Raw genomic sequence first — 531,349 nt, 5'->3', positions numbered from 1 at the left:
AAAAACACAATGAATTTATTTTTATAAAGGAACCATCACTCTACATGAATTTATAACACAGCAAATCCATCCGACTTGCCTGAATCATTCGCTGGCTCCTTACAACTTTAGTTCTTACATGCAGTTAGTTCACATTTACAGGTTTCATCCAAAATGGACAAGCTAACATCTTATCTTATCATGTTTGACCTTGCTAGCATTTATCTAGGGATACAAAACCATGTACATTGTATATATATATATATATATATATATATATATATATATATATATATATATATATAAACATTTTATGTAGTGCTTAAATCATACACGTTGCTGCTCTATAACGTTGTCCACTAGCACTGTCGGCTAGCTGAAGCACTAATCAAACACCACAGCTACAGGTGCAGCTTTTACCATTAGGGAAACGCTGCATCCGAATCCCACTGGACCCAAGGGAGGATGGAGAGATCCCTGAGGAAAAGACGAAGCTGATAGACTTCCTTTGCATACAATTGCTCACTTTTTCCCGTCTTCCTCTAAGTGGTGGTCTGAAATAGACCAATGTGTGGGAAGAGAAGGAAGGAAGAGGGAGAAGTGAACCACACAAGTGGCTAAAGTGCACATCTTCAGGACAGGGTGTTTACACCAAGTCAGTGTTTTATAGTTCTGCTCCAGTCAGAAGGATAACCGCAAAGCAGAGGATGAAGAATAAGATGCTAATGAACGTGGGTGGTCCTTCAGCATGCTGTATAATGTAATATATTCTGTAAGGGTAACTCTAATTAACTCTCATTTGGGCCTTTTTGTAGGTTTTGAATGCCTCGTTATTTCTATGCATGGGTGTTTAAAACAAACTATACTTCCACCTCCACCCTTGTACAGTATACAACTCCCGCTGGACAAACCACTACTTCCTGCCCACAGTCCTGATTGGCTCATTGGGTTATGGGATGTGGCTTGTATGGGAACGTAGAGACCCTGCACTGGTCACTGGTTTCACTATGTGTATATGTGTGTTTTCAGATTAGAAGTAAGGAATTAAACATTTTCTCTACAAGCTGTTTAAGGAAAATAATCAATGACATGGTGGTCTGTCTAGTTATTTTACAATAACAGCAAATCCTGATGTTATTCTTTTTACTCAGTTTTCCAAAATGTGGAACTATATTTTTTTAAAGAATGACACGTCTTTCAACTAGGGAGGAAATTTTAGAACCCGGAGGAAACCCCAAAATTTCAGGGAGAGCATGCAATCTACAGAGAGAGGCAGGATTACTAATAAAACTGAGAAACCTAAAAAATAAGTTCTTATGTGTTGACTACTGAAACCAAGCACTCGTCTCCAAATAAATTCCTGTTTTCCACTCACAGTTTAATTTCTATATCACACAAATTCCACACACTTCTGTACATAAGGTACAATATTCAAAATCCAAATCTCTTTAGTCCCTTCCGAAAGCAACACCATTATGTCAATGGCGAGATTTCTTCACTAACTGGCTCTATCTGGCTGAATGTTTTCTCCAGTTGGATACAAAACATGTCCTCAAAAACACTACATTTTGGAACTAAATGTTTTTGTTACTGCATGTGTTTATTTATGTATGTCTGAGGAGATAAACTACTGTACCTTACTCTACCAGTATTTTACAACTGACTGCAGTGTAACACTGACAATACACAAAGCAGTACACGACCGCTGAGACATACTGTATGTAGTAGTGTGTTGTGTTGAGCATGTCAGTGTGTTGTTAGTTGGTAGACAGATCTGTTCATATGATGTGTGTTGTTTTGTCTCAAAAAACATTTTGGAAAGAGATAAAACGCTTTCCTTTGCAGTGTTTGCTTTTCCTAGTGATTTGTAGAATTGTGTGTTTTGTGGTTTTGTATTTTGTGTTTAGAGTTTTTTTGGAACATTGAGTCAAAGATTCATCAAACGTATGTAAACATCTGGGAAAAACTATAATCATTAAAGTGTATGATTTGTCTTACAGCTGTAGAATTAATATACTTTAAATTAATCTTTTACTTTACCAGAGTGAGCAATTTGATCACACTGTGAGGAAAAAATCTCTTACTCAAATCTCTGACACGATAAATACGGCTGTAGGAATTACAATAAGTGTCTTTTGTGATGTTCTAGAAAACAAATCCTTCTCACCAGTCCAAAGAGAGATTTGAACAGCACTGCGCTACAGAGTGAGGGACGAGGCGTTCAGGAGAGCTGCCCAGTAGAATTATATACTGTATTGCTAGATGAGATGCTAATAGACGAGTGTGTGAAAGATTCTTCGCCATTCTTTCATTTGTCAAATAGTATTGTCCGTGATTTAGCGTAACTCGTGATAAAGTAGCAGATGATTGTGCTGGAGCTCATCTGTAACGCCGGCTGATAAAGGAACAATGAGACACGGGTCAGAAAGAGCATTATGCTCGTCTCCCGAGACCAAAGATTAGCCCTTGTGCTCTTCCCTTAGAAAACACACATGTGCCCTGGAGGAAGCTCTCATCAGTTGCAATCTTTCACTTCTCCACTCTCTCTCTCTCTCTCTCTCTCTCTCTCTCTCTCTCTCTCTCTCTCTCTCTCTCTCTCCCTCTCTCTCTCTTTCTCTTCCTACATCAAACGACAAAAGACAGGCCCGAGTGAATGACTTACCACTTACACTTTACTAACATTAGGCTACTGCTTTTTTTTCCGCACCTCATCTCTAGAAGTCCTCTGCACTTTCTCTCCCTTTGTTTATTTAGGCCTGTGCAGGGAACTGTAGGTCTGGTATGTTCAGCTTTACAGTGTGCCACGGACGGCCCTGAGGGGAAACGACAGAGCTTTTCTTCCCTTCTGGAAATTGTTTCCCTCTTAACGTAGCATATGAACAAAAGTTATAAATTAAGATGTATTTAACATACTCTACAGTGGGTCTTCTGAAGATAGTGTTTAATTACTGGGTGAAATGCCAGTTAAGACTATGTAATGATTCAGGAGGTGTTGTGAACCTGCATGCTAACCTAATGATTTTGTTACTGTAGCATACCCGCTATTCAGACGGGACTTGTTTTTTTTTTTACACAAATTGGTGCAGAATTGTTATTATTACTTATATAATTACTGCTATTTCTTTAAAAAAAAAAAATCTCTGTCAGAAATATTGCTTTGTTGTATCTGTAATAGTACTACAGGCTTTTTATACACATGTCTCTTTCTGATTGATTTCCACAATGGAAGTGATCAGTGGGACGAAGCTTTTGGATGTCCACTGAGCCGAGGCCGACTCTAAGAATCCTGAGACATCTCCAGTTAGACTCTGTGATACTAAGGAGATCTGAAGTCCATGATCCTTACACCAATACAACATTTAAATGACTGTATATTACAATCAAACCCCCAGTTTCACCCATATGAGGATGAGGTATCCCTTGAGTCTGGTTCCTCTCAAGGTTTCTTCCTTTACTAATTTAAGGGAGTTTTTCCTTGCCACTGCTGCCTGAGTCACATATAAACCCGAATTGAATTGAATTGAATCAGTAGTAGGTCACATGGCCGTAAGTATATAAGTTCTACCTGTGTTTCAATCCATCCCATTACACATGGTCCGTGTTTGATTGCTCTGGGTTGTAGTCTAAACTTGTCAAATGACTTGTTTGGGTTTGTTCTTAATGGAAAAGATAAAATTACTGGCAGAATGGAACTTAGATTGAATTAAAATTACAGAGATCCTGCACTAATAATTAAATTTTTTTTTATAAAACTAGTCTTGTCTCTAGAGTTTGTAAAAGGATTTGTGTAAACACAAACTAATATACTGTCTAAATGAACTGAATGTTATTGATAAAACTGACACTAAAACAAATCAAATCAAATGAAATTGTGAACTGAACTGAATTTAAATGAATAGTTCATTTGAAGCATTTCCAACTGTTACTCGTAGATTCCGGGCATTTTAATGAGGTATTTTTAGGCATTAAAATGATATTACACTAAAGTAAGTATTTGTGTTGTGGATTTATCTTTTTTCATTGTGTATTTGCAGAATGTATGGAATAAACTAAGGAATTTGTTTTAAAAAGAAGAAATTGTGCCCTGGGTTTGCACTTTTTTCACAGAAATTTCATTCAGTTGTATTTTAGATTTTCTAGAAGCTAACCACACTTTAAATCACCGCTTGATAAATAAAGAGAATAAAGATATGAATTAAAATGGTTGGAAACTTAATAGCTATCATACAACCATCTGGGATACCATAGCAACCACCTACTGTACAGTATAACAACCAGTTAGTAACACCTTAACATCCACTTGGAAGAGCACAGCAAAAGCCTAGTGACAGTGTAGAAACGTCTTGAGACATCATAGCAACCACAATAAAACATTACCAGAGTCCTTGCAACAAACTGGGAATGCATAATAACCTGTTAGCAACATCTTATTCACTGGGAATACCATAGCAACAGTCTATTGACAGGAAGTTCTTGGAACATCATAGCAACCCCCATGAAGCGTCATACTTTTTATCCACTTATAGTTGCATTTAATGTTTGTGAAATATCACTGAGAAAATGCAGAGCCATTTCATTTTGGAAAATGGTCAAATTACAGCTTTATCTCTGACTGACTGTTACAAAGCGCTGACACTGGAGACTTCTTCTTCTATAAATACTAAATAAACATGCCTTAACAGAAAAGTTTAAAGTTTATTATACGCATCCATGTGTATGCTGTTACTATAGAAATGTTTGTGCATTTAAATAAAACTCAGGTTGTTAACTTCACCCTGTTAAAAATAGGCATGTCTGTAGGACAACGGGCCAAACTACGTCTGCTAAAGCCATCAGAGCATTCTCCACACCCAAACAGCATCCTGGCCCTCATGACTGATGAGTCTGATCTCACCTTCGGGACCTAGTGGCCCTTGACCTCAGGAGATGATTGTTTACTACCAATTAAATCAACTCCCAGCTCTTCCTAATCCATGCTGATCTGATAAAGCCAGCCTGCTGCGCTGTTGTTTTTCACTTCAGCTCGGGTGGATGCGGTGACTTCCTGTACAAGAGAGTCACATGACCTTTTGAATAATCACAACCCTGTATTGTAATTCTTTTTTTTTATGACTCATTGGTTTTGTGGTGATTTGTTTTACATGATTCATTTATTTTCATGAAATTTATTTGAGTTTTTTGACTTTTTTTTCTAAATTATTACTATTATAAATAATTATTATAAATTGTAAATAGAAATATAATTATAATTATTATTATAGTAAATTATTCATTTACTTTCACATTTGAATTATTTGCTTATTTTCACAAGATTCTATTATTCTGATTTATATCATTTCACTTGTGATTTCTTCTTTTTATGAATTTTTTGTATTTGAATATGAATTTGTTTTTCATGACTCACTGATTTCAATTTTGTTCACTAGATTTATTTTCCCTGTAAACAGGTTCAGAGTTATTCATGATTTTTACACGTGACTCATTGATTCTAATTCATGACTAATTACTTCTCATGTGATTATATTAAATTATGTTCAATTTTTCCCAGTTCATTTATTTTCATATGATTTTTTTTTATGTTTATTTGGATGTTTTTTTTAATATTCACTTATGTTCACACGGTTCACTTTTAACATGAATTTGTTCACATGCTTTGTATATTTCAACTTGTGTGTTTTTTTATCATATTGTTGACATGATTCTTTCCTTTTGATTAATTACTTTGTCTGATTACATCCTCAGAATCAAAGATAATGCTCTTCTTAGGGTTTAACAGTACAATCACAGCTAGTAGGCTAATGCGTGGGAAAAGGTAATCTTGCAGTGTGCATATTGAGATAGCAAGTAAAGCCATGTTGCTGTGATGCTTGCCTTCATTTTCCTCAAAGTGGTGGTCCTGACATATAAGAAGGGATAAATCTCCTCTACTAAATATCCACACTGAGTAAAAAAATGCTGTTGGATAACAATTATGGTTATTGATTCGCCATCAAGTCCCTGAGCTGGACTAATGTTTTCACTCACTGTCATCTCACTGACGGTTCACTTACTGTAATTCAGCTTAGAAGTAAAACCGAAGGCAAATATAGTGCCAAGACATTACTCTTTCTCTCTGAATAGTCCTAAGTTGTGGCGCATTGAAGCTGACATGTAAAATGCCGTCTTATTGCTTAATAGTCACATCTGAAAATGATCATGTATTTCGGCTGACAGCTGTGTCAGCCTCTGAAGAAGCTCGGACAAACCAACGGTGAAGAAACCAAAAAGCTACGGCCCACAGAATCTTCCAGAAAGCTCTGCTCTGCTCACCAACAGATGCTGGCTTCCTCTAGCTCACCTCAGAAACCTTCGCTAGCAGGTAATGTTTTCCTGAAACCGTTCCAGGAGTTTGAAAGTTTCCATGGAAGGGGGTTTAGAACAAGGAGTCAAAAGGCTCCGCTTGCTTGCGTAGAATACCACCGGTTTAATAAAAGAGCTCTTTTGAGACTGCCAGGAATCCTAAATCAAACCAGGGCGGCATGCTAACCATGCGTACACCTCTGTGTGTGATGTCAGATCAGACCTCTCAGACCTCAGCTCTCGGAGGACATGGGGATTAAGCCAGGCCACAGTACTTGCCCTGTGAGACACTTGTTGGGTTTAATCAAGGATGGCAAAAAGCAGACCTGTACCAGAGGCCTAGACGGGAACCTCCTGTTTTCCCCATCTGAGTGCTTATGTGTGTGTGTGTGTGTGCGTGTGTGTGTGTGTGTGTGTGTGTGTGTGTGTGTGTGTGTGTGTGTGTGTGTGTGTGTGTGTGTGTGTGTGTGTTAGAGTGTCTGCCAGAGCATGAGTAGGTCAATCCTGCATTGGCTTATTTTTCCCCCTGGTACACTTTGACAAATAACAGGCAAAGCTTCCCATTTGTTAGGTCCAGACCCTTCACTTATAAGATTAAGGGTCTTTTTCAGTGTCACTGGCACTCGTTCGTTCTTTCTTTCTTTTCGCCAGCAAACCCGAGAGCCGATTAAAGTTCCAAGGTAGGTAGCCGATTAATTGCCCTGTTTATAGGACTAAATTGGCCTCATAAAGAGATTGACGACGTTGGATTTTCTTACACAATAAAAGCTGATAAATTTCAGAGTGTAAGCCGAGCCACGGTTCTCTCCTGAGCTAAAAGTGTATAAGGTCTAAAAGCTTAAATCACTCCACATCCGCAGCATGTCCTGAAGGGAATGAATTGCTGAATTGGGGTTTGGGGAACTTTGTATTGGAGAGGAAGGCTGGAGAATAGAGAGATCATTGGAAACATTGAAATGAATGAAAAGAAAGGAAACTGAAAAAATGCTGATCAATGGGCAAAAACACTGGTATGAAATATTGTGATTTTAACAGCCTGTCATATAAGATAACCACATTTATCTAGAGGGAAAAAACACATACATCTGGAGGAAGGTCTGCGGTCCATGTAGCTGTGTGCAAAACTCAGCCAGTGATCCTTCTGAGAATAAAAGACAAGTTACAGGCGCTAAATAAACGCTAACAGGTTTATTATTACAAATCTACCACCACTCCATTACTGAATCTCAGCCATACCCATAGTTTTATATTGTAGCTTAAATACAAATGATAAGATCTAGAACGTAGGAAAACCTTTACACCTAAAACCTAGACAAACCAGTGAGGAACTTCACCAAACTACAGCTGACTGTACACTAGGTTCTCAGATGCTTCACATGGTTCTACATGGAAAAATCTCTGAAAGAAATACATTATGCTTAATTGACCTATTTCCTAAAACTTTAAGGAAGCCGATTCCACAGGGGTTATTTAAATCACATTAAGGAGTTCCTGGTTCAAAGGTTTTCCAGAGAATCTCTGTTGTAGGGGTTTAGACAGAATTCTCTCATAGGAACAGAACAAAGAATACTTTAATGTTATAAATGGAGACTATTTTTTCCCCTTGGTTCTACACAGAAGCTTTAAAGTTGAAGAACTAAGAAAGGGTTCCTCAGGGTATCATGTGATGAGGCTGAGAGGATGCAAGTGCAGGTGAGCAGTTTATTAGGAACAGAGTGAACAGCAAACAGATCAAAACCATGCTAGGCAGTGACAAAGTGGAAAAGCGGTCGTGTGTCAGGCCATCTTCAGTCAGGATATCAGACAGCAGGCAAAACTCCAAAACAGTGAACAACAAAGTGAAAAACCAGGATCAGTCAAAAAAAAAACAAAAATCACTGTGATGAGCAAAAGAGACACACGAGGAGGATTTAAATAGACAAAGGGCAAGCAGAAAGCAGGTGCGAGCAATAAGAAGACGTTAAAGAAAAATCCAATGACAAGACACAGGTGCAGAGAGGATGTAAAGCAAACAAAGCAAGACAGGCATTGAAACACAGATGCATGCCGGAGCTGAGTTGGGGGGGGGGGGGGAGATTACTCCCCCTGCTGCGAGGGGGAGATTCGTGACACGGCGGTTTTTTTAGACACCATCAAATGATTCTATTCTTTGTTGCTTTAGGTAGGCTAAAGATATTAACGGGTTCTATCCCTTATGCCTGTTGTACATTCTGCTACATATATTCTACCTTTAAGTGTCTCTTCAAACTTCATGATCGTGTTATATTTCTTCCCAACAGAGTTTTTAGGTTGATGGTATCTTAAGACTGTCCAATGAACCAGTGTTGATGTATTCATTGATAAAGCAATTGCTCTGGATAAAGGTGTCTGTTAAATGCCGGAAAAGTAAACTTAAATATTTGAGCTGCATTGGGGTTCTTGGGGATTTTTTTTAGACTGTTAGGGGATCCTTGGTGTTCTTCAGCTCTGACCACTTTTCTGCAAGTAAATAGCACGTAACAATCTGTTGTTCAGTTCTAAGAGCAAAGAACCTTTCAGCAGCTAGATTCACAAGTACGAGATACGATATAAAAAATCTTGATAATAATGGAGAACAAGTGGAAATCAGGAAATCAGGTGACCTCTGAAACCCTTCAATTGTCCAATCAAGCAGACCTGAAATCTGTACCCGGACTGGCCCACAGGCTGGGTGTGGGAGAGTCACCGGAGGTCTGAGCGCTAGGCCGAGTGGAACATGTGATAAACGAGTGTTATCTGGAGGCCTCTGCATTGGGAAGAACCCTCTGTTTCCCCCTGATTACATTAGCAGGCAGGAAGAGGGGGGGCACGTAGGGAATCGGTGGAATTCCATCCAGCAAGCCAGGCATTTCTCTGGCTTTCTTTCATTCTGCTTCATGTTTCACTTGTTTGTGTGTCGATATGATGACCTGGTGAGGTGGAGGTCTAGAGGAGTTGTTTGGGTGTGTGATATGTCCTCATTCCTTAATAGTTCCTTATTTGTGAAAGAAAACATGAAAGTCGTGTAGATGGAGATTGTTCCTTTGGCAAATTTTGGAAATATGTATTTATTTCTTCTCAGGTTAGTACGTAAGAAACTTTAAGTATGCCATTTATTTCTGTTAGTCTATAAATTCTGTCTCTAACCAGCGACACTAACGTCTACCAGCACCTGCCTCATTGCAGCCTTCATTTCCCCTTCCGCATTGCAATAATCCCCAAACATCTCCTCACACAAACACGTGCACCAGTATCTGGAAAAGAGGTCAAAACCTATCGCCAAGTGGCCAGTATATTAACCCTTATCTCTTCACCTCAGACCCTGCAATAACAAATGTTTGTAAGGAGCTCCAATCCTGGCAAGTCCATCATGGCTGTCTGGGGATGATTCATGCCACTAGCTGCCGTGTCGGTGAGTGGCCACTTGAGCCAATTGTTTCCTCAGAGCGGAACCTTGCTCGGATCTTGTACCATTAATGTTGGAGAAATCTTGCATGGTGGCTGGGACTAGCAAACCTAAGACGGTCAAATATTTGTTTATAATTGTTTACACAATCAGCTGTAGAAAATATGTTTTTAACAACTATTACAATATTGTACATTTATGATTTATAATTATGTGTAAAGGAATGATAGTATGTTCTACATAAAGTATCATAAATTCTAATCTAATCTCATCTCATCTCACAGCGTAATTCTAAATGTTCAGAAGTTGCTGGTTACATTTGTAGAATACAAATCCCAGGTTTATATTCATGCACATTTTTTAACACATTATCGTTTCCATAGTAACTGATATAGCGATTTCAACTGAATTAAAAATCATGTGTAACCGTTCATAAGGTAATGTTTTATTTCTTATCAGAAGATTAACATCATCAAAGTGTGATGTATTATTCTTGTTTAAGAAGAAGTGCTGTGGTTTAAGGCTAATAATCACTTCTGTGAATTTCTCTTCTGGGAAAAGTGTCACAGTTAGTAACCATAATTCTTGCAATGCTGCTTGACATTCCACATCCCACCATTGTGCCGTCGATTATTTTCCATCAAACCCTGACATTTTTACTCTTTACATATAAAGGTTTGGTGCTGTACAACACAGAGGCTGTTTCTCTGACGGAAGAATACTTTATTAAGTTCCCTACATTCCTTCTGACATGTCACATTTCAGAGCGCTTATGAGAGGAAGAAGGAAAAGAAATAACGAGGGAATCTGAGAGCAGACAGACAGAGAGAGAGAGAGAGAGAGATAAGGAACAGGCTGTGTCCCAGAGAAACGTGGCGTGGTCCTTCCTCTCTGGCATCCTGAGAAGGAAGCTGCGGTTCTCCAGCAGAACTGCCACAATCCCTCTGAGGGCCTCACAAGTAACAGAGTACAGCAGGACAGTCTTCTCTCTCGCTCCCTTTTCCTTTCTCAATTCTACCACTTTTTTTAAAATTCCCGGTTATTATCTTAACACGGTTTATGTGAGAAGTGTGTTTTTCCTTCTGTTGATAACCTTACACAGATATTTAATCTTACACAGACCTCGGAGAGCAGAAATGGGTGTGATATTAACATTTACTTTGAAGATAAAAACATTTGAGTGGAAAACAGAAATATTGCCAAATATAAAACACAAATTCTTAAAACCCTGAGTGTCTACTTTCATATGAGATTTACTGTATTTTAACACAGCGAGACGTGATAAAGATGTTCAATCATCAACTCCATTATTTGGCCTCTGGGGAAAAAGAGTTAAAGTAATATATGAAAGTCATGTCATAGAATCTTCATGTAATCTCTAAAGTTTACCAGCACCTGCATCATATGACCTCCATTTCATCCTTGAGGCTGCAGTGAAAACATACAGTGTTATAAACAGCCTTATTACAGTCTTATTACAGCGTCTGAGCACACTATGGCATCAGATTCTGCTCTCAGCTGACACCAGTGGACCCTGATGTCATCTTCTCTGCTGTATCCACTCCACCTCGAGGTTTGACCTACTGAACAGTCTGAGATGCTTTTCTGCTCACCATGTGTGCAAAGATTGATTACATCGCTGAGTCTCTGTATCCTCCCTGTCAGCTCCATTGTGTCTATCTCCTCTGACCTTCCTCACTGATAAGATGCTGTACTGTTTGTTTTGTCGTTTTTCTGCATCATTCTCTATCATCTTTATTGTAGTTTGTGAAACTCTTGTGAAATCTGCAGATACTGAAATACAAAACCAAACCATTTGGCACACATTTTGGTGTTTAACATAATTAACTAATGATCTTGTAATACTTGGATAAGTACCTTGCAGGGACACACAGGAGAGATGGTGTTCCTATTAAAGTGACCATGGTATCTAGGCTTATTATAGACAGACACATATTTCTACAGTGTAGTTGCAGAAGCTGCTGAATGAAGGAAATCAGCTGTATTTGAGCGAGAAACTGTCTTAACGCACTCATGAGAGACTCGGAGACTCACAGCTTCCATACCTCATCCACTATAGCTGCTTTTACAATACAGGAAATCTGTAATAAAGTATTAAAAAAAAGTTTAACTACCCCTTAAAAACATTTATGAAATGATTAAAACATGTAAACGTTAAAAAGCAGTGGATTTTTCTCACAGTTCTTTCTTTTCTATAGGGGTTTTGCAGTAGCTTTGGCCAGCTCTTGTTAAATTCATAAAAATGTCTAATCGTATTTCCCACACAACGTTTGTCCAGTCTCACTCAACACTAACCCCTCGCATGTACATTTCCAGCCCGTGCTTGGACCTGGACCCCACATTTTGCCAGCCTAAAAACAATCACTGATCACGTACTTTTTTTTTTTTTCAGACTGCAGCTATTTTCCTCTTTTTAATTTGCTTTGCTTTTTTATTTCCAGCCTGTTCCTTCAGTAACATGGTTATCTGTTGTGCACATGCCTGGCTGACACAGTGGGGGTCTGTAAGAGAACAACAGAGCCAGGCTACACACACACACACACACACACACACACACACACACACACACACACACACACAGGCTCTGATAAGCTTGTGATTTCCCTTCAGTACACAGGGAGACGGAGACCAGCACAATTCCGTCGACTGCTGAAAAGCCAGTGATCAAAAACAGGTTAAAAACAGAGGATAAGAGTTAAACAATGAGCTTAAACTGGAACTGGAGTCAGGTGACCTTTCACCTTTTCAATTCCTTACGAACTATGGACTAGTTTCACTCAGAAATGTTTGTTCTAAGATTTGAGAACATCTCTGTTATTAGAGGTTATACTTGGACTTCCAAGTCCAAGTGTGTGGAATGATCTGGAACTTGGTGGGACTGGTGGTTGAACTTTTGTGACCTTTGCTGATCTTGAAGTTCTCTCAACAGCCTCAGTGATGTTCCTGGTGGCTCTCTTATGCCCCTTTTCCACCGAGGCAGTTTGAGTGCTGGTTTGGAACCAGAGCCTAATTTAGAACCAGTTCTTTCTGTTTCGACTGCCAAAGCACCGGCTTTAACCAGGAAAAGTGGTTCTTATGTAGCACCAAAACGTTGCTGGTCTAGACTTAAGAACCGCTTGCGTTAGGGGTTGTGGGCGGGGCTACTGTTAGATAATGCACCTAAAGTTTACTAATGTTTAATACACTATTTACCGCAATATAATCACTTATCAGCACACATGATAGTAGGTAGCTACATGCTAAGGCAAAATTTTTTCTGTGTTAATGATAAAGTAATGTTACATTAAACATTAAAGAAACATCCGCCATTGTTGTTGTTTTTGTTTTTGCCACTGCTGCGCTAACTTTGCTGCGCTGGGTAACATGAGACGTGTACAGTGACGTCAGACTCGGCTCTGTGATGGCTCTCTAGTCGGTGGAAAGGCAAACGGGTTCTTAGAAGGTTCGCCAATGGAACCAACTTTGAAACAGCACCAGCACTAGCTCTGAACCAGCACTCGGTCCTTTTTGGTGGAAAAGAGGCATTATTCACTGCTGTCAAGGTGTTTAAAAGACCAGAGGAGAGACTACAAAGTTAACTACAAAGCTTCAAAATCCAAATCCAAGAACAAATCCAAAACAAGGTTAACAAATCCGAAAACAAATTAACAAATCCGAAAACAAATTAACAAATCTGAAAACAAATTAACAAATCTGAAAACACAGCAACAAGTCAGACAACCCGGAAAAGGTAGGTATAATTTGTGACTGGAAACTTACCGATCATCGGACAAGACACCTTTCATTCACCTGTATATCTTGAATGACAGGTCTCTTGTCCAATAATCGGCAAGTTTCCATTCACAAACTATACCTACCTTTTCCGGGTTGTCTGAATTGTTTATGAATAGTTTGTGATTGGAACAAGTACCGATCATTGGACAAGACACCTGTCACTAAAGGTATACATGAAGTACAACAGTCTGCAACAGGGAAAAGTGTACAAAATGTATTGTCCTTACTGTGCATTACTGTGGATTAATTTTGTTATTTTCTTATATTTAAATGGAGAACTTTACACATTACACATAAGATTCCATACCTGTATATCTTGAGTGACAAGTGTTTTGTCCAATGATCGGTAAGTTTCCATTCAAAAAACGATACCTACCGTTTCCGGGTTGTCTGACTTGTCGTTGTGTTTTCGGATTTGTTAATGTGTTTTCGGATTTATTCATTTGTTTTCGGATTTGTTAATTTGTTTTGCAGTTCTCGGCCACCGTAGAAAAGTAATTTGAACCCGACGCAATGATTAATGATTAATTCATTAATAATCCTTAATTCATTCATCATTAATGGATACATTCACATATTATATTACATCTGTGTAAACATCAAGTCTGAACAAATTTGTAATAAAGCCCTACTATATAATCACACTACACTCTAGACTCATGGGAAAAGCCAGTTATTAAACTGTTTTGCTCATGGACGATAAACCGTTGCTCCCAAAACAAGCAGTTCTGTCTAAACTAGCAAAAAAATCCCCATTGTCTCGTTAGATTAGATGTGATCGTGTACATGCTTGACACTCAGGGAAAGTGCTGGAGAGACTGGCCTGTAGAGATGGAACTCTGAAACCAGATCTGCTGCTCAGTGAGACACAGAGGAGCTCAAGTGCATGATGATAAAGTGTGTTTGTAATTTCTTTGACTGTCTTGTAATGTGTGTGTGTGTGTGTGTGTGTGTGTGTGTGTGTGTGAGGAGGGTGATGGGGAACGAGAACGCCTGCTTTCTTTAAGGAAAAGAAGTCGCTTGGGATAACACTGGAACATGTAATAATAAAAACGCCTATTGTATCCTTTCAAGCAGAATTTTCATCATTTGTTTCTTATTTCGATGGAAAATCTGTTTAAGCATGGAGATTTCCTTTTGGAAAAGATCTGTGTGCTTTTTTAACCTGATCCTTCGCTGACATGAAGAAGCTACGATTGGATTTCAGCTTTATGATCTTATAATAACACTTATATTTAATACTATTTATATAATGATTGCTCTATAATTTATTATTAAACAATAACTCCTAAACAAGTTATATGTATTTGAGCTGATATGTACCTTCAGTGGGGGGGGGGGGGGATTTGAAAATTTTTTATACAAGATATTTCTATTATTTCATGAGAAAAGAAACTTTAATCGTGTGTGTGTGTGTGAGTGTGTGTGTGTGTGTGTGTGTGTGTGTGTGTGTGTGTGTGTGTGTGTGTGTGTGTGTGTGTGTGTGTGTGTGTCCTCTGATTAACACCCCAAGGCATGATGGGTAGGTGGCTCACATCCTTCGTGCATGTGATTTCTTCATGAATTTGCTCTGTTCATAAATTGACATCATTTACCTATTTACCTTGTTTATTTAATATTCCTATATATTTAATTATCATGTATCATGTGTTGGTCTATATTTGGTCTATATATCCAGTTCCCCAAATAAGTCAGTTGTCCTGGCAGTCTGGGAAAGAAAAAACATTTAGATATTGATCTATTTTCTATCAAGGGCTACAAAAACTTAAATTACAAAAATGATCATATGAAATTAAATAACAACAATAACTAAGAAGAAGAAGATAGATAGATAGATAGATAGATAGATAGATAGATAGATAGATAGATAGATAGATAGATAGATAGATAGATAGATAGATAGATAGATAGATAGATAGATAGATAGATAGATAGATAGATAGATTAAAGGAACATTATGTCATCTCTATCTTCTGATTTACTGTAACCACGGCAAAGAGCTTAGTCAAGATGAATCAGTGAATCGAATAAGAACTGATTCAGTGTCATACTTTGTGAGTCTTGTGCATATGTAATGTGAGAGGTTGCTGAGAGAAGATACTGTAGCGCTGTTTCTGTAATTCAAAAGACTATATTTTGCTCATCTCAGCAGTGTAACCTGTTCATAGTGAACATCCTGTCTACTCAGTCTCCTAGATGGGTCTCTGAACTGCTGACTGGACACCAGTTTCACTTTACTGTTTCCTGATGAGGTGAAGATCAAGCAGTGCCCTCTCTCTCTCTCTCTCTCTCTCTCTCTCTCTCTCTCTCTCTCTCTCTCTCTCTCTCTCTCTCTCTCTCTCTCTCCTCTTCTCTCCCTTTCTCCATCTCTCTCTCTCCGCACACCGGATTCATACTGATTAAGTAGTAAAAGCAGCTCCTAAAACATGTTCCCACTCCTTCATTCTTTCTTATCGCAGAACCATGTTCCTCATCAGTCTGTCAGCAGGAAAGAGGCTAGCCTTGGTCCTCTACTTTCCTTCATTCCTTCCCCTTCCTCATCCCTATGTGTCCCAGATATCAGTACACAGAGGAAGTTCATCACTGAGAGGGAGAGGCTGCTATGGACTGTTTTATTAGTGTTATTCCTGGCAGCGAACCTCGCATGGACTTCTGTGTGCCGCTGGCCAGAGGTCTGGACCCAGAGGGCTACAGCATTACAAGCACGCACAACAAACACATCTTTCAGGTGTAGAGGCCAGCTGGACCGAGAGACGAGAGAACGGCCAGCTGAGCAGGACAACAGCTGTGTGTTTTTTCACTCTTTCTTTATGTTTCTCTCTACACTTCAAAACAAGAGTTTTTCTCCATTTCATTCAATTAGATATGATATATAATGGGATTAATACACAATCTAAAAAAAAAAAATTCCTCAGTCCAACAGTTGTACCTGTAAGTCTCCTATAACCATGGATTCTTCCTATCCTGTCATTTACAACTTCATCTTATTCGTGCATAGAGATGTTCTGAAGCTTGGAAGGAAGTAACAGAGATCATCAGTGTCACTGGTGAGTCATACAGCTAGGTTGCTTTGCTAATCTTGTTCTGGACAGTGGTGTTGACGAAGGAAAGGACTCAGGAGATTCACTTTAACAGGACACAGGAGAGAGTGCTAGGTTAGATAGATCGAAGTCTGGTCTGTCATCTCAGCTCATGTTCTACGCTGAATATTTTACTTCCTTTCTATATTAAAATAATAAAACATTGGCATGGTGATGCTGAAATCTGCCACAATAAAGTTTTTAACAAATCATTTTGCTTTGCAGTCATTCTTTCTGCTCCAACTTTCCAGGAATTTTACACACACACACACACACACACACACACACACACACACACACACACACACACACACACACACACACACACACACACACACACACACACACACACACAAAAAAAAAAAATTCCTGCTTTATAATATGAACATTAAGAAAAAAAACAGAAGAAAGCAGTTTGACATGTATAACACAGACCACCAGGACATACCACTCACTGGGTATCCACACACACACACACACACACACACACACACACACACACACACACACACACACACACACACACACACACACACACACACACACACACACACACACACACACACACACACAGCCTTCTGGGCTTCCATACAAACCACTCGGCAATCACCAACACAAACTACACACAGGAATCCAAAACAAACACCTGATTTGCTCCCAAGATGCATCAAGCTGCTCTGAAGTACAAACACTACTCCTTAAATCATACTGGGAAAACACACACTGAATTCTGGACCACAACACACACCAGTTTCTGTACGTTGACTGTCTAGATCTGCTGATTGTTTCCCAAGACACATAGATGTGCTTCTACAACATAAACTGGGATCCAATAAACACCACTGCTCACTGGAAACCCACAAAATGCTAACTGGGCTTCAGTACACACCTCTCACTGGTTTATAATACACACTACACACTTGACTACAACACACCAGTTGGTACACCTGCTTACTGGTTCCCAAGATACTTCATAGAACCCCAAGATGCTCACCAACAAACAAGGATCACTGGGAAAGCACACCATTCACTGGGCTACCAAACACTCTACACATTGTACCACAACCACACCAGTTACTTGATCTGCTGATTGGTTCCCAGGACACATCCGGGTTCTCTGAGACGTAAACACCACTCTGAGAACTTAAGCTATAATACTGTATACACCACTGAACCCCAAACTGGGAGAGTCACTCACTGGGCTGCCATACAAACCTCTTACTGGTCTCCAACACACACTAGATGCTGGACTTAAGCACACACTGCTGATGGAGGAAAATAAAGTATGAGATTGTTTCTGTCACAGATATATTATACGTAGCATTTTTTTGGTGCATATTCCAGCTTTGGATTTTGAGGGTCAAGGCACAGGGTTCGTCATGATGCAGTAAGGGTTGGGAGCCTTGCTTGTGGGGTTGGTCCTTCTAATCGCCAGCCCTGAGCTTTACTATTTGAGCTACCACTTCGCCTGCCCATTGCCCCCTGCCCCTGACCCTGACCATTGCCCCCTGCCCCTGACCATTGACCATTGCCCCTGCCCCCTAGCTTTATAATACTGTGACTATATGATAAAGACCCATGTGTGACCCAAAAAATTCTCAGATGTGATGTAATGTATGTAATGTATATGTTGCATGCACTGTCCTGTAACTGAATTAGTCGCTGCGTTATCATTGAGAAAGAAGATAAAAGTAAACAAAACTTAAAAACAGCATTTTTGGTGCCAAGAACCAAGTCAAGTCAAGTCAAGTCAAGTCAAGTCAAGTCAAGTCAAGTCAAGTCAAGTCAAGTCAAGAAGCTTTTATTTGTAATTTCAACCATACATAGCTGTTGCAGTACACAGTGAATTGAGACAACGTTTCTCCAGGAACACGGTGCTACATAGAGCAAAGACAGAGCTAAGGACTTAGTAAGTTAGTCATAGACACTTAAAGTGCATCTGTGCAACCTGGTGCAAAACAAGACAAGGACAAGACAAAAAAGACAATAAAAAATTAGCGTAAATACTGTATGTTCAATCAATATTACGTGTGCAGAAATACTGGAATGAACACATTAGTATTATATCAGCAGTTAAAAGAGGTATTGTAAAGTACTGTGCCAAACAGCAATCAAATGAAATGTGAGACAGCATGTGCAAAGAGCAAGAACAGTGTGCAAAACAGCATGTAAACAGTTTGATATGATGCTGCTGAAGACATGGATGTAAATTGGAAGAGTGTGTATTTGGTGTGGGGTTCGACAACATCGTACCAACATTGAAGAAGATTTTCAGACACAGTAGTCTTAGAGAGTTGCTTATGTTAAAAACTTGAATACAGAAAAAGTTCACACACACACACACACACACACACACACACACACACACACACACACACACACACACACACACACATATTCTTTTCCTTATTATTTATTATTATTAATCTTAAATATATATAACATTAAGATGTACTACTACTACACACACACACATTTAAAACCCCAAAACCTCCATCATTATTCCACTTCCCAGAACAGTTCAGAAGAATGTCCAGAAGAATGTCCGTGAGTCTCCATCAGAGTCTTTAGATGAGAGTGTACTGTCTGATCTCTGAGTCCAAATCAGAGACAGATTGTTTGCTGAGTTTGAGATTGAGACATTTGACCTGTAGTCTTCTTTGGAAGGTACTTGCTCTGTGCTGAGTTCTTGCAGAACATCTGATGCTGCTGTGGTGCTTTGGATCATGTTGTGTGTTCTTCTGCTGTTGCAGATGTTCTACTGGGTCAGTGACAGGTTTAGTGCAGTGATTGAGGTTGGGGACGCTTCTAGTGCTAATGCTAACACCTGTATTAACCTGTAGCACTAGTTGCTCTCTCAGTAATGTTAATTCCAGTGTCTTGGTGTTAGAGTGTTGTTAGATTAACATTGTTGTTCAACGCTGAACTCTTTGGATATGCAGGTAGAAGAGTAGAGGTTCTCACAGCAGAGAGAGAGAGACAGACAGATTGACAGACAGACAGACAGAGAGAGACAGACAGACAGAGAGACAGACAGAGAAACAGACAGACAGAGAAAGAGAGAGAGACAGACAGAGAGTGAAAGAGAGAGAGAAAGAGAGGGAGAGAGAGAAAGAGAGTGTGAGAGAAAGGGAGAGAGAGAGAAAGAGAGAGAGTGAGTGTGTGTGTGTGTGTGTGTGTGTGTGAGAGAGAGAGAGAGGGAGAGAGAGAGAGAGAGAGAGAGAGAGAGAGAGAGAGTTAGGAGACAAAGAGATAGATATCGAGATTCGAATACGATCTGAAGAGAGAGAGAGCTCTCGCTTTAGCTTCTCTATCTAGGATACTCCTAGTGGGTCTCTCTCTGATCTCGCGATCTTCTCTATCTTGCGGGGGCTGACGGCCTTTCAAGGTTACAGTCCAAAAGCAAAGGCAGTCAATAACAGGAACTCAATCATAACTGCCCTAGTTTCCGGAAAGCTCCGTACTCTCAGCTGCCCAGTTAGGCCGAGGCCTCGCTCCAGGCTTGGCTAACACTCCCAGGCCCTCATCCTCCTGAGAACACACTCCTTCTGACTCACACACGTTTCAGTCCCTCATTACTACCTGTGATGAGCCAAAGAAAGCAGCAGACCTGCTCACTGGAGTGAAGCTGAAGTCTACTGGCTGAATAAAATGCATAGAGATTGTTTTCCACCATGTTGGTGTTGAGGATGAAGAGAAGGAAACACGGAGAGATTAAACAGCAGCCCTTCTTTACCTCAAACAGCAGCTCGTCTTTACCTCAAAAAGAAGCTATTCTTTACCTCAAAAAGCAGCACTTCCTTACCTCAAACAGCAGCTCTTCTTTACCTCAAAAAGAAGCTCTTCTTTACCTCAAAGAGCAGCTCTTCTTTACCTCAAACAGCAGCTATTCTTTACCTCAAAAAGAAGCTCTTCTTTACCTCAAAAAGGATCACTTCTTTACCTCAAACAGCAGCTCTTCTTTACCTTAAAAAGAAGCTCTTCTTCAGCTCAAAAAGCAGCTCTTCTTTACCTCAAACAGCAGCTCTTCTTTACCTCAAAAAGAAGCTCTTATTTAGCTCAAAAAGCAGCTCTTCTTTACCTCAAAAAGAAGCTTTTCTTTACCTCAAAAAGCAGCTCTTTTTAACCTCAAACAGCAGCTCTTTTTTACCTCAAAAAGCAGCTCTTCTTTATTTCTAAAGTAAAAACACCTTCATCAGCTCACAAAGTTAAAACCATCAAAACCAGATCCTTATTTCAAAACACAAAATATCCCTACTAGAGTTTATTCCACATACAAACCACTAAATAGAAATCTACACCTAAACAGAAATAGATTTTTTTTTTATTTCAAATCCAGCATTGTGACATCCTGCTGCTGTTTCTACAAAGTGATGTGAAAGCATGCGGCTGTCTCACGAGGCCTTGCTGAACTGAGAAAAACTCAGCCATCAATCACCACACTCTTTCAAACCAAGGCTCAGAAATCTGTCTGATCTGTGTGTGTGTGTGTGTGTGTGTGTGTGTGTGTGTGTGTGTGTGTGTGTGTGTGTGTGTGTGTGTGTGTGTGTGTGTGTGTGTGTGTGTGGTCTCAGTGAGCCTTGTTGGGGCTAAATTTCAGTCAACGATGCATACAGAGGAAGAAGGAAGAAGACATAAAGATTGAATCTATTATATATTTCATGCATCAATGTGTTATACAACTATTAGATCAACTATATTTCAACGTAAGTGGCTTTTAAAAGCTTGATTGTTTGTATAGAGATGAATCAAAAGTCATTTCAGATTAGTATCATGATCAGACAACAGACAATGTCCTCTCTTTGAAGGAGAAGAAGACAAAAAAGTAGAAGATCAACAAGAACAAAATTACTGTTATAAGTATTAAAAGTAGAATTGCTTTAAAATTATAAGGAAAAAAATCCCCAAATTGTGTTATTTCTCTTTTTTGTACTAGTTTTTTTTTAATATTCGTTTTCTATCTTTCTTAAAGTATTTAAATATTTGTTTTTCTTTATTATTATTATTATTTTTATTATTATTATTATTATTATTATTATTATTATTATTATTATTATTATTATTATTATTATTGTAGGACCCAAACCCCACCCCCACACTCCACCCCGCCCCTGTAACTATCTGAGCTCTCTCACTTTATTAACAAATTCCCAAGTCTGGCTTGTCAGTAATTCCTGTAAAATCCTTTACATTCCTTCATTTATTGCCTCCTATGGGAGTTGCCATATTTTGGTGTGGAAAGGCCGGTCCCAGGCTTGACCTGCTGGAGCGGGTCACTGCTCTGTACAGAAGATGTGGAGGTTAGTGGAGGTTAGTGGATGTTCGTCTCCCAGAGCCGACTCACCCCTTTCATGGCTTTTATATCATCAGCAGCCTAAAACACAGATCAAGTGTCAGTAGGATGATTGTTTGAAGCAAAATACAAGCAGATACACATTCCGACAGCGCCACCCGCTGGCTGCATGCCGTGGAAAAAAAAACAAAAAAAAAAACACCAGTGGTAGTTTATTTGTTATTGAGTGTATTTATATACAAAGAAACAAACAGATAAAATAATAAATAAATAAATAAATAAATAAATAAATAAATAAATAAAAAGTAAACATTAGCAATTCATGTTTTTTCATCTTGTTAAAAGCTTTAAAGCAGGAATCTTCATCCTGAATTATTATCAGAATCTGTTTTTATTTCCCTTTATCGATGATTCATAAATAGTGAGTCGTATGACTTATAAATGACTCAAAAATGATTCATGGAAATCACAGCACGATCATGAATCTGAATGAATCGAATGTACTTGAGCCAAATTCAGTTCATTATGATTCAGTGTGATTCATAATGATGTGTTAGAAAAGATCTTCACACACTAACACCACCCCTTTTCTAACATTAACCCCAGTAAATTAACATATATTGAGTTCATCGTTGTGAATCTGCAGATTTGGAAATTCATGCTGGCGTGATTACAGTGAGCTGAAAAAACTGTTGCCACTATGTTGTGTATTAAACAGTAACCATGTATTTACGACATAATAAAATGGCATAAAATAATTATTTTATAATTAATGAAATTTTGTAGTGTCATTTTTTAATGTAGTGTCAATTTTCAATTTCATTCAAGTTAATAAGAATACATAAAATTAAGAAAGGAATAAGTTGTTTATGCAAAAAAAAAAAAACTTAAAAAATGGATCATGCCTTATCATGATTAAATTCATGAATATTTAATGAGTCATTATTTTTTTAAAGTTAAAATGCTTTCTTTACCATTCAATTTAAAGATTTCATTTGGAATATATGATTCAGTGCAATAGAATTAATTAGAACACACACACACACACACACACACACACACACACACACACACACACACACACACACACACACACACACACACACACACACACAGGGACCATGACACAGTGCAGTACGTCTACAGTGAGAGTGATGAGCAAGCCCAAACACACACAGTGAAATAATAGCTGTACAGATTGAACTCATGGTCACCTCTCCCTCTCTCTCTCTCTCTCTCTCTCTCTCTCTCTCTCTCTCTCTCTCTCTCTCTCTCTCTCTCTCTCTCTCTCTCTCTCTCTCTCTCTCTCTCTCTCTCTCTCTCTCTCTCTCTCTCTCTCTCTCTCTCTCTCTCTCTTTTTCTCGCTCTCGTTCACCTTAACATGGAATCAGACCCTGTGGTCAGAGTCTCTGAGGAAATGTGGATAAGATCTCAGTCAGGACTCCACGGACTGAAAGCACAGCCAATGCGGTGTCATTTCATGCTTGCTGCTACAACACACACACACACACACACACACACACACACACACACACACACACACACACACACACACACACACACACACACAAAAACAGTATATATAAAGTACGTTAACAAGATCTAAAACATTAGCATTAAGCGTTTTTTATAATGTTTTCCTCATGAGAAAACAGTGCTATAAACCTTTGCTCTGGGGCAAATCCTTCCTTCTGGCCTCAGAATCTCCAGCAACTGCACTTAACTAAACCTCTTAAGTAAAAGTCAATCACACTGTGATGTAGTTCTGCTATATTTTCAGGCGTCGTCACCGTCACACTGTTTCTGCTGACATCGGACCTGTCCGTACCGTCAGACAGTTTATTCCAGAGCGCTGCTGGAGCTGGCCATGCATTTGTTTTGTATTAGTGAGCATTATGTGCCTTTTGGGGGTGGGCAGGAAGTGCGCTTAGTGACGTGGGTTTTATTATACGCCTCAGTACGCCAGAGAAAGGGAAGCACATGTCGAGGCTGAAATAGTAGAGATTTTAGATTAGCTGAGGGAATTGCTCTTTGGATGCAACAATACACCATGCAACAATTCTCACACCTCCTTTCCCACAACCCCCCTCTACCACTCCGTCCACCAGAGCTAATGGAACTTTCTGACAGCAATACGTCTGACGCTAATACAGACAGCATATTTGCCTGGCCTTTTCAGTCAAGAGGAGGAAATAGCTACACTGGCAGGAAGAAAAAAAAAGTGCTCCTGCATTAATGGGTGGAAAAGCACCTGTTTGTGGGCTGCTGCCGTCTGCTGAACTCAGCTTCTCTTCTCTCTGCTGCCTTTTTTTTCCCCTCAGTGCTGTGAGTTCTGTGTGGTTTCATGCCTGATGAAGCATGCTTAGGCTCAGGAATGGATTCAGAGCTGGCATTAATGCTGCAATCGGTCTGACCAATGATGTGCTTCCATGTTTGAGACTAAATCTGAGTCGTCTGTACTTCTGAGAGAGGTTACGGCTGTGCGTCTAGTCCGTGCTTATGGACTGCAGAGATTGTAATCGGATGAAAAGTCACAGAAATGAAAATTCTATAAAGCTAGTTTAGAATTTTATACATTCAATATTTAGACAAAAATTTTAAACTTTTTCTGAAGTTTTCTAGTTTTCTCTTACTCCTTCTACTTGTGCTAAAATAAAATGATATCTCTCTTCTCATCTCATCCCTCATCTCCCATCTCACCATTCATCTAATATCATCTCATACCATCTCAAGTATCATAATCGTAATGTCTTATCTCATCTTATGTCACACCTTATCTTATCTCACCTCATATCATCTCTCATGTCTTATTTAATCTCATCTCATGTCCCATGTAATGTCTCATTTCATCTTATCTCATATCTCACCCTATCTCATCTCATCTCATGTCTCATGTAATGTCTCCTCTGAACTTATCTCATATCTCACCCTATCTCATCTCATCTCATGTCTCATGTAATGTCTCCTCTGATCTTATCTCATATCTCACCCTATCTCATCTCATGTCTCATGTAATGTCTCCTCTCATCTATTATCTCTTCTTGTCTCGCCTTATCTCATTTAATGCCTCATCTCATCTCATATCATTCCTCGTCTCATCTCTGTTCTCTCATTATCTCATCTCATATCATCTCACGTGTCTTATTTAATTAAACTCCTCTCATGGTATGTCTCATTTAATATCTCATCTCTTCTATCATCTCTTCTCGTCTCACCTTATCTCATTTCTTATCTCATCTTGTACAAATAGTAACAGAGACTAAACTGTATTTGTGCATTGTTATGGATACTACGATGAATGTTGCGTTTTTGTATCAAACCCGTATTTAGACGTTGTATTTAGACATTGTATATCTCGACACTTGGTATGAACAGTGATTATAAACCCAATATCCTTTATGGCAACCATAACACGTTTCCCCATGCTGAAATCCGATGAAGTTCTGACGCTCATGCTCTGTGTGTTTTCATTACCATGTTTCCATTACCAGTTCTGAGTGTGGTGTGATATCTGACACGTGACCTGATTATTCCTCATTACAGCATTTTACCTCCACTGTGACTTTTTCACAATACACAAGAAGAATGGGAATATAGTCTAGTCATGTAATGTTTCAGTGTCATCCTGGCCTCACATAAGATTTGGCTGTGCTCAAAGATCACTGAGACAAAGCGTACTGTGAAAAGATCTCATGAGTTTAATTCTTAATCCTTATTTAGAATCAGTAGACACTCATATTTAAGTGTATTGATTCTGTGTACAGCCTGGTGAATAGTTAAAAACGTATGATTACGTTATGTGTAATTGTGTCTTGTTGTGAGTCTGGTGATGAGGAATCTACATACAGGTAATGAGGACCTGCAGTTTGAGTGTCTTCTACATCCACCACAATCACCACATCTTAATTCCGTTTCAGAGGCTAAACACATCACACAAGAAGAAGGATTTAACTTTTAATAAAAATCTACATACTTGTTGTATGCTGGAAATATTGCATGTGACCAAATAGAGATGTAGAAAACTGATGCTCTTTTTCTAAAATTAAATTAAACTAAATTAAATTAAATTAAATTAAATTACAAAAATAAAATATATAAAAAAATAATAAAAATATTTTCATCTGCTGATCCCTCATATATTATATTATATTATATTATATTATATTATATTATATTATATTATATTATATTATATTATATTATATTATTCGTAACGTATTATTTATTACTTATTACTTTTATTATTAAATTCATAGCAACACGTTTGGCAATAAAATGCTGTAACTATATTTAACTATACAGCTGAACTGAACAAATATACTGTACCATCTTACATATTATAAATCTATATTTATACACTCTATTTATCTTTTCGTGCACGTTAATTCAGCAATAGAAATGGTTAAATGCTCTGATTTACAGAGCGGATGATCATGTGGGAAATCTCAGCTCCTCTAATCTGCCCCGATTGTGTTCTTGAGTTAGAGCCTTGACCTTCGGCTCATCTAGCTATCAATTGAGTCAATTGAGCAAATGTACTGAATTATACCTTACTTTATCCTACAATATTACAGTGGTGTTGATTTATATATTTAGCATCCATATCTGTACATTTATATATTATACCAATAAGATTTCATTTAAATACTGATAAAACAAAACTAAATAAAATTGTGTACACCCTGATTTTCTCAATGATACAAAAAAAAAAACAATAAATAAATAAATAAATAAATAAATAAATAAATAAATAAATAAATAAATAAATAAACCTAACATTCTTTCCATATTTCTCTAGGGGGAAAAAAATCCAAAAATGTGCCAGAGAGTGGATTAAAATATATTCGGGAAAAATCACTTTCTGACCTGTCATCATCTATTTACTGACTCATTACTGATTATACATAGATAGATAGATAGATAGATAGATAGATAGATAGATAGATAGATAGATAGATAGATAGATAGATAGATAGAACTGAGACAAATAAACATTCAAAGAGATCGGTGTGTGTGTGTGTGTGTGTGTGTGTGTGTGTGTGTGTGTGTGTGTGTGTGTGTGTGTGTGTGTGTGTGTGTGTGTGTGTGTTTAGCCTCCAGGCCACATTTTTAGCACCTCGAGAGTCTCTCTCAGATGCCTCTATATGTTGCAGAAAAGGCAAAAAAAAAAAAAAGAAAGAAAAGAAAAACAAGAGGGCCGAACATTTCAGAATCGACCACCCGTAACTCTCTGGGAGCTGAAGATCTGAGAGCTTTGTGAGATTTAAGTCTGGCCCTGAGGACGAGGCCTGCTGACTCCGCAGTCGTATCCCAGAATGCTGTGTGTGGTGTTTACTCTGCTGATCCCATGACTGGGGCTCCAGAGGGACAGCAGACCACCAAGGACTCTCTGGCACCGTGTGGCTGGGTGTGGACCAGCGGGTACGCTGAGTTGATGGGAATGCTCAGGCAGCGCGTAGGAGAGCCTGAGGTCAAAACCATGTGAGGTATTAGTCGGATAAGAGTGTGTAGATTTATTCATATTTTGGGTTTTTACGGTTGAACTTTCACGGTTCACTCCTCAGTAAACACGACCGGAGTTTATGACTGCACATTATGGCTGAATTTATTGTGCAGGATAAAGCTGTCTTTGGTTACACCACAAATCACAAACAATACGTCCGGCACACAAGGTATAGCGCATTTAATCATACGAATCAGTAATTCAGCTGAAGATTCAGAAATAATAAAGCTTGAGCAAATGTTTATTGAAGTGTCTTAAAAGTGTAAAAGAGATTAATTTACAAAATATTCCTCATCTTTCTCTGAAAACCACAGATTTACAATTTTGTGTATGAATTATATGAATATTACTATATTATTATTATTATTATTATTATTATTATTATTATTATTATTATTATTATTATTGTTATTATTATTACTATTATTATTATTATTACTATTATTATTATTATTAGTAGTAGTAGTAGTAGTAGTATTGTCATTACTATTACTACTACTACTACTACTACTACTACTACTAATAATAATAATAATAATAATAATAATAATAATAATAATAATAATAATAATAATAATAATAATAATAATACTTGTATTTATATATCACTACTTGCTAAATTATTATACTGTACATTGGTGCATAAAACAAACCTTTACATACATTACTGTATAGCTTCACTTTTTTTTATTTTTTATCTACCACTGCTTTATACTTTGTTAACTAACTGTTACTTAAGAATCACCTTGTAAACAGTTTAACATTTGGAACTATGATATCTCAGCAAATAACGTCTAAAAAAAATTTATATATATTTGATTATTTTAAACATAATTATGATAAATATTTGATTATTTTAAACAGAATTATGTTCATTAAGATTTAAGTTTGAGTCATTATTCTGTTGCCAGATGTTTTTTTTTTATTTTGTTGTTGTTATTCTGATAAAAAAGTTGATATTATTTTAAGCTTAGGATTAATACATATGTCTGAATGTAGATTTAATGATAGAAAGGTTTATTTGTTATATGATATTCTCATGGTGAGAAATTTTATTTCTTGCAGAGTTTTAAATGTGTAAACGTGACAAGAAATCTACGCTAGAATATTTATGTAACCTGGTTCCCTGTGATGGGAATAAGATGCTGTATCATGGCTATAAGTTATGGGAAATCTTTGTTCAGGAAGCCATGGTTGAAACTCTATGTGAAAACATGCCGATCTATTGGCTCAAGGAGGTCAAGAAGAGACGTCTTTAGGGTCAGAAAGTTTTCAGAGGCTAACACCATATGCTCAAAGGTGGATGCTAACAGCCCCTCTAGGACCACTGAGACGTCCCAAGAGGGGAGACACAGTTTACAGGAGGGTCTCAATCTTCTAGCACTGACTATAGGATGCCTCCTAAGGGAGGCTCCTAAAACAGGCATGTGGTCACAGAAATGGCTGTCACATACACCTTTAAAGTGGAGGGCGCTAAGCCCTCAGAGAAGCACGTCTGCAGGAATTCCAGCACCGAATCAATGAAGCAATGGACTGGGTCCTGTTGGTGTTGATCACATGGGAGGCAAAATAGCCTCCATTTTAAAGCATATCATTATTTTGTGGATGAAGTTATAGCATGGTTCTTACAACCTCAGCTTAGAGACCAGAATCTAAGAGCTGGTCCCCCAGGGGCCAGACCCAGAGTTTTCAGAGCAGAGCCAATGGAGAAAAAGGATAAGCCTTGGCCACGTCTGATATATAAAATATGCATCGTTCAGATATATTGTCACAAGCAAGTCCTCTGATCTGATCTGATACACAATGAGTCTCTGTGTTATTTTAGTGTACGGTTCAGAGCATGCAGACCTAAAACTGAATGCAGTCCCTTGTCCTTCTTAAGACTTCAGGTTCTGCTGATGGATTGACTTGTTTTTGCGAGTTGGGGTTAGCAACATTAGCCTTCCTCTCCTGCCCAGTGGCACTAGGCTAGGCTAGAGGAAGGCCTGGGCTCCTGGCTACACAGGGGGACAAACTCTCTGAATGCTGCCAACTGGCATTTCAGTTCCTTATGTCTATCAAAGACAAACAGGCCTTGGGGTGATATCGAGGCATCCTATCTTTTTTCTTTTATCCCCATTGAATTGTACCACAACACGCAGCCGTGTAATGAGCAGAGGTGCAGGCCGTCTGTTTTGTTGCACGGAAGAAAAGGTCTGTGGCTCAGCAGAGTTGAGCTATACACCTCCGGTTTAAGGCCCTCGCTGCAGTCCAGGTCTTTAAGTAGATAAGCTTTAGGTCTGAAGCGATGCACTAGCCTGGCTTATACGCTGCCATATAAGTCATGTAAGGCTAGAGGAAGTGGAGTGATGAAGCTTTTCTAAGCTTATCTACTATTATCTAAACATGTAAATCCTTTATTTTATTTTATAATCCTCTTATCCAGTAATCTGTAAACCAATACAATTTCCATTGCTTTTTATTTTGTCAAGAAATAGTCCTCAATTCATCCTTATGTTTATCTTGACATCTCTTTATTCCTCTGTTTTAGTACTTTCCGTTTTTAACCTTTATATCACTGGAATGTATCTAAAAACTTGCCTAACTAATATAAAAAAAATAATAATAATAAAAAAAGTGGAAAAAATAATTATTTTCCATCAATCTCTACAGCTAGTCATTCTTTTAGATGTCCTTATTCTAAAAAATAATCACACAGGCAATCTTTATAATTTATTAAATGACTCACGCTAGCCCACATTTCACACAACTGTTTGTTCAGCAGTTATGTGTAATAATGTCTCGCTGATGTATATTTTCTCTCGCACTCTGCTGAGTGCACATACTTATGCAAAACTGCTTTAAGGCTCTTCAGTGTCTCATTTAACCTTCTTGTGAGATTTTTTAAGTACTTATACGTCAGAAACAGGCACATTATTAGCTATAGATATGCCCATGCATGCCCATATATGGACTTCCTCTATATGACATACTGTAGTGTATTGAATTTATATCCTTACTGTTAGAATTAATGACTCCGGATCCTTGAACGTTTTGGACTACCTGTTGAAAATCAATTATTTTATGTCGAATTCAAATATTTATAGCATTGTGGGCGTGGCCTCTTTTACAACGACTCTGTACTTATACATTAAAATATCTATTAACTGTATTAACATCTGATAAAGCCATGACTTTTTTTTTGTTTGTTTGTTTTTGTAAAGACACATTGATTTTAATTTTAGTTTTAAAAAAGTAATTCATTATCGCTCCATGTGACCATATATCAGATTTATCCAAATAATGAGACAAAAAAAAAAAGGAAAAAAGAAATAAAACACCTCCTTAACAAAGACACTCACTCACAAGTCTTACAGAAATTTCTCTCTTTACAAACCGAGCCAACATGAGCGATGGCTTGGCTGGTGTTTAGCGAGCTTGTCAATATTTCAGGTGTTACTCCTTTTTTTTTGCTGGAAAATGTAAGAGGACTGAGGATGATTGAATGGAGGGAAAGAAGTGAGGTAGCCAAGAGGAACACAGAGGGGGCAATGCAGGTGTGTGGGGTGAATTAGTCGTCATACAGCACCACATTAACTTGTGCTGACTGGGAGGAAAGTGGGTTATGCAGAATGTATTGAATGGGTTTGTGTGTGTGTGTGTGTGTGTGTGTGTGTGTGTGTGTGTGTGTGTGTGTGTGTGTGTGTGTGTGTGTGTGTGTGTGTGTGTTCGTTTGTGTATGAATGCTGTGAGATTCACATTCAAGTGCTTTTGCAGCTAGACAGAAATCAGAGTTAGCAAAAACAATACAAGAATATCAGGCTACCATTTTCTCTGCGCTCAGTGTGTTTTTTGTTTTTTTTTCTCAGTTCCCACACACACATTCCGTCACGCTTCACAGTATCTAGACCGGACACTCCTTCCACATGGGGTTGTTTGTCACCCCAGTGATTGAGTGAAAGGCACGGATGACAGGTCAGAGGGAAAAGTTAATACGCTCAGGGCTAAAAATAGAATATGTGCTGTGGAAGAGGGAAAATTCGAAGGAGCGATGCTTCAGCCTTTCGGAAACAAAGACAAGAACAAAATGAACGACAGCCGCAATTGTGAGTCTTCACAAGGGTCTTCTAGTGTGTGTGTGTGTGTGTGTGTGTGTATGTGTGTTTGGGTGTGAGATGATGGTCTGAAGGAAGCAGTGTGCCAAGTGACCAACACATGCTCACGCGCGCACACACACACACACACACACACACACACACACACACACACACACACACACACACACACACACAGAGACACACACACACACACACACACACACACACACACACACACACACACACAATATACACAATCTATACACAATATCTTAAATGATCCCTTCATACACAAACTTTTTAATCATTTTAATTAATCAATTAATTTATATCACAAACTTGAATAATGAATGTAAATCTGTTCAAATATGTCAATAAAGAAGAAAATATGTTTATTACATTTTAATAGACTATGTATTGTGTCTGTAATGAACACTGCAATAAACATCATTTAAGCTCAGAACTGCTTATGAATAATAGATTATAAAATTAGAACATGCTAACAGCTTCTAACAGAGTGTTGGATGTATAATAAGTCATGAAAATTCTTATAATAGGTTATAATGCATTCACAAACATGGCCTATAATGGATTAATTAATTATACCTTTGGGGGAAGTCGTGGCCTAATGGTTAGAGAGTCTGACTCGTAACCCGAAGGTTGTGGGTTCGAGTCTCGGGCCGGCCACGACTGAGGTGCCCTTGAGCAAGGCCCCGAACCCCCCCAACTGCTCCCCGGGCGCGGCTGCCCACTTCTCCGGGTGTGTGTTCACGGTGTGTGTGTGTTCACTGTTGTGTGTGTGCACTTTGGATGAGTTAAATGCAGAGAACGAATTCTGAGTATGGGTCACCGTACTTAGCCGTATGTCACGTCACTTAATGCATTTGAACGTGATAGAAATTAATCTATTTTTCTAATATTTAGTCATTCTTTTATTGGTGTGATTTGTTGTTGTTAAGATTCTATTTTTCACTCAAGGTAATGACAGTAATATCATTTGTTATCAGAAGTGCAGAATTCAATGTAAGAAATGTAAGACATTAATATTACACACCACAACAACATTAGTTTGGTGTAAATATGTACTATGTATTCTGTATATAAGCACTAATATTCATAAAAACTTTATAAGCTTTTTATGCCAACATTTTTTTAATGCTACTAATGCTAAAGATTATTATTATTATTATTATTATTATTATTATTATTATTATTATTATTATTATTATTATTATTATTTTAAAATGATGTTTATTTCAGACAAAATATGAAATAACACTATATTTCATTTAGAATTCTATTTTATTTTCATATACTAAATTGTACATTATATTAAAAATATTTATTAAAAAAAAATAAAATTTCTGATGTTCTCCCCGTGCCTCGGGGGTTTCCTCCGGGTACTCCGGTTTCCTCCCGCAGTCCAAAGACATGCATGGTAGGTTGATTGGCATCTCTGGAAAAATTGTCCGTAGTGTGTGAGTGTGTGAGTGAATGAGAGCGTGTGTGTGCCCTGCGATGGGTTGGCACTCCGTCCAGGGTGTATCCTGCCTTGATGTCCGATGACGCCTGAGATAGGCACAGGCTCCCCGTGACCCGAGAAGTTCGGATAAGCGGTAGAAAATGAGTGAGTGAGTGAGTGAGTGAGTGAGTGAGTGAGTGAGTGAGTGAGTAAATTTCTGACATTAATTGTTGAATAAAAAAAAAGCTGCAGTATAAATGAGAAAAGGGTTATTACATAGCGGATTTGCTATGAAAAAAAAGAAGAAAAAAATATATATAGCAAAGATATAGCAATCAAAGTTGAAATTTAAATAGAAGAGAGAAGAAAACCCTGTATGACCCAGTTACTGTAAATCAGGAGGCACATAAACAGCAGTGTCAGACAGAGTGTTTTTTGAGGCTGAAAGAATGAGCCGCGGAGCCACGATCTTCCTGTTTTGCCCGTCAAATGAAGGTCGGTGCGGTTAGAGACATAACTACCAGGCCATGAAAAGAGCTGGCACAGAGCTTATTGCTGGGAATAACATGACAGTGTGGGCACTGAGTAACACATTCAATAATACACACTCAGAGTAAATTTAGGACAATGTGATGGCCTGGTCTCTGAGTCCAATAATCAAGAAAGCAATGTGTGGGAGTTACAACATGCTGCAAAGCTTTATAGTTACTGTATGTTTGGGGCATGTAAGTATGTACAGTATATACATATACTCTATGGGCGTATGTTCACCTGTTATTTCTCCCCAAACATCAGTATTTCTATAACACTAGAGTCTCTAGAGTTTACTGAGAAAGGTGTACTGTAAATGTTTTCGTTATTCCACGGTCATAAGAATCCTTTACAGCCAAAACTGTACATTTGTTGTTTTATTTTGTTTGAGCAGGGCTACAGTAACACAGAAAAGCCCTATGGTTGAGCAGAAAACATCTGACGATGAACAACACAACACAATACAACACAACAGTAGAAGACCGTGTTCAGTTCCTCTTCAGCCAGCCTCAGACTCAGTTCATGCCAATCACTAGCGTATCTAAGTATTGTGTTCTTCTAGCATGATAAAGCACCACATCACAAAGTAAAATCATCTCAAGTTCAGTGTTCTTCTGTAGCCTTCCCAGTCAGCGGACCTGAATTCAGGATTTAGAGAGTATAACGATATTTGTGGCAACGGTTTTGAGGAAAAAACACCCATAGCTCAGAAGGTCAGGTACTCAGGTACACATACTTTTGGCAGTATATCATGTATTTACCCAGTGCACAAAAACATATAATCACTGTGAGTCCCCAGTATACATCAATTATGTCTGGTATTATACAGTATACACTATATAACATCTAATCAGCCAATTATTTGGCAGAGGTGCAATGCAGAAAATCAGGCTTACACAGCCAACGTCAAACATACCTGGCAAATGTAACGTATGTACAGTATATCCAAAATAACATAAATTGCAACTATAAAACGTATGGACAGTGAGTCCAGCATTTATTGCTGATAAACCGAATACACCATATATGGTAATCTACATGCTTTGTGTTTATGAGCAGTTTCAAAAATATCTGAATATGTGGCTGGCCAGAGTTTTAAGAACTTGCCAAACTTACAATCCCAAAGAAAAGAGTGATAAGAACTGTTTTTCTTCACGTTACATCAGCAGAATGATGATAAATGCGTTTGGAGCATTTAATGCTGCAAATGTGGGCAGCATTCTGTGTGGCTTGCTAGTGTTCTTCACTGATTAGCATGTCATCTAATCAATCATGACTTCAGCAAACAGAGGCAATGACCACTCTTTCCACAACTGAAAGGCTCTAGTTCACCACACACATACACACACACACACACACACACACACACACACACACACACACACACACACACACACACACACATGGCTCCTGTTTTATGGCTGTTTTAGCCAGTCTATCCTGGCTGCTGCAGCGAGGCTGTCTTGGATTGTCTGGGTCACTGTGTGGGAACGTTTCACATGACAATAGCGCCAGAGTGTTTCCCCGTTGGGTTCTGTGTGTGTGCTGTTTGTGTTGGCCAGAGCAATGTGTGTGTTTTGGGGGTAGACAGACTGAACACAGGAGCAATCGGCCCCCCCATCACTGCACACACAGTGTGTCTGGACTGAGACCTGGAGCCCTGCTCATCCATCATGGAGCAAAGGGCTGGAATCAGGCCACTTCACAGGAGAGAGAGAGAGAGAGAGAGAGAGAGAGAGAGAGAGAGAGAGAGAGAGAGAGAGAGAGAGAGAGAGAGAGAGAGAGAGAATAAATAATACAAATTAATCTAAATTAGCTATGAGATGCGTGTGAATGAGTTACTGCGTCTAAATGTATTTTGTGTGTTTAAATGGGATACGTCTCTGTTCTCACACAACTGTATAAGCAGCACTTAAGCCTATAGTTCCATCACAGGATGTATGATTCTATAATACGAGTGCTGAAACAATGCCTGGTGTAGAGACCTTTCTTGGTTAATGTGTCACCGCAGTGTTCTGATGGATTTACTCCTTTCTCAAATCCAATAAAGCACCTGGGAGAGCTCGAAGAACCCAGACAGGTTTTATCAGCCAAGCAAGAGCTCAATAACAAAGAATTTGCCTTACAAAATTGTATAATAAGGACACACCAAAACAGCACACACACACACACACACACACACACACACACACACACACACACACACACACACACACACACACACACACACACACACACACACACACCTATTGCAAACATTAGCATTGTGTGCACAATTTGCATCGCATTAAATGTTAATGTCAAATATTTCATCATTTTGGCTACTAATGCCCTTTTTTTCATAGTTTATACCAATCAGTGTACTGATTTATTGTTTTTATTGATTTCAACTTAAACAACATTTGAGGAAAGCTTTATGAAAGATAGTTGGCAAGAGTGTGTAGATTTCCAAGATTACCAGGAGGGGGTGCTGTGTTACAGCCCTAATTGGTTTACATCATATGTTATATTGAAGGGTGGATGTAGAGAGCAGATTATTAAAAATGGCATTCTTCCAGTGATTACACAATCAACAAATGATCTTCATGTTTTATATAAATAACAATAAGATTTTTCACAATCTTGGCTTGCATTCTGTGTGGAGTTACTCAGGGTCGATGTTAGGTTCCTTCTTGTTTTCCAGTTTCTATCTATCCTAATACAAAATCGGTTGATTGGTATCCCGTTTAGGTTGGATTCCTACTTACATGCCAAATGCTCCCAGAAAAGTGTCCAGATCAACCAAAACCTCTTTAAAGCAAAGAATGGAGATGAATAAATGTTAGAAAATAATGTCTAATGTCTAAAAGTTAACTCTTAGAATAGGAGTTGCATAGAATGATCAGGTAATGTGTGATGTGTGATGTTCATGTGTATCTTCTCAGTAGGCTGCCAGGTGACTACAGAGAGTGACAGAGCTGATTATCTACCCTAATTCATCTGAATAACAGGACATTGTGATTGGTTTGTGGCTCTCGTTAATAAAAAAATCTTGCGTCCTGCATCCTTACTTCTTATCTCATCAACCAAGCTTGTTAAATATTTATTATGAATGTTTGTCTTGAAATGATCGCAGTCCCTCCAGGATTTTAGAATTTTTGCGGGATTGTTGCAATTTATTTATTTATTTATTTATTTATTTATTTATTTATTTATTTATTTATTTATTTATTTTTACAGAAGACACATTAATTTATATGAAAGCTATAATCATGTTTGCAAGACAAAAATGTATTTGGTCATTTAAAAAAAATTGCAAGTTCCTCAGAATGTCGTTAAATGCGTCAAAACCTTTGATTACAAAATCCTGACTGACTGAGCAGGTACTAATCTGTTGGATTTTTTTTTTCCAATTTATGGCATGTTGTGTAGAATTGTACGTGACAAGTTTGCCTGGTTGAATTTTATTTTTAAGACAGGATCGATGCAGTACGTGTCATACTGTGTTGAACAGAACAGGGTAATGTATTGTTTTGCACTTTACAACATGTACAGAATCTAGACACATCGGTGTATTGACACTGTAACATTAACAGCACAGCACATGCTGCGCTTTGAGTCATGTAAACACCTTCAGCCTCGGCTGGGTGTCTGTTAGCCAGGCCTCTGCCGATTTAACTCCCGTTTGATCAGTGTTTGAGAAAACAACGGCCCAGCAAGACTCCACCCGACCCGGAGCACACACATGCAGCCGGCGAGCACTGTCGGCTTTCATATGTCACATCTGATGGATGGACTGAAGCAGCGACGGCCGTTTAAAGAGAGAGGAATGTGTTCAATGGGTGAAATAGAGTTTTTCGAGACTGTATGTGGCGAGCGTCTGCTCAGCAGGACCTGAGACTCAAGTTACAGCCAAATTAATTACTCACGAAGAAAAGATGAATTGTGAAACACACTGAACCCCTTGTAAATTTAGATCTATTTTGGTGGCTGAGTGCTGGTGGTGGTGGTGGTGGTGGTGCTGTTGGTGGTTCTGGTGCTGGTGGTGCAGGTGCTGCTGGTGGTGGTGCTGGTGCTGCTGGTGGTGTTTCTGATGCTGTGGTGTTGGTGGTGGCGGTGATAGTGGTGGGTTTGGTGGTGCTGGTTGTGTCGTTGGTGGTGCAGTGGTGGTGTTGCTGGTGTTTGTGGTGGTGTTGGTGTTGCTGGTGTTTGTGGTGGTGGTGGTGTTGCTGGTGTTTGTGGTGGCGGTGGTGCTGGTAATGGTGTTGCTGGTGTTTGTGGTGGTGGTGGTGTTGCTGGTGTTTGTGGTGGTGGTGTTGCTGGTGTTTGTGGTGTTTGTGGTGGTGGTGGTGGTGTTTGTGGTGGTGGTGTTTGTGGTGGTGGTGGTGGTGTTGCTGGTGTTTGTGGTGGTGCTGGTGGTGTTGCTGGTGTTTGTGGTGCTGGTGTTTGTGGTGTTTGTGGTGGTGGTGGTGGTGTTTGTGGTGGTGGTGTTGGTGGTGGTGTTGCTGGTGTTTGTGGTGTTGCTGGTGGTGTTTGTGGTGGTGTTGGTGTTGCTGATGTTTGTGGTGGTGTTGGTATTGCTGGTGTTTGTGGTGGTGGTGGTGGTGTTGCTGGTGTTTGTGGTGGTGGTGGTGGTGTTGCTGGTGTTTGTGGTGGTGGTGGTGGTGTTGCTGGTGTTTGTGGTGGTGGTGGTGCTGGTGCTGGTGTTTGTGGTGGTGATGTTTGTGTGTGGTGGTGGTGTTGCTGGTGATTGTGGTGGTGGTGTTGCTGGTGTTTGTGTTTGTGGTGGTGGTGTTGCTGGTGTTTGTGGTGGTGTTTGTGGTGGTGTTGCTGGTGTTTGTGTTTGTGGTGGTGGTGGTGGTGGTGGTGTTGCTGGTGTTTGTGGTGGTGGTGGTGGTGGTGTTGCTGGTGTTTGTGGTGGTGTTTGTGGTGCTGGTGTTTGTGGTGGTGGTGGTGTTGCTGGTGTTTGTGGTGGTGGTGGTGTTGCTGGTGTTTGTGGTGGTGGTGTTGCTGGTGTTTGTGGTGGTGGTTGTGGTGTTTGTGGTGGTGGTTGTGGTGTTTGTGGTGGTGGTGTTGCTGGTGTTTGTGGTGGTGGTGTTGCTGGTGTTTGTGGTGGTGGTGGTGTTTGCGATGGTGGTACTGGTGTTGCTGGTGTTTGTGGTGGTGGTGGTGTTGCTGGTGTTTGTGGTGGTGGTGGTGTTGCTGGTGTTTGTGGTGGTGGTTGTGGTGTTTGTGGTGGTGGTGTTGCTGGTGTTTGTGGTGGTGGTGTTGCTGGTGTTTGTGGTGGTGGTGGTGTTGCTGGTGTTTGTGGTGGGGGTGGTGTTTGCGGTGGTGGTACTGGTGTTGCTGGTGTTTGTGGTGGTAGTGGTGTTTGCGGTGGTGGTACTGGTGTTGCTGGTGTTTGTGGTGGTGGTGCTGGTGTTTGTGGTGGTGCTGGTGTTGCTGGTGTTTGTGCTGGTGTTGCTTGTGTTTGTGGTGGTGGTGGTGGTGGTGGTGCTGGTGTTTGTGGTGGTGGTGGTGTTAGTCCTGGTTTTGGTGCTGGTGCTGGCAGTAGCAGTGGTGCTGGTGCTAGTGATGGTGATGCTGGTGGAAGTTTTCTCTTTTCCTTTGTAACATTTCTATCCTGATACACTTCTACATCACTGGAGCCTCGTCTGCATTTTCAGTCTCTTTCACTCTTTCACTCTTTCGCTTGGTGCCACGAGCTTGCACAATAAAAATGCACTGAAATAAAAATATTGCTATACAGTAGGAATCAGAAGCTTAGTACTGACTGCCAAAATCTGTTACATTTCAGCAGTCATGATAAAAAAAACCCACAATAGTTTATTCAGGAGATGTTTTAAGCAAATATGTCATATTAAAAACTCAGGTAAATACATTTTCAGGGGAATAATGACAGATTGAATCATCATCATTTGCATGATTAACACCTGATATTGCCTCAGTTACTGTAGACTCTATAGCTTATAGCAGGGACATTAAAAGAAATAGTTTTCATTTTGTACAGGTTTATGTGAACTATAATGTGGCAGGAGAGGGAGGGGTGTTACTTCTGATACAATTTCGTTTCTGTTGTAACCTCAAACAATAAAAATTCATTTTGTTTCTCTTCCCTTTATGGATATTATGTTAGGAGCTGTTTATTTAACAGTTATGAAAAGATTCTCCAGTGCCAGAGTTTTGTCAGTGGTACAACTGTAACACGTTTCTATCACGATTTGTTTTCTGTTGTTGTTGTTGTTGTGGTTGTTGTTGTTTACATAGAAATTTACCATTTTTTCTACAAGGTAAACAAGGTTCCCACATGGACATCATCAAGAGCCATGGGATTACTGGGGAAGGTACCACCAGGAAACCACAGGAGATAGCTTTAGACGGCACTTTATGAAGAATAAACTGATTTAGAATATATTTAACTCTTTAAGCTTGATATCGAGTTTTACACAAACAAGAGTTTTATCTATTGTATTGTTCGGTGTCATGGAGTCTTCGGCTACGCCGTGGGATTATGCTAACGTCGTCGAGCGACATTCCTGTGGTTAGCTATAAAACTGGTCGTATCTATTAACTGAAGATTGGAAATGACTTTTCCTGTATGAACATATTGTATTGGGTTGCATTTTCAGGAAATATTTTCCCCAGATGAAGGTCGAATTGCAAAAAGGGAAAGATTCGCAAGATCTATAACCACACAGACCAACAAGCCAATAAGATAGAAAAGAGAAATAGAGAGATAAGTGTGAGAAAAAGCAGCTTTTTAATAGTGACCTAAGACCTCTGTCAGACAGTTTAACCCTAATACCACCCACAGAGCGAGAGAGAGAGAGAGAGAGAGCGAGAGAGAGAGAGAGAGAGAGAGAGAGAGAGAGAGAGAGAGAGAGAGGTCCAAGGGGAAGGAATGAATGAGACAGGAAGAAAAAGTGAAATCGCTCCCTGAACTACATATTTCATATTCCCTGATGACTGTACCTCCCTCTCTAACACACACACACACAATGTACACATCTATATCTCGCCCTTTAGTCCATAAAGGCCGTATGTGCGCTCACGTTCACAGCAGTGTGGCTTCTCATCCCCGGCCCCTTGCGCAGGTGGTCCCACATCGACAGGAACTCCTGCAGTATTTGTTATCTTTCAGTCCTGATAAGCCCATCTGGATCTGATTGTGCTTTCAGAGATCACCCCCGGAGATAGAGCGAAAGAACGAGGGTGGAGAGGTGAAAGATGCAGAGAGGGAGAGTGCAGAACCAAATTAAATTTCTCACTGCTGTAAACTGGGCCAAGCATCGAGGCTGCTACACAAAACTCCACTCAGCTCCGAGGCCCCAGGGGCTCGCAAAAAAAAAAAACCCTGAGAAATGAAAAAGTGGGAGAGGTTAGAAATCAGTTTCACCTGTTAGGCTAAATGGCTGCTTGTTCTGAGTAATCTAGACTATTATAGGGACTGGATTTGCTGGTTGGGTTCAGCAGCGCTGAACTCGTTACCTTCGTGCACATCACTATACATTATATATACTACACTCTGGAACACACTGTTCTTTTATTTCACATATAAACATGTTACCTGTATATAAGGTACAGTATTCAGTAACATACTCTATAGTAATGTTTATGCTGTGATTTATGGTCTTCCTCCTGCCAGCTAAATATTATATATGTATAGTGCTTGTCTTTTCAATTAGATTAGTGTGTGTGTGTGTGTGTGTGTGTGTGTGTGTGTGTGTGTGTGTGTGTGTGTGTGTGTGTGTGTGTGTGTGTTTTATTGTTAAAAAGAGGCTGTAGCATAAGTGGTAAAAGGAGCAAACTTGTTTCCTAGACGTCTCACAATATTAAACAGAACTATAAATGAGTATGACATGTTGTTCTGTAATGAAAGCAATAACTCAAAATGTCTTGCTGTAGTTGGAATAGAATCAACTTTAGGGTGGTAATAGCAGTAATTCCACTACTTCAGGCCACATTACACTCTTTTGCTGTTGATTCTTTTCCCATAACAGCACACCGATGTGCGTTTTGTTGCTTAGTTACCGGACGGATGCTTGGTTACTGTGAGGGTGTCAGGAGTGAACCCTGGAAACTAGGGAACCCTGTGGACGTTTTAGTAAATTAATAAAAACTTGACTTTCAAATATAGACAAATGGAACGAAACCACACACACACACACACACACACACACACACACACACACACACACACACACACACACACACACACTTCTCCTCTTCCCCTGATACTGCCCCTTCTCCTGACCTTGGTGTATAATCCTCTGACCTTGCATTTTTCCCAGCTCTCTCCACCGCAGTCCTCCTCCTCCTCCTCCTCCTCCTCCTCCTCTCACTCCAGTTTCTTCGTTTATTTTTTCAGGTGAACAAACTGTATCGAACACTCCGGCCGCCTCAGTTGCATTTAATTAAGCTTCTGGAACCTTCTGTGCTTTCAAGTACTGGGCAGAAGGGAAGGGAGGTTGTGAGGTCTGTGTGTGTGCGTGCATGTGTGCATGCATGTGTGTGTGCGTGTGTGCATAAGTGTGTATGTGAGTTCATCCACCACCGACAAATGTGCATTTTTCTATCTGAAAGTATACGAGGTGAGGCCAAGCGTCAGACTCCAAAAATGGGCTTAATTGAGTCCCAAAGCGCGCCACGTTCTCCTGGAACAGACCTTTGATTATTCGAGCCTTTAACTGCAGCCTGGAACATTTAAAATGTCAGCAATCAGCATTCACTGTCCAAATGTATGCTGTCTCTGTGTGTGTGTGTGTGTGTGTGTGTGTGTGTGTGTGTGTGTGTGTGTGTGTGTGTGTGTGTGTGTGTGTGTGTGTGTGTGTGTGTGTGTGTGTGTGTGTGTGTGTGTGTGTGAGGTACAAGCACATATATGTGTGTGTTCCAGGCTTGTTCCCGGAATGTACACCACATGTTAGTTACGAACAGATAATGTGGACTCTCAGCTTTTAGGATGAAACAGATCCTACTAAATATACAGATTTACACTTCCTCCAGGATTTTGCAGGGATTTTTACTTAAACTGGTAAAATCGTAAGCCCAGAATTCTTCATATAAACTCCAAGTAGTGAAACAAATCTATAATGACTTTCTGTGAGAGCTCTCCCCAATGTTCACAAACGTGAATGCAAGAAAGCTTTAGCTGAATCAACGTTGTGACGATGTCGCAGGACACGTCTCGATCCAAACCTATATCACGGAGTTTGCTGGATTTATTGTTTATTTCCACGATCACAAAATTGTTAAATATTAATGGGACTAAATATATGACTAGTAAACTTATTTCCAGACATTTGTACTCGTTTCAAGTGTGATATAGTTCTCTTCTACGGGCAAACATGTAAAACAGGTTCATTTGTACACAATGGAGATAGTTACACTTGCTATGATATAATTTTTGGCACTATGAAAGAAACAAACAAAAGTCAATAATAAATAAATGTTAGATATAAAAGCAATAAAGATTTGGCAAAAAAAAGCATGTTTTGTTTAATTGTGTTTGTTTGATTGTCTGTACTCCTTGAGCATCTATTTTTGTAAAGTCTTTACACTGTACAGTAGAAGAGGACGAGACTCATTCAAATCAAATGAGAAGAAAAATCCGGCTCATTTTTATTGCTTCCTTTACTGCCCTCTGTCGGTCATAGTTAAGCAGTGCACCTGAGAAATGAAAAGAAGATTACTGTCCACAAAACGAATTCCTGGATTCTTTATAATACAAACATTAGACTTTATCTTTCCTGGTTGCTGTGAAAGTGATCAATGCTCCACTGCCCATGATTTTGTTTTATATAACTTAATATAACGAAACCATTTATATACTGTATCTAACTAATACTTTGGGAAATAAACACGTTCACTTTAAAACATTAAATGACTGAAATCTGATCTAATGTGATTGTAAGTAAATCTTTATGAATAATAATCTTCATATAAATGACATTCAGTAGTTTTCAGTAGGTGTTAAAATGTTTGTTTTCGCAATGTATTCTGGTAATTGGAGAATAAATAAATAAATAAATAAATAAATAAATAAATAAATAAATAAATAAATAAAAAAAAGGCAGAGGCTTTCCTGAGAGTATGAGCAAAAATTTTAATGTATTAAACTTTGTACCTCCCCGTTTTTATTTATTTATTTGTTTGTTTGTTTGTTTGTTTGTTTGATGTCTTCTTTCACCTTGTTATCACATACTTTTATTAGACCTAAGATTATTATAATTATTGTTTAGTTACAAATAATAAAAAAGGTTATTTGTTTAGTTACAAATAATAAAAAAGTTTATTTGTTTAGTTACAAATAATAAAAAAAAGTGACTATTCTAAAAACTAAAATAAAAAATAAATAAAAAATAAAAAATAATTAAAAAGATGTGGCTATTAATAGTGCACTAAAAGCTACAGGATGTTTTTTGAAAGTAATTTTAAGATTAAAACTCAGAAGTCAGAGCATGTTAAGACTTAAATTACTTTAATGTACCTGTAAAAATGTTTCTTGATCATCATTCACACACATACACAATATGGACAAATTACATGTTTTGTGGTGTTTAAAAAAGAAGAAGAAGAAGAAGAAGAAGAAGAAGAAGAAGAAGAAGAAGAAGAAGAAGAAGAAGAAGAAGAAGAAGAAGAAGAAGAAGTAGAAGAAGAAGAAGAATGCAGAATGCAGCTTAACAGAAGATGTGTACATGTCGACACCTCGACCTCACAGACAATTTATTCAGGGATCAATTCAGTAACTCAGGTGTTTTTCTAACCTTGGCCAAATAATCCAAATTCTTATTCATTAAAAGAAAGAAAAGATGATATTAATTACTGCTGGAGTTGAAAAGATAGAATAGAATGTCAGATGAATGTAGTTACAAACACTCCTCATCAGATTTAATGCATCATCATATAAAGTAGAAGAGATTAGACCGTGTCTCAGTGTTATGGGATTAATGGGCTGTTACAGTACAGTAAATCAAGTAACTTCTTTATACAGTGTAGCACAGAGAAAAGGTCATACAGATAAAAAAATATGTACAGCAACACTGCAAGTTATCATGCATCCTTTAAATAATATTACCTAATGCTGAATGTTAGCTCTCACGCTTCGCTCATTATACTGTATAGAAACTAGATATAAAAATAGATTTTTCACTGTTGTCTGAATTTGCTATTCCATGCTTAAGCACATAATACTACACCATAACACACAGTGAAACACTCCTCTGGTACTTCCAGTCACAATTCTGTCATTTATTTCTCATTTTCATGATAGTGTTTTAAATAACATTTATTCCACTATACAGCTAGGCTGAATTCTAATCTGTTACTGTTTCTATAGCAACAACTCATTCATTCACTGGGAATTGTACAAGAATAAACAAATTACAAAAAAAAAATCTTGTTATTTATCAAGAAAAAAAAACAAAAAGGAAATCGCTGGCATGATTACATACGTTAACTTTAAGGACACTTTTCAGTCTCAGGTGTCAGTGCTTCACAGCAGTCTGTGGTTAAGCTGTACCTTTACGTTTAGGAAGGTTTTGTTAATTTTTTAATTTCCTACCATATCTTTATGTAATAAATAGTTGTCATTTACTATGTTCCTATAAAAGCCCACACCAAAATGTTTTATTTTTTACTTATTCAGTGTACAGTGGTGCTTTACATGTTTATACAAATGCAGAAGCCGATAATTATGATTATTATTATTATTCTAATCATTGTATTTCCTATTAAAAGATCCAAAATAATTATTTATGGAGTTTTTTAGGTTACGAATCAGTTCACTATTGAGCTATGTGATTAATTAACTCCAATGATAATGATGTTAACAATAATAATATGTGACTGTAGTTACCAAAAATGGCACAAATTTCTGCAACAATTGACCCAAACAGCATAAGGTAGGTAGTTTAACAAGTAATGTCCAGTAATAAAAAGCACAGCAGGCTTGGTCCGGATGGCCTCAGCTAGCAGAAACAAAGCCAGATCTACAATAAAGCAGAATAAAGCTGATCAATCTCATGATATGCATTAACTTGATGATATAAGCTAGGTTAGCTACTGTAGCTAACTAATTAAAACAGTAGGTCACTTACATTAGCTCTCAGGTGGAGGAACACATGAGTTTCGACGTGAATGACACATGTTCTTCTGTAATGCCAGTGAGAAAGTGATTAAAAACAAGTTCAACTAGTTCACAGCGTATCCAGTGTTTCAGTGGGCAGTTCTTCACCATCATGTGTGCGAAAGGAAAGATCATACCTTACCTTTTTGTACAGGTGTTGATGGAGCAAGGGGTCTGACAGCCAAGGATGCTTCAGAGCTTCACTTGCACCTATTCTCCAACTGCAAATACACAGCATCCATAAATTAGCACTGTGAGATAGATGTGGATGAATTGTGGAGTAGATTAATTGATGAATGAAAGAATAAATAATTAGAGGGCTTGAAGGATGTATGTTTGTATGTATGTATGTATGTATGTATGTATGTATGTATGTATGTATGTATGTATGTATGTATGTATGTGTGTGTATGTATGTATGTATGTATGTATGTATGTATGTATGTATGTGTGTGTGTGTGTGTGTATGTATGTATGAATGGATGGATGGATGGATGGATGGATGGATGGATAGATAGATAGATAGATAGATAGATAGATAGATAGATAGATAGATAGATAGATAGATAGATAGATAGATAGATAGATAGATAGATGGATAGATAGAAGGATGATAAAAAGATCATTGCATGCATGGATGGTCGGTTGGTTGGATGGATGGAAAGTTTATTTGGTGCATGGATGGATGGTTGGATGGATGGATGGATGGATGGATGGATGGATGGATGGATGGATGGATGGATGGATGGCTGGATGGATGGATGGATGGATGGATGGATGAAAAGATCATTGGGTGCATAAGTGGGTGGATGGACAGACCTTTTATTGTAGACAAGCAGTTTGGAAATGAATTCCTTGGCCTCATCTGAAATGCCTAAGAACTCGCTTTCCTCAAAGTTCCAGTGGCAGGCCAGGATGTTGTTCAGTGTCTCGTTATCATCATCACCAAGAAACGGAGATAAACCACTCAGGCTGATCAAGAAAAAAAAAGTGAGCACTGTGCTAGTCAAGCAAACAACAACAAATAAATTCCAATCTTTCTATCAAAATGATGCTAGTTGTTTTCAGTATAGCATTAAACTCTATAGTGAACTCCTTGGTGAACCTGAGGACTCTTACAGCATGTAGACGATGACTCCGAGGCTCCACATGTCTGTGTTGAAGGACACAAAGTCATAGTTGATCACCTCTGGGGCAAGAAACTCTGGTGTGCCAAAATTCACCCGTAACTTCTCCCGAGGTACGTATCTATTGAGAAATGGAAGCAGAAGGAGTAATGACTAGTCTGGAAATGCTAAATCATTCAACTCATATAGTATATAATAAAGGAACACTATCATTAACATACTTTCTTGCAAGTCCAAAGTCAATGATCTTGATTTTGTTTGTCACTCTGCTAACACACAGGATATTCTCAGGCTAGAGAAAAAGACACAGATGTCGTCACAACACAGCTTGAATTATGGCAGTTATCGCATTATTATTATTCACATTACATGAACTACTTCGATTGCTACATGCCCTTTAGTTTAGCTAGCAAGATAAACACTTCCAGAAACAAGCAAATAAAGTCATGGCATTTTTTTCTAATCATTGTTTTGTAGTCATGTAAAATTAGCTTCTTCTTAGCTTCTTACTAAGAGTGCCTTATTTTATGCAATAATTTATCAGTTCACTTCAGCTTCAGTGTAGCTACATATTTTAACTTAGCAGCTTTCAGTATAAATGCTAAATGTTATTTTAAATCATGAGCACCTTATAATGTGACAAACATTATTATTATTATTATTATTATTATTATTATTATTATTATTATTATTATTATTATTATTATTATTATTATGAAGTTAATTCTTAGTGAAATGTGTTGTTACCTTCAGGTCCAGGTGGATGATGTACATTTTGTGCATATAGCGCAGACCCTCACAGATCTGTCTGACAAACATGACTGTGTCCAGCTCTGTCAGTGTGTAGTTCTCATCTATAATCCTGTCGAAGAGCTCACCACCGTTCACACTGTCAACAAGAAACATGGAGGATTGTGTTGGATTTATATTTAAATGGATACAAAACAGAACTAACTCATTCTTATACTTTATTCTTAGTATATCGATCTACATTTTAGTTAATATTAATATTTTTACGTTTTTAATTTTTTAATTAATTCAGAATAATTAATGTCTACAGTGTTCAAAATTTTAAAAACTAATTGTTTTAAAAAAGATCATTCTTCTTCGTCTTCTTCTTCTTCTTCTTCTTCTTCTTATTCTTCTTCTTCTTCTTCTTCTTATTATTATTATTATTATTATTATTATTATTATTATTATTATTATATTATTTTACATATCTGATACATATGCAATATGCTTCTGGTAATTAAATCTAATTAAATTAAAGCATTAATAAAATACACACATAAACAACAACACAAACAGTGCACAGATTTTCACTAGTACTTAATGCTGCACTGCAGTACATTGTTGAAAGTGAAATAGTTGTATTAAAGGTGAGATTTGTCATTTCTGTCACCCTCTACTGTCGGAGAGGTGAACTGCAATTACAAAAGAAAAATTGCCAGGTCTTTCTTTTTTGTCATGTAATTAAAGTGTTTGAACTGAGCAGTTTTGTTCTGAGTGGGTGGGGGGAGGCTAATTTCTGGGTCAGAAAAATGTAAAACAGAATCCTGAATAAATTAATTTGCTTCAATTAATCTGAAAATCCTAAAACAATGAATCAGAACTGATACAGGCTAATAATCCAAATCTTTAAATATAATTATATATGTTAATATTATAGATATTATAGCAATAGAAACGTTTAATATAGCACCTTAAAGAGCAACTCTATTAATGTCTAAATATTAATCCCAGTCCAGAAAGGTCTTTCATAGAAGCAGGACATAACTACATTGTTGTGCGTTTTCTTCTTTTTTACCCTGTCCTCACTAGCCTTACTGTAGAAAAGATATAAATCTCTGAGTGTTGCCTACTATTCGAGGACGAGGATGATGTCGTTCCTGGATTCATAGGCAGCATAGAGCTGGATGAGATTGGCATGGTCCAGTTGGTTCATGACCTGAATCTCGTTTTTCACCACATCCTACCAAAATAAGCAGAAACACATTGCGTTTCTGTCAAAACCAAAACTATAGCTAACAGCATATGGGCACTTCTAGTCCATTTTAATAAAGAGTCCTCAAATGTTTGAGTTAGCTATAATTAAAGCTCATTAAACATAACCCACGGGTTATTTCTGTTATTTAAGTTTTGTTGTGTTTGGAGGTGTTTCTATACCTTTTCCTTTAAACTCCGTGCTTTTATGATCTTAGCGGCCAGAGTGAGTCCAGAGGAATTTTCAATACATTTGTGCACCTGACCAAAACGGCCGCTGTAAGACCAAAAAAGAAAAGAAAAATGACCACAAATTAACAAGAAATTACATTTCCTTCATGAAAGAGACCACAGCAAATCTTGGGGTAGTAACGATGAGATGGAGAGGGGGAGGGGGTAGTGAAACAGCTACTCTGGTGGTGCCAATCAATCTACAATCTTTTTTGGTGGCTGCAGTGTGTGCTTCATTTTATTTATTTATTTCATGAACTATTGTGAATTTTCATTATATATTCAAATTCATACTAGGGGTGGCCACAGGGGTGGCCACAGTTTATACCCCTTGGGGGCGCCCCTGCAGTGAACACTCATTATCGCGTACTGATGGTGTTTTTCCAAGCTACTCTGCTGAAAGCAAAATCTCTTTGAAGTACTAGATTAACGCTTACTGATTAGCTTCCAGCTGGTGAAAGAGTCCAGTTTCACATACCCAGAAAGCCCTGGGTAAAAATAACTGCCCCTGACTCTAGAGCTATGAATCGAGCGAGAAGAGAGCAGAGCTCAGCAGTGGAAGGTTGCGCAAAACCCTCCCTGTGAGGATTAAATGGACTCTGCTGCCCACTTTCCGCACTCTTCACACCATTTCTTACATTCTGTTCTCTGCTCTTAGCTATTGTAGCTTCTCAGTGCCAAATATGGAGGAAAGAGAATGAAAATGGAAAAGCGTACCCTCCGAGGATCTCCTGGTGGTTGATGGTGTAGAAGTTGCTGATCTGGTTGGGTTTGGCTGAAACCACACGGTGGTTGAATGGAGCTGGTGGTGGAGGGGTGCAATCTGAAGCAAAGACGGGGGGGGGGGGGCATCAAGTTAATATGCATTAATCTTTAATGGATGTAAAGTAAATCTGATGCTTCGCTGTTGTTTCCTGGAGTTTATTTAAAAACTGTCGAGAATTCTAGATGTTTTTATATGTAATTATACAAATCTGCTATGATTTAACTGAATTTGAATACATCTTTAGAAATCATGCAGCGTGTAAATAGTAACCATAATGAAGGTTTTTCTTCCTAATGTGATTTTAATTATTTGTGTCCCTCAAATATAACAGATATATTAAATAGAAGCTCTTCCCAAGCCTCACCAATGAAGAACTGCTCGCACTCGCCGTCGTCAAATTGTTTCTCTTCCGTTTTCTTCATTTTGCTGAAATCTAAATGGATTTCGACTCCGTCTGCTTTGAAAACGCCGCACAGATCTTGAGGATCATGCATTTGATTTTCATTTTCTTTCATTTCCTCGCTGTCTTTTTCGCAGGTCTGCAGTTCAAGGCTCTTTACCGACTCACACGGCTCGCTGATCGTGGTGACTTCATGCAGAGGTTCAGGTTCACAGCTGAAAGATTCACAAAACTGAAGTGAATTGTTGAGGTGTACAGCATAAGGAACAGACCTCATATGTCAGGAATATTTTTGGTAAAACTTAACATTTTTGGTAAAACTTCAAGAAATTGTAAAAAAAAATTAACTGGTCTAAATGAGAAATGTTTGTGACTATTGTTATTTGGAAAAAAGCATTAAGCTGTATCTAGAAAACTGAATCAGTCAAGTTAGACTCATATATTAGTCTTGTAGATTTGATAGGAATGCTCTCCAATATCACTTTTCAGCTAAATCTCATCTTAGCATAAATTAAAATCTAAGTTTTGTTAAATTTTGATAATATTCCTAATAATATGGTGAAATTGGGTACCTCTGTGGTGCCACAGCATTCTCCACCTCCATAACAACGACCGGGGAAACTTCTTCCTCTTTGATCTCCTCTTCAATTACCTCTTTGACCTCCTCCTCTTCGGATTTTTTAATCGTCTCATCCACTTTAACCTGTATATCTTCGGTTTTCGGTTCCTCCACTTTCTCCTCCTCTTCTTTTAACTCCGGAGAGACGACTCTTTCCTGGACGTCTGGTAAAAGCTCCTCTTGTTCGACTGCAGGATCTTCAGCTTTATCCAGGATGAAATCCAGAAGGTTTTGGCTGGGAGGTTCCTCAGCCTCTGACCCTGTGGATGAAATGGAGCGCTCAGCATTCTCTTTGTTCAGCTTCTGAACTTCCTCCAGGAGCAGGGCCTGCTTCTTCACAGAGGCCGAGTCTGTGTGGAACAGAAAAGATACTGCCATTTAACTGCGTACTCTCATAGAGCACATTCACCCCTAAGGAATATCTAGAATATTCTACAAGCAACAGGAAGTTGAAAAAGTATATAAATACTAACTAATTTTAAAGTATATTAATAAATCAATCAATTAAAATGGGTGCTATTTAACCCCGTTGTGTTTTTGCTAATTCTATGCTTAGTTTCAACCCTATTGATCATTTTAGAGTAAAAAAAAATGAAAGGAAAGCAGTGAAATATTGTTGTGCTTGCTGTGGATGCATGTTTTCCATGTCAGGAGAAACAATGACTAAATGGCATCTCAATCATAGTAGTTATCCACTCAGCTTTCATACCTGTAGTGTCTGGGGGCTTATTTGTCTTCTGCACCTTAAGCCCCTTAAGGGTCACGTGACTTTTCTCCTTCCCGTCTTTAAACTTGTGATCCTTCAGCTTCATCGTTGGAGCAAAAAACAAGAAAACCAAGAATTAACAGGTAGGTAAAGAAATAAACTAAATAAAAGAATTAATGCCTTAAAGTGTATCACACTCTTCCTCATTCTATGCTTATTCATCCGGCATAGAATGGTAGTTTATAACTCATGCTTCCTGTCACTACCAGCAAAACTCAATAAAGAAAAACTTTAAATAATAATAATACACACTTTTGAAGGCAATGATATGGATGAGTGAAGAAATTTGAAGGACTTCTTTGAGGAAAGGAAATTCTTTGGTCCATGAAGCTTTAGCTTATGAGTAGCTTCCAGGCTGCTGGGCTCAAATGCCACGGTTAAAGCTTCTGTCCTTTTATTACGTTTATTAGAGGTAGTTTTCTGTTACAGACACGACACAGATGGAATGGAACAGCACAGGGAATGATGAATGTTAACATGAGGTAATGTTAATGGGTTTACATAGGACAAAGATACAGATGAATAAATACAGAGGCTAGTAAATGGTAGAAATGTAAAATGGCATGGTGGATGAAATGAAAGGATGGATTACATTGGGTTGATCTTAGGAAGAGTGAATAAAACAATATACAACATAGAGGATGAGACATTTAGGATAGATTTTGGTTCATTGGAACTGCTAAATGCAATGTATGAGTTAGAAAGGTTATACTTAAATCATGGTCTGTGGAACAACTCAGATTTTTTCTTCTGAGCTGTGTGTACAATCTAGTCCAATTCTTTCAGAAAGGTACGACTGCAATCCATCCAAAAAAAAAAAAAAAGCACTTAAGACTCTATATATGTCCATACGGATGCAAAAGCTCCCAGAAGGCCCTCGTGGCACACTGTGCTTAAAAGAGAGTGGGAATGCTTCCAAATGTTATTAAGTAAGCTGGTATGATTGACCTTTTCTTTGCAAGTGTATGTTAAATGTATTAATAGGTTATTATTCTGTAAAATAATATAGGTTTTGCATCAGTATGAAAACCATTTTACATTTACAGCATTTAATAGACACCCTTATCCAGAGCAGCTTACACTTTATCTCATTTTCATACAACTGGTAGATGTAGGAATCGAACTTACAACCTTCCGATTGGTAGCCCAACACCTTAACCATTAGGCTACCACATCCGTACCACATTTTGCTACAATCCAGTATATGTTACTGCAACTAAGGTCACTGTGTGATACAGGAACCCTAGATCATAAGGGGTAGTGCTCATAACCACACCTGGGATCATTTGATTTCTCACTGGGGTCAGTTTATGTATTTAGATTGATGTGAGTTTAAAATGATACTGGGATTTTAGACTAGTTCTCTATTTTGATAGAGAATTCAGCAAGCAAGAATGGACAAGTTTCTCCATCCATCTACCAATGCTAATGGCTCGACAACATCGGGTGACGCTTGTTCAGTGGATGAAAAGACATCGAGAAAACGAATACAAAAAAAATGTAGGGATGGTCATGGCTTGTGTCATGGAAAACCCACCAACGGTCTATGATCCTAGATCAGTTCTCTTACTCAATAGTTTAGGGTAAAATTCTGCACTGGAACGTGATCGTGGTCCAAATTCAACCACCCGCACCATTTCAGTTTGGCAACATGACACAGTGGTTGGATCTGATCTCACCAGGTCTGAGCTGACTTTTGACTTCTGGCAGCCAAACTCAAATGCCTCCATGGCTATCATTCCATGACCAAACACTGGTTTGCTATCTAGAGAGTAAGACACTGACACAAGCACTGAAGTCAACCTGCATTCCTAATTACTTGAATCATTCCCACCATTCTCCTCCTAGCAGGGTGTTGGGAATCAATTTAGGTGCTTGTTATCTAGCAGTGCTCTTAATCCTACTAGGTCTCATAATATGCAAAACATATACAATGCATAATGTTAATTAAAGCAAGATAACCATAGTGATAGTGGGGAGATATTTCAGATTCCCTATCAAATCCTACATGGCATGCAAGGGGGGATGTGGTAGCTCAGTGGTTAAGGTGTTGGGCTGCTGATCGGAAAGTCATGGATTCGAACCCTAGGTCCACCAAGCTGCCGCTGCTGGGCCCCTGAGCAAGGCCCTTAACCCTCAGTTGCTCAGTTGTAAGTCACTCTGGATAAGGGTGTCTGTAATGCATTTACAGTGAGTATGTATAAACAGCAACCAATGTTGTGCCTCTACAGTATGTGGCTAGAACAAGAATGCTGCTGTTCATAAGACATGCAACAACTTAATCCAGGCAGTAGGGTAGTAACATATTTTATTACATTTGGAGAAGTTACCCAGTAATACCCATTATTGTAGAATATTTACTATGACAATACTGAACATCTTTAACAAATATGAATAGCTGCTGCATATGGTTCATCAGGTTAGAAAATCTCATTCAAGGATCAGATGGCTTGACTGGAAAATGTAGGGTATAAATGTTGCTCAAGAAATGTTAAGGATGTATGGCAGGGTCAGCGTCATGGTTGGCTCGATACACTGTCGTGTCCCAGGCAATAAAAACACTATGTTCTAGGCCAGAGCTGTAGAATTACATGTGCTGGAATGGGAACTGTGTCTGGAGTAAAAATGTGAGTGGTTCGGAGTTGAAAAAACACTGTGTCAAGTCTGTGGCAGAGTTTGCTTCATACAGTATCTGACTCACCTTGCTGGGTACAGTTTCACATGAGGCCTGTCTCTTAGTACCATGTTTGCTATCCTGAGTCTTGCCCCCTGAGGATAACATTGCTTTGCTTTTGCGTGCTGCTGGCCCCTTGAACATGAGTTCTGTGATTTTGGAAGTCTTGACGGTTTCCCCAATGAAGCTGACCACCTGTTGGATGCTCATCACAAGCCTCTCCATGCCTTCCAGCTTCTTGGTCTGCTGCTCGGAACGCTCATTTACAGCTGTCATGATGTTGTTCATTTCTAGGCACATTTCTTTCATCTCGCCCCCAATGCCACGGGCTGGTCCCTTCGTGTGGCTTGTTGGAGGTGTCTCTTCCTTGTCTACTTTCAGAGTTTCCATGTCTCGTTCTATGCCAACGAGTTCCTCTGACATGCTGTCCAGGCGGCTGAGGACTTTTTCCTGGATGCTAATGAGCGTGTCCATTTTGCTGCTTAGAGTCTCGATCCTGACCTGGATTACATCAAATCCAGGACTCATTTCCACAGAAGTCATGGTGGCAGATAAAACAAATGGTGACCAGAGGGAATCCGCTGTATTGCAAAACAATTTTGCCAACGTCCAGAAAGGTGGTATAAATAATTAATACAAAAATAAAAATTAATAAAAAATAGAAATAATCAATCCAGAAATAACAAATACCTCAGAAGATGAAAAAAAGGTTTTCCCCTGCTTTAAGTAAATCCGTTAAAGAACTACAAAGTAGCAAGTCCTACAATAACAAGTGTGCCCTTCTTTCTGTACACCTCTATTTGGCACTTCTGCAACTCTCTCTACTAAAGATAGTTTTAAGAAAAGAATGAACCTGCCTCCCTAAATGTAACTGCACAGGAGGTGGGGGTCCTGTGTCAACAGGGGCCTCAGAGGCGAGTGGTGGATCAGGAAGAGTAGCGTGACATCTGAGACTTTTTCAAATTCTGAAATCGAGCAGATGCTCCAGTCGACACCGGCTGCCAGGTGTCAAAAGGTTTCTGTGTATACACACCAGATATACGCACATGCATGTAAATGGAAAGACTTTTTTCCACTTCGGTGTTCAATCTCAGCTTACAGATCGGAAAAAAATGGTTAATTTAAGACATCTGAGGGTCTTATGTCTAGAGTTTTGTAAAACACCACAAAGAGAAATAAACATGAAAGATCTAAAGAGATGTTTGTACTTTTATTATATATGAATACATTATAATAATTATATTATTTAATAGAATTGCAGTGATTATATCATGCTTTGATCAAGTGACGTGACATACGGCTAAGTATGGTGACCCATACTCAGAATTCGTTCTCTGCGTTTAACCCATCCAAAGTGCACACACACACACACAGCAGTAAACACACACACACCATGAACACACACCCGGAGCAGTGGATGCGTAAGGAATCCGTAGAAATACTAATGTATTGTTCATGTTCATACGATCGTATGAGTTCTAAAATGCTAACTCTGTCCCCTGACCTTAACCATAACCTTAAACTTGGCATACAAACTGAATCATGCAAGTTGTTTCGACTTTGCACCATTGTTGTCAAGGCGTTTACACGAACGTTTCTAAATTCATAGGAGGATTTTATTTATTTGCAGCCTGGTTGTCCGTTTCGTATTATCACCCAACAGAAACGCCCTCACTCACTCATTGACAGGATGCAGGTGGCACACTATGTCTCTGCATGTAACCGTGGCCCCTCGACTGTAACCTGAGCAAAATGACAGCCGTGATTTATTTGGTGTTGCTTTCCTGGCAAATACATTCACTCAGTCAAATCCTCTGAAGAAGCTTACTCATTCACAGTTAAGACAGTTACAGATCAATTTTAACTTAGAGGATGAAATATGAATCTGTTCTCTGTAGCTTTACCTTTAAACCTAGCACAACCTGCATTGGCAGTGCTTTCAGACATGGGCATGCAAATCAGCACATTGGTGAATTGTTCATGACGTGATATTCCTCATAGCCAAAATTCATCAATCTGACTCTGTTTATTTTAACTTTGCCAAAACAGAAAAAAAAGCTAACATTGCCAAAAATGAATATGAGCTTGTGCCAGGGTACACTCTCAGCTTCCACACATTCTTAGCCACTTACATTTTTTTTGGACCCCTTTACAGCATGCCATGAAACATACTTGACAAGCAGTGGCACGGTCAGCAAGCTGAGCCAAGGCCACCAAAAATAGCCTGACTCTTGGCTCATTTCAGGACCCGTGTCCAGCTCTGTACTTATAACCCCAGGAGCACAGCACAGTGCTCATTTACTATCACCTTACAATAAAAACAAACTTGTCAGAGCTTTTCATCTGAAATCATCTTGCTTCAATAAGAAGGAAAGTCCAGAAAACATGAGCAAAAATTTGAAATGTTAGCTTTTGAAATAATAGAAATTATTTGCCTGAAACTTTTTTTGTCAACACTTTAAATCACAGATGCTATTTAGTTGCTACAAGCAATGCTATATTTTCAGAACCAGAACATTTAATTCTGTTCTAGGTGTAGACAAGTGACGCCGAGAGTGCCATGATGAATGAGATCAAATAGAGGCCTCGCTGACGGGGTAGGACTGTTGCACCTGTCCTCAGGCGTTAACAGATGACTGAGTGGAAGCGGCGAGTGTTGAGGTCGTTGTGTGCTGTATATACCAGTTTATGAACTCTATACAGTAGCAGCATTAATACTGTTAAAATTGAAATGGTGATACTGTTGGTGAAAAAGAGGAAGAAAAACAAATCACACTCACGTGCCGTATGGAGTATTTATAGATAGATGGTTTGGACTCAGCTTTAGCTAGCTAGCTAGCTAGCTAGCTAGCTAGCTAGCTAGCTAGATAGATAGATAGATAGATAGATAGATAGATAGATAGATAGACGAAATGCAGTTTGGCATCTACCAGAAGTGCAAAATTTAGCAGTCGTGCAAAAGTGCAGATAAATATCTAGCATATTTACAGCAGGTGGTATATATGAAAGCATATACAGTGAATAAATATAAAGGCTATAACAGTGCAGAGATGTGTGGACATCATTAAGAATTACAGAATTACAGAAATGGTTCTAAGGCTATGGCATTGAAGAGGAATGTGCAGAGTGAAAGGTTACAAGATTACAAGATTATGGCATTTAAGTTAGCAAGCTGAATAAACAGTCTACAATATAATCTATAAGAAATGTATTCTTTTAAAAGATGGTTATAGGTTTTTACATAACTTTGAATTAGTATTAATTCATTGTGGATGACATTCTGATTGTGACAATTATACAACCATTAACGTATTACTTTAACAAGTAAATGGTTGTAATTTATCATTTTATACTTAACACCAGCACATAACATGAAAGGTAGAGCTAAAACTTTGGAGAATTTTGGGAAGCTCTGAGACAAACCAAAGACCCTTTTGCCGCATTACCGTCATCCACAAACTCAATTTCCCAGCAAACACCACAACCTTCAAAAATGACTCCCCTGACCAATGCCTGTATCTGTGCCAGATTCAGATTCTGGCTCTGTTTCTGGACCGTTTGCCTGATTTTTATGATCATAAACGATCTTTAACCTTCACTTGCACTGAGACACTCTTTAAATAATGATTTTTATTTTCTTAAAAATTATAAATATAATGAATCTAAAAATAAATGATAATAAAAAATAGTACATAATATAAATATAATATATGTTTAGATCATTTTAAAAAAAGAGCTAAAAATGTTTTTTGTTTGTTTGTTTTTCTAAAATATGTTAAATTTGTTTTTTTTTTAAATATGTTTTTTCAGTCTGAATCAATGTTTTGGTTTAGTTTAAAACTGAATAATATTGAATTAAACAAACCAAAAAAAACATAAAAACATGTTAGCTGAGGGTCATGTAGGGCTGAAAACATACACTTCAATTCATTTTATTTACTGTACTGGACCGATATACAGCATCAATAAATGTAAGCTTAGAAACCACAAATCATAAATGGACAGAAAAAACACACCTTTAAAAAATGTTTAATTCTGGATTTATTGTTTCAAATATTTTTGTATTCCATCAGTTCATTACAACAATAAACAAAGTGTATGTTTGTTCGCTTCCTGCTTGACTTCAAATCACTTTCACAGAAATCAAACCTCAATTGAAAAAAATTCTCACTCAGATGTTCTCAGACTGCACAAAACCAGCGTGATATCCACAGCATGTTCTCACCTGCTGTATGAACCACACTGAAGGGTTTGATTTTAAATGGACTGTGGATATGAAAGCACCCTCTGAGGCCTGAGTAAGCTGATGTGGGCTGAATATTCATGTTGGTATGTTTGGGACACCACAGACTTCACACCTGCGATTAGTGTGACGCGACGGAAAACACATAAGCTCCCGTTGCCAGGAAATGAAACAGGACCGGGTTGCTCAGGAGGGGTGCATGACATTTCAGGACAATAAAAGCAAGGTGCCGAGATGTCTTCTGAGGTGATTTCTGCAAAAACAATTCCGCTTCGAATGTACAGTGAAACTGGAACTTCACGAGTATAAGAATAGTGATGAAGCACTCCATGCTGACTGTCTCTCAGTATGCCAAGTCAGAGTGCCAAGAACTGGTACAGTATGGCAGTGTAGCAGAGAGAGTGAGAAAGGTGAAGAGAGGTGAAGAATGGCATGCAGCACACACCTTTGGACCAGACATAAAGTACTCTGACAGAAACATAACCCACGATACTCTCCCAGCCATCCACAAAGACAGAGTGTATGACCCTTCCAAGGAGAACTAAAAACGAGGTCATGGAGGGAGGGCTGCCCCTGGGTTTTCTGACGCTGTGCTCTGGAACCCCTTCATTACTGGCTCTGATCTCCAGAGCACAAATTGTTCTTTTGGCACCGCTGCCAAGTTGTAGTGTGTAAATGGATATGCTCTGAAGGCCTATCATTGGCAGAGCAAGCATACTCCAAGCTAGTGCTTTGACCCAGGGGAACATAAACACAGTCCAGTGGAAAATATCTGTGCAGGTATCCAGCAGGAATCCAGTGTTCGGCATCACCACATGGTGATGTCGATATAATCAAAGCAGAACAATCAGAGGAACACAGAGTTATGTTATAAATATAACTGATTGTATTAGAATTTGCAAATGGACTGTATTTGCATATTAAAACTAAATCCTGCACATAATATTTAATCATTATTTTGGCCTAGTCATCACAAAACATTCATATATCTACATCAAGGTGCCCAGAGCTAGAAACATCTCAGCTTTCAACTCCTCACGGTTAGACACACAAGCACCAATGGAGAAAGTATAAGTAAGGAAAAGGTCACATGATGCGATCCTTATTCGGCTTTCAGTAAAACAGCAAGCACACCCTGTCCAGGGACATTAAGGGCAAAATCCCCAGTGCTGAATTAATACCAGTCTAGTAGGGATTAAAACCAAAGGAAATAAGACACGTCTGATGCCGACTAATGTCTCACTTTCCCAAAAATAACACTGCTCATGAATGCAGAAGAATATGAAGGCTTTAAACTCACTGATGTCTCCATCATAAAAAAAGTAGGTGCTTAAAATGTTTTGCATAAAACAGATGGACATTATCAGGTGATATGTATATATCAAACCTGGTGTCTGGTCACTCAGTACTGTACATCTTGCATACCACTTTAAATATTTTGCTGTTTGTTTGTTTTTTTTTTAGTTTGTGCCAAACCTATTGGCAGTATTTTAGTGATTGATGATATTGGTGGTGACATGATATTTGTGTGCTGCACTGAGAAAACTCTATAATATCTGACAAATCCTTTGGCAACTAAACTTAAATAAATTGCAAACACATTTTGCCCGGGGAAAAAAGAAATGTACTTATTCACCAATAAATCTTGCCTTAATCTCCATGTAAAAGTCACTACAGTGAGTCTATGTAAACACTTCTGCATGATTTACACTTACACAGTCAAGCTTTTATTAAAGTGTTGGATGATGACGTGTCTGTTCGGTTTAATTTGAAACCAGATCCGAAATTAGATCAGATTTTTTTCACTTCCTTGTGCTGAATTTGACTTGTGAGTGAGATACATGCAGGAGACAAACATATTTCATCACAGGAAGCTCTACAAATCTACTGGGTAATATTCTATACATGTTCCTTCATAGCAGCCATGATTTGTTAGTCCCAATTTTTTTCAAGAGATATAATATTTCCTCTCACTTATATTAGTTGATGTAAACAGTGAACATCCGCCGAGATGTTGGAGGTAATAGGACAAGACCTTTAGGGCACAATCACACAAAAAACCTACAGTACCTGTATTTTATTAAGCCATGTCTAAATGTGAACAGCAGAGGGAGCTGTAAGACCATCCAGAGAGAGAGGGGGAGAGAGAGAGAGAGAGAGAGAGAGAGAGAGAGAGAGAGAGAGAGAGAGAGAGAGAGAGAGAGAGAGAGAGACTTTTTCCCTTCCCGTAATGCATAATGACATGCAGATAATGATGCAGAAAATTTTAAGTTGTGTAACATGTTGCCATACATCATGGATTATGTGTTAACACCCATGAATAATGGGAACATTACATGATTCTATATGATCTAAATCTTTCGATTAACTCTGTGTGTTTAGTTTATTTTTATTTATTTATTTATTTATTTATTTATTTATTTATTTATTTATTTATTTATTGACGAGGATGTACAGAACAAAGAGCTGATATTCGCCTCAAAACATTTACACTGCAACTCTGTAGCTTGGCTCTAAGTCATATCCATACATCAACAGCAGATGATGCACAGACCATCAGAGACAAAGCAAAACAGGAATCACATTTATATTGAAAAAGGTCATAATGAAGTATCATGTAAAACATTTATTTTCAGTGTAAACAGACTATATAGAGAAATGCCCATCTCAGACCACGGTTGAAATCACAGAGATCACACTTCTGATGTTTGATGTGAATATTCAGTGAAACTCATCACTTGTATCTGCATGATTTTATGCATCTCTTTCACTGCTGAAACATGATTTGCTAATATGTGGCTATTGAGGGTTTATAGTACCTGCTGTTATGGTCATTGTATAGAAAAGCCATAGCATATACTGTTCAGACAGGATTAAAATAACCCAGTGATCATTATATTTCTCCCTGTTAACTCCAGATGTAAAACTGATCCTGTCTGAATAGGGCTTTTGGGAATGTACAGTAAAGATCATCATAAGAGATGTCTAGGCATAGCACAGCCCTTTACAAGGCCCAGTATTTAGATTTAGGTTTATTCACTTGTCTGCTCTGATGCATTAAGGGTAAATGGTGTTGCATTAGAAGCCAATATTACACAGCATTACAGTGCTATGATTCGACCCCAAACATTTAACCACTGAGTCACCACTGAGTCCTGTGCATCTACAGTATAGCAGAAACCTACGCAAGTGAGGAAACACTTTAAAATCCCTGTCATTGTCCTCATCAGTGGCTCACAGATTACAGGACAGTCCCTGAGCACCTGTAAATAACCATCAGCATAGCTTTTCATCCCCTACTTAAAAAGATCCTCTATATAATTCTTATGAGCTTGTCACTGTCCAGCCCGGTTATAAATAACGGCTCTAAAGCCAGAGCAGAAATACACGTGTTAACTTAGAGTGTGAAAAAAATATGTGTATAAGTCTATGTGTATATGTGTATGTGTATATTTTAAAGTGTGTGTGTGTGTCTGTGTGTGTGTGTGTGTGTGTGTGTGTGTGTGTGTGTGTGTGTGTGTGTGAGAGAGAGAGAGAGAGAGAGAGAGAGAGAGAGAGAGAGAGAGAGAGAGAGAGAGAGAGAGAGAGACGTGAGCTTAAATGTCAAGGGCACACACTCAACAATGTAAAGGCTTCATCAGTCTTGATCTCATAATGTAATAAAAAAAGACAACAAAATCCAGGATGCTCTCAGCCAGAGTCATTATTCAGGTGTAATAATAAAATCTGCTGAAGCGGAGTAAAATCCACAATCTCTCTCACTTCTCACCTCTGATCTAGTTAACTCTTTGTGTTGTTTTACACGTTCATTATTATGCTCCTCCTTAAGAGAGAATGGTAAGAGTGTTTTTATAGTTCTAGATAAAAAAACATACTAAAAACATGTCAAGTGTAGAAGCATCCTAATATTATATCTGGAATTCCTGCCAATATCAGAGTTGCCCAAATTATCAGCCATTTTGTCTTCTTGTGAGAATTTGGTCCAGAAGCTGAGAAAACATTTCAGTGACTGATGCGTAAATCCTGGCAGCAGCAAAGGTGAGTTCTTTGTACTAAATGTTCTGGCTTCTGATCTGTTTAGCCGAGCCAACGATGTGGTTAGAGTCACAAGCCAAAAGGAGACTGTTTCCAAATACAGCTGTGATTATTTCAATTATTTTTTTTCCTATATATATAGCAGATATTTTTATATGAGGTGTACTATGTGATTATAGTGAAGACAATTGTATTTACATGACAGGAAACTGGTCAGTGTTTGGTCGTTTTAATGACTGGATGGTAAAGAAAAAAAATAATGTTTTATATTCCTAGTGCCTTGTTCAAGCAGAAGTTCATTTCATCTTAGTTGATCTCTTTGATGGAGAATACTGTATATAGATTTAGAAATGATTAATTGTCAGCTGCCTATGAAGATATAGCGAGTCAATCAGTCTAGCGAGTCGCTACATAAATGCGAACAATCATCTACTTACAGAAATGTTACTGAACCTCACACTTTTGTCTGGGTTGAATAACACATTTTTAATCGGTTGATTTTAAGCGTAAGATTATGTGGCACATCTGCCATCCGAGTCGTTAAGTGAGTTATTATAGTAAAGATAATGCCATGAACCTGGGATTTGCCTCCAAATCCAGGGTAGAAGAAATCTTATGCCTCAAAGTCTAAATGCCCATAGTGCACCTTGTCTTTTAAGGAGGGTGGTTTTCAGTGTGGTTTAGACACATCCACAATGCATTAATAGCAAAACAGACACATTAATGATGTTTGATTTATTAAAAAGTATAGACTAAAGATTGAGATTCCCTATCTTAGTATACAGAGCTGTATTAAACAGAAAAAAGCTCACTAAACCAGAGAATGTACCCATCTTACCATTCTGTGCTTGTCAACATGCTGTAAAATCTTAAAGCCTGTTTAGCAGGTGCTGACAGGCTAGCTTCCCCTCACTAACGCTCTCTCTATGACTGCAATGAACAGAAGTGACGGAAAAGGCACTGTCAGTGACGTACACCTGCATTGCAGAGACATGTGATGGTTGTAGCACAATGATGGTCATGCCACAAGCACCTACGAGCCTCACATTGTTTCCAGAGTAGAAGACCAATACAGGAGGATTGACTTCACTGTTAGTTGGATAACGTTAACCTGATGTCTTACGTAACATTTTAAAGATCTTTACCACAAAACAGAAATAGCTCCTCTGCCTTAATAAACATTTTACCTTTCACCCTAACACTGTATAACAGCTCTGCATGACAGATTTCTTCCTCTGTTATAACCTTACACAGAATGTAAGTGGTTGAAGAAAACACCTTCATATTTTAGAAGCTTATGGACAAGCATGTTGGAGAGCAGAAATGGGCTTAATATCACCATTTACTTTGAATAGCAAAACAAATTTGTGTGAAATAAATATTTTCCCTATGAAAATACTGCCCCAGGTATTGTAGGTAAAAAAAGAATTACTTATGAAAAGCTACAAATTCCCGAGTGTCCAGGTTCACTGAGTGTCTATGTATCTAACACCATTGTGGAGCGAGATGTGACAGATGTTCAATGCTGAACATGGACATAAGAAAAACAGGAGGAAATTCAATTATTTGGCCTCTGGAGAAAAGAGTTAAGTAACCATGGCTCAGGTCAAAGCCTGTACAGACAGACAGACAGACCGACATACAGACCGACAGACAGACCGACCAACAGATAGACTGACCGACAGACAGACATACAGACAGACAGACAGACAGACATACAGACAGACAGACAGACATACATACAGACAGACAGACACACAGACACACAGACAGACTGACATACAGACAGACCGACCGACAGACAGACAGACAGACAGACAGACAGACCGACAGACAGTCAGACAGACAGACCGACCAACAGACAGACATACATACAGACAGACAGACATACAGACAGACCGACAGACCGACATACATACATACAGACAGACCGACCAACCAACAGACAGACCAACCGACGGACAGACATAGAGATAGACAGACATACATACAGACAGACAGACAGACAGACATACAGACAGACAGACCGAGAGACAGACAGTCAGACAGACAGACAGACAGACAGAAAGACATACAGACAGACAGATAGACAGACATACATACAGACAGACCAACCGACCGACAGACAGACAGAAAGACATACAGATAGACAGACAGACAGACAGACAGACAGACAGACAGACAGACATACATACATACATACTACATACAGACAGACCAACCGACCGACAGACAGACAGACAGACAGACAGACAGACATATAGACAGACAGAAAGACATACAGACAGTCAGACAGACAGACAGACAGAAAGGCAGATGGACAGACAGACCCATTTAAATTGAAAAAGAGATCAAACTCAGGAAGAAGAACAGTATAAGGTCTAACTCTTAACTTGGAAACCTTATAAAAGTGGACAAGTCTATCACAGCTTTGTGTGGAAAAATAAGCATTTGTTTTGTTTTGTTTTCTTTTCTTTTCTTTTCTTTTCTTTTCTTAACTTCACTATGATAATAATGCCTCTAGTAGTTTAGGTTTAAACAGAAAAAGCTACAAAATGCCCTGAGTGCCTGCTTCCATATAACCTTCATATTATGCTGATATAGTATGAAATATTATGTTCAACGCTGAACATAGACACAACAAAACAGTTTTGGGACCTTACACACACAGACATATATATATATATATATATATATATATATATATATATATATATATATATATATATATATATATATATATATATATGCAATGTATATATGTACACATGCAATGTAGAGCATACACTATTTACACTGGTCGGCGATGCTTTTGTGTATTGTCTTTTGTATAATGTCATTTGTCCTGCACTGTCTTCTTGTCTATTTGTCCTGCACTGCTTGCAGCAGGTTGCATAGATGCACTTTATGTAGCACCATGTTCCTGGTGAAGCGTTGTCTCATTTCACTGTGTTCTGCAACAGCTATACAGTATAAGTTTCAAACGACAATAAAAGCTGCTTAACTTGACTTGAGTTAAATCTAATCATCTTTCCATGCATCAGTGTAGTCAGCATGATAAGACTGTACTGTATGTCTGATTTGCTGACAGGTAGCCTCTCATTCCAACTCCCTGTTTTCTTCTCCAAAGATGAATCTCCTGTCAGCACATACAGTTTACTGCTGCTTATTACATCAGCATCAGCATGTGACGCTAATGTAATGATCTATAAATGGGATTTGGTGTGCGTTTACAAACCGATACCGCATGCATAGCGAGGGCATGATTACTGTATGTGCTCACGATGCAAAGGAAATGTGATCACTGTGGTTTGTCTGTAAGCATATATCTGTGTAATGCCATGCCACTATCCATGTCACTATCTATCGATATCTGTGTCACTGGATTGTAACTTTTTTCCCAGATGCAACAAAATGGAATTGACGCCTATTTTCATGTTGGCGATGTTGTTCATTGTCTCACTCCACAGTGGTGTTATTTTGAAGCTCATCTGAAAGTAGACACTCAGGACTTTAAGAAATTCTAATGTTATATCTGTCACAGAATCGCCAGGTTCTCCCCTCCCTCAGCAAACCAGATCCACATCACCTGAGTTCTAATCACCGTCACCCGGCACCCGTCATTACCACTACTCATAAAAGACACACACACACGCACACACACACACACACACACCTACACACACACCTTGTCCGGTCTCGTACGCGCTGGCTGCTATTGCATGCTGTGTCTACTAACCTGACTCTTTATCTGTCTTTACGTAGTAGTCATCCAAGTTCATCGACCTCCCAAGAAGCTAATCCGTGTGGGTCTGCTTCCAGTGATCTCGTGTGTGTATGTGTGTGTGTGGGGGGGGGGGGCTTCATCTGCACTATTTCACCACCTTTCACCTCATTTCATTACCCACTATCAATAAACTCTGTTATTTTGACGTATCTCTGTCTCCGTTGTCTTCTGTCTGTGACATCATCAGTATTTTTGTTTTTTTTCCCTAGCTTTCTAAGGGCAATATATTCATAGAAAAGTTCCCAAAAAACAAAAAATTGATTTTTTTTTTTTTTACCACACATATGTTTGTATCTTCAGAGTAAATGTTGATATTAAACCCATTTCTGCTCTCTGAGAAATGGGTGTTTGTTCATCTGAAAAGCAGCTCAGATTTATCATCAACACTAAAATTAAATTTTGTGAGATTATCAACAGAGGGACAAACACATGTCTCACACTGAAAAATAACCTGATTTGTTTTAGATCAGACCCACAGACACGACATCAGACGTTTATATAAACTGATAGATTGATACAGGTAAAGTGGGTTTAAACCAGAAGGGTCTCATTAGTTTAATTCATACCTGCTCACAGATTTTCCTAAAAATGATCTGATTCGTTTTCCCAAACTATAAACAAACTAGTAGCTTTATTTTAAACCTCTGCAACCTTGACCAGGCAGTTACTAAGGATGAATGAATGAATGAATGAAATCTTTGTTCGGTGTTTTTCCTCCAGTCCTAACTACAATGATGTGACCCATTCCAGCAAGGAATAATGTAACTCTTAATCAAACATGTGTTTGTATTAGTTTATCAGTTCTGTTACACCACATGAGTTTAACATAAGGCATCATTTGGGTTATTTGTCCATATCCACAGTCTGTAACCATAGTTACCAGGATTATGATGAATCAGTGACAGTTAAAGTTGTAATAAATATAGTACCGGTACCAAACTTGATGTAATTGAAATGTGCGCATCGGCCATTTAAAATCAGACCCCCAGCTCACACTTGAGCCGAGAATCAAACCCACAACACTGGAGTTGTGAAACAGACACGTTATCACTGCTCTATTCTACCACACGTGAGTTAATCACTATCATTATACTGTAGTTCACATCAGCACAAACATCCTGGTGAACATTTCACACTGTTACTTTTATTCATTCATTCAGTTTCTACCGCTTATCCGAACTTCTCGGGTCCCGGGGAGCCTGTGCCTATGTCAGGCTTCATTACACATCGAGGCAGGATACACCCTGGATGGAGTGCCAACCCATCACAGGGCACACACACACACTCTGATTCACTCACACACTCACACACTACGGACAATTCTCCAGAGATGCCAATCAACCTACCATGCATGTCTTTGGACCGGGGGAGGAAACCGGAGTACCCGGAGGAAACCCCCGAGGCACGGGGAGAACATGCACACTCCACACACACAAGGCGGAGGTGGGAATCGAACCCCCAACCGTGGAGGTGTGACGCAAACGTGCTAACCACTAAACCACCGTGCCCCCACACTGTCACTTATATATGTTAATACTACATGAATCCATCACACTCACTCGATCATTCAATCTAGTCATTAAAAACCTATTTAAATGGGACTTCTAGTTGGTCTCCAGCTTAACCCTGAACCCGCAAAAGCACTTTTTTTTATTTTTGGATTGTCTTTAAAGGTACACAGACTTACTGTAACGAGCCTATTAAGAGAGTGAAGTGACTTTTTACCTAAAAAGAGCAACAAGATGTAAGTAGATTTCAGAGTATTACAGAAAACTCTCTTCTTCTTGTGCACAATAAAACAAAGGATGTGCTACTAGTAGTGACAGGAAGTTGGATCCGCATGTGGAGCAAATAGCAGATATTTGTTAGTGCAGAAAATGTAGCACTGCAATGTTTAAAGTCTTAGTGTCTCGGTAGTCCCCATTTAGCCCTGTAGTAAAGATGTTCATGGTTTAACATCTACATCTACCAACCAAATCCAACCACTTATATTTCCATAAAGAGATTCAGAGTTTCCCAGAAGCTCAGATTCTCCACCTGGACCACATGATGTGTTACTGTACAAGAGCACAGAATATAACCACTTCACCACAGGACAGGACAGGACATGATCTCACTATCCTGTGAACACTAAGTACGAGGCACCCTGGATGTTCATGGCATCTTTATTATTATAGAGAAAATATCCAACGTTTACAAATCAGCCATTCGGAATATTTCCTTGCTTCTGTGTGCATTCAACTATAGTTAGTGTCAAATCCTGTACTCGTCACTACTGTAAGAGTCTCATGGGATCTGTTGTACTTTGTGTTAGAGAGCCGTGAGGACCTTAAAAACAAGGTACCGCTGAATTTACTCTCGGTTCCCTCAAAATACTCCTAAATCTCTCACAGTAAATAAGCACCTTTATGTGACATGTTATGGCCACAATATTCCAACAGAATAACCCTAAATCCCAAACCTCTGCATTAACCTTCAAGTTTCTCTATTTATATAAGGATTTAAAAGCAAAGGTCTACCTGCGCATCTGAAGATGACAAGGATCTTGCCAGGGATCTGCGCTTCCTGCGGTAGGAAAGTAAATCCCAGAGTTTGTGCCACAGGTAAGACGCCATGACACACATGCTGCTGAGAAGCCACACTTCTCTTTCTTTCAGGAAGTTCTCCATGCTTGTACTCCACATCTTCTGTGATCTTCTGTTAAAGGGGAAACTCAGAGTCTCAGAGAGAGGGGGAGTGCAATGAAAGGCTGGACACTGGAGCGTGAGTCCGCCTCTTCTATATACAATACGAGTCTCAGAGCAATTCCAACACCTGCCTCCCGTCCTGTCCAACAGATCTGTCTCTTACACTCTCTCCACAAAGGACAAGCGTGCTTCTTTCTGCTGATAAGTGGGTGACAGGTGCTGGAGTACGAGTGTTAGGACACACCTCTCTTTCTCTCTGTCTTTCTCTTTCTCTCTCTCTCTCTCTCTCTGTCTCTCTCTGTATGTCTCTCTATGTCTCTCTCTCTCTCTCTCTCTCTCTCTCTCTCTCTCTCTCTCTCAGTCCAAAATAAATGTTATAATGTTATATTTAATACATCTGTTCAATCTATGCAGCATATATTTATATCAATATACCAGTTTTGTTCACACACTTGATTTTGATCGACATGTCCATAAAACTGACATTAAAACAAATTGATGTTAAATTTAAAATAAATAAATCATGCTATTTGTCATTGTGGCAGTGACAGATAAATATCACGTTACTCTGGATATTAATGTCCATGTTGTTGAAGAATAAATCTTAGATCAGTGAGTATAAACTGCATCAGATGACTGGTGTGAGAATGAAGACAGTGAAAACACAGACACACAAACAAAGTCATAAGTCAGGTGAAAAGAAGAGAACCGTAATGGACCGATGGCGTAAACCATACTCTCATCCCTGACACACAGAGGACGCTGAGTCTGGATACTGATACTGATACTGAAGAGGCTGATGATAACAGGAAGTGAACATGTCTAATGGAAGCACAGGAGAGATGTTTTGGAATTTGAATATTTTACTCTCAGTACATCACAGTTGTACCACACTGAAAAGCAATCAATGTCCAATCAGAGCTCTGAGCAGGACTCGGGGGCGTGGCTTGGAGAATAAATTAATGCTGCAACAGGGCCATGGAGGCTATGATACTCAGTTTCATGTGAAAAATGCTCATTTATCAAGAAGAACAACATTTTAGCTTTTATCACATTCAGTTCTGTTTTCATTGGTTAAAACTGTCTGATGATGTCAGACTGTAGTTATTTCCTTTAATTGTATGTTTGTTTAAATCTTTATATTGTTTGTGTTTTTTTTACATAGAGAAGACTTCATTACAGAACTCAGCCACTATCTTAATTTTGTGTGTGTGTGTGTGTGTGTGTGTGTGTGTGTGTGTGTGTGTGTGTGTGTGTGTGTGTGTGTGTGTGTGTGTGTGTGTGTGTGTGTGTGTGTGTTTGTGAGTAATCTACCTGTTGAAAATGTCCCTGAAGCTCAGTAAGTTTGAGCTCCCAGAAACAGCGCATGATCTCCACCCTGTCCAGGTGGAGGAAGAATCCCCTGTTGGTTCTGACCTGCTTCTTTGGGGTTGATGACTCTGGAGATCTGATCTTCATTATTGGGGAAACTTCACCATCCAGAGTCTTACAATACTTATCTGTATCTGAGCTACAAAGGAAACACGAGGAAATGAGTGAGATTATACGGTGCAAACAATTACATTTCATTGTAAAAAAAATAAAGCAAAACATCAGGACAGATGTTCAGATAAGAAGGACAGGACCCTGCTTTGTGCCTCTGATTTTGTGGGTTATGTATCTTAAGGCAAAAGTTATGAACATACCAGTCATCAATGATTTAAAAAATCCATTCCTGACCAACCAAATTTTCATTTTATGTCTTGTTCAGGCTCGTAGAAATCCACTAGAATAATAAAAGTTTTATATATAATATAACAGTTACTTATATTATATAATTATTTTATTATTATAATTTATTTATTTATTTGTTTGTTTGTTTGTTTGTTTGTCTAATTTACCTTATTTTTTTGCTTTTTTGATACTTCTTATTCTAATACCGGACAGTTGTATAAAGCATTTCACTGCATGTCGTACCCTGTATGTATGTGCATGTGACGAATAAAATTTGATTTGATTTTTGATTTCTGACATAATTTGAACAGTAGATGGCGCTGCTAAGTCGTGTTAAAGTGAATATGCACTATCAGGAATTAGTAGCAGAAGGCGAAGCCGCTACAAATGTACACACAACAACAACAACAACAACAACAACAACAATAATAATAATAATAATAATAATAATAATAATAATAATAATAATAATAATAATAATAATAAAACCACTGTATTCCGAATGTCAAACAAACAATATAAATGTGTTATATTATATTATATTATATTATATTATATTATATTATATTATATTATATTATATTATATAAGAATAACAGCAACAAAGCTCGCAAGTGCACTTACATAATTTGAACAGTAGGTGGCGCTGCTAAGTCATGTTAATGAAGAAGTAGAAGAATTCAGCTGCAAGTGCAATTACACAATTTAAACAGCAGATGGTGCCAATAAGTCCTGATGTATGCATCTGAACAACAGATGGCGACATTAAGTCGTGTTAAAGTGAATATGCACTATCAGGAATTAGTAGAAGGTTAACGAAGCCGCTACAAATGTACACACAACAACAACAACAACAACAACAACAACAACAATATAAATAATAATAATAATAATAATAATAATAATAATAAAACCTTGTATTCCAAATGTCAAACACACAATATAAATATTATATTATATTATATTATATTATATTATATTATATTATATTATATTATATTATATTATATTATATTATATTATATTATATAAGAATAACAGCAACAAAGTCTGCAAGTGCACTTACATAATTTGAACAGTAGATGGCGCTGCTAAGTCATGTTAAATGAAGAAGTAGAATAATTCAGCTGCAAGTGTAATTAAACAATTTAAACAGCAGATGGTGCCAATAAGTCATGTTTAGAGTGCATGCATTTATTAGAAATGAGTAGAAGAAGAAAAAGGAAGCCGCGAATGTAATTACACGATCTGAACAACAGACGGCGACATTAAGTCGTGTTAAAGTGAATATGCAGGAATCAGGAATTAGTAGAAGAAGGATAACGAAGCCGCTACAAATGTACACACAACAACAACAACAACAACATTAATAATAATAATAATAATAATAATAATAATAATAATAATAATAATAATAATAATAATAATGATATAACCCTTGCTTTTTTATTCCGAATGTCAAACAGACAACATAAATCTGTCCACTAGGTGGCAGTAAAAGATCTCGTTTAGGTGGTTTAATGCCATTAAACTAAACAAGACCCAGACGAAGTGTTTATTTAGTGCACTTCATGTTCACTATGGAGTCATTTGGGACTGAAGCTTTAATCCCTGACGTCAGACTCGTTTAGCGGGAATAATAGTGATGGCGGATACCGTGAAATGTCCGGTTTGTTCTGGGGATTTTCAATCCAGTGAAATTAACTTTCATTTGGATCAATGTTTGGAACAAAGCTGGAAAAACGAGGACGAGCATCGAGAAGGTGCCGAACCTCCGGCTAAAAAGTCCCGCGTTAGCAGCGAGACTGAGACTGGGATTAGGACTGGGACTGGAACTGAGACTGGGATTACGACTGGGACTGGAACTGAGACTGGGATTAGGACTGGGACTGGAACTGAGACTGGAATTAGGACTGGGACTGGAACTGAGACTGGAATTAGGACTGGGACTGGAACTGAGACTGGGATTAGGACTGTGATTAGTGGAGGAGCGGAAGTGAAAGGGCATCGACCTGCAGGTGGCGTGTTTTCAATGTTCAACAACAACAAGAAGTCGTTTTTAGCGTCCAAACCTTCGGCTACTGAAAGCGTGTCATCAGAAAGCGCCACACGTCCGGAATCAGATTCAGGAAACCGGAAACATTGCGCTGAAGCTGAGATGCTGAACCAAAGGCTGCTGAGTTCAGACAAACCTCTGGCTGAGAAGATGAGGCCCAGCACCCTGGAGGAGTATTTCGGTCAGAACAAAGTGTTAGGAGAACAAACACTGATCAGGTCTCTGCTGCAGTCACAGGACGTCCCGTCTCTGGTCCTGTGGGGACCTCCGGGATGTGGAAAGGTGTCACAACACACCACATTCATTAGGACTAACACACTTCAGGGTGTGCTATAATAGGATAATAATCAACCTCACGATGAAGCAGAAGCCGATTATGTTCTTATAACAACTCTTTTCATATATTAAATTAAACAGTTTAAAGTTATCCACCGGTCAAGACGGTTCTCGTATGCGTTAAAGTAGCTATAAAGGTTTTTCTTAAAACTTCGTTAAACATTAACCCGATCTACGATTACACACATTTATGATATGCTTTTCTTTCTTCTATACACCGTCTTCCTCCATGCAACTGTTACTAGAGAAACAAAGTTTTCCTTCTTCCAAAGTTGATAAGAGAGAAAAAGAAAACCTTGTCATGTTACCAAGAAACCAGAACGCTTTACAAACCAGGAAGCTTCCAGCTAAATATTTCATATATAATATAATATTTTATTTATTGTTGACGCTCTGAGCAGCAACAGATTTTGCACCGTTTTACACGTTTAGTAAATTTGCTACGACACAGTTTGTATTTCCAGAGCCGACGTTGAGGTCACGGTGTCCCGAGCAGCCTTTCCATGTGAGACACTCAGTTCTCAGGTGTTGACAGCAAAGCCTCTTCAACTGCTGTGGAACGTAACCCAGCCCTGTCTTGCCTCGCATATCAAAGAGGAGGGTTTTTTTAAGGCCTTGGCCTTTTCTCCTCCTCTTGCTTTCTGGGGATTCGTCACTTTATATAGTCCAGGCGGTGAACCCTTGACATTGATCCATCTTGCACTTTGCCACACACACAGCGGTGATGTTCATGCAGCTGTATTTTACGACTCCACATGGATGTTGGATAAATAGTTTGTTTTTTCCTCTGTTTAGGCAGACGAGATTGTTAGGATAGGTCAGTAAACATCTGAGATGGCTGAGTGTGAGTCCAGATCATAAATTTTCCCCTGAATGAATACTAAATTAATCACTGAAATGGTTTTAAAGGAATTTTCTGCCCAGACTCATCCCTATTCCAAACCTGTTCACACAACCGAAAGTGGATGTCTAAGAACAGATGTTGAATTAGTGGGTGTGGCCTTTTATTATTTTCCCCATACATCCTTTAAATATTGGTCCTGATGCAGGAGAGTCAATCTCATACCAGTTAGTTAAGTTAGAATTCATCCTAATTTACTAAATAATAAACGAACAGCTTTTACATAAAATGCCGCTTCGAGGCCAAACTTAAATATATTTAATATATTCAATTAAAAATAATTTAATAACGCATAAACATTATTGTGTGTAAGTGCTCGGTTTTACTCCCCACATCTCTTCCTTTCTCCAATGATGCTTTTAAAAAAGGATATGCGAGAAAGCAATTTCTGAAGAAAAAATATTAAGAGAATTTCACTGAGAGCAAGTTGGTGTAGTTTTTGGGTTATTAGGGTTTGGATTAAACCTATTAAAGTCTGAATGACTGAAAGTGTTTGAGCGCGCGATTATCGGCCTTATACGTGCTTCTCATTCCAGATGTGTTGCCCTTTTGCTGGAATAATGAGCTGCACTCTTCTGAATAGTCATTTTATTAGATGTTTAGGATGATTAGGAGCCTGATGGGGATTCAACCACAAGAGCATTAACGAGATCAGGCAGTGATGTGGGAGCTGGTCAGCTTTCCAGTTCATCCCAAACGTGTTCAGTGGGGTTGAGTCAGAGTCGAGGCTCTGTACAGGTTCTTCCTCTACAAACATTAACACACTGTGTGGAATCATTTCTGGGTAAGAACCACATATGAGTGTGATGGGCAGGGGTGCAAAAAATTTTGGCTAAGTTTATTGAGCAACCTTAAAAAGTTATATGTTATTTCTCTTTGCAGTTCATCAGTGATTTTGAAGGAATCTGACTCAGGGTTTTGGCTTTCTGGTGTGTTTACAGACGACTCTGGCCCACATCATTGCGAGCTCTAGTAAAAAGAAAGGCACGGCGCGCTTCGTGACTCTCTCAGCCACCAGCACGTCCACCAGTGAGGTGCGAGAGGTGATCAAACAGGCGCAGAATGAGCTCCGACTCTGCAAGAGGAAAACCATCCTGTTCATCGACGAGATACATCGCTTTAATAAATCCCAACAGGTCGGTTCTGTTTTCTATTTATTTATATTTTGAGAAATGTTGCCAGTGAACATAACATGTAACGTCTAATTAAGCAGGCAGGTCAAAATGAATTCTCCTGGGTCTTTCCACATGGCCCACAACACAGAATATAAAGGAGTTATAGCTTTATTAACCTTACACTATATGCACTAAATGACAATAAATCTACATTTGAGATTTAACTGCAGAAGAAGAACAACTCTAATTTACTATGTAACGTTAGTGCGTATGTTTAAGGTATAATACTAATTATGTTTGTGAGATTCTAATCCTTGTGATCACCTGCAGAGCAAACGGTTTTAATTTGTGAATTAATTCCTCGACATTCTTAGAAAGAGTTCAGCTACTCGGAAAGATCAGACGAATCAGACACACGAGCCGTTAGACGACGTGGCAGCTGGAGGCTCTGCGGGAGCGTACAGTATATGGGGCAGATGTTATGCCAAGCATCCCGACTGCCTGTCCTCAGAGGCATCGGTACCGAGGAAACACTCTGACAACAGTCAGTGCAGAGGATTTGTTTGCACAGAGGGCTTTAGAGTGCACCCTTAATTATTTTCCATCTGAGGAACACCGATATAGCGCCGTTACGGTATCAAAGCCTCATTGTTGTGCAGGGAATTTTTACACGCATGTGATCGTACATGTCATGTAGTTTTTGGTGATTATAGATTTTGCCATAGAAATAAAGTATAATTGTGTTTTCACACATTTTAGACTGCACAAAGTGGACAGAAATAGCACATTGTAGTAAACGCTACCACTGTAGATGCTACTACACACATTTTAATTAAAACAGTAGGGAGACTTGCAGCTTCGATTTCAAATATTTACAAATATTTGACATACAAATATTTAATCCTTGAGTATTTTACTATGAAATGCATAAATTTCTCATTATTGTATTGATTTAGTGTTTTTTTCTACTGTGGAAGACTATAACACTTAATAATAATAATAATAATAATAATAATAATAATAATAACAATAATAATAATAATAATAATAATGGCTCTAAATGTAGAATTAATTCCACCTTTTTTTCAACCTCAGAATCACTGACTCACTCATTCTCTGACTCACTCACTCAATGACTCCCTGACTCACTCATTCACTGACTCACTCACTGACTCAATCACTCACTCAAAGACTCAATCACTCACTGACTCACTCACTGACTCACTCATTCTCTGACTCACTCATTCACTGACTCTCTCACTAAATGACTCACTGATTCACTCACTCACTGACTCACCCATTCAATCACTCAATGACTCACTCACTCACTCACACACTGACTCACTCACTCACTCACTCACTCATTGACTTGTTTACTCATACACTTACACACTGACTCACTCACCTTCCATAAGTGGCTACACTTGTGATGCTCAGGACTTTTTTCTCTTTCCCTCCCATCTTATTCTCCTCAGGACACTTTTCTGCCTCACGTAGAGTGCGGGACGATCACACTGATCGGAGCGACCACAGAGAACCCGTCGTTTCAGGTGAACAGTGCTCTGCTGAGCCGCTGCAGGGTTCTGGTCCTTGAGAAGCTGAGTGTGTCCGCGATGAGCTCGATATTGCGGCGGGCTGTGGATTCACTCGGGCTGACTGTGTTGCCGGATGACAGCTCAGGACCGGACGGCTCGACAGAGTAAGTTTGTTTGTGTCTAATCCTCGTTATCACTGCGCATGTGGAATTCTAGTCGGCCTGCCTAGCACTCAGTAGAATATCTGCCCTGATCACTGAGTGGCTGTAAAGCAACTCTAGGCTCTCTCATCGTTCCTCTTGTTTTATTGCCTGAAGCTGGAAGGTTTCCCACAAATGACCCTCCTGTCTTTCCAATCTGGTAGCTGGAGATTATGCGTGTGTGTGTTGGATAAGAAGAGACAGTTGGCAGGTGAATAGAGGCGAGTGTCAGGTTTTCGGGAGATGCCAGCTCCATGGAAGCCCCGCTGTAAACATGATGCTGTTTGCAAATGACTTTTCCTACTTCACAGAGCAACTGTCCATTTAATCACTTACACACGAGTTTGTGAGTCAAACACAACACAGACTCTGAATAAGACTTTTTTAGACTTTATTTAATAGGATGTTAATCTCCTTAAATATATTTTCGGTTTTATTCCTCAGTTATAATAGAGAACATTTCATTGTTTAGAATAAATCCTCAACATAGAGGATATAGAGAGATATAAATGACAATTTTATACTTAACTTTTAAACAAGTGCTTTATTAAAGTCTTCTATATAAAAACATCTTCACTAGTAGTAACATAAATAACATAAATGTTCGTATTTATGTTTCTGCTGACATTAGATGTAGACTAATAATAGTCATTTCTCTGTTTACCGATAACAATGCGGTGGGTAGATTTTAATTTTTTTTAAAAGAAAAGCCTTTAAAACAACCCTTTCATTACAGTGTATAAGGGATTTACCGTATTACGTTATATTTACCACTGTATTCCAATATCCGCATATTGTATAGTGTTTTATCTTTAATTGTATAGTGTTTTAACTTTTTTTATTAAAGAGAATCACTTACTGTTTATCTATTATATTATCTAGATTCTAAATAAAGTTTAATTGTGTAATTTTGTAGTCTTTAATTTTTCCTAAAACAACCGCTTCAGCTTACCAACTATTATTACTACGGCAAAAATAATGGTAGTGCAAGCTATTTGTGAGTTGTGCTGATGTATTCATTAAGTTCAATAGATTGCAGTGTAAAGAAGCTTTTAACATCCAGTCCCGCATTATTATGGCGCTAAAGATGCACATCCTTATACACATAAAAATGGTTTTGAGTTTCTGTGGGGTTTTTTCATTTGTTGCTTTTAAAGAGAAACGTTGCCTCCTTTCAATAGATATATGACTTAACATGCTGTTAAAATTAAGATGAACCCTTCTTTGAAAGATGCTATGTCATTTGCACAAAGTCAGCAGTATATGTCCAGTAGAAATACATTTTGTTCCCAGCATAGCATCAATGGGTACACGGTGATCTGTATCACATACAAGCAGCAGGTTGTATCCAAGAAGCTAACTGTGTTGCTATGTTAGGCTGTTACTTTATATATATTATAAGTTCTTATAAGTATACATATTTATATGTGTATATATACACAAGTTCTTTTTCTGACATTAATAGTTCAAGTCGAATTGGTTTAAACTTAATAATAATAATGGATAAATGTAAACAGAGGAGTTTTTCCTCCTGGCATCTGAGCTTGTAATCCTCTGAGTGTAATGTAATCCAGATTTATGATGTCCTGTCAGTTTTAAGACAGCTCCGTGTTCAGCAGACCTCACAGCCTCAGATAGTTGGCCTTGTTCTCGGTCGTCATCTTCCTTACGCTTAAACACCTAGTACTCGTTTGGTTTAGAATTTTACAAGGTGTCAAGTGGTGACGTCTCTAGAAGACCCAGTGCTTCCAACTGTGTGCTGTTTGTTGTCCGCTGTCTTGGTGAAACCCTGAGAATGAAATGTCAGTTATGATAAACAGCATGAATACAAACTATTGATCGAATTAGCATACAAGGAAAACATTGCTACAGATGTTTGTATCCTAATTATTCAGTAGCAGAAACATCATGCTTGACCCTGTATCTTTTTTCCTGTCAATGAAATCATTGTTAAATAATTACGGGAGACACTTAGCTTACTGGCTGTTTAGTTTTCCTTCTCAAACATGTCCAGATCCACACAGGCTTCACACATTCATCTTCACTAATCCCTTTACTGGTTGTGATGGATCCTGAGCCTCTCCATGGATCACTGGTAAACGTGGGAATATTTACTAGATTGGACACACTAACTCACACCCGGAATCACCAATACACCAAATTTTGTGTTTTGAGGAGTTTGGAGGAAACCAGTGAACCCAGAGGAAAACCACACTGACTCAGTGAGACTGTAACTTCAACGGTATTCTTGTATTGCACTGAAACTTTCATTTTAACTCCTAGATCTTGAGTATATTTTTTTTTTTTACCTGTCTGTCTATCTGTCTGATTTTTTAGCTGTTTATCTTTCTAACTAAGCCACGCTCAACATAGATAACTTAAAACTTAACTTGGACATATAATAGAGTTCATTTTTTTTCAAACATTTTCCTTGTATCTCTTTTTCCTTCATCTTAAAGCACTGCAAAAAATTACTTCTTAGCATCTTTTGAATTATATAGTCAAAATTATGATAGTTGTGACCCAGCTGAGTTTGGTGTCCCGTTCTCGGCCTGCTGACTCAACAACAACCCCATCCTGCCCAACCATGTCAGGAAATCCAGCACAAACCCCTGTCTCAGTTTCTGGAGAAAATTCCACTGAGTAATCTGTGTCAGTTTTGGACTTGTCTGTATCACCTGGTTACCAGAAGGCACCCACAGAAGCTCAGGAAGCCGTAACACAGTCCATCACTGTCGAGACTCGATCAGTCTTTAGTTACGACTTCCTACACAGGCTTTACGAATGATGTGTAAACGAATGAAACGTCTTTTAGGAGCAATCCATCACATTAATGTAGGGTTCTGCTCAGTTTAGCTCTTTAGTATTAAAACTTTCCTACTGTTCACAGATGATGGAGGCAGTTTTATATATTGACTCAGCTCCCTATCATTTTTTTCCACAGTCACAGCTTTCATTAGTCCATTTAATGAGACCACTAGATGCCTTTGTGAAATTCTAGTTAAAGTTTTCCACCAGCAATCCTCATACATCTCAGAAGAGTGACATTTATAGTCTAGCTCCATTTTTAGCTTTATCCTAATCCTGGATTTAAATGTCTCTGTAGACAAAAGGGAGTTTTACAAGGTCACACAGACATCCTGCTGCTTCTGCATACACAACTGCTATCTACTCAAAACCGTCAATCAGAAATGCATGGAGGTACTCGAGCAGAAATAGCGCTTGTGTCAGCAGCATTTGTGCTTCAATAGTCACAAACCCTTCTGATGTGAGAAGAAACTAAGACTGCTTTAGGCTTTTATTAATTTGGAGTTTGTTCATTTTGTGCTGCATGTGTGACAGTTTGGATATCAATCAGCAGTGAACAATCTCCACTGTGAAGTACCAATAATTACTGTTGCAGGAATCTTGAACACGTACCGTACCTACAGTCAGAATGAAAAACTCGAATGAAAATCTAGTGGAAAGACGGGAGCTTATTATTATTAACTACAAACTGAATCTTTCATGTAGCTCGTTTGGGGTTGAGGTTCAGGTCCACAAGCTTGTTTTGTGTACTCTGCCTCTGCATCACCATCACTGCACTGTGTCACCGATCACATGGATTTATCTCTTTCTTTCTTTCTTTCTTTCTTTTATTTAGCATTTATTTAGGTTTTTCATGTATGCACAGCATTTGTCTTGGTTTTTGACTTGGTTACAATTTTTTTTTTGTATTTGAGTTTCTTTTGTTCTTTCTTTCATTCTTACTTTCTTTCATTTATTCTTTCTTTCTTCCTTTCTCAGTATTTTCTTTGTTTGCTCTTTCTCTCTCTCTCTCTCTCTCTCTCTCCGTCTCTCTCTCTCTCCGTCTCTCTCTTTTAGGGTTAAACACTGTTTGTCAGCCCTCTGTGTGTGTCTGTGTGCAGGAGGCAGGTGTGTATCGAGCAGAAGGCCCTGGACACCATTGCTCACCTGTGTGACGGAGACGCTCGAGCGGCTCTTAACGGCCTTCAGCTGGCCGTGCAGGCTTGTGTGAACAAGACCCTCAACGCCAACGTACACGAAACACACACTCCTCAGAACATCGTGGTCCAGGAGAAACATGTCAAAGAGGGTTTACAGAGATCTCACATCCTCTACGACAAAGCAGGTGAGTATTTTCCCGAAAAATCCCAAAGAAACTGTGTGTACGTTTGAACAGGTGCCAGTTAAAGACGCTCTCTTTTTTTTGAGTGAATCTCACATGCTGCTTTATTGCTCATGACTTTGGTTCTACAGCAATAATATGTCATACCTAATGTAGGACACATAGAGAGTGAATAGGAAGACACTGTCGATCGAGCCAAAGATTCTGCTGAAGGCAGAAATAACAAATGTAATCTGCCTGAAGATTAGCGATGGTGGATTTTTACATGAATCTTGCCTTTAGTCCATCTGAGAAATGTGAAATAAAGCTAAGTATCACTAAAAAAAATTATTAATTTATTAGAATCCCATGGGGTTAAATTGGGAGTTTCGGGCCAATCATCTGTTTGTAAATAAATAAAAACAGTAAAATTATTTATCATGGTCAAATCAGATTTAAAGGCCACAAAACAGTGACCACTGGGGGGATATAAACACTATTAGCATGTGACACTGATATCCCAAGCCTGCTTTGCCCTGAGTCTGCTATTTGGCACCAGGAGGTTTCTAATGTGTCAACAGCCTGTTGGGGTTTAAGATGGATTAATTGGTGGTGTATCACTATTACAAATTAGAGCTACTAGGGTATGACATAATGCATCACAATGTGTATTGTGGGAATATATGAATCCCCTTGTGCTAATTTGCTTTCTGTTAATTACACAACTGATGCAATTGCACTGTTTAAACACCAGAGGTTCCACAGGGATCCACATGGATCACAATGAAAGTCACATAAGTCATATGACAGCAATGTTCCATCCTCTAAAAGTTAGCACTTCATTAGCTTTCATATGACACCAAACCCACACTGCTGACAGAGAATGAGGCAAAGGAACTGGCCTTTTTAACCAACTTCGAAGATTTTCCAGTTGAATTGACACCTCATGCAGTGCTACAGAGTGTTTCAGTCGATTTTCCCTGGGTCAGAAGCTTTTGTTTTTAAGATATGGTGAGTGTTACGTTATATTTAAATTTCATAGCATTTTATACAAACAGAAATGAAAATTGTTTGCGTTATTTAGGGTTCAGAAATAAAGCAATGAGTCTTTTTAGACATAGTTTTTCTTCATTTGAGATTTATTCAAAAGATTCTCAGAATCAAAGTGAATCATGACTCATATATACTGTAAGCCAGTATTGTTAATTGAATCAAAACTTGTAGTTTGTGCTCATGTGTAAGAGCAACAGCATTCCAGTCTATATGCTATATCAGGTCAATATTTTTTTCCCAGAATTTTCCTTGGGTTTGTCATCAATCTGGATTGTAGAAACTAAAAAAGAAAATAAACATGCACATTTAATGGCAACACATACATGGGAGGAAAAATATAAAAAAGCACAATAAAGGAAAAAAAAAATTCAAGAGCTGAATTCTGAGTTTCAGCACATATCTGATTTACAGGTGAGGAACACTACAACTGCATCTCAGCCCTGCATAAGTCAATGAGGGGCTCAGATGAAAACGCTTCCCTCTACTGGCTGGGCCGGATGCTTGAAGGAGGTGAGGACCCGCTGTACGTGGCACGCAGGCTGGTACGCTTTGCTAGCGAGGATGTAGGTGAGTTAGTCATGAGGTTGTGGATGAGTTTTGAGCTAAAAAAAATACATACAATACAATTATTTATATGACTAAACAGCACATGGTCATAATGAGTTAAAGTAACCTTTGTAAAGTCGTAGTCTTAGAAATGTTTGTGAAATTCAACTTCTCTTCATCACCTGTGTAGAATATTCTAATCCAGGGCCTTTTGTTTAAGGTTTAGGGGATCCTTCTGCACTCCCTCAGGCCGTGTCTGCATTTCAAGCCTGCCACTTCATCGGCATGCCCGAATGCGAGGTAAACATTCATCCACATTTGTAAGAATTTAATAGAAACGTTACTAGAAAGATTTATAGCTGATTTAAATCAGGAGCAATCGGTCGGCACTTTACCTGTAAACATTTATCTGCTTGTCTAGGTGATCCTAGCACAGTGTGTTCTCCACCTGGCCAGGGCTCCTAAGTCTGTCGAAGTGTATAAGGCTTATAATAATGTTAAGGCCTGTCTGAGGAACCACAAGGGCCCTTTACCCCCAGTGCCACTTCACCTCCGCAATGCTCCCACCAAGCTAATGAAGGAGCTAGGCTATGCTAAAGGCTACAAATACAACCCAGCATTCAACGGGCCAGTGGACCAAGAATATCTCCCTGAGGAACTCCGTGGCATCAACTTTTTCAACTGGACACCATCTGACTGATAAACTCGTACCAAATTTTGTACATTGAACTGTTTGCTGCTATCCTTACACAGTCACTGTTTATTTGATTAATAATCATATAGTTTGCACTGAAATGTCATGTGTGATCATGACCAGCTTTTCTCACTTATCATATTACATTTACTTTAATTGTTTTTTGTAATAAGCATACTGTAAAAGAATTTTGTATGGCATTGTAATTAAATAAGTTTAATTATAAAAGACATTTTTTTCTTGTTGGTGTAATGTTAATGTCTTACTTCTGAATGTATTTCATAAAGTGTTTTTTTATTATGCTTTGAAATTTATAGGTTTGGAAATTCTTTCCTTCATAACTTTGTTCTTTTAAAAAAAATTTTTTTTTCTCAAAATTTATTTTGAAATTCATTTAATTTTCATTTTATTTCTTTTATAAATTGGAATCCAAAAACTAATTCTAAGATTTAAAACAATTCATTCAGAAATTTAAGATTTCTTTTTTGAATTTCTTTTAGAAATAATTTTGGAATTGCTTAATTTCTGTCTTTCCATTTTTATTATTTAATTTCGAAATATTTGTTTCAGACTTTCTACATTTCTTTCTTTCTTGATTTCTTTCTTTAGAGTAGAATTAAATTATACATTTTTCGCCATACCAAATATGGCCAATCACCGATAAAACCTTTTTCATAATAAACCTGTTCACTTTCCAAAAATATGGCAGAGAGCAGTATGGAAGCCGAAAACTTAGTATTTATTGGTGATATAAAAATTCCCATCTCCCTGTGCATCGACTCAGATTGTAAATAATGTCGGCTGCGAATTGTAATAAGCCAGCAACATTAGAAGGCGGATAGGCTGACACGAGCACATGCTATTGACTTATTTATAAATACAGATATAAGTATTTAAGGTGAACACACCTTTAAGATGTAAAACACAGTAATACAAGTAACTTTGGCTGTGTTTTATGTGCTATGTCTGTGTGCTGAATTCACACAGTACATATGGAACTGTATCAAAATCTTAATTATAAATATTGAGGTAATTATCTACTTAAATATAAATTATAATAATATAATATATAGATAATTCTAGGTTTTTGAATTATCAAAATATTTTGATTAAGTCAGGTTGCTTAGCGAGACTTCGCTAAGCAACCTGACTTAAGCAAAGCTGCTTAATTTACTGTTTGAGATTCTTAATGAAAGTCAAAATGAAAGGTTAGGAATAAAAAAATGTTTTGTTTTTTTTATTTTGTTATTTTAATCTTTCAAATTTTTCTGCTTTCGAAAGCAAAGTGTAACCGACACGTCTGCATTTGTTTATCAGTTATAGTTTGGAGAATGGCTAAAAGTGTATGATATTAAACATATTAATACAATATTAAATGTTTAAATATCAAGTGTTTGTTACTTAAAGAAAGAAAACTGTTTTTTTTTTATTCCTTGGCTGGTGATTCTTTAAGTTTGATCGTGTTAGCGTTAGCCTTGGTGTAAACACAGCGCTGTTCCCATGCCAATCCGACAGATGGCGATAGTGAGGAGGTGTCGCCTCCTCTCTGAGCCCCGAAGCACTGAGTATGTTGTGTAAATATGGCGGCGCACATGAGCTCCATCATGCGTCTCCGGACTCTGTGCAACCTTGGGAAGAAAACGTTTAATATAAGAATCACACCCTGTTTGGACCGGACTAGTGTAAGTCTGTACAGGACCCGAGCCGGAAGCGCCCAGAGCCGGGGAGAACCTGCCCCTGACACGGACAGAGGTTATTATGATGTTATTTTGTGCCTAATATTCAGCCAGTCATGTGATGTCAGAGCAAGAGAATGACAGAAACATTACTATGTGTCCTGTGTGCTGCACTTTATAAACAGGATCAGCTCAGACATCTAGAAACTTCATGTAAGACCTGATACAGCTCGTTGTCCTGCACTATAACAGGATGAAGTTACCCAGAATTCAATACTCCATCATGTAGTGACCGGCTTGACTTCTCTTATTTATCTATCTTGTGTCTAACTTGTCTTTCTCACACTTGACTAAAGGCAAAAGATATTATTATTATATATTAAAATATTTCAGTTTTGTACACCAGTAGCGTGTGTATTGTAGACACAAGACTCTTTAGGATTGAGGGGTTGTGGTTTGAATTATTTGTGGTATAATTAATAGTTTATATGGGGAAATAAATCATTGGAAGTTGTTATCTATAACTATCTAACGTCCTGTTATACAGTGATGTTAAGTAATTAATAGGATGTGTTTAATAGGATGTGTTGTAGTTACAGTTTAAAAAGTGGTGCCCTGGATGAGACTAATCTAGTGGTTAAGGTGTTGGGCTACCAATCGGAAGGTTGTGAGTTCAAATCCCACGTCCACCAGGCTGCCATTACTGGGCCCCTGAGCAAGGCCTTTAACCCTCAATTGCTCAGTTGTATATAATAAGAAAAAGAGAGAAAATGTAAGTCGCTCTGGATGAGGGCGTCTGCTAAATGTTGGAAATGTAAACAGAAATGTATAATCTTAAAATTGAGACATCGTAATCCCAGAGGTGGGAGTAAGTCACACATGTGCAAGTCTCAAGTCATGAATGTCAAGTCATAGTCAAGTCGAGTCTTTTTTTAATATTTGTCAAGCAAGTCTCAAATTTGAGACTTATGTCTGACTCGAGGCAAATCATATGACTCGAGTAAACCCCATCTCCGACTCCAGTCCCCCATCTCTGCGTAATACCCCTAAATATAATCTAAAGTCTTAAGGGCAGCTGTTGGAAGTCAATAAACAACAACTACAAAATTCTTCTTTGAGCGTATAAATGAGAATTACTCCACAGACGTGCTTCAATAACTGACCTAGACTGACATAAGTGAGGTTTTTTTTCTATGGTATTACTTCGAACATTCCTCTGCTGCATAGGTATTGTAGTTTTAGGCGGGATTCTGTGCATTTGTGTAAATAATTTTTTGAGGTAAAGTATCAGATAAAACTCGACTGTGTTTGTTTTAGCAGGCCAGTCTGACCTCCTCATGGAATTTCCCGAGCCAAAGAAACTCCTACATTCAACTCTGTCTAGATCGCTGGGACAGTCAAATATCTCTCGATACATCCAGTATAGCTGCACAGATGGAGATGTTAAGGTACAGGCAGAATAAATCCTTACATGTCTACTAATTCAGTTCAACTGTTTTATTAACATCTATAACCATCACAAATAGAAATTTGAAAAAAAAAAAACAGCTTTATAGGAGTTCTCACGTTGTTGTGTTAGAGGGCGACAGTTACACTATTCTGGCCTCAGACGATCGAGGTGGTGGGATTCGGGTCACGGAAACAGGAGGCGGAGCGACGCGCCGCAGCAGCTGCCTGCAGTAGGCTGAGGGTGAGAAGAGGCCACGCCCCCTTTTTGCATTCAAAGTATGATTGAAAAATAGATCATGTTTACTGTTTACCGTTTGTGTTTAATTTAAAAAGATAATAATACAGTGAAAATAAGGGGCTGATTTTTGATGTAGCACAAATGTCACAAACAATTGCTGAATGAAGCTGTGCTGTGTTCTGTGTGAACAGGAACTGGGAGTTCTGGGTCCGAGGAACCAGCTTCCCACACAGAGATTAGCTCAGCAGTCTGGATGGCGCTCATCTGCTTGGGAAGATCCAGAGGAAGACCTGAGTGTGTGTAAAAGCAGCGAGTTAAGACTAACCCAAAGCAAGAGGATGAGAAGAGCTGCAGGGAACCTCGAGTATGCTGTTAATTTGCTGTTGTTGAACTTCAAGCCACGGCCTTTTCCTTTTTGGCTCAATTACGAATCTTACAAATATTGGGATAACTCTGGAAATCCTGGGAATATTTAGAATTTTCAGAATTTTCTTAGCATTTGCTTGATATTGTTTTTATTGCTTTAAGTTTATTGTCATGTGCATAAAGAGTGATTTTCTATATACAAAGAAATATGATTTAAACACTGACTTTTACTTGAATGATTGAAAATCTTCATTTATTTCCAGTTTTTAAAAATGGTCCCCAGTTTTGTTTTGTTTTTTAATCTGGTCTCAGAATTTTTGGACTTGGCTTTTCACTTGCCTTACACTCAGTATTTCCTGGCTATTGGTTACAGAGTGGTGAAAGAGGATCCGAAGGTCTCGGAGGCCCTCTCCATCTTCCCAAAGCCGAAAGCACTTTTGGGGAGGGTCATTCAAGTGGCCACGACATCTGGTAGCGTCAACGTAAGTTAAAAGGAGACTAAACAAGTCACGACGAGACATTACATCGGATTTGGGAAGAGTGAATTAATGTCAGGAATTTTCTTATGTAGTGGAAAATGTAGGATTTTATGCAGAGAATAAATCAATTGTTGCAGCACTGTTTTCTGAGCTGAGTTGTGTATAATGGTGAGAATGTGGGCATTAATATGTCAACGTTAATGTCTTTTTATAAAATTCATGTTTAAAACCTAGTGACCAGTATTTTTCATGTCCTTTGTTCAGTACTTTGTTGTGCTCTTCAGGACCTGCTGCACTACAAGACAGTAGGAGGAAAGGTGAAGGAGTGTGAACTCACTCTGCACTGGCCCGAGGAGATGAGATTTACTGCCCACGGACGCCGCAGATTGGAGGCTGAAACACGGGCAGCAGCACTCGCCTGCCTCAGACTGAAGGTGCTTTAAAGAAAATCGTACAGATCTTTATTTGGCTTTTCAAATACCTGATGTCTCATCTCTAGCCTCTGGGAAAATGTGATGCTGTTCTGATGCTTTCAGGAGCTGGAGCTACTGGATGAGAAGAATAATCCTCTCACACATGCCAAGTACAACCAAGAGGATGTGAAGGAGGCTGGTGAGCGAGAGAGGAGGCCGTGTCACATAGTGATCCCAGACGACCTGGAGCACAGGATTAGAGATTATTTAACGCAGGTTTGTATCTGTTATGGCTGAGCAAAAAATAAGCTGCCAAGAGACCATTAGGATTCAAGATGCCTTTGAAATTGATGCAGTTTAATAGACACATGAACGTGTGTACATGAGTCTGCCTGCCGAATACAGACCTGGAGGAATAAATGTGTAATGTGGGAATTTGTTAAAAATGAACAAATTAATGGTGCTTGCAAAGCAACATTCTTGTTATTGTGCCGGACAAAACTTCGGCACGCAACTTGTCCCGCAGCTTTTGACCTAGACGAATGAATGAGGTGTCAAATCGACCGGCTCACTGAGGAGAGGTGTGCTATGACTTTTATAAGCGATCGGAATTCCGGAATTCCCGGCACGGAAGCTCAAAATCACTTATTTTCCCCATAGACTTCCATTATACATTTTGGAGGTTTATAACTCAGCAAGTTTTCGAGCAATTTACCCCAAACTCGACCAACTCCTTTAGGACCTTACTCCGGACAAAGTAGTAACTTTCAGTAGCAACTTTTGTCCAAAAGTATTGGCACCCCACCGGTTATTCACGTGTAGCCCCGCCCCCTAAAATAAGCGAAACCAAAAAGTTAGCACAACATGGACATGTCATATATCAAAATACTCAGCACAAGGAGGGGAACAAGCAACGTGCAAGCACCATTCACATTTTCTTCAGGAAATGTACATTCTAGTTATACTTGCTATTGAAAATCTGCAGGAGGAAAAGTAAAGAATGTCAGGCTTAAATTTAAAGCCCAAAAAATAAAGCTGGTCAATAACTTGATAAAATGATAATTAGGATTATTTTGCTCAGTGCTGAGGTTAATGTTTACATTCATTTATCCCCCAGCCAGAATAGAGCTGCTGGAAAAAAGTAATGATTTCTGTTATTTTTAGTTCCCAGTGGAGCAGGAGGTGCAGAAGCTGTGGGAAGAGCAAGCTGACCAGAGGCTGTCTTCTTCCTTTAATGAGGATGATGATGAAGATGATGATGAGAATCCTGTGCTCGATGCAATCACTAGCAAGCCTTACCGACCTCTGAACCCTGAGGAGGCGGAACTCCGGAGTGACAGACTTCTGAGGCAATGGGATAGAGCAGGTCCATCTCGGGGGGCGGAGCTTCCAGTAGACTCTCACCGCGAACGTCTGGTGGAGGCAGTGGAGGCATCAAGGGTGGTGGTGGTTGCTGGAGAGACGGGCTGTGGGAAAACGACACGGATACCACGCTTCCTTCTGGAGGGCCGTGTGAGGGCTGGAGCTGGAGCACACTGCAACATCCTGGTCACGCAGCCACGCAGGATAAGCGCAGTGTCTGTGGCTCAGCGCGTTGCCAGTGAGATGGGCCCCACCCTCAGAGCCTGTGTTGGCTACCAGGTATAACAAAATTTTTTAGTGCTTGAAGATGTGTATAGCTTGGGTTTATTTATATTGTACGTGTAAATAATGTGCTTATTTTCCTGAAACTGATCCCAGAGCAGTGATATTTGGAGTAATTTAAGGTTTATTTTAACTTTCTCTGCAGGTTCGTTTAGAGTCTCGTCCCCCCGAGTCCAGCGGTGGTTCACTCCTCTTCCTCACAGTGGGCGTTCTGCTGCGGAAGCTGCAGTCGAATCCGTGGCTGCGCGGCGTGAGCCATGTGCTGGTAGATGAGGTGCACGAGCGGGACGTGAACACGGATGTGCTGCTGGCCCTGCTGCGTCGTGCAATTACCCACAATCCTGAGCTGCGCGTGGTTCTCATGAGTGCCAGCGGAGACACGCAGCGCATTGCCTCCTACTTTGATGAGTGTCCTGTCGTGCACGTCCCTGGCTTCATGCACCCCGTGAGACAGCGGTACCTGGAGGAGGTTCTGAGGGAGATGGGGAGACCAGCAGTGAAGGCAAGTGCACAGGTGAGGAAAAGATGCAGCTGGACAGGTAACGAATGAACAGGGTGAGAAAGACACAGGTAAGGAAAGGAGTGGTGGCACTGAGACAGATCTATACAGGTGAGAGAGAGATGGGGGAGTGAGACAGATGTACAGATGGGGGAGTGAGACAGATGTACAGATGGGGGAGTGAGACAGATGTACAGGTGGGGGAGTGAGACAGATGTACAGATGGGGGAGAGTGAGACAGATGGGGGAGAGTGAGACAGATGTACAGATGGGGGAGTGAGACAGATGTACAGGTGGGGGAGAGTGAGACAGATGTACAGATGGGGAAGAGTGAGACAGATGGGGGAGAGTGAGACAGATGTACAGATGGGGGAGAGTGAGACAGATGGTTGAGAGTGAGACAGATGTACAGGTGGGGGAGTGAGACAGATGTACAGGTGGGGGAGTGAGACAGATGTACAGGTGGGGGAGTGAGACAGATGTACAGGTGGGGGAGTGAGACAGATGTACAGGTGGGGGAGTGAGACAGATGTACAGGTGAGAGAGTGAGACAGATGTACAGGTGGGGGAGTGAGACAGATGTACAGATGGGGGAGAGTGAGACAAATGTACAGATGGGGGAGAGTGAGACAGATGTACAGGTGGGGGGAGTGAGACAGATGTACAGGTGGGGGGAGTGAGACAGATGTACAGGTGAGAGAGTGAGACAGATGTACAGGTGGGGGGAGTGAGACATGTACAGGTGAGAGAGTGAGACAGATGTACAGGTGGGGGAGTGAGACAGATGTACAAGTGAGAGAGTGAGACAGATGTACAGGTGGGGGGAGTGAGACAGATGTACAGGTGAGAGAGTGAGACAGATGTACAGGTGGGGGAGTGAGACAGATGTACAGGTGGGGGAGTGAGACAGATGTACAGATGAGACAAAAGAGAGACAGAACAGACATTTATCCATTTGAGAATTGCATTTATTTATGAATTAAATGTACATAAACACTAACATTTTTTTCCGTTGTATATGCGTTTAGAAGGAACAGGACGATTTGACCCCTGACCTTGATTTAGTGGCAGATGTGATTGATCACATTCACACTCGCAGAGAGCCAGGTAAACATCACACACCCCTTTTCACACTTCATTCTCTGTAGTCTGTATTAAACCTCCGTTTCACTGTTTGCTGTGTGTTTCTGATTCCTGTCCACCTTTGTCTTCTTTTTCCCCTCACTGTCTCTCTATACAGGTGCAGTGCTGTGTTTTCTTCCCGGCTGGCAGGACATTAAAGCCTTGCAGCAGAAGCTGGAGGAGAAACAGTCCTACAAATTGGGTTCACAGCTTATCTTACCATGTAAAACTCTGTTTATCACTTCAGTTCACTCACTCCTTGCTTTTCTATCTTTCTTATGATTTATGTAGAAAAATAAAAGTCCAAGCAGTCATTAAAGGTAAATCCTGGAAAAATAAAAGAAAAAAGAACAGTGCAAGGACATGATCTGGGATAAAATGACTGAACCACTATTTACTCTGCTTTGTAGCTATAAAGCTTAAAAATGAACTGTGTTCATTTTATTAAAGAAAAGGTATCTTTTAGTCACTGATGCCTTATAGCTTTAAAATAAACCAAGCTTGTTCTGTCTCTCTCTCTCTGTGTCTCTCTCTCTCTCTCTCGTTTGTCTTCCTCTCAGTGCACTCCAGCATGTCTGTAGCAGACCAACAGGCTGTGTTTAAACGACCCCCAGAGGGCCAGCGCAAAATTGTCCTGGCAACGAACATCGCAGAGACGTCCATCACCATCGATGACATAGTGCACGTTGTGGACCTGGGGACTCAGAAGGAGCAGAGCTACGATCCCAGGACCAAGGTGAGACCAGTAACGGTCTAAGAGACTCATGGCTTAAATATTCATAACTCCAGAACAGCAAGTAAAAAGATATTTGCATTTAGACAGTGAGACATTTTTAGCAACAGTGGACTGCAGAAGCAATCTTTAAATTCTCTCTGCATAGGTCTCATGTCTGGATACAGTCTGGATCTCTCGCTCAAACGTCATTCAGCGACGAGGGAGGGCGGGTCGATGCCAACCTGGCCACGCCTATCACTTGTTTCCCCGGAAACAACTAGACACCATGACCATGTTTCCCATCCCGGAGATTCTGCGCACCCCTCTGGAGAGCCTGGTGGTTCAGGCTAAAATCCACAGTCCTCAGACTAAGGTGTGGGCTGTGCCTGAATTTTTATTTTATATAAGTTTTATATGTTATTCAGATTAAAGTGTCCATTTGCATTCACATGTAGCATTTATTTGTTTTTTGTTTGTTTATTCATTCATCCATTTTGTTCATCCAAAATAGGCTGTAGACTTCCTGTCCCAGGTGATGGACTCTCCAGAACAAGGAGCAGTAAGAGAAGCCCTAAGGACGCTGCAGGAAATCGGTGAGGATACACAGCAGTTTGTGCATTGCGTTGTCCTGTCCGGGGTAAAACAGAATAAAAAAAAGACTGAATATTAACGATCGTGTTCCTTCTGTCTTTGTAGGAGTGTTGGACACCTCTGAGTGTCTGACTCCGCTGGGGGAGCGTGTGGCGTGTATGTCATGTGACCCACGCTTGGGGAAGCTCCTGGTTCTGTCCTCTCTTTTCCGCTGCGTCCTCCCCATGTTGTCTGTCGCAGCCTGTCTGACCCGAGACCCGTTTCAGAACAGCTTACAAAACCGCTCCACAGTCAACAAGGTCACACACACACACACATTCCTGTGTTTTCCCTTTTGTGCTTTTTTTAACGTTTGTGTTCGAATTTGGTCAAAGTCTTGATAAAATCTTGTGTCCTTGGCTTAGTTTCTGTAATGAATCTTGCAAGCATTTTTCAAAACATATATAAGGTATAAATATCAAAATGGACTGAATCTGTGGAACGGCGCATCAGGATTACATTTCAGCAATGCTATGGTTATTATAGCCAAAATATTATGTTATTAATAATTCTGTCTTTCTCTCTCGGCAGGTTAAACAGGCTCTGAGCGGCTCCAGGTACAGCGATTATCTGGTGTTCAGTAGGGCAGTACAGGGTTGGCGAGAGCTTCAGGACAGACGTGAACGGCAGGAGTATTTAGACTCTCACAGTCTTTCACCAGCTAGTTTGCGGTTTATACACGGCAAGTTAATTTCTCTCAGCCCAAACACTCTCGCTCTACTGTAACGCAAAGGTCCCAGCATTGTCCTGGAGGTCCCTCAGCATATTTTAGTATTCTTCTCTGCTCTCTATACACCTGGTTATCATAGTTTCCACTGACACAAGAACAAAAGATGCAGGTCAAAACTAGATTTTGATAAATGCTATTAAATGATGTGCCTGCTTTTGTGTGTGTGTGTGTGTGTGTAGGTTTAACTCAGCAGTTCAGTGAGAATCTGGTGGAGGCGGAGCTAGTCACACACCCTGCCGAGTGTCTCCGCACTTCATCACTGCTGAATCAGCACAGCAATCAGGAGGAGCTTCTTAAAGCTGTGCTGTTGGCAGGGTTTTACCCCAACCTCATCCAGGTAACACACACATCGTGTTCATTTTTACACTGTGTAGAGAGCAGGGGTTTACACCAAGCCAAAGAGTAGCACTATATATATAAATCTTATTCTGATGTTTAAAATAAAATAGAATCCACTTTTTTAGTACTTAAGTTTCTATATATATAAAACTCTTTTCTTTAAACACACTTCCTGAGCTTTTTAGTCACTGTGAGACTGAGGTGTGTCTCCTTCTGCCTGTGTGTGTGTGTTTGCCTGCCTGCCTGCCTGCCTGTCTCTATCTGTGTGTGTCTGTGTTTCTGTCTGTGTGTTTTCAGTAAGGAAGCCTCACTGAGTGACATCAACACAGTATAATTACATTTCACTATACAGTCTGAGGACTGAATGTGCTGTTTAAACCAAATCTTTTATCATGTTATTTTCAGGTAAAGAGAGGCGTTGTAAGTAAAGGGGGCAGGTTTCGCCCCAACGACTTGTCTTACCGCACCCAGTGTGGTCCTGTGTTGCTCCACCGCTCCTCTGTCAACCGGTAACTAAGTAACCCCATTAACACTTTACATTAACACATGTTCTCTTTTAGCCAAATAGTTATAAAACTATTGGAGACTTTTATAAGACACGTGGTGGTTGAAGGCGTGATAATAAAAACAGTTAATTAATTGGAACTTTTGTGGAAATATCCTATAAACACATTGTGTGTGTTTATTTTTATTCAGGGCTGAGCGAAAGCTTCCCAGTCGCTGGCTCACATTCTTTTCGGCAGTTAAATCGAACGGCAGCGTCTTCATCAGAGACTCGTCTGCAGTCCATCCTCTGGCCCTCCTCCTCCTGACTGACTGTAACCTTGTTGAGCGTGGTAAAATGATATACACAGATGCACACACACAAACGCACACAGCGTAAGAGAGAGATACATACACACAGATGAAGACAGAGAGAAAGAATGAGACTTTGTACTGTCTAATATGCTCTCCTGTCTTGCACTGTTTGCACACATGCACTTTATACAGTAATGTACAGCAAACTTTAATTCCCTGTTGTCTCTCCTAGCTCTACGTTTTAGCCCCATGATCCTAGAGGAACACTGTTTAATTTTACCATGTACTGCACCAGCGGTAAACGTTTGACATGATGATAAAAGTTAACATCACCTCCCTTTCTCACACAGCGTATGGCGATCATGTGGAGGTGACCATGCCGGGCCGTTCTCTCATACGATGGGAGCTGTCTGCTCGAACCTGGGAGCTGCTGTGGTCTTTCCGCACCTCTCTGCAGGCTTTGCTTCACCGAAACCTCCTACCTTTAACCTCTGAATGTATCGTCAAGGACAACAGCGCACAAGACAGCCAGCTTATCTCTTTGTTCGTTGATCTTCTGAACAGCACAGAGCCGGATGCTTACTATGCAGACTACAGTGACACTGACTGATGAAGCTTTTTTCAGCTTCATTAAATATAAATCTTGCACTTTCTTTGTCTCATAATGTATTTAATGGATACTGGATATCCAAACATGTCCATGGCTACGCTGATGCGTTATAGTGGTGCCTACTGATTGCCCTGACCAAATCCCGTGACGAGTGAAATGGGAGATGAGACGATGCCATTATAATGAACTGACATAAATGTATTTGAATTCCACTTAGTCATCTGTGCAAAGCATACGAGTAGATTTTCATCTGTGTGTAAGATAAGATGCACACTATACTTTATTCAATGAACCAACATTAAGGAAGACTAAAATTATTTGCATTAGAATATTTAAGAGTATGAGCTTTATTTATTGTAAGCAGGCACACTTGGCTGTCAAAGAATTTTTTATTTACTTTCCAGTTTTGTTTGTTTCTTAGATTTGTAATTCAATTTAATATAATTACATTTAATTTAAAATAATTACAGTCTTCTCTGATTGAAGAGTGATCATTAGCATATATAAAGTGATTTATTACATTAATTATAGTTAATGCTACACTAAAATGTAACGTGTGTAAAACAGTAAAACCTGGCAGTGAATTTTCTCACTAAGGCTACTGTTCAAAGGCTAGGAACCGATGGCCGTATTCAGAGTCGAGGATTTAATCCGTATACAAATCTCAGACGTAATTACAGACCTGATTGCTATTCAGAAGTCGTATGAGCTTGCACATGCAGTTGGAATTTGAGTAAGCCAGAGCAGTGTCTGACCCTAAATTCAAGAAAAATCTGGCAACCCGGTCATGTGCATATTTCAGGGCTCTAAATGTGTACAATAATATTGACTTAACTTTTGGACTTTTAGTCATCTACTCTGTAATTAATAAGAATATTATTCTCATGATAAGGGAAACTCTTTGATGAAGCGGAGGTGGAAACTTTTCAGCCTCTGTAGCACGGCTTTCATGATCTCCTCCGGGACCGCCAGGCAAATCCTTCAGAGAACAGAGAATGCAGATGTTCAGTTAAGCTATGAAACAAGACTGAGTGCTAGGACAGTGCATAATAAGCACACATTGTTAAGGTCAACAGAAACGACACTGGGCACAATTTAGCATGCTAACATCAAACCAATATAGAGCCTCTTCAAAACCTGCTAATCTGTTTAAAAATAAAGTAACCAAAACCACTAATAGAAGCTATGAGTGCTTAATTATTATTATTATTATTATTATTTTATATATATATATATATATATATATATATATATATATATATATATATATATATACACACACACACAGTACAGACCAAAAGTTTGGACACACCTTCTCATTCAAAGAGATTATATACATAACAAAGTGTGCCTTCACTCTGCGGTCCAGCTCACCCCAAACCATCTCGATTGGGTTCAGGTCCGGTGACTGGAGGCCAGGTCATCCGGCGCAGCACCCCATCACTCTCCTTCATGGTCAAATAGCCCTTACACAGCCTGGAGGTGTGTTTGGGGTCATTGTCCTGTTGAAGAGGTGGTGTGTGCAAACTTTTGGAAGGTGTGTCCAAACACATATATATATATATATATATATATATATATATATATATATATATATATATAAATGAAGGCATTAAGAGAACCTGATGTGATATGTTCCATCTTTTTGTCCGTGTTCACATCCAGCTCCTACACGCAAGCCTTCATCCTCCAACAAATGCAAACAGTACAGCAAGTCCGGCTCCAGCTGCTTCTCCTATGCACATAAATGCAGTTCATACACTGAGCATGTAACAGGATAATAGCCAAGTGGTGGCAGTTATTACAGTACACAGGACAATGACTCCTGTATATGATGTACCATAAACATACTCCTGTCACGCTATTCCACAAAATAAGTTACATTTGCAACAAAAATCTGAATTTTTCTGATAATCACAGGAACTTGCAACTAACTTTTAACTGTTATATTATTTTTATACTGTGATGTTCAGTACAACTGTTTATCACCCAACTTTTATACTGAAAGGAAGTTTGTATTAAAATATATATATATATATATATATATATATATATATATATATATATATATATATATATATATATATATAATTATTTATTTATTTACTTATTTATTTTTTTAATTAAGCACGAACTAGAAAGTCCTTTATGTTCTTGTGCCATTAGCATAGGGGCTATTTAGCCTTTTATATAGTTCTGAATTGTCTAGAATAATGTCTATAATGTATAAATAAATAAGAAATGTCACCTGAACATGTTGGTGCAAGGAAGCAATTTTTTAACAAACCTGGTTTTAATGCATGAACTCTAAGCTGTTAGAAGAAATACGATATGTTTTATTAGCTAATGGTATATGAAAGCTTGAGCAGGTTTAGCACTTTTGTTTGACTGACCTTGGCATGTTTTATTGCAGACTGGGACAAGTGCAGACGTGGGAAGGCAAAATTTCCTCCATTCACTGGCTGACAGCTGATCCCAGGTAGGCAACTGAGAACGTCCAATGTCTTCTGGGCATTGTTGCTTATTGTGCGCCTAATGAACTGAATCTCCTGAGAAAGTCAAGTTTACAATGACAAGAATTTACATTTAACAATGTTTGTAATGGGTAAAAAAATGTAATGAAATAAAATGATTGCACTGTAACATGTCCCACTTGAGTGTAGAGTTCATATGAAGGCTGGGTGGGTTGTGGAGGGTCAATCATCACATCCAAAGCGATTTGTCCACTCAACGGTCCACAAGGAATTGTGCAGAAGAATGTGTAGATGTGTGGAATCACTAAAGGGTCAAGGTTCACAAACTCCAAATAGCCTCCACGCAGACCACACCTGACCACACAGTGGGGTTGCAGAAGAGTAGATGTCAGTTGCTGATATTTCTCAACATTATTACACATCTACTGTGAGCTACTGTGACCATTTAGTAAATGAGTTTAAATGTAAATTGGATGTATTTCAGTAACATATCAATACACTTTTATAAGTTTAATACTGCAGTTTATACTGCTGTTTAATTCATGACTGGTTATTGTTGAATGAGGTGAACTGTATGAATGAGGTATAGATCATAGGTATAGAATTCATAAAACCTGGCCAAAAATATCTGTACACCTGTTTATCACTATCATATGTGGATCTTCCACAAAGAGTTAAAATAAAAGCATACAATTGTATGAAAAACCTTTGTGTGCAGCAACATTGCAATTTCTCTTCACTGGAACTAAGAGACCCAAACACCTTTGACAATATGTCTGTACACAAAGTGAGCTCCATGGAGACATGGTGTGTTAAGGTTGGAGTAGAAGAACCCAAGTGTCCAGCACAGAGCCCTGACTCTGTCACAATCTCACTGAACACCTTTGGGATGAACTAGAATGCTGATTACATCCCAGACCTTCTAATCTAATGTAAGTGTCTGACTTATCGTAGCTGAAAGAGCACAAAGCCCCACAGACACGCTCCAAAATCTAATGGAAAGCTTGAAAACATGAAATGTCCGACAGGGACATATTGGTGTGATTTATCAGGTGTGTTCATACCTTTTGCCATTTAGTAGCTATAAAAAAAAAATAAAACACCACACATGAAAACATACTCTCCCATGACACTCTTGGAGACGGAGTTAAAAGAGGCAAGCTCCACGCTGCTGGAGTATGGGAGCCCTATTTCAGAAAGCACTCTCCTATATGAATAAAACTCAATTCCTTTCCCATACACATTGTCCTGATGTACCTGTTGTGACAAAATAAAAAAGAAGAAAAAATGCAGAATTTAGAATGAATAATTGGATTTAGTTCGGTTTAGTCGATAGTAGTATTAAATGTCGGATAAAAAATGTGTGAAATGTGTATTTAAGAATTTTATTTATTTTAATGAAAGACTGCTACCTCATCTACCATTAAGAAGAGCTTTTCTTCTGCAGCAAAGCGAATCACTTCAGCAATCGAATCCTTACTTTGCACGTGACCTGGTGAAACATTCATGTAACTATACTTAAAAAGAGCTTTACACATTGATGAATATGATACAGTTATGTTAAACATAAAAACAGGTGAAGTTTGTTTCTGGGTGCTTTATATTTATTTTGCACCTCCTGACAATTTTCATTTTGTACTCTTGAACCCTGAAATCATACAGTAAAATTTTTAGTGGTGCAGTGATTCTATAGTTGACGTGTCCTTAAGTCCCTTTAACTGAAAGATATCAGCCAAAAAACAACAACAATCTAATCTAGGGAGTGTGTAATCATATAACATGACTGTCACTGATAGGCTGCATGAATGTACGGTCTGGGCTAGAAATAAATCAGCCACAGACACAATGTGTTTTAGGCCATTTGTGGTGGTGTTAGTCTTGGTTCCACATAAATTTCAAATATTTTCTTGACATTTGATGAAACTATTGATATTTCAATGTTTGAAACAAAAGAGGGCTTAGTCCTTCCTGCTCACTTATAGCAGCCGTTCTTATTAATTCTCTAACATCAGGTTGAAATGCCCTTGTTCTTCAGTAACCGCTTTAATTGATGTACTGTAAATATACCAGCTATACCTTAATGTATATGCACACACAAATCTGCCAGTAGCAGCAATATTTCCTTTACCTGTTGGACTTCCTGGATTGATGACGTATAACACAGTCGGGTTGCATCTCCCCCTGGCCATGTGCAGGGCTCTGCAAATTTCTTCAATCTGCACTGCCCATCCCTGTTCCTCACACAGGTAGTAAGGCACCACAAGTCCCCCCTGAGCAGCCACTGCCATGTTAAAGGCGGAGTGAGACGGTACAGGAGTAAGAACCCCAGTCTTCAGAGAACCCTCACTCTGAATCAGCAGCTTCAGTACCATCTATAAAGACATATATTACTATAATGTTTCTTTATTATCCAGTGTACTTATTGTTTTGGTTTTTCTCACTATGAGGGACATCTGGGATCCGCTTGTGATGTAGATGTTGTCAGGATCAGGAATAACACCATCGCGTTTGGTGATATATTTACATATGGAGGCCTGGATTTCTTTAATCCCACTTATAGGAGTGTATGATCCTGTTTATATAAAAAAGACACATATTATTAATATTAATACTAATAATGTCTTTATCACATAAGTTGTAATTACAATAGTTATAGTTATTAGTACACATACCAGTAATATGAAAAAATTACTTTTAATGGTTTTAGTTCTCAGGCACTGTCATAATGAAATAATGAGAATTTATTTAAACAGGTCACCTATGCTCCCTCCATCACAATTTCTCAGAATCCTTTCTGCTCTCTGTCTGGCATCCAAGGGTAAACTCTCATCATTTAGGAGGGAGGGGTAGAAACAAGTGGCCAGGACCTGCACCACAATCCCCAAAGACAAGTTTTATAAAACAACCAAGAAAGTCACAGTGATGTACATGTCCTGTAAATACCCTTATCCATTGTCAGTGTTTAAGCAGGTTAGTCCTATACAGTTTATTTTTAACCTCATAGACAAGAATGATTAAAGAGATGGATGTCTATAAAGAGGATTGTTTATATCATCATGAACTTTGACCCTCTGAATACAGAATATTATACCTGACGAAAGAAGGTGATGGGTTTTAATCCCATTGTGTGGAAATCAGCACACGACACATTTAGAACTTCTTTATAGTGTTTCTCCAACCCCTGTAAAGCAAAGTAGCATCACCTCCTTCACAATCAGAGCTGTGTTGTTGTTTTTTTTTAAATGTACAGTGGCAAGGTCTGAGAGAAAGAATATAAGTTACACCAATATATTAATTGTAAAATTTAGGAATTAAATTCTAGCCTAATGTTTATAGTTAAAAATAATAAAACAATAAAATTGAATTAAACATGAATGGGTAAATTAATATCTATTGAATTTATATCAATATCTATATAAATTTAACACCATATATATTAACTTTTTTAATTACATGGTTAAACATTGTTGTTGCATGTTTTTTTTGTTGAATTAGTAACCATGATTATTAGAAAACTATGTTGAACCCTGCTTTTGAGCTCTGCATTAACAATCAACGACAACCAAAAATAACACTGACTAGTACTGAATAGACCGAAATTTGAATCAAATACTATACATATTTTTTTGTAATGAACAGGGCTCAGACTCAGAATAAGGGTCCATGTGTGAAGAGTTTATTGGATAAAGTCAAAGAGTCCAAGTTCAACACCAACATAACATTAGTTAAATTTCAACAATAGAGTCTAGAGAATGGTCAAAAGGCATAGTGTAGTGTAAAAAAATCAGACAGAAGGATCCAGTTTAGAAGGGCAGGAAAAGGGGGAAAAGTAGTCAAAACAGGACACAATACAATATAATAACGCTAAGCACTTACTAGAATATAGTAAAGCTAACTGTAAAGCTTTGCATATACTGAAATCATTCATGGCATTAGGCAGATGCTTTATTCAGAGTGACTTACATTTCTCTCATTTTATACAGCTGAGGGTTATGGGCCCAGACGTGGTCCTGGTATTCAAATACATAACTTTCCAATTTCATAGCTTATTTGCTATTTCTAAGAAAGTTGTAACATTAGCAAGACACAAATATTATTCACATACAGTAGCTGACTAAAATTAATTTGCCAAAGGATAAACCTAGACTATATTAGACTGTGCTATCACTGGGGATACTTTTAATTTATTTATTTTTTTAATTTATTTTATCTATTTGGGCAACCTATTTTATATCATTATTTATATAAGTCTATTTGCTCTGTAGCCCTTGGTGGACTGAATACGGTTATTATAGAAAAAAGATAAAAAAAATGAAAAGTAGTGAATTGGAATTACTTTTACTTTTGGATGAGAGAAAAAAAAAATTATACATATATATATACACACACACACACACACACACACACACACACACACACACACACACACACACACACACACGCACACACATCATTCAGTCCACCGAGGGCTACAGAGCAAATAGACTTATATAAATAATTATATAAATGATAAACTGGAGTATAGGGTTCACACCTGATGGTTGACCTGTTTTTTTTTATTATTATAGATTATACGGACAGGTGGAGATGTTGTAAAATATCTTAGTAGAAATAATTAAAATATTATTCCTTACAATACTATAACCAAAGTAAAGTATTAGGCTTTGCATAAGACATATGTAGGCGATGTTGTAGGCCAAAGATGTTTCTTATAACCAGATTCGGGGCTGTCAGGCCTAGTCAGTCTGAGCACATTTGTAATAACAAATACAAACTTGTTATGTAGAATGAAAAAGACATTGGTTCACAGACCTAGGCCCTGAGAACTAAGGGGAGGAAAATCCATAAATGGGCATGTGGTGCCCAGACCTTAGCTCATAAACTTGTTGTGCAGACTGAAGAAGGCCCAGGTGTTTAGTCTGAGGTCATGAAAGGGAGGAAAATCCATAAATGGGCATATGGGTGAAAGGTGATGGGAAATAAGGGGAAATTAGGTCAGTGTATTTAGAAAACATAGGAGGTGATTCCGGTAAATAAGATATGGCACCGTGGGACTCCAAGAAATACTTGGAACCAAAGAGGAGGCTAGGAGCGCCAGGGTATATATTGAGAAGATATGTGGGGCTCGGGGGCGAAGATGTGTGTGCGCATGGGTGCGTGTGCGGGCGCATGCGCGTGTCCGTGGGCGAAGGTGTGTGTGTCAAATTCTTCTGGCCAGATGAAGGAGGCAGCCCCGCGCATGCCTGTTTGTGTGTCTGTGTCTCTGCGCGTGTGTGTGCGCGCGTGTGTGATGTGTGTGCGTGTGTGGTGTCTGTGTATGTTTTTTTTATTTTTGCAAGAACGTTGCGAGAGTTCTTGTTTTTCTTGATTGATTTTGCATGACATGCTGTTTTGGGGGATTTTCATTTGTTACTTTTAATTTGGCAACTTTGTTACTTTTATAATTTTATATTATTTCTCTTATAATTTGTTGGCTGATTGACCACAATAAAGAAGTTTGCTCATTCTCATCCAGGTCTGAGGGGTTTTCTCAGTATTTTTTGTAGTAATTATAGAGTTAACAGTTAAGTCAACCAGTTTTTAGTAACCAAAAGGTCTAAGAGAAGAGGTCACCCTGTGATGTGTCGGCTTGGAGACCGGCTCTGAGTTACGACAGAGACATGAGAAAGACTTGAGAAAGACATGAGAAAGACCCCCCCACCTGCTCCAATTTAACCAAAATAGTCTCATGCATTTGTGCTTTGTGCTGGTTTGTGCTGCTAAAAGTTTTGTTTGTGCTGTTTTTGTTTTTATAATATTAAACACTGAATTATTGGCCGATGACATCATCAGCCCCCCCACATGCTCCAAAATAGTCTCATTCGTTTGTGCTGGTTTGTGCTGCTAAAAGTTTTGTTTGTGCTGTTTTTGTTTTTATAATAGTAAACACTGAATTATTGGCCGATGACATCATCAGCCCCCCCACATGCTCCAAAAAAGTCTCATTCGTGCTGGTTTGTGCTGCTAAAAGTTTTGTTTGTGCTGTTTTGGTTTATTAAATATTAAACATTTTATTAGGTGGTCATTCTAAGGTCACTCAGCCAAGTCATGATAAGATCCATACGGCAAACCAAATCACATTAAATAGTCGCATTCACTAAACTGTTATCTATTTACCGTGCGTTTTCAGCTTTTAACGGACACAGCGATGTGTGGAATGTCACATAAAGTCCAAGGTCAGCGTTTTTACTTGGTACTCTATATTCTTATGTTAAAAACGGTAGTAATAGTAACACTGTCATAAATACATGCACCAAGCATATAAACATATACAGTACCAGTCAGAATTTTGAAAACATTAAGATTGTTCAAAGTCTCTTAAGCTGTATGTGCAGTACATACATCAAAAATATAGTAAAAACAGAAATGTTGTGAAATTTGTTCTCTGAATATAAAGTAGTGTAATTTCCTGTGATCAAAGCTGAATTTATTAGATCATAAATACAATAAAACAGTGTAATAGTATAGCAATGTTAAAACTGTTTTCTATGTGAATACAAAGTGTCATTTATTCCTGTGATTAAAGCATTTTCAGCATCATTACTCCAGTCTTCAGTGTCACATGATCTTTCACAAATCATTCTGATACCATGATTTGATGCTTAAATATCAATTATAATTTGTGCTCAATTAAGATTTTTTTTAAAATAGAAAGATTAGAAAGGTAAAAGGAACAGCATTTGAAACTGAAATGTTTTAACAACATAAATGTCTTATTTTTTTTTTTATTAATTTAATTAAAACACTGACACAAACCAGTACAAACGGAGCACAAATGAACGAGACCGTTTTTGTTGAATTTGGAGCATGTGGGGGGCTGAGTGACCTTAGAATAACCACCTAATAAAATGTTTAATATTTAATAAACCGAAACAGCACAAACGAAACTTTTAGCAGCACAAACCAGCACAAACGGAGCACAAACAAACAAGACTATTTTGCTGACGGTTTGTGTTACCTGCTCTAGGCCAAAGAAACCCAGAGGGGCAAGTTTAATGTCTAACACTGCAGAGAAATAACAGAGACACGTTTGTTCTGTTGTAACAAAAAAAATGTCAAAAAAGTTCTGTTATAGTATTAATATTATTCATTTTTGAGCTAACTTCAGCAAAACTTGCTGTTATATTTTATTTTCATTATTTGGGGTTCCTACCGTTGTTGTAGGTGGGGTAATTTTTAGTGTGACACATTGGGAAGCATGCTGCTCATATTTAGCGCGTGCTTAGAGGCACCGCGAGTGAGCAAGGAAGCGGTAGGTCATTTCACTCTCTCATTTTTTTTGTTTATTTAAAGGCCATTTGAGATGATAAACCCTTTGTTTGTGATGAAAACACTGACTCAAGGTTTAATCCTAAAATATTCACCAATGTAGTAATGTTTTCTGTGAAAATGGTGTTTGTTTTGTTTGAGTTAATGTGCGCCTTGGTTCGCACGTGTTTCCCAATACAGGGATGAGAGAGTGTGTTTCCGGGGGTGTGTGACTAATTATGCCCTACTCTACTCTGTTAAAGGTACTGTCAGGGAGCTCTCTGACTCTGCTCCCGTGCGTGCCCCGCCCGCACGGAGCGGCTCGCCTGCTTACTGATTGCTCTCACCTGACTCTCATTTCACTCTATTCAGCCACCATATATAATCCTTTCTCTCACTCCCACTCACCGTCAGTTATTATCCATGGTTTCACTGAACATTTCTCGACACTCCCGTGTTCATGTTCAGCTCCGTGCTTCTCCCACGCGCTCCCGTGGTTAGTACATCGACGGGATCTCGTCACCGCGCTTCAAGCCGCCTTTCCCTCCATCGCTGTTCGTCCTGATCCCCTTCAGTCCGCTTTCCGTCCGAGTGGTCCAAGGTAGCGTTCCTCATCTCACTCCTGTCCGGGAGAGAGCTAGCTTGGGCTCAATCATTGTGGGACTTGGCCAGCCCGATGATAAATGTGTATGCCCATTTCACTGCGCACTTTGTCGAGGTTTTCAGCGCCGCTTCCGGGGTCCTATCCACAGCCGACCAGCTGCTTAGCTTGCGTCAGGGAACTGATGACATCACTGCATACAGCTTGCATTTCCGCACCTTGGCGGCATCTAGTGGCTGGAACGAGTCGGCGCTACTGGGGGTATATCGGCAGGGTTTGTCCCCAGAAATAAAATTAGCCATGGCGGTATTTGAGGACACTACTGGATTGGAGGACTTCATTAAGAAGTCCATTGGCCTTTCTCAGCGGCTGGCGGCGTGCCAACCCATGTCAACCTACTGCCTCAGACACCGCACCTATGCAGCTGGGCTCTCAGAGACTGTCCAGGAGAGAGAAGAACAGCCGCCTGGCATCTGGTAAATGCCTGTATTGTGGTAACCCAGGTCACTCCATTGCAAGATGTCCCACACGCCCAGCCCGAGCAGCGGTGAGTACAGTAGATTTTCCGAGATACATATCTACTCTGTCTACACTCTCAGTGACACTTCTAACTCCCGCTCTCTCTCTTTCCGTGGATGCTCTGGTGGACTCCGGCTCGGCAGGGAACTTCATCTCGCAGGCCTGCCTCACCAGCCTGCGGCTCCCCCGTGAGAGGGGTTCCCAGGACTTAGCCGTCCAGACCATCCAGGGACGCCCACTGGGTCGGGGCTGGGTCAAGTACTGTGCGCCGGTAGTGACTCTACAGGTGGGTCTGTTCCACCGGGAGGAGATCCGGTTCATGGTGCTCGAAGATTCTACCGTCAGCGTGATCCTGGGCAGGCCCTGGCTAAGCCAACATGCACCTGCATGCTCCTGGGACCCTTGCGACATCCTGTGTTGGAGTAACCACTGCCTGGAGCACTGCATCTCCCAGCTTCCCGTAAGGGTCCCCCAGGCTATGGTAGGCGCCACCAGGGTAGAGGAAGCCACGACGTCAAAGCAGGCAGAGATCCCCCAGGAATACCAGGCCTTCAAGGACGTGTTCTGTCCTCAGGCGGCCACTCGTCTCCCCCCTCACCGGCCTGGTGACTGCGGCATCGACCTGCTTCCCGGGGCTAAGCTGCCCAAGGGCCGAATATACCCCCTTTCCGCGCCAGAACATCGAGCGATGGAGGAGTAAGTACAGCAGGCTCTTAAGCAGGGGTTCATCACAAAGTCATCCTCCCCGGCAGCTTCGAGCTTTTTCTTTGTGGGGAAGAAGGACGGAGGCCTGCGTCCCTGCATAGACTACCGACAGTTGAACGCTCAGATCTCTCCTCTCCCTTATCCTCTCCCGCTTGTTCCAGCAGCTCTTGAGGCCCTAAGGGAGGCACGCGTGTTCACCAAGCTCGATCTCCGGAGCACGTATAACCTGGTGCGCATCAGGAGGGGAGATGAGTGGAAGACAGCCTTTATCACGCCCTCCGGACACTACCAATATCGAGTCATGCCGTACGGCCTTTCCATCGCTCCAGCAGTGTTCCAGGGATTTATGAACGAGGTGCTCCGACCCTACCTTCAGAGGTTCGTCATGGTGTACATCGATGACATCCTGATATACTCCAAGACCCTAGAGGAACACCAGGCCCACGTATGTGAGGTCCTAGGGGCACTTCGTTCCCAACAACTCTACCTCAACCTCTCCAAGTGTGAGTTCCACCATGAGGAGGTACAGTTTCTGGGCTACATCATCAGTGCACAGGGAATACAGATGGATGAGAGAAAGGTTAGAGCAGTGAGGAACTGGCCCGTCCCGGAGACGATTAAGGAGCTCCAACGCTTCCTGGGCTTCGCCAACTTTTATCGGCGGTTCATCCAGGGGTACAGCCAGATCACCGCCCCCTCACTTCTCTCCTCAGGGGTAAGGCACGGACCCTGAAGTGGACCAAGGAGGCCCAGGGGGCATTCAAGGTGCTCCGCCAGCGCTTCTGCTCCGCTCCCGTGTTACGTCATCCAGACCCCCGGAAGCCTTTTGTGGTTGAGGTAGACGCCTCCTCGACCGGAGTGGGGGCCACTCTCTCTCAGCGGTCAGGCACCCCACCACAGCTCCATCCATGTGCCTTCTTCTCACACAAGCTCTCGGCGGCGGAACAGAACTACGACATCAGAAATCGTGAGTTACTGGCAATAAAACTTGCCCTGGAGGAGTGGAGGCACTGGTTAGAGGGCGCGGAGCACCAGTTTACCGTGGTCACTGACCACAAGAATCTCCAGTACTTGCGGGAGGCCCGGATACTCTATCCCAGGCAGGCTCGCTGGGCCCTTTTCTTCACTCGGTTCCAGTTCCACGTCACCTACCGTGTGGGGGCGCCTAACGGGAAGGCCGACGCCCTGTCCCGGGTCTTCGAGCCTGAGGAACCCAACGATCCAGACCCCATACTTCCTCCTTTGATCGTCGTGGGGCCTATTGTCTGGGACGTGGACAGCGAGATTCGGGCTGCCTCCATCCAGGAGCCCGCCCCTGGAGGGTGCCCCGAGGGACGTATCTTTGTCCCCAATGCCTGCCGTTGGGGATTAATCCAGTCAGTCCACGAGTGACCAGGTACGGGACACCCGGGCGAGAAGAGGACGGTGCAGCTCCTTCAGGCGCGTTACTGGTGGCCGAGGATGGCAGAGGAGGTGAACCGTTATGTCCAGGAGTGCGCCACCTGTGCCATGGCAAAGGTACCATGCCACCTGCCCGTCGGCAAGTTGATGCCGCTTCCCGTACCTCAGCGCCCCTGGTCACACCTAGGGATAGACTTCGTGACCGACCTGCCGCGGTCAGGAGGTAACACATGCATCTTGGTAGCGGTGGACCGTTTCTCCAAGGCCTGCCGCTTGGTGCCTCTGAAGGGCCTGCCCACAGCCCTTGAAACTGCCGAGGCCTTGTTCCATCATGTTTTCAGGAACTTTGGTCTCCCGGAGGAGATAGTTTCGGACCGTGGTCCCCAGTTCACGTCTCGGGTTTGGCGAGCTTTCTTCCAGCTCCTAGGGGTGTCGGTCAACCTGACGTCGGGGTACCACCCGCAGTCCAACGGCCAGGCGGAACGTAAGATTCAGGAGCTGAGCCGGTATTTAAGGACTTACTGCAGCCAGGATCAAGGGGATTGGGCTTGCTTCTTGCCCTGGGCAAAGTATGCCCAGAACTCACTCCGCCAGGACGCCACAGGCCTCACCCCTTTCCAATGCGTGCTGGGGTTCCAGCCGCCCCTATTCCCACGGTCGGACGAGCCTAGCGACGTACCATCAGTGAATGCCTGGTACCGGGAGAGCCATCGGAACTTGGAGTCAGCACACACCCAGCTGCGCCGTGCGCTCCGCAACACCCGCCGGCACGCTGACGCTCGGCGTCTAGAGTCTCCTCGGTACCGCCCCGGGGATAGAGTGTGGCTCTCCACTAAGGACCTGAAGATGAAGCTGCCGAGCCGCAAGCTTAGCCCCAGGTTCATTGGGCCTTTCAGGATCTCCAGGCAGATCAGCGACGTTTCATACCGGCTGGAGCTGCCGTCCAGGTATCGCATACACCCCACTTTTCACGTGTCCCTGCTTAAACCTTGTGTCTCGCCTGTCTCTCGCCCTCCAGGTGACCCCGTGGCGCCCGTCCAGCCGGAAGTCGTGGCTCAGTCTGGCGTCTACGCAGTGCGGAAAGTCCTGGACTCCAGAAGGCGCGAGGGTCGCCTCGAATACCTGGTAGACTGGGAGGGTTACGGCTCGGAGGATCGGTCATGGGTGGCCCGGCGGGACGTGCTGGACCCAAGTCTGCTGGCGGAGTTCCATGCTGCCCACCCACGCCGCCCAGCGCCCAGGGCTAGGGGTCGTCCTCGTCGCAGGGTCAGGGCGTCCGGTGCCGCCCCTGGAGGAGGGGGTGGTGTATATAATCGACTCCCACTCACCGTCAGTTATTATCCATGGTTTCACTGAACATTTCTCGACACTCCTGTGTTCATGTTCAGCTTCGTGCTTCCCCCACGCGCTCCCATGGTTAGTACACCGACTGCCTTTCATCCCCTACTCTCTGGATTTGTGGGCCGCGCTTTCACCGCGCACCACCGGATTACACAGACTGCCTTGCTACTCTGGATCTTTGTGGGCCGCGCTTTTCCGCGCACCACCGGATTATTCTACTTCCGTGTTTTCACAATAAACTCTGTTTGCTTCCACTCCGGCTTCCTCCTCTGTGTCTCGCATGACAGGTACTTTTTATCTTGTTTATTTGCAATTAGTTGTTTAAATGTGCCATCTGTGTGATGGTTGATGAACATTTGCTAATTTTGAGTGTGGCGAGATAATGTTGATGTCATGATGCGGGGCAGGAAGCGGACCCAGTCGCAGGATAGCAAAACAAAACAGGGTTTAATAACAAAGGGAACACGAAACATGACACAGACTGAAGACAAGACAGGACAACAGTAGATTCCGCGCTGCACAAGGCAACGCGGCACAAGGCAACGCGGCACAATTAAATACACAAGACAATCATGACACAATGAGGAGCAGGTGTGGTGACAGGAAGGAGCAGACGAAGGCGGGGCAGACACGTGACGAGAAACATAAACAAAACTGCACGTGGCCAAAGTCCGAGCTGAATCATGACAGTTAATCATGAATAAACTGTAGTGTGTTGCAATTTTTTTCATTGGTTGTTGGGTTAAATCTTTCCCGGATATTGCTATTTTCTGATTGGCTATTATGTAGCCTCTTTTTTGATTGGCTGATAAGTGTCAGCTCGACTAATAACTTCAGGGGAGACGCGCTTGATTCCTGCGCGGTTCCAGACAGCGGTGCGGACTGATACATTTTGGGTGCTGCAGCTTATTAAATATATGATAAATAGTCAAAACGTTTTTCTGCGTGAGAAATACGATGTGTGGCGTGAGAAACACGCACCCAAATGCGTGAATATCACTTTCAATGCGTGACACCTGACAGCCCTGCACAAAATTTTTAACTTGCCGGCTGCAGCAAACCAAAAATGCGTCTGCTTCTGTGTTGGATTTCACAATTCGGTAGTTATGACGCATATTTTGAGCGACAAAAATTAAACACCGTTTATTTTATTGTTACAAGAGCATCATAATCTTAGAATTTAGAATTACTTTTTTTAAACTAACTAACTAAAATAAAATAAAATAAATTTGAATTAAAATTTTATTTTTCAAATCTACAGGGAGCCGCAGCAGAGGGATGAAAGAGCCACTTGCGGCTCTGGAGCCGCGGGTTGCCGACCCCTGCCCTAGGTTAAACAGTAAATCAACTGGCAACCGTGGAATTCTACCATACAACAGGAAAAATGGGGAAAAACCTGTCACCTCGTGCCTTGTGCAGTTATAGGCGTGCACTATGTGAAGTAGGTGATCTTTCTACTAACTTTTCTTTTCCTCCTCTAAAGTGCACAACATCTGAATGAGTGTTCAATTCAGTCTTTCCAAGGGATTGCATTGAGGGTGGTACGGAGTGGTACAGGAGTGTGCGATTCCCGAGAGCTGTTGTAATCTCCGAAACAGGCCATTTTCCAAATTCTTTCCCCTGGTCGTGGTGAAGTTTCTCGGGGTACCCAAAACGGGGAATGAAGTCTTGGAAGATTTTCTCAGCCCCAGTTGTACCAGACTTATTTTTCGTGGGATAGGCCTGTGCGAACCTGGTGAAATGGTCTACTAAAACCAGAATGTACTCATATCCTCCCTTACTTGGCTCTAGGTGGAGGTAATCCACACTCACCAGTTCGAATGGTGCACTCGATGAAATGGAGCCCATTGGTGCTTTTTGATGAACGTGAGGGTATTTTTGTTTGATACAAGTACATTTTGTTGTCACATAATCCTCAATCTCTTGCTTCATTGAGGGCCAGTAAAACCTTTCTCGAGCTAACTGGAGTACTTTTTCTACCCCAACATGTGCCATCTCATTGTGAAGTTTCTTTAGCACTAGAGTTTTGAACTTCTGAGGGAGAACTAATTGCTTATACTGTCCTGTCCTTCGATACACTATTCCATTTTCCAATTCCAGGTTACTCCACTCATAGAAGTCATCGTGCTGCTTTTGTTACTTGCTGTCTCTTACTTTCATTTAACATTACTCCTTCTTCCTTTAATGCAATGACTTCAGCAATTGCAACATCTTCATGTTGAGCGATCTGAATATTTTCAGGGGTGATGCACAGGACACCACTTTCTGTCACGGTAGGTTATTCACAAGCTGTGTGAAGTTGTAATGCTGCTACCCATGGAACATCTTCATTCAAGACTGCTTTACTTCCCTGCCACACTGTGGCAATGGCTTCTGGTGTCATTGTCAAGTTATACTCGTCCATGTGGTTTTGAAGCTTTAGGGGATACCGTGACAGTGTGTCTGCATCAGCATTGGATTTTCCAGGTCTGTATCGTATGTCAAAATGGAAATCAGCTAATTCACCCACCCAGCGATGCCCCACTGCGTTCAACGGGCCGTGCTGAGGACGTAGGTCAACGGGTTGTTAGCTGTGTAAACTGTGAAGGTTGGTGAGTAATACAGGTGGTATTACAGGTAGTAATACAGGTAGTAAACTTGTCGCAAATAGACCAATTGAGTGCTAGGAACTCCAGTTTACCAGAATGAAGATGATAGTTCTTTTCTGCAGGGGTTAGGGTGCGGGATACATAGCCAATGACACGAAGTAGATTGCCCTGTTGCTGATAAAGTGCTGCTCCAAGGCCTTCATTTGAAGCATCAGTGTGTAAGATAAAGGGCAAATCGAAATCTGGATATGCTAATATGGGTGGACTGGTGAGGATGTCAATGAATCTGGACACAACATCCTGATGTACAGATGTCCAGGTAACTGGTGTTCTAGAATGTAGTTGTCCTTTCTCTTGTGCTCTACTTTTAACTCTTTCCTTTCTAGAGGAGGAAGCTACACCATGTACGCTATCCTTTGGTGAGCATTGGATCAGTTCAAACAGAGGCTTTGTAAGGCAAGAGAAGTCTTGGATAAACGAACGATAATAACTGAAAAAGCCAAGCAAAGTCCGTACATCTCCAACTGTTCGTGGTTGGTTGTTTTTCAGAGCCCTTACTGCTTCCAGGTCCTGGGGGTCAATTTGAATTCCTTCTCCTGACACTAAAAAACCAATGTATCGAATTTGTCTCTTGAAGAGTTTGCACTTCTTTGAGCGAAGTTTGATTCCGTGTCTTCGCATTTGTTGCAGGACCATCCGCAGATTTTTCAAGTGGTCATTAAATGTCTTTGAAAAGCACAGGACATCATCTAAGTACAGAGTGCAACATTCATCTCGTATACTCTCTAGCACCCCCTCCATACATCTCTGAAATGCTGCTGGGGCATTCGTTAGGCCGAATAGGATACGCACCCATTCATATAAGCCCCATGGAGTACTAAAAGCCGTGGCATGTCTGGACTCCTCACTGACAAACCCTTGGTGGTAGGCGCTACCCTGACCTAAAATGGAGAACCAAGTGTTGCCACCAAGGTTGTCCAGAAGATCTTGAATCCTAGGCAGAGGATGTCGATCGGGTACAGTCTTGCGGGTTAGGTCCCGGAAGTTGACACACAAGCGTAAGCTGTTGTCCTTCTTCCTTACACAAACCACAGGAGAAGAGTAGGAAGATGATGATTTTGCTATCCGTCCCTTATCCAAAAGATTACGCACATAATCCTTTACTTCTCTATAAAGGGGTTTTGGAATAGCATTGTAACACTTTTGAACTGGTGTATTATCTGTAAGGTTGATTTTCAGTTGCAGACCAGGGATGCAACCAATGTCTCCTTCGTCACAGGCAAACAGATCCGATTCCTCAAACAACATCTGTTCTACTAATTCCCATTCCTGTGCATTAAGATGGTCAAGGTCTACTGGTGGATGCCACCTTCTGTTTGCTGTTTCCTGAGTGAGGCGGTTTTCCTCATGACAATTGGTGTCCTTAGAGCAAGTTTGAGTGGCACACAAAAAGGCCTTACATTCCTGCTTCTCAGACCTTGTGGCATCGGACCCCAGACGTACAGGTTTAGTTTCCATGATCGGTTCGACAGTACCTAATGGCAGTCTGCCTGGTAAGTAAATGTCTTGACGGGTAAGGTTCTGAATAGGTACCCTTACAACTTTTGAGGCACCCAGGGGGACATTCACAACTGTGGGGAACAATTCTAAGCCCTCTGGGACACTGTGTCTGATAAAAGGCTCAAACATCATCATACTGCCTTTGGGCTGAGCCTTAAGTCGGCATCTTATATTTAGGATTTGGCCACGGTGAATGGTCATGCCTACTTTTCCTGTTTTTACTACACTTGTCAGAACTTTCCAGGGTGTGTCAAAAGTAACAGCGGAAACCAAAGCCTCTGCCTTGCCTTTCTGTAAGTTCATAGCCTCTGAGAGCAGATCGGTTAGATGGACTTCTGCCCCATTATCACCATTTTCTCGAATGATCTCTTCAGTCACACTGAAACCCAACAGTGGACAATCTACTCCCTCTTGACTAACTAACATGGGTACGTATATAGTTATATTTCCATGCTTAGCACTGGTTATCTCAAGCCGAACTTCGACCCACCCCTCAAAGGGCACCATTGTTCCATTTGCTGCTGTGACTGTACAGCACCTGGTGTTTCAACTCGCCAACCAGCAAAGGGAGCTGTTTCTCAATATCCCAGCGTAGTTATCGAAGGGTTGCCATCACTGGAACCTGCTCGTTCAGCTCACCAATCTGGACCGAAACTGCTTTTCTAGGACTGGTTATCTCAAGCCGAACTTCGACCCACCCCTCAAAGGGCACCATTGTTCCATTTGCTGCTGTGACTGAGCTGTCTATCGGCTAATAAGGTCTCCAGCGGTTGAATTTGGACTCTGGGTAAGTTTTGCTACATCCACTCTTTTCCAATAATGCTAACTTGGGCTCCGCTATCCAAAAGCATCTGTGCTTGTACCCCATTTAGATGACAAGCAATCATACAATGACTACCAATTAACTGTGCGACTTTTCTCCCCTTATTTTTTTGCACTTTCTTCACAGGGTTTTGGGAGGCTGACACATCACCTTGGATAGCCTTCACGTTTGGGTTGGGACACAAGGGGCATCCCAGTCACTGGTGGTCCTGTCCCAGTGACCTCGACTCTTTTAACGTTGGATTGCTTTTCATTATGCATCCCACTGCCCTGTGCCCAGCTTGGCCACAATAGAAACAGTGTGTGCAGTGATCATTACCCATGGATTGACATTGTGTACATTTGCCCTTTGCTGTGGGTCTAGGTTGTGGCTTGGTATTCACTACAGCTACTGCAGCTGTTGGCTGCTGTGGACTGCTTCCCACGGACACAACTTTCTCCAGGTTTTTTGTTAAAATGGACATTAGAGCAGACAGTTCATGTATGGCATCACGGTTAGCTTTAACTTCTGCTTGCATCTGTGAGGTAGGTCCTGTCTCTGCATCACTTTGCTGTATAACGCTAGCAACAGTGATTTTTGGTTTACTCATTGGACCAAGGCGTTTTTGTCTCTCTGCCTCTTCGCTCACTGACTGGGTTACCAGTTCAAGAATCTGATCACCTGTAATAGTTTGTGCGGCAACAGCGGACTTAATGTCTCTCCTCACATATGCATAACGTTCATTTAGCCCCTGATTCAGTGAATGAAGGAACACACTCTGCAATAACTTATCATACTGAAACTCAGCTCCTAGTTGCTGTGAGGCAAACAAAACTCGCTGTCTCAAACCCATGAGCCTGTACACAAATTGCTGAGGTGATTCTTTGTCCTGCTGTTTTTCATTACTTAACTCTTGAAACAATTCAGTGCTGCTTTTGTCTCTAAGATGAGCCCTAAGAAACTGTTTCAGCTCTGCTATGGTAAGACTGTCCTTGGTGATAAACATCTCTTTAAATGTACCTGGTTTAATTACTTTAAACAAAGTTCTAATGATTTCAGATTCTGTGAATTTTTTCTGCTAAAACTTCATCAATTTGTTTACAGATGCTACTGTAACTAAGATCAGAGTTTGCATCAGAAATGTGTCCACCATAAATTTTAAACTCTCTAAGTGGCAAATATGCAGCAACATCTGAGAATTTAATCAAGCCTGTCACGTGTTCAGTTACAATAGGCTGTGGTAAAGTACTCTCAGTTCTTACAGGAGACAACATATTTATGATCCGTTCTACCTGAACCTTTGCAGAAGTCGGTGTCGATGCTGAAGGTGATTTAGCTGTAACAGTCTCTGGATCCTCTTCTACAGCAGAAGGTAACTCTTTCTCTGGAGCATTCAGCTCATCGATGAGGTCTCGGAGCGTAAGCAAGCAGGACATCCCTTCGTCCTCCAGACTCTGCAAATGCTCTCCACGCAGAAAGTCAACGATGAAGTCATAGAGGTCCACCTCTGTAGCAGCCACGCTTGGCAACGCCTCTCCTCCCTCCTTCTGGCAGAATTCAGCTACTCCGTACAGCACCTGGTGTTTCAACTCGCCAACCAGCAAATGGAGCTGTTTCTCAATATCCCAGCGTAGTTCTCGAAGGGTTGCCATCACTGGAACCTGCTCGTTCAGCTCACCAATCTGGACCGAAACTGCTTTTCTGTGGTTCTTCTTTTTTTTTTTTTAGATTAGCACCCAAACAGTAGGTGGCGCTAATCCCGGACGAGCCCCCAAATTGTTACCCACTCTAGGCCAAAGAAACCCAGAGGGGCAAGTTGAATGTCTAACACTGCAGAGAAATAACAGAGACACGTTTGTGCTGTGAGCTCTTGCAATGTTTAATGAACTCTGACCTGAGCTCTGCAACCTCTATATCTCAGATAAGGTCAACATGATTCAGTTTCAGAAAAAAACATAAATAACACAATAGGAAAATACATTTCTAATCAACGATGTATTCAAGAGTCCATATTTGTACCAGTAACTCAATAAGTCATCAATGTGAACAATACACTGCATCATATAAATAAATGTTCATAAATTGTAATTTAAATCACAACTGTTTCCATTTACTTTACTCACATATTCACAGTTTTCATAGTCATGTACAAAGCATAAGCCTATTACTTCTTTTCATTAACCAGGCTTTAAACACGCCTTTAAATTTGTTTCATGCTATTTATCACATGGCCGCCGCCATTTTGGCTCTAGCTCAAACACACACGCCGCCATTTTGGCTCTGAACCAAATTCACATTAAGCTCGCATATAATTATTTTCAAACTCACAATCCATATAGAAAACTCTTTAAACACATCAACGAACTCCTTTTGTGTCCATTTAGCTTATCTTTTGCTGTTTTTTTTTTTTTTTGTACATATGTTCATGGATTTAACAATTTAACTTTTTTTTTAAACCAAAGTAATTGCATTTCTCGGTACTATCATGCATAACAACCACATCATAACTCATTTTTCATAACTCATATTCATTTTTAAGTGATTGACAAACCATATTTTTGCTCACCTGCAGAGAAATAACAGAGACAAGTTTGTGCTGTGAGCTCTTGCAATGTTTAATGGACTCTGACCTGACCTGAGCTCTGCAACCTCTCTATCTCAGAAACGCAAGACGCCCTCTACAGGAGGCAAGGATAATGACCAATTAAAGGTACATCCAACATTATATAAATGAGTCCAATACGCAGAACAATATCAGGTATATGTCAAAAACTGTTTGTCTCTACAATTTTATTTTGTGGGGTGTCTATTTTTTCTTTACCTTTATTTCTTGGCCCTCTACATTTACATTGGGTGGCGGGCCAACTTCATGCTGGTCCACATAAGCAGTGCAGTTTTTTTTTTTTTATTATTGTTATAATTCATGGTTCATGACACTTTTGGACCAGGATTGAATGATACCTGAGTGAGGATCCATGGCAATGTAGTTAAAATTCTCAATTCCTGCACCAATTCTGCCTGACAGTAGTTCTTCTTAGATCTATGAGGACTAAGCAGATATTGCTTTCTGCTATTTCATGATGGCTCAGTCCTGCTGTCATAATGACTTGTTGAACAATTGTCACAACATTAAGCACAATGACCATGTCCAATTGTTAGCCAATTGTTGCACAATGACATTGACTTTGAAATTGGTGTGGTGCCAGATGGGCTGGTTTGAGTATGTCAGAAACTGCTGATCTCTAGGAATTCTAAAAAAAAAAAAAAAAAACACCGAGTTGTTATAAGTGGTCAGAGGAAAATGGCCAGACTGATCTCAGCTGACAGAAGGTTACAATAACCCCCCAAAAAAACCATTCATTACAAATGGGGTTAGAAGAAAAGCTTCTCACAGTGCACAACACATAGAAGGCTACAACAGCTGTAATCACATCAGGTTCATCCCCTGTCCATTCCTGTTTCTGAAGACAATGCTCACAAGCACAAAGAAATTGGATGATTATTTACAGTGATTGTTTGAACATTGCCTAGTCTTTTACCAATCATCAATGGCCAGGTTTAATAGTAACTAAAGCTCTATAACTATATTTGTCCTATTTTATATACTATACTATAATCCCACATAACTGGCTGAGTTAATATATGTTTAAATGAGCTGTTTTGCATGTGTTCTTATTCAAGAAGGTGATAAATCCATACATAGAAGTGAAATAATCAGTAAAATCTTCAAGTAGACAAACACATACTAAACTGAATAAATTAAATCTTGGAGATGAGGAATTATAAGATTTAAGTGGTTCTGTAGGTCCATTTCAGTGAATGCCCACAAAGGAAACAAACAAATTTCTAAACTGACACTATCAGACTACCAATTTTACTTGTCATGACATTCCTGTCCCTCTTCCTGTTGCACTTCCTAGTGAAAACTCAAAATGTTTCGTGTCCTGTCCGTCTGATGTGCCTATCCATCTGCTTGTTGACTTTAAGACTAAATTTGGAGCTCACATGAACTTGGACACTTAATAACAGCTACTACTACTACTTATTGTCCTTAATATTACTACCGCTGTATAGAAAGATTTATAGAAAATAGATTTATATCTTTTTATAGAAAAGGAGTGTTTTTCATCATTAAGCAGAGTTTTAAATATATTTGGCCAAAAGAAGGGACTGGGCCCAATCCTTAAGGTGGTTAGCACAGAACATTCACAGAAACCTGTACAGGAACCTGCCCAGGATAATATGCTGGAACCTCTGTCTACCATTGGATTCAGGTTGGAGATTGTCTGTTTATTTAGCTTCTGCATAAAGCTGGTGTAAGAAATTACAGAAATATCACCCAAATTCCACTCCAAGGTACACATCTAAAAAGAGCTCATTCCTAAGAAGTATCAGAAGGTAATACGTTTAGGACTCTAAACTTATAAATGTGATTCAATTATAAATATGGGGACGGCGGCAGGACATTAGGGATCACCACGAACAAAGGGTCTATGTGACCGCGATTACCATTTGAAGTGACCACTTGGTTGATAACAATACCAAGCCAAGGTCTACGTGGCCGCGATTACCATTTAAAGTGACCACTTGGGTGCTAGCAATTGGAACAATACCAAGACAAGGTGTACGTGACCATGATTAACATTTAAAGACATCAGCTAGACAACAAGGTGTAGCCCAGACATTTGGGAGACATTCAGTTCTTACCTTCAATACACATTCAAAGCGAAACTTCATTTAAATTACCAAAAGGTAAAACTGTATATAAGGTTTGAGCAGAATTTGCTCTGGGTTCGTGTTCTTTCTGACTCCGACGAGCCCAAAGTACGCCATGTATTTTGTCATTGCTATGCTGGAATAAACTTCTTGTTCTTTATTAAGATCTTCAACATCATCGTCTTATTTTTACACTACGCATTTTTTTCTTACACTGGCTCACACCCTGGATGTGAATTGAGGACCTTGGTCGCTCATGTCATCTTTGCGTATGGCAACATAACGGAAAACATGGTTTAACAAAAGCTGTAGGCTGATGAGAGACTGGGGAGAGGGATACTACTGGAGATAGGGTAGATGTATTCTGATGGGAGACTGGGAAGATGGAAATACATTGATGCAAATTTTGGTTGGGTGCATCCATATCAGGCCACCAAAATATATTGGGCTTCAGGTGAGGTATTTACATTTGATGTCTTGATAAAAAATAAGAAATGTTATGAAAGGCTCATTTATTAGCATATCCGTGAAGGAATGGGTATTAAACATACAGATAATGTGATATTAGGAAAATGTAATAGTCCATGAAAGAGAATTAAATATTTATTTTCAAATGGATGAATAATTTAGATTTGTGGTCTATATATACTATTTACTTGGTCTATATTTTGAATGTCTGTAAACCCTTATATGACTGAGTACAAACTCTTAAGAGAAGCTTTTCTATCCTTTTCCATCCTGATGAACAAAAAGAACATTTTTTCTGAAGTCCTCACAAATCTCCATTGTTTTTGCAATGATCCACTTCCACAAACACCTTTCATGAACATCAGACTTTGATATATCTCTATTTTATTTAAATAAAATAGGACACTCATGGAGACCTGATTGTTGATTCATTACTGAAATCAGATGGACTCGAATTTGACCTTGAAATTAAGTACTAAACCTAGAGGTTCACATACATTTGCCTCTCAAAGATATATAATAATGGAACATTTTCCTGAATAAATATATTGCCAAGTATATTATGTTTGTCCGTTCTGTTAATTGGGTTAACTTTACCTGCTTTTGGGACTTCTTTTGGACTGCTATTGGGTCATATTTATGCAGAAATATAGAAAGTTCTAAAGGGTTCACAAACACTGTAGTATACATTTAATAAAAATAAATAAATAAAAAAAAATCTAAAACAAGAGGTAAATGTTATCAGTGCCAGGGAGGCTTCCTCGTACTTTGATTATTTGGGCATATCAACTGCAGATAATGAACATGTTATGATGTCTCAGCTCTATTAGTGAAAACAATGTCAGAGGCTCGGTGCACACTTGGTCTCAATACACAGTGAAAATGAATATCAGATGTTAAAACTCTTATTCATACTCCTGACCACCTGAAGGAGCCTACATGGTTTGGCCACTATGACTGTCAGAATGTGACAGCCATACATTCTGTAAAAAAACACCAGAGTTCAGTCTGTATATGTTAGCAGGGAATCATATGACTGTATAGTGCATGACATATTGACTTAAACATGGTCACATGAAAAACCCCTGTTTTTACATGTTTTGTAAACAAAGGCACTGGCCATTTATCCATTTTTTTTTAAATCCAAGTTTTGTAACACAGTCATCACAAAGATTCAATAACTGTTTGCTTGCTCATGGTGGATGGGGAAAATGGCAGTTGCAGCTTTAGCATTGTGGTGTAGTTGGGACACTTATTACTTATATTTCACAATAAGGGATTTTGTTATTTAAGGGATGTTTGTAATGATCATTTAGCTAGATAATATTATGCTGAAAACACACATTGTCATACAATGATTTTGTTACTGCACATGAATAATTTAATATTATAGACTATGTTCTATAATGTCGCTGGAGTCAGCTTATATTACACTTCTGCTGGAAAAGCTTTGAAGACGTGATTGTTCAGTTTTAGAAAACTGATCTCTAGCAAAGTCACTTAAAGTATCTGCATAGAACTCACTTACTCATTTCTCTTAAATTCCATCGTATCAGCCTCAAATGTGTTTCCTTATGCAATCTGTGTTAAATAAGGTACTGGTACCCAGTGTTGTAATGTAACAGAGTACAAATACGTCGTTACTGTACTTAAGTAGAAATTTCATGTATCTGTACTTTACTTCGCTATTTAAATTTATGTTAACTTTCACTTTTACTCCACTAAATTTCCTAGATAAAATGTATACTTTTACTCTGCTGTATTTCACTGCTCCTAGATTGCATTACGCTTCGCACGGTCTACGGAGAAGCACAGGCACACGCAGCGAGCAAAAGAAAGTATATATATATATATATATATATATATATATATATATATATATATATATATATATATATATATATATATATATATATATTTTAAATATATATATATATTTCAAAAACCATCATTCTGTATGATTTATATGCTGCTTCCCTCATGGAGACCCGGAAGTCAACATTTGTTGGTCCCTAATGAACGATTTTTAAATGTTTTTATTCTTTGTTATTCAAAGCTTTTTGACCTTTATTAATTTCAGTTCTTTATTCAAAAGAGGGAGCAAAAGATAACTCACTTATAATTAAATAAGTGTTTTAATCTTATATTAATGTGTTACATAGAAACATACACAGGCAAAAATAAAGGTTGTTCCCATAAAGCTCATTTCAGAAAGATCATACTGGTTAACCGGCTACACCAGCCCCGTTTTGAGGCAGAGGAATAGAGATAGGAAGGATGTGCAGCAAGTTAGAATTATTAAGGATAGAGATGGAAGGGTGCTCACAAGTGAGGAGGCTGTACAGAGGAGATGGAAGGAATACTTTGAGGAGCTGATGAATGAGTAAAATGAGAGGGAATGCAGAGTAGAAGGGGTGAACTCTGTGGAACAGAAAGTAGATAAGATTAGGAAGGCTATGAAGAGGATGAAACGTGGAAAGGCAGTTGGTCCTGACGACATCCCGGTAGAGGTCTGGAAGTGTCTAGGAGAGGCAACAGTCGAATTTTTAACTAGTTTGTTCAGCAGGGTTTTAGAGAGTGAGAGGATGCCTGAAGAATGGAGAAGTATGCTAGTGCCGAACTTTAAGAATAAGGGTGACGTGCAGAGTTGCAGCAACTATCGGGGGATAAAGTGAATACAATGAAACTGTGGGAAAGAGTAGTGGAAGCTAGGATAAGGAAGATAGTGGAAATTTGTGAGCAGCAGTATGGCTTCATGCGCAGAAAAAGCACAACAGATGCAATTTTTGCTCTGAGTATTTTGATGGAGAAGTATAGGGATGGTCAGAGGGAGTTGCACTGTGTGTTTGTAGACTTGGAGAAAGCGTATGAGAGGGTGCCAAGAGAAGAGCTGTGGTACTGTATGAGGAAGTCAGGAGTAGCAGAGAAGTATGTCAGAGTGGTGGAGGACATGTATGAGAGGAGCAAAACAGTGGTGAGGTGTGCTGTAGATCAGACAGGGGAGTTCAAAGTGGAGGTGGGACTGCATCAGGGATCGGCTCTGAGCCCCTTCCTGTTTGCTTTAGTGATGGACCAGTTGTCAGAGGAGGTCAGACAGTGATCTGTAGTGAGAGCAGGGAGCAGGTGGAGGAAAACCTGGAGAGGTGGAGGTTTGCGCTGGAAAGAAGATGAATGAAGGTCAGTCGTAGTAAGACTGAGTACGTGTGTGTGAATGAAAGGGAGGGAAGTGGAACAGTAAGGTTACAGGGTGAAGAGGTGAAGTTTAAGTACTTGGGGTCAACAGTCCAGAGTAATTGAGAGAGTGGGAAAGAGGTAATGAAGCGAGTGCAGGCAGGTTGGAATGGGTGGAGAAAGGTGTCAGGAGTGTGTGATAGGAAAATATCAGCGAGAATCAAGGGGAAGGTGTACAGGACAGTGTTGAGACCGGCCATGCTGTATGGTTTAGAGATAGTGTCACTGAAGAAGAGACAGGAGTCAGAGCTAGAGGTAGCCGAGCTGAAGACGTTGAGGTTCTCTGTGGGAGTGACAAGATTGGACAGGATTAGGAACGAGTAGATCAGAGGGACAGCTCATGTTGGACGTTTGGGGGACAAAGTTAGGGAGGCCAGATTAAGATGGTTTGGACATGTTCAGAGGAGGGAGAGTGAGTATATTGATATATTATATATGAGTATATTGTTGGACATGGAGCTGCCAGGCAGGAGGCAAAGAGGAAGGCCAAAGAGGAAGTATTTGGATGTAATTAATGAGTATATGAAGCCAGTGGGTGCAAGTGTTGAGGATGCAGAAGAAAGGGATAGGTAGAGAGAGATGATTCGCTGTGACGATCCCTGAAAATTTGTGACCTCGAAAATTTGTGACCGATGACCTCAAAATTTATGCCTTTTAACTACAAAAGAGATTTCAGGGAAACTTCAGTACAGTATTATATATGGCTATATAAATATTAATAAATATTATACCTCTCAGACCCCTGGTGTCCCCAGAAATTTTAAAATATCGCCTTAAGGGATCTTGGGATGTTTTGACAAAACAATTCTGCATGTATGATTCTGCATGTGTTAGATGCATAGCTCTCTGAGAGTGTATTTAAAAATGACAATAAAATGATAACCATGAAGAAAAATAAAATCATACACAACAAATAATATTTTCTTTTATTTTTATGTATTAATATTTATTTATTTATTTATTTATTTATTATTTTTTATTGTTGAAGTTATGGAAGTCTGCCACAGAATCATTTTATAAATTCATCAGTGACGAGGATTATATTTGGTGAGATGCAGTAGGAAGCTTTTCAGCCACTTTTCTTGGCACACACAAAGGGAGAGCGCTTGTCACAAGCAATATCATTCCAGTTTTTGTAGGCTACAGATAACAGAAAAAATAACCTTGTAAATGTCATGGAAAGAAAAGCAACACACCACAAGCTATTAAAATATACACAGCTGTAAGAATTTTTACTTACTACCATGGTTCATATGCACACAGCACTCCTTGTTAAAATAATTATCTGGTTGTCGTTGATCCCACTTGGTGAAAGTCAATTTGGTGCCATCAGACCAAAAAAATTCAAAAGGCTGAAAGATGAACAGAGGAAATCACAAGGTGTTATAGTGGATAACATTTTTGAGGTTTAAGTCAATAAACCATGCACCATACAGTCAGATGATCCCCTGCTTACCTTCTGACAGTCACTGAGGCCGATGTATGTTAGATCCTCCGTGAGGTCATGAGCTCGGATAAGAGCCTTTATCTGCTGATGTTCATTCTCGTTGTGTATTGAGACCAAGTGTGCATCAAAATCCTGACAGAATTTCTAGAAAAACAAACAGAACTGTAACATCATTGCATGTTCTTACCTGCAGTTATTATGCACAATTAAGGAACTGACACTATATACATCTCATAAATAAATCTCATTTTAAACTTTATACAGGTACCAAACAGCTATAGTAGATATTGACCAAGACATAATCATTAATCCATTTTAGAATAAATATTTCATTTTCTGTCCTGTTACTGTGTTACTGTTCACAGCCTTTTACTAATCCCATTGTACAAAGCCCATTGTAAAAGGCGCTATAAAAATAAACTTGAATTGAATTGAACTAATATAAGATTTAACTGAGTGTTTAATACCCATTCCACCAGTTAAAATCTAATAAATAATCCTTTCACAATTTTTTTTTGTGAAATAGAGCAAATGTAAAAATATTTGGAAAGAATTAAAATAAACCTCTGCAGAAGCCCAATCCAGTTTGTCGCCATTGTACAAGTAGCAGCGACCGGAATAGTAGGACCATCCAACTGGGCATTTGTCAGAATATGCATTCCTTACTGCCTGATCTAAAAAGATATACAATAATATTTAATATATATATATAGGCATACACTCACTTGTCTTGATATACTGCAGCATTACAGTTTTTCTTCACTGGAACTAAGCATTACAATTTTCCTTCACTAGAACCCGTATGACAATGTCCCTGTGCACAAGGCAAATCGACAAAGACATGGTTTTTGGAGCAAAGCGGAGCAAAGGAACCCAAGTGTCCTCTGTGGACTTTGTGGAGCTTATTATTACATCAAAAGGGGACTAAAACTAGAACAAGATGTTCAAAAAGCATATTCTAGCCGTACAGTAAACTTTGCTGGCCATAAAACGTTGCATAAAGACATACAGTACTGTGCAAAGGTTTTTAAGCATAAATTCTTTCTGTTAAATTATTCTGTTTCAACAAAATATCCCAAGACAGATTCAATGATGTTCAATGATCAGGTCTATGTGGTGATGCAAAGGAACCCAAGTGTCCACTGTGGAGCTTGTGGAGCTTATTACTACGTCAAAGGGGGACTAAAAGTAGAACAGCATAATTCTGGCCATAAAGTAAACTTTGCTGGCCATAAAACATTGCATAAAGACATACAGTACTGTGCAAAGTTTTTACCCATAAAATCTTTCTGTTAAATCCTTCTGTTAAAGGGCTACAGTATGTGGGGGCCAAACCATCACTTACAAGACCCCTTGTTCTTCTCTGAATGGAAGATAGTTCTTAATGACATGATTCTTGCTTTAATCTTTTAGCTTTTGTTCTCAGAATATTAATTTTTGGCTGATAAAATTACCTTGCAGCCCTTATTCATTCAGTTATGGCCTTAATACATTAGCTTGCAGCCTTAAGACTCTGTGGTGATAAAATAAAAATAACCACTATGTTACCCCAATGGTTTTGTATATTTATAATTTTTGTAATAGGAAATAATCAGTTTAAATAAATTAATTACATAAAAAGAAAGTAAAGCTGGTACAAATGATGTATTCTTAATACCATACTGATCTGTGCAGGTATTTTAATTACCTTTCACAATGCGATGATCGGCCGCTAGAAACCAGAAGAAAGAAAAGAGTAATGTAAATCCTGGTGGTTACAATTACAATTTAGCTGCTTTTCAAGATTTTAATATTTTAATTTTACCTGATATTGGGTTCGCCACAGCTTAAAAGGAATTTGGGGAAAGGTCATCATTTTTGGTCAATTATTTTTTCAGTTATTTAGATACAAATGACGAATTTTAATGATGTTCAAAAATAAAAAAAAAAAATTAAAAAGAGAGCGATCTGCCAATCACACAATAAGAACCTAATTATATTTTTATTAATAATATGATATTTTCAAACAACCAAAATTACAGCTGTATTAATATTTTACATAAAATGTATATAACATTCACTAACAATTTTATTTTTAGTTATATCCTAATATCCTCAATAGAGTTAAGATTCTTACCCAAAGCTGCTCCTGCTGTGGCGAGAATAATAAGCATCACCACTTTGGTCTGAGAAGCCATAGTTCTATGTTTTCACACACTGGAAGAAAAATACATGATTTGTGTTAATGTAATGAGAATTGTGTATGTTATACCTCACCACAACTCCACTTACATCTAATCAGGAGGTTTTACTTGCTTGATGTAACAAATTAAGGTAAGTGATGATGCTTATATAGTGATACTGTCAGCAACATCCTCTTTCCGAAGAAAATATTTTTTATCTAAAACAAATAAATGATACTTGCACAATGCTGTAAACGTTCTGTAAATATGCAAAGATAAGGACATGGAAATATTTGAGCCGACGTAGCATGTTATAATGTTTGGACATGTAATTAATTTAACACATTTAATGTTATTTTGGCTGTACATTCAGTCATGGAATAAGGCTGAAAGTATATCTACATTCACAGCATTTAGCAGATGCCCTTATCCAAAGCGACTTACATTTTTTCTCATTTTTATACAACTGAGAGTTAAGGGCCTTGCTCAGGAGCCCAGCAGTGGCAGCTTGGTGGACGTATGAATCGAACTCACAACCTTCCGATTGGTAGTCCAACACCTTAACCACCTTAATCCCATATCCCATGTCCCACATCCCATATTTAGACAAAACTACAACTGGGCAGTTGCCCCCAAATATATTATATAGATTTTTGTTAGAAAATGTGTGAGATTACAGTGAGATTTTTGTTACTTTTATTACTTACTACATATAGATGTTTATGAAATGTAATACTTTTAAATATACAGTGGTGTGAAAAAGTGTTTGCCCCCTGATTTTTTTTATTTTTTGCACATTTGTGAAACTTTTATGTTTCAGATCATCAAACACATTTAAATATTAGTCAAAGATTACACAAGTAAACACAACATGCAGTTTCTAAATGAAGGTTTTTATTATTAAGGGAAAACAAAATCCAAAAAAAAAAAATAAAGAATCAAATGAAGATAACAAATAAGATCAAGTTAAAATATTAAAATATTGAAAATATTGACAATAAAAAATTTATACGTCTAGTCTAGTTGTAAGTCTAGCATGAGTAGGTTTACATGAAGAGTAAACCTACAGTATATAGTATGTTTAATATACATCTATACAGTAGATAGGCTAAGGTGCAAGTTTGAGTACAGTGGAGTAAGAGTGCAGTTTGATGGCTGCGTGAAGAAATTACCTTATATTTGCACTGTGGCTTGGTGGTTAGCACGTTTGTGGTTAGCACGTTTACCTCACACCTCCAGGGTCGGGGTTCGATTCCTGCCTCCGCCTTGTGTGTGTGGAGTTTGCATGTTCTCCCTGTGCCTCAGGGGTTTCCTCTGGGTACTCCAGTTTCCTCCCCGGTCCAAAGACATGCATGGTAGGTTGATTGGCATCTCTGGAAAATTGTCCGTAGTGCGTGATTGCGTGAATGAATGAGAGAGTGTGTGTGTGCCCTGCGATGGGTTGGCACTCCTTCCAGGGTGTATGACACCTGAGATAGGCACAGGCTCCCCATGACCCAAGAAGTTAGGATAAGCGGTAGAAAGTAAATGCATGATTCATCATTATCAATAGAACTTTATAAGCTTGACTTGGCTGCTGGCCCATAAGTAAGAGAATGTATCTTATCAGGATGGTCAGGGTCATATTATAGTCATTATGTTTTATTACATATTACAAAGAAATTTTAAAGGTGTAAATTTATAAAGGTGCAGCAAGATTGTAAAAGAATATAATTATAAATTAAGTGGTGGTTTCCCGGACTGGGATAAACACTAATCTTAGAATTAAAATGTACATTTAAACTGGATTAACTGAAAAATCATTTCTCAGACATGGTTTAAAACAGTCTCAGACTTTCCTTATTAAATTATAAAGTCAGATTTCCTAAAGGTTTAAGTGAAGGCATAACTTAAACCTGGCCAGAGGCAGGTTTAACTTCAGATTAACTGATGTTGGCCTCCAGGTTGACATCAGCAAAAGAAGAAAATGGATTACTTGGACTATTTTAATGATGATGAAAGGGTACCACCAAGACTGATAGGCAGGCAATTATAGACAGGAGCAACCCGCTGAAGGAGTTTGATGAAATGAACTTTCGTGACCGTTTTTGTACAAATGTACAAATATAATATAGCTGACAATTATTTTGCTTGAATCAAGGCTTTCATCTCACTCTTTAAGGGGAAGGCCTATCCCTCCTTCCCTACAAATACTGATTACCTTGAGGTTGTAACAGTCACTGCCTGTCACAGGGTTTAACACAGTTTTTGTTAATAATTCATCCTGGCTACTAGGGTGACACATAGGGATATGTCCTGTAGGGGATAAAACAGGAAGTTGAAGAGTAAAAAGAGAGATCCTGTTTGGAGTTACCTCATGCTCTGTGGTGATGGCCATCTTACCCGAGCTTTGAGAACCTTTATTGTCTTCCTGCTCCAAGAGGATTATTTGTTATGACTATGACTATGTGTGATTGGTATGGACAGATGTATTGCTTACTCGGCTGAAGAAACTCTATCTGGGATTCTGACCACAGACCTTAACCTTCAACGCCTTCTTGTCATCTACAGATAAGACTGTAGACTGTTCTGTTTACTGGACTATCTTTTGATCTCACCTGTAATGGACTTAATGCCTGTTGGGTATATATAGCTCATGGAAGCTTAAAACGTTGTATGTATGTATGTATATATTTGTGTGGCTTGACAACTTATGGGATGTGGGTATGTTAAACATAAATATGTTGAATACAAATGATGCAAACAACAAAAGAAATGATTCCCCCTTGTAATTAATATAGCATGAACAGTGCAAAGTAGCTGAGACTGTTATAAGGTTTTTGGCATGTGGAACATTCCATCGTGAAACGGGAGATGTGTGTGGTGTGAGTGAACCAACTGTGTGCAAAATAGTCCACAAAGTCTGTAATGCTATATGTAAACTAAAAGATGACTACATCAGGTTCCCTGATGCTGCTACCCAAACCATTTGCAAGGTGCAGTTTTATGAATATGGCAGTTTCCCTGGAGTCATTGGCTGCATTGTTGGGTGTCATATTCCCATAAAGTGTCCCTCTACACCAGATGCTGAAGCATACAGGAATCATAAAATCTGGTTCTCAATAAATGTGCACACCCACTATGCAGTTCTCCAACATTGTTGCACATTGGAAAGGTGGAACTCATGACTCATGATTTTACAAAACTCCTCTTTGTATGCTCATTTGGAAGGAGGACAACATAGTGAAATCACACTTAGTGACAGTGGGTATGCACAGAACGACTTCTTGTTCACCCCGTCTTCATGCAATCACAACAGAGCAACAGAGGTACAACCAAGCCCATATCCACACTAGAGGTATAGTGGAGGTCATTTCCAGTGTCTCACAACCACACTCACAATCGTTTTTCCAGAGGATTTTAAGAAGATGACAATTTAGAAATGATGATCGTAATTATTATTATACAGTTTCTTTAATTTCTGAATTACAGATATGTTTATGTCCCACTGTTTGTGCTACACAAAACAAACTTAATGGACTGATTTGTAAAAGTGGGCAAACCTAACAAATACACTCTTACCTGAAGTTGCTGGACTGTCCTTTGGCTTACTTTTTCGTTTGAGTTAAATTTAGTGCAAATTTTACTCCAGGCATTCTTTTTATTGCCTTCTTTTCATGCTGTGTTTTCTCAATAATTAGGTGGTTTGACGATTTTCTTCAAGAAATGCTTTCAAATTTACAGAAATTCTTTGAACGTTTCCATTTACCTTTGTCCATTGTTTGGTTGGATGATTCACTCCAGTTCCACACAATGCTAATGTGTGTTAAGATTCCATCCCTGGTTTTTGAAGTGTCCTCAGGTCATCACTATGTGCTTGTCATTAATATAATCAGGCTTCACGAAGAGTGGCCTGTAAGTCCTAATTTAGCTTAGACTCTCTAGTCTACAACTAATTCATCTTAACCTAAGTAGTGTCTCAGACAGCCTTTTTTTAATTCTGAATTTATTTAAGAAGAATTTTGCAAGTTCTGACTTTATTTAATACCTGTCTGGGAAACCGCCCCATCACACTTTTCTGATTTATTTTTACATAATCACTTCAGACCAAATGTGCTGTTTTCAGTAATAAACTCTGTTGTTAACCCACCTGTATGTACTTTGTCTTATATCATATATATGATATATATACTGCGATTCACAGTAGGCATAACAGATGCTCACTGTTTGTCAGCTTGATGTGATTGTGACCGTATGAACGAGGTACGAGTGGTGATTGACACTCATGACCACCAATCAGTGTCGAGAAGGCACTATTTAGAGCGGGTTGGTTTTGAGCCTGGGATGCGTCCCGTCCGTATCCTCCCCGTTTTCGTTTACTCTAGCGATTTCAGGTATGTGCGGTTAGCATGTAGCGTTGGCTAATTCGTTTTTAGTTATCTTTACTTGTTGCACTAATGGCTCGTTTATTGCACCCTTAGCCTGTCTTTTCATCACTGTGTGTGTCCCTGTCGGATGCTGTTCGGATCTGTTTACTGCCCACCTTTCAGGTATGAGGAAGTTGCATTATAAATCATGTCTAGCTTTAATGAGGGTCGGGTGGCGTGAGTAATGTGCAGTCCTTGTACTTCGGCTTAACAGCGGGTTATTTGAGGGCTGCGTATCCTGAGCGGCGAATTGATCCTCGTGAACTCCTTTATCCGCACTTGGTAAGTTGTCTGTTTTGCTAAGGGGAATTTCGGCGTGTAATTATGCAATTACTATTAATTCTGTTTTTGTACTATTTGTTATAGGATTCTCACTCTCTTTTCGTCCTGGCCATTATCACTGCAGTTTACTTTTTTCCTCCACTGCGCACCGAGTGACTAATATTGGCCTACAATCATTTAAAGGGACTTCTGCTGCTACCATCTGGTTTCTGGGATAGTTTTAACTTGTTCTGGTCTACTTTGGGGTGGACGATCGGGTATTTCTTGGGGCCGGCCTAAGAACGACGTGGCCGCTCCTTTTTAAACAGGATACACCCTGGACGGAGTGGAATCATCTTCTAACATAGCTTATAGTATGCATGCTATATACAGAATAAAATATGTGGTAAAATGTCACGTTACATTAAAACAAGAATTTGTGAAATGCAACCAAAGCTATTTGGAGAGTAAAGTACATTTAAATATGAAATATAATTTTTATTCTGAAACATTGAACTATACAGGGAACTTACATTCAGCATCCTGAAGATAGTCTTGCCAAAAATCCAGTGTGGCACTCCTGTTGAAATCGATTACTCCTTCTTTCAGAATGAATTATTTGGAACAGACTCTCCAGATCAGCTGCTGTTAAAGCCTTCTCAGGCTTCATGGAAAGACATCATTTGCAGATGAAGGGATAAGCATCACAGAACCTAGGAGAAAAACAGTTTGAATGTCTTTGACAAAAGGTCTACCCTCTTACAATGCTGCAAATCCTAAGCTATTCCCAAACATTTATAAATGCCACTGGTTTAAGCTTGGTTCCAGAAAAAAATTAGGCTCAACTAGAACAGAAAACAGACCCAAACTTCGGAAAAAACACATTATATAAAAGTTATAAATTGAGTTGCAATTCAATGAGTAAATTAAGTACTTGATCCCCTACCAACCAACAATAATTCTGACTCCCACAGACTGGATATGGGCTCATGTGGTACACAGATTCATATAAGAGGGTGCTCCTAACAACAACTGTGTACAAAAGCTTGGTGAGAAGGAGACTATTGGAGTGATTATTTGCAAATTAATGAAATAAAAAATAATCATTGTTCGCCTTCGGTCTGGAGCTCCATGCAAGATTTCGTCTAATGGGGTAAGGATGATCATGAGGAAAGTGAAGGATCAGTCCAGAACTACATGGGAGGAGCATGTGAATGATCTCAATGCAGTTGGGACCATAGTCGCCAAACAAACTATTGTAACACAATACTCCGCCATGGATTGAAATCCGTCAGCGCAAACAAGGATCCCCTCCTCAAGGAGGCACATGTACAGGTGCATCTCAATAAATTAGGATGTCGTGGAAAAGTTCATTTATTTTAGTAATTCAACTCAAATAGTGAAAATCATGTATTATACAAATTCAGTACACACAGAGTGAAGTAGTTTAAGTCTTTGGTACTTTTGTTTGTGATGATTTTGGCTCACATTTTGTTTCTCATAAAAAAAAAAAACATATTGTACTTGAATGTGTGTAACATGCCAGTTGTGATTCCATTTTATGAAAATAAAAAAATCCTGAATCTCAAAATATCCAAATATTTCCTACGATCAATCAAAGAAATCATGTACAATACATACATTTACAGCATGGCAACATATTTGCAGCATGGCATGGGAGGGGGATCAGCCTGTGGCACTTTTGAAGCACTATTGAAGACCAGGTTACTTATTCTTTGATATTCTATATAGATGATATTCTTTTTCAGAAACTTCCAGCTGATCCTAAATCTCAGATTGCCGGCTGAGCCTACGCTACGCTTCACCTTTGCACTGCCGTACACCCTCCTGTGGCCCAGGCTTAGAGCCTGAATTTCTGCCCAAGTGCCCCTACAACCCCTTAAAGGAAGGAACTAGTTATTTTCTCTTTTTATCACTGACTTTCTGTTGCACTAAAATTGCACTAGAAATCTAAGAGGAAATAAAATCATGACACTGCTTGCTCTAATCCCATTTCTGTGCATGTTCTTTCGTGTCCCATCTCTCTCTCTCTCTCTCTCTCTCTCTCTCTCTCTCTCTCTCTCTCTCTCTCTATATATATATATATATATATATATATATATATATATATATATATATATATATATATATATATATATTTTTTTTTTTTCTGTGTTTGTCTCATTCATTAAATGTCATAATTTTGAGCCACAGGTGATTTGTCTCTGAGTATAGCTCACAAATTAAGGTACCTGCAATATCTGGTCTGAACTACATGCTCTATTGAGTTAATTTAATTTAAATTACGGTATACAGTAAAAGGAAAGCGAATCTTTCTTGGCCGGGAAGATACCGCCTTCATAGAATTAATAAAGGTTACACGGCCTGTTCGCCGGACGAACAGACCAAATAAGCGTAACGTTAATTCCAGTACTGTTAATTTCAACTTAGGTTAAAATATTTAGAAGTCACTATAACACGTTATAGTTACTTATAAATATTTACCTTGCTTCGCGAGCCAAAATCGCTACATAAAATGGTGGAGAATGCGGGCATGTTGTTCAAACTTTGCTTTGTGAGCTAACTCAGTGTCAATTCATTTGTGTCGATTTACTGTGCGTTTGAGGTGAGATAGGTCGCTACGTAGACTCAGCTAAAGTGATCATTATTTGAGTTTATTTTATTTGTTTATTCCTTTTTTTATTATTTTTATTTATGAGTCACGATTAATCGAAAAAAAAAGAAAAGAAAAGAGAAGAATTAAACTGCAGTCATAATATTAAGAATCCCTCGTAAAGACGAAGAAATCTCTTTACTGCACATTTTAATATTATCAAGATCAGCTGTGGGGACGAAGAAATCTCCCCATAGCTTGATTAAAGATTGATTTGAGCGCGTTCCTCTTATCATCTTTTAAGGCCTTGTATTTGTATCGCTGTTGAAGTCATTGCGTGGTCCAATTTCGTTCAACCAGACGATAGCACTCCTTTAGGTTTAACCATCGGAGTAGCTAACTGATGCGTGCCTAATGCAGATCCAATTATAAAGATACTGCTGACCAGTTGTAAAAAATATGTAAAAGGAGTCCCAAACCTTGATCAAGTAACTAATAAGGACAGCGAAGAAACCCTGTTCTTTTGTTTATCTGTTTATTTGGGGGGCAGCGAAAAAAACCTGACCCACCCACTGTGTGCCGTTGAGTAGCAAAAACTGTTGAATTTGTGGGAAGGAGAAACCTTTCCTCAGTTGTTAAACTGTGATTTGAGTAGTGTAACTCTTATCAGCTAATTCTTAAGACCTAATCTTACATATCAACAGCGAAGGAAACCCTGTTGACTATATATACTTCTATTTTACCTTTATTATTAAGTTTCGTCCTCTCAATCTTACAATTTTATAGAGGTAGCGAATAAAGCCTGCTTCCTTAATTTGAACCGCTCGAAATAAGGTCGCATGACACGTAGAGTCGAGACTAATCTTACCCCAAACGTTATCAATCACACCCACTAGTGAAATGATTTAGGGAACCACACTTCCAGATAAACACCAAGGGATAGGTTGTTAAGTAACTAGTATCTTTACAAGCACCCCCCACTTCTAACCCCTATATTCAGTGAGTGTGAACTAACTCTCTCTCTCTCTGCCACCTGGTTTTTGTGGTTTGTGCCTTCAATTTTATTTCATTTTTATTTTTGTATCTTCGTTTATTATTCTTTGTTATTCTTAATTTTTTTAATTATTTCCCTTTTTATTATTATTATCAATTTTGGTTGTTTTTGTTGGTCCCGTTTTGTTTTATTACTATCAGTAGTAATTTCTTTTACTGAATTTCTATGTTGACATTTCATTATCTGCTTTTATTGTTTTGTTTTTTATTATCACTATTTGCATCTCTCTCTTTTCTCCCTTCTCATTTATTTGCTTCCCACTTCCTCTCACTTATTTTAAATTAAACTTTAAACAGAGAGTGAAGCTAAATTTAAAATTCAGTTTCAGCTATTTGGTTTCAACTTTATAACTCTTCCCCATCCAGGCCTCGTCCTGCTCTATCACCTTTGTGTTGTGAGTTGATCAGTCTATGTTCATTCTATTTAGTTGAGGCATAAGGTAAAAACCTAACTGGGAAATCATCACAGAAAAACTTAGCAATTTAAAGTAGCCAAATTTTTAGATTACCCACTAGGCAAATTGAGTGGACAGCACGTTCTTGCCTATTAGCGTAGGCCACCAATATTGTAAGAACTTGCATTGGCCCTTGTCTCAGTCTCTCTTCGCCAGTGAGCCGGCATGTCCAGACCCTCCAGCCATGAGACACACCGGGATCAGCTAGAGACCTGGTTGAACGCCATGACGGGTACCCTTCTACCCGAAACTGCTGCTGATCTGCAACACCTGAGCCGGGAACAGCTTGATGACAACCTGAGTGCAGTGATGTCTCATAACCCAGCACAGGACTATAGCCACAAGGAGCTGGCCAAGATCTTCGGAGCACTGACCTACAACCTCTTCGCCCGGGTAAAATGGATGAAGGAAAAAAATTCTCGTCTGCAACAGGAATCGTTGTCATTACAGATCCAAGTTGAGGAGGCTCAGAGGAACCTGGCACAGGCGCACGACCAGCTAGACCCAGTCCAGTCAGAGACTCGGAGTCAACGAGGAACAGCAGACGGAGAGGACACAGAACTGCAGGAGGAAGAAAAAGGACTATAACAGGCCCTGACCGATCTCCATGCGGACCCAGCACGCAGAGAACAACAGGAAAAGGACACTCAGGAGGAACTCCGACAAGCCAAGGCCCTTTTGATAAGAGCAGAGACTGAACTTAAGGATAGAGTTGCCAAAGCTAAGGCATATGAAATGCATCTACAAAGTGACCCTGAAAAGGAAATACCAAATGTGGAAGTTCCCTTAACCAGTGGACTCATACCCCCAAAACAAGAATCAACATTCCAAAAGGGGGGTGAGAAATCCCGACTCAAGAACTCCCCAGGGTGGGAGACTTTTCAAGAAACCCCGCTTTCCAGTCACAGTGTGGCCCCTAAGGAATTGGACAAACTGGCTAGAAACATCCCTACTTTCACGCCAGACCCTGCAGGAGGCTATGACATACATGTCTACCTGCAAAACATCGACTTTCATTTACAGACCGTAGCTAATGTCACTACACGAGACCAACTCTACCTCCTCATGACCACCTCCAGCCGCAAGGTGCGGGGCGTCCTGGATCGGCAACCAGACAAGATCAAAAAGGATTACCAGAAGCTTCGAGACAGCCAAAAAGCCTATGCAAAGCAAAGGGGGGAGGCAAATAATCGACATCACCCCAGTCGACACGGCCCTCCAAGCATTGTCCCGGCTGCCAATCCCGATCACCACGATTCACCTGCCTTTGACCATCATAATCTACCTACCAGCCGACCTTCATAACTATTGGATGACGAAGTTTCCCTTCATCAGAAACTTCGGCACCCAAAAGGGGGGATATGTAGCGTCTGTAGCACCCTAAATTTCAACATCTACTCCTCAATTAACCGATGAGCAACCCAGTTTTACACACACACCTGGCTCCAGAATGTCTGGAACGTACACAAAGACCAGATAACCCCATGCAGCCCTAAACGACTCATAGGGGCCCTAAACCAGAACACACACACACACACACACACACACACACACACACACACACACACACACACACTCACACTCACACTCACACAATGAGATATTCCTTTTACTAATAAAACCCGAAGATAAGAAACTCTAAGGTTCTTATTCTTATAACCCTTTTTCTAATGTGTTCTTCTTTTAAGGCTTGCCTGACTTAAAAATATTTGCTCCTTAATTTTCTGACAAGGGTGTATTTTATTCATGTGTCAGAAAACAACATTGTATTTTAAAATAAGTTATACTTTGATTAATGATCTATGTATGTAATGTACCGCTGCCTTCATGCTGTCATTACCCTTCATGTTTAGTATCCAAATGACCACAAAATTACCGGTTACTCATTTTTCAAGCACTGGTGTATTTTATTTGAGTACGAAAGGCACCATACCGTCTTAATACACCCTGGATCAAACTTTAAAGTCATCTAAAAGTTTGATAGCTAAACCACGCCCACAGACACCTGAAACAAAGGGAGTTTTTTCCTCCAAAACCTTGACCGAAGTATTGGTCATCTCCCCAAAGATGGGTGGAGTTCGCGACCTTTAAATTGTCACAAACACCATTAATCCGTGGTCAGACTTTCGGAACAGCTACAAGACGACTCCATCTTCCTTCAAAGAAGTTCCAGCAAGCTTCACTTCCAAGAACGACAACTGCTCTGATCTTCAGGAGAACTTGGAAGAACGTCTGACCCCACCCTAACTGACTCTTCAGAGATTTCTCTGTTGCATCCGGACTCTTGTGCAGTAAGCCAATGCAAGTAACCGTTTCCTTTACCAACCAATTTAGATGCGTAATTTTAAGTAGGAATCTTTCATTGAATCATAAGGTGAATTTAAGTTTCTGTGACGATTTCCCAGTTAGGGTGTGATTAATTTTTTGAGTCTAAGTTTGCCATTCCTTTGCTTCCTTTCTCTAGTTTCTTCTTTCCAGTCTCTTCCACCCTTTCCCCAATTTAAATTTCTTTTGTTTTATTTTATTTTCATTTTCGTTTTCCCTATTTCTTTTGTTTGTTTGTGTAGTTAGTTTTATGTTGTGTTTGTCTCATTCATTAAATGTCAGAATTTTGAGCCACAGGTGATTGTCTCTGAGTATCGCTCACAAATTAAGGTACCTGCAATATCTGGTCTGAACTACATGCTCTATTGAGTTAATTTAATTTAAATTATGGTATACGGTAAAAGGAGAGCGAACCTTTCTTGGCCGGGAAGATACCGCCTTCATAGAATTAATAAAGGTTACAAGGCCTGTTCGGCGGACGAACAGACCAAATAAGCGTAACGTTAATTCCAGTACCGTTAATTTCAACTTAGGTTAAAATATTTGGAAGTCACTATAACACATTATAGTTGCTTATTAATATTTACCTTGCTTCGCGAGCCAAAATCGCTACACATATGAAGTTGGACACATAATAACAGCTACTACTACAGTAATTATTGTCCTTAATATTACTACTGCTGTATGGAGAGATTTATGTTGATATTGCTTTCCAAGTTATTCTGTTTCAGTCAGAAAAGGAGTGGTTTTTGAATGTTAAGCAGAGTTGTAAATATATTTGGCCCAGAGAAGGGACTGGGCCCAATCCATAAGGTGGTTAGCACAGAACATTCACAGAAACCTGTACAGGAACCTACCCAGGATAATATGCTGGAACCTCTGTCTACCGTTGGATTCAGGTTGGAGATTGTTTAATTAGCTTCTGCATAAAGCTGGCTCACACCCTGGATGTGAATTGAGGACCTTGGTCGCTCATGTCATCTTTGCGTATGGCAACGTAGCGGAAAACATGGTTTAACAAAAGCTGTAGGCTAATGAGAGATTGGGGAGAGGGATACTACTGGATATAGGGAAGATGTAGGCTGATGGGAGACTGGGAAGATGGAAATACATTGATGCAAATTTTGGTTGGGTGCATCCATATCAGGCCACCAAAATATATTGGGCTTCAGGTGAGGTATTTACATTTGAGGTCTTGATAAAAAATAAGAAATGTTATGAAAGGCTCGTTTATTAGCATATCCGTGAAGGAATGGGTATTAAACATACAGATAATGTGATATTAGGAAAACGTAATAGTACATGAAAGAGAATTAAATATTTATTTTCAAATGGATGAATAATTTAGATTTGTGGTCTATATATACTATTTACTTGGTCTATATTTTGAATGTCTGTAAACCCTTATATGACTGAGTACAAACTCTTAAGAGAGGCTTTTCTATCCTTTTCCATCCTGATAAGCAAAAAGAACATTTTTTCTGAAGTCCTCACAAATCTCCATTGTTTTTGCAATGATCCACTTCCACAAACACCTTTCATGAACATCAGACTTTGATATATCTCTATTTTATTTAAATAAAATAGGACACTCATGGAGACCTGATTGTTGATTCATTACTGAAATCAGATGGACTTGAATTTGACCTTGAAATTAAGTACTAAACCTAGATGTTCACATATGTTTGCCTCTCAAAGATATATAATAATGGAACATTTTCCTGAATAAATATATTGCCAAGTATATTATGTTTGTCCGTTCTGTTAATTGGGTTAACTTTACCTGCTTTTGGGACTTCTTTTGGACTGCTATTGGGTCATATTTATGCAGAAATATAGAAAGTTCTAAAGGGTTCACAAACACTGTAGTATACATTTAATAAAAATAAATAAATAAATAAATAAATAAATAAATAAATAAATAAATAAAACAAGAGGTAAATGTTATCAGTGCCAGGGAGGCTTCCTCGTACTTTGATTATTTGGGCATATCAACTGCAGATAATGAACATGTTATGATGTCTCAGCTCTATTCGTAAAAAAACAATGTCAGAGGCTTGGTCTCAATACACAGTGAAAACGAATATCAGATGTTAAAACTCTTATTCATACTCCTGACCACCTGAAGGAGCCTATATGGATTGGCCACAATGGCTGTCAGAATGTTAAACATTCTGTAAAAAACACCAGAGTTCAGTCATATATGTTGGCGTAGACTGCTGCCCCCGCGACCCGGCCCCGGATAAGCGGTAGAAAATGGATGGATGGATGGATGGATGGAATCATATGACTGTATAGTGCATGACGTATTGACTTAAACATGGTCACATGAAAAACCCCTGTTTTTACATGTTTTGTAAACAAAGGCACTGGCCATTTATAAGTTTAAGTTTTGTAACACAGTCATCACAAAGATCCAAAAACTGTTTGCTTGCTCATAGTGGATGGGGAAAATGGCAGTTGCAGCTTTAGTGTTATGGTGTAGTTGGCAAACTTCTTACTTATATTTCACAATAAGGGAATTTTTTATTTAAGGGGTGTTTGTAATGATCATTTAGCTGGATGATATTATGCTGAATACACACATTGTCACCCAATGATTTTGTTACTGCACATGAATAATTTAATATTATACACTGTGTACTATAATGTCACTGGAGTCAGCTTATATTACACTTCTGCTGGAAAAACGTGATTGCTCGGTTTTAGAAAACTGATCTCTAGCAAAGTCACTTAAAGTATACAGTGTGCATAGAACTCACTTACTCATTTCTCTTAAATTCCATTGTACCAGTCTCAAAAGTGTTTCCTTATGCAATCTGTGTTAAATAAGGTACTGGTACCCAGTGTTGTAATGTAAGTACACACACACACACACACACACACACACACACACACACACACACACACACACACACACACATTCCTGTCAGGATTGTCATATACAGCTACTAGTATAGCAGTGGTATCTTTCTCCATGGAATTTGGGGCTGCTGTCCAGTAGCAATAGAAATTTGTTTTGATTTGAAACAAACTCTGTGATGTTGTGTAGTATTAAATAAAGAAGCAATTAAGGCCAATCGCACAATTCTTTACTTTATGCTTTACACATAACACGTGCAACACTCTTCATCTTCATACTCAATCCCCAAATCTTCTTCTCTACCTTACATCTCATTTCTACATTCCCCATACTGCGCCCTATTGTTTAACCTGAGTATAGCAATTACCAGTGCATAGGTAGAAGACACCACATTCCCCCATTACATAAACAATACATCCTGAGGTAACTTAACATAAAGAATTTTCACCCACCATTGCATATGAACATTTAAGCATTAGTACATTAGAATAACTGTTCTTTCAAGAAACTGTATTATTGTACCTGCATCAATTAAATTCAATACTCAGATTTAGTACCCATTCTCTTGAACATCAACAAGTAAACAGCAATAAGAGCCTTCTGAGTTCAAAGACAACATGTAATCACATATGCATTTCACTTCACCATAATTCTACTGTACTCTCTTATTTACTTTCGTAGTCTTTTAACCAGCTGGGTGGTTTACGTTGCCTAGCGGAACGTCTTTCTGTATTTTGTCCAGTGTCTGTATTTGTAACAGGGACTTCCACAGCCAACTGGTCTGACGGCTGTTTCGGTATCTCAGGAAACAAAGATTACTGAGATGAGTGCCACGTCCGTCCATCCGACAACTTGTATGTACAAGGACCTACACGTTTGGTTATTTCCACAGGTTTTGTGAACTTTGTGTGTCCTTTGGGAACGTGTGTTGTTTTGCGTACACGCACTTTATCCCCCACTTGAAAAGTAGGCGACCGTGCCCCACGTTTGGCATCGTAGTACCGTTTCATTTGCGTCTGTCGAGTGGATACCCGCTCTCTGACAACCTTGTCACGGAGGTTACTGGAAGACGGCGTGAACACAGTGAGTTTTGTTCTCATTTGCCTACCGTACAACAGTTCGAATGGAGAAACACCAGTCGTTGCATGTGGAGTAGAACGGTAAGTTTGCAAAAAACCCAAGACTGATTGTTTCCATTGTTGTTTTTGTAGTATGATCAGTTGCACCCAGTCTTTAAGCACTTTGTTAAATCTTTCCACCGCTCCGTTAGCAGCCGGATGATATACCACCGTTCTGATGTGGACGATATTTCGTTCCTCCAGAAAGTCACCAAGAACTGAAGAAATCAGCTGAGGACCATTATCCGTCACCAGACATTCTGGGTTTCCATGTCTGCTGAAAACAGAGTTCAGAAATCCGACAACTGCTGAAGCTGTAACTGACGGTGTGAATGCAACTTCTGGCCATTTTGAGTAGTAGTCAGTAAGTGTAATAGCATATCTGCAGTCATACGCAGCGGTCTCAAATGGTCCAACTATGTCTAAGCCCACTTTTAACCAAGGAGCTGCAGGGAAAGGAACTGGTTGTAATGGAGAAGCGGAAGTCTTTGCAGTTCTGTCCGACTCTTGGCACAGTGCGCAAGTAGCAATTTGTGTCTGAACCATAAGGTCCAAGCCTGGAAACCAATACAACTCTCGCAAGCGTTGTTTCGTCCGAACTATTCCTGGATGGTTCTCGTGTGCTAAAGTGACCATTGTTCTGCGTAAAGCTACCGGCACTAAGAAACGTGAACCTCTAAGCACTAAATCATCCATGGCACACAATTCCTGACGCAATTTGAAGTACGGCAGCAATGTTGGACTCAGTGCTTTTGCTGAAGTAGGCCAACCTCTGTCAATCTGAGCTCGCAAGGCAGAGAGTTCAGGGCAAGCTTGTGAAGCAGCTTTAAACTCAGCAGCATTAACAGCAGTCTGTGCCGTTGAAAGTAGCGCAACAAGTTCAGGCTCAGAATCTGCATCCAAAGCGGTATCGACTGGCAATGGCAGTCTTGATAGACAGTCCGCTGTATTGTTCAAAGGACCTGCACGATAAACAACATCATAGTTAAAGCACAAGAGACGTGCAGCCCATCTCGCTATTCGCATTCTGGCTCTGTCTGCGCCCTTTGTACAAAGCAAAGTAGTTAGAGCTTGGTGATCCGTGCGAAGCGTAAATCTGTGCCCCCACAGATATGTTCTCCACTTTTCAACTGCCCATATGCAAGCTAACGCTTCTTTTTCCACAGGGTGTATTTGCGTGAACACTGCTCCAAGACCGTAATCCGAAGCATCGGTTGATATAACAGATGGTAAGGAAGGGTTGTAAAGGGCTAATGCTGGACTTGCAACCAACATTTTCTTCACTGCAGCGAAACAATTTTCCATCTCACTGTTCCACTGAAATGAACCTCCCTGGCGAAGACATGCACGTAACGGCTCAACTACGGTAGCGTAGTTGGGTATAAACTTGTTGTACCAAGAGAGCATGCCTAAGAATGAGCGCAAGGTAGTTGCGTCTGTGGGAGCTGGAGCCTGTACTATGGCTTGTAAGTGTTCTGTGTCAGGCTGAACACCTTGCGCAGTCACTAAATGTCCCAAGAAGCGCAAGGACTTCTGTTTAAATTTACACTTTTGCGTGTTTAGTCGTAATCCAGCTGTACGCAGTCTTTTCAGCACTGTGTTAAGCACAGCATCATGTTCAGATTCAGTACGTCCAAAGCAAATGACATCATCAAAGTAGTTCTGCACATTTGGTATGCCTTTAAGTATGCACTCCATCATTTTTTGAAACACTGAGGGTGCTGAAGCTAGGCCATATGGTACTCTACAAAATCTAAACAGTCCATCATGTGTAATGAAAGCTGTTAGATCACGACTCTCTGGATGCAAAGGTACTTGGTGGTATGCACTCTCAAGATCAATCGTGGAAAAGACTGTGGACCCTGCTAAAGCAGTCAGTAATTCTTCCATATGGGGCAAGGGGTAAGAGTCTATTATCACCGCCTTATTCGGCTCTCTCAAGTCCACGCACATTCTTATGCCACCTGTCTTCTTCATTGTCACCACTATTGGTGAAACCCATGGTGATGCATCAATGCGTTCTATTACACCGGCAGAAAGGAGTCTCTCAATTTCCACAGACACAGCTGTTCTCACTGAAAAAGGCAGGCGCCTTAACTTTTGTCGAACTGGCGTGACAGCATCTGAAATTTTCACTTTGTGCATGAATCCTGTGACACATCCAACTGCGGACCGTTCTGCATGCGTAGATAGCTGAAATACTGACTCTGAAGAGGCGTCATTTTCAGTTGTGACAGGCTCAGAAAGAATCGTATCCCCTTTAATGCACAGTTGTAGTGCTGTTATGAGATCCATTCCCATTAATGTGGTTCCTTTGTCTACTATGTAGAAATCCACAGTGCACGTATTGCAGTCTTTTTTCACGGTTGCGTGCATGCATCCTAGCACATCAATTGGAGTACGCGAGTATGTAATCAATCTCGCTGCAGATGGTTGCAAGGGTACATTTCCAAAGTAATTCTCATAAATGGCTTTAGGCAGTACGGAAACTGAAGCACCAGTATCTACAGTCAATGTAACAGATCGCAAAATTGCACCTGTTTGTACTTCCACTGTACACTGTAGTTTAGTATTTACATTTGTGTCTTGAATTAACAGCATTGTATACTCAGGCATCATGACTTTATGTACTGAATGCGTTTGCGTAGTTCTACAGACCCGTGCAAAATGTCCTTTTTTCTTACAATTTTTGCACGTTACCTTGGCTGCCGGACATTCCACTGCGTTGGCTAGATGTTTGTCTGAGCCGCAGCGAAAGCAACAGCGTGTAGCTGACGTCACCTTTGACGCTGCTGTAGAAGAGGCAGACGGTCGCTGAGGAGGTGGTTTGTTTTTGAATCCTCCTGTACTGCGTCTAGTATTTCTCTGGACCCGTACGGTCTGCACCGGAAAGTTCTGAGTACTCGACATTACTTTTGCATTTTCTCCAGCGGTTTCAATTTGCTGAGCAATTGTAATAGCATTTGTCAGTGTTAACTGTTCCTGTAGCAAAAGTCTCTCACGGATTCGCGGATTGCTTACATTTTCCACCAGCTGATCCCGAATCATATCATCAGCATTTGTAAACTCGCAAGTAGACGACAGTTCTCTCAGTGCAGCAATGTATTGAGTTATCAATTCACCGACTTGTTGTGCTCGTTTCCGAAATGTGTGTCGTTCCATGACCACGTTTACTTTGGGCGTGAAATGAGTGTGCAAAGCAGTAATAGCAGCAGCCATTGTATCCCCCGTGTCTGGCAATATATAAAAGATTCTCTGACCTTCGGTTCCCAAGCAGTGCAATAAAAGAGCTCGTTTCCGGACCTCCGACCATTCCTGTCCTTGCACATCAATGACTAGTAAGTAATTCTGAAACATCCGCTCCCACATTTTGAAAGGGATTGCAGGTTCTCCCGGAACAGGCAAGAAAAGGTTTGGAAATGGTGCTGACGATTCCATCCTCGTCGCCAGTTTGTGATGTTGTGTAGTATTAAATAAAGAAGCAATCAAGGCCAACGGAACAATTCTTTACTTTATGCTTTACACATAACACGTGCAACACTCTTCATCTTCATACTCAATCCCCAAATCTTCTTCTCTACCTTACATCTCATTTCTACATTCCCCATACTGCACCCTATTGTTTAACCTGAGTATAACAATTACCAGTGCATAGGTAGAAGACACCACAAACTCAGCACTTAATATTTTTTAAAAACTGAGCTATGAGCTATGTCTCGTCAGGCTGAAGTGGTGCTACTCCTTATTCTCACTACAGCAGCAACAGCCTTTGGTAATATTCTTAGCTTTATTGAGCAGGATATTACAAATTACACTTCATTTGTGTACAATGAGATTTTTGTTAGGAAATATGACTTTCTACTTATCATAGATGTTGATGAGATGTAATATTTTTAAATATACAGTAATGTGAAAAGTGTTTGCTCCTTCCTGTTTTTTTATTTTTATTTTTTGTGACACTTTGTGACATTTTAATGTTTCTGATCATTAAACAAATTTAAATAATAGTCAAAGATAACAAGTAAACACAACATGCAGTTTTTAAATGAAGGCTTTTATTATTAAGGGAAAACAAAATCCAAACCGAATAAAGAATCAAATGAACATAACAAATTAAAATTAAAGTTAAAATATTAAAATCTTGAAAGTACTGACAATAAAAATTTTTAAATCAAAATAGAAAAATTGTAAGCCTAGAATGAGTATAATATGGAGAGTAAACCTACAGTATATAGTATGTATCATATACTGTACATCTATAGATAGGCTAAGGTGCAAGTTACTCAAACTGTGCAGTGATACTGGTAGGGAAGAGGGAGAGCTACTGAAGACCATTTTTGACTCTGTGGTGGCCTCAGCCATATTCTATGGTGTGGTTTTCTGGTGCAACAGCATCTCTACTGCAGAAAGGAAGAGACTGGACAAGCTGATTAGGAAGGTCAGCTCAGTCCTGGGGATTCTTCTGGACACTGTACAGGAGGTGAGAGAAAGGAGGATGGTAGCAAAACTATCATCATTGCTGGAGAACGACTCTCATCCCCTGTATGAAATGGTGTCATCTCCGAGCAGCTCCTTCAGTGACAGACTTTTACATGCTAAGTGTCTGATGGAGCGATACAGACGGTCTTTTCTCCATGCTGCTATTAGACTTTACAATCAAAGCTGCTCCCAGTGAACCAGTCACCATAATTACACACTGTCATTACTGTTTAACTGTAATAATAACAATAACAAAGTATTTTTAACAACACGTGCAATAACAGAAATTAAACCTGTTACCTGTGTGCAATATGTCAATATTACTCGTGGTCTTTTTTTTTCTTCTTCTTCTCTGAATTTATACATTGTTGTGTATATACTGTATATTATATTATGTCTATTCTTTTATATATTTTCATTTCTTTCTCCTTGCTGCTGTAACTTTGTAAATTTTCTTTGCCGAGAAATTTCCCCATTGTGGGATGAATAAAGGTATATCTTATCTTAAGAGCGCAGTTTGGTGGAAGAAATGTCCTGCAAAAAGCCATGCCGTGTGTGTGTGTGTGTGTGCATGTGTGTGCATGTGTGTGCATGTGTGTGCATGTGTGTGTGTGTGTGTGTGGTGTGTGTGTGTGTGTGTGTGTGTGTGTGTGTGTGTGGGTGTGTGTGTGTGGGTGTGTGTGGGTGTATGTGCTTAAGTTACCTATTGGTCAGATTACACACGTGGTTCAGAGCGCGGTCATGCAGAGGGTGTTCCCATAGCGTTTCGACGCAGCGTCTCGTTCCTCAGGGAACTAGGGTTACGGTCGTAACCTAGAGATGTTCTTACCCTACAGAAAGGCCATCTGGAGATTGTGCTTGCATCACCCTGCTTCTTCTTTAGGGATTCCTCACCAGACTGGGACGTCTCTGTAGATATTGGTGAGGTGCTGAGGAATAAACAGATGCTGTTTGTCACATAAGGCTCTGAGCCTACACAATGTCTGGCCTAATTCATTACCCATTATACTGCTGTTAGCTGACAAGTCTGTTACAGACGTCTATGCATACAGTGCCTTGCAAAAGTATTCATACCCCCTGAACTTTTTTACATTTTGACACATTACAACCACAAACAAAAATTTATTTTATTAGAATTTTATGTGATAGACCAACACAAAGTGGCGCATAATTGTGAAGTGGAAGGAAAATGATAAATGGTGTCCAAATTTTTTTCACAAATAAATATCTGAAAAGTATGGCAGGCCGGATCAGATGGCTGGCTGGCTGGCTGGCTGGCTGGAAGTGGAAAAAAGTCTGAATTTTGGACCGGGTGTCACATCCAGAGAATGACAATGGTTGGGCTCTGGGACTCACCCAGGCGGAGTGAGAGCTCTGGCTGCCTGGCTGGCTGGCTGACCGGAAGTGGAAAAATGGCATAGTCTGAATTTTTGGACCAGGTGTCACATCCAGAGAATGACAAGGGTTGGGCTCTGGGACTCACCCAGGCAAAAATGTGGCATGCATTTGTATTCATCCCCACTGAGTCAATACTTTGTAGAACCACCTGTCGCTGCAATTACAGCTGCAAGACTTTTAGGGTATATCTCTACCAGCTTTGCTCAACTAGAGAGGGAAATTTTTGCCCATTCAACTAGCTCAAGCTCAATCAGATTGGATAGCGAGCAAAAAAAAAAAAAACAAGAATTTCTTCCAGGAAAACATCTTTCTCAACTGTGAAAAACAGAATTAGAGCAACAAGAAAAATTAATGCTTACTATTGCTGCTGAATTGACAGTTGTAAGACACAATATGCCTGAAGTATTGGAAAAGTGATGCAAGGCTGGTGACTTGGATAAATTTCTTTAAACCTGCAAATATCTTTCTTTTGGATACAGTGAGATGACCTAGTGTAAATTGAAAGTTTATAACAATAAAATTATTTACAATTTACAACCAAGTCTGGTTGTATTACCCTACCTACCTAGCATCAGACAATAGTCAGACAGCATCCCAACTAGCTGGTAAAGAGACTGGAATGTTTAGGGGCTAAAACATATACATATTTTTTCTTATGATATGGTGGACACAAAAAGAGAATTAGTGATCTTGATATGTATATGTCTCCTAGATATGTAATTAGGCAATTGTTTTTTTCACAATAGGCATAACTGTAATGTGTCTGTCTGTGTTTTCCCCTTGTTTCTGTCTGCCGTCTCTCCCTGATGTTAATTGTTGACCCCGCCCACCTATCTGTTACCATGGACACTAATTACATTCATTCTCTTCCCCAGGTGTTTTGTCTTAGTCCTTGTCTGTCTCTGTTTTGTGATTGGCTCTCGTTCACCATATATACTCTGTCTGTTCACTTCAAAGTTGTTGGTCGTTTTTGGTGTTGGTGTGTGCATGTCCATGTTCCCGTTTCCTGTTTGTTCCGCGTTGCCTGCCTGTTTGTTTGTGTTTTGTTTAGTAAAAACCTCTAAACTGCATTTGGATCCTCACTCGTCTTTGTCTCACCGTGTCACGTCGTGACAGAACGACCAACCACCAATGGATCCAGCAGAACTCCTGTTTTGCCTATGTCAGGAGGACGCCCCAGTTGAGGAGTACACGGAGGTATTCTTGGACCTGTGCAACGAGGTCAACTTCGATGAGAAGGCGCTCAAAGACATTTTTAAGCACGGACTAAGGGAGATCCTGCGGTATTTGATGCCGTCTACCAGAGAAATAAAGACATTCTCGGAGTTCGTCAACTTGGCGTTGCTCCTGGACGGGTCCACGCTGAGCGTGAGCACTGTAGAGACGGAAGCCGGCCGTAAGTATTTTTTTGGGGGGGGGCAGCAAGCATCGGGATCCGTGGGCCACAGAGTGGAATCAGCCACGGATGCCCGAATGCTCCACAGTGCCTCCGCCCAGACCAGTCCCGTGCACATCCGTGATTGAGCCAGTTCCCATGGCTACCGTACCGGCGAGCTCGGCTGAGGTCCGTGCTAACCGGCTGGTCTCCAAACTGGCGGATACCCCGATGAGGTCGGCTCGGGCGGCCGGCATCCCTAAGCCGCCAGCTGGACCAGCCGGGTTGCCGGAACCAGCCGGGTCGCCGGAACCGACCGGGTCGATGGAACCTGCCGAACCGACCGGGTCGACGGAACCGACCGGGTCGACGGAACCTGCCGAACCGACCGGGTCGACGGAACCGACCAGGTCGAAGGAACCTGCCGAACCGACCGGGTCGACGGAACCGACCGGGGCGAAGGAACCTGCCGAACAGTCTGGGTAGACGGAACCGACCGGGCCGAAGGAACCTGCCGAACCGACCGGGTCGACGGAACCTGCAGGGTCGACAGAACCTGCCGAACCGACCGGGTCGATGGAACCGACCGGGTCGATGGAGCCTGCTGAACCGACCGGGTCGACGGAACCTGCAGGGTCGACAGAACCTGCCGAACCGACCGGGTCGACGGAACCTGCAGGGTCGACAGAACCTGCCGAACCGACCGGGTCGAAGGAACCTGCCGAACTGACCGGGTCGACGGAACCGACCGGGTCGATGGAACCTGCTGAACCGACCGGGTCGACTGAACCGATCGGGTCGACGGAACCTGCAGGGTCGACAGAACCTGCCGAACCGACCGGGTCGATGGAGCCTGCTGAACCGACCGGGTCGACGGAACCTGCAGGGTCGACAGAACCTGCCGAACCGACCGGGTCGACGGAACCTGCAGGGTCGACAGAACCTGCCGAACCGACCGGGTCGACGGAACCTGCCGAACCGACCGGGTCGACGGAACCGGCCGAGCTGACGGAACCAGCCGCATCGGCCGGGTCGACCGAAATGACTGAGTCAGAGGACGTGGTCGACATCATGACACCCAAACTACCTGAACTCTCTGCCTGGCCTGAACCTATGCATGTTTCTGTTTTCCTGTGTTTTGCTTCGCTGGACTTGCCAGCCCTTCTACCTCCTGTCCCTGTTCATAGGCCCAAAGCACCACCCTGGCTGCCAACTCCGTTCCGGTCTCTGGCTCCAGCACCACCCTGGTCCCCGGTCCTGCTCTGGTCTCTGGCTCCGCCTCCAGCACCACCCTGGTCTCCGGTCCTGCTCTGGTCTCTGGCTCCGCCTCCAGCACCACCCTGGTCTCCGGTCCTGCTCTGGTCTCTGGCTCCGCCTCCAGCACCACCCTGGTCTCCGGTCCTGCTCTGGTCTCTGGCTCCGCCTCCAGCACCACCCTGGTCGCCGGTCCTGCTCTGGTCTCTGGCTCCGCCTCCAGCACCACCCTGGTCGCCGGTCCTACTCTGGTCTCTGGCTCCGCCTCAAGCACCACCCTGGCTGCCAACTCCGTTCTGGTCTCTGGCTCCGCCTCCAGCACCACCCTGGTCTCCGGCCCTGCTCTGGTCTCTGGCTCCGCCTCCAGCACCGCCCTGGTCGCCGGTCCTGCTCTGGTCTCTGGCTCCGCCCCCAGCACCACCCTGGTCTCTGGTCCTGCTCTGGCCTCCGGCTCCGCCTCCAGCACCACCCTGGTCTCCGGTCCTGCTCTGGTCTCTGGCTCCGCCTCCAGCACCACCCTGGTCCCCGGTCCTGCTCTGGTCTCTGGCTCCGCCTCCAGCACCGCCCTGGTCTCCGGTCCTGCTCTGGTCTCTGGCTCTGCCTCCGGCACCACCCTGGCCTCCGGCTCTGCCGGCGCCGCCCTGGCCTCCGGCTCTGCCGGCGCCGCCCTGGCCTCCGGCTCTGCCGGCGCCGCCCTGGCCTCCGGCTCTGCCGGCGCCGCCCTGGCCTCCGGCTCTGCCGGCGCCGCCCTGGCCTCCGGCTCTGCCGGCGCCGCCCTGGCCTCCGGCTCTGCCGGCGCCGCCCCGGCCTCCGGCTCTGCCGGCGCCGCCCCGGCCTCCGGCTCGGCTGGCGCCTCCCCGGCCTCCTGCTCGGCGGGCGCCACCACTACACGAACCCGACCCGCCCTCCCACCCTGGTTGCGCCTTCGCTCCACCCGCCTGAACTGGGTTTTGTGGACTTGGGAGCGTCTGGAAGCCGCTCTTAGGGGGGGGGCTCTGTAATGTGTCTGTCTGTGTTTTCCCCTTGTTTCTGTCTGCCGTCTCTCCCTGATGTTAATTGTTGACCCCGCCCACCTATCTGTTACCATGGACACTAATTACATTCATTCTCTTCCCCAGGTGTTTTGTCTTAGTCCTTGTCTGTCTCTGTTTTGTGATTGGCTCTCGTTCACCATATATACTCTGTCTGTTCACTTCAATGTTGTTGGTCGTTTTTGGTGTTGGTGTGTGCATGTCCATGTTCCCGTTTCCTGTTTGTTCCGCGTTGCCTGCCTGTTTGTTTGTGTTTTGTTTAGTAAAAACCTCTAAACTGCATTTGGATCCTCACTCGTCTTTGTCTCACCGTGTCACGTCGTGACAATAACAGATGCTCACTGTTTGTCAGCTTGATGTGATGTTTAAGTGACAGCTCAAGGTTAAAATCAGCTTCTAACAAAGCTTATAGTATGCATGCTATAAATAGAATAAAATAAATGGTAAAATGTCACAAGTTACATTAAAAAAGTATTTGTGAAATGCAACCAAAACTATTTGGAGAGTAACAAACATTTAAATATGAAATGTAATTTTTATTCTGAAATATTGAACTATACAGGGAACTTACATTCAGCATCCTGAAGATAGTCTTGCCAAAAATCCAGTGTGGCACTCCTGTTGAAATCGCTTTCAGAATGAATTATTTGGAACAGATTCTCCAGATTGGCTGCTGTTAAAGCCTTCTCAGGCGTCACGGAAAGACATCATTTGCAGAGGGTACCTCTGGAGGGAATCTAAGACACCAAGCGCCTTTAAGCATCACAGAACCTAAAAGAAAAATGTATAAATGCCACTGGTTTAAGCTTGGTTCCAGAAAAAAAAAAAAAACAGAACAGAATAAAGATCCAAAATTCAGAAAAAAAACACATAATATAAATGTTATAAATTGAGTTGCATTTCAATGAGTAAAATAAGTATTTGATCCCCTACCAAGCAACAATAATTCTGGCTCCCAACAGACTGGTTATGGGCTCATGTGGTAAACAGATTCATTTAAGAAGGTGCTCCCAACAACAACTGTGTAAAAGCTTGGTGAGAAGGAGACTATTGGAGCGATTATTTACAAATTAAAGAAATACAAAATAACCATCAGGGGGACACGGTGGCTTAGGGGTTAGCGTTTGCTTCACACCTCCAGGGTTGGGGGTTTGATTCCTGCCTCCGCCTTGTGTGTGAGGAGTTTGCATGTTCTCCCCGTGCCTTGGGGGTTTCCTCGAAAGACATGCATGGTAGGTTGATTGGCATCTCTGAAAAATTGTCCGTAGTGTGTGTGAGTGAATGAGAGTGTGTGTGTGCCCTATGATGGGTTGGCACTCCGTCCAGGGTGTATCCTGCCTTGATGCCCGATGACACCTAAGATAGGCACAGGCTCCTCGTGACCCGAGGTAATTTAGATAAGCGGTAGAAAATGAATGAATGAATGAATGAATGAATGAATGAATGAATGAATGAAAATAACCACCAATCGCCCTCATTCTGGAGCTTCATGCAAGATTTCATCTAATGGGGTAAGGATGATCATGCGGAAAGTGAATGATCAGTCCAGAACTGCATGGGAGGAGCATGTGAATGATCTCAATGCAGTTGGGACCATAGACCAAACAAACTATTGTAACACAATATGTCGCCATAGATTGAAATCCATCAGCGCCCACAAGGTCCCCCTTCTCAAGGAGGCACATGTACAGGTGCATCTCAATAAATTAGGATGTCGTGGAAATGTAATTTGTAATTTTAGTAAATAACTCAAATAGTGAAAATCATGTATTATACAAATTCAGTACACACAGAGTGAAGTAGTTTAAGTCTTTGGTACTTTTATCTGTGATGATTTTGGCTCACATTTTGTTTCTCATTAAAAAAACATATTGTACTTGAATGTGTGTAACATGCCAGTTGTGATTCCATTTTATGAAAATAAAAATAATACTGAATTGCAAAATATCCAAATATTTACTACGATCAATCAAAGAAATCATGTACAATATATAAATTTACAACTTCTAAAAATTAAGAGTGCAGCATGGCATGGGAGGGGGATCAGCCTGTGGCACTGTTGAAGCACTATTGAAGACCAGGTTACTTTGTTAACAGCCTTCAGATTGTCTGTACTGTTTGGTTGGGTAGGGTGTTTCTCATCTTCCTTTTGTCAATACCGCACACATTCTCTATGGGTACAAGTCAGGCAGGTTTTTTTTAAATAAACATTTATTACAAGTATCGTTCCGGACAGAATTAATGGATGGTCTCCCTTTGATATTCTTTTTCAGAAACTTCCAGCTGATCCTAAATCTTAGATTGCCGGCTGAGCCTACGCTACGCTTCACCTTTGCACTGCCGTCCACCCTCCTGTGGCCCAGGCTTAGAGCGAGGATTTCTGCCCAAGTGCTCCTACAACCCCTTAAAGGAAGGAACTAGTTATTTTCTCTTTTTATCACTGACTTTCTGTTGCACTAAAATTGCACTAGAAATCTAAGAGGAAATAAAATCATGACACTGCTTGCTCTAATCCCATTTCTGTGCATGTTCTTTCGTGTCCCATCTCTATAAGTGCCCTACAATACAGTCTATATATATATATATATATATATATATATATATATATATATATATATATATATATATATATATATATATATACAGTATAGACTAGTTTAGACCTCAAAATTTATGACTTTTAACTGCAAAACAGATTTCAGGGAAACTTCAGTACAGTATTATATCTGGCTATATAAATATTAATAAATATTATACCTCTCAGACCCCTGGTGTTCCCAGATCCCATTTTGAAATATCACCTTAAGGAATCTTGGAATGTTTTGAGGAAACAATTCTGCATGTGTGATTCTGCATGTGTGATGTGTTAGATGGATCTATCTCTCTGAGAGTGTATTTAAAAATGACAATAAAATGATAAACACGAAGAAAATAAAAACATACACAACAAATAATATTTTTTTTAGATTTTTTTTATTGCTGAAGTTATGGAAGTCTGCCACAGAATTATTTTATAAATTCATCAGTGATGTTTGGTGAGATGCAGTAGGAAGCGTTTCAGTAACTTTCCTTGGCACACACAGAGGCATAGCGGTTCTCACAAGGAATATCATTCCAGTTTTTAGCAGCTACAGATAACAGAAAAAAATAGACTCGTAAATGCCATGGTATTTGAGTTAAAAGAAAAGCAACACACCACAAGCTATTAAGATACATACAGGTGTAAGAAGAAGGCCAGTTCATGTTTACACAGCACTCTTTGTTGTTATAATTATTTGGCTCTCCTGGAGTCCACTTGGTGAAAGTCAATTTGGTGCCATCAGACCAAAAGAATTGATAAGCCTGAAAGATGAACATTGGAAAAAATCACAAGGTGTAATAGTTGATTAATTATTATTATTTTTTTTTACCATGTTTGTCAATAAATCATGCACCATACAGTCAGATGATCCCCTGCTTACCTTCTGACAGTCAATGAGGCCGATGTATGTTGGATTCTCCGTGGGGTCAAAACTACGGATAAGAGCCTTTATCTGCTGATATTCATTCTCGCTGTGTATTGAGACCAAGTGTGCATCAAAATCCTGACAGAATTTCTAGAAAAACAAACAGAACTGTAACATCATTTCATGTTCTTACCTGTAGTTATTATGCACAATAAAGGAAGTGACACTGTATACATCTCATAAATAAATCTCATTTTAAACTTCATACAGGTACCAAACAGTTATAGTAGATATTGACCAAGACATAATCATTCATCTATTTTAGAATAATTTTCTGTCCTGTTACTGTGTTACTGTTCACAGCCTTTTACAAATCCACCAGTGATATGCTAATGAATAATGCTTTCACATTTTTTCCTTTGTGTAAATAGAGAAAATGTAAATACATTTGGAAAGAATTAAAATAAACCTCTGCAGAAGCCCAATCCAGTTTGTCGCCGTTGTACAAGTAGCAGCGACCGAAATAGTAGGACCATCCAATTGGGCAGTTGTCAGAAAATGCACGTATTAGTTCCTGATCTAAAAAGATATACAATATTATGTATAATATATATATATAGTTAGTAAGTTAGTGCTAGCCACATAAAGTGCATCTGTGCAACCTGGTGCAAACAGTGTAGGACAAGACAAAAATACAGTGCAGGACAAAAGACTTTAGTGGTGCCACTGTCTTTGCATTTTATTATAAAGAATATAATAATTCTCATTGTGTGGACAACAAACTTCGGTACTCTCATGTTCTCAGTCGGCAGACTTTTAATTGAACCCACCTGGTCCTCTTTTGTGTGTTTGGTTCTTTTCTAATTCTCCCTATATTAAGTGCTTAGTTTCCTATGATCTATATTGTTGTTAAACCTTTGTATTTTGGCTGTCCTTTCAGATTTTTAAATCTGAGTCTTTTCTTGTTTATAGACCTTGTTTTCGCTTGGATTTATTTATTTTTTTGCTTCTGACTGAACTTTGCCTGTTTTTACCTGTCTGTCTGGATTACGGTTTAGAAGTTGTGTGTTTCATTACTCACATGTTCAGGTTTTTTTTTTGAATGCATCACCTGTTTTTTGTTTATCTTGCCCAATTGTACTTGCCCTTTGGAACTGTTAGGTCATTTGATTAGTTTCAATTATTCACTCTTTCAAGGTATTTTTTTTATTTAACTTCAAAGATTTGGACTGTTTTATGTCTAGATAAAATCCAAATAAAGAGAAATTTGAATCGCAGGTTGTACAGGAAATAACAAAATGTTTGCATATCACTAACCTCTGGTCTCTTCGTTTCCTGCTATCTATGAATCTTATTTCAGTTAGGCTTTGTCATCTTGAAACAGAAGTTTGTTGCAGATGTCTGTATCACAGGAATCATCTGTTCAGTTTTATATCTATGATAAGTGTTTTTTTTTTTTTTTTTACCACTCATGGATTACAAAGCATGACCAACAAACCTTTGCAACTCTTGTGGGTTGGGGTTCACTTTTTTGGCCTTAATTGCACACTAGTAAACAGTTCTGACAAAAAGGTCTAAAAATTGTATTCAATAACTAGGAGATGGAAATAAGAGTAAAACAATACATAAAACTCAAATTTAATGTGGTACATTTTCAATTCTGCACAACTAAGCATTGTATGAATATGAATCTTAGTTTTCTATTTTAAATTGATTAAAACATTAGAAATCATAAAAGTACAATAACTATGCTGTGTGATTTGTTAGATCCAGAGTGTCCAGAGTGTCCTCCACCATGGGAGAGGTTCAGGGTTCCCTGTGTACATGTGTAAGAAAGTACTACAGAAAATGGATGAATGGAAGAACAATAACTGTGCAACCCATTCATACTCTATTGAGCATAACAATACAAAAGCTGAAATTTTGTTAACTTCAACATGGCTAATTAAATATAACAATATTAAATCTCTCTCTCTCTCTCTCTCTCTCTCTCTCTCTCTCTCTCTCTCTCTCTCTCTCTCTCTCTCTCTCTCTCTCTCTCATTCTCTTTCTCTAAACCTATAAATGGTACTCCCGAGCTCTCAGTGTTCTGAGTTCCCTGTGTGTCCACTTCTTCTTTCTGGACTTATTTGATCCATCCTGACGTCCTACCCCTGGTTGGAGTCTCATCGCTTGGTGGTGCAGTCTGCTGGAGATAGATCTACATGGATAATTCAATTCAATTCAATTCAATTCAATTCAAGTTTATTTGTATAGCGCTTTTTACAATAGACATTGTCTCAAAGCAGCTTTACAGAACATAAACATAGAGCAGAAGGTAAACATAAGGAATAATAAAAGAAATAAGGAATAATGAAAGAAAAAGCATTAACAGAATAAAAATTCAAGATTATTATTAGATATAAATATGACCCATAGATAACACATGACCCATGGGATTGATGTAGATATTACTACTTGTAGACTATTATACTGTCTTTGAACTGCCATTGTGTCTGTCAGCTTTGTGCTCATGTCTTCATCAGTGAACATTTGCAGGAAGAAATTAGTGTTAGGTCTATGATGAACTCAGAAAGTTCCCTGACCTATTATTTCCTCAGCAGCTCTTGGTTGGAAAATTTCACTTGATAATAAAGCATTGTAGAAAAGACATTATGTACATTTACATTATTTACTGTCCAGTGTCACCCCAATGAGGATGAGGTTCCCTTCTGCATCTGCTTCCTCTCAAGGTTTATTCCTCATATAATCTCACGGAGTTTTTCCTCTACAAAGATCATTTAGGACAGATGATAGAGATAAATAATAACTTAATTTTAAACTTTGAAATTTTTATTATATTTTTCTATTCTTTTGTAAAGCTACTTTGAGACAATGTTAAAAATTAATTTATTATTATTATTATTATTATTATTATTATTATTATTATTATTATTATTATTATTATTATTATACTACTAATAATAATAAACTGTTTTTATATGTTTTGTAAACAGACACTTGCCATTTATCCAACACAGGCATTAACAGTCATCACAAAGATCCAATAACTGTTTGCTTGCTCATGGTGGATGGGGAAAATGGCAGTTGCAGCTTTAGTCTTGTGGTGTAGTTGGCACACTTATTGCTTATATTTCACAATAAGGGACATTTGTTATTTAAGGGATGTTTATAATAATCATTTAACTAGAAAATATTATGCTGAAAACACACATTGTCCCATCACAATGTGCCTTGTGCCCACTCACCCAATGATTTTGTTACTACACATGAATAATTTAATATTATAGACTATGTCACCCATATGAGGATGGGTTCCCCTTTGAGTCTGGTTCCTCTCAAGGTTTCTTCCTTTACCATCTAAGGGAGGTTTTCCTTGCCACTGCTGCCTGAGTCACCTCAGACTTGCTCATAGGGGATAAATACTGTACATACACATTGTGAACTAAATATATCTAATATGTATCTTGAATTTTGTATTATATTAATCTTTTTATTATTCTTTATATTAACCTTTTGTTCTATGTTTATGTTCTGTAAAGTTGCTTTGAGACAATGTCAGTTGTAAAAAGCACTATACAAATAAACTTGAATTGAATTGAATTGAACTATGTACTATAATGTCGGTGGAGTCAGCTTATGTTACACTTCTGCTGGAAAAGCTTTGAAGACGTGATTGCTCAGTTTTAGAAAACTGATCTCTAGCAAAGTCACTTAAAGTATATGCATAGAACTCACTTACTCATTTCTCTTAAATTCCATCGTATCAGTCACAAAAGTGTTTGCAATCGGTGTTAAATAAGGTACTGGTACCTTTCTCTGTGGAATTTGGGGCTGCTGTCCAGTAGCAATAGAATTTTGTTTGGATTTGAAACAAACTCAGCACTTAGTGTTTTTAAACTCAGCGGCCTCACAGCATTAATGACTGCAGTTTGATGGAAACTAGTTGGCACTTTTTCCACTAAACAATGAATTCACAACCTTATGAACAATATGAAACCATCTATAGCTTTCCAGAACCATCCAGACCAAAAAACATGTTCAATACTAGTATTAGTAATTATATTTTCCCCTTTTACCGGTGACTCTTTTTTGTTGTTGTTGAAAGAGGAAGTTTCTGTGAGTATTATTATATAAGCATCACAACTTACCACAGAGTGTTACATCAAGCAAGAAGAGACTCCGGTTTAGATGTAAGTGAAAATTTGATGAGGTATAAAATAGTAAATTCTTATTTTATTAACACATGAAATGCACATTATTTTTGCAGTGCTGGAGCTATGTCTCGTCAGGCTGAAATGGTGCTACTTCTTATTCTCGTCACAGCAGCAATGGCCTTTGGTAAGATTCTTAGCTTTATTGAGCAGCATATTAAAAATTACGCTTAATTGTTGTTTGGAAATATGAGTTTCTACTTATTATAGATGATGATGAGATGTAATATTTTTAAATATGTCTGACATTTATTTATGTACTAGTTTTGACATGGTGGCTCTTCCCCAAAATGTTTCCCCAAAATTGGAAGTACAAAATTGTATAGGTGTTTCATATTAAGAAGTAATGTGTAATATCATTAGTCATTTCCATGCTTATTCTAATTCATTCTAAATCTTGTTTTCTCTGTCTTTGTGTCTCACTCATTTTAAAATACATTAGTTAAGTAAACTGTGGCCATGAAATAAACCTCCAGAAAACTGTGTCCTCAATATATCAATTCATGGTTACTTTATTTTGTTTGTTTGTTTGTTTGTTTGTTCGTTTGTGTCAGCTGGACACAATACTGAATATGGCAGATGTCCATATGGCTGGGTGAACTGTGGCAACCGGTGCTTCATATATGCCGCTACACCTGTAAACTGGGCTTTGGCTGAGGTACAATTTAAAATTTATTTCAACTCTTTTCTGTGTTTATCCAACAATGAGCAGTGTTCTGAAAATCCTATTTAATTAGCTCATCGGTCAGAGTGACTATGAACATTAATACCTGAAATATTAAGAGTTTAAATCAGTTTAAATTCAGTTTATTTGTATAGCACATTGTCACATTGTCTCAAAGAAGCTTTACTGAAGCATAGAAATAGATTTATTTTTTAAATAATATAATATAATATAATATAATATAATATAATATAATATAATATAATATAATATAATATATAAATACCTGAATGTAAAGTTTTAATTAAGTTACTAGATATCTCTAAAATCTATCCCTAATCACTCTCTTAAGCATTTTATGGAATACAGAATTTAGAAATGGGAATAAGATGATTTAAAAAAAAAACATAAGATAACACATTACTGATCCAAAGTGGAAATTAGAGCATTTGCATAATATACATAAAATACAAGGCATAAAATACTCATAAGATCTAAAGAATCAAATGAAGATAACAAATACGAATAATTAAAATAAAATAGTTAAAATATTAAAATTTTGAAAATATTGACAGTAAAAAATGTAAGGCAAAACAGAAAAATTCTAAGCCTAGAATGAGTGTAATATGAAGAGGAAATCTACAGTATATAGTATGTTTCATATACATCTATACAGTAGATAGGCTAAGGTGCAAGTTTGAGTACAGAAATGACCTGCAAAAAGCTATGCCTTATATATATGTGTGTTTGTGTGTGTGTGTGTGTGTGTGTGTGTGTGTGTGTGTGTGTGTGTGTGTGTGTGTGTGTGTGTGTGTGTGTGTGTTTGTGTGTGTGTGTGTGTGTGTGTGTGTGTGTGTGTGTGTGTGTGTGTGTGTGTGTGTGTGTGTGTGTGTGTGTGTGTGTGTTTTGCATTATACCTGAATTAATGAATATGAGAAACTCTTTTTGCTGTAGATTTTTTTTTTTTTTTTTTTTTTTTTAGGAAACCTGCCAGCGTTATGGTGGACATTTGGTCTCCATACACAATGAAAATGAATATCAAACTGTTAAGACTCTCATTCGCACTTATGACCATGTGGAGAAGCCAACATGGATCGGCCTTTCTGGGTGTCAGCAGGTTCGCTAAGTATCAAACAACATTTATAAAATTGTAGACTTACAAAGTCAGATGAAGAAACTCCCAGATTTTATCAAATACTGCAGCCTGTAACAGACTGTCCACTGTTCTTCCTATCAGAAATTTAATTGGTTCTGGTCTGATGCCACAGCAGTGACCTTCACCAAGTGGAATCACAGAGAGCCAAATCATTTTCTTAAAGAATGCTGTGTGCATATCAACTTCGGCAGTAAGCAGATCTAAAAACTTCTTTTGCAGCTGCATTGTGTTCTTTATTAAATAAAGGTTTTTTGATTAAAAAAAATATTATTTTTTTTCTGTCTGCAGAACAGAAGGACTGGAATGACATTAACTGTAAAAAGCAATATCCCTTTGTGTGTGCCAAAGGGATTTACTGAAATGCTCCAAGCATCAACTCACCATCTGCATCTTATTGCAATCTTTTTTTTTTTTAATTTGCAAAAATCTAACTGTGCAACTCAATTTGATTAATAAAAAATCTCTTCAGGCTTTAGTGTGTAGGAAATTATTTATTTTCTGAGAGTTCATTTCAAAATGATAATCATTTATGAAATAAACATCTCAGTTTATCCCTTACATTTTATTTGTCATCCAACAAATGGTGTTTGCTTTATAATTCGACTTTTTAGAAAATTTGAGCCTTTAAGAAATGTTTTTATTCAGCGTAGGTTGATGCTATTTAAATAAGTGTCTTTCTTATGGGATCTCATCTGGTTTGGGTTTAAAGACAGCAATTTCCTTCCAACCGACACACATTTTGTTTGGTCTCAAATATCAGATTTTCCATTTCAACTTTGCATATCAGTTAAGTAAATCTCAGTTGCGGTGTTGTGAATATTTTTTCCCTCTTAACTGTTCTAAGGAAACTAGCAGGAATGAATGGCATAGTTTAAGTCTATAATCATTGTGTATAATCAGTGCATAGACAAAGTCCTTTGGTCTTAATGAATAAAAATGCAACTGAAACAGGATATGTAAAGTAAAAAAAAAATGCAACACGTTAAATGCATTTCCACATAATAGTATTCTCCAAAATTCAATCTATGCCTGGGATTAAAAGAGGCAAACATAATTAGTTATAATAAAACCTATACTGTAATCGAGTCTGGGATCAAGGGTAAAATAGCAAATAATTGTTAGAGCATTACAAGGAAATCCAAGAACTCCAAAACAACGAAACTAAGATATAACTTTATATTGATGCATCATTATCAAGAGAACTTTATAAGTTTGGTTTGGATGATGACCCAGAAGGAATAGAATTTATCTTATCAATCAAGGTGCTCGGTGTCATATAATAGTCATTATGTTTTATTACATATTACAGAGAATTTTTAAAGGTGTAAAATTATAAAGGTGCAGCAAGATTGTAAAGGAATATAATTATACATTAAAGGTTTAATGCAGGTTGCAAACATTTGAATATCAATAAGTTCAATCAATCAATTTTTATTTATAGAGCACCTTACAACTACCAAAAGGAGCACAAGGTGCTTTCCAGTAAAACAACAAAAGAAAAGAAAATATAAGAACAAAATGAGCATAAAAAAGCAGTTGAATCATAGGCTACAGGTACGTGTTAAAAGCTTGTAAGAATAAATGAGTTTTAAACTGCGATTTAAAAACACTCAGCACAGTGATGCACCGTAAGTGTGCTGGAAGTGCGTTCCACAGTTTTGGTCCCTGGACCGCAAATGACTGGCCTCCAAACTTTTTATACCTATACTTGGAAGTGACCAGAGAGGTATGTCCAGAGGAGTGGAGAGATCTGGCTGGTTGGTAGACCTTCATTAATTCGGCGAGGTAGGTCGGGGCCAGACCATTGATGGCCTTGAACACAAACATCAGGACCTTATACTCCACCCTAAACCGCACCGGAAGACAGTGAAGCGAGAGGAGGACAGAGGTGATGTGTGAGCATTTGGAGGTGTTGGAGAGAAGACGTGCTGCCGTGTTTTGTACCATTTGGAGCCGATTGAGAAGTGATTGATTATCCAGTCCATTGTAGAGAGCATTACAGTAGTCAATCCTCGAGGTGATGAAGGCATGTATAGCTTTTTCAAGATCAGCTTGGGACAAGAATGATTTGACCTTGCTGAGTAGTCTTAGCTGGTAAAAGCTCACCTTCACTTCTCTGTTTATTGAAGTGCATACTTTTCTCAAAAATTACACCCAGGTTATGCACGGTAGGTGCAAACTGAGGTGTTAGAGGACCAAAACTAAAAGAACTGCTGAGTCAATCCGGGCTAAATAGTCTTTTCTTCATTCGGATGAAGGAAGTTCTGGGAAAGCCAATGTTTGATATCCTGAAGGCAATTATGGAGAGGGTCCAATGCAGAACGATTACTCAGAATTACAGGAAGATAGATCTGGAGGTCGTCAGCATAGAAATGAAATTGAACATTGTGATTGGAGATGAGTTGACCAAGTGGCAGCATATAGAGTGAGAACAGAATAGGACCAAGAATAGATCCTTGAGGCACACCAGATGACAGAGGAGCAACCGAGGAAGAATAATCATTAAGCATTACTGAAAAAGTTCTGTTAGTGAGGTATGATGAGAACCAATTTAGTACCAAACCATGCAGAACAACAACATGTTGAAGATGAGAGATGAGGATGGCATGATCCACGGTGTCAAATGCAGTGGTTAGGTCCAGTAACACCAAAACCACAGAGCTTTTACCATCCAGGGCTCCAAGAATGTCATTATGGATCCTCAATAACGCTGATTCAGTGCTATGTCTCGACCTGAAACCGGACTGAAATGTATCACCAATGCCATGCAGTTGAAGATGAGACTGAAGCTGGGCGAAAACAAGCTTCTCCATCAACTTAGACAGGAATGACAGGTTAGATATAGGGAGTAAGTTGGAGAGTATGGAGGGGTCAAGGTTGGGTTTCTTGAGCAGCGGTCTAACAATAGCGTGTTTGAGAGCAGCGGGAACAGTACCCACCCTAAAACAGCTGTTTATGAAGGGGACAAGGATGGGATCTATGATGTCAACAGCTTCCTTCAAAATCCTGGCAGGAACAGCGTCTAGAGGGCAGGTGGCTGTTTTTGTCAGAATAATAATTAATCATTTAATGTGGCATGAAATTTATGAATTTAAATATACAGGTTATGATTCATGCAGACTTTAAATCTACATTTTCATCTGTTTCTACAATTTGAAGAGCTGTTCATTAATTCCAGATTAAACATGTCAATTTAAATGTTAATTGCTAATAATACACAAAATAAATGCTTATAAAAATACATTTCTTTTAGAAAATAGTGAAGAAACTGATTATCACAGCTTTTTTCATTCAGGTCTATGAACATGAGTTGTATTTTCCGTGACAGTTTTGTTTACATCTCAGATTTATTTGATATAATAAACACATGAATGAAGATTACAGAATTGATATTTTATGGCCAATAAAGTTAATCTACAGTCCTGTGTAAAAGAAAACACACCCTTCTTCATTTCTTTGTTTTTATTCATTAGGGCCTATATAACAACTGGGTGGTCTTAACAAAGTTCTATAAACAACAAATTACTCCAGATGACGACAAAATACACAACAGATTAAGTTTTTCAGAAATCATTCATTCAGAAACCAGGTGGGAAAGAAATAAGTCGCTTCCTCCTTCCATCAACATAAAGAGATTAATTAGCAGCCAGGTTTTCCTAATGAAATGCATGAGTAGTTAATTTTAGATTAGATTAGATTAGATTAGATTAGATTCAACTTTATTGTCATTACACATGTACAAGTACAATGCAATGAAATGCAGTTTAGGTCTAACCAGAGTGCAATAGCAGCAAGTGCAGGATATACAGTGTTTATATGAGTTAAATAAATTAAATAAAATGGTAATAGGAGTAATGTACAGATGTGTATGTATTATGAACATAATATACAAATGGCAATTACTATAAACTGAAATTTACAGAAGGATGTGCTGTAACAAAATATATGGCTATTATAAACATTATAATATATTATAAGCTGTGTAATATATTATAAGTGTGCAAATGAGCATAGTTTTTGTGTAACAGTCCATTAGTACAATAACGAAGTGTGAGGTGGGTAAGGTGGTGGGGGGGTGGGGTGTGTAACAGTGTATGAAAGGCAGTAGGATCAGCGAGGGGCAGAGTTCAATAAAGAGACAGCTCTAGGAAAAAAGCTGTTCCTTAGTCGGCTGGTCCTCTTCCATAGGCACCTGAAACGCCTGCCGGAGGGCAGAAGAGAAAACAGTCTATGGGCGGGATAAGAGGAGTTCTCATTAAGAATGCTGCGAGCTGGACGCAGACAGCGTTTCTTCTGGATGTCCTCGATGGCTGGAAGTGGAGTCCCTGTGATGCGCTGGGCAGTTTTTACCATCCTATTGATGTGGGTGATGTCATGTGTCCCTCTTGTCTCTTTCCTGAAGTCCATAATGAGCTCCTTTGTCTTGGAGATGTTAAGGAGCAAGTTATAGTCATTTCACCATGTGGCTAGGTGTTGGATCTCCTACCTGTAGACAGTCTCATCATTGTTGGTGGTGAGACCGATCATGGTAGTGTCATCTGCAAACTTGATGATGGAGTTAGATCCATTCAAAGGCCTGCAGTTGGAGGTGAAGAGGGAGTAGAGGAAGGGGCTCAGCACACAGCCCTGTGGAACACCAGTGTTGAGTGAGATGGTGTTGGAGCAGATGGAGCCTGATCGAACCTGCTGGGGTCTGTTGGTCAGAAAGTCCATAATCCAGTTGCAAGTGGAGGTGTTAATGCCCAGATCTACTAATTTGGCTATTAACTTGGATGGAATGATGGTGTTAAATGTGAGCTGAAGTCAAAAATCAGCATAACGTGCATAAGTGTTCTTATTCTTATTTTGGAATGATCTGCCAATAGAGTTACTATAAGATTACTGCCCCCTTTAAGCACGTTTCTCTTTTCCTTGGCATATCTATAGTTTTCCCTTTCATTTGAATTCTTCTTATTGTTTTTAAATGTTCTATTACTGCTTGTTTTAGTGTTTTAGTGTGTATTATTATATTGTTTAATTCTATTTTGCTTTCAGTATCTCTTGTCTTAGTATTAGTGTATTTTTACTAACACTCTTTTATTGTACAGCACTTTGGTCAGTCCTATGGCTGTTTTAAATGTGCTATATAAATAAAGCAAACTTGAAGTATTGTCCAAGTGTATGAGCAGAGTGCAGTGCCATGGAAACTGCATCTTCTGTGCTCCTATTGCAGTGGTATGCAAAATGGTGAGAGTCCAATGTGGATGGGAGAGAGTCCTTCAGCTGTGCCAGGACGAGCCGCTCAAAGCACTTCATGACAATGGGAGTCCTTCAGGCACGTTGTGCTGGAGTGTTTTGGCACTGGTATAATGGAGATGCATTTAAAGCAAGTAGGAACAGCTGCTTGGGCAAGAGATAGGTTGAAGATGTCAGTAAAGACCCCAGTGAGCTGCTCAGCACATGCCCTGAGTACATGTCCAGGGATGTTGTCTGGTCTAGTGGCTTTGTGTGCGCTGATCCGGCTCAGTGCGTTGCAGACCTCTGTGGAGGAGAGTATGACTGGAGGGTGGTCAGCTGAGGGTTTGAGCTTGGTGGCAGTTTAATGATCAGGAAGTGTGACTACTTCAATAAAAGCAGATGTGACATCAGCCATGACCTCAGGGAAGCAGTTCTTGCTGCTCCTTAGTTTGGACAGGTTATAAGGCCATTTCCACTGGATTTGATATTCACCACTGGACATGGAGAAGACTGATTACAAATGAAGAGCCCTCACAACAGTTGCCAGTCCTCCCAGCAGATTGAATTTGTCAGCAAATTATGTCCAAGATCAGACCATTTAATGCTCAGAGATATAATGAAAAAGCAAAGTACCACATCATGTGACCTACAAGGCCTCTGTAAGTTTTGGCACGGGTACAATGGAGATGCAGTACATACGTAATCTGGTGTAGTTGCCTTTCGAGGGAACTCCATGCTGCATCAGTGCTGACGCTATGGGAACGCCAGTACCCACGCCGCCACGCACTGGTCGATGACTGTGCCAGAGGCCGTGAGAGAGCACGAGCAGACTGGGAACAAACCATCAAAGGCCCTGCAGGACCTGGGACCCGGGAGAGGGGTCCAAATCCAGGTTATAGAACCTAAAGGTGATAAAGGTGTGCGAAGAGGACCAATCTGCCATAGCACAAACATCTCCAAAGGGAACACCATTGGCCAAGGCACTGGATGAGGCAATACTCCTAGTGGAGTGAGCCCTGATGCCGAGAGGCAAGGCAAGACCGCGCAACTCATAGGCCTGAGTTAATGGCCTCCACTACATAGTGCGCCAGGCGCTGCGTGGAAACCGGATTCGTGGACATAAGTCCTCAAGGCCCTCAGTGGACAAATGCAGCTTCTCCTGTTCCGCGGACTCATGGGGCAGGGGACAGTAGGCCCGAAACCGAAACCAAGCGAACAGAGTTAGGGGAGAGGGAAAGAGAAAGAGAACCCGTCTCTTGCTCCGTTTCCGCTAACTTTACCTGCGAACCCCATGATCAAAGCTGTCGCGCCACCTTGGCGGATGCGGGACTCGAATCATGAGGTGCAGCCAAAGCTGAAAATACAGCCAGGCGGGATCGGAGAGTACGCAGAGGGGATCCCTCACAATGTATGCGGCCGGCTCCCTCGAGAGCTGACCACACATGCTCCTCCCCCAAACAAACAACGCAAAGAGAGTGTGCGTCGTCCCCCGTGATAAAGCGGGGGCACGGATGCACGCATCTTAGATTGCAACATATTGTTTCTCTCTTTTAGACAGGACAAACAATTGACACACATACACAGAGCGCTTCCTGAAGACAAAGAAGCTGGACTAGTGTGACGTAGATGCCCTTATATGGACTTACTGCCACATAATCACTCCGTCACGTGTCCTTCCCGAGCCATTAAATGACGTGTGTTCACACAGAGCTTCAGACACAACTTCCTTACAGAAGCATTCCTATAGCGTCAGCACTGACGCAGCATCGAGTTCATAGTCACATTTATTTCAGTAATTCAACTTAAATGTTTCTTTTTGCTACTTCGTCCTTCAGTGGTTATAGGTTGCTGCTATATATTATATAAATTCAGTACTCACAGACTGAAGTAGTTTAAGTTTTTTGGTACGTTTAATTGTGATCATTTTGGCTCAGATTTAACATAAACACACCAATTCACTATCTCAGAAAATTAGAATACTTCAGAAGACCTATAAAACACATTTTTAGTGAATTATTGGCCTTTATATGAATATGTATATGTAATCAATACTTGGTAGTACCTTTTTGCTTTACTTACTGACTCAATTCGGCATGGCATGGAAGTGATCAGTCTGTGGCACTGCTGAGGTGGTATGGAAGCCCAGGTTTCTTTGACAGTGGCCTTCAGTTCATCTGCATTTTTTTTTATCTCTTGTTTCTCATTAAAGAAAACATATTGTACTTGAAAGTGTGTAACATGCCAGTTGTGATTTTATTTTATGAAAATAAAAAAATCTTGAATCTCAAAATATCCAAATATTTACTCAGATCAATCAAATAAATCATGTACAATACAGAAATGTCCAATATCTAAAAATAATCAGTGCAGCATGGCACGTTTGGGGGATCAGCCTGTGGCACTGTTGAAGCACTATTGAAGACCAGGTTACTTTGTTAACAGCCTTCAGCTTGTCTGTACTGTTTGGTTGCGTCGGGAATTTTTCATCTTCCTTTTGCCAATACCGCACACATTCTCTATGGGTTCAAGGCAAGCAGGTTGACTGGCCAATCATACCAAGAAATATCATGGTGCGTAAACCAATTACTGGTAGCATCTCAATAAAGTTTGCCAGCAGACAGAAGCATGAAGTGCTCTAAAACTTTACTGGTAGACATCTGCACTGACTTTGGACTTGGCAAAACACAATGGACTAAGACCAGCAGATCACATGCTACCTCAAATCACCCCCAATTGTGGAAACTTCACACCGAACTTCAAGCAACTTGGATTCTGTGCCTCTTTACTCTTCCTCTCTGGGAAGACTCTGGGACCTTGATTTACAAATGAAATGCAGAATTAATCTTTATCTGAAAAGAGGACTTTTACCCACTGAGCACCGGTCCAGATATTTTTCTCCTTAGCCTAAGTAAGACGCTTCTGGTGTTTGTGTCTTGTTTAGGAGTGGCCTGACACTAGGATGGCAACATTCGTAGTGCATTTCCTGAATACATCTGTGAGTGGAGGCTCTTGATGCACTGCTTGTGAAGGACTCTCAAGTTTTCAAGTTTTATGACTGATTACATTAAATCTGTTGAACTTATTTTTAGCTTTAACCTTTTCCCACTACCAATGGGTACTAACCCTAACCCTAGTATTGTATAAAGTGATGTTTAGTAGCAAGAGTGGAAAAGGATACACTCACTGATTAATATAGGCATAATATATATTATGCCGATATATGAATATATATATGAATATATATTCATATATATTAATAGGCATAAGGCAAACCCCTTCTTTTGGCTGCTCCTGTTGAGGAGTCGCCACAGCGGACCATCTGCACATGTACTTCACACAGGTTTTATGCCGGATACCCTTTCTGACACAACCCTCCCATTTTAATACTCACCTCTTCTATCTTGGCCCTTCCGAGTGAACGGACGCAGATTGTGGACAGGGGTTGATACACACGGCCCCTGAGGACTGGGAGGGACGTTTCCTTCAATAGCATTACTTGTACTACCAAATAGATGGCTATGAGCAGGCTGGCTGAGGCCCAAAGCATTTGGCCTTCCTCGATGAAATAGCCAATACTATGGTTGCAATGGTTTACTGAACAATTTTGGGCCGTACATGCACTTACCAACGTGTTAACCATCTCTTCATTTCTTAAATTTGCAGCAACTAAGTTTCTCGCTGACTCACTCATTCTGCCTAAGGTACAAGATATCGGGTGCATCTTGATGACGTCAGGTTTCATTCAATATATTCAGGTTTTATTTAATATATTCAGAATCAATTCAATTCAAGTTTATTTGTATAGTGCTTTTTACAATAGACATTGTCTCAAAGCATCTTTACAGAACATAAACATAGAACAGAAGGTAAACATAAGGAATAATATAAAGAATTAATATAATAAAAAATTCAAGATTATTATTTTATATATATATATATATATATATATATATATATATATATATATATATATATATATATATATATATATATATATATAGTTCACAATGTGTATGTATTTATCCCCAATGAGCAAGTCTGAGGTGACTCAGGCAGCAGTGGCAAGGAAAAACTCCCTTAAATTGGTAAAGGAAGAAACCTTGAGAGGAACCAGACTCAAAGGGGAACCTATCCTCATATGGGTGACACTGGAGGGTGTGATTAGAAATATACAGTCAAACAAATGTTGTATTGGTGTAAGGATCACATGAAGTTCAGATCTCCTCTTTAGTATCACAGAGTCCAACTGGAGCTGCTAAATCTGTAGATGTCTCAGGATTCTCACAGAGTCAGCCTCATCTTAGTGGAGGTCCAAAATCTTCATGGCACGGAAGACGATCGGAGCTGGTACAATGTCTGGATGCCTTGGGATGGGTGAAAAGAGAGAAGCATTGGAGAGGAATTAACATATCTGCTGTTCATAAAAAATATGCGAGTCTGATATAATAGCGCACAATATTATGGGATGTATTATGTGTATGCCTAAAGAGGTGAGTTTTTAATCTACATTTGAACTGGGAAAGTGTGTCTGAGCTCCGAACACTATCAGGAAGACTATTCCAGTGCTTGGGAGCTAAATAAGAAAATGCTCTACCACCTTTAGTGGACTTAGATATTCTGGAAACTACCAGAAGTCCTGAGTTTTGTGATAGAGAGCGCAAAGGACTGTAACGTGTTAGAAGACTAGTTAGATACATGGGAGCTAAACCATTAAGAGCCTTGTATGTAAGTAACAACAGTTTGTAATCAATTCTAAACTTAACAGTTAACAGCCAGTGTAGAGATTATAAAATTGGGGTTATATGGTTATACTTTCTTGTCCTAGTGAGAACTCAGCTGCATTTTGGAGTAACTGTAGCATATTTATTGAAGATGCAGGACAAACACCTAGTAACGCATTACAATAGTCTAGTCCAGAGGTCATGAAAGCATGAACTAGCTTCTCAGCATCGGAAACAGACAGGATGTTTCTCAGCTTGGCAATATTCCTAAAGTGGAAGAAGGCTGTTTTTGTGGTATGGGCGATATGATTTTCAAAAGACAGGTTGCTGTCTAATATAACACCCAGGTCTTTCACTGTCGAGCTACTAGTAACAGTACATCCCTATAAATGGAAATTCAATTTCAAATTCAAAGTGTTTATTGTCATACGCACAGACAGAAAGCATGTTTCCCTGCACAATGAAATTGTTACTTTGCTGTCCACACTAAATGTCATACAGTAAAGTAAAAAGTAAAAAGTAAAAATAAAAATGTGCGAATGAAAAATGAATAAAATAGATTAAAAAAGAGCAATAAAAGAAATAAAGGTGAGGTACAGTTCTTAATAAAGGCAATACGAAGTGCAATGCCGAATAAGTCAATAAAGTGAGGTAGTGCAGTTCTTGGTGAGGTAGTGCAGTTCAAAAAAATGTAGTTCAATGTAAACAGTTATGTCCATGTAAACAGTTAAGCAGTTATGTTATGGAAGTTAAATTGTGAGAGTTTCTGAGTACTGGTTTTTGGACCTATAAGTAGTATTTCTGTAGAGTTTAACAGCAGACAATTGCAGCTCATCCAGTCATTTGTCTCCCTAAGGCATTGAGTTATCATGGACACTTTAGCTATTTCATCTGGTTTTGATGAGATATATAACTGTGTGTCATCAGCATAGCAGTGGAAACTAATCCCATGTCTTCTAATAATGTTCCCTAATATATATATATATATATATATATATATATATATATATATATATATATATATATATATATATATATATATATATATATATAATGGCATATGTTTAGACATCAACATTTATGCCTTTTAACTGCAAAAGAGATTTCAGAGAAACTCCAGCACAGTTTTATATCTGGCTATATAAATATTAATAAATATTATACAGACCCCTGTTGTCCCCATAACCCATGTTAAAAAAAGCCTTAAGGGATCTTGGGATGTTTTGACAAAACAATTCTGCATGTGTGATTCTGCATGTGTTAGATGGATCTATCTCTCTGAGAGTGTATTTAAAAATGACAATAAAATGATAACCATTAAGAAAATAAAATCATACACAACAAATAATAATAATTTTTTTTAGATTTTTTTATTGCTGAAGTTATGAAAGTCTGCCACAGAATCATTTTATAAATTCATCAGTGATGAGGAAAAATATTGTATTATATTTGGTGAGATGCAGTAGGAAGCTTTTCAGCCACTTTCCTTGGCACACACAAAGGCATAGGGGGTGTCACAAGGAATATCATTCCAGTTTTTAGCGGCTACAGATAACAGAAAAATAGACTCGTAAATGCCATGGTATTTGAGTTAAAACAAAAGCAACACTCCACAAGCTATTAAGATACACACAAAAGAAGATTTTTACTTACCCTCAATGTTAATATGCACACAGCACTCTTTGTTGTTATAATTATCTGGTTGTCCTGGATTCCACTTGGTGAAAGTCAATTTGTTGCCATCAGTCCAAAAAAAATCATGAGGCTGAAAGATGAACAGAGGAAATCACAAGGTGTAATAGTTTATTTATTATTTTTTTTTTTTACCATGTTTAAGTCAATAAATCATGCACCATACAGTCAGACAATCCTCTGCTTACCTTCTGACAGTCACTGAGGCCGATATATGTTGGATTCTCCATGGGGTCATAACTACGGATAAGAGCCTTTATCTGCTGATATTCATGCTCGCTGTGTATTGAGACCAAGTGTGCATCAATTGTCTGACAGAATTGTAACATGATTGCATGTTCTTACCTGCAGTTATTATGCACAATTAAGGAACTGACACTATATACATCTCATAAATAAATCTCATTTAAACTTTATACAGGTACCAAACAGCTATAGTAGATATTGTCCAAGACATAATCATTCATCCATTTTAGAATAAATATTTCATTTTCTGTCCTGTCCTGTTACTGTGTTACTGTTCACAGCCTTTTTTCTAGTATAAGATATACTATATATTATTTTATATATTATATATATAATATATAAAATAATCCTTTCACAGATTTTTTACCTTGGTCTAAGTAGAGAAAATGTAAATACATTTGGAAAGAATTAAAATAAACCTCTGCAGAAGCCCAATCCAGTCAGGTGCTGTTGTACAAGTAGCAGCGACCGGAATAGTAATACCATCCAGTTGGGCATTTGTCAGAACATGCACTCTTTACTGCCTGATCTAGAAAGATATATACATATATATATAATATATATATATATATATATATATATATATATATATATATATATATATATATATATATATACACACACAGGTAGACATATTTACATCTTCATTACATCTTTCTTCACTAGAACCAGTATGACAATGTCCCTGTGCACAAAGCAAATCTATAAAGACATGGTTTCCCAAAAGTGGAGCAAAGCGACCCAAGTGTCCTCTGTGGACCTTATTCGTTCAGTTATGGCCTTAATACATTAGCTTGCAGCCTTAAGACTCTGTGGTGATAAAAAAAACATAACCACTATGTTACCCCGATGGTTTTGTATATTTATAATTTTTGTAATAGGAAATAATTAGTTTAAATAAATTAATTACATGAAAAGAAAGTAAAGCTGGTACAAATGAAGTATTCTTAATATCATACTGATCTGTGCACGTATTTTAATTACCTTTCACAATGTCATTATCAGCCGCTAGAAACCAGAAGAAAGAAAAGAGTAATGTAAGTCCTGGTGGTTACAATTACAATTTAGCTGCTTTTCAAGATTTTAATATTTTAATTTTACCTGATATTGGTTTCACCACAGATTAAAAGGAAATTGGGGAAAGGTCATCATTTTTGGTCAATCATTTTATCGATGTTGGTTATAGATACAGATGATGAATTTTAATGATGTTCAAAAAGAAAAAAGAAAATATATTAAAATGAGAGCGATCTGCCAATCACAATAAGTATATATTTATTAATAATATGACATTTTCAAACAAGCAAAATTACAACTGTATTAAAATTTTACATAAAATGTATATCACATTCACTAACAATTTTATTTTTAGTTATATCCTAATATCCTTAATAGAGTTAAGATTCTTACCCAAAGCTGCTCCTGCTGTGGCGAGAATAAGAAGCATCACCACTTTGGTCTGAGAAGCCATAGTTCTATGTTTTAACGCACTGGAAGAGAAAAGCATGATTTGTGTTAATGCAGTAAGAATTGTGTATGTTATACCTCACCACAACTCCACTTACATCTAATCAGGAGGTTTTACTTGCTTGATGTAACAAATTAAGGTAAGTGGTGATGCTTATATAATGATACTGTCAGGAACATCCTCTTTCCAGAGAAAATATTTTTTATCTAAAACATATAAATGATATTTGCACAATGTTGTAAACGTTCTGTGAAGATGCAAAGATAAGGACATGGAATATTTGGAGTGCAGTGCAACTCTGTCTGGCTGAATGGTTGTCGTGGTTATTGTAATACTTAAACTAATATCAACGGAATAGGTGTTCATATTTTGGTGCCCAAACAGGGACTTGAAGAAAAATCTAAAACCAAATAGTAGAATTTGAATTAATTTGTAATGGTTTTAAATGGATCGATTATGCTTATGAGGCTTCATATAGACTGTTTAGAAGTCTAAGTGAATTTTATCCTTGGGCAAGAGTATTAATATTCTGCACTGCTACTACTAAACATATGTGGTAAGAGTTTATAAAATGTATAAATAATGGCTAGCCCAGGTGAGGGAACAGAGGGTGAGAATCCTATAGAGAATTCCTTTCAGCATTCCTTCACCTTTCAGAACCAGACGAGCTTTTCCAATCGCTCAGACATTTGTATTTGGAGAATGAGGTAGATCTGGAAGAGTATTTTTTTATTTTTTATTTTACCAGGAAGTCTCATTGAGATCCAAAATCTCTTTTACAAGAAAGTCCTGGCCAAAGAAGCAGCCATACATAAACACAACATAGTAAAAACATACATACATATAATCATACAAAAATCATTCAAATACAAGGACCTCTCAAGAACCCTAACCCACATTTTTTTATGATGGTCTTAAATGTATTTATTGATATGCACGTTTCTAGTGCATACTTCTTTTTTGGCTTTTTTCCCTGCTTTGCTCCTCTCATCTCGTCTATTGTCTTATACTTTGAGAGACTCTCTTCACACTGCTCTCCAAACTAAAAAAATACCATGGATTTGATAAACTGGTCTCTCAATGCAATTGACACCATCTTCTCGACAAGAAGCTTGGGTTCGGGGGAACCCAACTGCCCTGCCGGAACGTTCGCAGCTGGCAATACGATGGACGCGTGGGAGAAGTGTCGTGTCGTGTGCTGGCGTCTCTTTCCGTGGAGGACGTAGAAGATATCTACCTATTCGGAACCATGATAACATGGATTTGATGCTGGGAGCAACAACTCTCCAGGCCTACACGCTTACACACACACACACACACACACACACACACACACACACACACACACACACACACACACACACACACACACATATATATACGTATATATATATTTATAAAAGATGAGGTCCAGTTACCAGCATGACACTAAACAGGTAGTAGTATCGGCGACTTTTTACTTAAGTACATGTCAGTGAACATACTTCTTTACTTTAACTTGAGAAAACGAGTGTAGTCACTACTTCTACTTTTACTGGAGTCTTTTAAAAACTGAGTATCTGTACTTCTACTGGAATTGTGTATGTTATACCTCACCGCAACTCCACTTACACCTAATCAGGAGGTTTTACTCGCTTGATGTAACAAATTAAGGTAAGTGATGATGCTAATATAGTGATACTGTCAGGAACATCCTCTTTCCAAAGAAAAGATTTTTTATCTAAAACATATAAATGATATTTGCACAATGTTGTAAACGTTCTGTGAAGATGCAAAGATAAGGACATGGAATATTTGAGCTGAGGTATCATGTAATAATGTTTGGACATGTAATTTAACACATTTAATACATTCAGTCATGGATTAAAGATGAAAGTATATATTTGGATTAAGGATGAAAGGATATTTAGACAAAACTACAACTATGCAGTTGCCCCAAATATATTTGGACACTCAGGCCACAGTTACAAATGCAAGTGGGATTTTTGTTAGGAAATATCTGAGATTACAGTGAGATTTGTGTTTAGGAAATATGACTTTCTACTTATCATAGATGTTGATGAGTGAAACATCGGAAAATTCAAGTACTGTTTTTATTCTACACTTGGTGACCATGAATGTCTTATTGCTTTACAAAGACTATGCAAAGAAGTTGTTTATCGGATAAAGCAAACCAAAGACTGTGCATTGCTGGGAAATATTGCTTTATTGTAAATTGTGGGATTGTTGATGTGGTGATTGTTGGTGTAGCTGGATTTGTATTTGCTGGTTAACTCTTTAATACACATGAATCATTAGTAAAATTGGTCTGCTGAGGCCTTTCATTTATTGTAATACTTAAACTAATATCAACAGAATAGGTGTTCATAATTTGGTGCCCAAACAGGGACTTGAAGAAAAATCTAAAACCAAATAGTAGAATTTGAATTAATTTGTAATGGTTTTAAATGGATCGATTATGCTTATGAGTCTTCATATATACTGTGTAGAAGTCTAAGTGAATTTTATCCTTGGGCAAGAGTATTAATATTCTGCACTACTACTAAACATTTGGGGTAAGAGTTTATGAAATTTATAAATAATGGCTAGCCCAGGTAAGGGCTAGCCTGTCGGTATGCTTGTATAGAATGTGCTGGAATAATGACTTCTGTACTGTTACTAATGTGGTCATGTGTTGTTTCTCTCTTGCAGCCTCTCAACATGAATAGGTATGCCACCAAAAACACGGTTGCTGAATAGAAGTGATGAAGCAAGGGTCTCATTCTACCTAAACAAACTACATTCTCATTTTGCTGACCTCATTGTGCATCTTCTTGCAACTGCTCACGTTCGTTTTTTCTTTATTTCATGGGTGAGCATTGCAGCATTATTGCTTTTTCAGTCATAAAGGTGTGTATATAGCAACCTACAAGCTTTCCAGATATGTTGTGGCTGTTAATGTTTTCAGAAGGAACATCTGATTTATGGACTTGCTTGCTTTCTATTTTCTCATCCCCTGTCAGCACTTAAAGATCTCAACAATGTTGCAAATCACAGGACGCTGGACAAATTGAATTACATTGCGACGGTCCTTGTAATCCTTGTCACCGTAATAAACCTGACAATCATCGCAATCAAGTTGTAGAAGACTATGTTTGAGTTATGTTCCGTTTATTTTAATTGTTAAAAAAAACATATCCAAGTTAATAAAAAATATTTTAAAAAGTTGGAGTTAAATTGTGAATCTCTTAGAAATTGTAGTTCCAGCCTGAAGAAACATTGCACTATGTGCTAGTCACTTATACACCTGACTTTGAACACATCCCTGTCAACATCTGTCACATGTGCAATGCTGTGTACATGTGATGCAACAACTTCTCTCACACACACACACAGATTCCTGAGAATAAATGTTTACCTTGTGTATCAGTCTTCTTCCGCTCACTGTTCTTCTCCACCAGCTGAGTGATGATCTTTTTCATCTCACTGTGAGCCTCTCGCTCCTAAAACACATGGGTAGTTGACGTGACATGGCTTTTTCACTGTCACAGAAGATAAAACATAATTTATTTCACATTTTCATAATTTAGAATACTGTAAATGGTTAAACATTTTCTTGTTTTATATGAATTTGTTGTTTTAATACCCAAGTTTTTGTTAGTTTTTTTAGAACTTTGAGCCAAATCTCAAAATTGTCCTATGGTGTGACGGTAGACAACATTATTTCATAAATATTACATTTTATAAATAAAGAAAATAATGTTTAAAAATCTTAATGAACACTCCTGGCATAATTGTGCAAGTGTCTATTTCACTAAGTGGCCATCACTTTTCATATACATACATTTCTAAAAGTGTAGGAATTTCATAAAGTTTGTCACAGAAAAAAATGTCCTTTGGTGTTATGCAAAAACCTAATTTTAATTTGGGCAATATCATGGACAACTACATTTAATTGAAAGACCCCACTCAAGGTCATGTGACTGAAGACCACTATGAAGGCCATGAGAAGTGCACATGGTAAGTATTTCTCTCAGAATTGTTTAAATATTTAACTATGTTTTAAGACCACTGAAGTTGTTAAGTTTTTTGTCCTTTGGTGTGACACCTTTCATCTCTTCATGGTGAAAATGATTCTAATTAGTACTTTCATGTAAAATAAATATCACTTTAAGAAAATAATATTTTAATAATGTGAACAATTCTATCTCAAGTATTTATTTTATGTTATTTAATATAATTTCTTAGTACTTTTTAAACGTCACACCATAGGACACATTTACAGTATTGTTGAGTGAAAAAGTGAAAAAATATGTGAAGTCATTGACAAAATGAGTGACCAGTACTATTTTATGAAACTTTCATACTCCACAAATATTTCTGACATTTTCATACTCCACAAATATATGTATTTTTTCTTAAAAAGTTATGCATTCCAAAAAAAGTACTTTTTCTTGGTCATTTGTCAACTACCCACATACATAGAGCACAAGAAGTTTAATGTAAAGATTAATGTCAATTAAAGGGTTTATGTGGCATAACTTGGGTTTTCTTCCACATTATTTGCCTGAAAATTACCATGACTGTTCCAAATTATGCACTTTGCACGTAAAATAAATTTTGTCTATTTTCGTTGAAATATGTGTTCGTAAAATAATTTAGTACCTCCTGTGTTCATATTTAGTGGGCAATGGGTTTCACTTTTGCTCTTTTCAGTGCAATGAACATACATACAGACACAAAAACGCACACATAAAATGTCCACTAACACACGCACCCAAAACACACTCACACACCACACACACGCTGTGTTTTCATATTCAAATCATATTTGCTTCCTCTCTCTTATTTATGAATTTAGTTGCATCAGTCAGCTTTGACCTGGGGATGTGCTGACATCATTCCTCGCACTGCACCCCGCAACCTCCGATCTACCAGCACTGCTCGACTGGTTCCACCATCTCTCAGGGTAAGAGGCAAGTATACTACAAGACTCTTCTCTGTTCTGGCACCAAGGTGGTGGAACGAACTTCCCCTAGAGGTCCGGACAGCTGAGTCACTGGCTATTTTCAAGTGGCGGTTGAAGACCTACTTATTCAGGAAACACTTCAACTAGCACTTCTTTCCTTATCTTTTGCATTAAAAAAAAAAAAAATGTACGTATGTACGTCGCTCTGGATAAGGGCGTCTGCCAAATGCTGTAAATGTGTGTGTAGCCCGTTTTTGGATGATCAGGTGACATCTGGTGGGCAAAATAGACTTTTATTAGGTTTTATAATAGGATTTATTATTTGCTGACATTAAAAATGGTCAAAATGGTAGAAGCTTTTTCCTTAGAGACCAATGTTCAGTCACAGATCAGATAAGATATACCTTTATTCGCCCCACAATGGGAACATTTCTTTGTTACAGCAGCAAAGAGAAAGAAATGTAAAAGACCGATGTATGTTAGAGCCTCCGTGGGGTCATGAGTATGAATAAGAGCCTTTATCTGCTGATATTCATTCTCACTGTGTATTGAGACCAAGTGTGCATCAAATTTCTGACAGAATTTCTAAAAAACAAACAGAACTGTACCATCATTGCATGTTCTTACTTGCAGTTATTATGCACAATTAAGGAACTGACACTGTATACATCTCATAAATAAATCTCATTTTAAACTTTATACAGGTACCAAACAGCTATAGAAGATATTGTCCAAGACACAATCATTCATCGATTTTAAAATAAATATTTTATTTTCTGCCCTGTCCTGTTACTGTGTTACTGTTCACAGCCTTTTTTCTAGTATAAGATATACTATATATTATTTTATATATTATATATATAATATATAAAATAATCCTTTCACAGATTTTTTACCTTGGTCTAAGTAGAGAAAATGTAAATACATTTGGAAAGAATTAAAATAAACCTCTGCAGAAGCCCAATCCAGTCAGGTGCTGTTGTACAAGTAGCAGCGACCGGAATAGTAATACCATCCAGTTGGGCATTTGTCAGAACATGCACTCTTTACTGCCTGATCTAGAAAGATATATATATATATATATATATGCACACACAGGTAGACATATTTACATCATATTTACATACGTATATGTACATACACACACTTGTCTTGATATGCTGCAGCATTACAATTTTTCTTCACTAGAACCTTCCATTTAGAGAAGAACAGGGGGGGTCTTGTAAGTGATGGTTTGGCCCCCACATAGGAATATTCCGTTGAAACAGAATAATTTAACAAAAAGAATTTATGCTTTAAAACATTTGCACAGTACTGTATGTCTTTATGCAATGTTTTATGGTCAGCAAAATATACTTTATTGCTAGAATATGCTTTTTGAACATCTTGTTCTAGTTTTAGTCCCCCTTTGATGTAATAATAAGCTCCACAAGGTCCACAGAGGACACTTGGGTTGCTTTACTCCACCTTTGGGAAACCATGTCTTTATAGATTTGCTTTGTGCACAGGGACATTGTCATACTGGTTCTAGTGAAGAAAAATTGAATGCTGCAACATATCAAAACCAGTGTGTGTATGTACATCTTTCTGTTAACTCCTTCTGTTTTAACGTATATATCCCAAGACAGATTCAATGATGTTCAATGATCAGGACTATGTGGGGGCCAAACCATCACTTACAAGACCCCCTGTTCTTCTCTAAATGGAAGATGGTTCTTAATGATTCTTACTTTAATCTTTTAGCTTTTGGTTTCAGTATATTCATTTTCGGCTGCTATAAGTTGCCTTGTAGCCCTTATTTGTTCAGTTATGGCCTTAATACATTAGCTTGCAGCCTTAAGACTCTGTGGTGATAAAAAAAAAATAACCACTATGTTACCCCAATGGTTTTGTATATAACGTCTGTAATAGGAAATAATCAGTTTAAATAAATTAATTACATAAAAAGAAAGTAAATCTGGTACAAATAAAGTATTCTTAATATCATACTGATCTGTGCAGGTATTGTAATTACCTTCCACAATCTCAAGAACAGCCTCTAGAATCCAGAAGAAAGAAAAGAGTAATGTAATTCCTGGTGGTTACAATTACAATTTAGCTGCATTTCAAGATTTTAATATTTTAATTTTACCTGATGATATGTTTGCCACAGCTTAAAAGGAAATTCGGGAAAGGTCATCATCTTTGGTCAATTATTTTTTCGATGTTGTTTATTGATACAGATGACGAATTTTAATGATGTTCAAAAAGAAAAAAGAAAATATATTAAAAAGAGAGCGATCTGCCAATCACAATAAGAACCAAATTATACTTTTATTAATAATATATTCCTCTTTCCAAAGAAAATATTTATTTTATCTAAAACATACAAATGATATTTGCACAATGTTGTAAACGTTCTGTGAAGATGCAAAGATAAGGACATGGAATATTTGAGCTGACGAAGCATGTTATAATGTTTGGACATGTAATTATTTTAACACATACAATGTTAGTGTAGCTGTACATTCAGACATGGATTAAGGATGAAAGTATATTTAGACAAAACTACAACTGTGCAGTTGCCCCCAAATATATTTGGACACTTACAGTAGGCCACAGTTACAAATGCAAGAATTTAACTGTATATTACATGAAACTGCTGTCATTTTGTTCATGTTCCTGCAAATTGCAGCCTTTTTCTATTCTTGAAGCTGATGAATGGTTTTCCCTGCATTAGTTTCTCTGTACCAATCCTTGTTGATTGTGTCTTGAATTTGGTGTAACAGATGGGTGTTCTGCATGAGCTCAAGGCCATGGTCTATATGGGAGTAATTGAGGGGTTCCAGAGTGACTAGTTTTGGTTCTGAAAACACATGGAATCTCTGGAAGACTGACACAGACTTTTGGAATCAGAAATTGGCTTGAATTTAGTGCCATCCAGCTTTCAGTCCTGAGCACTTTTTCAGTCCCTGGCACTGAAAAGCATCCCATGCAACAGTGTTGCCACCACCATGCTTTATTGTGGGTATGACACTCTCAAGGTGATGGAAAGTGAGGGGATTTTACCACACATCATATTTCCCATGATGGCCACAATGTCCAATTTTAGTCTCATTAAACTTGAGAACCAGAGAGAATGTCTTCTACATTTGTTCCTCTTTTTTCTCTTAACACCTTCCATAATGCCCCACTGTGTGAAGAGTGTATGGCTTAAAGTGGTCTTATGGACTGACACCACCATCTCTGCTGTGGATACCTGCAGCTCCAACGGTGTCCAAGAATCAAGAAGTCAAGAAACTTTTATTGTAATTTCAACCATATACAGTATAGCTCTTGCAGTACACAGTGAAATGAGACACCGTTTCTCCAGGAACATGGTGCTACATAAAAGCAAAGACAGAGCTAAGGACTTAGTAAGTTAGTCATAGACACATAAAGTGCATCTGAGCAACTTGGTGCAAACAGTGCAGGAAAAAAGACAATGCAAACAAAAAATATAAGACATTACAAAAAAGACAATACACAAAAGACAATAAACAAAAAGTGTAGATATTGTATGTTCCATCAATATGCGTGTGCAGAAATACTGGAATGAACACAGTATTATAGCAGCAGTTGCATGAGGTAATAAAAAGTATTGTGCAAAACTGAAATGTAAGACAGCATGTGCAAAGAGCAAAAAACAGTGTTCAAAAACAGCATGTAAACAGGTTGATGGATGTATATTGAAAGAGTGTGTATTTGGTGGAGGTCTGTGCAGTCCATACAGTTGATGTGCATGTGTGTGTTGTGCTCATTACAGTACAGTTCCGTTAAAGGAGTCTGAGGGTTTGTGGAAAGAAACTGTTACACAGTCTGGTCGTGGACTGTAGTGGTGCCATTGTCTTTGCATTTTATTATAATGAATATAATAATGCTCGGTGTGTGGACAACAAACGTCGGTACTCTCACATTCTCCATTCACCAGACTTTTAATTGAACCCACCTGGTCCTCTTTTGTGTGCTTGGTTCTTTTCTCATTCTCCCCATATTAAGTGCATCTGAGTTTGGTATATTCTGAGTTTCCTATGATATATATTGTTGTTAAACCTTTGTATTTTGGCTGTCCTTTGAATTTTTGAAATTTGAATCGCAGGTTGTAAAGCAGGTTGTACAGGAAATAACAATATTTTTGCATATCACTAACCTCTGGTCTCTTCGTTTTATGCTATCTATGAATCTTATTATCAGTTAGGCTTTGTCATCTTGAAAACAACAGTTTGTTTCAGATGTCTGTATCACAGGAATCATCTGTTCAGTTTTATATCTATGATAAGTGGGTTTTTTTTGCCACTCATGGATTAAAAAGCATGATACATTAACCAACAAACTACTGGATGAATGGAAGTACAATAACTGTGTAACCCATTTGAACTCTATTGAGCAGTGTATAACAATACAAAAGCTGAAAATTTGTATTTGTCATGGATAGCATATGACCCATGGGATTGATGTAGATAGAAGCACTTATAGAATATTATACTGTCTTTGAACTGCCAGTGTCTCTGTCAGCTTTGTGCTCAGGTCTTCATCAGTGAACATTTGCATGAAGAAATTAGTGTTAGGTCTATGATGAACTCAGAAAGTACCCTGACCTATTATTTTCTCAGCAGCTGTGTGTGTGTGTGTGTGTGTGTGCGTGCGCGTGTGTGTTTTGCTGTTGTTTTTAGAAACACTGTCAGAATCTTAGTGAACACTTGCTCTCAATACAAAATGAAAATGAATATCGACTGGTTAAGTTTCTTATTGGTGTTCAAAATCTAAAGGAGAAGCCAACATGGATTGGCCTTTCTAGTTGTCGGCAGGTTTGCTAAGTAACAAACAAGATTTTTTTAACCAACTGAAAAATTACAGCCTGTAATAGACTTTGGTTCACTTTTCTTCCCATTAGATATTTAAGTGGGCTTGGTCTGATGACACTCAACTGACTTTCACCAAGTGGAACTTTGGAGAACCAAATCATCTGTTGGGAGAGTGCTGTGTGAATATAAACTCTGGCAGTAAGCAGATTTAGAAACTTCTTTTGTAGTTGTATTGTGTTTAGACTTTGTTTCTAATTCAGGTTTTATGTGGCTTTTTGATTTAAATCATTTTTATCCTTTACAAATCAATATTGTTTTCTGTGTCTGCAGTAAATAAGGACTGGAGTGACATGAACTGCAAAATGAAATATCCCTTTGTTTGTGCCAAAGAGCTTGACTGAAATGTTCTCATCCTCATTTCACCAAGAAGTTAAAACTATTATTTTATTTATTTTTTATTCTCACTAAAAAATTACAAAAATCACTTACCGTTAATGGATCAATAAAAAAAATCTTCAGGCCTAAGTGTTTATGAAATTGTTTAATAAATGCTCATTATTTCAAAACACATTCTCAGAAAATAAAATCTAGATTCCTCTATAAGGTTACTCCACTTATTCCTTTCATTTCATTAAATCACCCAACAAATGGTTTCTCCTTTATTAGACCTATAAGAACTTTAGATGCATTAATTATCCAATGTAAGTTTCTTTCTTATGTAATGCACTGATCTGCTTTGTGTTTAAAGGCAGCAGTTTGCTAAACAAACAAAACTCTTAACCAACACAGTGTTTTGTGACCCTGGTACAGAGTCGTAAATCTTTATTTTCCTCTTGGCTGTTCTTACGATGGGGAAAGTAGCATGAGTGATTTCAGTGTTGTAAGCATCTCATCAGTGTATAGATGAATCTGACGATTCATCTTCTCATGTTCAAGAAGAACAATAGTTATACAAGACACTGAAAACTTTAATGAAAGAATTAAAAAACATATTAGGGTAAAAAAAAAAAACTGAAGAATTAAGAACTCCAAAACAAGGAAACTTAAGATGTAACATTATATTGACTCATAACAATCAGTCATTTTATATTTTGGTTTCCTTGTTCCTTGAAGCTTGGGTATCTTCCAGAAGGAAGAGAATATATCTTCACTATCAAGATGTTTCAGGACATAATGTTTTAATTTTACAGAGAATTTTAAAGGTGTAAAATGGCAAAGTTAATAAAAAAAGTTAATAAAATTTTTTTCTATACTTCTGTGAAGCTGCTTTGTAAATAATAAAGTGAATTGAAATATTTTTTGTAAATATTTGAATAGCAATAATTTAATGTGAATAAATTATTTAATGCTGCTTGAGTAAATTTGTGTTTACTTGTAATGTTTCCTGCAGACTTTAAATCTACACTAACTCTCATCTACAGCACAGACAAGTGTCTACAGTAAGTTCTGTTTCTCACTGATACATTAAACTATGAAGAGTTGTTCACTACTTATTCTAAACAAAATGTAAAATCACTGCAAACAAATACAAATAAAAATCAAACTGCTTTTTGAAATAAACAAAGAAACTGACTATCTAGGATTACTACTGTAGGTTTGATGGGTTTTTTACATATCAGATTTACTTGTTGTTATAAAAACACAACATCCACAATTATTAAGAGATTATACCACATGGTGTTGGAGTAATAATCGCTTGATTTCCAGCCTTGGGATCTGGAAAACTATTTTTCAGCAAGGGATTTTTACCAAAATATTTTGGAGACAAATCTCATGCCATCAGTCCAGCACCTCAAGCTGGGCCAAAATTGGGTTGCAAAATGTATCAGTGTTCCCGAACACACCAGCCAAGTGATATCTGAATACCCAAAGAAGAAAAAATCAAAGTATTAGAACAGCCAGTGAAAAGTCCAGACCACAACCCTACAGAGATGTTGTGGCAGGATCTTAAGAGCTTTTGATAAACAAATGCATTCAAATACTACAAAAAATGTGTGTTTTCCCCAAGTTATTGTTGCTAAAATTACTTCTACGTGTTATAAAATTACAGTGTTTACTTATTTTTTCCCACTTTTTTTCCTACAACATTACTGTTCTGATTTTATTCCCACTATGTTAATTTACATAATCCAAGAACTCCAAAACAAGGAAACTAAGATATAAGTTTACATTGATGCATCATTATCAATAGAACTTTATAAGCTTGGCTTGGATTATGTCCCAGAAAGAAGAGGATTTATCTTATCTATCAAGATGCTCAGTGTCATATTATAGTCATTATGTTTTATTACATTCATACATTCATTCATTTCTACCGCTTTATCTGAACTTCTCGGGTCATGGGGAGCCTGTGCCTATCTCAGGCGTCATCGGGCATCGAGGTAGGATACACCCTGGACGGAGTGCCAACCCATCGCAGGTCCCACAACACACTCATTCACTCACACAATCACACACTACGGACAATTTTCCATCGATGCCAACATACCATGCATGTCTTTGGACCGGGGGAAGAAACCGGAGTACCCGGAGGAAAACCCCGAGGCACGGGGAGAACATGTAAACTCCACACACAAGGCAGAGGTGGGAATCAAACCTCCAACCCTGGAGGTGTGAGGCGAACGTGCTAACCACTAAGCCACTGTGCCCCCCTGTTTTATTACATATTACAGAGAATTTTTAAAGGTGTAAAATCATAAAGGTGCCACAAGAATGTAAAGGAATATAATTATACATTAGTTTAATGAAATGCCGGTTGCAAACATTTGAATAGCTGTTTTTGTCAGAATAAATAATTTAATGCAGCATGAAATTTATGAATTTATATATACAGGTTATGTTTCATGCAGCCTTTAAATCTACATTTTCATCTGTTTCTACGATTTGAGGAGCTGTTCATTAATTCCAGATTCAACATGACAATTTAAATGTTAATTGCTAATAATACACAAAATAAATGCTTATAAAAAATAAATTTCTTTTAGAAAATAGTGAAGAAACTCATTATCACAGCTTTTTTCATTCGGTCTATGAACATGAGTTGTATTTTCCGTGACAGTTTAATTTACATCTGAGATTTATTTGTTATAATAAATACATGAGTGAAGATTGCAGACTTGATATTTTATGGCCAATAAAGTTGTCCATAAAAGTTAGCCACACAAACAAATTACTTCAAGTGATGACAAAAAACAGATTTCTTTTTACAAAAATCATTCATTCAGAAACCAGGTGGGAAAGAAATTAGTCGCTTTCTACTTCCTTCATCATAAAGAGATTGACTAGCATTCATGTTTTTCTAAGGAAATGCATGAGTAGTTAATAATCAGGAAGTGTGACCACCTCAACAAAAGCAGATGATTTGGTAGTATGGTATTCTTGGGCACCAACCAAGGACATAAGCCATGACCTCAGGAAAGCAGTTCTTGCTGCTCCTCATTTTAGAAGGGTTATAAAGCCATTTCCACTGGATTTGATATTCACCACTGGACACAGAGAAGCACTGATTTTAAATGAATAGCCCTCACAACAGTTGCCAGTCCTCTCAGCAGATTGAATTTGTCAGCAAATTATGTCCAAGATGAGACCATTAAGTGCTCAGAGATATAATGAAAAAGCAAAGTACCACATCATGTGATCTACAAGGCCTCTGTAAGCACATTCAGTGCTGATGCTCGCTAAAATTCTGCAAAAATTCCCTTTGGCCTAATCTGACCAAGGTGAACATTTTTAGTCATCCTGCAGTGCTATGTTTGGTAATAATAATAATAATAATAATAATAATAATAATAATAATAATAATAATATTTAAAAAGACAGCGTATCACCAAAAACACTTGGGTTTGTTTTGCTGCCTCAAGACCTGAAAAACTAGCAGACATGAATACAACAATGATCTCTACTTTATACCAGAATATTCTTCAAACAATGGGAAGTCATCTGTCCAGCAGCTTAGTCACAACATCTGAATGGCCAAGGAAGAAAAAAAATGGAGGTGTTCAAAAATCAACATATATTGAAATTTGTTGTTTTTTGTTGTCACCTGAGTTTATTTGTTTATTTCTAGAAGTAAAAGACCACACAATTGTTGTCATGGCCCGGATAAATAAAAATATAGAACTTTACTTTCTATTTCCCCATGACTCTGTTATTTCCTTAGCTGGTTACTAGTTACTCTTTCCATCAACATTAATTAGTAATTTCACATAAAGGGGGTGATGTTTTAACACGTGTAGACACATGGAAATGTCGAGACATTTATCACATAGTCATGTGGTAACAATTTGTCTTAGAATTTTGCTATATTGCCATTGGCGTTGTAAAGTCCATCTAAAGTCCAACTAGTAACCCAATTTCAGGCTCTGACCAGGAACTGTGATGTAGCAATACACAAAAACAGCCCTTTGTTAAAGCACATCAATGGAGACAATAACAAAAACTCCACCTCAATATTTCATCTCTGCCAATACACCAGTGTCCTTGAACTTGTTTTAAGTGGAGTTATGTTTATATGTGAATCATTAACTATATATATCAAATTATTTTATTTTGGTAGTGGTGGTGATAGAGGCTTGATTACTATATAAGCACCACCACTTCACCCATGTTTTATATCAAGCAAGAAGAATCTCCTGATTAGACGTAAGTTTGATAGTCTTTTTAAGTGTTACCTGTTCCAGCTTTATTTAATGAATGTAATTAAATAATGAATGTTTTTCTTTTTGTGCATTAAAAACTAGAGCTATGGCTCGTCGGACTGAAGTGCTATTACTTCTTATTCTCACCATCGCTGCAACAGCTTTTGGTAACAAAGATAAATAGACTTAAAGCTTTTCACATCAGTCCACATGATTTTATGTAATAGCCGTTAATGAAAATATGAGATGCTATAGCATTTGCTAGTGACTCATTTTTTAAATATTGCAACCTCACATTTTTATTGAAATTAATTTGATTGATGAATGTGCTAAAAATAATATGTTTTTCTCTTTGTAAGCTGATGAGGAGAAACCTCTTTCAGGTAATGATCACATTAAATCCTTGATAATAAACAGTAAAAGAGTCATTATAGCAACCAGCACTAACATGTCTCTTTTTTCTCTCTTTTATAACAGATGTATTTGATCAGCAATTAAACGGTAATTAAAAATGTTGTACAAATCAGAAACGACTAATAGAATCTCTCTCTGGTCACTTCTTAAATCTTGCATCATTATTTAGAATAAGGATTTATTTGTAAATTCAGTATGTTAATTCATGGACACGACTTGTTTTAAAAATGAACCACCTTGTCACCTTTGCAGTTTTGTCTAAAGATTTTTGTTTGTTTGTTTTCTTTTATTTTTGATTATTTATGAAGTGTCAGCTGGACACTATCGAGCAAAAGGCATGTGTCCATTTGGCTGGATGATTTATGGCAAACGTTGCTTCAGGTATCAGGCTACCAGCATGAACTGGGATTCGGCTGAGGTACAAATTCATTTCATTTCAACTTTGCCTGTCTTTTTTTAAGAATCTTATTTGATTAGAAAATTTGCTTTGATTCGATGAGAGTCACTATAAACAGTAATACCTCAGGACAGAGAGTCTTAATTATTTCATAGAACAGAATTTGAAATGGGGATCAGCTGATTAGAACATTTCAGCAATATACATAAGTCAACATTAAATACATACATTAAAACTAAACTAAGCATTAAATAAAGCTACAGGGGGAAAAAGCAACATTAAGAAACCAGCTGAGCAAGAAATAAGTCTGTTCTTATATGCGCAATCATTAAATTAATAATTAGCAGCCGGGTTTTCCTAATTAAACCATAAATGCTACACTACATCAGCCCTATGTGTGTGCTCCCAATGCACTGCTATGACCTTGTGTCCCCTTGAGAATGTATTTCTTCTTTTTTATATGTAAAATTGTCCCTTATAAAATTCCTTGTAAGGCAATTTTTTTTGTTTTTTTTTCAGAAACACTGTCAGAATCTTAGCGGACACTTGGTCTCAATACAAAATGAAAATGAATATCGACTGGTTAAGTTTCTTATTGGTGTTCAAGAACTAAACGAGAAGCCAACATGGATCGGCCTTTCTAGTTGTCGGCAGGTTCGCTAATTAACAAACAAGATTTTTTAACAAACTGAAAAATTACAGCCTGTAATAGACTTTGGTTCACTTTTCTTCCCATTAGATATTTAAGTGGGCTTGGTCTGATGACACTCAACTGACTTTCACCAAGTGGAACTTTGGAGAACCAAATCATCTGTTAGGAGAGTGCTGTGTGAATATAAACTCTGGCAGTAAGCAGATTTAGAAACTTCTTTTTTAGTTGTATTGTGTTTAAACTTTTTTAAATTTAGGTTTTATGTGGCATTTTAATTTAAATATTTTTTATCATTTTCAAATCAATATTGTTTTCTGTGTCTGCAGTAAATAAGGACTGGAGTGACATGAACTGCAAAATGAAATATCCCTTTGTTTGTGCCAAAGAGCTTGATTGAAATGTTCTCAACCTCATTTCACATACAAGTTCTTTTTATTCTCACTAATGGATTTACAAAAATCCTACTGTACAATTTACTGTAATTTGATCAATAAAAAAATCTTCAGATTTAAGTGTTTCTGAAATTATTTAATAAATGCTCATTATTTAAATATATATAATATATATATATAAATCCTGTTGCTCAACAACGTTCCATATGTGGAACACCACCACTAGGATCTAGGCTGCGTCGAATTCATTGTAACTTTTACGCATTAAATCCTCTAAATACACGGTCATGTTATACACTGTTTGAAAGCTTACACTCGGGATTTTATTAAGCCCACACACAAAGCATAATGATTTATAGCCATCATAATAATTTAATCAAAATTTATAGTGAACTGAACTAGGTGGTGCTAGACCAGTTGTTCCTTACTTTTAGACGCTTTCCTTTCTTCACTGGGGTAATGTTTTCCGAAACAAATGCTTCACAAAAATCCCCAAGAGTCCAAGGAACTGGAATCAGGTACAGAGTCGTAAATCTTTATTTTCCTCTTAGCTGTTCTTAAGATGGGGAAAGTAGCATGGGTGATTTCAGTGTTGTAAGCATCTCATCAGTGTATAGATGAATCTGACGATTCATCTTCTCATAAAAGAACAATAGGTATACAAGACACTGAAAACTTTAATGAAAGAATTAAAAAACACATTAGGGTGTTTTTTTTAAGAACTCCAAAACAATGAAACTAAGATGTAACATTATATTGACTCATAACAATCAATGTCATTTTATAATTTGGTTTCCTTGTTCCTTGAAGCTTGGGGATCTTCCAATACTTTCTATACTTCTTTGAAGCTGCTGTGAGACCATGTCCATTGTTCAAACCGTCATACAAATAAAGTGAATTGAAATAGTTTTTGTAAATATTTGAATAGCAATAATTTACTGTGAATAAGTTATTTTATTTTATTAAAAGCTGATGAGGAACACCTTTTTGTTATGTCTGCCTCTGCCACAGTGCCCTAGAACTTGTAAATGCAATATGATAATCATTAACTATATAATTCAGATTATTCTATTTTGGTAGTGGTGGTGACTGAGGCTTGCATTACTATAAAAGCACCACCACTTCACTTGTTTTATATCAAGCAAGAAGAATCTTCTGATTAGATGTAAGTTTAATAGTCTTTTAAGCAGTGTTACTAGAGGGCAGTAGTGGCTCAACTGGTTAAGGCTCTGGGTTGTTGATCGGAGGATCGGCTGCCACTTCTGGGCCCTTGAGCAAGGCCCTCAACCCTCCCTGCTCTAGGTATGCTGTATCATAGCTGCCCCTGCACTTTGACCCCAACCTCCTCAGATGGTGTATGTGATGAAAAGAATTCCACTGTGCGGTAACGTATATGTGACGATAAGAAAGGATTCTATTACCCGTTTTATGGCTCATCGGACTGAAGTGCTATTACTTCTTATTCTCACCATCGCAGCAACAGCTTTTGGTAACTAAGATTAATAGACTTAAAGCTTTTCATATCAGTCCACATATTTGTTATATTTTATGTATTAGCTGTTAATGAAAATATTAGATGCTATAGCATTTTCTAGTGACCAGTGGTGTCAAAAGTATTCACATTCATTACTCAGGTAGAAGTATAGATACTAGGATTTAAAAATACTTGTGTAGAAGTATCAACTCAAGGTATTTACGCAAGTAAAAGTATAAAAGTAAAAGTAATGCAGATATGACTAGTTGGCTATAAGTATTGCAATGGTGCAAAAACTCAACCTTCAGAGGCATGTCATCAATAACCTTTATTTAACCAAACACAGCCAAACAACAACAGAGTAAACAACAACAGGGAAGCACAGAACATGCGACAAAGTTCGACCATGCATGCGACCAATATCCTTTGTTCAGCTGCAAAAGCAGCTGGTTTTCAAGGTTCTTTGAGCCAATGCATGCTCTTCTTGGTCTGAAGATCAGCCCTGCAACACTTTCACAGGCTGCTGAGGCCAGGAGTGGCATATTAAGCTTAAGCCATAGCTGGCAGACAGCTGGGAAGGACTTCAGTACCTCCACTGTGTCTCCTGGTCACCCCAGGTACGCATCCAACTGCTGGGTCGAATCAAGAGGGCTGGTCTTCTTCAAGCAGGAAAAGAAGTCCTCTTCCTCAGATGATTGGGAGCCCTCACTGATGTGATTCTCGGCCTGACAGTCTAAGTGGTTTCTGATATAGTCAAGGCCTCTGGAATAAAAAACAAAAACCAGGGCAATTTAGACCATATGACACTATTGTAATTGTGTATTGGGTAGTGTGTGTGTTGCTCAATTTCATTATAAACTCAAATCAAACTCATTTAACTGTCTCTATAGAATTTACACACATTAAAGGGATAATTCACCCAAAAATACATTTACCAGACACCCTTATCCGGAGAGACTTACATTTTTATCTCATTTTTCTTTTTTATATAACTGAGCAATTGAGGGTTAAGGGCCTTGCTCAGGGGCCCAGCAGTGGAAGCTCGGTGGACGTAGGAAAAAACTCACTTTCCAATTGGTAGCCCAACACCTTAACCATTAGGCTACCTCATGCTCATCCTCATGTTCTAAATATGAATGAATTCCTTTTTTCTGATGAACACAAAAGAAGATATTTTGGTAAATGATAAGCACACAGCTGATTGTAACCATTGACTACCATAAACAAATGATGGAATTCAATGGTACCGTCAACTTTGTGCTTACCATCATTTATCAAAATATCTTCATCATGTATCAGCTGTGTGCTTACCATCATTTATCAAAATATCTTCTTTTTTTTCTCATCAGAATAAAGGAATTCATACAAATGTGACCGCCATGCCGTCCACGGCACACCACCACTAGGGGATGAGGCTGCATCAACTTCATTGTAGCTTTTAAGCATTAAATCCTAAATACACAGTTAAATTTTATATTGTTTGAAAGCTTAGACTCTCAGGATTTTATTAAGCCCACACACAAGGAATAATATGATTTATAGCCGTCATACTAATTCAATCCACGTTGATAGTCACCTGAACTAGCCGGCGCTAGTCCAGTTGTTTACTTACCTTTAAACGCTTCCCTTTCTTCACTGGGGTAATATTTTCCAAAACAAATGCTTGTAAAAAATCCCCAAGCATCCAAGGAACTGGAATATGTAAGCCTTTTAATCCAAAACACTTTGCTCGCCTCACAAATATTATGTTTCTGACTGAAAACTGTAAACAGCACTTCACTTCCTCCTTTGTTTCAGCTCTCACCTCTCCTAGGAGGCTTATAAAACCACTGATGTCAGATTTGTAGTCCAGGGTCTAACGAATCAAACAAGCCCTCACATGAGAAAATCGGCGCCTGTAGTGCAGAGATAGACAGCTGAGAAGCCAATGATGTCTCTCCATCCTAGGTGGGACACCCTCCATTTGACTGACAATTGCTCCCTCCAGTAGCGATTTCATGATCCGGGACCTTTACAGCTCTTTAGCCAATAAGGAGACGATTCCAACGTATGCAATATGACACGTCTATGAAGGGTGGGCTGCGCAGTAGACGGTGCGCAATGGTTTTATTGCGCAATTCTCGACTTTTTCACACTCTCACGCCTCAGGGTGTCAGGTTACAGGCCTTTTTTTCACAGCAGGCTTCTAGGCAGAGGGGTTCTCTTTGTTTTAGGCCTTTTAAACTGAGCATGCAGTCTTTTAATACAAAGTTATACAGTAAACAAGAAAAACATGAATGGACAGACATGTCCGTAGAAAAATATTCATATAAAATCCATTTTTGAGTCTTTTGACTTGAATTTTTTTTTGGTGAAAGCCAAGACATGTGGCTATGACCCTCAGTTGTTGTTTAGCTCTTAACATTTTTTACAGCAATAAGTTTAATCAGTTTATCAGTAAACAACTCAGACGGAAATCAAAACCCTCCATTCTAGCCTCTGTAACTTTGTGTCAGTACGGTCTAGAATCACCCTGACACTTGTATCTGAAACTAGAGACTCTCTTCTTTCCAATGAGACCAGGCTCACCCCTGTGTGTCATGAAAATAGGGGGCGATATCCATAAGAGGTGTGAGAATAATTGTATAAAACAATCTTTTCTGGTAATGTTGGAGACTTTCTGTATAGGGTACATTGTTCTTTCTCTCTCACACACACTCTTCCACACACCCACACATAAACATTCCTTCTCTATCTTACACATACACACAGATGCCTTGACCTTAGTTTAACCCCCTACCCACCTTATTGGGACCCCCTGCTCTGCACGTATCACACTTGCAACACCGAAAGGAGTTGTAAGAGACATGATACTTTGGCTGGGAGGTTCCTACATTGAGATAACGGCCAAGGCTGCTTTTGTGGACACTAGCATTAAGCTCTGCACACACACATTACCCCATCCTTCTTCTAGTACGACTATATATTCCTGTTTTACTTAATAAACCTTGGAACTTCTCTCTGAAAGACTTTGACTAGTGTGTTCATTGAGACATCCCCGAGTACTCGCTGGAAACCAGAAACCGAGCAGAGGTGGAGAAGGCTGAATTTTTTTACCCTGTCCAGGCGACAGATGAAAATTCCTTACAAGAGGTTAAAACAACATGAGGATGAGAAAATGATGACAGAATTTTTGGGTGAACTATCCCTTTAAAGCTGCATTAGGACCTCAAGCAGCTGCTGGCATGATTGAAAATTATCAGTAAAATCATTTTAAACAGCATTTGGCCAATAGTCCTCTTTACAAGGACCCATAGGGCCCCATACAGGCACGTGCACTCTCATACACAGACAGGATCATGACTATCCTTAGTACATACCTTATCAACCAGCAGTGCATTATAGCTTTGCACAATTAACTTACAAATATTGCATATAGTAACAATATAAGCTCTGATAACATTTGGTTAAATTTGAATTTCCACCAAACTAGTTTGCAATGTTGAATCATAGCCTACTGGTAGCATGCAAACCATTGGCATTTACTAGGTCACTACAATATTGTCAATAATCAACTGATAATAACAAAAACTATAGATTTGCACAATTAACTTACTTATATAGCAATAATTTAAGCTCAGATAATGTTATGGCTAAAGTCGAATTTCAAATTTGTTAATAATTGACTGATAATAACAAAATTTCATCTTACCTCAATATGCTTTTTTAAATTAGATGGCAAGTTTTTGTAAGCCATTAGCTCGTGGAACTTGGGTGTACATAGCTTAGAACGCATGTGAAATGAGTTTTTTTTCCATCCAACCATGTCAAAAAATTCTTCCAGGTACGGCCAGGGATGTATAAGGGTTGCTTGGTCTTCCTGGCTACCAACTTCCTCGCTGGTGCTAGTGCTTGGTTGAGACATTTCGTTTTGAGCCTCTTCTACAGACATCTTCGTACTTGGGTAACTGAAGTGTCATGTGCAGGTGTGCGCTCTATCCGGATGGCGCAATTATTTATTTATATTAAATTTGCAGTGTGCTGAATCATATATTTATTCAGAACAGCAGTGTGTTTTTTTCAGATATTCGATATACTCTTAAAAGATTAATTCTGAAAACACTGAACATACATAAGAATAACACTAACATAAGGATTGAAATAAGGTTTTAGTCTCTAGTACTTTACAAAAAATTTGATTTAAAAGTAATCCATTAATGAATCCAATAATCCATACACTTATTTCATTAAGTGTAGTCATGAGAGCTTGAACAATCTCTATATGAACACCAGGGGGCGTTCCGGCAGGTGTTTGTTTATATCCGGTTGCATGTGTCTTTGCTTGATTTGTACTCACATGTGAGTCCTTAATGTTGTGCTTTGTTCTTATCTTCTGCATTTTATGTTTTGGTTTTTGTACCTGGTTTTGTATTCACAGTAATTTGCGTTTTTCCTAGTGTTTTTCTGGGCCTGTTGATTTTGTTATTTTTTAATAAACCCCAGTCTGTCTGTCTGTCTGTCTGTCTGTCTGTCTGTCTGTCTGCTATTCATGCACTTGGGTCTTGATTTTGTTATACACTCTGTATTACATACATTCTTTAGGTTTTAGAGTGAAGTATGAATTAAAAATATTCAGTGCCATGTACACATTGTATATTGAAAGAGAGTACATTCATAGGAGAGTTACTAATAATATGCCACTGATCTTCTCTTCTGTTTAGAATCACTGTCTGAAATTCGGCTCAAACTTGATGTCAGTACACAATGCAATTGTCTACCAGCTGGCCAAGTCTCTTATCCGTGCTTATAACCCTGCAGAGCCCCCAACTTGGTTAGGGCTCTCTAACTGCCAGAAGTTAAAACAACTTTCAATGAAACAAAACACCTTTTAGGAAAAGTGCACTGTAAAACACAAGAGCCATTTAAGTTATGTAAACGTACTTCTTCTCTTTAACTTCTTTTGCCATGACATGTTTTGGACGTTGAACTTGTACATTTTCAAATATCAAACTTTTTCCATTGTCTTGACTACAAGTCAGTTAAAACAATGCTTATCAATGAAGGTTATATACAGTTGTGCTCAGAAGTTTGCATACCTTAGGAGGGTTTGCAAGATGTGTACCTTGTTTTAAAGAAAACATGAGTGAGAAGGATGAAGGATTCAAGTTAATATGTAAAGCATAACAGAATGGCACAATCAAACAAAACCTAAAAAAGAAAATAAGGAAATAATCCCTGTTCAGAAGTTTGCATACCTTTAGTTTTTAATATTGTGCCCCCTTTATCCTCAACGATGGCATGCAGTCTTTTGTAATAATTGTGCATGACGTCCTTAATTATTTCAGGTATTATAGCTGCCCATTCTTCTTGGCAACATGCTCCAGTTCCTGTAAATTATTTTCTATTTCTGTGGAGCCATTGGAGGATCAACCTTGCCTTGTGCTTTGGATCATTGTCATGTTGGAACATGATCAAGAGCATCCCATGTGCAGCTTTTGTTCTGTAGAATGCAGAATCAGCCCCAAAACATCAGAGATCCACCACCATGCTTTACAGTGTGGATGGTGTACTGTTCACTATAGGCCTTGCTGACTCCTCTTCAAACATACAGTAGCTTTTATGGTTTTGACTATAAATTTAAATTTTGGTCTCATTACACAATATGACTCTTTTTCAGAAGCTGTAAGACTTGTCTAGATGCTGTCTGGTGTACTGAAGACAGGCTTGTTTGTGGCATGTAACTCCTTATTGTGCTCCATGAATCAACAACACCACTTTTTTCCAGAGCAGCCTGTATTTCTCTCAAAATTGTTTGTGACTTTTTTTTTTTGACAATTTATGCACAGACACTAATTACAATTACAATGAGTTACTGGTGTGGAAACTTCCTTTAATATCCATTTAAACCTCTGTGCATTAACCTTATAATGTGGCCAAAAATTCAAGCATGTGTCTAAACTTTTGTCCAGGTTTGTGTAGATGAATTCAGTTATCATTAGGTTATAAAATGGAGTCAAACAACTATGTGATAATTAATGACTTCACGTGACCAATATCTGTGAAATAATAAAAACAATTGTTTGCATTATCTGTTATATTTTCCAAATAAATGTAAAAGTTTAACAGTTTCTTTCAGGATATGCAAACTTTTACCACTTTTTTATTTTCAAGACATTTCAATATGGTTACATGAAAGTTCACTTGCTTCTGTTAAAACAATTCTCTCTGTGTGTGTGTGTGTGTGTGTGTGTGTGTGTGTGTGTGTGTGTGTGTGTGTGTGTGTGTGTGTGTGTGTGTGTGTGTGTGTGTGTGTGTGTGTGCGTGTGTGTGTGTGTGTGTGAAATGTATTAATATAATAAAACAAATCGCAACAATTTGTTCTCTCTAATGTCTAGTTCCAAAAATTATTTGGTTATTAAAGGATGTTTTTGCAGATTTGAGGAAACCATTTTGTTCTGGCACAAGTCTAATACTGGTATCAGGTCAGTGTCATTTTTAATCAGCTGTACCGTTTCCCATCTTTCAGAGGCATTGGTACTTGTTTTGGTCTGATGGAACAAAACTAACTTTCACAAGGTGGAGTCCAAAAGAGCCAAATTTTAAAAATAGAGAGTGCTGTGTGCATATGAACTAGGGAGGTAAGTGACACAGGAAACATCTTTTTTTTTATGTATCTTAGAAGACTTTTCCACAGTATATTTTACAGGATGTCATTTAATTCTTTTATATTTATTTCTGTTTGCAGGGAATGATTGGAATGACATTCCATGTGATCAGACCGTTCCCTTTGTGTGTGCCAAGAAAGTTAACTTTATTAACATATATGTGTATATACTGTATATACTTGAGCAATATAATACATATTATAATTAAATAAATTTTGATATTGGAAATTGAAAATTAAAATTATTTTATATACAGTTATCATTTATTGGTATTAGCAGTTTTTAATCTGTCTCAGTGGTGACAGAGATGTACTTACTGTATCTGCTAGGGACTTTCCAGGTACACTGCTGTAAAGTATCCTATAATGTTAGCGACATCAAATAAGCTGCATGTTGTATCAATTTACTTATAAGTATGTCTGAGCTCATCAAAAAACTGTTCATACTGTATATACTACAGAATGGTAATCTCAGAAAAACCTGTGCTTGCACATTCATTATACTCTCTGTGTGTTTTTATGGGAAAATATTTTTTTTTCTTTTTATGAAAACATTGTTACTAGTAGTCTAGATAAAATCAGATAATAAAGAATTATGAAAAATACAAATTCTTATACTCCTGACACTTTTCATGTGAGCTTCACATTAGCCACCAAGGTGAAGTAGAACATGACAAAGACATTCAATGCTCGATATAGACTTCCATTTTTTGTCATCCATTTTTTTTAGTTTAATAACTAACTTTTCCCTTAGAACCTTAGATACCAACCTCACCAATCTAAAAAAAAATGTGGACAATAACAATGACAATAATCAATGTTGAATTCTTGATTCTGTTTGGACAAAAATTGTTCATTTATTCCACTCACATGTTTATAGCAAAACACTCGTTCTGATTCGTTATCATTTCTGTATTAACACCTTAATCACCTCATGACTCGTATAGCAGCCGTTCTATTTAAACAGATTTAACACGTGTAGCTGTTGATATGAATTTTTATGAGGAGATTTAATTGCCATTTTTGGAAGGAGTCTCCAGGGTCAGCTTTTTATCACAGTCAGAGATAAATCAGGATTTTACTTTTATTTAAAGAAAAAGAGAGGCTGAGGAGGGAATGACTATTTATAGATGCTATAATATCAGCGATAACAGGATCTATTTTTTTATGTATATTCCATAACATGAAAGAAGATCATTATAGTAACATGATTAGTGTAGAACATTCACTATAAATGTAATGTTGTTATTTTATGTGATTTTTATATTTGACAATGAGTATTTTCAGAGATGAGCACAAATGAATAACTGTACAGTACATGTGCTCCACCTCCCCTGTTCCACATTAAAGCTGAAGAGACGCTTCCAGACTCATTTAAGGTTTAACTCAGAAATCGCAAGCATGGTTTGTCAGATCAGATTTTCATTGCTGTTTGTCATCTGTGTGGCTTCAACAGCCTTCGGTAAGTTTTATATCCTGAAACATCACTTGAGATAAAGAGATGTTTAAATCACAATCATAATTTTTTGTTTTTCTGTTTTATCGTTTCATTCTTTAAGTTCTGGTTGAAACATCTGTAACAGGTAACTCTCACAGACTAACTTACACTTTCAGCACAACATAGCCTTCCAACATGAAAAATTAATAACACTCTTTTTCTGGACATTTTTCAGATTCTAAGTGGAATGAATTGGTCAAAGGTATAATTTATTCTGAATTCTGATTTTAATAGCATTTCTAAATAAATAAATAAATAAATAAATAAATAAATAAATAAATAAATAAATAAATAAATAAGATTCTGATTTATTTTACGTTTAGTTTCCTTGCAGCGTTCAGAGCCTGAAAATGAATATTTCTCTTTGGAGGGATCCTCGTGCTCACCATATTGTCCATCAGGATGGGTGAGCTATGGCAGACGATGCTACATATATGTTGACCAGCACATGGATTGGATCTCTGCTGAGGTAAACCACACTTCCTTCATATCTTTGAAGTCACAGCTTATGAGATAAGAAGCAAATCACTATTAGAAATTCTCCTAAGAGAAGAAGAGATTAAGATCACTCTGATACACATCTGCTGTGATGAGGCTTTGAGCTAAATGTTGTACTATTTGCTTTAATCTTGTACTAATCGCACAGCACTCAGCACTCATGTTTAGTCATGCTTCATAAAACTACCTTCATGTATGTGTATCACTGTCAGGTCCATTCACATCAGATGCTCAGACACTTTGTTTAAATGCATAACTATAGATGTAAATGTTCTAGATGTAAAAGTTATAAAATGGAAGATTTTCAGAGCTCAGTGATATTTATTATTAAAATATCTTACAACTTCACAAATTTCTTTTCAACCTTTGCACTTTTTTTCAGCACAGTACTTTTCAGCATTAAATCCTTTCTTTTTCTTAGACCTTGATATTATTCTTGTATTTAATTATCGTACTTTTAGTTTTAGTTTATTATTTTGCTTTTACCTCCTGAGACCCCTATGCTACTGTTGTGTACATTACAATTTCTACTGACTGTTTCTCTTAATTCATAGCTGAATTTAATCAGTCTTTTTCAAGGAAGCAGTTTTGCAAAAGAATTATGCCTAACAGTCCTCATGGTACAATAAATATATAGAGACAATGAAGTTGTGAGAAAATGTTATGTCCTCATATGAGGACATTCGGGTCTCAAGAGGTTAAAGCTTTTATTTATCTCCACGTAAAACACTTCCGTTGACCTCTAAGTAAGAATTGTGCTATAATATAAAATTAATATAATATAAAATTCAATATTTAATGATATAATAATAATAATAATAATAATAATAATAATAATAATAATAATAATAATAATAATAATAATAATAATAATAATAATAATAATTTAAGTCTAAACTTATTTTATTGTATAAATAAATTTGCTTTGCTTTGCCTTGGCTTAAAATAGCACTAAACGACTTTAACACCTCCAGGGGAAAAGATACTTATCTGTACTGCAGCAGTGAAAACCACAACCAAAAAATAAAATAAAAATTCTGTCTGTCAAGTAGAAGAGTACAGGCTGTGTGTTGATTTACAAGATTTTATATCTTATAATTAAGTTATATATTATACTATCTAAAGGAATTAAGAAGGCATTTTTTTTCATTATTCATTTAAAATATTAAATATCGAATGCATCTTTTACTTCCTTTTGATCTTTTGATTTTCCAGAATCACTGTCTGGATCTTGGAGCCAACTTGGTCTCAATACACAGTGAAGATGAGTATAAGGTGGTCAAGGCCCTTATTCGTTTTCATGACCCCAAACAGAATCCCACGTGGATCGGCCTTACTAACTGTGTGAAGGTAAATGTTCAGCATTGGTTCAGGCTCAAAACACACACAAAAAAGTCAAATCAGAAAAACAACAGTAAATATGCATACCAATTCTATACCAATTCTAAATCTAAAGCAAAATGGAAGAGAGCTTGTGTTTTTTTTTTGTTTGTTTTTGTGTTTTTTTTGCTCTATGATTGTTCAGCTATCGGCAGCATTTGAGAGCACAAGTGAAAATGAACCCTTTTCTAATTCCAGTCAAGTAGAATCTTTGAAATATTTACACTGATATCAAAGTTTCTCCTTTTTTACTTTAAACACAATGTGACTCGAGCTGCATGGACTCCACATGGTTCGTGCAAAACCTTATGATCCGTTTTTGTGTCGTCTGATTGCAGGGTTCAGTAGAGGATGTTAGACATGGGTTAACATACTCAATGTCATACATTTGCTTTCTTTTCATTTGGGACCTAGAAATAGTGCATAATTATAAATATTAAATATTCAACATTATTTTATTGTATTATTATTTAATTTAACATATTTGCATTTTTTACATATAGAAGGTATTTATTTATTTTTTATGTAAAATGTATTATTCATAATTTATAGTTATAATTATTATTATCATTATAATATATTGGTATTATTATTATTGTTGTTGTTGTTGTTTTTGTTGTTGTTGTTGTTGTTTTTGTTGTTGTTGTTAAGGCTGAATGAGAAAACATTGTTTTCTGATTTTAATTAATTTCTGATTTTAAAACAAATTAAAAATAATACCATATATATAAAATCATCAATTATTATTATTTTTTTTTTTAGCTAAAAAACTGGTTTTGGTCTGACGGCACCAAATTATCTTTCACCAAATGGAACCCGGACGAACCCAACAATTTTGAAAATATAGAGTGTTGTGTGCATATGAACTTTTCTGGTAAGTTGAGCCTCTTCTGTAGATGTGACGTTTCATTATCAACTGACTGTCAGTCTTACTGAATTAATTCTTTTTTTTTTTTTCTTACAGTCTTTATGAACTGGAATGACATCCCATGCGTTAATACATATCCCTTTGTGTGTGTCAAGAGGCTTAAGTAAGATTCTTACAGCCTCACCTTACTGAATGTAATGAATAATGAAGGTTTTCTTCCTGCTCTTAACTGACATAAAAGACTTTGAGTGTAAAGCACATAAGAATAAATTAATGGAAACTTTACAGAGGAATCTTTGATGAATAATTTCTTTTTATTATGTTTATAATATTCTATGTGTATGATATGAGATGTGATGAGATGAGATGAGATCCACTTTAGGGGACTTTTTTATTCTTATATTCTAGATTTACTACCCTGAATTGGCTCATTTCTGATACCAGCACATCCTCAACTGTTTCATTCCTATTAAAAGTCATGTTATGATTTCACTTATTACCAAATCATATATAGTTATAGTTATTCTTACATTCACTGTTAGATTATGGAGCAATCACCATACAAATGGGTGTGACCTTTTAGTATAAAAACACAGATGACTTTTAGCATCTTCCTGTTTATTTCACACATTTCAAACAAAGAAGCCCACAATCCACGATAGCCTTTTGGGGGTTTTTCACCACTGCACCAGCAGAGATAAGGATCTTTTCCACTGATGATGTTAAACATGTTTAAATTATGTGTCGTAATATATGTTAAAACACTCTCACTACTAACCAAATATTCAAAAGCATGTAAATAACATAGAACGTTCTTTTTAACCATTAAACTGAATCACGCCACAGTGCTTTTGAATTTTCAATTCTGATTGGTCAGAAGGTTCATTTTCTATAGCAGCAGTTTTGATAGTAGTGTAGCTGAAAATCACAGGTTTATATAAATGTGCTTGCTTACATTTTTTTTTTGTGGTAATTCTTTATGTTAATAGGAATTTAACTCTTTCCAGAGACTAAACATGTCATTTGTGTGTGTGTGTGTGTGTGTGTGTGTGTGTGTGTGTGTGTGTGTGTGTGTGTGTGTGTGTGTGTGTGTGTGTGTGTGTGTGTGTCCAAGTCCATTGAATATCTTTGTCATTACACACTTTTTAGCATTACGTAATGATAAATATTTCCTTTTTTTTCTAGTCTACAAGCAGCAATATATTCATAAAAAAGACAAAAACATTTCTGTTCTCTGAGATGCTCCAAGTATTTGTTTATAAGCAGCTCAAATTTGGTGTGATCATCAAAAAGGTGTGATCTTCAACCACTAAAATTCTGTGTAACATTATCAGCAGAGGAGGAAAAAACACACGTCTCACACTGAAAGCTAACAGAACCTTGACAGAAAAATCACAGACAGAAAATCATTCATTTATTTTGATCTTTAGAAATAGGTTAGAGGAAGATTTCTTGAAACATGCAAAGAATAATAAAAAAAAAATAAGTAAAAAAATAAGTAAAAAATATCATAAGAGCAAAATAGCAAAAAAGGCAAAAGGGGTACTTTTTATTGTCAAGCTGAACCAAAAATCAGACTCACTCGTAAGAAGCAGAGATGCCCTTTCTAGGGTCAAAACAAAAAAAAATAAAATGTTTTTAACCATGTATGCATTTACATTTAATCTTTCTGATTCAGATTAAAGAAAATATCCTATTATAAAGAGGCAAAATTTAAATATAAATGGGATATATATATATATATATATATATATATATATATATATATATATATATATATATATATATATATATATATATATAATACAATTATAATTATGCAATAATTATATAAACTATATTATATATATAATTATATTAATTATACAATATATACAATTTGGGGGCCAAACTGCCCCCAAATTGTTTGGACTGGTGGAGCTATAGGGTTTGAGCTAGACACACCAAAGTTGCTATAATAGCTTCTAAGACTGGCCTCTGGATTTTGTATATAAACTATTTTAAGCAAAGATAATTATTAGCTACATGCACATAATAATAATAATAATAATAATAATAATAATAATAATAATAATAATAATAATAATAATAATAATAATAATAATAATAATAATAGCTACAAGCAGCGATTCCGGGGTCAAGCCAATCAGATGCGCTCAGAACATGTCGCTGATGAACCATACCAAGTTTCGTAGCGATATGGCATTGCATTCATAAAATACTGAACTTAACGTGAAAATCTCGTGGCCACTAGGTGGCGCTGTCACGTTGCGAAATGTCTGTGTGTGTGTGTGTGTGTCACTGTGGTGCTGATTCTGGTTCTGATATTAGCACCCAAGACATATTGTGTGCCAAACTGCCCCCAAATTGTTTGGACTGGTGGAGCTATAGGGTTTGAGCTAGACACACCAAAGTTGCTATAATAGCTTCTAAGACTGGCCTCTACATGTGTGCCAAATTTCATAACTTTCCTACGTACGGTTCTTGACTTCAGTGGCGGAAGAATAGTAATAAGAAAACTAACGATAACAATAGGTGTTTACGGCACTTCGGGGCTTGAATCCTAATACTAATACTAATACTACTACTACTACTACTACTACTACTACTACTAATAATAATAATAATAATAATAATAATAATAATAATAATAATGATGACGACGATGATGATGATGATAATAAAGATGATGATGATGATAAAGATGATGATGTATAAATTCTCATAATTTAATACGCTGAAAAAATCAAATTGTGTGAAATGTTTAAAGAGAAAAATATACTATACTTTACAAAAATATTTTATTTACATTTTAAAAAAGGACAAAATTATGATGATAACATAAAATATTACAGGGTTCGGATCACAAAGCGTGCCGCGCAGATTCGCTGATATCCAACACATTTTCCGGAAGTAGGTTTGAGAATTATTTGTAGATCTGCTGGTTTACCGGAAATTCCTGTGTAATTTTACTTCCGAGGAAAGGCAGGAAAAATGAATGTGTCTTTGCTGTCTTTGGGATTTTAACATTTTTTTAAGGTATGAATTGGAAAAGTCCGATCTAATAATTGAGCGTGTGTGTGTGTGTTTATTTTTTATATATAATTAATAAGTTTATTCTTTTTTTTTACGTTACGCCATGGCAGCTGACACCCTGGTTGCCTTGACAGCGCTCGTGCAGTTAGCTAGGTGCTAAACTAGTTAGCAGCCAACTGAAGCAAGTTAGCAGCGTCTTTATTCCTGTATTGTCATTTATAACGCTTATTGAGAGTACCTAACCCGGTCATAGACGTAAAACCAGTTCATCAGGTCTCAGTCACTCGCTCGTCTCTCATTAAACACAAATATTTTGGTGGTAGTGGCTTTTATTTATTTATTTATTTATTTATTTATTTATTTATCATTTTATCCTGTTCCTGACTGAAGGGAGTAGAACCGGGTGTAGTTCTTCTGGTGTAGCACAATATTCAATGTTCTTTTTCTGCTCTCCGCGCTTATAAAGAGTGATTATTTGAGTTAACAAAGCCTTCCCTGTCAGCTAGAAGCAGTCATTCTCTTCTGACTCCACATTCTCCACTGTGAATGACTCTTGGACACAGTGGAGGTCAACGATTGGACATCCAGAACAGTGGAGGTCAGCTATTGGTTATTTGGAATAATGGATGTCAGCGATTGGCTATCCAGAACAGTGGTTCTCAGCGATTGGGTATCTATAAATGATGTTCAGTGATTGGTTATTCGGAACAGTGGTATTCAGCAAATAGTCATTGGGAACTAACAGTTGTGGTGCAAACTGGAAAGCCATATTGATTGCAGAAGAGTAAGTTAGTAAGTAACCGATGCGTTGACCACCAGCATCCACCCGATCAGCAGAAGTAGGAGCTTTACTCACCTGTCAGTCACGTGGCCCCTCGGTTCAGAAAGCTCCAACAGTGTTATTGTTGTATTAATTAAGATTTAACTTGTTCCTAACTACCATCACCGACTCCTCTTTGCATTTCATGATTGTTTCCTATGTCACAGTGGGTCCAGTGAGACAACATGGGTCTGTTATCTGACCCGAACCGAAGGAAGGCATTGACAAGCCTGCTCACTCGCCTCAATACTCCCATATGGTAAGCAGTCACTCATCAGGACTCGACACTATGTGTGAGAAGCTGGGAAACCAATTTAAAAAGAAAACAAAAAAAAAGAACAATTCCAGTCTTCTTAATACTCTGTTTGGACCACAGTGTGGTGTGTTACCTGGCGGGAATTGCCTGGTTCATGGGCCTGGCGTTTGAGCCGTTCACTCTGCGGACGTACATGTCGGAGAACGCGATGGGTTCCACCATGGTGGAGGAGCGGTTCCCCTCAGGAGAAAGAGCTTTGGCTACGGCACGGGAGTTTGCAGCTAATAAGAAAAAGGTTGGGTAAGTAGAACTGACTTTTATAAAGTGGAATGAAAACTGAAGACTCTACTGGGCTGTTTTGTTTCTGTAGGTTTTAAGCGATAATATTTATATATGATTGTCTAAGTGGTTCTGCTTTTTGATCATTCCTGTTTCATTGAAGGGGCATGCCAGTGGACTGGTTGGTCAAGACAATGCAGGCCAGAGGGCTGGAGGTTTTCACTCAAAGCTTCTCACGCACTCTACCCTTCCCTGATGAGAACAAGGAGAGATATGTGAGTTTGTACACTGGCATATAAACACAATTTATTTTAATTTAATTCACAACAGCTTTGTCAGAAATATCTCTCTCTCTCTCTCTCTCTCTCTCTCTCTCTCTCTCTCTCTCTCTCTCTCTCTCTCTCTCTCTCTCTTTTTCTCTCAGATGGTTCGAGGCACTAATGTGTATGGGATCTTGCGTGCACCTCGAGCTCCACGAACAGAAGCCCTGGTATTTAGTGCCCCCTGCAGTCCTGGTAACAGCAACAACCAGGCAGTGGGTCTTCTGCTTGGCCTCGCCCAGTATTTCAGAAGTGAGATGCTTTATAATCTCCTTTTATAAACACAATTCCATGTTTTACTTCATGTTTTCAGTCTAAATTTCTGCTGTTTTTTTTTATAGAAAGTAAAAAAAAGGGGGATCCTTTGTCAAATAAACCTCACAGCCACTAATAAGAGCATATTATTATAGAGTCTATGTAGGTTGAATGTCTACAGCTACATTACAGGATGGTAACTGTAGTGTGTATGTATGGCCTTTAAATTCAGCACACTCTGCATGTTGTAGATATATTGATCTAATTCCCATATAGTGCATTTAACTTAAATAGACATTAATTTACATGGATGAATATACAGAAAGTGTTTACTATGCAAAGAAATCTGCAAATTTGCCCACGTCAGTGGAAGAACGGACTAAAAACACTGTTTGAATTCTCACCAGATGTAATTAAGACCAGAGGAGATGTAACTAAGTACCAGGAAATAAATGATGCTGCTTCATCTCTGAGCAGCTTATTAAAAGACTGAACAAGCATTTTTATCGGTTTTGTTATGTTGTTGTTTCCTGCTTACGGTGCTTCTATGTGACACAGGTGTAATGTTGTCATCTCAGGTCAGATTTACTGGGCTAAAGACATTATATTCCTGGTGAATGAGCACGATCTCATTGGTATGCAGGCTTGGTTAGAGGGCTACCATCACACCAACATCACTGGTGAGTTACACACCCCATTCTTCCCCAATCACATTTAATAAATAATTAAATGCATATATGAATCTTCCTGTCAAAATAAAACAATGAAGAAAAAAATTAAAGCCCTGAAAAAAAAATATATATATATATATATATATTTGTATTTTTTTTTTTTAATCTGTTAGTAAAGTTCTACAGAGCTACAAAGAGCTACAGTTATTTATACTCATTCACATCAGTGCTCACAAGTGAGACTCATGTTTTCTGTCCATGGCATCTGGACTTTCTGGCATTACTAGATTAGACACAAAATCTTAGTTTCTTTTTTTATCTTTTGCCGAAAATCCGACATTATGCTATAACGGATCGATCAGGGATGAGCTTCACGCCGCTACAGGGCCGAGCCGGCTCCATCCAGGCTGCTCTCTCGCTGGAGCTCAGCAGTGATGTCATTACCAGTCTGGACCTGGTCCTGGAAGGTCTAAATGGCCAGCTCCCCAACCTGGACCTGGCCAACCTCTTCCACGCCTTCTGCCAGAAGCTTGGTGTCCTCTGCACCATTCAGGGGAAGGTAAGAAAGACATTAAGACAAACCTGATAGCCTTAAATCAGGATATACACTGTGTGTGGAACCCATGAACGTTTTTAAACGCTACGAAGCCATTTATAATGTAGGTCTTTTTTCATACCACAATATTGTACATTTGATATAGAAATAGTCCCTATTGTTTATTCAAATATATTCACTTAATAAGGGAAAACATGTCCGTTACAATACATTGTCTTGAAGTTTTTTTCTTTTATAATATTTGCAGACTTTTCTTACTGACACACGTTTATCTGTTGTTTTGCCTAAATTTCCCTGGTGCAATTAATGATGTATTTGTTTATTTGTAAGCTACACAATCTATTAAATTGTATGAAATAACCATAAGCCAAAGTATAGGATTAAAACTGACTTACAAACATTTTTACATAAAAATGTCTGCATCTGTAAACATTCATGTTTATCTAATTTGTCCTAACGCCATCCCAAACATTTAACAAGTTAGCTACACGTCTCTGGTAGACATGAGCGCCGGCCTCCAGGAAGCTCATTGGTTATATCTCAGAACAGTACATATAGCAGTCCTGTGTGTTCCTGATGGTCTCCCAGTATTTAAAGTGCATGAGACCCTTGTATCCTGTCTCAGCTCCAGAGGAATGACTGGGACAGTACGGACGGTTACACCGTTTCTGCCCAGACAATGATCCTAATGGTGCTGAAGCAGGCGAGCGGTCGGCCTTGGGGTGACCACGGTCTCTTCCTGCGCTACCACATCGAGGCTGCGACTATCCGGGGCATCAACAGCTTCAGACACTACAAGACTGACGCTACCACTCTCGGCAGGTCAGCCATTACTTTTACCATCAAATGTTGTTCTGAATGTATATAGTCAGTTTCTCTCTCTCTCTCTCTCTCACACACACACACACACACACACACACACACACACACACACACACACGTGGATATTAACCAATTTGGATTCCTTCATTTTGCTTTGAAATGTTTGTTTGCACATTTTACACACATTTTGTACTCACACAACACTGATAAATGACAGAATGCACATTTATATTCCTGTCTTCTACTAATGACCTGAACCTGAATAAGAAATTATGTATAAAACGTCTCCATCTTTCATTCTTAACATGTCACAGGCTGTTTGAGGGAATGTTCAGGAAGTTGAATAATCTCCTGGAGCGACTTCACCAGTCCTACTTCTTCTACCTGATGCCTTCGCTGTCTCACTTTGTCTCTATTGGATACTACATGCCTGCTTTTGGCCTGCTGGCTGCCATCCTGCTGCTGCGAGTATCCTAACAGTTACACAAGTCTCTTTATTTATGACCCTTTGTCTTCACTGTTCCTTTACAATATCTTACAATAAGTCGTGAGTACGCTGACTGGCAGCAGGTTTTCTCATGCCTTATTACACTAGAACAGCGAATGTTCTCTGTGTTCAATTTCTGATGCTAAATTCATTTGCCCATCAGCTATAGCCAGAATAAAACAGAGCAAAATTGGCCGATTCTCTGGGTGGAATCACAATGTCAATCACAGTGACACTAGACAATGGTGTGCATCTATAAGCTGTATAATTCCATGTATGTGGAAGAGGGCAAATCGCACATTCCTGCAGGTGTGATGAAGCATGACGAGCTTTGCGGCAGATTAGATTTTACTCATGTGCTGTACAATACCTCTATAGTCTACATGATTATAGTATTTGTAACTGGAGGTTTTAGTGAAAATGTCTTCAGGATCCTTGACTTCATTGCAGGCGTTGGATCTGTGGGTCCAGATTGGGAATCCGGCCCCAGTAACCCAGGACGGAGTCAGTGAAGGAGTCCCGGTCAGTTAGAACATTTTCAAACCTTTTAATCATTTCAGGGGCTTTATTAATACATGCAATATTTCACCCAGATGCATTTATCATGTCTGTGATGTATACCTAGACCTGTAGGGAATTCCATATATTCCTATTCCACATGTTCCTACATTATAGTTAAGATTAAACAAAGATCATTCTCATCAGCTTTAGTGCTTTTGGGTGCTATTTTGTGTAAATACAGTTTCTCCATGTCATTTTCTCAGTATTTGGTGTTGAATCCTGATCTGGATCTGGTGCAGTATGACTAGAATCCTTTTCCCAACATTCTCCATTCCTCTAGCCGCCTAGTTCCGTTGTCCTGTCTGTGCTGACTCCGATAGTGATCAGCCACCTGACTGGTGTGGCTCTGTACACACTCCCAATCCTGTCTCAGGAAACAGCAGTAGAGCACTTCCCAGTGTCTGAGACCGAGGCTGTGGTTCTCACCGCCATCGCCATCTACACTGCAGGATTGGCACTGCCCCACAACACACACAGGTACTCTCTGTCTCTCTCTCTCTGTCTCTCTCTCTCTCTCTCTCACTGTTTCTCTCTCTCTCTCTCACTCTATCTCTGTCTGTTGCTCTTTCTCTTTCTTTCTTTCTCTCTCTCTCTCTCACACTCTGTCTGTTGCTCTGTCTCTCTCTGTCTCTCACTGTTTCTCTCTTTCTCTCTCTCTCTCTCACTCTCACTCTCTGTCTGTTGCTCTTTCTCTTTCTTTCTTTCTCTCTCTCTCACTCTCACTCTCTCTGTCTGTTGCTCTTTCTCTTTCTTTCTTTCTTTCTTTCTCTCTCTCTCTCTCTCTCACTCTGTCTGTTGCTCTTTCTCTTTCTTTCTCTCTCTGTCTCTGTCTCTGTCTCTCTCTCTCTCTCTGTCTCTCTCTCTCTCTCTCTCTCTCTCTCTCTCTCTCTCTCTCTCGTCAACAGCACATCACAAAGTGTTTCATGCCTTAATGGTCTGCCCAAGTTTACAATTTCTATTTGTTAAAAACTACAAAGTTTAACAATAAGGAATGTCCACAACTACTATCAGGGCTGCCGTTGTGTAATATTGCAAAAAGTTTAAATACAGATCTCTAACATCTGACTTGTCTGACTAGCTCATCTCATCGTTATTACCATTATTAAAATACAGTGTATTTGTGTGTGCGTGTGTGTGTGTTAGGTTGATCTCAGGTGAGGGCACAGAGAAGGGTTGGCAGGTGCTGAAACTGGCAGCTCTACTCTACTTAGCTGTGCTTCTCGGTTGCACGGCTCTCATCAACTTCTCCCTGGGCTTCATCCTGGCTGTCACGCTGGTGCCGGCTGCTGCCTGTGTCACACCACACATGCCTAAGTATGTAAACATGAACTGTTTTATAATCACACTTTCCATTGTCACTCAGATGAGGACAGATTTCCTTTTGATGTATATCCTGAATTTAGGTATTTTTCTATAACTGTGCTTTCTGACAATGCCCATTGATAAAAGAGCTACAGAAATAAAATGAACTGAATTAAATTACGATTAAGTCTCTAGCTTTTCGGTATGATTCTCATTCATATCCATTAAGCCCCAGCTCCAAGATCAATGGTAGACCATATAGCATGTATCAAATGGTGACCAGAGACACATTCCAGACCTGATTTCCAAATTGCTTTTCTTAATACTATTTTGCCAATCGTGTGACTGAATGTTCTACATATCTGCCATGGTTATTTGTTCAAGTAAGGATTGCACCTTTTAATTTATACACTTGGATTTGACACTCATTAACAACTGGACATTTTAGCTATTTTAGCATTATAACAGTTCGATAGGAATCTGCATTTGGATTGTCAAAAATGTAAACATTTCCTATGTGTGTTTAATCCTATGAACTGTCTCTCATTAGGTCATTAGGTGCCGTTGCGATGGTGCTACTCAGTCCAGGCTGTACAATCCTCTACTGCATCTTCCTCTTCCAGGACCTCCAGGAAGCGCCAGTCACACTGTCCGAGTGCTGCATGCTCTTCCTGTCCGTCATTTCTCAGGGCATCCTGGACCACGCCCTGTACGGTTCACTGGTCTACCCGCTGCTGGCACTGTTTGTGTATCCATGCTGGCTGCTGCTTTGGAATGTCCTGTTCTGGAAATAAGAAAAAGAACAAACTGTGCCTGTACTAAGCCTTGGGGTTTACCTAAGAGGCAATTTTGGGGGTGAGTGATCAAGAATATGGGTGGAGCTACTGAGACCTAAGAAAAAGAAAACTGTAGAGGACGTTTTCTCCTGCAAGCTATTTCTTTGAACGTTGTTCATATTTGTTTTAGGAAAGTAAACAGGAAAGTCCGTTGTTTAACACTGAAAGGAAAACATAAATATGATTTTTTTTTAATACACATAAACATCAGTGTTTGTCTGGGTGGCCATTGCTTCAGGACAGCTAGCAAGAATCACAGAGTGTCGATACTAGCGGCACATTAGACGTAAGAAAACAAGTTCACCTTTTAAGCCTCACTGGTAGCAGGTAGCTGAGAAATGTGGTACTTTTCTCCTCTTAATGTGATGAGCTGTTCTGAACAATGTAATTAAGGCACAACATCATGAACGCAAGCTTACAGCACGCTAACCCAACCCCCTGTTTCGTTTTGATAAACAGTTCTGTTGTTTTTGTTAATAAAATACCTGAAAACTTAAAGTCTGTTAATGAGTTGTTCTTGCAAGACATTCACACGCTAAATACGGATTCTCCAGTTATTTCCTCACAACCCGATCAAGCACTATTCTACTTTACTGAGTAAAATGTCGACGTCCTTCATTCGCTACCACGTTATTACTGTGTAAAATGTCTTCGGTTACCTTTGCTTCCTTTCTGGAAAGAAAATTACATTATTATAGAATAAATCTAACAAACATCAAATACACAGAATAAAATAATCCAGAACTAAACATTTTATCATTGGGGCCCTAAAAGAGACTTGACACAGGATTCTTTTACAAAACAATCTACTTATTGTGGTTGTGATGGTCATGTAGTGAGACTCTTATAAGCAGTTTAATGACTTTCTAATAAATTACATAACCATAATAATAATAATAGAATAAATAGTTTCATAATTAACAGAACATACATTTGTAATGAAAACAGGATTAAAAAAAAAAAAGGCACAGTCACATATTTCCGTGGCCAAAGTTTCCGGGGGAACTAAAATCAGACGGACCTACTTCCTGTTTTGATTTCATTCCTCCTGTCAGAAGGAACAGTAGTGATGATGATCTCAGAGCTGTGCTTGTTTCTCTCTACATAACTTCATCTTCGGTTCTGTTTTGTTTTCTCATCCCTGGGGTTAAGTATAATAACAGGTCGTGATGTCTCTGAGTTCGGGTGTTTGGGCTCCGGTGTTTCCGTCACCGTCGTTACAGCAGAGCTCGAGCTCGGGTTGCAGCACGGTACTGATGTCAGTGCGCGTGTCGGTGTCACGAGGGACGCTGCGGCCGTTCAGCTCCCCCGGTGCCGTGGATGATGACGCGTCTCTCCGTCTGCAGCTCAGCATGGACCCGAACCGGCCCGGAGAATTCCGCCTCACCGTCAGAGACTCCGGCAGTAACGGCAGGATCACGGTAACTAACGCTGCTGTCCTCACAGCACACATCTGACCTCCCTCGTGTTTACTTTCTCCTTCAACCTCCTAATGTATTTCTAACACATCCAGAAGATCAGCTGAGAAAATCCACTGACTCCAGAACTGTCAGCAAAGTGAAACCAAAAGCCTGTGAATACCCTGGTTATGATCAGAATGTGTTTGTGTGTGTGTGTGTGTGTGTGTGTGTGTGTGTGTGTGTGTGTGTGTGTGTATACATACTCACACACAGGGCTCTCAAGTTTTGAAGACAGGCAAGAGTGACATTTCCAACCCGTGTGTTTGTGTGTGTGTGTGTGTGTGTGTGAGAGAGAGAGAGAGAGAGAGAGAGAGAGAGAGAGAGAGAGAGAGAGAGATTATGACTGGTGTTGTTTATTGTAAGTATTTGTTGCCTTTTTTGACTCCTTTATCATTTGTAATGTTGCTCCCATATAAAACAGTTTGGCTCAAGCCCAGACATTTTTAGGGTCATGATTGAGGACAATTACCTGTCCAGAGACAAGCTGTTTAGTGTTGAGGTTTTGTTCAAAACATCGAAAATACCGTCTCTAATGAATATTTTTTTTTCATTGGTTGTTGCTTTAAAACGTACCCATATACAATAGTGCTATTTTCTGATTGGCTATTGTGTAGCCTCTTTTTTTTTGATTGGATGATGTGTCAGGCTCGACTAAGAACTCCAGGGGAGACGCGCTTGTTTCCTGCCCGGTTCCATAGAAACAGTGGTACGGACAGATACATTTTGGGCGCTGCGGCATATTGATATATATGACTATGATAAATAGTCAAAGTTTTTCTGCGTGAGAAATACGATGTGTGGTGGGAGAGCGTGACAAAAGACCGAAATGTGTGACTGTCACTCTCAATGCGCGACACTTGACAGCCCTGATACTTGACAATCCTTAAATATAACCCCTTTTTATTTGCTTGTTGCAGTCACTACTTTTTTTCTCTTTATAGATGATTAAAGGTGCGGTCTTTAAAAGTTTCGAGCCGGTGCCGTGACCCGTAACAGTCCAATGATATGGTCAAATTTCTCTGATTCAGAATCCTGTTTACAGTTTTCAGGCCCCGATATATATGCTGGAACCGACCTGCTCAGCCCTGCCACTTTTACTTCTAGGGAAGTTTACAAGGTGCACAAACTTTTAACAGAAGGCCTGCGGGTTGTTACGTGACGTTCAAGTGGCATCAACAGGAGACTAATGTTTTAGTTTGTACACAAAAGCGCTAACGATACGATGCAACTCTCATTATGCATTTAAAGACGTTATGAACATAAATAAAGCCTGGAAGGAAAGTAGCAGAGTTCAAATTTGGTAACAGAGTTAGTACAAAGCCGAGAATACGACAGATTTTTCACAATGTTTAACCTGTTTAAAACTTGTAAGGCGTAAATAAAATGACCAGAGCCCCACTTTTTTTGTAGGTCTCTTAACTAACATCTGTTTTCTTTGTGCTTTACTAGTTTACTGTTTCTATTTGCTATTCTGGTTGTCTTTGTTTGCTTTTTCATAAAGAAAACTTGCACAAACATGAATTGGTCATTGTTCTGTCTCAGTTATGATCCGTACTGAAAGTTTATTATATACGTGCAATAGTCCTCTTACAGTGAAGCCATAGGAGGCATTGATGGTCTCTCTAATCTGTTGTAACTCTTTGTTTGAAAAACGCTATCTGTGAATAGAAAATAAGGAGCTTGATAGAATAGACTTACAAATATCCAGGATCATGTCAAATGTTCTGAGGGATCCATATGTGAAGAACAGGGACCCTGGATTTCTGGATCGTATGAAAATGAGCCTGTAATGTGCAGCCTGTTCTCTCCCTCAGTCTCTGGCAGAGTTCGAGCTGCGTGCAGTGAGGTACGAGATCAAGTCACCTCGCTGCCACGAGCTGTGTGTCATCAAGCCGCCGCATGACACGCTGGTCTTCACTTTTCGCAGCGAGCAGGAGGCCCAGGAGTGGGCCACTGTCATGATCTCATCACTGAGGGAAGCCCACAGAGGTCAGAGTTCACGTTCAGTTTTACATTTCTGCTTTCAGAAGTCTGCTGTTTCCAGTCCCTTGCACTTTTTCTATCCTGTTTACTACCTCTGAATATTTTACCTCTTCCTGATCTATTCATTTTGCCCCAGACATAATCACAGATGCACAGACAGACATAAACAATCACAGAAGCACAGACAGACATAAACAATCACAGATGCACAGATAGACACATGTAGACAGTCACAGATGCACAGACAGACGTAAACAATCACAGATGCACAGACAGACATAAACAATCACAGATGCACAGACACATAAACAATCACAGACGCACAGACAGACACATGTAAACAATCACAGACGCACAGACAGACACATGTAAACAATCACAGATGCACAGACAAACAATCACAGATGCACAGACAGACACATGTAAACAATCACAGATGCACAGACAGACACATGTAAACAATCACAGATGCACAGACAGACACATGTAAACAATCACAGATGCACAGACAGACACATGTAAACAATCACAGATGCACAGACAGACACATGTAAACAATCACAGATGCACAGACAGACACATGTAAACAATCACAGATGCACAGACAGACACATGTAAACAATCACAGATGCACAGACAGACACATGTAAACAATCACAGATGCACAGACAGACACATGTAAACAATCACAGATGCACAGACAGACACATGTAAACAATCACAGATGCACAGACAGACACATGTAAACAATCACAGATGCACAGACAGACACATGTAAACAATCACAGATGCACAGACAGACACATGTAAACAATCACAGATGCACAGACAGACACATGTAAACAATCACAGATGCACAGACAGACACATGTAAACAATCACAGATGCACAGACAGACACATGTAAACAATCACAGATGCACAGACAGACACATGTAAACAATCACAGATGCACAGACAGACACATGTAAACAATCACAGATGCACAGACAGACACATGTAAACAATCACAGATGCACAGACAGACACATGTAAACAATCACAGATGCACAGACGGACACATGTAAACAATCACAGATGCACAGACAGACACATGTAAACAATCACAGATGCACAGACAGACACATGTAAACAATCACAGATGCACAGACGGACACATGTAAACAATCACAGATGCACAGACGGACACTTGTAAACATCACAGACGGACAGACATAAACAATCACAGATGCACAGACAGACACGTGTAACCAATCACAGGTGCATAGACAGAAAAAAAATCATATATGCACAGTCCATGACAAGCTGAGGAAACATGCAGATGTGTACAGACAAACCCACACAGAGTCACGTGGAAGGCTAACTGATGTCTCATCTAATGTATTTTAGTCTTTTCTGTTTTTCAGTCGCCGGCATTGCCTCTCATCCCACTGATGACTCAGTACCTTACCTGAAACCCGTCGAGCAGAGTGCAGCCTTGTCATTATCAGCAAAAGGTGAGCGAGATGAAGAACCTTCTCTGTGTTTATTGTCTTGAGACCCTGCTCTTCACACCACATCCATGCAGAGTGTCATATTGAGAGGTTGTGCTGCAGTAAATCTCAGTAAACTGGCTTTGGAAAATGTAACACATGGCAGTTTTATTTGTATTTAAGTATTTTGTGTATTCAAATTGTGTAATTGTTGTTTGTTGTTTTGTTTCCACGAATGCTGTCATTTCTGTAGAGGAGCTGTGTGCTGATTTGGCCAGAGCCATTAAAGCCGGAGACGCTCAGGAAGCAATGCAGCACGCTACATCCCTAGCACACCAGCAGATGGCACTCACCATCCAGCCAGCTGAAAAGGACCCTGAAGACGAAGAGATCAGGTTGAGTTTCTTTTAGTTACAAGCAGAAAAATAAACACCTTCCCCGCACCAGGACATTCAGGTTTAATCTGGAGTCCTTACTCAGGATATTGGACTGTAGACACAAAAACATAAAGTAGGTGTGTTTGTGCTCTGAAACATTATACAGCACTTATTCATTCAATAATCCATCTAAATCTGCTACATTTCCAACACATTTTTGTCTTTTTTTTCTATTTTCATCAAGCTAAACCTCATATTAGAGATGAACTCATGTTTTCAATTTTCAACTCAAATTTTCGTAATAGAAATCTAGTAATATACCTTTTTACAATCACAATAACGTGACAGTGTTCAACAATTAACGGAACATTTTCAGAACAAATCCACAAAGCGTTGAGTCTAATAGGTTTATTTTATGCTCACGCTAACTATTTCTGTACAAACACAGTGCCTCTCTGTCGTGTGTTTTGCAGCTTAGCAGTTGCTGTTGAAGATGCCACGTCTTCCTGTTGCGTCACGGTGAAAGTCGCCCCCCACATGACTGTAGCGTCTCTCAAGCAGCAGGTGAGTGAGAAAGGAATTGGATGTGTTCATGTGTATACACAACATGGTTTCTGTGCTGCATCAAAGATTGGTCAAACCTGTCACTCACTTTTCCTAACTCCTGTCTCTGTCCCAGATGTTTGCTGAATATGGTTTTCACCCACGAGTGCAGTGCTGGGTCATAGGTCAGTGTTTGTGCTCCGAGCAGCGCTCTCTGGTGTCGTACGGCGTGTGTCGAGACGGAGATACGGCATTTCTCTACCTCCTCTCAGCGCGCCACGCCAGCCTCAGCCGACTGCAGTGCCAGCAGGACCAGGAGAGCGCCCTCCTCGCACCCGCGCCCAAACCAGCACCGACCCCGGCACCACTCAGCCACGACTGGAGAGGATACAGCACGCTGCCTCCCCGACTACATCACGCCAACGCAGGTGGCGCTTCACTCTCTAATCACAGTACAGCTGGGTGACAGCTATAGTCCAGTGTTTTTACACATAATCTGTTACAACCAAAATACTCGTTTATAATAAATGCCCTGGGGTGTTTTTTATATTGTTTAGTGATTATTGGAGATTATATGAGTGTTTACTCATTATTATGTTGGCTTTGTAGAAGCCAACATTCAGTTATGCTACTGGAGATATTTTTCTTAGCCACCTTTTTATTAATTGCTACTCCTCCTAGAGTTTTCGAGCCACATGCACCAAATTCGGATATGTTGTAGACGCTGGTCTGACGTTTCTTGCTATTACCTTTCTAAGCAATCCTAGTACCGGTACTTCCGGTATCGTGTCTCAAAATGGCCTTTTTTCCCCATAGACTGCCATTATAAACTTTGGAGTTTTATAACTCGGCAAGCTTTCGAACTATCTACACAAAAATCGGCCAGCTCCTTTAGGGTGATACTCTGAACAAACATTTATATTGGTGTACCGACTGTCCTTTCGGTTGTCCCTCAGCCCCGCCCCCAATATATGCAAAATCAAAAAACTTTTTTTCAGAATACCCTCACGGGTATTCTGATGATGTCACATGAAAAAAATAATTTGCACAACATGGACATGTGACATGTCAAAACATTCAGCCCAATGTGGGGAACTTCCTCAAGAGTATTCGGATGACAACACAAGCTCGTCTCCAATTACCTCTAAATGTTTTGGCACCCTAGCTTTCTGTCCACTTGCCTCCAAAACTAACACTAACCCTTATGTCCATTCGCCTCCAAAAAGCACCAGCCTTTGCGAATACTTTGTCAAAGCCAACATCAAAGTTTGTCATGACAAACTTTACAAATCTAGTTATTATTATTATTATTATTATTATTATTATTATTATTATTATTATTAATGGAGTTTTACATTTACAGCATTTGGCAGACGCCCTTATCCAGAGCGACGTACATAAGTGCTTAAATCTCTAATATTGAATACATTAATGATGGTTCACTAGGTTACATACTTAAGATACCATGAGTTTAAAACATTTGTTCAAAGTTACAATGAAAAAGTGTCAAAGGTTTTTTTTTTTTTTTTTAATGCAAGAGATAAGGAAAGAAGTGCTAGTTGAAGTGTTTCCTGAATAAGTAGGACTTCAACCACCGCTTGAAAATAGCCAGTGACTCAGCTGTCCGGACCTCTAGGGGAAGTTCGTTCCACCAACTTGGTGCCAGAACAGAGAAGAGTCTTGTAGTATACTTGCCTCTTACCCTGAGAGATGGTGGAACCAGTCGAGCAGTGCTGGTAGATCGGAGGTTGCGGGGTGCAGTGCGAGGAATGATGAAGGCTTTGAGGTAAGAGGGAGTTGGTCCATTTTTGTCTCTGTAGGCCAGCATCAGTGTTTTGATCGGATATCGGATACGTGCAGCTACCGGAAGCCAGTGGAGTGAACTGGGGATGAATCACCTGGGATGAACAGCAGTTCAGTTTTGCTAGGATTGAGCTTTAACTGATGAGCAGTCATCCATGATGATATTTCTGCCAGACATGCTGAGATCTGGTCAGAAGCTGTGGCATCTGAGGGTGGGAAAGAGAAGATAAGTTGTGTATCATCAGCATAGCAGTGGTAAGAGAACCCATGTGATGAAATAACTTCACGAAGAGAGTGAGTATACAGGGAGAAAAGAAGAGGACCAAGTACTGAGCCCTATGGGATGCCAGGGGAGAGTCTGCGAGGAGCAGATGTCACTGCCCTCCATGTTACCTGATATGAGCGTCCTTCCAATTAGGAAGCAAACCATTCCCAAGCTGATCCGCAAATCCCCAGACTCTTGAGGGTGGATAAGAGAGTCTTGTGGTTGACCGTATCAAACGCTGCTGAAAGGTCAAGGATAAGGATGGATGACAGTTTGGTTGATCTAGCAGCATGTAGCTTCTCAGAGACATCGAAAAGGGCTGTCTCTGTAGAGTGAGCTGCTTTAAAGCCAGACTGGTTGGGGTCTTGGAGGTTGTTCTGTGAGATATAGACAGACAGTTGATTATAGACAATGCGTTCAAGAATTTTTGAAAGAAATGAGAGAAGTGATACCGGTCTGCAGTTACTGATGTCTGATGGATCCAGAGCAGGTTTCTTTAGGATGGGAATAACCCTTGCTCTCTTGAAAATAGTTGGTACCTGACCAGATGCTATGGATCTATTGACGATAGTGGAAATGAAGGGCAAAAGGTCTTGCGAGATGGTCTGGAGCATAGTGGAAAGGAGTGGATCCAATGGGCAGGTGGTAGGATTGCAGGACTGGATGAGTTGTAAAATCTCTTCTGCTGCCACAGTTGAGAAATGTGACAATGAAGGTGTAGAGGAATGCATACTCTGAGACGCAAGTGCAGTCGGAGCTGAAGTGAAGGTCCGGCAGATTTCCTCAATCTTCTCCTGGTAGAAAGAAGCAAAGTCTTCTGCAGTCAGGGAGGATGAAGAAGGTGGAGCCGGGCGGTTGAGCAGAGAAGAGATGATGATGTGGAATTTCCGAGGGTCATGTGAGGAAGCTTCAAGCTTTTCCTTGTAGAAGGAAGTCTTGGCAGAAGTCACATCTGAGGAGAACTTGACAAGAAGTGTTTGATAAAAATCAAGATCTGCATGAAGTTGTGATTTCTTCCACTTTCTCTCTGATGATCTTAGCTCTCTTCGATTGTTGCACAGCACATCTGAAAGCCAAGGAGCAGGCCAAGAAGTTTTCTTGCTTTTAGTGAACATAGGGCAGAGGAAGTCCATAGTTGAGGAAAGAGATGAGAGGAAACTATCTGTGGCTGAGTCCAAGGAAAAAGACTCAGGATCAGGAAGGGAAGAAAGCATGCCAGAAGCTACAGATGAAGTGGAGACAGAGTGAAGGTTGCGGCGGGTAAGAGCGAGGGGGTGAGAGGTAGTTTTAGGTTGGATAGGTAGAGTGATGGTGAAGAATACCAGGTGATGATCAGAGACGTGTAGTGGGGGAGTAGTCACGTCTGTAGCTGGAGAAGGACGGGTGAAAACCAGGTCCAGGACCTTGCCTCCTTTGTGTCTGGGGATGTAGCTGTTGAGTGTGAGGGTGAATGAGTCGAGAAGAGACAGGAGGGAAGAAGAATGTAGCTTGTCAGAGGGGAGGTTGAAGTCACCAAGCACTGTCAGGGGGAGCTATCGGAAGGGAAAGCACTAAGCAGTGAGTCCATTTCTTCCAGGAAGTCTCCTAGGGGACCAGGAGGGCGGTAGACAACAATGATAACAAGGTTGATTGGAGAGGTAACTGAAATGGCATGGAATTCAAAAGAAGAGATGGTTAAATGAGTGAAGAGCAGAGGTGTAAAGCACCATTTCATTGACAACAATAAACCTGTACCACCACCCCTGCCTGTTTCTCGTGGTGAGTGAGAGAAAGCATAGGCAGAGTATAAAGCAGCTGGTGTAGCAGTGTTCTGTGGGGATATCCAGGTTTCTGTTAGTGCAAGGAAATCATGGGAAGTTAAAGCAGAGATAAAATCAGCTTTCTTTACAGCAGACTGACAATTCCAGAGCCCACCTACCACCACTGTTTGAGACTTACACAACAGAGGAGGGTAGATGAGGTTACTGGGATTGTGACCTCTGCTCTGTGGATGAGAGCGTCTGCGAAAGTAGGCCTTGAGTACAGAGATGGGTTTAAGGCACATATTTGTAGTCAAACAAGAGTGAGAATTAAGGTATGGTAGAATATATCAAAACAGTACTAGACACTAATGTTAGAGAGAGAGATACTGACAATTTAAATAGGTAAGCCCTGCTCCCAATTCACTCCTTAAGGGAAACTGAAACTACTCCTGATTAATCAGCTGAGAGAACAACAAAGACCAACACTATAAAAATCAACAATGGTATAGAATATAACACAATTCAAATCACACTACTCTAGAACAAAGTGAGTTAAGCAGATAGTATACAAAAGACAGGAACCTACTTTACCAGAAGACAATAAAATCAAATGTAGAGAGTTAAAGCACACTGGTTAAAGCACACCTAGTTAACTAGGCTCTTTGTTTTATGTCCAAGCTGGAAGTCTGGAGATTAAACTTTCTGACCCAGAGCTATTAATGGAATCATTTCTCGGGGTGAATCGTCTCTTTACAGCGCTCTCGTTCTGTCTCAGCTCAGTGGGGTCCCTTTCTGCTCTGTGTACGTGAACATGTGACTGTGTTTTGAATGAACAGGAAGCAGTGGTGGCGGAGCTGGGAAGCATAGCATCGGTGACATCATGAACCTGGAGAGACTGCAGCTGCGTGGACCCGGAGTGAGACCAACAAACACACAGGTACAAACAATACGCGTAAGGAACATGAGATTGCAGCTTTTACTCATACTCTTTCAAAGCACAAATACACCAGCAAATAGGGATGTTTTAAATAAAGCCTAAGAGCTAACCACACATGTCCAAGTGCTTAGGAGTTTTGTCATGCTGTAAATGAAATATATTCTGCTAAAAGTTATTTCACCTTTAAAAAACATGCATAAATATGGGTATTGAAAATATTTATATAAAAATTATAATTTTATTCATGCATTAACATGACATTATTATCCAGAGTGATTTACATAAATCTTATTCTCTACCACTGAGCAGTTGAGAATTCGGGGCCTTGCTCAAGGATCCAGGTGTACCAGCTTGGCAGTGGTGGGATTTGAACATGAAACCTGTAGTCTAACATCCTCTCCTCAGGTGTTAGAACAAAAGCAAATGTATGGAAGCTCCACTGGTCTAAGTAGACACTAATCACTAATATTTCTTCTTCTTCTTCCGACCAGCTGGGTTGGTCGTGTCCTTCATGCACGTTCATAAACAAACCAACGAGGCCCGGCTGTGAAATCTGCAGCACAGAAAGACCCGCTCGTCTGGAGCTCAGCGCGTCCGAGGAAGCGGCTCTTTTGCTCTAAGTGCTCTCCGAACAACACTGTGAACTTTTTCAGCTGGGAGGAGGCCAGTACAGATATGGAAAAGATATATTGCGGATATATAAAGATGATACATTGCGCTGCGTGAAAAAAAAGTCACACTGCGTGAAAAAAAAAGGTGAGAAAAAGTCTCCCTGAACTCATAACGTATCTAGGAATCTGTATTGCCACGTGCCATGCTCTTTTATTTGTGTCGCTATCCATCAAAGACGCTTCGGCGCCATCTGAGCCGAGATCGATTACACGCGAGTGAGCGATGAAGACGGCGATGAAGACGACAGTGAAACTTCACAGAGGAGATCATCAAACATCAGCTCCTTTACTGTCCTTAAAGTTCACTGTCTCTACAAATAAACAGCAGTTTTCCTTTTTATTAAAAGCAGCCTTGATATTTTTTCTTTTTCTTTTAATAAGCAATAAATCACACATGGCATAAAAAATTATGATTTGATAAAGTGAGTTATTGTCACTGCCATGATGTTTTGTTTATTTTTTTTAAATTATTATTATTATTTTTAAGAAAATGCATCATAGTCGTATCCATTTAGAGTTATGTTTAATGCTGTGTAATGTCTGTGACACCATTTCCTGTTATCACTTCTATTACAGCAGCTCTTTTTAAATCTTTCGTGAAGTCAGACAATCGCAGCTTGGCATCTTACTGAGAAACCGCTAACTCCTCTGTAACTTCCTCTGTCTTGTGGCAGAAAACTTACTAACTGTAACAAAAATCCTTTCATAAATATTAGAAGTCTCCTTCTGGAAAACTTCTCTCTTTCATCAGTTTCTACATCCTTGTTTCATTATATGACTTTCAGGTTGTCAGGTACGTCCGTTATTTCAGTCCGTGGTTACTATAGAGACGCACACATTGTTACTATAGGAACATCAATTTATTAGAACAAGATCAATTTATAAATCTTTTACGGTCATAATTGCAGTTTAAAAAAAAATACAGTAACCTTCTGACCAATCAGAATTGAGGATTCAGCACCTCGAAGATCTCAAATCTGCTATCCAAATGATTATAATTAACCGAGGAGAATTTATTACTTGTATAAGACTCTTATTCTGACATCTTAGGTATTTAAATTCTATTTAAAGTGCTCCTGTTTGTGATGATCTTCATGAACAATGTTAAACCTGAACTGCAGCATGATCACAAAAATATGAAGAGTAATAGTACTGACCCCGGAGAGGAGCGTTCCTACTTCAGTGTTTTCATACGTACGTGTTTTCATGCATGTGTAGAGATGCTTCTTGACTTTTGTAGTTTTGTATCATTTTTTAATTCTGTACATTAAAGGCGGGGTGCACGATGTTTGAAAAATGCTTCAGAAAACCGAGTTGGGCCGACTAACAAAACAAACGTGTAGCCAATTAGCAGAAAGGGGCGTGTCTTGTCAATATGCGGCGGAGAGAGTGTTCAGTGCGCATGTCTGACATTAGCAGAAAGGGGCGTGTCTTGTCAATATGCGGCGGAGAGAGTGTTCAGTGCGCATGTCTGACATTAGCAGGAAGCGATTGAAACATTGACATGGCGGATACCTGCCGTTACCTCTGCCTCGGGTTCTACATTTCTAGCATTTAACAGACACCCTTATCCAGAGTGACTTAAAATTTATTTTAATTTACACAAATGAGCAATTGAGGATTAAGGGCCTTGCTCAGGGGCCCAGCAGTGGCAGCTTGGTGAAGCAGGGAGTCGAACTCATGACCTTACGATCAGTAGTCCAACACCTTAACCACTAGAGTTCTAGGTCTTGAACGTTGTCTTCCGTGTGAAACTGAGCTAAACCTTTCACGGTAGAACACACATTACTACAAAAACACATTTGACCTGTAATACCATAGTATAACTCATTGAGTTTATTTATTGATAAAAATATCCCCTCGGCCAGCTGCCCCAACAGGTTGCGCCATGGTAGTTGCCTGGGTTACGTATGTGTATGTGGGGCGGAGCTATCAAAACGCGTGAGAATCATTTGGGTTACGGGCGTGTTTGTTTTGGTGATTTCAAATGTCAACATTGGCTTTCAAACAACATGCACCCCATCTTTAATTTAATATGACCTGTTCAGGGATACTTTAAATAAGAGGTGCACAGGACGGGAAAAAAGGTCATCTGTTCACTTGTAAATATAGAATATCGGTCATCTCGAAATCACCACAGACTTGAGTCGAATACTTAAGTGAAGTATTCTTAACTCTTTTTTTTATGTTTGAGAAAGAGGTCTGTTTCAGCTTTATGTTTCGCACTAATTAAGATTGTAGTAGGATCATTCGTTACTGATGCACGCTATTACTGATGCATGCTACACCTAATGAATGGAACAATTTCATTAAAACTCATTCATGCATATTGGAATAATTAGAAATGACCATGTTTAAAAAAGAATTGTTGCTTTTTTTCTTAATTTGATTTTGATGATCCTACAGATCTCTTAATAACAGACTTGTATTTTTTCTCTTGGTTTGGTTTGGTTTACCTTTTTTTTTCACACTCTCTCTTCCATAAAACTATTATCGCAAATAGTTACTGAACCTCGGTTTGGTGTCATGTTTGTTTTTGTTAAAAAAAAGGAAAAAAAAAAAGATCACAATCCAGATAACGAGTCTGATGTAGCAGCTCAGTAATATGCGCTTCACCAGCCGTAAATAATGTAACAAAAATCTGCTGAAAATATGATTATTACAAAACCAAAACCTGTCTAAGAAAGTCCCGTGTCAGCGTTTATTTGTACCGCACGATCTCCTGATTGTAAACGAGTGCATTTATTATATATGAGTAAATTATATTTGGTGTTAATTTTATGGAAAATAAAATTATGAGGAGAAAAAACATGCAGATTTATTTTATATAGTCTATATATTTGTTATCATTATGTATATATTTTACACATCCTCGTTCCTGTACGCATTCACTGTCTCTCACTGACTCCTCAACAAGGTGCTTCTGTCCACAAAGCTGCAGTCCACTGGCTGTTTTTTGTCTTTCGCACAACTCTGTCCACTTCACCACAACTGGACAGTTAAAGATGGCAAAAGATCAGCTGATGTCTTGCTGTTCTCTTCTGGCTGTGTATGTATGTATGTATGTATGTATTTATTTACTTATTTCTGCTTTATTTGTTAAGAAGCTTCTGAAATACTTAAACCAGACCAGTTTCCCCCCCTTTTCTGACCTGTGACGTAAACTTGATCCAGGATGGTACATGAAAGGGCACCAAACTAAGTACTAAGGTCCCGGTGATAGCGGCCCAAAAAAATATACAATATAAAACTAGAATTGTATAACTATAACAGATGAGACAGAGTAACAGTAAAAAAGTAAGTCTTCTCTAGGTCTAGGTGTATGATTATGTGCATAATGGAGAGGGACCTTCATGATACCCACAATCCTGCTTCTACTTCTTCATCTGTCGATGTAGATGTTTTCAATTATTAGAAAACTGCTGCTTGTGATCCTCTGTGCAAACTTAACAACAGGCCTGCCTCTTTAAGCCTCCTCTGGAAGTACAGACGTTGATGAGCTTTCTTTATTATGCTGATGGAGTTGGTGTGCCAGGTGAGGTCATTGTTAAGATGTAAGAAATTATCTTAAAATTTTATAATGATCCTTAAGTCGATTGAACAAAAAAAAAAAAAAACATATATGGATTAACCCCCTGAAATGTATTTTCATTTAGGTTACAGTTTTCATTTCATATTTTTAATTTATTTATTTGTGTGTCTATGATATGCTGCCCACTTCTGGGTCAAAGAAAAAGTATTTTTGTAGTGATTTTGCTTGTACATACTGATTTAGTATAAAGTATAAACCGAGCACACGTGAGTGTGTACGTGTTCTCCACTCGCGAGCTCAAACAAAGAAAGCTTTTATGTCACGTGTTTGCCGCCATAATTCCAGCTTTATCAATGCTTGCTCTTCTCGACTCTCCCAGTAAAGACCTCACCATTAACACGCTGTTAAATAAAGTTAGTTTTTGTAAACCTCATTGTTTTGTATATTATATATAGGCCCATGTAATATACCATGGACAAGAGTCCATTCATCAGTCTGTATAAGACTAATTAATTAAATAATTAATCAATCAATCGATCGATTGATTGATTGATTGATTGATTGATTAAAAAGTTTAAAAAAATTTTTTTTTTTTGTTGAGTTTTTAAAACTGTCCAAATCTCACGCAAACCTATTAGGTAGCTAGTTAGCCTGAGTAGCTTAGCTAGTTAGCATGACTGCTAGCAAGAGGTTATAACAAAGTGAGAAAAAAAATAATAATAATGACCCCGGTGCATTTAATAAATATCCGAAAATTACACCCCACTTCAATGTCATGCCATTGTAGAAACCTTGATGTTGTTAAGGCTATCATGTGTACGCAAATGTTTATATAAAGACTAAATAATTTCATGCACGATGCTAATTGTGGTCTGAACATTCACAATAAACCTTGGATATGTTGTACCTATCTACAGTACATAAATAAAATACAATCATATGAATCAAGAAAATACGTTTTTATATAATATATATATATATATATCTAAACACAGCAAAAATGTATATATATATATATATATATATATATATATATATATATATATATATATATATATATATATATATATATATATATATACATTTTGCTGTGTTTAGATTAGGATTAGATTAGATTAGATTCAACTTTATTGTCATTGTAGGTACATGTACAGAGCCAATGAAATGCAGTTAGCATCTAACCGGAAGTGCATAGACGGCTTATTTACAAGTGTAAATTTACAGTGTAATAAATAAGGGTATGAGGTTATACAGAAGGTGTAGTAATATGTACATATAACTGAATAAGGGTAAATATATACTGTGGTTTTATATATATATACATACATACACACACACACACACACACACACACACACACACACACACACACACACACACACACACACGAGTTTAGTTGCAGAACATATTGCACATATTGCATTGATTTCCTCCATGAAATTACATCAAGGCTGCATATTCCTGTAATTCAAAAAGAAATGATAAAATAAAAGCTATGAAATGTTCATATATAATTGATTCTAAACATAAACACAGGATTGTTGAACGTTATGGCACAATTTATCGATTATAAATTGTGCTTTAAATAATTATTTTTAAATAATTGCCACGTTTCTGAGATGCTTTTTCAAAATGATTTATCTATTTATTTTGCTTTGCTTTTGCACCATTCTGTGTAAGCTCTAAAGATTGTTCTGCATAAAAGTCCAAGATGGTTACAGGTGTTCCATGTTCACTGGTGAATAGATGTATAAATATTAACGTATATCTAATATTAATCTTCATATCAACCTTTTGTTTTATGTTTATGTTTATGTAAAGCTGCTTTGAGACAATGCATTGATAAAAGTGCTACAGTATGCAATTAAATTTGGATTGAATCGAAATATTATGTATTATATAGTAATAGAAAGAATTTAGCTTTTCAAATTAAAACTATGAATGCTAGTTTCAGATGTAACCATGGTTCAAATGAATAGTCTTATGAGCTTGTGTGAAATGTATCATCTTTTTTTATCTATGAAATGCGGCTGTTAAGATAGACGGCAAAAGCTTAATTTTTGCTTAAGACTTAAAATAGGCTTAAAGCAAAACACAAGATTTTAATAACATCATCTCAGTTCATCAAATAGGTTCGGAAATAGATTTAAATCCTTAATGAGCAAGCCAGAGACGAGGAAAAAGCTGATCTTCTTTGATACACTGGATTGTGATGTTAGATCATACATGGCCTCTGTACAAGAAACATTAGAGTTCAGGACCACCTCCTGTACTGCTACTTGGCAGTTACCGAGCTGCACCGAGAATTGATAACATGATCTGCTCTCCATAGTTAACTCACAATGATTACTCCACTAGGCCACAAGGGTTATTGCCAGAGGTGCTTGTTTGCTAGAAAGTGCTCTGTAATCCCCCTTCTGCATCATCCCTGCTCGTTGCCACATCCTCTTACTTGTGCCAACACCTTTCCAAGCCCAGCCACATCTTCCAGATTTCTGACTTCATCCAGTGCTCAGTCTCTCATAGAGGAGCACGTAGGCGTCAGACGACCTGTACCTTAAAACATCCTCCTCTGTGATTGCAGTAACCAGATGGTCATTGTAGGTTATCCACTCTTCAGGCCTGCCACTGGAACAATCACACAGATAATGTCCTGAAAAAGACACACACACACACACACACACACACACACACACACACACACACACACACACACACACACACACACACACGGATCAGTATACATCCTTGTGTGTCACATGTGTTTTCCTAAATAATTCACTAAATGATACGTGATATTATGTGTGTCTTTATATCTTACCATATTCAGCTGAGAGTCCCACATGGCTCAGAACACTGATCAGCTGATACGTGGAGGTTGGTCCAACCTAAAAACAACACACACAACACACAATATTGGTCACATATAGACACACAATTCAAGTGTACACACTACAATCCTCCTTCCTAACTCTCTTTCCTATCTTTCTCACTTCATCCGTCACTGTTTCTGTCTCTCTCTCGCTCGTGTTTTTTCTGCCTTTCTCTCTGGCCTCAGCTTTGTTGTTCTCTACATGAAGAAGGAAGGTACAAAGATAACATTAACTCATCTTTAATTAACCTGGATGTGATTAATATTGGCTGTAAGCATTACAGCTTAGACTATTTATTGTTTACAACATACTTGATCTGGGTGTGTCTGATTGAGGAAGGCAGTTTCCTATCTGCAGCTCAGGTTGGATGTCCATTGGATTATTCAGCTTGAGGACTATGTGACATTTATGCATTTTGAACCTGTTCAGCTGAATAATCAGAAACCTGTAGAGAAAAGAAATGAAAAGTAATAGAAAAAGTATTAGAGCTGAAGATCTGCAGTCACTGGTGGCACCTTTTACAGCACTTTTAACCCATCGGTGTGTGTGTGTGTGTGTGTGTGTGTGTGTGTGTGTGTGTGTGTGTGTGTGTGTGTGTGGCAGCCTTACCTGGGCAGAGTGTGGAACATCCAGCTTGAGCTGGCATGTTCTGCTCCACACCTAGTGCACTTGCGCTCTACCTCTGTTGTTTTCTACAATAGACAAATTAGTCATATACAACAGGGTCAGTGTTGATATAAACTGATGGATGTATAAAAGAAAGAGAAGCAGGCTGAGAGCTCACATTAACTGTTTGGTAGAGGCACTCGTCCACAGAGTGGTGTACTAGAGGCAGGGAGAGGTGATTAAACACTTCCACTTCATTTTTCTTCTGAGATCCACAGCTGCAAAATGCAAAATTTTCTCAATCTGCTCAAAAATCTGCTCATCATCTGCATCATATACAAACTCCAAACTCTGTATGTTACGTCTTGTACCTGGAGCATGTTATGATGTTCCTCATCTTGAACGAGAAATTGTTCTTGACTGGGCTTCCATCCTCTTGCAAATCCTGCATTCGCCCAGACTCCTCAATTTGGGTCAAACAGTAGCAGAGGAATTCATGGGCATCCTACACATACACACACACACACACACACACACACACACACACACACACACACACACACACACACACAGAAATAAACATTAAATAATATCTCGAATGTTTACTTCTCCATGTTTTAGTGCGTGTGTTGGTGAACTCACATTCTGCTTGTTGACAGTGAATTCAGGGTTGTTGTCTGCAGCTGAATTAATGAGGTCTATAAGGAGTTTATCCATTCCATATTGAGCTTGAAAGCCCTTTCTCACCCTCCACAATTCAACAAAACATCTGCAAAAGATCCCCAGAAAACTACCTATAAGCTCAACATTCAGTCATATTTCTAACCTCGGTCCTCGTTTCACATTTTCTTTGCCAAAATCAACTTTTTTTAACTTATATTTACAATTATAAATATACATTAATATGTAATCTTAATACCTGAGGAATGTGTCATCTCTGTTCTGGTTAGAATTGTCCAGCAGGCAGGCGAGCTCTTTGCAGAAAGCATCAGCTGTGAGCAGACACTGCAGACTTGCATTAATGTAGCAGCTGCTACCAAAATTAGGCAACCTGCCAACAGATCCACAAGTTAGATTCACGTTCATGTTCACCAAAGAACACTAGCGCTCTTTAATATGTTCATTAACAGGCTAATGCATTCCAGTAGCAAATATTACTGTGCATAAAATCTTTAAAATTCAGATTGGAATTAGTTTATTCTTAAATGAAAGATTAACACATCATCCTGTCTTACCCGCCAGGGATCATTTGATGCAATGGGATGCAAAAATGAACACTGTTTAGTTCAGAAACATCTGGACTCTCGCTCTTTGCATTAGAGTGAGTTTTCATTGAGCGCCTTTTCTTCTTTTTTGGCATCATATTGGAACTGAAACAGAGAGGCACAGAGTTTATAAAGAACTACTTGTATATGTGGATTTGCAGGTTTGGATATTAAGTAGTAAAAACATTCCATTGTATAAAAGAATTCAACTCCATAAAATAATATAAATAATATAAAGCCTCCTTTGCCACATTTTACTTGTCTGCATCTCACCTGAATTCATATGAATCGGGTTCACTTTTCTTCGTTTGTGCATCAGAAGAAACGGCCAATTCGTTCAGATCCTGGATGACCTTTTTCATTCTGTTCTCCCAGTAGTTTGGGTTCATTTGCTTTCTTTCCTCCTTCCATGCTTGGTTATGCAGCTTCATATTTTGCCCATCCTCCATTACATTACTTATTTCACTGGTCTGGAATAAGCTTTCTAACAAAATTTTTGGCTTTTTTTCCTCTGTGATTGTCGGGAGAATAGAGCTTGGCCTCACATTGTCCATCGTCGCTTTTGCTTTTGTCACATTAAGCTCATTTGAGATCTCCTTATTTGCAGCAGTCTTCTTAGCTTGTCCATGAGATGTTGTGTCCTTCATTTCTGCTTTCATTGCAGAGATCATATTTAAGTCTGGTAAACCTACCTGTGCCTCGGCCTCTTTCACCCCTTTACTTTTCATCTCTGGAGGTGTTGGGGCTGGCTTCACCCTGATCACCTTCCTTTCTGCTCTTTTCTCAGTGCCGCTGCTTTGGGTCTTTGTGTTTCCCTTCAGGTTTTTCACTTGGCTGGACCCCGCGAACAGTCTCATTGGGACAAGTTGTGGGGTCTCTTCTGAAGATTCTGAGCTGCTTAGGAATAAACAAATGCTGTTTGTCTTTACAGTAAGCATAAGGTGAATTCCACTATAATTTTAACATCTGGGCACTTAGTCTACACAATTTATCTCTAAACACCTAAAGTTCTTAGACTTTTCTGATGTCAACATGGAGCTGTGTAATTTTTGCTTAAACAAACCATTCTGTAATTGCTGCAGGATGCACTTCGATTTTCTCCTACACATGAAAACACAAACAGAAATAGAATGATTCTCAGAGACACAATAAATTGTGACATGTAAACATTGTGACATTTAAAGACGTTCTTACTCTTCTCCAGAAGGCCTGCTTTCGGGATTCCTCAACAGACTTGCACATCTCCGTAGACGTCTGTGAGGTGCTGAGGAAAAAACAGATGCTGTTTGTCACACAAGACTCTGAGCCTTAATAATGTTTTTGAGTTTGATCTCATTATATTGTAGATGCACATGTCTGTAATGTAGCTTACCTTTCTGAAGTTGTCGCAGATACTGACGGAGTTGTCTTGGTCCTCTACAGACAATAAATGAAAACACATGGTCATCAGAAAGATATTTATAAAAGCGATAAATTGTGACATAAGAGACACGTTGATGTTTGTTTGTGTATATATTGTATAAAAAATCTTGTTCTTACCCTACTGAAGGTTTTCTTTGCATCACCCTGCTTCTTCTTTGGGGATTCCTCACCAGACTCAGACATCTCCGTAGAAGTCTGTGAGGTGCTGAGGAATAAACAGATGCTGTAGGCTCAAGGCTCTAAGCCTACACAATCTCTGGTCTAATTCATTACCCATAATGCTGCTGTTAGCTGACATGTACACAACTGTAATGTATATATCTTACCTTTATGACAAGGTAGATGCCTTAAAATGAGCCACCTCGGGCAACTCCATACAGAAAATACACAGACAAGAGAGATATGGTTATTACCTTCTGCTGTGTACGAGTTGTAAGTAGTAAAAGCGACATAACAGCGACAAGAAGACATTAGGCTATAAAAATAAGTCATGTTACAAGCCCGTAGGCAGGGGGGGTTCGGGTTCCCCCTTCACTGCCAAAGGTCCAGAAGTCGTTTTTTTTTTTTCATGTGATTATTGTCATCATTGTTTTAATGCTTGTGACAAATATTCTGGGTTGCTGTTTCAAAGTAATATGATACATTATTGTAGCTAGACGTGTGTGTGTGTGTGTGTGTGTGTGTGTGTGTGTGTGTGTGTGTGTGTGTGTGTGTGTGTGTGTGTGTGTGTGTGTGTGTGTGTGTCGCGCGTGCAGTTCAGAGAGAGTTCTCGCAATACACTTTTCAAAGCCACGGTGAAGCATCGCCTCTGAATGATGGGGGGAGGGGTTATATATCTTTTTTAATAAAAGGATTTCTATATTTTATCCACTGAATAGTCTATAATATAATGTCCATATAAACGTAGCGTGATTATAATAATAAAACATAGATATTCAGTGATATTGGCTGTGCAATTGGCCAATACCGGCAGACTGGAGCCAATGGAAATGCTTCTCTCCTTCGGTGCGCGTCTTTATTCCTCTGAGAACTTTAAAGCGGACCACTTGAGGTAAATTATCTGGAATGATTAGTATATTAATTGATTTACGATGTCTACAAAGCGAACACACGACGTACTAGTTACGTAATATTTGCACCCAAGAAGATCGGAACTGACCAGGGTACTAAATCCATAAGTGCCAAGACAAATACAGCAACAAGCAAAGAGGCATTGCCAGAAAGTCAAGAAATGATGATGAAAATAATTGTTATTAATACTTCAGTAAAGTTTATTAAATCTATCCTGTTGTTAGTGTGGTCTTTAAACTTATGAACTGTGTATAGACTGACAAAGGTGGTACATTTGACAACAATACAGTAAATAATTTCGGTGCATCAAAAAGCGTGCTCTTAAAGATACCAGCAGACAAACTAATCCAGCACAAATTAGTGCATAAAAGTCCACCAAAATGAAGTATTTGGACCTCATCATTAAATACAAAAGGAGGAGAAAAACTGCAAAAAGGTCCACTTTTTGGAAAGTGGACAACAATCCTCCCCTCCCCCTCCCCCTCTCAATAGGCTGTCTACGGACCTGGTGTTAAAACATTAAATTTGACGATAAAGTGGTAAAAAGATGATCAGTTTTTCGATATTTCACTCTCTCTCCATTATTTCTTACCTTCTGCCACATACGTGGGCAGCAGAGCATTTTACTATCAAAAATACAATTGGGTTAAATGTTGTTTATCTACATAACAAGGCGCTGGCAGGAAATTCGCAATAGATTCCGTCGATTATGATGTAAGTTTATACAGAACGCGCGCGACCATTCTAGAATCCACAGAACACACGTGAGCACCGTGTATGTCACAACCGGGAGGAGGAAGACACATATATACAGGATAGCTTCAAATAAATAGGTTTTAATAAATTATTACAACAGGAACAAGGACGAAAACTATACAGGACAAAACACTAACGAACACTGACGTATTATTCCGGGCTGCCATCGGAAACACTGCACGGTTAAATAGACATAATAAACAATGAGGAACAGGTGTGTCGAGACGGGGAGGCGTAAACAAAGGTGGGGCAGACACGTGACACGGAACAAAAACAAACACACATGGCCAAAAGTCCGAGCTGAGTCCTGAAAGTACAGTAACTGTCCTGACTGTCGTAATGAACCAGCGGTACAGAAAAACAGACATGCACATGAAACTTACTGTTTCAAATATTCCACACCTAGCTTCACATCTAAGAACTGTCCAAACTGCAACTCTGCTCAAGCTGAATCTTTTTCGACCACTGATTAACAGAGTAGTCGAGTTTCAAATGAGCCATGGAACACTGATGAGAATGTAAAAGCTGCAGACCACAAGGACAGAGGTGAGCAAAACCGAAGCTCTGTTTGGCAGAAATCAAACTCCAGGGAAGGGAGGACGTTTCACATAGGCAAACTTACCTCCAGAAGATAAGTGTGCCTCAACCTTGTCTTAGGTCCCTGACTGAGCCACTTATACTTGGTCATGTGGAGGCCGGTACTTCTTCATTTTGGAATACACCATTTATTGTTAAAGTTAATCTTTGTGACAAAGCTGTGGATGCAGCACTGGATACAGGGGCCTCACTTTCGGCCATTCGCACAAACATGATACCTGGTGTCTTACAATGGTCTCAGAAGATTCCTCAGCCATCCCAACAATGGACTTTTTTCTTTGTTGCGTTTAGGGAAACGCTTCCACGTCCTTGAAAGCAAACACAGAGAGAATAAGGAGAAGCTTCTTCCTGCAGGCCATTCAGAGTTTACACTAGGAAACACCCAGGGTCTAGTACTGGACCTCTCCCTCTATCTTCACTGTTTTTCTGCACACTTTTTTGCACAGACACTTTAACTCTGGACTGTCACTTTAACACTAGACTTGCACAGCACAGTGCCACTTTATACACTCTATACACACCATACTGCACATGGACACTTTAAGGACAATCATAAAAATGCATTTATGTATATACATATATTTTTCACATATATTTTCATATTTTAAATACTTTTTTATATAATTTATACTTTATTTATCTACCTTCTTGCACTCCAACTGGTATCCAAAGAACCAAAGAAATGGTGGTGGATTTCTGTAGGCACAAACAAACTTCATTACCACCAGTGAACATTTAGGGAAAGGACATTGTGAGAGTGGACTCTTACGGACAGACAATACTGAGTCAATCTATAGGAAAGGGCAGAGCAGACTCTTCCTGCTGAGGAGACTAAAGTCTTTTGGAGTGCAGGGAGAGCTACTGAAGACCTTTTTGACTCTGTGGTGGCCTCAGCCATATTCTATGGTGTGGTTTGATGGTGAAGCAGCATCTCTACTGCAGAAAGGAATATATTGTACAAGCTGATCAGGAAGGCCAGCTCAGTCCTGGGGATTCTTCTGGACACTGTACAGGAGGTGGGAGAACGGAGGATGGTAGCAAAACTATCATCTGTAGTGTCGTGTACCAGTCATTTTAGACTTCATGTCCCAGGCACCCTAAATTTCAACATCTACTCCTCAATTAACTGATGAGCAACCCAGTTTTACACCCACACCTGGCTCCCGAATGTCTGGAGTCTCCACAAAGACCAGATAACCCCATGCGGCTCATTGGGGCCAGCAAACAGAACACACACACACACACACACACACACACACACACACACACACACACACACACACACACACACACACACACACACACACAACACAATGAGACATTCCGTTTACTAATAAAACCCAAGATAAGGTACTCTAAGGTTCTCATTCTTATAACCCTTTTTGTAATGTGTTTCTTCTTTTAAGGCTTGCCTGACTTAAAATTATTTGCTCCTTAATTTCCTGACAAGGGTGTATTTTATTCATGTGTCAGAAAACAACATTGTATTTTAAAATCCGTTATACTCTATCATCATATCTTACTGATCATGGCATGTTAATGTATACCTGTTCTAATGCCGTATGACCCTTTAAGGTCTGATGTCAGAATGTATACGAAGCTATTGTTTTCTGTTTACTTCCCTAATGAAAGTGCATCTTGTTCATGTTTCATTTTTGTTTCTTTGCCTTTATCTTTGCCTTGATTAATGATCCATGTATGTAATGTACCGCTGCCTTCATACCGTCATTACCCTTCATGTTTAGTATCCAAATGACCACAAAATTATCGGTTACTCATTTTTCAAGCACTGGTGTGTTTTATTTGAGCACGAACGGCACCATACCATCTTAATACACCCTGGATCAAACTTTAAAGTCATCTAAAAGTTTGATAGCTAAACCATGCCCACAGACACCTGAAACAAAGGGAGTTTTTCCCTTCAAAATCCTGACCGAAGTATTGGTCATCTTCCCAAAGATGGGTGGAGTTCGTGACCTTTAAATTGTCAGAAACACCACTAATCCGTGGTCAGACTTTCGGAACAGCTTGGAGACGACTCCATCTTCCTTCAAAGAAGTTCCAGCAAGCTTCACTTCCAAGAACGACAACTGCTCTGATCTTCAGGAGAACTTGGAAGAACGTCTGACCCCACCCTAACTGACTTTTCAGAGATCTCTCTGTTGCATCCGGACTCTTGTTCAGTAAGCCAATGCAAGTAACCGTTTCCTTTACCAACCAATTTAGATGCGTAATTTTAAGTAGGAATCTTTCATTGAATCTTAAGGTGAATTTAAGTTTCTGTGATGATTTCCCAGTTAGGGTGTGATTAATTTTTGAGTCTAAGCTTGCCATTCCTTTCCTTCCTTTCTCTAGTTTTTCTTTCCAGTCTCTTCCTCCCTTTCCCCAATTTTAATTTCTTTTGTTTTATTTTATTTTCATCTTCATTTTCCCTATTTCCCTATCATATTGTTTGTTTGTGTAGTTAGTTTTATGTTGTGTTTGTCTCATTCATTAAATGTCATAATTTTGAGCCACAGGTGATTTGTCTCTGAGTCTCGCTCACAAATTAAGGTACCTGCAATATCTGGTCTGAACTACATGCTCTATTGAGTTAATTTAATTTAAATTACGGTATACAGTAAAAGGAAAGTGAATCTTTCTTGGCCGGGAAGATACCGACTTCATAGAATTAATAAAGGTACGCGGCCTGTTCGCCGGAAGAACAGACCAAATAAGCGTAACCTTAATTCCAGTACCGTTAATTTCAACTTAGGTTAAAATATTTGGAAGTCACTATAACACGTTATAGTCGCTTATAAATATTTACCTTGCTTCGCGAGCCAAAATCGCTACACATCATTGCTGGAGAATGACTCTCACCCCCTGTATGAAACGGTGTCATCTCTGAGCAGCTCCTTCAGTGACAGACTGTTACATGCTAAGTGTCTTAAGGAGCGATACAGACGGTCTTTTATACCTGCTGCTATTAGACTTTACAATCAAAGCTGCTCCCAGTGAACCAGTCACTATAATTACACACTGTTGTTACTGTTTAACTGTAATAATAATAATAATAATAATAATAATAAAGTATTCTAAACAACATGTGCAATAACAGAATTTTTGAAAAACATGCAATATTACCTGAGACTACTACTCGTGGTCTCTTTTTACACATTTTGTTGTGGATATACTGTATATTATATTATAGTATGTCTCTATTCTTTTATACATTTGCATTACTTTCTCTTTGCTGCTGTAACAAAAAAATGTTCCCATTGTGGGGCGAATAAAGGTATATCTTGTCTTATCTTATCTTATCTTATCTTATCTTATCTTATCTTATCTTATCTTATCTTATCTTATCTTATCTGTGGCTGAACATTGGCCTCCAATGAAAAAGCTTCTACCATTTTGACCATTTTTAATGTCACACACACACACACACACACACACACACACACACACACACACACACACACACACACACACACACACACACACACACACACACACATGCACACACACACTTGGCTGGTGTAAGTGAAACATTAGTCAGCACATCCCCAGGTCAAAGCTGACTGATGCAACTAAATTCATAAATAAGAGAGACGAAGCAAATATGATTTGAATATGAAAACACAACGTGTGTGTGGTGTGTGAGTGTGTGTTTTGGGTGCGTGTGTTAGTGGACATTTTATATGTATGTATGTTCATTGCACTGAAAAGGGCAAAAGTGAAACCCATTGCCCCAATAAATATGAACACAGGAGGTAATAAATTATTTTACGAACACATATTTCAATAAAAATAGACAAAATTCATTTTACGTGCAACGTGCATAATTTGGAACAATCATGGTCATTTTCAGGCAAATATGTGGAAGAAAACCCAAGTTATGACACATTAACCCTTTAAAGCTGGGTCAAATTGACATTAATCTTCACATTAAACTTCTTGTGCTCTATGTATGTGTTTTAGGAGCGAGAGGCTCACAGCATTCTCCAGTCTGTGGTCAATGAGATGAAAAAGATCTTCACTCAGCTGGTGGAGAAGAACAGTGAGCGGAAGAAGACTGATACACAAGGTAAACATTTATTCTCAGGAATCTGTGTGTGTGTGTGTGAGAGATAATATGTTGCATCACATGTACACAGCGTTGTACATGTGACAGATGTTGACAGGGATGTGTTCAAAGTCAGGTGTATAAGTGACTAGCACATAGTGCAATGTTTCTTCAGGCTGGAACTACAATTTCTAAGAGATTCACAATTTAACTCCAACTTTTTAAAATATTTTTTATTAACTTGGATATGTTTGTTTAACAATTAACATAAATGGAACATAACTCAAACATAGTCTTCTACAACTTGATTGCGATGATTGTCAGGTTTATTACGGTGACAAGGATTACAAGGACCGTCGCAATGTTATTCAATTTGTCCAGCATCCTGTGATTTGCAACATTGTTGAGATCTTTAAGTGCTGACAGAGGATGAGAAAATAGAAAGCAAGCAAGTCCATAAATCAGATCTTCCTTCTGAAAACATTAACAGCCACAACATATCTGGAAAGCTTGTAGGTTGCTATATACACACCTTTATGACTGAAAAAGCAATAATGCTGCAATGCTCACCCATGAAATAAAGAAAAACCGAACGTGAGCAGTTGCAAGAAGATGCACAATGAGGTCAGTAAAATGAGAATGTGGTTTGGGTAGGTAGAATGAGACCTTTGCTTCACCACTTCTATTCAGCAACCGTGTTTTTGGTGGCATACCTATTCATGTTGAGAGGCTGCAAGAGAGAAACAACACATGACCACTTTAGCAACAGTACAGAAGTCATTACTCCAGCACATTCTATACAAGCATACCGACAGGCTAGCCCTCAACTGGGCTAGCCATTATTTATAAATTTCATAAACTCTTACCCCAAATGTTTAGTGGAAGTAGTGCAGAATATTAATACTCTTGCCCAAGGATAAAATTCACTTAGACTTCTACACAGTCTATATGAAGTCTCATAAGCATAATCGATCCATTTAAAACCATTACAAATTAATTCAAATTCTACTATTTGGTTTTTGATTTTTCTTCAAATCCCTGTTTGGGCACCAAATTATGAACACCTATTCCGTTTATATTAGTTTATGTATTACAATAAATGAAAGGCCTCAGCAGACCATTTTTTACTAATGATTCATGTGTATTAAAGAGTTAACCAGCAAATACAAATCCTACCTACACCAACAATCACCACATCAACAATCCCACAATTTACAATAAAGCAATATTTCCCTGCAATGCACTGTCTTTGGTTTGCTTTATCCGATAAACAACTTCTTTGCATAGTCTTTGTAAAGCAATAAGACATTCATGGTCATCATGTGTAGAATAAAAACAGTACTTGAATTTTCCGATGGTTCACTCATCAATATCTATGATAAGTAGAAAGTCATATTTCCTAAACACAAATCTGTGTATTAAAACCTCTTACCTGTCGCCCCCCCCATTTTCATGATTTTCGCCTAGATGACATACCCAAATAAAAAGTGGTACAGCTCCCATAGACACACAGAGGTGAGCCTGGTCTCATTGAAAAGAAGAGAGTGTCTAGTTTCTGATACAAGTGTCAGGGTGATTCTAGGCCTTACTGACACAGAGTTACAGAGGCTAGAATGGAGGGTTTTTATTTCTGCCTGAGTTGTTTACCTGATTAACTGATTACATACATTGCTGTATTTAATGATGGTAGGTAAACAACAACTGAGGTTCATAGCCACATGTCTTGGCTTTCACCAAAAAAAAAAAGTCAAAAGACTCAAAAATGGATTTCATATGAATATTTTTCTACGGACATGTCCGTCCGTTCATGTTTTTCTTGTTTATTTGTTTACTGTATAACTTTGTATAAAAAGACTGCATGCTTAGTTCAAAAGTCGTATAACAAAGAGAACCCCTCTACCTAGAAGCCTGCTGTGAAAAAAGGCCTGTAAACTGACACCCTGAGGTGTGAGAATGTGAAAAGTTCGAGAATTGCGCAATAAAGTTGATAAAAATTAATATACGCATGCTCATTGCACAGCCCTCCCTCACCAGATGTATCATGTTGCATCTCGTTGGAATCGTCTCCTTATTGGCTAAAGAGCTATGACGCTCGTGAAACATCAAATCGCTACTGGAGGGAGCAATTGTCAGTCAAAGGGAGGGTGTCCCACATAGCATGGAGAGACCTCATTGGCTTATTAGCTGCCTATCTCTGCACCACAGGCACTGGTTGGCTCATGAGAGGGCTTGTTTGATTTGTTAGACCCTCGACTACAAATCTGATGCATTTTGTAACTTTTGTAAGCCTCCAATGAGAAGTAGGAGTCAAAACAAAGGAAACATAATACTTGTGAGGCGAGCAAAGCGTTTTGGATTAAAATGCTTACATATTCCAGTTCCTTGGACTCTTGGGGATTTTTACAAGCATTTGTTTTGGAAAATAAATTAACATTAGTGACAATGTGAAGAAAGGGAAATTGCGTTTAAAGGTGAGTAAACAAACGGTTTCAAATGGTTAAATTACTATGACTGCTATAAATCATATTATGCTTTGTGTGTGCGCTTAATAAAATCCTGAGAGTCTAAGCTTTCAAACAGTATATAATTTAACCGTGCATTTAGAGGATATAATGCTTAAAAGTTACAATGAAGTTACAATGAAGGTGATGCAGTCTCGCATCCTAGCGGTGGTGGCTCGTTCTCGCGACGGCGACCTGATAATTAAAGAGTTAACCAGCAAATACAAATCCTACGTACACCAACAATCACCACATCAACAATTCCACAATTTACAATAAAGCAATATTTCCCTGCAATGCACAGTCTTTGGTTTGCTTTATCCAGTAAAATTTTTCTTTGCATAGTCTTTGTAAAGCAATAAGACATTCATGGTCACCAGGTGTAGAATAAAAACAGTACTTGAATTTTCCGATGGTTCACTCATCAACATCTATGATAAGTAGAAAGTCATATTTCCTAAACACAAATCTCATTGTAATCTCAGATATTTCCTAACAAAAATCCCACTTGCATTTGTAATTGTGGCCTAAGTATCCAAATATATTTGGGGCAACTGCATAGATTTGTCTAAAGATATTTTCATCCTTAATCCAAATATATACTTTCATCTTTACTCCATGACTGAATGTATTAAATGTTTTAAATTACATGTCCAAACATTGTAACATGATACCTCAGCTCAAATATTCCGTGTCCTTATCTTTGCATCTTCACAGAATGTTTACAACATTGTGCAAATATGTTTTAGATAAAAAATCTTTTCTTTGGAAAGAGGATGTTCCTGACAGTATCACTATATTAGCATCATCACTTACCTTAATTTGTTACATAAAGCAAGTAAAACCTCCTGATTAGATGTAAATGGAGTTGCGGTGAGGTATAACATACACAATTCTTACTCCATTAACACAAATTGTGCTTTTTTTTTCTTCCAGTGAATTCATAAAATGATTCTGTGGCATTTGTTGTATGATTTTATTTTCTTCATGGTTATCATTTTGTTGTCATTTTTAAATGCACTCTCAGAAAGATAGATCCATCTAGCACATGCAGAATCACACAAGCAGAATTGTTTTGTCAAAACAAGCAGTGAAAATAATTATGTGAGTTGTTTCCCCAGGCAATCACCCTGATGACAACTTACCATAATTATATTCACTGCTTCATATCTATAAATACTGCATTATCAGGAGTGTCAGTCATCAAATCATCTGCATATATTTCACACACTACTGCTGCTATTTATTGTACAAAAAGCATAATATTGCACCTAATTGATCAGTCATATTCTATATTCATATTTAATACTCATTCTGTCTATATTGTATCTCATCGTCTGCATTGTCTTGTATAGTTTGTATAGTATAGTGTTATTTATGTCGGTACTTTTGAGAGTCACAAACAGCTGGAACCATATTCCTTGTGTGTATCAACACACTTGGCCAATAAACCTGATTCTGATGGTGGTAATAAATGATCTTATTTGTGCCTTGGATAGAAAACAACTTTGCGCTGCTTTATTTGTAGATCTATCCAAGGCGTTTGATTCCGTAGATCATAAATTGTTGCTGAACAAACTTAGGGATGTGGTTTCAGTACTAATGCTTTAATGCTAATGGTTTAATGCTAATGGTTTAAAAACTATTTTGTAGATCGAACTCAGTGTGTCTATGCAGAGGGCCACAAATCTGAGTTTCTTGGGATATCTAAACAGGTCCCTCAGAGCTCTATTTTGGGACCTATTCTGTTCTCTATTTTTATAAATGATATACAGTATGTGTGGATGACAGTGATTTATACATATGCTCCTTGCATAACACAGGCTGTGCAAGAGATTCAGACTGCATTTCAGTCATTACAAACTGCTCTACTCAATTTAAAATTGGTTTTAATTCCTCAAAAAATGAAAAAAAAAAAAATCTCAATGAGACTTCGTGGTAAAATAAAAAACAAAAAAATACTGTTCCAGGTCTACCTCATTCTCCAAATACAAATGTCTGAGCGATTGGATAAGCTCTCGCATCGGTTCTCATCTGGTTCTGAAAGGTGAAGTGGAATACTCTGGCTCTATAGGATTCTCACCCTCTGTCCCCTCAACTGGGCTAGCCATTATTTATAAATTTTATAAACTCTTACCACATATGTTTAGTAGTAGTAGTGCAGAATATTAATACTCTTGCCCAAGGATAAAATTCACTTCTAAACAGTCTATATGAAGCCTCATAAGCATAATCGATCCATTTAAAACCATTACAAATTAATTCAAATTCTACTATTTGGATTTAGATTTTTCTTCAAGTCCCTGTTTGAGCACCAAATTATGAACACCTATTCCGTTGATATTAGTTTAAGTATTACAATAAATGAAAGGCCTCAGCAGACCAATTTTACTAATGATTCATGTGTATTAAAGAGTTAACCAGCAAATACAAATCCAGCTACACCAACAATCACCACATCAACAATCCCACAATTTACAATAAAGCAATATTTCCCTGCAATGCACTGTCTTTGGTTTGCATTATCCGATAAACAACTTCTTTGCATAGTCTTTGTAAAGCAATAAGACATTCATGGTCACCATGTGTAGAATAAAAACAGTACTTGAATTTTCCGATGGTTCACTCATCAATATCTATGATAAGTAGAAAGTCATATTTCCTACACACAAATCTCACTGTAATCTCAGATATTTCCTAACAAAAATCCCACTTGCATTTGTAACTGTGGCCTAAGTGTCCAAATATATCTGGGGCAACTGCATAGTTGTAGTTTTGTCTAAATATACTTTCATCCTTAATCCAAATATATACTTTCATCTTTTATCCATGACTGAATGTATTAAATGTGTTAAATTACGTGTCCAAACATTATAACATGATACCTCAGCTCAAATATTCCATATCCTTATCTTTGCATCTTCACAGAACGTTTACAACATTGTGCAAATATCATTTATTTGTTTTAGATAAAAAATCTTTTCTTTGGAAAGAGGATGTTCCTGACAGTATCACTATATTAGCATCATCACTTACCTTAATTTGTTACATAAAGCAAGTAAAACCTCCTGATTAGATATAAATGGAGTTGCGGTGAGGTATAACATACACAATTCTTACTCCATTAACACAAATTGTGCTTTTTTTTTCTTCCAGTGAATTCATAAAATGATTCTGTGGCATTTGTTGTATGATTTTATTTTCTTCATTGTTATTATTTTGTTGTCATTTTTAAATGCACTCTCAGAAAGATAGATCCATCTAGCACATGCAGAATCACACATGCAGAATTGTTTTGTCAAAACAAGCAGTGAAAATAATTATGTGAGTTGTTGATCAGGGTGATTTCCCCAGGCAATCACCCTGATGACAACTTACCATAATTATATTCACTGCTTCATATCTATAAATACTGCATTATCAGGAGTGTCAGTCATCAAATCATCTGCATATATTTCACACACTACTGCTGCTATTTATTGTACAAAAAGCATAATTTTGCACATAACTGATCAGTCATATTCTATATTCATATTTAATACTCATTCTGTCTATATTGTATCGTCTACATTGTCTTGTATAGTTTGTATAGTATAGTGTTATTTATGTCGGTACTTTTGAGAGTCACAAACAGCTGGAACCATATTCCTTGTGTGTGTCAATAAACCTAGTTCTGATGGTGGTAATAAATGATCTTATTTGTTCCTTGGATAGAAAACTTTGCGCTGCTTTATTTGTAGATCTATTCAAGGTGTTTGATTCCATAGATCATAAATTGGTTTTAATTCCGCAAAAAATGAAGAACATGGTCTTTTCAAAAACTCGTCCATAGTTGCTTGATGATCTTAGCATTTTTACATCTGATGGTAAATCCATTGAAAGGGTACCCACGTTCAAGTACTTGGTATATGGGTGAACATCAAACATTTATTTAATGTACATTTTGCCAATTTAGTTAAGAAGCTCAAAATAAAGATTGGCTTTTGTTTTAGAAATAAATCTAGTTATACTTTTAATGCCAAAAAACTACTTTTCTGTCTGTGATTGATTATGGTGACATACTATATATTCATGCAGTCTCCTTCATCTTTCGGAGCCTTGATTCAGTGTATCATGAGTCTATACGCTTTATTACAAATGCAAAGTCCCTTATTCACCATTGTATTCTTTATGATCTGGTGGGATGGACATCACTGACCACCCACAGAAAACAGCATTGGAATATTTTTATATATAACGCCCTGCTAGTTAAACTTCCAGCTTAGCTCTGTACTCTCCTCTGTCTCAGTTCTGCTAGTTATCAGCTACGTTTCTCCAAGTGGTTGCTTATTAACCTACACAGGGTTTGGACAGATTTGGGAAAATCTGCATAGAAAACATGTATATCACTAGTATTAGTAGTAGTAGTAGTAGTAGTAGTAGTAGTAGTAGTAGTAGTACAGTGGTAGTAGTAGTAGTAGTAGTACAGTAGTAGCCTTTATTGTCACTGGTCACAGGTACCAGCGAAATTAGTCATCAACCTGTCCATACATACAATACATAAAATATTGGGGGGAGGGGGGGGGGGCAGGACAGAAAGACAGGGCATTGAAAAGAAATACAGCATAACATGAGGGAAGAGAGGGGGAAAAACCAAACCCCAGACTATGCTCTGGTGGGGAGTACAGTGTGGGAACAGGAAAAACACCTCAGCAACATAAGCACATAAACAGAACACCATAAACACACCACTTGCAACAGGGGAGGGGAGTGGGGGTGGAGGTAATCCAGCACAGGCAAGCAGCCATCAGGTCCTGCAGCCTTTATCTTCTGTGCTGGTCACAGACCCGCTTGTCAGACTGGCGGTACAAAGCGGCAAAGGCTAGGGATGGTGGTGGTGGTGGTGGTGGGGGGGAGTGCATATCTTTTATATTTGTGCGCGTGTGTGTGTGTGTGTGTGTGTGTGTGTATGTAAGCGTGCAGGCCTGGAGAGTCGTTGCTCCCAGCATCAAATCCATGTTATCATGGTTCCGAATAGGTAGATATCTTCTACGTCCTCCACGGAAAGAGCCGCCAGCACACAACACGCCATTTCGCCCACGCGTCCATCGTATTGCCAGCTGCGAACGTTCCGGCAGGGCAGTTGGGTTCCCCCGAACCCAAGCTTCTTGTCGAGAAGATGGTGTCAATTGCATTGAGAGACCAGTTTATCAAATCCATGGTATTTTTTAGTTTGGAGAGCAGTGTGGAGAGAGTCTCTCAAAGTATAAGACAATAGACGAGATGAGAGGAGCAAAGCAGGGAAAAAAGCCAAAAGAGAAGTATGCACTAGAAACGTGCATATCAATAAATACATTTAAGACCATCATAAAAAAAAATGTGGGTTAGGGTACTTGAGAGGTCCTTGTATTTGAATGATTTTTGTATGATTATATGTATGTATGTTTTTACTATGTTGTGTTTATGTATGGCTGCTACCTTGGCCAGGACTTTCTTGTAAAAGAGATTTTAGATCTCAATGAGACTTCCTGGTAAAATAAAAAATAAAAAATACTCTTCCAGATCTACCTCATTCTCCAAATATAAATGTCTGAGCGATTGGAAAAGCTTGTCTGGTTCTGAAAGGTGAAGTGGAATTCTCTATAGGATTCTCACCCTCTGTTCCCTCACCTGGGCTAGCCATTATTAATACATTTTATAAACTCTTACCACATATGTTTAGTAGTAGCAGTGCAGAATATTAATACCCTTGCCCAAGGATAAAATTCACTTAGACTTCTAAACAGTCTATATGAAGCCTCATAAGCATAATCGATCCATTTAAAACCATTACAAATTAATTCAAATTCTACTATTTGGTTTTAGATTTTTCTTCAAGTCCCTGTTTGGGCACCAAATTATGAACACCTATTCCGTTGATATTAGTTTAAGTATTACAATAAATGAAAGGCCTCAGCAGACCAATTTTATTAATGATTCATGTGTATTAAAGAGTTAACCAGCAAATACAAATCCTACCTACACCAACAATCACCACATCAACAATCCCACAGTTTACAATAAAGCAATATTTTCCAGCAATGCACAGTCTTTGGTTTGCTTTATCCGATAAACAACTTCTTTGCATAGTCTTTGTAAAGCAATAAGACATTCATGGTCACCATGTGTAGAATAAAAACAGTACTTGAATTTTGCGATGTTTCACGACAACCATTCAGCCAGACAGAGTTGCACTGTACTCTTACTCCACTGTACTCAAACTTGCACCTTAGCCTATCTACTGTATAGAGGTATATGATACATACTATATACTGTAGGTTTACTCTTCATATTAAATCATGCTAGGCTTACAATTTTTCTATTTTGAGAAAAAAAATTGTCAATATTTTCAAGATTTTTGTTCCCTTAATAATAAAAACCTTCATTTAAAAACTACATGTTGTGTTTACTTGTGTTATCTTTGACTAATATTTAAATTTATTTGATAATCTGAAACATTAAAGTGTCACAAAAGTGAAAAAAAAAAAAAAATCAGGAAGGGGGCCAACACTTTTACACACCACTGTATATTTAAAAATATTACATCTCATCAACATCTATGATAATTAGAAAGTCATATTTCCTAACAAAAATCTCACTGTAATCTCACGTTTTCTGACAAAAATCCCACTTGCATTTGTAACTGTGGCCTAAGTGTCCAAATATATTTGGGGGCAACAGCATAGTTGTAGTTTTGTCTAAATATACTTTCATCCTTAATCCATGTCTGAATGTACAGCCACAATAACATTAAATGTGTTAAATTAATTACATGTCCATACATTATAACATGATAGCTCAAATATTCCATGTCCTTATCTTTGCATCTTCACAGAACGTTTACAACATTGTGCAAATATCATTTATATGTTTTAGATAAAAAATCTTTCTTTGGAAAGAGGAAGTTCCTGATAGTATCACTATATAAGCATCACCACTTACCTTAATTTGTTACATCAAGCAAGTAAAATCTCCTGATTAGATGTAAGTGGAGTTGCAGTGAGGTATAACATACACAATTCTTATTACATTAACACAAATCATGCTTTTTTCTTCCAGTGCTTGAAAACATAGAACTATGGCTTCTCAGACCAAAGTCGTGATGCTTCTTATTCTCGCCACAGCAGGAGCAGCATTGGGTAAGAATCTTAACTCTATTAAGGATATTAGGATATAACTAAAAATAAAATTGTTAGTGAATGTGATATACATTTTATGTAAAATACAGCTGTAATTTTGCTTGTTTGAAAATGTCATATTATTATTGTGATTGGCAGATCACTCTCTTTTTAATATATTTTCTTTTTTCTTTTTGAACATCATTAAAATTCATCATCTGTAAATAACATCGAAAAAATAATTTACCAAAAATGATGACCTTTCCCCAAATTCCTTTTAAGCTGTGGCAAACCCAATATCAGATAAAATTAAAATATTAAAATCTTGAAATGCAGCTAAATTGTAATTGTAACCACCAGGACTTACATTACTCTTTTCTTTCTTCTGGTTTCTAGCGGCTGATAATGACATTGTGGCAGGTAATTAAAATACCTGCACAGATCAGTATTATATTAAGAATACTTCATTTGTACCAGCTTTACTTTCTTTTCATGTAATTAATTTATTTAAACTAATTATTTCCTATTAAAAAAATTATAAATATACAAAACCATTGGGGTAACATAGTGGTTATTTTTTTTTATCACCACAGAGTCTTAAGGCTGCAAGCTAATGTATTAAGGCCATAACTGAACGAATAAGGGCTGCAAGGTAACTTATAGCAGCCGAAAATGAATATACTGAAACCAAAAGCTAAAAGATTAAAGTAAGAATCATTAAGAACCATCTTCCATTTAGAGAAGAACAGGGGGTCTTGTAAGTGATGGTTTGGCCTCCACATAGACCTGATCACAACATCATTAAGTCTGTCTTGGGATATATATACATTAAAACAGAAGGAGTTAACAGAAAGATTTTATGCATAAAAACTTTACACAGTACTGTTTTTTAGGCCAGCAAAGTATACTTTATGGCTAGAATATGCTTTTTGAAGATCTGGTTGAAGTTTTACTGCTTAGTTAATGCTTAGTTCCAGTGAAGAAAAACTGTAATGCTTCAGCATATCAAGACAAGTGTGTGTATGTACATATACGTATATAAACATGAATGTGTTTCTGTGTGTGTGTTCATATATATATATATATAATATACTATATACTAGATCTGTCAGTAAAGAACTGCCCAACTGGATGGACATTCTATTCTGGTCGCTGCTACTTGTACAATGCCGCCAGACTGGATTGGGCTTCTGCAGAGGTTTATTTTAATTCTTTCCAAATGTATTTACATTTGCTCTATTTACACAAAAGTTAAAAAAAAAGTGAAAGGATTATTCATTAGCATATCACTGGTGAAATGGGTTTTAATCTTATATTAGCAAAAGGCTGTGAAAAGTAACACAGTAACAGGACAGGACAGAAACGTTTGCCTAACACCTCCAGGGTCGGGGTTCGATTCCCGCCTCCGCCTTGTGTGGCCGTGGAGTTTGCATGTTCTCCCCGTGCCTCGGGGGTTTCCTCCGGGTACTCCGGTTTCCTCCCCCGGTCATGCATGGTAGGTTGATTGGCATCTCTGGAAAAATTGTCCGTAGTGTGTCTGTGCCCTGCGATGGGTTGGCACTCTGTCCAGGGTGTATCCTGCCTTGATGCCCGATGACGCCCGAGATCACCGTGACCCGAGGTAGTTTAGATAAGCGGTAGAAAATGAGTGAGAGTGAGTGAGTGAATGATTGGGTCTTGGTCAATATCTACTATAGGTGTTTGGTACCTGTATGAAGTTTAAAATGAGATTTATACAGTGTCAGTTCCTTAATTGTGCATAATAACTGCAGGTAAGAACATGCAATGATGTTACAGTTCTGTTTGTTTTTCTAGAAATTCTGTCAGGATTTTGATGCACACTTGGTCTCAATACACAGTGAGAATGAATATCAGCAGATAAGGGCTCTTATCCGTACTCATGACCCCACGGAGGCTCTAACATACATCGGCCTCAGTGACTGTCAGAAGGTAAGCAGGGGAACATCTGACTGTATGGTGCAAGATTTATTGACTTAAACCTCAAAAATGTTATCCACTATAACACCTTGTGATTTCCTCTGTTCATCTTTCAGGCTTTTCAATTCTTTTGGTCTGATGGCACCAAATTGACTTTCACCAAGTGGAGTCAAGGACAACCAGATAATCATGACAACAAAGAGCGCTGTGTGCATATGAATGCTGGTGGTAAGCAAAAATTCTTCTTCTGTATGTATCTCAATAGCTTGTGGTGTGTTGCTTTTTTTTTTAACTCAAATACCATGACATTTACAAGTCTATTTTTTCTGTTATCTATAGACAAAAACTGGAATGATATTAATTGTGACTACACCTATCCCTCTGTGTGTGCCAAGAAAAGTTGCTGAAGTGCTTCCTACTGCATCTCACCAAATATAATACAATATTATTTCTCGTCACTGATGAATTTATAAAATGATTCTGTGGCAGACTTTCATAACTTCAGCAATAAAAAAAATCTAAAAAAAAAAGTTATGTTCTGTATGATTTTATTTTCTTCATGGCTATCATTTATTGTAATTTTTAAAACACTCTCAGAAAGCTAGATCCATCTAGCACATGCAGAATTGTTTTGTCAAAACATCCCAAGATCCCTTAAGGCGATATTGTAAAATGGGTTCTGGGGACACCAAGGGTCTGAGAGGTATAATATTTATATAGCCAGATATACAGAAGTTTCCCTGAAATCTGTTTTGCACTTAAATGGCATACATTTTGAGGTCTAAACTGGTCTATGACCAACAACATTATATATAAATGTGTGTGTGTGAAATGTTTTACATATAATTATATACACACACATTCTGTTACGTGCTCAATGTGTCTAGGGGTTGTTGAGAATGTGCAAATGAACATGAGAACTTTCCTTTTCCTCTATCCCAGCTCTTCTCACTTTTTAAATTCATACTTCTCATAAAAGATTCCCACAAATCCCCTCTATTTAAGACCATGATTTGAAAGAACACCAAAACAAAAATATTCTTAAATTGAGTTTATTGTTCAGGGCTCAACAAAAGCCAATGAATATAAATTATATACAAATGTCAGAATAAATAAGCCTAAACAACCAAGGCGTCAGGAGAGAGCAAATTCCGAAAACAACAAACAAAAGGGCTTTGAGGTAAGAGGAAGCTGGTCCGTTTTCCGCTTTGTAGGCCAGCATCAGTGTTTTGAATCTAATGCGTGCAGCTGCCGGAAGACAGTGGAGGGATGGTATGCGAGACCTTAGGCAGGTTGAAAACAAGCCATGCAGAGCTGCCTTATGGATCATTTGCAGTGGACGAATTGTGTTCATAGGTAGACCTGCCAGCAGTGTGTTGCAGTAATCCAGTCTAGAAATGAAAAGAGACTGAACAAGTACCTGAGCAGCCTGTGTGGACAAAAATGGCCAAATCCTTTTAATGTTGTAGAGAAGAAAGCGACATGAGCGAGTCACATTAGCAACATGAGAGGAAAAGGACAGTTGATTGTCCATGGTTACCCCAAGATTGCGAGCTGTGGCTGAAGGGGAGATCAGATTGTTGTGCAAGGATATAGCAAGGTCATGACCTGGGGATGAATCAACTGGGATGAACAGCAGCTCAGTTTTGCTCAGATTGTGCTTTAAATGATGAGCAGTCATCCATGATGATATTTCTGCCAGACATGCTGAGATCCGGTCAGAAGCTGTGGTATCTGATGGTGGGAAAGAGAAGATAAGTTGTGTATCACCAGCATAGCAGTGGTAAGAGATCCCATGTGAGGAAATAACTTCACCAAGAAAGTGAGTATACAGGGAGAAAAGAAGAGGACCACGTACTGACCCCTGTGGGACACCAGTGGAGAGTCTGTGTGGAGCAGATGTCACTCGCCTCCATGTTACCTGATATGAGCGTCCTTCCAGGTAGGAAGCGAACCATTCCCAAGCTGATCCGCAAATCCCAAGACTCCTGAGGGTGGACAAGAGAGTCTTGTGGTTGACCGTATTAAACGCTGCTGAAAGGTAAAGGAAGATAAGGATGGATGACAGTTTGGCTGATCTAGCAGCATGTAGTTTCTCAAAGACATCCAAAAAGGGCTGTCTCTGTGGAATGAGCTGCTTTAAAGCCAGACTGTTTGGGATCTCGAGGGTTGTTCTGTGAGAGATAGACAGACAGTTGATTATAGACAATGCGTTCAAGAATTTTTGAAAGAAACGTGAGAAGTGATACCGGTCTGTAGTTACTGATGTCTGATGGATCCAGAGCAGGTTTCTTTAGGATAGGAATAACCCTCGCTCTCTTGGTTACCTGACCAGATGCTATGGATCTATTGATGATAGTGGCAATGAAGGGAAGAAAGTCTTGCGAGATGGCCTGGAGCATAGTGGAAAGGAGTAGATCTAATGGGCAGGTGGTAGGATTGCAAGACTAGATGTGTTGTAAAATCTCTTCTTCTACAGTTGAGAAATGTGACAATGAAAGAGTGGGGGAATCCATACTGTGAAGATGTAAGTGCAGTCAGGGCAGAAGTGAAGGTCAAGCAGATTTCCTCAATCTTCTCATGGTAGAAAGATACAAAGTCTTCTGCAGTCAGGGAGGATGAAGAAGGTGGAGCAGGCGGGTTGAGTAGAGAGGAGATGATGTTGTGGTGCTTCTGAGGGTCTTGTGACGAAGCTTTAAGCTTTTCCTTGTAGAAGGAAGTCTTGGCAGAAGTCACATCTGTGGAGAACTTGGCCAGGAGTGCACGGTAAGAATCAAGATCTGCAAGTTGTGATTTTTTCCATTTTCTCTCTGATGATCTTAGCTTCCTTCGAGCATAGCACATGTAGCACATAGCACATTTAGCATGCAAAACATAGCACATAGCACATGTAGCACATAGCACATTTAGCACGTAAAACATAGCACATAGCACATGTAGCACATAGCACATTTAGCACATAAAACATAGCACATAGGACATAGCACATGTAGCACATAGCTCATAAATTTTTGAACATGGCTATAGTGAACTTATTTGGCTACAAAAACATGAGTGAGTTCAGGCAGTGATGATTGGTGAACAGATCTGGGATGCAGATCATCATTCATCAGTGGGGTGAATATATGGGGTATATATATATATATATATATATATATATATATATATATATATATATATATATATATATATATATAATAATTTTGTTATATTTTATTATTCTCTGCTTATTTATGATAATGTTACTATTCACTTTAAATTCAATTGCTAATATTCAAATCAAAATTCTATTCAAAATATTCCAATCAATAAAGATTTGTTTATACCTCATTCAATTCTGTAATGTTTTACAATACAGTATTGTATTGTATTGTTTTAAACTTTTTTAAAATGAGGGAGGTTTGTAGTGGGAGCAGTGGGGTGTCAAGTGTGAATGTGTGGTAAATGGTTTACATGGCTCAAGGGGTCAGGTAGGAGGGCCCCTTAGCAGAATTTTGCTTAGGGCCCCAGAGAGATCAGGATCGGCTCTGGATATGAGACAGTATTTTAAGTGTAGATTAAAGTTTTGATGTAAATTAAAATTTCATTTCAAATCCATTGTGTTTGAAAACAATCCTTGACACAATCCTTTATTTAGTGTTTCTTTATTAGCATTTCATTTAGTCAAACTTTAATCAATGCACCAATAAATCTCAGTAATAAATGCATTGAATTACTAAATGCTAAATAGTCCCATAGTATTCCTAAAACATACATAATCGGTTCCTATACAGACCTATCCATACCTCATAGCCATACATGATACTCAGTATCTGCTTAAGTTCATTCTCGTTTCTCACACTGGCAAGGTCTATGTAATTTTCTCTGCAGAATCTCTGAGCGTCTTCCCAGGTCATGCTGTTATAAATCTGAACATATATGTTTGTACCCAAGATTGAAAACATCGTGATAGTCACCTATAGGCAAATTATGTGTTATTATTAATATTCATAAGCCAATATCAGCTATAATAGCAACTTTAAACACTGCACAAATTTTCCCACACACATAGTTTATCATTCTTACCATTATAACAAACAAATAGATTTCTGTCATTACAAGACTTGTCAAACCATTCCCCTTTGTTGTTCATGGAAACACAAAGCTCTTTTCCATTATAGTTATCAGGTTGATGGTACCATCCTCTGAAGTCTCTCACTCTCCCCCCTGGTAGAAGGCATCATCATCCAGAGACCATCTCCAACTGTCCACATCATCATACAGTTCAATCCAGGCTAAACCTGAGTAGCTGCCATTTACTGTGTCAAGGAGTGTGTTTATTTCCTCCATGTTATCAATAGTAGCTAGGTCAGTGTAATTCTCTCTGCAGTATCGCTGTGCTTCAGTCCAGGTCTTATTCTCATTAAGAAAGTGATATAGATGAGAAAATTTTAGGACATTGCTAAAAAAGGTAACAAAAATGTAATAAACATTTGTTCACTTAAATATTTATAGCAGTTTGAATATATATAACATTATAATAATGTTAATATTAGTGTTATGATCAGACAATGTTCAGATCATAATTCGAAAACTTTTAAAGCAGCAAACAAAAATTTACTCACTGCTGTAACAGAGGAATGGAAAACCTTTACTACAATTTTCATCTGTCCATTTCCCAGAATCATTAAATGACACAGCAGTACAGGATTCATTCTATGCATAATTATCTGGTTGTCCAGGTTTCCAGTTGCTGAAAGAAGAGTTGCTTTGATCTGACCAAGACCTGGTTTTGTACAGGCCGATCCAAACAAGGTAATAATAATAATAATAATAATAATAATAATAATAATAATAATAATAATTAGTTGTTGTTATTATTATTATTATTATTATTATTATTATTATTATTATTATTATTATTATTATTATTATTATCAGATTGACTTAATAATAACCCGATCCTGTAATTCTGTCTCGTTCCTAATGCTGACCAGATCTGTGTAATGTTCTCTGCAGTATCTCTGAGCTTCAGTCCAGTTCATGTTCTGTTTAACCAAAACATAGCTTTCACTGCCATTCACTTTACCTAAAAGAGATAAATGCAATATATATAACTGAAAAACTTTTACATGGAATATGTGGTATGTAATTGTTTAGATCTAAATCTAGCTTTAAATCCAAAGCTATTGGTTATTATATTTTATATTAACTATGATAAAACTATAATTAAAAAATACATAGCTGTTTTGCTTACCATCAAAACAAATAAATGACAGTTCAAGATCGCAAGACTCCTCACTCTATTGTGTAGAGTAACTCGAAAAAACTACACATAAACCATTCCCATTCCAGTTCGTTGGTTTGTTTATATACTAGTTTCTAAAGTTTCTCTCTCCATTCGTGTAGTAAGAATCATCACCCAGAGACCATTTCCAGCTCTTTAGATCATCATACAGTCCAATCCAGGCTAAACCTGAGTAGATGTTATATGCTGTGGCTGTGTTAAGGAGTCTTGTCACATCTTCTATACTGTTAATGGTGGCCAGGTCAGTGTATTTGTCTCGGCAGTATCTCTGAGCTTCAATCCAGGTCTTATTCTGATTAATAAAGTGATACTGGTAGAGGGAACATGAGGATGCTGTGCAAGATTCTTTAAAAGACAGAACAACAAAATATCTACTGATTAATAAAAATGTCAGTATTGTGTATGTAGGTTTTACATTTAAATATTATGTAAAATAAAAACTTCAAGTGGCCATAATGTTTCACTGCTGTAAATATGCTTTTGGGACAAAGTATTAAGGCTTAGGCAGTGTTTTAGAAAACAAAATATACATGAATTTATTTATTTACATATCAAATTTATACTTCTAAATTTTCAAACACTGAACATCCTATGATTTGTTAAAAGATGTGAAATCCTAAATAATCAAAATCAAAAGATAAATTGAAGTTTTTCTCTGGAAAGTTACGAATCTCCATACTGTGCAATAATCAATAAACAAAGGCTGATTAAATGAACTCATTCTCATAGCAGAAAAAAGGGATTGTGGTTATGCAGCTCTCATCTGTCCAGTAGCCTGAATCTGTGAGAGATACAGCAGTGCAGGGCTGAAAACCATATTCCCAATAAACATATAACCATTATCTGGCTGTTCAGGTATAAACTGAGTGGCTGGTCTCCAGTTTTCATACACAGATTCCTGTTTGTCTGACCAGAGTCTGGTTCTGTATAGACTCAATCCAAGTGTTAAAGCCACCTGTGAGATTAAGGATTTGTTAATTATCTGCTTGGTTCCTCACACTGGCCAGGTCTGTATAATACACTCTGCAGTAATGCTGAGCCTGTGTCCAAGACATGGGCTGATTAATCAATGTGAAACAACAACAACAAAAAATATGACAGTTTAATCCTTTGTTAAACTTATTATATATTCTCACCATCATAGCAAACAAATTGAAAATAATTGTAACGGTTTCCATCAGACCAGGTTCCATCAGATGTAATATAAACACACATCTCGTTTCCATTGTAGTTATCAGGTTGATGGTACCATCAACCTGATGGTGGCTTCTGTATATACCAGTTTCTAAAGCTTCTCTCTCCCTCCTTATAGAAAGAATCATCATCCAGAGACCATTTCCAGCTGTTCAGATCATCATACAGTCCAATCCAGGTTCGCTTGCTGTTCCTGATGTCTATTATGTTTGTAAGGGCCAAGTCCTCTTCAGTGTTATTAATAGAGGCTAAATCAACATAATTCTCTCTGCAGTATCTCTGTGCTTCAGACCAGGTCTTATTCTCATTAAAGAAGTGATACTGACGAGGAAGACAGACACCAAGGCTGAAAAACCCTGTAAAATAAATAATACCAGTTTTTACATAATGAAAGTAACTCGAGGTCACTGAAGCTCTGATTTACTAAGATCAAAAATAAAATGAACTAATTTACATGTGCAATTAGATAAATTTCTTCTTTCTACTCATTGGACATGTTGCTAGTGATTTAAGATGGATTTTTTTATCTGTAAGTTATCACATAAGACTGATGCATATACAGTGGGTATAAAAAATAATCACCCCTTTCAAAACAATCACAATTTGTAGCTTTGCAACATGAAATGATGACAAACACAATTTTTATTTTATCGATCTGTATGTACACATTGCAACTTGTAAAATCCAAGCAAAAGATCTAACAGTAACAGGTCAAAAAAAAATAAATGTAAATAAAAAATCAGAATCACTGAGTTGGATAAAGGATCACTGCCTATTAAAAATGACTGGTAAACTCAATAAGCCAATAAGTTTAAAATAATATTCTGTAATGGTACAATGTACACTCCATCATCTAATTAAATAATTAAAACTTCTTATCATTTACATAAATAAACAAATCATCATAATAATGTATATAGAAATATATATATATATATATATATATATATATATATATATATATATATATATATATATATATATATATATAAAATAACAAATAGATATATTTTCTAACACAAAACAAAAGCAGCAGAAGTGGAAACATGGCTCTGGTAGAATACACAGAAAGTGTGATTAAGATATTTATATACATTTTAAAATATTAACTAACTAATATTAAATGTTTTTATAGTAAAAGAGTCATGTTGTGGAATATTTGTGAAGCTTTCTATTTAAATATATTTACCTCATGGATCTGTGCTTTCTGCTGTTTGCTTCTGTTTGCCACTTGATTTAATTTCAACAATAAATAAAGATTAGGAAGAAAAGTATATGTGAAGGACTTAGAAATATGTAGAAAAACTGGTTACTGAATGTAGCATGTATCATTGAATGTATCATTACAGACGTTATTGTCACCAAAAGAGGTGGAAACTGTCAGCAAACCCGCCCATCCTTCTCGTATTGCCCAGTAAGAATACAGGTGTGTTCGGTTTGATTCGGCGGTCCTGAACGTGTACAACGTTTTACAATTAAACATAATAATGCTGAGGTGTCTTGTGGTAAATGCCAGTGGATTTTATTGTCCCGTGGTTGGTTATGACATGGTTCTGCTTATTTATTTATTTATTTATTTATTTATTTATTTATTTATTTATTTATTTATTTATTTATTTATTTATTATATATTGAGTTACTGAGCGTTTCACTCACGTTAATGCTGTGACTTCAGCGCCATCTGCTGGGAGGGAAAATGTATTTAATCAATTAAAATGTATAACAGCGATGGGCAAACTTTGTGGGTCATAAATAAAACTAGTCTCCACAAACAAAGCAAAAGATAATTTCTATTCTATTTATATAATATAAATCATATGTGAAACCCAAAAAAGTACTTAAAAAGTAAAGAAAACGTTTATTCAGTTTTAACTGGAACACTACTTTCGTTTTCTTTGGTTCATTCATGGATAAAGTATTATGCACTTAATTATACAGGGTGTCACAAAAGTCTCCTTATATGGGAGAAATGAACTTCACTGCAAAATGTCTTTCAAAATCTATATACATTACAGATTTTTTTTTTCAGATATCCTTTAAGAATGCCTTTGTTAAAGGAAGAATTTATAGAAATCATTGTCATGGATGGATACCGAAGATCTCACAAGGAGCCAAAGTTACGATAGGTCTGTAAGAGATGTGAGTGTTTAAAAAATGGTAATCATGTAGAGGAGGTTCAGTTACCTTTTACTAACAAATGTTAACTTTCCTCATGTATGGAGACTTTTGTGAGACCTGTATAATCTTTATTATATAAAGCTATTTTGAAAGGATGTTTAAACAAAACAATGTGGTTCTTCACAGCCACAGCAATAAGTAGCTGGATCTATCAGACCTTCTTGGTTTCTCTATAAAAAATAACATATACTTTATTTTCAAACAACATAAAAAATATTTTTCTCTTTGAATAACTTTCACCCAACACAAAACATTTCACACATTCCTTCATTTATTGTTTATTATTAGATTGATATTTAATCAGCACAACCAAAACTACATGGAAACCAATACTGAAAACAATTAATAAATGAAAATCACATATTATCCCTTAAAGCTCATAGCAATATTTTTCATAAGCAAGTTCAGTGATTCTTTTATTCATTTAAAAATTCATTTCAAGAATACCATTAATAAGCAATAAACCCAATAAAATATTACACTGAAGAAATCATGCTCGATCACATATCAGTATAATTACAGTCATTGTTATTAATAATGAGACATTACAGTATGCATTTCAAGGTTTGTAAATATAACTATATACTCGTTTTAATAAAGCTCTACAGAATTTCCAACTGCTCTGGAAGAGAAAGATATCTGAGTAAATGAGTAAATAAAAGATAAATCACCACAAAACCTGGAATTTTCCTGTTATATTTTGAACCTGAATGTAGACTTTTTCCTTCATGGACCGAGCTTATGGATGTTTCTCACATTCACAGTGTAGTTGCTTGAAAGTCCCAGTTTGCTCAATTCTTGTTGAAGCTGACAGAAATATGAAATAATTATATGACTGCAGTAAATACTGTAAAATCCTTTAAGCCACATCTCATCCATTATGAATTTATAATGCTTTAATGTATAATCATTTTGGACAACAGTATTTTTATTGCTAAATACATTTTTACACATTATCTACAAAATAAACTCAATTTAATAAATGGTATTAATATACATTAAATGGACAGATAAAGGAAGACATTATAGGAATGTTAACTTACTTCAATCAGCACCAGCTTTTTAATTTGAGAGTTTAACAGATTTTCATTAGCAGTGACTTTCATTCGCAATCCCATCACAGCACCTTTATAAAATTGTTAATTATAACCAATAAAAAAGGTAAACAAAACTTCAATAAGTATTCACTTAGTAAATTAAGATATAATAGATATCTCTATTAATTTTTCATCTACACATAAGTAGTGTTTTTGCTTACCTGGAGTGAATGCTGCCAGAGCATAAGGAACACATGTTAGGATTAGAAAACATCTGGTAATCTTATTCCAGCTGCAAACATTGCTATCGCTAACATTCATAATCATATTTAGACATCCAGCTTCTAGTAGATTTATTCTTATATTAGTCTAATATATTGGATTAGTATTACTATTTTTATGTATTATTTTTTAAAATAATTTAAAATGGAGATCAACTCACTAGTGTAGCAGATAAAAGGGAATCTGGCAAAACAGTTTTCATCTGTCCATCGGCCAAGATGATCCAAAGCTGTACAGTGTTGATTTCCAATTTCTCCAGTTGAATACCAACCATTATCAGGTTCTGGTGTTGGTTCTGGATTCATTGGTATCCAATATGTAAAGGTTGAGTTGCTCTGATCTGACCATAACCGGTTCCTATACAGACCTATCCATACGCCATAGCTGTTTGTGATGCTCAGTATTTGCTGAAGTTCGGTCTGATTTCTCACACTGGCCAGGTCTGTGTATCTCATTCTGCAAAGGTTCTGAGCTTCTTCCCAAGTCTTCTGATCATAAAACATTACATATGTGTTGTTCATACCTATTATTGAGAGAATTATAAAGTTACACACAAAAGCTGTTTTTTAAACATTGTTTTTAGTACATAAAACGCAGATTAAATTAATGTTTCATTTGCCTGGCAGAGCTTACCATTATAGCAAACAAATGAATTTCTGTCAGTACAAGGCCTGTCAAACCACACCCCACCATAATCCATGATTACACACATCTCATTTCCATTGTAATTATTAGGTTGATGGGACCATCCTCTGAAGTCTCTCTCTCCCTTCTGGTAGAAAGCATCATCATCCAGAGACCATCTCCAGCTGTCCATATCAACATACATTCCAATCCAGGCTAAACCAGAGTAGCTGCCATTTACTGTGTTAAGGAGTGTGTTCATTTCCTCCATGTTATCAATAGTAGCCAGGTCAGTGTAATTCTCTCTGCAGTATCTCTGTGCTTCAGTCCAGGTCTTATTCTCATTAACAAAGTGATACTGATGAGAGGAGCTTGAGGGCATTGCTAGAGTAGAATAACACAAATGTTGGTTACTGTGCTCATGTTTTTGAAAAATGATATTTGTTTGTGTTCATTAAGAGCAAGAAATTCTACTAAAAATTGCCACTAAAGATAATATAGAAATCTCTGTTCTTCACTCACTGCTGTAACAGAGGAATGGAAAAGCTTGACCACAGTTTTCATCTGTCCATTTCCCATAATAATAATCATCATTAAATGACACAGCAGTACAGGATACAGTTTGTCCATAATTATCTGATGGTCCAGGTTTCCAGTTGGTAAAAGAAGAGTTGCTTTGATCCGACCAAAAATTGGTTCTGTACAGGCCGATCCAAAAAGCGTAATAATTACTGTACTGACCGTTATAGTAATAGTAATGACCGGAGGTATAATGATAATCATCCTCATTATTAGCTAATAATGATCCTATCTTCTGGTTCTCAGTCTCGTTCCTCACAATGGCCAGGTCTGTGTAATGTTCTCTGCAGTATCTTTGAGCTTCAGTCCAGTTCATGTTCTGATAAACCGGGACATATCTCTCACTGGCATTCACTCTGCCTAAAAGAGAAGAAAGTGGAATTGTGTCGAATATATATATATATATATATATATATATATATATATATATATATATATATATATATATATATATATATATAAACATATATATAAACTGTGGCACTCACCATCAAAACAAATGAATGGAAGTGGTGTAGAACATATATCCACCCACCAAAGAGAAGAATAATCAAAATATACACATAAATTGTTTCCATTCCAGAAGCGTGGTTTGTATATATCCCAATTACTAAAGTTTATTTTTCCGTTATTGTAGAAAGCATCATCATCCAGAGACCATTTCCAGCTGTTCAGATCATCATACAGTCCAATCCAGGCTAAACCTGAGTAGATTCCATTTATTGTGTTAATGAGTGTGTTCATTTCCTCCATGTTATTAATGGTTGCCAGGTCAGTGTAATTCTCTCTGCAGTATCTCTGTGCTTCAGTCCAGGTCTTATTTTCATTAACAAAGTGATACTGATGGTAGGTGCATGATGATCCTGTGCAGAATTCTTTAAAGGAAAAACACCACAATATATTTTTTTTGCAGACAAACAACCTTTTTTTTGTAAAAATTGTGAATTACCAAAAATATAAATGTTAATGTAGAAAATGATTAAAAAAAATGTTTGTGATATTTATATAGTTCAAGTGGATAAAGATTCATATTGTGCAATAATAAAAAAAAAAGTCTGATTAGATGAACTCACTGTTATAGCAGATAAAAGGGAAGGTGGATAAGCAGTCCTCATCTGTCCAATGACCTGAGTCTCTGAATGAGACAGCAGTGCAGTGCTGATTTCCGGCTTCCCAGGGATTATTAATACCATTGTCTGGCTGTTGATAGGTGGCTGGTCTCCAATTTTCATATGTGGATACCTGTTTGTCTGACCAGAGTCTGGTCCTGTATAAACCAATCCAAGCCACAGTGCCAAATGTAAGGTTTAAGATTCTTTGATTATCTGTTTGATTTCTCACACTGGCCAAGTCAGTATAATGCTCTCTGCAATAATGCTGAGCTTTCGTCCAAGTCATTGGCTGGTTTATCCATGTGTAATTTTCTGTTCCATTGTTTCCTGATAAGAAAAGCCAATAAATGTGCTCAGTAACACTTAAACCAAAATCTATTCTCATAAATTGATTTCATTTTCTCACCATTATAACAAATAAATGTTAAATGTGCTCTGCAGTCTCCATCAAACCAGGTTCCATCAGATATAATGTAAACACACAGCTCATTTCCAAAATAGTTATCATTTTGATGGTACCATCCTCTGAAGTCTCTCTCTCCCTTCTGGTAGAAAGCATCATCATCCAGAGACCATCTCCAGCTGTCCTCATCACCATACAGTCCAATCCAGGCTAAACCTGAGTAGCTGCCATTTACTGTGTTAAGGAGTGTGTTCATTTCCTCCATGTTATCAATAGTAGCCAGGTCAGTGTAATTCTCTCTGCAGTATCTCTGTGCTTCAGTCCAGGTCTTATTCTCATTCACAAAGTGATACTGATGAGAGGGTACTGATGACATTGCTAGAGTGGGATAACACAAATGTTGGTTACTGTGCTTACTTTCTACTGAAAATTCCCATTATAGATAAATTCAATACAGAAATCTACTCACTGCTGTAACAAAGGAATGGAAAAGCATGGCTACAATTTTCATCTGTCCAATTCCCAGAATCATTAAATGACACAGCAGTACAGGTTTTAGTCTGTCCATAACCATCTGGTTGTCCAGGTTTCCAGTTGCTGAATGAAGAGTTGCTTTTATCTGACCAAGACCTGGTTCTGTACAGGCCGATCCAAAAAATGGTATGATATGTTTTATTATACATTGATTTAATCTCCTGGTTCTCAGTCTCATTTCTCACGATGGCCAGGTCTGTGTGATGTTCTCTGCAGTATCTCTGAGCTTCAGTCCAATTCTTGTGCTGATTGACCAGGACATATATTTTACTGGCATTCACTCTGCCTAAAAGAGACAGTAGAAATATAGGGAACCTGTACTTTTACAGAAAATATGTACTGAATATAAAGCTAACTTGTGTTTCTTCATAAAGCATATTCAAATCTGCTTTACTCACCATCAAAGCACATGAAATGAATCATTGTGGAACAAGGTATCTCCCACCAAGCTCCATCATAAGTAGATACACACACACACATAATCATTGCATACCAGCCTCTTGGCTTCTGTATAAGCCAGTTTCTAAAGCTTCTCTCTCCCTCCGTGTAGAAAGAATCATCATCCAGAGACCATTTCCAGCTGTTCAGATCATCATACAGTCCAATCCAGGTTCGCCTGCTGTTCCAGATGTCTGTTATGTTTGTAAGGGCCAAGTCCTCTTCAGTGTTATTAATAGAGGCTAAATCAACATAATTCTCTCTGCAGTATCTCTGTGCTTCAGACCAGGTCTTATTCTCATTAATAAAGTGATACTGACGAGGAAGACAGACACCAAGGCTGAAAAACCCTAAAAAAAAACATAAAACCAGTTGTTACATGATGAATATAACTTGAGGTCACTGAAGCTCTGATTTACTAAGATCAAAAATAAAGTGAACTAATTTACATGTGCAATTAAATATAGAATTAAATTAAGATAAATTTATTCTTTGTCTTGCTAGTGATTTAAGATGGATTTATTGATCTGTAAGTTATCACATAAGACTAATGCATATACAGTGGGTATTCAAAATAATCACCCCTTTCAAAACAATCCCAATTTTTAGCTTTGCAACATGAAATGATGACAAACACAAATTTTGTTTTATCCATCTGTATTTACACAATGCAACTTTTAAAGATCTGACAGTAACAGGTTAGAAAAAAATAAATAAATAAAAAATCAGTGAGTTGGATAAAGGATCACACCCTGATTAAAAATGACTGGTAAACTCAATAAGCCAATAAGCTTGAAATAACCTTCTGTAATGGTACAATGTGCTCTTTTCATCATTTCATTAAAATGTCTTTTCATTTACATAAATAAACTAATCATCATCATTATATTGTATATAGAAATATACACATGATAGCAATTAGATATCTTTTATAACACACACATAACACTCACCCAAAAGCAGCAGAAGTCGAAACATTGCTCTGGTAGAATACACAGAAAGTGTGATTAAGATATTTATATCAATTTTAAAACATAATAAAGCTAACTAATATTAAATGTTTCTATAGTCAAATGAGTCATATATGATGGAATATTTGTGAAGCGTTCTATTTAAATATATTTACCTCATGCATCTGTGCTTTCTGCTGTTTGCTTCTATCTGCCACTTGATTTAATTTAACACTAAATAAATATTATGAAGAAAAGCATATGGGAAGGACTTAGAAATATGTAGGAAAACTGGTTACTGAATGTATTGAATGATTCAATTCCAAATGAAGGTGCTAATTAAAATAACTGAAACTATAATTAGGTTCTATGAGATACTGTCAGGTAACATATTTGTATGTTTGTTTGTCATACGTTATGACAGAGACTGTGGCTGAGATTATGTGGTGGTTTGTTCACTTTATGCTTTGGTTTCCTTTTCTGAAGGTTTGCATTGTGAATGCTGTAATCTTGATTCCACTGACAGCACTTTCATCTCCATGCCACTTGTCCTTACAATTTAGCTAACTGGTGGCCATCTGTGGTTTTGTTTTAGCTGATTTCTATATTTTTTCTTGGGCTGAGAGCTTTTAATTAATTGTGACCTGTGCTGAACTTAGTCCCAGTGGTAGTTCTAGCTAGGATGAAACACCCCCCCCCCCCCCACACACACACACACACTTTAACTTTTATTACAGTACACGATTTGAAATTGAAACAATACAAATAAATATTATAAAATGGATAACAATAATAAAATACTTAGAAAATTCTAAAATAATAAATTAATAGTAAATAATTTGACAATAAACTGGCATCAGTATCTAAATAAAAGCATATGGGCATACATTTACATGTGCTATAGATTAGTTATATTACTTACAAATTGTAAACAAAATCTGCAAAATAAAATTACACACACACACACACACACACACACACACACACACACACACACACACACACACACACACACACACACACACACACACACACACACACACACAGGAATGCTGCTGGGGAGAAGTGGAATGCTGACCAACAAACTCATGCGCCTCTCACAAACTTTTGCCAAAGTTGGAAACTTACAGTGACTTAATGAACTATTGAATCTGATGTGAATCACAGATATATTATTAAAGTTTAAGGACAGTCACAGTAATTGAGTGTTTACTCACCTGGGGTCTCATTTATAAAGCGTGCGTACGCACAAAACGGGGCTGGAAACGTGCGTACGCCGGTTTTCGCGCCAAGGTTGTGATCTATAAAAAACAAACTTGACGGGAAAATGTGCGCACCTATAAGCAAACTTTGAGACGTGCGTACGCACAATCTGGAGACAAAAGGGAATTGGCGACACAGATGGTGAGGTCGTGAACTGAAGTTAGATTGTAGAAAATTCATGTGAGAAGAACGATTATAAAAATTAATGACATTAAATTTTCACTCCATTTCATACATTATATCCACATTATCATGAAGATTAAATCCAACAGTGTTATTTGTCGATTGTTTTAGGCTATATACATCTAGTATAATCCAAACGTAATTCAAAATGTATTAAAAAAATAAATAATAATAATAATAATAATAATAATAATAATAATAATAATAATAATCAGCGCTACTCCGTCCAGGGTGCATCCTTCCTTGATGCCCAATGACGCCTGAGGATAGGCACATAGGCACAGGCTCCCCGTGACCCGAGTAGTTCGGATAAGCGGTAGAAGATGAATGATTGAATGAATGAATGAATGAATGAATGAATGAATGAATGAATGAATGAATGAATAATCAGCGCTGCCTTACAGTCACATTGTCCACAACGGGAACGCAGGAGGAGATGGCGCGACTACATGTCATACAGAATAGTATGAAATACCCATTTATTAGAGAACTGCAGAACACAGTGTAAAAACTAAATATTTTCCTTAATGCACATATATCATAAAATGTCAAAGTCTGCAAATACAGTCATGAAGCACAATAGAAATTTCTATACTTCTACATAAATTAAGACAGACTTGAGTCCTGGAGCAATCAGCGGCAAGTGGAGCAGAGGAAGTGAAATTCTGTGGCAGCGGCTCCTGCTGCTGAGCTGCCAGGGCGACCCTCAACTCTCCGAGAAGCAACAGACGCACGGCAGTCTGGATGTCCTTATAGGTGGCGGGGTTGTTGTGGCGAGGCGGACAAGAAGACTCAAGGGCGATGCGCTCAACAATGTCGTCGACGAACGAGTCCGTGATGCCCATGGCCTTAGAGGAGATACCGGGACCAGAATGCACCTGCTTCAGGCCTTTACATGCTGTTATCTTGGCTGGTCTTCGCTGGTTCAGACATGGTGTTGCTGTGCAAGTGAACTGCACGAGAATGAGTAACACCCACCTAGCGGCTACAGTCTGACATTGTAATTATGAACAAGAGAACAAATGTGTGTTATCAGAATCAGAACCAGTTTTATTGGCCAAGTGTATTTGGTTCCAGCTGTTTGTGACTCTCAAAAGTAGTAAATATCACTATACTATACAAACTACACAAGATAATGCAGACGATGAGATACGATGAGAGACAATGAAGACAGAATGAGTATTAAATATGAATATAGAATATGACTGGTCAGTTATGTACATAAAGTGTGCAAATAACAATATTGTGCAATATTATGCTTTTTGTACAATATATAGCAGCAGTAAATTTAATTAAAAAAATGAAATTGATAGGTTTAATAAAATACTGTTCTTCCAGTTTCACCGCTGATTATAACAGTTGGGAATGTACTTTAAAATAGTTCTTAATTATTAAATACAATTGCATGAATTATACTTGAATTGAACAGTGTGTAACTAGAGGGAGAAGTTTACATTAAAATATACCTTTTGAAGGTATATAGGGTTTTATTTTTAGAAAGTTATTTTTTTAATACGTGTTCAAATTCTCCATATGCTTGCATAAGTACTTCCAGTTCTGCTGGTGAGAAATATGCAGACCTGCCTGCCATGGTGACTCGTTACTGTATATCTGCATTCTATTGATAATGGCTTAACTTAACTAAGAGTCAGTCAATTTAGAGTTGGTAAAAGTAGCTCATTTCAGCTGTTCTGTAACCGAAAACTTTCAGTTTCAGATCTCAGGGTTCATCAACTCAGAGTTCAAGTTTAAACTCAGAGTTGGTTGAACCACCTTATTGAAACGGGCCCCAGGATCTCTCTCTCTCTCTCTCTCTCTCTCTCTCTCTCTCTCTCTCTCTCTCTCTCTCTCTCTCTCTCTCTCAGAAAACAAATAAGGTCTTCCATTCTGAAACAAAATAAACAACAAATATATTACAAAGCAGACATATATGTAAATATACTGGACAATATAATATAATATATTAAATAATGCATTGTCTTTGTGTAAGAGCTTCTGGTACACCAGTTCCTACCTACAGTGTATGTGTGTGTGTGTGTGTGTGTGTGTGTGTGTGTGTGTGTGTGTGTGTGTGTGTGTGTGTGTGTGTGTGTGTGTGTGTGTGTGTGTGTGTGTGTGGTTGTACTCTGCCTGTGGCCCGAGATGCTGCTATAGGCTCAAAAGAGCGCAGTAACAGATGCGGCACATTGTGTGGTTCACATACTGCGGTCAGATGTCGCCATCTAGTGGATGTCTGCGCAAGGAAAATTCCTTCTGAGATATAAAGTCACAATTATGTTTTATTATTATTATTTAAAATGAGGGGGAAACACTACAGGGACAAGGACACAAACAGATAGGAATTAAAGTAGTACATTTTTAAGTTAAAAATGAAAGTCATAATCTTGATAAATAGATGAATATTATCAGTGCCAAAGTATCACAAAAATATACAAATAAAATTATAAAATAATGTGAAAAAGAACCGATTACATCTGTTCACAAGATGTTTTCTAAAGACTTATAAAAATACATTTAACATCATATAATTATTATGCTAATATAACTATAATATAAATATAACAGCTAAGCAGTTGTTAGCATCAACCTAAAGATAACTTAAAAATTCAGATTGACAGCTCAGAGCTTTATTTACATCTGGAATATTATTTCCTTCTTTCAGCTTGTGAAACACAACTCCATCTGGTTGTTTGCACCATTTCCCTGTGATTTTCTCTGTCTTCAAATGATCCTTCAGTTTCTGGTTGATCTGAAGAACAGAATAAAACTTTTAAGACAAAATCATATATTGTTGACTTATAAGAAAGTGTTTTCTTACATCAGAATTAAACCCAGCAAGAATGTTCCACTGAACATAGACAGCATTTAAAAATGTTATACATTAGAGTTATAGTGACTGTCATAACATTCAATATATTTGTTTATTGGTTATTGAATGTGATTTTTATTAAATATAATCAAGAACAGACACTATGATGCTTCATGCTAATTTTAATGGTGAAAAAAACAACAACAACAAAAAGAAAAACTCCAAAGGACTTTACTACATTTCACTATATGAAAAGACACTAAAGAAGCAGCCCTCCTGAGTATAGGCCAGGTAAAGGACAAATGATAAATCTGTTCCTTCCCCAGACTAATCACCATGCTCTATTACATAGAATTTGTATTAGTATCATTTACTGAAAGTGGACACTATTAATACACAATTAGTTATATGTACTGATATATCTATTAAAATAAGAGGTGAAAATCATAAAAATTTAGGAGGGGGAGAAGCAGCTATAGACAGATTATTGCTTTAATGATCCAAACGAGAACATGAGGACTCGGGACACAAAGGGACAGGGGAGCTAGACTCAGAAAGGTAGGAGAACACGGACAGTGAAAAGTAATGAACAGAATTAAAAACCTAGTGTTGTCTGTTTTTTTTTTAGCTAAACAAATTGACAGCAAGAAAATCTAGTTGCACACCCTAATCTAAACTAACCAAAAGTATAGTGGGTGGCACTTGGCCTCTTAGGTCTACATCAGGGTCATCTCTCTGCCCACTGGTGTTTTTGTCTCTTTTGTCCAATATTTTATATGACTGAACTGATAAACAGTGAACTTTGGCAATTCAGGTGGATTACAGACTATTTATATGAACTGTTAGTAAACATTTTAAGGGACGTTTCATATAAGAGCTCGTTCTGAACTGAGATCTCATGATTTCTTAATGTGAATATTTGAAACGTTGAGAATTTCAATAAATGCTGTTGTAAATTCTTTTTTTTAACTACTTTCATGTTATTAGTTACTCAAACAGAGGTAATAATGAATCATAAAAAACAGTGTTTGATTTCTTTATCACTACCTGCAGTTTTACTGAGATCTGTCAGTAGTGTTTAACGTGTTATTTTTTATATAGACCTTTTGTGATGTTCCATTTATATTACTTTGGGTTGGGTTTTTCATTGGTCCCAACAGATTCGCATGGTAATATCCGTCTCTTGGAGCCTCCTGTCTCAACAGAACACCAGGTAGTTGTAAGTAGCCTACTCAATACACCAAAAATTATGACAAATAGTATTATAAAGTGTACTTTATGAAACGCTCATCTTCACAGGATTATCTCTTCTGCTGCAACAGAGAGGCCTACAGAGTGTAGAGGAACAGCAGGAGGAAGGTCCATAAACTTCTGGTGCACAGATGAACACAGTTCAGTGAGGTACAGTAAATGCCACAGTTTAATTCTGTAGAATTTTAGAACTACATTATGTAACTCTAATCTACTGTATTTTCAGTTGCCAGTTAAAGAGTTATACAAACGTATTAAAAAAATAGAAAAAAGCAGCAAAGAACTAGTATACTTGGTCCGCCAGATCCGAAAGGCAGATCTGGAAATCGAGATTCTGAAACAAAAGAAAAAGGTGAGTGTATGGTCTAGGAAGTATTGAAACTAAATTAAAATCTAACTTTTTTTTTTTTGGAAATAAAGACCACCATATAAGTTTTTGTGATTTTGTGATTATTCATTTTCCTTTTTTGTTTTGTGGTGGTGGTGGATATCATGATTAATTAGCCTTACTAATATGTTCTGCATTCCCGATGTTCAACAGAAAACTACTATTTGCAAAGAAACGTAAGGCAATGGAAAGCATCTGCTCGGATGTAAGAACACGGCGGCGATGGCTGATGTTTCTGATGTAAGGATGAATGAGATTATGGATGTATTTTAGTGACTGTAAAGAAAAACGGTACCGCTCAAATAAAAATGCACAGGGATATGACAAAAAATCCACTCTGGGCCTCAAAATCTTCTCCCGATGTAAATGTAACTCCCTACAAATTAATAAATCCTCTTCATCAACAGGATCATCTGTAAAAGGCTATTTCATTCCCTTTAATTCTCTCTGCGTAACTGAAATGTGTGCAATGAATGAGGTGTTTAAACATCGCTTCCTCTTTAAAAAAGGGAAGGAGGCCGACGGAAACTCCGAGTTTACCAAAGAAAACCTGGTTCACAGATTAAGTTACTATGGTAACTGACTCTGATTATAAGTTACCTCTCCTTCAGAAACGGGCTTGACTTAACCTGCTTTCTCGGGTTTAACATATCTCCCTTTCTGAAACGGAAAACCCAGAGTTTCCCCTCATTTCAGGGTTAACAAACAAAAGTTTTCACTTAACCTGCTTTCTGAAACAGGCCCCTGGAGTAATTTGTTTGTTTATTGAACCTTGTTAAGTCCACCAAGCTGTTATTTAGACCCTGATAAATAAAAACAGGGAAATGAAGAAGGGTATGTTTTCTTTTTCACAGGACTGTGGATTAATTTTATTGGCCATAAAATATCAAGTCTGTGATCTTCAATCTTGTATTTATTATAACAAATAAATCTCAGATGTAAACAAAACTGTCACGGAACTCATGTTCATAGACCTGAATGAAAAAGCTGTGATAGTGAATCTGGAAGTAATGAACAGCTCTTCATATTGTAGAAACAGATGAAAATGTAGATTATGCATTAAATTATTTATTCTGACAAAAACAGCTATTCAAATGTTTGCAACCTGCATTTCATTAAACCTTTAATATATATTCATATCCTTTACATTCTTGCTGCAACTTTATAATTTTACACCTTTAAAAATTCTCTGTAATATGTAATAAAACATAATGACTATTGTAATGACAGGTCGTGAGACGGAGGATCCATTTGCACACTCTTTAATTCAAGCTCAAGGTACAACAGACTTAGGTCAGAATCAGGAAACACAATATCGAAGATGAGGCAAAAATCAGAAACAGTAATGCAAGCACGAGATCGTGGCAGGCGGCATACAATTATAGAATGGAGCAAAATCAAAACAGAGTCAAAAACCAGGAATACACAGACAGAAAAACGCTCAGACCGATAGCAGAGGCAAATCCGGACCTCACAGAGAAAGGAAGTTCAAGTTCATGCTTTATAGGAAGCAGGTGATTGAAAGCAGCTGGTGGTGTAATCATGACAGGAGCGGTGGTTTGTGGGAGAAGGTTCCCTCTGGTGGCGGTCGGGAGGCGAGGCAGGTGCTTCATCCATAACAACTATAATGACACTGAGCATCTTGATAGATAAGATAAATTCTCTTCCTTCTGGGCAATCATCCAAGCCAAGCTTAATAATGATGCAGCTATAATAAATAATCTCCACTCTGTTTTTTGCTTACCTTTGTCTGTAGCATGTTTATCATTACAGAAGACCAGACCCAATACCGGAAGGACGATGAACGTTCCAGCATTGGATCCCATTTACAAACTAGTGGACCTTCTTTGCTAATCGCTACAATCCAGCACCACCACACCTGTCACCTGTCTTCCTCTGCCACTGTGGTCGCATACCCCATGGTCAGCCTGGCGCCCTTCTCTGGTTCGGCGGAGAATTGCCTTTCTAGGGTATAATGTATCAGCTACCAGAATTTCTATGGACAAGGGGAAGGTGAAAGCCATCCAGAATTGGCCAATTCCCTGCACCATCCAGGAGCTTCAACACTTCCTAAGCTTAGCTCCCAAACTTTGGAATAGTCTTCCTGATAGTGTTCGAGGCGCAGACACACTTTCCCAGTTTAAATGTAGATTAAAAACTCATCTCTTTAGTCAGGCGTACACATAATACATCCCATAATATCATGCACCAGTACATCAGACCAGCACATTTTTATGAACAGCAGATATGTTAATCCCTTTCCACTGCTTCTCTCTTTGTACCTATCCCGAGGCATCCAGACACTGTACCAGCTCCCAACGTCCTCTGTGGGACGAAGCCTTTGGACGTCCACTGAGCCGAGGCCGACTCTAAGAACTCTAAGAATCCTGAGACATCTCCAGTTAGACTCTGTGGTACTCAGGAGATCAGAAGTCCTTGAACCTTACACCAATACACATTTAACTGACTGTATATTACAATCACACCCCCAGTGTCACCCATATGAGGATGGGTTCCCCCTTGAGTCCGGTTCCTCTCAAGGTTTCTTCCTTTACCAAGGGAGTTTTTCCTTGCCACTGCTGCCTGAGTCACCTCAGACTTGCTCATAGGGGAATAAATACATACACACTGTGAACTATATACATCTAATAATAATCTAGAATTTTTATTCTGTTAATTCTTATTTCTTTTATTATTCGTTAATTCCTTCATCATTAATTATGTTTACCTTCTGCTCTATGTTTATGTTCTGTAAAGCTGCTTTGAGACAATGTCTATTGTAAAAAGCGCTATACAAATAAACTTGAATTGAATTGAATTCCTGAAATTTGCTAATTTCTACAGACGTTTTATCCACAACTTCAGCCTCATAGTCACACCCCTCACTTCACTTTTTCGAGGTAAACCGAAGTCCCTGTCCTGGTATCCCTTAGCTACAAAGTCCTCCGAAGAGCTGAAAAAGCCTTCACCAAAGCTCCTGTTCTCATTCATCCCAATCCATAACTTCCCTTCATCGTAGAAGTAGACGCCTCCACTGCAGCTGTCGGGGCAGTCCTCTCACAACCCCACAGTAAGACCCATGTACTCCATCCATGCCCCTTCTTCTCTCATAAGTTCACCCTGGCAGAGGTCAATTATGACATAGGTAACCGCGAACTTCTAGACATAAAACTTGCCCTGGAAGAATGGAGACACTGGTTAGAGGGCACCCAATCCTCATTTTCAGTGAATCATAAGAATTTACATCTCCGAGATGCTAAGAGATTGAATCCTCACCAAGCTCGCTGGGCCTTGTTCTTTACTCGCTTCACCATCACCTTCCCTCCAGGAGTGAAGAACAAGAAAGCTGATCCTTTACCACACATCCTTATGCTTGATGAGGAATCTAAGCAGCCTGAGAACATTCTTCCAGTGGGTACCTGAAGTGGAAAGTTCTGTCCATCCTCCACCGGAATGTCCACCCAATGTTCAGTTCATACCTTTATCTCAATGCATGCCCCTCATCAACCAAATACATACCTCTGTTGGTACTAGTCACCCTGGTATCAGTTGAACCCTCTCACTCCTTCAGGGGAAGTTCTAGTGGCCCGAGATGGCCCAAGATGTCAGAAAGTTTGTTTTAGGATGCTTAGTCCGTGCCACCACCAAAACTGCTCAACATCTGCCCATGGGAAAACTTCATCCTCTTCCCATTCCCAACTGTCCATGGTCACACTTAGGGGTTGACTTCGCCACAGATCTGCCTGCCTCTGAGGGCAAGACCTGCATCCTCATGTGGCCGACCATTTCTCTAAATCCCTTAAGCTAATCCCCCTCAAAGCCCTCCCCACTGCCATGGAAACTGCAGAACTCTTCTTCAAGCATGTATTCAGCGATTTTGGAATTCCTGAAGACATTGTCTCCGATTGTGGTACCCAATTCACCTCCAGAGTCTGGAGGTCTTTCTTCCAGCGACTAGGTGTGGCCATAAGCCTCTGCTGCGGATATCATCCTCAATCAGTGGTCAGACCGAGAGGAAGATCCAAGACATCAGTAAATTCCTCCGAGCATTCTGTCAGCTCCACCAGAACACCTGGGGTCAATTTCTTCCATGGGCCGAGTATGCACAGAACTCCCTGAGGCAACAAACTACTGGCTTAATGCCATTTCAGTGTGTATTCAGCTACCAGCCACTTTCTGTCCCTTATCGGATGAACCTTTGGATGTCCAATCAGTCGATTACCGTTTCCGTGAGAGGGTATGGGACTCGCATACCATCATTTGCAGGGAGCTGTTAGAAGACACAAGAGGGCAGCAGATATTCATCGTTCATCCACGCCATCGTACCAAGTGGGGCAGAAGATACTGTTGTCCACTAGGAACACCAGTCCCACGCTTCCCTGCAAAAAGCTGAGTCCCCGGTACATCGAACCCTTCAAAATCATAAAGGAGATCAATCCGGTGGCATTTAAAATCAAACTTACTAGCACTCAGTCTTTCATGTATCTCACTTCAAGCCCTACAACTCACCTGTCTCTCTCCCCTCTCTCCCAGGTCCTGGTGCCAAAGAACTACTTCCTCAAGTTAAGGATTCAGTTACTCAGATCCCGGTGATATCCACTGTGTGTGTGTTTGCGTGTGCTGCAACTGTTTGGTGCTTGGTGTCATTCATTTCTGATTATGTTCACGGACTTCAATAAATTTCCACTCTGTTTGCTCATCGCTACAATCCAGCCCCACCACACCTGTCACCTGTCTTCCTCTGCCACCGTAGCCGCATCCCCCATGGCCAGCCCAACGCCCTTCTCTGGTTCGACAGAGAATTGCCTTTCTAGGGTATAATGTATCAGCTACCGGAATTTCTATGGACGAGGGGAAGGTGAAAGCCATCCAGAATTGGCCAATTCCCTGCACCATCAAGGAGATTCAACACTTCCTGGGATTTGCTAATTTCTACAGACTTCAGCCTCATAGTCACACCCCTCACTTCACTTTTCCGAGGCAAACCGAAGTCCCTGTCCTGGTCTCCCTTAGCTACAAAGTCCTTCGAAGAGCTGAACAAAGCCTTCACCAAAGCTAGTGTTCTCATTCATCCCAATTCACAACTTCCACAACTCCTGTTCTCATTCATCCCTCTCACGGCTACCCTTCCTTCGTCTTTGCTCCGGAGCATTTCGATACTCTCCAATATCTACTTCTTCAAGTTAAGGATTCAGTTACTCTCATTCTGGTGATCCCCTGTGTGTGTGTCAATCATTTCTGATTCATGTTCACGGACTTCAATAATCCTGCACTCTGTCTTAGCTTTGTCTGTAGCATGTTTATCATTATTTATCATTATAGACCCTCGATCACAGACTCGATTAAAGATTTTATTATAACTAATTATGTTTGCCTGTTTTAATCCCAGGCATAGATTCAATTCAATTCAATTCAATTCAATTTTGGACAAAAAAATTATGTAGAAATGCATTTATGTGTTTAATGGGCTTAGATACTGTACATATGTGCCTTTACATTTCCTGTTTCAGTTGCATTTTTATTCGAACAAAGAACTTTGTCTATGCACTGATTATACACTATGATTATAGACTTAAACTATGCAATTCATTCCTGCTGGTTTCCTTAGAACAGTGGTTCCCAAACTTTTTACAGAGACGTACCCCCCAGGGATTTAGCCTCATTCTGCGTACCCCTGGAAGCCGAACACACACACACACTCACTCTCTCTTATAATTGTGGTCTTGATTTTTTTTAAACGTACTGTACATTTAAACACATGTACCTTCATAAAATTAACTTATTTGATCAAACACAACTTTAGTATACAAATCATATATTTTTTTTTAAATTACTCACCATTTAATGAGATGGATGTGCTTGAAATGACTTGCAAAACTCTGGGATGTTTGGTTGTATCAGAGACAGTTTTAATCTTAAAATATTCTCTATGCAGAGTCTGTGTCAATATTTGTTCTTTATGCTGGTGCAGAAAACCCACTTTCACACAGGTATGTTGTCGAGAAGGGCAGTAATGTTTTCAAAGCGCGATCTGCTAAAGCAGGATACTCTGCACACAAGGCTATCCAGAAATCTGGTAGTGATTTTTGTGTAAACTCAATTTTCAAAGTGCCACTCGTAGAGATTTCAATGACACTCTCTTGATCAGAAATGGGCAGGTGTGCTGTGGGGTGGCAGAGAATGGATGGCGAATCCAGTTGTTTGCATTGCTCGTCTCTGGAAAATAACATCATGTATATACCGGACAGCAAATATGGACAGATGGGCAATTTGATTGGATATCACTTTGCTGTGAATACACTAGAGGGGACACGTCTTTATATTTAGTCTGAGAAATACATGTATGGTTGACTATTAAGTGCGGTATAATTACATTGACAGTACATTTTAGAATTTTGTTCACGTACCCCCTCCGTCACGTGGCGTACCCCCGGGGGTATGCGTACCCCAGTTTGGGAACCACTGCCTTAGAACAGTTAAGAGGGAAAAAATATCCTCAACACAGCAGCTGAGATTTACTGAACTTATATGCAAAGTTGAAATGGAAATGAAAAATCTGATATTTGAGACCAAACAAAATGTGTGTCGGTTGGAAGGAAATTGCTGTCATTAAACACAAACCAGATGAGATCCCATAAGAAAGACACATTTAAATAGCATCAACCTATGCTGAATAAATTTCTTAAAGGCTCATATTTTCTAAAGAGTCGAATTATAAAGTAAACACCATTTGTTGGGTGATTAATGAAATGAAAGGAATTAACTGAGATGTTTGTTTATTTTCTGTGAGTTTATTTCAAAATGATAATCATTTATATAATAATTTCATAAACACTAAAGCATGAAGATTTTTTTTATTGATCAAATTAAGTTGCACAGTTAGATTTTTGAAAATTCATCAGTGAGGTAATGCTTGGAGAATTTCAGTAAATCCTTTTGGCACACACAAAGGGATATTGCTTTTTACAGTTAATGTCATTCCAGTCCTTCTATTCTGCAAACAGAAAAAATATAATTTAAAAAATTATTTTAATCAAAAAGCCACACAAAACTTTAATTTAGAAAAGAAACACAATGCAGCTGCAAAAAAAGTTTCTAGATCTGCTTACTCATTCGTTTATTTTCTACCACTTATCCAAACTTCTCGGGTAACGGGGAGCCTTTGCCTATCTCGGGCATCAAGGCAGGATACACCCTGAACGGAGTGGCAACCCATCGCAGGGCACAAGATCTGCTTACTGCCGAAGTTGATATACACACAGAATGATTTGAATGATTTGGTTCTTTCCACTTGGTGAAGGTCAATGTGGTGGCATCAGACCAGAACCATTTAAATTTCTGATAGTAAGAACAGTGGACAGTCTGTTACAGGCTGTAATATTTGATAAAACCTGAGTTTCTTCATCTGCCTTTGTCCATCTATTATTTTATAAAATTTGTTTAATACCTAGCAAACCTGCTGACAGCCAGAAAGGCCGATCCATGTTGGCTTCTCTGCATGGTCATAAGTGCGAATGAGAGCTTTAACAGTTTGATATTCATTCATTTTCTAATATTCATTAATTCAGGTGTAATGCATAACACTAACACACACACACACACACACACACACAAGTGCATAGGTTTTTGCAAGTCATTTCTTCGTGAAGCCACCAAACTGCACTCTTACGCCACTGTACTCAAACTTGCACTTTAGCCTATCTATAGATGTACTGTATATCTGTAGATGTATATACCACTGTATATGTAAAAATATTACATCTCATCTTTGATAAGTAGAAAGTCATATTTCCTAACAGAAATTTCACTGTAAACAAATGAAGTTTAATTTGTAATATCCTGCTCAATAAAGCTAAGAATATTACCAAAGGCTGTTGCTGCTGTAGTGAGAATAAGGAGTAGCACCACTTCAGCCTGACGAGACATAGCTCATAGCTCAGTTTTAAAAAAATACTAAGTGCTGAGTTTGTTTCAAATCAAAACAAATGTCTATTGCTACTGGACAGCAGCCCCAGATTCCATGGAAAAAGGTACCAGTACCTTATTTAACACAGAATGCATAAGGAAATGAGTAAGTGAGTTCTATGCATATACTTTAAGTGACTTTGCTAGAGATCAGTTTCTTACAACTGAGCAATCACGTCTTCAAAGCTTTAAGCTGACTCCACCGACATTATAGTACATAGTCTATAATATTAAATTATTCATGTGCAGTAACAAAATCATTAAGCTTCGCATTAGTTCAGGCAGGCCTCAGAGTCAAGTGCAGCTGCTAATTAGCCGTTTCTGGCGCGCCCAATCCGGTACGACTTCCTTAAATCCCGACCCTTTAAATTCCCTTCGATTTAAAGACCCTTTAAAGTCTCTTCGATTCTCCAGCTGCCGCTCTCCCTGCTCCGTCCATGCATGTGCATGGAAGGTGCACGGGAAAATTAGCCCAGAACAGAACCATACCACCAACACTAACTGTATGCATATCGCTCAATAAACCTTCTTGACAAAGTGGTCCTGACTGAAATTGGGTGAGTGGGCACAAGGCACATTGAGATGGGACAATGTGTGTTTTCAGCATAATATTATCTAACCAAATGATCATTATAAACATAACAAAAGTCCCTTATTGTGAAATATAAGTAATAAGTGTGCCAACTACACCACAACATTAAAGCTGCAACTGCCATTTTCCCCATCACCATGAGCAAGCAAACAGTGTTACAAAACTTATTGGATAAATGGCAAGTGTCTGTTTACAAAACATGTAAAAAACTGTTTTATTATTATTATTATTATTATTATTATTATTATTATTATTATTATTATTATTATTATTCTCTCTTACATCAAACTGTTGTCCTATTTTGTGTCACAGCTAATATTGAATTTTCAATTCAATTAAATGTATTTCTATCGCACTTTTAACAACTGACATTATCTCAGAGTAGCTTTACAAAAGAATAGAAACATATAATAATAATTTCAAAGTTTAAAATTAAGTTACTATTTATCTCTAACATATGTCCTAAGTGATCTTTGGAGAGGAAAAACTGATGATGATATGAGGAATAAACCTTGAGATGAAGCAGATGCAGAAGGGAACCTCATCCTCATTGGGGTGACACTGGACAGTAAATAATGTAAATGCTTTTCTACAATGCTTTATTATCAAGTGAAATTTTCCAACCAAAAGCTGCTGGGGAAATAATAGGTCAGGGTACTTTCTGAGTTCATCATAGACCTAACACTAATTTCTTCCTGCAAATGTTCACTGATGAAGACCTGAGCACAAAGCTGACAGACACAATGGCAGTTCAAAGACAGTATAATAGTCTACAAGTAGTAATATCTACATCAATCCCATGGGTCATGTGTTATCCATGGGTCATATTTATATCTAATAATAATCTTGAATTTTTATTCTGTTAATGCTTTTTCTTTCATTATTCCTTATTTCTTTTATTATTCCTTATGTTTACCTTCTGCTCTATGTTTATGTTCTGTAAAGCTGCTTTGAGACAATGTCTATTGTAAAAAGCGCTATACAAATAAACTTGAATTGAATTGAATTGAATTGAATTATCCATGTAGATCTATCTCCAGCAGACTGCACCACCAAGCGATGAGACTCCAACCAGGGGTAGGACGTCAGGATGGATCAAATAAGTCCAGAAAGAAGAAGTGGACACACAGGGACCTCAGAACACTGAGAGCTCGGGAGTACCATTTATAGGTTTAGAGAAAGAGAATGAGAGAGAGAGAGAGAGAGAGAGAGAGAGAGAGAGAGAGAGAGAGAGAGAGAGAGAGAGAGAGAGAGAGATTTAATATTGTTATATTTAATTAGCCATGTTGAAGTTAACAAAATTTCAGCTTTTGTATTGTTATGCTCAATAGAGTTTGAATGGGTTGCACAGTTATTGTTCTTCCATTCATCCATTTTCTGTAGTACTTTCTTACACATGTACACAGGGAACCCTGAACCTCTCCCATGGTGGAGGACACTCTGGACACTCTGGATCTAACAAATCACACAGCATAGTTATTGTACTTTTATGATTTCTAATGTTTTAATCAATTTAAAATAGAAAACTAAGATTCATATTCATACAATGCTTAGTTGTGCAGAATTGAAAATGTACCACATTAAATTTGAGTTTTATGTATTGTTTTACTCTTATTTCCATCTCCTAGTTATTGAATACAATTTTTAGACCTTTTTGTCAGAACTGTTTACTAGTGTGCAATTTAGGCCAAAAAAATGAACCCCAACCCACAAGAGTTGCAAAAGTTTGTTGGTCATGCTTTGTAATCCATGAGTGGTAAAAAAACAACAACACTTATCATAGATATAAAACTGAACAGATGATTCCTGTGATACAGACATCTGCAACAAACTTCTGTTTCAAGATGACAAAGCCTAACTGAAATAAGATTCATAGATAGCAGGAAACGAAGAGACCAGAGGTTAGTGATATGCAAACATTTTGTTATTTCCTGTACAACCTGCGATTCAAATTTCTCTTTATTTGGATTTTATCTAGACCTAAAACAGTCCAAATCTTTGAAGTTAAATAAAAAAAATACCTTGAAAGAGTGAATAATTGAAACTAATCAAATGACCTAACAGTTCCAAAGGGCAAGTACAATTGGGCAAGATAAACAAAAAACAGGTGATGCATTCAAAAAAAAACCTGAACATGTGAGTAATGAAACACACAACTTCTAAATCGTAATCCAGACAGACAGGTAAAAACAGGCAAAGTTCAGTCAGAAGCAAAAAAATAAATAAATCCAAGCGAAAACAAGGTCTATAAACAAGAAAAGACTCAGATTTAAAAATCTGTAAGGACAGCCAAAATACAAAGGTTTAACAACAATATAGATCATAGGAAACTCAGCATATACCAAACCCAGAGGCACTTAATATAGGGAGAATTAGAAAAGAACCAAACACACAAAAGAGGACCGGGTGGGTTCAATTAAAAGTCTGCCGACTGAGAACATGAGAGTACCGAAGTTTGTTGTCCACACACCGAGAATTATTATATTCATTATAATAAAATGTAAAGACAATGGCATCACTACAGTCCACGACCAGACTGTGTAACAGTTTCTTTCCACTAGCCATCAGACTCCTTAATAACCGAACTGTACTGTAATGAGCACAACAGACACACACACATCAACTGTATGGGCTGCACAGACCTACACCAAATGAACACTCTTTCAATATACATCCATCAACCTGTTTACATGCTGTTTTGGACACTGTTTTTTGCTCTTTGCACATGCTCTCTCACATTTCAGTTAATTGCTGTGTTGCAGTTAAATACTTTACTTCATGCAACTGCTGCTACATTATTTGTTATGTCTTGTATTTTTTGTTTGCACTGTCTTTTGTCCTGCACTGTATTTTTGTCTTGTCCTGCACTGTTTGCACCAGGTTGCACAGATGCACTTTATTTGGCTAGCACTAACTTACTAAGTCCTTAGCTCTGTCATTGCTTTATGTAGCACCGTGTTCCCTGGAGAAACGTTGTCTCATTTCACTGTATACTGCAACAGCTATGTATGGTTGAAATGACAATAAAGGTTTCTTGAATTCTTGATTCGCTGACACTGTTGGAGCTGCAGGTATCCACAGCAGAGATGGTGGTGTCAGTCCATAAGACCACTTTAAGCCATACACTCCTCACACAGTGGGGCGTTATGGAAGGTGGTAAGAGAAAAAAGAGAAACAAATGTGGAAGACATTCTCTCTGGTTCTCTGGACATTTTGGCCATCATGGGAAAAATCCCAACACTTTCCATAACCTTGAGAGTATCATACCCACAATAAAGCATGATGGTGGCAACACCGTTGCATGGGATCCTTTTCAGTGGCAGGGACTGAAAAAATGCTCAGGACTTAAAACTGGATGGCACTAAATACAAGCCAGTTTCTGATTCCAGAAATCTGTGTCAGTCTTCCAGAGATTTAATACTGGGTTGGTGGTTCATCTCCTAGCAGGACAGGTTTTTTAGAAAAACACCAAGGGGGATGAATATATTTGAGGCAATTCAACAGTATGCTGTATAGATAGAGACATGAAGGGACCTCTGTGCCATGCAGTAGAATGTAGAAACAAGTACGCATGTAATTCATTTATGTGCAATTGTTTGTAAGCAATAATGAAGAAGCAAATGTAATGTGTGTAAAAAAAAGTTGTGAGACTTTGGGTGATGACACAAACAAGAAGAAAATAAAACATGGTGAACAAAATTCACACAAACTCTCACTGACCCATGTGTTTTCAGAACCAAAACCAGTCACTCTGGAACCCCTCAATTACTCCCATATAGACCATGGCCTTGAGCTCATGCAGAACACCCGTCTGTTATACCAAATTCAAGACACAATCAACAAGGATTGGTACAGAGAAACTAATGCAGGGAAAACCATTCATCAGCTTCAAGAATAAAAAAAGGCTGCAATTTGCAGGAACATGAACAAAATAACAGCAGTTTCATGTAATATACAGTTAATTTCTTGCATTTGTAACTGTGGTCTAAGTGTCCAAATATATTTGGGGGCAACTGCCAGAGGTGGGAGTAAGTCACACGTGCAAGTCACAAGTAAGTCTCAAGTCATGAATGTCAAGTCAAAGTCAAGCAGAGTCTTTTTAATATTTTCAAGCAAGTCTCAAGTCTCAAATTTGTGACTTGACTCGAGTCAAGTCATATGACTCGAGTCCCCCATCTCTGGCAACTGCACAGTTGTAGTTTTGTTTAAATATACTTTCATCCTTCATCCATGTCTGAATGTACAGCCACAATAACATTGTATGTGTTAAAATAATTACATGTCCAAACATTATAACATGCTTCGTCAGCTCAAATATTTCCATGTCCTTATCTTTGCATCTTCACAGAACATTTACAGCATTGTGCAATTACCATTTATTCGTTTTAGGCAAAACATTTTTTTCTTTGGAAAGAGGAAGTTCCTGACAGTATCACTATATAAGCATCATTACTTAACTTAATTTGTTACATCAAGCGAGTAAAATCTCCTGATTAGATGTAAGTGGAGTTGCATTGAGGTAAAACATACACAATTCTTATTACATTAACAGAAATCATGTATTTTTCTTCCAGTGTGTGAAAACATAGAACTATGGCTTCTCAGACCAAAGTGGTGATGCTTCTTATTCTTGCCACAGCAGGAGCAGCTTTGGGTAAGAATCTTAGCTCTATTAAGGATATTAGGCTATAACTAAAAATAAAATTGTTAGTAAATGTTATATACATTTTATGTAAAATTTTAATACAGCTATAATTTTGGTTGTTTGAAAATATCACATTATTAATAAATATATCATTTGGTTCTTATTGTGCGATTGGCAGATCGCTCTCTCTAATTTATTTTCTTTTTTCTTTTTGAACATCGTTAAAATTCGTCATCTGTATCTATAAACAACATCGAAAAAATAATTGACCAAAAATGATGACCTTTCCCCAAATTCCTTTTAAGCTGTGGAGTACCCAATATCAGGTAAAATTAAAATATTAAAATCTTGAAAAGCAGCTAAATTGTAATTGTAACCACCAGGACTTGAATTACTCTTTCCTTTCTTCTGGTTTCTAGAGGCTGATCCTGACATTGTGGAAGGTAATTAAAATACCTGCACAGATCAGTATGATAAAGAATACCAGTTTTCATTTGTACCAGTTTTACTTTCTTTTTATGTAATTAATTTATTTAAACTGACAATTTTCTATTACAGAAGTTATAAATATACAAAACCATTGGGGTAACATAGTGGTTCTTTTTTTTTTTTTATCACCACAGAGTCTTAAGGCTTCTAGTGAATTTATTAAGGCCATAACTGAATGAATAAGGGCTGCACGGTAATTTATAGCAGCCAAAAATGAATATACTGAGACCAAAAGCTAAAAGATTAAAGCAAGAATCATGTTGTTAAGAACTATCTTCCATTTAGAGAAGAACAGGGGGTCTTGTAAGTGATGGTTTGGCCCCCACATAGACCTGATCACAACATCATTGAGTCTGTCTTGGGATATATGTTAAAACAGAAGGATTTAACAGAAAGATTTTATGCGTAAAAACATTTGCACAGTACTGTATGTCTTTATACAACGTTTTATAGCCAGCAAAGTATACTTTATGGCTACAAGTATGCTTTTTGAACATCTTGTTCTAGTTTTATGTGATAATAAGCTCCACAAGCTCCACAGGGGACACTTGGGTTCCTTTGCTACACTTTTGGGAAACCATGTCTTTATAGATTTGCTTTGTCCACAGAGACATTGTCATACTGGTTCTAGTGAAGAAAAACTGTAATGCTTCAGCATATCAAGACAAGTGTGTGTGTGCATATACGTATGTAAATATGAATGCATACTTGTGTGTGTGTGAGTGTGTGTGTGTGTGCGTGCACGCATATATATATATATATATATATATATATATATATATATATATATATATATATATATATATATATATAATATTGTATATCTTTTTAGATCAGGAAGTAATACGTGCATTTTCTGACAAATGCCCAATTGGATGGTCCTACTATTTCGGTCGCTGCTACTTGTACAACGGCGACAAACTGGATTGGGCTTCTGCAGAGGTTTGTTTTAATTCTTTCTAACTGTATTTACATTTTCTCTATTTACACAAAGGGAAAAATGTGAAAGCATTATTCATTAGCATATCACTGATGGATTTGTAAAAGGCTGTGAACAGTAACACAGTAACAGGACAGAAAATTATTCTAAAATAGATGAATGATTATGTCTTGGTCAATATCTACTATAACTGTTTGGTACCTCTATGAAGTTTAAAATGAGATTTATTTATGAGATGTATACAGTGTCAGTTCCTTAATTGTGCATAATAACTGCAGGTAAGAACATGCAATGATGTTACAGTTCTGTTTGTTTTTCTAGAAATTCTGTCAGAAATTTGATGCACACTTGGTCTCAATACACAGTGAGAATGAATATCAGCAGATAAAGGCTCTTATCCGTAGTTTTGACCCCACGGAGGCTCTAACATACATCGGCCTCAGTGACTGTCAGAAGGTAAGCAGGGGATCATCTGACTGCATGGTGCATGATTTATTGACTTAAACCTCAAAAATGTTATCCACTATAACACCTTGTGATTTCCTCTGTTCATCTTTCAGGCTTTTCAATTCTTTTGGTCTGATGGCACCAAATTGACTTTCACCAAGTGGAGACAAGGACAACCAGATAATTATGAAAACAGAGAGCGCTGTGTGCATATAAATGCTGGTGGTAAGCAAAAATTCTTCTTCTGTATGTATCTCAATAGCTTGTGGTGTGTTGCTTTTTTTTTTTTAACTCAAATACCATGACATTTACAAGTCTATTTTTTCTGTTATCTGTAGCCTCTAAAAACTGGAATGATATTAATTGTGAGAACCGCTATGCCTCTGTGTGTGCCAAGGAAAGTTACTGAAACGCTTCCTACTGCATCTCACCAAACATCACTGATGAATTTATAAAATGATTCTGTGGCAGACTTCCATAACTTCAGCAATAAAAAAAATCTAAAAAAACAAATTATTTGTTGTGTATGTTTTTATTTTCTTCGTGTTTATCGTTTTATTGTCATTTTTAAATACACTCTCAGAGAGATAGATCCATCTAACACATCACACATGCAGAATCACACATGCAGAATTGTTTTGTCAAAACATCCCAAGATCCCTTAAGGTGATATTTCAAAATGGGTTCTGGGGACACCAGGGGTCTGAGAGGTATTAATTTATTAATATTTATATAGCCAGATATAATACTGTACTGAAGTTTCCCTGAAATCTGTTTTGCAGTTAAAAGGCATACATTTTGAGGTCTATGATTTTATTTCTTCTTAGATTTCTAGTGCAATTTTAGTGCAACAGAAAGTCAGTGATAAAAAGAGAAAATAACTAGTTCCTTCCTTTAAGGGGTTGTAGGGGCACTTGGGCAGAAATCCAGGCTCTAAGCCTGGGCCACAGGAGGGTGGACGGCAGTGCAAAGGTGAAGCATAGCGTAGGCTCAGCCGGCAATCTGAGATTTAGGATCAGCTGGAAGTTTCTGAAAAAGAATATCAAAGGGAGACCATCCATTAATTCTGTCCGGCACGATACTTGTAATAAATGTTTATTGAAAAAAACCTGCCTGACCTGAACCCATAGAGAATGTGTGCGGTGTTGACAAAAGGAAGATGAGAAACACCCTACCCAACCAAACAGTACAGACAATCTGAAGGCTGTTAACAAAGTAACCTGGTCTTCAATAGTGCTTCAACAGTGCCACAGGCTGATCCCCCTCCCATGCCATGCTGCACTGTTAATTTTTAGAAGTTGTAAATTTATATATTGTACATGATTTCTTTGATTGATCGTAGTAAATATTTGGATATTTTGCAATTCAATATTATTTTTATTTTCATAAAATGGAATCACAACTGGCATGTTACACACATTCAAGTACAATATGTTTTTTTAATGAGAAACAAAATGTGAGCCAAAATCATCACAGATAAAAGTACCAAAGACTTAAACTACTTCACTCTGTGTGTACTGAATTTGTATAATACATGATTTTCACTATTTGAGTTATTTACTAAAATTACAAATTACATTTCCACGACATCCTAATTTATTGAGATGCACCTGTACATGTGCCTTCTTGAGAAGGGGGACCTTGTGGGCGCTGATGGATTTCAATCTATGGCGACATATTGTGTTACAATAGTTTGTTTGGTCTATGGTCCCAACTGCATTGAGATCATTCACATGCTCCTCCCATGTAGTTCTGGACTGATCCTTCACTTTCCTCATGATCATCCTTACCCCATTAGACGAAATCTTGCATGGAGCTCCAGACCGAAGGCGAACAATGATTATTTTTTATTTCATTAATTTGCAAATAATCACTCCAATAGTCTCCTTCTCACCAAGCTTTTGTACACAGTTGTTGTTAGGAGCACCCTCTTATATGAATCTGTGTACCACATGAGCCCATATCCAGTCTGTGGGAGTCAGAATTATTGTTGGTTGGTAGGGGATCAAGTACTTAATTTACTCATTGAATTGCAACTCAATTTATAACTTTTATATAATGTGTTTTTTCCGAAGTTTGGGTCTGTTTTCTGTTCTAGTTGAGCCTAATTTTTTTCTGGAACCAAGCTTAAACCAGTGGCATTTATAAATGTTTGGGAATAGCTTAGGATTTGCAGCATTGTAAGAGGGTAGACCTTTTGTCAAAGACATTCAAACTGTTTTTCTCCTAGGTTCTGTGATGCTTATCCCTTCATCTGCAAATGATGTCTTTCCATGAAGCCTGAGAAGGCTTTAACAGCAGCTGATCTGGAGAGTCTGTTCCAAATAATTCATTCTGAAAGCGATTTCAACAGGAGTGCCACACTGGATTTTTGGCAAGACTATCTTCAGGATGCTGAATGTAAGTTCCCTGTATAGTTCAATGTTTCAGAATAAAAATTACATTTCATATTTAAATGTTTGTTACTCTCCAAATAGTTTTGGTTGCATTTCACAAATACTTTTTTAATGTAACTTGTGACATTTTACCATTTATTTTATTCTGTATATAGCATGCATACTATAAGCTATGTTAGAAGATGATTCCACTCCGTCCAGGGTGTATCCTGTTTAAAAAGGAGCGGCCACGTCGTTCTTAGGCCGGCCCCAAGAAATACCCGATCGTCCACCCCAAAGTAGACCAGAACAAGTTAAAACTATCCCAGAAACCAGATGGTAGCAGCAGAAGTCCCTTTAAATGATTGTAGGCCAATATTAGTCACTCGGTGCGCAGTGGAGGAAAAAAGTAAACTGCAGTGATAATGGCCAGGACGAAAAGAGAGTGAGAATCCTATAACAAATAGTACAAAAACAGAATTAATAGTAATTGCATAATTACACGCCGAAATTCCCCTTAGCAAAACAGACAACTTACCAAGTGCGGATAAAGGAGTTCACGAGGATCAATTCGCCGCTCAGGATACGCAGCCCTCAAATAACCCGCTGTTAAGCCGAAGTACAAGGACTGCACATTACTCACGCCACCCGACCCTCATTAAAGCTAGACATGATTTATAATGCAACTTCCTCATACCTGAAAGGTGGGCAGTAAACAGATCCGAACAGCATCCGACAGGGACACACACAGTGATGAAAAGACAGGCTAAGGGTGCAATAAACGAGCCATTAGTGCAACAAGTAAAGATAACTAAAAACGAATTAGCCAACGCTACATGCTAACCGCACATACCTGAAATCGCTAGAGTAAACGAAAACGGGGAGGATACGGACGGGACGCATCCCAGGCTCAAAACCAACCCGCTCTAAATAGTGCCTTCTCGACACTGATTGGTGGTCATGAGTGTCAATCACCACTCGTACCTCGTTCATACGGTCACAATCACATCAAGCTGACAAACAGTGAGCATCTGTTATGCCTACTGTGAATCGCAGTATATATATCATATATATGATATAAGACAAAGTACATACAGGTGGGTTAACAACAGAGTTTATTACTGAAAACAGCACATTTGGTCTGAAGTGATTATGTAAAAATAAATCAGAAAAGTGTGATGGGGCGGTTTCCCAGACAGGTATTAAATAAAGTCAGAACTTGCAAAATTCTTCTTAAATAAATTCAGAATTAAAAAAAGGCTGTCTGAGACACTACTTAGGTTAAGATGAATTAGTTGTAGACTAGAGAGTCTAAGCTAAATTAGGACTTACAGGCCACTCTTCGTGAAGCCTGATTATATTAATGACAAGCACATAGTGATGACCTGAGGACACTTCAAAAACCAGGGATGGAATCTTAACACACATTAGCATTGTGTGGAACTGGAGTGAATCATCCAACCAAACAATGGACAAAGGTAAATGGAAACGTTCAAAGAATTTCTGTAAATTTGAAAGCATTTCTTGAAGAAAATCGTCAAACCACCTAATTATTGAGAAAACACAGCATGAAAAGAAGGCAATAAAAAGAATGCCTGGAGTAAAATTTGCACTAAATTTAACTCAAACGAAAAAGTAAGCCAAAGGACAGTCCAGCAACTTCAGGTAAGAGTGTATTTGTTAGGTTTGCCCACTTTTACAAATCAGTCCATTAAGTTTGTTTTGTGTAGCACAAACAGTGGGACATAAACATATCTGTAATTCAGAAATTAAAGAAACTGTATAATAATAATTACGATCATCATTTCTAAATTGTCATCTTCTTAAAATCCTCTGGAAAAACGATTGTGAGTGTGGTTGTGAGACACTGGAAATGACCTCCACTATACCTCTAGTGTGGATATGGGCTTGGTTGTACCTCTGTTGCTCTGTTGTGATTGCATGAAGACGGGGTGAACAAGAAGTCGTTCTGTGCATACCCACTGTCACTAAGTGTGATTTCACTATGTTGTCCTCCTTCCAAATGAGCATACAAAGAGGAGTTTTGTAAAATCATGAGTCATGAGTTCCACCTTTCCAATGTGCAACAATGTTGGAGAACTGCATAGTGGGTGTGCACATTTATTGAGAACCAGATTTTATGATTCCTGTATGCTTCAGCATCTGGTGTAGAGGGACACTTTATGGGAATATGACACCCAACAATGCAGCCAATGACTCCAGGGAAACTGCCATATTCATAAAACTGCACCTTGCAAATGGTTTGGGTAGCAGCATCAGGGAACCTGATGTAGTCATCTTTTAGTTTACATATAGCATTACAGACTTTGTGGACTATTTTGCACACAGTTGGTTCACTCACACCACACACATCTCCCGTTTCACGATGGAATGTTCCACATGCCAAAAACCTTATAACAGTCTCAGCTACTTTGCACTGTTCATGCTATATTAATTACAAGGGGGAATCATTTCTTTTGTTGTTTGCATCATTTGTATTCAACATATTTATGTTTAACATACCCACATCCCATAAGTTGTCAAGCCACACAAATATATACATACATACATACAACTTTTTAAGCTTCCATGAGCTATATATACCCAACAGGCATTAAGTCCATTACAGGTGAGATCAAAAGATAGTCCAGTAAACAGAAAACAGTCTTATCTGTAGATGACAAGAAGGCGTTGAAGGTTAAGGTCTGTGGTCAGAATCCCAGATAGAGTTTCTTCAGCCGAGTAAGCAATACATCTGTCCATACCAATCACACATAGTCATAGTCATAACAAATAATCCTCTTGGAGCAGGAAGACAATAAAGGTTCTCAAAGCTCGGGTAAGATGGCCATCACCACAGAGCATGAGGTAACTCCAAACAGGATCTCTCTTTTTACTCTTCAACTTCCTGTTTTATCCCCTACAGGACATATCCCTATGTGTCACCCTAGTAGCCAGGATGAATTATTAACAAAAACTGTGTTAAACCCTGTGACAGGCAGTGACTGTTACAACCTCAAGGTAATCAGTATTTGTAGGGAAGGAGGGATAGGCCTTCCCCTTAAAGAGTGAGATGAAAGCCTTGATTCAAGCAAAATAATTGTCAGCTATATTATATTTGTACATTTGTACAAAAACGGTCACGAAAGTTCATTTCATCAAACTCCTTCAGCGGGTTGCTCCTGTCTATAATTGCCTGCCTATCAGTCTTGGTGGTACCCTTTCATCATCATTAAAATAGTCCAAGTAATCCATTTTCTTCTTTTGCTGATGTCAACCTGGAGGCCAACATCAGTTAATCTGAAGTTAAACCTGCCTCTGGCCAGGTTTAAGTTATGCCTTCACTTAAACTTAGACTACCTCTGATCGTCCTTTAGGAAATCTGACTTTATAATTTAATAAGGAAAGTCTGAGACTGTTTTAAACCATGTCTGAGAAATGATTTTTCAGTTAATCCAGTTTAAATGTACATTTTAATTCTAAGATTAGTGTTTATCCCAGTCCGGGAAACCACCACTTAATTTATAATTATATTCTTTTACAATCTTGCTGCACCTTTATAAATTTACACCTTTAAAATTTCTTTGTAATATGTAATAAAACATAATGACAGGTCGTGAGACGGAGGATCCATTTGCACACTCTTTAATTCAAGCTCAAGGTACAACAGACTTAGGTCAGAATCAGGAAACACAATATCGAAGATGAGGCAAAAATCAGAAACAATAATGCAAGCACGAGGTCGGGGCAGGCGGCATACAATTATAGAATGGAGCAAAATCAAAACAGAGTCAAAAACCAGGAATACACAGACAGAAAAACGCTCAGACCGATAGCAGAGGCAAATCCAGACCTCACAGAGAAAGGAAGTTCAAGTTCATGCTTTATAGGAAGCAGGTGATTGAAAGCAGCTGGTGGTGTAATCATGACAGGAGCGGTGGTTTGTGGGAGAAGGTTCCCTCTGGTGGCGGTCGGGAGGCGAGGCAGGTGCTTCATCCATAACAACTATAATGACACTGAGCATCTTGATAGATAAGATAAACTCTCTTTCTTCTGGGCAATCATCCAAGCCAAGCTTATAAAGTTCTATTAATAATGATGCAGCTATAATAAATAATCTCCACTCTGTTTTGCTTACCTTTGTCTGTAGCATGTTTATCATTACAGAAGACCAGACCCAATACCGGAAGGACGATGAACGTTCCAGCATTGGATCCCATTTACAAACTAGTGGACCTTCTTTGCTAATCGCTACAATCCAGCACCACCACACCTGTCACCTGTCTTCCTCTGCCACTGTGGTCGCATACCCCATGGTCAGCCTGGCGCCCTTCTCTGGTTCGGCGGAGAATTGCCTTTCTAGGGTATAATGTATCAGCTACCAGAATTTCTATGGACAAGGGGAAGGTGAAAGCCATCCAGAATTGGCCAATTCCCTGCACCATCCAGGAGCTTCAACACTTCCTAAGCTTAGCTCCCAAACTTGGAATAGTCTTCCTGATAGTGTTCGAGGCGCAGACACACTTTCCCAGTTTAAATGTAGATTAAAAACTCATCTCTTTAGTCAGGCGTACACATAATACATCCCATAATATCATGCACCAGTACATCAGACCAGCACATTTTTATGAACAGCAGATATGTTAATCCCTTTCCACTGCTTCTCTCTTTGTACCTATCCCGAGGCATCCAGACACTGTACCAGCTCCCAACGTCCTCTGTGGGACGAAGCCTTTGGACGTCCACTGAGCCGAGGCCGACTCTAAGAACTCTAAGAATCCTGAAACATCTCCAGTTAGACTCTGTGGTACTCAGGAGATCAGAAGTTCTTGAACCTTACACCAATACACATTTAACTGACTGTATATTACAATCACACCCCCAGTGTCACCCATATGAGGATGGGTTCCCCCTTGAGTCCGGTTCCTCTCAAGGTTTCTTCCTTTACCAAGGGAGTTTTTCCTTGCCACTGCTGCCTGAGTCACCTCAGACTTGCTCATAGGGGAATAAATACATACACACTGTGAACTATATACATCTAATAATAATCTAGAATTTTTATTCTGTTAATTCTTATTTCTTTTATTATTCGTTAATTCCTTTATCATTAATTATGTTTACCTTCTGCTCTGTGTTTATGTTCTGTAAAGCTGCTTTGAGACAATGTCTATTGTAAAAAGCGCTATACAAATAAACTTGAATTGAATTGAATTGAATTCCTGAGATTTGCTAATTTCTACAGACGTTTTATCCACAACTTCAGCCTCATAGTCACACCCCTCACTTCACTTTTTCGAGGTAAACCGAAGTCCCTGTCCTGGTATCCCTTAGCTACAAAGTCCTTCGAAGAGCTGAAAAAGCCTTCACCAAAGCTCCTGTTCTCATTCATCCCAATCCATAACTTCCCTTCATCGTAGAAGTAGACGCCTCCACTGCAGCTGTCGGGGCAGTCCTCTCACAACCCCACAGTAAGACCCATGTACTCCATCCATGCCCCTTCTTCTCTCATAAGTTCACCCTGGCAGAGGTCAATTATGACATAGGTAACCGCGAACTTCTAGACATAAAACTTGCCCTGGAAGAATGGAGACACTGGTTAGAGGGCACCCAATCCTCATTTTCAGTGAATCATAAGAATTTACATCTCCGAGATGCTAAGAGATTGAATCCTCACCAAGCTCGCTGGGCCTTGTTCTTTACTCGCTTCACCATCACCTTCCCTCCAGGAGTGAAGAACAAGAAAGCTGATCCTTTACCACACATCCTTATGCTTGATGAGGAATCTAAGCAGCCTGAGAACATTCTTCCAGTGGGTACCTGAAGTGGAAAGTTCTGTCACTCCTCCACCGGAATGTCCACCCAATGTTCAGTTCATACCTTCATCTCAATGCATGCCCCTCATCAACCAAATACATACCTCTGTTGGTACTAGTCACCCTGGTATCAGTTGAACCCTCTCACTCCTTCAGGGGAAGTTCTAGTGGCCCGAGATGGCCCAAGATGTCAGAGAGTTTGTTTTAGGATGCTTAGTCCGTGCCACCACCAAAACTGCTCAACATCTGCCCATGGGAAAACGTCATCTTCTTCCCATTCCCAACTGTCCATGGTCACACTTAGGGGTTGACTTCGCCACAGATCTGCCTGCCTCTGAGGGCAAGACCTGCATCCTCATGTGGCCGACCATTTCTCTAAATCCCTCAAGCTAATCCCCCTCAAAGCCCTCCCCACTGCCATGGAAACTGCAGAACTCTTCTTCAAGCATGTCTTCAGAGATTTTGGAATTCCTGAAGACATTGTCTCTGATTGTGGTACCCAATTCACCTCCAGAGTCTGGTCTTTCTTCCAGCGACTAAGTGTGGCCATAAGCCTCTGCTGAGGATATCATCCTCAATCAGTGGTCAGACCGAGAGGAAGATCCAAGACATCAGTAAATTCCTCCGAGCATTCTGTCAGCTCCACCAGAACACCTGGGGTCAGTTTCTTCCATGGGCCGAGTATGCACAGAACTCCCTGAGGCAACAAACTACTGGCTTAATGCCATTTCAGTGTGTATTCAGCTACCAGCCACTTTCTGTCCCTGATCGGATGAACCTTTGGATGTCCAATCAGTCGATTACCGTTTCCGTGAGAGTGTATGGGACTCGCATACCATCATTTGCAGGGAGCTGTTAGAAGACACAAGAGGGCAGCAGATATTCATCGTTCATCCACGCCATCGTACCAAGTGGGGCAGAAGATACTGTTGTCCACTAGGAACACCAGTCCCACGCTCCCCTGCAAAAAGCTGAGTCCCCAGTACATCGAACCCTTCAAAATCATAAAGGAGATCAATCCGGTGGCATTTAAAATCAAACTTACTAGCACTCAGTCTTTCATGTATCTCACTTCAAGCCCTACAACTCACTTGTCTCTCTCCCCTCTCTCCCAGGTCCTGGTGCCAAAGAACTACTTCCTCAAGTTAAGGATTCAGTTACTCAGATCCCGGTGATATCCACTGTGTGTGTGTTTGCGTGTGCTGCAACTGTTTGGTGCTTGGTGTCATTCATTTCTGATTATGTTCACGGACTTCAATAAATTTCCACTCTGTTTGCTCATCGCTACAATCCAGCCCCACCGCACCTGTCACCTGTCTTCCTCTGCCACCGTAGCCGCATCCCCCATGGCCAGCCCAACGCCCTTCTCTGGTTCGACAGAGAATTGCCTTTCTAGGGTATAATGTATCAGCTACCGGAATTTCTATGCACTAGGGGAAGGTGAAAGCCATCCAGAATTGGCCAATTCCCTGCACCATCAAGGAGATTCAACACTTCCTGGGATTTGCTAATTTCTACAGACTTCAGCCTCATAGTCACACCCCTCACTTCACTTTTCCGAGGCAAACCGAAGTCCCTGTCCTGGTCTCCCTTAGCTACAAAGTCCTTCGAAGAGCTGAACAAAGCCTTCACCAAAGCTAGTGTTCTCATTCATCCCAATTCACAACTTCCACAACTCCTGTTCTCATTCATCCCTCCCACGGCTACCCTTCCTTCGTCTTTGCTCCGGAGCATTTCGATACTCTCCAATATCTACTTCTTCAAGTTAAGGATTCAGTTACTCTCATTCTGGTGATCCCCTGTGTGTGTGTCAATCATTTCTGATTCATGTTCACGGACTTCAATAATCCTGCACTCTGTCTTAGCTTTGTCTGTAGCATGTTTATCATTATTTATCATTATAGACCCTCGATCACAGACTCGATTAAAGATTTTATTATAACTAATTATGTTTGCCTGTTTTAATCCCAGGCATAGATTCAATTCAATTCAATTCAATTTTGGACAAAAAAATTATGTAGAAATGCATTTATGTGTTTAATGGGCTTAGATACTGTACATATGTGCCTTTACATTTCCTGTTTCAGTTGCATTTTTATAATCGAACAAAGAACTTTGTCTATGCACTGATTATACACTATGATTATAGACTTAAACTATGCAATTCATTCCTGCTGGTTTCCTTAGAACAGTGGTTCCCAAACTTTTTACAGAGACGTACCCCCCAGGGATTTAGCCTCATTCTGCGTACCCCTGGAAGCCGAACACACACACACTCACTCTCTCTTATAATTGTGGTTGTTAAAATTGTTGTTTTAAACGTACTGTACATTTAAACACATGTACCTTCATAAAATTAACTTATTTGATCAAACACAACTTTAGTATACAAATCATATATATTTTTTTAAATTACTCACCATTTAATGAGATGGATGTGCTTGAAATGACTTGCAAAACTCTGGGATGTTTGGTTGTATCAGAGACAGTTTTAATCTTAAAATATTCTCTATGCAGAGTCTGTGTCAATATTTGTTCTTTATGCTGGTAAGTGCAGAAAACCCACTTTCACACAGGTATGTTGTCGAGAAGGGCAGTAATGTTTTCAAAGCGCGATCTGCTAAAGCAGGATACTCTGCACACAAGGCTATCCAGAAATCTGGTAGTGATTTTTGTGTAAACTCAATTTTCAAAGTGCCACTCGTAGAGATTTCAATGACACTCTCTTGATCAGAAATGGGCAGGTGTGCTGTGGGGTGGCAGAATGGATGGCGAATCCAGTTGTTTGCATTGCTCGTCTCTGGAAAATAACATCATGTATATACCGGACAGCAAATATGGACAGATGGGCAATTTGATTGGATGTCACTTTGCTGTGAATACACTAGAGGGGACACGTCTTTATATTTAGTTTAAATACATGTATGGTTGACTATTAGGTGCGGTATAATTACATTGACAGTACATTTTAGAATTTTGTTCACGTACCCCCTCCGTCACGTGGCGTACCCCCGGGGGTATGCGTACCCCAGTTTGGGAACCACTGCCTTAGAACAGTTAAGAGGGAAAAAATATTCTCAACACAGCAGCTGAGATTTACTGAACTTATATGCAAAGTTGAAATGGAAATGGAAAATCTGATATTTGAGACCAAACAAAATGTGTGTCGGTTGGAAGGAAATTGCTGTCATTAAACACAAACCAGATGAGATCCCATAAGAAAGACACATTTAAATAGCATCAACCTATGCTGAATAAAAACATTTCTTAAAGGCTCATATTTTCTAAAGAGTCGAATTATAAAGTAAACACCATTTGTTGGGTGATTAATGAAATGAAAGGAATTAACTGAGACGTTTGTTTATTTTCTGTGAGTTTATTTCAAAATGATAATCATTTATATAATAATTTCATAAACACTAAAGCCTGAAGATTTTTTTTATTCATCAAATTAAGTTGCACAGTTAGATTTTTAAAAATTCATCAGTGAGGTAATGCTTGGAGAATTTCATTAAATCCTTTTGGCACACACAAGGGGATATTGCTTTTTACAGTTAATGTCATTCCAGTCCTTCTATTCTGCAAACAGAAAAAATATCATTTAAAAAATTATTTTAATCAAAAAGCCACACAAAACTTTAATTTAGAAAAGAACACAATGCAGCTGCAAAAAAAGTTTCTAGATCTGCTTACTCATTCGTTCATTTTCTACCACTTATCCAAACTTCTCGGGTCACGGGGAGCCTTTGCCTATCTCGGGCATCAAGGCAGGATACACCCTGAACGGAGTGGCAACCCATCGCAGGGCACAAGATCTGCTTACTGCCGAAGTTGATATACACACAGAATGATTTGAATGATTTGGTTCTTTCCACTTGGTGAAGGTCAATGTGGTGGCATCAGACCAGAACCATTTGAATTTCTGATAGTAAGAACAGTGGACAGTCTGTTACAGGCTGTAATATTTGATAAAACCTGAGTTTCTTCATCTGCCTTTGTCCATCTATTATTTTATAAAATTTGCTTAATACCTAGCAAACCTGCTGACAGCCAGAAAGGCCGATCCATGTTGGCTTCTCTGCATGGTCATAAGTGCGAATGAGAGCTTTAACAGTTTGATATTCATTCATTTTCTAATATTCATTAATTCAGGTGTAATGCATAACACTAACACACACACACACACAAGTGCGTAGGTTTTTGCAAGTCATTTCTTCGTGAAGCCACCAAACTGCACTCTTACGCCACTGTACTCAAACTTGCACTTTAGCCTATCTATAGATGTACTGTATATCTGTAGATGTATATACCACTGTATATGTAAAAATATTACATCTCATCTTTGATAAGTAGAAAGTCATATTTCCTAACAGAAATTTCACTGTAAACAAATGAAGTTTAATTTGTAATATCCTGCTCAATAAAGCTAAGAATATTACCAAAGGCTGTTGCTGCTGTAGTGAGAATAAGGAGTAGCACCACTTCAGCCTGACGAGACATAGCTCATAGCTCAGTTTTAAAAAAATACTAAGTGCTGAGTTTGTTTCAAATCAAAACAAATGTCTATTGCTACTGGACAGCAGCCCCAGATTCCATGGAAAAAGGTACCAGTACCTTATTTAACACAGAATGCATAAGGAAATGAGTAAGTGAGTTCTATGCATATACTTTAAGTGACTTTGCTAGAGATCAGTTTCTTACAACTGAGCAATCACGTCTTCAAAGCTTTAAGCTGACTCCACCGACATTATAGTACATAGTCTATAATATTAAATTATTCATGTGCAGTAACAAAATCATTAAGCTTCGCATTAGTTCAGGCAGGCCTCAGAGTCAAGTGCAGCTGCTAATTAGCCGTTTCTGGCGCGCCCAATCCGGTACGACTTGCTTAAATCCCGACCCTTTAAATTCCCTTCGATTTAAAGACCCTTTAAAGTCTCTTCGATTCTCCAGCTGCTGCTCTCCCTGCTCCGTCCATGCATGTGCATGGAAGGTGCACGGGAAAATTAGCCCAGAACAGAACCATACCACCAACACTAACTGTATGCATATCGCTCAATAAACCTTCTTGACAAAGTGGTCCTGACTGAAATTGGGTGAGTGGGCACAAGGCACATTGAGATGGGACAATGTGTGTTTTCAGCATAATATTATCTAACCAAATGATCATTATAAACATAACAAAAGTCCCTTATTGTGAAATATAAGTAATAAGTGTGCCAACTACACCACAACATTAAAGCTGCAACTGCCATTTTCCCCATCACCATGAGCAAGCAAACAGTGTTACAAAACTTGTTGGATAAATGGCAAGTGTCTGTTTACAAAACATGTAAAAAACAGTTTTTTTATTATTATTATTATTATTGTTATTATTATTATTATTATTATTTTTATTATTATTATTATTATTATTATTATTATTATTATTATTATTATTATTCTCTCTTACATCAAACTGTTGTCCTATTTTGTGTCACAGCTAATATTGAATTTTCAATTCAATTAAATGTATTTCTATCGCACTTTTAACAACTGACATTATCTCAGAGTAGCTTTACAAAAGAATAGAAACATATAATAAAAATTTCAAAGTTTAAAATTAAGTTACTATTTATCTCTAACATATGTCCTAAGTGATCTTTGGAGAGGAAAAACTGATGATGATATGAGGAATAAACCTTGAGATGAAGCAGATGCAGAAGGGAACCTCATCCTCATTGGGGTGACACTGGACAGTAAATAATGTAAATGCTTTTCTACAATGCTTTATTATCAAGTGAAATTTTCCAACCAAGAGCTGCTGAGGAAATAATAGGTCAGGGAACTTTCTGAATTCATCATAGACCTAACACTAATTTCTTCATGCAAATGTTCACTGATGAAGACCTGAGCACAAAGCTGACAGACACAATGGCAGTTCAAAGACAGTATAATAGTCTACAAGTAGTAATATCTACATCAATCCCATGGGTCATGTGTTATCCATGGGTCATATTTATATCTAATAATAATCTTGAATTTTTATTCTGTTAATGCTTTTTCTTTCATTATTCCTTATTTCTTTTATTATTCCTTATGTTTACCTTCTGCTCTATGTTTATGTTCTGTAAAGCTGCTTTGAAACAATGTCTATTGTAAAAAGCGCTATACAAATAAACTTGAATTGAATTGAATTGAATTATCCATGTAGATCTATCTCCAGCAGACTGCACCACCAAGCGATGAGACTCCAACCAGGGGTAGGACGTCAGGATGGATCAAATAAGTCCAGAAAGAAGAAGTGGACACACAGGGACCTCAGAACACTGAGAGCTCGGGAGTACCATTTATAGGTTTAGAGAAAGAGAATGAGAGAGAGAGAGAGAGAGAGAGAGAGAGAGAGAGAGAGAGAGATATTTAATACTGTTATATTTAATTAGCGATGTTGAAGTTAACAAAATTTCAGCTTTTGTATTGTTATGCTCAATAGAGTATGAATGGGTTGCACAGTTATTGTTCTTCCATTCATCCATTTTCTGTAGTACTTTCTTACACATGTACACAGGGAACCCTGAACCTCTCCCATGGTGGAGGACACTCTGGACACTCTGGATCTAACAAATCACACAGCATAGTTATTGTACTTTTATGATTTCTAATGTTTTAATCAATTTAAAATAGAAAACTAAGATTCATATTCATACAATGCTTAGTTGTGCAGAATTGAAAATGTACCACATTAAATTTGAGTTTTATGTATTGTTTTACTCTTATTTCCATCTCCTAGTTATTGAATACAATTTTTAGACCTTTTTGTCAGAACTGTTTACTAGTGTGCAATTTAGGCCAAAAAAATGAACCCCAACCCACAAGAGTTGCAAAAGTTTGTTGGTCATGCTTTGTAATCCATGAGTGGTAAAAAAAACAACAACACTTATCATAGATATAAAACTGAACAGATGATTCCTGTGATACAGACATCTGCAACAAACTTCTGTTTCAAGATGACAAAGCCTAACTGAAATAAGATTCATAGATAGCAGGAAACGAAGAGACCAGAGGTTAGTGATATGCAAACATTTTGTTATTTCCTGTACAACCTGCTTTACAACCTGCGATTCAAATTTCTCTTTATTTGGATTTTAAATAGACCTAAAACAGTCCAAATCTTTGAAGTTAAATAAAAAAAATACCTTGAAAGAGTGAATAATTGAAACTAATCAAATGACCTAACAGTTCCAAAGGGCAAGTACAATTGGGCAAGATAAACAAAAAACAGGTGATGCATTAAAAAAAACCTGAACATGTGAGTAATGAAACACACAACTTCTAAACCGTAATCCAGACAAACAGGTAAAAATAGGCAAAGTTCAGTCAGAAGAAAAAAAATAAATAAATCCAAGCGAAAACAAGGTCTATAAACAAGAAAAGACTCAGATTTAAAAATCTGAAAGGACAGCCAAAATACAAAGGTTTAACAACAATATAGATCATAGGAAACTCAGCATATACCAAACCCAGAGGCACTTAATATAGGGAGAATTAGAAAAGAACCAAACACACAAAAGAGGACCGGGTGGGTTCAATTAAAAGTCTGTCGACTGAGAACGTGAGAGTACCGACGTTTGTTGTCCACACACCGAGAATTATTATATTCATTATAATAAAATGTAAAGACAATGGCATCACTACAGTCCACGACCAGACTGTGTAACAGTTTCTTTCCACTAGCCATCAGACTCCTTAATAACCGAACTGTACTGTACTGAGCACAACAGACACACACACATCAACTGTATGGGCTGCACAGACCTACACCAAATGAACACTCTTTCAATATACATCCATCAACCTGTTTACATGCTGTTTTGGACACTGTTTTTTGCTCTTTGCACATGCTCTCTCACATTTCAGTTAATTGCTGTGTTGCAGTTAAATACTTTACTTCATGCAACTGCTGCTACATTATTTGTTATGTCTTGTATTTTTTGTTTGCACTGTCTTTTGTCCTGCACTGTATTTTTGTCTTGTCCTGCACTGTTTGCACCAGGTTGCACAGATGCACTTTATTTGGCTAGCACTAACTTACTAAGTCCTTGGCTCTGTCATTGCTTTATGTAGCACAGTGTTCCTGGAGAAAAGTTGTCTCATTTCACTGTGTACTGCAACAGCTATGTATGGTTGAAATGACAATAAAGGTTTCTTGAATTCTTGATTCGCTGACACTGTTGGAGCTGCAGATATCCACAGCAGAGATGGTGGTGTCAGTTTATAAGACCACTTTAAGCCATACACTCCTCACACAGTGGGGCGTTATGGAAGGTGGTAAGAGAAAAAAGAGAAACAAATGTGGAAGACATTCTCTCTGGTTCTCTGGACATTTTGGCCATCATGGGAAAAATCCCAACACTTTCCATAACCTTGAGAGTATCATACCCACAATAAAGCATGACGGTGGCAACACCGTAGCATGGGATCCTTTTCAGTGGCAGGGACTGAAAAAATGCTCAGGACTTAAAACTGGATGGCACTAAATACAAGCCAGTTTCTGATTCCAGAAATCTGTGTCAGTCTTCCAGAGATTTAATACTGGGTTGGTGGTTCATCTCCTAGCAGGACAGGTTTTTTTCTAGAAAAACACCAAGGGGGATGAATATATTTGAGGCAATTCAACAGTATGCTGTATAGATAGAGACATGAAGGGACCTCTGTGCCATGCAGTAGAATGTAGAAACAAGTACACATGTAATTCATTTATGTGCAATTGTTTGTAAGCAATAATGAAGAAGCAAATGTAATGTGTGTAAAAAAAAAGTTGTGAGACTTTGGGTGATGACACAAACAACAAGAAAATAAAACAAGGTGAACAAAATTCACACAAACTCTCACTGACCCATGTGTTTTCAGAACCAAAACCAGTCACTCTGGAACCCCTCAATTACTCCCATATAGACCATGGCCTTGAGCTCATGCAGAACACCCGTCTGTTACACCAAATTCAAGACACAAACAACAAGGATTGGTACAGAGAAACTAATGCAGGGAAAACCATTCATAAGCTTCAAGAATAAAAAAAGGCTGCAATTTGCAGGAACATGAACAAAATAACAGCAGTTTCATGTAATATACAGTTAATTTCTTGCATTTGTAACTGTGGTCTAAGTGTCCAAATATATTTGGGGGCAACTGCCAGAGGTGGGAGTAAGTCACATGTGCAAGTCACAAGTAAGTCTCAAGTCATGAATGTCAAGTCAAAGTCAAGCCGAGTCTTTTTAATATTTTCAAGCAAGTCTCAAGTCTCAAATTTGTGACTCGAGTCATATGACTCGAGTCCCCCATCTCTGGCAACTGCACAGTTGTAGTTTTGTTTAAATATACTTTCATCCTTCATCCATGTCTGAATGTACAGCCACAATAACATTGTATGTGTAAAAATAATTACATGTCCAAACATTATAACATGCTTCGTCAGCTCAAATATTTCCATGTCCTTATCTTTGCATCTTCACAGAACATTTACAGCATTGTGCAATTATCATTTATTCGTTTTAGATAAAAATATTTTCTTTGGAAAGAGGAAGTTCCTGACAGTATCACTATATAAGCATCATCACTTACCTTAATTTGTTACATCAAGCGAGTAAAATCTCCTGATTAAATGTAAGTGGAGTTGCGGTGAGGTATAACATACACAATTCTTATTACATTAACACAAATCATGTATTTTTTTTCTTTCAGTGCGTAAAAACATAGAACTATGGCTTCTCAGACCAAAGTGGTGATGCTTCTTATTCTTGCCACAGCAGGAGCAGCTTTGGGTAAGAATCTTAGCTCTATTAAGGATATTAGGATATAACTAAAAATAAAATTGTTAGTGAATGTTATATACATTTTATGTAAAATTTTAATACAGCTATAATTTTGGTTGTTTGAAAATATCATATTATTAATAAATATATCATTTGGTTCTTATTGTGCGATTGGCAGATCGCTCTCTCTTTAATTTATTTTCTTTTTTCTTTTTGAACATCATTAAAATTCGTCATCTGTATCTATACACAACATCGAAAAAATAATTGACCAAAAATGATGACCTTTCCCCAAATTCCTTTTAAGCTGTGGAGTACCCAATATCAGGTAAAATTAAAATATTAAAATCTTGAAAAGCAGCTAAATTGTAATTGTAACCACCAGGACTTAAATTACTCTTTCCTTTCTTCTGGTTTCTAGAGGCTGATCCTGACATTGTGGAAGGTAATTAAAATACCTGCACAGATCAGTATGATATTAAGAATACCAGTTTTCATTTGTACCAGTTTTACTTTCTTTTTATGTAATTAATTTATTTAAACTGATGATTTTCTATTACAGAAGTTATAAATATACAAAACCATTGGGGTAAAATAGTGGTTCTTTTTTTATCACCACAGAGTCTTAAGGCTTCTAGTGAATTTATTAAGGCCATAACTGAATGAATAAGGGCTGCAAGGTAATTTATAGCAGCCAAAAATGAATATACTGAGACCAAAAGCTAAAAGATTAAAGCAAGAATCATGTCTTTAAGAATTATCTTCTATTTAGAGAAGAACAAGGGGTCTTGTAAGTGATGGTTTGGCCCCCACATAGACATGATCAATGAGTCTGTCTTAGGATATATGTTAAAACAGAAGGATTTAACAGAAAGATTTTATGCGTAAAAACATTTGCACAGTACTGTATGTTTTAAAACAACGTTTTATAGCCAGCAAAGTATACTTTATGGCTAGAAGTATGTTTTTTGAACATCTTGTTCTAGTTTTATGTGATAATAAGCTCCACAAGCTCCACAGGGGACACTTGGGTTCCTTTGCTACACTTTTGGGAAACCATGTCTTTATAGATTTGCTTTGTCCACAGGGACATTGTCATACTGGTTCTAGTGAAGAAAAACTGTAATGCTTCAGCATATCAAGACAAGTGTGTGTGTGCATATACGTATGTAAATATGAATGCATACTTGTGTGTGTGTGAGTGTGTGTGTGTGTGTGCACGCATATTATATATATATATATATATATATATATATATATATATATATATATATATATATATATATATATATATATATATAATATTGTATATCTTTTTAGATCAGGAACTAATACGTGCATTTTCTGACAAATGCCCAATTGGATGGTCCTACTATTCCGGTCGCTGCTACTTGTACAACGGCAACAATCTGGATTGGGCTTCTGCAGAGGTATATTTTAATTCTTTCCAAATGTATTTACATTTTCTCTACTTACACCAAGGTAAAAAAACTGTGAAAGGATTATTTTATATATTATATATATAATATATAAAATAATATATAGTATATCTTATACTAGAAAAAAGGCTGTGAACAGTAACACAGTAACAGGACAGGGCAGAAAATAAAATATTTATTCTAAAATAGATGAATGATTATGTCTTGGTCAATATCTACTATAACTGTTTGGTACATGTATGAAGTTTAAAATGAGATTTATTTATGAGATGTATATAGTGTCAGTTCCTTAATTGTGCATAATAACTGCAGGTAAAAACATGCAATGATGTTACAGTTCTGTTTGTTTTTCTAGAAATTCTGTCAGGATTTTGATGCACACTTGGTCTCAATACACAGTGAGAATGAATATCAGCAGATAAAGGCTCTTATCCGTAGTTTTGACCCCACGGAGGCTCTAACATACATCGGCCTCAGTGACTGTCAGAAGGTAAGCAGGGGATCATCTGACTGTATGGTGCATGATTTATTGACTTAAACCTCAAAAATGTTATCAACTATAACACCTTGTGATTTCCTCTGTTCATCTTTCAGGCTTTTCAATTCTTTTGGTCTGATGGCACCAAATTGACTTTCACCAAGTGGAGACAAGGACAACCAGATAATTATGAAAACAGAGAGCGCTGTGTGCATATAAATGCTGGTGGTAAGCAAAAATTCTTCTTCTGTATGTATCTCAATAGCTTGTGGTGTGTTGCTTTTTTTTTTTTTTTTAACTCAAATACCATGCCATTTACAAGTCTATTTTTTCTGTTATCTGTAGCCTCTAAAAACTGGAATGATATTAATTGTGAGAACCGCTATGCCTCTGTGTGTGCCAAGGAAAGTTACTGAAATGCTTCCTACTGCATCTCACCAAACATCACTGATGAATTTATAAAATGATTCTGTGGCAGACTTCCATAACTTCAGCAATAAAAAAATCTAAAAAAAAAATTATTTGTTGTGTATGTTTTTATTTTCTTCGTGTTTATCGTTTTGTTGTCATTTTTAAATACACTCTCAGAGAGATAGATCCATCTAACACATCACACATGCAGTATCACACATGCAGAATTGTTTTGTCAAAACATCCCACGATCCCTTAAGGTGATATTTCAAAATGGGTTCTGTGGACACCAGGGGTCTGAGAGGTATAATATTTATTAATATTTATATAGCCAGATATAATACTGTACTGAAGTTTCCCTGAAATCTGTTTTGCAGTTAAAAGGCATACATTTTGAGGTCTATGATTTTATTTCTTCTTAGATTTCTAGTGCAATTTTAGTACGACAGAAAGTCAGTGATAAAAAGAGAAAATAACTAGTTCCTTCCTTTAAGGGGTTGTAGGGGCACTTGGGCAGAAATCCAGGCTCTAAGCCTGGGCCACAGGAGGGTGGACGGCAGTGCAAAGGTGAAGCGTAGCGTAGGCTCAGCCGGCAATCTGAGATTTAGGATCAGCTGGAAGTTTCTGAAAAAGAATATCAAAGGGAGACCATCCATTAATTCTGTCCGGCACGATACTTGTAATAAATGTTTATTGAAAAAAACCTGCCTGACCTGAACCCATAGAGAATGTGTGCGGTGTTGACAAAAGGAAGATGAGAAACACCCGACCCAACCAAACAGTACAGACAATCTGAAGGCTGTTAACAAAGTAACCTGGTCTTCAATAGTGCTTCAACAGTGTCACAGGCTGATCCCCCTCCCATGCCATGCTGCACTGTTAATTTTTAGAAGTTGTAAATTTATATATTGTACATGATTTCTTTGATTGATCGTAGTAAATATTTGGATATTTTGCAATTCAGTATTATTTTTATTTTCATAAAATGGAATCACAACTGGCATGTTACACACATTCAAGTACAATATGTTTTTTTAATGAGAAACAAAATGTGAGCCAAAATCATCACAGATAAAAGTACCAAAGACTTAAACTACTTCACTCTGTGTGTACTGAATTTGTATAATACATGATTTTCACTATTTGAGTTATTTACTAAAATTACAAATTACATTTCCACGACATCCTAATTTATTGAGATGCACCTGTACATGTGCCTCCTTGAGAAGGGGGACCTTGTGGGCGCTGATGGATTTCAATCTATGGCGACATATTGTGTTACAATAGTTTGTTTGGTCTATGGTCCCAACTGCATTGAGATCATTCACATGCTCCTCCCATGTAGTTCTTTACTGATCCTTAACTTTCCTCATGATCATCCTTACCCCATTAGATGAAATCTTGCATGAAGCTCCAGAATGAGGGCGATTGGTGGTTATTTTCATTCATTCATTCATTCATTCATTCATTCATTCATTCATTCATTCATTCATTTTCTACCGCTTATCTAAATTACCTCGGGTAACGAGGAGCCTGTGCCTATCTTAGGTGTCATCGGGCATCAAGGCAGGATACACCCTGGACGGAGTGCCAACCCATCATAGGGCACACACACACTCTCATTCACTCACACACACTACGGACAATTTTTCAGAGATGCCAATCAACCTACCATGCATGTCTTTCGAGGAAACCCCCGAGGCACGAGGAGAACATGCAAACTCCTCACACACAAGGCGGAGGCAGGAATCAAACCCCCAACCCTGGAGGTGTGAAGCAAACGCTAACCCCTAAGCCACCGTGTCCCCCTGATGGTTATTTTGTATTTCTTTAATTTGTAAATAATCGCTCCAATAGTCTCCTTCTCACCAAGCTTTTATACACAGTTGTTGTTGGGAGCACCTTCTTAAATGAATCTGTTTACCACATGAGCCCATAACCAGTCTGTTGGGAGCCAGAATTATTGTTGCTTGGTAGGGGATCAAATACTTATTTTACTCATTGAAATGCAACTCAATTTATAACATTTATATTATGTGTTTTTTTTCTGAATTTTGGATCTGTATTCTGTTCTGTTTTTTTTTTTTTTCTGGAACCAAGCTTAAACCAGTGGCATTTATACATTTTTCTTTTAGGTTCTGTGATGCTTAAAGGCGCTTGGTGTCTTAGATGCCCTCCAGAGGTACCCTCTGCAAATGATGTCTTTCCGTGACGCCTGAGAAGGCTTTAACAGCAGCCAATCTGGAGAATCTGTTCCAAATAATTCATTCTGAAAGCGATTTCAACAGGAGTGCCACACTGGATTTTTGGCAAGACTATCTTCAGGATGCTGAATGTAAGTTCCCTGTATAGTTCAATATTTCAGAATAAAAATTACATTTCATATTTAAATGTTTGTTACTCTCCAAATAGTTTTGGTTGCATTTCACAAATACTTTTTTAATGTAACTTGTGACATTTTACCATTTATTTTATTCTATTTATAGCATGCATACTATAAGCTTTGTTAGAAGCTGATTTTAACCTTGAGCTGTCACTTAAACATCACATCAAGCTGACAAACAGTGAGCATCTGTTATGCCTATTGTGAAAAAAACAATTGCCTAATTACATATCTAGGAGACATATACATATCAAGATCACTAATTCTCTTTTTGTGTCCACCATATCATAAGAAAAAATATGTATATGTTTTAGCCCCTAAACATTCCAGTCTCTTTACCAGCTAGTTGGGATGCTGTCTGACTATTGTCTGATGCTAGGTAGGTAGGGTAATACAACCAGACTTGGTTGTAAATTGTAAATAATTTTATTGTTATAAACTTTCAATTTACACTAGGTCATCTCACTGTATCCAAAAGAAAGATATTTGCAGGTTTAAAGAAATTTATCCAAGTCACCAGCCTTGCATCACTTTTCCAATACTTCAGGCATATTGTGTCTTACAACTGTCAATTCAGCAGCAATAGTAAGCATTAATTTTTCTTGTTGCTCTAATTCTGTTTTTCACAGTTGAGAAAGATGTTTTCCTGGAAGAAATTCTTGTTTTTTTTTTTTTTGCTCGCTATCCAATCTGATTGAGCTTGAGCTAGTTGAATGGGCAAAAATTTCCCTCTCTAGTTGAGCAAAGCTGGTAGAGATATACCCTAAAAGTCTTGCAGCTGTAATTGCAGCGACAGGTGGTTCTACAAAGTATTGACTCAGTGGGGATGAATACAAATGCATGCCACATTTTTGCCTGGGTGAGTCCCAGAGCCCAACCCTTGTCATTCTCTGGATGTGACACCTGGTCCAAAAATTCAGACTATGCCATTTTTCCACTTCCGGTCAGCCAGCCAGCCAGGCAGCCAGAGCTCTCACTCCGCCTGGGTGAGTCCCAGAGCCCAACCATTGTCATTCTCTGGATGTGACACCCGGTCCAAAATTCAGACTTTTTTCCACTTCCAGCCAGCCAGCCAGCCAGCCAGCCATCTGATCCGGCCTGCCATACTTTTCAGATATTTATTTGTGAAAAAAATTTGGACACCATTTATCATTTTCCTTCCACTTCACAATTATGCGCCACTTTGTGTTGGTCTATCACATAAAATTCTAATAAAATAAATTTTTGTTTGTGGTTGTAATGTGTCAAAATGTAAAAAAGTTCAGGGGGTATGAATACTTTTGCAAGGCACTGTATGCATAGACGTCTGTAACAGACTTGTCAGCTAACAGCAGTATAATGGGTAATGAATTAGGCCAGACATTGTGTAGGCTCAGAGCCTTATGTGACAAACAGCATCTGTTTATTCCTCAGCACCTCACCAATATCTACAGAGACGTCCCAGTCTGGTGAGGAATCCCTAAAGAAGAAGCAGGGTGATGCAAGCACAATCTCCAGATGGCCTTTCTGTAGGGTAAGAACATCTCTAGGTTACGACCGTAAACCTAGTTCCCTGAGGAACGAGACGCTGCGTCGAAACGCTATGGGAACACCCTCTGCATGACCGCGCTCTGAACCACGTGTGTAATCTGACCAATAGGTAACTTAAGCACATACACCCACACACACCCACACACACACACCCACACACACCCACACCCACACACACACACACACACACACACACACACACACACACACACACACACACCACACACACACACACACACACATGCACACACATGCACACACACACACACACGGCATGGCTTTTTGCAGGACATTTCTTCCACCAAACTGCGCTCTTAAGATAAGATATACCTTTATGCAGAACTACTTTGATGATGTCATTTGCTTTGGACGTACTGAATCTGAACATGATGCTGTGCTTAACACAGTGCTGAAAAGACTGCGTACAGCTGGATTACGACTAAACACGCAAAAGTGTAAATTTAAACAGAAGTCCTTGCGCTTCTTGGGACATTTAGTGACTGCGCAAGGTGTTCAGCCTGACACAGAACACTTACAAGCCATAGTACAGGCTCCAGCTCCCACAGACGCAACTACCTTGCGCTCATTCTTAGGCATGCTCTCTTGGTACAACAAGTTTATACCCAACTACGCTACCGTAGTTGAGCCGTTACGTGCATGTCTTCGCCAGGGAGGTTCATTTCAGTGGAACAGTGAGATGGAAAATTGTTTCGCTGCAGTGAAGAAAATGTTGGTTGCAAGTCCAGCATTAGCCCTTTACAACCCTTCCTTACCATCTGTTATATCAACCGATGCTTCGGATTACGGTCTTGGAGCAGTGTTCACGCAAATACACCCTGTGGAAAAAGAAGCGTTAGCTTGCATATGGGCAGTTGAAAAGTGGAGAACATATCTGTGGGGGCACAGATTTACGCTTCGCACGGATCACCAAGCTCTAACTACTTTGCTTTGTACAAAGGGCGCAGACAGAGCCAGAATGCGAATAGCGAGATGGACTGCACGTCTCTTGTGCTTTAACTATGATGTTGTTTATCGTGCAGGTCCTTTGAACAATACAGCGGACTGTCTATCAAGACTGCCATTGCCAGTCGATACCGCTTTGGATGCAGATTCTGAGCCTGAACTTGTTGCGCTACTTTCAACGGCACAGACTGCTGTTAATGCTGCTGAGTTTAAAGCTGCTTCACAAGCTTGCCCTGAACTCTCTGCCTTGCGAGCTCAGATTGACAGAGGTTGGCCTACTTCAGCAAAAGCACTGAGTCCAACATTGCTGCCGTACTTCAAATTGCGTCAGGAATTGTGTGCCATGGATGATTTAGTGCTTAGAGGTTCACGTTTCTTAGTGCCGGTAGCTTTACGCAGAACAATGGTCACTTTAGCACACGAGAACCATCCAGGAATAGTTCGGACGAAACAACGCTTGCGAGAGTTGTATTGGTTTCCAGGCTTGGACCTTATGGTTCAGACACAAATTGCTACTTGCGCACTGTGCCAAGAGTCGGACAGAACTGCAAAGACTTCCGCTTCTCCATTACAACCAGTTCCTTTCCCTGCAGCTCCTTGGTTAAAAGTGGGCTTAGACATAGTTGGACCATTTGAGACCGCTGCGTATGACTGCAGATATGCTATTACACTTACTGACTACTACTCAAAATGGCCAGAAGTTGCATTCACACCGTCAGTTACAGCTTCAGCAGTTGTCGGATTTCTGAACTCTGTTTTCAGCAGACATGGAAACCCAGAATGTCTGGTGACGGATAATGGTCCTCAGCTGATTTCTTCAGTTCTTGGTGACTTTCTGGAGGAACGAAATATCGTCCACATCAGAACGGTGGTATATCATCCGGCTGCTAACGGAGCGGTGGAAAGATTTAACAAAGTGCTTAAAGACTGGGTGCAACTGATCATACTACAAAAACAACAATGGAAACAATCAGTCTTGGGTTTTTTGCAAACTTACCATTCTACTCCACATGCAACGACTGGTGTTTCTCCATTCGAACTGTTGTACGGTAGGCAAATGAGAACAAAACTCACTGTGTTCACGCCGTCTTCCAGTAACCTCCGTGACAAGGTTGTCAGAGAGCGGGTATCCACTCGACAGACGCAAATGAAACGGTACTACGATGCCAAACGTGGGGCACGGTCGCCTACTTTTCAAGTGGGGGATAAAGTGCGTGTACGCAAAACAACACACGTTCCCAAAGGACACACAAAGTTCACAAAACCTGTGGAAATAACCAAACGTGTAGGTCCTTGTACATACAAGTTGTCGGATGGACGGACGTGGCACTCATCTCAGTAATCTTTGTTTCCTGAGATACCGAAACAGCCGTCAGACCAGTTGGCTGTGGAAGTCCCTGTTACAAATACAGACACTGGACAAAATACAGAAAGACGTTCCGCTAGGCAACGTAAACCACCCAGCTGGTTAAAAGACTACGAAAGTAAATAAGAGAGTACAGTAGAATTATGGTGAAGTGAAATGCATATGTGATTACATGTTGTCTTTGAACTCAGAAGGCTCTTATTGCTGTTTACTTGTTGATGTTCAAGAGAATGGGTACTAAATCTGAGTATTGAATTTAATTGATGCAGGTACAATAATACAGTTTCTTGAAAGAACAGTTATTCTAATGTACTAATGCTTAAATGTTCATATGCAATGGTGGGTGAAAATTCTTTATGTTAAGTTACCTCAGGATGTATTGTTTATGTAATGGGGGAATGTGGTGTCTTCTACCTATGCACTGGTAATTGCTATACTCAGGTTAAACAATAGGGCGCAGTATGGGGAATGTAGAAATGAGATGTAAGGTAGAGAAGAAGATTTGGGGATTGAGTATGAAGATGAAGAGTGTTGCACGTGTTATGTGTAAAGCATAAAGTAAAGAATTGTGCGATTGGCCTTAATTGCTTCTTTATTTAATACTACACAACATCACAGAGTTTGTTTCAAATCAAAACAAATTTCTATTGCTACTGGACAGCAGCCCCAAATTCCATGGAGAAAGATACCACTGCTATACTAGTAGCTGTATATGACAATCCTGACAGGAATGTGTGTGTGTGTGTGTGTGTGTGTGTGTGTGTGTGTGTGTGTGTGTGTGTGTGTGTGTGTGTGTGTGTGTGTGTGTGTGTGTGTATACTTACATTACAACACTGGGTACCAGTACCTTATTTAACACAGATTGCATAAGGAAACACTTTTGAGACTGGTACAATGGAATTTAAGAGAAATGAGTAAGTGAGTTCTATGCACACTGTATACTTTAAGTGACTTTGCTAGAGATCAGTTTTCTAAAACCGAGCAATCACGTTTTTCCAGCAGAAGTGTAATATAAGCTGACTCCAGTGACATTATAGTACACAGTGTATAATATTAAATTATTCATGTGCAGTAACAAAATCATTGGGTGACAATGTGTGTTTTCAGCATAATATCATCCAGCTAAATGATCATTACAAACACCCCTTAAATAAAAAATTCCCTTATTGTGAAATATAAGTAAGAAGTTTGCCAACTACACCATAACACTAAAGCTGCAACTGCCATTTTCCCCATCCACTATGAGCAAGCAAACAGTTTTTGGATCTTTGTGATGACTGTGTTACAAAACTTGGATTAAAAAAAATTGGATAAATGGCCAGTGCCTTTGTTTACAAAACATGTAAAAACAGGGGTTTTTCATGTGACCATGTTTAAGTCAATACGTCATGCACTATACAGTCATATGATTCCATCCATCCATCCATCCATCCATTTTCTACCGCTTATCCGGGGCCGGGTCGCGGGGGCAGCAGTCTACGCCAACATATATGACTGAACTCTGGTGTTTTTTACAGAATGTTTAACATTCTGACAGCCATTGTGGCCAATCCATATAGGCTCCTTCAGGTGGTCAGGAGTATGAATAAGAGTTTTAACATCTGATATTCGTTTTCACTGTGTATTGAGACCAAGCCTCTGACATTGTTTTTTTACGAATAGAGCTGAGACATCATAACATGTTCATTATCTGCAGTTGATATGCCCAAATAATCAAAGTACGAGGAAGCCTCCCTGGCACTGATAACATTTACCTCTTGTTTTATTTATTTATTTATTTATTTATTTATTTATTTATTTATTTATTTATTTATTTATTTTTATTAAATGTATACTACAGTGTTTGTGAACCCTTTAGAACTTTCTATATTTCTGCATAAATATGACCCAATAGCAGTCCAAAAGAAGTCCCAAAAGCAGGTAAAGTTAACCCAATTAACAGAACGGACAAACATAATATACTTGGCAATATATTTATTCAGGAAAATGTTCCATTATTATATATCTTTGAGAGGCAAATGTATGTGAACATCTAGGTTTAGTACTTAATTTCAAGGTCAAATTCAAGTCCATCTGATTTCAGTAATGAATCAGGTCTCCATGAGTGTCCTATTTTATTTAAATAAAATAGAGATATATCAAAGTCTGATGTTCATGAAAGGTGTTTGTGGAAGTGGATCATTGCAAAAACAATGGAGATTTGTGAGGACTTCAGAAAAAATGTTCTTTTTGCTTATCAGGATGGAAAAGGATAGAAAAGCCTCTCTTAAGAGTTTGTACTCAGTCATATAAGGGTTTACAGACATTCAAAATATAGACCAAGTAAATAGTATATATAGACCACAAATCTAAATTATTCATCCATTTGAAAATAAATATTTAATTCTCTTTCATGTACTATTACGTTTTCCTAATATCACATTATCTGTATGTTTAATACCCATTCCTTCACGGATATGCTAATAAACGAGCCTTTCATAACATTTCTTATTTTTTATCAAGACCTCAAATGTAAATACCTCACCTGAAGCCCAATATATTTTGGTGGCCTGATATGGATGCACCCAACCAAAATTTGCATCAATGTATTTCCATCTTCCCAGTCTCCCATCAGCCTACATCTTCCCTATATCCAGTAGTATCCCTCTCCCCAGTCTCTCATTAGCCTACAGCTTTTGTTAAACCATGTTTTCCGCTACGTTGCCATACGCAAAGATGACATGAGCGACCAAGGTCCTCAATTCACATCCAGGGTGTGAGCCAGCTTTATGCAGAAGCTAATTAAACAATCTCCAACCTGAATCCAACGGTAGACAGAGGTTCCAGCATATTATCCTGGGTAGGTTCCTGTACAGGTTTCTGTGAATGTTCTGTGCTAACCACCTTATGGATTGGGCCCAGTCCCTTCTCTGGGCCAAATATATTTACAACTCTGCTTAACATTCAAAACCACTCCTTTTCTGACTGAAACAGAATAACTTGGAAAGCAATATCAACATAAATCTCTCCATACAGCAGTAGTAATATTAAGGACAATAATTACTGTAGTAGTAGCTGTTATTATGTGTCCAACTTCATATGTGTAGCGATTTTGGCTCGCGAAGCAAGGTAAATATTAATAAGCAACTATAATGTGTTATAGTGACTTCCAAATATTTTAACCTAAGTTGAAATTAACGGTACTGGAATTAACGTTACGCTTATTTGGTCTGTTCGTCCGCCGAACAGGCCGTGTAACCTTTATTAATTCTATGAAGGCGGTATCTTCCCGGCCAAGAAAGGTTCGCTCTCCTTTTACCGTATACCATAATTTAAATTAAATTAACTCAATAGAGCATGTAGTTCAGACCAGATATTGCAGGTACCTTAATTTGTGAGCGATACTCAGAGACAATCACCTGTGGCTCAAAATTCTGACATTTAATGAATGAGACAAACACAACATAAAACTAACTACACAAACAAACAAAAGAAATAGGGAAAACGAAAATGAAAATAAAATAAAACAAAAGAAATTTAAATTGGGGAAAGGGAGGAAGAGACTGGAAAGAAGAAACTAGAGAAAGGAAGCAAAGGAATGGCAAACTTAGACTCAAAAAATTAATCACACCCTAACTGGGAAATCGTCACAGAAACTTAAATTCACCTTATGATTCAATGAAAGATTCCTACTTAAAATTACGCATCTAAATTGGTTGGTAAAGGAAACGGTTACTTGCATTGGCTTACTGCACAAGAGTCCGGATGCAACAGAGAAATCTCTGAAGAGTCAGTTAGGGTGGGGTCAGACGTTCTTCCAAGTTCTCCTGAAGATCAGAGCAGTTGTCGTTCTTGGAAGTGAAGCTTGCTGGAACTTCTTTGAAGGAAGATGGAGTCGTCTTGTAGCTGTTCCGAAAGTCTGACCACGGATTAATGGTGTTTGTGACAATTTAAAGGTCGCGAACTCCACCCATCTTTGGGGAGATGACCAATACTTCGGTCAAGGTTTTGGAGGAAAAAAACTCCCTTTGTTTCAGGTGTCTGTGGGCGTGGTTTAGCTATCAAACTTTTAGATGACTTTAAAGTTTGATCCAGGGTGTATTAAGACGGTATGGTGCCTTTCGTACTCAAATAAAATACACCAGTGCTTGAAAAATGAGTAACCGGTAATTTTGTGGTCATTTGGATACTAAACATGAAGGGTAATGACAGCATGAAGGCAGCGGTACATTACATACATAGATCATTAATCAAAGTATAACTTATTTTAAAATACAATGTTGTTTTCTGACACATGAATAAAATACACCCTTGTCAGGAAATTAAGGAGCAAATATTTTTAAGTCAGGCAAGCCTTAAAAGAAGAACACATTAGAAAAAGGGTTATAAGAATAAGAACCTTAGAGTTTCTTATCTTCGGGTTTTATTAGTAAAAGGAATATCTCATTGTGTGAGTGTGAGTGTGAGTGTGTGTGTGTGTGTGTGTGTGTGTGTGTGTGTGTGTGTGTGTGTGTGTGTGTGTGTGTGTGTGTTCTGGTTTAGGGCCCCTATGAGTCGTTTAGGGCTGCATGGGGTTATCTGGTCTTTGTGTACGTTCCAGACATTCTGGAGCCAGGTGTGTGTGTAAAACTGGGTTGCTCATCGGTTAATTGAGGAGTAGATGTTGAAATTTAGGGTGCTACAGACGCTACATATCCCCCCTTTTGGGTGCCGAAGTTTCTGATGAAGGGAAACTTCGTCATCCAACAGTTATGAAGGTCGGCTGGTAGGTAGATTATGATGGTCAAAGGCAGGTGAATCGTGGTGATCGGGATTGGCAGCCGGGACAATGCTTGGAGGGCCGTGTCGACTGGGGTGATGTCGATTATTTGCCTCCCCCCTTTGCTTTGCATAGGCTTTTGGCTGTCTCGAAGCTTCTGGTAATCCTTTTTGATCTTGTCTGGTTGCCGATCCAGGACGCCCCGCACCTTGCGGCTGGAGGTGGTCATGAGGAGGTAGAGTTGGTCTCGTGTAGTGACATTAGCTACGGTCTGTAAATGAAAGTCGATGTTTTGCAGGTAGACATGTATGTCATAGCCTCCTGCAGGGTCTGGCGTGAAAGTAGGGATGTTTCTAGCCAGTTTGCCCAATTCCTTAGGGGCCACACTGTGACTGGAAAGCGGGGTTTCTTGAAAAGTCTCCCACCCTGGGGAGTTCTTGAGTCGGGATTTCTCACCCCCCTTTTGGAATGTTGATTCTTGTTTTGGGGGTATGAGTCCACTGGTTAAGGGAACTTCCACATTTGGTATTTCCTTTTCAGGGTCACTTTGTAGATGCATTTCATATGCCTTAGCTTTGGCAACTCTATCCTTAAGTTCAGTCTCTGCTCTTATCAAAAGGGCCTTGGCTTGTCGGAGTTCCTCCTGAGTGTCCTTTTCCTGTTGTTCTCTGCGTGCTGGGTCCGCATGGAGATCGGTCAGGGCCTGTTATAGTCCTTTTTCTTCCTCCTGCAGTTCTGTGTCCTCTCCGTCTGCTGTTCCTCGTTGACTCCGAGTCTCTGACTGGACTGGGTCTAGCTGGTCGTGCGCCTGTGCCAGGTTCCTCTGAGCCTCCTCAACTTGGATCTGTAATGACAACGATTCCTGTTGCAGACGAGAATTTTTTTCCTTCATCCATTTTACCCGGGCGAAGAGGTTGTAGGTCAGTGCTCCGAAGATCTTGGCCAGCTCCTTGTGGCTATAGTCCTGTGCTGGGTTATGAGACATCACTGCACTCAGGTTGTCATCAAGCTGTTCCCGGCTCAGGTGTTGCAGATCAGCAGCAGTTTCGGGGTAGAAGGGTACCCGTCATGGCGTTCAACCAGGTCTCTAGCTGATCCCGGTGTGTCTCATGGCTGGAGGGTCTGGACATGCCGGCTCACTGGCGAAGAGAGAGACTGAGACAAGGGCCAATGCAAGTTCTTACAATATTGGTGGCCTACGCTAATAGGCAAGAACGTGCTGTCCACTCAATTTGCCTAGTGGGTAATCTAAAAATTTGGCTACTTTAAATTGCTAAGTTTTTCTGTGATGATTTCCCAGTTAGGTTTTTACCTTATGCCTCAACTAAATAGAATGAACATAGACTGATCAACTCACAACACAAAGGTGATAGAGCAGGACGAGGCCTGGATGGGGAAGAGTTATAAAGTTGAAACCAAATAGCTGAAACTGAATTTTAAATTTAGCTTCACTCTCTGTTTAAAGTTTAATTTAAAATAAGTGAGAGGAAGTGGGAAGCAAATAAATGAGAAGGGAGAAAAGAGAGAGATGCAAATAGTGATAATAAAAAAAAAAAACAATAAAAGCAGATAATGAAATGTCAACATAGAAATTCAGTAAAAGAAATTACTACTGATAGTAATAAAACAAAACGGGACCAACAAAAACAACCAAAATTGATAATAATAATAAAAAGGGAAATAATTAAAAAAATTAAGAATAACAAAGAATAATAAACGAAGATACAAAAATAAAAATGAAATAAAATTGAAGGCACAAACCACAAAAACCAGGTGGCAGAGAGAGAGAGAGTTAGTTCACACTCACTGAATATAGGGGTTAGAAGTGGGGGGTGCTTGTAAAGATACTAGTTACTTAACAACCTATCCCTTGGTGTTTATCTGGAAGTGTGGTTCCCTAAATCATTTCACTAGTAGGTGTGATTGATAACGTTTGGGGTAAGATTAGTCTCGACTCTACGTGTCATGCGACCTTATTTCGAGCGGTTCAAATTAAGGAAGCAGGCTTTATTCGCTACCTCTATAAAATTGTAAGATTGAGAGGACGAAACTTAATAATAAAGGTAAAATAGAAGTATATATAGTCAACAGGGTTTCCTTCGCTGTTGATATGTAAGATTAGGTCTTAAGAATTAGCTGATAAGAGTTACACTACTCAAATCACAGTTTAACAACTGAGGAAAGGTTTCTCCTTCCCACAAATTCAACAGTTTTTGCTACTCAACGGCACACAGTGGGTGGGTCAGGTTTTTTTCGCTGCCCCCCAAATAAACAGATAAACAAAAGAACAGGGTTTCTTCGCTGTCCTTATTAGTTACTTGATCAAGGTTTGGGACTCCTTTTACATATTTTTTACAACTGGTCAGCAGTATCTTTATAATTGGATCTGCATTAGGCACGCATCAGTTAGCTACTCCGATGGTTAAACCTAAAGGAGTGCTATCGTCTGGTTGAACGAAATTGGACCACGCAATGACTTCAACAGCGATACAAATACAAGGCCTTAAAAGATGATAAGAGGAACGCGCTCAAATCAATCTTTAATCAAGCTATGGGGAGATTTCTTCGTCCCCACAGCTGATCTTGATAATATTAAAATGTGCAGTAAAGAGATTTCTTCGTCTTTACGAGGGATTCTTAATATTATGACTGCAGTTTAATTCTTCTCTTTTCTTTTCTTTTTTTTTTCGATTAATCGTGACTCATAAATAAAAATAATAAAAAAAGGAATAAACAAATAAAATAAACTCAAATAATGATCACTTTAGCTGAGTCTACGTAGCGACCTATCTCACCTCAAACGCACAGTAAATCGACACAAATGAATTGACACTGAGTTAGCTCACAAAGCAAAGTTTGAACAACATGCCCGCATTCTCCACCATTTTATGTAGCGATTTTGGCTCGCGAAGCAAGGTAAATATTTATAAGTAACTATAACGTGTTATAGTGACTTCTAAATATTTTAACCTAAGTTGAAATTAACAGTACTGGAATTAACGTTACGCTTATTTGGTCTGTTCGTCCGGCGAACAGGCCGTGTAACCTTTATTAATTCTATGAAGGCGGTATCTTCCCGGCCAAGAAAGATTCGCTTTCCTTTTACTGTATACCGTAATTTAAATTAAATTAACTCAATAGAGCATGTAGTTCAGACCAGATATTGCAGGTACCTTAATTTGTGAGCTATACTCAGAGACAAATCACCTGTGGCTCAAAATTATGACATTTAATGAATGAGACAAACACAGAAAAAAAAAAAAATTATATATATATATATATATATATATATATATATATATATATATATATAGAGAGAGAGAGAGAGAGAGAGAGAGAGAGAGAGAGAGATGGGACACGAAAGAACATGCACAGAAATGGGATTAGAGCAAGCAGTGTCATGATTTTATTTCCTCTTAGATTTCTAGTGCAATTTTAGTGCAACAGAAAGTCAGTGATAAAAAGAGAAAATAACTAGTTCCTTCCTTTAAGGGGTTGTAGGGGCACTTGGGCAGAAATTCAGGCTCTAAGCCTGGGCCACAGGAGGGTGTACGGCAGTGCAAAGGTGAAGCGTAGCGTAGGCTCAGCCGGCAATCTGAGATTTAGGATCAGCTGGAAGTTTCTGAAAAAGAATATCATCTATATAGAATATCAAAGAATAAGTAACCTGGTCTTCAATAGTGCTTCAAAAGTGCCACAGGCTGATCCCCCTCCCATGCCATGCTGCAAATATGTTGCCATGCTGTAAATGTATGTATTGTACATGATTTCTTTGATTGATCGTAGGAAATATTTGGATATTTTGAGATTCAGGATTTTTTTATTTTCATAAAATGGAATCACAACTGGCATGTTACACACATTCAAGTACAATATGTTTTTTTTTTTTATGAGAAACAAAATGTGAGCCAAAATCATCACAAACAAAAGTACCAAAGACTTAAACTACTTCACTCTGTGTGTACTGAATTTGTATAATACATGATTTTCACTATTTGAGTTGAATTACTAAAATAAATGAACTTTTCCACGACATCCTAATTTATTGAGATGCACCTGTACATGTGCCTCCTTGAGGAGGGGATCCTTGTTTGCGCTGACGGATTTCAATCCATGGCGGAGTATTGTGTTACAATAGTTTGTTTGGCGACTATGGTCCCAACTGCATTGAGATCATTCACATGCTCCTCCCATGTAGTTCTGGACTGATCCTTCACTTTCCTCATGATCATCCTTACCCCATTAGACGAAATCTTGCATGGAGCTCCAGACCGAAGGCGAACAATGATTATTTTTTATTTCATTAATTTGCAAATAATCACTCCAATAGTCTCCTTCTCACCAAGCTTTTGTACACAGTTGTTGTTAGGAGCACCCTCTTATATGAATCTGTGTACCACATGAGCCCATATCCAGTCTGTGGGAGTCAGAATTATTGTTGGTTGGTAGGGGATCAAGTACTTAATTTACTCATTGAATTGCAACTCAATTTATAACTTTTATATAATGTGTTTTTTTCCGAAGTTTGGGTCTGTTTTCTGTTCTAGTTGAGCCTAATTTTTTTCTGGAACCAAGCTTAAACCAGTGGCATTTATAAATGTTTGGGAATAGCTTAGGATTTGCAGCATTGTAAGAGGGTAGACCTTTTGTCAAAGACATTCAAACTGTTTTTCTCCTAGGTTCTGTGATGCTTATCCCTTCATCTGCAAATGATGTCTTTCCATGAAGCCTGAGAAGGCTTTAACAGCAGCTGATCTGGAGAGTCTGTTCCAAATAATTCATTCTGAAAGAAGGAGTAATCGATTTCAACAGGAGTGCCACACTGGATTTTTGGCAAGACTATCTTCAGGATGCTGAATGTAAGTTCCCTGTATAGTTCAATGTTTCAGAATAAAAATTATATTTCATATTTAAATGTACTTTACTCTCCAAATAGCTTTGGTTGCATTTCACAAATTCTTGTTTTAATGTAACGTGACATTTTACCACATATTTTATTCTGTATATAGCATGCATACTATAAGCTATGTTAGAAGATGATTCCACTCCGTCCAGGGTGTATCCTGTTTAAAAAGGAGCGGCCACGTCGTTCTTAGGCCGGCCCCAAGAAATACCCGATCGTCCACCCCAAAGTAGACCAGAACAAGTTAAAAACTATCCCAGAAACCAGATGGTAGCAGCAGAAGTCCCTTTAAATGATTGTAGGCCAATATTAGTCACTCGGTGCGCAGTGGAGGAAAAAAGTAAACTGCAGTGATAATGGCCAGGACGAAAAGAGAGTGAGAATCCTATAACAAATAGTACAAAACAGAATTAATAGTAATTGCATAATTACACGCCGAAATTCCCCTTAGCAAAACAGACAACTTACCAAGTGCGGATAAAGGAGTTCACGAGGATCAATTCGCCGCTCAGGATACGCAGCCCTCAAATAACCCGCTGTTAAACCGAAGTACAAGGACTGCACATTACTCACGCCACCCGACCCTCATTGAAGCTAGACATGATTTATAATGCAACTTCCTCATACCTGAAAGGTGGGCAGTAAACAGATCCGAACAGCATCCGACAGGGACACACACAGTGATGAAAAGACAGGATAAGGGTGCAATAAACGAGCCATTAGTGCAACGAGTAAAGATAAATAAAACGAATTAGCCAACGCTACATGCTAACCGCACATACCTGAAATCGCTAGAGTAAACGGGGAGGATACGGACGTGACGCAGCCCAGGCTCAAAACCAACCCGCTCTAAATAGTGCCTTCTCGACACTGATTGGTGGTCATGAGTGTCAATCACCACTCGTACCTCGTTCATACGGTCACAATCACATCAAGCTGACAAACAGTGAGCATCTGTTATGCCTACTGTGAATCGCAGTATATATATCATATATATGATATAAGACAAAGTACATACAGGTGGGTTAACAACAGAGTTTATTACTGAAAACAGCACATTTGGTCTGAAGTGATTATGTAAAAATAAATCAGAAAAGTGTGATGGGGCGGTTTCCCAGACAGGTATTAAATAAAGTCAGAACTTGCAAAATTCTTCTTAAATAAATTCAGAATTAAAAAAAGGCTGTCTGAGACACTACTTAGGTTAAGATGAATTAGTTGTAGACTAGAGAGTCTAAGCTAAATTAGGACTAACAGGCCACTCTTCGTGAAGCCTGATTATATTAATGACAAGCACATAGTGATGACCTGAGGACACTTCAAAAACCAGGGATGGAATCTTAACACACATTAGCATTGTGTGGAACTGGAGTGAATCATGCAACCAAACAATGGACAAAGGTAAATGGAAACGTTCAAAGAATTTCTGTAAATTTGAAAGCATTTCTTGAAGAAAATCGTCAAACCACCCAATTATTGAGAAAACACAGCATGAAAAGAAGGCAATAAAAAGAATGCCTGGAGTAAAATTTGCACTAAATTTAACTCAAACAAAAAAGTAAGCCAAAGGACAGTCCAGCAACTTCAGGTAAGAGTGTATTTGTTAGGTTTGCCCACTTTTACAAATCAGTCCATTAAGTTTGTTTTGTGTAGCACAAACAGTGGGACATAAACATATCTGTAATTCAGAAATTAAAGAAACTGTATAATAATAATTACGATCATCATTTCTAAATTGTCATCTTCTTAAAATCCTCTGGAAAAACGATTGTGAGTGTGGTTGTGAGACACTGGAAATGACCTCCACTATACCTCTAGTGTGGATATGGGCTTGGTTGTACCTCTGTTGCTCTGTTGTGATTGCATGAAGACGGGGTGAACAAGAAGTCGTTCTGTGCATACCCACTGTCACTAAGTGTGATTTCACTATGTTGTCCTCCTTCCAAATGAGCATACAAAGAGGAGTTTTGTAAAATCATGAGTCATGAGTTCCACCTTTCCAATGTGCAACAATGTTGGAGAACTGCATAGTGGGTGTGCACATTTATTGAGAACCAGATTTTATGATTCCTGTACGCTTCAGCATCTGGTGTAGAGGGACACTTTATGGGAATATGACACCCAACAATGCAGCCAATGACTCCAGGGAAACTGCCATATTCATAAAACTGCACCTTGCAAATGGTTTGGGTAGCAGCATCAGGGAACCTGATGTAGTCATCTTTTAGTTTACATATAGCATTACAGACTTTGTGGACTATTTTGCACACAGTTGGTTCACTCACACCACACAAATCTCCCGTTTCACGATGGAATGTTCCACATGCCAAAAACCTTATAACAGTCTCAGCTACTTTGCACTGTTCATGCTATATTAATTACAAGGGGGAATCATTTCTTTTGTTGTTTGCATCATTTGTATTCAACATATTTATGTTTAACATACCCACATCCCATAAGTTGTCAAGCCACACAAATATATACATACATACATACAACTTTTTAAGCTTCCATGAGCTATATATACCCAACAGGCATTAAGTCCATTACAGGTGAGATCAAAAGATAGTCCAGTAAACAGAAAACAGTCTTATCTGTAGATGACAAGAAGGCGTTGAAGGTTAAGGTCTGTGGTCAGAATCCCAGATAGAGTTTCTTCAGCCGAGTAAGCAATACATCTGTCCATACCAATCACACATAGTCATAGTCATAACAAATAATCCTCTTGGAGCAGGAAGACAATAAAGGTTCTCAAAGCTCGGGTAAGATGGCCATCACCACAGAGCATGAGGTAACTCCAAACAGGATCTCTCTTTTTACTCTTCAACTTCCTGTTTTATCCCCTACAGGACATATCCCTATGTGTCACCCTAGTAGCCAGGATGAATTATTAACAAAAACTGTGTTAAACCCTGTGACAGGCAGTGACTGTTACAACCTCAAGGTAATCAGTATTTGTAGGGAAGGAGGGATAGGCCTTCCCCTTAAAGAGTGAGATGAAAGCCTTGATTCAAGCAAAATAATTGTCAGCTATATTATATTTGTACATTTGTACAAAAACGGTCACGAAAGTTCATTTCATCAAACTCCTTCAGCGGGTTGCTCCTGTCTATAATTGCCTGCCTATCAGTCTTGGTGGTACCCTTTCATCATCATTAAAATAGTCCAAGTAATCCATTTTCTTCTTTTGCTGATGTCAACCTGGAGGCCAACATCAGTTAATCTGAAGTTAAACCTGCCTCTGGCCAGGTTTAAGTTATGCCTTCACTTAAACTTAGACTACCTCTGATCGTCCTTTAGGAAATCTGACTTTATAATTTAATAAGGAAAGTCTGAGACTGTTTTAAACCATGTCTGAGAAATGATTTTTCAGTTAATCCAGTTTAAATGTACATTTTAATTCTAAGATTAGTGTTTATCCCAGTCCGGGAAACCACCACTTAATTTATAATTATATTCTTTTACAATCTTGCTGCACCTTTATAAATTTACACCTTTAAAATTTCTTTGTAATATGTAATAAAACATAATGACTATAATATGACCCTGACCATCCTGATAAGATACATTCTCTTACTTATGGGCCAGCAGCCAAGTCAAGCTTATAAAGTTCTATTGATAATGATGAATCATGCATTTACTTTCTACCGCTTATCCTAACTTCTTGGGTCATGGGGAGCCTGTGCCTATCTCAGGTGTCATACACCCTGGAAGGAGTGCCAACCCATCGCAGGGCACACACACACTCTCTCATTCATTCACGCAATCACGCACTACGGACAATTTTCCAGAGATGCCAATCAACCTACCATGCATGTCTTTGGACCGGGGAGGAAACTGGAGTACCCAGAGGAAACCCCTGAGGCACAGGGAGAACATGCAAACTCCACACACACAAGGCGGAGGCAGGAATCGAACCCCGACCCTGGAGGTGTGAGGTAAACGTGCTAACCACAAACGTGCTAACCACCAAGCCACAGTGCAAATATAAGGTAATTTCTTCACGCAGCCATCAAACTGCACTCTTACTCCACTGTACTCAAACTTGCACCTTAGCCTATCTACTGTATAGATGTATATTAAACATACTATATACTGTAGGTTTACTCTTCATGTAAACCTACTCATGCTAGACTTACAACTAGACTAGACGTATAAATTTTTTATTGTCAATATTTTCAATATTTTAATATTTTAACTTGATCTTATTTGTTATCTTCATTTGATTCTTTATTTTTTTTTTTGGATTTTGTTTTCCCTTAATAATAAAAACCTTCATTTAGAAACTGCATGTTGTGTTTACTTGTGTAATCTTTGACTAATATTTAAATGTGTTTGATGATCTGAAACATAAAAGTTTCACAAATGTGCAAAAAATAAAAAAAATCAGGGGGCAAACACTTTTTCACACCACTGTATATTTAAAAGTATTACATTTCATAAACATCTATATGTAGTAAGTAATAAAAGTAACAAAAATCTCACTGTAATCTCACACATTTTCTAACAAAAATCTATATAATATATTTGGGGGCAACTGCCCAGTTGTAGTTTTGTCTAAATATGGGATGTGGGACATGGGATATGGGATTAAGGTGGTTAAGGTGTTGGACTACCAATCGGAAGGTTGTGAGTTCGATTCATACGTCCACCAAGCTGCCACTGCTGGGCTCCTGAGCAAGGCCCTTAACTCTCAGTTGTATAAAAATGAGAAAAAATGTAAGTCGCTTTGGATAAGGGCATCTGCTAAATGCTGTGAATGTAGATATACTTTCAGCCTTATTCCATGACTGAATGTACAGCCAAAATAACATTAAATGTGTTAAATTAATTACATGTCCAAACATTATAACATGCTACGTCGGCTCAAATATTTCCATGTCCTTATCTTTGCATATTTACAGAACGTTTACAGCATTGTGCAAGTATCATTTATTTGTTTTAGATAAAAAATATTTTCTTCGGAAAGAGGATGTTGCTGACAGTATCACTATATAAGCATCATCACTTACCTTAATTTGTTACATCAAGCAAGTAAAACCTCCTGATTAGATGTAAGTGGAGTTGTGGTGAGGTATAACATACACAATTCTCATTACATTAACACAAATCATGTATTTTTCTTCCAGTGTGTGAAAACATAGAACTATGGCTTCTCAGACCAAAGTGGTGATGCTTATTATTCTCGCCACAGCAGGAGCAGCTTTGGGTAAGAATCTTAACTCTATTGAGGATATTAGGATATAACTAAAAATAAAATTGTTAGTGAATGTTATATACATTTTATGTAAAATATTAATACAGTTGTAATTTTGGTTGTTTGAAAATATCATATTATTAATAAAAATATAATTAGGTTCTTATTGTGTGATTGGCAGATCGCTCTCTTTTTAATTTTTTTATTTTATTTTTGAACATCATTAAAATTCGTCATTTGTATCTAAATAACTGAAAAAATAATTGACCAAAAATGATGACCTTTCCCCAAATTCCTTTTAAGCTGTGGCGAACCCAATATCAGGTAAAATTAAAATATTAAAATCTTGAAAAGCAGCTAAATTGTAATTGTAACCACCAGGACTTACATTACTCTTTTCTTTCTTCTGGTTTCTAGCGGCCGATCATCGCATTGTGAAAGGTAATTAAAATACCTGCACAGATCAGTATGGTATTAAGAATACATCATTTGTACCAGCTTTACTTTCTTTTTATGTAATTAATTTATTTAAACTGATTATTTCCTATTACAAAAATTATAAATATACAAAACCATTGGGGTAACATAGTGGTTATTTTTATTTTATCACCACAGAGTCTTAAGGCTGCAAGCTAATGTATTAAGGCCATAACTGAATGAATAAGGGCTGCAAGGTAATTTTATCAGCCAAAAATTAATATTCTGAGAACAAAAGCTAAAAGATTAAAGCAAGAATCATGTCATTAAGAACTATCTTCCATTCAGAGAAGAACAAGGGGTCTTGTAAGTGATGGTTTGGCCCCCACATACTGTAGCCCTTTAACAGAAGGATTTAACAGAAAGATTTTATGGGTAAAAACTTTGCACAGTACTGTATGTCTTTATGCAATGTTTTATGGCCAGCAAAGTTTACTTTATGGCCAGAATTATGCTGTTCTACTTTTAGTCCCCCTTTGACGTAGTAATAAGCTCCACAAGCTCCACAGTGGACACTTGGGTTCCTTTGCATCACCACATAGACCTGATCATTGAACATCATTGAATCTGTCTTGGGATATTTTGTTGAAACAGAATAATTTAACAGAAAGAATTTATGCTTAAAAACCTTTGCACAGTACTGTATGTCTTTATGCAACGTTTTATGGCCAGCAAAGTTTACTGTACGGCTAGAATATGCTTTTTGAACATCTTGTTCTAGTTTTAGTCCCCTTTTGATGTAATAATAAGCTCCACAAAGTCCACAGAGGACACTTGGGTTCCTTTGCTCCGCTTTGCTCCAAAAACCATGTCTTTGTCGATTTGCCTTGTGCACAGGGACATTGTCATACGGGTTCTAGTGAAGGAAAATTGTAATGCTTAGTTCCAGTGAAGAAAAACTGTAATGCTGCAGCATATCAAGACAAGTGAGTGTATGCCTATATATATATATATATATATATATATATTAAATATTATTGTATATCTTTTTAGATCAGGCAGTAAGGAATGCATATTCTGACAAATGCCCAGTTGGATGGTCCTACTATTCCGGTCGCTGCTACTTGTACAATGGCGACAAACTGGATTGGGCTTCTGCAGAGGTATATTTTAATTCTTTCCAAATATTTTTACATTTGCTCTATTTCACAAAAAAAAGTTGTGAAAGGATTATTTATTAGATTTTAACTGGTGGAATGGGTATTAAACACTCAGTTAAATCTTATATTAGTTCAATTCAATTCAAGTTTATTTTTATAGCGCCTTTTACAATGGGCTTTGTACAATGGGATTAGTAAAAGGCTGTGAACAGTAACACAGTAACAGGACGGAAAATGAAATATTTATTCTAAAATGGATTAATGATTATGTCTTGGTCAATATCTACTATAGCTGTTTGGTACCTGTATAAAGTTTAAAATGAGATTTATTTATGAGATGTATATAGTGTCAGTTCCTTAATTGTGCATAATAACTGCAGGTAAGAACATGCAATGATGTTACAGTTCTGTTTGTTTTTCTAGAAATTCTGTCAGGATTTTGATGCACACTTGGTCTCAATACACAACGAGAATGAACATCAGCAGATAAAGGCTCTTATCCGAGCTCATGACCTCACGGAGGATCTAACATACATCGGCCTCAGTGACTGTCAGAAGGTAAGCAGGGGATCATCTGACTGTATGGTGCATGATTTATTGACTTAAACCTCAAAAATGTTATCCACTATAACACCTTGTGATTTCCTCTGTTCATCTTTCAGCCTTTTGAATTGTTTTGGTCTGATGGCACCAAATTGACTTTCACCAAGTGGGATCAACGACAACCAGATAATTATTTTAACAAGGAGTGCTGTGTGCATATGAACCATGGTAGTAAGTAAAAATTCTTACAGCTGTGTATATTTTAATAGCTTGTGGTGTGTTGCTTTTCTTTCCATGACATTTACAAGGTTATTTTTTCTGTTATCTGTAGCCTACAAAAACTGGAATGATATTGCTTGTGACAAGCGCTCTCCCTTTGTGTGTGCCAAGAAAAGTGGCTGAAAAGCTTCCTACTGCATCTCACCAAATATAATCCTCGTCACTGATGAATTTATAAAATGATTCTGTGGCAGACTTCCATAACTTCAACAATAAAAAAATAATAAATAAATAAATAAATAAATAAATAAATAAATAAATAAATATTAATACATAAAAATAAAAGAAAATATTATTTGTTGTGTATGATTTTATTTTTCTTCATGGTTATCATTTTATTGTCATTTTTAAATACACTCTCAGAGAGCTATGCATCTAACACATGCAAAATCACACATGCAGAATTGTTTTGTCAAAACATCCCAAGATCCCTTAAGGCGATATTTTAAAATTTCTGGGGACACCAGGGGTCTGAGAGGTATAATATTTATTAATATTTATATAGCCATATATAATACTGTACTGAAGTTTCCCTGAAATCTCTTTTGTAGTTAAAAGGCATAAATTTTGAGGTCATCGGTCACAAATTTTCGAGGTCACAAATTTTCAGGGATCGTCACAGCGAATCATCTCTCTCTACCTATCCCTTTCTTCTGCATCCTCAACACTTGCACCCACTGGCTTCATATACTCATTAATTACATCCAAATACTTCCTCTTTGGCCTTCCTCTTTGCCTCCTGCCTGGCAGCTCCATGTCCAACAATATACTCATATATACAATATACTCACTCTCCCTCCTCTGAACATGTCCAAACCATCTTAATCTGGCCTCCCTAACTTTGTCCCCCAAACGTCCAACATGAGCTGTCCCTCTGATCTACTCGTTCCTAATCCTGTCCAATCTTGTCACTCCCACAGAGAACCTCAACGTCTTCAGCTCGGCTACCTCTAGCTCTGACTCCTGTCTCTTCTTCAGTGACACTATGTCTAAACCATACAGCATGGCCGGTCTCAACACTGTCCTGTACACCTTCCCCTTGATTCTCGCTGATATTTTCCTATCACACACTCCTGACACCTTTCTCCACCCATTCCAACCTGCCTGCACTCGCTTCATTACCTCTTTCCCACTCTCTCAATTACTCTGGACTGTTGACCCCAAGTACTTAAACTTCACCTCTTCACCCTGTAACCTTACTGTTCCACTTCCCTCCCTTTCATTCACACACATGTACTCAGTCTTACTACGACTGACCTTCATTCATCTTCTTTCCAGCGCAAACCTCCACCTCTCCGGGTTTTCCTCCACCTGCTCCCTGCTCTCACTACAGATCACTGTCTGACCTCCTCTGACAACTGGTCCATCACTAAAGCAAACAGGAAGGGGCTCAGAGCCGATCCCTGATGCAGTCCCACCTGCACTTTGAACTCCCCTGTCTGATCTACAGCATACCTCACCACTGTTTTGCTCCTCTCATACATGTCCTCCACCACTCTGACATACTTCTCTGCTACTCCTGACTTCCTCATACAGTACCACAGCTCTTCTCTTGGCACCCTCTCGTACGCTTTCTCCAAGTCTACAAACACACAGTGCAACTCCCTCTGACCATCCCTATACTTCTCCATCAAAATACTCAGAGCAAAAATTGCATCTGTTGTGCTTTTTCTGCGCATGAAGCCATACTGCTGCTCACAAATTTCCACTATCTTCCTTATCCTAGCTTCCACTACTCTTTCCCACAGTTTCATTGTATTCACTTTATCCCCCGATAGTTGCTGCAACTCTGCATGTCACCCTTATTCTTAAAGTTCGGCACTAGCATACTTCTTCTCCATTCTTCAGGCATCCTCTCACTCTCTAAAACCCTGCTGAACAAACTAGTTAAAAATTCGACTGTTGCCTCTCCTAGACACTTCCAGACCTCTACCGGGATGTCATCAGGACCAACTGCCTTTCCACGTTTCATCCTCTTCATAGCCTTCCTAATCTTATCTACTTTCTGTTCCACAGAGTTCACCCCTTCTACTCTGCATTCCCTCTCATTTTACTCATTCATCAGCTCCTCAAAGTATTCCTTCCATCTCCTCTGTACAGCCTCCTCACTTGTGAGCACCCTTCCATCTCTATCCTTAATAATTCTAACTTGCTGCACATCCTTCCTATCTCTATTCCTCTGCCTCAAAACGGGGCTGGTGTAGCCGGTTAACCAGTATGATCTTTCTGAAATGAGCTTTATGGGAACAACCTTTATTTTTGCCTGTGTATTTTCTATGTAACACATTAATATAAGATTAAAACACTTATTTAATTATAAGTGAGTTATCTTTTGCTCCCTCTTTTGAATAAAGAACTGAAATTAATAAAGCTCAAAAAGCTTTGAATAACAAAGAATAAAAACATTTAAAAATCGTTCGTTAGGGATTAAAGTGTCTCCACAAATTAAATATAGTAATACCAACAAATGTTGACTTCCGGGTCTCCATGAGGGAAGCAGCATATAAATCATACAGAATGATGGTTTGAAATATTTGAAATATATATATATATATATATATATATATATATATATATATATATATATATATATATATATATATACTTTCTTTTGCTCGCTGCGTGTGCTTCTCCGTAAAATTATACATTTTATCTAGGAAATTTAGTGGAGTAAAAGTGAAAGTTAACATAAATTTAAATAGCGAAGTAAAGTACAGATACATGAAATTTCTACTTAAGTACAGTAACGACGTATTTGTACTCCGTTACATTACAACACTGGGTACCAGTACCTTATTTAACACAGATTGCATAAGGAAACACATTTGAGGCTGATACGATGGAATTTAAGAAAAATGAGTAAGTGAGTTCTATGCAGATACTTTAAGTGACTTTGCTAGAGATCAGTTTTCTAAAACTGAACAATCACGTCTTCAAAGCTTTTCCAGCAGAAGTGTAATATAAGCTGACTCCAGCGACATTATAGAACATAGTCTATAATATTAAATTATTCGTGTGCAGTAACAAAATCATTGTATGACAATGTGTGTTTTCAGCATAATATTATCTAGCTAAATGATCATTACAAACATCCCTTAAATAACAAAATCCCTTATTGTGAAATATAAGTAATAAGTGTCCCAACTACACCACAATGCTAAAGCTGCAACTGCCATTTTCCCCATCCACCATGAGCAAGCAAACAGTTATTGAATCTTTGTGATGACTGTGTTACAAAACTTGGATTAAAAAAAAATGGATAAATGGCCAGTGCCTTTGTTTACAAAACATGTAAAAACAGGGGTTTTTCATGTGACCATGTTTAAGTCAATATGTCATGCACTATACAGTCATATGATTCCCTGCTAACATATACAGACTGAACTCTGGTGTTTTTTTACAGAATGTATGGCTGTCACATTCTGACAGTCATAGTAGCCAAACCATGTAGGCTCCTTCAGGTGGTCAGGAGTATGAATAAGAGTTTTAACATCTGATATTCATTTTCACTGTGTATTGAGACCAAGTGTGCACCGAGCCTCTGACATTGTTTTCACTAATAGAGCTGAGACATCATAACATGTTCGTTATCTGCAGTTGATATGCCCAAATAATCAAAGTACGAGGAAGCCTCCCTGGCACTGATAACATTTACCTCTTGTTTTAGATTTTTATTTATTTATTTATTTTTATTAAATGTATACTACAGTGTTTGTGAACCCTTTAGAACTTTCTATATTTCTGCATAAATATGACCCAATAGCAGTCCAAAAGAAGTCCCAAAAGCAGGTAAAGTTAACCCAATTAACAGAACGGACAAACATAATATACTTGGCAATATATTTATTCAGGAAAATGTTCCATTATTATACATCTTTGAGAGGCAAATGTATGTGAACCTCTAGGTTTAGTACTTAATTTCAAGGTCAAATTCAAGTCCATCTGATTTCAGTAATGAATCAACAATCAGGTCTCCATGAGTGTCCTATTTTATTTAAATAAAATAGAGATATATCAAAGTCTGATGTTCATGAAAGGTGTTTGTGGAAGTGGATCATTGCAAAAACAATGGAGATTTGTGAGGACTTCAGAAAAAATGTTCTTTTTGCTCATCAGGATGGAAAAGGATAGAAAAGCTTCTCTTAAGAGTTTGTACTCAGTCATATAAGGGTTTACAGACATTCAAAATATAGACCACAAATCTAAATTATTCATCCATTTGAAAATAAATATTTAATTCTCTTTCATGGACTATTACGTTTTCCTAATATCACATTATCTGTATGTTTTATACCCATTCCTTCACGGATATGCTAATAAATGAGCCTTTCATAACATTTCTTATTTTTTATCAAGACATCAAATGTAAATACCTCACCTGAAGCCCAATATATTTTGGTGGCCTGATATGGATGCACCCAACCAAAATTTGCATCAATGTATTTCCATCTTCCCAGTCTCCCATCAGAATACATCTACCCTATCTCCAGTAGTATCCCTCTCCCCAGTCTCTCATCAGCCTACAGCTTTTGTTAAACCATGTTTTCCGTTATGTTGCCATACGCAAAGATGACATGAGCGACCAAGGTCCTCAATTCACATCCAGGGTGTGAGCCAGTGTAAGAAAAAAATGCGTAGTGTAAAAATAAGACGATGATGTTGAAGATCTTAATAAAGAACAAGAAGTTTATTCCAGCATAGCAGTGACAAAATACATGGCGTACTTCGGGCTCGTCGGAGTCAGAAAGAACACGAACCAAGAGCAAATTCTGCTCAAACCTTATATACAGTTTTACCTTTTGGTAATTTAAATGAAGTTTCGCTTTGAATGTGTATTGAGGGTAAGAACTGAATGTCTCCCAAATGTCTGGGCTACACCTTGTTGTCTAGCTGATGTCTTTAAATGTTAATCATGGTCACGTACACCTTGTCTTGGTATTGTTCCAATTGCTAGCACCCAAGTGGTCACTTTAAATGGTAATTGCAGCCACGTAGACCTTGGCTTGGTATTGTTATCAACCAAGTGGTCACTTCAAATGGTAATCGCAGTCACATAGACCCTTTGTTCGTGGTGATCCCTAATGTCCTGCCGCCGTCCCCATATTTATAATTGAATCACATTTATAAGTTTAGAGTCCTAAACATATTACCTTCTGATACTTCTTAGGAATGAGCTCTTTTTAGATGTGTACCTTGGAGTGGAATTTGGGTGATATTTCTGTAATTTCTTACACCAGCTTTATGCAGAAGCTAAATAAACAGACAATCTCCAACCTGAATCCAATGGTAGACAGAGGTTCCAGCATATTATCCTGGGCAGGTTCCTGTACAGGTTTCTGTGAATGTTCTGTGCTAACCACCTTAAGGATTGGGCCCAGTCCCTTCTTTTGGCCAAATATATTTAAAACTCTGCTTAATGATGAAAAACACTCCTTTTCTATAAAAAGATCTAAATCTATTTTCTATAAATCTTTCTATACAGCGGTAGTAATATTAAGGACAATAAGTAGTAGTAGTAGCTGTTATTAAGTGTCCAAGTTCATGTGAGCTACAAATTTAGTCTTAAAGTCAACAAGCAGATGGATAGGCACATCAGACGGACAGGACACGAAACATTTTGAGTTTTCACTAGGAAGTGCCACAGGAAGAGGGACAGGAATGTCATGACAAGTAAAATTGGTAGTCTGAGAGTGTCAGTTTAGAAATTTGTTTGTTTCCTTTGTGGGCATTCACTGAAATGGACCTACAGAACCACTTAAATCTTATAATTCCTCATCTCCAAGATTTAATTTATTCAGTTTAGTATGTGTTTGTCTACTTGAAGATTTTACTGATTATTTCACTTCTATGTATGGATTTATCACCTTCTTGAATAAGAACACATGCAAAACAGCTCATTTAAACATATATTAACTCAGCCAGTTATGTGGGATTATAGTATAGTATATAAAATAGGACAAATATAGTTATAGAGCTTTAGTTACTATTAAACCTGACCATTGATGATTGGTAAAAGACTAGGCAATGTTCAAACAATCACTGTAAATAATCATCCAATTTCTTTGTGCTTGTGAGCATTGTCTTCAGAAACAGGAATGGACAGGGGATGAACCTGATGTGATTACAGCTGTTGTAGCCTTCTATGTGTTGTGCACTGTGAGAAGCTTTTCTTCTAACCCCATTTGTAATGAATGGTTTTTTTGGGGGGTTATTGTAACCTTCTGTCAGCTGAGATCAGTCTGGCCATTTTCCTCTGACCACTTATAACAACTCGGTGTTTTTTTTTTTTTTTTTAGAATTCCTAGAGATCAGCAGTTTCTGACATACTCAAACCAGCCCATCTGGCACCACACCAATTTCAAAGTCAATGTCATTGTGCAACAATTGGCTAACAATTGGACATGGTCATTGTGCTTAATGTTGTGACAATGACACTGCTTGTGCTTGTTCAACAAGTCATTATGACAGCAGGACTGAGCCATCATGAAATAGCAGAAAGCAATATCTGCTTAGTCCTCATAGATCTGAGAAGAACTACTGTCAGGCAGAATTGGTGCAGGAATTGAGAATTTTAACTACATTGCCATGGATCCTCACTCAGGTATCATTCAATCCTGGTCCAAAAGTGTCATGAACCATGAATTATAACAATAAAAAAAAAAAAAAAAACTGCACTGCTTATGTGGACCAGCATGAAGTTGGCCCGCCACCCAATGTAAATGTAGAGGGCCAAGAAATAAAGGTAAAGAAAAAATAGACACCCCACAAAATAAAATTGTAGAGACAAACAGTTTTTGACATATACCTGATATTGTTCTGCGTATTGGACTCATTTATATAATGTTGGATGTACCTTTAATTGGTCATTATCCTTGCCTCCTGTAGAGGGCGTCTTGCGTTTCTGAGATATAGAGGTTGCAGAGCTCAGGTCAGGTCAGAGTCCATTAAACATTGCAAGAGCTCACAGCACAAACTTGTCTCTGTTATTTCTCTGCAGGTGAGCAAAAATATGGTTTGTCAATCACTTAAAAATGAATATGAGTTATGAAAAATGAGTTATGATGTGGTTGTTATGCATGATAGTACCGAGAAATGCAATTACTTTGGTTTAAAAAAAAAGTTAAATTGTTAAATCCATGAACATATGTACAAAAAAAAAAAAACAGCAAAAGATAAGCTAAATGGACACAAAAGGAGTTCGTTGATGTGTTTAAAGAGTTTTCTATATGGATTGTGAGTTTGAAAATAATTATATGCGAGTTTAATGTGAATTTGGTTCAGAGCCAAAATGGCGGCGTGTGTGTTTGAGCTAGAGCCAAAATGGCGGCGGCCATGTGATAAATAGCATGAAACAAATTTAAAGGCGTGTTTAAAGCCTGGTTAATGAAAAGAAGTAATAGGCTTATGCTTTGTACATGACTATGAAAACTGTGAATATGTGAGTAAAGTAAATGGAAACAGTTGTGATTTAAATTACAATTTATGAACATTTATTTATATGATGCAGTGTATTGTTCACATTGATGACTTATTGAGTTACTGGTACAAATATGAACTCTTGAATACATCGTTGATTAGAAATGTATTTTCCTATTGTGTTATTTATGTTTTTTTCTGAAACTGAATCATGTTGACCTTATCTTACCTCACAAGCTTCAGATATTTCAGCTTTTGTAATCCCAGATAACTTTTTGCAATATACACATAAATAAATCTATGATGGCTTTCAAATTATGGAACGCTCCAGCAACTTTCCAACGTCTCGTTAAAATTGTTTGACATGACGTGCCAAATTGCAACACATATCTCGATGATCTGGTGTTGTATTCGTTGAGTTGGAAAGAACTTATTTGTCTGATGAGAACCGTATTTGAACAACTGATGAAAGCAAACTTAACGGTTAATTTAGCAAAATGTGAATTTGGTATAGCATCTGTTACTTACCATGGAAAGGAGGTCGGCCAAGGCCAAGTACGACCGGTAGCGGCTAAAGTCATGGCCATAACAGATTTTCCGATTCTTATGACCCGTAGAGAGTTGTGAAGGTTTTTGGGTATGGCAGGCTATTATAGTAGCTTTGTAAGAATTTTTCGACTGTAGAGAGTCCTCTTACTTCACTACTTCGAAATCTTATGTGTGGTCTGCTCAGACTCAGGTGCTTTTGAGTCAGTTAAAACTTTGATGTTTAATGCATCTGTTTTAATGGCACCTGATTGTACAAAATCTTTTAAACTAAAAGTGGATGCAAGCTCCGTGGGTGCTGGTGCTGTTCTTATTCATGAGGATAAGAATGGAATCGAACATCCAATTAGTTTTTAGAGAGTCTGACTCCTAACCCGAAGGTTGTGGGTTCGAGTCTCGGACTGGCCACGATTGAGGTGCCCTTGAGCAAGGCACCGAATCCCCCCCAACTGCTCCCCGGGCACCGCAGCATAAATGGCTGCCCACTGCTCCGGGTGTGTGTTCATGGTGTGTGTGTGTTCACTTCTGTTCACACAAACAATGGAAAACCAAGGTAATGCAAGGAAAACACTGACAATACATTGCATTAAACAATAGCTCAAGGTTTCCTCTGGTGGGCTGGAAGGGAAATGCAGGTATTGCTGTAACAATGGGGCTTCTTCACAAAATCTACACTTCTGTTTAATGAAATTGGTTTTAGTTTGATGACAAATTTAAACCTTATCCTAACTTTTAGCCTTGCATGTTTGTGATGTATGTTTGTGATGTGGAACACAAAACACAGAGATACACTAAAACACAAACTTGAAATGTACTTTTATTTGATAGGAAACTGGCAGCAGTCATTACGATCCATATCCTTACATATTAAAGAAACAAGTGCTCAGAAATCCCAGGTATAGAAACCATCAACATGTCATTATGCAGACATGCTGATAACAAACTGAAAGAACAAAGAACTGCCAATATATATATAATGAAAACAATAACATAAAGAATAATGATGATTTTAACATAACTGTTTACATGGCTTGGTGTTCTAAACTTCCTGCACAGGTGTAAATGAGCTGAATATGATGTAGTTCTTTATTCTTACAAAGCAGACAAAAATCAATTAAATGTGCAAACCAACACACTGTAGTTTAAACATCAGGTTAATAGATTTCACCTACATTACCAAGAAATCCCTTTATTAATAAGAACAGTCAATCATAATAATAATAATAATAATAATAATAATAATAATAAACAATAGTCATTATGTTTTATTACATATTACAGAGAATTTTTAAAGGTGTAAAATTATAAAGTTGCAGCAAGAATGTAAAGGATATGAATATATAGTAAAAGGTTTAATGAAATGCAGGTTGCAAACATTTGAATAGCTGTTTTTGTCAGAATAAATAATTTAATGCATAATCTACATTTTCATCTGTTTCTACAATATGAAGAGCTGTTCATTACTTCCAGATTCACTATCACAGCTTTTTCATTCAGGTCTATGAACATGAGTTCCGTGACAGTTTTGTTTGCATCTGAGATTTATTTGTTATAATAAATACAAGATTGAAGATCACAGACTTGATATTTTATGGCCAATAAAATTAATCCACAGTCCTGTGAAAAAGAAAACATACCCTTCTTCATTTCTCTGTTTTTATTTATCAGGGTCTAAATAACAGCTTGGTGGACTTAACAAGGTTCAATAAACAAACAAATTACTCCAGGGGCCTGTTTCAGAAAGCAGGTTAAGTGAAAACTTTTGTTTGTTAACCCTGAAATGAGGGGAAACTCTGGGTTTTCCGTTTCAGAAAGGGAGATATGTTAAACCCGAGAAAGCAGGTTAAGTCAAGCCCGTTTCTGAAGGAGAGGTAACTTATAATCAGAGTCAGTTACCATAGTAACTTAATCTGTGAACCAGGTTTTCTTTGGTAAACCCGGAGTTTCCGTCGGCCTCCTTCCCTTTTTTAAAGAGGAAGCGATGTTTAAACACCTCATTCATTGCACACATTTCAGTTACGCAGAGAGAATCAAAGGGAATGAAATGTCCTTTTACAGATGATCCTGTTGATGAAGAGGATTTATTAATTTGTAGGGAGTTACATTTACATCGGAAGAAGATTTTGAGGCCCAGAGTGGATTTTTTGTCATATCCCTGTGCATTTTTATTTGAGCGGTACCGTTTTTCTTTACAGTCACTAAAATACATACATAATTTCATTCATGCTTACATCAGAAACATCAGCCATCGCTGCCGTGTTCTTACATCCGAGCAGATGCTTTGCATTGCCTTACGTTTCTTTGCAAATAGTAGTTTTCTGTTGAACATCGGGAATGCAGAACATATTAGTAAGGCTAATTAATCATGATATCCACCACCACCACAAAACAAAAAAGGAAAAGGAATAATCACAAAATCACAAAAACTTATATGGTGGTCTTTATTTCCAAAAAAAAAGTTAGATTTTAATTTAGTTTCAATACTTCCTAGACCATACACTCACCTTTTCTTTTGTTTCAGAATCTCGATTTCCAGATCTGCCTTTCGGATCTGGCGGACCAAGTATACTAGTTCTTAGCTGCTTTTTTCTATTTTTTTAATACGTTTGTATAACTCTTTAACTGGCAACTGAAAATACAGTAGATTAGAGTTACATAATGTAGTCCTAAAATTCTACAGAATTAAACTGTGGCATTTACTGTACCTCACTGAACTGTGTTCATCTCTGCACCAGAAGTTTATGGACCTTCCTCCTGCTGTTCCTCTACACTCTGTAGGCCTCTCTGTTGCAGCAGAAGAGATAATCCTGTGAAGATGAGCGTTTCATAAAGTACACCTTATAATACTATTTGTCATAATTTTTGGTGTATTGAGTAGGCTACTTACAACTACCTGGTGTTCTGTTGAGACAGGAGGCTCCAAGAGACGGATATTACCATGCGAATCTGTTGGGACCAATGAAAAACCCAACCCAAAGTAATATAAATGGAAAATCACAAAAGGTCTATATAAAAAATAACACGTTAAACACTACTGACAGATCTCAGTAAAACTGCAGGTAGTGATAAAGAAATCAAACACTGTTTTTTATGATTTATTATTACCACTGTTTGAGTAACTAATAACATGAAAGTAGTTAAAAAAAGAGAATTTACTACAGCATTTATTGAAATTCTCAACATTTCAAATATTCACATTAAGAAATCATGAGATCTCAGTTCAGAACGAGCTCTTATATGAAACGTCCCTTAAAATGTTTACTAACAGTTCATATAAAAAGTCTGTAATCCACCTGAATTGCCAAAGTTCACTGTTTATCAGTTCAGTCATATAAAATATTGGACAAAAGAGACAAAAACACCAGTGGGCAGAGAGATGACCCTGATGTAGAACTAAGAGGCCAAGTGCCACCCACTATACTTTTGGTTAGTTTAGATTAGAGTGTGCAACTAGATTTTCTTGCTGTCAATTTGTTTAGCTAAAAAAAAAAACAGACAACACTAGGTTTTTAATTCTGTTCATTACTTTTCACTGTCCGTGTTCTCCTACCTTTCTGAGTCTAGCTCCCCTGTCCCTTTGTGTCCCGAGTCCTCATGTTCTCGTTTGGATCATTAAAGCAATAATCTGTCTATAGCTGCTTCTCCCCCTCCTAAATTTTTATGATTTTCACCTCTTATTTTAATAGATATATCAGTACATATAACTAATTGTGTATTAATAGTGTCCACTTTCAGTAAATGATACTAATACAAATTCTATGTAATAGAGCATGGTGATTAGTCTGGGGAAGGAACAGATTTATCATTTGTCCTTTACCTGGCCTATACTCAGGAGGGCTGCTTCTGTAGTGTCTTTTCATATAGTGAAATGTAGTAAAGTCCTTTGGAGTTTTTCTTTTTGTTGTTGTTGTTTTTTTCACCATTAAAATTAGCATGAAGCATCATAGTGTCTGTTCTTGATTATATTTAATAAAAATCACATTCAATAACCAATAAACAAATATATTGAATGTTATGACAGTCACTATAACTCTAATGTATAACATTTTTAAATGCTGTCTATGTTCAGTGGAACATTCTTGCTGGGTTTAATTCTGATGTAAGAAAACACTTTCTTACAAATCAACAATATATGATTTTGTCTTAAAAGTTTTATTCTGTTCTTCAGATCAACCAGAAACTGAAGGATCATTTGAAGACAGAGAAAATCACAGGGAAATGGTGCAAACAACCAGATGGAGTTGTGTTTCACAAGCTGAAAGAAGGAAATAATATTCCAGATGTAAATAAAGCTCTGAGCTGTCAATCTGAATTTTTAAGTTATCTTTAGGTTGATGCTAACAACTGCTTAGCTGTTATATTTATATTATAGTTATATTAGCATAATAATTATATGATGTTAAATGTATTTTTATAAGTCTTTAGAAAACATCTTGTGAACAGATGTAATCGGTTCTTTTTCACATTATTTTATAATTTTATTTGTATATTTTTGTGATACTTTGGCACTGATAATATTCATCTATTTATCAAGATTATGACTTTCATTTTTAACTTAAAAATGTACTACTTTAATTCCTATCTGTTTGTGTCCTTGTCCCTGTAGTGTTTCCCCCTCATTTTAAATAATAATAATAAAACATAATTGTGACTTTATATCTCAGAAGGAATTTTCCTTGCGCAGACATCCACTAGATGGCGACATCTGACCGCAGTATGTGAACCACACAATGTGCCGCATCTGTTACTGCGCTCTTTTGAGCCTATTGCAGCATCTCGGGCCACAGGCAGAGTACAACCACACACACACACACACACACACACACACACACACACACACACACACACACACACACACACACACACACACACACACACACACACACACACACACACACACACACTGTAGGTAGGAACTGGTGTACCAGAAGCTCTTACACAAAGACAATGCATTATTTAATATATTATATTATATTGTCCAGTATATTTACATATATGTCTGCTTTGTAATATATTTGTTGTTTATTTTGTTTCAGAATGGAAGACCTTATTTGTTTTCTGAGAGAGAGAGAGAGAGAGAGAGAGAGAGAGAGAGAGAGAGAGAGAGAGAGAGAGAGAGAGAGAGAGAGAGATCCTGGGGCCCGTTTCATTAAGGTGGTTCAACCAACTCTGAGTTTAAACTTGAACTCTGAGTTGATGAAACCTGAGATCTGAAACTCTGAGTTTTCGGTTACAGAACAGCTGAAATGAGCTACTTTTACCAACTCTAAATTGACTGACTCTTAGTTAAGTAGCAGGCAGGTCTGCATATTTCTCACCAGCAAAACTGGAGGTGCTTATGCAAGCATATGGAGAATTTGAACACGTATTAAAAAAAATAACTTTCTAAAAATAAAACCCTATATACCTTCAAAAGGTATATTTTAATGTAAACTTCTCCCTCTAGTTACACACTGTTCAATTCAAGTATAATTCATGCAATTGTATTTAATAATTAAGAACTATTTTAAAGTACATTCCCAACTGTTATAATCAGCGGTGAAACTGGAAGAACAGTATTTTATTAAACCTATCAATTTCATTTTTTTAATTAAATTTACTGCTGCTATATATTGTACAAAAAGCATAATATTGCACAATATTGTTATTTGCACACTTTATGTACATAACTGACCAGTCATATTCTATATTCATATTTAATACTCATTCTGTCTTCATTGTCTCTCATCGTATCTCATCGTCTGCATTATCTTGTGTAGTTTGTATAGTATAGTGATATTTACTACTTTTGAGAGTCACAAACAGCTGGAACCAAATACACTTGGCCAATAAAACTGGTTCTGATTCTGATAACACACATTTGTTCTCTTTTTCATAATTACAATGTCAGACTGTAGCCGCTAGGTGGGTGTTACTCATTCTCGTGCAGTTCACTTGCACAGCAACACCATGTCTGAACCAGCGAAGACCAGCCAAGATAACAGCATGTAAAGGCCTGAAGCAGGTGCATTCTGGTCCCGGTATCTCCTCTAAGGCCATGGGCATCACGGACTCGTTCGTCGACGACATTGTTGAGCGCATCGCCCTTGAGTCTTCTTGTCCGCCTCGCCACAACAACCCCGCCACCTATAAGGACATCCAGACTGCCGTGCGTCTGTTGCTTCTCGGAGAGTTGAGGGTCGCCCTGGCAGCTCAGCAGCAGGAGCCGCTGCCACAGAATTTCACTTCCTCTGCTCCACTTGCCGCTGATTGCTCCAGGACTCAAGTCTGTCTTAATTTATGTAGAAGTATAGAAATTTCTATTGTGCTTCATGACTGTATTTGCAGACTTTGACATTTTATGATATATGTGCATTAAGGAAAATATTTAGTTTTTACACTGTGTTCTGCAGTTCTCTAATAAATGGGTATTTCATACTATTCTGTATGACATGTAGTCGCGCCATCTCCTCCTGCGTTCCCGTTGTGGACAATGTGACTGTAAGGCAGCGCTGATTATTCATTCATTCATTCATTCATTCATTCATTCATTCATTCAATCATTCATCTTCTACCGCTTATCCGAACTACTCGGGTCACGGGGAGCCTGTGCCTATGTGCCTATCCTCAGGCGTCATTGGGCATCAAGGAAGGATGCACCCTGGACGGAGTAGCGCTGATTATTATTATTATTATTATTATTATTATTATTATTATTATTATTATTATTATTTATTTTTTAATACATTTTGAATTACGTTTGGATTATACTAGATGTATATAGCCTAAAACAATCGACAAATAACACTGTTGGATTTAATCTTCATGATAATGTGGATATAATGTATGAAATGGAGTGAAAATTTAATGTCATTAATTTTTATAATCGTTCTTCTCACATGAATTTTCTACAATCTAACTTCAGTTCACGACCTCACCATCTGTGTCGTCAATTCCCTTTTGTCTCCAGATTGTGCGTACGCACGTCTCAAAGTTTGCTTATAGGTGCGCACATTTTCCCGTCAAGTTTGTTTTTTATAGATCACAACCTTGGCGCGAAAACCGGCGTACGCACGTTTCCAGCCCCCTTTTGTGCGTACGCACGCTTTATAAATGAGACCCCAGGTGAGTAAACACTCAATTACTGTGACTGTCCTTAAACTTTAATAATATATCTGTGATTCACATCAGATTCAATAGTTCATTAAGTCACTGTAAGTTTCCAACTTTGGCAAAAGTTTGTGAGAGGCGCATGAGTTTGTTGGTCAGCATTCCACTTCTCCCCAGCAGCATTCCTGTGTGTGTGTGTGTGTGTGTGTGTGTGTGTGTGTGTGTGTGTGTGTGTGTGTGTGTGTGTGTGTGTGTGTGTGTGTGTGTAATTTTATTTTGCAGATTTTGTTTACAATTTGTAAGTAATATAACTAATCTATAGCACATGTAAATGTATGCCCATATGCTTTTATTTAGATACTGATGCCAGTTTATTGTCAAATTATTTACTATTAATTTATTATTTTAGAATTTTCGAAGTATTTTATTATTGTTATCCATTTTATAATATTTATTTGTATTGTTTCAATTTCAAATAGTGTACTGTAATAAAAGTTGAAGAGTGTGTGTGTGTGGGGGGTGGGGGGTGTTTCATCCTAGCTAGAACTACCACTGGGACTAAGTTCAGCACAGGTCACAATTAATTAAAAGCTCTCAGCCCAAGAAAAAATATAGAAATCAGCTAAAACAAAACCACAGATGGCCACCAGTTAGCTAAATTGTAAGGACAAGTGGCATGGAGATGAAAGTGCTGTCAGTGGAATCAAGATTACAGCATTCACAATGCAAACCTTCAGAAAAGGAAACCAAAGCATAAAGTGAACAAACCACCACATAATCTCAGCCACAGTCTCTGTCATAACGTATGACAAACAAACATACAAATATGTTACCTGACAGTATCTCATAGAACCTAATTATAGTTTCAGTTATTTTAATTAGCACCTTCATTTGGAATTGAATCATTCAATACATTCAGTAACCAGTTTTCCTACATATTTCTAAGTCCTTCCCATATGCTTTTCTTCGTAATATTTATTTAGTGTTAAATTAAATCAAGTGGCAGATAGAAGCAAACAGCAGAAAGCACAGATCCATGAGGTAAATATATTTAAATAGAACGCTTCACAAATATTCCATCATATATGACTCATTTGACTATAGAAACATTTAATATTAGTTAGCTTTAATATGTTTTAAAATTGATATAAATATCTTAATCACACTTTCTGTGTATTCTACCAGAGCAATGTTTCGACTTCTGCTGCTTTTGGGTGAGTGTTATGTGTGTGTTATAAAAGATATCTAATTGCTATCATGTGTATATTTCTATATACAATATAATGATGATGATTAGTTTATTTATGTAAATGAAAAGACGTTTTAATGAAATGATGAAAAGAGCACATTGTACCATTACAGAAGGTTATTTCAAGCTTATTGGCTTATTGAGTTTACCAGTCATTTTTAATCAGGTGTGATCCTTTATCCAACTCACTGATTTTTTATTTATTTATTTTTTTCTAACCTGTTACTGTCAGATCTTTAAAAGTTGCATTGTGTAAATACAGATGGATAAAACAAAATTTGTGTTTGTCATCATTTCATGTTGCAAAGCTAAAAATTGGGATTGTTTTGAAAGGGGTGATTATTTTGAATACCCACTGTATATGCATTAGTCTTATGTGATAACTTACAGATCAATAAATCCATCATAAATCACTAGCAACATGTCCAATGAGTAGAAAGAAGAAATTTATCTAATTGCACATGTAAATTAGTTCATTTTATTTTTGATCTTAGTAAATCTGAGCTTCAGTGACCTCGAGTTACTTTCATTATGTAAAAACTGGTATTATGTATTTTACAGGGTTTTTCAGCCTTGGTGTCTGTCTTCCTCGTCAGTATCACTTCATTAATGAGAATAAGACCTGGTCTGAAGCACAGAGATACTGCAGAGAGAATTATGTTGATTTAGCCTCTATTATTAACACTGAAGAGGACTTGGCCCTTACAAACATAATAGACATCAGGAACAGCAAGCGAACCTGGATTGGACTGTATGATGATCTGAACAGCTGGAAATGGTCTCTGGATGATGATTCTTTCTACACGGAGGGAGAGAGAAGCTTTAGAAACTGGCTTATACAGAAGCCAAGAGGCTGGTATGCAATGATTATGTGTGTGTGTGTATCTACTTATGATGGAGCTTGGTGGGAGATACCTTGTTCCACAATGATTCATTTCATGTGCTTTGATGGTGAGTAAAGCAGATTTGAATATGCTTTATGAAGAAACACAAGTTAGCTTTATATTCAGTACATATTTTCTGTAAAAGTACAGGTTCCCTATATTTCTACTGTCTCTTTTAGGCAGAGTGAATGCCAGTAAAATATATGTCCTGGTCAATCAGCACAAGAATTGGACTGAAGCTCAGAGATACTGCAGAGAACATCACACAGACCTGGCCATCGTGAGAAATGAGACTGAGAACCAGGAGATTAAATCAATGTATAATAAACATATCATACCATTTTTTGGATCGGCCTGTACAGAACCAGGTCTTGGTCAGATAAAAGCAACTCTTCATTCAGCAACTGGAAACCTGGACAACCAGATGGTTATGGACAGACTAAAACCTGTACTGCTGTGTCATTTAATGATTCTGGGAATTGGACAGATGAAAATTGTAGCCATGCTTTTCCATTCCTTTGTTACAGCAGTGAGTAGATTTCTGTATTGAATTTATCTATAATGGGAATTTTCAGTAGAAAGTAAGCACAGTAACCAACATTTGTGTTATCCCACTCTAGCAATGTCATCAGTACCCTCTCATCAGTATCACTTTGTGAATGAGAATAAGACCTGGACTGAAGCACAGAGATACTGCAGAGAGAATTACACTGACCTGGCTACTATTGATAACATGGAGGAAATGAACACACTCCTTAACACAGTAAATGGCAGCTACTCAGGTTAGCCTGGATTGGACTGTATGGGTGATGAGGACAGCTGGAGATGGTCTCTGGATGATGATGCTTTCTACCAGAAGGGAGAGAGAGACTTCAGAGGATGGTACCATCAAAATGATAACTATTTTGGAAATGAGCTGTGTGTTTACATTATATCTGATGGAACCTGGTTTGATGGAGACTGCAGAGCACATTTAACATTTATTTGTTATAATGGTGAGAAAATGAAATCAATTTATGAGAATAGATTTTGGTTTAAGTGTTACTGAGCACATTTATTGGCTTTTCTTATCAGGAAACAATGGGAACAGAAAATTACACATGGATAAACCAGCCAATGACTTGGACGAAAGCTCAGCATTATTGCAGAGAGCATTATACTGACTTGGCCAGTGTGAGAAATCAAACAGATAATCAAAGAATCTTAAACCTTACATTTGGCACTGTGGCTTGGATTGGTTTATACAGGACCAGACTCTGGTCAGACAAACAGGTATCCACATATGAAAATTGGGAGACCAGCCACCTATCAACAGCCAGACAATGGTATTAATAATCCCTGGGAAGCCGGAAATCAGCACTGCACTGCTGTCTCATTCAGAGACTCAGGTCATTGGACAGATGAGGACTGCTTATCCACCTTCCCTTTTATCTGCTATAACAGTGAGTTCATCTAATCAGACTTTTTTTTTTATTATTGCACAATATGAATCTTTATCCACTTGAACTATATAAATATCACAAACATTTTTTTTAATCATTTTCTACATTAACATTTATATTTTTGGTAATTCACAATTTTTACAAAAAAAAGGTTGTTTGTCTGCAAAAAAAATATATTGTGGTGTTTTTCCTTTAAAGAATTCTGCACAGGATCATCATGCACCTACCATCAGTATCACTTTGTTAATGAAAATAAGACCTGGACTGAAGCACAGAGATACTGCAGAGAGAATTACACTGACCTGGCAACCATTAATAACATGGAGGAAATGAACACACTCATTAACACAATAAATGGAATCTACTCAGGTTTAGCCTGGATTGGACTGTATGATGATCTGAACAGCTGGAAATGGTCTCTGGATGATGATGCTTTCTACAATAACGGAAAAATAAACTTTAGTAATTGGGATATATACAAACCACGCTTCTGGAATGGAAACAATTTATGTGTATATTTTGATTATTCTTCTCTTTGGTGGGTGGATATATGTTCTACACCACTTCCATTCATTTGTTTTGATGGTGAGTGCCACAGTTTATATATATGTATGTATATATGTATATATATATATATATATATATATATATATATATATATATATATATATATATATATATATATATATATATAATATATTCGACACAATTCCACTTTCTTCTCTTTTAGGCAGAGTGAATGCCAGTGAGAGATATGTCCCGGTTTATCAGAACATGAACTGGACTGAAGCTCAAAGATACTGCAGAGAACATTACACAGACCTGGCCATTGTGAGGAACGAGACTGAGAACCAGAAGATAGGATCATTATTAGCTAATAATGAGGATGATTATCATTATACCTCCGGTCATTACTATTACTATAACGGTCAGTACAGTAATTATTACGCTTTTTGGATCGGCCTGTACAGAACCAATTTTTGGTCGGATCAAAGCAACTCTTCTTTTACCAACTGGAAACCTGGACCATCAGATAATTATGGACAAACTGTATCCTGTACTGCTGTGTCATTTAATGATGATTATTATTATGGGAAATGGACAGATGAAAACTGTGGTCAAGCTTTTCCATTCCTCTGTTACAGCAGTGAGTGAAGAACAGAGATTTCTATATTATCTTTAGTGGCAATTTTTAGTAGAATTTCTTGCTCTTAATGAACACAAACAAATATCATTTTTCAAAAACATGAGCACAGTAACCAACATTTGTGTTATTCTACTCTAGCAATGCCCTCAAGCTCCTCTCATCAGTATCACTTTGTTAATGAGAATAAGACCTGGACTGAAGCACAGAGATACTGCAGAGAGAATTACACTGACCTGGCTACTATTGATAACATGGAGGAAATGAACACACTCCTTAACACAGTAAATGGCAGCTACTCTGGTTTAGCCTGGATTGGAATGTATGTTGATATGGACAGCTGGAGATGGTCTCTGGATGATGATGCTTTCTACCAGAAGGGAGAGAGAGACTTCAGAGGATGGTCCCATCAACCTAATAATTACAATGGAAATGAGATGTGTGTAATCATGGATTATGGTGGGGTGTGGTTTGACAGGCCTTGTACTGACAGAAATTCATTTGTTTGCTATAATGGTAAGCTCTGCCAGGCAAATGAAACATTAATTTAATCTGCGTTTTATGTACTAAAAACAATGTTTAAAAAACAGCTTTTGTGTGTAACTTTATAATTCTCTCAATAATAGGTATGAACAACACATATGTAATGTTTTATGATCAGAAGACTTGGGAAGAAGCTCAGAACCTTTGCAGAATGAGATACACAGACCTGGCCAGTGTGAGAAATCAGACCGAACTTCAGCAAATACTGAGCATCACAAACAGCTATGGCGTATGGATAGGTCTGTATAGGAACCGGTTATGGTCAGATCAGAGCAACTCAACCTTTACATATTGGATACCAATGAATCCAGAACCAACACCAGAACCTGATAATGGTTGGTATTCAACTGGAGAAATTGGAAATCAACACTGTACAGCTTTGGATCATCTTGGCCGATGGACAGATGAAAACTGTTTTGCCAGATTCCCTTTTATCTGCTACACTAGTGAGTTGATCTCCATTTTAAATTATTTTAAAAAATAATACATAAAAATAGTAATACTAATCCAATATATTAGACTAATATAAGAATAAATCTACTAGAAGCTGGATGTCTAAATATGATTATGAATGTTAGCGATAGCAATGTTTGCAGCTGGAATAAGATTACCAGATGTTTTCTAATCCTAACATGTGTTCCTTATGCTCTGGCAGCATTCACTCCAGGTAAGCAAAAACACTACTTATGTGTAGATGAAAAATTAATAGAGATATCTATTATATCTTAATTTACTAAGTGAATACTTATTGAAGTTTTGTTTACCTTTTTTATTGGTTATAATTAACAATTTTATAAAGGTGCTGTGATGGGATTGCGAATGAAAGTCACTGCTAATGAAAATCTGTTAAACTCTCAAATTAAAAAGCTGGTGCTGATTGAAGTAAGTTAACATTCCTATAATGTCTTCCTTTATCTGTCCATTTAATGTATATTAATACCATTTATTAAATTGAGTTTATTTTGTAGATAATGTGTAAAAATGTATTTAGCAATAAAAATACTGTTGTCCAAAATGATTATACATTAAAGCATTATAAATTCATAATGGATGAGATGTGGCTTAAAGGATTTTACAGTATTTACTGCAGTCATATAATTATTTCATATTTCTGTCAGCTTCAACAAGAATTGAGCAAACTGGGACTTTCAAGCAACTACACTGTGAATGTGAGAAACATCCATAAGCTCGGTCCATGAAGGAAAAAGTCTACATTCAGGTTCAAAATATAACAGGAAAATTCCAGGTTTTGTGGTGATTTATCTTTTATTTACTCATTTACTCAGATATCTTTCTCTTCCAGAGCAGTTGGAAATTCTGTAGAGCTTTATTAAAACGAGTATATAGTTATATTTACAAACCTTGAAATGCATACTGTAATGTCTCATTATTAATAACAATGACTGTAATTATACTGATATGTGATCGAGCATGATTTCTTCAGTGTAATATTTTATTGGGTTTATTGCTTATTAATGGTATTCTTGAAATGAATTTTTAAATGAATAAAAGAATCACTGAACTTGCTTATGAAAAATATTGCTATGAGCTTTAAGGGATAATATGTGATTTTCATTTGTTAATTGTTTTCAGTATTGGTTTCCATGTAGTTTTGGTTGTGCTGATTAAATATCAATCTAATAATAAACAATAAATGAAGGAATGTGTGAAATGTTTTGTGTTGGGTGAAAGTTATTCAAAGAGAAAAATATTTTTTATGTTGTTTGAAAATAAAGTATATGTTATTTTTTATAGAGAAACCAAGAAGGTCTGATAGATCCAGCTACTTATTGCTGTGGATGTGAAGAACCACATTGTTTTGTTTAAACATCCTTTCAAAATAGCTTTATATAATAAAGATTATACAGGTCTCACAAAAGTCTCCATACATGAGGAAAGTTAACATTTGTTAGTAAAAGGTAACTGAACCTCCTCTACATGATTACCATTTTTTAAACACTCACATCTCTTACAGACCTATCGTAACTTTGGCTCCTTGTGAGATCTTCGGTATCCATCCATGACAATGATTTCTATAAATTCTTCCTTTAACAAAGGCATTCTTAAAGGATATCTGAAAAAAAAATCTGTAATGTATATAGATTTTGAAAGACATTTTGCAGTGAAGTTCATTTCTCCCATATAAGGAGACTTTTGTGACACCCTGTATAATTAAGTGCATAATACTTTATCCATGAATGAACCAAAGAAAACGAAAGTAGTGTTCCAGTTGAAACTGAATAAAAGTTTTCTTTACTTTTTAAGTACTTTTTTGGGTTTCACGTGTGATTTATATTATATAAATAGAATAGAAATTATCTTTTGCTTTGTTTGTTGAAACTAGTTTTATTTACCCACAAAGTTTGCCCATCGCTGTTATACATTTTAATTCATTAAATACATTTTTCCCTCCCAGCAGATGGCGCTGAAGTCACAGCATTAACGTGAGTGAAACGCTCAGTAACTCAATATATAATAAATAAATAAATAAATAAATAAATAAATAAATAAATAAATAAATAAATAAATAAATAAATAAATAAATAAGCAGAACCATGTCATAACCAACCACGGGACAATAAAATCCACTGGCATTTACCACAAGACACCTCAGCATTATTATGTTTAATTGTAAAACGTTGTGCACGTTCAGGACCGCCGAATCAAACCGAACACACCTGTATTCTTACTGGGCAATACGAGAAGGATGGGCGGGTTTGCTGACAGTTTCCACCTCTTTTGGTGACAATAACGTCTGTAATGATAGCCACAGGGGGCTGCTACATTCAGTAACCAGTTTTTCTACATATTTCTAAGTCCTTCACATATACTTTTCTTCCTAATCTTTATTTATTGTTGAAATTAAATCAAGTGGCAAACAGAAGCAAACAGCAGAACAGCACAGATCCATGAGGTAAATATATTTAAATAGAAAGCTTCACAAATATTCCACAACATGACTCTTTTACTATAAAAAACATTTAATATTAGTTAGTTAATGTTTTAAAATGTATATACATATCTTAATCACACTTTCTGTGTATTCTACCAGAGCCATGTTTCGACTTCTGCTGCTTTTTTGTTATGTGTGTGTTATAAAATATATCTATTTGTTATTATATATATATATATATATATATATATATATATATATATATATATATATATATATATATATATATATATATATAATATTTCTATATACATTATTATGATGATTTGTTTATTTATGTAAATGATAAGAAGTTTTAATTATTTAATTAGATGATGGAGTGTACTTTGTACCATTACAGAATATTATTTTAAACTTATTGGCTTATTGAGTTTACCAGTCATTTTTAATAGGCAGTGATCCTTTATACAACTCAGTGATTCTGATTTTTTATTTACATTTTTTTTTTTTTGACCTGTTACTGTTAGATCTTTTGCTTGGATTTTACAAGTTGCAATGTGTACATACAGATCGATAAAATAAAATTGTGTTTGTCATCATTTCATGTTGCAAAGCTACAAATTGTGATTGTTTTGAAAGGGGTGATTATTTTTTATACCCACTGTATATGCATCAGTCTTATGTGATAACTTACAGATAAAAAATCCATCTTAAATCACTAGCAACATGTCCAATGAGTAGAAAGAAGAAATTTATCTAATTGCACATGTAAATTAGTTCATTTTATTTTTGATCTTAGTAAATCAGAGCTTCAGTGACCTCGAGTTACTTTCATTATGTAAAAACTGGTATTATTTATTTTACAGGGTTTTTCAGCCTTGGTGTCTGTCTTCCTCGTCAGTATCACTTCTTTAATGAGAATAAGACCTGGTCTGAAGCACAGAGATACTGCAGAGAGAATTATGTTGATTTAGCCTCTATTAATAACACTGAAGAGGACTTGGCCCTTACAAACATAATAGACATCAGGAACAGCAAGCGAACCTGGATTGGACTGTATGATGATCTGAACAGCTGGAAATGGTCTCTGGATGATGATTCTTTCTATAAGGAGGGAGAGAGAAGCTTTAGAAACTGGTATATACAGAAGCCACCATCAGGTTGATGGTACCATCAACCTGATAACTACAATGGAAACGAGATGTGTGTTTATATTACATCTGATGGAACCTGGTCTGATGGAAACCGTTACAATTATTTTCAATTTGTTTGCTATGATGGTGAGAATATATAATAAGTTTAACAAAGGATTAAACTGTCATATTTTTTGTTGTTGTTGTTTCACATTGATTAATCAGCCCATGTCTTGGACACAGGCTCAGCATTACTGCAGAGTGTATTATACAGACCTGGCCAGTGTGAGGAACCAAGCAGATAATTAACAAATCCTTAATCTCACAGGTGGCTTTAACACTTGGATTGAGTCTATACAGAACCAGACTCTGGTCAGACAAACAGGAATCTGTGTATGAAAACTGGAGACCAGCCACTCAGTTTATACCTGAACAGCCAGATAATGGTTATATGTTTATTGGGAATATGGTTTTTAGCCCTGCACTGCTGTATCTCTCACAGATTCAGGCTACTGGACAGATGAGAGCTGCATAACCACAATCCCTTTTTTCTGCTATGAGAATGAGTTCATTTAATCAGCCTTTGTTTATTGATTATTGCACAGTATGGAGATTCGTAACTTTCCAGAGAAAAACTTCAATTTATCTTTTGATTTTGATTATTTAGGATTTCACATCTTTTAACAAATCATAGGATGTTCAGTGTTTGAAAATTTAGAAGTATAAATTTGATATGTAAATAAATAAATTCATGTATATTTTGTTTTCTAAAACACTGCCTAAGCCTTAATACTTTGTCCCAAAAGCATATTTACAGCAGTGAAACATTATGGCCACTTGAAGTTTTTATTTTACATAATATTTAAATGTAAATCCTACATACACAATACTGACATTTTTATTAATCAGTAGATATTTTGTTGTTCTGTCTTTTAAAGAATCTTGCACAACATCCTCATGTTCCCTCTACCAGTATCACTTTATTAATCAGAATAAGACCTGGATTGAAGCTCAGAGATACTGCCGAGACAAATACACTGACCTGGCCACCATTAACAGTATAGAAGATGTGACAAGACTCCTTAACACAGCCACAGCATATAACATCTACTCAGGTTTAGCCTGGATTGGACTGTATGATGATCTAAAGAGCTGGAAATGGTCTCTGGGTGATGATTCTTACTACACGAATGGAGAGAGAAACTTTAGAAACTAGTATATAAACAAACCAACGAACTGGAATGGGAATGGTTTATGTGTAGTTTTTTCGAGTTACTCTACACAATAGAGTGAGGAGTCTTGCGATCTTGAACTGTCATTTATTTGTTTTGATGGTAAGCAAAACAGCTATGTATTTTTTAATTATAGTTTTATCATAGTTAATATAAAATATAATAACCAATAGCTTTGGATTTAAAGCTAGATTTAGATCTAAACAATTACATACCACATATTCCATGTAAAAGTTTTTCAGTTATATATATTGCATTTATCTCTTTTAGGTAAAGTGAATGGCAGTGAAAGCTATGTTTTGGTTAAACAGAACATGAACTGGACTGAAGCTCAGAGATACTGCAGAGAACATTACACAGATCTGGTCAGCATTAGGAACGAGACAGAATTACAGGATCGGGTTATTATTAAGTCAATCTGATAATAATAATAATAATAATAATAATAATAATAATAATAATAATAATAATAATAATAATAATAATAATAATAATAACAATAATAACAACTAATTATTATTGTTATTATTATTATTATTATTATTATTATTATTATTATTATTATTATTATTATTATTATTATTATTATTATTACCTTGTTTGGATCGGCCTGTACAAAACCAGGTCTTGGTCAGATCAAAGCAACTCTTCTTTCAGCAACTGGAAACCTGGACAACCAGATAATTATGCATAGAATGAATCCTGTACTGCTGTGTCATTTAATGATTCTGGGAAATGGACAGATGAAAATTGTAGTAAAGGTTTTCCATTCCTCTGTTACAGCAGTGAGTAAATTTTTGTTTGCTGCTTTAAAAGTTTTCGAATTATGATCTGAACATTGTCTGATCATAACACTAATATTAACATTATTATAATGTTATATATAATCAAACTGCTATAAATATTTAAGTGAACAAATGTTTATTACATTTTTGTTACCTTTTTTAGCAATGTCCTAAAATTTTCTCATCTATATCACTTTCTTAATGAGAATAAGACCTGGACTGAAGCACAGCGATACTGCAGAGAGAATTACACTGACCTAGCTACTATTGATAACATGGAGGAAATAAACACACTCCTTGACACAGTAAATGGCAGCTACTCAGGTTTAGCCTGGATTGGACTGTATGATGATGTGGACAGTTGGAGATGGTTCTCTGGATGATGATGCCTTCTACCAGGGGGGAGAGCGAGAGACTTCAGAGGATGGTACCATCAACCTGATAACTATAATGGAAAAGAGCTTTGTGTTTCCATGAACAACAAAGGGGAATGGTTTGACAAGTCTTGTAATGACAGAAATCTATTTGTTTGTTATAATGGTAAGAATGATAAACTATGTGTGTGGGAAAATTTGTGCAGTGTTTAAAGTTGCTATTATAGCTGATATTGGCTTATGAATATTAATAATAACACATAATTTGCCTATAGGTGACTATCACGATGTATTCAATCTTGGGTACAAACATATATGTTCAGATTTATAACAGCATGACCTGGGAAGACGCTCAGAGACTCTGCAGAGAAAATTACATAGACCTTGCCAGTGTGAGAAACGAGAATGAACTTAAGCAGATACTGAGTATCATGTATGGCTATGAGGTATGGATAGGTCTGTATAGGAACCGATTATGTATGTTTTAGGAATACTATGGGACTATTTAGCATTTAATAATTCAATGCATTTATTACTGAGATTTATTGGTGCATTGATTAAAGTTTGACTAAATGAAATGCTAATAAAGAAGCACTAAATAAAGGATTGTGTCAAGGATTGTTTTCAAACACAATGGATTTGAAATGAAATTTTAATTTACATCAAAACTTTAATCTACACTTAAAATACTGTCTCATATCCAGAGCCGATCCTGACCTCCCTGGGGCCCTAAGCAAAATTCTGCTAAGGGGCCCTCCTACCTGACCCCTTGAGCCATGTAAACCATTTACCACACATTCACACTTGACACCCCACTGCTCCCACTACAAACCTCCCTCATTTTAAAAAAGTTTAAAACAATACAATACAATACTGTATTGTAAAACATTACAGAATTGAATGAGGTATAAACAAATCTTTATTGATTGGAATATTTTGAATAGAATTTTGATTTGAATATTAGCAATTGAATTTAAAGTGAATAGTAACATTATCATAAATAAGCAGAGAATAATAAAATATAACAAAATTATATATATATATATATATATATATATATATATATATATATATATATATATATATATATATATATATATATATATACCCCATATATTCACCCCACTGATGAATGATGATCTGCATCCCAGATCTGTTCACCAATCATCACTGCATGAACTCACTCATGTTTTTGTAGCCAAATAAGTTCACTATAGCCATGTTCAAAAATTTATGAGCTATGTGCTACATGTGCTATGTCCTATGTGCTATGTTTTATGTGCTAAATGTGCTATGTGCTACATGTGCTATGTGCTATGTTTTACGTGCTAAATGTGCTATGTGCTAGATGTGCTATGTGCTATGTTTTGCATGCTAAATGTGCTATGTGCTACATGTGCTATGCTCGAAGGAAGCTAAGATCATCAGAGAGAAAATGGAAAAAATCACAACTTGCAGATCTTGATTCTTACCGTGCACTCCTGGCCAAGTTCTCCACAGATGTGACTTCTGCCAAGACTTCCTTCTACAAGGAAAAGCTTAACGCTTCGTCAAGACCCTCAGAAGCACCACAACATCATCTCCTCTCTACTCAACCCGCCTGCTCCACCTTCTTCATCCTCCCTGACTGCAGAAGACTTTGTATCTTTCTACCATGAGAAGATTGAGGAAATCTGCTTGACCTTCACTTCTGCCCTGACTGCACTTACATCTTCACAGTATGGATTCCCCCACTCTTTCATTGTCACATTTCTCAACTGTAGAAGAAGAGATTTTACAACACATCTAGTCTTGCAATCCTACCACCTGCCCATTAGATCTACTCCTTTCCACTATGCTCCAGACCATCACGCAAGACTTTCTTCCCTTCATTGCCACTATCATCAATAGATCCATAGCATCTGGTCATGTAACCAAGAGAGCGAGGGTTATTCCCATCCTAAAGAAACCTGCTCTGGATCCATCAGACATCAGTAACTACAGACCGGTATCACTTCTCACGTTTCTTTCAAAAATTCTTGAACGCATTGTCTATAATCAACTGTCTGTCTATCTCTCACAGAACAACCCTCGAGATCCCAAACAGTCTGGCTTTAAAGCAGCTCATTCCACAGAGACAGCCCTTTTTGGATGTCTTTGAGAAACTACATGCTGCTAGATCAGCCAAACTGTCATCCATCCTTATCCACCTTTACCTTTCAGCAGAGTTTAATACAGTCAACCACAAGACTCTCTTGTCCACCCTCAGGAGTCTTGGGATTTGCGGATCAGCTTGGGAATGGTTCGCTTCCTACCTGGAAGGACGCTCATATCAGGTAACATGGAGGTGAGTGACATCTGCTCCACACAGACTCTCCACTGGTGTCCCAAAGGGGTCAGTACGTGGTCCTCTTCTTTTCTCCCTGTATACTCACTCTCTTCGTGAAGTTATTTCCTCACATGGGATCTCTTACCACTGCTATGCTGGTGATGATACACAACTTATCTTCTCTTTCCCACCCTCAGATACCACAGCTTCTGACCGGATCTCAGCATGTCTGGCAGAAATATCATCATGGATGACTGCTCATCATTTAAAGCTCAATCGGAGCAAAACTGAGCTGCTGTTCATCCCAGTTGATTCATCCCCAGGTCATGACCTTGCTATATCCTTGCACAACAATCTGATCTCCCCTTCAGCCACAGCAACGCAATCTTGGGGTAACCATGGACAATCAACTGTCCTTTTCCTCTCATGTTGCTAATGTGACTCGCTCATGTCGCTTTCTTCTCTACAACATTAGAAGGATTCGGCCATTTTTGTCCACACAGGCTGCTCAGGTACTTGTTCAGTCTCTTTTCATTTCTAGACTGGATTACTGCAACACACTGCTGGCAGGTCTACCTATGAACGCAATTCGTCCACTGCAAATGATCCATAATGCAGCTCTGCACGGCTTCAACCTGCCTAAGGTCTCGCATACCATCCCTCCACTGTCTTCCGGCAGCTGCACGCATCAGATTCAAAACACTGATGCTGGCCTACAAAGCCAAAAACGGACCAGCTTCCTCTTACCTCAAAGCCCTTTTGTTTGTTGTTTACGGCATTTGCTCTCTCCTGACGCCTTGGTTGTTTAGGCTTATTTATTCTGACATTTGTATATAATTTATATTCATTGGCTTTTGTTGAGCCCTGAACAATAAACTCAATTTAAGAATATTTTTGGTTTGGTGTTCTTTCAAATCATGGTGTTAAATAGAGGGGATTTGTGGGAATCTTTTATGAGAAGTATGAATTTAAAAAGTGAGAAGAGCTGGGATAGAGGAAAAGGAAAGTTCTCATGTTCATTTGCACATTCTCAACAACCCCTAGACACATTGAGCACGTAACAGAATGTGTGTATATAATTATATGTAAAACATTTCACACACACATTTATATATAATGTTGTTGGTCATAGACCAGTTTAGACCTCAAAATGTATGCCTTTTAAGTGCAAAACAGATTTCAGGGAAACTTCTGTATATCTGGCTATATAAATATTATACCTCTCAGACCCCTGGTGTCCCCAGTACCCATTTTAAAATATCGCCTTAAGGTATCTTGGGATGTTTTGACAAAACAATTCTGCATGTGCTAGATGGATCTAGCTTTCTGAGAGTGTTTTAAAAAGTTACAATAAATGATAGCCATGAAGAAAATAAAATCATACAGAACATTTTTTTTATTTTTTATTTATACATATAATTTTTTTTTTTAGATTTTTTTTATTGCTGAAGTTATGAAAGTCTGCCACAGAATCATTTTATAAATTCAACAGTGACGAGAAATAATATTGTATTATATTTGGTGAGATGCAGTAGGAAGCATTTCAGCAACTTTTCTTGGCACACACAGAGGGATAGGTGTAGTCACAATTAATATCATTCCAGTTTTTGTCTATAGATAACAGAAAAAATAGACTTGTAAATGTCATGGTATTTGAGTTAAAAAAAAAGCAACACACCTCAAGCTATTGAGATACATACAGAAGAAGAATTTTTGCTTACCACCAGCATTTATATGCACACAGCGCTCTTTGTTTTCATAATTATCTGGTTGTCCTTGACTCCACTTGGTGAAAGTCAATTTGGTGCCATCAGACCAAAAGAATTGAAAAGCCTGAAAGATGAACAGAGGAAATCACAAGGTGTTATAGTGGATAACATTTTTGAGGTTTAAGTCAATAAATCTTGCACCATACAGTCAGATGATCCCCTGCTTACCTTCTGACAGTCACTGAGGCCGATGTATGTTAGAGCCTCCGTGGGGTCATGAGTACGAATAAGAGCCCGTATCTGCTGATATTCATTCTCACTGTGTATTGAGACCAAGTGTGCATCAAATTTCTGACAGAATTTCTAGAAAAAAAAAACAGAACTGTAACATCATTGCATGTTCTTACCTGCAGTTATTATGCACAATTAAGGAACTGACACTGTATAAATCTCATTTTAAACTTTATACAGGTACCAAACAGCTATAGTAGATATTGACCAAGACCCAATCATTCACTCACTCACTCTCATTCATTTTCTACCGCTTATCTAAACTACCTCGGGTCACGGTGATCTCGGGCGTCATCGGGCATCAAGGCAGGATACACCCTGGACAGAGTGCCAACCCATCGCAGGGCACAGACACACTACGGAAAATTTTTCCAGAGATGCCAATCAACCTACCATGCATGACCGGGGGAGGAAACCGGAGTACCCGGAGGAAACCCCCGAGGCACGGGGAGAACATGCGAACTTTACGGCCACACAAGGCGGAGGCGGGAATCGAACCCCGACCCTGGAGGTGTTAGGCGAACGTTTCTGTCCTGTCCTGTTACTGTGTTACTTTTCACAGCCTTTTGCTAATATAAGATTAAAACCCATTTCACCAGTGATATGCTAATAAATAATCCTTTCACCTTTTTTTTTTAACTTTTGTGTAAATAGAGCAAATGTAAATACATTTGGAAAGAATTAAAATAAACCTCTGCAGAAGCCCAATCCAGTCTGGCAGCATTGTACAAGTAGCAGCGACCAGAATAGAAGGTCCATCCAGTTGGGCAGTTCTTTACTGGCAGATCTAGTATATAATATATATATATGAACACACACAGAAACACATTCATGTTTATATACGTATATGTACATACACACACTTGTCTTGATATGCTGAAGCATTACAGTTTTTCTTCACTGGAACTAAGCATTAACTAAGCAGTAAACCTTCAACCAGATCTTCAAAAAGCCTATTCTAGCCATAAAGTATACTTTGCTGGCCATAAAACAGTACTGTGTAAAGTTTTTATGCATAAAATCTTTCTGTTAACTCCTTCTGTTTTAATGTATATATATATATCCCCAGACAGACTTAATGATGTTGTGATCAGGTCTATGTGGGGGCCAAACCATCACTTTCAAGACCCCTTGTTCTTCTCTAAATGGAAAATAGTTAATGACATGATTATTGCTTTAATCTTTTAGCTTTTGGTCTCAGTATATTCATTTTTGGCTGCTATAAATTACCGTGCAGCCCTTATTCATTCAGTTATAGACTTAATACATTAATTTGCAACATTAAGACTCTGTGGTGATACAAAAAATAACCACTATGTTACCCCAATGGTTTTGTATATTTATAACTTCTGTAATAGGAAACACCAGTTTAAATAAATTAATTAAATAAAAATAAAGTAAAGCTGGTACAAATGAGGTATTCTTAATACCATACTGATCTGTGCAGGTATCTTAATTACCTTTCACAGTGTGATGAGCAGCAGGTAGAAAACAGAAGAAAGAAAAGAGTAATGTTTATCACATTCACTAACAATTTTAGTTTTAGTTATATCCTAATATCCTTAATAGAGTTAAGATTCTTACCCAAAGCTGCTCCTGCTGTGGCGAGAATAAGAAGCATCACGACTTTGGTCTGAGAAGTCATAGTTCTTTGTTTTCACGCACTGGAAGAAAAAAAAGCATGATTTGTTTTAATGTAGTAAGAATTGTGTATGCTATACCTCACCGCAACTCCACTTACATCTAATCAGGAGGTTTTACTCGCTTGATGTAACAAATTAAGGTAAGTGATGATGCTTATATAGTGATACTGTCAGGAACATCCTCTTTCCAAAGAAAAGATTTTTTATCTAAAACATATAAATGACATTTGCACAATGTTGTAAACGTTCTGTGAAGATGCAAAGATAAGGATATGGAATATTTGAGCTGAGGTATCATGTTATAAGTGACGTATCATACAGCTAAGTATGGGGAACCAGACTCAGAATTCGTTCTCTGCATTTGACCCATCCAAAGTGCACACACACAGCAGTGAACACACACACACCGTGAACACACACACCCGGAGCAGTGGGCAGCCATTTATGCTGCGGCACCCAGGGAGCAGTTCGGGGGTTCGGTGCCTTGCTCAAGGGCACCTCAGTCGTGACCGGCCCGAGACTCAAACCCACAACCTTAGGATTACGAGTCAGACTCTCTAACCATTAGGCCACGACTTGCCCCACATTAGGCCACGACTTGCCCCACAATGTTTGGACATGTAATTAATTTAACACATTTAATGTTATTGTGGCTGTACATTCAGACATGGATTAAGGATGAAAGTATATTTAGACAAAACTACAACTGTGCTGTTGCCCCCAAATATATTTGGACACTTAGGCCATAGTTACAAATGCAAGTGGGATTTTTGTTAGAAAACATGTGAGATTACAGTGAGATTTTTGTTAGGAAATATGACTTTCTACTTATCATAGATGTTGATGAGATGTAATATTTTTAAATATACAGTGGTGTGTAAAAGTGTTGGCCCCCTTCCTGATTTTTTTTTTGCACATTTGTGACACTTTAATGTTTCAGATTATCAAATAAATTTAAATATTAGTCAAAGATAACACAAGTAAACACAACATGCAGTTTTTAAATGAAGGTTTTTATTATTAAGGGATAACAAAATCCAAACTGAAGAATCGAATGAAGATATCAAATAAGATCAAGATAAAATATTAAAATCTTGAAAATATTGACAATAATTTTTTTTTTCTCAAAATAGAAAAATTGTAAGCCTAGCATGAGTATAATATAAAGAGTAAACCTGCAGTATATAGTATGTATCATATACATCTATACAGTAGATAGGCTAAGGTTCAAGTTTGAGTACAGTGGAGTAAGAGTACAGTGCAACTCTGTCTGGCTGAATGGTTGCCGTGAAACATCGGAAAATTCAAGTACTGTATTTATTCTACACTTGGTGACCATGAATGTCTTATTGCTTTACAAAGACTATGCAAAGAAGTTGTTTATGGGATAAAGCAAACCAAAGACTGTGCATTGCGGGGAAATACTGCTTTATAGTAAACTGTGGGATTGTTGATGTGGTGATTGTTGGTGTAGCTGGATTTGTATTTGCTGGTTGACTCTTTAATACACATGAATCATTAATAAAATTTGTCTGCTGAGGCCTTTCATTTATTGTAATACTTAAACTAATATCAACGGAATAGGTGTTCATAATTTGCTGCCCAAACAGGGACTTGAAGAAAAATCGAAAACCAAATAGTAGAATTTGAATTAATTTGTAATGGTTTAGAGGTCTAAGTGAATTTTATCCTTGGGCAAGAGTTTTAGTATTCTGCACTACTACTACTAAACATTTGTGGTAAGACTTTATAAAATGTATAAATAATGGCTAGAACAGGTGAGGGGACAGAGGGTGAGAATCCTATAAAGCCAGAGTATTCCACTTGTTTAGACCTGTTTAGATATCCCAAGAAACTCAGATTTGTGGCCCTCTGCATAGACACACTGAGTTCGATCTACAAAATAGTGTTTAAACCATTTAACAGCATTAGGACTGAAACCACATCCCTAAGTTTGTTCAGCAACAATTTATGATCTACGGAATCAAACGCCTTGGATAGATCTACAAATAAAGCAGCACAAAGTTGTTTTTTATCCAAGGCACAAATAAGATCATTTATTACCACCATCAGAATCAGAATCAGGTTTATTGGCCAAGTGTGTTGACACACACAAGGAATATGGTTCCAGCTGTTTGTGACTCTCAAAAGTACCGACATAAATAACACTATACTATACAAACTATACAAGACAATGCAGACGATGAGCATTAAATATGAATATAGAATATGACTGATCAGTTATGTGCAATATTATGCTTTTTGTACAGTATATAGCAGTGAATATAATTATGGTGAGTTGTTGATCAGGGTGATTGCCTGGGGAAATCACCCTGATCAACAACTCACCATAATTATTTTCACTGCTTGTTTTGACAAAACAATTCTGCATGTGTGATTCTGCATGTGTTAGATGGATCTATCTTTCTGAGAGTGCATTTAAAAATGACAATAAAATTATAACCATGAAGAAAATAAAATCATACAACAAATAATACTTTTTTTAGATTTTTATATTGCTGAAGTTAAGGAAGTCTGCCACAGAATCATTTTATGAAATCAATGGAAGAAAAAAAAAAAAGCACGATTTGTGTTAATGTAGTAAGAATTGTGTATGTTATACCTCACCGCAACTCCACTTACATCTAATCAGGAGGTTTTACTCGCTTCATGTTACAAATTAAGGTAAGTGATGATGCTTATTTAGTGATACTGTCAGGAACATCCTCTTTCCAAAGAAAAGATTTTTTTATCTAAAACATATAAATGACATTTGCACAATGTTGTAAATGTTCTGTGAAGATGCAAAGATAAGGACATGGAATATTTGAGCTGAGGTATCATGTTATAATGTTTGGACACGTAATTTAACACATTTAATACATTCAGTCATGGATTAAAGATGAAAGTATATATTTGGATTAAGGATGAAAGTATATTTAGACAAAACTACAACTATGCAGTTGCCCCAAATATATTTGGACACTTAGGCCACAGTTACAAATGCAAGTGAGATTTGTGTTAGGAAATATGACTTTATACTTATCATAGATGAGATGAGTGAAACATCTGAAAATTACTTACAAGTACTTTTTTTATTCTACACTTGGTGACCATGAATGTCTTATTGCTTTACAAAGACTATGCAAAGAAGTTGTTTATCAGATAAAGCAAACCAAAGACTGTGCATTGCAGGGAAATATTGCTTTATTGTAAATTGTGGGATTGTTGATGTGGTGATTGTTGGTGTAGGTAGGATTTGTATTTGCTGGTTAACTCTTTAATACACATGAATCATTAGTAGAATATTAGTAAGGTTGACTTTTATTTATTGTAATACATAAACTAATATCAACAGAATAGGTGTTCATGATTTGGTGCCCAAACAGGGACTTGAAGAAAAATCTAAAACCAAATAGTAGAATGTGAATTAATTTGTAATGGTTTTAAATGGATCGATTATACTTACGAGTCTTCATATATACTATGTAGAAGTCTAAGTGAATTTTATCCTTGGGCAAGAGTATTAATATTCTGCACTACTACTACTAAACATTTGGGGTAAGAGTTTATGAAATTTATAAATAATGGCTAGCCCATGTGAGGGCTAGCCTGCCAGTATGCTTGTATAGAATGTGCTGGAATAATGACTTCTGTACTGTAGCTAATGTGGTCATGTGTTGTTTCTCTCTCGCAGCCTCTCAAAATGAATAGGTATGCCACCAAAAACACGGTTGCTGAATAGAAGTGGTGAAGCAAGGGTCTCATTCTACCTACCCAAACCACATTCTCATTTTGCTGACCTCACTGTGCATCGTCTTGCAACTGCTCACGTTCGGTTTTTCTTTATTTCATGGGTGAGCATTGCAGCATTATTGCTTTTTCAGTCATAAAGGTGTGTATATAGCAACATACAAGCTTTCCATATATGTTCTGGCTGTTAATGTTTTCAGAAGGAACATCTGATTTATGGACTTGCTTGCTTTCTTTTTTCTCATCCTCTGTCAGCACTTAAAGATCCCAACAATGTTGCAAATCACAGGACGCTGGACAAATTGAACAACTTAACGACAGTCCTTGTAATCCTTGTCACCGTAATAAACCTGACAATCATCGCAATCAAGCTGTAGATGGATATGTTTGAGTTATGTTCCGTTTATTTTAATTGTTAAAAAAACATATTCAAGTTAGTAAAAAATATTTAAAAAAGTTGGAGTTAAATTGTGAATCTCTTAGAAATTGTAGTTCCAGCCTGAAGAAACATTGCACTGTGTGCTAGTCACTTATACACCTGACTTTGAACACATCCCTGTCAACATCTGTCAAATGTACAACGCTGTGTACATGTGATGCAACATGTTCTCTCTCTCTCTCACACACACACACACACACACACACACACACACACACACACACACACACACACACACAAACACACACACACACACACACACACACACACACACACACACACACACACACACACACACACACACACACACACACACACAGATTCCTGAGAATAAATGTTTACCTTGTGTATCAGTCTTCTTCCTCTCACTGTTCTTCTCCACCAGCTGAGTGATGATCTTTTTCATCTCACTGACCTCAGACTGGAGAATGCTGTGAGCCTCTTGCTACTAAAACACATACATAGAGCACAAGAAGTTTACTGTGAAGATTAATGTCAATTTGACCCAGCTTTAAAGGGTTAATGTGTCATAACTTGGGGTTTCTTCCACATATTTGCTTGAAAATTACCATGATTGTTCCAAATTATGCACTTTGCACGTAAAATGAATTTTGTCTATTTTCATTGAAATATGTGTTCGTAAAATAATTTATTACCTCCTGTGTTCATATTTATTGGGGCAATGGATTTCACTTTTGCCCTTTTCAGTGCAATGAACATACATACATATAAAATGTCCACTAACACATGCACCCAAAACACACACTCACACCACACACACGTTGTGTTTTCATATTCAAATCATATTTGCTTCATCTCTCTTATTTATGAATTTAGTTGCATCAGTCAGCTTTGACCTGGGGATGTGCTGACTAAAGTTTCACTTACACCAGCCAAGTGTTTGTGTGTGTGTGTGTGTGTGTGTGTGTGTGTGTGTGTGTGTGTGTGTGTGTGTGTGTGTGTGTGTGTGTGTGTGTGTGTTTGTGTGTGTGTGTGTGTGTGTGTGTGTGTGTGTGTGTGTGTGTGTGTGTGTGTGTGTGTAAAACCCGTTTTTGGGTGATCAGGTAACATCTGGTGGGCAAAATAGACATTACAAGTGTAAAATGTAGGCTGTCACACAGAATAGTGAAAATTGTAAAATTTTTGAATTATAAGCATTCAAGTCAATTTGACCTGGAAAAAACAGGTTTTATTATTTGCTGACATTAAAAATGGTCAAAATGGTAGAAGCTTTTTCCTTAGAGACCAATGTTCAGCCACAGATAAGATAAGATAAGATAAGATAAGATAAGATAAGATAAGATAAGATAAGATAAGATAAGACAAGATATACCTTTATTCGCCCCACAATGGGAACATTTCTTTGTTACAGCAGCAAAGAGAAAGTAATGCAAATGTATAAAAGAATAGAGACATACTATAATTATAATATACAGTATATACACAACAAAATGTATAAAAAGAGACCATGAGTAGTAGTCTCAGGTAATATTGCATGTTTTTCAAAAATTCTGCTATTGCACATGTTGTTTAGAATACTTTATTATTATTATTATTATTATTATTATTATTATTAGTAGTATTATTATTATTATTATTATTATTACAGTTAAACAGTAACAACAGTGTGTAATTATAGTGACTGGTTCACTGGGAGCAGCTTTGATTGTAAAGTCTAATAGCAGCAGGTATAAAAGACCGTCTGTATCGCTCCTTCAGACACTTAGCATGTAACAGTCTGTCACTGAAGGAGCTGCTCAGAGATGACACCGTTTCTTACAGGGGGTGAGAGTCGTTCTCCAGCAATGATGATAGTTTTGCTACCATCCTCCTTTCTCCCACCTCCTGTACAGTGTCCAGAAGAATCCCCAGGACTGAGCTGGCCTTCCTGATCAGCTTGTACAGTCTCTTCCTTTCTGCAGTAGAGATGCTGCTGCACCAGCAAACCACACCATAGAATATGCCTGAGGCCACCACAGAGTCAAAAAGGTCTTCAGCAGCTCTCCCTGCACTCCAAAAGACCTTAGTCTCCTCAGCAGGAAGAGTCTGCTCTGCCCTTTCCTATAGATTGACTCAGTATTGTCTGTCCGTAAGAGTCCACTCTCACAATATACTTTCACTAAATGTTCACTGGTGGTAATGAAGTTTGTTTGTGCCTACAGAAATCCACCACCATTTCTTTGGTTCTTTGGATACCAGTTGGAGTGCAAGAAGGTAGATATATAAAGTATAAATTATATAAAAAGTATATAAAATATGAAAATATATGTGAAAAATATGTGTATATACATAAATGCGTTTTTTATGATTGTCCTTAAAGTGTCCATGTGCAATATGGTGTGTATAGAGTGTATAAAGTGGCACTGTGCTGTGCAAGTCCAGTGTTAAAATGACAGTCCAGAGTTAAAGTGTCAGTGCAAAAAGGTGTGCAGAAAAACAGTGAAGATAGAGGGAGAGGTTCAGTACTAGATCCTGAGTGTTTCCTGGTTTAAACTCCGAATGGTCTGCAGGAAGAAGCTTCTCCTTATTCTCTATGTGTTTGCTTTCAAGGACACGGAAGCATTTCCCTAAACGCAACAAAGAAAAGAGTCCATAGTTGGGATGGCTGAGGAACCTTACATTTCCATTTCCATTTACAGCATTTGGCAGAGGCCTTATCCAGAGCGACGCACATAAGTGCTTAAATCTCTAACATTGAATACATTAATGCTGTTTCACTAGGTTACATACTTAAGATACCATGAGTTTAAAACATTTGTTCAAAGTTACAATGAAAAAGTGTCAAAGGTTGTAATTTTTACTGTATTTTTTACTGTATTTTTTACTTTTTACTTCTCCTTATTCTCTCTGTGTTTGCTTTCAAGGACGTGGAAGCGTTTCCCTAAACGCAACAAAGAAAAGAGTCCATTGTTGGGATGGCTGAGGAATCTTCTGAGACCATTGTAAGACACCAGGTATCATGTTTTTGCGAATGGCCGAAAGTGAGGCCCCTGTATCCAGTGCTGTATCCACAGCTTTGTCACAAAGATTAACTTTAACAATAAATGGTGTATTCCAAAATGAAGGAGTACAGGCCTCCACATGACCAAGTATAAGCGGCTCAGTCAGGGACCTAAGACAAGGTTGAGGCACACTTTTCTTCTGGAGGGAAGTTTGCCTCTGTGGAACGTCCTCCCTCCCCTGGAGTTTGATTTCTGCCAAACAGAGCTTCGGTTTTGCTCACCTCTGTCCTTGTGGGCTGCAGCTTTTACATTCTCATTAGTGTTCCATGGCTCATTTGAAACTTGACGACTCTGTTAATCAGTGGTTGAACATAGTGGCAGTTTGGACAGTTCCAGGTGTCGAAAATTTGAAACAGTAAGTTTCATGTGCATTTATGTCTGTTTTTCTGCACCGCTGGTTCATTACGACAGTCAGGACAGTTACTGTACTTTCAGGACTCAGCCCGGACTTTTGGCCATGTGCGTTTGTTTATGTTCCGTGTCACGTGTCTGCCCCACCTTTGTTTTCGCCTCCCCGTCTCTACACACCTGTTCCTCATTGTTTATTATGTCTATTTAACCGTGCAATGTTTCAGATGGCAGCGCGGAATCATACGTCAGTGTTCGTTAGTGTTTTGTCCTGTTTAGTTTTCGTCCTTGTTCCTGTTGTATGTATTATTATTTATTAAAACCTATTTATTTGAAGTTATCCTGTGTGTCTTCCTCCTCCCGGTCTTGACATACACGGTGCTCACGTGTGTTCTGTGGATTCTAGAATGGTCGCGCGCGTTCTGTATAAACTTACCTCATAATCGATGGAATCTATTGCGAATTTCCTGCCAGCGCCTTGATATGTAGATAAACAACATTTAACTCTATTATATTTTTGATAGTAAAATGCTCTGCTGCCCAGAAGGTGTCAGAAGGTAAGAAATAAGGCAGAGAGAGTGAAATATCATGAAACTGATCATCTTTTAACCACTTTATCGTCAAATTGAATGTTTTAACACCAGGTCCGTAGCAAGCCTATTGAAGGGATGGTTTCTTTTTTTTTTTTTTTCCAAAAAATGGACCTTTTTTACGCACAATAAAAAGACACACAAACTTCAATATGAATGTAAGAGCCGCAGGAAACCGGGCAAAAAGCTGCATGCGGCTTGGGAGCGGCGGGTTGGCCGCCTCTGTCATAGACGACCACCCCGACGATAGTGGTGAACAGGTTGCAAGAAGATAACATTATGCATCCGTGGCCGTATTTGCAAGAAATGTTTCTGTAAATTGGAATGAAACATTCTTCCTACCGGATGAAGTGCCTTTATGCCTACCGAAAATCACTGAAATTTTACTTTTTACTTTTACTTCAAATAGTTAAGTACATTAAATATCAGAAAATGACTTAAGTACAGTGTATATCAGATACTTTAAGACTTTCACTTGAGTAATATTCTAAAAGGTGACTTTCACTTCTACCAGTCTTTTTCTAGTATGATACTTGTACTTTTACTCAAGTATTACTTTCTAGTACTTTATACAACACTGCAAATTGGGCATTGCATTTCATTAGGCCTCCAGAAAAAAAAGGCTACACATTTGTAAATATTTCACACTTTTGATATGCCTTTGCCTTGCAGAGGAGTGTGTATGAGACATGAGGAGTGTGTATGGAACAGTAAGAGTGTATATGAGACATGAGGAGTGTGTATGAGACATGAAGAGTGTGTATGAGACATGAGAAGTGTGTATGAGATATGAGGAGTGTGTATGAGACATGAGGAGTGTATGGAACAGTAAGAGTGTTTATGAGACATGATGAGTGTGTTTGGAACATTGAGAGTGTGTATGAGACATGAGGAGTGTGCATGGAATAGTAAGAGTGTGTATGAGACATGAGGAGTGTGTATGAGACGTGAGGAGTGTGTCTGGAACAGTAAGAGTGTGTATGAGACATGAGGAGTGTGTATTAGACATGAAGATGAGTGTGTATGAGACATCCCTTACTTGGGAAAGAATGAAAGGTTGCTAATAAATGAATAAAATGAAAACTTGCTAACACTTCAGTCTCCAATGTATGTTTGTAGACAAATGTCATAAGCTGAGTGAAGTTATGGTCCATGGCTTTTGACATGTTCGTACACATACAGAATAAAATTATGTCATTTCATTTTCATTGGCTATCAATGAATTATAACACCAAAAGTGAATTTTGAGACGGAACAAGAACCCAACATGCCTCCACAGAAGCTGCACCATGGTACTGGGAAGCCCTGTCTGAGCCAGACGGCAAAACACGGCACTATGTGGGTAGAGGAGGACATTGGAATGCCCAGTGCAGTAGCAAATCGCTAGTGCTTCACTGCGCAAGCTGGACCCTGGGCGACGGGTACTTTCCCAAGTAAGGAGATGCATTGCCGACATATTTGGTCTCCAAATCCGTGGCCATCCAGAACTTGATCCCAAATTTGTCTGGCTTGGTTGCGATATACTGTGTGAATGGACAACAAACCATGGTAGGGAACAGCTGTTTATCTATGGTCATGTGTTCTCCTGGAGTGAAACTCTCAGCACAGTTCTTGTTGAAGCATGTCCAGATGTCCAGTGGACATTTTATGTGTGCATTTTTGTGTCTGTATGTATGTTCTTTGCTCTGAAAAGGGCAAAAGTGTGACCTATTGCCCCACTAAATCTGGCGGGGTCAAATTGACTCGGGAGGACTTAAGGAGGAAAGTATTTATTTTACAAACACATAGTTCAATGAAAATAGACACAATTAATTTTACTTGCAAAGTTCATAATTTGGAACAATCCTGGTAAATTTCAGGCAAATATGTGGAAGGAAACCCAAGTTATGAAACATTAAACTTTCCAGATGAGTCAAATATACCCCAGGTCGGCACAAGGGTTATATAAATATGATAAGTACTATGGCAATGACAAACCTTAGCACACAATTTTTTTATATAAATAAAACAGACTATTTTTTATAAATAGGCCGTGAAGGTTTCCATGTCACACACAGAGGTTTGGCCTGCCTTGCATCTGAGCTACTCTGAGTGAACAAATGCAAATGAGCCAGGCCTCACAATTTCCACTCTGTACACTTTTCTTTGGAGCATTTTCTGTACTCCTACTCTGTGTAGTCTCATCAGTCTTGGGTTTCACTCCGCTATAGCCATCGCTTAGATCTGGTACACCTGTCTGTGTCTGTTTTTCTGCAACCGCTTTACTCACAAATTTCACTAGTCTGTGCTTTTGTACTTTGTTTACATCTGGGTGATACACCAAGTATGCTGGGCTGTTCTTGTCGTAACCTACAAAACGACCCCGTCACACCTGGAATCAAATTTTCCTTTGTCCTCTTTGTACATATGACATACAGATCCAAACGTTTTCATTTTTGACACATTAGGCTTTTTGCCTGTTATCAACTCATAAGGAGTCCGTCCCGTACGCTTATTGAAACACCTGTTTCGTACCATTACTGCTATTTGTACTGTGTAGTGCCATAGTTGTTTTGGTAATGCACTTTCAACTATCATGCACCTACCCATCTCAAAAAGAGTACGCCAACTCCTCTCTGCAGTCCCGTTCTGATGTGGGGAATACGGAGCTGATGTTTCATGTCCGATTTTATTTTTCCTCTATAATGTTTGGAAATCGTTGCATGTAAACTCTGTTCCATTGTCGGATCTTATGCACCTCACCTTCCCATAAGGGGATACATCCGCCAGGAATTTTTCTGTAGCCTGTACGGTGTCACTTTTCCTTTTTAGGAAATATATGAACATAGCGCTCGAGTAGTCATCAGTGAATGACTGCGCATATTTGTAACCATCTATCGACTCTGTGGCTACTGGGCCTGCAAGGTCTGTATGTATCATCTGTAATGGAGCCTTTGCTCTGGTGTCCGGATCTCTATTTCTGGTTTGGACAAACTTTCCCTGAATACACACCTCACACTCTTGTCCTGGTCTGTTTGTTTTACCTTTGATCTGCATACCTTCAACAACATCATGTAGCTTAATAACATCATCATAGTTACAATGTCCTAAAATCTCGTGCCATGTTTGTATGTCGTGGCATGCAGTACACTTGTCATTAGATTCAGTTCCAGTATGCAAATAATACAACTTGCCGTATACGTGCATGTTAAATCTGGTACCGTTTCCGGTTATCAGGGTGTCTTTATCTTCTTTAAAAACAACTGTAACACCACTCTTGGACGCTGCCTTCACTGTGAAGATCCTTTGGGGGTATGACGGTACAAACAAAGCGTCTTTAAGCACCGCCTTTCGTTGCTGTCCTCTGCTGTCGATGAGAGAAACCTCAGCATTTCCCCTCCTCTGAGCGACTCCGTTGCATCGAGTGCTGTCTGCCAGCTCTACACTGTGTGTCTCTGGCCTGAATGTGCTGTCAACTCTTAAACATAGTTATGTCTGTGATGATATGAGACGTAGCCCCCGTGTCCACCATTAGACCTTTTTCCTGAATGCTACATGTCGGTTGCCGCTGGACATCAGTCCCTCTGTCTCTCATCTTGAACGCGTAGTCCTCGACATCATCCGAAGCTTTACTTGCGCCATCCTTTTTGTCTTTAATGTCTTTACGCCTACACGTTGCGTGTGTGTCTCTTTTGCAGATACTACACCACACTTTCTGTCGACATCCTCTAGCTCGATGACCTTTGGTACCGCACTTGAAGCATACTATCTCGGCGTCATCTTTGCTCCAGTCACGTGCGCTCGTCTTTGCAGGTCGTCGTCCAGCTTTTCCTTGAGTCTTCATCACACTGTCGCTCGACTCAATTTCTTTTATCTTTTCTGTTTCTTCAAAATTACGTAGTTTAGTTTATGCAGACTGAATATTTCCAGAGCTTTTCTTCCATTGTTGGGCGCATCTCTCATAACTAACGAGAGGCTTTTGTCATCTAACAGTAAAATCAATTCAGCATATGCGTCAGCATTTTTCTTTGCACCCGCTGCTATCTCAGCTTCCGACTGCGGTTCATTTAACACTGTGTCTTTTAATCCTGATAAATGAAAATGTCCCAACATTTTGGTTTCCCAAAGTTCATACTTAGTCTCATCTCCATCGAACATCAGTCAAGGCAAACTGTGCATCCTCCGTTGTTCCGCCATGTTAGCACGCTGTCCGTCGCGACTTTCTAAACGATGGAAAACAACAAACTTTTCCAAACAACTCCTGGGCCCATAACCTGTTGAGTGGTGCTATAGCACTGTTGCAGCTAGCATTGTATTCGGATGGCAAATGGATGACAGAGACAGGTTGCCTTTAGCCTTTCTAGGCATATTTATTTTTCATCGTCTGCACATCAGTCTCACGGTCAGACAGTTCAACAACATAAAAAAACGCGTTTACCTAATTAACCCATACTCTCAGTGCCCCCTTGTGACCTACTCATTCACACAGCACAGAACTGCACAGCATCACAACACCCACAACTGAGGACATATTTTAACATTGCCTCCGTCAACCTGTGTTGCGAGATGAGCGCCGATTTATTTGGGTTTATACCCCTTCTATGTTTTTCACCTGTTTTTCTTTAGTCAGGGTGAGCAGTGAGAATAATGTCTTTAATTTTGGGCAGGGAAGTTAATTTGTTAACCTTAAGTAGGTTTCTGTTTTGTTTGTTGTTTTCGGCATTTGCTCTCTCCTGACGCCTTGGTTGTTTAGGCTTATTTATTCTGGCATTTGTATATAACTTATTCATTGCCTTTTGTTGAGCCTTGAACAATAAACTCAATTTAAGAATATTTAAAATGTTCTTTCAAATCATGGTGTTTAAATAGAGGGGATTTGTGGGAATCTTTTATGAGAAGCATGAATTTAAAAAGTGAGAAGAGCTGGGATAGAGGAAAAGGAAAGTTCTCATGTTCATTTGCACATTCTCAACAACCCCTAGACACATTGAGCACGTAACAGAATGTGTGTGTATATAATTATATGTAAAACATTTCACACACACACACACATTTATATATAATGTTGTTGGTCATAGACCAGTTTAGACCTCAAAATGTATGCCATTTAAGTGCAAAACAGATTTCAGGGAAACTTCTGTATATCTGGCTATATAAATATTATACCTCTCAGACCCCTGGTGTCCCCAGAACCCATTTTAAAATATCACCTTAAGGGATCGTGGGATGTTTTGACAAAACAATTCTGCATGTGCTAGATGGATCTAGCTTTCTGAGAGTGTTTTAAAAATTACAATTAATGATAGCCATGAAGAAAATAAAATCATACAAAACATAACCTTTTTTTTTTTATTTATACATATAATTTTTTTTTTAGATTTTTTTATTGCTTATGGAAGTCTGCCACTGAATCATTTTATAAATTCATCAGTGATGAGGAAAAAATATTGTATTATATTTGGTGAGATGCAGTAGGAAGCGTTTCAGCCACTTTTCTTGGCACACACAGAGGGATAGGTGTAGTCACAATTAATATCATTCCAGTTTTTGTAGTCTACAGATAACAGAAAAAATAACCTTGTAAATGTCATGGAATTTGAGTTAAAAAAAGCAACACACCTCAAGCTATTGAGATACATACAGAAGAAGAATTTTTACTTACCACCAGCATTCATATGCACACAGCGCTCTTTGTTGTCATAATTATCTGGTTGTCCTTGTCTCCACTTGGTGAAAGTCAATTTGGTGCCATCAGACCAAAAGAATTGAAAAGCCTGAAAGATGAACAGAGGAAATCACAAGGTGTTATAGTGGATAACATTTTTGAGGTTTAAGTCAATAAATCTTGCACCATACAGTCAGATGATCCCCTGCTTACCTTCTGACAGTCACTGAGGCCGATGTATGTTAGAGCCTCCGTGGGGTCATGAGTACGGATAAGAGCCTTTATCTGCTGATATTCATTCTCACTGTGTATTGAGACCAAGTGTGCATCAAATTTCTGACAGAATTTCTAGAAAAACAAACAGAACTGTAACATCATTGCATGTTCTTACATGCAGTTATTATGCACAATTAAGGAACTGACACTGTATACATCTCATAAATAAATCTCATTTTAAACTTTATACAGGTACCAAACAGCTATAGTATATATATATATATATATATATATATATATATATATATATATATATATATATATAGTAGCTATAGTCCACCCTAGTCCGCTCACGGGTCTGAGTGAACGCTGGCGCGTCTTGGCTGCCGCTGCTCTCCCCGATAACAATAATTAAACATCATATACACTACATAGACTACAATGAGGATCTATTGCTTATGGTTTGTACTTGCCTGGACTGTACTGCATCTTGTACAGTCCGCAGTACTGTTTCAATACTCTGCTGCTGAACTTTTGCGTTTCCGTCCGTGTTTATATGACTCAATACCTCCTGTACTGCTTGCTCATCCGGACATCTTATATCTGCTTAGGCGGAAATATATTCATCGTGGCTCTCGGCGGAACTTCTGGTTTAATAAATCAAGTGATATAAAGTCATTGTGGTCAGCTGTTCAACGCCCACCAAGGAACGCCGGTCGCCGCGCCGGTCAGCGTGTGCTGGCGAACCTGGCTAACTCGGCTAACTCGGCTACCAGACCAAGCAACAACAGCACTGTCAGTTTCGGTCTTCTTAACATCCGCTCTCTTACGAGTAAAGGGCATCTTGTGCAGGATCTTCTTGCAAATCGCAAGATTGATTTTCTCTGTTTGACCGAAACATAGCAGCAACAAAATGACTTTATTGCACTCAATGACGCCATTCCGCCAGGGTTTGTTTACATCTCTCAACCACGTGATTCTGGTCGAGGAGGAGGTCTGGCGATAATCTACCGTGAGAAGTGGAGACTGAGGTCAGTGAATGTTTCTGTCTCCCACTCATTTGAGGCTGCAGTTTGTCGGCTCTCTGGATCTACTCCAACTATTATCAGCACTGTATATCGACCACCAAAATTTAACAAGGATTTTATCCCTGACTTTGCTGCTTTTTTGAATGAAATAACTACTCTTTCACCAAACATAATTCTTGTGGGGGATTTCAATATTCACATGGATGATGTTCACAACAACCTTGCTAAAGAATTTACATCTTGTCTGGATAGCTTCGGACTGCAGCAACATGTGAATTTCCCTACGCATATTAAAGGACATACTTTGGATTTAATCTGTTGTTCAGGTGTCTCTCCAGGCAACCTCAATGCAGACTTTTTTCCATGTACTGATCATCTGTTACTGTCCTTTAATGTTGATCTTCCTCTCTTCAAATCAAAATCTTCACGTATTATATCATTCCGGAAAATCAAGGACATTAATTTGGACAACTTGTCTTTAAGCATTGCAAGTCTTCCTAGGGCTGACAGCTGTTCCACTCCAGATAATTTGGTCTCTCAGTACAATAATAGTCTCCATAATTTGTTGAATACTTTTGCTCCAGTTAAGACTAGGACTGTTTCATTTACTGTTACTGCACCCTGGTTCACTCCTTTTCTCAGGCAATTAAAAGCAAAAGGACGACAGCTTGAGAGACTTTTCAGAAGAACTGGCCTTACTGTCCACAAGGAAATGTACTCAGAACATATGTCTCACTATAAAGACACTATTGCTAAAGCTAAATCTACATACTATTCTGGCTTAATCGGTTCTAATGAAGGGAATTTAAAGCTTCTTTTTTCCTTATTGAAAAATTTTACAACACCCACCGACTCACTTCCCTCTCATTTGTACTCATCTGATTTCTGCAATCCTTTAGCATCATTTGTTACCTCAAAAATTGAAGGCATTCATCGTCAACTTATGGCCACTCCTGTTTCTACTCCATGTGTCTCAGTTCTACCTGTTCCTACACAATTGTTCTCTGAGTTTATTCTGCCCACAATTGATGATATCTTAAAACTTATTCACCAATCTAAATCTTCAACCTGTGTTCTTGATCCTTTACCAACTGTCCTTGTTAAGGCTACTGCTTCCTCTCTGTCCCAGTTTATTATGGACATTATTTATTCTTCCCTTACCACTGGGGCTGTTCCTTCTCTTTTCAAAACAGCTGCTGTAACTCCAATTCTAAAGAAACCAGGTTTGGACACCAACAACCTTAATCATTTTCGTCCTATTTCTAATCTTCCTTTCATTTCTAAAATTTTGGAAAAAGTTGTTGCTGCTCAACTTCATATAATCAATAATCTATATGAACAATTCCAATCTGGTTTTCGCCCATTTCATAGCACTGAAACAGCTCTATTAAAAGTCACAAACGATTTGCTTATAGCAGCTGATTCTGGTTTACTATCCATCCTCCTTCTCCTTGATCTGAGTGCAGCTTTTGATACAATTTCCCACGATATTCTTTTAGACAGGCTTTCCACTATTGGCATCACCAACACGCCTCTGAAATGGTTTCATTCATATCTCTCTGATCGCACACAGTTTGTTCAACTAAAATCATTCACCTCTTCTGTAGTTTCCGTTACCTCTGGTGTTCCCCAGGGCTCTGTTCTTGGCCCTTTGTTATTTATTACTTACCTTTTACCCCTTGGTCATATTTTTCATAAACATCAGGTTAAGTTTCATTGCTATGCGGATGACACCCAGCTCTACCTTTCCACAAAACCACATTCCAAACTCCCTCCATCTGCTCTTTCTGATTGTCTCATTGACATAAAATCATGGTTTTCAGCAAATTTTCTTAAACTAAATAGCAATAAAACAGAATTTCTCCTTATAGGCACAAAAACTGTGCTTAACAAATTTTCGAATTTTCTTATTTCCATTGATGAATCTCTCATAGCTCCCTCATCTCAGGTTAAGAGTCTTGGTGTCATCTTTGATAGTACCCTTTCTTTTACCTCACATGTAAATAATGTTACTCGGGCTGCATACTTTCACCTTCGAAATATCAATAGGCTTCGTTCCTTTCTCACCACTCAATCTACCACCACTCTTATTCACAGTCTAGTTACCTCCCGGCTTGACTACTGTAATTCTCTTCTTATTGGGCTTCCTCACAAAACCCTTCATAAGCTGCAACTCGTTCAAAACTCTTCTGCCCGTATTATCACTCGTACTCCCTCTATCCATCATATTACACCTGTTCTGGAACAGCTACACTGGCTTCCCATTAATTTTCGTATCAAGTATAAAATTCTTCTTCTAACATTTAAAGCTATCCACAATCTTGCACCTTCATATCTTCTTGATCTTCTTCATACTCCAAAACCAACTCGCACTCTTAGGTCTTCTTCTTCCACTCATTTCATTGTTCCCTCTGTCTGTCTTGTAACGATGGGGAACAGAGCTTTCAGTTACTCTGCACCTCAGCTCTGGAACTCACTTCCATCTGAGCTCCGTAATATTGATTCTCTTTCATCATTTAAATCTCAGCTTAAAACTCATCTGTTTAGTTTAGCATATTCTAGATCATGATTTGTAATGTTGGTCCAATTTTTTTTTTTTCTATGTAAGTATTGTATAACTATATTTTTTGTTGTTTTTCTTCTTCTTTTGTACGGTGACCTTGAGTGTTAGAAAGGCGCCTTTAAATAAAATGTATTATTATTATATTATTATTATAGTAGATTTTGCCCAAGAGCCAATCATTCACTCACTCACTCTCACTCATTTTCTACCGCTTATCTGAACTACCTCGGGTCACGGTGATCTCGGGCGTCATTGGGCATCAAGGCAGGATACACCCTTGACAGAGTGCCAACCCATCGCAGGGCACACACACTACGGGCAATTTTTCCAGAGATGCCAATCAACCTAGCATGCATGACTGGGGGAGGAAACCGGAGTACCCGGAGGAAACCCCAGAGGCACAGGGAGAACATGCAAACTCCACGGACACACAAGGCGGAGGCGGGAATCGAACCCCGACCCTGAAGGTGTGAGGCGAACGTTTCTGTCCTGTCCTGTTACTGTGTTACTTTTCACAGCCTTTTGCTAATATAAGATTAAAACCCATTTCACCAGTGATATGCTAATAAATAATCCTTTCACGCTTTTTTTAACTTTTGTGTAAATAGAGCAAATGTAAATACATTTGGAAAGAATTAAAATAAACCTCTGCAGAAGCCCAATCCAGTCTGGCGGCATTGTACAAGTAGCAGCGACCAGAATAGAAGGTCCATCCAGTTGGGCAGTTCTTTACTGGCAGATCTAGTATATAGTATATATATATATGAACACACACACAGAAACACATTCATGTTTATATACGTATATGTACATACACACACTTGTCTTGATATGCTGAAGCATTGCAGTTTTTCTTCACTGGAACTAAGCATTAACTAAGCAGTAAAACTTCAACGAGATCTTCAAAAAGCATATTCTAGCCATAAAGTATACTTTGCTGGCCATAAAACAGTACTGTGTAAAGTTTTTATGCATAAAATCTTTCTGTTAACTCCTTCTGTTTTAATGTATATATCCCCAGACAGACTTAATGATGTTGTGATCAGGTCTATGTGGGGGCCAAACCATCACTTACAAGACCCCTTGTTCTTCTCTAAATGGAAGATAGTTCTTAATGACATGATTATTGCTTTAATCTTTTAGCTTTTGGTCTCAGTATATTCATTTTTGGCTGCTATAAATTACCGTGCAGCCCTTATTCATTCAGTTATAGACTTAATACATTAATTTGCAGCATTAAGACTCTGTGGTGATACAAAAAATATCCACTATGTTACCCCAATGGTTTTGTATATTTATAACTTCTGTAATAGGAAACATCAGTTTAAATAAATTAATTAAATAAAAAGAAAGTAAAGCTGGTACAAATGAGGTATTCTTAATACCATACTGATCTGTGCAGGTATTTTAATTACCTTTCACAGTGTGATGAGCAGCCGGTAGAAAACAGAAGAAAGAAAAGAGTAATGTTTTATCACATTCACTAACAATTTTAGTTTTAGTTATATCTTAATATCCTTAATAGAGTTAAGATTCTTACCCAAAGTTGCTCCTGCTATGGCAAGAATAAGAAGCATCAGCACTTTGGTCTGAGAAGCCATAGTTCTTTGTTTTCACGCACTGGAAGAAAAAAAAGCATGATTTGTGTTAATGTAGTAAGAATTGTGTATGTTATACCTCACCGCAACTCCACTTACATCTAATCAGGAGGTTTTACTCGCTTGATGTAACAAATTAAGGTAAGTGATGATGCTTATATAGTGATACTGTCAGGAACTTCCTCTTTCCAGAGAAAAGATTTTTTATCTAAAACATATAAATGATATTTGCACAATGTTGTAAACGTTCTGTGAAGATGCAAAGATAAGGATATAGAATATTTGAACTGAGGTATCATGTTATAATGTTATAATGTTATAATGGTATAATGTATCATGTTATCAAGTGACGTAGCTAAGTATGGGGAACCAGACTCAGAATTCGTTCTCTGCATTTGACCCATCCAAAGTGCACACACACAGCAGTGAACACACACACACCGTGAACACACACACCCGGAGCAGTGGGCAGCCATTTATGCTGCGGCGCCCGGGGAGCAGTTCGGGGGTTCGGTGCCTTGCTCAAGGTCACCTCAGTTGTGACCGGCCCGAGACTCAAACCCACAACCTTAGGATTACGAGTCAGACTCTCTAACCATTAGGCCACGACTTGCCCCACATTAGGCCACGACTTGCCCCACAATGTTTGGACATGTAATTAATTTAACACATTTAATGTTATTGTGGCTGTACATTCAGACATGGATTAAGGATGAAAGTATATTTAGACAAAACTACAACTGTGCTGTTGCCCCCAAATATATTTGGACACTTAGGCCATAGTTACAAATGCAAGTGGGATTTTTGTTAGAAAACATGTGAGATTACAGTGAGATTTTTGTTAGGAAATATGACTTTCTACTTATCATAGATGTTGATGAGATGTAATATTTTTAAATATACAGTGGTGTGTAAAAGTGTTGGCCCCCTTCGTGATTTTTTTTTGCACATTTGTGACACTTTAATGTTTCAGATTATCAAATAAATTTAAATATTAGTCAAAGATAACACAAGTAAACACAACATGCAGTTTTTAAATGAAGGTTTTTATTATTAAGGGATAACAAAATCCAAACTGAATGAAGAATCGAATGAAGATATCAAATAAGATCAAGATAAAATATTAAAATCTTGAAAATATTGACAATAAATTTTTTTCTCAAAATAGAAAAATTGTAAGCCTAGCATGAGTATAATATGACAAGTAAACCTACAGTATATAGTATGTATCATATACATCTATACAGTAGATAGGCTAAGGTTCAAGTTTGAGTACAGTGGAGTAAGAGTGCAGTGCAACTCTGTCTGGCTGAATGGTTGCCGTGAAACATCGGAAAATTCAAGTACTGTATTTATTCTACACTTGGTGACCATGAATGTCTTATTGCTTTACAAAGACTATGCAAAGAAGTTGTTTATGGGATAAAGCAAACCAAAGACGGGGAAATACTGCTTTATAGTAAACTGTGGGATTGTTGATGTGGTGATTGTTGGTGTAGGTAGGATTTGTATTTGCTGGTTAACTCTTTAATACACATGAATCATTAATAAAATTGGTTTGCTGAGGCCTTTCATTTATTGTAATACTTAAACTAATATCAACGGAAAAGGTGTTCATAATTTGGTTCCAAAACAGGGACTTGAAGAAAAATCTAAAACCAAATAGTAGAATTTGAATTAATTTGTAATGGTTTAGAGGTCTAAGTGAATTTTATCCTTGGGCAAGAGTTTTATTATTCTGCACTACTACTACTAAACATTTGTGGTAAGAGTTTATAAAATTTATAAATAATGGCTAGAACAGGTGAGGGGACAGAGGGTGAGAATCCTATAGAGCCAGAGTATTCCACTTGTTTAGACCTGTTTAGATATCCCACGAAACTCAGATTTGTGGCCCTCTGCATAGACACACTGAGTTCGATCTACAAAATAGTTTTTAAACCATTTAACAGCATTAGGACTGAAACCACATCCCTAAGTTTGTTCAGCAACAATTTATGATCTACGGAATCAAACGCCTTGGATAGATCTACAAATAAAGCAGCGCAAAGTTGTTTTCTATCCAAGGCACAAATAAGATAATTTATTAAGACCATCAGAATCAGAATCAGGTTTATTGGCCAAGTGTGTTGACACACAAGGAATATGGTTCCAGCTGTTTGTGACTCTCAAAAGTACCGACATAAATAACACTATACTATACAAACTATACAAGACAATGCAGACGATGAGATACAATATAGACAGAATGAGCATTAAATATGAATATAGAATATGACTGATCAGTTATGTGCAATAATATGCTTTTTGTACAATATATAGCAGCAGTAGTGTGTGAAATATATGCAGATGATTTGATGACTGACACTCCTGACAATGCAGTATTTCTAGATATTAAGCAGTGAATATAATTATGGTGAGTTGTTGATCAGGGTGATTGCCTGGGGAAATCACCCTGATCAACAACTCACCATAATTATTTTCACTGCTTGTTTTGACAAAACAATTCTGCATGTGTGATTCTGTATTTGTTAGATGGATCTATCTTTCTGAGAGTGCATTTAAAAATGACAATAAATTTATAACCATGAAGAAAATAAAATCATACAACAAATAATATTTTTTTTAGATTTTTTTTATTGCTGAAGTTATGGAAGTCGCCACAGAATCATTTTATGAAATCAACAGAAGAAGAAAAAAGCACGATTTGTGTTAATGTAGTAAGAATTGTGTATGTTATACCTCACCGCAACTCCACTTACATCTAATTAGGAGGTTTTACTCGCTTGATGTAACAAATTAAGGTAAGTGATGATGCTTATATAGTGATACTGTCAGGAACATCCTCTTTCCAAAGAAAAGATTTTTTTATCTAAAACATATAAATGACATTTGCACAATGTTGTAAACGTTCTGTGAAGATGCAAAGATAAGGACATGGAATATTTGAGCTGAGGTATCATGTTATAATGTTTGGACACGTAATTTAACACATTTAATGCATTCAGTCATGGATTAAAGATGAAAGTATATATTTGGATTAAGGATGAAAGTATATTTAGACAAAACTACTATGCAGTTGCCCCAAATATATTTGGACACTCAGGCCACAGTTACAAATGCAAGTGGGATTTTTTTTTAGGAAATATCTGAGATTACAGTGAGATTTGTGTTAGGAAATATGACTTTCTACTTATCATAGATGTTGATGAGTGAAACATTGGAAAATTCAAGTACTGTTTTTATTCTACACTTGGTGACCATGGATGTCTTATTGCTTTACAAAGACTATGCAAAGAAGAATTTTATTGGATAAAGCAAACCAAAGACAGTGCATTGCAGGGAAATATTGCTTTATTGTAAATTGTGGGATTGTTGATGTGGTGATTGTTGGTGTAGGTAGAATTTGTATTTGCTGGTTAACTCTTTAATACACATGAATCATTAGTAAAATTGGTCTGCTGAGGCCTTTCATTTATTGTAATACATAAACTAATATCAACGGAATAGGTATTCATAATTTGGTGCCCAAACAGGGACTTGAAGAAAAATCGAAAACCAAATAGTAGAATTTGAATTAATTTGTAATGGTTTTAATTGGATCGATTATACTTATGAGGCTTCATATAGACTGTTTAGAAGTCTAAGTGAATTTTATCCTTGGGCAAGAGTATTAATATTCTGCACTACTACTACTAAACATTTGGGGTAAGAGTTTATGAAATTTATAATAATGGCTAGCCCAGGTAAGATGTAGCCTGTCGGTATGCTTGTATAGAATGTGCTGGAATAATGACTTCTGTACTGTTACTAATGTGGTCATGTGTTGTTTCTCTCTTGCAGCCTCTCATCATGAATAGGTATGCCACCAAAAACACGGTTGCTGAATAGAAGTGGTGAAGCAAGGGTCTCATTCTACCTAAACAAACTACATTCTCATTTTGCTGACCTCATTGTGCATCTTCTTGCAACTGCTCACGTTCGGTTTTTCTTTATTTCATGGGTGAGCATTGCAGCATTATTGCTTTTTCAGTCATAAAGGTGTGTATATAGCAACATACAAGCTTTCCATATATGTTCTGGCTGTTAATGTTTTCAGAAGGAAGATCTGATTTATGGACTTGCTTGCTTTCTTTTTTCTCATCCTCTGTCAGCACTTAAAGATCTCAACAATGTTGCAAATCACAGGACGCTGGACAAATTGAACAACATAACGACGGTCCTTGTAATCCTTGTCACCGTAATAAACCTGACAATCAAACCTGACAAACCTAGTCACTTATACACCTGACTTTGAACACATCCCTGTCAACATCTGTCACATGTACAACACTATGTACATGTGATGCAACAAGTTTTCTCTCTCTCTCTCTCTCTCTCTCTCTCTCTCTCTCTCTCTTTCTCTCTCTCACACACACACACACACACACACACACACACAGATTCCTGAGAATAAATGTTTACCTTGTGTATCAGTCTTCTTCCGCTCACTGTTCTTCTCCACCAGCTGAGTGATGATCTTTTTAACTCATTGACCTCAGACTGGAGGATGCTGTGAGCCTCTTGCTCCTAAAACACATACACATAGAGCACAAGAAGTTTAATGTGAAGATTAATGTCAATTAAAGGGTTTATGTGGCATAACTTGGGTTTTCTTCCACATATTTGCCTGAAAATTACCATGATTGTTCCAAATTATGCACTTTGCACGTAAAATTAATATTGTTTTTTTTCATTGAAATATGTGTTCGTAAAATAATTTATTACCTCCTGTGTTCATATTTAGTGGGGCAATGGGTTTCACTTTTGCCATTTTCAGTGCAATGAACATACATACAGACACAAAAACGCGCACATAAAATGTCCACTAACACACGCACCCAAAACACACACTCACACACCACACATTGTGTTTTCATATTCAAATCATATTTGCTTCCTCTCTCTTATTTATGAATTTAGTTGCATCAGTCAGTTTTGACCTGGGGATGTGCTGACTAATGTTTCACTTACACCAGGTGACATCTGGTGGGCAAAATAGACATTACAAGTGTATAATATAGGCAGTCACACAGAATGGTGATAATTGTAGAATTTTTGAATTATAAGCATTCAAGTCAATTTGACCTGGAAATAACAGGTTTTATTATTTGCTGACATTAAAAATGGTCAAAATGGTAGAGGCTTGTTCCTTGGAGGCCAATGTTCAGTCACAGTCACACCTTTATTCACCCCACAATGGGAACATTTCTTTGTTACAGCAGCAAAGAGAAAGAAATGCAAATATATAAAAGAATATATAAAAGAATAGAGACATACTATAATATAATATACAGTATATACACAACAAAATGTATAAAGAGACCACGAGTAGTAGTTACATGAACAGACATATTGCACACAGGTAATATTGCATGTTTTTCAAAAATTCTGTTATTGCACATGTTGTTTAGAATACTTTAGTATTATTATTATTATTATTATTATTATTATTATTATTATTATTATTATTATTATTATTATTATTATTATTACAGTTAAACAACAACAACAGTGTGTAATTATAGTGACTGGTTCACTGGGAGCAGCTTTGATTGTAAAGTCTTATAGCAGCAGGGAGAAAAGACCGTCTGTATCGCTCCTTCAGACACGAGGCATGTTACAGTCTGTCACTGATGGACCTGCTCAGATATGACACCGTTTCATACAGGGGGTGAGAGTCCAGTCTCTTCCTTTCTGCTGTAGAGATGCTGCTGCACCAGCAAACCACACCATAGAATATGGCAGTGATGTAGTCTAGTTTTTTGTAGTGACTATACTGTGATTTTTTCCCCCCTCCCAGTGTCATACACACCCATCCTAGAGCGACACCCCATAGGCACCACCACACTCACTAATGCATAAAATATGCATCTACATGTAATTTAGAGCATTATTAAAGACTGCTTATGTGTTATCAACATTCCAAATTATTATAAGCAACAAAAGACAGTCAGCTGATAAAACCTGTGCTCCAGGTCCCATATTCATATAACATTTAAGGCTAAATGTAGCTCTTAAAGGTATAGTTCACCCAAAAATGAAAATTGTGTTATTTCCTCACCCTCAGTTTGTTCCAAAACTGTATGAGTTTCTTTTTTCTGTTTAACACAAAATATGATATTTTGAAAAATGACAGAATTTTCATTTTTGGGTGAACTATACCTTTAAGAGCTACATTTAGCCTTAAATGTTATATGAATATGGGACCTGGAGCACAGGTTTTACCAGCTGTCAATTTTCAATGTACATTTAAGAGTGAACAATAAACATTTGTTCAGTTCTATCACCAACACTCTTTCATTGCAGAATATTATGAACTGAATGAAAGCTTTCCAAATACATTTGTACTCAGGCTGTGGGTGAAATGTCACCCGAAGCTGCTGTAGCTTTAGGCGCAGGCTTCCGAAAACACTCAAAGAGTGTAGTTTGAGTCTGCTTTTGTTTCATATCTTCTTTTACATTACTTAGTTAATTTCTAATTTGCGCTGAAAAACACTGCCAAGCAACTGATTTTCCTCCTTGGTAGGTGATGTCAGATCAGGTCACAGGCCACGGAAGCCCCAATGGTCCAAAAACTTTAGTGATTCACAATCGCAACCACAGTCTGTGTTCGCAACACAGACGGGGTGAATTTATGAATGAAAGTTCTGTCACAAAACGATATTGTTACGTATCCTCACGCTTTTTAAGTGGGTATACGGAAATCCTTGGCCTTTCCTAGTGGGTATACGGCATATACCTGAGTATCACATAGACTACACCACTGGAATATGGCTGAGGCCACCACAGAGTCAAAAAGGTCTTCAGTAGCTCTCCCTGCACTCCAAAAGACCTTAGTCTCCTCAGCAAGAAGAGTCTACTCTGCCCTTTCCTATAGATTGCCTCAGTATTGTCTGTCCAGTCCAGTTTGCTGTTCAGAAGAACACCCAGGTATTTGTAAAAGTCCACTCTCACAATGTCATTTCCCTAAATGTTCACTGGTGGTAATGAAGTTTGTTTGTGCCTACAGAAATCCACCACCAGTTCTTTGGTTCTTTGGATACCAGTTGGATTGCATGATGCACTGTTGGCAAAATGAATTGGTGGTAAGGTCCACGGATGATCCTCAAATCAAATCAAATCAAATTTTATTTGTCACAAAGTATGACATGCAGTGAAATGCTTTTTACAACTGTCCGGTATTCAAGCAAAAAATGAAAAAGGAATGCAGTTTGGGATAAAAATAAAAAAACAAAAGGAGGTGAAAAAAAAACTATAAATTATACAAAAACTATATAAAATATGAAAATATATGTGAATATAATATAGACAAATGCATTTTTATGATTGTCCTTAAAGTGTCCATGTGCAGTATGGTGTGTATAGAATGTATAAAGTGGCACTGTGCTGTGCAAGTCCAGTGTTAAAGTGACAGTTCAGAGTTAAAGTATCAGTGCAAAAAAGTGTGCAGAAAAACAGTGAAGATAGAGGGACCCCTGTTTCCCTTAGAAAGATCTCCGTTTCCCTCAGGCCTGAAAAAGTTAGGCATAAACTTGAAAGTGAATATTTTGCAATCGTGTTTGTAGGACTATAGTAACTTTCTACCTTGCACTGTATCTAAACATTTAAATAGTTCAGTCTCTCACCTGGATGTGTTTGGATCTGTATCACTCTTACGGTGTTCCAAGTGCAAAGAAATGATCAACTTTTGTAACTCCTTGTCAAGCACAATTATTATGTCTTCCAATTTCTGCTTCCTTTCTGCAGACTTAATTTATTGGTCATTTTCCTTCTTGTTTGAATCCACATAGAAGACACTTATCTGCAGAGAGGGGGTTTGTGGAGATTCTCTTGGACCTTCTGAGCTGATGAGGAAATAAATAGATGTTGTTTGGTTTCATTGAAACTAAGAGTCGAATTATTTTTTATTATTATTATTTTTTTGAGCTCTGAGCCTATCATATGGTTGTTGTTTAAACTTACCATTCTGTATATGCTACAGGATGGACATTGTTCTTCTTCTACACATAAAGAAACACACAGTTATGAGAAGGATGTTTATAAAAACATAACAAATTGTGATTGAAATACTTTCCTTTATCATGCTACATTTGAGGGGAGCTTTTTTCTCACTCTTTCACTTTCTAATTCGCTTTTTCATCATAATAAATCCTTATTTTGTTCACCCATAAGACAAGAGTGATAAATCCTTCAGCAGGAACCTGCAAGGTTCTGGATGTTGCATTATGAAAAAACTCTGTACTTTGCAAGTCTGATATTTTATGTGATATTAATATTAGATAGATTAAGTTCACAATGCGTATGTATTTATCCCCAATGAGCAAGTCTGAGGTGACTCAGGCAGCAGTGGCAAGGAAAAACTCCCTTAGATAGTAAGGAAGAAACCTTGAGAGGAACCAGACTCAAAGGGGAACCTATCCTCATATGGGTGACACTGGAGGGTGTGATTATGAATATACAGTCTGACAAATGTTGTATATGTAAATGTTTGTCACATAAGGCTTTGAGCCTACAAAATCTCTGGCCTAATTCATTACCCATTGTAGGAGCCATATATGAACATACTGATGAACCATACCAAGTTTCGTAGCGATATGGCGTTGCATTTGTAAAATACTGGACAACGTGAAAATCTTGTGGCCACTAGGTGTGTGAGCGTGTGTGTGTGTGTGTGTGTGTGTGTGTGTGTGTGTGTGTGTGTGTGTGTGTGTGTGTGTGTGTGTGTGTGTGTGTGTGTGTTTGTGTTTATGTGTGTGTCACTGTGGTGCTAATTCTGATTCTGATATTAGCACCCAATACTTGCAGCTATATTGAAGATACAGCCTCACGATGAACATAATTGGATATTTCGACTGTTGGTGGCGCTAGAGGGTTTGAGCTAGACACACCAAAGTTGCTATAGTAACTTATAAGACTGGCCTCCTACGTACGGTTCTACCAAGTTTCGTAGCGATATGGCATTGCATTCATAAAATACTGGACTTAACGTGAAAATCTCGTGGCCACTAGGTGGCGCTGTCGCGAAAGGTTGCGAAATGTCTGTGTGTGTGTGTGTGTGCGTGTGTGTGTGTGTGTGTGTGTGTGTTTGTGTGTGTCTGTGTGTGTATGTGTGTGTGTGTCACTGCGGTGCTGATTCTGATTCTGATATGTGTGTGTGTGTGTGTGTGTGTGTGTGTGTGTGTGTGTGTGTGTGTGTGTGTGTGTGTGTGTGTGAGAGACAAAACGCACCCAATTTGTTTTGGACTGGTGTTTAGAGGGTTTGAGCTAGACACAATAATAATAATAATAATAATAATAATAATAATAATAATAATAATAATAATAATAATAATAATAGGGCTTGACCCCTAATAATAATAAGAAAACTAACGATAACAATACGTGTCTACGCCCCTTCGGGGCTTGACCCCTAATAAAGATAGCTGCAAGCAGCGATACCGGTGTCAAGACGATCAGATGCGCTCAGAACAGGTCGCTGATGAACCATACCAAGTTTAGTAGCGATATGGCATTGTTTTTAAAATCTCGTGGCCACTAGGTGGTGCTGTCAAGAAACGTTGCATGCACTCTCAGGTCATGACTAAAAGGACATATACCAAGCTATGTGTCGATACACAAAAGTTTTGCGAAGATACAGCCTCACGTCTGTTTTGGCGTGCTCGCCACCATGTATGTTGCCACGGTATACGAGAAGGCATTGGTCTATCAAAAAGCTTTTGATAACTTTTTGTCTCGGGTGTCTCTAGATGCTACATACCAAAGGACATGCGTGTGTGTGTGTGTGTGTGTGTGTGTGTGTGTGTGTGTGTGTGTGTGTGTGTGTGTGTGTGTGTGTGTGTGTGTATAATAATAATAAGGAAACCGACAATAACAATAGGTGTCTACGCCCCTTCGGAGCTTGACCCCAACTAATAATAATTAATTATTATGTTTTTTAAACATTTTGATGCGTCTTTTAAAATAATGTATTTTTGATGTTCTCTTTTTTTCTTTTATTTCAAATAGTATGTCCAAAGTGAAACTATATAAGTTAAAGACAAACTCACTTAGTATTTATTTGAGGACTTAGTAATATCTAAACTCACTCATGTTGTACCATATATATGAGATGCATTATATGATATAATGATATTATACCGATTGCATCTCAGTATTAATATAAGTCAGTTAATTCTCTCATTATAAATATATTTCAATTAACAGGCTTTTAACTTAGACCGTAATTTGTTTCTGAATGAAACTTTTTCTTACCTTCCACCACAAACACGAGCAGCAGAGCATTGTGAATGATCACTAACTAGCTCGTTGTTGTTGTAGTGTGTTTCCTACTGTTTTTAAGCCAGATGTTCTGAATGTGTTCTCTTTGTGGAACCACAAGAACTGTGACGTCACCCACGCCAGCTCGCATCATAAGGTTATTAGTTTTAGGCTTCACAATGAAATTATAAATTAACCTCTTCAGGACCTCGCCCCCTTTTTGCAGGTTTTTCGCCTACATGACCTACCCAACAAAAAGTGGTACAGCTCCCACATACTTTGACACACAGGGGTGAGCCTGATCTCATTGGAAAGAAGAGATTCTCTAGTTTCAGAAACTAGTTTCAGATTGATTCTAGGCCTTACTGGCACAAAGTTACAGAGGATAGAATGGAAGGTTTTCATTTCCGCCTGGGTTGTTTACCTGATAAACTGATTAATCTTATTTTTCTGGAACATGTTAGGGACCAAATAACAACTGAGGGTCATAGACACATGTCTTGGCTTTCACCAAAACAAATCAAGTCAAAAGACCCAAAAATGGCTTCAATAAAAATATTTTTCTACGGACATGGTCGTCTGGTCCAGCGTTTTTGTGTACTCGTTTACTGTATAACTTTGAATTAAAAGGCTGCATGCTCAGTTTAAAAGGCCTAAAACAAGCAAAGACTCTCTGTCTACTACTCTGCTGTGAAAACAGGCCTGTAACTTGACACCCTGAGCTGTGAGAGTGACAAAAGGTCAAGCATAACCTCTGAGGCTACAGAAGCTCAGTGTGCGGCTATGGTGATGCCTGTAGCGGGCTCTGTAACACTTGATGATGTTCTGAAAGTGGTAGCAGAGCAGGGCAAAGCCATAGGGGAGTTAACTCAAGCTGTTCAGAGGCTGACTCTACAATACCCTAAGCTTGAGTCTGTAAAGTTTCCTAAGTCTACAATGCAGCCTAGATTTTCTGATGATAGCAAACTATTTGTTTCAAATGTGATGGTGTCGGGCACATTGCAAGAAACTGTGTCAGAAAAAACATCAACATCGTGATCGGTTACTCAAACATGCTGCGGGGAAGTGTCCCGTGGGTTGACCTGAAAATTGGAGGTGTGATGGTGTCATGTCTGCTTGATACCGGAAGCCAGGTCAGTACAATTACCAAACACTTCTTTAAAGAGCACTTGGCAGGTGAATGTAAGGATATGCTTTCTACATCTGGTTGGTTGAGAATTACTGCTGCTAATGGATTAAGCATCCCATATTTGGGTTATCTCGAACTACCAGTTGAAACTATGGGTATCACCCTGCCTGAGTGTGGGTTCCTGGTGGTAACAGATGTACGAAATTCGTCTGCTGTGCCAGCGCTCATCGGCATGAACATTATAAGTAGATGTAGGCAACTAGTGCACGCTGAGTTTGACACCACCCTGGGTGGGGAATTAGTCAGACTGGAGAGAAGTTTTCAAGCAACTGCAAAGTGTCAGTCAAGCTAAGAAACAGATTGTTGCACATATCGCTGGGAAGGAGACAGTGCATATTTGTGTTGTTATGTGATATAATTAATGTGTGCGGGCTCCTTTAAGAGCGTTACTTAATGATGATGTCATCAGCGTCAGACTAGTTCTAGTCGGTTGTTTATGGGAAGCCATCAAGCCCTCATGGCAGCTCTGTCAATCCTAATTCATCTGCTACATTTCGTGTTCTTTCGAAGGCATTGTTGGTATGTTGAGTCATGTTAAAAGGTTATCTATCTATATTTGTCAGTATTTTACATTTTGTTCTAAGAGTTCATTTAAATTTGAAATCCAAATATTTACAGTACAGACCATTGTTAAATATATATTGCTTTAAAATGTGCATGTTGGACACAAAGGACTTTAACCTGTTCAGGACCTCGCCCCCTTTTTGCAGGTTTGTCGCCTACATGACCTACCCAACATAAAGTGGTACAGCTCCCACATACTTTGACACACAGGGGTGAGCCTGTATAACTTTGAATTAAAAGGCTGCATGCTCAGTTTAAAAGGCCTAAAACAAGCAAAGACTCTCTGTCTACTACTCTGCTGTGAAAACAGGCCTGTAACTTGACACCCTGAGCTGTGAGAGTGACAAAAGGTCAAGGATTACGCAAGAATTCTTCTGTGCAGCTTTTTCACGCAGATCCAGGGAGCAAAGAGGGGGGGTTGCAGCATACCTTTGGAATCGTCTACTTATTGGCTAAATAGCTGTATAGGTCCCGGCCCATTTCATTGCTATTGGAAGGAGTAATTGTCAGTCAAATGCGGGTTCCCAAAAATGATGTCATGACATCATTGGCTTCCCAGCCGTCTATCTCTGCAATACAAGCACCCATTGGCTCAAGTGAGGGCTTGTTTGATTCGTTAGGTCCTGGGCTATAAATATGATGTAAATTTAGAATTTTTGAATACCCCAATGAGAAGTTAGAGCAGCAAAACAAGATGATGGCCCACTACTGTTTCCAGTTTTTGGAACACAAACGGAATATTTGCGGTGTGACCAAAGCGTTTAAAAGGCTTACAGATTTCAGTTCCTTGGACCTGTGTGGATTTTTGTGGAATATTAGTTTTGGAATATATTACACAGTGAAGAAAGGGACGCGTCTAAAGGTAAGGGAAAAACCGGTCTAGCGGCACCTAGGTCAGTTTTCTCTAAATTTTTCTAATAGTATGAAGGCTGTGAATCATATTATGCTTTGTGTGTGGGCTTAAAAAATATTGAGAGTATAAACTTTACTAGGTAAATAGGTTTTTTCGTGTTTTTAGAGGATTTGATGATTTAAAGATGAAATTAAGCTTGTTTCTGGGTCATCCCCTAGTGGTCACTTTGACTTCCGTGCCGACCCGTAACAACCTGAAATTGTTGGAAAAGGAAGTTAAGACTGGATTTCTTGTTGGGTCTTTTGGAAATCTCCTTTCTTGGGTTGTTGGATGGATCCTAGAGGGATGGCTACTCGGGATATTCAGGGAGGAGGCACTTGGTTCTCGTGTTCTGTTTGTGATTGAGCTAGCTCTGCTGCTGCTACGCTAGCTCTCCTCCTCTGCTGCTGCTAGCTCTCCTTTTCTGCTGCTGTCCCTAAGGTAGCTGAACCAGGAGTGGAACGTTAAAGGTTCTGGTTGCTCCTTGGGGAATTGGGATGGCACGATGTTCATGATGATCTGGAGTCTTCTGCAGCCTTGAATTGTATACAGGCACTGAGCCTTCCGTTGGTTATTTATTTATTTTTATTTTATTTTTTTTGGGGGGGGGGGGGGGGTAATGGTCAGTGGTTGCTAGTAAATGGTAAAGGAACTGCTTTCTGTGCCTGATAAGATGTCCTCTGCTCTGTTGGTATTTTACTAATAAGTTTGGCTAGTGAAAAGCTCGCTTTAATCCTCTGCTGGCTCTTCAGTTAGCATGAAGAGCCAGGTGAGATTTGCCTGGTATGGTCTGTTTGGGGGGGATTTTGTCTGGCTGCTTTCCCAGTTAATGGGAGATTGTCCCCCCATGAAGCTGCTGCTGTTCCCTGACTAGCTTTCATGGAGCTCATGAAAAGGAAGGGGAATTCAGAACAGAGACATACCGCCAAATGTAAATTTCATAAGCTTACAAATAAAAAATTTAAATATTTCAAAGAATTGTCTTTATTTAGATTCAAGTGGTCCTGACTGAACTATATTTAATATTTTGTTGTAAAATCCCCCTAGCATACTTTGTATCTGTATTTTTGTCTTGTTTGTTAATTTGTTTGTTAATTTGATAAAAAAAAAAAAAAGAAATTATAAAGCCGGCAGTAGGTGGAGCCAGAGTGGTGTCGAAGGGAGGGTGTGTTCCCGCTGACCTCTGATTGGCCAGCCCAAATATTTAAACCCACTAAATTTAATTGGTTGACGTTTGAAAGAGCCACAGAGCTGGTTGGTGAAAACTTGTCCCTGCACCAACCTGTCCCTGCTGGTGTGCTTTCAAACCCGTTTAATAACTAAATATATATGTATATTTATTTATAGGGAGAGAGAGTTACGTTTCATTAAGTTATTGTGCATGTTTTGGGATGTCTTTGTAGTGTTCTTTTCTCCCTTGTTTTTCTCTCTTTTCTTTCTCTCTGCTAAGCAGGGCTTCAAATCATCCGCAGCTGATACCAATTAGCTTACCTGCTATACGGTGTGCCGCAGATATAAAACAGCAGAGAGAGACAGCTCGAGGAGAGTTTTTCCTTATACGCTATCCCAGCACTGTGGTTGTTGTATTTGCTATTAAGCAATTGGTGAACTGTAAACATGTGTGGTTACAACGACGTTACTGTTGATGTGCTAGTCTGCCTTTGTCAACCTGTGTTGCAAGATGAGCGCCGATTTATTTGGGTTTATACCCCTTCTATATTTTTCACCTGTTTTTCTTTAGTCAGGGTGAGAGGTGAGAATATTGTTTTTAATTATGGGCAGGGAAGTTACTTTGTTAACCTTAAGTAGGTTTCTGTTTTGTTTGTTGTTTTCTGCATTTGCTCTCTCCTGACTCCTTGGTTGTTTAGGCTTATTTATTCTGGCATTTGTATATAACTTGTATTTATTGGCTTTTGTTGAGCCCTGAACAATAAACTCAATTTAAGAATGTTTTTAGTTTTGTGTTCTTTCAAATCATGGTGTTAAATAGAGGGGATTTGTGGGAATCTTTAGAGGAAAAGGAAAGTTCTCATTTGTTCATTTGCGCATTCTCAATAACCCCTAGAACATTGAGCACGTAACAAAATGTGTGTGTGTGTGTATATAATTATATGTAAAACATTCTCACACACACGTTTATATATAAGGTTGTTGGTCATAGATCAGTTTAGACCTCAAAAATGTATGCCTTTCAAGTGCAAAACAGATTTCAGGGAAACGTCTATCTGGCTAGATAAATATTATACCTTTCAGACCCCTGGTGTCCCCAGAACCCATTTTAAAATATCGCCTTAAGGGATCTTGGGATGTTTTGACAAAACAATTCTGCATGTGCTATATGGATCTAGCTTTGAGAGTGTTTTAAAAATTACAACAGATGATAGCCATGAAGAAAATAAAATCATATAGAACATAACTTTTTATTTTTATTTATACATTTTTTTTTAGATTTTTTTTATTGCTGAAGTTATGGAAGTCTGCCACAGAATCATTTTATGAATTAATCAGTGACGAGAAAAAATATTGTATTATATTTGGTGAGATGCAGTAGGAAGCTTTTCAGCCACTTTTCTTGGCACACACAGAGGGATAGCTCTTGTCACATGGAATATCATTCCAGTTTTTGTAGGCTACAGATAACAGAAAAAATAACCTTGTAAATGTCATGGAATTTGAATTAAAACGCAAAAAAAAAAATAAAAAGCAACACACCACAAGCTATTAAGATAGACAACTGTAAGAATTTTTTTTTACTCACAAGACCAGTTCATATGCACACAGCCCTCTCTTTTCTTAACATTATTTGGTTCTCCTGGATTCCACTTGGTGAAAGTCAATTTGGTGCCATCAGACCAAAAAAAATGCTTAGGCTGAAAGATGAACAGAGGAAATCACAAGGTGTTAGAGTTGATTATTTTTTTTTTTACCATGTTTAAGTCAATAAATCATGCACCATACAGTCAGATGTTCTCCTGCTTACCTTCTGACAGCCACTGAGGCCGATGTATGTTGGATACGCCGTGGGGTCATGAGTATGAATAAGAGCCTTTATCCGCTGATATTCATTCTCACTGTGTATTGAGACCAAGTGTGCATCAAATTTCTGACAGAATTTCTAAAAAAAACAAACAGAACTGTAACATCGTTGCATGTTCTTACCTGCAGTTATTATGCACAATTAAGGAACTGACACTATACATCTCGTAAATAAGTCTCATTTTAAACTTTATACAGGTACCAAACAGCTATAGTAGATATTGATATAAGAAGGCAGGATACACCCTGGACAGAGTGCCAATCCTTTGCAGGACACACACACGTTTCCAGACATGCCAATCAACCAATGCACGTCTTTTGGACCAGGGGAGGAAACCACAGTACCCGGAGGAAACCCCCGAGGCACGGAGAACATGCAAACTCCACACACACAAGGCGGAGGCGGAAATCGAACCCCGACCCTGGAGGTGTGGGGCGAATGTGCTAACCACTAAGCCACCCTGCCCTCCCCCTTACCCAATCATTCGTCCATCCATTTTAAAATAAATATTTTTCTTTCCTGTCCTGTTACTGTTACTTTCCACAGCCTTTTGCTAATACAAGATTAAAACCCATTTCACCAGTGATATGCTAATAAATAATCCTTTCACTTTTTTACCTTTGTGTAAATAGAGCAAATGTAAATACAGTTGGAAAGAATTAAAATAAACCTCTGCAGAAGCCCAATCCAGTCTGGCAGCATTGTACAAGTAGCAGCGACCAGAATAGAAGGTCCATCCAGGTGGGCAGTTCTTAGGAAATACAGTCTTTGCTGGCAGAACTAGAAAGATATATACAATATTATAATATATAAGCACACACAGGTACACATTCATGTTTATATATGTATATGTACATACACACACACTTGTCTTGATATGCTGAAGTATTACAGTTTTTCTTCACTGGAAATAAGCATTACAGTTTTTCTTCACTGGAAATAAGCATTACAATTTTCCTTCACTACAACCAGTATGACAATGTCCCTTCAGGTTTCAGGTCAGGGGAGTTGGCAGGCCAATTGAGCACAGTAATACCATGTCAGTAAACCATTTACCAGTGCTTTTGGCACTGTGAGCAGGTGCCAGGTTGTGCTGAAAAACGGAATCTTCATCTCCATAAAGCTTTTCATCAGATGGAAGCATGAAGTGCTCCAAAATCTCCTGATAGCTAGCTGCATTGACCCTGAACTTGCATTGACCTTGCCCAGTGGACCAACACCAGCAGCTGACATGGCACCCCAGACCATCACTGACTGTGGGTACTTGACACTGGACTTCAGGCATTTTGGCATGTCCTTCTCCCCAGTCTTCCTCCAGATTCTGGCACCTTGATTTCCGAATGACATGCAAAATTTGCTTTCATCCGAAAAAAAGTACTTTGGACAACTGAGCAACAGTCCAGTGCTGCTTCTCTGTAGCCCATTTCCTGCACACGCCTGTGCATGGTGGCTCTGGATGTTTCTACTCCACTGCTTCCGCAGGTCCCCCAAGGTCTGGAATCGGTCCTTCTCCACAATCTTCCTCAGGGTCCGGTCACCTCTTCTCGTTGTGCAGCGTTTTTTGCCACACTTTTTCCTTCCCACAGACTTCCCACTGAGGTGTCTTGATACAGCACTCTGGGAACAGCCTATTCGTTCAGAAATTTCTTTCTGTGTCTTACCCTCTCGCTTGAGGGTGTCAATGATGGCCTTCTGGACAGCAGTCAGGTCGGCAGTCTTCCCAATGATTTGCGGTTTTGAGTAATGAACCAGGCTGGGAGTTTTTAAAAGCCTCAGGAATCTTTTGCAGGTGTTTAGAGTTAATTAGTTGATTCAGATGATTCAGATAGAGAACCTTTTCATGATATGCTAATTTTTTGAGAAGGACCTGTATGTGGGGGCCAAACCATCACTTACAAAACCCTTTGTTCTCTATATGGAAGATATTTCTTAATGACATGATTATTGCTTTAATCTTTTAGCTTTTGGTCTCAGTATATTCATTTTTGGCAGCTATAAATTACCGTGCAGCCCTTATTCATTCAGTTATAGCCTTAATACATTAATTTGCAACATTAAGACTCTGTGGTGATACCAAAAATAACCACTATGTTACCCCAATGGTTTTGTATATTTATAACTTCTGTAATAGGAAACATCAGTTTAAATAAATTAATTAAATAAAAAGAAAGTAAAGCTGGTACAAATGAGGTATTCTTAATACCATACTGATCCTTGCAGGTATTTTAATTACCTTTCACAATGTGATGAGCAGCCGCTAGAAAACAGAAGAAAGAAAAGAGTAATGTTTATCACATTCACTAACAATTTTAGTTTTAGTTATATCCTAATATCCTTAATAGAGTTAAGATTCTTACCCAAAGCTGCTCCTGCTGTGGCGAGAATAAGAAGCATCACGACTTTGGTCTGAGAAGCCATAGTTCTTTGTTTTCATGCACTGGAAGAAAAAAAGCATGATTTGTGTTAATGTAGTAAGAATTGTGTATGTTATACCTCACCGCAACTCCACTTACATCTAATCAGGAGGGTTTACTCGCTTGATGTAACAAATTAAGGTAAGTGATGATGCTTATATAGTTATACTGTCAGGAACTTCCTCTTTCCAAAGAAAAGATTTTTTATCTAAAACATATAAATGACATTTGCACAATGTTGTAAACGTTCTGTGAAGATGCAAAGATAAGGACATGGAATATTTGAGCTGAGACATCATGTTATAATGTTTGGACACGTAGTTAATTTAACACATTTAATGTTAAATGTTGTAATGGATTAAGGGTGAAAGTATATTTAGACAAAACTACAACTATGCTGTGGCCCCCAAATATATTTGGACACTTAGGCCACAGTTACAAATGCAAGTGGGATTTTTGTTAGGAAATATCACTTTCTACTTATCATAGATGTTGATGAGATGTAATATTTTTAAATATACAGTTGTGTGTAAAAGTGTTGGCCCCCTTCCTGATTATTTTTTATTTTTTTTGCACATTTGTGACACTTTAATGTTTCAGATTATCAAATAAATTTAAATATTAGTCAAAGATAACACAAGTAAACACAACATGCAGTTTTTAAATAAAGGTTTTTATTATTAAGGGAAAACAAAATCCAAACTGAATGAAGAATCGAATGAATATAACAAATAAGATCAAGATAAAATATTAAAATCTTGAAAAGATTGACAATATTTTCTTTTTTTCTCAAAATACAAAAATTGTAAGCCTAGCATGAGTATAATATGACAAGTAAACCTACAGTATATAGTATGTATCATATACATCTATACAGTAGATAGGTTAAAGTGCAAGTTTGACTACAGTGGAGTAAGAGTGCAGTGCAACTCCGTCTGGCTGAATGGTTGTCGTGAAAATTCAAGTACTGTTTTTATCCTACACTTGGTGACCATGAATGTCTTATTGATTTACAAAGACTATGTAAAGAAGTTTACCACATTTTTTATGATGGTCTTAAATGTATTTATTGATATGCACGTTTCTAGTGCATACTTCTCTTTTGGCTCTCAACGAAGGCGTTGCATTTTCTCTCCCTCTCCTCCAACTTACTTTCCCTGCTTTGCTCCTCTCGTCTAGTCTATTGTCTTATACTTTGAGAGACTCTCTCAGCACTGCTCTCCAAACTAAAAATATCATGGATTTGATAAGCTGGTCTATCAATGCAATTGACACCATCTTCTTGACAAGAAGCTTGGGTTCGGGAGAACCCGACTGCCCTGCCGGAACGTTCGCAGCTGGCAATACGATGGATGCATGGGAGAAGTGGCGGGTCGTGTGCTGGCGGCTCTTTCCGTGGAGGACGTAGAAGATATCTACCTATTCGGAACCATGATAACAGGAGTTCTGCTGATTGGATTAGGCATTGCCCTGCTTTATTAAGGAAATCAGAAAACAGTGACAGCTGTCCAAAACCTGACAAGGCTGCCCGTCATGATTGATACAGTGGGCAGAGCGGTCAGCACTGAAGCTGTGAATATTAACAGCAATATGGATAACATCACGGTGAGGCTCAATGCTTGGAAAGGAAAATGGATCAATTTGGAGACCAGAATGGACAAAGAGGGTAGTCGTGTAAATTGGAATGCGTCTACTCGGCCCAAGACCAAACAATGCCAATCTTATCTGCCAAGGCCGCTGTTGGAAAAACAATTCTCCTGTAAGAGCACTGCAGTGAGACGCTCTTGCATTCCTCCCCCCATTTCCACAGACACCTGCTGATTGTTGACTCTGTCTGGGACCTTATCAAGGCTGTCTCCAAGGCAACCTGTTGTGTATCGCTTTGACAATCTTGCAGACTGAGGCACCGAGATTTGATGCTGGGAGCAACGACTCTCCAGGCCTACACGCTTACATACACACACACACACACACACACACACACACACACACACATACAGTATATAAAGATATGCACCTCCCACCAACACCACCATCCCTAGCCTTTGCCGCTTTGTACCGCCAGTCTGACAAGCGGGTCAGTGACCAGCGCAGAAGATAAAGGCTGCAGGACCTGATGGCTACTTGCCTGTGCTGGATTACCTCCACCCCCCACTCCCCTCCCCTGTTGCAAGCGGTGTGTTTATGGCGTACTGTTTATGTGCTGATGTTGCTGAGGTGTTTTTCCTGTTCCCACACTGTACTCCCCACCGGAGCATAGTCTGGGTTTTTTTTTCCATCCCTTCCCTCATGTTATGCTGTATTTCTTTTTAATACCCTGTATTTCTGTCCTGTTCCCCCCACCCCCACCCCCACCCCTTGTCATATTGTATGTATTGTATGTATGGACAGGTTGGTGACTAATTTCACTGGTACCTGTGACGTGTAACAATAAAGACTACTATTACTACTACTACTACTAGTAGTAGTGATATACATATTTTCTATGCAGTTTTTCCCAAATCTGTCCAAACCCTGGGTAGGTTAAAAAGCAACCACTTAGAGAGGCGTAGCTGATAACTAGCGGAACTGAGACAGAGGAGGGTACAGAGGTAAGCTGGAAGTTTATCTAGCAGGACGTTATATATAAAAATATTCCAATGCTGTTTTCTGCGGGTGGTCAGTGATGCCCAACCCACCAGATCATAAAGAATACAATGGTGAATAAGGGACTTTGCATTTGTAATAAAGCATATAGACTCATGATGCACTGAATCCAGGCTCCATAAGATGAAGGAGGCTGCATGAATATATAGTATGTTACCATAATCAATCACAGACAGAAAAGCCGCTTTTTGGCATTAAAAGTATAACTAGATTTATTTCTAAAACAAAAGCCAATCTTTATTTTGAGCTTCTTAACTAAATTGGCAATATGTACATTAAATAAAAGTACTTGTACGTGGGTACCCTTTCAATTTATTTAGCATCAGATGTAAAAATGCTAAGATCATCAAGGAACTGTGGGCGAGATTTTGAAAAGACCATGTTCTTCATTTTTTGACGAATTAAAACCAATTTTAAATTGAGCAGAGCAGTTTGTAATGACTGAAATGCAGTCTGAATCTCTTGCACAGCCTGTGTTATGAAAGGAGCATATGTATAAATGACAGTGTCATCTGCATATACTGTATATCATTTATAAAAATAGAGAACAGAATAGGTCCCAAAATAGACCCCTGCGGGACCTGTTTAGATATCCCAAGAAACTCAGATTTGTGGCCCTCTGCATAGACACACTGAGTTCGATCTACAAAATAGTTTTTAAACCATTTAACAGCATTAGGACTGAAACCACATCCCGAAGATTGTTCAGCAACAATTTATGATCTTGGATAGATCTACAAATAAAGCAGCGCAAAGTTGTTTTCTATCCAAGGCACAAATAAGATCATTTATTACCACCATCAGAATCAGGTTTATTGGCCAAGTGTTTTGACAAACACAAGGAATATGGTTCCAGCTGTTTGTGACTCTCAAAAGTACCGACAAAAATAACACTATACTATACAAGACAATGCAGATGATGAGATACAATATAAACAGAATGAGATTAAATATGAATATAGAATATGACTGATCAGTTAGGTGCAATATTATTCTTTTTGTACAATATACTGTATAGCAGCAGTAGTGTGTGTAATAAATACAGATGATTTGATTACTGACACTCCTGACAATGCAGTATTTATAGATATGAAGCAGTGAATATAATTATGGTGAGTTGTTGATCAGGGTGATTGCCTGGGGAAATCACCCTGATCAACAACTCACCATAATAATTTTCACTGCTTGTGTTGACAAAACAATTCTGCATATGTGATTCTGCATGTGCTAGATGGATCTATCTTTCTGAAAGTGCATTTAAAAATGACAATAAAATGAAATCCATGAAGAAAATAAAATTATACAACAAATAATATAATTTTTTAGATTTTTTATTGCTGAAGTTATGGAAGTCTGCCACAGAATCATTTTATGAATTCACTGGAAGAAAAAAAAGCATGATTTCTGTTAATGTAGTAAGAATTGTGTATGTTTCTACCTCACCGCAACTCCACTTACATCTAATCAGGAGGTTTTACTTGCTCGATGTAACAAATTAAGGTAAGTGATGATGCTAATATAGTGATACTGTCAGGAACATCCTCTTTCCAAAGAAAAGATTTTTTATCTAAAACATATAAATGATATTTGCACAATGTTCTAAACGTTCTGTGAAGATGCAAAGATAAGGACATGGAGTATTTGAGCTGAGGTATCATGTTACAATGTTTGGACACTTAATTTAACACATTTAATACATTCAGTCATGGATTAAAGATATATTTGGATTAAGGATGAAAGTATATTTAGACAAAACTACAACTGTGCAATATATTTGGACACTTAGGCCACAGTTACAAATGCAAGTGGGATTTTTGTTAGGAAATATCTGAGATTACAGTGAGATTTTTGTTAGGAAATATGACTTTCTACTTATCATAGATGTTGATGAGTGAAACATCGGAAAATTCAAGTACTGTTTTTATTCTACACTTGGTGACCATGAATGTCTTATTGCTTTACAAAGACTATGCAACGACGTTGTTTTTCGGATAAAGCAAACCAAAGACAGTGCATTGCAAGTAAATATTGCTTTATTGTAAATTGTGGGATTGTTGATGTGGTGATTGATGGTGTAGGTAGGATTTGTATTTGCTGGTTAACTCTTTAATACACATGAATCATTAGTAAAATTAGTCTGCTGAGGCCTTTCATTTATTGTAATACATAAACTAATATCAACGAAATAGGTGTTCATAATTTGGTGCCCAAACAGGGATTTGAAGAAAAATCTAAAACCAAATAGTAGAATTTGAATTAATTTGTAATGGTTTTAAATGGATCGATTATGCTTATGAGTCCTCATATAGACTGTGTAGAAGTCTAAGTGAATTTTATCCTTGGGCAAAATTATTAATATTCTGCACTACTACTACTATTACTAAACATTTGTGGTAAGTGTTTATGAAATTTATAAATAATGGCTAGACCAGGTGAGGGCTAGCCTGTCGGTTTGCTTGTATAGAATGTGCTGGAATAATGACTTCTGTACTGTTGCTAATGTGGTCATGTGTTGTTTCTCTCTCGCAGCCTCTCAACATGAATAGGTATGCCACCAAAAACACGGTTGATGAAAGCTTGCTGAATTTCACAATTCTTTTCAATGATATAGTTCAGCCGAAAGAAGTGGTGAAGCAAGGGTCTCATTCTACCTACCCAAACTACATTCTCATTTTGCATCTTCTTGCAACTGCTCACGCTCGGTTTTTCTTTATTTCATGGGTGAACATTGCAGCATTATTGCTTTTTCAGGCATAAAGGTGTGTATATAGCAACCTACAAGCTTTCCAGATATGTTCTGGCTGTTAATGTTTTCAGAAGGAAGATCTGATTTATGGACTTGCTTGCTTTCTTTTTTCTCATCCCCTGTAAGCACTTAAAGATCTCAACAATGTTGCAAATCACAGGACGCTGGACAAATTGAATAACATGGCAACGGTCTTTGTAATGCTTGTCACCATAATAAACCTGACAATCATCGCAATCAAGGTGTAGAAGAATATGTTTGAGTTATGTTCCATTTGTTTTAAATGTTTAAAAAAACATATCCAAGTTAATAAAAAATATTTAAAAACGTTGGAGTTAAATTGTGAATCTCTTAGAAATTGTATTTCCAGCCTGAAGAAACAGTGCACTATGTGCTAGTCACTTATACACCCTTATATGAACACATCCCTGTCAACATCTGTCACATGCACAATGCTGTGTACATGTGATGCAACAAGTGCTCTCTCTCTCACACACACACACACCCACACATACACCCACCCACACACACACACACACACACACAAACTCTTCTGTAAGTAAACTGAGAGAGATAATACTTGTGAACAGCTCCATGAAGTTCATGACCTTTTAAAACATTATATAGAGATGAAGATCTCTTATTGTTCTGACTTCACTTCTACTTGTTTTTTGTCTAAAACTAATTTAGAAGTAAAAATCATAACATGTGAATGATGTTTAGATATTTTCTTTTCTACATGTTTCAGTCATTTTGTGCCAAATTCATGTCCAAATTCATGCTGTAGAATGTTTCTTAAAATAGTACTAAATACCACTAAATTATATCAATCTCTCTTTTATATATATATATATATATATATATATATATATATATATATATATATATATATATATATATATATATATGTGTGTGTGTGTGTGTGTGTGTGTGTGTGTGTGTGTGTGTGTGTGTGTGTGTGTGTGTGTGTGTATGTGTCCAGAGATATAAATCATTTTTTGCCTTTAGTTTTCACTGTAGTGAAATTGCATGTGTGGCCCTTTAAAAGGTCGCAGGTTTGTGCTCGCTAGATTTCCCTTGCACATGCGCGAGAATAGAACAGCCATTTTGTTGAGATCTCTGTAGGGCAGTCGCATGCTGTGTGTTGTGTTGACATCTGGTGGAACTTCAAAAAGGTTTGATATCAATTGTGGAATTAGACAAGGATGCCCTCTTTCTCCATTTTTATTTTTGTTAGTCACTCAAGCTTTGGCAGTACATATTAAGAAAAGTCAATTTAATGATATCAGTGCTTTGGGTGCAGAATTTAAACTTAGTCAGTTTGCTGATGACACGGCTTTTAAAAAAACGAAATTGAGGTTCCAGTTACAATTGAGTATTCTCTGATGCGTCGGGTCTTAAAATGAATCTGGATAAATCTGCATTGTTTCCCCTAAAAGCTTGCTCGCTTACACACATAGAAGGTATTCTATATGTGTAACAACATCTAACATATCTGGGTATAGTCATTTGCAAAAATGATTAACAAAGAAGCCAGTTAAATTTTGAACCAGAAAGAAATTTAACTTGTGGTTAATTAGAGATTCATCAATTTTTGGGAGGGTGGTGTTGTCCAAGGCAAAAGGTATTTCCAGATCTGTATATACTTCTTTATCATTAGATGTGCCCTCTACTGTGATGAAAGTTTTGGATAAGATATTGTATGACTTTATCTGGAGGAAAAAAAAACATTATTTAAAGAAGGAGGTCATATGCAATACTAAAGAACAAGGGGGGCTAGAGGTTCTGGATTATAGTATAATAATACTTTCAAGATTAGATGGTTAATAGATTTTATGAAAAATAAAGATAGTGTTTTGAATGTATTTCCAAATTATATATTTAACTCTATTTGTGGCATAACATTTTTGATAATGCAATTTTTCTGTTGATTAAAATTCCGATTAAACTGGCTGGTTTCCATAGGCAGGCCCTGTTAGCATGGAATTTGATCTATAAACACAATTTTTCACCACACAGTTATTGTATTTGGAATAATAAAGAGAGATTATTTAAAAACAAATCTCTTTTTTATCAAAACTGGGTTAATGAAGGGATTATTTTGGTAAAGCAGCTGTTAAATTCTGATGGGTATTTGTTGTCTTACACCGAGTTTCTTGAAAAATTACAACTACCAGTTAAACCAAGAGATTTTGCTATTGTTTTTGATGCAGTTCCAAAGAGTGTTGTATTTCTTTTAAAGAATTTGAGTTCTTTGCAAATTAATATAGATGACTTCTGTGGTAGTTTAAACATCGGCAATGTTAATATCTTGAAACAAAAGTGTAACAATAATATTATAAGAAATGCCCTCTGTTGTGTTTCTTTCCCTGCAGCAGAGTTTTTTGGTCTTCCTTATTTGGTGTTATATTCGGTAATATTTCTTATGCTTGCGAATTTTGTGGTCAGGAAAAGGAAGCAATTTTGCATCTGTTTTATCATTGTATCTACTCAAGACTTTTTTGGAAGGATATGGAAAATTTATATTAGTAGAAAATTGGGTTGTGTGGTAGAAATTGGTGTATGTGATGTGCTTTTTTTATTTTGAGGGATATAATTTGGAAAGTAATGAACAATATATTATACAACTATTCATTGTATTAGGAAAGTACCATATACACAAAACAAAGTGGGCCCTTTGTAAACCAAATCTGTCCCATTTTATTAATGATTTCAAGTTATACAGTAATCTTCTGGAGAAAGTAAAAAAACAAAAAAGCTCAGAAAACGTGATATTTTAAAAGAATTCAAGTTTTTGTAACTTTTTTCCTTTCTTTTCTGGTAGCCAATGTGACCGATACCTCTTGTTGTATGGCATTGAACAAAAAATGTGTATTTATGTTTTGTCTTTTTGCAATAATAATAAAAAAAAGTCATGTGTTGACATCGAGGAGAATTTATTTTAAAAATGGTGCTGTTCCTCCTGGTAAATATCTCTTTAAAACTGTTTTATTATCCGTGGGAACTAGTGACCTATTTGTGTGAACATTTCTTTATGTGCAACTCTTGTAGTTGAGGTCGGTTCGAGTATAATCGGCGTGATCCTCGTATCACGTGCAAATATAAGTTTCAGTTCATTGAATTGCATTAAATTCTGTTGCCGTGTGTGTTTCTTTCTTTACCACCCAGTTACATTTTTGGTACCAGGAGTGGGGTATTCTGACGGTCGGGAACAGTATAGTGTAGATCACATCATTGTTTTTTTGTTTTTTTTTTAAATACGGTAGTGGCTGGTGCTTGAGTTGCAGGTCTCGCAGTGGGAGTGGTCAGCTGTGTGGTGTTCGTCCAGCTGCTGAAGACGTCGGCCGAGGGACAGGAGACATCGCTAGCTGCTACTGAACTGCGAGTGTGGTTGCGGATCGGGAACCAGTGATGGGTGTTTGGCAGAAGTGGACGAGAGTGTTGTATACACATTACAGACAGTATATCCTTTGAACTGGGAAACAAAGAGATTCTCACAAAGACTTTGTGTTGTTGAAAAGACTTTTAAGCACGTCGCAGCCGGAGGAAGAGGCTGGGATAGAACATGGTGCTGCTAGTGGGAAGGGTGTGGGTAATGTGCAAGAACAGATAGAAGAGCTAAGAAGGAAGAATGCTGAAGCGTTGGCAGCTAATGCCAACCTGAGTAGAGAACCAACTAGGTCCTATTTATATGTGCCCAGAGAGCACCACATTCAGCCTTTTAGTGGCGATCTATGCAAAGATGGTAGAAATGTGGATGAGTTTATTGAAGAGGTGGAAAGAGTGCTGCTTGTGAGAAATCAAACACCTGAAGATCAAGCTGATTTTGTTCTTTCTCTGCTAAAAGGTGCTGCTGTAGAAGAGGTTAGGTTAAGGCAAGGGTTGCGTCCGCCACAAACAGAGGACATTTTTTTGTATTTAATATCGGCTTTTAGAGAAATATGCAGTACAGCTCAGCTGTTAGACATTATACACTCGCGGACAGCTGGAGGGTGAAGACCTCTGTACGTACTCTCATGCCCTTTCACAGATGTTGAATATTATTTCAAGGCAGTCCTCTGATGCTATCGCCAATGCTGGCCTTGCACTTAGAGACCAGTTTGTTGAGGGAGTCAGAGATGTAACACTCCGAAGAGAGCTTCGTAAGTTTGTCAGGGACAAACCACAGTCTACTTTGATCAAAGTAAGGGATGAGACATTAATGTGGTCTCTCGAAGATAGCAAACCGCGTGCTAGTAAGTTAGCCAGTAATTATAGCATAACCTCTGAGGCTACAGAAGCTCAGTGTGCGGCTATGGTGATGCCTGTAGCGGGCTCTGTAACACTTGATGTTCTGAAAGTGGTAGCAGAGCAGGGCAAAGCCATAGGGGAGTTAACTCAAGCTGTTCAATCCAAATATTTGCAGTACAGACAATTGTTAAATATATATTGCTTTAAAATGTGCATGTTGGACACAAAGGACTTTAACCTCTTCAGGACCTCGCCCCCTTTTTGCAGGTTTGTCGCCTACAAAACCTACCCAACATAAAGTGGTACAGCTCCCACATACTTTGACACACAGGGGTCTCATTGGAAAGAAGAGATTCTCTAGTTTCAGAAACTAGTTTCAGATTGATTCTAGGCCTTACTGGCACAATGTTTCAGAGGCTAGAATGGAAGGTTTTCATTTCCGCCTGGGTTGTTTACCTGATAAACTGATTAATCTTATTTTTCTGGAACATGTTAGGGACCAAATAGCAACTGAGGGTCATAGCCACATGTCTTGGCTTTCACCAAAAAAAATTCAAGTCAAAAGACCCAAAAATGGCTTCAATAAAAATATTTTTCTACGGACTTGGTCGTCTGGTCCAGCGTTTTTGTGTACTTGTTTACTGTATAACTTTGCTTGTTTTAGGCCTTTTAAACTGAGCATGCAGCCTTTTAATTCAAAGACTCTCTGTCTACTACTCTGCTGTGAAAACAGGCCTGTAACTTGACACCCTGAGCTGTGAGAGTGACAAAAGGTCAAGGATTACGCAAGAATTCTTCTGTGCAGCTTTTTCACGCAGATCCAGGGAGCAAAGAGGGGGGGGGGGGGGGTTGCAGCATACCGTTGGAATCGTCTGCTTATTGGCTAAAGAGCTCTATAGGTCCCGGCCCATTTCATTGCTATTGGAAGGAGTAATTGTCAGTCAAATGCGGGTTCCCAAAAATGATGTCATGACATCATTGCCTTCCTAGCCGTCTATCTCTGCAATACAAGCACCCATTGGCTCAAGTGAGGGCTTGTTTGATTCGTTAGGTCCTGGGCTATAAATATGATGTAAATTTAGAATTTTTGAATACCCCAATGAGAAGTTAGAGCGGCAAAACAAGATGATGGCCCACTACTGTTTCCAGTTTTTGGAACACAAACGGAATATTTGCGGTGTGACCAAAGCGTTTAAAAGGCTTACAGATTTCAGTTCCTTGGACCTGTGTGGATTTTTGTGGAATATTAGTTTTGGAATATATTACACAGTGAAGAAAGGGACGCGTCTAAAGGTAAGGGAAAAACCGGTCTAGCGGCACCTAGGTCAGTTTTCTCTAAATTTTTCTAATAGTATGAAGGCTGTGAATCATATTATGCTTTGTGTGTGGGCTTAAAAAATATTGAGAGTATAAACTTTACTAGGTAAATAGGTTTTTTCGTGTTTTTAGAGGATTTGATGCTTTAAAGATGAAATTAAGCTTGTTTCTGGGTCATCCCCTAGTGGTCACTTTGACTTCCGTGCCGACCCGTAACAACCTGAAATTGTTGGAAAAGGAAGTTAAGACTGGATTTCTTGTTGGGTCTTTTGGAAATCTCCTTTCTTGGGTTGTTGGATGGATCCTAGAGGGATGGCTACTCGGGATATTCAGGGAGGAGGCACTTGGTTCTCGTGTTCTGTTTGTGATTGAGCTAGCTCTGCTGCTGCTACGCTAGCTCTCCTCCTCTGCTGCTGCTAGCTCTCCTTTTCTGCTGCTGTCCCTAAGGTAGCTGAACCAGGAGTGGAACGTTAAAGGTTCTGGTTGCTCCTTGGGGAATTGGGATGGCACGATGTTCATGATGATCTGGAGTCTTCTGCAGCCTTGAATTGTATACAGGCACTGAGCCTTCCGTTGGTTATTTATTTATTTTTATTTTATTTTCATTTTTTTTGGGGGGGGTAATGGTCAGTGGTTGCTAGTAAATGGTAAAGGAACTGCTTTCTGTGCCTGATAAGATGTCCTCTGCTCTGTTGGTATTTTACTAATAAGTTTGGCTAGTGAAAAGCTCGCTTTAATCCTCTGCTGGCTCTTCAGTTAGCATGAAGAGCCAGGTGAGATTTGCCTGGTATGGTCTGTTTGGGGGGGATTTTGTCTGGCTGCTTTCCCAGTTAATGGGAGATTGTCCCCCCATGAAGCTGCTGCTGTTCCCTGACTAGCTTTCATGGAGCTCATGAAAAGGAAGGGGAATTCAGAACAGAGACATACCGCCAAATGTAAATTTCATAAGCTTACAAATAAAAAATTTAAATATTTCAAAGAATTGTCTTTATTTAGATTCAAGTGGTCCTGACTGAACTATATTTAATATTTTGTTGTAAAATCCCCTAGCATACTTTGTATCTGTATTTTTGTCTTGTTTGTTAATTTGTTTGTTAATTTGATAAAAAAAAAAAAAAGAAATTATAAAGCCGGCAGTAGGTGGAGCCAGAGTGGTGTCGAAGGGAGGGTGTGTTCCCGCTGACCTCTGATTGGCCAGCCCAAATATTTAAACCCACTAAATTTAATTGGTTGACGTTTGAAAGAGCCACAGAGCTGGTTGGTGAAAACTTGTCCCTGCACTTACCTGTCCCTGCTGGTGTGCTTTCAAACCCGTTTAATAACTAAATATATATGTATATTTATTTATAGGGAGAGAGAGTTACGTTTCATTAAGTTATTGTGCATGTTTTGGGATGTCTTTTGTAGTGTTCTTTTCTCCCTTGTTTTTCTCTCTTTTCTTTCTCTCTGCTAAGCAGGGCTTCAAATCATCCTCAGCTGATACCAATTAGCTTACCTGCTATACGGCGTGCCGCAGATATAAAACAGCAGAGAGAGACAGCTCGAGGAGAGTTTTTCCTTATACGCTATCCCAGCACTGTGGTTGTTGTATTTCCTATTAAGCAATTGGTGAACTGTAAACATGTGAGGTTACAACGACGTTATTGTTGATGTGCTAGTCTGCCTTTGTCAACCGGTGTTGCGAGATGAGCGCCGATTTATTTGGGTTTATACCCCTTCTATATTTTTCACCTGTTTTTCTTTAGTCAGGGTGAGAGGTGAGAATATTGTTTTTAATTATGGGCAGGGAAGTTACTTTGTTAACCTTAAGTAGGTTTCTGTTTTGTTTGTTGTTTTCTGCATTTGCTCTCTCCTGACTCCTTGGTTGTTTAGGCTTATTTATTCTGGCATTTGTATATAACTTGTATTTATTGGCTTTTGTTGAGCCCTGAACAATAAACTCAATTTAAGAATGTTTTTAGTTTTGTGTTCTTTCAAATCATGGTGTTAAATAGAGGGGATTTGTGGGAATCTTTTATGAGAAGTATGAATTTAAAAAGTGAGAAGAGCTGGGATAGAGGAAAAGGAAAGTTCTCATTTGTTCATTTGCACATTCTCAATAACCCCTAGACACATTGAGCACGTAACAAAATGTGTGTGTGTGTGTATATAATTATATGTAAAACATTCACACACACACGTTTATATATAAGGTTGTTGGTCATAGATCAGTTTAGACCTCAAAAATGTATGCCTTTCAAGTGCAAAAAAAAGATTTCAGGGAAACGTCTATCTGGCTAGATAAATATTATACCTTTCAGACCCCTGGTGTCCCCAGAACCCATTTTAAAATATCGCCTTAAGGGATCTTGGGATGTTTTGACAAAACAATTCTGCATTTGTGATTCTGCATGTGCTAGATGGATCTAGCTTTCTGAGAGTGTTTTAAAAATTACAACAGATGTTAGCCATGAAGAAAATAAAATCATATAGAACATAACTTTTTATTTTTATTTATACATTTTTTTTTAGATTTTTTTTATTGCTGAAGTTATGGAAGTCTGCCACAGAATCATTTTATGAATTAATCAGTGACGAGAAAAAATATTGTATTATATTTGGTGAGATGCAGTAGGAAGCTTTTCAGCCACTTTTCTTGGCACACACAGAGGGATAGCTCTTGTCACATGGAATATCATTCCAGTTTTTGTAGGCTACAGATAACAGAAAAAATAACCTTGTAAATGTCATGGAATTTGAATTAAAACGCAAAAAAAAATAAGCAATACACCACAAGCTATTAAGATATAGACAACTGTAAGAATTTTTTTTACTCACAAGACCAGTTCATATGCACACAGCCCTCTCTTTTCTTAACATTATTTGGTTCTCCTGGATTCCACTTGGTGAAAGTCAATTTGGTGCCATCAGACCAAAAAAAATGCTTAGGCTGAAAGATGAACAGAGGAAATCACAAGGTGTTATAGTTGATTATTTTTTTTTTTACCATGTTTAAGTCAATAAATCATGCACCATACAGTCAGATGTTCTCCTGCTTACCTTCTGACAGCCACTGAGGCCGATGTATGTTGGATACGCCGTGGGGTCATGAGTATGAATAAGAGCCTTTATCCGCTGATATTCATTCTCACTGTGTATTGAGACCAAGTGTGCATCAAATTTCTGACAGAATTTCTAAAAAAACAAACAGAACTGTAACATCGTTGCATGTTCTTACCTGCAGTTATTATGCACAATTAAGGAACTGACACTATACATCTCGTAAATAAATCTCATTTTAAACAGGTACCAAACAGCTATAGTAGATATTGATATAAGAAGGCAGGATACACCCTGGACAGAGTGCCAATCCTTTGCAGGACACACACACACACACACAATGGACAATTGTTTCCAGAGATGCCAATCAACCAGTGCACGTCTTTTGGACCAGGGGAGGAAACCCCCGAGGCACAGGGAGAACATGCAAACTCCACACACACAAGGCGGAGGCGGAAATCGAACCCCGACCCTGGAGGTGTGAGGCGAATGTGCTAACCACTAAGCCCGCCCCCTTACCCAATCATTCGTCCATCCATTTTAAAATAAATATTTAATTTTCTTTCCTGTCCTGTTACTGTGTTACTTTTCACAGCCTTTTGCTAATACAAGATTAAAACCCATTTCACCAGTGATATGCTAATAAATAATCCTTTCACATTTTTTTTTACCTTTGTGTAAATAGAGCAAATGTAAATACAGTTGGAAAGAATTAAAATAAACCTCTGCAGAAGCCCAATCCAGTCTGGCGGCATTGTACAAGTAGCAGCGACCAGAATAGAAGGTCCATCCAGTTGGGCAGTTCTTAGGAAATACAGTCTTTGCTGGCAGAACTAGAAAGATATATACAATATTATAATATATAAGCACACACAGGTACACATTCATGTTTATATATGTATATGTACATACACACACTTGTCTTGATATGCTGAAGCATTACAGTTTTTCTTCACTGGAAATAAGCATTACAATTTTCCTTCACTAGAACCAGTATGACAATGTCCCTTCAGGTTTCAGGTCAGGGGAGTTGGCAGGCCAATTGAGCACAGTAATACCATGTCAGTAAACCATTTACCAGTGGTTTTGGCACTTTGAGAAGGTGCCAGGTTGTGCTGAAAAACGAAATCTTCATCTCCATAAAGCTTTTCAGCAGATGGAAGCATGAAGTGCTCCAAAATCTCCTGATAGCTAGCTGCATTGACCCTGAACTTGCATTGACCTTGCCCAGTGGACCAACACCAGCAGGTGACATGGCACCCCAGACCATCACTGACTGTGGGTACTTGACACTGGACGTCAGGCATTTTGGCATGTCCTTCTCCCCAGTCTTCCTCCAGATTCTGGCACCTTGATTTCCGAATGACATGCAAAATTTGCTTTCATCCGAAAAAAAGTACTTTGGACAACTGAGCAACAGTCCAGTGCTGCTTCTCTGTAGCCCATTTCCTGCACACGCCTGTGCACGGTGGCTCTGGATGTTTCTACTCCAGACTCAGTCCACTGCTTCCGCAGGTCCCCCAAGGTCTGGAATCGGTCCTTCTCCACAATCTTCCTCAGGGTCCGGTCACCTCTTCTTGTTGTGCAGCGTTTTTTGCCACACTTTTTCCTTCCCACAGACTTCCCACTGAGGTGTCTTGATACAGCACTCTGGGAACAGCCTATTCGTTCAGAAATTTCTTTCTGTGTCTTACCGTCTCGCTTGAGGGTGTCAATGATGGCCTTCTGGACAGCAGTCAGGTCGGCAGTCTTCCCAATGATTGCGGTTTTGAGTAATGAACCAGGCTGGGAGTTTTTAAAAGCCTGAGGAATCTTTTGCAGGTGTTTAGAGTTAATTAGTTGATTCAGATGATTAGGTTAATAGCTCGTTTAGAGAACCTTTTCATGATATGCAAATTTTTTGAGAAGGACCTGTATGTGGGGGCCAAACCATCACTTACAAAACCCCTTGTTCTGTATATGGAAGATATTTCTTAATGACATGATTATTGCTTTAATCTTTTAGCTTTTGGTCTCAGTATATTCATTTTTGGCAGCTATAAATTACCGTGCAGCCCTTATTCATTCTGTTATAGCTTTAATACATTAATTTGCAACATTAAGACTCTGTGGTGATACCAAAAATAACCACTATGTTACCCCAATGGTTTTGTATATTTATAACTTCTGTAATAGGAAACATCAGTTTAAATAAATTAATTAAATAAAAAGAAAGTAAAGCTGGTACAAATGAGGTATTCTTAATACCATACTGATCTGTGCAGGTTTTTTAATTACCTTTCACAATGTGATGAGCAGCCGCTAGAAAACAGAAGAAAGAAAAGAGTAATGTTTATCACATTCACTAACAATTTTAGTTTTAGTTATATCCTAATATCCTTAATAGAGTTAAGATTCTTACCCAAAGCTGCTCCTGCTGTGGCGAGAATAAGAAGCATCACGACTTTTGTCTGAGAAGCCATAGTTCTTTGTTTTCATGCACTGGAAGAAAAAAAGCATGATTTGTGTTAATGTAGTAAGAATTGTGTATGTTATACCTCACCGCAACTCCACTTACATCTAATCAGGAGGGTTTACTCGCTTGATGTAACAAATTAAGGTAAGTGATGATGCTTATATAGTTATACTGTCAGGAACTTCCTCTTTCCAAAGAAAAGATTTTTTATCTAAAACATATAAATGACATTTGCACAATGTTGTAAACGTTCTGTGAAGATGCAAAGATAAGGACATGGAATATTTGAGCTGAGACATCATGTTATAATGTTTGGACACGTAGTTAATTTAACACATTTAATGTTAAATGTTGTAATGGATTAAGGGTGAAAGTATATTTAGACAAAACTACAACTATGCTGTTGCCCCCAAATATATTTGGACACTTAGGCCACAGTTACAAATGCAAGTGGGATTTTTGTTAGGAAATATCACTTTCTACTTATCATAGATGTTGATGAGATGTAATATTTTTAAATATACAGTTGTGTGTAAAAGTGTTGGCCCCCTTCCTGATTATTTTTTATTTTTTTTTGCACATTTGTGACACTTTAATGTTTCAGATTATCAAATAAATTTAAATATTAGTCAAAGATAACACAAGTAAACACAACATGCAGTTTTTAAATAAAGGTTTTTATTATTAAGGGAAAACAAAATCCAAACTGAATGAAGAATCGAATGAAGATAACAAATAAGATCAAGATAAAATATTAAAATCTTGAAAAGATTGACAATATTTTCTTTTTTTCTCAAAATACAAAAATTGTAAGCCTAGCATGAGTATAATATGACAAGTAAACCTACAGTATATAGTATGTATCATATACATCTATACAGTAGATAGGTTAAGGTGCAAGTTTGACTACAGTGGAGTAAGAGTGCAGTGCAACTCCGTCTGGCTGAATGGTTGTCGTGAAACATCGGAAAATTCAAGTACTGTTTTTATTCTACACTTGGTGACCATGAATGTCTTATTGCTTTACAAAGACTATGCAAAGAATTTTACCACATTTTTTATGATGGTCTTAAATGTATTTATTGATATGCACGTTTCTAGTGCATACTTCTCTTTTGGCTCTCAACGAAGGCGTTGCATTTTCTCTCCCTCTCCTCCAACTTACTTTCCCTGCTTTGCTCCTCTCGTCTAGTCTATTGTCTTATACTTTGAGAGACTCTCTCTGCACTGCTCTCCAATCTAAAAATATCATGGATTTGATAAGCTGGTCTCTCAATGCAATTGACACCATCTTCTTGACAAGAAGCTTGGGTTCGGGAGAACCCGACTGCCCTGCCGGAACGTTCGCAGCTGGCAATACGATGGATGCATGAGAGAAGTGGCGGGTCGTGTGCTGGCGGCTCTTTCCGTGGAGGACGTAGAAGATATCTACCTATTCGGAACCATGATAACAGGAGTTCTGCTGATTGGATTAGGAATTGCCCTGCTTTATTAAGGATATCAGAAAACAGTGACAGCTGTCCAAAACCTGACAAGGCTGCCCGTCATGATTGATACAGTGGGCAGAGCGGTCAGCACTTAAGCTGTGAATATTAACAGCAATATGGATAACATCACGGTGAGGCTCAATGCTTGGAAAGGAAAATGGATCAATTTGGAGACCAGAATGGACAAAGAGGGTAGTAGTGTAAACTGGAATGCGTCTACTCGCCCCAAACCAAACAATCCCAATCTTATCTGCCAAGGCCGCTGTTGGAAAAACAATTCTCCTGTAAGAGCACTGCAGTGAGACGCTCTTGCATTCCTCCCCCCATTTCCACAGACACCTGCTGATTGTTGACTCTGTCTGGGACCTGATCAAGGCTGTCTCCAAGGCAACCTGTTGTGTATCGCTTTGACAATCTTGCAGACTGAGGCACCGAGATTTGATGCTGGGAGCAATGACTCTCCAGGCCTACACGCTTACATACACACACACACACACACACACACACACACACACACACACACACACACACACACACACATACAGTATATAAAGATATGCACTCCCCACCAACACCACCATCCCTAGCCTTTGCCGCTTTGTACCGCCAGTCTGACAAGCGGGTCAGTGACCAGCGCAGAAGATAAAGGCTGCAGGACCTGATGGCTGCTTGCCTGTGCTGGATTACCTCCACCCCCCACTCCCCTCCCCTGTTGCAAGTGGTGTGTTTATGGCGTACTGTTTATGTGCTGATGTTGCTGAGGTGTTTTTCCTGTTCCCACACTGTACTCCCCACCGGAGCATAGTCTGGGTTTTTTTTTTTTCCATCCCTTCCCTCATGTTATGCTGTGTTTCTTTTTAATACCCTGTATTTCTGTCCTGTTCCCCCCACCCCCACCCCCACCCCTTGTCATATTGTATGTATTGTATGTATGGACAGGTTGGTGACTAATTTCACTGGTACCTGTGACGTGTGACAATAAAGACTACTATTACTACTACTACTACTACTACTACTACTACTACTACTAGTGATATACATATTTTCTATGCAGTTTTTCCCAAATCTGTCCAAACCCTGGGTAGGTTAAAAAGCAACCATTTAGTGAGGCGTAGCTGATAACTAGCAGAACTGAGACAGAGGAGGGTACAGAGGTAAGCTGGAAGTTTATCTAGCAGGGCGTTATATATAAAAATATTCCAATGCTGTTTTCTGTGGGTGGTCAGTGATGCCCAACCCACCAGATCATAAAGAATACAATGGTGAATAAGGGACTTTGCATTTGTAATAAAGCATATAGACTCATGATGCACTGAATCCAGGCTCCATAAGATGAAGGAGGCTGCATGAATACATAGTATGTTACCATACTCAATCACAGACAGAAAAGCCGCTTTTTGGCATTAAAAGTATAACTAGATTTATTTCTAAAACAAAAGCCAATCTTTATTTTGAGCTTCTTAACTAAATTGGCAATATGTACATTAAATAAAAGTACTTGTACGTGGGTACCCTTTCAATGGATTTAGCATCAGATGTAAAAATGCTAAGATCATCAAGGAACTGTGGGCGAGATTTTGAAAAGACCATGTTCTTCATTTTTTGACGAATTAAAACCAATTTTAAATTGAGCAGAGCAGTTTGTAATGACTGAAATGCAGTCTGAATCTCTTGCACAGCCTGTGTTATGAAAGGAGCATATGTATAAATGACAGTGTCATCTGCATATACTGTATATCATTTATAAAAATAGAGAACAGAATAGGTCCCAAAATAGACCCCTGCGGGACCTGTTTAGATATCCCAAGAAACTCAGATTTGTGGCCCTCTGCATAGACACACTGAGTTCGATCTACAAAATAGTTTTTAAACCATTTAACAGCATTAGGACTGAAACCACATCCCGAAGATTGTTCAGCAACAATTTATGATCTTGGATAGATCTACAAATAAAGCAGCGCAAAGTTGTTTTCTATCCAAGGCACAAATAAGATCATTTATTACCACCATCAGAATCAGGTTTATTGGCCAAGTGTTTTGACACACACAAGGAATATGGTTCCAGCTGTTTGTGACTCTCAAAAGTACCGACATAATTAACACTATACTATACAAGACAATGCAGATGATGAGATACAATATAGACAGAATGAGTATTAAATATGAATATAGAATATGACTGATCAGTTAGGTGCAATATTATTCTTTTTGTACAATATACTGTATAGCAGCAGTAGTGTGTGTAATAAATACAGATGATTTGATTACTGACACTCCTGACAATGCAGTATTTATAGATATGAAGCAGTGAATGTAATTATGGTGAGTTGTTGATCAGGGTGATTGCCTGTGGAAATCACCCTGATCAACAACTCACCATAATTATTTTCACTGCTTGTGTTGACAAAACAATTCTGCATGTGTGATTCTGCATGTGCTAGATGGATCTATCTTTCTGAAAGTGCATTTAAAAATGACAATAAAATGAAATCCATGAAGAAAATAAAATTATACAACAAATAATATAATTTTTTAGATTTTTTATTGCTGAAGTTATGGAAGTCTGCCACAGAATCATTTTATGAATTCACTGGAAGAAAAAAAAAGCATGATTTCTGTTAATGTAGTAAGAATTGTGTATGTTTCTACTTCACCGCAACTCCACTTACATCTAATCAGGAGGTTTTACTTGCTCGATGTAACAAATTAAGGTAAGTGATGATGCTAATATAGTGATACTGTCAGGAACATCCTCTTTCCAAAGAAAAGATTTTTTATCTAAAACATATAAATGATATTTGCACAATGTTTTAAACGTTCTTTGAAGATGCAAAGATAAGGACATGGAGTATTTGAGCTGAGGTATCATGTTACAATGTTTGGACACTTAATTTAACACATTTAATACATTCAGTCATGGATTAAAGATATATTTGGATTAAGGATGAAAGTATATTTAGACAAAACTACAACTGTGCAGTTGCCCACAAATATATTTGGACACTTAGGCCACAGTTACAAATGAAAGTGGGATTTTTGTTAGGAAATATCCGAGATTACAGTGAGATTTTTGTTAGGAAATATGACTTTCTACTTATCATAGATGTTGATGAGTGAAACATCGGAAAATTCAAGTACTGTTTTTATTCTACACTTGGTGACCATGAATGTCTTATTGCTTTACAAAGACTATGCAAAGACGTTGTTTTTCGGACAAAGCAAACCAAAGACAGTGCATTGCAAGTAAATATTGCTTTATTGTAAATTGTGGGATTGTTGATGTGGTGATTGATGGTGTAGGTAGGATTTGTATTTGCTGGTTAACTCTTTAATACACATGAATCATTAGTAAAATTAGTCTGCTGAGGCCTTTCATTTATTGTAATACATAAACTAATATCAACGAAATAGGTGTTCATAATTTGGTGCCCAAACAGGGACTTGAAGAAAAATCTAAAACCAAATAGTAGAATTTGAATTAATTTGTAATGGTTTTAAATGGATCGATTATGCTTATGAGTCTTCATATAGATTGTGTAGAAGTCTAAGTGAATTTTATCCTTGTGCAAGAGTATTAATATTCCTGCACACTCTTCTGTAAGTAAACTGAGAGAGATAATACTTGTGAACAGAAGTTCATGACCTTTTAAAACATTATATAGAGATGAAGATCTCGTATTGTTCTGACTTCACTTCTACTTGTTTTTTGTCTAAAACTAATTTAGAAGTAAAAATCATAACATGTGAATGATGTTTAGATATTTTCTTTTCTACATGTTTCAGTCATTTTGTGCCAAATTCATGTCCAAATTCATGCTGTAGAATGTTTCTTAAAATAGTACTGAATACCACTAAATTATAAAAAATCTCTCTTATATATATATATATATAAGATATATGTGTGTGTGTGTGTGTGTGTCCAGAGATATAAATAATTTTTTGCCTTTAGTTTTCACTGTAGTGAAATTGCATGTGTGGCCCTTTAAAAGGTCGCCGTTTTGTGCTCGCTAGATTTCCCTTGCACATGCGTGAGAATAGAACAGCCATTTTGTCACATTCAGTCTTTTAGTGGCGATCTATGCAAAGATGGTAGAAATGTGGATGAGTTTATTGAAGAGGTGGAAAGAGTGCTGCTTGTGAGAAATCAAACACCTGAAGATCACCTTCAAATCAAACACCTGCTAAAAGGTGCTGCTGTAGAAGAGGTTAGGTTAAGGCAAGGGTTGCGTCCGCCACAAACAGAGGACATTTTTTTTTTATTTAATATCGGCCTTTAGAGAAATATGCAGTACAGCTCAGCTGTTAGACGTTATACACTCGCGGACAGCTGGAGTGTGAAGACCTCTGTACGTACTCTCATGCCCTTTCACAGATGTTGAACATTATTTCAAGGCAGTCCTCTGATGCTATCGCCAATGCTGGCCTTGCACTTAGAGACCAGTTTGTTGAGGGAGTCAGAGATGTAACACTCCGAAGAGAGCTTCGTAAGTTTGTCAGGGACAAACCACGGTCTACTTTGATCAAAGTAAGGGATGAGACATTAATGTGGTCTCTCGAAGATAGCAAACCGCGTGCTAGTAAGTTAGCCAGTAATTGTAGCATAACCTCTGAGGCTACAGAAGCTCAGTGTGCGGCTATGGTGATGCCTGTAGCGGGCTCTGTAACACTTGATGATGTTCTGAAAGTGGTAGCAGAGCAGGGCAAAGCCATAGGGGAGTTAACTCAAGCTGTTCAGAGGCTGACTCTACAATACCCTAAGCTTGAGTCTGTAAAGTTTCCTAAGTCTACAATGCAGCCTAGATTTTCTGATGATCGCAAACTATTTGTTTCAAATGTGATGGTGTCGGGCACATTGCAAGAAACTGTGTAAGATAAAACAAACAAGCTGTCAAGGATGATGAGCCATCTTCCTCACCAGCCGGGAAATGCACACCCTCTGTCGCTATGAGCCATGCGATGCGGGGGCAAGCAATAGGCTCCACTCATCTTGATTCAAATCGTGATCGGTTACTCAAACATGCTGCGGGGAAGTATCCCGTGGGTTGACCTGAAAATTGGAGGTGTGACGGTGTCATGTCTGCTTGATACCGGAAGCCAGGTCAGTACAATTACCAAACACTTCTTTAAAGAGCATGAAGGTTAGGATATGCTTTCTACATCTGGTTGATTGAGAATTACTGCTGCTAATGGATTAGGCATCCCATATTTGGGTTATCTCGAACCAGTACTCGTACCAGTTGAAACTATGGGTATCACCCTGCCTGAGTGTGGGTTCCTGGTGATAACAGATGTACGAAATTCGTCTGCTGTGCCAGCACTCATCGGCATGAACATTATAAGTAGGTGTAGGCAACTAGTGCACACTGAGTTTGACACCCCCCTGGGTGTCTGACTGGAGAGAAGTTTTCCAGTAACTGCAAAGTGTCAGTCAAGCTAAGAAACAGATTGTTGCACATATCGCTGGGAAGCAGACAATGCATATTTCTGCTTGGTCAGTTTCGACGTTGACAGTCCGGGGAAAGGGGAATAGGTGTCCAGGGGGTTCGTCTCACCTGTTGTTGGAGCCTTGGAAGTTTCCCCTCCCTCAGGGGCTGATAGTGGTACCCTTTCTTGTTTCCACTTCAGCACCACTATTTCCGGTTCGAGTTGTGAATCTCTCTACCAAGGATATATGGCTGCAGCCTTGCGCCCGGCTGGGTATTCTCTCTCCTATTGAATCATTATGTTCTGGAGAGGGTTGTCGAGTAAAGTTCAAGCAAGTCAAAGCTGGGGTGGAGGAGATTACTGTGAGCACAGAGGAGAGGCAGGTGGTAGCAGAGGGCTTATCAGACTTACTTACCGAGCTGAGTTTGGGTGGAACTGCTGAGCAGCAGGCTGAACTCAAAAAGTTGTTACTGAGGTACATGGATGTGTTCGCGGTAAGTGATGAGGAATTAGGGTTTTCCGACAAAGTGCAGCACGAGATCCATTTGGTCGATGATGTGTAATGGGTCAAAAAAAATATTAATTTGTAAGTTTGATTCCCCCCCCCCCCCCATTAATACATTTCCTCATGTTTACATTTTTTTTTAATTACACTACAAAATTAGAGCTTTTCAGAAACACATCTGCCATTACGCCACCACACCATTAGAGGGTACATTGGGTGCGCATGAAACAAGCATCTACGCATCTAACTTGTTCTCTCGTGTTTCTCTCAGGTATGAACATAAATAACTAAAATATTAATTTTATTGTACTTTAGGGAATCGGCAGGTGTTATACAGAGAGTTTGAGCGTTAAGCATTGTATTTTAATCTATAGAGGATTATATAAAAAAAACAAATAATAAGTTTAATCGTGTGTCGTGTCTGGTTTGTGTTGGTTGACATTAGATAAATGTTTATCAGGCTCAAATACACATTGCTGAGTGTATGTTGCATGCTAATTTCAATCGCCATTTTGGGGTTCAGCACGTGTATTTTTTCCAGTGTGCGCACGTGCATGAGTGAAAGAGTGACAGACAAATTCTATCCGGTTAATATATCAAGTGTAAGGAAATCCAATGTATTTCAATGTCTTGAAGGTTTTCTGGTGTCTTTTATAAATGTTTTTGTGCAGTTTTTACACACTTTTTTTGTACTGTCAATGTAAGTTATAATTATTGTAAGTTGATGAAACCTCCAAATGCACATAACTGTATATGTATGTTCACACCTACAAGTATACATAATGTATAGAATATCAGATACCATGGATGTGTTTTGGTGAATTTGTTTTTCTTTTGAGTTGTGTTTTACCAAATTCACTTGAAGTTTAGAAAGTGTAATTTTTCTCAGAAGTTGAAGCATTTAAAGAAAAAGTATTGCAGTAATAAACTGATTGCCACTTGGAACGCATCTAACTTGTTCTCTCGTGTTTCTCTCAGTGGTCCACCTGTGTATCATTTGCTGCCGGCACAGATATCCCCTAGGTCTGGGGCCGGTAACAGATGCACCGATAGCACAGCCATACCGTCGCATTCTACCTACTCAATATGGGGAAGTCAGGGAACACATCACTAAGCTACTCCAAAAAGGGGTCATTAAGCCTAGTAGTAGTCCGTACGCATCACCCATAGTACTCGTGCGGAAAACAGATGGAAACTTGAGATTGTGCGTGGACTATAGGCACTTAAACGCCAAAACAAAGAGAGAGGTTTTCCCCTTACCTCGCATTGATGAGAGTTTTGATGCGTTGCAGGGTGTGAAATTTTTCTCCACCATCGACTTGGCTATTGGGTACCATCAGATAGCCATGCGAAAACAAGACCAACCTAAAACTGCGTTAACCACCCCGTTTGGGATATTTGAATACTCCCGTATGCCTTTTGGTGTGTGTGTAATGGACCGTCCACATTCCAAAGCCTTATGCAGTCTGTAATGGGGGATTTAGTATTTCAGACTGCTGGTTTATTTGGACGATATCCTTGTCTATTCGTCTACCTTCCGGGAACATCTCAATAGACTGGAGGTGGTTTTTGGTAGGCTAAGGGAGGCGGGACTTAAGGTTAAGCCTGATAAGTGTAGTTTTCTTCAGGAACAGGTGAAGTTCTTAGGTCATCAGATCTCTGCTCATGGAATTGGAACCGATCCAGGAAAGGTAGAGGCTGTAAGAAATTGGGAGACGCCAAGTTCTGTGAAAGAACTGAGGTCCTTCCTAGGGTTCTGTAGCTACTACAGAAAATTTATTGAAGGGTTTTCTAAAATCGCCGGTCCTCTCCATGACCTGGTGAACTTTTGTCTAAGACAACAAAGTATGGTGAAGAGACCTGAGTTTTGTGACAGAGGAGTGTTGTACAGCTTTTGAATGGTTAAAGAAGAAGCTTACTTCAGCCCCAGTCTTGGGTTTTGCAGATTTCTCTCTTCCGTTTACCGTTGAGACTGATGCTAGCAAGGATGGTTTAGGTGCTATCCTTTACCAACAACAAGGGGACTCTAAGAGAGTGATTGCCTACACAAGTCATTGGCTACGCAATGCAGAGAGAAACGATAGGCATTATAGCAGTATGAAGCTTGAACTGCTAGCCCTTAAGTGGGTGGTTTCAGAAAAGTTCAGGGGGTACCTGTTAAGTGCGAAATTTGTGGTTGTCACCGACAACAATCCATTATGTCACCTTAAAACAGCAAAGCCGGGTGAAATTGAGCAAAGGTAGGTAGCCCAATTAGCTGTTTTCGATTTTGAAGTACAGTATCGTCCTGGACAAAATAATGTCGCAGCAGACGCCCTCTCTAGGCACCCCTTAGCAGGGGAGCTTGACAGTTCGGAAGAGTTTGATGACTGTGTTGCCATCTGTAATGTGGTCAATAGGGGTACACCTTTAGACCCTGATTTGTTGATTGCGTGTGACCAGTGTTGCAAGATTAGACAGATCCGGTCCTGGGAGGGTAGTCCATTGAAAAGTGACATTCAGGAGTGTACATTTGCTCTTCCAGGTTATACCATGGCTCAGTTGAAGGAATTTCAGTTAAGTGATCCTGTTCTGGGTTCCTTCAATGAATTTTGGGGTAGCCAAAGGAAGCCTACTAATCGTGAGAGAAGCAACTTACCTAGGCCTGTGTTGTCGCTGCTGAAGCAGTGGAAATATATCCAAGTGTTGGATGAGTTGTTTTACAGGGTTGTGAATGACCTTCGCTTGGGTGAGTGTAAACAGTTGCTTCTGCCAGCCTGTTTAAAAGAACAAGTACTGAGCAATGTCCACAATAAGATGGGACATCAAGGCATTGAGTGGATACTCAATCTGTTGAGACAACATTGCTTCTGCATTGGTATGTGCAATGATGTTGAGAGGTGGATTAAGAGGTGTGAACGCTGCATTCTTACCAAGATGCCATATCCGCGTATCCGTCCGCCTATGAAGCCATTTTTAGCGTCCAGACCATTGGAGGTGGTGGCTGTGGAATATACTGTGCTTGAGCCAGCCACGAATGGTCGTGAAAGTGTGTTGATTGTCACTGATGTGTTTACTAAGTTTACATAGGCATTCCCCACCAGAGACCAGAAAGCGGATACGACAGCAAAGATTCTGTTGAGGGAGTGGCTCATGAAATATGGGGTACCTGAGCGGTTGCATTCGGATCAGGGTAGGAATTTTGAGAGTGAGGTGGTGGCTGAGTTGTGTCGCTTGTATGGGGTTAAGAAAACACGCACAACCCCTTACCAAACCCCTGAACAATCCATGAGTTGCTAAAAACACTTCCTCCTGAGAAGAAGAGGCGATCATGAAGGTGGCCAGAGCACCTTCACGAGCTGGTTCATGCGTATAATGTAACCCCACTTGCTACAACTGGGTATTCACCTTATTTCTTGTTGTTTAGAGTAGAACCATGCCTCCCTGTAGATGCTCTCCTGGGCAAAGAACATTGTCAGTAAAGGGCAGGATTGGTTAGCTATTCACCAGAGCTGTCTCAGAGCCCCCCATGAAAAGGCGAGAGCATTTACAGAGCAGAAAGCAGCCGAGAGACTGGCTCCTCTTAATGAAAAGGTTTACTGTCCTTCGGTTGAGGTTGGGCAGACAGTGTACTTGCGTCACCGGCCTGTAGGCAGACATAAGATACAAGATGCCTGGGCTCCCGTGGTGTACCAAGTAGTCGATGTACCATGTACTACATAAGTACGGAAGCGGGTCCACAGAGTTGACTTGCAAACCCGTTTAATGAGCCCCGATCAGCTTGCGATCCTCTCTTGATCAGCCCTAAGGTCTTTCCTCAGGTTTAGCAAGCCTGGGTAGCGTGTTCTTCAGAGAAGCAGTAAATGAGGTTAGAAACCTGTATTAATGTCATTGAGGACAATGATGGGTTTTAGCAGGGGAGAATGTGGCCAGAGGTATAAATAATATTTTGTCTTTACTTTTCACTGTACTGAAATTGCGTGTGTGGCCCTTTAAGAGGTCGCCGGTTTGGGCTTGCGAGATTTCCCTTGCACATGCGCGAGAATAGAACAGGCATTTTGTTGAGAACTCTGTAGGGCAGTCGCATGCTGTGTGTTGTGTTGACATTGAGGAGAATTTATTTTAAAAATGGTGCTGTTCCTCCTGGTAAATATCTCTTTAAAACTGTTTTATTATTTATTTTATTATTATGAAATATGACCGCCCTTTCTGATGATGTCACATATACATAAGACCACCCCTGGGCCCACTATAGATAATAAATGAAATACACAGACAAAAGACAGATATGTATGTAAATAATAATAATAATAATAATAATAATAATAATAATAATAATAATAATAATAATCAATTAATTAATTATTTTTAACACTTTAGTGCATATTTTAAAATGATGTATTATTGATATTCTCTTTTTTCTTTTATTTCAAATAGTATGTCCAAAGTGAAACTATACAAGTTAGACAAGTTCAAATAGTATTTTATTGAGTACTGTACTTAGTAATATCTAAACTCACTCATGTTGTACTATATATATATATATATATATATATATATATATATATATATATATATATATAATGCATTATATGATATATAATGATATTGTACCGATTGCATCTCAGTATTAATATATTTCAGTTAATTCTCTCATTATAAATATATTTCAACTAAGAGTCTTTTAATTTAGACCGTAAGTTGTTTCTGAATGAAACTTTTTCTTACCTTCCACCACAAACACGAGCAGCAGAGCATTGTGAATGATCACTAACTAGCTCGTTGTTGTTGTAGTGTGTTTCTTACTGTTTTTAAGCCAGATGTTCTGAGTGTGTTCTCTTTGTGGAACCACAAGAACTGTGACGTCACCCACACCAGCTCGCGTCATAAGGTTATTAGTTTTAGGCTTCACAATGAAATTATAAATTAAAATATGAAATTGGGAAATATGTAAGAAAGTTTGGTTCTTTGATGGCCACAAAAAAGAGAGAAGAAACAAGAATAATAACAAGAATAGCAGAGTTATCTCAGAAACATCTGAATCTGATTTGAAGAAGAAAATGGATCAAAGAAAGGGAACAAAACTCCCAGTACTTTTTCAATTTAGAGAGGAGAAATTTTGTGAATAACACCATATCTAAATTAAACATTAATGGGATTATTATGGATGATCATATAATGATCTATAAGTATTGTAGTGATTTTTATAAACAATTATATACTTCTAATTACTCACAGGTGACAGCTGAAGCCTTTCTGAACTCATTGCAAATTAAGTCTATTGATGAAGATCAAAGAGAATTGTGTGACAAGCCTATTGCACTCAATGAGTTAATGGATGCAGTTACTCACCTTAATAATTCAAAGTCACCAGGCACCGACAGACTGACATCAGAGATTTATAAGCAGTTTTCAGAAGATTTAGCACCATTTCTTTTGGAGGTTTTTGTTGAAAGTATTAAGAAACAATGTCTTCCACCCACTTTAACACAGGGGTTAATTACACTGCTTCCCAAACCAAAAAAAGATACAGTTTATTGACAATTGGTGTCCTATTTGTTTATTAAACAATGATTATAAATTGCTGGCTTTAATTTAAGCCAGAAGATTAAAATCAGTATTGAATTCTATAATTGACTAATCAAAATCGGGTTTTATGAAAAATCGGCACATTTCAAGTAATATTAGACTAGTTTTGGATATTTTAGATTATCCAGAGTTGATTAATGACAATGCTTTCATTTTATTTTTAGATTTTTATAAAGCCTTTGACTCTGTTGAGCATAACTTAATTTTTGACACCCTTGAAAAAATTTGGTTTTGGAAAAAATTATTTTCTAATGCGATCGAAACCCTGTATGAAAAAGGTAACTACTCCATTAGGTTGTCAAATGGGACTTCTCCCAAATTTTCTAGATTATATAGAGGAATTACGCAGGGATGCCCTGTATCAACGTATCTTTTTCTGTTAGTGAGTCAGCTTCTCTCGGCTCACATTATTTCAAGTCCGATGAAAGGCATTAAAATTATTGATAGAGAATTAAAAGTAACTCAATTGGCCGATGACACAACACTCTTCGTTCAAGATGAAAGCCAGATTTATGTAGATATAGATTTGGTTGATGAGTTCTCAAGGGCATCTGGTGTGTTTCTGAATCTGAATAAATGTGAGCTTTTGGCAATCAAGGAATGCTCTGAGACTTACCATAATATTCCCATAAAAACTGAAATTCAGTATTTAGGATTATTAATCACTAAAGATCAATGTAGAATATGTTCAATTAATTTTGTGCTATAATTGCAAAAACTAAAAAAATCTTAAACCATTGGCTTATAAAGATCTCTCGTTAAGGGGTCGAATTCTGATTACCAAGGCAGAGGCTATTTCTCGATTTACTTATGCAGAATTGGCTTTACATCTTGATAAAAAACAAATCAAGGAGATTGACAAAATGTTGTATAACTTTGTTTGGAAAAACAAAACGCATTATATAAAGAAAACTGTTATTATGAATAATAAACCTACTTAAGGTTAACAAAGTAACTTCCCTGCCCAAAATTAAAGACAATATTCTCACCTCTCACCCTGACTAAAGAAAAACAGGTGAAAAATATAGAAGGGGTATAAACCCAAATAAATCGGCGCTCATCTTGCAACACAGGTTGACAAAGGCAGACTAGCACATCAACAGTAACGTCGTTGTAACCACACATGTTTACAGTTCACCAATTGCTTAATAGGAAATACAACAACCACAGTGCTGGGATAGCGTATAAGGAAAAACTCTCCTCGAGCTGTCTCTCTCTGCTGTTTTATATCTGCGGCACGCCGTATAGCAGGTAAGCTAATTGGTATCAGCTGCGGATGATTTGAAGCGCTGCTTAGCTGAGAGAAAAAACAAGGGAGAAGAAAACACCACAAAGACATCCCAAAACATGCACAATTACGTAATGAAACGTAACTCTCTCTCCCTATTATATATATATATATATATATATATATATATATATATATATATATATATATATATATATATAAATAAATAGTTTTTACCAACCAGCTCTGTGGCTCTTTCAAACGTCAACCAATGAGTGGTGAAGTGAAATGTCAATCAGTGTCAAATTGCCAATAATGGCAATTAAATTTAGTGGGTTTAAATATTTGGGCTGGCCAATCAGATGTCAGCGGGATCCCCCGACACCCCTCTGGCTCCGCCTACTGCCGGCTTTATAATTTCATTGTTTTGTTTTTTTCCTTTTTTAATTGAATTAACAACAGACATCAATTAACAAACTAGACAATAGCAATACAGATACAAAGTATGCTAGGGGGATTTTACAACAAAATATTAAATATAGTACAGATTTTCAAAGTTTTCAGTGAATTTTGCTTTTGAGACAGCCTTATAGAATCAAAATAAAGTTCCATTTCTTTTTTAAATGATATGAAACAGGGTTTTTTTTTTTCAAGAAAATTTACATTTGTGAATGTGAAATTTTGCTAACAAAAGGAACAGATTTATTATGTAAATACTATTGGTAGTATGCTAGTCTCTTTGATTCTTCAAAACACCAAAAAGCACATTTTTCCAAAATTAAGCAAAATTAACATCAATATTCTTAACAATAAAATCACAAAAATTTTCTCAAAAGGGTTTTACAAGTGGGCAATACCGAAATAAGTGAACCACAGTTTCTAAGCTGTTATTACAAAATGTACAATTTGTGTCTATATCGCTTTTAAATTTCACAAGAAAATGTTTTGTTGGGTAGATCCTATGAATAAGTTTAAATGAGTCTTCCTTTATTTTATTTGTAATTAAATACAGACTTGGAAGTAGCCAAACCTTTTTCCAAACAAGATCATCTGTAAACCGGTTCCAGAAAGAATGAACATAAGGCAAATATACAATATCTCTTTGAAATAAAGTTCTTATACCTTTATTGCGGGAGTTAAAGGACAAACATATCCTGCCTTCATAGGTATTAACAATATTAGGTAGGGACCAAAGTTGAGTATTTACTCTCATTGAATATTTAAATAAAGTACAAATTTTAGGAGATATGGCATCAAAAAAGCATAATCCTTTGGTGTTACAGGGATTGTTTAACAAGGCAAAAACCTTGTTAAAGTGAAAAGAAAACCATTTGAATTAAACAACTGATCTACCAGGATTATGCCATTCTTAAACCTTATTATTCCAGATATAATACCTATGCGAAATTGTGCTTGTAGATCAATGACCATGAAAGATAAGCCTGGCGATGAAACTCAGCTAGTTTTACTGGTATTTTGTTAATATCATAATTGCAACTAAGGAAAAACTGAATGCCACCCAAATTGGAAAAAAATATGTGAGGGAATAAAATTGGGTACCAATTATAAAAAGCTATAAAAGTTGGGATTTCTGATTATCTGTCTAAGCCAATGAACTTTAAATGTATTATTTAGTGTCACAAAATCCAAAACATTTAGGCCACCCTTTTTATAAGCATTCATAATAACAGTTTTCTTTATATAATGCGTTTTGTTTTTCCAAACAAAGTTATACAACATTTTGTCAATCTCCTTGATTTGTTTTTTATCAAGATGTAAAGCCAATTCTGCATAAGTAAATCGAGAAATAGCCTCTGCCTTGGTAATCAGAATTCGACCCCTTAACGAGAGATCTTTATAAGCCAATGGTTTAAGATTTTTTTAGTTTTTGCAATTATAGCACAAAATTAATTGAACATCTTCTACATTGATCTTTAGTGATTAATAATCCTAAATACTGAATTTCAGTTTTTATGGGAATATTATGGTAAGTCTCAGAGCATTCCTTGATTGCCAAAAGCTCACATTTATTCAGATTCAGAAACACACCAGATGCCCTTGAGAACTCATCAACCAAATCTATATCTACATAAATCTGGCTTTCATCTTGAACGAAGAGTGTTGTGTCATCGGCCAATTGAGTTACTTTTAATTCTCTATCAATAATTTTAATGCCTTTCATCGGACTTGAAATAATGTGAGCCGAGAGAAGCTGACTCACTAACAGAAAAAGATACGTTGATACAGGGCATCCCTGCGTAATTCCTCTATATAATCTAGAAAATTTGGGAGAAGTCCCATTTGACAACCTAATGGAGTAGTTACCTTTTTCATACAGGGTTTCGATCGCATTAGAAAATAATTTTTTCCAAAACCAAATTTTTTCAAGGGTGTCAAAAATTAAGTTATGCTCAACAGAGTCAAAGGCTTTATAAAAATCTAAAAATAAAATGAAAGCATTGTCATTAATCAACTCTGGATAATCTAAAATATCCAAAACTAGTCTAATATTACTTGAAATGTGCCGATCTTTCATAAAACCCGATTTTGATTAGTCAATTATAGAATTCAATACTGATTTTAATCTTCTGGCTTAAATTAAAGCCAGCAATTTATAATCATTGTTTAATAAACAAATAGGACACCAATTGTCAATAAACTGTATCTTTTTTTGGTTTGGGAAGCAGTGTAATTAACCCCTGTGTTAAAGTGGGTGGAAGACATTGTTTCTTAATACTTTCAACAAAAACCTCCAAAAGAAATGGTGCTAAATCTTCTGAAAACTGCTTATAAATCTCTGATGTCAGTCTGTCGGTGCCTGGTGACTTTGAATTATTAAGGTGAGTAACTGCATCCATTAACTCATTGAGTGCAATAGGCTTGTCACACAATTCTCTTTGATCTTCATCAATAGACTTAATTTGCAATGAGTTCAGAAAGGCTTCAGCTGTCACCTGTGAGTAATTAGAAGTATATAATTGTTTATAAAAATCACTACAATACTTATAGATCATTATATGATCATCCATAATAATCCCATTAATGTTTAATTTAGATATGGTGTTATTCACAAAATTTCTCCTCTCTAAATTGAAAAAGTACTGGGAGTTTTGTTCCCTTTCTTTGATCCATTTTCTTCTTCAAATCAGATTCAGATGTTTCTGAGATAACTCTGCTATTCTTGTTATTATTCTTGTTTCTTCTCTCTTTTTTGTGGCCATCAAAGAACCAAACTTTCTTACATATTTCCCAATTTCATATTTTAATTTATAATTTCATTGTGAAGCCTAAAACTAATAACCTTATGACGCGAGCTGGTGTGGGTGACGTCACAGTTCTTGTGGTTCCACAAAGAGAACACACTCAGAACATCTGGCTTAAAAACAGTAAGAAACACACTACAACAACAACGAGCTAGTTAGTGATCATTCACAATGCTCTGCTGCTCGTGTTTGTGGTGGAAGGTAAGAAAAAGTTTCATTCAGAAACAACTTACGGTCTAAATTAAAAGACTCTTAGTTGAAATATATTTATAATGAGAGAATTAACTGAAATATATTAATACTGAGATGCAATCGGTACAATATCATTATATATCATATAATGCATTATATATATATATATATATATATATATATATATATATATAGTACAACATGAGTGAGTTTAGATATTACTAAGTACAGTACTCAATAAAATACTATTTGAACTTGTCTAACTTGTATAGTTTCACTTTGGACATACTATTTGAAATAAAAGAAAAAAGAGAATATCAATAATACATCATTTTAAAATATGCACTAAAGTGTTAAAAATAATTAATTAATTGATTATTATTATTATTATTATTATTATTATTATTATTATTATTATTATTATTATTTACATACATATCTGTCTTTTGTCTGTGTATTTCATTTATTATCTATAGTGGGCCCAGGGGTGGTCTTATGTATATGTGACATCATCAGAAAGGGCGGTCATATTTCATAATAATAAAATAAATAATAAAACAGTTTTAAAGAGATATTTACCAGGAGGAACAGCACCATTTTTAAAATAAATTCTCCTCAATGTCAACACAACACACAGCATGCGACTGCCCTACAGAGTTCTCAACAAAATGCCTGTTCTATTCTCGCGCATGTGCAAGGGAAATCTCGCAAGCCCAAACCGGCGACCTCTTAAAGGGCCACACACGCAATTTCAGTACAGTGAAAAGTAAAGACAAAATATTATTTATACCTCTGGCCACATTCTCCCCTGCTAAAACCCATCATTGTCCTCAATGACATTAATACAGGTTTCTAACCTCATTTACTGCTTCTCTGAAGAACACGCTACCCAGGCTTGCTAAACCTGAGGAAAGACCTTAGGGCTGATCAAGAGAGGATCGCAAGCTGATCGGGGCTCATTAAACGGGTTTGCAAGTCAACTCTGTGGACCCGCTTCCGTACTTATGTAGTACATGGTACATCGACTACTTGGTACACCACGGGAGCCCAGGCATCTTGTATCTTATGTCTGCCTACAGGCCGGTGACGCAAGTACACTGTCTGCCCAACCTCAACCGAAGGACAGTAAACCTTTTCATTAAGAGGAGCCAGTCTCTCGGCTGCTTTCTGCTCTGTAAATGCTCTCGCCTTTTCATGGGGGGCTCTGAGACAGCTCTGGTGAATAGCTAACCAATCCTGCCCTTTACTGACAATGTTCTTTGCCCAGGAGAGCATCTACAGGGAGGCATGGTTCTACTCTAAACAACAAGAAATAAGGTGAATACCCAGTTGTAGCAAGTGGGGTTACATTATACGCATGAACCAGCTCGTGAAGGTGCTCTGGCCACCTTCATGATCGCCTCTTCTTCTCAGGAGGAAGTGTTTTTAGCAACTCATGGATTGTTCAGGGGTTTGGTAAGGGGTTGTGCGTGTTTTCTTAACCCCATACAAGCGACACAACTCAGCCACCACCTCACTCTCAAAATTCCTACCCTGATCCGAATGCAACCGCTCAGGTACCCCATATTTCATGAGCCACTCCCTCAACAGAATCTTTGCTGTCGTATCCGCTTTCTGGTCTCTGGTGGGGAATGCCTATGTAAACTTAGTAAACACATCAGTGACAATCAACACACTTTCACGACCATTCGTGGCTGGCTCAAGCACAGTATATTCCACAGCCACCACCTCCAATGGTCTGGACGCTAAAAATGGCTTCATAGGCGGACGGATACGCGGATATGGCATCTTGGTAAGAATGCAGCGTTCACACCTCTTAATCCACCTCTCAACATCATTGCACATACCAATGCAGAAGCAATGTTGTCTCAACAGATTGAGTATCCACTCAATGCCTTGATGTCCCATCTTATTGTGGACATTGCTCAGTACTTGTTCTTTTAAACAGGCTGGCAGAAGCAACTGTTTACACTCACCCAAGCGAAGGTCATTCACAACCCTGTAAAACAACTCATCCAACACTTGGATATATTTCCACTGCTTCAGCAGCGACAACACAGGCCTAGGTAAGTTGCTTCTCTCACGATTAGTAGGCTTCCTTTGGCTACCCCAAAATTCATTGAAGGAACCCAGAACAGGATCACTTAACTGAAATTCCTTCAACTGAGCCATGGTATAACCTGGAAGAGCAAATGTACACTCCTGAATGTCACTTTTCAATGGACTACCCTCCCAGGACCGGATCTGTCTAATCTTGCAACACTGGTCACACGCAATCAACAAATCAGGGTCTAAAGGTGTACCCCTATTGACCACATTACAGATGGCAACACAGTCATCAAACTCTTCCGAACTGTCAAGCTCCCCTGCTAAGGGGTGCCTAGAGAGGGCGTCTGCTGCGACATTATTTTGTCCAGGACGATACTGTACTTCAAAATCGAAAACAGCTAATTGGGCTACCTACCTTTGCTCAATTTCACCCGGCTTTGCTGTTTTAAGGTGACATAATGGATTGTTGTCGGTGACAACCACAAATTTCGCACTTAACAGGTACCCCCTGAACTTTTCTGAAACCACCCACTTAAGGGCTAGCAGTTCAAGCTTCATACTGCTATAATGCCTATCGTTTCTCTCTGCATTGCGTAGCCAATGACTTGTGTAGGCAATCACTCTCTTAGAGTCCCCTTGTTGTTGGTAAAGGATAGCACCTAAACCATCCTTGCTAGCATCAGTCTCAACGGTAAACGGAAGAGAGAAATCTGCAAAACCCAAGACTGGGGCTGAAGTAAGCTTCTTCTTTAACCATTCAAAAGCTGTACAACACTCCTCTGTCACAAAACTCAGGTCTCTTCACCATACTTTGTTGTCTTAGACAAAAGTTCACCAGGTCATGGAGAGGACCGGCGATTTTAGAAAACCCTTCAATAAATTTTCTGTAGTAGCTACAGAACCCTAGGAAGGACCTCAGTTCTTTCACAGAACTTGGCGTCTCCCAATTTCTTACAGCCTCTACCTTTCCTGGATCGGTTCCAATTCCATGAGCAGAGATCTGATGACCTAAGAACTTCACCTGTTCCTGAAGAAAACTACACTTATCAGGCTTAACCTTAAGTCCCGCCTCCCTTAGCCTACCAAAAACCACCTCCAGTCTATTGAGATGTTCCCGGAAGGTAGACGAATAGACAAGGATATCGTCCAAATAAACCAGCAGTCTGAAATACTAAATCCCCCATTACAGACTGCATAAGGCTTTGGAATGTGGACGGTCCATTACACACACACCAAAAGGCATACGGGAGTATTCAAATATCCCAAACGGGGGTGGTTAACGCAGTTTTAGGTTGGTCTTGTTTTCGCATGGCTATCTGATGGTACCCAATAGCCAAGTCGATGGTGGAGAAAAATTTCACACCCTGCAACGCATCAAAACTCTCATCAATGCGAGGTAAGGGGAAAACCTCTCTCTTTGTTTTGGCGTTTAAGTGCCTATAGTCCACGCACAATCTCAAGTTTCCATCTGTTTTCCGCACGAGTACTATGGGTGATGCGTACGGACTACTACTAGGCTTAATGACCCCTTTTTGGAGTAGCTTAGTGATGTGTTCCCTGACTTCCCCATATTGAGTAGGTAGAATGCGACGGTATGGCTGTGCTATCGGTGCATCTGTTACCGGCCCCAGACCTAGGGGATATCTGTGCCGGCAGCAAATGATACACAGGTGGACCACTGAGAGAAACACGAGAGAACAAGTTAGATGCGTTCCAAGTGGCAATCAGTTTATTACTGCAATACTTTTTCTTTAAATGCTTCAACTTCTGAGAAAAATTACACTTTCTAAACTTCAAGTGAATTTGGTAAAACACAACTCAAAAGAAAAACAAATTCACCAAAACACATCCATGGTATCTGATATTCTATACATTATGTATACTTGTAGGTGTGAACATACATATACAGTTATGTGCATTTGGAGGTTTCATCAACTTACAATAATTATAACTTACATTGACAGTACAAAAAAAGTGTGTAAAAACTGCACAAAAACATTTATAAAAGACACCAGAAAACCTTCAAGACATTGAAATACATTGGATTTCCTTACACTTGATATATTAACCGGATAGAATTTGTCTGTCACTCTTTCACTCATGCACGTGCGCACACTGGAAAAAATACACGTGCTGAACCCCAAAATGGCGATTGAAATTAGCATGCAACATACACTCAGCAATGTGTATTTGAGCCTGATAAACATTTATCTAATGTCAAACAACACAAACCAGACACGACACACGATTAAACTTATTTTGTTTTTTTTATATAATCCTCTATAGATTAAAATACAATGCTTAACGCTCAAACTCTCTGTATAACACCTGCCGATTCCCTAAAGTACAATAAAATTAATATTTTAGTTATTTATGTTCATACCTGAGAGAAACACGAGAGAACAAGTTAGATGCGTAGATGCTTGTTTCATGCGCACCCAATGTACCCTCTAGTGGTGTGGTGGCGTAATGGCAGATGTGTTTCTGAAAAGCTCTAATTTTGTAGTGTAATTAAAAAAAAATGTAAACATGAGGAAATGTATTAATGGGGGGGGGGGGGGGATCAAACTTACAAATTAATATTTTTTTTGACCCATTACACATCATCGACCAAATGGATCTCGTGCTGCACTTTGTCGGAAAACCCTATAAGAGAGATATATAAGAGAGATTTTTTATAATTTAGTGGTATTTAGTACTATTTTAAGAAACATTCTACAGCATGAATTTGGACATGAATTTGGCACAAAATGACTGAAACATGTAGAAAAGAAAATATCTAAACATCATTCACATGTTATGATTTTTACTTCTAAATTAGTTTTAGACAAAAAACAAGTAGAAGTGAAGTCAGAACAATACGAGATCTTCATCTCTATATAATGTTTTAAAAGGTCATGAACTTCATGGAGCTGTTCACAAGTATTATCTCTCTCAGTTTACTTACAGAAGAGTGTGCAGGAATATTAATACTCTTGCACAAGGATAAAATTCACTTAGACTTCTACACAATCTATATGAAGACTCATAAGCATAATCGATCCATTTAAAACCATTACAAATTAATTCAAATTCTACTATTTGGTTTTAGATTTTTCTTCAAGTCCCTGTTTGGGCACCAAATTATGAACACCTATTTCGTTGATATTAGTTTATGTATTACAATAAATGAAAGGCCTCAGCAGACTAATTTTACTAATGATTCATGTGTATTAAAGAGTTAACCAGCAAATACAAATCCTACCTACACCATCAATCACCACATCAACAATCCCACAATTTACAATAAAGCAATATTTACTTGCAATGCACTGTCTTTGGTTTGCTTTGTCCGAAAAACAACGTCTTTGCATAGTCTTTGTAAAGCAATAAGACATTCATGGTCACCAAGTGTAGAATAAAAACAGTACTTGAATTTTCCGATGTTTCACTCATCAACATCTATGATAAGTAGAAAGTCATATTTCCTAACAAAAATCTCACTGTAATCTCAGATATTTCCTAACAAAAATCCCACTTTCATTTGTAACTGTGGCCTAAGTGTCCAAATATATTTGTGGGCAACTGCACAGTTGTAGTTTTGTCTAAATATACTTTCATCCTTAATCCAAATATATCTTTAATCCATGACTGAATGTATTAAATGTGTTAAATTAAGTGTCCAAACATTGTAACATGATACCTCAGCTCAAATACTCCATGTCCTTATCTTTGCATCTTCAAAGAACGTTTAAAACATTGTGCAAATATCATTTATATGTTTTAGATAAAAAATCTTTTCTTTGGAAAGAGGATGTTCCTGACAGTATCACTATATTAGCATCATCACTTACCTTAATTTGTTACATCGAGCAAGTAAAACCTCCTGATTAAATGTAAGTGGAGTTGCGGTGAGGTAGAAACATACACAATTCTTACTACATTAACAGAAATCATGCTTTTTTTTTCTTTCAGTGAATTCATAAAATGATTCTGTGGCAGACTTCCATAACTTCAGCAATAAAAAATCTAAAAAATTATATTATTTGTTGTATAATTTTATTTTCTTCATGGATTTCATTTTATTGTCATTTTTAAATGCACTTTCAGAAAGATAGATCCATCTAGCACATGCAGAATCACACATGCAGAATTGTTTTGTCAACACAAGCAGTGAAAATAATTATGGTGAGTTGTTGATCAGGGTGATTTCCACAGGCAATCACCCTGATCAACAACTCACCATAATTACATTCACTGCTTCATATCTATAAATACTGCATTGTCAGGAGTGTCAGTAATCAAATCATCTGTATTTATTACACACACTACTGCTGCTATACAGTATATTGTACAAAAAGAATAATATTGCACCTAACTGATCAGTCATATTCTATATTCATATTTAATGATATAATATTGTATGAAAAAATGAAAAATATTGTATTATATTTGGTGAGATGCAATAGAAAGTGTTTCAGACACTTTTCTTGGCACACACAGAGGGATAGGTGTTGTCACATGGAATATCATTCCAGTTTTTGTAGGCTACAGATAACAGAAAAAAATAACCTTGTAAATGTCATGGAATTTGAATTAAAACGCAAAAAAAAAAAAAAGCAACACACCACAAGCTATTAAGATACAGACAGGTGTAAGAATTTTTACTCACAAGACCAGTTCATATGCACACAGCGCTCTCTGTTTTTAGCATTATTTGGTTCTCTTGGATTCCACTTGGTGAAAGTCAATTTGGTGCCATCAGACCAAAAAAATTGCTTAGGCTGAAAGATGAACAGAGGAAATCACAACGTGTTATAGTTGATTAATTTTTTTTTTACCATGTTTAAGTCAATAAATCATGCACCATACAGTCAGATGTTCTCCTGCTTACCTTCTGACAGCCACTGAGGCCGATGTATGTTGGATACGCCGTGGGGTCATGAGTATGAATAAGAGCCTTTATCCGCTGATATTCATTCTGACTGTGTATTGAGACCAAGTGTGCATCAAATTTCTGACAGAATTTCTAAAAAAACAAACAGAACTGTAACATCGTTGCATGTTCTTACCTGCAGTTATTATGCACAATTAAGGAACTGACACTATACATCTCGTAAATAAATCTCATTTTAAACTTTATACAGGTACCAAACAGCTATAGTAGATATTGATATAAGAAGGCAGGATACACCCTGGACAGAGTGCCAATCTTTTGCAGGACACACACACACACACTATGGACAATTGTTTCCAGAGATGCCAATCAACCAATGCACGTCTTTTGGACCAGGGGAGGAAACCACAGTACCCGGAGGAAACCCCCGAGGCACAGGGAGAACATGCAAGCTCCACACACACACAAGGCGGAGGCGGAAATCGAACCCCGACCCTGGAGGTGTGAGGCGAACGTGCTAACCACTAAGCCACCGTGCCCGCCCCCTTACCCAATCATTCGTCCATCCATTTTAAAATAAATATTTACGTTTTCTTTCCTGTCCTGTTACTGTGTTACTTTTCACAGCCTTTTGCTAATACAAGATTAAAACCCATTTCACCAGTGATATGCTAATAAATAATCCTTTCACATTTTTTTTTTACCTTTGTGTAAATAGAGCAAATGTAAATACAGTTGGAAAGAATTAAAATAAACCTCTGCAGAAGCCCAATCCAGTCTGGCGGCATTGTACAAGTAGCAGCGACCAGAATAGAAGGTCCATCCAGTTGGGCAGTTCTTAGGAAATGCAGTCTTTACTGGCAGAACTAGAAAGATATATACAATATTATAATATATAAGCACACACAGGTATACATTCATGTTTATATATGTATATGTACATACACACTTGTCTTGATATGCTGAAGCATTACAGTTTTTCTTCACTGGAAATAAGCATTACAATTTTCCTTCACTAGAACCAGTATGACAATGTCCCTTCAGGTTTCAGGTCAGGAGAGTTGGCAGTCCAATTGAGCACAGTAATACCATGTCAGTAAACGATTTACCAGTGGTTTTGGCACTGTGAGCAGGTGCCAGGTTGTGCTGAAAAATGGAATCTTCATCTCCATAAAGCTTTTCAGCAGATGGAAGCATAGCATAAAGTGCTCCAAAATCTCCTGATAGCTAGCTGCATTGACCCTGCCCTTGCATTGACCTTGCCCAGTGGACCAACACCAGCAGCTGACATGGCACCCCAGACCATCACTGATTGTGGGTACTTGACACTGGACTTCAGGCATTTTGGCATGTCCTTCTCCCCAGTCTTCCTCCAGACTCTGGCACCTTGATTTCCGAATGACATGCAAAATTTGCTTTCATCCGAAAAAAAGTACTTTGGACCACTGAGCAACAGTCCAGTGCTGCTTCTCTGTAGCCCATTTCCTGCACACGCCTGTGCACGGTGGCTCTGGATGTTTCTACTCCAGACTCAGTCCACTGCTTCCGCAGGTCCCCCAAGGTCTGGAATCGGTCCTTCTCCACAATCTTCCTCAGGGTCCGGTCACCTCTTCTTGTTGTGCAGCGTTTTTTGCCACACTTTTTCCTTCCCACAGACTTCCCACTGAGGTGTCTTGATACAGCACTCTGGGAACAGCCTATTCGTTCATAAATTTCTTTCTGTGTCTTACCCTCTCGCTTGAGGGTGTCAATGATGGCCTTCTGGACAGCAGTCAGGTCAGCAGTCTTCCCAATGATTTGCGGTTTTGAGTAATGAACCAGGCTGGGAGTTTTTAAAAGCCTCAGGAATCTTTTGCAGGTGTTTAGAGTTAATTAGTTGATTCAGATGATTAGGTTAATAGCTCGTTTAGAGAACCTTTTCATGATATGCAAATTTTTTGAGAAGGACCTGTATGTGGGGGCCAAACCATCACTTACAAAACCCCTTGTTCTCTATATGGAAGATATTTCTTAATGACATGATTATTGCTTTAATCTTTTAGCTTTTGGTCTCAGTATATTCATTTTTGGCTGCTATAAATTACCGTGCAGCCCTTATTCATTCAGTTATAGCCTTAATACATTCATTTGCAGCATTAAGACTCTGTGCTGATACAAAAAATAACCACTATGTTACCCCAATGGTTTTGTATATTTACAGTATAACTTCTGTAATAGGAAACATCAGTTTAAATAAATTAATTAAATAAAAAGAAAGTAAAGCTGGTACAAATGAGGTATTCTTAATACCATACTGATCTGTGCAGGTATTTTAATTACCTTTCACAGTGTGATGAGCAGCCGCTAGAAAACAGAAGAAAGAAAAGAGTAATGTTTATCACATTCACTAACAATTTTATTTTTAGTTATATCCTAATATCCTTAATAGAGCTAAAATTCTTACGCAAAGCTGCTCCTGCTGTGGCGAGAATAAGAAACATCACCACTTTGGTCCGAGAAGCCATAGTTCTTTGTTTTCATGCACTGGAAGAAAAAAAGCATGATTTGTGTTAATGTAGTAAGAATTGTGTATGTTATACCTCACCGCAACTCCACTTACATCTAATCAGGGGGTTTTACTTGCTTGATGTAACAAATTAAGGTAAGTGATGATGCTTATTTAGTGATACTGTCAGGAACTTCCTCTTTCTGAAGAAAAGATTTTTTTTATCTAAAACATATAAATGATATTTGCACAATGTTTTAAACGTTCTGTGAAGATGCAAAGATAAGGACATGGAATATTTGAGCTGAGGTATCATGTTACAATGTTTGGACACTTAATTTAACACATTTAATACATTCAGTCATGTATTAAAGATGAAAGTATATATTTGGATTAAAGATGAAAGTATATATTTGGATTAAGGATGAAAGTATATTTAGACAAAACTACTATGCAGTTGCCCCAAATATATTTGGACACTCAGGCCACAGTTACAAATGCAAGTGGGTTTTTTGTTAGGAAATATCTGAGATTACAGTGAGATTTGTGTTAGGAAATATGACTTTCTACTTATCATAGATGTTGATGAGTGAAACATCGGAAAATTCAAGTACTGTTTTTATTCTACACTTGGTGACTTGGTCACTTGGTGACTTTACAAAGACTAGGTGTTCATAATTTGCTGCCCAAACAGGGACTTGAAGAAAAATCGAAAACCAAATAGTAGAATTTGAATTAATTTGTAATGGTTTTAAATGGATTGATTATGCTTATGAGTCTTCATATAGACTGTGTAGAAGTCTAAGTGAATTTTATCCTTGTGCAAGAGTATTAATATTCTGCACTACTACTACTAAACATTTGGGGTAAGAGTTTATGAAATTTATAAATATTGGCTAGCCCAGGTGAGGGCTAGCCTGCCAGTATGCTTGTATAGAATGTGCTGGAATAATGACTTCTGAACTGTAGCTAATGTGGTTATGTGTTGTGTCTCTCTCGCAGCCTCTCAACATGAATAGGTATGCCACCAAAAACACGGTTGCTGAATAGAAGTGATGAAGCAAGGGTCTCACCCTACCTAAACAAACTACATTCTCGTTTTGCTGACCTCATTGTGCATCTTCTTGCAACTGCTCACATTCGGTTTTTCTTTATTTCATGGGTGAGCATTGCAGCATTATTGCTTTTTCAGTCATAAAGGTGTGTATATAGCAACCTACAAGCTTTCCAGATATGTTCTGGCTGTTAATGTTTTCAAAAGGAACATCTGATTTATGGACTTGCTTTCTTTTTTCTCATCCTCTGTCAGCACTTAAAGATCTCAACAATGTTGCAAATCACAGGACGCTGGACAAATTGAATAACATTGCGACGGTCCTTGTAATCCTTGTCACCGTAATAAACCTGACAATCATCACAATCAAGTTGTAGAAGAATATGTTTGAGTTATGTTCCGTTTATTTTAATTGTTAAAAAGACATCCAAGTTAATAAAAAATATTTTAAAAAGTTGGAGTTAAATTGTGAATCTCTTAGAAATTGTAGTTCCAGCCTGAAGAGACATTGCACTATGTGCTAGTCACTTATACACCTGACTTTGAACACATCCCTGTCAACATCTGTCACATGTACAACGCTGTGTACATGTGATGCAACAAGTTCTCTCTCTCTCTCTCTCTCTCTCTCTCTCTCTCTCTCTCTCTCTCTCTCTCTCACACACACACACACACACACACACACACACACACACACACACACACACACACACACACACACACACACACACACACACAGATTCCTGAGAATAAATGTTTACCTTGTGTATCAGTCTTCTTCCGCTCACTGTTCTTCTCCACCAGCTGAGTGATGATCTTTTTAACTCATTGACCTCAGACTGGAGGATGCTGTGAGCCTCTTGCTCCTAAAACACATACACATAGAGCACAAGAAGTTTAATGTGAAGATTAATGTCAATTAAAGGGTTTATGTGGCATAACTTGGGTTTTCTTCCACATATTTGCCTGAAAATTACCATGATTGTTCCAAATTATGCACTTTGCACGTAAAATTAATATTGTTTTTTTTCATTGAAATATGTGTTCGTAAAATAATTTATTACCTCCTGTGTTCATATTTAGTGGGGCAATGGGTTTCACTTTTGCCCTTTTCAGTGCAATGAACATACATGCAGACACAAAAACGCGCACATAAAATGTCCACTAACACACGCACCCAAAACACACACTCAAACACCACACATTGTGTTTTCATATTCAAATCATATTTGCTTCCTCTCTCTTATTTATGAATTTAGTTGCATCAGTCAGTTTTGACCTGGGGATGTGCTGACTAAAGTTTCACTTACACCAGGTGACATCTGGTGGGCAAAATAGACATTACAAGTGTATAATATAGGCTGTCACACAGAATGGTGATAATTGTAGAATTTTTGAATTATAAGCATTCAAGTCAATTTGACCTGGAAATAACAGGTTTTATTATTTGCTGACATTAAAAATGGTCAAAATGGTAGAGGCTTTTTCCTTGGAGGCCAATGTTCAGTCACAGATAAGATAAGATAAGATAAGATAAGATAAGATAAGATAAGATAAGATAAGATAAGATAAAATATACCTTTATTCACCCCACATTGGGAACATTTCTTTGTTACAGCAGCAAAGAGAAAGAAATGCAAATATATAAAAGAATATATAAAAGAATAGAGACATACTATAATATAATATACAGTATATACACAACAAAATGTATAAAGAGACCACGAGTAGTAGTTACATGAACAGACATATTGCACACAGGTAATATTGCATGTTTTTCAAAAATTCTGTTATTGCACATGTTGTTTAGAATACTTTATTATTATTATTATTATTATTATTATTATTATTATTATTATTATTATTATTATTATTATTATTATTATATTATTATTATTATTATTATTATATTATTATTATTATTATTATTATTATTATTATTATTATTATTATTATTACAGTTAAACAACAACAACAGTGTGTAATTATAGTGACTGGTTCACTGGGAGCAGCTTTGATTGTAAAGTCTTATAGCAGCAGGGAGAAAAGACCGTCTGTATCGCTCCTTCAGACACGAGGCATGTTACAGTCTGTCACTGATGGACCTGCTCAGATATGACACCGTTTCATACAGGGGGTGAGAGTCCAGTCTCTTCCTTTCTGCTGTAGAGATGCTGCTGCACCAGCAAACCACACCATAGAATATGGCAGTGACGTAGTCTAGTTTTTTGTAGTGACTATACTGTGATTTTTTCCCCCCTCCCAGTGTCATACACACCCATCCTAGAGCGACACCCCATAGGCACCACCACACTCACTAATGCATAAAATATGCATCTACATGTAATTTAGAGCATTATTAAAGACTGCTTATGTGTTATCAACATTCCAAATTATTATAAGCAACAAAAGACAGTCAGCTGATAAAACCTGTGCTCCAGGTCCCATATTCATATAACATTTAAGGATAAATGTAGCTCTTAAAGGTATAGTTCACCCAAAAATGAAAATTGTGTTATTTCCTCACCCTCAATTTGTTCCAAAACTGTATGAGTTTCTTTCTTCTGTTTAACACAAAATATGATATTTTGAAAAATGACAGAATTTTCATTTTTGAGTGAACTATACCTTTAAGAGCTACATTTAGCCTTAAATGTTATATGAATATGGGACCTGGAGCACAGGTTTTACCAGCTGTCAATTTTCAATGTACATTTAAGAGTGAACAATAAACATTTGTTCAGTTCTATCACCAACACTCTTTCATTGCAGAATATTATGAACTGAATGAAAGCTTTCCAAATACATTTGTACTCAGGCTGTGGGTGAAATGTCACCCGAAGCTGCTGTAGCTTTAGGCGCAGGCTTCCGAAAACACTCAAAGAGTGTAGTTTGAGTCTGCTTTTGTTTCATATCTTCTTTTACATTACTTAGTTAATTTCTAATTTGCGCTGAAAAACACTGCCAAGCAACTGATTTTCCTCCTTGGTAGGTGATGTTAGATCAGGTCACAGGCCACGGAAGCCCCAATGGTCCAAAAACTTTAGTGATTCACAATCGCAAGAACAGTCTGTGTTCGCAACACAGACGGGGTGAATTTATGAATGAAAGTTCTGTCACAAAACGATATTGTTACGTATCCTCATGCTTTTTAAGTGGGTATACGGAAATCCTTAGCCTTTCCTAGTGGGTATACGGCATATACCTGAGTATCACATAGACTACACCACTGGAATATGGCTGAGGCCACCACAGAGTCAAAAAGGTCTTCAGTAGCTCTCCCTGCACTCCAAAAGACCTTAGTCTCCTCAGCAAGAAGAGTCTACTCTGCCCTTTCCTATAGATTGCCTCAGTATTGTCTGTCCAGTCCAGTTTGCTGTTCAGAAGAACACCCAGGTATTTGTAAGAGTCCACTCTCACAATGTCATTTCCCTAAATGTTCACTGGTGGTAATGAAGTTTGTTTGTGCCTACAGAAATCCACCACCAGTTCTTTGGTTCTTTGGATACCAGTTGGATTGCATGATGCACTGTTGGCAAGTTGAATTGGTGGTAAGGTCCAAGGATGATCCTCAAATCAAATCAAATCAAATTTTATTTGTCACAAAGTATGACATGCAGTGAAATGCTTTTTACAACTGTCCGGTATTCAAGCAAAAAATGAAAAAGGAATGCAATTTGGGATAAAAATAAAAAAACAAAAGGAGGTAAAAAAAAAACCTATAAATTATACAAAAACTATATAAAATATGAAAATATATGTGAATATAATATAGACAAATGCATTTTTATGATTGTCCTTAAAGTGTCCATGTGCAGTATGGTGTGTATAGAATGTATAAAGTGGCACTGTGCTGTGCAAGTCCAGTGTTAAAGTGACAGTTCAGAGTTAAAGTATCAGTGCAAAAAAGTGTGCAGAAAAACAGTGAAGATAGAGGGACCCCTGTTTCCCTTAGAAAGATCTCCGTTTCCCTCAGGCCTGAAAAAGTTAATATTTTGCAATTGTGTTTGCAGGACTATAGTAAATTTCTACCTTGCACTGTATCTAAACATTTAAATAGTTCGGTCTCTCACCTGGATGTGTTTGGATCTGTATCACTCTTACGGTGTTCCAAGTGCAAAGAAATGATCAACTTTTGTAGCTCCTTGTCAAGCACAATTATTATGTCTTCCAATTTCTGCTTCCTTTCTGCAGACTTAATTTCTTGGTCATTTTCCTTCTTGTTTGAATCCACATAGAAGACACTTATCTGCAGAGAGGGGGTTTGTGGAGATTCTCTTGAACCTTCTGAGCTGATGAGGAAATAAATAGATGTTGTTTGGTTTCATGGAAACTAAGAGTCAAATTATTTATTATTATTTTTTTTTTTTTGAGCTCTGAGCCTATCATATGGTTGTTGTTTAAACTTACCATTCTGTATATGCTACAGGATGGACATTGTTCTTCTTCTACACATAAAGAAACACACAGTTATGAGAAGGATGTTTATAAAAACATAACAAATTGTGATTGAAATACTTTCCTTTATCATGCTACATTTGAGGGGAGCTTTTTTCTCACTCTTTCACTTTCTAATTCGCTTTTTCATCATAATAAATCCTTATTTTGTTCACCCATAAGACAAGAGTGATAAATCCTTCAGCAGGAACCTGCAAGGTTCTGGATGTTGCATTATGGAAAAACTCTGTGCTTTGCAAATCTGATATTTCATGTGATATAAATGGTAAATATGTCTGCAAATATTTTGGATAAAAGACGTTCTTACCCTACAGAAAGGCCATCTGGAGATTGTGCTTGCATCACCCTGCTTCTTCTTTAGGGATTCCTCACCAGACTGGGACGTCTCTGTAGATATTGGTGAGGTGCTGAGGAATAAACAGATGCTGTTTGTTCAATTCAGTTCAAGTTTATTTGTATAGAACTTTTTACAACTTACATTGTCTCAAAGCAGCTTTACAGAACATAAACATAGAACAAAAGGTTAATATAAAGAATAATATAAAGATTAATAGAATACAAAATTCAAGATTGATATTAGATATATTTAGTTCACAATGTGTATGTATTTATCCCCTATGAGCAAGTCTGAGGTGACTCAGGCAGCAGTGGCAAGGAAAAACTCCCTTAGATGGTAAAGGAAGAAACCTTGAGAGGAACCAGACTCAAAGGGGAACCTCATCCTCATATGGGAGGGTGTGATTATGAATATACAGTCTGACAAATGTTGTATATGTAAATGTTTGTCACATAAGGCTCTGAGCCTACACAATCTCTGGCCTAATTATCTGTGTTACAGATGTGCATTACAGATGTGTATCTGTAATGTATCTTACCTTTCTGATGATATCACATACACAGAAGAAGACACCTGGGCCCACTACAGATAATAAATGAAATACACAGACACAAGACAGATACTTACGTAAAAAAAAAAACCCAAATAAACAAAAACAAACAAACAAATAAATGAACAAATATTTTACATTTGTACATATTTGTATTATTGCTTCTTTTAAAATGATGTATTTTTGATATTCTCTTTTTTTCTTTTATTTCAAATAGTATGTCCAAAGTGAAACTACATATAAGTTAATTTACAAGTAGACACTCATTGAAGACAAGCATAAACAACTTCTTTGCATAGTCTTTGTAAAGCAATAAGACATTCATGGTCACCAAGTGTAGAATAAATACAGTACTTGAATTTTCCGATGTTTCACGACAACCATTCAGCCAGACAGAGTTGCACTGTACTCTTACTCCACTGTACTCAAACTTGAACCTTAGCCTATCTACTGTATAGCTGTATATGATACATACTATATACTGCAGGTTTACTCTTTATATTATACTCATGCTAGGCTTACAATTTTTCTATTTTGAGAAAAAAAAAAAATTATTGTCAATATTTTCAAGATTTTAATATTTTATCTTGATCTTATTTGATATCTTCATTCGATTCTTCATTCAGTTTGGATTTTGTTATCCCTTAATAATAAAAACCTTCATTTAAAAACTGCATGTTGTGTTTACTTGTGTTATCTTTGACTAATATTTAAATTTATTTGATAATCTGAAACATTAAAGTGTCACAAATGTGCAAAAAAAATCAGGAAGGGGGCTAACACTTTTACACACCACTGTATATTTAAAAATATTACATCTCATCAACATCTATGATAAGTAGAAAGTCATATTTCCTAACAAAAATCTCACTGTAATCTCACATGTTTTCTAACAAAAATCCCACTTGCATTTGTAACTATGGCGTGTCCAAATATATTTGGGGGCAACAGCACAGTTGTAGTTTTGTCTAAATATACTTTCATCCTTAATCCATGTCTGAATGTACAGCCACAATAACATTAAATGTGTTAAATTAATTACATGTCCAAACATTGTGGGGCAAGTCGTGGCCTAATGTGGGGCAAGTCGTGGCCTAATGGTTAGAGAGTCTGACTCGTAATCCTAAGGTTGTGGGTTCGAGTCTCGGGCCGGTCACGACTGAGGTGCCCTTGAGCAAGGCACCGAACCCCCGAACTGCTCCCTGGGTGCCGCAGCATAAATGGCTGCCCTGTGTTCACGGTGTGTGTGTGTTCACTGCTGTGTGTGTGCACTTTGGATGGGTCAAATGCAGAGAACGAATTCTGAGTATGGTTCCCCATACTTAGCTGTATGATACGTCACTTATAACATGATACGTCAGCTCAAATATTCCATATCCTTATCTTTGCATCTTCACAGAACGTTTACAACATTGTGCAAATGTCATTTATATGTTTTAGATAAAAAATCTTTTCTTTGGAAAGAGGATGTTCCTGACAGTATCACTATATAAGCATAATCACTTACCTTAATATGTTACATCAAGCAAGTAAAACCTCCTGATTAGATGTAAGTGGAGTTGCGGTGAGGTATAACATACACAATTCTTACTACATTAACACAAATCGTGCTTTTTTTTCTTCCAGTGCGTGAAAACAAAGAACTATGACTTCTCAGACCAAATTCGTGATGCTTCTTATTCTCGCCACAGCAGGAGCAGCTTTGGGTAAGAATTTTAACTCTAATAAGGATATTAGGATATAACTAAAACTAAAATTGTTAGTGAATGTGATAAACATTACTCTTTTCTTTCTTCTGTTTTCTACCTGCTGCTCATCACACTGTGAAAGGTAATTAAAATACCTGCACAGATCAGTATGGTATTAAGAATACCTCATTTGTACCAGCTTTACTTTCTTTTTATTTAATTAATTTATTTAAACTGGTGTTTCCTATTACAGAAGTTATAAATATACAAAACCATTGGGGTAACATAGTGGTTATTTTTTGTATCACCAGAGTCTTAATGCCACAAATTAATGTATTAAGTCTATAACTGAATGAATAAGGGCTGCACGGTAATTTATAGCAGCCAAAAATGAATATACTGAGACCAAAAGCTAAAAGATTAAAGCAATAATCATGTCATTAACTATTTTCCATTTAGAGAAGAACAAGGGGTCTTGAAAGTGATGGTTTGGCCCCCACATAGACCTGATCACAACATCATTAAGTCTGTCTGGGGATATATATACATTAAAACAGAAGGAGTTAACAGAAAGATTTTATGCATAAAAACTTTACACAGTACTGTTTTATGGCCAGCAAAGTATACTTTATGGCTAGAATATGCTTTTTGAAGATCTGGTTGAAGGTTTACTGCTTAGTTAATGCTTAGTTCCAGTGAAGAAAAACTGTAATGCTTCAGCATATCAAGACAAGTGTGTGTATGTACATATACGTATATAAACATGAATGTGTTTCTGTGTGTGTTCATATATATATATATATATATATATATATATATATATATATATATATATATATATATATACTATATACTAGATCTGCCAGTAAAGAACTGCCCAACTGGATGGACCTTCTATTCTGGTCGCTGCTACTTGTACAATGCCGCCAGACTGGATTGGGCTTCTGCAGAGGTTTATTTTAATTCTTTCCAAATGTATGTACATTTGCTCTATTTACACAAAAGTTAAAAAAAAAGGTGAAAGGATTATTTATTAGCATATCACTGGTGAAATGGGTTTTAATCTTATATTAGCAAAAGGCTGTGAAAAGTAACACAGTAACAGGACAGGACAGAAACGTTCGCCTAACACCTCCAGGGTCGGGGTTCGTTTCCCGCCTCCGCCTTGTGTGGCCGTGGAGTTTGCATGTTCTCCCCGTGCCTCGGGGGTTTCCTCCGGGTACTCCGGTTTCCTCCCCCGGTCATGCATGGTAGGTTGATTGGCATCTCTGGAAAAATTGTCTGTAGTGTGTCTGTGCCCTGCGATGGGTTGGCACTCTGTCCAGGGTGTATCCTGCCTTGATGCCCGATGACGCCCGAGATCACCGTGACCCGAGGTAGTTTAGATAAGCGGTAGAAAATGAATGAGAGTGAGTGAGTGAATGATTGGGTCTTGGTCAATATCTACTATAGCTGTTTGGTACATGTATAAAGTTTAAAATGAGATTTATACAGTGTCAGTTCCTTAATTGTGCATAATAACTGCAGGTAAGAACATGCAATGATGTTACAGTTCTGTTTTTTTTTCTAGAAATTCTGTCAGAAATTTGATGCACACTTGGTCTCAATACACAGTGAGAATGAATATCAGCAGATAAGGGCTCTTATCCGTACTCATGACCCCACTCATGACTCATGACTTTCATAACTTCAGCAATAAAAAAAATCTAAAAAAAAAAAAATTATATGTATAAATAAAAATAAAATAAAAAAAGTTGTGTTCTGTATGATTTTATTTTCTTCATGGCTATCATTTATTGTAACTTTTTAAAACACTCTCAGAAAGCTAGATCCATCTAGCACATGCAGAATTGTTTTGTCAAAACAGCCCAAGATACCTTAAGGCGATATTTTAAAATGGGTTCTGGGGACACCAGGGGTCTGAGAGGTATAATATTTATATAGCCAGATATACAGAAGTTTCCCTGAAATCTGTTTTGCACTTAAAAGGCACACATTTTGAGGTCTAAACTGGTCTATGACCAACAACATTATATATAAATGTGTGTGTGTGAAATGTTTTACATATAATTATATACACACACACATTCTGTTACGTGCTCAATGTGTCTACGGGTTGTTGAGAATGTGCAAATGAACATGAGAACTTTCCTTTTCCTCTATCCCAGCTCTTCTCACTTTTTAAATTCATACTTCTCATAAAAGATTCCCACAAAACCCTTCTATTTAAACACCATGATTTGAAAGAACATTTTAAATATTCTTAAATTGAGTTTATTGTTCAAGGCTCAACAAAAGCCAATGAATAAGTTATATACAAATGCCAGAATAAATAAGCCTAAACAACCAAGGCGTCATGATAGCAAATGCCGAAAACAACAAACAAAACAGAAACCTACTTAAGGTTAACAAATTAACTTCCCTGCCCAAAATTAAAGACATTATTCTCACCGCTCACCCTGACTAAAGAAAAACAGGTGAAAAACATAGAAGGGGTATAAACCCAAATAAATCGGCGCTCATCTCGCAACACAGGTTGACGGAGGCAGTGTTAAAATCTGTCCTCAGTTGTGGGTGTTGTGATGCTGTGCAGTTCTGTGCTGTGTGAATGAGTAGGTCACAAGGGGTCACTGAGGGTATGGGTTAATTAGGTAAACGCGTTTGCATTAATTGGTTTGTCCTATAGGAGTTACGGTTTCCTTTTTTTTATGTTGTTGAACTGTCTGACCGTGAGACTGATGTGCAGACGATGAAAAATAAATATGCCTAGAAAGGCTAAAGGCAACCTGTCTCTGTCATCCATTTGCCATCCGAATACAATGCTAGCTGCAACAGTGCTATAGCACCACTCAACAGGTTATGGGCCCAGGAGTTGTTTGGAAAAGTTTGTTGTTTTCCATCGTTTAGAAAGTCGCGACGGACAGCGTGCTAACATGGCGGAACAACGGAGGATGCACAGTTTGCCTTGACTGATGTTCGATGGAGATGAGACTAAGTATGAACTTTGGGAAACCAAAATGTTGGGACATTTTCATTTATCAGGATTAAAAGACACAGTGTTAAATGAACCGCAGTCGGAAGCTGAGATAGCAGCGGGTGCAAAGAAAAATGCTGACGCATATGCTGAATTGATTTTACTGTTAGATGACAAAAGCCTCTCGTTAGTTATGAGAGTTGCGCCCAACAATGGAAGAAAAGCTCTGGAAATACTCAGAGGGTATTACGCAGGGAAGGGAAAGCCCCGTATAATCAGCTTGTACACTATGTTGACGTCGCTACAAAAAGCAAGCGATGAGAGTGTAATGGACTATATCATCAGAGCAGAGATTGCTATCACAGCACTGCATAACGCAGGTGAAACGTTAGGAGATGGACTGCTAGTGGCTATGGTCTTAAAGGGATTACTGGAGAGTTTTAAGCCATTTGCAATACACGTGGCACATACAGATGATAAAATCACGTTTGCTGAGTTCAAGACTAAACTACTTAATTTTGAAGAAACAGAAAAGATAAAAGAAATTGAGTCGAGCGACAGTGTGATGAAGACTCAAGGAAAAGCTGGACGACGACCTGCAAAGACGAGCGCACGTGACTGGAGCAAAGACGACGCCAAGATAGTATGCTTCAAGTGCGGTACCAAAGGTCATCGAGCTAGAGGATGTCGACAGAAAGTGTGGTGTAGTATCTGCAAAAGAGACACACACAAAGACACAACGTGTAGGCGTAAAGACATTAAAGACAAAAAGGATGGCGCAAGTAAAGCTTCGGATGATGTCGAGGACTACGCGTTCAAAATGAGAGACAGAGGGACTGATGTCCAGCGGCAACCGACATGTAGCATTCAGGAAAAAGGTCTAATGGTGGACACGGGGGCTACGTCTCATATCATCACAGACATAACTATGTTTAAGAGTTGACAGCACATTCAGGCCAGAGACACACAGTGTAGAGCTGGCAGACAGCACTCGATGCAATGGAGTCGCTCAGAGGAGGGGAAATGCTGAGGTTTCTCTCATCGACAGCAGAGGACAGCAACGCAAGGCGGTGCTTAAAGACGCTTTGTTTGTACCGTCATACCCCCAAAGCATCTTCACAGTGAAGGCAGCGTCCAAGAGTAGTGTTATAGTTGTTTTTAAAGAAGATAAAGACACCCTGATAACCAGAAACGGTACCAGATTTAACATGCACGTATACGGCAAGTTGTATTATTTGCATACTGGAACTGAATCTAATGACAAGTGTACTGCATGCCACGACATACAAACATGGCACGAGATTTTACGACATTGTAACTATGATGATGTTATTAAGCTACAGGATGTTGTTGAAGGTATGCAGATCAAAGGTAAAACAAACAGACCAGAACAAGAGTGTGAGGTGTGTATTCAGGGAAAGTTTGTCCAAACCAGAAATAGAGATCCGGACACCAGAGCAAAGGCTCCATTACAGATGATACATACAGACCTTGCAGGCACAGTAGCCACAGAGTCGATAGATGGTTACAAATATGCGCAGTCATTCACTGATGACTACTCGAGCGCTATGATCATATATTTCCTAAAAAGGAAAAGTGACACCGTACAGGCTACAGAAAAATTCCTGGCGGATGTATCCCCTTATGGGAAGGTGAGGTGCATAAGATCCGACAATGGAACAGAGTTTACATGCAACGATTTCCAAACATTATTGAGGAAAAATAAAATCGGACATGAAACATCAGCTCCGTATTCCCCACATCTGAACGGGACTGCAGAGAGGAGTTGGCATACTCTTTTTGAGATGGGTAGGTGCATGATAGTTGAAAGTGCATTACCAAAACAACTATGGCACTACGCAGTACAAACAGCAGCAATGGTACGAAACAAGTGTTTCAATAAGCGTACGGGACGGACTCCTTATGAGTTGATAACAGGCAAAAAGCCTAATGTGTCAAAAATGCAAACGTTTGGATCTGTATGTCATACGTACAAACAGGACAAAAGAAAATTTGATTCCAGGTGTGACAGGGGTCGTTTTGTAGGTTACGACAAGAACAGCCCAGCATACTTGGTGTATCACCCAGATGTAAACAAAGTACAAAAGCACAGACTAGTGAAATTTGTGAGTAAAGCGGTTGCAGAAAAACAGACACAGACAGGTGTACCAGATCTAAGCGATGGCTATAGCGGAGTGAAACCCAAGACTGATGAGACTACACAGAGTAGGAGTACAGAAAATGCTCCAAAGAAAAGTGTACAGAGTGGAAATATACATAGTGATAGTCAAGGTGAAGCAACAAGATCTACTGACCACAATCAAACACAACAGAATGTGACAGATGGTGAACTCGAGAGTAGGAGATATCCGACAAGAGAGACACCGAGTTACTTAGAACACCGAGTTACTTAGATGACTTTGTAACTGAATACAGTAATAATGATGGAGTTAAGTGGGGCCTAATGCAAAATCCAAAGTGGTGTTCCGTTTCTTTATATATATATATATATATATATATATATATATATATATATATATATATATATATATATATATATAATCAAGTTCAAGTTAAAGTTATTCTTTATTGTCAACTCTTTCACATGTACAGTATATACACAAAAAAGTATCGAAAATGTATTTCTCTCAGTCCCAAGGTGCAAAATATTAGCAATGAGATTTAAATAAAGTGCAAAGCATATGTAGATGCAGTGGAGAATAGGCAGACCAATGCTGCACAAAGTGACTGGTGCATGTTTCCTTATGTTAGTGGGAGGGGGAGTGGAAGGTCCTTGGGATGTGGTATCTGAAGGGGAGTGTTGGCTTCATAGATCTGTGGAGCCTGTGGCAGAAAAGAGAAGTGGAGGCAAGTTTGAAAGTGAGTTCAGCTTCCTGATAGCCTGATGAATGAAGCTGTCCTTCAATCTGTTGGTCCTGGCTCGGTGACTCCGCAGTCTCCTCCCTGATGGCAGCAGACTGAAGAAGCTGTGTAATGGGTGGGTGGGATCACCTGCAATGCAGAGGGCTTTTCGGGTAAGACGGGTCGCGTAAATGTCCTGGAGGGAGGGGAGAGAGACACCAATAATCCTCTCAGCTGCTCTCACTATGCGCTGTAGTGTCTTCCGGCAGGATGCGTTGCAAGCACCGTACCACACAGTGATGCAGCTCGATAGTATGCTCTCAATGGTGCCTCTGTAGAAGGTGTGCATGATGGGTGGTGTGGCGCTGGCTCTTCTCAGTTTGCGGAGGAAGTAGAGACGCTGCTGTGATTTCTTGGCCAGTGCTGCTGTGTTTCCAGTCCAGGAGAGGTCCTCTGTGATGACCACACCCAAGAACTTGGTGCTATTCACTCTCTCCACAGTGGCACCGTTGATGGACAGAGGAGCATGCTGAGTGTGCGTTCTCCTGAAGTCAACAACAATCTTCTTCGTCTTCTCCACGTTCAGAGAGAGATTGTTGTCAGTACACCACCCAGCCAGGCGTCTCACCTCGTTCCTGTAGTTTGTCTCATCTTTGTTGCTAATGAGACCCACTACAGTCGTGTCATCCGCAAACTTGATAAAGAGGTTGGAGCTGTGTGATGGTGTGCAGTCATGGGTCAGCAGGGTGAAGAGAAGGGGGCTCAGCACACATCCTTTGGAGGCCCCAGTGTTCAGTGTGATGGTGCTGGATGTGTTGCTGCCGACCCGTACTGCCTGAGGTCTTCCAGTCAGAAAGTCCAATAGCCAGTTGCACAGTGAAGTGCTGAACCCAAGCTGAAGCAGTTTATTACTGAGCTGTTGTGAGATGATAGTGTTGAATGCTGAACTAAAGTCTATGAACAGCATTCTAACGTATGAGTCCTTTTTGTCCACATGAGTGAGTGCTGAATGCATGGCAGTTGAGATGGCATCATCAGTCGAGCGGTTTGGCCGATATGCAAACTGGAAGGGGTCCAGAGAGGGGGGTAGGGCAGACTTGATATGGTGCATGACTAGCCGTTCGAAGCACTTCATGATGATAGAAGTAAGTGCAACAGGACAGTAATCATTGAAGCATGATGGAGACAGCTTTTTCAGGACTGGAATGATGGTGGCATATATATGTATATATACATGTATATATATATATATATATATATATATATATATATATATTATATATATATATATATATATATATATATATATATATATTTATTTATATATTGTTATATTTTATTATTTTATGCTTATTTATGATGATGTTAACATTCACTTTGAATTCAATTGCTAATATTCAACTCAAAATTCTATATAAAATAGGCCAAAAATATATTCAATATATTCAATAAAGATTTGTTTATACCTCATTCAATTCTGTATTGTTTTACTCTTTGACCGAGCGATGGAGCAAACTTTCTTTAAAAGGAGAGAGGTTTGTACTGGGAGCAGTGGGGTGTCAAGTGTGAATGTGTGGCAAATGGGTCAGTTATGAGTCAGGACCGGCTCTGTTTAGGTGCATCAAAAAGCGTGCTCATTAAGATACCAGCAGACAAGTTAATCCAGCACAAATTAGTGCATAATCACTAGATTTACTAAATCTGCACAAATTTGCGTAAAATCCCTGGACCTCACACCTACTAGCACCCCTACAGCTCCATTGTTCTCTTGCTTTTGTTGTGCAAACACCCCCATCACCTGTGAGGCCTGGCTCATTTGCATTTGTTCACTCAGAGTAGCTCAGATGCAAGGCAGGCCAAACCTCTGTGTGTGACATGGAAACCTTCACGGCCTATCTATAAAAAATAGTCTGTTTTATTTATATAAAAAAATTGTGTGCTAAGGTTTGTCATTGCCATAGTACTTATATTTATATAACCCTTGTGCAGACCTGGGGTATATTTGACTCATCTGGAAAGTTTAATGTTTCATAACTTGGGTTTCCTTCCACATATTTGCCTGAAATTTACCAGGATTGTTCCAAATTATGAACTTTGCAAGGAAAATTAATTGTGTCTATTTTCGTTGAACTATGTGTTTGTAAAATAAATACTTTCCTCCTTAAGTCCTCCCGAGTCAATTTGACACCGCCAGATTTAGTGGGGCAATAGGTCACACTTTTGCCCTTTTCAGAGCAAAGAACATACATACAGACACAAAAATGCACTCATAAAATGTCCACTGGACATCTGGACATGCTTCAACAAGAACTGTGCTGAGAGTTTCACTCCAGGAGAACACATGACCATAGATAAACAGCTGTTCCCTACCATGGTTTGTTGTTCATTCACACAGTATATCGCAACCAAGCCAGACAAATTTGGGATCAAGTTCTGGATGGCCACGGATTTGGAGACCAAATATGTCGGCAATGCATCTCCTTACTTGGGAAAGTACCCGTCGCCCAGGGTCCAGCTTGTGCAGTGAAGCGCTAGCGATTTGCTACTGCACTGGGCATTCCAATGTCCTCCTCTACCCACATAGTGCCGTATTTTGCCGTCTGGCTCAGACAGGGCTTCCCAGTACCACGGTGCAGCTTCTGTGGAGGCATGTTGGGTTCTTGTTCCGTCTCAAAATTCACTTTTGGTGTTATAATTCATTGATAGCCAATGAAAATGAAATGACATAATTTTATTCTGTATGTGTACGAACATGTCAAAAGCCATGGACCATAACTTCACTCAGCTTATGACATTTGTCTACAAACATACATTGGAGACTGAAGTGTTAGCAAGTTTTCATTTTATTCATTTATTAGCAACCTTTCATTCTTTCCCAAGTAAGGGATGTCTCATACACACTCATCTTCATGTCTAATACACACTCCTCATGTCTCATACACACTCTTACTGTTCCAGACACACTCCTCACGTCTCATACACACTCCTCATGTCTCATACACACTCTTACTATTCCATGCACACTCCTCATGTCTCATACACACTCTCAATGTTCCAAGCACACTCATGTCTCATAAACACTCTTACTATTCCATATACTCCTCATGTCTCATACACACTCCTCATATCTCATACACACTCCTCATGTCTCATATACACTCTTACTGTTCCATACACACTCCTCATGTCTCATACACACTCCTCTGCAAGGCAAAGGCATATCAAAAGTGTGAAATATTTACAAATGTGTAGCCTTTTTTTTCTGGAGGCCTAATGAAATGCAATGCCCAATTTGCAGTGTTGTATAAAGTACTAGAAAGTAATACTTGAGTAAAAGTACAAGTATCATAGTAGAAAAAGACTGGTAGAAGTGAAAGTCACCTTTTAGAATATTACTCAAGTGAAAGTCTTAAAGTATCTGATATACACTGTACTTAAGTCATTTTCTGATATTTAATGTACTTAACTATTTGAAGTAAAAGTAAAAAGTAAAATTTCAGTGATTTTCGGTAGGCATAAAGGCACTTCATCCGGTAGGAAGAATGTTTCATTCCAATGTACAGAAACATTTCTTGCAAATACGGCCACGGATGTATAACGTTATCTTCTTGCACCCTGTTCACCACTATCGTCGGGGTGGTCGTCTATGACAGAGGCGGCCAACCCGCGGCTCCCAAGCCGCATGCAGCTCTTTGCCCGGTTTCCTGCGGCTCTTACATTCATATTGAAGTTTGTGTGTCTTTTTATTGTGCGTAAAAAAGGTCCATTTTTTGAAAAAAAAAAAAAAAAAGAAACCATCCCTTCAATAGGCTTGCTACGGACCTGGACGATAAAGTGGTTAAAAGATGATCAGTTTCATGATATTTCACTCTCTCTGCCTTATTTCTTACCTTCTGACACCTTCTGGGCAGCAGAGCATTTTACTATCAAAAATACAATAGAGTTAAATGTTGTTTATCTACATAACAAGGCGCTGGCAGGAAATTCGCAATAGATTCCGTCGATTATGATGTAAGTTTATACAGAACGCGCGCGACCATTCTAGAATCCACAGAACACACGTGAGCACCGTGTATGTCAAGACCGGGAGGAGGAAGACACACAGGATAACTTCAAATAAATAGGTTTTAATAAATAATAATACATACAACAGGAACAAGGACGAAAACTAAACAGGACAAAACACTAACGAACACTGACGTATGATTCCGCGCTGCCATCGGAAACATTGCACTGTTAAATAGACATAATAAACAATGAGGAACAGGTGTGTAGAGACGGGGAGGCGTAAACAAAGGTGGGGCAGACACGTGACACGGAACATAAACAAACGCACATGGCCAAAAGTCCGGGCTGAGTCCTGAAAGTACAGTAACTGTCCTGACTGTCGTAATGAACCAGCGGTGCAGAAAAACAGACATAAATGCACATGAAACTTACTGTTTAAAATTTTCGACACCTGGAACTGTCCAAACTGCCACTATGTTCAACCACTGATTAACAGAGTAGTCAAGTTTCAAATGAGGCATGGAACACTAATGAGAATGTAAAAGCTGCAGCCCACAAGGACAGAGGTGAGCAAAACCGAAGCTCTGTTTGGCAGAAATCAAACTCCAGGGGAGGGAGGACGTTCCACAGAGGCAAACTTCCCTCCAGAAGAAAAGTGTGCCTCAACCTTGTCTTAGGTCCCTGACTGAGCCGCTTATACTTGGTCATGTGGATGCCTGTACTCCTTCATTTTGGAATACACCATTTATTGTTAAAGTTAATCGTTGTGACAAAGCTGTGGATACAGCACTGGATACAGGGGCCTCACTTTCGGCCATTCGCACAAACATGATACCTGGTGTCTTACAATGGTCTCAGAAGATTCCTCAGCCATCCCAACAATGGACTCTTTTCTTTGGTGCGTTTAGGGAAACGCTTCCACGTCCTTGAAAGCAAACACAGAGAGAATAAGGAGAAGTAAAAAGTAAAAACAGTAAAAAATACAGTAAAAATTACAACCTTTGACACTTTTTCATTGTAACTTTGAACAAAGGTTTTAAACTCATGGTATCTTAAGTATGTAACCTAGTGAACCAGCATTAATGTATTCAATGTTAGAGATTTAAGCACTTATGTGCGTCGCTCTGGATAAGGGCCTCTGCCAAATGCTGTAAATGGAAATGTAAATGTAAGGTTCCTCAGCCATCCCAACTATGGACTCTTTTCTTTGTTGCGTTTAGGGAAATGCTTCCGTGTCCTTGAAAGCAAACACATAGAGAATAATGAGAAGCTTCTTCCTGCAGACCATTCGGAGTTTAAACCAGGAAACACTCAGGATCTAGTACTGAACCTCTCCCTCTATCTTCACTGTTTTTCTGCACACCTTTTTGCACTGACACTTTAACTCTGGACTGTCATTTTAACACTGGACTTGCACAGCACAGTGCCACTTTATACACTCTATACACACCATATTGCACATGGACACTTTAAGGACAATCATAAAAAACACATTTATGTATATACATATATTTTTCACATATATTTTCATATTTTATATACTTTTTATATAATTTATACTTTATATATCTACCTTCTTGCACTCCAACTGGTATCCAAAGAACCAAAGAAATGGTGGTGGATTTCTGTAGGCACAAACAAACTTCATTACCACCAGTGAACATTTAGTGAAAGGACATTGTGAGAGTGGACTCTTACGGACAGACAATACTGAGTCAATCTATAGGAAAGGGCAGAGCAGACTCTTCCTGCTGAGGAGACTAAGGTCTTTTGGAGTGTAGGGAGAGCTGCTGAAGACCTTTTTGACTCTGTGGTGGCCTTAGCCATATTCTATGGTGTGGTTTGCTGGTGCAGCAGCATCTCTACTGCAGAAAGGAAGAGACCGGACAAGCTGATCAGGAAGGCCAGCTCAGTCCTGGGGATTCTTCTGGACACTGTACAGGAGGTGGGAGAAAGGAGGATGGTAGCAAAACTATCATCATTGCTGGAGAACGACTCTCACCCCCTGTATGAAACGGTGTCATCTCTGAGCAGCTCCTTCAGTGACAGACTGTTACATGCTAAGTGTCTGAAGGAGCGATACAGACGGTCTATTATACCTGCTGCTATTAGACTTTACAATCAAAGCTGCTCCCAGTGAACCAGTCACTATAATTACACACTGTTGTTACTGTTTAACTGTAATAATAATAATAATAATAATAATAATAATAATAATAATAATAATAATAATAATAATAATAATAATGATAATAATAATGTCAGCAAATAATAAAACCTGTTTTTTCCAGGTCAAATTGACTTGAATGCTTATAATTCAAAAATTCTACAATTTTCACTATTCTGTGTGACAGCCTATATTTTACACTTGTAATGTCTATTTTGCCCACCAGATGTCACCTGATCACCCAAAAACGGGTCACACACACACACACACACACACACACACACACACACACACACACACACACACACACACACACACACACACACACACACACACACACACACACACACACACACACACACACACACACACACACACACTTGGCTGCTGTAAGTGAAACTTTAGTCAGCACATCCCCAGGTCAAAGCTGACTGATGCAACTAAATTCATAAATAAGAGAGACGAAGCAAATATGATTTGAATATGAAAACACAACGTGTGTGTGGTGTGAGTGTGTGTTTTGGGTGCGTGTGTTAGTGGACATTTTATATGAATGTATGTTCATTGCACTGAAAAGGTCAAAAGTGAAATCCATTGCCCCAATAAATATGAACACAGGAGGTAATAAATTATTTTACGAACACATATTTCAATGAAAATAGACAAAATTAATTTTACGTGCAAAGTGCATAATTTGGAACAATCATGGTAATTGTTTTAGGCAAATATGTGGAAGAAACCCCAAGTTATGACACATTAACCCTTTAAAGCTGGGTCAAATTGACATTAATCTTCACATTAAACTTCTTGTGCTCTATGTATGTGTTTTAGGAGCTCACAACATTCTCCAGTCTGAGGTCAATGAGATGAAAAAGATCTTTACTCAGCTGGTGGAGAAGAACAGTGAGAGGAAGAAGACTGATACACAAGGTAAACATTTATTCTCAGGAATCTCTGTGTGTGAGAGAGAGAGAGAACATGTTGCATCACATGTACACAGCGTTGTACATGTGACAGATGTTGACAGGGATGTGTTCAAAGTCAGGTGTATAAGTGACTAGCACATAGTGCAATGTTTCTTCAGGCTGGAACTACAATTTCTAAGAGATTCACAATTTAACTCCAACTTTTTTAAATATTTTTTACTAACTTGAATATGTTTTTTTAACAATTAAAATAAACGGAACATAACTCAAACATATCCATCTACAGCTTGATTGCGATGATTGTCAGGTTTATTACGGTGACAAGGATTACAAGGACCGTCGTTATGTTGTTCAATTTGTCCAGCGTCCTGTGATTTGCAACATTGTTGAGATCTTTAAGTGCTGACAGAGGATGAGAAAAAAGAAAGCAAGCAAGTCCATAAATCAGATGTTCCTTCTGAAAACATTAACAGCCAGAACATATATGGAAAGCTTGTATGTTGCTATATACACACCTTTATGACTGAAAAAGCAATAATGCTGCAATGCTCACCCATGAAATAAAGAAAAACCGAACGTGAGCAGTTGCAAGAAGATGCACAGTGAGGTCAGCAAAATGAGAATGTGGTTTGGGTAGGTAGAATGAGACCTTTGCTTCACCACTTCTATTCAGCAACCGTGTTTTTGGTGGCATACCTATTCATTTTGAGAGGCTGCGAGAGAGAAACAACACATGACCACATTAGCTACAGTACAGAAGTCATTATTCCAGCACATTCTATACAAGCATACTGGCAGGCTAGCCCTCACCTGGGCTAGCCATTATTTATAAATTTCATAAACTCTTACCCCAAATGTTTAGTAGTAGTAGTGCAGAATATTAATACTCTTGCCCAAGGATGAAATTCACTTAGACTTCTACACAGTATATATGAAGACTCGTAAGTATAATCGATCCATTTAAAACCATTACAAATTAATTCACATACTACTATTTGGTTTTAGATTTTTCTTCAAGTCCCTGTTTGGGCACCAAATCATGAACGCCTATTCTGTTGATATTAGTTTATGTATTACAATAAATGAAAGGCAACCTTACTAATATTTTACTAATGATTCATGTGTATTAAAGAGTTAAAAGGGGAGTAAGGATCACTGAACGCAATTTAACCAAACACAAAGTATTTGTTTAGTTTCCATTTATTAATTTGTGTGTGTGTGTGTTTGTGTGTGTGTGTCTGAGAGAGAGAGAGAGAGAGAGAGAGAGGGTGAGAGAGAGAGAGAGAGAGAGAGAGAGAGAGAGAGAGAGAGAGAGAGAGAGAGAGAGAGAGAGAGAGAGAGAGATTATGACTGGTGTTGTTTATTGTAAGTGTTTGTTGACTTTTTGGACTCCTTTATCATTTATAATGTTGCTCCCATATAAAACAGTTCAGCACAAGCCCAGCCATTTTTAGGGTCACGATTGAGGACAATGTCCCGTCCAGAGACAAGCTGTTTAGTGTTGAGGTTTTGTTCTAACCGACCATCGAAAATACCGTCTCTAATGAATATGGGTTTTTTTTTTCTCCATTGGTTGTTACGTTAAATCGTATCCAGATAGTGCTATTTTCTGATTGGCTATTGTGTAGCCTCTTTTTTTTTTTTTTTTTTTGATTGCCTGATAAGTGTCATGCTCGACTAAGACCTGAGACGCGCTTGATTCCTGTCCAGTTCCATATTAAATATATGATAAATAGTCAAAACGTTTTTCTGCGTGAGAAATACAGTGTGTGGTGGGAGAGCGTGACAAAAGACCCAAATGAGTGACTGTCACTCTCAATGCGTGACAATTGACAGCCCTGTAAATATATTTCAATTAACAGGCTTGTAATTTTAATTTAGACCGTAATTTGTTTCTGAATGAAACTTTTTCTTACCTTCCACCACAAACACGGGCAGCAGAGCATTGTGAATGATCACTAACTAGCACGTTGATCTTGTAGTGTGTTTCCTTCTGTTTCTAAGCCAGATGTTCTAAGTGTGTTCTCTTTGTGGAACCGCAAGAACTTATGACGTCATCCACGCCAGCTCGCGTCATAAGGTTATTAGTTTTGGGCTTCACAATGAAATTATAAAGCCAGTAGGAGTAGCCAAAGGGGTGTCGGAGGGAGGGGGATCCCGCTGACATCTGATTGGCCAGCCCAAACATTTAAACCCACTAAATTTGATTGGCATTATTGGCAATTTGACGCTAATTTGACAGTTCACTTCACCACTCATTGAAGCTGGTTGGTAATAATATCAGATTAATACTGGACTTAATTTACTATAAGGATTACATATATTGTTAGTCATCACACAGGTTGCCTTTTAACTGCAAAACGGATTTTGGGGAATCTTCAGTACAGTATTATATCTGGCTATATAAATATTAATAAATATTATACCTCTCAGACCCCTGGTGTTCCCAGAACCCATGTTAAAATATCACTTTAAGGGATCTTGGGATCTTTTGACAAAACAATTGCATGTATGATTCTGCATGTGCTAGATGGATATATCTCTCTGAGAGTGTATTTAAAAATGACAATAAAATGATAACCATGAAGAAAATAAAAGCATACACAACAAATAACATTGGGTTTTTTTTTTTTAGATTTTTTTATTGCTGAAGTTATGGAAGTCTGCCACAGAATCATTTTATAAATTCATCAGTGACGAGGAAAAATATTGTATTATATTTGGTGAGATGAAGTAGGAAGCGTTTCAGTAACTTTTCTTGGCACACACAGAGGCATAGCGGTTGTTGCAAGGAATATCATTCCAGTTTTTAGTGGCTAAAGATAACAGAAAAAATAGACTTGTAAATGTCATGGTATTTGAGTTAAAAGAAAAGCAACACACCACAAGCTATTAAGATACATACAGGTGTAAGAAGAAGGCCAGTTCATGTTTACACAGCACTCTTTGTTGTTATAATTACTTGGCTCTCCTGGATTCCACTTGGTGAAAATCAATTTGGTGCCATCAGACCAAAAGAATTGATAAGCCTGAAAGATGAACATTGGAAAAAAATCACAAGGTGTAATAGTTGATTAATTATTATTATTTTTTTTACCATGTTTGTCAATAAATCATGCACCATACAGTCAGATGTTCCCCTGCTTACCTTCTGACAGTCACTCAGGCCGATGTATGTTGGTTTCTCTGTGGGGTCATAACTACGGATAAGAGCCTTTATCTGCTGATATTCATTCTCACTGTGTATTGAGACCAAGTGTGCATCAATATCCTGACAGAATTTCTAGAAAAACAAACAGAACTGTAACATCATTGCATGTTCTTACCTGCAGTTATTATGCACAATTAAGGAACTGACACTGTATACATCTCATAAATAAATCTCATTTTAAAACAGCTAAAACAGCTATAGTACCAAACAGCTATGGTAGATATTGTCCAAGACATAATCATTCATCCATTTTAGAATAAATATTACATTTTCTGTCCTTTTACTGTGTTATTGTTCACAGCCTTTTACAAATCCACCAGTGATATGCTAATGAATAATCCTTTCACATTTTTTCCCTTTGTGTAAATAGAGAAAATGTAAATACATTTGGAAAGAATTAAAATAAACCTCTGCAGAAGCCCAACTCAGTTTGTCGCCGTTGTACAAGTAGCAACGACCGGAATAGTAGGACCATCCAATTGGGCATTTGTCAGAAAATGCACGCATTACTTCTTGATCTAAAAAGATATACAATATATATATATATATATATATATATATATATATATATATATATATATATATATATATATATATATATATTACGACATGGTTTCCCAAAAGTGTAGTTTCCCAAAAGTGTAGTAAAGGAACCCAAGTGTCCCCTGTGGAGCTTGTGTATCACATAAAACTAGAACAAGATGTTCAAAAAAACATACTTCTAGCCATAAAGTATACTTTGCTGGCTATAAAACGATGTATAAAGACATACAGTACTGTGCAAATGTTTTTACACATAAAATCTTTCTGTTAAATCCTTCTGTTTTAACATATATCCTAAGACAGACTCAATGATCATGTCTATGTGGGGGCCAAACCATCACTTACAAGACCCCTTGTTCTTCTCTAAATAGAAGATAATTCTTAAAGACATGATTCTTGCTTTAATCTTTTAGCTTTTGGTCTCAGTATATTCATTTTCGGCTGCTATAAGTTACCTTGCAGCCCTTATTCATTCAGTTATGGCTTTAATACATTCACTAGAAGCCTTAAGACTCTGTGGTGATAAAAAAAAAAAAAAACACTATGTTACCCCAATGGTTTTGTATATTTATAACTTCTGTAATAGAAAATCGTCAGTTTAAATAAATTAATTACATAAAAAGAAAGTAAAACTGGTACAAATGAAAACTGGTATTCTTTATCATACTGATCTGTGCAGGTATTTTAATTACCTTTCACAATGCGATGCTCAGCCTCTAGAAACCAGAAGAAAGAAAAGAGTAATGTAAGTCCTGGTGGTTACAATTACAATTTGGCTGCTTTTCAAGATTTTAATAATTTGATTTTACCTGATAATGGGTTTGCCACAGCTTAAAAGGAAATTGGGGAAAGGTCATCATTTATGGTAAATTATTTTTTCGATGTTGTTTATAGATACAGATGACGAATTTTAACGATGTTCAAAAGAAGTAAAGAAAATAAATTAAAAAGAGAGCGATCTGCCAATCGCACAATAAGAACCAAATTATATTTTTATTAATAATATGATATTTTCAAACAACCAAAATCACAGCTGCATTAAAATTTTACATAAAATGTATATAACATTCACTAACAATTTTATTTTTAGTTATAGCCTAATATCCTTAATAGGGTCAAGATTCTTACCCAAAGCTGCTCCTGTTGTGGCAAGAATAAGAAGCATCATCACTTTGGTCTGAGAAGCCATAGTTCTATGTTTTTACGCACTGAAAGAAAAAAGCATGATTTGTGTTAATGTAATAAGAATTGTGTATGTTATACCTCACCGCAACTCTACATCCACTTACATCTAATCTAAGGAGGTTTTACTCGCTTGATGTAACAAATTAAGTTAGTGATGATGCTTATATAGTGATACTATAGTGAACTTCCTCTTTCCAAAGAAAAAGATGTTTTGCTTAAAACGAATAAATGATATTTGCACAATGCTGTAAACGTTCTGTGAAGATGCAAAGATAAGGACATGGAAATATTTGAGCTGACGAAGCATGTTATAATGCTTGGACATGTAATTATTTTAACACATACAATGTTAGTGTGGCTGTACATTCAGACATGGATGAAGGATGAAAGTATATTTAAACAAAACTACAACTGTGCAGTTGCCAGAGATGGGGGACTCGAGTCATATGACTTGACTCGAGTCAAGTCGCAAATTTGAGACTTGAGACTTGCTTGAAAATATTTAAAAAAGACTCGGCTTGACTTTGACTTGACATTCATGACTTGAGACTTACTTGTGACTTGCACGTGTGACTTACTCCCACCTCTGGCAGTTGCCCCCAAATATATTTGGACACTTAGACCAAAGTTACCAATGCAAGAAATTAACTGTATATTACATGAAACTGCTGTCTTTTTGTTCATGTTCCTGCAAAAAGCCTTTTTTTTATTCTTGAAGCTGATGAATGATTTTCCCTGCATTAGTTTCTCTGTACCAATCCTTGTTGTTTGTGTCTTGAATTTGGTGTAACAGATGGGTGTTCTGCATGAGCTCAAGGCCATGGTCTATATGGGAGTAATTGAGGGGTTCCAGAGTGACTGGTTTTGTTCACCATGTTTTATTTTCTTGTTGTTTGTGTCATCACCCAATGTCTCACAACTTTTTTTTACACACATTACATTTGCTTCTTCATTATTGCTTTCAAACAATTGCACATAAATTCATTACATATTTGTTTCTACATTCTACTGCATGGCACAAAGGTCCCTTCATGTCTCTATCTACACAGCATACTGCTGCATTACCTCAAATATATTCATCCCCCTTGGTGTTTTTTCTAGAAAAAACCTGTCCTGCTAGGAGATGAACCACCAACCCAGTATTAAATCTCTGGAAGACTGACACAGAGTTTTGGAATCAGAAATTGGCTTGTATTTAGTGCCATCCAGCTTTCAGTCCTGAGCATTTTTTCAGTCCCTGCCACTGAAAAAGATCCTGTTGGGAAAAATCTTGATATGTGCTCTTATTATATGAACTATTACAAGTGATGTCGTAGGACATATGGGGGTAGGCCAGATGTTGTAGTAATAGTCTTGAGCTATACGAGTTATATGATTACAATATATATATATATATATATATATAGTAATTGTATATATACAATATATATAATGTTAGATGACTTGAGACAAGTGTTAACAGAGATAAGGTGGTTTATTGGGTTTATTGAAGTTATAAAACTCAGTACTCAGAAAAACAAGAAAAAGGGAACTTGTCCTTTAGGAGAGAACAGAGAAACTAAGGCTTAAAAGTAAAAATGCATGTGCAGGCAAGACTGAGATCATAAGTCTAGCAAACGTAAGGAGTCAGCATAAACAGACCTCCACATATATGCAAAACAATATTATAAAATACAAAAGCTTAGTAATAGTGCAGTACACTTATACTAATCAAACAAAACATAATCATAAGTCAAATACCACTAATGTATGATCCAGTTGAACCAGAAGGTTATTTTAATCAAAACCCATAATCCTAACCTATGATCATAAACTTATGTCATAATCATATTCTAAATCAGAACTCCTATACCATAGGTGATTGTAGGTGATTGAGTATCATCACTGATCATTTTATATGTAGAGATGTGATTAATATAGGTGGATATCTCACACATAGGTTTTTGTGTATGTCATGGTTATCGTATTCATGTGTATGTATGTGTATACGTATATAGGCGTATGATCAGTGAAAATCATATACAGACGAAACATAGAAAAAGATAGAGAAAAACTCACTCATTGTAATTGTATAAAGGGAGATTGGGAGATTGGTCCACGGGACGTGTCTTCTGTGTGATACGTGACAGGGAAGCGTACAAGAAGTTCTCTGGAGCACATTTTTAACAACAGTTTTGACAATGCAGCATGTTTTTTAATAATAAGGCAGAAGTACTGCAACAGAAAAAAACAAAAGGCCAGACTTGATTTTCGGTAAAAGGCAGACTTGTTTTCGGGGAAATGAGGGGCGTCACGGGGCGATTCTGTAGAGTCAGGGAAAAAACTTTGGGTCAGGGTCAGGGTATATATTGAGGAGATTCCTTTGAAGGGGGTGTTCTTGCTCCTGCTTGCTTGCTTTTTTGTGTTTGAACTCTGTGGTATGGGGATGAACTGTTTGGGTTTTTTCTTTGATACTTTCAACTTAGAAGTTTTTTCCTCCTTGAGCTCAATGGAAGCAGTGGCTGATCAGCACCAATAAAGAGTTTTGCTCATTCTCATCCAGGTCTGGAAAGTCTTCTTATTATTCAAATTCAAATAGTATTAAGTATAAAGTTTAAAGTGTGATTAATTAATTAGTATTGAGTATTAATAAGTATTAAGTATTAGTAATTAAGTATTATTAATTAGTATTAAGTATAATTATTTTCGCATTAAGTGTGAAAGACTATTATTGATTATTATCTATTATTGTCTATTAATTTGGCTGTAATTCACCCCTGGGATATGTCCACTTGAAGGGGGGCTCTCCAAACTCAGATCACACATCACTGATATCCTAATTGATATAGTACAACATGTATTTTGGGGAAATGTCTTTTTGTTTATTTTTTTATGATATTTCATAATAAATACAAATCAATAAAATTATGAAAAATCATTAAAAAAAATCAACAAAAAGACATTTCTCCCAAATACGTGTTTTAGTATATGTATTAGGACATTAGGGATGTGTGTTATGAGTTTGGTGACAGTACACTGTATTACAGTGAAGTTATTGATTTTTTATGATTATGAAAAATCATAAAAAATCAACAAAAATACATTTCCCCAAAATAGTGTTTTAGTACATGTATTAAGACATCAGTGATGTGTGTTCTGAGTTTGGTGACAGTACAGTGTACTACAGTAAAGTTATTGAATATAATTTCCATAATAGTCAATTCATTTATTTTTTTATTATTATGACAAATCATAAAAAATCAACAAAAAGACATTTCTCCCGAATAAGTGTTTTAGTATATGTATTAGGACATCAGTGATGTGTGTTCTGAGTTTGATGACAGTACAGTGTACTACAGTAAAGTTATTGACTGTTTTTTTAGTATTCGCTTTTCGGGTTTTGCACTTTGCAGACGGTACCTTGGAATCTGTTTCTCAGTTGTCTGCACATAGAGTCTTGTGTATTTTGTCCACCGCGGAGGAAAGCCGATTTTGAGAAAAATTTGGTTTTAGCTGCCTCTCTACATTACTAAGATAAAATGAACTTACAGTATTTACATACAGTATTGACACTGGTCTGTCGGCGCTGTTTCTGTTTAATGTCTTTTGTGTATTGTATTTTTTGTATTTTGTGTATTGACTTGTAACTTTGTCTGCACTGTCTTTTGTCCTGCACTGTCTTGTCTGTCTTGTCCTGCACTGTTTGCACCAGGTTGCACAGTTGCAATTTATGTATCTAGGACTACTTGCAGTACAAGTCCTTAGCCCTGTCTTTGTTTTATGTAGCACCACAGTCCTGGTTATAATCCTAACAGCTATATATGGTTGAAATGACAATAAAAGCTACTTGACTTGATCTATCTATTGTCCACTACAACACTATTTCATAAATATTACATTTTAATAAATAAAGAAAATAATGTTTAAAAATCTTAATGAACACTCCTGGCATAATTGTGCAAGTGTCTATTTCACTAAGTGGCCATCACTTTTCATATACATACATTTCTAAAAGTGTAGGAATTTCATAAATTTTGTCACAGAAAAAAATGTCCTTTGGTGTTATGCAAAAACCTAATTTTAATTTGGGCAATATCATGGACAAATACATTTAATTGAAAGACCCCACTCAATGTCATGTGACTGAAGACCCCTATGAAGGCCATGAGAAGTGCACATGGTAAGTATTTCTCTCAGAATTGTTTAAATATTTAACTATGGTTTAAGACCACTGAAGTTGTTAAGTTTTTTTGTCCTTTGGTGTGACACCATTCATCTATTCATGGTGAAAATGATTCTAATTAATACTTTCATGGAAAATAAATATCACTTTAAGAAAATAATGTTTTAATAATGTATTTATTAAAGTATTTATTTTATGTTATTTAATATAATTTCTTAGTACTTTAAATGTCACACCATAGGACACATTTACAGTATTGTTGAGTGAAAAAGTGAAAAAAATATGTCATTGACAACATGAGTGACCAGTACTATTTTCTGAAACTGCAGTTTTCATACTCCACAAATATATATGTATTTATATGTATTTTTTCTTAAAAAGTTATGCTTTCCAAAAAAAGTACTTTTTCTTGGTCATTTGTCAACTACCATCATTTAAAAACAACAGCCGTTGCAGCCAAAGTGCACTCAGCCCAATGAGGGGAACTGCCTCATGTGTATTCTGGTCATGTCACATCATGTGAAAATAAAAAATTAGCACAACATGGACATTTGACATATTGAAACACTCAGCCCAAGGAGGGGAACTGCCTCACGTGTATTCTGGTCACGTCACATGAAAATAAAAAATTAGCACAACATGGACATTTGACATATCAAAACACTCAGCACAATGAGGGGGACTGCCTCACGTGTATTCTGCTCCCGTCACGTGACGTCACGTGATGTCATGCGAAAATAAAAAAAAAGCACAACATGGACCTGTGACGTATCAAAACACTCAGCACAATGAGGGAAACTGCCTCAGGTGTATTCTGGACACGTCACGTGACGTCATGTGAAAATAAAAAATAGCACAACATGGAAATGTGACATATTAAATCACTCAGCTCAAGAAGGGGAATTGTGTCACATGCTCATCTCCACTTGCATCCAAATGTTTTGGCACACTAGGGCTCCACTAGATTTCACAAGTTTTATGTCCACTTGCCTCTAAAAGTAACACTGAACCTTTTGTCCATTCACCTCCAAAAAGCACTGGCCTTTGCGAATACTTGCCTCATTAAAGCCAACATAAAAGTTTGTCACGACTAACTTTACAAATCTAATTTATATTTGCCCTGCTGTGATCCTGTCCTGTCATCACTCCCTACCCAGCCATACACTTTCTCCAGACACCTGACATCTGCTCCAGACACCTGTCTGAATTCCTATCCAATAATCCCAATAATAACGAGCCAGACCAGGTACCCCTCCTCCGAGTGGAACCGGAGTTCCCCTGTAACAGTATGTCTGCACCAGACCGTCAGCCAGCCAGCTTGGAGCAGATAGGGCATATTGTGGCTGGGCAGGCCACAGCACTCGGCAAACATGAGCAGACCTTGGCCCAGCTTTTTACCAAGGTTCAGTAAGTTTCTGATCAGCAAGTTTCTGGCCGCAGCTGTAGACAGCCCTTTGGTTGATGCTCCTTAAGCCAGCAACTTGAAGTCAGTCACTTCTACGGTTCCAGAAACACGTTTGCCCCCACACACACAGCCCTGCAATGCGTTTATCATGCAGTGTTTGGCCCTGGCCTATGGCCATTTGGCAGGGCCACCATGCTGACTACACTACAGTTGGTGCATTCATTGATGCCCTGTTTCGCATACGCCAAGGCGCACGCTTGGCGTATCCAGCTACACCATTGATTTTAGAACTGTGGTGGTTGGCTCAGGCTGGAATTACCTGGCCCTCCAGGAGGCCTATGTGCAGGGACTCTCCGAGAAGTTGAAGGACAAGCTAGTGGCTTGTGTTTCCTCTCAGGACCCGGAAGCCTTGTATCAGCTCGCCATCTGCATTGATACTCGCCATTGGGCATGCCAAACTGAGTGACAGGCAAGTAGGAGGCCCCACAGTGAACACACATGCACTTATGTATACATATTGTGATTATTTTGAGCCCCAAGAGACTTTTCCAGGACCCATGAAACTGGGTTCCACATTGGCCCATTCAAGACCCCAGACCACATTCAAAAACACCAAGTCATTAGACTACAGGAGCCCTCCCAGGTAGATGGGCCTGGGCTGGTCCAAGATGTGACCCGTCATTGTTCTGGCCTTTTCCTATCTGCCACCCTCTGCTTAAGGGAACATAGAACAAAAAAACCTCCAGGCCATTCAGACAGTCACGGTCTGGGGCTCTCACTGCACCCAGAGCTGCCTTGGAGGAGCACCTCCCTCTGTGCACTCCTCAAAAGGGTCTGTGGACCTTGCAGGGGTCCCAGAGGACTACTGGGACCTCCAAGAGGTCTTCTCTAAACAAAGGGCCCAGACCCTGTCACCTCACCATCCCTTTGACTGCGCCGTTAACCTGGTTTATTATGAAATATCATAAAAAATAAACAAAAAGACATTTCCCCAAAATACATGTTGTACTATATCAATTAGGATATCAGTGATGTGTGATCTGAGTTTGGAGAGCCCCCCTTCAAGTGGACATATCCCAGGGGTGAATTACAGCCAAATTAATAGTCAATAATAGATAATAATCAATAATAGTCTTTCACACTTAATGCTAAAATAATTATACTTAATACTAATTAATAATACTTAATTACTAATACTTAATACTTATTAATACTCAATATTAATTAATTAATCACACTTTAAACTTTATACTTAATACTATTTGAATTTGAATAATAAGAAGACTTTCCAGACCTGGATGAGAATGAGCAAAACTCTTTATTGGTGCTGATCAGCCACTGCTTCCATTGAGCTCAAGGAGGAAAAAACTTCTAAGTTGAAAGTATCAAAGAAAAAACCCAAACAGTTCATCCCCATACCACCCAAAAGAGTTCAAACACAAAAAAGCAAGCAAGCAGGAGCAAGAACACCCCCTTCAAAGGAATCTCCTCAATATATACCCTGACCCTGACCCAAAGTTTTTTCCCTGACTCTACAGAATCGCCCCGTGACGCCCCTCATTTCCCCGAAAACAAGTCTGCCTTTTACCGAAAATCAAGTCTGGCCTTTTGTTTTTTTCTGTTGCAGTACTTCTGCCTTATTATTAAAAAACATGCTGCATTGTCAAAACTGTTGTTAAAAATGTGCTCCAGAGAACTTCTTGTACGCTTCCCTGTCACGTATCACACAGAAGACACGTCCCGTGGACCAATCTCCCAATCTCCCTTTATACAATTACAATGAGTGAGTTTTTCTCTATCTTTTTCTATGTTTCGTCTGTATATGATTTTCACTGATCATACGCCTATATACGTATACACATACATACACATGAATACGATAACCATGACATACACAAAAACCTATGTGTGAGATATCCACCTATATTAATCACATCTCTACATATAAAATGATCAGTGATGATACTCAATCACCTACAATCACCTATGGTATAGGAGTTCTGATTTAGAATATGATTATGACATAAGTTTATGATCATAGGTTAGGATTATGGGTTTTGATTAAAATAACCTTCTGGTTCAACTGGATCATACATTAGTGGTATTTGACTTATGATTATGTTTTGTTTGATTAGTATAAGTGTACTGCACTATTACTAAGCTTTCGTATTTTATAATATTGTTTTGCATATATGTGGAGGTCTGTTTATGCTGACTCCTTACGTTTGCTAGACTTATGATCTCAGTCTTGCCTGCACATGCATTTTTACTTTTAAGCCTTAGTTTCTCTGTTCTCTCCTAAAGGACAAGTTCCCTTTTTCTTGTTTTTCTGAGTACTGAGTTTTATAACTTCAATAAACCCAATAAACCACCTTATCTCTGTTAACACTTGTCTCAAGTCATCTAACATTATATATATATATTGTATATATACAATTACTATATATATATATATATATTGTAATCATATAACTCGTATAGCTCAAGACTATTACTACAACATCTGGCCTAGCCCCCATATGTCCTACGACATCACTTGTAATAGTTCATATAATAAGAGCACATATCAAGATTTTTCCCAACAGGATCCTTTTCAGTGGCAGGGACTGAAAAAATGCTCAGGACTGAAAGCTGGATGGCACTAAATACAAGCCAATTTCTGATTCCAAAACTCTGTGTCAGTCTTCCAGAGATTTAATACTGGGTTGGTGGTTCATCTCCTAGCAGGACAGGTTTTTTCTAGAAAAAACACCAAGGGGGATGAATATATTTGAGGTAATGCAGCAGTATGCTGTGTAGATAGAGACATGAAGGGACCTTTGTGCCATGCAGTAGAATGTAGAAACAAATATGTAATGAAATTATGTGCAATTGTTTGAAAGCAATAATGAAGAAGCAAATGTAATGTGTGTAAAAAAAAAGTTGTGAGACATTGGGTGATGAACAACAAGAAAATAAAACATGGTGAACAAAACCAGTCACTCTGGAACCCCTCAATTACTCCCATATAGACCATGGCCTTGAGCTCATGCAGAACACCCATCTGTTACACCAAATTCAAGACACAAACAACAAGGATTGGTACAGAGAAACTAATGCAGGGAAAATCATTCATCAGCTTCAAGAATAAAAAAAGGCTTTTTGCAGGAACATGAACAAAATAACAGCAGTTTCATGTAATATACAGTTAATTTCTTGCATTGGTAACTTTGGTCTAAGTGTCCAAATATATTTGGGGGCAACTGCCAGAGGTGGGAGTAAGTCACACGTGCAAGTCACAAGTAAGTCTCAAGTCATGAATGTCAAGTCAAAGTCAAGCCGAGTCTTTTTTAAATATTTTCAAGCAAGTCTCAAGTCTCAAATTTGCGACTTGACTCGAGTCAAGTCATATGACTCGAGTCCCCCATCTCTGGCAACTGCACAGTTGTAGTTTTGTTTAAATATACTTTCATCCTTCATCCATGTCTGAATGTACAGCCACACTAATATTGTATGTGTTAAAATAATTACATGTCCAAGCATTATAACATGCTTCGTCAGCTCAAATATTTTCATGTCCTTATCTTTGCATCTTCACAGAACGTTTACAGCATTGTGCAAATATCATTTATTCGTTTTAAGCAAAACATCTTTTTTCTTTGGAAAGAGGAAGTTCACTATAGTATCACTATATAAGCATCATCACTAACTTAATTTGTTACATCAAGCGAGTAAAACCTCCTTAGATTAGATGTAAGTGGATGTAAGTGGAGTTGCGGTGAGGTATAACGCACACAATTCTTATTACATTAACACAAATCATGCTTTTTTCTTTCAGTGCGTAAAAACATAGAACTATGGCTTCTCAGACCAAAGTGGTGATGCTTCTTATTCTTGCCACAGCAGGAGCAGGTTTGGGTAAGAATCTTGACCCTATTAAGGATATTAGGCTATAACTAAAAATAAAATTGTTAGTGAATGTTATATACATTTTATGTAAAATTTTAATGCAGCTGTGATTTTGGTTGTTTGAAAATATCATATTATTAATAAAAATATAATTTGGTTCTTATTGTGCGATTGGCAGATCGCTCTCTTTTTAATTTATTTTCTTTACTTCTTTTGAACATCGTTAAAATTCGTCATCTGTATCTATAAACAACATCGAAAAAATAATTTACCATAAATGATGACCTTTCCCCAATTTCCTTTTAAGCTGTGGCAAACCCATTATCAGGTAAAATCAAATTATTAAAATCTTGAAAAGCAGCTAAATTGTAATTGTAACCACCAGGACTTACATTACTCTTTTCTTTCTTCTGGTTTCTAGTGGCCGAGCATCGCATTGTGAAAGGTAATTAAAATACCTGCACAGATCAGTATGATAAAGAATACCAGTTTTCATTTGTACCAGTTTTACTTTCTTTTTATGTAATTAATTTATTTAATCTGACGATTTTCTATTACAGAAGTTATAAATATACAAAACCATTGGGGTAACATAGTGGTTTTTTTTTTTATCACCACAGAGACTTAAGGCTTCTAGTGAAAGTATTAAAGCCATAACTGAATGAATAAGGGCTGCAAGGTAATTTATAGCAGCCAAACATGAATATACTGAGACCAAAAGCTAAAAGATTAAAGCAAGAATCATGTCTTTAAGAATTATCTTCTATTTAGAGAAGAACAAGGGGTCTTGTAAGTGATGGTTTGGCCCCCACATAGACATGATCATTGAGTCTGTCTTAGGATATATGTTAAAACAGAAGGATTTAACAGAAAGATTTTATGTGTAAAAACATTTGCACGGTACTGTATGTCTTTATACATCGTTTTATAGCCAGCAAAGTATACTTTATGCCTAGAAGTATGTTTTTTTGAACATCTTGTTCTAGTTTTATGTGATACACAAGCTCCACAGGGGACACTTGGGTTCCTTTGCTACACTTTTGGGAAACCATGTCTTTATAGATTTGCTTTGTCCACAGGGACATTGTCATACTGGTTCTAGTGAAGAAAACTGTAATGCTTCAGCATATCAAGACAAGTGTGTGTATGTACATACGTATGTAAATATGAATGTGTACCTGTGTGTGTGTGTGTGTGCATATATATATATATATATATATATATATATATATATATATATATATATATATATATATATATATATATATATTACAATATAATATTGTATATCTTTTTAGATCAAGAAGTAATGCATGCATTTTCTGAGAAATGCCCATTTGGATGGTCCTACTATTCCGGTCGTTGCTACTTGTACAACGGCGACAAACTGGGTTGGGCTTCTGCAGAGGTTTATTTTAATTCTTTCCAAATGTATTTACATTTTCTCTATTTACACAAAGGGAAAAAATGTGAAAGGATTATTCATTAGCATATCACTGGTGGATTTGTAAAAGGCTGTGAACAATAACACAGTAAAAGGACAGAAAATGTAATATTTATTCTAAAATGGATGAATGATTATGTCTTGGACAATATCTACCATAGCTGTTTGGTACTATAGCTGTTTTAGCTGTTTTAAAATGAGATTTATTTATGAGATTTATACAGTGTCAGTTCCTTAGTTGTGCATAATAACTGCAGGTAAGAACATGAAATGATGTTACAGTTCTGTTTGTTTTTCTAGAAATTCTGTCAGGATATTGATGCACACTTGGTCTCAATACACAGTGAGAATGAATATCAGCAGATAAAGGCTCTTATCCGTAGTTTTGACCCCACGGAGGCTCTAACATACATCGGCCTCAGTGACTGTCAGAAGGTAAGCAGGGGATCATCTGACTGTATGGTACATGATTTATTGACTTAAACCTCAAAAATGTTATCCACTATAACACCTTGTGATTTCCTCTGTTCATCTTTCAGGCTTTTCAATTCTTTTGGTCTGATGGCACCAAATTGACTTTCACCAAGTGGAGTCAAGGACAACCAGATAATTATGAAAACAGAGAGCGCTGTGTGCATATAAATGCTGGTGGTAAGCAAAAATTCTTCTTCTGTATGTATCTCAATAGCTTGAGGTGTGTTGCTTTTTTTTTTTAACTCAAATACCATGACATTTACAAGTCTATTTTTTCTGTTATCTTTAGCCACTAAAAACTGGAATGATATTCCTTGCAACAACCGCTATGCCTCTGTGTGTGCCAAGAAAAGTTACTGAAACGCTTCCTACTTCATCTCACCAAATATAATACAATATTTTTCCTCGTCACTGATGAATTTATAAAATGATTCTGTGGCAGACTTCCATAACTTCAGCAATAAAAAAATCTAAAAAAAAAAAACCCCCAATGTTATTTGTTGTGTATGCTTTTATTTTCTTCATGGTTATCATTTTATTGTCATTTTTAAATACACTCTCAGAGAGATATATCCATCTAGCACATGCAGAATCATACATGCAATTGTTTTGTCAAAAGATCCCAAGATCCCTTAAAGTGATATTTTAACATGGGTTCTGGGAACACCAGGGGTCTGAGAGGTATAATATTTATTCATATTTATATAGCCAGATATAATACTGTACTGAAGATTCCCCAAAATCCGTTTTGCAGTTAAAAGGCAACCTGTGTGATGACTAACAATATATGTAATCCTTATAGTCAATTAAGTCCAGTATTAATCTGATATTATTACCAACCAGCTTTAATGAGTGGTGAAGTGAACTGTCAAATTAGCGTCAAATTGCCAATAATGCCAATCAAATTTAGTGGGTTTAAATGTTTGGGCTGGCCAATCAGATGTCAGCGGGATCCCCCCTCCCTCCGACACCCCTTTGGCTACTCCTACTGGCTTTATAATTTCATTGTGAAGCCCAAAACTAATAACCTTATGACGCGAGCTGGCGTGGGTGACGTCATAAGTTCTTGCGGTTCCACAAAGAGAACACACTTAGAACATCTGGCTTAGAAACAGAAGGAAACACACTACAAGATCAACGTGCTAGTTAGTGATCATTCACAATGCTCTGCTGCCCGTGTTTGTGGTGGAAGGTAAGATAGGTATTTTCGGTGGTCGGTTAGAACAAAACCTCAACACTAAACAGCTTGTCTCTGGGCGGGACATTGTCCTCAATCATGACCCAAAAAATGGCTGGGCTTGTGCTGAACTGTTTTATATGGGAGCAACATTATAAATGATAAAGGAGTCCAAAAAGTCAACAAACACTTACAATAAACAACACCAGTCATTCTCTCTCTCTCTCTCTCTCTCTCTCTCTCTCTCTCTCTCTCTCTCTCTCTCTCTCTCTCTCTCTCTCTCTCTCTCTCTCTCTCTCTCTCTCTCTCTCTCTCTCAGACACACACACAAACACACACACACAAATTAATAAATGGAAACTAAACAAATACTTTGTGTTTGGTTAAATTGCGTTCAGTGATCCTTACTCCCCTTTTATTGTTTTGTATTTAGATTTTTTTATTTTGATTTTACTTTCTTTCTTTCTTTCTTTCTTTCTTTCTTTCTTTCTTTCTTTCTTTCTTTCTCTTTATTTATTTATTTATTTATTTATTTATTTATTTATTTATTTATTTATTTAAAAATGTCATACTTGCCTGTCTTTAAAACTTGAGAGCCCTGATATTTATAATGAGAGAATTAACTGAAATATATAAATACTGAGATGCAATCAGTATAATATCATTATATCATATAATGCATCTCATATATATATATATATATATATATATATATATATATATATATATATATATATATATATATATATATATATATATATATATATATATATCGAGTTTGTCGAGGTAATTTAAGCTTGTCTTCAATGAGTGTCTACTTGTAAATTAACTTATATGTAGTTTCACTTTGGACATACTATTTGAAATAAAAGAAAAAAAGAGAATATCAAAAATACATCATTTTAAAAGAAGCAATAATACAAATATGTACAAATGTAAAATATTTGTTTATTTATTTGTTTGTTTGTTTGTTTTTGTTTATTTGCGTTTTTTTACGTAAGTATCTGTCTTGTGTCTGTGTATTTCATTTATTACCTGTAGTGGGCCCAGGTGTCTTCTTCTGTGTATGTGATATCATCAGAAAGGTAAGATACATTACAGATACACATCTGTAATGCACATCTGTAACACAGATAATTAGGCCAGAGATTGTGTAGGCTCAGAGCCTTATGTGACAAACATTTACATATACAACATTTGTCAGACTGTATATTCATAATCACACCCTCCCATATGAGGATAGGTTCCCCTTTGAGTCTGGTTCCTCTCAAGGTTTCTTCCTTTACCATCTAAGGGAGGTTTTCCTTGCCACTGCTGCCTGAGTCACCTCAGACTTGCTCATAAGGGATAAATACATACACATTGTGAACTAAATATATCTAATATCAATCTTGAATTTTGTATTCTATTAATCTTTATATTATTCTTTATATTAACCTTTTGTTCTATGTTTATGTTCTGTAAAGCTGCTTTGAGACAATGTCAGTTGTAAAAAGTTCTATACAAATAAACTTGAACTGAATTGAACAAACAACATCTGTTTATTCCTAAGCACCTCACCAATATCTACAGAGATGTCCCAGTCTGGTGAGGAATCCCTAAAGAAGAAGCAGGGTGATGCAAGCACAATCTCCAGATGGCCTTTCTGTAGGGTAAGAACGTCTTTTATCCAAAATATTTGCAGACATATTTACCATTTATATCACATGAAATATCAGATTTGCAAAGCACAGAGTTTTTCCATAATGCAACATCCAGAACCTTGCAAGTTCCTGCTGAAGGATTTATCACTCTTGTCTTATGGGTGAACAAAATAAGGATTTATTATGATTAACAAGCGAATTAGAAAGTGAAAGAGTGAGAAAAAAGCTACCCTCAAATGTAGCATGATAAAGGAAAGTATTTCCATCACAATTTGTTATGTTTTTATAAGCATCCTTCTCATAACTGTGTGTTTCTTTATGTGTAGAAGAAGAACAATGTCCATCCTGTAGCATATACAGAATGGTAAGTTTAAACAACAACCATATGATAGGCTCAGAGCTCAAAAAAATAATAATAATAAAAAATAATTCGACTCTTAGTTTCAATGAAACCAAACAACATCTATTTATTTCCTCATCAGCTCAGAAGGTCCAAGAGAATCTCCACAAACCCCCTCTCTGCAGATAAGTGTCTTCTATGTGGATTCAAACAAGAAGGAAAATGACCAAGAAATGAAGTCTGCAGAAAGGAAGCAGAAATTGGAAGACATAATAATTGTGCTTGACAAGGAGCTACAAAAGTTGATAATTTCTTTGCACTTGGAACACCGTAAGAGTGATACAGATCCAAACACATCCAGGTGAGAGACCGAACTATTTAAATGTTTAGATACAGTGCAAGGTAGAAATTTACTATAGTCCTGCAAACACAATTGCAAAATATTAACTTTTTCAGGCCTGAGGGAAACGGAGATCTTTCTAAGGGAAACAGGGGTCCCTCTATCTTCACTGTTTTTCTGCACACTTTTTTGCACTGATACTTTAACTCTGAACTGTCACTTTAACACTGGACTTGCACAGCACAGTGCCACTTTATACATTCTATACACACCATACTGCACATGGACACTTTAAGGACAATCATAAAAATGCATTTGTCTATATTATATTCACATATATTTTCATATTTTATATAGTTTTTGTATAATTTATAGTTTTTTTTTTACCTCCTTTTGTTTTTTTATTTTTATCCCAAACTGCATTCCTTTTTCATTTTTTGCTTGAATACCGGACAGTTGTAAAAAGCATTTCACTGCATGTCATACTTTGTGACAAATAAAATTTGATTTGATTTGATTTGAGGATCATCCTTGGACCTTACCACCAATTCATTTTGCCAACAGTGCATCATGCAATCCAACTGGTATCCAAAGAACCAAAGAACTGGTGGTGGATTTCTGTAGGCACAAACAAACTTCATTACCACCAGTGAACATTTAGGGAAATGACATTGTGAGAGTGGACTTTTACAAATACCTGGGTGTTCTTCTGAACAGCAAACTGGACTGGACAGACAATACTGAGGCAATCTATAGGAAAGGGCAGAGTAGACTCTTCTTGCTGAGGAGACTAAGGTCTTTTGGAGTGCAGGGAGAGCTACTGAAGACCTTTTTGACTCTGTGGTGGCCTCAGCCATATTCCAGTGGTGTAGTCTATGTGATACTCAGGTATATGCCGTATACCCACTAGGAAAGGCCAAGGATTTCCGTATACCCACTTAAAAAGCGTGAGGATACGTAACAATATCGTTTTGTGACAGAACTTTCATTCATAAATTCACCCCGTCTGTGTTGCGAACACAGACTGTGGTTGCGATTGTGAATCACTAAAGTTTTTGGACCATTGGGGCTTCCGTGGCCTGTGACCTGATCTGACATCACCTACCAAGGAGGAAAATCAGTTGCTTGGCAGTGTTTTTCAGCGCAAATTAGAAATTAACTAAGTAATGTAAAAGAAGATATGAAACAAAAGCAGACTCAAACTACACTCTTTGAGTGTTTTCGGAAGCCTGCGCCTAAAGCTACAGCAGCTTCGGGTGACATTTCACCCACAGCTTGAGTACAAATGTATTTGGAAAGCTTTCATTCAGTTCATAATATTCTGCAATGAAAGAGTGTTGGTGATAGAACTGAACAAATGTTTATTGTTCACTCTTAAATGTACATTGAAAATTGACAGCTGGTAAAACCTGTGCTCCAGGTCCCATATTCATATAACATTTAAGGCTAAATGTAGCTCTTAAAGGTATAGTTCACCCAAAAATGAAAATTCTGTCATTTTTCAAAATATCATATTTTGTGTTAAACAGAAAAAAGAAACTCATACAGTTTTGGAACAAACTGAGGGTGAGGAAATAACACAATTTTCATTTTTGGGTGAACTATACCTTTAAGAGCTACATTTAGCCTTAAATGTTATATGAATATGGGACCTGGAGCACAGGTTTTATCAGCTGACTGTCTTTTGTTGCTTATAATAATTTGGAATGTTGATAACACATAAGCAGTCTTTAATAATGCTCTAAATTACATGTAGATGCATATTTTATGCATTAGTGAGTGTGGTGGTGCCTATGGGGTGTCGCTCTAGGATGGGTGTGTATGACACTGGGAGGGGGGAAAAAATCACAGTATAGTCACTACAAAAAACTAGACTACATCACTGCCATATTCTATGGTGTGGTTTGCTGGTGCAGCAGCATCTCTACAGCAGAAAGGAAGAGACTGGACTCTCACCCCCTGTATGAAATGGTGTCATATCTGAGCAGGTCCATCAGTGACAGACTGTAACATGCCTCGTGTCTGAAGGAGCGATACAGACGGTCTTTTCTCCCTGCTGCTATAAGACTTTACAATCAAAGCTGCTCCCAGTGAACCAGTCACTATAATTACACACTGTTGTTGTTGTTTAACTGTAATAATAATAATAATAATAATAATAATAATAATAATAATAATAATAATAATACTAAAGTATTCTAAACAACATGTGCAATAACAGAATTTTTGAAAAACATGCAATATTACCTGTGTGCAATATGTCTGTTCATGTAACTACTACTCGTGGTCTCTTTATACATTTTGTTGTGTATATACTGTATATTATATTATAGTATGTCTCTATTCTTTTATATATTCTTTTATATATTTGCATTTCTTTCTCTTTGCTGCTGTAACAAAGAAATGTTCCCATTGTGGGGTGAATAAAGGTGTGACTGTGACTGAACATTGGCCTCCAAGGAACAAGCCTCTACCATTTTGACCATTTTTAATGTCAGCAAATAATAAAACCTGTTATTTCCAGGTCAAATTGACTTGAATGCTTATAATTCAAAAATTCTACAATTATCACCATTCTGTGTGACTGCCTATATTATACACTTGTAATGTCTATTTTGCCCACCAGATGTCACCTGGTGTAAGTGAAACATTAGTCAGCACATCCCCAGGTCAAAACTGACTGATGCAACTAAATTCATAAATAAGAGAGAGGAAGCAAATATGATTTGAATATGAAAACACAATGTGTGGTGTGTGAGTGTGTGTTTTGGGTGCGTGTGTTAGTGGACATTTTATGTGCGCGTTTTTGTGTCTGTATGTATGTTCATTGCACTGAAAATGGCAAAAGTGAAACCCATTGCCCCACTAAATATGAACACAGGAGGTAATAAATTATTTTACGAACACATATTTCAATGAAAAAAAACAATATTAATTTTACGTGCAAAGTGCATAATTTGGAACAATCATGGTAATTTTCAGGCAAATATGTGGAAGAAAACCCAAGTTATGCCACATAAACCCTTTAATTGACATTAATCTTCACATTAAACTTCTTGTGCTCTATGTGTATGTGTTTTAGGAGCAAGAGGCTCACAGCATCCTCCAGTCTGAGGTCAATGAGTTAAAAAGATCATCACTCAGCTGGTGGAGAAGAACAGTGAGCGGAAGAAGACTGATACACAAGGTAAACATTTATTCTCAGGAATCTGTGTGTGTGTGTGTGTGTGTGTGTGTGTGTGTGTGTGTGTGTGTGTGTGTGTGTGTGTGTGAGAGAGAGAGAGAGAGAGAGAGAGAGAGAGAGAGAGAGAGAGAGAGAGAGAGAGAGAGAGAGAGAGAGAGAAAACTTGTTGCATCACATGTACATAGTGTTGTACATGTGACAGATGTTGACAGGGATGTGTTCAAAGTCAGGTGTATAAGTGACTAGGTTTGTCAGGTTTGATTGTCAGGTTTATTACGGTGACAAGGATTACAAGGACCGTCGTTATGTTGTTCAATTTGTCCAGCGTCCTGTGATTTGCAACATTGTTGAGATCTTTAAGTGCTGACAGAGGATGAGAAAAAAGAAAGCAAGCAAGTCCATAAATCAGATCTTCCTTCTGAAAACATTAACAGCCAGAACATATATGGAAAGCTTGTATGTTGCTATATACACACCTTTATGACTGAAAAAGCAATAATGCTGCAATGCTCACCCATGAAATAAAGAAAAACCGAACGTGAGCAGTTGCAAGAAGATGCACAATGAGGTCAGCAAAATGAGAATGTAGTTTGTTTAGGTAGAATGAGACCCTTGCTTCACCACTTCTATTCAGCAACCGTGTTTTTGGTGGCATACCTATTCATGATGAGAGGCTGCAAGAGAGAAACAACACATGACCACATTAGTAACAGTACAGAAGTCATTATTCCAGCACATTCTATACAAGCATACCGACAGGCTACATCTTACCTGGGCTAGCCATTATTATAAATTTCATAAACTCTTACCCCAAATGTTTAGTAGTAGTAGTGCAGAATATTAATACTCTTGCCCAAGGATAAAATTCACTTAGACTTCTAAACAGTCTATATGAAGCCTCATAAGTATAATCGATCCAATTAAAACCATTACAAATTAATTCAAATTCTACTATTTGGTTTTCGATTTTTCTTCAAGTCCCTGTTTGGGCACCAAATTATGAATACCTATTCCGTTGATATTAGTTTATGTATTACAATAAATGAAAGGCCTCAGCAGACCAATTTTACTAATGATTCATGTGTATTAAAGAGTTAACCAGCAAATACAAATTCTACCTACACCAACAATCACCACATCAACAATCCCACAATTTACAATAAAGCAATATTTCCCTGCAATGCACTGTCTTTGGTTTGCTTTATCCAATAAAATTCTTCTTTGCATAGTCTTTGTAAAGCAATAAGACATCCATGGTCACCAAGTGTAGAATAAAAACAGTACTTGAATTTTCCAATGTTTCACTCATCAACATCTATGATAAGTAGAAAGTCATATTTCCTAACACAAATCTCACTTTAATCTCAGATATTTCCTAAAAAAAAATCCCACTTGCATTTGTAACTGTGGCCTGAGTGTCCAAATATATTTGGGGCAACTGCATAGTAGTTTTGTCTAAATATACTTTCATCCTTAATCCAAATATATACTTTCATCTTTAATCCATGACTGAATGCATTAAATGTGTTAAATTACGTGTCCAAACATTATAACATGATACCTCAGCTCAAATATTCCATGTCCTTATCTTTGCATCTTCACAGAACGTTTACAACATTGTGCAAATGTCATTTATATGTTTTAGATAAAAAAATCTTTTCTTTGGAAAGAGGATGTTCCTGACAGTATCACTATATAAGCATCATCACTTACCTTAATTTGTTACATCAAGCGAGTAAAACCTCCTAATTAGATGTAAGTGGAGTTGCGGTGAGGTATAACATACACAATTCTTACTACATTAACACAAATCGTGCTTTTTTCTTCTTCTGTTGATTTCATAAAATGATTCTGTGGCGACTTCCATAACTTCAGCAATAAAAAAAATCTAAAAAAAATATTATTTGTTGTATGATTTTATTTTCTTCATGGTTATAATTTTATTGTCATTTTTAAATGCACTCTCAGAAAGATAGATCCATCTAACAAATACAGAATCACACATGCAGAATTGTTTTGTCAAAACAAGCAGTGAAAATAATTATGGTGAGTTGTTGATCAGGGTGATTTCCCCAGGCAATCACCCTGATCAACAACTCACCATAATTATATTCACTGCTTAATATCTAGAAATACTGCATTGTCAGGAGTGTCAGTCATCAAATCATCTGCATATATTTCACACACTACTGCTGCTATATATTGTACAAAAAGCATAATATTGCACATAACTGATCAGTCATATTCTATATTCATATTTAATGCTCATTCTGTCTATATTGTATCTCATCGTCTGCATTGTCTTGTATAGTTTGTATAGTATAGTGTTATTTATGTCGGTACTTTTGAGAGTCACAAACAGCTGGAACCATATTCCTTGTGTGTCAACACACTTGGCCAATAAACCTGATTCTGATTCTGATGGTCTTAATAAATTATCTTATTTGTGCCTTGGATAGAAAACAACTTTGTGCTGCTTTATTTGTAGATCTATCCAAGGCGTTTGATTCCGTAGATCATAAATTGTTGCTGAACAAACTTAGGGATGTGGTTTCAGTCCTAATGCTGTTAAATGGTTTAAACACTATTTTGTAGATCGAACTCAGTGTGTCTATGCAGAGGGCCACAAATCTGAGTTTCGTGGGATATCTAAACAGGTCTAAACAAGTGGAATACTCTGGCTCTATAGGATTCTCACCCTCTGTCTCCTCACCTGTTCTAGCCATTATTTATAAATTTTATAAACTCTTACCACAAATGTTTAGTAGTAGTAGTGCAGAATAATAAAACTCTTGCCCAAGGATAAAATTCACTTAGACCTCTAAACCATTACAAATTAATTCAAATTCTACTATTTGGTTTTAGATTTTTCTTCAAGTCCCTGTTTTGGAACCAAATTATGAACACCTATTCCGTTGATATTAGTTTAAGTATTACAATAAATGAAAGGCCTCAGCAAACCAATTTTATTAATGATTCATGTGTATTAAAGAGTTAACCAGCAAATACAAATCCTACCTACACCAACAATCACCACATCAACAATCCCACAGTTTACTATAAAGCAATATTTCCCCGTCTTTGGTTTGCTTTATCCCATAAACAACTTCTTTGCATAGTCTTTGTAAAGCAATAAGACATTCATGGTCACCAAGTGTAGAATAAATACAGTACTTGAATTTTCCGATGTTTCACGACAACCATTCAGCCAGACAGAGTTGCACTGCACTCTTACTCCACTGTACTCAAACTTGAACCTTAGCCTATCTACTGTATAGATGTATATGATATATACTATATACTGTAGGTTTACTTGTCATATTATACTCATGCTAGGCTTACAATTTTTCTATTTTGAGAAAAAAATTTATTGTCAATATTTTCAAGATTTTAATATTTTATCTTGATCTTATTTGATATCTTCATTCGATTCTTCATTCAGTTTGGATTTTGTTATCCCTTAATAATAAAAACCTTCATTTAAAAACTGCATGTTGTGTTTACTTGTGTTATCTTTGACTAATATTTAAATTTATTTGATAATCTGAAACATTAAAGTGTCACAAATGTGCAAAAAAAAATCACGAAGGGGGCCAACACTTTTACACACCACTGTATATTTAAAAATATTACATCTCATCAACATCTATGATAAGTAGAAAGTCATATTTCCTAACAAAAATCTCACAGTAATCTCACAAGTTTTCTAACAAAATCCCACTTGCATTTGTAACTATGGCCTAAGTGTCCAAATATATTTGGGGGCAACAGCACAGTTGTAGTTTTGTCTAAATATACTTTCATCCTTAATCCATGTCTGAATGTACAGCCACAATAACATTAAATGTGTTAAATTAATTACATGTCCAAACATTGTGGGGCAAGTCGTGGCCTAATGTGGGGCAAGTCGTGGCCTAATGGTTAGAGAGTCTGACTCGTAATCCTAAGGTTGTGGGTTTGAGTCTCGGGCCGGTCACAACTGAGGTGACCTTGAGCAAGGCACCGAACCCCCGAACTGCTCCCCGGGCGCCGCAGCATAAATGGCTGCCCACTGCTCCGGGTGTGTGTGTTCACGGTGTGTGTGTGTTCACTGCTGTGTGTGTGCACTTTGGATGGGTCAAATGCAGAGAACGAATTCTGAGTCTGGTTCCCCATACTTAGCTACGTCACTTTATAACATGATACATTATACCATTATAACATTATAACATTATAACATGATACCTCAGTTCAAATATTCTATATCCTTATCTTTGCATCTTCACAGAACGTTTACAACATTGTGCAAATATCATTTATATGTTTTAGATAAAAAATCTTTTCTCTGGAAAGAGGAAGTTCCTGACAGTATCACTATATAAGCATCATCACTTACCTTAATTTGTTACATCAAGCGAGTAAAACCTCCTGATTAGATGTAAGTGGAGTTGCGGTGAGGTATAACATACACAATTCTTACTACATTAACACAAATCATGCTTTTTTTTCTTCCAGTGCGTGAAAACAAAGAACTATGGCTTCTCAGACCAAAGTGCTGATGCTTCTTATTCTTGCCATAGCAGGAGCAACTTTGGGTAAGAATCTTAACTCTATTAAGGATATTAAGATATAACTAAAACTAAAATTGTTAGTGAATGTGATAAAACATTACTCTTTTCTTTCTTCTGTTTTCTACCAGCTGCTCATCACACTGTGAAAGGTAATTAAAATACCTGCACAGATCAGTATGGTATTAAGAATACCTCATTTGTACCAGCTTTACTTTCTTTTTATTTAATTAATTTATTTAAACTGATGTTTCCTATTACAGAAGTTATAAATATACAAAACCATTGGGGTAACATAGTGGTTATTTTTTGTATCACCACAGAGTCTTAATGTTGCAAATTAATGTATTAAGTCTATAACTGAATGAATAAGGGCTGCACGGTAATTTATAGCTGCCAAAAATGAATATACTGAGACCAAAAGCTAAAAGATTAAAGCAATAATCATGTCATTAAGAACTATCTTCCATTTAGAGAAGAACAAGGGGTCTTGTAAGTGATGGTTTGGCCCCCACATAGACCTGATCACAACATCATTAAGTCTGTCTGGGGATATATATACATTAAAACAGAAGGAGTTAACAGAAAGATTTTATGCATAAAAACTTTACACAGTACTGTTTTATGGCCAGCAAAGTATACTTTATGGCTAGAATATGCTTTTTGAAGATCTCGTTGAAGTTTTACTGCTTAGTTAATGCTTAGTTCCAGTGAAGAAAAACTGCAATGCTTCAGCATATCAAGACAAGTGTGTGTATGTACATATACGTATATAAACATGAATGTGTTTCTGTGTGTGTGTTCATATATATATATACTATATACTAGATCTGCCAGTAAAGAACTGCCCAACTGGATGGACCTTCTATTCTGGTCGCTGCTACTTGTACAATGCCGCCAGACTGGATTGGGCTTCTGCAGAGGTTTATTTTAATTCTTTCCAAATGTATTTACATTTGCTCTATTTACACAAAAGTTAAAAAAAGCGTGAAAGGATTATTTATTAGCATATCACTGGTGAAATGGGTTTTAATCTTATATTAGCAAAAGGCTGTGAAAAGTAACACAGTAACAGGACAGGACAGAAACGTTCGCCTCACACCTCCATGGTCGGGGTTCGATTCCCGCCTCCGCCTTGTGTGTCCGTGGAGTTTGCATGTTCTCCCTGTGCCTCTGGGGTTTCCTCCGGGTACTCCGGTTTCCTCCCCCGGTCATGCATGCTAGGTTGATTGGCATCTCTGGAAAAATTGCCCGTAGTGTGTGTGCCCTGCGATGGGTTGGCACTCTGTCAAGGGTGTATCCTGCCTTGATGCCCAATGACGCCCGAGATCACCGTGACCCGAGGTATTTGACCCCACGGAGGCTCTAACATACATCGGCCTCAGTGACTGTCAGAAGGTAAGCAGGGGATCATCTGACTGTATGGTGCATGATTTATTGACTTAAACCTCAAAAATGTTATCCACTATAACACCTTGTGATTTCCTCTGTTCATCTTTCAGGCTTTTCAATTCTTTTGGTCTGATGGCACCAAATTGACTTTCACCAAGTGGAGACAAGGACAACCAGATAATTATGAAAACAGAGAGCGCTGTGTGCATATAAATGCTGGTGGTAAGCAAAAATTCTTCTTCTGTATGTATCTCAATAACTTGTGGTGTGTTGCTTATTTTTTTAACTCAAATACCATGACATTTACAAGTCTATTTTTTCTGTTATCTGTAGCCTCTAAAAACTGGAATGATATTAATTGTGAGAACCGCTATGCCTCTGTGTGTGCCAAGGAAAGTTACTGAAACGCTTCCTACTGCATCTCACCAAACATCACTGATGAATTTATAAAATGATTCTGTGGCAGACTTCCATAACTTCAGCAATAAAAAAAATCTAAAAAAACAAATTATTTGTTGTGTATGTTTTTATTTTCTTCGTGTTTATCGTTTTATTGTCATTTTTAAATACACTCTCAGAGAGATAGATCCATCTAACACATCACACATGCAGAATCACACATGCAGAATTGTTTTGTCAAAACATCCCAAGATCCCTTAAGGTGATATTTCAAAATGGGTTCTGGGGACACCAGGGGTCTGAGAGGTATTAATTTATTAATATTTATATAGCCAGATATAATACTGTACTGAAGTTTCCCTGAAATCTGTTTTGCAGTTAAAAGGCATACATTTTGAGGTCTATGATTTTATTTCTTCTTAGATTTCTAGTGCAATTTTAGTGCAACAGAAAGTCAGTGATAAAAAGAGAAAATAACTAGTTCCTTCCTTTAAGGGGTTGTAGGGGCACTTGGGCAGAAATCCAGGCTCTAAGCCTGGGCCACAGGAGGGTGGACGGCAGTGCAAAGGTGAAGCGTAGCGTAGGCTCAGCCGGCAATCTGAGATTTAGGATCAGCTGGAAGTTTCTGAAAAAGAATATCAAAGGGAGACCATCCATTAATTCTGTCCGGCACGATACTTGTAATAAATGTTTATTGAAAAAAACCTGCCTGACCTGAACCCATAGAGAATGTGTGCGGTGTTGACAAAAGGAAGATGAGAAACACCCGACCCAACCAAACAGTACAGACAATCTGAAGGCTGTTAACAAAGTAACCTGGTCTTCAATAGTGCTTCAACAGTGCCACAGGCTGATCCCCCTGCCATGCCATGCTGCACTGTTAATTTTTAGAAGTTGTAAATTTATATATTGTACATGATTTCTTTGATTGATCGTAGTAAATATTTGGATATTTTGCAATTCAGTATTATTTTTATTTTCATAAAATGGAATCACAACTGGCATGTTACACACATTCAAGTACAATATGTTTTTTTAATGAGAAACAAAATGTGAGCCAAAATCATCACAGATAAAAGTACCAAAGACTTAAACTACTTCACTCTGTGTGTACTGAATTTGTATAATACATGATTTTCACTATTTGAGTTATTTACTAAAATTACAAATTACATTTCCACGACATCCTAATTTATTGAGATGCACCTGTACATGTGCCTCCTTGAGAAGGGGGACCTTGTGGGCGCTGATGGATTTCAATCTATGGCGACATATTGTGTTACAATAGTTTGTTTGGTCTATGGTCCCAACTGCATTGAGATCATTCACATGCTCCTCCCATGTAGTTCTTTACTGATCCTTAACTTTCCTCATGATCATCCTTACCCCATTAGACGAAATCTTGCATGGAGCTCCAGACTGAAGGCGATCAATGATTATTTTGAATTTGCAAATAATCGCTCCAATAGTCTCCTTCTCACCAAGCTTTTATACATAGTTGTTGTTAGGAGCACCTTCTTAAATGAATCTGTGTACCACATAAGCCCATATCCAGTCTGTGGGAGCCAGAATTATTGTTGGTTGGTAAGGGATCAAATACTTATTGTACTCATTTAAATGCAACTCAATTTATAACATTTATATCATGTGTTTTTTCTGAATATTGGGTCTGTATTCTGTCCTATTTTTTTCTGGAACCAAGCTTAAACCAGTGGCATTTATACATATATGGGAATAGCTTAGGATTTGTAGCATTGTAGAAAGACATTCTGTTTTTTCTTCTAGGTTCTGTGATGGCTTAAAATGAATAAAAGTATTTTAAAATGAATTCTGTATTCAATAGGCAACCAGTGAAGAGTCCTCACAAGAGGGGTAATGCGATCGCTTTTACGTTTTTTTAAAAGGAATCTTTCAGCAGCATTTTGTACTAATTGTAAACGGTTAATGTGACTTTTGGCGACACCACAGTATATGTAGTGAGTTACAATAGTCTAGACCAGGGGTCTCCAATCTTATCCGGTTAGGGCTGGTGTGGGTGCAGGTTTTTAATCCAACCAAGCAGAAGCCACACCAGAGTCTACTAAAAGCCAAGAACAGCTGATTAAACAGGTGGAATCAGGTGTGGCTTCTGCTTGGTTGGAATGAAAACCTGCACCCACACCGGCCTTTTGTGGATAAGATTGGAGACCGCTGGTCTAGACGAGAGGTGATTAGAGCATGTACTGCCATCTCTAAGGTTTTGTCAGTTAAAAAGTGCTTAATTTTTGATAAAATGTGTAGCTGATAAAAACTCGATCCAATGACAGCAGAAACTTGTTTATCAAGTTTTAAGGACTCGTCTAAGACAACACCCAGATTCCGTATCTGCGGAGACCTAAAGACAGATAGACATCTTTAATCAAGGTTGGTGGCCTTTGTACTTTCTGTGGGGCCTAACACAATAACCTCAGTTTGATCGTCATTTAAAAATAGAAAGTTTTGGGCTAGCCAAGCTTTAACTTCATCTAAACACAATAAAATTAAAGTAATGGATCATTTTTCTTAAAAGGTAAATAGATTTGGGTATCGTCTGCATAAAAATGAAACGACACTCCTTATTTCCTCAGAATGGAGCCCAGTGGTAACAGATACAGGGAAAACAGGGAAGGCGCCAGAATTGGTCCTTGAGGAAGACCACAAGACAGCGGGGCAATGGAGGAGGAAAAGTTACCCAGTATATCTACATACTTTCTGTTTGATAGGTACTTTATGACTGAAACCATTTTAGAACTGTGCCCTCCCATGACTCTAATCTAGCGATAAGTGTAGAGTGGTCAACCGTATCAAATGCTGTAGATAAATCCAGTAAAACTAGAACCACAGAATCTCCAGAGTCAGTAGCTATGAAAATATCATTTAACACTCTCAGAAGAGCAGACTCAGTGCTATGAGCAGTTTTAAAACCAGATTGAAAAGTGTCAGACAAACTGTTATGGGTGAGAAATAACTGAAGTTGGTCGGACACAATTTTTTCTAAAATCTTTGAGGTAAAAGGTAAGACAGATATAAGGCGGATTTTTTTTAAATAGATGGCTCGAGTGAAGGCTTCTTGAGGAGAGGCGTAACAGTAGCCACTTTTAAATCATCCAGGACACAGCTAGTTAAAAGGCATTTGTTAAAATAGGATGCTAAACCTGGCCCAACTGATTCAATAATAATTTTTAAAAAGCTTGGATGAATGACATCGAGTGGACTAGTAGATGGTTTCAATTTAGCGATGGTGTCCTTAAGTAATTGGAGAGAGTTGGGTTTAAAAGTGGCCCATGTGGCAGGTGCCAGTGAAGGTGTTATTTGTTCAACGGATAATGAGTTAACTGTAGATCTCAAGTTTGTGTTTTTTTCATTAAAAAACCTCAAGAAGCTTTCACAGAGAGCGTCAGAGGCTACAGACAAAGTACATACAGGTGGGTTAACAACAGGGTTTATTACTGAAAACAGCACATTTGGTCTGGAGTGATTATGTAAAAATAAATCAGAAAAGTGTGATGGGGCGGTTTCCCAGACAGGTATTAAATAAAGTCAGAACTAGCCAAATTCTTCTTAAATAAATTCAGAATTAAAAAAAGGCTGTCTGAGACACTACTTAGGTTAAGATGAATTAGTTGTAGACTAGAGAGTCTAAGCTAAATTAGGACCAACAGGCTACTCTTCCTGAAGCCTGATTATATTAATGACAAGCACATAGTGATGACCTGAGGACACTTCAAAAACCAGGGATGGAATCTTAACACACATTAGCATTGTGTGGAACTGGAGTGAATCATCCAACCAAACAATGGACAAAGGTAAATGGAAACGTTCAAAGAATTTCTGTAAATTTGAAAGCATTTCTTGAAGAAAATTTTCAAACCACCCAATTATTGAGAAGAAACAGCGTGATTCATAATCAGAAGGCAAAAAAAAAAGAATGCCTGGAGTAAAATTTACACTAAATTTAACTCAAACGAAAAAGTAAGCCAAATTACAGTCCAGCAACTTCAAGTAAGAGTGTATTTGTTAGGTTTGCCCACTTTTACAAATCAGTCCTTAAAGTTTGTTTTGTGTAGCACACAGGGGGACACTTGTTCCAGCGACGGGGCCTTATAGGGTCTTCACGTAAATGCTACAGGCATTGGCCTGCCTGTCACCATCTCACGCGTTGTATGGTTTGTCTGTGAGCGCATGTTCATCAGTGCTAATGATGAAGCCTGTATCCAATTCAGGCTTGTGCAGGCACATATTTTTGCAATTTTTCCTTTCAACAAACCTTTTGCTCTCTCTACTCTTCCTTGAGAACTTGGGTAATAAACACATCCCATTTTGTGTTTGATGCACAATGCTTGTGCAAGTGACTTGATTACTTTATTTACAAAACAAGTTCCGTTGGCTGACCTCAACAGATCTGGAATGCCAGATCTAGGGAATACTTTTCTACACAAAAACTTAGCTACTGTCTTAGCATCATTTGTTGCACATGCTACTGCCTCAACTCATCCTCAACCTTTACTTCACTATGGCTAATTTCTTAGGTAGTTGTATAGCTGCTAATAGTTCTGATATGGCTGGTCCATGTGTAATAGTTGAGCCATTTGCTCTCTGGAAACCTCGCTGTGCCCAAAATGACCATGATGCTCTCCATTTGTAAATTTACTCGATCTCTGATTAGTACTTGGTTAAATATTGATGGGCTTCACAGTATCCTTGTTCTTGATATGTGAATGCAAACAAGTGCTGAGAGTCAGGGTGCACTGGAATACTAAAAAATGCAGAACACAGATTACAATTACTGTATACCATTTTGTCCCTTCTGGAATGTTTGATAACAAAGTTTATGGATCTGGGACCACTGGGGTCTCCGCCACCACTATTTGATTGACTGGTCTTAAATCATGTACCAATCTCCATTTATCTGAGTTTGGCTTTCTGATCGGAAAAATCGGAGTGTTGCACTGACTTTTTGTGGGGATTAAAACTCCTGCTTCCACTAGCCCTCCCTTTAATAGTTGGTCCTATCCCTTCCTTGTTTAGACAATGGATACTGTATCTGATAAGGTAATGGTGCATTGGGTCTAACCTGTATTTTCACTAATCCTGCTGACTTAAGTAGTCCTACCTCTTAGTGCTTCTTCTACTTCTTTCTCTGTTAAGTTTTCTTCATCTGCCACCAGGGGCATCTGTACCTCTGCTTCTACTCTTACATGTATTCTTGTTTGCTGATTTACTAACATGGTTGCTGCTACTATTTGCTCTGTTCCTATATAAGCTATCTTTAAGACTTTCCTATCTTCTGACATATGTACTCTATTTTTTTATACTCAATTTCACTAACTTTTCTGCCTCGTTCATCATAGGCCCTAAATCGTTGGATTCAAAACCTTGCCCGATCATCAGGGAGATGTGGGAGACTGCATCGCCGACTTGATACCATCCTTGAATCTCTTCTGGGAGTATGGCATATGCAGCCACTCCTTGCTGTCCATGTTGATATCATATTGTTTTCCTTCTAGTCGTTCCTCCCATAGTGATGCATACTCTTCATCTTTTCCCCCTACATCATATTTCAGGGTACAATGCCATGGTCCTCTAGCTTCACAGCAATCTGGCCGTATGTAGTTTAACCACGGTTTCCATTCAGAGTATTCTTGCCATATTTGTGATGTATCCTTGCCTTTAATTTCCATCCAAAACACTTTGTCCATAGCTATTATTTATTCTTCTTGGCTTACTACTAAGTATTGTTGGGCTAACATCTCCAGGAGTGTTAGTTGGTCCACAGGCGCTTGCTGCATTCCTGGCTGCACTCCTTGTTGAAGCAATGGGGCTGGCATGGGTTGCCTTCCTTGATTTCCTTGATTATCCACGGCTCCGCCTGGCGTCCCATATGGCAAGTAGGGACAATCTTGTTTTAAGTAATCGTTATTGCAATTCCAGCAACTTCCTCCTTGTCCTCCTGTTCCCCAGGTAGGTCTTTGTGGAGGTTGTCTCCCTTGTCCTCCTCTTCCTCGACCTCAGCCTGGGCCCCAGCCACGCTGTTGAGGAGCATATTGAAAGTTCATGGGTATCATTGAATCATTGGATATCCCATTGGATATGGCATCCCACCACTTGGGGGCGGTGCTGCCCGCCCTGCAGCTGGTGCCACCATAACAGCTGCTTGTTTTGTGGTGTTTCCTTTTTGTCTTATTTTCCCTTCTTCTCTTGACTCTCTTGTTTATTTCTCACCAGCTCCCCCAGCTGGGCTTTATGTAGTTGCACTGGCAGATCTTCTGCAGCCTTCTTTGCCTCCCGTTTCCTTTTCCTGTGTAGCTCTGTGTGATGTATTCTGTTGGCTTTGACCGTGGCCCATGGCATAGTGTTCAGGCCCACTACTGTTTCCAGCTGATCCTGAACTTCCACTGGGAGTGCCTGTTTTAACATGAGTTTGAACAGTGTCATGCTTGCCGGTGTCTCATCCCAGGGTGCTCCCAATTCTTCTCTCCAGGAGTCCTGAAGTTTCAATATGAATTGAGCAATTCCTTCCTAGTTTTATCTTCTCCACCTTTCCTGGGTCGGCTTTAGATGAATACATGTTCCTTAACACATTCCATAGGATATTCCTGTATGGACCGAAAGCTATTCCGTCTCCCCTTGGATCGTCTGCCATTCTCTTCAAGGGCATTATTGAGTATTTCTATCATTTTAGCTTTTCCTATGGTCTGGCATAAGATGGCCTTCAGATCGAGTATGGCCAAGTGTTGTCCGGTTGTTTGTTCTTCAAATCTGGTAATCCACCTTTGTATTAGTCCAGTTATGTCCAGGAATGTCCAAGGCACGTAGTGTGCCTGCTTCCCTTTGACTTGCTATTGTGGTCATCTGGGAGAGGGGAGCCGGGCTCCTCGTGTCTTTTCTTCATGTCTTTTTTCTCCTGTTGATACCTGTCGTATTAACCCTTTGTCTTGCTCGCTTGTGATCTCCAGTTCTACTTCATGTGCTTTGCTTCCTTCTCCCAACTGTATTGATTGATCCAGTTGTACTCGGATTTGTAATGTTCGTTATAAGATGGGGGTTGGGCTGCTCCTCACATTCACCTGATGGTGGGGCTGTAGCCTTCTCTTACTCTTGTTCTTTACTCTGTTCTCCCCATAACCCCTTTAACCCTGTAAAGCCCACTGTTGCAGAATTACAACATCACCTATTGTTTGCCCTCATAATGCTATTGGATAAACAACGTGTTTATTTGTGTGCTCACCTGGCCATGAACTCACCTAAACTTTGCATGACTGGATTTGTCAAGATTCAAACAAATAAAATTCCTCAATTTTTTTTCCTGTGTTTATCACAATGTCTAGAACACATACATATTTAGTTATTTTGGAAAACTAGAGCTTGTCATGTCCATGCTGTAATTTTACAACTTTGGGCCAGAGTGGTAATCAAAATGGCCTGTGCCCTTACACATTACATAAGGACACTGCACTTCTTACTTCATCACAAATCGAAATTTAAACTGTTAGATGATTCATTGTAATTCATTTCTAAATGTGTTTTTCTGATAAATTTGTACTTATATTAAACTTGTACTTACGATTAGACCGTAATTACACACAAGAATAAATTTTGTGTGGTAGTAATCTCCATCATGTAGAGCAGTATATGAAACTCCCTGTATCTTTGTAGTTTTTTGTTTGTTATCTAACTAAATGATCCTGAGATTCCTTATGAGTGTTGCCCAAGTAGCAGATACAAAAGCAGGCTCTGAATGTTCTGGATTTTTGGGGTGATGCCTGTTGCATTGTCCAGGGTCAGGTGTGAATGGATATGCTGGATAATACGTAGATCTCCCTTTCAGTTAGTTTATTCTTCCAGTGTACTGCAATTTTGGATACACAAACAGACTGTAGCAAGTGAAATGTTCGCCTGTGCTTCTCAGTAGAAAAGAAGTGCCTTAGGGCCTATCACTGCAACCAATCACAGACTTCCACCCACACCGAAAGTGACAGAAACAAAAGCTCTCCTAAATTTTCCCTCTCTCAATACCCATATCAATAAATACCCCTTCATACATCATATGATTATGCACAGTAAGCAATCAACCCTGCAAATGAATGCCTAAATGCTCTGTATATCAGATCGGACAAAGTGAGTACAAATACAGAAATCCTGCTTCTAGCAGAGCCCAACATTACAATATTACAACATTTCCCTAAAAGCTTACTAAAATGTAAAAAATTTAATAAATCTCTTTTTAATTTATCTTCCTACATTTTGCCTCATCAAATGTCCCTCCTTCAGGCCACTGCAACTCTCCTTCTGTCCGTTCTTGCCATTTTCCATGTACTTTTTATTCCTTTTCAGCATCTTTGTGCTATATTATTACAATTGCAACTGGTGTGATTAGACTTTTACCCTTCTCCATCATGCACAAGTTTTAGTAACTTTAATTGAACATTTTATTTATTTATTTATTTATTTATTTATTTATTTATTTTGCTAACCGTGGTTGTACGGGATTCTTTCTAGTATGGCTCTCAAGAAGATTTAATCTGTTCAATAAGGCAGATATTGCAAAATCAAATTAACATTAAAATAAAAAATTTAAATTAAATTGAAAAAGTTAAAGTGTTGCAGTTGCTTGACCAACAGTTCCTTATCTTCATTAAATGGGTCTTTAAATTAAATTTCACGCCTATTGATAAGCCCGTTGACCACCAGGGGTTTCTACTAGGACTCTTAATACTGGGCTCAGCAGTCAGGCCCCCAGAGTGGTTCTGCCCTCAAACCACTCATCACATGGAAAGAAGCTTTTTACTGCCTATCTATAGTCAAAGCCTATCTTTCTACACCACTTCTATCCTTATACACTTTGTCAACAAAATGTGTTCTTACTCCCTTGGTTTCAATCTCCAAATCTGTCTCTTCTTCATTATCTGAACTCAATTGTTCATCACCCTTAAGTCTATATCATCTATTCACTATGTAATATGTTGTGTTATAACTTAAAAATGACCTGACCAGTAGAGGTCAATGGTGTTGTGTATGTGTTGTGATGCACTGATGAGGAAGTAGATGAGTTGTATGTTGGAAACAGCACGAAGCTGTGTGTGTCTGTGACGTTGTTAATATGAGGAATTAAAGCTTAAAAGCGGTATGACGTTTGTGTTCTTGTATATAAAATACAACACATTAATTCTTTCTCATTGTGCTCTCTCCATACAACCCTTTGTGTGTACTATATTGTAATGTTCTAAATGTGTCGTGCAGTGTTGTAATGTAACGAAGTACAAATACGAAAACTTCTGTACGTTACTGTACTTCAGTAGGAATTTCACGTATCTTCCTCTTTACGTCGCTATTTAAATTTATGTGAACTTTCACTTTTACTCCACTAATTTCCTAGATACAATTTATACTATGCATACTCTTACTCCGTTATATTTCCATAAGCATCTTCGTTACTCATTACTAAACACTAAAATCACTGCTCCTGGACTAGATTGCATTACGCACTACGGAGAAACACTTAAGTAAAGTTGGCCTCATATTCCCAGATTCGAGTTTCCCGAGTCAATAGCTCCTGAACTAAAGGATGTTACTACACAAATAAAACCTCTTTTTATCTTAGTAATGTAGAGAGGCAGCTAAAACCAAATTTTTCTCAAAATCGGCTTTCCTCCGCGGTGGACAAAATACACAAGACTCTATGTGCAGACAACTGAGAAACAGATTCCAAGGTACCGTCTGCAAAGTGCAAAACCCGAAAAGCGAATACTAAAAAACAGTCAATAACTTTACTGTAGTACACTGTACTGTCATCAAACTCAGAACACACATCACTGATGTCCTAATACATATACTAAAACACTTATTCGGGAGAAATGTCTTTTTGTTGATTTTTTATGATTTTTCATAATAATAAAAAAATAAATAAATTGACTATTATGGAAATTATATTCAATAACTTTACTGTAGTACACTGTACTGTCACCAAACTCAGAACACACATCACTGATGTCTTAATACATGTACTAAAACACTATTTTGGGGAAATGTATTTTTGTTGATTTTTTATGATTTTTCATAATCATAAAAAATCAATAACTTTACTGTAATACAGTGTACTGTCACCAAACTCATAACACACATCCCTAATGTCCTAATACATATACTAAAACACGTATTTGGGAGAAATGTCTTTTTGTTGATTTTTTTTAATGATTTTTCATAATTTTATTGATTTGTATTTATTATGAAATATCATAAAAAAATAAACAAAAAGACATTTCCCCAAAATACATGTTGTACTATATCAATTAGGATATCAGTGATGTGTGATCTGAGTTTGGAGAGCCCCCCTTCAAGTGGACATATCCCAGGGGTGAATTACAGCCAAATTAATAGTCAATAATAGATAATAATCAATAATAGTCTTTCACACTTAATGCGAAAATAATTATACTTAATACTAATTAATAATACTTAATTACTAATACTTAATACTTATTAATACTCAATACTAATTAATTAATCACACTTTAAACTTTATACTTAATACTATTTGAATTTGAATAATAAGAAGACTTTCCAGACCTGAATGAGAATGAGCAAAACTCTTTATTGGTGCTGATCAGCCACTGCTTCCATTGAGCTCAAGGAGGAAAAAACTTCTAAGTTGAAAGTATCAAAGAAAAAACCCAAACAGTTCATCCCCATACCACAGAGTTCAAACACAAAAAGCAAGCAAGCAGGAGCAAGAACACCCCCTTCAAAGGAATCTCCTCAATATATACCCTGACCCAAAGTTTTTTCCCTGACTCTACAGAATCGCCCCGTGACGCCCCTCATTTCCCCGAAAACAAGTCTGCCTTTTACGAAAATCAAGTCTGGCCTTTTGTTTTTTTCTGTTGCAGTACTTCTGCCTTATTATTAAAAAACATGCTGCATTGTCAAAACTGTTGTTAAAAATGTGCTCCAGAGAACTTCTTGTACGCATCCCTGTCACGTATCACACAGAAGACACGTCCCGTGGACCAATCTCCCAATCTCCCTTTATACAATTACAATGAGTGAGTTTTTCTCTATCTTTTTCTATGTTTCGTCTGTATATGATTTTCACTGATCATACGCCTATATACGTATACACATACATACACATGAATACGATAACCATGACATACACAAAAACCTATGTGTGAGATATCCACCTATATTAATCACATCTCTACATATAAAATGATCAGTGATGATACTCAATCACCTACAATCACCTATGGTATAGGAGTTCTGATTTAGAATATGATTATGACATAAGTTTATGATCATAGGTTAGGATTATGGGTTTTGATTAAAATAACCTTCTGGTTCAACTGGATCATACATTAGTGGTATTTGACTTATGATTATGTTTTGTTTGATTAGTATAAGTGTACTGCACTATTACTAAGCTTTTGTATTTTATAATATTGTTTTGCATATATGTGGAGGTCTGTTTATGCTGACTCCTTACGTTTGCTAGACTTATGATCTCAGTCTTGCCTGCACATGCATTTTTACTTTTAAGCCTTAGTTTCTCTGTTCTCTCCTAAAGGACAAGTTCCCTTTTTCTTGTTTTTCTGAGTACTGAGTTTTATAACTTCAATAAACCCAATAAACCACCTTATCTCTGTTAACACTTGTCTCAAGTCATCTAACATTATATTACAATATATTATATTGTATATATACAATTACTATATATATATATATATATATATATATATATATATATATATATATATATATATATTGTAATCATATAACTCGTATAGCTCAAGACTATTACTACAACATCTGGCCTACCCCCATATGTCCTACGACATCACTTGTAATAGTTCATATAATAAGAGCACATATCAAGATTTTTCCCAACAGGATCCTTTTCAGTGGCAGGGACTGAAAAAATGCTCAGGACTGAAAGCTGGATGGCACTAAATACAAGCCAATTTCTGATTCCAAAACTCTGTGTCAGTCTTCCAGAGATTTAATACTGGGTTGGTGGTTCATCTCCTAGCAGGACAGGTTTTTTCTAGAAAAAACACCAAGGGGGATGAATATATTTGAGGTAATGCAGCAGTATGCTGTGTAGATAGAGACATGAAGGGACCTTTGTGCCATGCAGTAGAATGTAGAAACAAATATGTAATGAATTTATGTGCAATTGTTTGAAAGCAATAATGAAGAAGCAAATGTAATGTGTGTAAAAAAAAGTTGTGAGACATTGGGTGATGACACAAACAACAAGAAAATAAAACATGGTGAACAGAACCAGTCACTCTGGAACCCCTCAATTACTCCCATATAGACCATGGCCTTGAGCTCATGCAGAACACCCATCTGTTACACCAAATTCAAGACACAAACAACAAGGATTGGTACAGAGAAACTAATGCAGGGAAAATCATTCATCAGCTTCAAGAATAAAAAAAGGCTTTTTGCAGGAACATGAACAAAAAGACAGCAGTTTCATGTAATATACAGTTAATTTCTTGCATTGGTAACTTTGGTCTAAGTGTCCAAATATATTTGGGGGCAACTGCCAGAGGTGGGAGTAAGTCACACGTGCAAGTCACAAGTAAGTCTCAAGTCATGAATGTCAAGTCAAAGTCAAGCCGAGTCTTTTTTAAATATTTTCAAGCAAGTCTCAAGTCTCAAATTTGCGACTTGACTCGAGTCAAGTCATATGACTCGAGTCCCCCATCTCTGGCAACTGCACAGTTGTAGTTTTGTTTAAATATACTTTCATCCTTCATCCATGTCTGAATGTACAGCCACACTAACATTGTATGTGTTAAAATAATTACATGTCCAAGCATTATAACATGCTTCGTCAGCTCAAATATTTCCATGTCCTTATCTTTGCATCTTCACAGAACGTTTACAGCATTGTGCAAATATCATTTATTCGTTTTAAGCAAAACATCTTTTTCTTTGGAAAGAGGAAGTTCACTATAGTATCACTATATAAGCATCATCACTAACTTAATTTGTTACATCAAGCGAGTAAAACCTCCTTAGATTAGATGTAAGTGGATGTAAGTAGAGTTGCGGTGAGGTATAACATACACAATTCTTATTACATTAACACAAATCATGCTTTTTTCTTTCAGTGCGTAAAAACATAGAACTATGGCTTCTCAGACCAAAGTGATGATGCTTCTTATTCTTGCCACAACAGGAGCAGCTTTGGGTAAGAATCTTGACCCTATTAAGGATATTAGGCTATAACTAAAAATAAAATTGTTAGTGAATGTTATATACATTTTATGTAAAATTTTAATGCAGCTGTGATTTTGGTTGTTTGAAAATATCATATTATTAATAAAAATATAATTTGGTTCTTATTGTGCGATTGGCAGATTGCTCTCTTTTTAATTTATTTTCTTTACTTCTTTTGAACATCGTTAAAATTCGTCATCTGTATCTATAAACAACATCGAAAAAATAATTTACCATAAATGATGACCTTTCCCCAATTTCCTTTTAAGCTGTGGCAAACCCATTATCAGGTAAAATCAAATTATTAAATTCTTGAAAAGCAGCCAAATTGTAATTGTAACCACCAGGACTTACATTACTCTTTTCTTTCTTCTGGTTTCTAGTGGCCGAGCATCACATTGTGAAAGGTAATTAAAATACCTGCACAGATCAGTATGATAAAGAATACCAGTTTTCATTTGTACCAGTTTTACTTTCTTTTTATGTAATTAATTTATTTAAACTGACGATTTTCTATTACAGAAGTTATAAATATACAAAACCATTGGGGTAACATAGTGTTTTTTTTTTTTATCACCACAGAGTCTTAAGGCTTCTAGTTAATGTATTAAGGCCATAACTGAATGAATAAGGGCTGCAAGGTAATTTATAGCAGCCAAAAATGAATATACTGAGACCAAAAGCTAAAAGATTAAAGCAAGAATCATGTCTTTAAGAATTATCTTCTATTTAGAGAAGAACAAGGGGTCTTGTAAGTGATGGTTTGGCCCCCACATAGACCTGATCATTGAGTCTGTCTTAGGATATATGTTAAAACAGAAGGATTTAACAGAAAGATTTTATGTGTAAAAACATTTGCACAGTACTGTATGTTTTTATACATTGTTTTATAGCCAGCAAAGTATACTTTATGGCTAGAAGTATGTTTTTTTGAACATCTTGTTCTAGTTTTATGTGATAATAAGCTCCACAGGGGACACTTGGGTTACTTTGCTACACTTTTGGGAAACCATGTCTTTATAGATTTGCTTTGTCCACAGGGACATTGTCATACTGGTTCTAGTGAAGAAAAACTGTAATGCTTCAGCATATTAAGACAAGTGTGTGTATGTACACACGTATGTAAATATGAATGTGTACCTGTGTGTGTGTGTGTGTGTGTATATATATATATATATATATATATATATATATATATATATATATATATATATATATATATATATTACAATATAATATTGTATATCTTTTTAGATTTTTAGATCAAGAAGTAATGCTTGCATTTTCTGACAAATGCCCATTTGGATGGTCCTACTATTCCGGTCGTTGCTACTTGTACAACGGCGACAAACTGGGTTGGGCTTCTGCAGAGGTTTATTTTAATTCTTTCCAAATGTATTTACATTTTCTCTATTTACACAAAGGGAAAACATGTGAAAGTATTATTCATTAGCATATCACTGGTGGATTTGTAAAAGGCTGTGAACAATAACACAGTAAAAGGACAGAAAATGTAATATTTATTCTAAAATGGATGAATGATTATGTCTTGGACAATATCTACCATAGCTGTTTGGTACTATAGCTGTTTTAGCTGTTTTAAAATGAGATTTATTTATGAGATGTATACAGTGTCAGTTCCTTTATTGTGCATAATAACTGCAGGTAAGAACATGCAATGATGTTACAGTTCTGTTTGTTTTTCTAGAAATTCTGTCAGGATATTGATGCACACTTGGTCTCAATACACAGTGAGAATGAATATCAGCAGATAAAGGCTCTTATCCGTAGTTATGACCCCATGGAGAATCCAACATATATCGGCCTCAGTGACTGTCAGAAGGTAAGCAGGGGAACATCTGACTGTATGGTGCATGATTTATTGACAAACATGGTAAAAAAAAATAATAATTATTAATCAACTATTACACCTTGTGATTTTTTCCAATGTTCATCTTTCAGGCTTATCAATTCTTTTGGTCTGATGGCACCAAATTGACTTTCACCAAGTGGAATCCAGGAGAGCCAAATAATTATAACAACAAAGAGCGCTGTGTGCATATAAATGCTGGTGGTAAGCAAAAATTCTTCTTCTGTATGTATCTCAATAGCTTGAGGTGTGTTGCTTTTTTTTTTAACTCAAATACCATGACATTTACAAGTCTATTTTTTCTGTTATCTATAGACAAAAACTGGAATGATATTAATTGTGACTACACCTATCCCTCTGTGTGTGCCAAGAAAAGTTGCTGAAATGCTTCCTACTGCATCTCACCAAATATAATACAATATTTTTCCTCGTCACTGATGAATTTATAAAATGATTCTGTGGCAGACTTCCATAACTTCAGCAATAAAAAAATCTAAAAAAAACCCCACTTTATGCTTTTATTTTCTTCATGGTTATCATTTTATTCTCATTTTTAAATACACTCTCAGAGAGATAGATCCATCTAACACATCATACATGCAGAATCACACATGCAATTGTTTTGTCAAAAGATCCCAAGATCCCTTAAAGTGATATTTTAACATGGGTTCTGGGAACACCAGGGGTCTGAGAGGTATAATATTTATTAATATTTATATAGCCAGATATAATACTGTACTGAAGATTCCCCAAAATCTGTTTTGCAGTTAAAAGGCAACCTGTGTGATGACTAACAATATATGTAATCCTTATAGTAAATTAAGTCCAGTATTAATCTGATATTATTACCAACCAGCTTCAATGAGTGGTGAAGTGAACTGTCAAATTAGCGTCAAATTGCCAATAATGCCAATCAAATTTAGTGGGTTTAAATGTTTGGGCTGGCCAATCAGATGTCAGCGGGATCCCCCCTCCCTCCGACACCCCTTTGGCTACTCCTACTGGCTTTATAATTTCATTGTGAAGCCCAAAACTAATAACCTTATGACGCGAGCTGGCGTGGGTGACGTCATAAGTTCTTGCGGTTCCACAAAGAGAACACACTTAGAACATCTGGCTTAGAAACAGAAGGAAACACACTACAAGATCAACGAGCTAGTTAGTGATCATTCACAATGCTCTGCTGCCCGTGTTTGTGGTGGAAGGTAAGAAAAAGTTTCATTCAGAAACAAATTACGGTCTAAATTAAAATTACAAGCCTGTTAATTGAAATATATTTACAGGGCTGTCAATTGTCACGCACTGAGAGTGACAGTCACTTATTTGGGTCTTTTGTCACGCTCTCCCACCACACACTGTATTTCTCACGCAGAAAAACGTTTTGACTATTTATCATATATTTAATATGGAACTGGACAGGAATCAAGCGCGTCTCAGGTCTTAGTCGAGCATGACACTTATCAGGCAATCAAAAAAAAAAAGAGGCTACACAATAGCCAATCAGAAAATAGCACTATCTGGATACGATTTAACGTAACAACCAATGGAGAAAAAAAAACATATTCATTAGAGACGGTATTTTCGATGGTCGGTTAGAACAAAACCTCAACACTAAACAGCTTGTCTCTGGGCGGGACATTGTCCTCAATCATGACCCTAAAAATGGCTGGGCTTGTGCTGAACTGTTTTATATGGGAGCAACATTATAAATGATAAAGGAGTCCAAAAAGTCAACAAACACTTACAATAAACAACACCAGTCATAATCTCTCTCTCTCTCTCTCTCTCTCTCTCTCTCTCTCTCTCTCTCTCTCTCTCTCTCTCTCTCTCTCTCTCTCTCTCTCTCTCAGACACACACACACAAACACACACACAAATTAATAAATGGGAACTAAACAAATACTTTGTGTTTGGTTAAATTGCGTTCAGTGATCCTTACTCCCCTTTTATTGTTTTGTATTTAGATTTTTTTATTTTGATTTTTCTTTCTTTCTTTCTTTCTTTCTTTCTTTCTTTCTTTCTTTCTTTATTTATTTATTTATTTATTTATTTATTTATTTATTTATTTATTTAAAAATGTCACACTTGCCTGTCTTTAAAACTTGAGAGCCCTGATATTTATAATGAGAGAATTAACTGAAATATATAAATACTGAGATGCAATCGGTATAATATCATTATATCATATAATGCATCTCATATATATATATATATATATATATATATATATATATATATATATATATATATATATATATATATATATATATCGAGTTTGTCGAGCTAATTTAAGCTTGTCTTCAATGAGTGTCTACTTGTAAATTAACTTATATGTAGTTTCACTTTGGACATACTATTTGAAATAAATGAAAAAAAGAGAATATCAAAAATACATCATTTTAAAAGAAGCAATAATACAAATATGTACAAATGTAAAATATTTGTTTATTTATTTGTTTGTTTGTTTGTTTTTGTTTATTTGCGTTTTTTTTTACGTAAGTATCTGTCTTGTGTCTGTGTATTTCATTTATTATCTGTAGTGGGCCCAGGTGTCTTCTTCTGTGTATGTGATATCATCAGAAAGGTAAGATACATTACAGATACACATCTGTAATGCACATCTGTAACACAGATAATTAGGCCAGAGATTGTGTAGGCTCAGAGCCTTATGTGACAAACATTTACATATACAACATTTGTCAGACTGTATATTCATAATCACACCCTCCCATATGAGGATAGGTTCCCCTTTGAGTCTGGTTCCTCTCAAGGTTTCTTCCTTTACCATCTAAGGGAGTTTTTCCTTGCCACTGCTGCCTGAGTCACCTCAGACTTGCTCATAGGGGATAAATACATACACATTGTGAACTACATATATCTAATATCAATCTTGAATTTTGTATTCTATTAATCTTTATATTATTCTTTATATTAACCTTTTGTTCTATGTTTATGTTCTGTAAAGCTGCTTTGAGACAATGTCAGTTGTAAAAAGTTCTATACAAATAAACTTGAACTGAATTGAACAAACAGCATCTGTTTATTCCTCAGCACCTCACCAATATCTACAGAGACGTCCCAGTCTGGTGAGGAATCCCTAAAGAAGAAGCAGGGTGATGCAAGCACAATCTCCAGATGGCCTTTCTGTAGGGTAAGAACGTCTTTTATCCAAAATATTTGCAGACATATTTACCATTTATATCACATGAAATATCAGATTTGCAAAGCACAGAGTTTTTCCATAATGCAACATCCAGAACCTTGCAGGTTCCTGCTGAAGGATTTATCACTCTTGTCTTATGGGTGAACAAAATAAGGATTTATTGTGATGAACAAGCGAATTAGAAAGTGAAAGTGTGAGAAAAAAGCTACCCTCAAATGTAGCATGATAAAGGAAAGTATTTCCATCACAATTTGTTATGTTTTTATAAGCATCCTTCTCATAACTGTGTGTTTCTTTATGTGTAGAAGAAGACCAATGTCCATCCTGTAGCATATACAGAATGGTAAGTTTAAACAACAACCATATGATAGGCTCAGAGCTCAAATAAATAAAAAAAGAAATAAAAATTAGAATTTGACTCTTGGTTTCCATGAAACCAAACAGCATCTATTTATTTCCTCATCAGCTCAGAAACTCCAAGAGAATCTCCACAAGCCCCATCTCTGCAGATAAGTGTCTTCTATGTGGATTCAAACACGAAGAAGGAAAATGACCAAAAAATGAAGGAAGCAGAAAGGAAGCAGAAATTGGAAGACACAATTCTTGTGCTTGACCAGGAGCTACAAAAGTTGATCATTTCTTTGCACTTGGAACGCCGTACGAGTGATACAGATCCAAATACATCCAGGTGAGAGACTGAACTATTTAAATGTTTAGATACAGTGCAAGGTAGAAATTTACTATAGTCCTGCAAACACGATTGCAAAATATTCACTTTCAAGTTTATGCCTAACTTTTTCAGGCCTGAGGGAAACAGAGATCTTTCTAAGGGAAACAAAAAGAGCGTGACTCCAGGTCCATCTGTGGAACACCCAAATGACATGTCTGTGGCTGTGACATTCACAGACAAGCAAATGCTCTGTGGCGGGTATGACATGTTTATTTATACATTTTGTGTGTACTAATATTTGGTATTGGAATGCATTCAAATACTAGAGGCTGTAATGTCTATACATGCACAAGGAACATATTAGAAGTTAATATGAGGTCAGACTGTCAACCAGAGACATGGTAAAATACCCCATTCTCGTGAACATTTAAAATCGACTCCAGTTAATGTTTAATATTTATCTGCATAATATAATGTCACTATTAAGTCAGGTATTTTATCAGCTATGTGAAAGTTCTGAGTGCCATGAATCGTAGTCATTTATTTCTTCATTATCTTCATCATCTGGGTACAACAAAAATAAGTGTCAGTCCTTGTGGTGCATAAAATGGTAAAAAAGAAAAAAATAGTATACTCAGAAATATTAATGTAAGTGATACAAATATAAAAATATAGTCTTTGTGATTCTGTAGTCTCTCCCCTTATCTTTAGGGTTTGGAAAACTGTGTATCTAACAGGTGTATTTGTTACAGGTTGCCTAATTTTGGAAACAACTGCTATGTTAACGCAAGTTTGCAGTGTCTGTTCAGAGCCGAGACTTTCTGCCAAGAGCTCGCCACCTTGCTCAAAGATTACATCTGTAGACCAGAGGCTAGGCTCCTCAGGTACTGAGAATTAATCTAGACCATACTGCTTCGTATTGATTCAATGCATAAGGGAGAAGATGAGCAATGAGATGAAAGTGTTGATGACAATGTGAGAAGAGCTCAGGAAGAGTTCAGGAATATTACTGAAGGTTAAACTGATAGGATGTTTTGACTGGATGATTTTGCAGTTGTTTTGTGAGTTTGTGGAAGAAGATGAACAATCCTGGAGGTGGAAGGAGCAAGGATTTTCTCCTCCTGGACCTGATTAATGAAATTAAAGACAGCAACCCAGAGTTCAACATCTACCAACAGAACGTGAGGAAACACAAAACATACACACATTAGACCTTGCACAAAGAAAATGCTTCATGTTTACTGTTGCGTGTGTGTGTGTGTGTGTGTGTGTGTGTAGGATGCCCACGAATTCCTCTATCAGTGTTTGGTTCAAATGGAGGAATCTGGGCGAAAGCTGGGTTGGCAAAATTGTGCGAACCCTGGATGTCCAGTCAGGGCAAACTTCAAGTTCAAGATCGGGATCACTCTATCATGCTTCAGGTATGACACCTCACATTACATGTCGAATGAACCTTTTCCTACATTCAGTGATTGCAGATGTTGAGGCATGTTGTGTGTTGCAGTTGTGGAACACAAGAGAAATACCAATCAAGCTGGTATTATTATCTCTCTGTGCCCCTGGTGCACAACACACTGGACCAGTGCCTCTACAACACAGTTAATGTGAGCAGCTCTCAGCCTGCTTCTCTTTCTATTTTTACATTCATCACACGATATTTTCACTGACCTCTCTGTGTTTGAATAACGCATATATTCTAGATGAAGAAATTGTATTTACGCAAGTGCAAGGTGTGTGACGGACAGTATGCCATCTTAAGCAAGGCGTTCAGAACTCTGCCCAAGTAAGACTGCTACACATATTTACACACACACACACACACACACACACACACACACACACACACACACACACACACACACACACACACACACACACACACACACACACACACACACAGATTCCATCCTGGATGCCATGAGTTCAATCAAGAATTTGGTTTAAACAGTATATCACACAGTTTAGTGACTGATTTAGTTTTTTAATTTTCTATCACAGACTCGCCATGTGCTGAGAAACAAGAGATAAGAGACTAGTCAATAAGTCAGGCATTCATTCTGTTCTGTTTGGTCCAACGTTCAAAGAGAATGGAGCAGAAATACAGTATCCTATCTAAATAAAATTTCCACAGATGATTCGTATCTGTATCCTTGTTAATACTTTCTATTTCTTTTCTCTCCAGGTTTTTGATTCTGCAGTTTAACAGGTGCAGTAAGGCCAAAGACTGCAAACCTCTCAAGGTGAACAAACATGTGGTCATCAATCCTGAGCTGCAGATAAACATTCCAGGGCAGAGGTGAAAACTCTTACACACACACACACACACACACACACACACACACACACACACACACACACACACACACAGTTAAGATGGTTATTTTTTTTCATGCCATTCCACTTTATTAAACTTCAACTTTTATATCTGTTTCAGCTGCTCCTTGGACCCCAACAAACAGAAAAGCCTTTCTCATATAGATGTTCCTCAACCAGGTATGTTGGACCTTTCACATACCCACCAGTCTTAATGGAAATCAATGCGCATTCAGTACATTCTACCTTCTTTAAGCAAACCTAGAATCCAAGAAAGTCTTCCGATGCTTACAGCCAATATTAATCACATCCAGGTTAATTAAAGATGAGTTAATGTTATCTTTGTGTTTTCTTTCTTCATGTAGAGAACAACAAAGCTGTGGCCAGAGAGAAAGGCAGAAAAAACACGAGCGAGAGAGAGACAGAAACAGTGATGGATGAAGTGAGAAAGATAGGAAAGAGAGTTAGGAAGGAGGATTGTAGTGTGTACACTTGAATTGTGTGTCTATATGCGACCTATATTGTGTGTTGTGTGTGTTGTTTTTAGGTTGGACCAACCTCCACGTATCGGCTGATCAGTGTTCTGAGCCATGTTGGACCCTCAGCTGAACATGGTAAGAGATAACCACATTTATAAATACGGCCTGTATGTTTGTGAATTATTTAGGAAAACACATGTAACACACAAGGAAGTATAGTGATCCATATGTACTATAGCTGTCCATGTGTCTCTTCCAGGACATTTTGTGAGTGATTGTTCGAGTAAGAGTCCTAAACAGTGGATCACATACAATGACTTAAGTGTCACACCGATCACCGAGGAGGATGTATTAAGGAAAAGGTCGTGTGACGCCTATGTGCTCCTCTATGAGAGAGTGAGCACTGGCTGAAGACAAAAAGCTGGAAGAAAGGTGCTTGGGCTTGGAAAGGTGTTAGCGCAAGTAAGGGGATGTGGCAACAAGCAGGGATGATGCAAACGGGAGGTGGAGACTAGTGACTTGTGTACACAGGCCATGAAGGGTCTTTTTCTGGGTTTTTCTATCTATGCTGAAAGTACATGTGGCTAATATCTCAGTGGGAGTGAAATACAGGTGAAATGCCTTCAACGTCTCAAAAAGAATGAAAGAACAGCCTCATGTCTCAGTGATAGGTTTGCCTTACATGCTCTGTTGGCCAAATGATGAGTCACATTGAGGCTGAACCCTGGGTTTGTTCCTTGTACACTGTAGAAAAAAATCTGTGGGGAAAATAATTTTTAGTCATTGTTTTATTTCCTTTTAGTTCTAGCATATTTCTGTGGATCAGATAGAATCAAGTTACAATGCTAGTTCAATTCAAACTTTACATTAGTCTTGTGGTTCCTGTATCTCATTGATATGAAAGGAAAGGGCAAAGGTAACTCAGGATATCATCTGTCCCTTTGTGTCGTCTGTCCCATTGTTTCATTTGGCAATGGGGTTCAAGGTCCGAGTCAAGAAGGAATGCCAAGCATTAGAGGTGAATTCGTTTCTATGATAAAGAAGGGGTCTGCAAAAGGCTACTGTATGTTAATGGGATTAAGGGTGGGTGGAAGTCCAGGATCTGCTGTGGGGCTGTTACATCCTTTCATGCTTTGATTGTCACCCGAGTGTTTTTGTCTCTATCTGATGGGACTGCCCTCTAAAATGTGTATATATACAATGTATTACAACTTAAAGACAGACTTGATGACTGCAGCGCCCGTGCCAGTACGCTCTGCTTTGCAGACTCGTTTCATCGTGTATCTACAATAAAGACTACTGCACAAGGATATCCAAGTCTCCTGGTCTTCTCTGGAAAAAGTTTACAACATCTGTTATAATTACAAACAACCTGTGAAATGTCACAATCTGTGTGAAAAGTGTTTGCCCCCTGTTAAAACATGACTTAACTGTGGTTTATCACACCTAAGTTCAATTTCTCTAGCCACAGCCAGGCCTGATTACTGCCACACCTGATCACAATCAAGAAATCACTTAAATAAGACCTGACTGACAAAGTAAAGCCACACATCATGCCGACCAAAATTTCCCCAAGCCTGCAGTTCTTTGGATATTATTGTGGGGTCTTTTGTGACTTCTTGGATGTCACAAAAGACCCCACAATAACATCCAAAGAATTGCAAACCTCATTTGCCTCAGTTAAGGTCAGTGTTCATGACCACCATAAGACAGAGACTGGGCAAAAATGGCCTGCATGGCCAGTTGCAAGATGAAAACCGCTGCTGAGCAAAAAGAACATAAAGGCTCGTCTCAGATTTTCCAGAAAACATCTTGATGATCCCCAAGACTTTTTGGAAAATACTCTGTTGACTGACGAGACGAAAGTTTAACTTTTTGGAAGGTGTGTGTCCCATTACATCTGGTGTAAAAGTAACACCGCATTTCAGAAAAAGAACATCATACCAACAGTAAAAGATGGCGGCGGTAGTGTGATGTTCTGGGGCTGTTTTGCTGCTTCCGGTCCTGGAAGGCTTGCTGTGATAAATGGAACCATGAATTCAGATGTCTACCAAAAAATCTATGCGCCGGCACAGTACTCCACTCCAGCTCAATCGCCAAAGAAAATTCAATCTCAAGTTGGACCCTTTAAATATCTACTGGTATCTGCAGCTAAAATAATTAAAAAATAATGATGTTCTCCTAAAGATGATGGTCTGCATCTTTGAAATTAAAATAATTTTAATAAATTTTAAATATTTTTTTAAATAAATCACGGTCTCGTACAGCCGAGTGTCTTCAGCTTTAAAATGAAAATAAAAAATTTTATAATTTTTTTTCCATAGACCTGCAGCTTTAAAATGAAATTAACGTAAAAAAAAAACAAAACCAAAAACCTCACTGTGGTTTCATAATTGTGTTCTCGTATCTCGTGTGTGTTTATTTAATGTATGTTGTAGATTTGTAGCTGTCTGACTTTGATGCAGAGCAACGATACAGCTTTCTCTGATGCATCTTAGCTTTTTTCCAAGTATTTAAGCTGCTGTTGAACACAGTGCATAAACACAAATGCTACACGTCTTGAAATAATCAAGTTTCCTAATGAGTTTAGTTAAGAGCTAATAACTATTCAGTTTTATTTTTCAGTCCTGAGTTCAGTTTTGAAGCATGACTTACCTTAAAAACAGTGACTAGCATCTACAGACAACTTGTAAACAGTGTCCAGGATTTTAATGCTGGATAACATGCATGACACCGCACCTAGTTACCTGCATAACTTTACAGGTATTACAGGTCTATTATACTGTATGATATGCACACATTCATATTCACATGCACACACTTCATTAAGAAACACCTGCACATTCATATACTTATCTTAACAGCCAATCAGGTGGAAGCATCTCAGGTCATGTGCTTCAGTTCATTTTCACATCAAACATTGTTACCTGTGACAGGTTGTTGGTGCCAGACGAGTATGGAGTGATTGAGTTACTACAGGCTTCCTGTCTGGTCATCCTCCTCTGATCTCTCTCAACATTTCAGCCTGCAGATTCTCCCAGTAGCTGCAACCCCGAGTTCCCTAAATGTAAATGTGAGCATCTGATGAAACTTGAAACATCTGCTTGGCTGTTTGGATAACCGCATATCATGTACAGGTGTTCCTAATAAAACGACTGGTGTGTGTATGTATTCCTGTTTTTATTAATATGTAGATAACCCACGTTGCACTGTGCTTCGAGTGGATGTGTTTATTCTTCCTTTATTTCTTTTCTTACCCAATGACCATGAGCTGTTCAGGAAATACAAATAATTATAGTACAAAATTTTTATTCAAGAGATGCAATGTCAAAATAAACATCGTACAACAAATGTTCTCTCTTTAAACACCAAGATCGTGTTTTACACACCAAGGTCTCCTGGTCAATCTGTATTTTCCGAAACGAAAACGCATTTAAGCCAGGCTAACGAAATAAACTAATTAGTTTGTTCTACAGAACAACTTGCAGTAGGGCTCGTCAGTCTCGTGTCTGCACAGAAACCTCCTGCAGGTGTTGGCGCACAACACTGTCCAGCACTTTGCTAAGTCCCTTACAGGCCACCGTTGCAGCCTCCATTAGAGCTGGTAGGTGGTCCTGGTGGAGACGGGCATCCATCTGCACCAGTGCGATGTTCTCACTTCGAGGTAGAAGTGCCAGGGACATTGTGGTGCCACCGCCGCTCTCCTCGGCATGGCACAGATCGGCCAGCGGCGTGTCCTCCACAAAGCCGGCCGTGCACGCGCACACGTAATCACGCATGGGGATACCAGCATCCACCAGGGCCAGAGTAGCTGCATTAACACATGCACTGTAGTTTCCACCATCTGACTGGAGGATCTGCACAGGGAAACAGAATTTATTAGTGCATGCAGCACAGACATTAAAGTATATTTTATTGTGTTTACTAGAAATGGCAACTGGGTCTGGTGTTCCTGAGGATATGTTTTTCCTTCAAAAGTGGATAACTCTTGACTACCAAGGAGATAACCGTCTTCTTCTGGTGGATAAATGTATAGTTCCTAAAGGATAACGCTCACCTTTCCCTTCCTCAGGGGATAAGTCAACCTTCTTGGGGATAACTCTCCCTTTCCTTTACCTGTAGATAGCTCTTCCTTTCCTGTGGGACAAGTCAACCTTCCTGAGAGGACTACTGTCAGTCCTGAAGAATGACCTTATCTTTCCTAGGGCTATAATTCTCCACCTCCCCTACCTGGAGGATAACTTAACCTTTTCTGCAGGATATTTTTGTTGTCTCAGAAGGGAATTACTCTCTCTGTCTCAGGGAATAATTGTCTTTCCTGACAGATGTCATTACCCTTCCACTGGGATAATGCCCCAATTACTCCAACCACATTTCCTTAGTAAAAAGATGGATTTTTTTTTTTTTTTTACAACTGTGGCTGCATTATTACCCTTTCGTTCCATCATGTGAGGGTTTTTTGTGCTTGGTTGTATGGGTGGGCAAGTTTCTAAAAGATAGGTGACATTAGATCTACATGGTTTGGATGAAGTAACCAAGGTCAGTTACCTTAACATAGATGTCTATCTGGGAGCGTGGGTACAGCTGGGTGAGGACGGCAGCTTCAAAGGTCTGTTTCAGGTGAAGACTCATCTCACTGGATTTGCGATCGCCGTGCGGTCGTCTTTTTCTCTCTGCCGTGCTGAACGTGGCCATGCTGTACTGGCAGTTAATGACCGCTCGGTCGTGAAGAGATTTACTTCTGGACCCTCGAACCTTAAAGAAAACAGTGACGGATAAAGGAGATACAGTAAGGATGGACAAATCAATAATGCATTAATAGTTCACCAAGTACATGCTTTAGTGTGCTGCTAAGTCACCAGAAACTAAGCACAGTTCATGCAAGTTTGTTGATGAAAATTAACAAGTATGATTATTACCAATTTAACAACAACATTGGAACGTCGTCGGCAACAAATTTCTGTCCTCATTAAGACAGAAAGAAAAATAGTAAATACCTGGGTGATGTGATGTGCCCCAACATAAATAACTACAGTTAGCCTATACAGCTAACTGTTATAGTTAGTATATACTGCTTCATATCTATAAGTACTACATTATCAGAACTGTCAGTCATCACATCATCCGTGTATGTTAAACACACTACTACTGCATATTGTACAAAAAGCAGAAGATTGCACAATATTGTTATTTATGTACATAACTGATCAGTCATATATTCTGTATTAATATTTAATACTCATACTGTCTATTGTATCACATCTGCATTGTCTTGTATAATCTGTATTGTCTTGTACAGTATAGAGTTTTGTTTGTATTGTATAGTATAGTGTTATTTATGTGTGTATTGTATAGTATAGTGTTATTTATGTGTGTATTGTCTTGTATAGTATAGTGTTATTTATGTCTGTATTGTCTTGTATAGTATAGTGTTATTTATGTCTGTATTGTCTTGTATAGTATAGTGTTATTTATGTGTGTATTGTATAGTATAGTGTTATTTGTCTGTATTGTATAGTATAGTTTTATTTATGTCTGTATTGTATAGTATAGTGTTATTTATGCCTGTATTATATAGTATAGTGTTATTTATGCCTGTATTGTATAGTATAGTGTTATTTATGTCTGTATTGTATAGTATAGTTTTATTTATGTCTGTATTGTATAGTATAGTGTTATTTATGCCTGTATTGTATAGTATAGTGTTATTTATGCCTGTATTGTATAGTATAGTGTTATTTATGTCTGTATTGTATAGTATAGTGTTATTTATGTCTGTATTGTATAGTATAGTTTTATTTATGTCTGTATTGTATAGTATAGTGTTATTTATGCCTGTATTGTATAGTATAGTGTTATTTATGTCTGTATTGTATAGTATAGTGTTATTTATGTCTGTATTGTATAGTATAGTGTTATTTATGTCTGTATTGTATAGTATAGTGTTATTTATGTCTGTATTGTATAGTATAGTGTTATTTGTGTGTATTGTATAGTATAGTTTTATTTATGTCTGTATTGTATAGTATAGTTTTATTTATGTCTGTATTGTATAGTATAGTGTTATTTATGCCTGTATTGTATAGTATAGTGTTATTTATGCCTGTATTGTATAGTATAGTGTTATTTATGTCTGTACTTTTCAGAGAGTCACAAACGGTACCAAATTCCTTGTGTGTGTCAACATCAACACACTTAGCCAATAAACCTGATTGTGATTCTATACAGCTGTGTGTGTGTGTGTGTGTGTGTGTGTGTGTGTGTGTGTGTGTGATGGACAGGAGACATCAGAAGGAGTTTGCACAGTGTAGTGTGTATTATTGCAGCCTGATGTAGACAGCAGTAGTGTGCACGTGTACCTCATGCGGTCCGTACACCACCGCCAGTGCTTTAGTGTTCCCCTGCTCCATGTACGCAGATCCGTCCGCCTGCGCGAACACCCCCATGCGCGCCTGCACTTTCCTCAGCTCTGTGGCCTTTCGCCCATCCAACCGGTAGCCCTGATCGGACAGCAGCTCGAGTCCAGCCATTCGTTAACTTGTCGAGTTTTTCTTCTTTTCTCTCTTGTGGAACGTTCAAATCAACCGAACAGGAAGCGCCGTGTGCTAATTTCTTCTTCTTCTGACTTTTTATGGCGGATGTGTGCTAATTTACTGCTGCCACTGTTTTTTACTTCCTAACCACATTCCGTCAAGTCCCGCCTACTGCTCTCGGATTCGCTAGTGAGACAGAAACAGCTCGCTGATTGGGCAAAGCCTCACGTAACCGAAGCAACCAGAAAGTATATTAATTTAGTATTTTATTAATTAAAATATATTAAATATCATATACAAACAGATGACAATGAGGCCACAAACACATACAAAAAATATAATAATAATAATAATAATAATAATAATAATAATAATAATAATAATAAACAAATCACAGCACATAATAAATGTTTCCGTAGCTTTCTTACTACATATGAGGGTTCGATGCATCTAGCATTACCTACATTTTAAACGGCAAGAAGATATTACTATTTAACATTTTTGACGAAGCGGTTTTTTTGTTAGTTTGTTTATTTTTATTTTTTATTTTTGTGCCAGAATACGGGTAGAGAGGCAATGACGTTTTGTTACCGCGACGCTGATTATGGATCCTCGTTTGGTCCAAAAATGTTCAACAGTAAAAAGTAAACAGCTCCTAATCTCCAGACATAAATCATCTTCTGAAATTTAAATACATTTATTTTTATTTAAAAAAAAAAAATAACAAAACTGCTATTTTGATGTGTCGTTTATGTGAAACCATTTATAAACTATTTTTAGTTACAATTTATGGTTATCTATGCTGAAGAAATGAAAGCTGCTGTTTATACACATTAAAGTTGATATGAAATTACTGAGATAGAAATGTGAAGGTTTTTATGAGAGCAAATGTGGATGTTGAATACATTTATAGGTGTTCAAAAACATATTGCATATATATATAATGTATATATACATGTATATACATTTTATATATATATGTATATATATGTATATATACATATGCATACATATATATATACATATATATATGTGTGTGTGTGTGTTTATATATATACACGTGTGTGTGTAAAATAAATTATGTACACACACACACACACATATATATATATATATATATGTATGTATATACACACATATATATTTTACATATATTTATATTAAAAGGACAGATTAAAAGGATTAAAGCACCTCTGCATCACTCTTAGCAGGTCGAGATGACTCGAGAAGAAAATCCAACATCACTATCCGCAGGTAGTTAAAAGGCATTGTGGGAAAATTAAGTAAGAGTTAGCCGGTGTGAACTTTTTTCTATTCAGAATTAACTTACAAAATAAATCTCAGATCTTCATCGTGTTAATTCTAAAAAAAAAAAAAATGAAGATGTAAAAAGTTCAGAGATTCCTTGAAGCTGTCATCACGGTCAGACTGTCGGGAAATGAACGTTGCAAGGAATCAAAACGAGCACAATGCAATTTTAAAAATAAAATTTATTAGCATCTCTAATGTGTATAAATAAAAACATATATAAGAAACAATGCATATATGCATTATGAGCAGAACAGTAACTGAATTCTGTGATACAAAGGAGCTGGGGCTAACAAACCCCAGTTGGTTCTTTTTTTTTCTTTTTCAAATCATTTTTTGACGCATGTGTGTCTGTGAGAATGTACCTTGGAAATCAAGCATCGCAAACAAGATCCATCCCTATGAGTTGCAACTCTAAATTCAGTCATACAAATGAAAGTATAAAGGACAGAAAGAGACAGAAACTGGAGTATAATGTGATAATGTGTAGTGTGTTGGGGGGGGGGGGGGGGAACAAAACAAAAAAAGTTTTCGCGTGCATGTGGAGAGTCTCAGGGTCGGTTTCCACAACAACACAGGAAACCACGTTCACAGCAAACGGTATCTGCTACAGATTGTTTAAGGTAATTATACAGTACTTTGAGTTGTTCTGAGCCAAATCAGAAAGATGTACCAGGGCATATTAAGATATATCCTCATCATCAATGGATACACATCAAAGCTGTAAAATAACACAGAATTATGCAAAAAAATTAAATAAAAAATACGCCAGGGCAAGTCAGGATATTTTGGAAGTGCAGGTTGCACTAACGATCGCTGAAACACTCGACTCAACAACAGACGATCCGTGGGTTCAATCGTGACTGATCGAAACCTTCAGAGGACCCACAGCTCAGACGTTTTGGTCATGCTTGCAACACTGGCTGAAGTGTTCTTCAAAATCAAATAAAATAACATTAATAATAATCCCCAAATGGTTCGACATGCACAAGACAGAAGCAGCACCTCTGCGATCTGAGGAGGGGGAAAAAGTGGTCGGTGGATGAGTGTGAGGTAAGATAACTGCTGCTGGTACTCGAAAATGAAGGAAAAGAAAATTGCACACAGCGGGTAACAGACAAAACGCAGGACGCGTGTTCCTTCAAATCGTAGCTACATGTGACTGCTGAGATCAAGTCTGAGCAACGTACCAATTTATTACTCTCACCCACCATGCAGCTTAACTCAAGCTATTTATTTATTTATTATTAATATCAATAACAATTACTTGCAGCCCCTCTGCTGTCATCCATCCATCTGGAAGAGTTCGGGTATCATTAGGTTCCTTCTGAGGCACAGAAGTGGCGCTGACATGGGAGTGTACGGGACGGGATGCGTCCTGAAGCTTACACACCCCTAAACCATAACATACTTCCAGATAACGTCTGGCGGTTAAGGCTTTTATGCTACTGCTCAGAAGGTGAGGTATTTAAATCCCAGGAAAATCAAAACCTCTTCACTGCTGAGCTCATAAACCAGATCCTTAAACCTTACTCAGTTCTACTTGGATCAAGAGAGTACGTCTTTGCAAACGCGGTAAACAAGAAGAACTCGACTACATGTAGATGTAGTAATGTAGTAAATGAGCCACAGCATGCAAGCAAAGTGCTGCGTAAACAAACAAAGCAATGACTTTGGGACAATTAGTCTGCACACACTACGAGCTCATGTTGCTGTGAACTCAATCGGTACTAAAGGTTTAAGAGAGGAACTGAAGAAATCATTCAATGGCTTGCTGCTGCAATCGTGGATGGATGGATGTATATACGTCCGCCATTGTAAAATACGCATCTATAAAACCCCACGTTCATATGAGACCCCCTGGTTCCTGTTATGCTGCTATATTACGCCACGCCTGATGACCGCGTAGAACAGCAGAAGGGCTGGAGTCGGAGGATAAACTGGCGCTCGGTGTGTGACGGTGTTTTAAAGTCCTAGTCCTGAAAACATCTGACAACCTTTTCAGCATTAAAACAACATCCAAGACATTTATAAAATGAAATAAAAAAAGAAAAAAAAAAAGATAATAAAGAGGGATATGAGAGAGTGAGTGAGTGAGTGAGTGAGTGAGTGAGTGAGTGGAGCGTCTGATGTAACGTGTAAAGCTCGAGGGCTTTTTGTTGGCCTCTTGATGAAGAACCAGACGGAATGAAGGAGCTACGCAGAAACTCTGACGTGATGTGGTCTCCGCTCCGTCCGCCGTGTCTTTAGAGTGCAAAGATCCTCTTACTTCATTTGCTGTGTGGTTATACACACGCTCGCACACGCATTCATGCGCACACAGTCACACACACTCATATATATATATATTTATATAGATAAATACATATACGTATATATGTATACGTATAGCTCTGATGTGTCCGTGGCTAAAACTCGGCAAACTCCTTTGCACATTTTTCTGTAACGGACACACGGATGTCCTCCTCTTCGTAGTCGTCGAAGTTGCTCGTATCTCCCGGACCTCTGCATTTCGGAATAAACGGAGCCTCCACCTGCGGGTTGGAGAAAACAAAACAAACAAAGACACAGTGAGCGTAATATTCTACCACATTAAGGATATTACTTTGACTATGACAGCATCAATGATGATGATGACATCACACCTTTCTCTCATAGATGGCGATCCAATCCGTCGTAGCAAACCATTTGTGGTTTTTGATGTCGTTGACGCCGTTCTTGAGGTTGCCGTACCGCTTGGTCAGGTCGACCTGAAGCAGATTCCTTAGCAGGTCCTTCAGATCCGAGCTGAAGTGAGACGGGAATCGTACCTGCACAGAAGACAGACGGATGTGACTAAACCCTCGGCTGATCGCTGAGGTCTGTAGGAGAAAACCGTTTTCGCTCGGCTTAGTTCTACAGTCCGTGAAGCTCATTACACGGTCTGCCTATCGAAATCCATCGGCCTGGTTGTATAACCGAAAGTCTTCTTTATAAATCTATCCATCTCCATCTATCGGGATTCTGTGTCTGAATCTGTCTCTGTTCAAATCAGTCTGTCTCTCTCGGTGTCTGTAACTCGCTTCGGTTCAACCAGAGGAGTCGCGGACGGACTCGTCTTCGTTAAATGTCCCTGTGTTTAAATGTCCCTGATTAACGGCCATGTTAAAACGATGGGACATCGCTGATGATGGTGTGTGTAGAGTCTCAGTAAGACTTGAAGAAAACTGACATTCAGCTGTAGTTCGAAGCTAAACTACTGCTTTCTGGGTCGTGTGTTTCTACCTTTCCAGACACGATCTTCTCGTAGATTTGAATGGGCTGGTCAGCGAAGAACGGAGGGTAACCTGCAGCCATTTCATATATGAGCACGCCCAGAGCCCACCAGTCCACTGCTTTGTTGTAGCCCTACACACAAGACAGAGCCTGGTCTCACACAACAATATACACGGAACACGAGACTACTACTAACTCATGGTGCTGACAGAGTTCCCTCTTACATGCATGACATAATAAGACACAAAGGAAGAGCAAATTAAACATGAACAATAAACACATTGACGCTGTACTGGAACACAACTGGTCTGGCACTGAAGGAAGAGGTTTTAGTTGGGCTTTAATTCTGAACTACATGACATCTTTAGAGAGTTTAAGAGACTGGAGGCTAAAGAATACATCAGAATGCCACGTCTAAACCTTGCTGAGGATGATCTCTGGTGCCAGGTACTCCGGGGTCCCACACAACGTCCAGGTTCGACCCTTCACTCGTTTCGCAAAACCGAAGTCAGTGACCTGTGACGCAAAAGAGATTTTTGTTAGAGGATTTCTTGGTGTGCTCTGGTTCCACGCTACAGAACCTCAGTGGAAGCAGTGGGTATTTCCCGTTAGCTCTTAGTCTCTATTGCTTTATGAATACTGAGAGCTTGGACACAACTCCTTCGGCTTCCTGCTTTTCACCTACAGTACCGTAGGGAAGGAGAGATATCGGGACACAACCCAGTGCACACTTAACCTCACGGGAGAAGATTAACGTCTTGTGTTTATTCAAGAGAGTACATGCGGGAACCACAAGTTTGGTACCGATGTGTTGATTAAACACAAGTATGACTTTCAGTCACACAGTGCCCCCTTCTGGTCGGTTACCTGTATATAGCCGTGCTGATCGATGAGAAGGTTTTCAGGCTTCAGGTCTCTGTAGATGAGGTCTAGTGAGTGGAGGTACTCAAAGGTGAGGACTATCTGTGCTGCATAAAACCGTGCATGTGGTTCACTGTAGGGAGAGAGAGAGTGTGAGAGAGAGAGAGTGTGAGAGAGAGTGTGAGTGTGTGTGAGAGAGAGAATGTGAGTGTGAGAGAGAGAGAGAGTGTGTGTGAGAGAGAGAATGTGAGTGTGAGAGAGAGAGAGTGTGAGTGTGAGAGAGAGTGTGAGTGTGAGAGAGAGAGAGTGTGAGAGAGAGAAGAAAGAGTGTGTGTGTGAGAGAGAGAGAGAGAGAGTGTGTGTGTGTGAAAGAGAGAGTGTGTGTGAGAGAGAGAGAGAGAGAGTGACAGAGAGAGGACAGGAAAAATATCAGGAACAGGATTTTCATGTCTTCATGAAGTTCATGCGAGATGAGAGTTTGTAAGATGTTTCTCCTATAAACTGTGTGAGGTTCAGTGAGAATATAAACTGATAAACTACTGACACGTCTATCTGCATGATGACAGGAACATGATCTAATGACTGCAGAGAAATTCAGCCTGTAATCATCTACAACACTGAAAAGGTTGTTTCAGACAGAAAGGTTTTAGAATTGAGTAGAGTACGTTATGTTACAGTATGTATACAGTATGTTAGTCCAGCTCTTACACCACCCTACAGTATACACACACACACAGACACTTGTGTTTAAAGTGTTCGGACACCCTGCACACCTGAACCTCCCGATTCTTCGTAGATGTGAGAACATCTCACCACCCGGTACGTACTCCATCACCATATACAGGTTGGAGTTATCCTGAGGAGAGATAAGGAGGAACATTCAGTTTCGCTCACTCGCACGCACACACTCGCTCGCACTCGCACGCACACACTCGCTCGCACTCGCACGCACACACTCGCTCGCACTCGCACGCACACACTCGCTCGCACTCGCACGCACACACTCGCTCGCACGCACACACTCGCTCGCACTCGCACGCACACACTCGCTCGCACTCGCACGCACACACTCGCTCGCACTCGCACGCACACACTCGCTCGCACTCGCACGCACACACTCGCTCGCACTCGCACGCACACACTCGCTCGCACTCGCACGCACACACTCGCTCGCACTCGCACGCACACACTCGCTCGCACGCACACACTCGCTCGCACGCACACACTCGCTCGCACGCACACACTCGCTCGCACGCACACACTCGCTCGCACTCGCACACACTGGCACGCACTCGCTCGCACGCACTGGCACGCACTCGCTTGACAGCTGAGAAAGCAGGTAGAGGTTTAAACACCACCTTGAAGGCGTATTCGAGTCGGACGAGGAAGGGGAACGATACGGCCTGTAATATTCTCTTCTCGTTCAGTGTGTGTTCTATTTGCTTCAATTTCACCACCTGCAAACACACAGCAACACGACAGGCTGAGAGGCGTCCGGGGTCAGAAATACTGCGGGTGGCTGACGTGATAAATATCTAATCTGCAACACTGTGTCCAGGCTCTGCGTCAAAACTACGGGAAGACTTATTTAATTACTCTTTACATTCGCTTTACAATAAACAGCACAAGTAACCACAGTTGTGTGGTTACTTAAGTACTTCAGCAACTAAGTACACGGTACCCAACACAGTACCCAACACAGTACATATCCGTTACCAAGCAACAAAGTAAAGTACACCATGTAGCTTACTAAAAGTTATGTACTTTTCCTCAGTCAGCCTACTTAACCAAGCAACAAAGGAAGTATAAGTACATAACAAAGCGACTAAGTACATAACTAAGTGATCCACGTACGCAACTACATAAGGCAACTCAGTAATTAGGCGATTTTAACTAAGTAATCAAACAACTCAGGTGACTCTGGTGAAGACAAACAAGCGACTAAGTAAGTATTTAACAAAGTGACGAAGCAATTAAGCAAAATGACTGAAGCATCCAAGTAGAGAAATATAACTGTTACTTTTGCCTACGTACGTTGTTGCTTGATTAAGTAATGCTGAGCAGCCAAGCAACTAAAATGAGCAAGTATTTCTTAGTGCTTAAGTCCTAAGTAATTTCTTAGGATGTGTCGTGAAATTTAACATCAACAATCCTGAATGCAAAACTCTTTGTCCCAAATATTCCAGTTTTTAATATATATATATATATATAGGCTTGAAAATAGCTTGAGCACAAATCTCTTAACTGCATTGTAGCCTTGTCTCTTGTCAAAAGGCTCGACGTGACCGCAGACTTTATCGAAAACTGCTGGCAGCAGCGACGTCTGTGTCCGTACCATTCTTATCTATGACAGCATAATCTCGTATCTCCCTGCTACCGAGTCATAAAGCTTGTATCTTTGAGACTTTGGGGAAATGTTGTGTTAATGTTGGTACACAACAGTATATGATAGCAATATAAGCTATAATAAACACTTTAACGATACAATGTTTAATAACTCAAAAAAATGGCGTTTTTTTTTTTTAATGTCCTGAAAAATAATGGTTTTGGAGATACGAGGATTCCGCCCGACAGCGACGATATATATATATATATATATAATACTGTAAACGTTCTCGTACTAACAAAAAAGAGAGTTAAAAAGCACACACACACCTTCTGTTTGTCCAAGATCTTCATGGCGTAGAACTGCTCTGTTCCCTTATGTTTCACCAGCATAAC

At 38.1% G+C, this 531,349-nt stretch overlaps 29 protein-coding genes, 13 long non-coding RNA genes and 1 pseudogene across 65 annotated transcripts in view; 23 read left to right on the top strand and 20 right to left on the bottom strand.

The window, feature by feature from the left end:
- Positions 1-44,005: 44,005 nt before the first annotated feature.
- mylk4a (myosin light chain kinase family, member 4a) lies at positions 44,006-76,546 on the bottom strand. 5 transcript variants are annotated; one of them, XM_047799976.1, is made up of 16 exons: positions 76,409-76,546; positions 70,197-70,392; positions 51,709-51,876; positions 51,400-51,496; positions 50,644-51,040; positions 50,036-50,286; positions 49,623-49,728; positions 48,858-48,951; positions 48,554-48,663; positions 47,439-47,580; positions 46,913-46,983; positions 46,684-46,812; positions 46,384-46,536; positions 45,707-45,785; positions 45,536-45,590; positions 44,006-45,427 (listed from the first exon to the last, which is right to left on the bottom strand). In XM_047799976.1, the coding sequence occupies exons 1-15, from the start codon at positions 76,462-76,464 to the stop codon at positions 45,537-45,539; spliced, it is 2,103 nt and encodes a 700-aa protein (XP_047655932.1). In that variant the 5' UTR covers positions 76,465-76,546; the 3' UTR covers positions 44,006-45,427; position 45,536. The 5 variants fall into 5 exon arrangements, with proteins under 5 accessions (XP_047655932.1, XP_047655853.1, XP_047655956.1 ...); XM_047799897.1 differs by lacking the exons at positions 70,197-70,392; positions 76,409-76,546 and adding exons at positions 54,158-54,711; positions 54,821-55,048; XM_047800000.1 differs by lacking the exon at positions 51,709-51,876.
- wrnip1 (WRN helicase interacting protein 1) lies at positions 72,153-83,382 on the top strand. The gene is made up of 7 exons (XM_027177056.2): positions 72,153-72,933; positions 74,830-75,024; positions 76,479-76,702; positions 80,647-80,870; positions 82,311-82,466; positions 82,666-82,745; positions 82,867-83,382. Exons 1-7 carry the CDS (start codon positions 72,241-72,243, stop codon positions 83,143-83,145), a joined length of 1,851 nt encoding a protein of 616 aa, XP_027032857.2. The 5' UTR covers positions 72,153-72,240; the 3' UTR covers positions 83,146-83,382.
- Positions 83,383-84,666: 1,284 nt separating this feature from the next.
- On the top strand, positions 84,667-95,178 carry dhx30 (DEAH (Asp-Glu-Ala-His) box helicase 30). Its single transcript, XM_047799730.1, has 20 exons — positions 84,667-84,891; positions 86,133-86,263; positions 86,395-86,505; positions 86,694-86,866; positions 87,242-87,350; positions 87,632-87,781; positions 87,884-88,036; positions 88,925-89,401; positions 89,550-89,918; positions 90,932-91,010; positions 91,144-91,248; positions 91,586-91,761; positions 91,907-92,113; positions 92,252-92,333; positions 92,437-92,630; positions 92,902-93,052; positions 93,280-93,437; positions 93,845-93,948; positions 94,136-94,275; positions 94,588-95,178. Exons 1-20 carry the CDS (start codon positions 84,720-84,722, stop codon positions 94,845-94,847), a joined length of 3,501 nt encoding a protein of 1,166 aa, XP_047655686.1. The 5' UTR covers positions 84,667-84,719; the 3' UTR covers positions 94,848-95,178.
- Positions 95,179-95,217: 39 nt separating this feature from the next.
- Positions 95,218-115,999, bottom strand: LOC113662250 (alanine aminotransferase 1). Of its 2 annotated transcripts, XM_047800311.1 has the most exons (11): positions 115,418-115,999; positions 100,413-100,502; positions 100,080-100,188; positions 99,763-99,893; positions 99,450-99,693; positions 98,734-98,813; positions 98,442-98,578; positions 97,501-97,675; positions 97,241-97,396; positions 96,470-96,582; positions 95,218-95,826 (listed from the first exon to the last, which is right to left on the bottom strand). In XM_047800311.1, exons 1-11 carry the CDS (start codon positions 115,775-115,777, stop codon positions 95,730-95,732), a joined length of 1,692 nt encoding a protein of 563 aa, XP_047656267.1. In that variant the 5' UTR covers positions 115,778-115,999; the 3' UTR covers positions 95,218-95,729. The 2 variants fall into 2 exon arrangements, with proteins under 2 accessions (XP_047656267.1, XP_047656302.1); XM_047800346.1 differs by lacking the exon at positions 100,413-100,502 and having other exon boundaries at positions 115,418-115,792.
- A 7,455-nt stretch (positions 116,000-123,454) lies between these two features.
- Positions 123,455-129,990, bottom strand: LOC113662240 (C-type lectin Cal-like). 3 transcript variants are annotated; one of them, XM_047800913.1, is made up of 8 exons: positions 129,898-129,990; positions 126,104-126,183; positions 125,792-125,812; positions 125,675-125,698; positions 124,552-124,661; positions 123,997-124,131; positions 123,781-123,892; positions 123,455-123,680 (listed from the first exon to the last, which is right to left on the bottom strand). In XM_047800913.1, exons 2-8 carry the CDS (start codon positions 126,162-126,164, stop codon positions 123,610-123,612), a joined length of 534 nt encoding a protein of 177 aa, XP_047656869.1. In that variant the 5' UTR covers positions 126,165-126,183; positions 129,898-129,990; the 3' UTR covers positions 123,455-123,609. The 3 variants fall into 3 exon arrangements, with proteins under 3 accessions (XP_047656869.1, XP_047656941.1, XP_047656844.1); XM_047800985.1 differs by lacking the exon at positions 129,898-129,990 and adding an exon at positions 127,322-127,373; XM_047800888.1 differs by lacking the exon at positions 129,898-129,990 and adding an exon at positions 126,259-126,357.
- A 385-nt stretch (positions 129,991-130,375) lies between these two features.
- Positions 130,376-131,230, top strand: LOC125139009. Its single transcript, XR_007138129.1, has 3 exons — positions 130,376-130,678; positions 130,770-130,837; positions 130,922-131,230. It is a non-coding gene; the product is annotated as an uncharacterized LOC125139009 (long non-coding RNA).
- Positions 131,231-153,718: 22,488 nt separating this feature from the next.
- On the bottom strand, positions 153,719-368,095 carry LOC113650532 (lactose-binding lectin l-2-like). The gene is made up of 6 exons (XM_047801235.1): positions 368,019-368,095; positions 363,426-363,505; positions 362,534-362,628; positions 154,243-154,377; positions 154,000-154,123; positions 153,719-153,909 (listed from the first exon to the last, which is right to left on the bottom strand). Exons 2-6 carry the CDS (start codon positions 363,484-363,486, stop codon positions 153,839-153,841), a joined length of 486 nt encoding a protein of 161 aa, XP_047657191.1. The 5' UTR covers positions 363,487-363,505; positions 368,019-368,095; the 3' UTR covers positions 153,719-153,838.
- LOC113650533 (lactose-binding lectin l-2-like) lies at positions 158,340-160,732 on the top strand. Its single transcript, XM_027158929.2, has 6 exons — positions 158,340-158,420; positions 158,498-158,568; positions 158,996-159,099; positions 160,088-160,222; positions 160,343-160,451; positions 160,550-160,732. The coding sequence occupies exons 2-6, from the start codon at positions 158,508-158,510 to the stop codon at positions 160,618-160,620; spliced, it is 480 nt and encodes a 159-aa protein (XP_027014730.1). The 5' UTR covers positions 158,340-158,420; positions 158,498-158,507; the 3' UTR covers positions 160,621-160,732.
- LOC125139018 lies at positions 173,510-173,749 on the bottom strand. Its single transcript, XR_007138135.1, has 2 exons — positions 173,703-173,749; positions 173,510-173,627 (listed from the first exon to the last, which is right to left on the bottom strand). It is a non-coding gene; the product is annotated as an uncharacterized LOC125139018 (long non-coding RNA).
- LOC113650515 lies at positions 178,508-183,919 on the top strand. 2 transcript variants are annotated; one of them, XR_007138095.1, is made up of 3 exons: positions 178,508-178,553; positions 183,466-183,574; positions 183,707-183,919. It is a non-coding gene; the product is annotated as an uncharacterized LOC113650515 (long non-coding RNA). The 2 variants fall into 2 exon arrangements; XR_003442440.2 differs by lacking the exon at positions 178,508-178,553 and adding an exon at positions 183,341-183,379 and having other exon boundaries at positions 183,707-183,918.
- On the top strand, positions 187,972-189,988 carry LOC113650563 (type-2 ice-structuring protein-like). The gene is made up of 8 exons (XM_027158983.2): positions 187,972-188,017; positions 188,116-188,180; positions 188,373-188,396; positions 188,491-188,514; positions 188,736-188,845; positions 189,344-189,478; positions 189,564-189,672; positions 189,803-189,988. The coding sequence occupies exons 2-8, from the start codon at positions 188,120-188,122 to the stop codon at positions 189,871-189,873; spliced, it is 534 nt and encodes a 177-aa protein (XP_027014784.1). The 5' UTR covers positions 187,972-188,017; positions 188,116-188,119; the 3' UTR covers positions 189,874-189,988.
- LOC113650562 (lactose-binding lectin l-2-like) lies at positions 199,352-202,480 on the top strand. Its single transcript, XM_027158982.2, has 7 exons — positions 199,352-199,447; positions 199,545-199,568; positions 199,659-199,685; positions 199,807-199,952; positions 201,197-201,331; positions 202,124-202,235; positions 202,326-202,480. Exons 1-7 carry the CDS (start codon positions 199,387-199,389, stop codon positions 202,394-202,396), a joined length of 576 nt encoding a protein of 191 aa, XP_027014783.2. The 5' UTR covers positions 199,352-199,386; the 3' UTR covers positions 202,397-202,480.
- Positions 205,126-212,928, top strand: gpaa1 (glycosylphosphatidylinositol anchor attachment 1). Of its 2 annotated transcripts, none has more exons than XM_047800210.1 (13): positions 205,126-205,268; positions 206,253-206,344; positions 206,462-206,641; positions 206,784-206,895; positions 207,045-207,192; positions 207,774-207,875; positions 208,229-208,425; positions 209,048-209,244; positions 209,559-209,712; positions 210,182-210,253; positions 210,573-210,769; positions 211,436-211,606; positions 212,145-212,928. In XM_047800210.1, exons 2-13 carry the CDS (start codon positions 206,271-206,273, stop codon positions 212,386-212,388), a joined length of 1,848 nt encoding a protein of 615 aa, XP_047656166.1. In that variant the 5' UTR covers positions 205,126-205,268; positions 206,253-206,270; the 3' UTR covers positions 212,389-212,928. The 2 variants fall into 2 exon arrangements, with proteins under 2 accessions (XP_047656166.1, XP_047656207.1); XM_047800251.1 differs by lacking the exon at positions 205,126-205,268 and adding an exon at positions 205,685-205,863.
- sharpin (SHANK-associated RH domain interacting protein) lies at positions 213,433-224,439 on the top strand. Of its 2 annotated transcripts, XM_027158980.2 has the most exons (9): positions 213,433-213,851; positions 215,705-215,879; positions 217,279-217,368; positions 217,598-217,739; positions 218,195-218,285; positions 218,401-218,692; positions 222,911-223,011; positions 223,321-223,416; positions 223,503-224,439. In XM_027158980.2, exons 1-9 carry the CDS (start codon positions 213,600-213,602, stop codon positions 223,629-223,631), a joined length of 1,368 nt encoding a protein of 455 aa, XP_027014781.1. In that variant the 5' UTR covers positions 213,433-213,599; the 3' UTR covers positions 223,632-224,439. The 2 variants fall into 2 exon arrangements, with proteins under 2 accessions (XP_027014781.1, XP_027014782.1); XM_027158981.2 differs by lacking the exon at positions 223,321-223,416.
- Positions 228,490-235,195, bottom strand: LOC113650560 (ubiquitin carboxyl-terminal hydrolase 37-like). 3 transcript variants are annotated; one of them, XR_007137736.1, is made up of 18 exons: positions 235,044-235,195; positions 233,707-233,750; positions 233,498-233,585; positions 233,331-233,374; positions 233,153-233,222; positions 233,022-233,059; positions 232,232-232,855; positions 231,929-232,063; positions 231,613-231,744; positions 231,336-231,462; positions 231,065-231,198; positions 230,872-230,971; positions 230,697-230,779; positions 230,399-230,532; positions 230,208-230,284; positions 230,036-230,102; positions 229,556-229,867; positions 228,494-228,675 (listed from the first exon to the last, which is right to left on the bottom strand). XR_007137736.1 is itself a non-coding variant. In XM_027158975.2 (17 exons), exons 3-17 carry the CDS (start codon positions 233,561-233,563, stop codon positions 229,716-229,718), a joined length of 1,983 nt encoding a protein of 660 aa, XP_027014776.2. In that variant the 5' UTR covers positions 233,564-233,585; positions 233,707-233,750; positions 235,044-235,195; the 3' UTR covers positions 228,490-229,715. The 3 variants fall into 3 exon arrangements, 2 of the variants coding, with proteins under 2 accessions (XP_027014776.2, XP_027014780.2); XM_027158975.2 differs by having other exon boundaries at positions 228,490-229,867; XM_027158979.2 differs by having other exon boundaries at positions 228,492-229,867; positions 232,232-232,852.
- LOC113650569 (histone H2B-like) lies at positions 240,298-268,646 on the bottom strand. Its single transcript, XM_047801547.1, has 2 exons — positions 268,109-268,646; positions 240,298-240,582 (listed from the first exon to the last, which is right to left on the bottom strand). The coding sequence occupies exons 1-2, from the start codon at positions 268,334-268,336 to the stop codon at positions 240,535-240,537; spliced, it is 276 nt and encodes a 91-aa protein (XP_047657503.1). The 5' UTR covers positions 268,337-268,646; the 3' UTR covers positions 240,298-240,534.
- LOC113650565 (lactose-binding lectin l-2-like) lies at positions 249,303-251,957 on the top strand. The gene is made up of 7 exons (XM_047801178.1): positions 249,303-249,355; positions 249,431-249,510; positions 249,886-249,909; positions 250,593-250,687; positions 251,305-251,439; positions 251,544-251,655; positions 251,767-251,957. Exons 2-7 carry the CDS (start codon positions 249,450-249,452, stop codon positions 251,832-251,834), a joined length of 495 nt encoding a protein of 164 aa, XP_047657134.1. The 5' UTR covers positions 249,303-249,355; positions 249,431-249,449; the 3' UTR covers positions 251,835-251,957.
- Positions 260,676-266,703, bottom strand: LOC113650576 (macrophage mannose receptor 1-like). The gene is made up of 13 exons (XM_047799789.1): positions 266,222-266,703; positions 266,049-266,077; positions 265,056-265,445; positions 264,593-264,943; positions 264,127-264,501; positions 263,682-264,047; positions 263,097-263,483; positions 262,552-262,968; positions 262,039-262,413; positions 261,566-261,928; positions 261,345-261,356; positions 261,130-261,212; positions 260,676-260,893 (listed from the first exon to the last, which is right to left on the bottom strand). Exons 1-13 carry the CDS (start codon positions 266,224-266,226, stop codon positions 260,813-260,815), a joined length of 3,234 nt encoding a protein of 1,077 aa, XP_047655745.1. The 5' UTR covers positions 266,227-266,703; the 3' UTR covers positions 260,676-260,812.
- On the top strand, positions 284,936-287,530 carry LOC113653818 (type-2 ice-structuring protein). The gene is made up of 8 exons (XM_027163652.2): positions 284,936-284,995; positions 285,071-285,150; positions 285,447-285,467; positions 285,561-285,584; positions 286,463-286,572; positions 286,892-287,026; positions 287,131-287,242; positions 287,356-287,530. The coding sequence occupies exons 2-8, from the start codon at positions 285,090-285,092 to the stop codon at positions 287,424-287,426; spliced, it is 534 nt and encodes a 177-aa protein (XP_027019453.1). The 5' UTR covers positions 284,936-284,995; positions 285,071-285,089; the 3' UTR covers positions 287,427-287,530.
- Positions 289,557-290,395, bottom strand: LOC125139004. Its single transcript, XR_007138098.1, has 3 exons — positions 290,090-290,395; positions 289,931-289,998; positions 289,557-289,846 (listed from the first exon to the last, which is right to left on the bottom strand). It is a non-coding gene; the product is annotated as an uncharacterized LOC125139004 (long non-coding RNA).
- On the top strand, positions 304,789-307,434 carry LOC113650564 (type-2 ice-structuring protein-like). Its single transcript, XM_047800754.1, has 8 exons — positions 304,789-304,847; positions 304,926-305,005; positions 305,304-305,324; positions 305,418-305,441; positions 306,317-306,426; positions 306,791-306,925; positions 307,030-307,141; positions 307,259-307,434. The coding sequence occupies exons 2-8, from the start codon at positions 304,945-304,947 to the stop codon at positions 307,327-307,329; spliced, it is 534 nt and encodes a 177-aa protein (XP_047656710.1). The 5' UTR covers positions 304,789-304,847; positions 304,926-304,944; the 3' UTR covers positions 307,330-307,434.
- LOC113662241 lies at positions 323,450-324,028 on the bottom strand. The gene is made up of 3 exons (XR_003445226.2): positions 323,835-324,028; positions 323,676-323,743; positions 323,450-323,592 (listed from the first exon to the last, which is right to left on the bottom strand). It is a non-coding gene; the product is annotated as an uncharacterized LOC113662241 (long non-coding RNA).
- LOC113650514 lies at positions 329,781-330,539 on the top strand. The gene is made up of 3 exons (XR_007138231.1): positions 329,781-329,807; positions 329,875-329,984; positions 330,405-330,539. It is a non-coding gene; the product is annotated as an uncharacterized LOC113650514 (long non-coding RNA).
- Positions 344,618-386,946, top strand: LOC113653819 (histone H2B-like). Of its 3 annotated transcripts, none has more exons than XM_047801459.1 (3): positions 344,618-345,030; positions 386,509-386,706; positions 386,820-386,946. In XM_047801459.1, the coding sequence occupies exons 1-2, from the start codon at positions 344,803-344,805 to the stop codon at positions 386,554-386,556; spliced, it is 276 nt and encodes a 91-aa protein (XP_047657415.1). In that variant the 5' UTR covers positions 344,618-344,802; the 3' UTR covers positions 386,557-386,706; positions 386,820-386,946. The 3 variants fall into 3 exon arrangements, with proteins under 3 accessions (XP_047657415.1, XP_047657373.1, XP_047657439.1); XM_047801417.1 differs by having other exon boundaries at positions 386,509-386,668; positions 386,820-386,939; XM_047801483.1 differs by lacking the exons at positions 386,509-386,706; positions 386,820-386,946 and adding an exon at positions 367,182-367,474.
- Positions 346,370-352,452, top strand: LOC125138466 (annotated as a pseudogene).
- Positions 369,559-371,366, top strand: LOC125139097. Its single transcript, XR_007138224.1, has 2 exons — positions 369,559-369,890; positions 370,541-371,366. It is a non-coding gene; the product is annotated as an uncharacterized LOC125139097 (long non-coding RNA).
- LOC113642650 (lactose-binding lectin l-2-like) lies at positions 375,941-393,090 on the bottom strand. Of its 2 annotated transcripts, XM_047801295.1 has the most exons (8): positions 392,959-393,090; positions 390,333-390,551; positions 387,130-387,234; positions 382,608-382,687; positions 381,714-381,808; positions 377,474-377,608; positions 377,258-377,369; positions 375,941-377,149 (listed from the first exon to the last, which is right to left on the bottom strand). In XM_047801295.1, the coding sequence occupies exons 4-8, from the start codon at positions 382,666-382,668 to the stop codon at positions 377,079-377,081; spliced, it is 474 nt and encodes a 157-aa protein (XP_047657251.1). In that variant the 5' UTR covers positions 382,669-382,687; positions 387,130-387,234; positions 390,333-390,551; positions 392,959-393,090; the 3' UTR covers positions 375,941-377,078. The 2 variants fall into 2 exon arrangements, with proteins under 2 accessions (XP_047657251.1, XP_047657294.1); XM_047801338.1 differs by lacking the exons at positions 387,130-387,234; positions 390,333-390,551; positions 392,959-393,090 and having other exon boundaries at positions 382,608-382,790.
- Positions 393,091-393,715: 625 nt separating this feature from the next.
- LOC125139073 lies at positions 393,716-397,558 on the top strand. The gene is made up of 2 exons (XR_007138191.1): positions 393,716-394,672; positions 397,063-397,558. It is a non-coding gene; the product is annotated as an uncharacterized LOC125139073 (long non-coding RNA).
- Positions 397,559-398,010: 452 nt separating this feature from the next.
- LOC113653834 (lactose-binding lectin l-2-like) lies at positions 398,011-405,184 on the bottom strand. 2 transcript variants are annotated; one of them, XM_047801144.1, is made up of 7 exons: positions 405,165-405,184; positions 401,004-401,083; positions 400,880-400,903; positions 399,317-399,426; positions 398,590-398,724; positions 398,368-398,479; positions 398,011-398,239 (listed from the first exon to the last, which is right to left on the bottom strand). In XM_047801144.1, exons 2-7 carry the CDS (start codon positions 401,062-401,064, stop codon positions 398,169-398,171), a joined length of 513 nt encoding a protein of 170 aa, XP_047657100.1. In that variant the 5' UTR covers positions 401,065-401,083; positions 405,165-405,184; the 3' UTR covers positions 398,011-398,168. The 2 variants fall into 2 exon arrangements, with proteins under 2 accessions (XP_047657100.1, XP_047657070.1); XM_047801114.1 differs by lacking the exon at positions 405,165-405,184 and adding an exon at positions 401,160-401,184.
- A 2,458-nt stretch (positions 405,185-407,642) lies between these two features.
- LOC125139088 lies at positions 407,643-413,952 on the top strand. Its single transcript, XR_007138213.1, has 2 exons — positions 407,643-410,949; positions 413,457-413,952. It is a non-coding gene; the product is annotated as an uncharacterized LOC125139088 (long non-coding RNA).
- A 511-nt stretch (positions 413,953-414,463) lies between these two features.
- LOC113642645 (lactose-binding lectin l-2-like) lies at positions 414,464-417,620 on the bottom strand. Its single transcript, XM_047801076.1, has 7 exons — positions 417,596-417,620; positions 417,440-417,519; positions 417,316-417,339; positions 415,762-415,871; positions 415,039-415,173; positions 414,817-414,928; positions 414,464-414,692 (listed from the first exon to the last, which is right to left on the bottom strand). The coding sequence occupies exons 2-7, from the start codon at positions 417,498-417,500 to the stop codon at positions 414,622-414,624; spliced, it is 513 nt and encodes a 170-aa protein (XP_047657032.1). The 5' UTR covers positions 417,501-417,519; positions 417,596-417,620; the 3' UTR covers positions 414,464-414,621.
- Positions 417,621-441,582: 23,962 nt separating this feature from the next.
- Positions 441,583-443,879, bottom strand: LOC113642647 (lactose-binding lectin l-2-like; the record flags this gene model as incomplete). Its single annotated transcript, XM_047813069.1, has 5 exons — positions 441,583-441,736; positions 441,861-441,972; positions 442,083-442,217; positions 442,842-442,951; positions 443,816-443,879. Coding segments are annotated over 5 exons (492 nt in total), but the record flags the coding sequence as incomplete, so codon positions are not given.
- Positions 443,880-443,897: 18 nt separating this feature from the next.
- Positions 443,898-449,897, bottom strand: LOC125139057. Its single transcript, XR_007138177.1, has 4 exons — positions 449,698-449,897; positions 446,386-446,490; positions 444,529-444,608; positions 443,898-444,428 (listed from the first exon to the last, which is right to left on the bottom strand). It is a non-coding gene; the product is annotated as an uncharacterized LOC125139057 (long non-coding RNA).
- Positions 449,898-450,029: 132 nt separating this feature from the next.
- Positions 450,030-467,661, bottom strand: LOC113658724. Of its 2 annotated transcripts, XR_007138094.1 has the most exons (4): positions 467,511-467,661; positions 450,958-451,001; positions 450,390-450,489; positions 450,030-450,072 (listed from the first exon to the last, which is right to left on the bottom strand). It is a non-coding gene; the product is annotated as an uncharacterized LOC113658724 (long non-coding RNA). The 2 variants fall into 2 exon arrangements; XR_007138090.1 differs by lacking the exon at positions 450,030-450,072 and having other exon boundaries at positions 450,218-450,489; positions 467,511-467,660.
- LOC113653820 lies at positions 452,615-454,320 on the top strand. Its single transcript, XR_003443168.2, has 3 exons — positions 452,615-452,675; positions 453,515-453,609; positions 454,228-454,320. It is a non-coding gene; the product is annotated as an uncharacterized LOC113653820 (long non-coding RNA).
- A 577-nt stretch (positions 467,662-468,238) lies between the features above and the next one.
- On the bottom strand, positions 468,239-470,660 carry LOC113653835 (type-2 ice-structuring protein-like). 3 transcript variants are annotated; one of them, XM_047800545.1, is made up of 8 exons: positions 470,638-470,660; positions 470,477-470,556; positions 470,158-470,178; positions 470,041-470,064; positions 469,214-469,323; positions 468,743-468,877; positions 468,500-468,623; positions 468,239-468,410 (listed from the first exon to the last, which is right to left on the bottom strand). In XM_047800545.1, the coding sequence occupies exons 2-8, from the start codon at positions 470,535-470,537 to the stop codon at positions 468,340-468,342; spliced, it is 546 nt and encodes a 181-aa protein (XP_047656501.1). In that variant the 5' UTR covers positions 470,538-470,556; positions 470,638-470,660; the 3' UTR covers positions 468,239-468,339. The 3 variants fall into 3 exon arrangements, with proteins under 3 accessions (XP_047656501.1, XP_027019469.2, XP_047656557.1); XM_027163668.2 differs by having other exon boundaries at positions 470,628-470,645; XM_047800601.1 differs by lacking the exons at positions 470,041-470,064; positions 470,158-470,178.
- Positions 470,661-479,802: 9,142 nt separating this feature from the next.
- On the top strand, positions 479,803-482,367 carry LOC113658638 (type-2 ice-structuring protein-like). The gene is made up of 8 exons (XM_047800831.1): positions 479,803-479,832; positions 479,918-479,997; positions 480,296-480,316; positions 480,410-480,433; positions 481,287-481,396; positions 481,733-481,867; positions 481,972-482,083; positions 482,196-482,367. The coding sequence occupies exons 2-8, from the start codon at positions 479,937-479,939 to the stop codon at positions 482,264-482,266; spliced, it is 534 nt and encodes a 177-aa protein (XP_047656787.1). The 5' UTR covers positions 479,803-479,832; positions 479,918-479,936; the 3' UTR covers positions 482,267-482,367.
- A 10,736-nt stretch (positions 482,368-493,103) lies between these two features.
- LOC125141125 (type-2 ice-structuring protein-like) lies at positions 493,104-495,037 on the top strand. Its single transcript, XM_047813042.1, has 5 exons — positions 493,104-493,164; positions 493,269-493,282; positions 494,482-494,535; positions 494,640-494,751; positions 494,863-495,037. The coding sequence occupies exons 1-5, from the start codon at positions 493,104-493,106 to the stop codon at positions 494,931-494,933; spliced, it is 312 nt and encodes a 103-aa protein (XP_047668998.1). The 3' UTR covers positions 494,934-495,037.
- A 283-nt stretch (positions 495,038-495,320) lies between these two features.
- Positions 495,321-505,661, bottom strand: LOC125139047. The gene is made up of 2 exons (XR_007138160.1): positions 505,513-505,661; positions 495,321-495,553 (listed from the first exon to the last, which is right to left on the bottom strand). It is a non-coding gene; the product is annotated as an uncharacterized LOC125139047 (long non-coding RNA).
- On the top strand, positions 497,132-510,549 carry LOC113650566 (lactose-binding lectin l-2-like). 3 transcript variants are annotated; one of them, XM_047801032.1, is made up of 9 exons: positions 497,132-497,331; positions 497,535-497,669; positions 508,068-508,147; positions 508,446-508,466; positions 508,560-508,583; positions 509,439-509,548; positions 509,885-510,019; positions 510,139-510,250; positions 510,362-510,549. In XM_047801032.1, exons 3-9 carry the CDS (start codon positions 508,087-508,089, stop codon positions 510,427-510,429), a joined length of 531 nt encoding a protein of 176 aa, XP_047656988.1. In that variant the 5' UTR covers positions 497,132-497,331; positions 497,535-497,669; positions 508,068-508,086; the 3' UTR covers positions 510,430-510,549. The 3 variants fall into 3 exon arrangements, with proteins under 3 accessions (XP_047656988.1, XP_047657012.1, XP_047657008.1); XM_047801056.1 differs by lacking the exons at positions 497,132-497,331; positions 497,535-497,669 and adding an exon at positions 498,265-498,371; XM_047801052.1 differs by lacking the exons at positions 497,132-497,331; positions 497,535-497,669 and adding an exon at positions 507,960-507,982.
- Positions 510,550-511,134: 585 nt separating this feature from the next.
- Positions 511,135-517,923, top strand: LOC113650529 (ubiquitin carboxyl-terminal hydrolase 26-like). Its single transcript, XM_027158927.2, has 16 exons — positions 511,135-511,251; positions 512,587-512,630; positions 513,098-513,197; positions 513,515-513,552; positions 513,676-513,897; positions 514,012-514,137; positions 514,632-514,763; positions 514,934-515,060; positions 515,158-515,300; positions 515,384-515,483; positions 515,580-515,662; positions 516,062-516,175; positions 516,314-516,372; positions 516,558-516,634; positions 516,740-516,806; positions 516,931-517,923. The coding sequence occupies exons 1-16, from the start codon at positions 511,222-511,224 to the stop codon at positions 517,080-517,082; spliced, it is 1,614 nt and encodes a 537-aa protein (XP_027014728.2). The 5' UTR covers positions 511,135-511,221; the 3' UTR covers positions 517,083-517,923.
- Positions 517,924-519,963: 2,040 nt separating this feature from the next.
- exosc4 (exosome component 4) lies at positions 519,964-523,347 on the bottom strand. The gene is made up of 3 exons (XM_027158921.2): positions 523,031-523,347; positions 521,220-521,426; positions 519,964-520,528 (listed from the first exon to the last, which is right to left on the bottom strand). Exons 1-3 carry the CDS (start codon positions 523,199-523,201, stop codon positions 520,169-520,171), a joined length of 738 nt encoding a protein of 245 aa, XP_027014722.1. The 5' UTR covers positions 523,202-523,347; the 3' UTR covers positions 519,964-520,168.
- A 1,329-nt stretch (positions 523,348-524,676) lies between these two features.
- prkacbb (protein kinase, cAMP-dependent, catalytic, beta b) overlaps positions 524,677-531,349 on the bottom strand; it is a 14,726-nt gene continuing 8,053 nt past the window's right edge. For 2 of the 3 annotated variants that reach the window (XM_027158970.2, XM_027158971.2), the window contains 8 exons: positions 531,284-531,349; positions 529,987-530,085; positions 529,402-529,484; positions 528,635-528,761; positions 528,188-528,283; positions 527,777-527,899; positions 527,158-527,322; positions 524,677-527,046 (listed from right to left, as the gene is read on the bottom strand). The exon at positions 531,284-531,349 is cut by the window's right edge and continues 63 nt beyond it. In XM_027158970.2, the coding sequence (XP_027014771.1) occupies positions 526,921-527,046; positions 527,158-527,322; positions 527,777-527,899; positions 528,188-528,283; positions 528,635-528,761; positions 529,402-529,484; positions 529,987-530,085; positions 531,284-531,349 (885 nt within the window). In that variant the 3' untranslated portion in view covers positions 524,677-526,920. The remainder of the gene's footprint in view (positions 527,047-527,157; positions 527,323-527,776; positions 527,900-528,187; positions 528,284-528,634; positions 528,762-529,401; positions 529,485-529,986; positions 530,086-531,283) is intronic. The other variant, XM_027158972.2, reaches the window with a different exon arrangement.

Source organism: Tachysurus fulvidraco, chromosome 1 (assembly GCF_022655615.1).
Source record: "Tachysurus fulvidraco isolate hzauxx_2018 chromosome 1, HZAU_PFXX_2.0, whole genome shotgun sequence".
NCBI classification, from domain to species: Eukaryota; Metazoa; Chordata; class Actinopteri; order Siluriformes; family Bagridae; genus Tachysurus; species Tachysurus fulvidraco.
This window is presented reverse-complemented; position numbering and strand designations above follow the sequence as displayed.

Bases quoted from the DNA above. Each gene is read 5' to 3' on its own strand.
- mylk4a (XM_027176979.2), bottom strand. From the start codon at position 54,673: ATGACTTCTGTGGAAATGAGTCCTGGATTTGATGTAATCCAGGTCAGG. The intron at 51,877-54,157 runs GTGAGTCAGATA...TGTCTGTAACAG, and splicing joins GTGAAACTGTACCCAGCAAG to AAAACTACCTCTAATAAACG. The intron at 51,497-51,708 runs GTGTGTATTATT...CCAACGATGAAG, and splicing joins CCATATCATTGCCTTCAAAA to CTGAAGGATCACAAGTTTAA.
- wrnip1 (XM_027177056.2), top strand. From the start codon at position 72,241: ATGGCGGATACCGTGAAATGTCCGGTTTGTTCTGGGGATTTTCAATCC. The intron at 75,025-76,478 runs GTCGGTTCTGTT...TATTCTCCTCAG, and splicing joins GCTTTAATAAATCCCAACAG to GACACTTTTCTGCCTCACGT. The intron at 76,703-80,646 runs GTAAGTTTGTTT...GTCTGTGTGCAG, and splicing joins GGACCGGACGGCTCGACAGA to GAGGCAGGTGTGTATCGAGC.
- dhx30 (XM_047799730.1), top strand. From the start codon at position 84,720: ATGGCGGCGCACATGAGCTCCATCATGCGTCTCCGGACTCTGTGCAAC. The intron at 86,264-86,394 runs GTACAGGCAGAA...TTGTTGTGTTAG, and splicing joins GCACAGATGGAGATGTTAAG to AGGGCGACAGTTACACTATT. The intron at 86,867-87,241 runs GTATGCTGTTAA...TATTGGTTACAG, and splicing joins AGAGCTGCAGGGAACCTCGA to AGTGGTGAAAGAGGATCCGA.
- LOC113662250 (XM_047800311.1), bottom strand. From the start codon at position 115,777: ATGGCAACCCTTCGAGAACTACGCTGGGATATTGAGAAACAGCTCCAT. The intron at 100,189-100,412 runs GTATAATATTCT...ATTGTGGTGCAG, and splicing joins CCATCACCTTCTTTCGTCAG to GTCCTGGCCACTTGTTTCTA. The intron at 99,894-100,079 runs GTGACCTGTTTA...TTATATAAACAG, and splicing joins TTGTGATGGAGGGAGCATAG to GATCATACACTCCTATAAGT.
- LOC113662240 (XM_047800913.1), bottom strand. From the start codon at position 126,164: ATGGCTTCTCAGACCAAAGTGGTGATGCTTATTATTCTCGCCACAGCA. The intron at 125,699-125,791 runs GTAAAATTAAAA...TCTGGTTTCTAG, and splicing joins TGTGGCGAACCCAATATCAG to CGGCCGATCATCGCATTGTG. The intron at 123,681-123,780 runs GTAAGTAAAAAT...TGTTATCTGTAG, and splicing joins TGTGCATATGAACCATGGTA to CCTACAAAAACTGGAATGAT.
- LOC113650533 (XM_027158929.2), top strand. From the start codon at position 158,508: ATGTCTCGTCAGGCTGAAATGGTGCTACTTCTTATTCTCGTCACAGCA. The intron at 159,100-160,087 runs GTACAATTTAAA...TTTTTTTTTTAG, and splicing joins TAAACTGGGCTTTGGCTGAG to GAAACCTGCCAGCGTTATGG. The intron at 160,452-160,549 runs GTAAGCAGATCT...TTCTGTCTGCAG, and splicing joins TGTGCATATCAACTTCGGCA to AACAGAAGGACTGGAATGAC.
- LOC113650563 (XM_027158983.2), top strand. From the start codon at position 188,120: ATGGCTCGTCGGACTGAAGTGCTATTACTTCTTATTCTCACCATCGCT. The intron at 188,181-188,372 runs GTAACAAAGATA...TCTCTTTGTAAG, and splicing joins CATCGCTGCAACAGCTTTTG to CTGATGAGGAGAAACCTCTT. The intron at 189,479-189,563 runs GTTCGCTAATTA...TCTTCCCATTAG, and splicing joins GCCTTTCTAGTTGTCGGCAG to ATATTTAAGTGGGCTTGGTC.
- LOC113650562 (XM_027158982.2), top strand. From the start codon at position 199,387: ATGGTTTGTCAGATCAGATTTTCATTGCTGTTTGTCATCTGTGTGGCT. The intron at 199,686-199,806 runs GTATAATTTATT...TTTTACGTTTAG, and splicing joins GTGGAATGAATTGGTCAAAG to TTTCCTTGCAGCGTTCAGAG. The intron at 201,332-202,123 runs GTAAATGTTCAG...TTTTTTTTTTAG, and splicing joins GCCTTACTAACTGTGTGAAG to CTAAAAAACTGGTTTTGGTC.
- gpaa1 (XM_047800210.1), top strand. From the start codon at position 206,271: ATGGGTCTGTTATCTGACCCGAACCGAAGGAAGGCATTGACAAGCCTG. The intron at 209,713-210,181 runs GTATCCTAACAG...ACTTCATTGCAG, and splicing joins CTGCCATCCTGCTGCTGCGA to GCGTTGGATCTGTGGGTCCA. The intron at 211,607-212,144 runs GTATGTAAACAT...GTCTCTCATTAG, and splicing joins GTCACACCACACATGCCTAA to GTCATTAGGTGCCGTTGCGA.
- sharpin (XM_027158980.2), top strand. From the start codon at position 213,600: ATGTCTCTGAGTTCGGGTGTTTGGGCTCCGGTGTTTCCGTCACCGTCG. The intron at 215,880-217,278 runs GTCAGAGTTCAC...TCTGTTTTTCAG, and splicing joins ACTGAGGGAAGCCCACAGAG to TCGCCGGCATTGCCTCTCAT. The intron at 217,369-217,597 runs GTGAGCGAGATG...TCATTTCTGTAG, and splicing joins CTTGTCATTATCAGCAAAAG to AGGAGCTGTGTGCTGATTTG.
- LOC113650560 (XM_027158975.2), bottom strand. From the start codon at position 233,563: ATGTCTGAGTCTGGTGAGGAATCCCCAAAGAAGAAGCAGGGTGATGCA. The intron at 231,463-231,612 runs GTATTAAGATTA...GATCTTTTGCAG, and splicing joins AGAGATGACACATTCCTCAG to ATGTTTTGTTGAATTGTGGA. The intron at 230,533-230,696 runs GTAAGGCTGCCA...TTTTCTCTACAG, and splicing joins ATGTTCCACACTCTGCCCAG to GTTTCTGATTATTCAGCTGA.
- LOC113650565 (XM_047801178.1), top strand. From the start codon at position 249,450: ATGGCTTCTCAGACCAAAGTCGTGATGCTTCTTATTCTCGCCACAGCA. The intron at 249,511-249,885 runs GTAAGAATCTTA...TCTGGTTTCTAG, and splicing joins CACAGCAGGAGCAGCATTGG to CGGCTGATAATGACATTGTG. The intron at 251,440-251,543 runs GTAAGCAGGGGA...TTCATCTTTCAG, and splicing joins GCCTCAGTGACTGTCAGAAG to GCTTTTCAATTCTTTTGGTC.
- LOC113650576 (XM_047799789.1), bottom strand. The intron at 264,944-265,055 runs GTGAGTAAAGCA...TGTCTCTTTTAG, and splicing joins TCATTTCATGTGCTTTGATG to GCAGAGTGAATGCCAGTAAA. The intron at 263,484-263,681 runs GTGAGTTCATCT...TTTCCTTTAAAG, and splicing joins CCCTTTTATCTGCTATAACA to AATTCTGCACAGGATCATCA.
- LOC113650569 (XM_047801547.1), bottom strand. From the start codon at position 268,336: ATGGGCATCACGGACTCGTTCGTCGACGACATTGTTGAGCGCATCGCC. The intron at 240,583-268,108 runs GTCTGTCTTAAT...TCTCTCTTGCAG, and splicing joins CTGATTGCTCCAGGACTCAA to CCTCTCAACATGAATAGGTA.
- LOC113653818 (XM_027163652.2), top strand. From the start codon at position 285,090: ATGGCTTCTCAGACCAAAGTGGTGATGCTTCTTATTCTTGCCACAGCA. The intron at 286,573-286,891 runs GTTTGTTTTAAT...TTGTTTTTCTAG, and splicing joins TGGATTGGGCTTCTGCAGAG to AAATTCTGTCAGAAATTTGA. The intron at 287,243-287,355 runs GTAAGCAAAAAT...TGTTATCTGTAG, and splicing joins TGTGCATATAAATGCTGGTG to CCTCTAAAAACTGGAATGAT.
- LOC113650564 (XM_047800754.1), top strand. From the start codon at position 304,945: ATGGCTTCTCAGACCAAAGTGGTGATGCTTCTTATTCTTGCCACAGCA. The intron at 305,442-306,316 runs GTAATTAAAATA...ATATCTTTTTAG, and splicing joins TGATCCTGACATTGTGGAAG to ATCAGGAACTAATACGTGCA. The intron at 306,926-307,029 runs GTAAGCAGGGGA...TTCATCTTTCAG, and splicing joins GCCTCAGTGACTGTCAGAAG to GCTTTTCAATTCTTTTGGTC.
- LOC113653819 (XM_047801459.1), top strand. From the start codon at position 344,803: ATGGGCATCACGGACTCGTTCGTCGACGACATTGTTGAGCGCATCGCC. The intron at 345,031-386,508 runs GTCTGTCTTAAT...TCTCTCTTGCAG, and splicing joins CTGATTGCTCCAGGACTCAA to CCTCTCATCATGAATAGGTA.
- LOC113650532 (XM_047801235.1), bottom strand. From the start codon at position 363,486: ATGACTTCTCAGACCAAAGTCGTGATGCTTCTTATTCTCGCCACAGCA. The intron at 362,629-363,425 runs GTAAGAATCTTA...ATTATATACTAG, and splicing joins CACAGCAGGAGCAGCTTTGG to ATCTGCCAGTAAAGAACTGC. The intron at 154,124-154,242 runs GTAAGCAGGGGA...TTCATCTTTCAG, and splicing joins GCCTCATTGACTGTCAGAAG to GCTTATCAATTCTTTTGGTC.
- LOC113642650 (XM_047801295.1), bottom strand. From the start codon at position 382,668: ATGGCTTCTCAGACCAAAGTGCTGATGCTTCTTATTCTTGCCATAGCA. The intron at 381,809-382,607 runs GTAAGAATCTTA...ACTATATACTAG, and splicing joins CATAGCAGGAGCAACTTTGG to ATCTGCCAGTAAAGAACTGC. The intron at 377,370-377,473 runs GTAAGCAGGGGA...TTCATCTTTCAG, and splicing joins GCCTCAGTGACTGTCAGAAG to GCTTTTCAATTCTTTTGGTC.
- LOC113653834 (XM_047801144.1), bottom strand. From the start codon at position 401,064: ATGGCTTCTCAGACCAAAGTCGTGATGCTTCTTATTCTCGCCACAGCA. The intron at 398,480-398,589 runs GTAAGCAGGAGA...TTCATCTTTCAG, and splicing joins GCCTCAGTGGCTGTCAGAAG to CCTAAGCATTTTTTTTGGTC. The intron at 398,240-398,367 runs GTGAGTAAAAAA...TGTTATCTGTAG, and splicing joins TGTGCATATGAACTGGTCTT to CCTACAAAAACTGGAATGAT.
- LOC113642645 (XM_047801076.1), bottom strand. From the start codon at position 417,500: ATGGCTTCTCAGACAAAAGTCGTGATGCTTCTTATTCTCGCCACAGCA. The intron at 415,174-415,761 runs GTTTATTTTAAT...TTGTTTTTTTAG, and splicing joins TGGATTGGGCTTCTGCAGAG to AAATTCTGTCAGAAATTTGA. The intron at 414,929-415,038 runs GTAAGCAGGAGA...TTCATCTTTCAG, and splicing joins GCCTCAGTGGCTGTCAGAAG to CCTAAGCATTTTTTTTGGTC.
- LOC113653835 (XM_047800545.1), bottom strand. From the start codon at position 470,537: ATGGCTTCTCAGACCAAAGTGATGATGCTTCTTATTCTTGCCACAACA. The intron at 470,065-470,157 runs GTAAAATCAAAT...TCTGGTTTCTAG, and splicing joins TGTGGCAAACCCATTATCAG to AGGCTGAGCATCGCATTGTG. The intron at 468,624-468,742 runs GTAAGCAGGGGA...TTCATCTTTCAG, and splicing joins GCCTGAGTGACTGTCAGAAG to GCTTATCAATTCTTTTGGTC.
- LOC113658638 (XM_047800831.1), top strand. From the start codon at position 479,937: ATGGCTTCTCAGACCAAAGTGGTGATGCTTCTTATTCTTGCCACAGCA. The intron at 480,434-481,286 runs GTAATTAAAATA...ATATCTTTTTAG, and splicing joins CGAGCATCGCATTGTGAAAG to ATCAAGAAGTAATGCATGCA. The intron at 481,397-481,732 runs GTTTATTTTAAT...TTGTTTTTCTAG, and splicing joins TGGGTTGGGCTTCTGCAGAG to AAATTCTGTCAGGATATTGA.
- LOC125141125 (XM_047813042.1), top strand. From the start codon at position 493,104: ATGGCTTCTCAGACCAAAGTGCTGATGCTTCTTATTCTTGCCATAGCA. The intron at 494,536-494,639 runs GTAAGCAGGGGA...TTCATCTTTCAG, and splicing joins GCCTCAGTGACTGTCAGAAG to GCTTTTCAATTCTTTTGGTC. The intron at 494,752-494,862 runs GTAAGCAAAAAT...TGTTATCTGTAG, and splicing joins TGTGCATATAAATGCTGGTG to CCTCTAAAAACTGGAATGAT.
- LOC113650566 (XM_047801032.1), top strand. From the start codon at position 508,087: ATGGCTTCTCAGACCAAAGTGATGATGCTTCTTATTCTTGCCACAACA. The intron at 508,584-509,438 runs GTAATTAAAATA...TTAGATTTTTAG, and splicing joins CGAGCATCACATTGTGAAAG to ATCAAGAAGTAATGCTTGCA. The intron at 509,549-509,884 runs GTTTATTTTAAT...TTGTTTTTCTAG, and splicing joins TGGGTTGGGCTTCTGCAGAG to AAATTCTGTCAGGATATTGA.
- LOC113650529 (XM_027158927.2), top strand. From the start codon at position 511,222: ATGCTCTGCTGCCCGTGTTTGTGGTGGAAG. The intron at 516,176-516,313 runs GTGAAAACTCTT...TATCTGTTTCAG, and splicing joins ATAAACATTCCAGGGCAGAG to CTGCTCCTTGGACCCCAACA. The intron at 516,373-516,557 runs GTATGTTGGACC...TTCTTCATGTAG, and splicing joins TATAGATGTTCCTCAACCAG to AGAACAACAAAGCTGTGGCC.
- exosc4 (XM_027158921.2), bottom strand. From the start codon at position 523,201: ATGGCTGGACTCGAGCTGCTGTCCGATCAGGGCTACCGGTTGGATGGG. The intron at 521,427-523,030 runs GTACACGTGCAC...GTTTTCTTTAAG, and splicing joins TGGTGTACGGACCGCATGAG to GTTCGAGGGTCCAGAAGTAA. The intron at 520,529-521,219 runs GTAACTGACCTT...TTCCCTGTGCAG, and splicing joins AGATAGACATCTATGTTAAG to ATCCTCCAGTCAGATGGTGG.